The sequence below is a fragment of the Sciurus carolinensis genome, chromosome 16 (genome assembly GCF_902686445.1).
Source record: "Sciurus carolinensis chromosome 16, mSciCar1.2, whole genome shotgun sequence".
NCBI lineage: Eukaryota > Metazoa > Chordata > Mammalia > Rodentia > Sciuridae > Sciurus > Sciurus carolinensis.
Window position 1 is genome coordinate 27,252,734 of NC_062228.1, and position 565,046 is coordinate 27,817,779.

A 565,046-nucleotide genomic window follows, 5' to 3' on the forward strand; every position below is an offset into this window, starting at 1 on the left:
CCCCAAGTACCTGGGTTAGCAGGCAAGTACCACCATGCTGGATAATGTTTAATGACAGCCAAATGCTCATGAACATTGCCAAATGAAAAATCAGGATATTTACTTTTTAAAGTTGAATGTTTCCATGTTGTAAAACCCAGAAACTCCACTCCTCCATACATGCCCAAGAGAAACTAGCATACATACCTCAGGAAATATGAGGAAGAATCTTCATTGCAGCACAGCTCATAACAGCAGAAAACTAGAAACAAGTCTTATGTCTATTAATGACTCCCAAAAAAGGGATAAATAAATTTTGGAATATTTTGCAATGAAACATCACACAGCAGTGAAAATGAGTGGACTACACTGCAAACAAATCTTGGAAATATAATTTAACCGCAAAAGAGAAGTACCAGAGACTACACAGTATGGTAGAGCTCAAAATTTCCAACAAAGCTTTGAAAAACAAGTAAAGCCAAATAATATATTGCTTATGCATAAACACATTTGTGATAAAACTGTAAAACATTGCAATAATGAGTAGGAAATTCCAAATTGTAGTTATATCTGGAGATATGAGGGATATAGGAGGACCACACAGGGAAAGGTGAAGGTATTGAAATGTTACAGTTCTTGGGGGCAGGTGGTTGTTCACAGTTGTTCACTAAATTATTATTCATTATTACATATAAATCATTTCATATGTGTCAAAAAATATTTTAAATAATAAATGGAAGCTGGGCATGGTGGCACACACCTGTAATCCCCATGGCTTGGGAGGCTGAAACAGGAGGATCGTGAGTTCAAAGCCAAGTCTCAGCAACAGTGAGGCATTAAGCAACTCAATGAGACCCTGTCTCTAAATAAAATACAAAATAGGGCTGGGGATGTGGCTCAGTGGTTGTGTGCCCCTGAGTTCAATCCCAGTAAAAAGAAAGTACAAAAGGCCAAGAATATCCCTTGTAGGCATTCCTAAAGAAGAAAAACAATATAGAAGGGGGGCTTATAGGGACTGGGGTTGTGGCTCAGTAGAGCACTTGTCTAGCATGTGTGAGGCACTGGATTTGATTCTCAGCACCATATATAAATAAATGAATAAAATAAAGGTCTATCAAAATCTAAAAAATATTTTTAAAATAAAGGGGACTTATTACCCCTTTCAAGACTGAGTTAAAGCTATAGTAATTAAAAATGATGACATCAACCCAAGGATAGATATGCAGATCAATTAAATGGAATGGAGAATCCAGAGACAGATTCATACAATTACATCAGGAAAACTCAGGAGAGAAAGGATGATATTTTCTGTAAATTGTATTGAGTCTGCTGACTGTTTAAAAAAAAAAAATCCCTACCTCACACTGTATACTGAAAATGAATCCCTAATGGATTATAGATCTGAATGTGATCTCAATGTGAAAAGAAAGCACAACAAAGTGTCTCAAAGAAAACAGTAGAATTGGGGACTTGCAGATTCTGGGACTGGCAAACATTTCTTAAACAAAAATCAATAATCACTGACCATAAAGAAAAGACAAAAAGATTAGGTACCATTGAAAAGGTCAGTCACTGGAAGAAATTTGCCACCCGGGTATCTAGCTAAGACTCACATCCAGAACATAAAAAGAATTCCTATAAATCAAGAACAAAAAAAAAATTCCACATAACCCAATCAGAAATGAGCTAAAGACTTGAAGAACTATGTTGCTAGACTATTTTACCAGACAATGGGTCTCATTAATTTTATCTGTCAACTGGACTGGGGCACCTAGACATTTGATCAAACATCATCCTGAGAATTTCCTTGAGAACATTTCCAGATGAGATTAGCAGTGAATTATTAGAGTGAATAGAGAAGACTGTCTTCCCTAATGAGTGTGGGCCTCATCCAATCAGTTGAAGACCTGAAGAGAATGTAAAAACTAAAAGAAAATTTATTCTTCCTGACCTCAAACTGGGACTTCAGTTTTTCCTGCCATCAGATTTGAACTGAAGCATTGGTCTACCCAAGTCTTGAGCCTGGCAGGGTTGACCTGGACAACACCATCAGTTTTTCTGGGTCTACAGCTTGCTGACTGCAAATCCTGGCACCTGTTGGCCTTCATAATCGCATGAGCAAACTCCTTATAATAAGTCTTTTATATACATCGTCTCCAGAGGTCTATAATACAATGTCCAAATAGCCAATAAGTATACAGAAGGGCTGTACATAATGTAATTAGTCATCAGGATGATGAAAATTAAATCCACAATGAAAAACAACTCTATATCCACAAGACCAAATGAAATATATATTTTTCCTTGAAATTCAACAAAAATTCACTTGTTTTAAGAATGCCCCCAACAGAGCACAATGAGGAATGCCTGTAATCCCAGCAACTTGGTAGGCTGAGGCAGGAGGATTGCAAATTTGAGGCCACTCTCTGCAATTTAGTGAGAACTTGTCTCAAAATAAACCAATAAATAGAATACACTATGCATGTTTAGGACATATATACATTTGCATAACCATTGCCACAACAAGACACCAAGTATTTCCACCATCCTACTCCTATGACACAAATCCTAGGAAACCATTGATTTGCTATCTGTCACTGTGTACTTATTTTCACCAAAAGCCATGTACAACAATGATCCTACCACCATTATTCGTACCCCCAAAAGTCCATTAACAGAAGAAGGGATAAAAAAATTATGTTGTGGCCATATGACACGATTTTGCTGTCACAACTGGGATGAAGTACGTCCACCACCAACAACAAGAATCAATCTCACAGATGATGGGTGAGCCAAATAAGCCAGATCCAAAAGTGAAATTCCATTCCTATAGAGTTCAAATCAGGCAACGCTCATCCACGGTGACAGATAGCAGCATAATGGTTGCTTTAAAGCCAGAGGGGTTGCTGGCTGGGAAGGGGAATGAAAGAACCTTCTGAGATCTGTTAATGTTCTGTTCTGAATCTAAATGCCGAGTGCATGGGTGTACTCGCTTTTTAAAAATTCATCGAGCTGCATATTTAAGATTAGTGCACTTTGCCATACATATATTATTCATTACACGACAATAAAAAGTAAAAAATAAAGTCACCTTCATTGTGGAACATGAAATATCTCTGTGGCCCAGAATTCACAGCACTTCCCCTCCTGGTTCAGTCTGGAAACTTGTTTTCCTGGTTTGGTATCCTCCATCATATCTGATATGTGGTACATGGGAGGAAGTCAAGAAATATTTCTTAAACAACAGACAGAATTCAGCTCCTCTAACTGCCCCCTATCTTCAGCTGCTGCCAGAGACGATTTTTCAGTGGGCAGCAGCCAATTACATAAAGCTTTGTGATCTGTGGCTTAGTGGTCAGCAATATTCTTCAAAAGTCATTAAAAGTTTAAAAGGAAGCCTTTTACTTTGCCCTTCAGATGGGTTTAAGTTCAGCGGCACAGAAGGTGACTTGACATTATCAAAGGTAGCAAGTAGGCTTTTACTAAAACACCAGCTCCAGGAGATGGGTTGGGTATGCTGCAGGACTGGTGTTAAGGATGCAGAGAGCAAGTCTAGACTCAACAGAGGGATGTGAGGAGCGGTTGGTGTATGGGTCAGGATATTTGAGCTGCAGATAACAATAAGGAAGTGTATTTGCTCACCTAATCAGGTCCAGGAGCAAGGTGAGCACCAGGTTCATTGATACGCAGCTCATGTTCCCATTGATACCAAGGGCTCATGTTCCATTCTCTCTGCTTTCCATTCTCCATGTGAACCCCAACTTGGGCCAATAAAGACATTTCTGGTCAAAGAAGGTAGATTTTCCTGCCCTGCAAAACAGATCATAATCCTTGGGCTCTGTCAGCACCTGGACAGATGTGAGACTGTAAAGATGTTCTTTCCAACTGGCATCTGTTAAAGAGCAGTGCAAATAAATAAAAGACCACAGCGATCATTCATTGACTCTAACCATGCACAATGTCCTGTGCTAAGGTCTTTATAAAATTTTCCTCATTTAACCCTCCCAACAACTCTCTGACAGAGGTTCTATTAATAGTCCCATTTTACAGGTGCAGAAAATGAGATTAGAAGGATCAAGGAGTTTTCTCAAGGTCATTTGTTGAGCCCGGGACAGAATGATGATCCACACAGGACTCCAGACCCATGCTCTAGATTAACCACAACCCTCCCCCTTCTCCCCCATAGTGATAGTAACATCTCCTACACTGTAGGGGGCGCCACACTTTAAAAGTGGCAAACAGGGAAGATATGGAGGAACTAGTTCTACTTTTCTGGAAGGAATAGAAAATTACGCAACCACTTTGGAAAACTGATAATTTCTAAGAAAGTGAAACACACACCTACCCTAGGACCCGGCCCTTTTACCAGCAGGTATTTGTTAGCAAAGAGAAATGAAAACACACTTATACACAAACACTCGTACAAAAATGTTCATAGCAACTTCGTTTGTAATAACTCAAGCCAGGAACAGTGGCGCATACCCATAGTCCTGGGTTCTTGGGAGACAGAAGCAGGAGGATTCCTTGAGCCCAGGAGTTTGAGATCAGCCTGGGCAATATAGCAAGACCCCACAAATCAGCTGCAGCAAAAACAAAGCACAAAATCTCAAAACTGGAAATGACCCAGGTGTCCATCAGCAGGGGATGAATGGACAAGAGAACTGTTAAGACCAGACAATTGAGAAGCGTTCGGCAGTGAAAGGGAATGAGCTGCTAATTGCTGCATCGACTTAAAAGGATCTCATAAACACTATGTCAACCGAAAACCAGACATAAAACAACAAATACTGTGCGACTCTATTTATATCAAGTTCAAGAATAGGCAAAACTAATCTATGGTGATAGAGGTAAGAATTATGCCTCAGCTGTATTAACCAGGAGAGGGCCCAGGGAACTTTGGGAAGTGCAGGGACAGAAATAGTCTACATCTTGAGCTGAGAGTCAACACAGGAGTTCTGTGCCAAAACTTATTGAGTTGAACACTTAGAATGTGTGTGTTTCATCGGATGGAATTATTTCTCAATAAACTGAATGATAATATTTAAAAAAAAGTAATTCACAGCTGCTATTCCTCTTGAACTCTGCACCCAGCAAGGAGTAGGAAGGGTAGGGTGTATGCTCATCCTGTATCCCCAGGGAATCTAAGCTCCCAAAGGCACTGTGTAGACCAGCACCTGCTCTAGAGCCTTCCGCTGTCTAATCTAAGAAAGCCTCAGAGGTGAATTTAGAACCCTGGAATTCATAAAGAGCTACCCAAAGTTCTTTTTTTTTTTTTTTCTTCCTACATCCCCAATCCCTCTTTTTCTTTTGAGACAGGGTCTCACAAAGTTGCTGAGGGTCTCACTAAGTTGCTCAGGTTGGCCTTGAACTTGCAGACCTCCTGCCTCAGCCTCCTAAGTCCCTGGGATTACAGTCATGCACCACTGTGCCTGGTTTCAAAGTTCTTAAATGGACTTGACTGCCAACTTTCTGAACTGAGATTGGAATGAATCCCACACTCTCATTAATCAGCAGCAGCTGACAATCAGATGACATTGTGAAGGTGGTAGGTTTTTTCAAACATCTGGTTGTTTTATTTGTTATTAAACATATTGACTGTTGAGTGAAAAGAAAAAAACCCATCCTACACATCTTTCCATTGCTGCTGTTTAGAAACAGCTTTGCCGACATCTATCAACTTTGTTTATGTCAAATTGGGCAATTTGTCACTGATGCTGAATTTGCCAAAAGAAAAGTACATTTGATTGACAAGTCCCCAGGGCTTCTCTCTCACTTCCTTTTCAACATTCCAGATGTTTAAAAAAGTTGGATCCACCCCTAGGAAGGCTCATCTGTGAGTGAAAAAATGTACCAAGGGAGCTTGAGGGATATGGTTCCAGTTTTTGTAGCAACTTTGCCTCCTAGAGACCTCATCTTCTTGATTGGTTCAAATTACCCTCCATTTTTAATGGCTGCCTTTCAATGGCGCCATCTGTTCCAAGGCCCATCTGTCAAGGGCTCTGTTGTGGTTATTAAATGTATTTGCAGCTGGAGTTTCAAGAAGAAGAAAAAAACTTAAATGACAAAAGAAAAGTGTCCCCAAGAGTGAAAGTAGAAAACAGAAACAGACTTGTAGCTATTAACCACACTTGGAATTCAGAGGATTTAAAGTAGTAAACCAGGATGTCTTGGTCCTCCCACCTACATTCCCAGTCCTTGTTATATATTTTGAGACAGGTGTTGCTGAGGCTGGCCTTGAACTTGAGATCCTCCTACCTAAGCCTCCCAAGTTGCTGGTATTACAGGCGTGTGCCACCACACTCAGGGCACTGAAGGTATTCTCCTAGGAATACTAATAACCTATCACGAAGGGTTGTTAAAAGGATTGAACTAATGAAAGACTAGAAAAGACCCTTGCAAATAGTAAGTGTTCAGTAAGTGTTAACTGTTTTTTTTTAATCTTTTTTTATATTTTTTTTAGTTGTACACGGACACTATACCTTTATTTTATTTATTTTTATGTGGTGCTGAGGATCGAACCCGGTGCCTCATAGGCACAAGGCAAGCACTCTATCACTGAGCCACAGTCCCAGCCCCAAGTGTTAACTGTTTTTATTTCTGGCAAACCTGTTGCCACCAAACTCTAGAATTGAGTGGAGGCTTCCCTGCCCCACCAGCTCAAAACTGCCAAGCACCCTACGTGCATCGAAGGACTTTGAAATTGTCCACAAATGTCACTAGACTGGAAGCTCTTGAAGGCAGTGGCGGGTCACATTAAACTTTGTGCCCAGTAGGGGGTGCTCAAGGAATGCGAGCTGAATGACCCTTCAGGGGACTCAGAATGGTTACTCCAAACCCTTCCCCTCAAGCTATCAAAGGGCTGGAAGGCAGAGCCTGGGTTCCTCCGTAGAATGGGGCTGAGTGTCAAGTGTGGCCTAGCAGGGGACAACCAGCACTTCTTTGTGGCCCCATCTGGGTGATCTTTCCTGGAACTGTAGTGTTGCGACCTTACCACCCCAAGAGATGAGACATGCCAAGTCCTGGCTGCAAGGTAGAGGAGATGTCAGTGGACCAACACCGGAATCAACACTCACAGGCTGCAGCCCCCCGGGCTTGTGGCTGTCTTAAATGTCTTGTTCTTTTTTTTGAATTTTTTAAATTCATTTTTATTATAAACAATGGGATACATCTTGTTTCTCTGTACATGAAGTAGAGATGTCTTGTTCTTTTTTAGATAATGAAAAGTAGTCCTGAAAATGTCAGGCAAAAAGTTAGGAAAGAGTCAAGGCACTTGGTTGAGAACCCAACTCTCTTTATCCATCCGGCTGATGATGTGATTTTTTTTTTTTAATGGAAAGGTATATTTATTCACTTTTTAAAAAATCCATATGGGTTTTCCCAGCATTTACTTTTTGTAACATATTTGATTTTGCATTTGGGGAATCTGATCTTTGGTTTCATAGCTGTTAGAACTGAAAGGTGTGAGGGAGAATTTCATTCTAATATAGTTTCTTTCTTTCTTTTTTGTACCAGGGATTGAACTCAGGGGCATTCAACCACTGAGCCACATCCTCAGCCCTATTTTGTATTCTATTTAGAGACAAAGTCTCACTGAATTGTTTAGTGCCTCACTGTTGCTGAGACTGGCTTTGAACTTGAGATCCTCCCGCTTCAGCCTCCCGAGCCACTGGGATTACAGACATGAGCCACCACACCTGGCTCAATTTTTAAATAATAAATTTCTCTGATGTTTTTTAAAAATCTATACTAATGAGTTGGCACAGTGGTGCATACCTATAATTCCAGAGTCTCAGGAGGCTGAGGCAGGAAGATCACAAGTTCAAGGTCAGCCTGGGCCACTCAGTGAGATCCTGTCTCAAAATTTAAAAATGGGGCTGGAGTTGTATCTCAGTTGCAGAGCACTTGCCTAGCACGTGTGAGGCACTGGATTCAATCCTCAGTACCACATAAAAATAAATATATAAGACAAAGGTATTGTGTCCATTTACGACTAATTTTTTTATTTAAAAAAATAAAAATAATAAAAAAAAGAAAAAGGACTGGGGATGTAGCTCAGTGGTAGAACACCCCTGAATTCAATGGCAGGATTACAGAGGGAAATCTATATTAACAAGAATCAACTTTTCTATTTTGTTTTTTCTGAAATTAATGACCAGAAATCAATTAAAAGTATGTTAAGGGGCTGGAGTTGTGGCTCAGTGGCAGAGCGCTTGCCTAGCACATGTGAGACACTGGGTTCAATCCTCAGCACTGCATATAAATAAATAAAATAAAGGTAGTGTGTCCTACAACTAATTTTAAAAATGTTTAATAAAAAAGTATGTTATAAGTAAAGACTAGTGCAAAATAAGCACTTACTAAGTGTGGCTAATGAATGGGGGGAAAAAACCCACAATAACATGAGAAGAAAAGCACTAACTTTTGTGCTGTGGGTTTGAGGAGGACTAGTCTATTAGTTCATTCTCCTGCCAACAACGAACAACAGTGACATTTGCCAAAGCCATGTATTGCTATCTCCTTTGGCCAAGAGGGCTCTTTGCTCCCCGCCCTCCATTCATCAAGCAGAGAGCGCGGGAATTGGCGTCCCCCAAATCGCTCCTTATCTAGCAAAAAAATCTTTGCTGCACACTTCACCCCCAGAAAGTGCACAAGTAGCATGTGTTGAATGAACACCTTTTCTTGCTGCTCTGGAACAATGAACACTGGAGGATTCCATTATCACAGGATCTTTATTATAATGAAAAGAAAGTTAGGGGGAAGGAACTCGTGGGCCAGGTCCTTTATTGATGCTATTTAATTTAATCCTTTCAACAGCCCTTCAGAGGATCCCCACTTTTCAGAGGAAAGAAGACTCAGCTGAGAAAGGTGCCCAAGGTCACGGAGCTAAAGAAGAAAGTGGAATTTGAACCCAAATTGAGCAAATGCTGCAGCCCAGGTCTTGCCACTGTACTACTCTCGGCTGGGAGAGCATCCATGTCACTAATAAAGGCAATTGTAGCTGATGGCCAGTGGAAGCACAGTCCCGGGAGGGGCCCTGTGCCGCAGGAGGCCTATGACACTGCTGTCCAGGGCTAGCGATCACAGAAACAGGCAACATTGACCGAGCACCTCATAAGTAGTCAGTTTTACATGCCTTTATTCATTCTGATATCCCCAGAGTAAGGGCTAATGCAACTTACCCAGCTCACACGGGCCGTCGGGAGCCAGGATCTGAACCCAGCCAGCCAGATTCTGGGGCTTACATCCTTACCCCGCCAGTCTTCCTCCTCCCACTCACCCTACCGCTGCCATCTCAACTTCCCTGTTAGACAAATTGTTGTAGCTGTCAGTAGAGAATGACGCTCAAAAGATAACTGAGAGGAAGAGAGAGAGAGAGAGAGAGAGAGAGAGAGAGAGAGAGAGAGAATCGAGGTTGGACTTCTCCAAGTCACACTGGCAGATAATTGAAAACGAGTGACTAGCAGGTGTGCGGCACTAGGGAATGGTGGGGACTGGGGCAGCCGTTTCTGAGATGGTCCCATCGAGGTCATGCAGGGATGCTGACCGAATGCTCTCAGAAATCCAGATTTTTAAACATCTGCATTCTCATAACCAACGTTCTAGTCAAATAAAACATGTCCGGGGGTCAGTATAGTCCAGGGTGTGGATCTCAACGCTCGCTCGCCTCTCACTTCCAAGTGTTTTGCAGCAGGACAGGCAGCAATCCAGCGAGCTTTCGAAGGCCAGGCCTCGGCCTTCCAAGGATGAGGATGTCTCGCCCTGTGAGAAGCCTCTCTCCCCTGAGCACTGAACCTGACCTTTCCGAGGCCCCCTCCTGCATACTCTGTCCCCCTGAGCAACAGCACCAGCCCGGACCAACTAGGGCCTCCTCAGAAACTCCCGAGCTTTTTTCAATGGCTCATTCATCTGCCAAAGCTTGAGATCATCTCTTCCTCCGTCTCCCCTTTGTCTCCAGATGTCTTTCTAATGACTCTGTGTGTGTGCGTGTGTGCGCGTGCGCGCGCACGCACACGGGCGTACATACGCATTTCTTTTTAAAATTCCATTTGGGCTATCATGTGGCCCATCCCGCATCTCATTTCATATCAGCTGCAGCCTGAGCTTGGGCATTTGTGGGCTTTGCAACAAGATATGGGAAGAAAAGAGATTCATTTCCTGCCTCCTGCCTCACCAGCCCCGAATCTTCCAGTTTAATCCAAGAGCTCTGACGCTTCGCCTTCACCTCACAGATGCTTCCCTGGAAACCTCCCTCACAAGTGGGTGTCAGCAAGGATCTCACCAGGCAGGACGTGGGCGTGTGGGTGTCCCAGATTCCTCCCCAGGCTGTCACTGTCCCCTCAGCTGCTGGGAGGGCTGCAGTTGCCTGAGACTCTCCTCGGCTCGCGTGCCAGGCAGTGACTGATGGGTGGGAGGATGATCCCAAGGCCCGCCTTTGGCTCCAGAGACCAAGGGAGATCAGGGAACAGCTGGAGGCTCCTATTTATTTATTTATTTGATTTTTTTTTTTTTTTTTCTGCACCGGGGATTGAACCCACCCCAAGGGGTACTCTAACACTGAGCTATGCCCCTGGCCCTTTTTATTTTGAGACAGTGTCTCACTACATTGCCCAGGCTGACCTTGAACTTGTGTTCCTCCCGTCTCAGCCTCCAGAATAGCTGGGACTGCAGGCGTGTCCCTCTGCACTCTGTTCAGAGGATCCTTTTGCCCTTCTGCATCCTGTTCGCCTCCTTCCTCCCCTAGGTCGTGTTCACCTGTCTCTGGCTCTGCACCTGAGAATCTCAGAGGTTAGACAACTTCCGACCACACTGCAGGGGCTGAGGGGGTGTCTGTGATGGGCTAAGTGGGGAGTAGGGCAAAACCTCAAGCAGAATGCCCTCCTGTCCTGTTACTAACGTCAGAACACGGAAATCCTGTGACTACAGTGACAAAATATTCGTATTTTTTCCAACCCACGTGCTTACAATGCACAATAGCCTGTCACCGACCCTGCTACACCACATGTGGCAAAACACTCGTATTTATTGAGGCTGGGGCTGAACAATGGGGGGTCATTAGATAGTCTCTCTACTTCTGTATATGTTTGAATTTTTGCATAATAAGATGTTTATTAAAAGACAGATGAAATAATCAGGTATGGTGGCCTGTGCTTATAGTCCCAGATATTTGAGCCCAGGAGGTTGGGGCCAGCCTGGACAACACAAGGAGACTTGGTCTCAAAACTCCATATATATACATATTTATATGGATGAAGAATGTGCTACATGCTATTTAGCGAGGTTTAGAAATTACACTAGGTTGGGTTGGAGTTGTGACTCAGGGGTAGGGCGCTTGCTTCGCATGCGTGAGGCACTGGGTTGGATTCTCAGCACCACATACAAATAACTAAAATAAAGGTCCATTGACAACTAAAAAATATTTTAAAAGAAAGAAATTATACTAAGTTGTCAAGCTAAAGCTGCTCACCCAGGTACACTAACTAATAAGTCTCTATGTGGATTTGTTTTAAATATTCAGAAGTTGGAATGTACATTCCCATCATCCCAGCAATTCCACTTCTAGGCAGAAAAACCAGCATGAGAAAGGAAGTGAGTAAATAGCCTTAATGTTTATTACTAGAAAAAGTTTTAAAGACTGTATTATATTGATTCTTTGAGATGTTAGCTTTTTTTTTTTTTTGGTACCAGGGATTGAACCCCGGGGTGCTTAACCACTGAGCAACATCTCCAGCCCTTTTTTATATTTTATTTAGGGACGAGTTCTTGCTAAATTGCTTAAGGTCTTACTAAGTTGCTGAGGCTGGCCTCAAACTCATGATCCTCCTGCCTCAGCCTCTGGAGCTGCAGGGGGTACGGGCATGCACCCCTGTATCCTGCAGACATTAGCCATCTTTAAAAAGGGAACTTACAGCTAACACATAGGTTCATGAATTCTTCTAGATACTCCAGACATATTGACATAATTCTCACTCTACAAAATGGGTGCTACCATTAAGCCATTTTATAGATCAAGAGTAGAGATGCTGAGAAACTTGCCCAAGACCACAGGGCCAGTGGGGACCTTGGGGTCTGAAGCCAGGCTGCAATGGATCCTGCCGTCCAGCCTCTTCTCTTGGGTCTTGATTATTTCCCCACCCAACATGGGAGTATCCTGTCAATATTAACAAAATCAGGCAACCTGACATTTATTTGCAGCACTTGACGAGGCAGGCATTGTTTTTCAGAGTCGACATGTATTATCTCATTTTGTTCTCATGGCAGCTCTTTGAGGAAGGAAGACCCTGACTATTGAGAACCCCCTTTTACAAAGGAGATGACTGCAGCACAGAGCTAAGTAACCTGCCCAGGTCACAGAGCATACAAATCTCTGTAACCAGTCTCCAGAGCCTGCACCCTTAGTCCCTTTACCCCAAGTCACTATATCACACAAACTGCACACCCATATAAGCAGCAGAGCTCAAAGGAATTTAAAAATTTGCCAAATAAAGCATTTCCTATAGGTCCATGTGCAAGCCGACAGAAAAAGTACTTACATGAGAGACAGAGAAAGACTAGCACAAAGCCGAATTTGATATAGAGTTCTAACTAATAAAGAAGTTTTCTACAACTCTGTATACACAGGGAACAGTCTGGAAGGATATTGGTTGCCCTGAGAGGCAAAAACTGGAGAGGGATCAGGAGTGGGTCTGGCTGCCTAAGAGGAGTGGAGACTTCCCTGGAATGTTTCCGTGTTTTACAAGAAGAATATATTCATGTATTATGCACAATTAAAAATTAATAATGCCAAAAATACATCACATGAATACACTCTAAAATGTTAGCAGGGAGTATCTCTGGAGAGCACGATTTTAGTTCTTTCCTATAATTTATGAATTTTCTACCAAGAGACTTAAGTCATCAGGGTTGGGGAAGGAAGGAAGGAAGAAGAAAGAAGAAAGAAACTAAATCTCAATGGGCAGGCAACAGTTGTCTCAAAGAAAGAAAAGGAGAGGCAAAAGATAATTTAGGACAATTTGTCTGACCTTCATTCTACCTCTTGTAATGAGCAGCCTTCTGACTAGATGGTAGCCTTGTCCACCATAAACACATTAGAGAAAGACAAGAATCTGTTTCAGGGCTCAATCCTATTATCTAAGGTAGTTTGTAATATCCAAGATTCTCCTTGAAATTCTAAAGAGCTTGGCAGGAAGTGGTGGTAGAAGTTCCTTGATAGGAACTAGGAAAAGTTCTTCCTCTTAACCATCTATAAGGTGCCATGGAATCTAATCCATTTTCTTGGTTTTATTGATTAATTGCTTTTTTCTAGATTCATCTAAGATGCTGTTTGCCTCTGTACATTCAATAAATGGACCCGGACACATATTATTTCTTATTTATTAATTTTGCCTATGGCATCAAACATTTCTTATAAAGTATTCTAGATTTCCTCACCCTCCCTTTTTTTTTATTCACTAAGATGTTGGCTCCCACAATCTTAATGAGTCCTCACAATTTCATAAGACCTCCCAGAAATGCTGGAGAATTAATAAACTTCAGTGCAAATTTTTAAGCAATGAGCATCAAAATCCTGTGTGTAAATTCTACATTTTCTTCTGGATAGGCTGAAGTGAAAAAGGTTAGACAGTTTGTCAGAGGATGGTTCCACTCAATGGAGCGTTTAGTGGGCAAAAAATCAATAACTCTTCCCCATGTACGCTCTTTCTCTTTATCAGTCTCACTCCTGTTTCCTGGGATTTCCCATTTTTATAATGTAGCACATTAGGCTTTGACTCAGAGTCCTCAGTTTGGGGGAACCCAGACTAAGATTTCTACTGTATGTTGATCACATATCATCTAAAATATAGATATTCTTTAGTCCCTAAATGACCTTGTCTTCCAAATTTATATGTATATGTTATATACCATATTTTATTTAGCAGATGTTATCACATATTATGTGTTATTACATAATATTCTGTTATCACATATTATAATATTGTTATTACATAATGTTACATTAACATAGTATATTATGTTTTTACATATTATACATATAATTAATATATAATACACATGCCATATTTTGTATCATTTTCTCTAAGAAAATATAGTATTTTGTGTATGTACTGTCTGAATCTATAACAAGAGATGAAACCATTAGTAATAGTGATTTATGCATGCCAATGATTCTTATAAGTGTTGTAGGACATTAGAAACTAAATATACCAAAAATGCTGCTGCAGAAAACCAAATTTGTGATTCAGAAGGCAGGTTTAATAACATCACATGGGGTGTAAAAGAAAAAAGCTTATTTTCTGTAGCAAAACTTTGTAAATGTGCTTATTATCTCTTAAGTGCTATATTAAGCTAAAACTTTTGCTGCTAAAAAAAAGGAAAGAAAGAAAGAAACTAAATTTCATTATGGTCCCAAAATATAATCACCCACCCCTGTTGCAGCTGGTTCATTTCCCCAGGCCCCACCCAAGGTTTCCTGCCCATCCCCCATCCTCCAAGCACAGACAGCTCCCTTCTGCTTTGAGACCCCCAATAGGCACAGATTACGCTGGCCCATGGGGCTGGAGAGTGGGTACTCACCCTGTACTTGTTAGTGACCTTCTCCGGGGCAGGCCCTCTGTGCCACACTGTACTCCCGCCACTTCCTGTCCCATCCCTGGGCATCCATAATCACTGTTCTGAGTCCTTCAAACAGAAGAGGAGAACCGGGTACAGCAGTGCATACCTATGATCCCAGCTACTTAGAAGGCTGAGGCAGGAGGATCTCAAGTTCAAGGCCAGCCTCAGCAAGTTATCCAGACCCTATCTCAAATAAAAAATAAACAAGGGATGGGGACATGGCTTCGTGGTAGTGCCCCCCGGGTTCAATCCCCAGTGCCAAAACCAGAATAGGAAGGGTCCCCCTACCCCCGCACCCTTCTGTCCCCACCTGGGGCTCTTCATGTGTCCCAGGGATCTCTGGACCACCCCTGCCACCTCCGGCACCTCTGGGATGTCGTCACCAACGCAGGCTTCTTTGTAACTTGTCCTTTTTGACTGAGCACCTGGTGTGTGCCAGGCACTATTCTGAGCACTGAGCTAGAACAAAATAATTGATCACCTCCCAGGATGAGCCTGGGAAGTGGCAGAGACAGCTCTTGACCCCAGGCCTGCCGGTGCCCCATCTGGCAGAGGTTAGGTTCTTGTTCCACGAGAGCCACAGCAGTGTCTGTGTGTCCTTTCTCGCCCTCATTCCCCTGTGCGGTTGTTCCGGAGTCCAGGGCCGTGACTTCTCCACTGTCCTTGTTGATTTTGCTTCTTCCTTGACTGAATCAACAAGGTCACAATCGGGGAATACACTCAGCTTGCTGGGAAGCAAGATCTGAGATTATTACACTGTTTCATGTGCTAAGCCAAAAAGGTTGAACGTTTTTAACCATAATGATAAAGAACCTTTTACCATAACCAGATGCCTTTTATATTGTTTCCTTTGAATAATATCTTTGTTTCCAAAGAGAAATCTTTCTCTGGTAAGATTTTTTTGTTTGCTTTCTTTGTATGTTTTTTTGTTTGTTTGGGGTTTTTTTTTTTGGTACCAGGGATTGAACTCGGGGGCATTCAGCCACTGAGTCACATCCCCAGTTCTCTTTTGTATTTTATTTAGAGACAGGGTCTCACTGAGTTGCTTATTGCCTCACTTTTGCTGAGGCTGGCTTTGAACTCTTGATCCTCCTGCCTCAGCCTCCCAAGCCGCTGGGATTACAGGCATGTGCCCACTTTTTTTCCTACTCGCCTGCATTGTTTTATGTCTAATGTCTACACCCTGCTGTTTAATATCTGCAGTAAGAAAGATTTTTTTTTTTTCATTTAAAAAAAAAATCATTGCCCTGAAAGAGCATGTGTTTTTGTCAGGGGAGGTAGAGAAAGCCCTGAAGAAAAATGCAGAAGGTTAGATGATAGCAAAGGGAAAATGCTAAAGCCAGGCAATGAGTGAGCCAAGACTTGAGGGAGACTAGGAGGAAGCCAGGCAAGCATCCCAGGTACTGGGACAGGAAAAGCAAAGGCTCTGAGGCAGGACACTTTTGGTAATCTTGAAAAGGATGGGGATGTGACTGGTGGCAGGGAGTCATTGACCCTTGAAGGCCAATGTGAGGACTCTGACTTCTACTCTGAGAGAAGTGGCAAACCACTGATGGGTTTGAAGGCCAGGAGTGAGGTGAACTTGATGAGATTGGCTACTGCGTTGAAACCAGACCAAAATTTTAACTGTATTCACCTGAATCATCTCCAGGCCTCTTAAAATTTCATTGTCACTATTAAATATTATTCACTTAAATAACAGCTGTGGAACTGAGCCCTGAACAACCAGTTTAGCAGGGCCAGATGGATAGGGAGGCCACCCAAGCCTGGAAAAAAAGTCTCCAGAAAACTCATCATCCTCAATGTCAACCAGTACACAGTTGCCATAGTGACAGCTCTAACACCCTACAACACAGGCCCCCATGGCCTCACTCCTAACCGTCTGCCAGAGGAGTCCACCTTAGGCTTATTACATCCATTTTTCTGGCTCTTATAATCAGACAAACTTGGAAAACATCACTTTAATATAAGATGTCTCCAATGTGTGGCTTTCTGAACCTGTCTAACCACATCTTCAAGTCATATGCTATGAAATTCTCGAAAATGTCCTCACAAAGCAAGTTTTGATGCACTTGATTGCAAATGATAAATGCATTCCAAATAGAAATTTAAACAGTAGGAATTTGGAGGCAGAGAGGATGTCCTAAAAATTCCTTAAAGATAGGCCCGAAGGAAGTGTACAGTTTACTCCAGCTCCTGATGCCTACCTACCTTCCAGGGTCCTGCCTCCACACCTCCCACAACAGAGCTGTGAGTCTTGGAATTGCTTTTCAGGTTCTGAGGAAAAGTTATCTTAACCTTTTGACTCTGAACTGGAATTTTCCCCAAGTTGCGATGAAGAAGAATGTCCACCAGATGGCAGCAAATGGCCAACAAACAAAGTCTATCCTGCTCGACATTCAAGTCGCACAAGGTTTGCAGATGGGAACTGAAGAACTGGGTCTGTGATGTGGGAGGAAAGGTACTTAGAATTCTGGGTAACCATGGCAACATTATGCAACTGAGTTTTTTTTTTTTAATTTAATGTATCCACATATCAACCTATTTAGGATCCCTGCTAGAGTCAGTTTCTTTAAAGTCAGGAATGGGACAAAAATTACCATTTATCACCTCTTCATATTCTATTAAAAATCCTAGCCAGGCAAACAAAAAAAGAAAAAGAGGTTGTACACATAAAGACTCAAAAGAAATAAAATATAATCATCTGCAGGCAATGTGTTCATTTACATTGAAATACAAAAGATATACAATGAGATTGTTAGAAGTATTAGAAGAGATTAATAAAATGACTACACTCTCTTTAACTGTTTTTCTATACGGCAGGAACAAACAAGCAAAAATGCAAAAGTAAATATCACTTACAGTATTATCAGAAAATACCAAGTACCCAGGAATATAACAAGTTATGTTCAAATTTATCACAGGGGAAATCAAAAACTTTAAGAGACATTAAAGAATTCTAAACAAATGAAAGATGAGCAGTGGATTCTGAAGCCAATAGGCACTGACTTATGAGAGTCAGTTGTTAAATTTTCAGGAATTTTGCAAGCCACTCTTAAACTCTGTCGTTAAAAATCATTTAAACTTATAATCAAATAACATATTTCAAATGATGACAAATATTCAAAAGCCATCTCGTTTTTAAAATTTTTACTAACATGTATTATTTGTCCATATTAAGGGGTTCAGTGTGCTATTTCCACACGTGTCTCATCAGTTCTAAATTGTAATATATATATGTATATATATATATATATATACATACACACACACACTTGTTTTGGTACTGTGGTTTGAACCCAGAGGTGCTTTATCACTGAGCCACATTCACAGTCATTTTTAGATTTTTCCTTTATTTTGAGACAGAGTATCACTAAGTTGCTGAGGTTGGCTTTGAACTTGTGATCCTCCTGCCTCAGCATCCTTAGAGGCTGGGATTACAGGCATGGGCCACTGTTCCCAGCTATACTGTATTTTGTTATCATGCATGCCAAGGAACTGCAAAATCTTTCTTTAAAGTCTTTCTTTAAAGGACCAGATAGTAATTATTTTAGGCTTTATGGGACACATACATTCTCCGCTCCATCTCCCCATCCCCACCTCCTCCTTTGAAAAAAAGAAAAACCTCTTGAAGTTGGGCTGGTTTCACATGTGGAAGGCTGAGGCCAGAGGATCATCCTGAGCAATTTAGCAAGGACCTGAGCAACTTAGAGAGACCCTGTCTCAAAATAAAAAATAAAAAGGGCTGAGGTTGTGGCCCTGGGTTCAATTCCTGGTAACAAAAATTAAATTAAAATACACACACACATTAGTTTTAGATATTCAAATATCTTTTAGCCCTTGGAATAGCAAAACAAGTCACAAAAGAACTGATTATGTAATTTGATAAATTTGATACATTTGAGAGTAAGATTTTTTGCTCATCAAAGATCTTTAAAAGTAAGAGCTGCTTTAAAAGTATGTTCAACATCTCTAGCAATTAGAGAAATGAAAATCAAAACTAAGATTTCAAAAAAAGAAAAAAAACTAAGATTTCACCTCACTCTACTCAGAATGGCAATTATTAAGAATACAAACAATAATAAGTTTTGGCAAGGATGTGGGGGGGAAAGGTACACTCATACGTTGCTGGCAGAGTTGCAAATTGGTGCAATTCTGGAAAGCAGTATGGAAATTCCTCAGAAAACTTGGAATGGAACCACCATTTGACCCAGCTATTCCACTCCTCAGTTTATACCCAAAGGACTTAAATCAGCATACTACAGTGTCACAGTCACATCAATGTTTATAGCAGCTCAATTCAAAATAGATAAGTTATGGAACCAAGGTAGGGGCCCTTCAATGGATGAATGGATAAGGAAAATGTAGTATATATACACAATGGAACATTACTCAGTCATAAAGAAGAATGAAATTATGGCATTCGTCAGTAAGTGAATGTAACTGGAGACTATCATGCTAAGTGAAATAAGCCAATCCCAAAAAACCAAAGGCTGAATGTTCTCTCTGATATGCCCAGGATGCTGCCTCACAATAATGGGCAGGGAGATCAGACAAAGGGGAATGAAGGGAAGAGGGGGGTGGAAATAGGAAAGACAGTAGTGTTGTGCCCGAAGGCTCGAGACCCCGCAAAAACCACCAGAGACCACGATCAATGCAAGCAGCAAAGAGTCATTTATTAGCAAATTCGAACCTGGTCCTCTGCGTCCTTAACCAGTGACGCTAAGAGAGAGGCCCCCAGCCCTCGTTAGCAGGGTTTATATAATAAAAGGCAAGCAGTTATACAGTGTTCTTTCTAATTAGTTAACATATACAATTGTAAAGCATGTTATCTTAAGTTCTGAGTCGCTCTGACCTCCGGGAGGAGGGTTATCATTAGCAAGGTTTGTTCTCGGGTCAGCTCCCCTGGCCTTCACAGATAAGATGGGAGAGGTCTGTGTTTATACATTCTTTACCATTTTTACGACCGGGGCTGCGGGCAATTTGGGGAAGCCTGTGTCTCTATCTTTCAGTAGAATGAACGGAACATAACTTTGCTATGTTCACATGTGAATACACGACCAGTGTCACTCCACATCATGTTCAAACACAAAAATGGAAAGTTATACTCCGTGTATATATGATATGTCAAAATACACTCTACTGTCATGTATGTCTAAGAAGAACAAAAATAACTAAAAAAGAAAAGAAAAAAGAAAAATGGGCATGGACGGAAAGTAATGAAGTGTTATACTCCAAAGGAGAGATAAAAGGTTATCCACAATGTCAAGATGTGTCAAAGGAACACTGGAGCCAGCTGCAAGAGAGCTCTATGGCCAAAGCTGGGACAATTTAAGCAACAACAAAAAAAATAGAATAGGATGATAACCCTAAAATAAATGGCCATGAGGGCTGGGTTGTGGCTCAGTGGTGGAGCGCTTGCCTAGCATGTGTGAGGCACTGGGTTAGATCCTCAGCACCGCATTAAAAAAAAAAAAAAAATTAAACAAAATAAAGGCATTGTGTCCCTCTACAACTAAAAATATTTTTAAAAATAAAAAACAGCCATGAATCCATACTCACAAAATAAAATCTCCTGTACAGAATTCCAAATAGTGTATGCAGACATTTGTCCTCAAGGAGCCTGGCCCCCCACGCCGTAAGGCGGAGTTGCACTCAGTGACTTCCTTCAGAGAGTACAGTGGGAAGGCGACAAAGAAAGAGATCTCACAGTGGAAGCACAAAGCAATTACCCCCGGGCCAGGCACGGTGGGCCAGGCCTGGAATCCCAGTGACTCCGGGGCTGAGATACAGAGTTCAAGGCCACCCTCAGCCATTTAGCAAGAACCTGTCTCAAGATGAAAAGTAAAAAGGGGAAGTGTGTAAATCATTGGCAGAGCCATTGGGTTCAATCCCCAGTATTTAAAAAAAAAATCCAGCCCGGCAAGGTGGTGCATGCCTGTAATCCCAGGGGCTCCGGAGGCTGAGGCAGGAGGATCAAGTTCAAAGCCAGCCTCAGCAAAAGTGAGGCTCTAAGCAACTCAGTGAGACCCAGTCTCTAAATAAAATACAAAATAGGGCTGGGGATGTGGGGATGTGGTCCAGTGCCCCTGAGGTCAATCCCTGGTACCAAAACAAAAAAATCCACCTGGACCAGGTGATAGAGGTCAACATCAGTGGTCAAGTGGATATCACTATACCCTTGGTACTGGACTTTGTGTCTTCCTCTCAAAAACCTATAAGCCCAGAGAAGAACATCAGACTAATTCCATTAGAAGAGTGTCCTCCGATACACCTAGAACAGTGATCCCCATGCCGTTGAGGTCAATAAAACAGGGACATCCGTTGAAACCGTCACAGCAGAGAGGAGTCTAAGGAAACGTGACGAACGTGCTGTGATATTTTAGATGGGATCCTGGAACAGAAAAGGGACTTCAGATGAGAAGCAGGGGAAATCTGAATGAAGCCCGGACTTCAGTCAATTAAAAAGAGCGGGCATCTGGGAGCAGTGGTGCTGCTGGCCTGGAATCCCAGGGGGCTGTCCCTGGAGACCTGCGTGTTGCCAGGCTTTGCTGACAGCCCCACCTCCTGGCCTCACCTTGGCTTTCTCCTGTGAGGACTCAAGGATCCCCAGGTCTGTCCAGGCAGAGGCAGAGGCTCAGAGCTGGGATCTCTACCCCTGAGAAAGCAAAAAACCCAGCCATCCTTTATTGCAGGCCGGGGTGGGGGGCTCCCCCTCCCTGCTAAGTAGATAAGTGGAGGCCCCCGCCTGGTGTCTGCAGGAGGCCGCTGAGCGGAGGGAGGGGCTGGGAAGGAGCTGCGTTGGGGCGGTGAGGTGCGAGGGGACCCCAGGGAAGCCTTGCTGACTTCATGGTTTTGCCCAGGGCGGAGATGGATGTGGGTTGTTAGCCAGCCCGGGACAGCCCCAGGGATCACCCTGAAAGCGGGGCTCAGCAGGCATTGTACTGCCACAGGTGGAACCACGGGGACCAGGTGTGTGATTCAAGTTCTCCCCCATCCCCTTCCCTGTGGGACTCAGCTGCAGACAGGCGTCTGAGAGGCCTGAGGGCTTGCCCTGCCTCCTGTCCCCGCACCCAGCAATACAAGGCTTCCACCTCATCCCCACCCCCTGCTCCCCACTTCATACTCTTGATTCTGGGAGGGTCTGCATCTGGCTGGGTTCGCCAGGAGTATGCTGGCAGGATGGGAGAGGGAGGACACTTCACAGAAGGTCCTTCCTGGGTTCCAGGGCCAGAAGGAGTGGCAACCTGAAGGTCACGGCTCGCCTGGGGACTCCTCTCCTGCAGCAACTCTCTGGATCCCAGTGCTGCGGGGCCTGGGCCTGGTAATTGATCCCCACCGTAGCAGTCAGGGACACTAGTCTTGCTCATTTCTCTCGAGACGGCCTACTCCTTTGTAAATAGTCTCTTTATTCAACTTTCCCCTGACTACTTTGATTTCCTGCTAAGGATTCTTACTGGTATAGGGAGAAACTCAGGGTGAGTCTCACAGGTATGAAGGTGGTCGGCTTCCTAACCACCATTGCCAACCTCCTGAGACTTCGGAGTTTAGGCAAAGGGTGGAAAACTCAATGGACAGTTTTGATTTCATTCTCTGCAGTGGGGGTCAATGGCACTGGTGTGGGTATTTGGGGACAGTAGCAGCAGCAGGGATAGCTGTGTCAACTGCTCTAGCCCAGTCAGACTGTACATGGGATGCAACCTGCTCCTGTCCATTTTCTGAGCCTTGTTTTCCATTCCACCATTCGATTCCATGGACCCCCAATATCCTTTCAATTAATTTGTTTTGCCTAATTTAGCTGGAGTCCATTTCCATTGCTTGCATCCAAGGACTTGTGATGGATACAGAATTCAAAGGGAGGCGAGGTGTCATTGGGACCCCTCTGGGCAGAGGTTCAGCCTCTCTAATGCATTAGCTCTGGGAGAAAGACAGACGTGACACCTGTCCTAGTGTCCTCATGGCTACTGTTGAGGGCAGGCTCTTTACTGCTCATGATGTTGCTCCAGTTGTACTGACCTGAGGTGCCCTTTTACCCTCATCCCACCCCCGAACCCTGAACTTACACTTCTCAGAAGAATCTGATTGGTTTGGTTTCCTTTCATCTCTTATTGATCATCTGCAGTGGGCAGTGTCATGCCAGCCTCCTGCTCCTTCAACCCCCCCCCCATCTCTCTGCACAATGTGGCCATGGGAAGAGTGAACGAGTGAATGGGTTTTCACATGGTCTTCTGATCAGAAGGGGCGAAGCACACCCTTCTCCCAAAGCTCTCATGCCTCTGCCTTAGCTTGTCATGCTCAGCCCATCCTAGAGTCAGGGTGGAAAGGATCCTTTCTTCTGAAGGTGGAAATGTTCAGACTGCATATATCTTCACCCCAGGTCAGCAGCTGCCTCTTGAAGTGGTTGAGAATCTCTCCCTGAATCCAACAGTGTTTGGACGCAGCTTGACTGTAGCCACATTGTGTGAGAACTGCCATGATTGCCCCCGGAGTAACCCTAACAGTTCAGAGCAGACCATAAGCAGATAAAACCATTAAAGACACATGTGAGGCTTTACAACCAGTCCCTGGCTGCTGGAATGCACCAGACTCTGGAATATCATTTTAAGACAAACCAGATTGGTTCCAGCCAGGATGAAGTCACTTTGGTACTCTCTGGATATGCCCCTCTTTCTGATCAAATTGCAGGGATCCAACTGGGTTTGCTGCCACTCAGAAGTGTGCTTCTGTCACTAAGTCCCCCAATCCATTGCACTCTGTGCAATTCTGGCTTTGTCTGCCTCTTTCTTCAGACTCAAAGTGCCTTGTAGACAGTCCTCATAGGCTAGGACTGGGTTGTTCTGGAACAATGGGGACTTAAGATCTCCAGCAAAGGATTTAGATCATATTTATATATTATCTTGCCTCTCTGTCCAGTACAATGATTAACATACAGGAGTCCAATAAGTGCTCACTGGATTAAGTAGAGAGCAGTTTCGGATCACCTACCTACTGTTTGCAAGAGACCATGGTTGACCAGGAGGGAAGCAGCACTTACCAAACCCCTGATCCATGCCAGGGACTATTCTGGAAACATGCAACCTTACAACAACCCTATGGGGTAGGCTGTTATGTTGTCCCCACTTTACAGATGAGAAACTTGAGGCTCAGCAGGGCACACTACTTGCCTAAGTAGAGGAGCTGCTGTTCTAGCCAGGCAGGCTGGCTTGTCCCTGCTCTACCAGACTGCTCACAATGGTGCACTTGGCATTGAAACTTCTGAAATTAAATAGGGCATTCCAATAATAGCCACATCTTTTTTTTTAATGTAAGTTGATTTCTCCAATAGACATCCACAATTGTCATGCCCACCCATCCCCAGGGGAGACAGTGCCCGGCCAGGGGTCAGGGGTGCATCAGGGATGCCACTTCACACCTAAATTAAAAGGCAAAAAGCTGCAGTTGAATGATCCTATTAGTCAGACCCTGTGAAAACACTGTGTACCGGGCCTTGGAAAGTTTGGCAATTGTAATTCCCCAAAACAGTTATGAAAGAGCAGTGGCTGGGTACATGTGTGACTTGGCACCAGGGCCTCAGGTCGAGTCTGAAATAAACACATCATCACCCCAGGTCCCATGAGGTTCATTCAGGAAATGGTGGCTCAGACACCAGACCTCTCCCTCCCTCCGTGGTGACATGTGACCCCCGCGGAGACTCGACCTGCCCTGAGCCTGGTTTGGTCTCCATGAGAACACATGCACCCTGCATAGTGAGGCCCGCCGGACTTTCCCAGGTTCCCAACTAACAGAACAGGCAGCCAAGTGTCAGAGAGTTGCTTCCAGTACTGACTGGGGTAGAGATATTTCCTGGGCTTGAGATTGGAGAGGAAATGACAGGTCATTTTATTTCACCAGAAGATTTTATACAACCACTTCAGTGAATTGCAACCTTGGGCACTCGTTAAAAATACAGGGTCTCCAGGTCCATCTCAGACCTAAGAAATCAGGAGGGGCGAAGCGGATGGGGAGTGAGATGCTGACTTGAGCACAGCAATCCAGCTGTGCAACTGATCCAGCTGTGCAATCCAAGTGGCAGGAGTGGGGGAGTTGTTCAGATGAATGAGGTACATGCTCTGTCTCCACTTCTCCAAAGGAATATAGGCGACACCCTCACACACTGCCACAGAGTGGACTTCTGTTTTCTAAAGACAGCAAACTCTTCCCTACTTTTAGGACTTCACCTAAGCCATGATCTCTGGCAGGAAGAGAGACTCCAGGTGACTGTGCAACAGGCTGCGTGCACTCTCAGGCACAGTCACTGTTTTTTGCAAGACTTCCTCTTCCATAATTACCTGTCTCTCCAACAGTCTATAAGCACCATGTTCCTCTCATCAACAATGGCATGTCTAACTGTGTATGCAGTAGGTGTACCACAAGTGGCTATTGAATTTAGGCTGTAACAGATAACATGCAAAAAGGGCACCAGCCACCAATGGACTATTTCTAGAAGATTGTGGAGGAAACCCCCTTCCATAGCTCACAAAGGACAGCCAAATCCAAAAGAGAGTGCATGAACTGGGTCCGTGGTGCACACCTGTAATCCTAGTGAATCGGAGGCTGAGGCAGGAGGATCATAAGTTGCAAAGCCAGTCTGGGTGACTTAGTGAGACCCCGACTCAAAATAAAAAAATAAAAGGGCTGGGGATGTAACTTAGTGGTAGGGCAGCCCTGGGTTCCATCCTTGGTACTGGAAAGAAAACAAAGATTGGGTGCATGCACTTTAACCGGATCCTGCTTTTCCTCCTTCCTTCAATCTACATCCCCCTACATCCCAGTGAGAACCAAGATCCATAGTCCCACACACCATGAGGCAGATGGAGTCAAAATAGTCTGGATGAGTTTATTGTCAAAGTTCATATATATTTAAATGAAATGAAATATTTTATATAAATGGGTGAGGGGTGTATGAAAAATCCAGGTTTTCACAGGTCACTCTATGTATGTGGAAGGGAGACTCTCCTCACATCAGGCGCAGCAGCTGCACTTGTCCACTGCCCCTTTACAAACACAGCCCTGGGCACACTTGGCACAGCCCACTGGGCAGCAGGAGCAGCAGCCTGGGGAAGAAAGGGATGAGTGAGAGGTGAGAGCAGACTTGGCCCAACAGCAGGCCCGCTGGAGCTCTGCCCCCAGCCCACAGGACCCTCAGTTCAGGACAGCATGACAGAGAGTCTGGAGAGGCAGGGCGTGGGTCTCTGGAGGTAAAGGAAGGCCGGGCCCCCAAACTACAATGAAATGAGAAAACTCGAACCCTTGACAAAGCAGCTCTGGAGAGGGCCAGGGAAGTACTGGAAAAGTCTGACCCAGCAGGTCAGAAACCACACGTGGTCCCCAAGATCCTGTGCACTGAGTATGTCAGGACCCAGGCATATGGAGAAAGCTGCTTCAGGAAGCAAGATCCACGTTCAAGTTCTGACTCAGACTGGACACAAGTTGGTGACCTCTCTAGGGCTCAGTATCCCAGTTCTATGAGAGGTTGGGACTCCCCTTCTCTATGGCTCTTTCAGCTCTGCTTCTGAGTCAGGAGCTGAGGGCAGGGGATGGGGAAGCTGGTCATTGGCCCCCTCCTGCCTCCTTTGACCCAGAGGAGCCCAGCCTCCCAGGAAAGGGCCCACACTCACTCTTCTTGCAGGAGGTGCACCTGCACTCTTTGCATTTGCAGGAACCAGCACAGGTGCAGGAGTCGCCTGGAAGGAGAAAGGCAGTGAGCCAGGAGATGCAGATAACTGGATGGCCGTTAACCTCCAGAGCCGCTTCTCCAGCGCGGCCGGCCGGCAGTTACTTCCCAACTCAAGGGGAGGCAGAGAAGCAGGATTTTCCCTTCAAGCGGGAGGTAGAGAAGTAGGGTCTTCTTTCCCTTGTCTGGGAAGGGGAAGTGCCACCCCCTGGTTTTTCCCCCACAAAGAAGGTCCTAGATTCCAGACCCAGTCCACGATGACTGGGACTGGAGGCCAAGACCTTATGTCCTGAGTTCCAAAGAAGCAACCTCCTCTGCCTTCCATTACTCTGACTGCCCCAAGGCCTAGAGCCAGCAGCCTCCCTGACCAATTGAGTGGCATCAGGCAGGACACTATTGGGCCTCAGTGCCCTGAACTCCACACGCAGCCACAGGGAAGATGGAAATACTGCCCGGAGCTCAGTGAAAAGGAACACGGAGGGCAAATGAAGAATCCACTTAGCTCAGAACTCAAAGTACGACTTCCTCAAACCCAGGGACGCTTTATCCTGTGGTTAAGAATCAAGTCAGGGACCCTTACCAGTGGCGCAGGAGCAGTTGGGGTCCATTTCGAGTCCTGATGAAGCCGGAGGTCCGAAGCAACAGAAGCAGAGAAAGGTGAGCTGCTAGAAGGCGCGCTGGAGCCGCGGGCCGGCGGGTTCCTTTTATAGCCGGGTCAGGGGGCCGGGCGCAGAGGCCCGCCCCGCCTTTGCATGCGCGCTGGAGAGTCGGCACCGCCCGCCCCCTCCGAGCTGAGCGCACCCCGCGGGCCGGGCGCACAGTCCCCGCCCCTTCCCCGCCCACTCGGGCCTCGGGGTGCGCACGGCCGGGCCGCCCCTTTGACCCCCGCTCGGAAGGCAGCAAGGCTCTGCGCCCGGCCCCAGCGGCGTCCCTGCCGCTCCGCTACCCCTTACCAGTTCCTGCAAGTTTGCAGGTCACCTTCGCCCCCGATCGTTCCAGGAAACCGGGCGTGGCCGTCCCCCACCCGCAGCCCCGCACCGCGATGCCACCTTAGCCTTTCCCGAGTAGTGTGTACACAACCCTAGCCTCGTGCCTATATTTGCGCATCTCTGAGATCCGGAGAGCAGTGAGGGAGTTGTGTGCATAATATGTAGGTGTCGCCTTTGCCTCCCCCCCCCCCCCGCCCCATTGCCTGTCCCCGTCCCACAGCAGTCCTTTGCCACAGCAGGGGCATAGGAGGGCGGGTACAGGACTCAGTTCTCCAGGCCTGAAACCACCAAAGGGCACATGTGCACCGGTACTTCTTGGGGGTGCTGAGGGTGTAGCTCAGCGGTAGAGTCTGGCCTTGCCGTGCCTTGCAAGGGCCTCCGTTTAATTCCCAGCACTGGAGACAAACAAAAAACAAGGGGGGGGGGGGGGGAAGAAAGAAAAGAAAACCTCTCCAGGCACTCCCCAGAGCCTCGTCAGCTCTCTTTAATCACTTTCCATATTTAAAATCTCATAATAATCCCAAAAGGAAATACTGTTCATAAGCTGACTTTAAAACTGGATAAGCTCGACCCGGGAGTTGAAGTCACTAGCTCAGACTCAGGCCTGGGAAGTAGGGTTGCTGCTACTCCAGCCAGCTGCATGGGAAATGGTCAGTGACACAGCTTCCCTTTGGTCCAGATATGTCCTCCACACCTCTACTGCCTGGGATCTTTAAGACAAGAGCAAGGTTAAGTTTAGCTGTGAGAGCAAGGAGAGAAGGTGAGATTGTCATTTTCAGTAGTGGTAAAGAATTTGCTTTTCACATAAATACATGTAAAGAAATATGATCATTTAAAAGAACAAAATTAAGTGAAAAAAACCCTGCATGTAGCAACAGCTGTGGCAGAATCCTTTCGTATCTGTTATGAGGGCGCTGGCTGTCTTGCTCTGAATGTAAGAACTGGGTGGGGATCCCTATTACGGGGGAAGACTGAAGGACTGGGTCGGAGACATATGCGTAAGTGGTTGAAGAGAACCACAGCTCAGGATACTGGGCAACACCAGGTGGCTTAAGGATGATGAAGGAATGCCTAATGTCATACACCCTCATATGTGCCTGGCCCCATTCTAAGTTCTTCCCATGTATTCACTCCTTTTCAGAAAAAGTCCTTTGCTCACACAAACCAGTGTGATTAATGCCCATTATACAGTGGAGGAGCCTGAGCCCAGAGAGGCTGCGTCATGCAGTTTGAAGGGACACTGTTGAGATTTGCACTCAGCCAGGCCAACTGCAACATCCTGCCTCACCCTCCACCCTAGGTCACCTTATCTTGTGAGAGGCCGGAACATTCAAATCTGGTATAGAGGCGACAGCTGGAAGACCACTGAGCTGGCAGTCAGATCCCCCTCCAGAGATCTCTCTACCCTTCATGTACCTTCTCCAATCATGGGCACAGTTGGACTTGCTGCCTGAGGGCCCTTCCAGCTCAGAATTGCTGAGAGGCAGAGTGGAACAACCAGTGACATCCTGTCGTGCCAGTTATGTCCAAGGCACAAGGACAGCTGTAGTGCTAATTCATTCACACCTTTACTGCTGAGTTTGTGGGACCTTGGGCAGGTTGTCTAGGTTGCCTACTACTCTAGAAGACAAGATTTTTTTTTTTTTTTTTTTTTTTTTTTTTTTTGGCACTGGGGATTGAATCCAGGGGCACTTACCCAGTGGGCCACATCCCCAGTCCCTTTTTGTATTTTATTAGAAACAGGGTCTCACTGAGTTGCTCAGGGCCTTGATTTTGCTGAGGTTAACTTTGAACTTCTGATCCTCCTGCCTCAAGCTTCCAAGTCACTGGGATTACAGGCCACCATGCCCAACAAAAGGACTTATCTTGATGAAACTTCAGGTTCATTGTCTCACTGGTTCCTATAATAGGACCTCCATCCTTCCTAGAGAACAGCACCACACCCTCAGAACGTAGACTCCAATTTTACCGCTGCATACAGAGTAGTTTAGCAGGAGCTCCTAAGTTATATTGCCAGAAAAATGCTAGACCATTCCTTCCTGGGTCCCCAGACATTAAGCTCATTAGAAGTAGCTGAAGGCTGAGATTGAAAGAGGAGAATGCCCAGCACAGTGGCACATGCCTGTAATCCCAGTGGCTCAGGAGGCTGAGGCAGGAGGATTGCAAGCCAGCCTCAGCAATTTAGCAAGTCCATAAGCAATTTAGCAAGACCCTTTTTGAAAAAAAAAAGAAAAAGAAAAGAAAAGAAAAAGTGGCAGGGGACCTGGGGACTACTTAGCTCAATACATACGTGGTGGTTCATGAGAACAACACAGCACCCTGGGATCAATAATCCCTGTCCAAAAAAAAAAAAAAAAAAAAAAAAAAAAATTCACTGCCAAATGAAAACAGGGTAACTAAGAGGCTGAGGCAGGAAGATCACTAGTTCAAAGCCAGTCTTAGCAACTCAGTGAGACTCTGTCTCTGAATAAAATATATAAAAGGGTTGGGGATGTGACTCAGTGGTTGTGTCCCAGGTTTCAATCTCCATTAACAAAGAAAAGAAAACAGAGTAATCTGTATTCTGAGGGCTCAGTGAATATACTGCCAGCAGCTCTGGGTGAACTAGGACTAAGGGTTCCTAGTAAAAATGTCTCCACCAGTGTGGCTGAGGGTGTGTAGGCCACACACTAGGGACAGTCTGCATACTGTTTCCTGTCTGCAATGCATGTTGCCAATGAACATATGTGCAGAGTGTGTAGATTATTCGTTTCTTCCATCTTTATGCATTCACTGAAATTTTCCTGTTGAATGTAAAATAAATGGGTTTTGTTCTTTTCATTCTTGGTTTTCATTTTCCCTATAATTAATTTTAATTTACTGAAGCTTAGGCATGACATGAAAGGAAAATAAAAACTTTCTTCACCATGGGGTTTGGGAACCACTGAGGACAAAAGGAATTGGGGAGTTGGTTTTCAGACCCTATGATCACTTTCAAGTCTAGAATCCAATGAGGAAGTGAAGTTAATCAGACAAATTTTTAAAAAATCAAGAAGTTTCCATGCCTTCAACACTTCACATGAGAATGAAGGGGACCATGTGTCCCCCATTGCACTCACAGACACTTCAAATGGATTTGGCACAACACTTTTCTATTTTACAGAAGATGAAGCTCAGTAAGGTCACCTGGCTTGCAGGAACACAGTATTTGCAGTCTAATACTGGAGTGCAGAGCCCAAGTCTCTGCACTTGGAATTCAGTCCCCTGCCTCAGTTCCTTAATTTCATAGCACACAAAGAAACCCAGAGTCAAAATTAAGTACACAGCTTTTATTATCATTCACATGCTTCGTGAAAAAAGGAATGATTCAAACGGGTCTGGAGACAAGGACAAGAAATTCAGGTGTGCACACACGGGAGCAGGGTTCACCCCACCTCAGGCGCAGCAGCTGCACTTGTCCGATGCTCCTTTGCAGACACAGCCCGGGGCACACTTGGCACAGCCCACAGGGCAGCAGGAGCAGCAGCCTGGGGAAGAAAGGGGAGAATGAGAAGTCAGAGCAGACTTATCCCAACAGCAGGCTTGGCTCCAGCTCTGCCCCCAGCCCACAGGACCCTTATTATAAGGCAGCTGGGCTCCATTCTGGGACAAGAGATAACTTTGGGGTTTCTGTCCCAATAGAAAAAGTCTGCTCTGACCCATCTGAGCTCAGAACAGTGGAGGAAGTCTGGAGAGGGAGTGGAATGACCTTTGGAGGCAAAAGAAGACCAGTTCCCCAGAGGCTTACACTCAGAGCAAGCTCTGGGTTTCCTCCCAGCCTCAGCCCAGTCTCCTAGGGAAGGCCCCACACTCACTCTTCTTGCAGGAGGTGCATCTGCACTCTTTGCATTTGCAGGAGCCAGCACAGGTGCAGGAGTCGCCTGCAAATGATCAAAGACAGGAAGGGAGCCATGGGCGTGATGCAGGAGACATAGCAGAGGGTCACTGACATCTTGCACCCGTGGCCACACTGGCCCAGCCCTGGCAGCTCCCATCTCACAGAGAACCATTTGAAGTGTCACTCCATCTTCTCCACATTGCTGCTGGGAAGCATAGGGCACCCTCTGTGTTTTCCCCACAGGGAAAGAGGCTCCGGATTACAGGCCCAGCTCAGCGAGGTGATAATGGATCACCTGAAATGGGAGCCAGCTTTTGGGGATAGAGTGGGTGATACATCGTAAGTCCAAAAGGGTGTTGTAGGCGCTTAGCCAGAGAAAAAGAAGTGGAAAATCTGGAGTGGAAAGGAAAGAACCCATTTCACTCAAAACTAATGGTGTGCCCTCCCCCATCCAAAGGGACGATGGTTCCCCGGGCTGAGAAATGGAGTCCGAAGTCCCAGAAAGCCGGCGTGCCTTACCAGTGGCGCAGGAGCAGTTGGGGTCCATTTTGAATGGAAGTGAGTTGAGGTCCCAGTACAGGGTGAGCGGGAAAGGCAGCTGCTGGAACGCGTGCTGGAGCCTGGGAAGCCGCCTACTCCCTTTATAGTCGGGGGCGGGCCGGGCGCAAAGGCCACGCCCCCTCCCTGCACGCGTCCCTGCAGAGTCCGCACAGCCCGCAGACCATGAGCTGAGTGCACCCTGCGAACTGCGTGCAAGGGTCAGCGTGCACCATGGGGCCATGGGCTACAGGGGCTGTGCACCCGGCCCCACGCGGCGTCCCTGCTGCCCCTTCCCACCTTTCTCGAGGTTCCCAGCCCCCACTGCTCCCGCGCATTCTGGGAAGCCAGGCTGCAGCCCAGCCCTGCCGCCCTTTTCCTCAGTTTCTCCTTTCTCTGATCTCTGTGCAACCCCAGCCGCGTGCTCACTGACCCAGATCCGTTCCATTTCAGGAGTGGAACCAGGGAAATGTGGACCGAACAATGACCATCGATTTCCTGTCCACCTCCCCTGCGTTGCCTGTCCATGTCCCCTTAGTGCTTTATGTCATGTTCTCTTTTGCACAGCCGCACAGGGACACTAGGTTTTACCTCCTTCCTTCCCTTCTGCACTTCAGAGATGTGTGGATTCGTTTGTCTGGTTCCTCGGCTGCTTAAACTCCCCTGTGGCTTCCCACAGCCTAGCCAGACCACACACATAGATGGGGAATCCCAAAGCCTGGGGTTCCCCAAGGAGGGCCACTTGTTAGGTAATGTGCAGACCCTGAGTTAAGTACAGAAGCAAGGTAATGCTTACCTCCTGTTTGAAATTTATTTTATTTTATTTTTTGGTACTGGAGATTGAACCCAGGGGTGCTTTGCCACATCCCCAGCACTTTTATTTATTTACTTTTTTTTTTTGAGACAGGGTCTCACTAAGTTGCTTATAGGGCCTTGCTAAGTTGCTGAGGCTGGCTTTGAACTTGCCATCCTCCTGTCTCAACAGGCATGCACCAACGCTTGCCCACTCCCTTTTGATATCTTTGATAAACCCATAGTTTTTAATTGTGCCAAGCCCTGTTTGATCACTTTGGATCTTTAAACTCGCAGAGCCTTCAGTGAATACCTTTTTTTTTTTTTTTTTTTTCCGGTGCTGGGGATTGAACCCAGGGCCTCGTGCTTGGTGAGTACTATTTATGGAACTGTTTTCCTAAGAAGACATCTACAAGATGAGGAGTTGAAGTTCCCAGCACAGGTTCTCAGGGTCAGGATATGGATTGCTGAATCTGAATCCAAATTCGAAGGGGAAGTGGTCAGGGAAGTCACTTCCCTTTGGCCTAAGTGTGCCCTCCACACCTCTCTGCTGCTTGAAATGCAAGGCAAGATCAAGCTGCAGTTCAGTCAAGGGAGCCACAAGAGAGGCACAGAAGGGCTAGGTGTCATTTCATGGCTACCTCCTGTGTCTGGAGGTGAGGCTTATTCTCATGCCCAGTAGTGGAGAAGGGTTGCTCTTTATAGGAGTGACTTTAATAAAATACGAGTTCTGTCAAAGAAAAATGTGAAGTGGCATATCCGTGCAGATGGTCCACAAGTGGCAGGTGCCCTGGGACACCTCTCATGAAGGATACTAACTGTCTTGGGCACTGCTTATTACCCAGTGTGGATTTCTGAGTGGTGGGAAGAGCAGAGGAGCTTGCTGGTCACATGCCCATGTGGTTTATGAGAAGGACTGAGGACACAAGAGCTAGGCCTACAGGGCATGGTTTATTGCTGTGAGTAAAAATGTCTTCTGTGCTGTGAAAAAACACAAAGAGCCACATGTTGTAGTGCATGCCTGTAACTGCAGCTAGTGAAGAGGCTGCGGTGGAAGGATCACAAGTTCAAGGCCAGCCTGGGCAACTGAGGGAGACCATGTCTCCAAATAAAATTTTAAACAGAGGTGAGGACATAGCTCAGTGGTAGAGCTATTACTCAGCATTGGGGAGTAAGCTCTGGGTCCGATCACCAGATCACGACTAATGAGAAAATAAATAAATAAGTTTCGGAGCAATCATCACTTGACCAGCACCATGCTATGTTCTTCTCATACATTGTCATTTAGTCCTAATACCCCATCCTCTTATTATACCCCATTTACAATGGAGGAGACTGAGCCCAGAGAGGTCGAAGTGACATTGTTGAGATTTATACCCAGGGAGGTGGACTGCATCATCCTCACCCTCCACCCTAGGTCACCCTGTCTCGTCAAAGACCAGGACACTGAAATCTGGGCTGGGAAGACATCTGAGCTGACAATCAGATGCCCCTGTGGAGCTCTGACCTCTCTCCATGTACCTTCTCTCAAGTCAAAAGCACAATTGGACTTGTGAACCAAGGATCCTTCCAGCTCAGCGATGTGAGGGGCAGAGAATAGCATCCATTGACATCCGTCCAGCTGTGGTCCAGGTGTGTCTACTGCATAAGGGTAGTTGTAGCACTAATTCATTCACGCCTTTCCTGTTGAGTTGTGGGACCTTGGGCAGGTTTCCTTACTCCTCTGGAGTTCAGGATCATCTTGCCAACCCTGCACATTCATTCTCATTGGCCCCACGGAAGTAAAGGTCAACTGCTTAAGAAAGGCTTAATATCTAAGAACTGGAGTGTGTAAGAACTACAAACCTTTGTTTGCAAGGTCATCTACATAGCTGCTCATTTGTTTTTGAGGGAGTGGGAATTGAACCCAGGGCCTTACACATGCCAGGCAAGCACTTTACCACTGAGCTACATCCCAATACTTTTACTTTATTTTCCATCTGGCTCAACTAGGGAGGTTGACCTTAAACTTGGGATTCTCTAGCCTCAGCCTCCAGAATAGCTGGGATTACATTTGTGGGCCACCTGACCTGCCCATACTCATGGATTTCGAATTGATCAATGGAGTTCAAATACCATCAGCAATCAAAATCCACAGTAATGCTTCCCAAATATTTGGGCCCTTCCCAAGAACCTTGACAGGAGCTAATAGGATTCTGTCTCCAGAAATATCTGGAGACCTAATGATTAAAATGCCACAGTTTAGTCTGGGGCAGTAGCATCCACCTGCAATCCCAGCAACTAGGGAGGCTGAGGCAGGAGAATTGCAAGTTAAAGGCCTGCATTGGCAAGTTAGCCAGACCCTTTCTCAAAGTAAAATAAAAAGATCTGGGGATATAGCTCAGTGGTTGAACTATGCACATTATAAAGAAAGCTTTATCCAGAAGCCAGGCCACTATCACATTTTACCCCTCCATAGAGATATAATCTTTTCTCTTCAAATGAGTAAAAGAGCCTTTACATGGGCAGTAAGGGGTGGTGTCAACTGTTAACCAGAACTGTCTGACACCAAGACCCATGCACATGGCATAAGCTGCCTTCTGAAACTCTCACAGGACACCTATAGGCAATCACGGTCCTGCCTTCTGGATCACATGACTCATCATTTTCTTTGAACATCAAACAGCAATTCCTTCAACGAGAAGCCAAGGGAAATAACTGCTTCTATTAATTAGTCACCTAGGGCCTCCCTGCATTCTACTGAATGCCACTGTAGCTTGGAAACTGCAGGATCTGACATCAGTCCTGCATAGGCAGACCCAAGGTACTTTATCTGGAAAAAGTTCTTACCTGAATTCCCTCCAAATCTCTAGTCATTTTGTTAATTTTAAGCACACAACGGCTAAAATTTGAAGTAGGAGCAGACTTCAGCCTGACCTTACAAGGAACTTCCAAAGATTCAGAGCCACATCACAGCAGGGACCTCTCAGGTGTCACTGAGCATCCTGTCTCTGTGCAAGCCAAAACTGATGATTTCTCATAGGGATGTCCAGGTCAGTGCTTCAGGGTGCACTGGGGACGGTCTGCAAACTGCCTCCAATCTGCAATGCACACTCTTGAATAAATGTGTAATGTGTGTAATTCTTTTATTTTCCTGTTGTTCATGTACTTATTGAAAGTTGCTTACTGGATTTTGTGCATGTTCATTTTATCTTACCAAAGCTGATGTCTGTCACTGATTCCAGTGCCCTCATATCATCTAGCATATTCTTCTTCTCTTCTTCTTCTTTTTTTTTTTTTTTTTTTTTTTTTTTTTGCCATGCTGGGGATTGAACCCAGGGCCTTGTGCAAGCACTCTACCAACTGAGCCACATCCCCAGCTAGCATAATGTTCTTAATGTTTTCAGCTGAGAAACTGAAACCTAGACAGGTAAACGGATCTGCCTAAAGCACCAGTGTTGATGTTGATAGGCTATGGTTGCAGCACCCAGATTTTTGCACTCCCAATGCAATGTCCTGCACCCCATCTATGCTGGATATGGTGCAGGACTCACAAAGAAAACCAGTCAGAATCATTCTGCAACTTTTTATTATCATTCAGATATTTCATAGAGGAAGAAATGTAACAAAGGGTCAGGGATGCATGAAAAAGTCCAGGTTTGCACACATCACTCTATTTAGATGTGGAGGCAGGGTACACCCCATATCAGGTGGCTTCTCTGAAGCCCCCTTTGCAGACACGGCCTTGGGCACACTTCTCACAGCCCCGGGAAGCAGCAGCCTGGGGAAGAAGGGGGAGAGCAAGAGGTCAGAGCAGACTTACCAGGCACCTCCCTCTCCACCAGCAGGCCTGCCTGGAGCTCTGCCCCCAGCCCCTCTGGACCCTCAGTTGAGGATCCTCAACATACTCTATCAGACTCACCTAAGCCCAGGACAGGTCCAGAAGCCTGGAAAGGCAGTGATGGGTTCCATGGGGACAAAGGAAAACCAGAACTCCCCAGAATGGCATGCTTAAGAAAGCCATTCCTCAAGGGTGAGGTCTGTGCTTGTCTGCCTGGTGTACTTCCTGGGTGTGAGTTTCCCTGTTCTAAGAAGTAAAGGTTGGAAATGAACCACCTCTAAAGTTCTTCCTGCTCTGCTCCTGCATCAGGTGCTGAGGGAAGAGGTTGTGGGGGGAGCTGGTCATTGGTCTGTTTCTACTTACTGCGCTCTGGATCCTACCACTGACTCAGTCCAGTTCCCAGATTCCCAGGGAAGGCCCCATACTCACTCTTCTTGCAGGAGGTGCACCTGCATTCTAAGCATTTGCAGGAACTGGGGCAGGTGCAGGAGCTGCCTGCAAAGAGGAGAAAGGCAGGCAGCAGGCAGAGTGGGTTGTGGGAGATAAAAGCAATTGGTCCACAAATGTGCCCAGTTTAGCACATGCCAGACCTGCTAGCTCTGTCCCACTAAGACCTCAAGGACGCCTAATCCCTCTTCTCTTCCTGTAGGCTATGATGTGCCTAATGTCCTTGATCCAGAAGAATCAGCATTCCCTGCCTCCGCTTAGGTCCACGCAATTCAAATGCTGGGCCAGTGCCATGGGTTTCAGCCTAGTATCCCCCACTCCTGGGTGACAAGGAACAGGGCAGTTAGGAGTCTGAGCAGTCTGGCCTCTGAAAGGGGAATCGGTGGAAGGATGGAAATGCTCTTAGAGCTAATGAAGGTACCAGTCTCTTGCAGCCAGGACTCAAAATGCACCCTGCACTCCCAGGGACATCTGTTCTGTGGTCGGGAAATGGGTACTCAAAGGACCACAAACTCATCAGCTCCAGGTGAGACCGGAGATGCAAAGCGAGCGACAGAAAGGTCCAGAGCCCTGCAGACGGCCCGCTGACTTTGCAGTCAGGTGACTGACCCGGGCGCAAAACCCTGCCCCGGCACTTGCACCCGCGGGGCGAAGCTGAGCGCAACCCGCGACTACCCTAGCACCCGGCGCGTTCCGTGCGCACCGCGGGGCCGCCCCTTTGGCGCCGGCTTGAGCCGGAGGGACCCAGCAACGTGTTGTAAGCGGAGTCCTTGCCACCCTGTCGCCCTGTCCCCTGGTCCCTACTTCCCCGAGATTACAGGCCATCTCCGCCCTGTGCGTTCCAGGAACTCAATCCCCGCCCTGTGTCCCTAAACTCTGGCGCAGCTGTTGTCCTCTGCGGCGCCTTTCTAGGAGTCCGTGCGCAACCCCAGACTCGTCATGCCCCTGGACAGCTGGACGAGGACGTTTTGTGCAAAGGACTAGCCCTTTCTATGAACTTCCTCTCCTCCGCGTGGTCCGTGTCTCTGTCTCAGTCCTTTGGACCCTTCCTCTGTGCACAGCCCTGAGGCCAGTACTGTTCCGGGTCTCTCTTCCTTCCGTTCTGCGCGCCTGAGGGGATGCATGGGCGTCCTTGCCAGATTCTCCTTTGCTCAACATTCTCCTGGGACTGCCCACAAAGAGGGATTATTTTAGACGATATGCAGACCCTGCATTAAATAGCAGGAGAAGCGAGTAAATTTCTCTTTCAATATTCCTGACCTTTGCACAACATTTAGTCTCTGAGGTCAGGCCCTATTTAATCGCTTACATTCTGAACCTCACAAAAAGGGAAATACTATTTATGAGTCAAATAACTACCACACAAAGAATTCAAGGAAAGTGCTGGAAGTCCCAGAGCTAGGAAGTGGGTCAGTGACTGGAAGCCCATCAGCCTCCTTGGGGAAAGGGTGTCTGTAATGAAACCTCCCTTCGGCCCAGGTGTCTCCTCCACGCTTCTGCACAGCTGGGAACCTTTCCCACAGGAGTGAGCCCCCTACCCCACCATGGCCAGTGACAAGAGCCATCTGTAAGTGGGATCTATATATTGGCCTGTATCTTTACAGACTTCCTTTTTTTTTTTTTTTTTTTTTTTTTTTTTCTATCTGGAATGAAAATGATGCTCATTTTCTGCATAGGTAGAGAGTTTATTTTTCATATAAATTACAGAAACATGAATTATTTCAACATGAGATGTTAAGTACCATGGCCCAGGTGGTTGCAGAAATCAAAGCTATAATTCTGTATCTGACATGAGAACAGAATTTTCTCCTAGCTTTATATCCCTCCCTAGTGTGGATCACAATTTTGTGGCAAGAATGAATGACTCTCTTTGGACCCCAGGTCACATGTTCATGTGATAGATGGTAATGAAGGGGATACAAGGCTAAACACACCAGGCCAGGCTGCTTTGTGTGCGTAAATAAAGTAAATAAAATGAATTAGTATTAAAAAATAGGGCCGGGGAGATAGCTCAGTCAGCAGAGTGCTTGCATTAAGCACAAATCCCTGGGTTCGATCCCCATCACAGCAAAAATAAATAAATAAATAAAACCACAAAATGTGAAATCCATTTCATTATATTTTGCAATAAATATATGGAAAAAAAACAGGAAAAATAGAAGAATTACAGCTGGGTGCAATGGTGCACACCTATAACTCTAGTGACTTGGGAAGCTGAGGCAGGAGAATCACAAGTTCAAGACCAGCCTCACCAACTTATTGACACTCTCAAGCAACTTAGTGAAACCCTGTCTCAAAATAAAAAATAAAAAGGACTGGGGATGTAGCTCAGAGGCAAAGTACCCTGGGTTCAATCCTCAGTACCAAAATAGACAAACCAGAAAGAAAAAGAAACAGAAAAAATTACAAAACTACACACTTGTACTAGGCATGTATCACAAAACAGTTCCCAGGCCAGTCCCAGTGTGTGAACCACACACACACCTAGAATAGCACCGGTCCAGACAATCCCATAGCAGGAATCCTGGCCACCCCAGGGCCAATGACCTGCCTGGCACTGACCCCCCACCAAGAGCCCTCTATTGTGTCTTGACTCTGAATCCTTGGAAATTTCTCCCCAAGTCAGCCTGAACTCTTTCAAATTGCAATCCTTGGCCACTTAGAACCAGTAAAGTGACTGTGGATTTGAAGAGAATTGCTCAGTGTTATCCAGACAGCATATAGTATAGGTAAGATTTGTTCCAGATGAAGTATTTATTACTTGATACTAGTTGGGTTTATGTTATCTTATGTTCCTCAGGCTGAGGTCTTTGATGGATGTCTGCATCTTCCTATCACCTGACACAATGTGTAACTTTTTTTTTTTGTAGTTGTAGATGGACAGAATGCCTTTATTTGTTTTATTTTTATGTGGTGCTAAGGATTGAACCCAGTGCCTCACACATGCTAGGCAAGTGCTCTGTCATTGAACCCTAGCCCCAGCCCAATAGGTAACATTTTTAACTGAGAAACTGATACTGTGACAGGTCACTTGCCTGGTTTCAAGGCCCTCAGTGTGGAAGGGCTAAGTGCCGATCCGGCCCTCAGCTCTCTGGGTGCCCAGTCTCCTCCCCAACCTTGGCTGTTGGACATGGAGTTCTTTTATTTCCAAAGCACAGGAAGGAAACAGAATAAAGTAACTGAATTTTACTATCATTCACATATTTCATAGAAAAAGGAAGGTAACAAATGGGTCAGGGTCATATGATAAGAAATGCAGGTCTGCACAGGTCACTCCATGGACTTTCCCCATCTCAGGCGCAGCAGCCGCACTTGCCTGATGTCCCTTTGCAGACACAGCCCTGGGCACACTTGGCACAGCCCACTGGGCAGCAGGAGCAGCAGCCTGGGGAAGAAAGGGGCGAGTGAGAGGTGAGAGCAGACTTGGCCCAACAGCAGGCCTGGCTGGAGCTCCGTCCCCAGCCCACAGGACCCTCAGTTGAGAATGGCATGCTGTCAGGAGGCATTTGGTGGATCTCTGTGGTCAAGTTCTTCCTATAATAAATCTGCTAAGACCCATCTGAATCCAGGACAGAGCAGAGACTGGAGAGTCAGCAACAGGGTCTACAGGGACAAAGGAAGGCCAGACCCCCAGAATATTTAGGAGATGAAATTCCTCAAGCATCGCGCCTGTGTCCTTCTGCAGGTCACACCCTCCGGGCCTCCGATTTCCCATTAGACAAAAAAGGTTGAGACTCCACCATCTCTGAACTTCTTCCTGCTCTGCTGCTGAAACGAATGGTGGAGGGGAAGGAAGTGGGGAAGCTGGACCTTGACCTGCTCCTGCCTCCTGGCTGGCCCTTGGTTTCCCAGGAAAGACCCCCCTGCGCCTGCACTCCTGGCATTGGCAGGACCACCTGTGAGCATGAGAAGGGCTTGCAGTGGGCAAGGATCGAGATGCAGGAAGCGCAGCACTCAGAGGACATGCTACCAGCCTAGTGCAAGGCTAGACGGGTCCCGCTCAGGGCACGGTTAGTTATGGCTCCCCACAGGATGGCATGGGCCTTTTGTCCTTCAATTGGAAGAGGCAAAGTCCACTTCCTCTTCAGTTCAGGCAACTCAGATGCTGGTGTGAACTGCAGTCTTCTGAAACAGCTGCATCTATATTAAAGATCCTGCAGACTGCTTGATGCTGGAGGACTAGAACACTGTGATCGTTGAAAGAGGGAATTTTGTAGGTCGCGAGCCAAAGTCATCTTGGGCGACTTTAGACCATTGATAGTCATTTATCTTAACTTTCGTATCTGACCTAACATTTTTTGTGACTATTGGTAAAACTCCCAGAATGCATCCCTAAGCTCAGCTGACCTCTAACCTCCACCAACCCTAATGCTGATGCTTGAAAATAACACCTGAAACCTACAAAAGGGATTTTCCTTCCTTGCTATAACCCTCCTGCTTCATATACCCTCACCCATGCAATTGCTTTTGTTGTGTGACTACAAAAGTTCATGTAATGTCTTCCATGGGCCATTCAGGGTCACTTGAATTGGGACTCTGGGGCCATGACCACTGGTATTTGGCTCAGAATAAACTCTTTTTCTTATTTCCTTTAAAGCAGAGTCGTTATTTTTTTCCCACATTTTTTAAATTGGTGCTTTACAGTTGTACATAAGAATTACTACTTTATGACACTGGACCAAGCACTGGGCCTCAGCCTAGCAGACTCCAATGACAGTGTGACATGGAGCAGGCGGGGTTATGAGCATAAATACTCGGGCCTGTGAAATGGGATTTGTTGGAAGGGTGCTAATGCTCCAAGGGACAATGAAGGTGTTTGGCAAAAGAGAAAGCCTTAGAACTAGGAAGGAAATGGGTCCTTCCCAGCCAATACTCAAAATGCCTCCAACACTGCTGGGGACATGGGTCTGTAGCTGGGAAGGGACTAATAAAAATTCGGCGTCTCTTCCCAGAGGCGCAGAAGCAGTCGGGGTCATGCAAGTGCAGAGAGGCCGAGAAGCACAAGAGCCCCGGAGGCGGCCTGCTTCCTGCACAGTCGAGTGACCGCGGAGAGCAAAGGTCCCGCCCAGGTTCTTGCTCTCGGCCGGGCTGAGTGCGCTTTACCGCCCGTGGCAGGATCCTGCAGTTCCGCTCGTGCACACGGTTGGAACTGTCCCTTTGGCCCGAGGGACTGTGTGTTTTTCCGTACGTGGTGTTCCTGCCGCCCCGCAGCCCTTTCCCAATTTCCCCGAGATGGCTGCCCCCTTAATTGTTCCCGGAACTGGGCCCGGGGACCTCGCTGGTGTCCCGGCCCCCGCTCTCGCGCTGTCGTCTGCTTAGTCATTCCCGGGGTCCGTGTGCAGCCCAGGCTGGTGTGCCCGTCCCTGCATCGCTTGGCCGGGCGCAGAGGAGGGGGTTGTGAGCAAAGGACATGCGCCGGTGGCGTGACTTCCCCTCCCCCGCGTGGCCAGCCTCTGGCCGCGGCTCATCCTCTACACAGATACAGGGTAAACCCGGGTCGCTTCCTTTGTTTCTTGGCCGGAGACTGTACGGCCACGTGGTCTGGGTCCTACTTTGCAAAAAGTTTTCGCGCGGCTACACAGAGCCAGGCAGGTCCAGGCCACTCCAGGATGGATGCACCCAAAGGAATGGTCACTGGTGGCGATGTGGACACCCTGTATAAATACTTCCTAAATAAGAAGGAAGTGTCACTGGGACCGGTTCCCCAAGAGAAAGAGGTGGACCTCAACTCAGACCCTAATTTCCTTGACTCTGTCGCAGAAAGAAATTTAGGGACCTGTCAAAGTGAGGCACAGATTGATTTTTATGGAGAAAAAAGAAGTGCACAGACTGAGACAGGGTAACGTGTTCCCAACAGCAGGCCTTGAAGAGGAACACGCTAGCTACACACATCTTAGCTAGGATTATTTTTATATATGTAAAACCTGTGACAAGTCCCACTAATATGTATGTTTATAATGCTCCAATAAAAGATCAAATAAATCTTACAAAAATATCTGTAGTACAAAGACATGACCTAAGAGGCTATTTAAGTCGTCCTTTGGTTTGGTGACTGGACATTACCTACTAGGGGTCATTTTCTTTTCTTTTTTTTTTTTTTTTTCTTTGATGAAAAATCACTGATCATTTCGCCACCAGGGGTTTCGAGGTTCTGCTTTGTGAGCTTAAACAGTACTACCCTGGTGGAACATTGAGGCTTTGCTGGAGAGTATGACTCACGGTTCAGTAACCCCATTCTAGAAATATAAGTCACAATTACCTACTTGTTGAGCAAAGGCTTTCTCGGACCTGTTTTTATTTTAGGTCCAGGTTGGGGAAAAAAGTTATGTACGATGAGGTTTAATAATTGATTTAATAGTGTTGTGTGTGACCAGAGTATTTGAAAGTGATCTTTAAATCTAGACTTTCAGGACTGGGGTTGTGTCTCAGTGGTAGAGCACTTGCCTAGCACATGTGAGGCACTGGGTTCGATCCTCAGCACCACATTAAATTAATTAATTAATTAATTAAAGGCATTGTGTCCATCTACAACTAAAAAACTTAAAAAAAAACTAGACTTTTAATCCATGTGAAAGTGGACATTGCATGTGGCATATATGAAATATATACATCAATGTACATATGTATTACATAGACTATATATATCAATCGCTTTATTAAGCATAATCACTACTTATCATTAGCATACATTATGTATGATCTGTATCACAGGATATATTACGCATGTTTTATATATCGATCACTATGTACATTACTAGCATAATCTCTGCCTGGAAGTAAGACTGATACTCAGTTTTGGTAGAGTTAACAAAACTCTCCTTCGAGTACTGGGGAGATAGCTCAGTTGGTAAAGTGCTTGCCTTACAAGCACAAGGCCCTGGGTTTGATCCCCAGCACCGCCAAAAAAAAAAAAAAAAAAAAAAAAAAAAGAAATTTCCTTTGTGACAGTTAATGTTTCATGTTCATTTGACTAGGCCCAATTCTTTGCTCAAGCATCAGTTTAATGTCACTGTGATGTCATTTTCTAGATGTGATTAACATTTAGGTCAGTAGACTTTGAGTGAAGCAGATTCTCATCCACAGTGTCTTTGAACCTCATTCAATTAGTGGAAGACCTTAGGAGAAAAGACAGAGGCCCCAGGCGAGAAAGGAATATCCGGTTCACTCTGCCGCCGCGCGACATAATGAGAAAGGAATTCTCCCTCCAGATTCTCCCTCCTGACTGTCTTATCTTCTATGTAAAGAGCGCAACACTAACTCCTGACAGTTTCCAGGCTGCTGGCTTGCCCTGCAGGTCTCAGATTAGCCCGTACCCACAAACACATGGGCCAGTTTCTTAAGACAAATCTCTTTTTCCTTCTATTTCAATCTGCATACATCCTCTTAGTTCTTTCCTCTGGTGTGCCAGTAGTAATACAAATATATCTGAGAAAATATGAGTCATTTAAAGGAAAAACGTTGCATGAAATATTGGTGTGGCGCAGGTGGTAACAGAGCTGGCAGGCAACTTTCTGTATGTGCCACAGAGTTGCCAACGGACCTGCTCGTGTTAGTGGCAACTGCTGGAGAGCAAATCACATGGCAGCTGAGTCGCTTTTACCTGGGCACCATGATCTGCGGCTAAATCTCCTCCATGGTAAAAGGAGTATAATAATCTTTTCTCACTGGCAGAAATAAATGTAGGGAACATTGTCCTACTTCAGACAAATAAGCCAGGCCCATGGAGTACCTGTATTGTTCTCTTCTAATACCTTAGCACGTGACTCGGCAGGAGTCATCTTGTACCTTCCTGCTCTGAACTGTGAGGGACAGGATTTGCCACCCTATGACATCTTGATCTGGCAGCTATGACCAGGGCAAGAGGCCAAACCTCTGATGTCTGAGTTGTATAACCGTGGGCAAGTTGCTTAGCCACTCTGAAAGGACACCATTACGCCAGTTCCCTCACGTCCCTTCTCTCCGGAGTGAAGTTCATATAATATGAGATGGCAGGGCTTTGTGTTTGTTGAAATCCACAGCATTGCCGTATCACAGAAGGCCTAGTGCCGGTCATCCGTACTTCCTGTGTACCCAGGCTCCCTCCTCTGCCAGCCTCCAACCCAGAGTACTCCTTCCCAGGCAGATCTTTCCCCAGGGTTTGTTGAGACAGGATTCTCTCTCCAGAAAGTCCATGTGGACAGAATGATCATAATTGTCACTGTTTTTTAAGCCCAAGTCAGGAGTCAGGAGATTGTCTCAGTTAACCTCTACATTGAGATGTAATCTCCTGTCTGCAAATGAGGAGCTCTTAGGGAATCTGCAGGGTTGTTGTTTTTTTTTTTCCTACTTTGTGCTATTTGTAAATAAGTCAACTGTTCTGGGGGCAGGCAGAAACTTTATTCCATGGCCAGCGACTGGAGAAGGGAACCTGTACCCCAGCAGGACTGGGGTCTGGGCTTCCCTGGGTCTGGGTGTTGAGGGGTTTGGCAGTGTGCTGCCATCTTGGGAAAGGAGCGATTTCCAGAGATCTGGGCACCATGTCTTTTCTCTAATTTGGGCAGGGTTAGATCTGTCCTGCTGGTGAGTGTGTTGTTTATTATTATAATGAGATTATAATGAACCCAAGGGCATGTGAAATGTCAACATGGTGTATTAGCTAGATGGAACCCTGCAAAAGCCCCTTGGGGTTGGGGATGCGTAAACTCCTCTACTTCTGGAGCAGGTGATCATCAACCAGGCCTTCACTTCCGGTCAGAGGCCTCTGACTACAGGATAACAAGCTAAAAGTAATTTCAGGTTTCACTATTGTGACAGAACTGGAGGTTCAGAGAAGTTCAGTGACTTACCCAGGCCACACAGCTGGCAAGGGTGTGAACCAAGGCTGCCTGACACCAAATCCCACGCCCTTGGTGCAGGCAGCCTTCTGACAAGTCCTGTCCCTCAGGAACCAGAGCACAGGCTTGGTCCTCACTTCTGGCCAAGAGGCTTCCTCTTTGAACATTAAATAGCACTGGTTTAACAAATAGCTGGGAGCACTAACCGTTGATTCTAATTACAAGTCACCCGGATGGATATCACCACACCCTCTACAGGGCAGAATCCACCCTCACCCCTGAGTGGGCGGACATGAGGCGCTTCATCCCATCCTGAAGCTCAAGTTCACTTCATCTTCCCAGGAAATTGCTGGGCCATTCTCTCCAAACCCCTAGTCCTTTTGATACTGCCGTTTACCAGTGACGAGTTCTGTTCCCTCTAATGAAGTCTGAACACTAGAGCAGCAGCCAAGCAAGCATATTCAGCAGGTTTTATTTAAAGGTAATAATACAGACTTCTCCCGGGAAAGAGAAGGGCACCATGGCTGATGTTCTAAAGTCCCAAGAAGTGAGCGCACCCTACATCTTTTATAGGCTAAGGTCTCTTTTGTTCTCCAGTTCTCTCCCCCCTTATCTCTCCTTCCTGCCTAAGTGACTAGGCCTGGTTTTGCAGGTGAGATGCCTAAAGTGAGAAGCGGATGGGGCAGGGGGAGGACCAAAGTGATTCAGCCTGGCAAGGGCCCAGGGGGCATTAATCAGCAGCTCCTTGCTTGCAGTCCTTGATAAAAGCAGGTAAATTTGGTAATCAATGGGCTCCGGAGACCCTTGATATTCCATTCTCCCAGGGGTAGTCTCCAACTTCCAGAGGCAGATGGTTTTCATGGCCTCCATTTCCTTGATTTGACGCAACCCCTATTTCTACACTAACTGCCTGTCCCCAATTCTGGCTTCACTTTGGCCAATTTGAAGTAGCCAGGGACCGGGATTTCAACTTTGAGAGGAATATCCAAAGATTCACAGCTAAATCACGACAGGGAGCCCTCAGAGTCCTGTTAGTGTCCTGTGCAAGCCAAGACTAAGGTCCCTTGTGGGGAGGAGCAGGCAAGCAAGATGCCGGATCACTTCCAGTCTGCAATGCACACCCTTGAATGCATTTGTAATTCTATTTTTCCTTATTTTGTTCACCACATATTTATGTGAACTTTCCTGTTGTCTCAAGAAATGGGATTTGTATTTTTATTTTTTGGGGCAGTACTGGGGACTGAACCTAGGGGTGCTTTACTAAGAGCTACCTCCCCAACCCTTTGTTTAATTTTGAGATAGGGTCTCACTAAGATGGCCTTGAACTTCCCATCCGCAGGCCTGGGCCTCAGCCTCCCAAATGACAGGGAGTGCACCAGTGCTCAGATGTATTTCATTTTCTTATTAACTCATTTTATTTTTTAACCAAAGCTTAGATCTGTGATTGATAAAAGATAAAATCCTGTTGTTTACACAAGTTTAAGAAGATCCGTGTTAAGATTCAAGCAACTGGAGTTGGATCCTACACCCTTTGTTTAAGCCTAAAACCCAATGGGGAACTGAAGTTGGGCAGAGATCAGGGAATGAAGATTACGGCACCCGAGGGAATTCCGACTCTGCCTGACCCACCGCAGACTGGCACACCCGGGTGTTTTCCCCAAGTTGAGGCTCAGTAATGTCACCTGGTTTGCCTGAAAGCTGCCAGTTCCTAAGGGGCTCACATTAGAGTCCAGACCCAGGTCTGAGTTCCCCGTTCAGTCCCTCACCCCCGTCCTTACTCCTAAGCACACAAAGGAAACCTGAGTCAGAATCAAGTCAACAACATTTATTGTCGGTCATATTTTATAGAAAAAGCATATGTAGGAAATGGGTCAGGGTCGTAAAAAAAGAAAAAAAAAGAAAAAGAAATGCAGGTTTCTTCATGTTGTTCTATTTACACGTGGAAGCGGGGCTCTCCCCACATCAGGCGCAGCAGCTGCACTTGTCCGCTGCCCCTTTGCAGACGCATCCCTGGGCACACTTGGCACAGCCCACGGGGCAGCAGGAGCAGCAGCCTGCGGGCGAGAGGAGGCGGCGATGAGCGCGGGAGAGAAAGGGCTCGAGGATCCGCCCTCCCCGCGGGGCTCCCTGCGGAGGCGCCGGCTTGGGACAGAATGAGAACCCGGGCGCCTCCGATCATCCCGCGGAGGGAAGAGCGGGCCGTGCGAGGGCTGGGGGCGTTGGGGGCGGGTCAGAGGCAGAGGCTCCACTTACTCTTCTTGCAGGAGGTGCATTTGCACTCTTTGCATTTGCAGGAGCCGGCGCAGGTGCAGGAACCACCTGGAAGGAGAAGGGCGGAGGTGAGGGCGGTTCCCGGACACCTGAGCGCCGGACTGCGCGCTAGGAGTCCGGGTGCGAAGGCTCGAGTCCACCTCGTGGGAGCCTGGCAAGCCGTTACCTCAGTGGCTCGCTGGTAAAAGGGGGGTTCGAATGATCTAGAATAGACAAATACACCCAACCGCTTTGGGAAGGGGCAGTTAGTACCCTGAAGTTAGGTGATTAGAGAAAGAGGGACCAGAAATTGCCTCCCCAGCCCCACCGGGGTCCCGCTCAGTTACCGGTGGCACAGGAGCAGTTGGGGTCCATGGCGAATCAAGCGGTGGCTGGAGTCCGCACACAGAAACGGCTGGATGGCAGGAACCTGGAGGAGGCGTGGTGGAGCGGAGCGCGCGAGCGCCGCCTTTATAGCTGGATCGAGCGGGGCGAGTGCAAAACTCCGCCCGGGCCGGGCGCAGTCTGCACTCGCCACGCGCGCTGAGTCACGCACCGCTCCGCGCGGCGCCCGGGGCCGAGCGCACCCGGCTGTGCACACGGACCTCAGGGCGCCAGTTCCGGGAAGGCGACCCACGTGCGCGTCCCGGGCGGTGCTGCGCGTCAGAGGCTGGGGGCAGAGGAACACCGTGTGCCGACTCCTGGCCGTGCGCCCAGCCCCCTGCTCCTTCCCGCCGCCGTGTGCACAGCTCCCCACCGCCTGCCCAGTATCTGAACCTAAGCGATTAGGGAGCCGGTAAAAGCCGGTGGTGGGAATTCCGATGGCGGGAAAAATCGGTTGCAAGTGCGGACAGGTCCCAAAATCTTTGTACCAGTCAAAGCTTAGTCATTCTGTAGCCTCGTATTAAACTGTGGGATGGCAATTCACTCCCGCTCTGTATTGACTCCTTTAGTGCACAACTGGGACTTCATGTAGGGAGTGTATTATGTGCGAGATCCTTTAATCCTGTAACAACCCATGGGTGAGGACGATCCATTATTCTCATTTTTGACAGAAGAAGATGGAGCCCAGAGAGGTTAATTAACTTGCCCAAAGTCACAGAGCTAGAGTGGCAGAGTGTAGGGAGGTCCCAGCCCATGCTAAAGATAATCTAGGGGTCGGTACCTCTAATAAAGCGGAATAAGGATCAAGAAGTCCCAAGCCTGGTGCTGGGGAAACTCATTTCCCACCACTAGTGAATTCAGTGAGGCGGACAGCCCCAGGAGAGAGTAGGGAAAAGGGACCTGGGGCCCCTTTGAGGATGGAGGGAGCTCAGGGGCAGGACGAGCAGGAGAAGGTGGGCCAGCTCCTTGGCCTGGGGGTGAGAAGGTCTTGGCAGGCGGGAAGGCTGCCAGCTGGCCCTGCCCTGGGACACTCAGAAGGGAAAACCCCACCAGAGCTCTCTTCCCAGTGAACGCTGAGGGGAAGCGCCAGGTGGTGTCCAGATTCCTCCCTGGGGAACCACATCCTGCCTCCTGCCAGCCCACATCTGGCCGCTGCGCCAAGGCTGCAGATCATCACCCTTGGAATGCCAGAGGGTGTCATGCGGGGCTCCAGGGAGCTTCCTGGCAGCTTAGGGATGCTGGTGGTTGCAGCGGGGGTTCAGTGAGGTGGTGGGCGCCGGGGGCGGCTGTCCCTGCAGCCTCAAAGTGAGCAAGCGCCTGTGGAAGTCCCACCAGCGAGCACTCCCAACCCAGGGCGGTGGTCGCCCGCGGAAGGTGCCCGTGAGCATCCTGTTGTGCCTGAGAACTTGGGGGGTTCTCGGTCGATTTCAAGTGGGTGAACGGAGGGCTCCCCTGACTGCCCCCCTCCCCAACTCCCACCTGGATTAGAGCTCTGGCTGCTCCATGCACCTGGGACAGGTGAACTGTCGGGGATTCTGGAGGGCGCTCTGTCACTCAGACCTCGGGTGCACATGTGCCTTCTGAGCAGCTCTGTGCTCGCCTGTGAAATGATCCAGCTGCACCTGAATTCCAGGGTCATCTTCAAACATGCTGTGATTTTAGAGCCAGCGTCTCAGAAATCCCTGTGTCTGGCAGCCCTGTGCCCTGCGAGCTCTTCTGTGTTGGCCAGATTCATCGTCTTTGTTACTTACGCACCACACCCCCCACCCCCGCCTTGCAGCCAGACCACCACTCAGCTCTGTGGAAATGTGCCAGTACCAGCTTGGCCCGCAGAGTGTTAGGTCTGCCCTGGGTTCATGCCATCCGTCTTGATAGTAAAATTTTCTTCTGGGTCAAAGCTTTCTCCCAGGAGCCCCTTTGACGCTGGGAGGAGAGGGGGATGCTCATTCAGGGAAGGGGGAGGCACACAGGTCTAGTTATGACCATGCATCTCCATGTCCCCAAAAGGCTTGCTGGGCTTGAGACAGAAATGGAGAGGGAGGACTTTCAAATGCTTGCATCCCTGACACTGTAGGGGATGAGAGAGATGATTCTGAGCAGCACCGGATGTGAAAAACATCCCCTTGAATATCTGATGTGAGTCATCACTGTGAGGTGATGATGTCACCCTGGACTGTATTAATAGAAGTATGTCAGCCACAGTGAGGGAGGTGATTTTTCACTCTGGTTTTAACAGCTGAGAAAGCTATATATAATTCTGCCACTGCCATCTTTCATTCTTCCCCTGTAAGGGTGTCCTTGGTTTTCCTTTAGAGAGTTGCCCTCCCCACTCTTTATCCCTGCAGTGTCCAACAGCTCCCAGGCATTTCCACCTACCTTGCCTCTGTGATTGTCTCAGATTGGGCTACACAACTCTGCATCAAAGAGAATCAATGAAAGTTTTGCTGGGAATGTTGTGAGAACGGCAGACACTCTTTCCATCTGGAGTTGAACCTGAGAGGACAAAAAGCTGAGTCTCTAAAGTCATTTGTGTCATGTGGTGAGTCTAACAATAAAGTCTTCACAAAGGAAATGGAGCTTGACAACATCATGGGAGCACCTGGATCCAGCCGTGCCTGAAGCCACTGGAACTCATTCATCTCCTTTTTGCTTAAGTCATTCTGGGTTTTTGTTCATTTGTTTTGCTTCTGTGGTGGTGGTGAATAAACCCAAGGGCACTCTACCACTGAGCTACATGCCCAGCCCTTTTTATTTTGGAACAGGGTATTACCAAACTGCCCAGGCTGGCCTCAAACTTGAGATCCTCTTGCCTCCGTTTCCCAAGTAGCTGGGATTACAGGCATGTACCTCCAAGCTCGCTGCTTCCGTCATTCTGGGTAGAGTCCCAGCTGCCCAGGCAGAGCTCTCCGAAGGCTGCGCTGATTGGCGAACTTCTGTCCAGAAGAGAGCTGATCGCAGAGATCAAAAGATGGACGTGAGCGGCAGCTGAGAGGCCAGAGGGAGGCAGGTCCAGTCTTGAAGGGAGCAGTCGCTCTGAGGATCTAGTGACGCAACCCAGTTCCCCAGAATCGAGCAGCTGAAGCAGTTCTCTTACCGCCGTCTTTCCTGGCTTTGCAGGTGGGGAACAGGAGCAGAGTTCATCTGTTGCTCTTCTCACTCCTGCAGCGCCAGGTCACTTGGTGGAGGGTGGGCCGGCCCTGAGGGACCAGAGGGGCTCGGCGGGCCTCTTCGGCGTGACAAACTCAGACGACCAGGCTGTCTTTATGGTGGCCGGGACCCAAGGGCGCGAGGGCGAGGGTGCAGGCAGAGTAGCTGTGAGTCCTTTCCGACCTGAGCCCCGGGCCTGGCACCCGTCACTTGTGCCACATTCTAGTGGACAAGCAGAGAGCCGGCCCAGATTCAAGGACAAGGGACCCAGACTCCAGGTCTGGATGGGCGGTCAGTGGCTCTGTGGCATCTCTCATCTGCCAGGGGAGTCGGGAACAGACCGTACCTCTCAGCACTTGTGCCGAGGATATTACGAGTTTGTCTCACCTAAACGCAGGGCTGCGGCCCAGCTGGTGGAAGAACACACGCTTCACATGCAAAGGCCCTGGGTTCATCCCAGCACTGCCCCCCCCCCCATAAAACCAGTAACAAAACCCGGCACAGCCCTCTAAGGCACATGCTGGTTTGGGGGTCTGTTTTTTTTAGTACTGGGGATTGAAACTGGGGTGCTTTATCACTGAGTGACAGTCCCATCCCTTTAATATATAACTATTTTTGAGACAGGGCCTCCAGCTTGTGATCCTCCTGTTTGAGCCTCCCAAGTAGTAGGGTCACATCCAACTCGTAAGCAGCAGAGTGGGACGAATCCCGGAGGGGTGATCCCACCCCTGCATGTTTGTGCCTCGCTGAAAAGAAGTCAGGTTTGCTTTCTGTGGTCCTCGGAGCAAAACCAAGACAATGGGAAGGGGTTATGAGGATGCAGATTCTGTTGCAGGTGGGAAAGGCCTTTCTCGCAATCAGAGTTGGCCCCGAGTCCGGGGACCACCTTGAGAGACAGTTGCCTGTCACTGCGGCTGTAGAAAGGCTGGCAGATGCCAGCAGTGGTGATGGGCACAGAGCGGTAAGGCCCCGTCCTCTGGGCAGACTCTGTGACTCCCTGGGGCCCGTCCCAGATTCCAATCGCCTGCGCTCCGTTCTTCCTCCTCCCGCTGACCCTGCCTTCATTTTGGGGTGCATTAGTTATCTGCTGCTGCAAAACAAATCACCCCGTGATCCAGGCGCGGAGGGTCTGCTGGCCCCAGGCGCCTCACCGATCCAGATCCTGGCGGCAGTCATCGCCAGGACCTGCCTGCAGCGCCCTCCTGTGGCCGTCGGCAGGACTTGGCTCTTGTGGGCTGCGGTTCTGCATCTGCTCTGGGCCACCTAGGCCCCTGTGCTGAGCGTCACGCGGGGCAGAGTGCCCACAAGAGAAGGTGAGTGGGACAGAAGGGACGGTCTTGTATTCACTCATCTTTAGTGAGAGGTAAGGACACTGCATTTATTCAGGAAGCGTCCAAGGCATGGGGTCTGAACTGCTGGGCTCCAAATAGTAAGGTGGCCACACCTGTAATCCCAGCGACTTGGGAGGCTGAGGCAGGAGGATCACAGGTTCAAGGTCAGCCTCAGCAACTTAGCAAGGCTCTAAGCAACTTAGTGAGACCCTGTCTCAAAGTAAAAATAATAAAAGGGGTCTGGGGAGGTGGCTCAGTGGTTTAAAATCTGGATTCAAGTCCCAGTTGAAAAAAAAAAAATGACAGAGGCGGGGGCTGTAGCTCAGTGGCAGAGCGCTTGCCTAGCACGTGCGAGGCGCGGGTTCGATTCCCTGCACCGCATGTAAGTAAAACAAAGTTCCATCAACCACGAGAAGAGAAACAAAACTAAACAAAAACCAGCCACCCCAGCAGGACACATTCCTCCACCCCACCTCATGGGGGACTGGAGTGGAGAGAAGCAACCTGTAGTCAACTCAGATGAAGGTTTGGATCCTAGAAAAGGATCAGAGAGGTCCTCAGAGAGGTCTTCCTGGGCTCTGAAACAGGCCAGGTCCCCTTGTCACCACAAATGCAGCCTCTCTCTGTCATGCACCACAGTTAGCTGACGCCTGCGCAGCCACCATCCAGGCCACCACGGGCAGCGCTTTCCCCTGGGGAGACCCGTCCTCCCGACAAGACAGGGGCTGGGACCGCCCACATGTTCCAGAGGAAGAAACCGAGGCTCAGAGAGGCAACGTTCAGGCTTCCATGAATGTGTGTGAGGTAAGGGAGGGAGGCTGGGTTAAGACTCAGCAGGAATACATTTAAAATTTTTTTAAATTTTATTTTATTCTTTTAGGTGTAGGTGGACACAATGCCTTTACTTTTTTATTTATTTTTATGTGGTGCTGAGGATGGAACCCAGTGCCTCACATGTGCCAAGTGAGTGCTCTCCACTGAGCCACACCCCAGCCCTCAGCAGATATTTTAAGTCTCCTGCACCAGCTCAAAATCCTGTGGAGGACCAGAAACTCTCACTAACAGGCTGAATGATGGAAGAGAATAAATAAGGTCACCAGGGAAAGGACAAAATTGGAGGACTCATACTATTCAATTGAACCCAAGGGCGCTTTACCGCCGAGCCACACTCCCAGTCCTTGGTTATTTTAAATTTAATTAATTAATTAATTAATTAATTATTTTGGTACCAGGGATTGAACTCAGGGGCACTTGACCGCTGAGCCACATCCCCAGCTCTATTTTGTATTTTATTTAGAGACAGGGTCTCACTGAGTTGCTTAGCACCTCACTGTTGCTGAGGCTGGCTTTGAACTCACGATCCTCCTGCCTCAGCCCGCAAGCTGCTGGTGTTATTTTTTATTTTGAGACAGGGTCTCGCTACGTTGCCCAGACTGGCCTCAAACTTGCAATCCTCCTGCCTCAGCCTCCCGAGTTACTGGGTATACAGGAATTCACCAGTGTGCCTGGCTCTCAATTTCAAAAGTCACAAGAAAGCCAGAGTTACCAAGACTGTGTGGCATTGGTGCAAGGATAGGCATATAGATGAATAGGATAGAAACATGTGTCTGAAATGAAATCACAGATATGGTCAACTGATTTTTGACAAAGGTGCTAAGACAATTCAACAGAGAAGGATGGAGTTTTCAACAAAATATCGAGAAAATGGCATGTGAGAAAAACAAAAATTAGAACTTCACCTCACATCATACACAACAACTAACCCCAGATGGATCCTAGACTTAAATTTAAGAGCTAAAATTATAGAACATTTAGAAGAAAACATAGGAGAAAAATCTTCATGACCTTATGTTAGGCAAGAGTTTTTATATACATGTAGGCACATTGCATAGAAGAAAAAAAATTGATAAATTGGACTTCCTCAAAATTAAAGACTTTTGTGCTTCAAAATATTCTCCTAAAGGGCTGGAGATGTGGCTCTGTAATAGAGCACTTGCCTGGCATGCGTGAGGTCCCGGGCTCACATCCCTAGCACTGCACAAGAATGACCAAAAAAGAAATTCTAAGAAATAAGAAGCTAAGCCACAGATGGGGAGGGACCACTGACAAAACACCTATCTGATAAAGGACTAGCCTCCAGAACGTACTTGAAAGTGGTGGTAGGTGACGAACAGTGTTCACAGCAGCTTTGTTCATAACAACCAAAGTGGAAGTAACTCAAGTGTTTATTGAATAGATGGATAAAATCTGATCTATGCATATAGAATGAGCCTTAAATAGGAATCAAGTCCTAACATGTTACAACATGGGTGAGCCTGACAGACATCATGCTAAATGAAATAAACCCAACACACCAGGACGGATACCGTATGGTTCCACTTACACGAGATCCCTAGAGTCAGAGAGACGGAAAGAAGAACGGAGGTACCAGGGACTGGAGTGGGGGGCAGTTTGAATGGATGCAGAGTTCGGGAAGATGGAAAAGTTCTAGAGATGAAAGACGTTGATGGTTTCCCACAATGTGAAAGTACTTCGTGTCCCTGCCCCGCCCTACCCACCTCAAAGTGGTACTTTTGCTAAATACATTTCACAACAATGAAAAAGAAAAAAAAAATGGGTAAAATATTCAGACAGATGCGTCACCAAAGAAAGTGCATGAACAGCTGATAAGCACACAGAAGGCTGCCCGACCTCTTTGGTCATTAGGAAATGCAGATTAAAATCACACTTGCCTAGAACAGGTGTAATAAAAAAGACAGACCAAGAAGTGTTAGTGAGGATGTGGAGAAATTGAAACCTTTATGCAGCCTGATGAAAATGAGACAGCCACTTTGGAAAGCAATTTGGCATTTTCTTCAAAAGTTATACACAGAGTTGCCATATATCCTGGCAATTCTACGCCTAGATATCTAATGCCAGGATAAGTGAAAATATATGTCCACCCAAAGACGTATGCACGAATGTTCAAAAGCACTTACAAACAGCTATCATTCAAAAGATCAAAATATAAAAGCAGTTCAAATGTCCACCAGTTGGTAAACGGGTAAGCAAAATGTTGTTCATCCAAACACTACTCAGCAGTGAAAAACTAACAAGTGACTAACACACGAAACAAGGAATGAATCTCAAAAGTACAAGACTACATGAAAGAAATCAGGTGTAAAGGGCCATATATTGTATGAGTTCAGGTAAAAGAACTGTCAAGAGAAGGCAAACAGAAACAGTAAAACAGTGGTTACCTAGGGACCTAGGGACCTAGGGATGTGGGTGGGAGCGGGATGAACTGCAAACAGACATAGGGGAACCTGGATAATGAAATGTTCTAAAGCTGGATTTTGGGATGGTTGCATAACTCTAAAAATTTGCTAATACCATTGAATAGTATACTTACAATGAGTGAGTTTTATGGCATCTAAACTCGATTCAAAAAATGTCTTTAAAAAAGAATGCCTCTAATGGGCTAGAAACTTTGAGAACTTTCTGGAAAACCAAAAGTAAATGGAAGACAAAGGACCAGAGGTCAAAATATATAAAGAGCTTCTACAAATCAATGAAATGATGACTAACCAAGTAGAAAAAAGAACAAAAGACATGAACCACGAGTTTACAGAAATGACAACACTGCCAATAAACCAACAGAAAGATGTTCAGCCTCACTGCTAAGAGAGCAGGTGCGATTTAACTGGGATGTCATGTTTTTACCCATTAGGTTGACAAAAATGCAAGGTTATCACCTCGCACTGATAAGAGAATGGAGCATTAAAAACCGTTGGACACGGAATGGGGGGTGGGAAGGGGGCAAGAATGGAGGAAGGAGGGACTGTATAGAGGGAAAAGAGAGGTGGGAGGGGTGGGGGGAAGGAAAAAATAATGGAATGAATCAAACATCATTACTCTATGTAAATGTATGAATATGCAAATGGTATGCTGTTATTCCATGTACAAACAGAAACAACATGTATCCCATTTGTTTACAATAAAAATAAATTAAAAAAAAAAAAACCGTTGGACACTGCAGGTGGGGTGCTCATTGGAACGCCTCCGGGGACTGCCGAGCGGCATGAACTGAATGTAGAAAGGGCTGTTTCCTGCGCTCCGGCAGTTACACATGTCAGCTCAGAACCCAGGGAATTCTGACACCAGTGTGCAAGATGGAATCACAATCTGCCTGATGGAAAGGTGGAAGCCACCTAAATGTTCATCCACCAGCCCCCACAAGGGTTTGAACAGCAGCCACAATGACCGTTGCATGACAGTCTCTACGCAGTTGTTAGTCTTTACCTCGCAGGGTGGAAAGATCCTACACAGATTGTTGAGTGAAAAGAGGCAAGTTGTAGGGCTTACTTGCATCCTTAAAACTCGGTCAAACAGAAGGGAAACGTGAGTGTGCATAAAGCCACTGATGCTCCTGGAACACCCCGCTGGAGTCTCCCATTTCCTTTCTGTACATTTATATAAATGTGGAATTTTCATTTTTTTTTTTAATGTGGTTAGCATTACCCTGAATGCACTCTTTACAGTTGGTTTTTCTCTGCTTGATGATGGGTTGGGGAGGTCTTTCCTTCCCATGGCAATGTCCACAGACTTACCTCACTATTTTTATTAGGTGCTTATTATGATCATCTATTTTTTTTTTGGAGGGGGGGTACTGGGGATTGAACCCAGGAGCACTTAACACTGAGCCACTGAGTCAGTCCTGTAGTCATTGACTCCTGACCAACCCATCAGAAGTCCTATGTCAACAGGAGTTGGGGGACACAGTTCAGTCCACAGCACACACATACAGCAAACATTTTCTATTGCAATTAGCTTTTGGGATTTTGCTTTTGTTTGGTACTGGGGATTAAACTCAGGCACGCTTAACCATTGAGCCACTTTTATTTATACATTGAGACAGGATCTTACTAAGTTGCTGAGGCTGGCATTGAACTTGTAATCCTACTGCCTCAGCCTCCCTAGTGGCTGGGATTACAGGTGTGCACCAGTGCCCGGCACTTTATTTTTTTAATGGTGCTGGTGAAATACACATAACACAGAATGTACCATCTTCAGATTTTTTTTTTTTTTTTTTGGTACCTGGGATTGAACCCAGGGGCGCTTAACCACTGAGCCACCTCCCCAGCCCTTTTATTTTTTATTTTGAGACAGGGTCTCATGAAGTTGCTTAGGGCCTTTCTAAGTTGCTAAAGCTGACTTTGAACTCAGTCCTCTTGCCTCAGTCTCCTGAGTCACCACCACACCTGGCATCTTAAGTTTTTTTGAGTGTACAATTCAGTGATATTAAGCACAGTGAGGCGGTTGTACAATGGATTTCTAGAACTCTTCATCTTGCAAAACTGAAACTCAAGGCCCATGAAACAATGCTCACTCCCCCAACCACAGCTCCTGGTACAAATGGAACCAAACAAGACTCACCCTTTCGTGATGGACGCCTCTCACTCACTTCAGGTCCTCAAGGCTACAATCATGTTGTAGCGTGTGCTGAAACTGCAGCGCTTTTTTAGCTTGCCTAACATTCCGTTGCACATACAAACCACATTTTACTAATCCATTCATTTATTTGTCAGTGGACACAAGTTACTTCCTCAATACTTTCTGGCTATTTTGAGTAAAGGCTGCTATGAATAAGAGCACACAAATATCTTATTCAAGACCCTATTTTCATTCTTTTGGGCAAACCCAGAAGTGGAATTGCTGGATCATATGCTAGTTCTATTTTTAACCTTTGAGGAACTGACCTGCTGTTTTCCCTATTGGCTGCCCAATTTTATAGTCCCACCAGCAATGCACAAAGGCTCCAATTTCTCCATATCCTGGTCAAGACTTTTTCCTTTCTTTTCTCTCTCTCTCTTTCCTTCCTTCCTTCTTAACAGCAGCCATCTGAACAGGTAAGAGATGATTTGACTTTGTTTTTGATGCTTTTTGTGACACAGGCAAGCCAGAAGTCAGAGAACTAATTGTAGTTGAGTTTAAGGGCCTCAACTTTAGCCAGGCAGCTTATGTCCAGGTCTCGTCTCCACCACGTTCTAGCTGTGCAAATTACCCCAGACCCCATTGCCCAATCTATAAAATGGGTAGAACAGTCCTGCTGCTCTTCTAGAGTTGTAAAGTTCAGTAAGATAAGGTGTAGAAGGACTTAGCACAGGTGATCTCAGATGTAGCAATCTTTTCTTAATGCGTCTTCAAAGGTCCTTTCTATCCCAAAGTAAAGAAACTCCTATCTTCCCCCTTCTAAATTCTTTCATAGCTTTGGCTTTCACCCCTAGGTATGTAAGTGAATTGAAATTTATTTTCTACATGATTTGCCAAGGTGACGAGTGTGTTCTCACCACACACACACTGATTTGTTCATCTCTTACTTTTGGCTGCAGAGGGTCTGTTTTTAGACCCTCCTCTCTGTCAATCCATCTATTCCTGAGCCAAACCCACTCCCTAGAGCTTTGGAAGAAGTAGGGCTGGCCAGTTAGAGGAAGTCCCTTTTGTTCCTTTTGGAAACTGGCTTGGCTCTTCTTACACTCACCTTTTCTAAACTCGGCCTGTTAGATAAAAAAATAATAGTAATTGTGGCAAGTTCTGGAACACAATATCCTGAGAAACTAACCTGGGGGAAAACCCATGTGTTTGATGCCTTTTATCCTTTTACAGGATAAATCTCCCAGGATTCATTTCTCCCTTCTCTCCTACTCCCAGGTAGGTCTGAGAGCTTTTTCCTCATGGATCACACCAGAACTACTGTGGATAAAGGCCTTGTGATCCTACTTCCCCTGGAACAAAGAAGGCAACAAATTGCCAAGTGACATTTGAAAAGGAGCTGGACAATCTGCCTTGGGGAGACCGGTCACTCAGAGAGGTGGCCTTGGCAACACAAGCTGACAGTGTGCCAGGACAAGTCCTGGGCCTCCTGGATTCTCCTCCAAGGACTCTGAAAACAGGCATTCTCAGGGGAACAACTAGAGAGTTCCAGACTCACAAGCCCTTGAGTCTGGGGGTCCTTGGGTCTGGGGGTTGGCTCTGACTCCCCGCTTCCCACTGTACAGATGGAGTCAGCGAGTTTGCAGGCTGGAGAGACAAACCTTGGTGGATCTGGTCTCTCCTCTCTCCCCAGAGCAGAGCAGGAGGATCAAGAGCTACCTGCTGGTAGAAGAGAATGTACTGTCCTCAGGGCTCCATCCGCGCCCCACCCACACCACTGGCCAGGCGCAGGATTTCACTTTGATCTGGCCGGTCCCTCGGACTGGGCCCCCACCCCTCTACACCTTCCCCACTTAAGAAGAGACCAGGGCTTGGTTCATGCTGTTCATCAGGTTTATTGTCACTTGCAGCGGGCAGCAGGGGAAGAGGACAACAGCCACGCCCCACCCAGACACTGGCCGCAGGGCACTATTTACACCCACGCCACCCGGAGGGACACATCCTCACTGGCAGCAGCTGCACTTCTCGGCCTCAGCCTCGGCCCCCTCGCCGCCCTTGCACACACAGTCCTTGGCGCACTTCTCGCACTCCGCAGGGCAGCAGGAGCAGCAGCCTGCAGACAAAATGGGGGCACCCCTTGAAGTCCCCCACCTGTCCCCATCAGAGGGGAGGGGAGAGAGGAAGGGTGCTGGGAGGCGGGGAGTCATCCCGTTTGGCCTGGCGGTCGCTGCCGCCTTCTTACTCTCACATCTGGTCTGACTCAGCATCTATGGTGCTCCACCTGCATGCAGGGCTCTCACGGGGGCGCCCCCTGGTACTAGCTCATGACTCCTTTGGTGGGTGCCAGGAGCCCTCAGGCATGGTGAGCTTAGGTCCCAGCTCCAGGAGTGCTAGGCCTTAAGGAGAAAGCTTGCAGGGCAAATGGCCTTGGAAGGGGCCTTGCAGGCTCAACTCGGAGGAGCTGAGATGGTGCAGAAGTGGAAGGTCAGGAAATCCAGGGGGGATGTGTGCCCGGTCACATCCGGGAAGAAGAGGGAAGAAGGCAGCCTTCCTCTCCCCTCCGATTCTCTCCATGCATTTTATACTGCTGCGAGGTGGGGGGTCAAACTGAGAGGAACCCACAGGCCTGAGAGGGGCCAAGGACTGGAACTCCGGAGCTATCCCCAGCCTGGCTCATCGCCTCCCCAGGCACTGGGGGTTTGGAAGAGTGGGGCTCCGGGGAGAGGCTGGACCGGAGGAGCTGTTCTCCATTCCCAGCTGCCCGCTCAAATCTTCTGGGAATTAACAAAAACATCTCACCGCCTCCCCACTGCATCAGTCTCTACGCTTCTGTATTTTAATGTCTGCCCTGGACCTTGTGGACGCGGGGCCTGGGGGTCCCTCGGTATCCAGCCAGATGCCGAGGGGGGAAGGGGCTGGCAGCGGGGGTGCACTCACTCTTCTTGCAGTTGGTGCATTTGCATCCCTCGCACTTGCAGGAGTCAGTGCAGGTGCAGGAACCACCTGGAGTGGGCGAGGCCACAGGAAGGGTTAATGCAGTAAGACCCCGGTGGCCCCAGGCCTAGGAGGAGATACGCCGAATCCCCGTGCTCTTCGCGACATAGGCATCCTCATCCTTCACGAGGTTCAAAATGGGAACTAAGGGGCCCCTCCCCCAAGTGTCCTTGAGCGAAGGCGTGGGGTGTGGGGTTCTTTGCCAGAAAAGGGGTGCGCTGTGTCGCAGGAGGGAGGCAGGGGCTCACCGGTCGGGCAGGGGCAGGTCTCAGGGTCCATGTCGGGGCAAGCAGCCACGGGAGACGGTGACTTGGCTCCTCCAGTAAGTGGACGCACTGCGTGACTAGTGGCAGCAGGTGGCAAAGCTTTTATAGCCCCAGGCGGGGGCGCGCATGCCAAGCCCGCTGGGCGCCCGCCCCTGCGCACAACGCCCGCTTTTCGTCTGTGCGCACGGGTCCCGGCGCACTGCGGCAGCTGTCCCTGTCCTCGCCGCGCGCGCTGCTGGGACGCTGCGCCGGTGCCGGATCTCCCTGTACCCGCCCGGCAGCCGTGCGTTCAGCCACTCCCGGCTCTGGGGACCCGGGATGCGGCCGCGACTGCAGCCACCACCAGAGCAAGCCCGCACGTACCATCTCTGGAAGTGGAGGGAGACAAAGGTGTTTTGTGCATTTTTCAACCCTTTCCTGCCTCACATCCCCGGTATCCTAGAATTTTTGGCGGCAGTTTCGTCCAAATGGGGTGCTGAGAAAGAAATCCATCACATCAAGCCTGGCGTGCACCGACGAGGGTCGCTTTCCTTTCCGTCTCCACCCTGCCCAGCACCTTGAGATCTTTGACTCCTATTCCTCCGTTATACAAATTAGGAAAAGGAGGCCTGAGAAGAAGACCCGCATAGGTCCCAGAATGAGCCTGAGCTAGAACCAGGCCTGGAATCCAGAGCTCAGAGCGGGTGTTAGTGGGGGCCGGTCCCTAACCCTCCTTCTCTCATTCATTCAGGAAAAAGGCATATCAAAATCAGAGGAGACCAGTAAGATGTTTCTATTTCCAAAAGGAAGCCTAGGTACAGTAATGTCGCCAAATGCTTAGATAGCGGATTTAGATGCAAAGTGAGAAGAAATATACATTGCAGGTAACGGGGAACAGTTACCTTCTACCCCAAGTCCAGACCCAGTTACGGCTCTGGGGAATAACTCCCCCACTTCCCCCACCTATTGCTGGTGTTCTGACATCATATGCCAAGGACTAAGCTGGGACAAAGACAGGCACTGTGCTCTCCATCTCTGACGCCTTCCAAGGGTGCCCACCAGGAAGATCCTTGCAGTTGAGCAGGGTACTGAGGGTGATCCCTGCAGAAGCAAAGAGTGAGAGAAAACTGCTCTTCAACAGACAGGGTCCTCGGGAACAGGAAGTTGGGGAGAGGAGAGGAGGGGACAGGGCTAGGAGAGGCGCTCTGTGAAGGGCATCTTAAAATGCCATTGTGTGGTCTATGGTCTGTCTCCTTGGTCCCTCTGAGACTTTCCAAAAATCTGCCTTGCTTGCCAACATTTTCACAGAGTTGGGGACAGGGTTGGGGGGCAGGGGAAAAGCATTAGGATGGTCCCAAAGGAAGGACAGGGCCAGTTTTAGGTGAAGAACCAGTCACAGTGGAGAAACATGGTGAAGAAATCTGCCCCAAGAAGAAAAAAATTTAAAGCACAGTCCTGGGCCCAGAGAGGGCAGGCCGCTGTCCTCCAAAGCCAAAAATAGAGTCCGAAATGTTGAGAGTCGGAGGCTGTGCCGGTGGAAATGTTATTTCTGACACTGGTTAGCCATTCATGGCCTTGCTGGAAGTCCCAGTGTCCTCACAGGGGAAATAAAGACATTCGATCCCCAGGAAGCAGGGGAACAAAGGAAAAGCAAGAGACAATGGGTCACAGTCTTCAGAGAGAGGAGGCTGGGGTCCAGATACTATGACCACATGGTGACTCCCACAGGGAGCACTCACTTTTCCTTCTTGTGTGCAGAGGCCCTTCACGTAGTTGTCTTGGACTTCACCTGAGGGACAAGGCTTGCTTAGGAAGGGAGATTAAAAAAAAAAAAAAAAAAAAAGATAATCCCAAGTCCTTGCAGTACCGTGTTTGAAAACTGGAGGCCAGAGGGCAGAGGGGTCAGCATTCTTATGTGGCTGGAACATCCATTTCCCTCCCCAAAGTGGAAGTTCCTCCACAAGTCCTCTCAAAGGCTCTGAATACCTCTCTCACCCTAAATTTCACTTCCCTTTAAAGAGACATCCTGGGAGCCCCATCTCTCCCTCTTCGGAGGGGTTCTGAGGCTGCTCCCTAGGGAAGCCTTAGGACTTTGGTTTTGCAGGAAGGGGATACTGGGACTCCAAGGAGACACTTAGCACGGCTCTAGCTGTCCCCTTTGTAAAGCTGAGCCTTGGATCCCCATAGGAGCTGGACAAGTTCTAAAAAATATGAGCCGGAAACCCCTCTCCCCGAATGTTAGCGGCCCGGAGGCCTCTACACGGCCTCCACAGAGGGCCCCAGCTAGCTAGTTTCTTTAAACCTTTCTTTGCAGGACCAACATGTATTGGTCTATGTAAAGTGGAATAAAGAGGGAAAAAAATGAGAAGAACAAGGAAGAGAATATGGAGGAGGCAGAGGAAGAGATGAGGTCATTTATCATCTCAGGGTTTTGAGCTTCAAGCCCAGGGTGGTTCAGTGGTTCCCCGCCCCCAACCCTGGCACCAGACTTGTGTCTGTACGTGTTTTCATTTTTCCTGAGGGGACTCTGGCCTCACACTCCTCTTCCCGAGGCCCTGGCCCTCGGGGTTTCTATATCTAGGCACCTCCTCTTCATTCCCTGTGGCCTCGCAGATTGCTGAGCTGGGATGGCAAACTCCCTTCTCGCCAGCGATGGCCGAGATATCGAGAAACACAATGTCTTTCTGAACACCCTGCCCCTCATTCTTGAACTCCTCACCCCTCAGGCCTCAACTCCGTGACCCCTGAAAGGCCTTTCATGTCTCCTCAACCCCCGTTCATTCCCCTTGCACCCCTTGAACATTCTCACAATGGGAAATCTTGTCATCCAGACCCGGGTGCCTGTCTTCCTCCTCCCCCAAATACCCAGGCAACCCCTGGATTCGTTTCTTTCTTTGCTTCTTGTCTTGACTCCAATCTTGCTTTCCCTCTGAAGCCCACCATGATCAGCCGATTTAAAACTATAACACACGCCTCAACTTCCGGGTCCTCCTGGTCCCCTCTACTTTGCTTAGCCTTTCCTTTTTTTTTTTTTTTTTTAACATCTTCTAACCAATTAAGTGACATTTATTTGAAATGCTTCCATATTGTCTGTCTCCTCCTGCTAGAACCTAAGCACAGGAGGGCCGGGACGGGGCTGGTGTTCATTGATGTATTGAAGTGCCTGAGAGCGCCTGTCATACAGGACTCGCTTCGTGAATGACATGAGTGATGAATGAATGAATGAAGTCATGCTGGTCGAGTTCCCACGGTGATTCTACTACTTACTAGTAATGTAACCAATTACTACCAAGTTACTTAATGCATCTGTGCCTTGTGTTACTCGAGGGAAAAATGGGAATGTTAGTTCTTGCTTCATAGATTCATCAGGGCTTTGAATGGGATGGTGCTTGGAACACAGTGGGGACTTTAGTTACTTTGGTTCTCATCTTTTTAAAAATGAGGGGGTCAGGTGAGGACTCTGCAGGGAGCCTTGATTCTCAGAGCTCCTGGGTGACACTCAGCCTTATAGTCAGCCTTGGCTCTGTGTTTCCCTAAACACAGTAGCCTCCACTTGATGTCAGTTCTGTGGGTGTCGGCTTGGGCCACCTGAGTCACACACACATGTTCCACACTCCAGGCCCTGCCCCCAATTCTCATGCTTTGCGGGAGGAGTTCGCTGAGACATGTATCTTTTCACTTAGTTTAAGGCCAGTGGGCAGGAACAAGTAGCTGAGAGGTGGAGATCCCTCAGGTTCACACTGACTAAGGGATGGAAAATCCCCAGACGGTCTCAGAAAAAAACAAAGAGCCCAGCAAGTCCCACACCCTAGTTGAAATGGATCCCAATGCAGGATTAGGACTACTTGGTTCTCAAAGAATTTCTCAATTAACTATCCTGGGACTGAACCATTGGCCAGGATTTTAGGAACCTGGGTAAACAATGGAATGCAAAAAGGAATTTGCAAATATGCTTATCTGCAAATAAAGCCTTTTCTTGGAGCAATCTCCAATGAATGAATGTTGCATAAGCAATTTTGTCCACAGGGCTGATGAAGCTGGGGAGGGGCACTGGTCTAGCAGGCTCAAGCTTTCCAGTTTGAACTTGCCTAGAAGTAACTTTGTGGACTCAAAGAAGACCTTCTCTAGTCTGTACTCAAGTTTTCAAATGGGTTGACCAGATGACTGCTAGTGGCTTCACTTGCTGGGAGTTTTCTGTGCACCGGGTGCCATGTTGAACACTGTGTGGAGCTAAGAATTTTACACATTATATAATTGGCTTACATTAGATATTGCTTGTTCATATTTTTATTGGTGCATTATAATTATACATAAGAGTGATATTTGTTATCTATTCAAACATACACATGATATAAATGTTAAGCATAGTTGATACAATTTTTGTAGGAGAGAAAACTGAGGCTCAGAGAGATTAAGTGACTCGTCCTGGCACCTGAAATCTAAGTACTGTGGTATGCAGCCTGCCCTGGTACCTTTAATTCAATTCATGAATTCCAGTTTTTAGGCACGCTATGCTCTGACTCTCAGACAGTTGATTATACTTTGATACCTTATGTGCAAACTTCATGGAATTGCAAAACTCTCAGGTGTGCAACTAAGAAAGTCCACCTACAAGGTAGTCCCACAGTCCCTGGAAATGCCCTACTCAGACTCTCCATGACCTGCAACAGCCCTGAGTCAACCCACAGCCTGGCCCATGGTGCTGTGCATGCTTTCCTACATGGGAGGGTGTCAAAACTCTGACCTCATGCTGCCTGTAAGAACAGACTGTCCACTCCAAGCAGACCTAGCCTATACCAGGCTTCTTTCCAATGTGTCAGGGCGCACTCTCATCGGCTGGAGAGCCAAATCTCTGAGTCCGAAGCAGTCACTGTGAGCGGCAACAACTACATTCTGGGTGCCTAAATTCTAGTCTTTTCTAAGTTGACTTCCCAATGTCACCAGGTTATTGATGCTCCAGGAGTTTTACCCTTGAGTTGGCAAAATGCCCCACCCCTTCCTGTCCTATCCTGACCCCACTCACCCCAGGGTTTGAGCAGTGATCCAGAGTCTCCTTCTGAAAACTGCCTTATTTTAACAGACTAGGAAAACAGACTGCATGGGTCTTGGCCAAAGTCACACAGCAAGGTTGTAATGAAGCTCAAACTTTTTTTTTTTTTTTTTTTTGCTTTTTTTTTATTGTAAACAAATGGGATACATGTTGTTTCTCTGTTTGTACATGGCGTCAAGGCATACCATTTGTGTAATCATAAATTGACATAGGGTAATGTCGTTTGGTTCATTCTGTTACTTTGAAGCTAGAATTTGAGTCGTGTCTGCTGTCTTCAAGTTGGATTCCCCCGGTCCAGCTTCCCAGAGTGAGATGATTTTATCAGTTAACCTTGAATCGCATAATAACAAGGCGATTCCTCTTTCAGTTCTCTCGTCAATCTTCCTGATTACCTCAAGGAGGCTTTGCTGGGCGCTGAGATGTCAGTGCCGTCTCTGTGCTGCTCCAGCAGCTCCAACACTTTTTTTTTTTTTTTTTTTTTTTAACAGAGTGAGGGCAGAGGAGTCAGGGAAAGGACAGGGGAGGAGCCTCAGTACCTAGCTATAAATGTTATGGTTTTGCTGTATTTTCTCTGTATTTATCACCATAGTTACCTCCTGTTTATGGCAAATGATCCAGTGTCTCCCCAACAGTAGTGATATAAGATTTCCTTTTAAAATAGATTTCAGTATAATACTAGGCCAGCTGATATGTAATTATGACTAAAATTAGGTGGTTCTCAAAGGACGGCAGTCAGGGAAGCCCTGCCCCGCATCGGGCTGGCGCCCTGAGCGCGCAAATCCATGTCCACTGCTGGTTCTGTTTCCTCTCCCTCCCTGCATCCTCCTAGCTGGGGACCACTGTGTGGACACTGTGTGGACATGGGAGATTCTACTCCAGGTTGGTCATGGGTGGGACGGGGTGTCCCGCGGGGAGGGAGGCAGGGAAAGCTGCCTCCATCTTTCAGAGCGACTAAGGCGGCCGGGTTCCTGATGTCCCTGGCTCTAAGGTCTGCAACACAGGTGCTCCCGAAGGCACTGAACCTCCTTCTAAGGTCACAGGGACAGAGGTGGCCTGAGATCTCTGACTTTGTGACTTTGGCCAAGACCCATGCTGTCTCTGGTTTCCTCACCTGTTAAAGCCAGGCAGATGGGGCCATGGCACACTTTTCAGGAGTCTGAGGATCACTGCTGACACCCTGGGTTCAGCGGGGCAAGGACAGGGCAGGGAGGGGCAGGGCTTTTTGCTCAGGTGCATCCATAAAGCAGTGACAAGGAGGCTGATGTCACAAAAGCCCAGGCTCCTGTCAGCCGGTCTTATCAGTGAATCCTGCTCTAAAACACCGGGATGACTATGTCCCTGTAGCATGCCGATCTTAGTTCTTTTGAATAAATGGGAGAAGTGGGATGGCTGGGTCATATGGTGGCTCCATTCCTAGTGGGGTTTTTTTAAAAAGTTTTTTTAAACATTATTGATTTATGTTTATGTGGTGCTGAGGATCAAACCCAGTGCCTCACACGTGCTAGGCAAGTGCCAGTGAGCCACAACTCCAGCCCCCTTCCTAGGTTTTTGAGGAGTTCCACACTGCTTTCCAGATTAGTTGTACTCATTTTCAGTCCCACCAACAATGTTCCCCCCCACATCCTTACTGGAATTTATTATTACTCGTATTCTTCATAATCGCTACTCTGCCTGGAGTGAGATGAAATCTCTACCCTGCATGGAGTGAGACAAAATCTTAGCATAGGTTTGATTTGCGTTTCCCTGATTGTTAGAGATTTTGAACATTTTTTTCATGTTTCTTGGTCATTTGTGTTTCTTCTTCTTCTTCTTTTTTTTTTTTTTTTTTTTTTTTGTGGTGCTGGGGATTGAACCCAGGGCCTTGTGCTTATGAGGCAAGCACTCTACCAACTGAGCTATATCCCCAGCCCTGTGTTTCTTCTTTTTGAGAAATGTCTGTTTAGTTCTTTTGTCCATTTATTGATTGGATTATTTGTTTTTTGGGTACTGAATTTTTGGAGTTCTTTCTTTGGGGGTGGGGTACCAGGGATTGAACTCAAGGACACTCTACCTCTGAGCCACATCCCCAGCCCTGTTTTGTATTTTATTTAGAGACAGAGTCTCACTGAGTTGCTTATCACCTCGTCTTTGCTGAGGCTGGCTTTGAACTCGTGATCCTCCTGCCTCAGGCTCCCGTGCCACTGGGATTACAGGCATGCGCCACCGTTCCTGGCTAAATTCTTTATATATTCTGGATTTAACCGCCTGTCAGAGGAGCAGCTGACCAAGCTTTCTCCCATTCTGCAGGCTCTCTCTTCATGCTCTTACTCATTTTCTTTGCTGTGCAGAAGCTTTCTAATTTGATGCCATCATACTTACTGATTTTTGGTTTTATATCTTGAGATTTTGGAGTCTTGTTAAGGAAGCCAGTGCCTGTGCCAATACGTTGGAGTGTCAGCCTATGCTTTCTCCTGGCTGTTGCAAGGTTCCTGGTCTCATTCATAACCTTTGGTCCATTTTGGTTCGATTTTTGTGCAGGGTGGAAAACAGGAATCTCATTTCATTCTTCCCCACCTAGATGCCCAGTTTTCTCAGCACCATTGGTTAAAACAGCTGTCTTTTCTCCAACATACATTTTTGGCACTTCTGTAAAGTGTCAGATGGCTGTAAGGATGTGGCTGGAAGACTGGCATTCCTAAAAAGCAATGACTGTGGTGTCAGAGCAGAGTTTGAATCTCCCCAGTTTTTCTCAGTTATTCGATGGTGATACTAATATGCTTAACTGTTGGGTTATGATGAATGTTCCATGAAATTCTTCACACAGACGGTTCAAGACATGACAGATGCTCAGGTAACAGTAACCCTAGTATCACTCTCTTGTTTAGAAATCTCCAAGGATCTGAGATTAGCAGATAACACCCCAGTTCCCCTTAGCTTACCTTTATAACTCTCCATACTCTGGCTCCCACTCACCTGAGCCAATCAAATGTGATCATGCTAATTCAGAAATACATCCCAAGGTGTCCTGTCTCTGTGCTTCTGCTCCCTGTCACCTCTTCTGGGGATATCCTGCACATCATTTCCCTCTATTTACCATCTTACACATCCTGCTCAATGCCACCCCTTGAGGAGGTCTCCACTCCTGTTGGCAGTCAGACATTCTCTCCTTGGAACCGGCCCTCCTTGGAACTCTTGGATCTTGTCTAGATTATCTCCTACCTGTAGGAAAGGGGACTTCTCTCCAATAGACTGAGGTTCCTGAAGGTGGGAACTGAGAGGGATAGTTCCCTCCTCTTCCATCTGTGTGCATAGCAAAGTTCCCTGCACACCTGAAATGTCCTTTAAACATTGAGTGAATGAATCTACGTGAGAATGGAACAAGTCTCATTTGGGTCCCCTTGAAGGCTGGACCAGGAAAGGAGTCAGGCTGAATTCAATCTATTAACAAAGCTACCTTGAAGCTTCTATTGCTCTGCTTTGCCTAAATGAATAACATGGTGATGGATTTCATATCACAAATATGTATTGAGCAGTGCCTTAATCCAGACATGAGAGGCACAAAGCAGAGTAAGATAATGTCCATTTTGTCCAGGAGTCCACATCTGGGTGGGGAGAAAGCTGTTTAATAAAAATCGACACAAGGGCCAGGCATGGTGGTGAATGCCTGCAATCCCAGCAACTCAGGAGGCTCAGGCAGGAGGATCCCAAGTTTGAGGACAGTCTCAGCAACTTGGCATCTCAAAAAAAAAAAAAAAAAAAAAAAAAAAGGTTGGGTATGGGGATGTGGCTTAGTGGTAAAGGGCCCCTGGATTCAATCCCCAGTACCAAAAACATAAAAAATCAACATGTGGTAAGATAAATGCTACTAAGAGCGCATAGCATGGGAGAACCCAGAGCTTTTTACATAAACCAATCTTTCCTCTGTCCTTTCCTAATTATTAGCTTCCCAGATATGGGGATGGGGCAGCAGCTTGAACTAGCATTAAAGTTCTCTCACACCTTAACTTACTTCAGTGTTTCTTAGCTGTGGGTGATTTTTGCCCCCCAGGGACATTTGGTAATGTCTGGAACCAAGAGTTGTCATGCTTAGTGCTGGTGGTGCTAGTGGTGGCCTTATGGTGCCATACCTTTGGCATCTGATGGATAGGGGCAGGGGTTGAGCCAACCCTGCTTTACTCTATCCTGTAACAAACCTGCTATGATTCTTAACAGCCCAAACATATAGGGAAGGGGGTCAGGGGACTCAGAAGCCTTGCTTTGCAAGTTCTGACTCAGCCTCAGCTTGCAACTTTGGAGTCAACCAAATGTAGATGGCCACGCTACCCTGGCCTCCCTGATGAAGGTGTTGGGACTCAAATATGAGAACTCATTGGGGATTCTTTTTAAAATATTTTTTAATTGTCAATGGACCTTTATTTTATTTACATGTGGTGCTGAGGATGGAACCCAGTGCCTCACATGTGCTAGGCAGGTGCTCTGCCACTGAGCTACAACCCCAGCCCCAGGGATTTTTTTTTTTTTTTTTTTCTCACAGGCAGGTAGGCGGTGAGACTGACTCAGAAAGGGACGGGAGTTCTTTCTAACCTGCATCTATTGCAGTCAAATGGCCCAGACTTTCTGAGATGGTTTCAGTTTCGAAGACTTTGTCCTTTCCTTGTCTTCAGAAGTAAAACTGACAATTCAGGTCACTTGTGCCCAGATTTTAAAAAACACCTCTATCTTCCCAGCTTGGTCTTGCTCCCCAACCCCCTTCTCTTTCTTCCCTATTGTAGAAAACTTTGGGAAATTTTAAAAATACATGTAACGTTTCAAATATAAAGATAGAATCCTACACTAGACACTTATTTATAGTGATTTTTCCTTGCTCCTCAGTATATTATAAACATCGGTCCATGACATTAATTTCACTTCTACAATTTTATTTTAATAGACTCATTCCACAACTGATTTAGTGGACCCTTTGAGACATTTTTACTGCTTCCAAATCTTCACTATATAATTTATATGTAATTTCACTTTCAATAATTTTATATTATAATTTCACTTTATAATTTATGCTGTTATAAGCATTTTGATAGCATTTGTATGTGTAAATTCATGACTTTTTTGCCTTAGGATACAACATTCCTTAAGGTAGATTTTCTGTCTCAAAGGATACATATTTTTCCCTTTTCAAATGTACTTATTTATTTTGAAACATGCTACTTGAATAACTTTTGGAAAATTCTGACAAATATAGGGAAAAAGAAAAACATTATCTCTTATCTGTGATTTGAACACAACCACTATTGATATTTTAGTATAGTTCATTCCTCTATTTTGTAGTCTATGCAGTTTATTTATTTATTTCAAATTTGCTCAGAGCCCAGTTTGTAATCCCAGTGACTGGAAAGGCTAAAGTAGGAGGATCACAAGTTTTAGGCCAGGCTCAGCAACTTAGAAAGACCCTGTATCCAAAAAGAGAAAAGAAAGAAAGCCTGGGATGTAAAGCACTCGTGGGTTCAATTCCAGTGCAAAAAAAACCCCTTCGGAGTCAGGCATGGTGGCACATGCTTGTAGTCCCAGCAAAGGAGGAGATTGGGACAGGGAGGACGACTTGAGCCCAGGTGTTTGAGACCAGCCTGAGCAATATAGCAAGATACTGTGTCTAAAATAAAAAAAGAAAAAGAAAAAAAATTGCATAACTAATTGAAGCCCATTCTCTGTTTAGAATGTTACCATAACCACTTCCTGTTTTTGTTGTTTTGTTTTGTTTTTGCATTTTTAATGTTTGTATCATATCCAATTGGTTGCATGGACCCTAGCCTATTTGAATATTTTAATAGATTTAGACTTTAGGTTGTTTCCATTTTTCCATAATTGTAAATACCACTGCAATGAACCTTTTTTGTGAGTGAGGTTTCTTTCTTTCTTTTTGTTTCTCCCTGAATCTGTGGTAAATTCTTTCCCCCCTAGTGCTGGGGATCAAATTCAGGGCCTCCCACAAGCCAGGCAAGCCCTCTGCCATTGAGCTACATCCCTTGCCCTAAATTACTTAGATTTCCAGAAGTGAACCTATGGGGTCAAATCGGAAGAACATTTTTGTGGTTCTTTCATGAATATCTTCAAATTATTTAAAATTTTTGTGCTCTGTGAATCTGAGAGGTTTTCAGCGGTCGCCTTAAGTTGGCCTTTGGGGAGTTTATGGCGAGTTGCCCTCCCAGCGGCCGCCGTGTTCGAGGGTCCTAGGCTCTTTCTGGGCTCCAGCAGTCCCCAAGCCTACAAGATCGAGGGCACGATGCTCTCAACCCTAGTGCTGCTCCGCAGGACTCGGGTTACTTCGGCGGCACCTGCTACTGGGCCCAGTGCGCCCCCTGCAGCCGGCGTGAGGGATTGCGCTCCCAGTCCTGTGGCCTGCTCTCCTGTCACACCCTCCTCTGGTCTCCGCCAGTCCAGGTTTGGCCTGACTATGTGGAGAGTGCGTTGGCCTCTCTGAGACCTTCCTCGTGCCCTAGGCAGCACAGGAACACAACCCATGACGCGTAGAGGCTCCTGACAGGCCTCTCCTACGCCAGGCGGCTCTGCATGAGGAAAACCCCTCCTTTTCTTGAGCTGAGCTCTGTTGCCTTGGCGTTTCTTCTTCCAACTCCAGTTACCGTTCAGGGCCACGTGCAGCCAATCTGCTTCCCTCTTGCTCTCCAACCAGCTCGTTTTACCTCAGGGTCTTCAGGCTGCTCTATCAGCTGGTACCGCGGGAGCTTGAGGTCCTTTGCTTCCCTGTTTCCTCATCTGTAGAATGGAGATAATAATCCCTTTTGTGTGGGGCTGTTGCAAAGATTAAAAATATTACCAATAAAAAGCCTAGTTCAGACTTTCAGCTCAAGACAGTAGACTGAACCCGTGGATTTACCTCTCCTTCCTGAACATCCATTGAAAGAAACTTAAAGAAGGGCAGGTTAAGAAAAAGAAAGAAAGAAAGAAAGAAAAACCATAAAATTGCTGCCAGGAAGATTTACTTGGGACAGTACATTCGTGGATCAGGGATTTTAACATATTTCTGGAATGCAAGAATGGGTCAAATCGCATTGATGGGTAAAGGGGTACAGAGAAAGTCATAGCTCCAATCAAGTCGTAGAGATGTCTGAAAATGATTTTTTTGTGTTTTGTGTTGTTCTGGTGGGTCAAGGTCAAGATAGGAGAGCAGAGTTGGGAGGGAGCAGAAGCCAGGGCCTCAGTGGGCAGATCTGACTGTAGAGCTGCCACGTGGTGGTCACGTGGCCTCTTTCGCCTGGGTGTGTACAGCTCCATTATTTCCTCCACTGTGAGATGCTCTGGTTTCCCTGAGGAAGTGGGGTAATCGGTGTAGGAAGCTCTGGGCCTTCAGATTGAGCTCAACCCCAGAGCACAGCTCCCTGCCTTTTGACCATAAGGTCTGGCCAGGCTTGCTTGCCAGCTCCCCACCCACACATGCCAAATCCAAGTCAGAGGGTCAACAAGCCCCACCTGCCCCCACAGAGCTTGCTTTCAGCCGAAAGCAGCAGAAATCATTCAAGAAAGCAAGCTTAACAATGAAACCCTTTTAACTCATCAGAGATTCAGGAAATTACTTCATTTACAAAATAAAAAGTAGAATATAATAAAGAAATATTCAAAAAAAGTTCTTATGTGTTTATATGTGCTTGACATTTTAATTCTGTGTGTGTGTGTGTGTGTGTGCTGCTAGGAATGGAACCCAGGGTCTTACAAATGCTAGGCAAGCACCGTATCACTTAGCTACCCACCCCCAAGCCCAATTTAACAAAATTAAAAAAAAAATCAATGAAAGGGTTACGAAAGGCCAAGATCCAAATGACAGATCTAGTGTCTGTTATGGGCTCTCTTCTTTGTTTACAGGTGACTGGAGAGAGAGAGAGAGAAGCACCAACTCTTGTGACTCCCCTTATAAGGGCACAAATCTCATTCATGAGGATTTCCTTCTTAGTCACCTTCTAAAGTTTCCACCTCCAAAAACAAAAATCACATTGGGGATTCAGGTCTCGACATAGGAATTTGGGGAGTGCACAATTTAGTCCAAGGCACGTGTGCACACATGCGCGTGCACACACGCACATTTGAGAATGTGAATTTATATGAGTGATGTGAATTGCTGAGTATTATAAAATATTGCTCATTGTCTTGCACAACTTCTATAGTTAGCATGAAATCATGAATATCCTGGAAACACAAAATGAAATGCAAAGAAAGGCAAAAACACGCATGTAGCACCCTAATGGGAAGCGATGGTGTGCGACTCTTCCACACTTAGGCTCTTGGAGAGAAAGAATCAGATGGGGTGGCTAATTTGCATTTTCTCTCCCTTTTCCCATTTGAAACCTCCCTGTGCTTTGAAAAGACTTTGTGTCCATCTCTGATTTTGGCCATGGGACAATCCATAAATTCTCTTGGCACTCAAATATAGTCAGTTTTTGTTTTGAGGACTTAAGGCAAGAGATGGAGAAGTGTTTTCCTGGGGCCTGAGAGATGTTAGTACCAGGAGCAAATGTTTAGAATTACTTGATTCACAGTGCCAGACAATACCAGTTCCTGAGTTATGGAGGCTCCAGTGTGTTCTGTAATAAATTTGGGGTTTGAGGGTGGTGTACTGTGGGCTCTCCAAAGCATTGGCACGGACCCTTCTGGCCTGGGTCTGGGTGGTATGGCCTGCAGCCTTCTCTCTGCCCCACTCGCACAGCATAGGCAAGAGTTAGCCTCTGAGTCAGGCAGACTCAGGTCCCAGTCCCGCCCGTGACTTGAAAAAAGCCATTGAATCTGTCTGAGCCTTAGCCCTGGTATCTGTGAAGTGGGAGTTGTAACAGGTTTCTCCTCCAGGGTGGTTAGAGCAGGCCAGCCCCTAACATTCGCAAGGCCTGAGGCCAAAGCAAAACAGAAGAGGGCTTGCAACCGCCTTCTCTTCCCACCTGGCTGGTTCCACTCTAGTAGACATCAAAACCTGTGCGGCCTACTCACCATCCACACATGGCCTCTCCTGAGAGCAGTGCCTTTGGCCATTTTCAGGTCTAGGAGTGAATAGACTCATGGCATGGTACCCTCTCAGAAGGAAGAAATGGGAAAGGGTCATACGCAGATTCTGGAATTGGGCTCTAGGGTTTCAGAACATTATCCAGAATGATAGGAGCTTGAGTGGGGCGGGGGGACTTGACCTGTGAGGAGGATGACCCGAGACAGACCCGCTGAGGCCGGGTCCCACACTGTCTGGCTCTAAAGTAGTCCTGATTATTCAGTTTATAGACTGCTTAGCACCGTACTTGGTGTGGCATCTCTAAAGGCTTTGGGATGACACGGGATGGCATCCCTGTGGTCCTGAGGTTGCAGGGAAAGTAGCCAGCCTGCTTGGCCAAGACAGGAGGCCCTTGTTCTTCCCAAGACACCCACGAAGTTTGCAGTTGCCAGAGTGACTTGGCAAGAGCCTTCTTAGAGACCAATAAACAGAAGCCCAGGATGAACTTAATCCCACTAAAATCCCTACTATTTGTGTAGATGCTTGGCTACAGTTCCTCCCTACACCCTTGCCAAAAAGGTACACTTCTCAGTTGAGGAAACTGAACCTCAAGAGGTTAAGTGACTTGGTCAAGGACATCTGGCAGGGAGGGGTGGGGACCAAGGCCTTTCCCTTGCACTGTGATGTGTCTAAAGCACAACCAGCCCGGGGAGACCCAGCTGATTTCCACACAGGGGTAATGACTGAGCAGGTTGAGAAAGTGCTGGGTAGGAGGAAGCACGCTGTTAATCCTGCTCCTCCTTTTGCTGACACTGAGCCTGTCCCCATGGGATACCCTGGAGCTGCCCTGTGACCTTGGAAAGCACTCCATTCTCACCTGCTCTGTACCTGAAGGCTGCTGGAGAGAGGCCGGCAGAGGAGAAGACACTGGTTCAGGCCCTTTGTGGGTGCCTCTCAGCTGGAGGGTCATGGTATAGTTGAGAGGCAGAGACCATCCCCGTCCCTCTGCCAGCCTCCAGTGACTTCAGCCTGCGCAGTTGCCCAGCTAGGAATCATTTCTTAGGAAGTCCGCCTGGGCCATTGTTCTTGCACCTCCACCAGCTTCTCCTTCCTGTCCACATCTGCCTGGTCACCAGGCAAATAACCAAACCAGGGCCGTTAGTACCCGCTGTGTGCTGTTGGCCTTGGGATCTGTTCTAGCTACACACAGACTCTGCTCATGACTCATTCGCTGCTCAAGTTCACTGAACATCTACTTTTGCATGATGAGGCACTCTGGACCAGCGCTAGGCCAGGAAGTTCAGGCTAAGAGTGGGTTCTCCGGAAGCAGACTCTGTACCCAGAGCTGTGTGTTCCAGAAGGGACCCAGGAAGCACTCATAAGGCCATGGGGAAGCGCCACAGGAAGGAAGGAAGCCACAGGGGTTAATGAGCGGGTGATCGCTGTGGACCATGTGCTGCTGGAGACTTTTGGGAGACAGCTCTCAGAGGAGCGCTGGGTACTTATCCATCAACTCGTTTCTCATGGGTTAAGGGCTATTCCCAGGGGTATTAGCTTCCCAGTGCTCATGACTGGCTCTGTGCAGGGCCCCAGCACACCTGTGCAACAGGAGAAAGCCCTGAGCAGGGTCACAGCACCTTGCAGTGAGCAGTCACTTGCAGGAGGGGTCCTGGGACCAGCAACAAGATCTGCCAGGGAGCCAGCCCTTCTTGGTCTTGCTGGGCATGGGTAAAACAATGTTCTGAGTCACCAGACGACCACGAGTGAAAACTTTATTGCTCCAACCACTTTACATGAATGTCACCAACAACACATTTGGGCAAATATATAAAAAGCACAACTTATGGTACAATCATTTCAACCTCTGGACTCATGCACTGTACAGACGCTTCCAGGATCTCTCCCAGCTCAAAAGGATGGATCTCAGGCACAACAGCTGCACTTGTCCGAGCCCCCTTTGCAGATGCAGCCCCGGGCACACTTGGCACAGCCTGGGGGACAGCAGGGACAGCAACCTGCAAGGGTGAGCAGATGAATGAGTCAGCTCTGGGTCCACTCTTCCATCTTTCCTCTGTCCCTCCCATCACTTAGAGGAAGCAGGAGTGTGAGGACGAGCCTTCAATCCACATGAGAAATCATGGGGCAGGAGACTGTGGGACATCAGAGCTGGAAGGGGACCTCAGGGGTCATCCAGAGTCCACCAGAGTCCCAGAGAGGGGAAGGGGTTTGCCACGGCCATGGACAGTGGCAGATACAAGACTGGAACCCAGGGCTCATGGCTCCAGGCCGGTGCCTTAGCCTCTTTGCCACTGGACAGGACAGAGCCTTCCCGCAGTCCCCTTCCTACTCCAAGCCCCATGGATGCCGGCGGGGCTGCAGCCCTGGGGAGCGCTGCCTCAGGTCTCATCTCAGATCCCTTCCAAATGAGCACAAGGCCCCTCCATCGCACCAAGACTGGATAGTTGAGGATGGAAGATGGGACCTTTCCAGCTCCCGGCCATGGGTGTCCCTTGCCCCATACTCACTTTTGCGACATGTTTTGCAGCTGCAAGTTGTACATTTGCAGTTGTCTCCACAGATGCAGATTCCTCCTAGAAGAGAGGACAGAGCCACCTGAACACAAGGACAGGTGTGGTGGGCCGCAAGCCTGCGGCAGACTCTCACAGTGGCAGGGTCCCTGCACCGTCCTTGCGGGGTCACTGCTGAGCATCCCCCTGTGTTGGGGACCGTCCAGTGGTTCCCGTCACCGGCCACCAGCCCCGCCAGGGATATTTGTTAAAAGGCACATTCCTGGGACCAAACCCTAAGATTGTCTGATTCCTGAATCGAGTGGTAAAAGCAATTAGTATTTTTCAAAAGCACAACCAGATGGTTGGGTGTCTGATCAGACTTGAGAACCTCTGGACCAGACCAACACCAGTAAGCCCAGGGTTCCTGGTAACTACTGAAGCCTTTTATACTCTCACTAAGTCAAGATGAACACCCTGAGTGCGGAGGACAAAGGGCAAGTGACATAAGCCCAAAATGAGCAAAGAGAGCCATACCTGGTTTTCATACATAAAAATCACCCATACTTTTTTTTTTTTTTTTTTTTTTTTTTGGCAATACCAGGAATGATTGAACCCAGGGGTGCTTCACCACTGAGCTACATCCCCAGACCTTTTTTTATTTTTTATTTTGAGACAGGGTCTAAGTTGCTTATGATCTTGCTAAGTTACTAAGACTGGCCTCAAATTTGTGATCCTCCTGATTCAGCCTCCCGAATCCCTTGGATTACACGTGTGTGCCACCATACCCAGCCACTTTTTTTTTTTTTTTTTAACTCATCCCATCTATTCTTTCAGTTTCAAAATGCTGGAAGCATCTGTCTCTTTAACATATTTTTGGTACGGATATGTGCTGTAAAGAATGAGAGAGGCTTATGGGACTTCTAGATACCATTTTCTAAGGCTGTGAAATCCCAGGATAGTTTTGAACCAGACCTCCCTCCTTCTGATCAACATACTTCTGTGGAAATAAGCAGTTTTAAAGACTTAGGGGTCCACATAGGCTGCTAACAACTACTCTGACGTCTGCAAGTGCTCAATGGTTTTAGCATTTTCATAGAAACCCTGGGATGTGAGCAGCTGGGAATGAGTAATCTCAGTTTACGGATGAGGAAACCAAGGCCCAGAAATTGTAAGTGTGGATGAGTGAATGGCAGCAGCATGGCAAGGGGCCAGGTTCTGGGCCAGAGTTCTTTCCCTGGACCTGGTGGCTGCCCCCAGGGTCTGCAAGTAGGAAGACCAAGGTTTTCGGGTCTCCTTCTCGGCCATTCCCTGTGCCAGGACTATCAATTCCAGCAACTCAGACTAGGACCAACGTATGGAGCTGCCCCAGAGGTGGCCAGTCCAGGACAGACCTGATTGGTGACTTCTGATTGTAGTCCGCATGCTCCGGGCAGGGCGCTGGTGCTAGGCTCCAGGACCCCAGGTGGGCCTCCTTACTTACCAGACATGCAGGTGCAATCCCCGGGGTCCATGGTCCAGGCTGCAGGTGGCTCTGATGCTGTTGTGGCTGAGGAAGGGAGGCTGAGTGAGCAGTGGCTGGAGGCTCCCTATTTAAAGCCGTGTAGGTGTGGCCTGCAGCTCACTCCACCTCTCCCTGGGGCCAGACGCCCTGCACACGGCCCAGCCAGACGCTGCAGGCTGGGGGCTGGGCAAAGCAGGCAGAGCGGTACAGTCATTTGGGAGGTTTTCCACAAGGGTATGAAAGATAGAGACACAGGCTTCCCCAAATTGCCCACAGCCCCGCTCTTCCGCACCTGTATGAACACAAACTTTCCCAAATTGCCCGCAGCCCCGGTTGTAAAAATGGTAAAGAATGTATAAACACAGACCTCTCCCATCTTATCTGTGAAGGCCAGGGGAGCTGACCCGAGAACAAACCTTGCTAACGATAACCCTCCTCCCGGAGGTCAGAGCGACTCAGAACTTAAGATAACATGCTTTACAATTGTATATGTTAACTAATTAGAAAGAACACTGTATAACTGCTTGCCTTTTATTATATAAACCCTGCTAACGAGGGCTGGGGGCCTCTCTCAGCGTCACTGGTTAAGGACACAGAGGACCAGGTTCGAACTTGCTAATAAATGACTCTTTGCTGCTTGCATTGATCGTGGTCTCTGGTGGTCTTTGCGGGGTCTCGAGCCTTCGGGCACAACAGGTACAGGTGGCTGCACCTACTCTACCTGCCCACCTGCCAAGGTGTCGCAGAACCAGGCTCAGGTTCCAGTTGGCAGTTGAAAGCACCCAGCCTCCACGTCCTACCTGCTGTATGATCTGCCATGTCCACTCCCTGCTTCGCTGGGGCTGCTCCTGCCCTGACTCGAGCCTCTTTTCTTTCCCTGGGTTGACCCTCTTCATGGAGAAGGTCAATTAGGGGCAGTCTCCCACCTGAAGCTTGCACGCAGCCTGTCCTCCAAGACCACACATGGGGTGGCAGAATGCAGAGAGGACCTGGGATCCATCCAACCAGCCCCAACCTCCATTGTGACCCCATTCTTCAATAAAGGCAACGGCTACTTACCTTTCAGTCTTATGCAAAGTGCCCCACAGATGACACAGCTCCAAGTGTCCCCCCATAAGCTGTCACCTTCACCCAAGCCTGAACAGAAGTTCTGGAGCAGCTGCTGATGGGGCTTCTTTAAGAGGCCTCCTCTGATCTCTCCCTCTCTAGGCTGGAAGGTATCTCCCCCTCTGTGTTCCTGGGTCATGTGTTGTGCCTTTCTCTTGTCTTTTGCTACTTTCTACTCTGCTGTATGATTATTTTTGTTCAAATATTTTGTTTGTGTTTTAATATCTATACTGCAGGCCGAGCAGGTAGGCGGGCTGTGATCTCCCTCTCTCCAAACTGGGAGCTCTCAGGGGAGAGACCAGCCTCCGAAGCCTCTCTCCCGCTGCTTACTGATCTGTGCGTTGGTGAGTTGGTGTGTTAGAGTTGTACCTATTGTGGGACCTGTTGGAATGTATTTGAACATGCACATAATATAACGTCACAGCTGGCAGGTGTGGAAAGAACGAGCGAGTGAGTGCGTCAGATGAATGGTTGAACGACTGAAGGAGCGAGTGGGTAAGGGGTCACATGAATAAGAGAATGGACCAGTGAGTGGACGATGAAGCACAAATGCACAGATCTCCCGCGAGTGGCCACACTGGGAGCCCTGCTGAGGAGTGATGGCACCATTCTGGAATGGCCGTTCTCCATCGGTCATCCACGGGGTCCCCGGGCCCAGTCTGATCCATGGACTTGTGGCTGGGAACTGGGAACCTCTAGTGAGGAGAAAGGGATGAGGTGCCCCTGTCACCAGAAGAGCTCTGGGCAGACACTGGGAAGGAGAAGTAGGGGCAAGACGGTCGTGGTTCAGGAATGCTCCCTGACCTGAAGGCACTGGGTGCCTAGTGGGGGACATTCCTTCATTGCTTACCTTCTGAGTGTCGCCAGCACGAACCCTGAAATTACAGACAGCCGCTGTTGTCCTGTTGGTCAGAGGTCACTTGCTTGCGGAAGCCAAAGCCTGAACACTGACCACCACCTGCTCCCAGCCGTGGAACATCAAGTTCTCACATAACCCCAACCACGAGGAGGGCTCCAGACCGGGCTCCTTCTGGGTTCAACCACGTTCGCACCCAGGATGAACTTGGGCTCATTATAATCTCATTATAATGACAGAAATCACATCCACTGGCAGGATGACAGATCGCCCGAGCCCACATTAGGAAAGAAAAATGGGTGGCCCTGATCTCTGGAAATCTCCTGCCCTTTCCATGAAACGCTCTGAGGTGGCAGGGGTGCCTCACGCCTGGTCACCACACCCCAGCCCTGTTCAGAAGGAAGGTGCCTTTGGAGTTCGAGCCCCTTTTCCATTCATTGGCCATTGAGTGAAGCTTCCTGCCTGCTCCCAGAACTGTCTGGTCATTTGCAAATGGCACAGAGGAGGAAAAGAGCCTGCAGATTCGACGACACCAGGACCGGACACTGTGCCCCAGAGATCCAGCCGTGAGGGAAAACAGCTCATGGTTCAGAAGGGCGGCAGCGCACCCCAGCCCGGGAAACCCGCCTCGGGCGCAGCTGCTTGCAGAGTCCAGAGGCTGGAACAGTCTCCCTGGACCTGCACTACCAGCTCAGCCCGGCCCACCCGTATGGCAGGACCGGCCTCCCCTGACCTCCCGCGCATGCCCGCTAGAGTGTATTAACGCCCTGGATGCCTGGCCCAACCAAGTGAGCCCAGAGGCAGGAGGGGGTTTTCCTTCACCTTATCAGGCCATCTCTCCTCCCTCCTCACTACCTGCGCCAGGAATTGCTTCCTCTTCGTGGATCAATAGTGTCTTGTTGCTTAATGGAATGATAATGCCAAAATTCAAATCTCTACATTTACATATTTCCCCATTTCTGGACTGTGTAGATTGAAGCAATCATGTGCAACATCGAATGTTCTGGTTTAGGTGGAACTATGCCCAGGCTGGTCCAGTTCTTTTACATAATCCTTTCAGAGCCTGGGAAAGAGTATTCACAGGCCCATTTGGCTATTCTGGCCATTTTCTGAGTCTCAGTTCCTGGTCTCTGGATGGCAGTAGGAAATTAAGAACATACATGCCACTCCAAGAACATGCAATGACTGGCAGGCCTGCTTAAATCCACACTTAGAAAAATCAGTATTTTGCTGGGTGGGGTGAGGCACACCTGTAATCCCGGCAGCTCAGGAGGCTGAGGCAGGAGGATTGCAAGTTTGAGGCCAACCCCAGCAATTTTGTGAGGCTCTGAGAAACTTAGAGAGACCCAATCTCAAAGTAAAAAATAGAAAGGACTGAGGATGTGGCTCAGTGGTTAAATGCCCCTGCATTCAATTCCTATACAAACAAACAAACAAACAAACAAACAAAAAAGCAGTATTTCTTTGGAGAAGCGATCCTTTCATCTTCTTGACGGATTCCAGGAGCTCTTTGAAAGTTTGGTGAAAGCTCTGGACTGTCTTGAGGGGACATTGGAAGCGAGCACGAATGCACAACAGTTCCCCACAAGTTCAAGGGTTTGGGGGATCTCTCAATTCCTCTGCAAAGAAGTAATTCTGCAAAGAAGCAGCTCTTCTTTTATCACACAACAATTTTGCTCCTTTGAGCCACCAAAACCTAAATATCTCCTTCCCCACATGTGACCTCTATTTGTGCATAAGTATATTCAAGTGGTTTTTCTCGAACAATGAAACAGGTTGCCCCAAAGGGCATCTATTGCCCCACCTCCTACACAACATAAAGAAACAGGGTGTTTGTCTTCCCACTCCCCAAAAAGGCAGAAGCAAAACTCAGGCTGCTCTGTACCCAGCACTTTCTGCACAAAGAAGCTTCTGGTACTCATGACCTTGGGAGCAGGTGGCACCATGCCATGCTGGCAGAGAAAGGTCCAACTCCCTGTCACTACTCTCTGCCCATGTTTTGCTCTTGGGATCACCCCCTTGTCCATGCAGGACCCTCCTGATGCACCTCTCTGCTGGAGCAGTCTGGAGCCGCCTGCTTCTCTAGACCACAACCAGCTTCTCTAGAACACAACCAGCTTCTCTAGAACACAACCAGCTTCTCTAGAACACAACCAACTTCTCTAGACCACAGAACTTCTCAGGAACAGGGGCACTGAATCTCCACCCCCAGGGCCAGGCACACTGAGCTGCCACACAGTAGGTGCTTCATCAATGTTCAAGAGCTGAAGATGAATAAAGGGCTGGATGAACAGAGTCACTTCCTGGTCATCTTCTCTGGCTCTTGTCGAAGAGATTTAAGGGAACTCGTTGCTCAAAAAGAGCAGTTCAGAGCTTGAGATTTGGAGTCTCACTACTTGGGATCAAATCCCAGTCCTGCTGCTCTTTTGCTTTGGGGCAAGTTATTTGACTTCTCTGAACCTCCCTTTCCCCATCTGCAAAATCTGGGTCATGCACATGACAGCACTGTCCTTGTGAAGGTTAAACGAGAAGATGCAGGCTGGGGCGGGGGCTCAGTGGCAGAGCGCTTGCCTGGCACGTGTGAGGCACCCCATCAAAATAAATAAATAAAACAAAGGTAGCATGTCCATCTGCAATGACAAATTTTTAAAAATGCATGTCAAACAACTTGTCACAATGTCATGATCATTTAACATTATGGCTACTATCATTATTATTATTACCAGTGCCTAGTATGACTTGACAACTTGATTCAGCTGCCCACATATTTCTGTTTCAGGCTCATAGGTTCCTCAGGAGCCCCGAGGTCCTGAGCAGGATACAGTCCTCGGCTCTAAATATTGTAGAATTTTAATCTTTGGACCTAAGTCCCTTGGAGTCCTAGGGACTGGGGATCACAGGTTGCTGGAGTGTGTTTCCACCTGTTTGGAGGGAAAATTGGCCTTCCACCGACAGAGCCCTTTCACGGGGTGCTCCTGGTCTTATACACAGGACCAGGCATGAGATATAGGGGCAAAAGTCAGAGCAAGCTGGGGTCCCATGGCCACCACCTTGAATCCTACGTGGGCACCTTAGAAGAACACTGAGAGTCAGGCCAGCTCAGGAGCCCAGAGAGATGGGACCAGGCCTCCAGTTACTGAGCTCAGGTTGGCGGGAGGAGGAACTCGAACGTGGCTCCTCGCCTCGTAGGCCACCACCCGTGCTTTAGATCTGAAGCCCTGTGACTGGCTCCTTCGGCAGTTTGGAGCCTGTGTGGCTTTATAAACTGTTTATTAATTAATTTTTTATTAGAAAAAAGTTCAAACATACTAAAAAGTACAAAGCTTAGTATTGTGAACACCACTGTGTCTACCACCCAGAATTAGTAGATGTCAACACGGTCGTATTTGCTTCAGTTCTTTTAATTAGAAGAAATAAAAAATAATTAACAGGCTCTTGGCTTTAAACATCATCTACGTGCTGGTCACTCCCGACTTCAACGTCCACCCAGGCCTCTCTTCTAAACTCAGTCTCATGTTTCTGGCTGCTACTCAGCCGCTCCACGTGGAGGTCAAAGGTCACCAGAAACCTGGGTCTCCTCCCGAGATCTGGCTCCTGCCTCATCTGCCACCAGATCCTCCGTGGGCTGGTCCGCCTCCACGGCTGCCACCTGGGTTAAGCCACCATCATCTCCGCCTACTTTCAACACTGTCTCCTCACCAGTCTCCTGGCACCTCCCTTTATGGCTGTCCTCTTGACCTGAACCACCCTCTCTATTCGCCACACAACATGCAAAGTGATCTTATTAAAACAGAAGTTACATGTCACTGTTCTTCTCTGAATCCTGTAGAGGATTTCCATCTCACTGAGAAGACAACAAAGCTCTTGGTCACCCAGGGTCAGCGCCTGTTACTTCTCTACTTTTTTTTTTTTTTTTTTTTTTTTTTTTTTGCGGTGCTGGGATCGAACCCAGGGCCTTGGGCATACAAGACAAGCACTCTACCAACTGAGCTATCTCCCCAGCCCACTTCTCTACTTTTGACAGCTCTTTCCAGCCTCATTCCACTCGGGCCTCCCTGCTTCCTCGCTATTTGAACACCCCAGGCTTGCTTCAGCCCCAGGGCCTTTGCACATCTCCAAAGGATCTTCCCATCTGCTCTGCTTACTTTCACCTCCCTCAAGTGAGGTCTTCCCTGCCCTCTTATTTAGATGCCTGCTTCTTCTTTTAACACTTCTTTATGAGCCTCTTTGCTTTCTCTGCTTCTTCCTTGGTACTTATTCCCATTAAATATACTATTTTGCTTATTTATCTTATTGTCTGACTCTTTTCCAAAACGTGAGTTCTGCATTGGGCTGCTTTGTGTATGGTGTCTACAGTAAAGCACCTCACACATAGTGGGTGCTCAGTTTGTTGAATTAATCTATCTAAGTCCCCTTGATCTCCCTCCCTCTCTCTCGTGAAGAAGACATGTGTTCATGTGTATCCTCCTAGTTTTTGTTTTTACACTTTTTTTTAAACAAGTGTGAACTTATTAAAATAGAGGTTACACGCCTAAATCTGTACCTAGTATTGCTTTGTGTGTTTTTTAAAAAAATACATGCGGGGCACCATAGTGGAAGTATGTTTTGAGACCTACCCATGCTGGAATCTAACCGGCCACATCGTACTGTATAGAGACGTCACATTGTGCGCATCTGTTCTCTTACTAATAGACACGTAGTGTGGCTTGAGTGTTCGGTAGTGCAGAAATTCAGGGGTGGGGCATCTCCACTCAAGTCACGTACATGTGTGTGCAAGATTCACTCATCCCTAGAAGGAGGATGATGAGGCTGTGGCCGGCAATCGCTCTCCAAAGACCCCATGCCAATTTGCATACCCTCTAGCAGTTTCTGGGAGTCCCCATTTCCCCACCAGTTCCCCTAGTACTTCCTATATTCAGACTGTGAAGTGCTTGCCCATCGGATGAGTGGTATCTCACTGAGGCATGATCAGCACGTCCCCACCTCCCAGCTTCATCAGTTGGATGTTCAGTCTTCTTTACACTGAGTGTGCACGTTTGGTTAGCCTTTCACACCCTAGCAAGAGAGAGCACAGCGAAGACCAGGGGTTGCCGTCCTTCACACTTGGTTAGGACCCTGGATCCTCCATCTGTTTGCTGTGCCAACTCGGATAAGCTCCCTGTCTCTGCTGTCAGGTGGGCCTGCTCACGGGAGAGAATCAGGCATTCAACACACTGAGTGCTCCAAGAATGGCAGCCTTCGCTAGGATTTCAGGTGTGGAGCGGATGGCGAATGGCAACCTGATATGGAGTCAGGGATGCCTGCAGTTCAGCCCCAGGGCTTTGCAAGTATGTCTCCATTCCAGGCATCGGTTTGTCATCTTTAAAAGAAAGATGAGAAACTGGGCACAGTAGCACATGACTGTAACTCCAGCGGCTAGGGAGGCTGAGGCAGGAGGATCGCGAGTTCAAAGCCAGCCTCAGCAAAAGTGAGGCACTAAGCAACCCAGTGAGACCCTGTCTCTAAATAAAACACAAAATAGGGCTGGGGATGTGGCTCAAGGGTTGAGTGCCCCTGAATTCAATTGCTGGTACTTACCCCTCCCCGCCCCCCCAAAAAGAGAGATGAGAATGGGTGGAAAGAGCAGGAGAGAAGATCCGAGGGTAGAAAGCTTGAGGGAGATGCAGGAAACCAGGGAGAACATAAAAACGCCTTTGCTGCCCATCCATCCTGGGCCAGGAAGCAGTGCGTCCTGGAACACGAAGTGGAGGCCTCTAAACTCCAGCGCTGGGCCTCGGGAAGAGAGCCGGCGGAGGGGATGGCGCGCAGCCCCCACCCCACCCTGGGCCACATCCTCTTTCCCCTCCCTGGAGGGCCCCGGGGCGCCTGCCCTCCGCGCCCAGTTCTGCCAGCAGGGCAGGAGGGTTCTAAACACTTCCTCCCCAGGGAGTGTTTAGGGAGGTGTTTAGGGAGGTGCTCATAGGTCTTCATAACCTGTGATGTTCTTCATATTTCCTTTAAATACATTCATTTTTCTAGAGATTTGTTCCACCAGCTAAGGGCGGGACACGCGGGGCACGTCTGTACGTGCTTGTGTGTCCGTGCGTCTGCGCATGTGTCTGTGTTTGGGCGTGCGTGAGAAAGAGATGGAAATATAGAGCCTGAGAAAGCTGGGCCTGTTCTTTCCCTCCAACCACAAATTCTTTCCCCTCCTGAACACACAAAAATGCTACTTCTTTTGCCCTCACCCCAATTCTACTCAAGGGGCCCCCGTAGAGAGCCCCCTGGCCGGTGCGTAACCAGCCTCCAGGAGGCGCGTCCCAGCGCTGAGAAGTGTAGAAACCAGGCCAAGGTTAATTAGGAGCTACCTCCACCGGTGCCCAAAGCACCTGTGCACCCGGCAAGCTTCACAGACTCTCCAGGGCTTGCGGCTACCGGGTAATTACCCGGGACTCAGCTCCACAGCTATAATTCAGTACCCACTGGGCAAGTGAAACCCTCTGCTTTGCACACGGCCCCGAGGAAAGATGAGTAAGGCCAAAACCGACAATTACCCACATCAGTGCCCCCAGCAGCAAAGAGGTTGGCCCAGGTTGGCAGGCGGCCCAGACCAGAGTTCCACAGAGGGAAGGAGGCTCCCGCCCTCCTCTCCTTCCTCTCTTTCCTTTCCTCACTGTTCCTCCCCCCTTCTATCCTTTAATCGGTCATTTAGCAACCATGTTTAGGGATTACTGTGTACCAGGCTTTGGGTAACCCTCTGGATGCATGCTCAGGGGCTTGCTTTCCGACAGGGGTGATAGGCACACTGGTTGCTATCAGAAAAGGAGAGAGCAGCCAGATGTGGTGGTGCACACCTGTAATCCCAGCACCTGGGAGGCTGAGGCAGGAGGATCACAAGTTTGAGGCCAGCCTGGGCAAATTTAGTGAGACTCTGAATGAAAAATAAAAAAAAGGGCCAGGGATGTAGCTCAACCGTAAAGTGCCCCTGGGTCTAGTCCCCAGTACTGCAAGAAAAGAAAACAAACAGGAGACAGCAAGCTGAGTTTGTGTACCAGGACACACAGGGCAGGGAGGCATTTGAGGTGGCTTGAGACCCAGCAGTTCATCGTGTGCTAGGTGCCCCACTCCCCTTGGTGGTCCTGGCCCTTCACCTCCTTTTGTCCCATCGAAGTGACTTCTGGGTTCCTCATGGGAGGCTGAGGCTGGGCTAGGGACTTTCATGTTGCAGCTGCTCAGCGCCCTCGGGGTGCCTAGAGGTGCCCGGTAGGGCTGTGGGATGGGATGGTGGTTCCGTCTCCCACATGCCGGATTCAAACAGCAGCTCCTCCTTTAAAAACCTGCTTTATCCTTCGCATCCCACCCCTGTCCCCGCAAACACATCGTGTTTATTTTTAAAGGTGGGGGTGGGCTGGGGGCAGCGGGGGTGGCAGATAGCGTGGCAACCGGGACCTTGTTAGAAAGTTGGTGAACACGAGCCCTGCCTAGCCAGGTAGCCAGGGACCTGCCCAAGACGACCGCAGAACCTGTGGCCAACCGTACCTGTAGTCCAGGTGGCCACAGCTCGAGGTCCAAGTTTCTTCCTCGTTTTCTCTCTCTTTTTTTTTTTTGCGGTGCGGGGGGTGAACCCGGGCCTTGTGCTTGCAAGGCAAGCACTTTACCAACTGAGCTATCTCCCCAGCCCCTTGTTTTCTATTTTTAAAAACTATTTTGAGTCTTAAACATTTTTAAAACACATAAGAATAGAACATTAAATATGGGATCCTTTAGCATTCTCAAATCCTAACATCGACAGCTATTCCTTGCAGTTTCTTCTCCCAGTAACTCAGGGCCTGGCACATGCTGGACAAGAGCTCTACTCCTGAGCTGCCTCTCCAGCCCTTTTCATTTTAAGACAAGTTCTACCTAAATTGTAGAGTCTGGCCTCGAACTTGTGGTCCTCCTGTCTCAGCCTTCCGAGCCACTGAGATTACATGTGTGAACCACTATGCCCGCCCTGCCTTTTTAATTTTATTTTGGGGTAGGATCTCACTAAATTCCTGAGGCTGGCCTTGAACTTGCTATCCTCCTCCCTCAGCCTCCCAAGTAACTGGGATCAACCGCATGTGACACCGCACCCGCCTTCATTTCAATTCATTTCAATTTTTAAAAGGATCAAAACACTCAAAGAGTAGAAACCCCTGCATCATTGTTTCTGATCTCATTCTCCTCCACCACCTTACCAGGGAACCAATTTCACAAATTAAATGTTTATCATGTCTACACATGTTTTTCTATTTTTACTATATATGAAGATATCTATCAAAATTATAGTGTCTTCTTTTATAGGTTTGTAAAACATATAAAATTGCATCATTCTCTATACAGATTTTTACATTTTTTGGCCTTTTTTTGGCTCTGCATTCTGTTTACCTACGATTTTAACTGCTTTTGTAGTGATGTTATGTTACTATTCCAGCTTATTCTTTTCCCTGTGGATGGGCATTTAGCTGTTCCCACGTTTTCACTGTCATGAACACCGCTGCAAGGAGTACCATGAATACGCATTTCCGTAGGTGAAACCTGCATAGGTGGAATCTCTAGGGGAGATGCTTAGGAGCCTGGCTGTTAGAAGGGAGCATGCGCGTTGGAGAGATCCGCAGATGCGTCCTTCCTAGATATCCACAGATGGCTCACAGCAGAGGGTCACACTCCCATAAGGAACGCACCAGAGTACCCATTCTCCAATCCTACCAACACTTTGTATTGTCAGACTTTTACATTTTTGCCAGTTAAACTGTTTTTATCCTTGCTGGGTGCACGTCTAGAATGCCAGTTGATTTGGGAGGCTGAGGCAGGAGGGTCACAAGTTTGAAGCCAGACTGAGCAACTGAGCAAGACCCTCTAAGCAATTTTTTTTTTTTTTTAAAGGGACTGAGAAGGTAGCTCAGAGGTAGAACCCTCCTGGGCTTAATCCCCAGTGCTGCAACACAAACAAAAATAAACTGTACTCGGCTTTGGGCTACCCTCTGAATGAGACGGATATGACAGATAAGAAGTGCCACTTCCTTGGTTGTCACTTGCTGATTGCCAAGGTGGAGCCCGCCATCATGAGGCAGGGACTACGCCGGTCTCCTCTGGGTGGTCCACTGCTCTCCCTAACACTGTGCGTTCCGGATACACTGCATCTCTCTGTCTTCCCACGCTCTTGTTTTTTAATAATTTTCCAGTTGAGGAGACTTAAAAATGGCCTTGGGAGATGAAGAAGATGAGTGATCTGGTGTATCCCCAGGAAGGTCACTCGGGGCCCAGGGCGTGGAGGTCGCAGCACCTCAGTTGCTAAGTACTCCCCAAGCAGGCGCTACGCAGGAGGGCCGGGCTGGCAAGCTGGTCCCGGGCTTCCACTTTCTCAGCGGCTGATCACTCACAGCAAGGAGTCCTGAACGTGGCCTGGAACGCCACTCGCCGCTGGGCGGAGGGACACAGACCAGCTTGGAAGTTAACAAGTCTAGGACGCCAGAGCTTCAAGGGTAGTGACGGTGCCCAAACCTCCCCAGCCGACCCCACTCAGAGTGGGAGTCTGAGGCTCCAAGGGGGACGTGGCTGCTCGTCACTGCGGATCCGCCGAGGGCGGTGACTGGGGAGGAAAAGCTCCCAGTGCCTGGGAAAGCTCTTCGGCATTGTGGACCGTGGTCGTTCATTCCCAGAACTGCCTGCTTGGATTGAGCAGCCCCAAAGGACCCACGGGGCGCCACACATCTCACCCAGGGATGCAAAGGGGTTCTGTGGTGTAACTGGGGAGTTCAGTTGCCCAGAAACCACTCATGAGCTTCATGGAACAACTGTGTGCTCATGAGCATCTCAAAATCTTATTGTTATTTTCATTTTGGGGTACCAGGGATTGAACCCAGGGGCACTTTACCACTGAACTACATCCCTACCTCTTTTTAAAATATTTTATTTAGAGACAGGGTTTCCCTGAGTTGCTTAGGGCCTTGCTAAATTGCTGAGGCTGACCTTGAACTCACCATCCTCCTGCCTCAGCCTCCCAAGCAGCTGGGATCACAGGCGTTCACCACAGGGCCTGGCTTCTCTCTCTCTCTCTCTCTCCCCATCCCTTCTCTTTCTCTTCTTCATTCTTCTTCCTCTTCTCCCCTCCTCTTTTCCTCTCATGGCTCTTTTACCCTCCCACCTCCAGTTCCTTCTTTTTCTCCTTTAGTGCAAGAACTTGAGTCCTCTGCATTCACTCACTGACCTCTGGTTCCCTTCAACCCAGCTCTGTTCCTGCTGGCAGTAGGGAGACAACTGTTTGGGGGATACCTGTCTCCAAGATTTCTGGAGGGGCGACCTGTGCATCAGCATCCCCCCAAAGCAGCCTGTATTTAAAGCAGTGTGATCAAAGGCTGCTTGTGGGGAAACCTCACTCGCTGCTCCCTGTCCGCAGGCACTTTTGAGCAGTTTCCCCACCGAGGCGGTGGGCATGGATTCAGCAGCTCAGGCCTGCGGCCTTCGGCCTTCACAGTGCCCTTCCCCTGGGTGAGCTTGCCAGATGGCCAATGCCCAACCATCCCTGAAATTCTGGGGGTCTGCAGAACTTGTTTGAACAGCTCCCAGATGGAGGCCCTGGGGCTCCCACCCGAAGCCCTTACCCGTTCACCAGGGATGAATTTCACCAATAACCTGGAACCACTGGGCCCTGGTTATCTGTTGGTTTTTCTAGTGTAAACATGTCGTCCTCGGGTCAGATTATCACCTATTAATGTTAGGGAGGAAAAAAAACAAAGTCGGCAGCTTGATGGCTGAGCAGAAGGGGATTAATTAACGCAGCACCCACTTCCTGTGTTGTAAAGGACTTGATGATGGAGCTTGTTGTCTCTTTCTGTGCCTGCAGGGTCACTGCCCCAATGTCTTCACAAAGGTTGGTTCTCAGAAGCCCAGCGTGAGAACAAGGAGGGGTGGTCAGGACCCCCTGGCTGGGCGCAGCCAGATCCAGGTCTCGGGGAGCCCTGGATGGATGCAGATTTCTGCTGCCGCTGCTTTGGTATCATTTCTCTCTCTCTCTTTGTCTGGCTTTGGGCAAGCCGCTTGACCTCAGTTTCCCTGCCAATAAAATGGAGATAATAATACGCTCCTCTGTGGGTGCCTCTTAAGGATAATTGGTTAGGTTTTTTTTTTTTTTTTTTTTTGCAGGGCACTTTGAAGAAAATGACCATGAAGATGGCCCTGGAATTTTCCTTGGTACAGATATCAAACAGAGGAGGAGAGTGCTCTTTTAAACCTGGCATTCCCAGCCGCACCACTTCCCCCAGTTCAGTTGGAAGGGAAGGTGGGGGCTAGGGGGGCGCTGCTTCATCCCAGCCCGGGCCTGCCTGGAATATTAAAGGCGCAGCCCTGCCTTTGATGCCTGCTGCAACGCTTGTTAATTTTAATAGGAAGTGAGCAGAGGTGGGAAGGCTCAGCCTGGCAGAAGAAAACAGGTTGAGGCCAGAGAGGGTTAGTGCCAACTAAATTTGGATCTTGCTTGGCTTTGAAGTCCTGGCCCAGTGCTGGAGGTACAGACAAATAGACAAGTGTTAGTTGTCTGCAGGGTGGGATATGGGGGTGGGGTGGCGGGACTGGGGAGAGTTGGTTTCCAGTTCCAGGAGCCAGGAGCAGATGGCTCCTGTCGCAGTTCAGGAATTACCTTAGAAGCAACAGTCTCTGGAGATGGTGGATTTCTGGGGAAACTTCAGGAATCCCAAACTGAATTGCATTTAGGAGCTAGGTAGTCAATATAGAAGAGTGGAGTCGGGACTGGAGGTGTAGCTCAGCTGTAGAGCACCTGCTTAGCTTTCACTAGGCCTCAGGTTCCATATCCCAAAAGCGGAAGAGTGAGTAGCCACACTGTAGGTAACTGGGGCTGGTAGGGACTGTGGGTTGCCTAAGCTCCAGTGAATATTAGAATTTGGGTATAAGGTTAAATATCACCACCTCTTCTGATTTTACAGAGAAATTGGAAATTTGGATTGTGTGTGTATGTGTGTGTGTGTGTGTGTACAGAGAAAATTACAGTTTTTAAACATTTATCAAATTGTTTATTATTTTTAAATATCTCCTCATGAACAAGCCCATCGGGCAGAGCAGCCCCCGGGGTCCTGTTTTTGGAGTCTGCCTTGGAAACCTAAAGCTTCAGGGGCACGGAGCCTCTTACAACCCATCAGGCCTCTGGTGACCAGACTGGCCCGCTCGAGGGCCTCAGAGGTTCTCACTTAGGCGTTGAATTTCCGCCAAACATTGATCACACTTCCACAAATGGGCCTCAGGCCCACTGCCTGTCACTAATCTCAGATCTGTCACCTAGAATTTGAAGTCTTCCTCGCCCTGTTTTTGTTCGTAGCCTGCCCTAACCCGTGGGGTAGAGCACACTCTACACCCTTTTGAGCAGAGTAGTCTGGGGAAAGGGCATCGCTTTGCCTTGAACTCTTCTCAACTTCAAGGACAAGCTCTCTTTCTGTTGAGGATAGGTGACTGGCATCCCTGGCTCTGCATCTGCTCTGGGACTTTGTAGACTGAAGTCCAGCCAAGCTCCCTTTTCTCCGTGTGGAAGAGGCCTCCTTTTGTAACCTGTCATCTCACCGTAGCTTTGATCCTTGTCGTCGTCTGCAGTTGCCCGACACATGGACCAGGTCTGAATGCAAATGCCCTAGTGTTTTTACTCACCTTTCATCCTAGGCTCCTGGGAAAGGGAAATATGCCTACGGACATGTGCAGGAGGGAATCCCACCAGGAGGCTGGGGAAGTGGCATCCTCTAACCAAACTGAGAAAGATCGGTGCTGGGCACGCCTCCTTGAATGGATGCCCACAAGCCTGGCAGAGACCCTGTCATGTGTTCATTCCACAGTGTTCACCAGTTTCCTAAGATGTGCCAGGTTCTGGGATGCATGCTGCAGATACAACAGTCAAAACCAGCTAGTCCTCGCCCACGTTCATGAACAGTTCCAGACTGTGTGGGAGACGTGGAAGGTAACTACAAGCATAGGAAGGGGAACCTGACTTAGGAAATGGAAGGGACCCTTTCAGGTGGCACAAACAGCTTATGCAAGGACCCTGTGGCTGGAAACAGCTTTTTTTTTTTGAGAAACAGAGAAACCCGTGTAGGTGATCGGGTTTAGTAACTATAGGAGAAGAGGTGAAGAGGTACTTACAGAGTTGTGGGGGAATGCCTACGGGTTTAACAGGTCTAAATGGAGCAGTGGGGACTGTGGGAAGCGGGATAAAATGTGTAAAAGAGGCAACTACTATTCCACTCCAGCCGGTCTTAGACTTGTGGAAGTGGAAACTGAGTCCAGCATTGCCAGTTTTTGATATTTCAAGAGAGTCCCTAAATCTGAACTTTTATGTAAAAATCCCCAATTTAAAAAAAAAAAATGCTGAGTAAGTGCACAATAGAGAATCAGATGACCCCACAGCAGGGAATCGCTCACTCATGTAGATAAACTGAGGCCCAAAGTATTGTCAGCTTTCAATTCTTGCTCCCTGTGGTGGCTTCCTGAGGAACAAAGAGACTTCCAGGCTGATTTTTTGTGCAGGCTCAGGCAAGCTTCTAACTGTGAGGCTCAGTTTCCTAATTTGCAACTGGGAGTGTTGGAGCCAAGTCTGCTGCTGCCTGGGTCCATAGTGTGGGGAGTAATCTGGGTTTGAAAATGACTTTGAAACTTCCTAAAGCAGAAGAGCTAAGAACCCAGGAAGCTCAGAAGGGGATTGCTAAGAAGTTGTTCTTTAAAGTGCCACCATCAGATATGCCCCATCCTATCCTTATGTCCAGGGGGCCTGACCCAGGGGAGTTACGAACAGGTGTCTGACCTGTGCTGTGGGGATCCAGGGAATTTATGGAACATCTGCCACCATGACTTCCTTATCTGCCTGCCTTCTCCTTCCTCCCTTCTGGCCTCCTTCCTTCCCACCTCAAGTGCTCAGCGAGACCCTTCTATGTGCCAGTCATCGTGCCAGCTCAGGGACATAGCCTCGTAGTGCTTGCGGTCCAGCAAGGAAAATGGACAGGGAGTCAGAAACGACACATGCAGTACGTCTTCACAAGATGGAACTTGCAGGGAGTCCCGCATGGGCCTTCTGGAGCCCCTCTCTCATTCTAAGAGAGTCCTGTTTAAGCTGACACTTGCACACAGAGCAGGGGTTAGTCAGGGTGGGGGTAGGTGGGAGGGCGTTCCAGGTAAGAGGAAGCTTCCAGAGTCAGAGGCTGGAGGGGGCGGCGAGGGAGGTCTAAGTGTTCACAGACCTGAGCGATGTCCACGCTGGCCAGGGCCCAGAGCCCAAGGCCAAGGGGTGGATTGGCGGTCAGGAGCTGAATAGGAGCCAAATCACACAGAGCCTGAGGAGCAGGGCTAGAGTTTTGGTTTTGTTTTGTTTTGTTTTTACCTTGAGGGTAACAACACAATGAGAAATTTCTGAGTTTCAACCCAAAAGCAAAGGTTTGGATTCAACTGCATTTTTTTTTTCAAGTTCAGTGGTTATTTTCTTGGCTTCTTCTTCTTAGAGGAAAAGTCTGGCTAGTGAATCGTTTCCAATTCTACTTTTTTGTGGTCACAAAATATCCTCTCTGTACTTCTTCTGCACTCCAAGACACCAGCACCTCACTTGCAAAGTGGGTACTATTGTAAATTCATATTTTGGGATGAGAGGACTGGCTAGCATAGGTCATCTGCCACGATCACCCAGCCAGGCAAGTGCAGACCGAGGGTTTGGACCTCATTTTATCTGGTTCCAAAGCCCGGACTCTGTGCTTATGTAAGGATGCTCAAGACAATGACTGGCAGCCAAGAAGTGATCTATCTCAGCCATAAGGCCAAGTACGAAAACCTCATGGCTGTAGAGCTCTCCTTGCAGATGCTGGAGGGGTAAAAACATCCCGCCGTAAAATTAATAGTCAGGTCACCATCGGCACAGAGCTGTGTGGGAGGAGCCCGAGTCCCGAGCTGCATGCGTTTGCATACTAATGAGCAAGGAGCCCACAGCTCATCAGCCAGGGCCTGACCTCCAGGGTTCTCGGACTCCAGCTTTTGTTCAATGTTTCAGAGAAGATTGAGCAGATTCCAGGAAGCACAAAAGAGCCTTTCAGGGCCTCCTGATGAATGAAACATTCTGTTCCCATCAAAACAGAAATGCAGAGGAACTAAGAAGTTCTGATTCTCAGGGGTGGGCAGGCAGGCACCCTGTAAAGTCTGAGGATAGGCCTGTCATGGGATAGGGAGGCTGCCTGCCTGGGCTGAGTCACCGACCCAGCAACTGTGGTTAATGATCATGTTTGAGTTTATAGCTAGAAAACCTGAAAGAAGGCTGGAGTCCTCGCTGTGATGAGACCCATGGTGGTCCAAAGGCACCAGAAGACACGAATTCTTTGCTTCTGCACCCACAGGGGCCCAGGGAGGGGTGAATGCCGAGGATCTCTCCTGGGGAGAGCTGGGTTCATGTCAGAGCAGGAAGGGATCACAGAGCGGGGAAAACTTACGCCAATGCCTTTCAGAGCACATGATAAGATACTGGTCTACACTTACAATAATATAAATGCAAATTAAAATGACAACCAGAGAGCATTTAAAAAATCTGTGAGATAGGCAGAGGTCCAAAAGTGTGACTGGCGCCACGTGGGTAGGCTGTCGGGAAGCGGGCATGCTCAGACAGATGCTCCCGAAGGGGAGAGGTGCTCATGCCTTCACCAAGCAGCTCTGCCTGCGGGGAATGATCCTGTATGTCGATGTATGATCATTGCGCACCAAGAAGTGGGTGGCATTCACTGTGATCTTGGAAGAGCGCTACATGTTCACGACAATAGGAATGGAATCAATGTATCACAACATGTCAACTCAATGCTCATAGAAACACGAGGTCGTTTTATAGAAGGATCATGAAGGTAGCATGTTAACTGGAGAAAAACAAGGTACAGATCATGTGGATCAGGAAGTCAACATATGTGGAAGGGGACTGGGGAGGACAGTCTTGCCACCGTCTGCCAGGAGGCCCTGGACCAGATGCTGTTACTTAGCTCTCAGGCTCAGGCCCAGGCACTTGTAGTTGGGCCGAGCTGGGAGGGAGACTTGATCTGTAGGAACTTCTGTTTTGTTTTGTTCTGTTTTTTTTTTGTTGTTTTTTTTTTTGTTTGTTTGTTTGTTTGTTTTGCGGTGCTGGGGATTGAACCCAGGGCCACAAGGCAAGCATCCTACCAACTGAGCTATATCCCCAGCCAGCCTTATTCTGGTTTTTGAGCCAGGGTCTTTCTCTGTTGCCCAGGCTGGCCTCGAGTGAACCCACCTCAGCCTCTGGAATAGCTGGAGCTACAGGTGCATGCCACAGTATCCAGCTATGGAGAAACATTTTTAGCATTGGGATTGTTATTATTATCATTATTTTTGGTGCAGAGGACTGAACCTAGGGCTCCTTCCATGTTAAGCATGAGCTCCCCTACTGAGTTACACCCCCAGTCCAGCATTTGGATTATTATTATTTTATCATATATTTGTATTGCTTTTATAAAAGGAAAATGAGGAAGAAAATTAAGAGGAAGATACAGAAGCAAAAAAAAAAAAAAAAAAAACTTGATGATAATTAAGTGTAGAAATAAGCACAAGTAAGATTTTGCCTAATGCCTTTCTACTGTTTTTTAATTAATTTTGAACTTAAAAAAAAGTTGCAGCAATAGTGGAAAGAAACTGAACACACCCTTTACTTGGATGTGCATTGTGCAGGTCTGCTTTCCCCTTCTCTCTTTTCTCTCCTCTTGCTGTCTTTGTGCAGACTGAGTATCCCTTATCTGAAATGCCTGGGACCAGAAGCACCTCTGATTTTGGGTTTTGGGGAAATACTTTTGTAACGAATTTTTTTGGGGATGGGATCCAAGACTAAACATGAAACCTCATACACAGAGCCTGAAGGCAACTGTATGAAATATTCTTAGTGCACCTGCATCCTGATGATGAACCATCCCAAGAGGCCAAAGTGTGGGGTTTTCTGCTGTGGGATCAGGCTGGCACTCAAAAAATTTCAGATTTTGGAGTAGTTTGGATTTTAGACATTGGATTAAGGATGCTCAGCATGTATATGTAGATATATGCACACACACATATAATGCATACATACCTATATATAGAGAGATATATCTCAATATGGGTATCCATGCATAAATATTTATATATATAAATCTATTTTCCCTTTGAACTATTTGAGAGTAAGTTGCTCCTTTACTACTAAATTATGTATTTCATTATTATTTCAATACATATTTCATTATGTATTTCCTGCAAATGAGGATATTATTTACACAGCCACAATAAAATTCACAATACCCAGATATTTAACTTTGATATTTAACTTTTATCTAGTCTACAGATGTTATTCAAATTTCAACAACTGTCTTACTAATGTCCTGCCTACCAATTTTTTTTTCCTGACCCAGGATGGAATCCAGGACCACACAATTACATTCAGCTGTCATGTGATTCTTTTTCCTTTCATCTGAAATTTCCCCATCCTTCTTTTTCTTCATGATCTTGGCATTTTGAAGAGACTATTTTGCAGAGTGCCGCTGGAGATTTGTCCCCTGTGTCCTCATGATCACACAATGTGTCCTCACGCAGGTTCTGCAGTTTTGACAGTGATACAACAGAAATGATGTTGTTTCCTTATGGCTTCTGGTCAGGAGGCCCATGATGTCGGAATGTGTCCTATTATCAGTGACATACACACATACATTTGTAAAAACATAAAAACTAGCTTATAGTAAACAAATTACTGTGTAACCTTCCCCTCTCCCCAAACATACATTGGGATCATCTTTATTTTTTTAACATGAATTTTTTTTTTTTTTTTTTTTTTTTTTTTTTTTTTTTTTTTTGGTACTTGGGATTGAACCCAGGGGTCTTTGAACCCTGAGTCACATCCCCAGTCAATTTTTATTTTTTCATTTTCTGTCTTAGTTGCTCAGGGTCTGACTAAGTTGCTGAGGCTGGCTTTGAACCAACATTACTTTCTAAGGGGTTAAGGGTGGAGTTTGGTGGTAGGGCAAACTACCACCAAACTAGTATGCATAAGGCCTACTAGCAATCCCCAGCACCACCAAAAAAATTTTTTTTCTATTTATTTTTGAATAGACACTATAGTCATAGGTTTCAAAATTCAAAGAGAACTAAAAGGGAGGGTCAAAAAATGATCTCCCTCTTTCCCATGACCCAGTCAGGCAGTCCTCTTCCCAGAGGCAACTATTTTATTTATTTTTATTTTTATTTATTTTTTGCTGTTGTAGATGAACAGAATGCCTTCATTTTATTTGCTTATTTTTATGTGGTGCTAAGGATCAAACCCAGTGCCTCACACATGCTAGGCAAGTGCTCTGCAGTGAGTTTCAGCCCAGCCCACTATTCCCTTTCTGTGTCTCCTTGTGAGGCAGAAGGACAGGGTTAAGTTTAAATTGGTGACTGTTGAAAGAAAAGATCTGCATCTCTATGCTTGAGATAAATGGCAGGAGCACCTTCCCCCACTATGTCCCTTGTTTAAGACAAACAACAAAAAAAGCATCAAGCTAGAGCAAGCACATCTGACCCCAACTCCTTGCCCCAGAGCAACTCTGACCCTCATTAGCATGCATTTGCATGCTACAGGTTGGGGGGTGTGCACCTTAGGCACATTTCAAACCATATACAACGTTTTGGGCAGGTGCAGTAATAACACTGCAACATGTTATGAATATATTACTTTCTAGCCCCCAATGTATGTAGGCTGTTTACCCCTTGATTTCCTTGCCACTCTTCCTGTGGAGCAGGCACCCTGCTATGTTAATCAATGCAAAAAAATAATTCTTCTTAACCCTCTCTTGCTAGCCATGGCTGATTTCTATCCTGCATGAGCTAAGGGATCCACTGGGCTGGTGATACTTGCTGAATATTTTATATAAGCATCACGTGAGAGTCCAGAGTGTGATGACCTTCTACTGAGTGGCATGCAGAGAGAACCCCAGCTGCACAGCTGCTGTGGGAGGGAGGCCTGTGGACCTGCAGCTTCCCAGGATCCCTCGGGAGACTCCTTTGATCCCTGTGGAAAGAGTCAAAGTTTCCTGGAGGCCAGCCCAATAGATGAGGTAGGACATCCTTTTGGGGTCAGAAAATAAAGTCTGGCTTTCAAGTGATGCCCTGAGCATCTCTCTGCGGTGAATAAATATATATAATTATCATCTGAAGAAGCCCATTTCTACCCTGTTTCGGGGAAGCCTAAACTTAAGGTGTGGGAGAAAGAGTCTGAGAGCAGCAAGACTAGGGTATGTAGGGACGTGGAGGGTAGAGGGTGAAACCTAGGGCCCAACAAGTCAGGGCTGCAGCCCAGACACTGCTATTAATCAGTCACTGGGTGACCACGGGAAAGTCGCTTTCCATCCGTCTCTTCTCATCAGAAAAAAGGCAAAATTCTGCCTACTGTACGTAGCTGTTTTGAGGAATAAATGAGCTAATCTGTAGCATGCCCCTAGTACTTAGTTGGTGTTCAGTAAAAGTAGCTACCCGTTCCCAACCTAGCAGGACAGGGGAAATCACAGCCTGCAGGTGACATTTGGGACACTCCCCAGACCCCACGCCTGGCTTTCAAAGCCCACAAGGCAGCATCCCCACCCACATTCCTGACTTGCTGAAAGGCATCAATTTTGATGATAATTTCATTTCCTTTGATGTGCCATTAGTACTTCTAAGAAGCCCAAAAGACCAGCTTCCCTGTAAATCAGAGACTATTCCCCAATAGACCCGATACTTCAAAATACGACACCCAGGCTCGGTGGCCCACGACTGGCTGAGACGGGAGGATTGCAAGTTGAGAGCCAGCTACAACCACTCAGTGAGACCCTGTCTCAAAATAAAAAATAAAAAGGGCTGGGAATGTGGCTTGGTGGTTAAGTGCCCCCTGGGTTAAATACCCACTATCAAAAACAAAACAAACAAACAACAAAAAGAAAACACGTCTGGCAGGTGCAGAAATAACACTGCAACATAGCTTATGAATATGTTAATTTCAGACCAGGGCAACCTTCTACCCAAGCGCTTGGGCTCCATCAGTGAACAAAACTGGTGAATATCCTTGCTCTCCTGCATTCTCAGGGAGGGCAGGAGGAAAGAGAGTAGACATAATCAACAAACTGATGGTATAGCTTCTTAGAAGGTAATAAATGCTCTGCAGAAAAGGACACAGAGTTGTGGGAGTAGGCGATCAGTGGTGAATGTAGTCGGACGGCCAGGAAAGCCCTTAGAGAAGACCTTACGCCCCCCAGTAGCCCCGCCGCCTCGGCTCCAGTTATAGATGGTGCAAGTGAGGCAGAGATGGGCCAATGTAACTTGCCTGAGGTCTCCTGCAGGAAAGGGCAGGGCTGGGATTACAGCAGGCTTGTATCTGCATTTCACCAACCTGCTGTGTAAGAGCTGCAAGGAACCAGGGATGGGGAAACTGAGGCCAGAGAAAGAAAAGGGAGGTGCCCAAGATCATGGGGCAAGGTGAAGAGAAGCTAGACCGGGGCAAAGGACAGGGAGCTGATTGTCAAAGAAAGGGAAGTGGATAGATTGTGTCCCCATCACCTGGGTGCTAACGACTTCTGGGGAGGGAGGGATCACACTTTCCAACACAAGCAATCACCCCCTCCACAGCTCTCTTCCTGCTTTTTTGGTCACTTTTGGTCATGTAGGCAAGATAAGAGGAGGGGACATGAGAAGAAAGGAAGAAAGGAAACCTAAAATCTACAAAGGGGCAAGACACTCCTCTCTCTCCCTCAGGCACCTGCTATGGACGCCCTCCTCTCTGGAGGAGTCTCTCTCTCTCTCTCTCTCTCTCTCTCTCTCTCTCTCTCTCTCTCTCTCTCTCTCTGTTTCTTAAATAAAATTTACGTTTTGCTCTTGCCTCGACATTTCTCGGGTGTTTGATCTTCAACATTGGGGGAAGGAGGACCCCATCCGGATTTTCAGGACCGGTTTCAGCCTGGTTCCAAAAGGAAGAGACTTGTAGATGGTCCACAGAAAAACTTCCATTTTCATGATTTTAGTAGTTTTAGTTTATTCTAATGTTTACGAGAAAGAAATGCACAGAACATTGAAGTTATAATTTTCACAAATTTTGTGCTTAGGATAAATAAACTAATTAAAATCTGCAGTCCTGGTGTTAACCCAGTAATGTTCTACCGCTGTGCCGCACCCCCAGCCCTTTGTGTTAGACCTTGAGACAGGGTCTCGCCGTGTTGCCCAGGTGTGCCTCAAACTTGTGATCCTCCCGAGGCGCTGAGAGGCAGGATGAATCATTTTTAAGTGAGTCAATTTAAGGGAGAGACAATGTAAATTTTGGAACAGACAGAACGTAATCATAGCAAAATTCAGGAGAGATTCATTCACACTGAAGTTTAGAAAGTTTTGCCCTTGGTTGTGGCCTGCTCTGGACTAAAGAAAGACATTTCTGGAAGGGCCTGGAAGCTGAGCGTCCTTGGTCAGGTATTCTCCACCCAGGAACTCCTACCTGCTCCTTCATTACTGTCACCACAATCCTCTCCCCAAACCGTCCCTGCCTGCTGCTGGACTGTGGGAACCAGCCCTTTTTATGGACAATTTCATCTTCAAAGAGCTCCTGCTTGTTAATTGGCTTGGGTGCTCCTGCCAAGGATGGCGATTCCCACCAAGCCGGCTGAGGATCCCAGGCTTCCTGCTGGAGGAAGGCTGATGCCACCAGCATGGGAGGACCCCACCAGGCATGGGGAGGACCCCACCAGGCATGGGGAGGACCCCACCAGGCCCGCGGCTGGATCTCACCTCTGGGAGGCCCTGGCCTTGAGCTGGAGGAGCCAGGGAGGAGGGAGCCTAGCTCCACCACTTTAATGCATCCTTGGAAGCCTCAGTGAATCTCTTACATCTGTGAGTTGGGGATAAAGCAGGGCTGTTGGGAGGATTCGGCGTCTCAGGCAGCATACATGGGATTGCTGCTCCCTAAACATAGGTTCCCTTCACACTTAAATGTCACTTCCTCTGCATGACCTTCCAGCATTCTGTGCCACTCCTCCTCTGATTTCCAAAACATTCTGTATGTTCCCCTATAACATGGATCACGTCTCCTCTTTGTCCCAGGGTGAACTGTGCTCCTGTTGCTGCTATAAACTCCTCGAGGGTGGGACTTGTCTAAAGGCCTCATTATACCCCTATGGGTAGGAAGCCCGGGCCTGGCAGGACCTTCCGTGAATGTTTGCATGCCCCAGAGGCAGCACCATACAGTGAGCAGGAGCAAGGCCCTAGAGCCCCACTGTGTGGGCTCCATTCCAGTTCTGTCATTCATTAGATCTTAGGCAAATTACTTAACTCTTCATGCCCTGCAGCCTGACCTGTAAAATGGGGGCAATTAATAACAGCACCTACATCAGCAAGCTGTTGTGAGGAGTAAAAACATTAATACGCCTGTAGTGCTTAGACACTGGCTACCCAGGATGAGAGCGATACAGCTGTTGGCCATTATTATACCCGCATCTGCCCCAGGTCCGTCTCCACGTGTGGACTCCATACATCTTGATCCTTCCGGCTGAAGAGACTGCATTCCCCCGAGTCTTTCCTGGTGTGGTACACCTAGGCAGGGGGCTAGAATTCTCCACTCCCGCTTCACTCTTGGGGATTAAGATGGCACACCTTATTACAATGCAGATGTGTCACCCTCCGATGCTGTGAAACAGTTCAGGCTTCGTGCAGGAATCCCAGGGAAGGAGTAGAAGAAAACGAGATCTCCCTAAAGCATATTAAGTGAAAAAAAGTGAAACACAGCACTGGGTGTCTTGCGTGCCTCCATTTATGGACTACCTGAAAGTTAGTGAGAAGAAGACCATCACAGGAAGAAAGGACACAGCCTCTGTGGAAGGAGACTGTGGAATTGGCCCCAGAGGGATCCACAGGGGGAGGGGATGTTGGTGTCAAGGACAGGAGATGGGAGGGTGGTTTCCTTCCTTTTATTATTTGATTTTTCAGAAAATACACCTTTAAAAAAATCCTGGTAGAATATACGTTGTCATAAATTTTATCCTTTTAGCCATTTTAAAGTACTCAATTCCGTGGCATTAACCCACACATTTGTGTGAGCAACACCCCTATTTTTAGAACTTTTTCACCATCCCAAACCAGAATCTTTTTTTTTTGGTACCAGGGATTGAACTCAGGGGCACTCGGCCACTGAATCACATCCCCAGCCCTATTTTTTGTATTTTATTTAGAGACAGGGTCTCACTGAATTGCTTAGCACCTTGCTGTTGCTGAGGTTGGCTTCGAACTTGTGATCCTCCTGCCTCAGCCTCCCAAGTCGCTGAGATTACAGGCTTGTACCACCACATTCAGCTCCGAACAGAATTTTTGAACCCATTAAACAATAACTCTCCATTCCTCTCCCGCACCCTGTCCCTTGGTGATTGCTATTGTATGTCTCTATAAATTTGACTAGGTATCATACATAAGTAAAGTCATACATATTTGTTCTTTTTGCACCTGACATATTTCACTTAGCAACATGTCTTCAAGGTTATAGTATGTGTCAGTACTTCATTCATTATTTATGGCTGAATAATATTCCATCATATGCACATACCACATTTCATTTCTCCACCTGTTGATGGACAGTGTTGCTGACACTTTTTGGCTATTGTAAGTAATGCTGTTATGACTATTGACAATAGCATGTGAGTGAGTCCCTGCTTTCAATTCTCTTGGATAAATATATCTAGGACTGAAATTTCTGGATCATATGGTAATTCTGTTTAATTTTTTTAAGGCTCATCTCTCAGTGGCTGTAACACTTTACAGTCCCGCCAGCAATGCAGGAGGGTTCCTATTTCTCCACGTCTTTATATATATAACTTCATACCTTTTAATCTCATACAAAGCGTTCCCTATTCAAATAATAAATTAAATACTTTTTAAAGGCACTGTGCCAAAGAGGTGAGTGCGGGTGAGTGATAAGAGGAAGGCAACAATGTAAGACACAGCAGCCCTGATGTTCAGAGTGTTCTGGAGTCAAAAGTGCTGAATTTTAGTCTGGATTCTGGGCTTGATGGGCCACATTGCCACATCCCTCTCTGGGACTTGGTTTCCCCAGGGGCCCAATAAAAAGGTTGGATCAGGAGCTTCTGAGTTCTCCTCCTCCTCTATCAGCCAGGGTCTCCCATAGATAGGATGAGAGAAGTGGGCCATCAACCCCAGGTGAGGCACATTCTCCACTGGCGTCACCTGCCTCTCTTGCCCACTGGCTTAGGCAATGCGGGAAGCTGGAGGGCTGGAGGACAGAAGGCCAAGGTCTTTACTGCCCAGTTCCCTCCTTGCACAGCGGCCACTATGAGTACAGCTCCAGCCAGGCCCCACCTCACTGGGCTCCTGAGACAAACCTCCCATTTGCCTGCAGGCTTAGGGACAGTGTGTCAGTTCTCCAGGGCTACCATAGCAAAGCACCACAGGCTGAGTGGCTTCAACACAGAAACTTAATTTCTCACAGTTCTGGAGGCTACAATCAAAGTGTGTGCAGGGCTGGTTCCTGCTGAGGGCTGTGGGAATCTGCTCCATGTCTCCTCCCCAGTTTCTCTTGGTTTGCTGGCAATCTTTGGCGTTTCATGACGTGTAGAAGCATAGCTCTGATCTCTGCCTCCATTTTCAAGTGATGTTCTCCCTGTGCGTGTGTCCCCACTTCTCCCTTTCATAAGGACACAGGTCATATTGGACTGTGGATTGGATTATGATGCATAAAGACCTCTTTTATTTTTTTATCTTTTTGGTACTAGGGATTGAACCCAGGGGCACTCTATCACCGAACCACATTCCTAACCCTTTTTATTTCTTATCTTGAGACAGGGTCTTGCTTAGTTGCTTAGGGCCTCCCTATGTTGCTGAGGCTGGCCTCAAACTTGTGATTCTCTTGCCTCAGCCTCCCAAGTTGCTGGGATTGCAGGCATGTGCCACGGTACCTGGCAAGACCACTTTTACCTTGGGTATCTGTGTAAAGACCCTATCTCCACACAAGCTCACACTGAGAGGGACTGAGACTCAGGACTTCAACACACTTTTTTTTTCCCCCCCCAGGGGAAGGAGGGAGACATAATTCAGCTCATAATAAATGGTCATGGCTCTCACTGTGGCCGCCTTGCTCTGTGTTGCTATTCTAAGTCTTATCCTTTCTCATTCTTGTTTTTTTACAGTCCCTGGTAAGCAAGTCTCTTGGGTCCTGCAAAGACCCAAAAGCACCTCAGCCAGTTGGTTTTGTCTATTCTTTCAAAAAGGAGCACTGGGCGGGGAGTGTGGCTCAGTGCGTTGCTCGTGCCGATTGTTGCAAAGCCGTGGGTTCAGTCCCCAGCGCCTGCCCCACCCATCTTTGTTCCTGGGTGTCCTTGGGTGGAGAGTTCCATGGCTGCCACGCGCCCTCATTCTTTGTGTTACGCAGGTGTCTTCATCTCACGCATACTTTGGGGGAGTGTGAGGCAGGCAGAAGGGAGAGGAGGGGCGAGATTCGCAATCTGTTCATATCTGCCTCTCAGTTCCGTTCCTTAAAGCAGCACCCAAAAATCAAAACAAAACAAACAAACAAAAAAAACACTAAGCCTAACATGGTGGCACACACCTATGATCCCAGCTACTTGGGAGGCTGAGGCAGGAGGATCAGAAGTTTGAGGCTAGCCCAGGCACTTTAGTGAGACCCTGTCTCAAAATAAAATAAACAAATAAAAAGGTCTGAGGATGTAGCTCGGAGGTAGAGCATCCCTGGGTTCAATCAGTACTGCAAAAAAAGAAAAAAGGGTAAATGAATAGGAATTCCATCCACCTCAGGAATCCCTGAAGGGGTGGCTTGGAGGTGTTCAGCCTAACGGGGACTTGGGAGGGAAGATGAGACACCTCTGAATTCCTGAAGAGCTAACATGGAAGAGTGATAAAGTCCATTTATTTCTACAGAGAGCGGATGTGTGGCTCAATATGAATTTGAGAGTTTTGAGAACTATGATTCCTGGAACAGCCTCCCTGTGAATTGAGCCACCCAGTCATAGGAAGTACTCAGATGGAAGTTAGATGGTGATGCTTGCCTTGGGCAGGAGCCTGGGCTGGGGATCTCTCCCGCCCCATCCTACTTGGGAAGGTCATGAATGTAGAGATAGAACTTGGAACTTCCCCTAGTCTTCCATGTGCCTAGAGATATGATGCTTGCGTCCACAAAGCCCTCTACTGCTCTGTGATGGAAATTCAAACCAAAGTAGAAAAACTCAGACCTTCCAGAGCAGGTGCCCCGGAGGTTGGCTTCCCACCCAAGCAGATAGTTAGTAAAGCTGAGTCAGGTCTTAGCCAGCGTCTGATGCTGGCCACACCCAGTGGCTCCAGGGGTTTATAAAGGGCACCCTCCTTGGAAACTGGAGCGGATTCCAGCTAGCCCCTTTGATCTCAGCTGGGGGTGGGGTGGGCCAGAGCTGGTTCCTCGCTCCTCCTCTGGGCTAGCTGCATCCCACAGTGGCCTCCTCTCATTTCAAAATCATTTGAAGAGTCCTTGGCAACTCGTTGTCCTGGCAGAGCAGTCGTCATTGTCAGCACACCTCGGTCACACCTCCCACAACACCACTTACTACTGTGGGATTGGCCGGTGCAGATGAAAGCAGGCACTTCTCATAGATCATAACAAAAAGATTAAGGAGAGTAAATTCCAAAAAAAAAAAAAAAATCGCAACTTACATAAATCATTTGGGCATTTCAAAATCAGAAACTCCTGCCAAACGGCAGGAAATAATGGGAAGAATAACAGCATCAACAAAAAATGAATCAAAACGTGTCTTTGCTGAGTGAACCATGTGGCAACAATCCCTGGTCAGGCAGTGTCCCACTCTCCAGCACCTTCCCTTCTTTGTTTGGGAGTCTCTGGTCAGCCATGTCACCCAGGATCTTCACTGTGGTCTCCTGTGTGTCATGTCACTTACCATGGGTGGTAAATGGTGCAAAGCAAGAGGAAGAAAGAGGTACCACTGCTCAAGTCTCTTTGGAACAAACCCACGTAACTTGCAAGTTTCAGTGAGAAGTCAGGGAGGCCAATGCTACAGGCTGGGGTCCATGAGGCAGGGTGATGTAACTGGACGGGGAGTGCAGGGCAGCCTCTCTGAGAAGGGGTGGCTTGAGCTGAGGTCCGACTGACACACAGGAGCCAGACTTGGAAAATATCCGGTGGCAGAAGATGCCAGGTGGACAGAACTTGGAGGGTGGAGTAACAGCTCCTGTCAGGTGAGTCATTCAAGATACAAATATTGATTTATTTGAAGAGGCAATCATTCCTTCACTAAGTACTTAACAGAGCACCCACAACGTGCGAGGGACTGTGGAAGGTGCCGGGTTCTGATTACACCTGAGCATTTCTTGCAGAGGGAGCTCCACTCTGTAACAATTTTGTTATATGCTGACACACAGCAGCCAGGTTTGGAGAGACCTGGGGCAGGGTCTTCCAGGTGGACAGAATCGTAAGCGCAAAGGCCCAGGGGTGAGAGCCAATGATGTGTAGGGATGATTCACAGACACTAGAGCTCCACAGGCCAATTTAGAAGTTTGAATTTTATTCCATATATAACAGGAAGCAATTGGAAGATTAAATATATGGGACTGACATATTCTAGTTTGCCATGTTCAGTGCAGTCAAACTTGAGGTTCTGGCCAGGGGCAGTGGGGGTTTGGAAAAATAAAGACTTGTACATGCACATTATGAAGATACAGCGGGGATCAGGTGGAGACCTGCTCTCGATGAGAGAAGCAGATCTAAAGAATTATGTCAACAATCTTTTTTTTTTTTTTGACCATCTTCCCATTTTTTTTTTATTGTAAACAAATGAGATACATGTTGTTTCTCTGTACATGGAGTAAAGGCATACCATTTGTGTAATCATAAATTTACATAGGGTAATGTTGTTTGATTCATTCTGTTATTTTTCCCCTTCCCCCCGCCCCTCCCACCCCTCTTTTCCCTCTATACAGTCCTTCCTTCCTCCATTCTTGCCCCCCTCCCTAACCCTAACCCTAACACTAACCCCTCCCACCCCCCATTTTGTGTCATCATCCGCTTATCAGCGAGATCATAATCTTTATTTATATATGTCTCATCAGGTTAAAGACTATGCAAGCACTATTTTTTGTATTCAGGAAAGTTACAGAAATGAGAAACATCTGTGCAGCTTTTCCACAGTGGTAATCCACAACTGCAAAGTGCAATATTTAGAGCTTTATGTTGCTCTCAAGAAAGTTCATTATTTAAAGTTACTATTAAGTGGACAGGCTCAGGAGTAGCAGAGCTGGTGAAACATTCTGGTTGTCTAACATGAGAATTCCTCTGTCCCTGGGAGCTGCGTGCCTGAGATCAATGTCAAAGTAAGACTTTTGGACAGAGCCTCCTTAGGCAGGGCATTGCCACAGCAACTGGGCATCCTGTGCCCTTGCACAGAAACATTCCCAGGCACCAGGCATGCCTCAGCCATGAGGTCATCAGTGACCCCCAATCTCAGTCACTGTTCTCCCATTCTCTGACACTTGTTGATTTAAAAAAATCTAAAAATCAACTTTTTCTGAGTCTTAACTTATGTATAATAAAATACACTTCTTTTAAGTATTTAGTTTGGTGAATTTTTGTAGGAAAGGGTTCTACCACTGTGCTACACCCTGAGCCCCGTTTGATGAGTTTAGATATCATAAAGGTATACATCTACATAATAATCACCACAATCAAATTATCTAACATTTTTATCACCTCCCCCAAATTCCCTCATACCCCTTTAGAGTTGATCTGCCTGCACAGACCAGGACAGAGGAAGGAGAAATGGATCTGGAGAGGTGAATGGAGAATATACAACTAGCAAATTAAAAAAAAAAAAAAGAAAGTTCAAAACTACAGCTCTTTGGCCCTCTAGGGAGCTTTAGTAACCCTTTATCATACAAAAATGTATTGAAAATGAGGAGTAACACTTTCAGCATCTCTTCCTGAGAGAGATCATTCAGACTTAAGCTGCAAGAATTTTTTATTTTATTTTTTTTGTGCTGGGGTTGAATTGAACCCAGAGCCTCATGCACACAAGGCAAGTGCTCCACCATTAAGCTATATCCCCAGCCCTAGTGTCTTAACACCTGGGAATGTGGCAAGAGTCCTTAGAGGAGGGCCACCTGATGCTTCAAGGGATGGGACCCTGGATGCTGGGATGTATGGCCCTCCAAGGAGCTCCAAGCCCATGAAGCATCAGAGAATCTTCCATTATAAGAGGCCACTGGGAGCATGAACCAGGATACCAGCAGCCATCACAAGAGACTGGGGTCAGAGGCCACCTGCCTTTTCAGGAACCAGTAAGCCTTTCTGGTTCTGATGGGTCTCTGGAGTGGGGTATGGGAATATCTAACACTGACTTTGATGGCATTTCCTACCAGTTTCATGGGATGTGCAGGTGTTAGGTGTTCAGGGATACCAAGATGGCGGAGGTAGGGTGACAATCATGTCCTTATTTATGATAAGTCCCATGGATAGCATGACAACTCCCGCCACAGTTTTGGTATTTCAAAATGACCAATGGGGGAAAAGTGGGCAATAGTTTAATCAGATATCACAAGGGAACCAGTGGGGGAAATGGGGCAGGGTCTTCAACCAGGTGCATATAGGGAAGAGAAGCCTCACAGTTCAGCATTTAAGTCACTGATTTCTGGACGTGAAGGCCTGAGCTCCTCTCTCTTGCGGGGCCCACTTGGCTCTACCCAATCTTCACCTTCACTGTCAAAAAATATGTACTTTGCCTCTTACTTGTGTGTGTCTTGCTCAAGTCTTTGGGACACCAAGGACCTGGACCCCAACTGGACACCCTGACTATAACACAGGGACTAGAGAGAACTTGGGGTTGAAACTAGTTTCTGCATCTGTAGTGGGGACAATATTACCCACCTCAAGGGTTGAGGGTTAAATGAGATAATAATTCAAATTAAGAATTTCACAGACTGGCACATAGTAAGCACTCAACAAATGTCACCTATTATTATTATTGAAGGTAGCCCCCCTGCCCCCGTCTATTGTCTCTCTCTATATTTTTACATGTGACATGCTGCCAAGTGACTCTGACATGCAATGCTTTATCCTAATTTCGGACATGCGTGAAACGAGCTGAGAGAAGACATCGACATAGTCAGCCTCAGCCCACGGCCACCGCAGCCAATCGCAGAGCTACCAGGAGTTCTAGATGGAGGCAGGCAATGGAAGATGGATGGCGGGCTGCCCAGGAGGGCTGCTCCTGCAGGCAGTCAGACAAATCGTCCTCTCAGCCTGGCCCTGTGCAGCCTGCTCTGATCCGGTGGTTCCCCCCATCATTCCTCCATGGATTGGGGAGGGGTCCTCATGGCCATGCCCCTTAAAGAGTCCGGGGAACCTAAGACTGCAGTCTTTCATAGGCAGGCTCTGGAGCCATGCAGATGGAAAGAGGATGTGGCTCTGGATCCTAAAATTACCCACAGACAGCCTCCGCCCTGAAGCTGTTATTTTATTATTTCTTTTTTTTCCCCCTCTTCTTCATAAAAGTGAGACCGGGGTGGGAGGGGTGGGGGGGAGGGGAAAAATATAATAAACATCATTACCCTATGTAAACGTAAAAAAAATAAATAAATAAATAAAAATAAAAAAAAAATAAAATAAAATAAAAGTGAGACCAATCTGATGTGAAAACAGCAAGTGCTACAGTGCATAAAGAGAAAGGCAAAAGTCCTTCTCCAATTCCTCAGAAAAGTTGGAATGCAACCACCATTTGATATAGCTACCCCACTCCTTGTCATATACCCAAAGGACTTAAGATCAGCATATTACAGTGACACAGCCACATCAATGTTTATAGCAGCTCAACTCACAATAGCCAAGCTATGGAACCAACCAAGGTGTCCTTCAACTGACGGACGGATAAAGGAAAAGTGGTATGTATACACAATGGAATATTACTCAGCCATAAAGAAGAATGAAATTATGGCATTTGCCAGTAAATGGAAGGATCTGGAGACTATCATGCCAAGTGAAATAAACCAATCTCAAAAACCAAAGGCTGAATGTTCTCTCTGATAGATGGATGCTAACACAAAATAAGGGGTGGGTGAGAGGAGAATAGAAGTTTATTGGATTAGACAAAAGGGAATGAAGGGAAGGAAGGAGGAAAGGGAATGGGAAAGACAGTAGAGTGAATCGGACGTAACTTTACTATGCTCTCGTGTGAATACACGACTAGTGCAACTCCATATCCTGTACAACCACAGAAATGGAATCCTAATTAGAATAAGTCATACTCCACATATGTATAATGTGTCAAAATATACTCCACTGTCCTATATATCTAAAAAGAACAGCAACAACAACAACAACAAAGTCCTTCTCCAGCTGTCTTCCCTCAGAAGTAAGCCTGTGACTTAAAGGAGCCCTTCTCAAGCCCCAGTCCCCCTGGGAAGTCAGCCTTCTGACTGTTGGAGACCTCCTGTCCTGTGGGCCTCCCGCCCAACCTCCCTCCAAGACAGAATCAAGACCAGGCCTTTATGGAGTCCTGAGCAGGATCTGTTCTTAACACCCGCACACCCTCTAGCGGGGCTGCTTTGTAAACTCAGGTGAGGAGAGGGCGTGTCCCGCAGGCCAGCTAGGTCCCTCCCCTTCCCAGCAAATCAGGATTCAAAAGTTTGGTCCTGATCCAACCCATTAGAACTGGACTAGCTAGGCTGGTTTCCCAATCCCAGGACTGAGAGAAAACTGGGCCAATTCTACCTGCTAAAAAAAGAAAAAAGACATCAAGTGTCCTACCCCAGTGACCCCACCCAGCCACAGGCAGCCCTTCCTCCCAGAGGTACTAATACCCGCTCATGGCGGCCGTTATTAAGGGCCAGGCATCGCTTTCAGCCCTTTCATTAGTGCGCCTAGTTCTCCCCACACTGCTCCTCAGAAGTGGTGCAGCTGATATTTCTCTTTTCTAGACAAGGCCCCAGGAGCTCAGGGAAGTTCACTACTGGGCAGTGTGGTGCAGTGGTCAGGGGCTCAGACTCTGGAGTCCAACTGCCTGGATTTGCCATCCTAGTCCTGCCACTTCTCAGCTGTGTGACTTTGGGCTTATGTTATAGAGCCTCTTGTGACTCAGTTTCCTCTCTTGTAAAATGGGGATGGTGGTGTCTTCCCCTGAGAGCAGCTATGAGGATTAGTGAGTGGCTTGTGCCAAGTCGCTAGTACAGAGAAGGTGCTCAATAAACATGAGTGTCAGGGTTCAATGGTGGACCTGTTTCCACTGGTGACTGAGGGAGGATGAATGTGTGCAGGTCTGCGTGCCACGGGGGCTCCCAAGTTGTGCGCTGCTTTTCAACAACACCACCGTCCCCCAGGGCCCATTGCCAGCTCTGTTCCCCCTGCAAGTCCTGTGTCCTCAAGAGCCCCAGCTCCCACTGTCCCAAGGTTGACTGGTGTCTCCTCTGAAGAGCCAGTAATTCCTAGTGGGCCATGGGAGGCAGAGGAGACTCCAGGACTCCTGGCAGGAGAGGGTCAACTCTGGGTCTTTCTCCTTGAAGGAAAACCTCTAAGTCCCCTGCCTGGATCGGTGTTTGGCAGAGAGGCTGGGAGTTTCCCTGTCCTTCTGGGAGACTTCCTGATCCTAATTGGAGTTGTGCTCCAAAAACTCAAATCTGCTCAGTGTAACAAATGATGTGACTGCTGGAGATCTGATGGAGCCACACAGGAGGTGGGGCTGCCTCCTAAGAACAGGAATGGCAGGGATAGGCCGCCAGACGTGGCTCCCTGGAATGGTGATGGCCACACCAAGCTTCAAAGAGGAGGGGGCGGGGAAAGCCATTCCAGGCAGAAGACACGAGGGGAGCAGAGTCTAGAAACGGCATCTAAGGGACAGGATTTGAGGGAAAAAGCAAAAGATGAGGTTGCAGAGATTCATGGTGGTCAGAATATTTTGGAGACCCTTGTGTAATCTGTTAAAGAGCTTGGATTTCTTTGGTTGAAAACAGGAAGCCAATGCGAGGATTGGGGGAAAAAGGTACACCCATACATTGCTGATGGGGCTGCAAATTAGTGCAGCCACTCTGGAAAGCAGTGTGGAGATTCCTTAGAAAACTTGGAATGGAACCACCATTTGGCCCAGCTATCCCACTCCTTGGCCTATACCCAAAGGACTTAAAATCAGCATAGTACAGAGATACAGCCACATCAATGTTCATAGCTGCTTGATTCACAATAGCCAGATTGTGGAACCAACCTAGAAACCCTTCAATTGATGAATGGATAAAGAAACTGTGGTATATATATATACAATGGAATATTACTCAGCCATAAAGAATAATAAAATTATGGCATTTGCAGGCAAATGAATTAAATTGGAGAATATCATGCTAAGTGAGATAAGCTAATCTCAAAAAACCAAAGGACGAATGATCTCGCTGATAAGCCGATGATGATACATAATGGGGGATGGGAGGGGAGCAAGAATGGAGGAAGGAGGGACTGTATAGAGGGAAAAGAGGGGTGGGAGGGGAGGGGGGGAAGGAAAAAATAACAGAATGAATAAAAAACTATTACCCTATGTAAATGTATGATTACACAAATGGTATGCCTCTACTTCATGTACACAGAAACAAGACGTATCTCATTTGTTTAAAATAAAAATAAATAAAAAAAAAAAGAAAATAGGAAGCCAGTGAAGACTTATAAAGAGAAATTGATTCCAGGCACAGTGGTGTACACCAGTAATCCCAGTGACTTACGAGGCTGAGGCAGGAGGATTGCAAGCCTGAGGCCAACTTAGTGATACCCTCAACAACTTAGTGAGACCCTGTCTCTAAGTAAATAGGAAAGGGAATATAGTTCAGTGGTAAAGTGCCCTTGCGTTCAATCCCCAATACTGGGAAGAGAGGGAGAATGAGCAAGAGAGCGTGGGAGGGAGGGAGAGAGAGAGAGAGAGAGAGAGAGAGAGAGAGAGAGAGAGAGAGAGAGGGAGGGAGGAGGGGATGATGCTAAAGTTTCATCTTCTGTAAAATGGACTAACAACAGTACCTACCTCAAAGGGTTGTGGTAGAATTAAGTGAAATGATCCACATAAAGCACTTAGAATGGCAGCTAGAAAATGGTTGGTAAGTGTTAGTGATGCTGATGCTAATGACTGTACCGTCCTGTTAGAAAGAGCAACCGCAAAGTCACAGACCACCAGGGCAGTACATGGAGCAAGCGAGGTTTCCAGCTGGATGGAGGCCAAGACCAGCCTTATATGGAAAGCCAGTGGTTGTGCACTTGTCTGCCTGCCCAAGAGCAAACCCAGGCTGCGTGGGCTGGTCCACCAGGGCTGGGCCATCTGGGCCCTGCTAACCTTTCTCCCGCACTGGGTTCCTGCTTGCCTTCTCATCTTTAAACACGCCCGCCCTGGCCCTTGGCCCTGTGTCTTCTGTCTGGAATGTCTTCTGCCTCTCTTGTAACGGCTGTCCCTTTTGTATCATAATGCTCTTAGTTCAAACATCACATTTTTGAGCGATCTTTGTGAGCCCCATCACATCCGTCTCATGGCCAGATGAAATGACCTTATTTGCTTTCATGTTTAATGTCTGTTGCTCCCTATCTCTTACAGGATCCAAACTCCATGAGGGGATGGATTTGTCTTTCTTGTTCACCAGTGTATCCCTGGGCCTTGATCACCGTCTAGAACAAGGAAATTCCCAATAAATGTTGGCCAGGAAAAATGAACCGTCTACAATGATCTCTCGCAGAGATTCAATTCTTTCAAGCTCTTCCTGGCAGAGGTGGTGATCAACCTGTGATAAGCAGTTAGCACAGTGGAGTGGGTTCAGTGACCTGACGACTTTGTGGAGGTGAAGCTTATGGACTGAAGAGAAACATAGTCAGAAAGCATTACGATCTGATGGCCCAGGGCAGGTAGACAGACCCAAGGCAAAGTGCATTACAGGGCTGGTCAGGGAGCTGCCACAGGAGACTGGGGTCTGGACAGATGAGGGAGTAGCACTGAGGCCAAAAGGGACTGAGTGAACTCAGAGGTCACTGGTTCAGGACTTGCATTTCATCATGACCCTCAAATTTGGTCCTTTTACATTATCTCCAAGAGAGGTTGCAACTAACCACAGACATACTAACAGGCTTGAAAAAAGATGTTCATTGTATAACTACAATTATAAAATACAAAAATAAAATACAAGAACATTTAAAGACTCATCTTTAAAGACTTAACTGCATCTTTAAGGACTGCACCTGCCAGTTGTTATTTCCCCTCTTCTGGCTGACTGCTCTTCACTCAGCTGCTCAGACACAACGCTCTCTCTCCGGTTCCGCTTCCTTGTTGGCTGCTCCTTCATAGGTCCTCTGGTGGTGGCTGCTCTTCTCATCAATCTCCCCTTCTGCCCATTTCTAGAGGAAGCTAGAGTGAGCTTTCAGGGCCTTTGCATCTGAACCTTCCCTGCTGGAACATGCTCCATTGAGGCTGTTGTTTCCTTCAAATCCTTGCCAAAATGTCACTTTCTCAGTGAAGTCTCTCCCTGCCACGTTATTTAAAATTGCATTCCCCATGAACCTGGATTCCCTGTTCCTAAAGTTCTCAATGGTACTTACTGCCAAATGATGTACTGTGTATTTCTTGTTTTGTGCTGGTCTCCCCTGACTAGTATGTCAGTTTCAGGACAGCAGATTTTTCTTTGGTTTACTGTTATTTATTGTCTGGAAGAGTGCCGGCAAAAAATAGTTGTTGAATGAATGGTCACAACTTTCCAATTTTGCATGTTTGCATTTAAAAACCATAGATAGTCTTAAAAGTTCTCCCACCCCTTGACAGAACAGATAATTATTCTCTCCAGTTCTGTAGACCAGAAATCTGAAATCAGGATGTCAACTGGGCCGTGAAGAATACTCCCTCCTTTCTTCCAAGCTTCTGGTACCTTTATGCTTTGGTTTCTCTTTCTTTGGTGGTCCTGAGGATTTAACCAGGGGATACTCTACCACTGACCTACATTCCCACCTGTTCTTATTTTTATTTTTTTCTATTGAGACAGGGTCTCCCTAAGTTGCTGAGGCTGACCTTGAACAAACCATCCTTCTACCTAAGCCTCCTGAGTCGCTAGGGTACCCTCTGGCTTATTCATTGGTTTCTAATAGCATAATGCCAATCTTTGACTTTGCCCCTCAACCCCTTTTAAAAAATTTGACCCAGGGGAACTCTAACACTAAATCACACCCCCAGCCCTTTTTATTTTATTGTTCTTGTTTTTTTTGTTTTGAGGTAGGGTCTCATTAAGTTGCTTAGGGCCTAAGTTGCTGAGGCTGGCCTCAGACTTGCTATCCTCCTGCCTCAACCTTCCTAGTCGCTGTGATTCCAGGTGTGCAACATCGCACCTGGGTGTTTCCTCTTGTTTCTGTAAGGATACACATCATTGAGTTCAGGGCTCATTCGAATCCAGCTCTTCAACTTAATTACATCTACAAAGATCGTTTTTCCAAATAAGGTTATATCCACTGTCAGGGACTATTTAATGTGAGAGTTTAAAACTGTTTTCTCTTTTTGAGAGGACTGGAATACTTAGTGCAGGCAACTGCTGTGGTTTGATGCCACAGCTAAGCGAAGGCCCTTTGGACAGGGCGAAAATGTGCAGGGTCTGCAGGGGTACAGCCTGGTGATGCTGGACGGGGACGCCTGCGGGGGTGCACTGGCTCAGACGCGGCCACCGCAGGCACCTGGGTGGAATTTATTCTCACGCAGACAAGTTACAGCGGCAGAAGACGTGACAGCCCCCCTGCGAGAACCGCTCTCGGCCATCCCCGCGCGAACCACCGCGCAGCCGCACACGGGCGGGGCGGTGCCTGCACAGGCGCAGAAGCAGCGTGGCGGGTGCGCGCAGCCGCAGGAGCGGGCGGCGGGGCGTGCGAGGTGGGTTCGGGCCCTTTCGTCTCCGGCCCGAGGCAACCCGGGCCGGGCGGGTCTTGTCCCCGCGCCCCACGTCCCGGAGCCGTCGCCGCCATCATGCTGCTGCCCGTGTTCACTCTGAAACTGCGCCACAAAATCAGCCCCCGCATGGTGGCCGTAGGGTGCTACGACGGGACTCACCCGTGCCTGGCGGCCGCCACGCAAGCGGGCAAGGTAACGGCTCCCACCCGCTCCGAGCCCCGGCCCGGCGCCCGGCGACCTCCGAGGCCGCGCCCCTGCGACCCCGCCCCTCGCGCCGGCCCCGCCCCGGGTTGCCTGGCAACCTGTCGTAGTCCTAGGGTGCTTGTCCATCCTGCCCAGAGGAGTAGGGTGTTCTGAGCGTTTTCTGATCGCCAGGACTTTGGGGCGTCCCTGGACGGAAAAGGAGCTTAGGGAAGGGAAGTCTCCAGAAGGAAAGGGGCTTGGCCAGGATTAGCTGTGTTACCTCACCCCAGAATCCGGCCCAGAGCCTCTGCCGGTCGCTCTGAACTCCTCGCACTGTCACACTGCCTCTTTACAGGCGGTGGCAGGAGAAGAAAGAGAAAAGCCTATAGATATCCCTGATTAGATCAAATTGCTCTTTGTGTGTGTGTGGTCCTGGAGATGCAACTCAGGGCCTCTCTTGTCATTGGCAGGCCCTCCACCATTGAACTTTATCTCCAACCCCCAAGTTGCACTTTTGATCCTTGACCAGGTACAGCCAGGGATTCCCCCATAATATATTCACTAGGCAGTATGTGTTTGCTTATGTGCCATATGTTGTACAAAATAGGCATGGTCAATTAACATTCATCAGAATTCTGAACACCTCTGTTATGCTAGATTCAGGGATGAAATTGGAATCCTTACTTTAAGAAAGCTTAAAATGTAGAAGGACTGCAGACAGAGATCAAATACATGAAATACAGTGTCACCAGGGGTAATAACTTCTCACAAGTACAAAACCTTATTATGTTAATTACCTCATCTTCTTTGCTACAAGGTCAAGGGCAGTAGCATAGCATAGCACAGGTGTGGATCCTGGCTCCATTAACTATCTCCTGACCTTTGGCAAGATACTTTGTAGTAATTTAGGGTCATGAGGCGTAGATAAGTTAATACATGTAAAGCACGTGTCATACAGGAAGTGATCACTAATTGTTAGCTGTTATTTTCTTATTGTGATTTCTACCTTGCTGATTAGAAATAGTTCAGAGAGGTTCAAAGCAGCGCCTGAAGCCACTCAACTGGAAATGGGTGAAATGAGATTACAGTGCCTGTTCTCTGACCCACAGTGTGCATTTTATAGCTAACATTCGTGTAATGATTTATAGTTTTCACAACACATACATGTTTTGTTATGTCATATGATATGCCTTTGGATATCATGAAGAGTAGCAATTCACTTCCATTAAGTAGTATAATGGAGTAAAGTACTTAGTGCAGGGTCTGTACATGACAATGTTAGTTGTTAGAAGGCACAGACAAATCCCCAAAAGAAATGTATATTGATCGTGCTGTAGGTGCACAACCCTGAATTTGAAGACTTGTCATGCCTGGCACTTTTTTTAGCTTTTCAGGTGCTCCCTTTGGAGCCCTTTACTAGAAATTACGTGTGTGCATGTGTGTCCACAGGAGGAAAAAGGAGTGGTCAGTCAGGCCTCTCATAACTTTCAATCAGAGATTTGAAGGAGATAAGGAGACAAGCTCTGCATATGTGGAGCAGGTGCCTTGCAGGCAGAGGGAGTAGCAAAGTGCAGCGGCTTTGGTGTGTTCCAGAATGCAAGGAGGTTGTGGGCATGGGAAGGAATGATGGGGCCATGAGGCAGCTGGGGTCCAGATCATGTAGGGTCAGCCTCCAGGCCACTGTAAACACTTTGGTTTTTGACTGAGTATGTGGGGAAGCCACTGAGGGTTTCAATAAAGCAGGCGATAGCATTTGCTTTATGTTTTAGATGAAGGGACTCTGACTGCTGTGTGGAGGATGTATGGGGGGATGCAGGGAGGTGGGCATAGGAGTGGGAGCAGGGAACCAGGCAGAGGTTCTGTGGAAACCCTCACATTAAACTGTGACCTAGAGTGGGAGGCAGGAACACTTGATTCTAGGACTGTTTCTGAGGATGGCAAACGGAGGATCTGGTGCTCTGTGTAATTAAATACTTTGTTTTTAGAACAAATCTGAATAGTTCTAGTCTTTTATCTTGAGACTTAAAAAATAATTGGTGATATCTTGTGATTCACATAACATGTAAATATATCTTTAAAAACAAACATTCCTGGTAAGACTAAGGCCTACTCTGAGTAATAGGGCCTTCATCTCTAGAAACAGAACTTTGTCATATCTTGGCCCAAGCGAGTATATTTTATTTATTTATTTTAAAAAATTGTTTGTTTTTTTTGAGGCAGAGTCTCACTATGTTATCTAGCCTGACCTTGAACTTAAGCTCCTCCTGTTTTAGCCTCCCTAGTAGCTGGGATTATAGGCATGTGCCATGGCACCTGACCAGGGATATTTTAAGGATGGGTTTCTTGCAATATGAACTTAGTGTTTTTCCTCTGGGAACATATTTTCCCTTACCATGGAGCTGGTGGTGGTGGTGCGGAGGATCAGTTAATTTACCTTTCTACAGCAACTCCTCAGCTAGAACAAATGATGTATGAACTTCAGCCAGTCCTTTTGGACTCTTGTCCATTTGTCATGTGACTGAGCTTGGCTTTTTCCTGTTCGAAGGGACAAGTAGGTCTCCCTGGGCATTCTTATTTATGTGTGCAGAGAACAGCAAGAGGGGAACAGGAAAGAAGTCTGACTCCTGGGATTCCTGTTGACTCTTGGCAAAAATTCCACTCCTTCCATTTCTGGTTAATAATGAATGAGGGGGGCTGGGGTTATGACTCAGTGGTAGAGCGCTTGCCTAGCATGTGTGAGGCACTGGGTTCGATTCTCAGCACCACATATAAATAAATGAATAAAATAAAGGTGTATCAACTTCTAAAAAAAAAAAAAATGAATGAGGGAGTTGGGCGTGGTGGTGCATGCCTGTAACCCCAGCTGCTTGGGAGGCTGAGGTAGGAAGATCATGAGTTCAAAGCCGGCCTCAGCATCTGAGCAAGGCCCTAAGCAACTCAGCGAGACCCTGTCTCTAAATAAAATATAAAAAAGGCCTGGGGATGTGGCTCAGTGGTGAAGCACACCGGGTTCAATTTCTGCTACCAAAACAACAACAACAACAACAACCCCAAAGACTGTGGAGCCCATAAGTTCTTTTTCAGCATCTCTAGTCACTGGAAACCTGCATGGATTCTTGTATTCAGAACTCTTATAAAAGGAAGTACGATGTGGCTGGAGCTTGGGGTCTGGAGTGCACCAGGCTTCGTGTTTTCACTGTCACTTACAGTCTTGATACCTTGGGAAGGGCCCTCTCCCCTCTGACCTCGTCTGTAAATTAGGGGTTGGTGTGAGGGTCAGGTTCCACTAGTGTTTACAAAAGCATATTGTAAAGAATCACACAAATGAGAACATGAAGGTACTATTCAGTAGCTGCATGTGTTTTCTACATGTTTCTAGTCAATTCTTTTGAGAATTATTTTTTGTTGAGTGTGCTACTAGGTATAGATAATAATTTAAAATTAATACTATTTAAGCTTATATCAAAGGAATTAAATATTCGTTTTAAATATAATGAATTGGACAACCAGAAAAGCCTAAAGGTTTCTAGTGCAGTGGTTTCTATCCTTTTGTTGTATTGGCCCACGTGTAGCTTCTGTAACACACTGAAAATTTCCTCAATGAATTTTTAAAAAATTTTTTAGGGGGTGAGTACAGGGCATTGAACTCAGGGATACTCTTACCATTGAGCCACATCCCAGCCCTATTTTTTGTTTTATTCAGAGACAGGGTCTCACTGAGTTGCTAAGCGCCTCGCTATTGTTGAGGATGGCTTTGATCCTCCTTCTTTAGCCTCCCAAGCTGCTGGGATTTCAGATGTGTGCCACCTCAGCCTGCTCGCCAATGAAATTTTAATAGTACATTCATACGGTTTATCTATTTTTGTTTGTGGCCCTTTGGAGGCCACAGTTGTTTTTTGATTTGTTTTGTTTTGTTTTGGTACTGGGACATGAACCCAGGAGCACTTTACCATTGAGCTACATCCTCAGTATTTTTTATTTTGAAACAGGGTCTCACTAAGTTGCTGAGGCTGGCCTTGAACTTGTGATTCTCCTGTCTCTGACTTCTGAGTTGCTGGGCTTATAGGCATGTGCCACCATGCCTGGTGACAAGACATTCTAATACTTAACACCCTTCCATCCCAAACCCAGTTGAGAGCAGTATTACCCCTCCTGAGAATGCATTTTTTTCCTACCCCAAAACTCCTTTTCAGAGATGAAACCCAAGGAAATTGAATGACTTATATAGTCACTCAAATGATTATATTTATGACAATTGAAACCGTCAGATTTAATATCTTTGGACAAATTAATTCTGACTTGCTAGTATAGACAATGAAAAGTCTTCAAGAAGTTTGATTGACAGTTTAAGTTTGTAAAACATTTTCAAACTATTAGATTGTTTCAAGGGTTAGAAAGTAAAGTTATTAGATGTTTGGAAAAAATATACTAAAGGAAGTGTTCATTCTGCTTTCTGTGATTTTTTGGGACGCTGGATGCAGCCGCCTGGGTGGATGAGGAAGGGCTGGTTTGTGAGAGTGCTGGGGTGTCCTGCCCTGTGAGCAGTGTGAGCTTTGCCTTACCTTATTCTTTACAAGGCCCAGAACCTCCAGATTTCCATAGTTCTTAATGACCGAAGGTTGGCCATGTATGGAACTGTGTACGAGTGTGTTAAGTTTTGTGGGAGGTCTTAAGTTTTGTGATATCTGTTAATAACCTAGTTTTTTAAAGGTATGACATTAATTTGGTGATTTTGGTATTTGAGGAGAATGTAATTAACTGTTTTCGTTTTTAGGTTTTCATTCACAATCCTCATACACGGACCCAGAACTTCATTGCATCCCGAGCCCTCCAGAGCCCCCAAGAGTCTGATGTTTCTCTTCTCAACATTAACCAGGCAGTCAGCTGCCTGACTGCAGGACTGCTGAGCCCTGAGCTTGGCTGCGATGCTCTTTTGGTGGGGACGCAGACGAATCTTTTGGCTTACGATGTCTATAATAATTCAGATTTGTTCTACAGAGAGGCAAGTATGCCCTTTACAACCATAAAATTCCAATTACCCATTAATGCCGAACAGTTTTTATGCTTGAAGGAGATCACACATTTATTTTGGTGTGTTTATGATGTGGCTGTTTTAGTGTAGTTAATAACACAGGGAGTTTCCCACTTACATCTTTCTGAACTTGGAACTTACCTGTTTGGTCATGGCTGGAATCACTTGGTGACACTCAGTGGTCTTTAGAGGTACATTGGTGGCAGCACCATCTGTCAAGATCCATTGAGAATTCAGCCAGGAGTAGAACCCAGCCAGTGGGTTTCCTGGTGGCCTTGTATTGAAGTTTTAGTACAGTAGTTTGTAGGAGAAACCTGGCTGTAGTCTGCCATCTACAGGCTGCTACGATTTCAATACCCAAATAATTCTAATTGTTATAGGAAATATAGGGAAACCAAAAGAAAAAAATCCCCATAGTTCTTTCATCTAGAAATAGCATTTAGCTTTGTTTATCCAGATATTTTTGCTAAGTTTATATAAGTAAACTTTTTTTTTTTACAAAATGGGATTATACTATATACATGCAGCCTTTTACTCTATTTTTCCTATAACAACTTTATTAAAATGTAATTCACATACCAGATAATTTACCTATTTAATACATACAATTAATTGCTTTTTAGTTTATTGAGAGTTTTATTCCATCACCACAATCAGTTGTCATCTGGAGATTGAACCCAGGCCTTGCACATGCTAGTAAGTGCTCTACCACTGAACTAGCTCCTGACTCCTTTTTTATATTTATTTTGAGACAGGGTCTTGCTCAGTCACTCAGGTTGGCCTTGAACTTACAATCCTCCTGCCTCAGACTCCTGAATATATGAGATTCCATGTGTGTGCCACCATGCCCAGCAATTTTATATATTTTTATTGCCTCCAAAAGAAACTCCATACCCATTAGTAGGTACTCCCCATTTTCCTTTGACTTGCTAACCTTAGGCAACCAATAATGCTTTCTGACTCTGGAGATTTACCTATTCTACACATTTCATAAATATGAAATCATATAAGATGTGGTTTTTTATGATTGGCCTCTTTATCTTAGTATGCTGTTTTCCAGGTTGATACACATTGTAGCATCTCTCAGTACTTCATTACTTTTTATGGAAGAATAATATTTCATTGTATGTATATACCATATTTATCTTGAAATCATGCTTTTCCTGGTATTTCCGTATATGCCATATTTGATCCATTCATGAGTTAATAGGCAGTCTACTCCCTGGCTATCACATGTAACCTTTTTTTTTTTTTTTATAAGTCGTCTTTTCTTTCACTGATATATTAGGAACATCTTTATATGAAGTTACTATATGTCTATATATCATTCTTATTGATTTTGAAGTATTTAATTATGTTAATATATATAATTTATTTCACCGGTATATTATTACTGAACGTTTATGTTATTTTCATTGTTTCTCTTATAAATATTACCAAGATAAGCATATATATCATCACTTTTATGATTCTTTCCTAAGGATAAATTCCTAGAAATGCAAATGCCTTTTTAATATTTTTTATGAAGGTAAGCTGTACATACAGTAAAATGCATAATCCTTAAGTTCAATGAATTTTGATCCCTGGAACCAACATCCCTGATAAAAATATAGAACATTGTATCACTTAGAAAATATTGTTGTGCCCCATTCCGGTCAATTCCTGTTTCTCCTAGACAATCACTGTTTTGATTTCTTTCAGCTTTGGTTAGACTTCCCTGTTTTGAACTCATACACATGGAATCATATAGAATGTGCTCTGGTCTCTGGTTTCTTCACTCAACATACCTATGAGAGTTGTCCATACTATTACATAAGATAGTAGTTCTTTTTTATTGCCCAGTAACGAAGATGGTGTATTGTTTTGTGGGAACATCTCAGTTTGTTCATCCATTCTCTTGGTGATAAAGTGTGATGAACATTTGAGTTGTTTTGGGCGGGAAAATTTTGAGTAAAATTGCTATAAACGTTCTCATACAGATCTGTTTCATATTCATGTCTTAGTTTGTCTTGGCTGGATACCTCAGAGTAGAATTGCTGGGTGGCTGTATGGTAGATGTGTGAATAGTTTTATAAGAAGCTGCCAAGCTCTTTTCCAGAGAGGCTGTACGTTCAACACTCCTCCAGCAGCTTCGAGTTCCAGCTGCTCCATGCTCTTTGTCAACATTTGGTGTTACCACGCTTTCTAATTCTAGTTATTTCTGTAGGTGTGAGGTGGTGTCTTCCCGTAGTTTTATTTTGCATGTCCCTGGTGACCAGGGATGCACAGTAGCTTTCCTTGTGCTCATTCCCATTTATTTGTCTTTTATCAAGTGTGGAAGTCTTGTACCTATTTCTTATTGGTAGTTTTCCACTTTATTATCGATTTGTAAATATTCTTTGAATATACTGGATATAAATTCCTTGTCGGATTTACATATAAGAAACATTTTTTCTCAGCCTGTGATTCATTCCAGTAGGTTGGTGTCTTTTAATGAGCAAAAGTTTTCAATTTTGATAAAATCCAGCCAATCGATTTTTTTCTTTAATACATAGTGCTTTATTTGTCTTTGTAAGAAATCCTTACCTGTTTTAAGGGCACAAACACCTGAATTTTTGTTCAGGACTGAAATCGAGTTTAGGGCTATACATGAGGTTCTTCAGAGGAACAGAACCCAGAGGATGTAAACATAAGGGGGTGGGGGTATTTTAAGAAATTGGCTTGACTGATATGGTGGCTGGCTAGTCCAAAATCTGCAGGGTGGGCCAGCAGGCTGGAGACCCAGAAAAGAGCTGATGTTGAAGCTCAAGTCTGAAGGCAATCAGCTGGCAGAATCCCTTTTTCCTTGGGGGATTCAGTCTTCGTGTGGATTCTCTGTGGAGTCTCACAAATGATCACAGAGGAATTTGAGTATCCAAATAAAAACAGGTGTACATTACCTACATTACCTCCAGTGTACCTATACACCATTGTATCTAAGATTATATTTCTTTTCTTGTCTTCTTAGGTAGCAGATGGGGCAAATGCCATTGTGCTGGGGACATTGGGGGACATTTCCTCTCCTCTTGCCATTATTGGTGGAAACTGTGCTCTGCAAGGTTTTGATCATGAAGGAAATGATCTCTTTTGGACGGTATGAAGAACTAAACATTTTTTTTTGCCATTCTTAAGTATTTTTAGTTTTAATTTTATTTAACCACTGACTGTACTGAGTAATAAAACAAAATAGAATAATATTTATAATTCTCTACCTTAAAGGGTCCGAATAATTTGAATTATTCATTGGTGTTTTGTATAATCCTCTTCTTCATCTTGCTAATATATATGGTTGAATTTTTAAAAAGATGGTTTAATGATTTTTGGTTTAATTTTCAGGTTACTGGAGACAACGTTCATTCCTTGGCCTTGTGTGACTTTGATGGTGATGGGAAGAAAGAGGTATGTGGGGACGAAGATGCCACTTTGTATGTTGAGCTCAGTAAGCTGCCCCTGACAGTGACATTAATGTCAAGAGAAGTATTAGTTTCCGTGGCTGATTTTGGAGCTCTCTTACCTGAGTGATGAGCTTGTGGCCTCATTTGTCTCTTTCCTCTCTTTTGAACAATAAATCACTTGTCAATTAGATTGAACAGTACATCTAATACAAAGATCAAGGCAGTTGATCAAGGGAGTTTCAAAAACACAGGAGAGAGGAGAGAAAGCAAAACAGTTGAAGGGATATCTGTCATATTTATAATCTTGTAAATTGCTTCTGATGTTCTGAAATCGTATTAATAAGTAGTTTTCACTTTTGGCCCACTCTTTCAGTAATCTAAAAGTTTTAGAGATTGTCTCTTAACTTTTGAAATTATTCTAGTAATTACTCAAAATTAGCTTCTCGAGCAGTCAGTATCTGTGGAGAGCTGTTTGGGGCACTAACTTGGTCCTCTTGTCCATGGACACAGGCTCTGGTGTTTGAAACAGGCCCTTCTTCTGCAAGCAGGGAAGGTTTCTGAACTAGGGAGCATCTTGAAGTACACAGTAAAAGAACACGTCTAGCAAGGTGTGCATCCCACACATTAAGATAAAATCTAGAGTAGCCACATTTTCTTCACTGACTGAATCTGTTGACTCTCAACCCTCCCATTAGAGGGGATCTTCTTGAGCATTAGATTATTAGAGGATTGGAACTCTTGGGTGGTGGTAGCAACAAAGTATTATACAATTTTTGTTTTATTTATGGAAATTTTGCTGTGTTCATTGACTGAACTAAATGTATATGATTTCCCCTCACTTCAGCTTCTTGTTGGATCTGAGGATTTTGACATCCGAGTGTTTAAAGAAGATGAGATTGTGGCAGAAATGACAGAAACAGAGGTAAGAAGTGCCATGCTAACCTTGGGCCAGGTAGAGCAGCACAATCAAAAATAACATCAGAAGAGGGTGCTGGGGCATCTTCTGACAATCCAGAGGGGTTTAGGATAAAAACTTACTTAGTCTTACTATATTTTTTTTATATAATCCCAGTTATTAAAATATAAACTGATAGCTATGGACAGAGAAGGAATGAAGGAGAGAAAAGAGTGCTTCAAGCAGTGGTGTGGACAGGTGTGTCAGTGCAGGGCTCCTGTGGTATGAATATGTGATCACCTGTGCTTTTCCAGAGGGCGAGTCCTTAGTGTTCACTAGGCTCTTGAATGAACTCTCAGCCTTCCACCCCCCATGAGCCTCTGAGAAAACAGCTTGAGAATCGTTGCCCTGAAGGTGTCGTGTCCTACATTTTTGTGTCTTTTTCATTCTAATTTATAGTAAATCTTTTCCCACTTGGTAGAAATCAGTTTTTTTTTTTCTTTAGGGTTTCTGTTGTTTGCCCATATTAGATGTGAGGAGGGTATAATTCTATGAAACACCTTTTCCCTGAATCCTAGGAGGGAGACCATGAAACAGCTAGGGATTAGGGGGCACTTGTTGTCCTCTAGTCCACAGAAAAAAGAAGCAAATGAACCAAAGGAAGACTAAAGGATCTGTGCAATCTGGGGCTAAATTTGTGAAAATATGGACTTCATAAAATTGTTCATTTGCATAGCCAATTTCCTGTCCTCTTGGTTTGGTTTTGCTTGTAGTTCAAATATCTTTTCCCAGATCAGCAAAATCATGATTCATTTGGCAGTTGAACAGAACTGAGTATTGCCAGGAGAATGCCTTGAGCTAAGTAATTCTGGAATCCTACACAGCACTTTATATTCAGAGCTAAGTGGAGTGGGTGGTTTTGTAGAAAAGCTGTAGGTGTAAAGGAAATTACATAACTATTCTCCCCTTTGTACAGTTTATTTCTTAATATCTCTTGTATTAGGGCCAGAATTAGAAAATAGATCTTCAGGATTATAGATATCATTAGTCTTTGGCTTTAACTTTCAAGGATAATTTTGTCTAGTATCTAAAATTTTATCCTTTTAAGGGTGTTAAATCCTTGTTATAGTCCTATAACTATTTCTGTATAATCTATGCATTCTGTATATTGTTACATACTATACAAACCCACTTAGGTTTTCTGTTTTGAAAGGATCATGCTTTATTTTACAGCAAGCAAACAATAAATTATGCCATGGAAAGAAAAGTATAAACATAAAAATTAGTCAATTATAGATTATGATTATTTTTAAAATTTAGACTATAGGATAGTATAAGAAAACTGGCATAATCATTAAAATATTTTGAACCAGCATATCTATTGTACATAGTCTTTTTTTATTTTTTGGTACTAGGGATTGAACCCAGGGCACTGAGGCTACTCTTCCAGGCCTTTTTATTTTTTATTTTGAGATAGGGTCTTGCTAAGTTGTTGAGGCTGGCCACCAACTTGTGATTTGCGTCAGCCTCCTAGGTAGCTTGGATTACAGATGTGCACTACCACACCTGGCTTGTATTCTAGATCTTGTATACTTTTGGGACAGGGTCTTGCTAAGTTTCTTAGGACCACACTAAATTGCTGAGGCTGACTTTGAACTTGGATCCTCCTGCCTCAGCCTCTTGAGTCTCTGGGATTACAGGTGTGCACCACTGCACCCAGTGGCATACAATTTCAAAAACTATACTTAGTATTAAATTGAACCTTAACAAAAGATGTGTTTTTATGTGTTATTTTTGCAGATAATCACCTCTCTGTGTCCCATGTATGGCAGTCGATTTGGTTATGCCCTTTCCAATGGCACAGTTGGAGTTTATGACAAAACAGCTCGATACTGGAGAATAAAAGTAAATTCATCTTCTGCTGTTCATACACTTATACTTTCAGTATTGAGAGACTTCTGTACTAATTACTGGAATTTTCTTTCAGTCCAAAAATCATGCCATGAGTATTCATGCTTTTGATCTTAATTCTGATGGAGTATGTGAACTGATAACTGGTTGGTCCAATGGGAAGGTGAGTATAAATGAGTTTGTGTGTAGTTCAGAGTAATAATTGTTTGTGATAATAGCTACATGACTTAGAACTGTATCGTGGAAACAACCCTGAGTTCCTTGGCTGTGTTTTCAGATTTAACCCCCTAATCTTTTCACACTTTTCTTTCTGCTATAGAGTGAGTATCCTTTTAGCCTTGTAAGCCCTGCTTGAGAAAAATATTTCCAGGGGAACTCTTTCTAAATATCTTCTTTGAAGGAATGAGAATCCAACAATCAGGTTGCTTGTAGATATAGACCAATGTGTGTGTGGGGGTGGGGCAGGAATTTTAATAATGAAGTAATAAACTGTCTGAATAGTTCTTTCCTTTTTTTTTTTTTTTTTTGCTCTTTCCTAATAAATCTTTAAAACTCTACCATAATGTTTTCCCAGCTATAACTTCAAAGCAAAATCTCTTTTCTTTCTTCCCTTTTTTTAACTTCAAATCAGAATTTCTTAGTCTTTTGGCAAGTCAAGATTGTCTTGTTGGAAACTGTCTCAGTAGCTGCCAGGTCTCCATGGATACGGCTTGCCCTTGCTTTCTTCTCTGTCAGTGTTGGACTGCTTGGAGGGGATCAGTTAATTCCTGTCTTTTTTTTCTACGCTTTCTCTTTACTTTTGGCAAGCACCTCTAGCCTTCCTTTTGTGTTATATAAAGAACAGGTTCTAAAACGTTATTAGGTTGGATAATGCTCCTCTTCTTGTGTTTGTATTTGGTGTGGGTATTCAAAATTATAAGCGAAGACTGTGTAGTTGTTTATTAAGAAACTTGAAAGTCCACAAAATGGATGTCTTAGTTCATTTGGGCTGTTACAATAAAATACTATAGACTGGGTGGCTTGTAAAAATCGGAAGCTTATTTCACACAACTGAGGATGCTAGATGTCCAAGGTCGGGTTCTGGCAGATCTGGTGTCTGGCAGGGCTGCTTCCTCATGGTTGCTTATCTTCTTACTGTAGCCTCACTTGGTGGAAGGAGTGGGGGTCTTTTAAGGGACTCATGAAGGCACTGATCCCAGGCATGAGGACAGGCAAATTTTGGGGAGACAGAAACATTAAGACCATAGAAATGTACTATATTCTGGGAGAATATGAATTATTATGGTTGATTCAAGAATTACAGAACTAATTAGACTTGAGAATTAATAGAAGTTACTTCTAAATACAACTCTGAACCTAGAGTTTTATAGTTAAGTGCTTTCGGATTTTAAGGATTTTCTATTATATAATCTGTTCCAGAGCATAAAAAAAAAGATAATTATGAAATCATTATGTAAGTGGCAAAACTGATTATCTATACTTAACACAAATAGCCTTGAAAAGGAAAATATACAGTTGCAACTTGTGAATGTAGGTGTATAGATACTAAATAAGCATTACTAGCCAGTAACTTTGTCTTTAGTAGGTCATTTGTTGAGTTGGAGGTCTGTCCTCTCCTTCAGGGGAAAACTTCCATGTTGGATAAGCAGAAGAGGAGACTGTCCTCAGAAATACTTATTTGTTGTCCTTCTCAGTCCCAAACCCTCTTGTTTGCTCAGTACTGTGGAGACGCAGTGCCAGGGGCTGTTAGATAACAAGCTTCACAGGAAAGAAGTTCAGTTCAGCCCGTTGGAGGGTATGTTAATGTGTGCAGAGCTTTGGTAAAGCTTCCTCCCAGGCTTTGGTGATCATGATCTTCAGGCTTACATGATGTTGTTAGAAATGACACAGGTAAGCTGGACATGGTGGCACACACGTGTGATCCCAGCTGTTTGGGAGGCTGAGGCAAGAGGTTCACAAGTTCAAGGTCAGCTTCAGAAACTTTGCTAGACCTGGTCTCAAAATATAGTACAAAGGACTGTAGGTAGAGCACCTAGCATGTGTCCCTTGCCTAGCATGTGTGTAAGTCCCTGGGTTCAGTTCCAGGTACCACTAAAAAAAAAGGGGGGGGAATAAAGAAAAAGAAGTAAATGGATATATACCCTAGACAAAGGATAGCCTGTGAACTAAATGATTTTTTTGATTGCGCAGTTTTCCCCAGAAGGATGTGTATTAAAAGACAAAAATAGTGAATAACATTGTCATTGAAATGGTTGCTCTGCCCGATTTTGTAGCTAACCTTTTGTTGGTGACAGCTGTGTCCTTACCTGGGCTTCAGTCATCATTTCAAGCAAGTTCTTATTGTTCTTGAGATGCCTTTGCTTCTGATCAGTTAGTTATTTATTTGTTTTGTTTCTGGGAAATGGAGACTCAGGATAGGAGTGGTCTGAGTCTGAGCAGTTCGTGTGTGGAAAGGGACGCTTCACAGTTATTGCAGAAGGTGGTTTGGTGGAAGATCGGGCAAGTTTGGCACTGTTTACACTTCGGATCCAACGTGTTTTATACACTCACATTTCACGAAGGTAGAATTTTTATAGCAAGCTAACATTTCTCATGTACCTCTGTCTGCCAGGCCCTGTTCAGGTGCTTACGTGTGCTGGTTCTTTCAGGCCTCCTATGACCCTGTGAGGTGTAGGTCCTCTTCTCCTCGTGTTCTGGTTATTGATCTTCACATGAGACCCAGCATAGGATGGCTATGGAACTGGCCCCTGCTGTTGTGGAGAAGTCATAGCTTTGTGGAGCACTTTAAAGACCTCTTGACTGAATGACCTCTAAAGCTTGGTTTTATTTAAAAAATTCGTGCTGCCAATGGTGGTATTTTCAAACTATAGCATAAGTGACTTTTAAAGTTCCTGTTTTATTTTTAGGTTGATGCCCGAAGTGACCGAACTGGGGAGGTCATCTTTAAAGACAACTTCTCTTCTGCCATTGCTGGCGTGGTGGAGGGGGACTACCGGATGGATGGCCACGTACAGTTAATCTGCTGCTCAGTGGAAGGGGAAAGTACGTTGGGATGAGAAAAATTCTTGAAGAGTCAGTTTTTCAATTTGCTTGGGTCAAAATGCCAGGAAATTCCACCCTAAAGTATTTATGCTGAGTTATAAATTCACATCAGTTGGGAAGATGAGAATTTTTTTTTTTTTTTTTTTAGTTTTAGATGGACACAATGTTTTTAAATTTAATTTATTTATTTATATGTGATGCTGAGGATCAAACCCAGTGCCTCATACTTGGTGGCAAGCACTCTCCCACTGAACTACAACCCCAGCCCTGGGTTTTGGTTTTTAAGAACAACCAACTGATGATCTCAAAGTAGATGTGGCCCTACCTGGGGTGGTCCTCAGTCTAGTGAGTGTTTTTCCCTCTCTTCAGTCCGTGGCTACCTGCCAGGCACAGCTGAGATGAGGGGAAACCTCATGGACACCAGTGTAGAACAGGACCTGATCCGAGAGCTGAGTCAAAAAAAGCAGAATCTGTTGCTGGAACTCCGTAACTACGAGGAAAACGCCAAGGTAGGGCCTGCTGTGCGGGGGAAACAGAGTCTGAAGCCATGAGACTGACCAGGCGGATTGGCAGGTGTGGAGAATGATGGGTCAGTGCTGGCCAAGATGTGGGCTCTCCCCTGCCTGTCTGCAGAAGTGCAGATTGCGTCAGCCTCTCTGCCAAGTCCAGAATAAAGAGGCCAAGTATCTGTTGATCTAGAAATTCTACTTCAGGCAGCTAAACTGTAGAAACATTTGCTTGAGTGTTTAGAGACATTTACTGTAACACTAGTTGTCATGATGAATAGCTAGAAGCAACTTAAATGCTTGTCAGTGATAGGAAGTATATGCTGGGCAATTAATAGCTGCTCAAAAAATGAAGTAAATATATCTGGACTGATATGGAAGGGTATCTGTGGTATTAGTAAGTGAAAAAAAGCAAAAACAATATGTATAGAGTGTTTCTTTTATCATTTTATAAAGCAATACAGAAATTGACAACTAAAAAAATGTGTGTGTGTATATACCAGACTAACTTGGAAGATGAGCTGGGGAGTGGGACTTTAGTTTCTTCTGTCATGTATTATTTTAGTTGAATTTGGTATATCAAGTGAGTTTTTTGGTTTTTTTTTTTTGGTTTTTTGCAGCAGGGGTGCTGGGGGTTGAACCTAGGGCTTTGTATATGCTAAGCATGTGCTCTACCACTGAGCTACACTACCAGCCCCTGTCATTTTTAAAGAACATGAAAAGAATGTAGAAGGTACAGTGAGATGCAGGGGACCATAACCACAGAAAGGGGGAGGGGCATGGGTATTGTCCCATGATGAGATGAGTTCTCTGATCCCACAGACTCAGTTGAGTAAGATGATTGGGAGTCTGTCTTTTGAAACCGAGTAGCCATATTATTTAATGGACATTAGTTCACTATTTTAGTGAATGAGCTGAGGTGGGTGGGTGTTTTCCAGGCTGAACTGAGCAGTCCACTGAATGAGGCTGATGGGCAAAGAGGCATAATCCCGGCCAACACCAAGCTCCACACTGCCCTGTCCGTCAAGCTGGGGACTGAGAAGCAAGCTGCTCATGTGGAATTGTGCATTTCCACTTCAAATGGTGAGGCAGTATTGGCAGCTGCGCTTGTAGGTGCTGGTGCCATTGTGGGATAGTGCTTGAGCTGCTGTTCTCTCTCTTCCCTGCAGACACCATCATCCGAGCAGTATTGATTTTTGCAGAGGGAATTTTTGTAGGTGAAAGCCATGTGGTACATCCCAGTGTTCACAATCTTTCCAGCTCCATCCGTGTCCCAGTTACACCTCCCAAGGATGTCCCTGTGGATCTGCACTTGAAAACCTTTGTGGGTTACAGAAGCAGGTGACCCTTTACAAATCATAGTTCATTTCCATGAATCGCTTAGAGGAGGGCAAGGTTTTCCATTATGCAGGGGTTCTCTGGGGCCAGAGAAGACATTTGGTGGTTCCAACTGCCAGTTAGTGTTTCCCACAACCTTTTATTTCTCTAATTTACAATCTTTCCAAATCAGGAAAGTGCCGGGAACTGAACCCAGGGCCTTAAGCATGCTAAGGAAGCACTTTACCCCTGAGCTATATCTGCAACCCCTAACATTTTATAAGTATATTCACTTGCGGCTGGTTGTGTGGCTCAGTAATGTGGTGACCTTACTTTCTGGACCTTGTGCTTTGAATAACACTGCAGTAAACACTTCTCTTGTGTTCCTTTGGTTGGCCATAGCACCCAGTTCCATGTATTTGAATTGACAAGACAGCTCCCTCGATTCTCTATGTATGCGCTGACCAGCCCGGACAATGCCAGTGAACCCCTCAGTTATGTTAACTTTATCATTGCCGAACGGGCACAGAGGGTAAGTAACTTGTGCTTTTCTTCAAATACCTTTGCACTTTAGAATCCTTTAGATATTACTTTGTAGAAAGGGAGAAATTATATGAATATATTATGTTGGTAGCAGCAAACATGATTTGAAAGAATTATGTAGTGTAGTTTGGCTTATAACCTATAATAAAAATATTGCTAAAATATCTTCTTTCACTTGGAAAAAATATATTATTTGAGTCATCCTTAATTATAAATGAATTCTTACCAGTTCTTAATTTCTGCCTTTCTTTTGTTATGGTCTTAGTGTGTTTGTCTTGATTTAGGGTTTCAAGAGGAACCTACATCAAGTTGGAAAGGGACAAACTGGGTGTGGTGGTGTGCACCTGTAGTCCCAGCTACTGGGGAGGCTGAGGGAGGCTGAGGCAGGAGGATCACTTGAGCCCACGAGTTTGGGGCCAGCCTGGGCAACATAGTGAGACCCTGTATCTTTAAACAAACAAAAATTAAAATAAAACAAATAACAGCAGAAGGTGGAGAGTGGGACTTGGAGCTGGGAGCGTTTTTTAGGTTTAAGTGCTACCTTACTAATTAAATTTTAAATGATCTTGGGAAGTTCCCCTCACCAACCTGAGCCTCAAGTTCCTTATCTATAGGTGAAGGTGTGTTGTCTACCACATAGGGCCCCTGAGGATTCATGATTGGTATGGCAGTGCCTCATTAACTTGAAAGGGCTAATAATCAGTGGACTTTAACCTTGGCTGGACCTCAGAATTCTTGGGGAGGCTTTTTAATTACATGGATTCTCAGGCCCCTGCCTTGACTGTGGAATCAAAAACTTTATAGGTGGACCCCCTCCAAAGGCATCAAGGGGTTCTGACATGGAACCTGTGTTGCAAACCACTGTAAAGTATTTTTTTTATTCATTTTTATTGTAAACAAATGGGATACATCTTGTTTCTCTGTTTGTACATGAAGTAGAGGCATACCATTTTTGTAATCATACATTTACCTAGGGTAATAGTTTTTGATTTGTTCTGTTATTCCCCCCCACCCCTCCCACACCAAACAGGGATACTTTTTTTTTTTTTTTTCCTTTTGAGAGGCCTCTTTTCTTTTCAGGGGGTGGTGTTGGTGCTGCGGATTGAACTCAGGGGCGCTTGACCACTGAGCCACATCCCCATTTTGTATTTTATTTAGAGACAGGGTCTCACTGAGTTGCTTAGCACCTCCATGTTGCTGAAGCTGGCTTTGAGCTTTTTTTTTTTTTTTTTTTTTTTGGCAGTGCTGGGGATTGAACCCAGGGCCTTGTGCTTATGAGGCAAGCACTCTACCAGCTGAGCTATATCCCAGTCCCTTGTAAAGTATTATTAACACTAAAACTCATCATATGCAAGTGTCCTTGTGTCTGTGGCGTGTGCGTGTATATACTTCATTTAAAGTTTTTTTTTTTTTTTAAGAATACAATGGGGGCTGGGGAGATAGCTCAGTTGGTAGAGTGCTTGCCTTGCAAGCACAAGGCCCTGGGTTTGATCCCCAGCACCACACACACAAAAAAGAAAAGAATACAATGGAATGATTTTAGGCTGATTAGATTGTCAAAGATACACCCACAGAAGAGCTATTGTGTAAACAGAATTAACATTGTACTTCAGTCATTTGTACATTGGATGTAAGATTTTGTCTAAGTAGAAAATATTGTAAAATCATGTCTTCTGTGGGGTCAGACAAAATCATGAATGTTACTTAAGAACGTGTGAGAGCTGGATGCGGGGTGCACGCCTATAATCCCAACGGCTCAGGAGACTGAAGCACTCTTGTGAGTTCAAAGCCAGCCTCAGCAACTTAGTGAGGCCCTAAGCAACTGAGTGAGAACCTGTCTCTAAATAAAATATAAAGGGCTGGGGATGTGGCTCAGTGGTTAAGTACCCCTGGATTCAATCCCTGGTACAGAGAGAGAGTGAGAGAGAGACAGAGAGAGAACGTATGAGGAGGAAAAAGAAAAAAGAACGTATGAAAAGGGAAAAGTGTGGTTAGTGTTCTCTTGGTGAGGGTGAGGTATAACTTTTTTTTTTTAACTGAGGGAGACGTCTTCCTTCTGTGTAATGACTGTACTTTAAAAATTGAAGTTTATTTCATTCTGTTCATTTTTCAGATTGCTATATGGCTCAACCAGAACTTTCTGTTACCAGAAGACACTAACATTCAGAATGCTCCATTTCAAGTGTGTTTCACATCATTAAGAAATGGTGGCCATCTCTACATAAAAATAAAACCTAGTGGAGAGGTACTGTGTAATGTCAAGGATGTCCATAGATTTCTCATGTGCTGTTTAACTCTTTGGTGCAAAGTGCAGTGGGTGATATCAGTGCCAAGATCATAAAACCTAGTGTTGCAACATAGTCTGTTAGTATCATCGTAGACACTGGGCTATAATCTAGGAGTGGTTCTCTGTCTCCTTTCCTTTCCTTTCCTTCACCCTTTCCATGTACAATTTGGGCAGGGTTAGGATTGCGGAGGTACATAAAAGCATTTTTCAGTCTTTGTATAGTTTTGTCACTTACTTTATAAGGCTAGAGGATCAACCTTTTAGCTACCCACAGGAAATAAAAAATGTTTATAATTTCCTGGAGGGTTAATAAACCTTATTTCATTCATTGCTCCATATAAATACATGCTCAGTAATTGTGTTAAATATGGAGAAATTCAGGTACTGATTCAGCCTGATTTCTGAGGATGCTAACCTGGCCTGTTTCTTTCCTGGATAGATCACAGTAAATACCGATGATATTGACTTAGCTGGTGATATCATCCAGTCCATGGCTTCATTTTTTGCTGTTGAAGACCTTCAGGTAGAAGCAGATTTTCCTGCCTACTTTGAGGAATTACGAAAAGTGCTGGTTAAGGTGAGAGTGCCTGGTGGCTGCATCTGAGATAATGTGGTGTCTCCTGGTTTGAAATGTTTCTCTTAGGAGATGAATGAGACTACAGATGTGCTTATGTGATAATCATGTTCTAAATAACTTCTGTAAAAACTTGAACTAGTATTGTAGACTTTAAAGGATTTCTTTTATAAAAGTAGGTGGTTATCTCTCAACTCCCCCACTTTTTTCCTTTGGTTTAGGGGGATACTTTTAAAACTATACATTATATTAACATCCTCATCATTAGCCCTTCATCTTATCTGGTTGTATCCTCTTTGGTCTTCAGTTTATTGCTTTACAAAACCCCAAAAAGCACCACTGGGTTGTGGCTCAGTGGCAGAGTGCTTGCCTAGTCTGTGCGAGGCACTGGGTTCGATTCTCAGCACTGCATACAAATAAATAAAATAAATGTCCATTGCCAACTAAAACAAATGAAAAAAAAAAAAAAAAAAAAAGCAAATTAAGGAGGCTTGTGATTGGCCCCAAAGTATAAAACCATTTTCATTTCAAATCCCTTAAATGTTAATGTGTATGTTGCTAAACGTCAGTGCTAAAACATGGTAAGGACCTACCTGGAGTGTCATATTGGAGGCTGCAAGGACTAATTCTTTTGTTGGAGAGGAGATAAAATAATAGGAAGTATTTTTCATAAATAGTATTTGAAAATGATATGAGTTAACAGGGGAAAGAAAAGACCCTCTGCACGTGGGTAGGGTGTTCTCAGCATGTCTAGTTTTCAAGGAGTCTGTAATGCCTTTTTAATTCCATGTCTCCAGGTGGATGAATATCATTCAGTGCACCAGAAGCTCAGTGCTGACATGGCTGATAATTCCAATCTGATCCGAAGTTTGCTGGTCAGAGCTGAGGATGCTCGTCTGATGAGGAACATGTGGGTATTCACCTTGGCTGGAACAGGTGCAAGATAAATGTGCAAATGGAATAGCAGCTCTCAGATGCTACTGGGGGAGTCTAAATTGATACAGTGCCTTTGGAAAATAACTTGGCATTATTGGTAAAGTTGAAAATGAGTAAGCCCTATGATCCAGCAATTCTGCTTCTAGTACATTGCCTAGAGAAACTCGTGCACATGTAAACTAGGATATTTGCACAAGGCTATTCATAAAGGTATAAGAATCCTATATTAGTCCATTTTCCATTGCTTTCAAAAAATACCTGAGGCTGGGTAGTGTATAAAGAAAAGATGTTGATTTAGTTCACAGTTTTGGAGGCTAAAAGTCCAAATAGTATTGCAGTGATTCTGATGAGAGCCTCCCTGTCTATGTCACCTAATGGCAGATGGCATCAGGGCAGGAGTTCCTGCAGGAATGAGAGATCATGTGGAGGGATAGGAAGCCAGAGAGACCAGGGAGGGGCCAGTGTTGCTGTTTTATGACAACCCTCTCAAGAGAGCTAACCAGGGTTCCACGAGAGCCACTGGACCCTTCTGAGGGTAGCACCTCTAATGACCTAATGACCTTGTACTAGGCATCACTCAGTGAAGGTCATCAGCTCTTAACATCGCCATACTGGGCACTAAAGCTTCCAGCACAAACCTTTTGGGGACACAAATTATCCAACTATAGCAAATCCCTACGTGGAAACAGACCAAACCAGCCTTAACAATATAATGGATAAATATGATATATTGATACAGTAGAGGGGTGAGAGTATGTGAATGTCCCTGATACAGAACATGGACAGATCTTATAGACATGAAGACTTAAAGGCGGCCTAAAGAACTTGTACAAAGTGCTGTTTTTTTTTTTTTTTTGGTGTTGGGGATCGAACCCAGGGCCTTGTGCATGCAAGGTAAGCACTCTACCGACTGAGCTATCTCCCCAGCCCCAAAGTGCTGTTTTTTTAAAGCAGGGGATAATGGGGGTTTAACCCAGGGGCAATTCTACCATTGAGCTGCATCGTCAGCCCCCTTTCTAAAATTCTTAAAAAATTTTTGAGATAGGGTCTTGCAAAGCCACTGAGGTTGGCCGTGAACTTAATGGTTCTCCTGCTTATTCTTCTGAGTCACAGGGATTACAGGTATAGAGCACCATGCCTGGTGCTTCCATTTACATTATTTGGAAAAGGACAAGACTAAACTCTATTTCTTGGGAAGTATATATGATAGGATGATCACGAGGGACTCTGGGATGTAGCTCAGAGGTAGAGCACTTGCCTAGCATGCCATGAGGTCCCTGGGTTGATCCCCAGCACTGTGAAAACAAAGGAAGCTAGAGAAGGAGGGGAGAGAGAGAGAGGTAGCTATATCTTATTGTATAATACAGTATTTTCTTCTAGGGGAGGAGAAACTGTTTGGAAAGAACAAAATTGGGAAGCTTCTGGGATGCTGGCAACATCCTGTTTCTTGACCTGGTTAACAAGCTTTTGTTCTCTAAATTTTTCTGAATGTGTAACATTGTACAATTAAAGAGTTAAAAAAAAAAAAAAAACCAACCATGCAGGTTTAGCTTCTTGCTTGCTAAGATGCACAATTCATCTTGGCAATGAAATATATTGAAGCAAATTCAGTAGAATAGCTAATGAGTAATAGATGAGGTTTACGTGTCTGTTTTAGAGAGTTCAACCAGGATATTACTTGTGCTTCTTTCCTGAAAGACCCGAATTATTGGCAAATAATTAAATATGGTTTTGTTCAGAAGTAAATGATTTTTTAAATAATTGTATTGAGTTGAAAATCTCAAACATACAAAAGTAGATTGAATGACTAATTGTTTCCTTCATACCCCCACCTAGCCTCAGTAGTTACCAACTCATGGCTGTTCTTTTTTTCATCTCTAAAACTCACTTCTGGACAGTGTATAATTTCAGTAACAAACATGTCAGACAGTGAGCCTTGAAAAATGTATAAAAAATCCCCAATACCAGTAGCTTACTTGGAAAAATATAAAACAATTTCTTAATGTTACAAAATATCCAGTGTTTAAATTTCCCTAGTTTCATGAGTGTTTGTGTTTTAAGTTGGTTTGTTCAAATCCAGATGTTCCACATCTGATTGCTCATGCTTTCTCTTTCTTTCTACCCCTCCTGTAGTTCCCCATTTTGGATTTTGCTGGTTGTATCCTCATGGTAACATTTGGTATTTTCTTCTGTCCCCTGTTGGTTAGAACTGTCGTAAGAGCTACAGGTTCAATCAGATTCAGGTTGTTTTTGTCGAGGTAATTCCTGAGTGGTGCTTCGTACTTCCATGAGGAAGCACCAAAGTTCTGGTTGTCTCTTTTTGTGATGTTATCAGCCATTGATGATCATGGCCTAGATCCATTATTTCTTTTTGGGTTAGCAAAATAGTGTTAGTCTAGTTAGGTCAGACAGGTAATTTGTCAACTTTAAAGTAGTGAGTTGGTTCCTCAGCATCCTCTAAGGTGATCAATGAAATTTTAAATCCTTATGACCTTATTGTTGTAACATATTTTATGTATTTCAGTCATTATTCTTTTTGGGGATTGAATTCAGGGATTGAATTTGACCACTGAGTCACATCCCCAGCCCTGTTTTGTATTTTATTTAGAGACAGAGTCTCACTGAGTTGTTTAGCATCTCGCTGAATCTCTGAGGTCGGCTTTGAACTTGTGATCCTCCTACCTCGGCACCAGAACCACTGGGATTACAGGCGTGGGCCACCACACCCTGCTAGTCATTATTCTTTTTGATGGTTGAATTACCTTCTCTTTGGCCAGGAGAAGCCTCTGTGGGTTGGTCGAAGTCTTCTTTGAACATAGTCCCAGTAGTTTTGTTAGTTCTTTGTTTTCATGTAGGGCAAGATGTTTTTGGCTTGTTTGGTACATTTCCTTATCTAAATCTAAAATCAGCCATTTCTGTAAGGGTTTTTATTGCTTTTTAGTGGGAAATTGTATTTAGAGATGATAGTTTGAGCACAAGAAGTACTCATTGCCGATGGGTTGGTTATTGGGCCTTTTCAGTAGATAGAGCAAGGAATATATGTGCAAGTTCATACTATTTCCATTTCAGGTTTATGAATCCAGGCTTTTACTTAACTTTGACTTTGTAATTGTATCTCTTGTATCTTAAATTGAAGATCATGGCTCCAGTCAGTATCAACTGTTAATTTGCTTAATCTTTTTAAAAAATATTTTTTAGATATTGATAGACCTTTATTTTATTCATTTATTTACATGTGGTGCTGAGAATCGAACCCAGCACCTCACACCTGCAAGGCGAGCGCTCTACCACTAAGCCACAACTCCAGCCCTGTTTGCTTAGTCTTATAGCACACACACATTTAAGAATATGATTATCATCATCAACAACATAATTGCTGAAAACAGTTCAAGACGACTTTTTGAGGATGGTGGTGTAGCTCAGTGATCGAACATGTGCTTGCCCCGAGTTCAGTCCCCAGCCTTTTGGTAGTTCTGTGGTCTTTAGGGTGTATCCCAGTGGGGAGTTTCCATCAAGTTATTGTACTTTAAAATGATTTGAAGGGCTAGGGATATAGCTCAGTTGGTAGAGTGCTTGCTTTGCAAGCACAAGGTCCTGGGTTCAGTCCCCATTACTGCAAAAAAAGATTTGAAACAATTCCTGTGTTTTAGTCATACTACAAACTTGATATATAGTTAGTTTCCTTTGTTTTGTTTTGATTTCAGTTTTAGGGAATTGACATTTCTTTCCTTTTTGGTTTATTTTTATTACATATTCATTAAAACCTTTATATACTTTCACAGTCAGATCTAAAAGAAAGCACATGCAGAAAAGTCTAGTTTTTTATTCCTGTGACCTTATTCCCTCCTTTTCCGTATGGCCAATTAGAAACTTAAATACATAAATATGTAGATGTACAAACACATATCACTTTACTTCTTAGATAAATCAACATGTTACATACTCTTTTTCCATCTTTCTTTTTATATTTCATGATATATCTTGATCTCTCTCCAAAACAGTGTATAAAGAATACTTCATTTTTAATAACTGTGCAGTATTTCATTCTGTGAATTTTTTTAGCCAATTCCCTATATAGTTGAATTGTTCTTGTGCTGTTATAGACAATGCTGTAAAATAATAACTTTATTACATAAATCTTTTCATATTTTTGTTAGTGTATCTTGGGGGGAAAAGTCCTAAAAAATGGGAATAGCTAGGTGCTGTGGTGCATGCTTGTAATACCAGCTACTCAGGAGGCTGAGGCCTGAGAACCACAGGTTTGAGCCCAGGCTTAGCAATTTAAGAAGGCCTTGTCTCAAAACAAAAATTAAAAAGGACAAGGAATGTGGCTTGGTGGTAAAGTGCCTCTGGGTTCAATCCCCAGTACCGGGGGTGGGGGCAGCATAGTTGTGGTAAACATATACAGAATTTTGCAAGATACGCCCAGTTCTCCTGCATAGGTGTTATATCATTTTGCATTCCCATCAACAGCATTCAAGATTGCCTGTTTCTCTTCAGTCTTGCCAGTGGAGTATTTTTGGTAAACTCATAGGTTTTTTACCAATCCAGTGGGTAAGAAATGGCCTCTTAATTTTAGTTTTTATTTAAAAATTTTGACTTATTGTGGTAAGAATAGCTAAAATGAGATCTACCCTCTTAACACAGTTTTAAGTGTTCAATACATTACTGCTGACCCTAGGTGCAGGCGTGCACAGCAGATCCCCAGGGCTTACTCATCCGCTTAACTATATGCACATTGCTCAGTAACCCCCTTTCCTCCTCTCAGTGGCAAACACCATTCCTCTCTTTGATTCTATGAATTTGAACACATTATAGATCCCTCATATAAGTGGATTCTTGTAGCTTTTGTCTTTCTGTGACTGTGTCTTGTGTCCGCAAGATTCCAGTCACATTGTTGCATAATACAGACTTCTCTTCTTTTTAAAGGCCTAATCAGAGTCCATTGTTCACTCATCCACCCAGGAGCATCCAGGTTGTTTCCGCTTCTGCTATTGTGATTGGTGCTGCAGTGAACATGGGAGGGGGTGGTAGATCATATTGTGTTTCCATTTTTAATTTTTGGGAACTTCCACAGTTTTCCATAGCAGCTGCACCATTTTGCATCACCCACCCCCCAGCAGTGAGCGCAAGGGTTTTCAGATTCTCCACATCTTCATTTTGTGTGTGTGTACGCGCACGTGCCCATGTGCACACACGGGCACAATGCTCTGGATCAAACCCGGATTTGCACATGCTAGGAAGGTGCTATACCATTGAACTGCACCCCAGCTTCACTTTTGCTTTTTAATAATTGTCATCCTGAAAGATGTGAAGTGATATCTCATTGTGGTTTTAATTTGTATTTTTCGATGATGACTAATGATGTTGATCATCTTTTTATACACTGTATTTGTTGGTCTTGTTTTGGACAAATGTCTATTCAAATCCCTAACTTTTTTTCTTTTCTTTTCTTTTTTTTTTTTTTTTTTTTTTTTTGGTGATATTGGGAATTGAACCCAGGACCTCAGACATGCTAGGCAAATGCTCTACCACTGAACTACACTTCAGCCCATCTCATTTTATTTTGAGATAGGGTCTCACTAAATTGAGAGACAGGTCTCTTAGCCTGGCCTCAAACTTGTGATCTTTCTGCCTCAGCCTCCTGAGTAGCCCCATTTAAAAAAAATGGGGTTATTAGGGATTTCTTTTTTTACTATTGATTTGTGAGAGTCCTACATTACGAGCACTATTTATCATCTCTTAAGTGTTTTAAGGGCCTATTTATATATTAAGTATATTTATTCTTTATCTGTGATATGAGTTGCATATATTTTCCCTGTTTTGTCATTTGTATTTTCCATTTATGTAGATTTTTAAATTTTTTGTTTTATTTTTGGTTTTGCCACATTAAGCTTTTTTATTTTATTTTTTTCGGTACTGGGGATTGAACTCAGGGGCACTTGACCACTGAGCCACGTCCCCAGCCCTTTTTTGTATTTTATTTAGAGATAGATTCTCACTGAGGTGCTTAGTGACTCACTAAGTTGCTGAGACTGGCTTTGAACTCAGGATCCTCCCACCTCAGCCTCCTGAGCCACTGGCATTACATGTGTGGGTCACCAGACCCAGCTCCACATTAAGCTTTTAAAAAATTTAATGTAGTCAATTGTTTCCTTAATCCATCTACATTTTGAATTGTAGTTAGAAAAGTTTTCTTCACTCCCAAGTTACAGAGTAGTTTTTCTGTTTTCTTTTACTATTTTTTTTTTTTTTTGTGGTGCTGGGGATTGAACCCAGGGCCTTGTGCATGCAAGGCAAGCACTCTACCACCTGAGCTATCTCCCCAGCCCCTGTTTTCTTTTTTCTATATTTGAGTCTCTCTTCCAGCTGGAGTTTATCCTGGTGTTCAATTTAAGTAATATATCCAGTTCTCTCTTTCCAAATGACTATTATATTTTGTCAGTACCACTTTTTAAAAAAATGTTTTTAACAGTGCTGGGGGGATCAAACCAGGACCACCAGCACGCTGGACCCCAGCACCTTCTTTAAGTTCATTGTTTTCTCACTGACTTGAGATGCTGTATTTTATTGTGTTGTTATTTATGTATGCAGTTTGGTCTGTTTCTGGATTTTTTGTACTATTTCATTGGTCTGTCTTGGCTCTTCATTTGACATTACCATTCTTTTTTTTATTCATTGTACACAAATGGAGTATAACTATCATTTCTCTGGTTGTACACGAAGTAGAGTCACACCATTTGTGTCTTCATACATGTACATAGGGTAATGATGTTTGTCTGATTCTATTATTTTTTTTCCCTCACCCTCCCCACCCCTCATTTCTGTCTATACAACATCCTTCTTCCATTCTTCCCTTACCTCCCCCTGCCCCCGTTATGTATCATCAGCCACTAATTAGAGAAATCATTCAGCCTTTGGTTTTTTGGGATTGGCTTATTTCACTTAGCAAGATGTTCTCCAGCTCCATCCATATACCTGCAAATGTCATAATATTATTCTTCTTTATGACTGAATAATATTCCACTGTGTATATATACCACACTTTCTTTATCCATTCATCTATTGAAGGACATCTAGGTTTGTTCCACAATCTAGCTATTGTGAATTGAGCTGCTATAAACATTGATGCCACTGCATTACTGTAGTATGCCGATTTTAAGTCCTTTGGGTATAGGGCCAAGGAGTGGGATAGCTGGGTCAAAAGGTGGTTCCATTCCAGGTTTTCTAAGGAATCTCCATGCTGCTTTCCAGAGTGGCTGCACTAATTTGCAACCCCACCAGCAATGTATGAGTGTACGTTTTCCCTGCTTGACAGTACCATTCTTGTATTTAAAACAATATTTGATGGTGGTAAAATATACAATATAAGATTTATCATATTAAGCAAATTTAAATGTACATTTGGTGGTGTTAAATGTTGTATGAGCACCACTACCATCTATCTCTGCCGTTCCCATTAAGCAGTAACTTCCGATTCTCCTCTCGCTCCATTTCTTGGCAACCATCAGGACAGTACCGTTCTTTTATTTATGGATGTTTTGTGACTTTTGACCTGGATTAGCCAGGTAGCCCTCACCTCCCCTTTTACTCCTCCTGTTCTTTTTCATGGTTCTCCCAGCTACTTGCATTTGTTTATTATTTCCAATTAACTTCAATTTTTGAGGTGCCAGAGGAAAAAGTAGGTATTTTTAAAATTACATTTAGTAATTTGGGAAGAACTGACATCATTATAGTGAGGTCTTGTTAGGTACAAATGTATGGTAGTTTGTCTTTTTTTTAAAGATTTCTTTAGTTGTCATGTGTGGGCCTTTGTTTTTTATTTATTTATATGTGGTGCTGAGGATTGAACCCAGTGCCTCACACATGCTAGGCAAGCGCTCTACCACTGAGCCACAGGCCAGCCTGGTGGCCCAGTAGTTTGTCTTTATATTTGTTCAGATCAAGTTTCTTGTCTTTCAGAGTGCTTTGTTTTTCTTTCTTTCTTTCTTTCTTTTTTATGTAGATATTGGATATTTCCTATTACGTTTTTTTCTTCATTTAAAAAATTCTTATGGCATATTTTCCCCATGTTGTGCTAAGCCTAAGTATTTCCTGCTCCTTTCTTGTAATTGTAATACCCATTTTTCTTGAATGTTGTATTTTCTGTTATGGTTTTCTTTGTGTATTTATGAACACTATCTTTTTTTTTGGTACCAGGAAGTGAATCCAGTGCAACTTAACCACTGAACCACATCCCGGGCGGGGGATTGTAAATTCGAGGCCCGCCTCAGTGATTTCTAGAGGCCCTGAGCAACCCCAAGAGATGCTGTCTCAGAATAGCAAAAAGGGCTGGTAGGTGGCTCAGTGGTAAAGCACCTTTGGCTTCAATCCCCAGTATTTAAAAAAAAAAAAAAAAAGTCACACAACAGTCCTTTCCTTTTTATGGGTGTGTGGAAATGTGTTCATCCATTCACCAGCCCCTGGACATTTGGGTTCTTTCCAGACTAACTGTCAGGAAAGCTGCTGTAACACATCAGCATCCAGGTTTTTGCAAACATGTATTTTCACTTTTTTTTTTTTTTTTTTTTGTATTTTCACTTTTGTTGGGACAGATTGATAGGTTATGTAATAAGTGTATGTTTAAGTTCATAAGAAAGTGCCAAATAAGTTTCCAGACTTAACTCTACTGGTTTATATTTCTATTAGCAGTGCATCAGAATTCTAGTTGCTGCACATTTTTGCCAGCATTTCATATTTTAAAATTTTTATATTTTCATAATTTTTATATGGAAATATTTCATTGTGGTTTTGATTTTTTTATAAAATGTTGATAAAATGTGAAGCTGAATCTGCTAACAATATTAAGATTAGGTCACTTGTATCTAATGAATATTAATCAGATCCTGAAAGACAGCCTATCACCCATACCCTTTTCCCTACTCCCCAACACAGTGGGCTCAGTAATTCTTAAATTTCTAAATCCAAAACAACCATGGACCAATCACCAAGAAAGACCACTTGTCTTCTGTTTATTTGAAAGAAATAGGAAATTTTGATGGAAACTTCTCAATGTTTTCATAGCAAACTTTATTAGCTACCTCATTTTAGTGAAAATATAGCTAGAAATGTGTCTTCTCTCTTTTTTAAATGTAACTAAGACATTTACAAGTGTTCCCTTTTTTTGTGGTATTGGGGATCAAACACTGAGGCCTCAAGCATGCTGGGGGCCTCTACCACTGAGCTGCAGCTGCATCCCCAGCCCTGTAGGGGTTTCCTAGGCCTGGCTTATTAAGATACAAAGATATTAAACTGTCTTGATTTTTACAGGAAAACAATGAAGAATCGCTATATGGAACTCTATGATCTTAATAAAGACTTGTTAAATGGATATAAAATTCGCTGTAATAATCACACAGAACTGCTTGGAAATCTTAAAGCAGTAAATCAAGCGATTCAAAGAGCAGGGCGTCTGCGTGGTAAGTCTTTTCTCCTAGCACTGTAATTTATAATTTGGGGGGCGAGGATCAGTAAACATACTGGTAGCTTTCCCTAACTCATTTTGGGGCCTGAAGTAGCATACCTTTAATGCTCCAAAGGTGGCCTTATCTCTTGAGCTTCTGTCAGTCAGCGTACTGTTTGCCTCGGTCGTCCAAAGGGAAAGAATCCTTCAACTCCTTTTCTAAGGTCTTGCTGCTTCCTCTAAGGATAAACCTAGCGTTCAAACCCCAGAGGATTATGGAGACTTAAAGGCCCAATTGGAAACAGAGAGACTGAAAATTAATGAGTTACGCATCCAACTTAAAACTTTAGAAAGAACAATAGGGCATACCAAAGGCGGCAGAAATATAGCTAGATTTACATCTGAATTCTGTTTGGGGCCAGTGCTTTGACGCCTTTATAATCTTTGCTGGATGTGAGCTTAGATTCATTTGTATAAAATGTACTTTTGGTTTGTAGATTTGAGATGGTCTCTTAAGTTTGTTTTGTGGTAAATTCCCTCGCCAAGATTACTTTTTTAGGGAGTAGTAAGCATATATTAGTAAAATTTGCATATGTAGCTCTTTTCTACCCTAATTTTATGTTGTTTTAAAACTAACCTGTACTTGATAATTTCACTTTTACTAGTCTTGGGACATACTGACATTGTTTCTTTTCATACAGTTGGAAAACCAAAGAACCAAGTGATCTCTGCTTGTCGGGATGCTATTCGAAGCAACAACATCAACACACTGTTCAGAATCATGCGGGTGGGGACAGCTCCCTCATAGAGAGGAGGAAACAGGGGGGAAGTTCCTGGACAAAGGTTTTTCCCTAAAAATCTAGGCGGGTATACTTTGGATCACATCCTGGTGAACCAGAGTGCTAATGATGAAAACAGCCTTGGTGAGTTATACAGGCTAAGAAAAGGCACTAATCTTGAGAACTGTACCTCCTTTCTGTTTTTAGATTAGTGTTACTTGCTAGAACTATGAAGAATTGTGAGTACATTTTAAATGTCAGGACTTGAAAGTTCCAGTTTTTGTTCACGTTAAGTCAGTATATAAATACATGTTCTTTTCCCTTGAAATTGTAATTGAATTTGTAATTTTCAAATAGATTATCTACTTTTTCATTAAAATTAAAAGGTACTGGACTTGGTTGTTGACTGAGTGTAAAATAATATCAGAATTTCTTAAATCACTTGTATTTTGTGGAGAAAAAGAAAAAATGTAGATATTCAATTTGTGGGCCTTCTTTTTAATCACACAGGGGTGAAAATAAAGAACAAGTCTGTATTAAAGAAGAATCAATTTCGGGTGATCTGTTAGTTGGGTTAATGTTACTCTAACAGATCTCAAAATTTATGACTCATTTTATTATTCGGGGATTTCTGTATAGAAACAAACCAAAGGAAAATGATTTAGGTTACTTTTCTTGTTCACAATGGAGGCCCTTGGGCTTCAGAGGCTTCCTTCTCTCATGTGGAGCCATATTTGACAAGGGCTGTCCTAGGACCTTGCAGTGATTTCTATCCAAGCCAGTAGAAAAGGGAGAGAGTGAGGAGGAGACATGCCTCCTCCTGTTAGAAGCTTTGGTCTGGAAACAGCAGCATTGCGCTCACATTCCACTGGGTAACTTGGCCACAGCTGCAAGGAGGCCAGGAAGTGCAGTCCAGCTTATGAGGAGAAAGTCCATGCGCCAAGGGACAGTCCCTTCCCAGGAGGTAAAATTTTGGCCCGAGGTAATTTCTGGACTGGCTTAATTCTTGTAACAATAATCAGTTTTCACATCTTAATAGCATTTATAAGTGAGGAGGGAAATTGGATCTTCCCCTGGAGGTTGGTGTAAGCTAATTTTACTAGTTTTCTTCATTTGGCCCTTAGGATTCTCTCTCCTTTATCTGAAATGGAGGCTTTATAAAGTCCCGATTTTATGAGACTATGTCCTATAATCACTTTGTTTTGCATTTTCAATTTTATAAGCTAGAAATTTCCACTCATACTATCTTATTTTCAATATCCCTTAAGTAGTAAAGTAGCATTATGTCTACCTCAAAGATAAGGAATCTGAGCAGCAGAGATTAATTACTTGCCAGGGTCACAGAATAGTAGCCATACTAAAGTCACACTGAGTCTGTTTTCTCTTCTAATCATAGTCTAACATACTTTTTTATTTTTGTTTGTGCAGTACTGGGGATTGAACCCAGAGCTTCATGCATGCTAGGCAAGCACTCTACCACTGAGCTACACATCCCCAGCCCTACCTTAAACTGTTGGAGGGTAAAATCTTTAATTGGTGTTAGTGTTAAATTATGTGGTATCATTCCTATTTTATGAATCTAATAGGATAACCTCATCAAAGGTCATTCTTAGCCAAAAAACAGTTTCTGAGACCTAAAAATATTTGTGACAAGGCTTGAAGAGGGTGGCTTGCAGCAAGACATGTCAGGTCCTTGGTAGGTTACAAATGCTTCTATTTCACGCCAAAGTCTTGAAGCCTCAGAAGGTAGAATGCCCCTACGGGGTCCCACAGCTGGGTAAGTCACGGTATGGAGTTTTGAGACTACATAGTCATGGTCCTTTCTAGTACTCCAAACTTCCCAAGCAAGTGAAGACTGGGTAAGATGAAAACATTCATGAAACACTCAATTACCTTTTTCTTCTTAGAAATCACCTTGTTCAGCTTAGAGAGCATTAACTATTAGAAAGGAGTTAACCGGTTACTGCTTGTTACCCTTCTTCCCATCATGACAGCATCTGAGTGCCCAATTTCATTGAAGCTCTAAGTGAACACAACCTTCATTTAAAAACTGATTTTGAGGATTCTGGTATCTGGGAGAAGTTTTTAGTCTTTTGCAAGCATCCCTTTAAAAAGAATCACCCCTCCCCCAAGCTCCAGTGCTCAATATTTTAAGCAGAGCGTGGGCTTTTAGAGTTGCCCCCATACCTGCCTATCCCATACAGCGAGGCTCAGCTCACGTGTTCTTTGCTCAGGAGACCTTGCCTGTCCCACTGTCTATTCTTTAGCTCTTATTACATTGCATGTAAAATCTTAAGCCCCTATTAAGTAAGAACAGGGCCTGCATCTTAATCAGCTTCCTCCTCACCAGTTTTTAGCCAAAGCTGAGCAGAGATGCAGCTGCTGCTGTCCATGGGCTTGTCTGTGCTGCTTAGCAAGCCTGTCACAAGCCTCGGAAACCACACCAGGAACTTTACCATTATTATGCAGCCTTAGAGGTACTTTACAAAAATGATCTTCAAATTGTTATGTTTCAGATCTGCCAGTGCAGAGTCCTGTGATCACAGAACTAAATTTGATTTCACTTTGAAGTGCAAGCACCTGTTGCTGTCTGATGTTTGGCATTTTGTGTCTGCCACACTACATGCTCTGGTTCCCGAGTTGTCTTTTTATTTGTATGGTACAGAGCTCTGCTTTTTCCTAAAAATGATGTCACACGGATAATCCTCAAGTAGTTTTTCCACTGTCTGTGTGGACTGGGTTTTCATGAGACTGGGCTGTCCTGGTCCAGGAGGCTATCCCTGTGATATCACATCCCTGGATCTGCTATCAGAAGGACCTTTTAAACACGGTTTGTATTTTCTCAGTTTTAGTGGTATTAAGTAGTAATGGTGTTAAAGAGGTACAGGTCTAGGAGAGGTAGCCCCAGGTTGGATTTTTTTCTTGTATTCTGTGGGAAATAACTACATTCAGTGGAGTTTAAGAGGTGCACTTTGAGTAGCAGACATATCGTTCAAAATTTAATGGTCTTTTTTTTTTTTTTTTTCTTCCAGGCTTTATTTTCCACATCCTTAAAATTAGGGACCATTATTAGATTATTTATAGGGTTATCCTTAAACATTTTTCTTCCTGTTAAAAGAAATTTGAGTATGTTCACAATAATAGCTTCATAAAAATATTCCCAATTTCAAGGACAGTTAACATATAAAAGGGATTCGACCTTAACTGCAGGAGGTAGTGATGTAATCTGTTGCTGCTCTCTCCCCATCAGATGCTGCCGCCTGAAGCCCACAGAGCAGGTAGTCAGGATGTAAAGTTGGGGAGAACAAGCTAGATCCCCCAGACATGAGCTGGAGCCCATGAGGACAGGCTGAAGCCTGTCAGTTCTTGTTGCCCCAGACCCTGGTGTTGAGGGCATCTTCCAGAAACAGACCCTTTGTCAGAAGCTGAAGGATGCTGATTCATGCCAACAAGGGGAGCAACAATGTGTGTGAGCTGCTAAAAGGCTGTCATTTGACCCGCAGTCTTGCAGTTTGTGGCTCTCACTAACCGAAAACAGGGAAGGGACTTCTGGGAAATGTGGTTCAGCGTGGCCTCGTTGGTATCTTACAAAGCTACCAGTGGCTGTCATAAGCTGGGAGGATTTCAGGTGACCTTGAGTTTATATTTTTACATGTGGTTTTAATTCTTTACAATGAACATCATTATATAATCTGAAAAAAATATAAGGCTATTCTCTTGGGAAAAAAAAAATCTTCCTTTATACTAAAGGGAATTCTAAGAATTGGAGGTTCACTATTAGAGTTAAAAATGCCATGTATCATAGGGATGAACATCACAGATTTACTTGAAAGAGGAAAGAAAAAGATACCCTACATGCTTTCTGGGCATGGTGGTGCAGGTCTGTAATCCCAGTTACTCGGGAGGCTCAGGCAGGAGGATCACAAGTTCAAAGCCAGCCTGGGCTTTAAGTGAGAGCCTGTCTTGAAATTTAAAAAAGGGCTGGGGATATAGCTCAGCACCAGAGTGCTTGCCTAGCATGTGTGAGGCGCTGAGGTCAATCCCTCATACTTGGGTGGGGGGAGGAAGTGTCCAGTTTTAATTCTTTTGCTATTTAATAGTTGTCAACATTGGTTCCAGGCCCTAAAACATAATAGGGAACAAGAAAGCAGTACAGTCATAAGTTGAGGCAATTTCTTCACTGTGCAAATATCATGCAGTGAACTTACACAAACCTAGATGGTCTAGTCTACAACACAACTATGCTATATGGTATAACCCAGTGTTTCTAGGCTGTAAACTTGTATAGGATGTTAAAAATACTTTTTATTTTTGCTTAATAACTTAATCTTAGCTTACTATAATTTTTTCCCTTCATAAGCTTTTGATTTTAACTTTTGGTCTTAGCTGCAAATACAAACATTGTATAGATGTAAACAATATTTTTCTTTTTGTGGAGCAGGGGATTGAACCCAGGAATACTCTATCACTGAGCTACATCTTGAGCCCTTTAAAAATTTTTTTTATTTAGAGACAAGATCTAAGTTGCTGATGCTCACCTTGAGCCTGTGATACCCCTGCCTCATTCTCCTGAGAAACTGAGATTACAAACCTATGCCACCACATCCAGCAAAATACTTTCCTTATATCCTTATTCTATAAGATTTTTTTCTATTAGTTTCTACTTATTTTTTACTTCTAAGACATAAACACATTAGCCTAGGCCTCCACACGGTTGTGATCATCAGTCACTCTCTCCACCTGCGTGTCTGTGAAGTGTCCAGGTGCACCAGCACTCACGGACAGCAATGTCTTCTGGAATACCTTCTCAGGGATCCACCTGAGAATTATAGTGAATCCTTTTTTTTTTTTTTTTTTTTAAATAGAAGCACACTAATGATAAAAAGAGTAATAAATACACCAGTAATAATAGTCATTTATTTATCATCAAATATTACATACTGTACTGTACATATGTGCTGTATGCTTTTATACAACTGGTAACACGGGCATGTTTACAGCAGCATCACCAGACGTGAGCAAGGCTTTGCAACGGAAGCCATGGTTTCCCTAGGCGACAGCAATCTGTCATGTCTATGATAATCTAGGGGACCACCATCGTATATGCAATCTGTCCTGAAACATCACCATGTGGTGCCTGACTGTTGAGGAAAGCAGCTTCTTACTCACATCATCAGGGCAGAAAAGCAACCTGCAAATTACCTTCTCCTTGACAGTCCTGTGCACTGTAGACATAGGAACTGACAGCAATGTCAGGGTTAGGGATTCTTTTCCCTTAGACACCCAAATCTGTTTTTGTAGTTTTGTAGTGTTGAAGAGCCTGTTATGTTGACTATAAGCACAATGAGATAAAAGAGAAATAAGCACATTTTCATGTGAGTATTATCTGAGATTTAGATCCAGCTTTCAGAACTGGAAAAGTTGGGTGGCCTTAGATAGCAACGAAAGCCAGGAGTCTCACACCATTTCCAAAGCGTGGCACACAGATGGTCTCACCTACCCAGCACCTTTCCCTGGATCTTGCTTAAGCCCCTGAGTGAAGCTGTTAACTATAACCTTACCCTGCCTGCTCGTGAAAGCACTTCGGAAAGCAAGTGAGTGAAAGTAGTAATAGTACAGATGACCTTTAGGCCCCAGGAACTTAGAAAAGGCAAGCTTCAAAATTAGCCATTAGTACCAAAGTATTTTCAATCCCACTTGAACATCACTACACTGTGGTTAAAAAATTGTGGTCTCTAAAATGGTATGTGTGTAACGGTGGGGCAGCAGGTCTAAGGGAAGACTGGAGGAACGTTGGATTGTGTAGAGGGAATTGAGGGGTGAGGAGAGGGCGTGGGGACGGAAAGATAATGGAATGAGACAAACATCTTACCTTATGTACGTGTATGATTACAGAAACAATGTGACTTTACGTTGTGTACCACCAGAGAAATGAAAAGTTGTACCCCATTTGTGCACAATGAATAAAAAAAAAAAGTAAAAAATAAAATAAAATGGTATGTGTGTAAAATGGTTCATTCACCATGTGGGTGTGGGAATACAATACTAAAACCCTAGATACTTTTATCATTTAAAAAGTAGCATTTGTTTTATAATATAATATTGTTTTAAAACTAATACTACTACATGTATAAAACTTAAATACCCATTTAATAGAAACACAATGAAATGTGTTTTACTGATTGGGATGTGTAAAAAATAGAAACCATCGACCTAAAAGAAAGTGAAACTCATTTTCTTTATTTAACTGCAAACTTTAGAAAGGAATCACTACTCAGGAAATGAAAGAGAAGTGGTTGAGACATAAGGGTCCAATGCTTTTCCTACTAGTTATTAAAACCCACACTAAAAACCATTGCAATAGTAAGAAATAGGTGAAAAAGAAAAGGAAACAGAGGGAAACACTAGAGATGGAGAACAGCATCTTTCATCCACCTGTGCGTGCGCCTGTGTGCGCGTGCGCACACATGATGGAGCCCTCCGGAGCACCTGAGGAGAAAATGTAAAATGGACAGCCTCCTGACATTCCCATGTAGCTTTTACCTCTGATTCTCTTAAAGGAAAAACAGGCAACTAGTTCTATAGTACCTAAATACTGTAGGAAAACGAAAGCCACCTGTGAAGCTAGATTATAATTATACAGAAGCCACAACGTCAAGGTGGGAAGGCAAAGGGTACCTGGAAATAACTACATCTGGCAGTAAGCACCCTGTCCTCTTTACCAGTCAGATGTTTCTTGCAGTTATGTGGTTTTAGGTTGAACCTTTTCCAAGGAAGCAGCACTACACACCTAAGTCCACCTGGTCTGTGAATCACAGTGGAACAGCCCACAGACAGTGGAAAGTATAATGACTCACGCTATCAGAACTCTTAAGACTTAACATGAAATAAGCTTCTGTGATTTTCTAGGCCAGTGTAACTGGGAAGCATGGGCTCTGCAATCACGAGTAAAAAAGAAACACTGATGTATCAAGGACTCTACACTAAGTGAAATAAGCCAATCACAAGAGGACAAATGCTCCATGATTCCTCATCTGAGGGACATGAGTATATTAATAGAGAAAAAGTAGGATGGCAGGGGGTGGAGTAGGGGAGAATGGGGAGCTACTGTTCAATGGTACAGCATTTCAGTTTGGGAAGATGGAAGAGCTTTGGATATGGAAGGTGGTGATGGTTACACAACAGTGTGGATGCACTTAATCCCACTGAGCAGTACAATTAAAAATGGTTAAGTGACTAAAATTGGTTACATAATTTTACAATCAAAATAATGAAAATCACAAGTTAGAAAAAAAATTATTGAAGCAGTCACTGTGGAAATTGAAGAATTCAATGTGAAACAAAATTAAAAACCTTTTTTGAAATTAAAAGATACGTACATAGCTCCAAGCTCAAGGTCTAGGACAAATCATGAGTCCTATTAAAGGAAAAACAGTTCTAAAATGCTAGCAGATGGGCTGGGGATGTGGCTCGGTGGCAGAGCACTTGCCTGGCATGTAAGAGGTCTCAGATTTGAGCCCCAGCACTGCCAAAAACAATCCCCCAAAGAATACCCACTAGCAATCAGGCCACCATGTACCTCTCCTTCATTCTGTGCCTAACTTTCCCAGTATCGATGGTCACTTTTTTGTTTGGCCTTGCCCACTCCTGTTATTCATAATAGACAAATGAAAAGTCCCAGAAACCAGTTCTGTTTGGGAAGGTTTTCTTTTGTTCTAGGCTTCGGTGGTTAATATGCTTGACAAATTTCAGAGTCTCTCTATCTCTGTAGATCAATGCCAAAGAATTGTTTTCTGGATTCACCGTTAGCAGCTGAAATAGGCAAATACAAAGTCACATCAGAACACAGAGCACATTCTCATTACAGTTCACCATGGAATACATGGTTTCCACATCAAGTACCTAAGCTGGGGATAGGGGGCCCTTTGAAAGATCCTTTCCAGGAGATGAACTTTTCTCTGATTGTCAAGGCATTTTCCAAGAAGCTCTATTCCCTAGCACAGACCCAGAAAGAATCTACCTAATGCATTTATACCTAATACACTGAAAGACTTAGGGGAAAGCAGGACAACGTCTTAATTTGGAATTTCTTGGGTTGAATAAATGCTTAGCATCTTTATTGTATGCTGAATATTTGCTTATAGAATTTAGAACCACTGCCGGGCAGGTCAACATGGATTTATCAGCTAAAGACACTGCAGAGGTCATACAGATTAGGTCTACGGAGAATGAAAGTGTTCTCAAGAACTGAAAATGAGTCTGCTATTAGAAACAACTTACCTCTTCATCTTCACCTTTGGCAATGTAGGAGGTAAAGCCACCATATTCTGGCTCCCAGCCTGAGAAGGGGAAAACAACACTCAGAGAGCTCTGGTTAAAAGAGTCACATCACCTGCTGAAAAGTGAGGAGTCTGGGACTTAGCAGTCACCAGCTCAAGACCCTGAAGCCTGAGTTTATCATCCACTTTTCAGGGGTTCCTTTTCCTCTACATGCCTACTTTCCCAAGACAGCCGAACTGGAATGAAGGCCTACTTTGATCAACACTGAATAAGAAAATTAAGAGAGAATTAAATTAAATACAACTGAAGGGCAATTAAATCTGTGAAGCAAGGCAGGGAGCTTTGGAGTAAAATTATGGTACGGTCCATCTCCCCATTCTCTAGTCACAGGTGCAATCTACTTTAACATGGGAGATGGGAAATTCATGACCCCCAACAACCCTTTGAACTGTTAAGATCCTGTGATCTAGGATCTTGGCCACAGTAAATTATCTGAATTTGTTCAGTCAGAGAGGGTCACTCAGGAGAGACTGTCCCTCTAATAAACAGTTCATTGCTTTCCTTCCTCCCTCTTACCTTCACAGCCACAGTAGAAAAGTAAGTCCAAGGCAAATTCTGTCTTGCTGTTGTCATGGATTAAAGTGTAATGACCAGTCTTCCAATGCCTCAGTTCTCCCTGGCATGTGGGGACACTTGATTCTAAGAAAAAAACAAAAGAAGGGCCAGTACATTTTTAAAATAACTCTGATATGTTAGATTGCAAGGCAATGAAAATTATGTATGGTACTAAGAGGAAACCATTCCCATAAACCTTCAGCTGACATACTGCTCCACCAGTTTTTTTTTTTTTTTTTTAATTAAAAAAAAATTTACACAGTACTGGGGATTGAGCCCACAGCCTTGTATATACTAAGCAAGTGCTCTATCATTGCGCTATGCCCCCAGTTCTTTTATTTTTATTTATTCAAAAACCTTTTTTTGGGGCACTGGGAATTGAAACCCAGAGTGCTCTACTACTAGTTATTTTCCCAGTCCTTTTAACAATTTTTTTCAAATTTTGAAATAGGGTCTTGCTAAGTTGCCCAGGCTGGCCTTAAACTTGTGATTCTATTGCCTCAGCCTTCTGAGTAGCTGGGATTCTGGGCATGAGCCACCAATGCTGTGTTTCACCATCCAGTCCTACAAACGACTGTCAGAAATTACAAGGTGATTGAATTTCAATTTCTCTATAATAAGTTTCAGATGGAGTAAAGATTTACATGTTAAATAAATAAGTAAATAAAGCCTGGGTATTATTTTATCTAATCTTGAAGTAGGGAAGAGATTTCTCAGCATGTCACCACAAAAAGCAGAAGCCATGAAAGGTAGAGACGGATCTGATTACTAACACATTTCATAAAGCTTGTGGGCTGGGAATGGAGTTCAGAGGTGTAGTGCTTGCTTGCCTAGTACACAAGAAGAAGCCCTAGGTTCAAGCCCCAGCATGGAGGAAAAAAGTTTAAAACAAGTTGAACAAAACTTAAAAAAGCAAACTATTACAACAGGACAGAAGGTCAATGCTCCTATACATGACATTTTTTCGCAACGTAAGAAAATGACGAAAAGCCCTAATCATAAAAGAAAATCAAATAATAAATACAAGGAAAATTTACAAATATGCCATCAATCAATGAAAGGCATATTCCATTTCACCAACATAATAAGTAGAGTTGAAAAAGAAAACACATAATTAGTTTTCCAGAAAGAAGGAAAGTATCATGCTGGTAAGAGGGCAGATTGATTAAAGTTTGGGGGAGGGCAATTTGCCAGTTGATTTAGCGCTTGTATTTTTTTTTTTTTTTTTTTTTTTTTTTTTGTGGTACTAGGGATTGAATCCAGGGGTGCTCTACCACTGAGGTCCATCTCTAGTCCTTCCTAATTTTTTGAGTCAGGATTTCACTAAGTTACTGAAGCTGTCCTTGAACCTGCAATCCTCCTGCCTCAGTTTCACAAGTCATGCACCACTGCAACCAGCAACTTGTACTTTTAAGAAGCTGTTTTAAGAAATAACAATAGTGAAGAACTGGAAACAATTTACATGCCTACATAGGACTGGTTAATTCGTGTGATGAAATTCCTTGCAGTCATTAAAAATTATATAGCAGTGATTTTCAAAACTTTTAGCTGTGCATTCTTAAAATGAAATACAATGACAGACATGCAGTGCTGGATAGTAGATATTTGTATGCAAAGTTGCTTTGGTTGCGAGAGGTGAGGCCTCCTAATGGGAATGAGCACACCAATTATGTTGCTATAAAGGATGTAACAAGCCAGGTGCACACCTGTGATCACTGACTGGGGAGGCTAAGTCTAGAAGATCTTGAGTTTGAGGCCAACCTCTGCAATTTAGTGAGACCCTCAGCAACTCAGTGAGACCCTTTCTGAAAATAAAAAATAAAAAAGAATGGTGGTGTAGCTCAGTGGTAAAGTGCCCCTATGTTCAATCTCCAGTACCTCCCCAAAAATAAAATAAAGATGTAACGTAAGAAATAGGTTTATGAAATACTATGAGTGAAAAAAGATTATAATATATATGGTATAATCCCATTATACACATCCCCAATACATGTGTATATACCTACAAAGGAAAAAAAGACTGGAACATATTATGAATGTTAACAGTGGCCACCTTTAGGTGATTATTATTTTCAACATTCTGAAATTGACATGTGTTTTATATTTAAAATGCCCTTTGTGTTGGCGATGTAGCCCATCTCGTAGAGTGCCTGCCTTGAATGCTGGAGGCCCGGGTTCGAGTCCCCAGCACTGTCAGATTACGGAAATAAAAAGCCCTTAAAATTATCAGGTTTTACTGGTTTTAGTTATCTGACTAGTCATGCCCTAACTATGCCAAAAATACTGCCATTATATAAAAAGCAATTTTATACCTTTTACTTAAAAACAAACTAGCTTTGTTCAGGTAAACTCTATAAACTGATCTTTCTCATTCATTTTTATATTCCCTACTCAAGTTTTAGCCTAAGGTCCTACATATAGTAGGTGCTCAATAACAAAATAAAGTATCTTTTTGTTGCCCATACAGATTTTCTTCCAAGTTGCAGGTCCCCATAAAAATGAAACCAAAAAGGAACAGAAGAAAAGTTTTGTTGTTGTTGTTATTGTTGTTTTAATCCTTGATGCTTCACTGACATTCACCCAAAATCCTTTTAGGCTTGTATTAGTCAGGGTTCTCTAGAGGAACAGAATCAATAGGATGTATGTTTATAAGAGGGGATTTATTAGAATGGCTTACACAACCAGAAGCTGGATAGTCCAAAAGGGCTGTCTGCAGCTGAAGAGCTGGAAGAACCAGCAGCCCAGAAGCCCCAGAAGAAGAAGGATCAACAGTGCTACCCTAGTCTGAGACCAAAGTTTTTGGAAGCTCCTTGGAGAATCACTGGCAGAGTCTGCTTTGGAAGAATAAAGAAGCGAGAATCCAATATCCTCAGAGATTGAAGTAGCAATCAAGAACCTGTTTCAATCAAGAACCTGTTCAAGAAGAGAGGAGTTTCTATTTGCATCTGCTTCCTTGTTCTTCCAACTTTTATTCCATCCAAGCCACCATCCTATTGGGCGGTACTGCCCACACTTAGGGAGGGTCTCCAGTTCACTATCCCACATGCCAATCATTCCTACACAAATCCTAACAGCAGCTCACCTTTCTTTGCTTCATCTTCTTCTGGCACTGGGTTTGTCTGTTCATTGCTCTGTTGGCTGCTGCTCTTGATGGCTGCCTGATTATTTTCAGGCTCTGAGGAGCTCTGGCTAGTCCCTTCTTCAGTGCTATCAGCAGCACAGCTTGCTTCTTCCTCTTTTTTGTCCTCAATCTCTTCTTCTGAAGGGGCCAAGAAGTGAAGCTTCAGGCCTGTGAAGTTGGAGAGCAGCAAGAACAGAGCCTCGGAGCGAAATAACCCCATACAATCCTTCAGTATATCAGGGAGCTTACTCTCCTCAGCTTTCTCATAAAACCTGAAAAGTAGCAATGGCAAGTTCATCAAGTTCCACTTGTAAAATTACTCATGAAATAAAAGTTGATCATCGGCTTTTTAATCTCTCCCCCTAAACCTTCACAAAGCATACTAAAACAAAGTTATTACAATGGCGACATTTTGTTAAGGTCTGGATGTCCCTAACAAAATGGATACTCCTTGGAACAAAAGGTTGTTAGAGCAAAGGTCCTATTGTTGGAAATGAGCTGTGCAGACAAAAAAAAAAAAAAGAGTAGGTGCTCAATGCAGATGCAAATATCCCAGAGGATGGGTTCTACCTTTTGTTAGGGGGACCACGGCTACTCCATTCCACATCTCCTTTCTCCAAGGCCTCACAGACCTTTGCAAATTTCTCTGTCTGGAAAATAAGTAAGAAAGCAGTAGTTAGCAGTTCTTCCTGTGATCCTGCACTAGTCTGGCAGGTGTCACAGGTCTGCAGAACATTGGTCTGGTGTATTCCTAAGGGGTCCATCTGAATCACCTTTTTCACACAAGATCCCCTACTACTGTGGTAAAGACAGGGCCAAAACTGAATAAATTGTCATTTGTTTTAGCTAAACAACTAGAGTGCCAATTTGGGCCATTTCCCATATCTATGTCAAATTCCTAGATTTATAAAATGAAGATCATAATACAGGCTCAGCTATTGCCTCATTCAATAAGCTTTCTAAATTTTAAAAAAACAAGTACAATAAAAAAGTTCATTAATATACTAAAATATCCATAAAAAACTTTAAATTTCTTTGTTTAATGCAATTTCCCAGGGAATCCTATCAGCTTTAAACATATAAAAGATAAAGGACAGCATGGTTTAAGTAAGCTCAATTAAATAGGGTTAAACAAGTTTATTTACTATAATTCTTCTCAAATTCCATAATATTCTAAAGTCATCTATTAGAATCTGACAGAGAGAGAAGGAAGAGAGAGAGACAGAGGCAGAGAGAGAGAATTGAGAGAAAGCTATGTGCAAGAGAATGTAAAATCCTTCTTCCCCTTGTCATGGAGGAGAAGCTCCTTTGGGAAGTACAGCTCCATAGGACCCATGTCAACTGTGAAGCACCTTATCAACACATTATCTCATGGGCCCTCACAATAACTCTGCAAGAAATGCAAGACAGGTATTATCCCAGTATAATTAAAGATAAAGTAGATATACAGACAGATTTAGTGATTTGCTCAGGTTAGTAAAACTAGAACCAGGACATGATTATAGTTTTCTAACTTCAGATCTCCTTCCACTATTAGGAGCTGCTAATGTTGTTGAACATTCATTGTTGAACATTCATTAGTAAGTGTTTATCAACTATAATTAGTAATCTGTTATCAAAATAATAATAAGCACCACATTCATCAACTGAATAGAAAGGCAACTAGATACAACTCCTTTTCAGGGCAGAAGTTTTTTGTGCGTCTGGACCATTAAGGTTAGGGAACTGGGGAGATTCAACCTACTAGACCTACGACTGATACCAACGTTCAACATCACTGTTTTGGTATTTTGTCTATTTACCCATTCAAGTAAGACTGTATACCAAACAAGATACACAAAACAGGGCTGAGTGCAGTGGTATATGCCTATAATCCCAACTACTTGGGAGGCCGAGGCAGAAGGATCACAAATTTGAGGCCAGCCTGGGCAACTTAGCAATATCTTGTCTCAAGATCAAAAAAGGGCTAGGGATGTAGCTCAGTGGCTGACCTACTTTAAGAAACTCCTTCAGGAGAATTTCAGACCGTTCTTCAAATTCTTCTTGAATCTGAGCTTGGTAATCCATGTCAAGGTATGTAGGGTTGATCCACTCGTATAAAATTTCATGCTTTCAGAGAAGTCACAGGTGCAAAAGATGAGTTAATTATTCCTGCAGCATTTGTTTTCACATTATTTCACATTAGTAAGATACATGCAAATCTTCATTTTATAAGTTTCTCCTATTAAACAGTGAGGCACAGTGGCACACACATGCAATCCCAGCTACTTAGGAGGCTAAGGCAGGAGGATCCCAAGTTCAAAGCCAACTTGGGCAAATTAGTGAGACACTGTCTGAAAATTAAGTTCAAAGGGCTGGGGATATAGTTCAGTGATAAGACTGCTTGCCTAGCATGTACAATGCCCTGGGTTCAACCCACCACACTATAGGCACACATGCACACATATACACGCTATTTTAAAAAAGTGGAAGCGGCGAGCCTAAAACCTAGTTTCAAAATCAGGAAGAGCTCATTTTAAAATCAGAAAGACCAATCATATACTATAGCTTCAAGATTAGAATTCCAATAATTTATCCTTACGTCTTGTGGGATGTGAGGGTTTCGAGGAATGAGTGGTTCAAAGTAGTTGGGAGGCCTGGTCAATGAAGGGCCATGAAACCAGCCACTTATAGACAAACGCGACTTTTCTTCAGAGAGAACTTCAGACACCTGAAAGGAAAAGACCAGCAGCACATCAGGGCAAAGGATGAGGAAAGAGGGCACCAGCTAAGGCATATTCATCTGAGGATCCTTCAAGCTAGGTACTGAAACAACCTGGTCAGATATTAAGTCCAACAGGAAGCTGTCACATTTAGATAACAGGTGATGAAAAAGCATGATCCTTAGTACTCTATGTAGTTTGTGGCTTACAATCTTTACCTGGTGAAAGGATACTGGAGACACTTCAAAGAAAACCAGTTTGTTCCATGAAGGGATAAGAGACTTGACAATCTGCTTCGGCTGAAAGTGTTCTGCACCAGGAGAGAACACATCCACAAAGGTGGTTCATTATCATCAACCATCCCCAGGCTGCCTCGTCCTCAAATTTCTAAAAGTAGGTACGTTTATAAATCTTTCAGATTCTGAAAGATTACCCCCTCCATCTGTTTCACTCATGCTTGCTAGTTCTGCTATGTGACATGTATTCTTACTGCATCACCCATCTGCTATTGATAAGGGCTGGGGGAGGTTCTAAAAATTTCCTGGTGTCAACCTATGGTGATGATCATTCAAAAAAAATCCCTGATGTCCTATCACATCGACCAGCCACAGGTGGCTGTGTGTGCTTTCTATCCTTCCACAGTATCAGAAGCAGGATCTATTTCTCACCTTAAATTAATTCTAATTTACTTTCAGAGTAATGATCATTTTAAGTATAATTTCAAGAGGAGGTTGTCAGGGCTGGCATTAATTCCTCCTGAGGCAGTCACTGTAATGAATGGCTTCCATGCCCTTTAGGGAAGACACACATTGTATGTAAGAATGCTGGTGCTGAATCAACTGGGTTCAATTTAGAAGTGGTCACTGGTAGTGATGAGCAAGTACTTATCTTACCATCAATATTGTACAGGTCCAGGGTGCCCCCCAAGCTCCTGTCCCAGGAAGGAACGAGGTACAGAATGAAGGCAATCCGACGCCCCTCCAACTCATCATCATGGCAGAGAAGGGCATCTGCAATAGTTGAATGCACACTTCAGATCCCTGTAGACAATGAGTGGCTGCCATTTTACTATGTATTGACTATCAGTCCATCTGACATTCATCTTTAATGCTAGCTGCAGTTTTAAATGCCCTCTGCCTTTAAAATGATATTTCTTCCCTTTTGTAAGTATAAAAATAAAACTGACAGTATAGAAACTCTAAACACTGAAAAGTGCACACACAGTATTTTTATATGTATTCTTCCAGTATTTTTCTTACATGTGTGCAATTTACTTTTTTTAAAAAAATGGTATCCTACAGTGGTTGTGTGTGGCCTACATTTTTTATTACATGGCAAGAATTTTTCCACGTCAACACATACATCTGATATCACTTCTAATGGCTGCACATATTCTACATAGATTAGGTTTACCTTCTTCCACTTTTTTCTTTTTTTTTAGATGTTATGGACCTTTGTTTTATTATTTTTTTTATGTGGTGCTGAGAATCGAACCCAGTGCCTCACACATGATAGGCAAGTGCTCTACCACTGAGCCACAACCCCAGGTCCTCTTCTTCCACTTTTAATTGGTTTCCTATTTGTTAATTAAGCTGTTTCTTCTTCTTGGCTATTATGAAGAACGCTTTAATAAATACTATATGAGGGCTAGGGTCGTGGCTCAGTGGTAGAGTGCTTGCCTAGTATGTGTGGGGCACTGGGTTCAACTCTCACCACCACATATGAATAAAGGTCTGTCAACACCTAAAAGAATTTAAAAAAACTATATACAGATCTTTTGGTACTAGTTCCCATTAACTCCTTAATCTAAATTTGCCATTTGATGGGCTTTTAGTGTTAGCGAGGTAGGTATCTATGTGGGATGAGAAGGGAAGAAAAGGCTTCAGGGGATGAGATCATATAAACAGGAAGTGATTGTTCCAATAAATAAATAAATTGAAGATAATGAGAACCTGGCTTCTCACTGTGTAAGAAAGGAATTATAAATATGGGAAAGAAGAAATCTAGAAGGAACCCTGGGATGTTCCACTGAAACTGGAGGAATCAATGTGAATTCAGTCTCCTCTATCTATATGGACACATAAGTATAGAAAGACATACAAATGTAAATAAATGTACATGTATACATCCATGTGTGTCCTGATATGCATACATATATGGGCTACCTCTCTGCAATGAAAGGGATTGGGAACAATGCACCATAGTGGCAAGGACACCTAGAGTCCAGATCTTGATTTTTAAGTATCATTCTTCAGTAAAAGGAACCAAGGCTCTTTGGAAGAATGGTTGACCCTAGGTTGTTTTAGGACCTGGGCATCAGTAATATTAGCATGGAAAATCTTGCTTTGCAGAAAGTAAGAAATGAAAGAATGAAGGGGACTAAGGAAAGGAGATGGAAGTCAGTCTGAAGATAATTTCCTTGATCAAGGATGATATAAGCATCAACACAATAACAGTATTTGATAATAACCCATTACATAATCCATACCAATATAAATAAGTAAACCATTAAAAATAGGGAGAAAGATTTTCTTTACAGTAAAATGACAACTATAAACACAGAAGAAATGATTGTATCATAAAATCAACATCTGGCAACCTTCACAGCACTAATTTAGCAAGACACTACTAAAAGAGTGAATCAAAGTTTGGTGAGAAAAGAGATAATAACCTAATCTTAAAGTATCTCTCCTCAAAATATACACTGTTAAAGAGAAAAAGAACTGTGGACAAACCTATTCTTAAGAAACCTTGGGGCTGGGGATATAGCTCAGTTGGTACAGTGCTAGCCTCACAAGGACAAGGCCCTGGGTTCAATCCCCAATACCCCCCCTCCCAAAAAAAGAAACTTTAATCAAGTAATCAAAGTTAATATCACTAATAATGTGACACTCAGAAACTGTGTACTACCATAGGATGCAGTAAGAACACAGCATTAATAATATTCCTGCTTAAGCTGTACGGACTGAATTCAATACTGAATCCAATCCTGAGAAAACTTCAGACAAATCCGAACTGAGGAAAGTGTTAGCAAAATAACTCATCTGTAAATCTTCAAAAGCTTCAAGATTTGGAAAGTCCAGGAAAGACTGAGAACTTCTGTTTTAGACTGATAGAGCCTAAAAAGACACAACAAGGAAGTACAATGTGCAACCCTTGACTGGATTCTTTTGCTATCAAGGAACAAATGATGAAATGTGAACGGGGCCTGTGGATTAGATGGGAACAATGTACAAATGTTCATTTCCTGATTTTGATGATTTATTACTATCAGGTCGGAGAACATACTTGTTAAAGGAATTACTAAGTATTCAGGGGTTATGGACCATTATGACTATGACCTACTTTCAAGTAAAACAAGAAAAAAATTATTTGAACTGTGCTTGCCATTTTTCTTTAATTTCAAAATTACCCGAAAATAAAAAGGAAGGGCTGGGAATACGGCTCAGTTAGTAGAGTGCTTGCTTTGCAAGCACAAGGCCCTGGGTTCAATCCCTAGCACCACAAAAAAAAAAAAAAAAAAAAGGAAAAAATATTAATATCAATGGCCAAGTGGAGTGGCACACACTGGTAATACTATCTACTTGGAAGGCCAAGGCAGGAGGATCATAAAGTTTAAGGCCAGCACGGGCAACATAGCAAAACCCTATCTCAAAATGAAAAGGGCTGGGGCTATAGCTCAGTTGCAGAGCACTTGCTTAGCATATGTGAGGTCCTGTGTTTAATTCCTAGTACCATAAAAAAAAAATTAATTAATTAATAAAATAATGGTATATGACCTGGCTTTTCATATGTATTACTAAGTTAAAATAAAAAAAAAAAAGAAAATACCATTAAAAGCTAAACTTGTATTCAAAAGTACATTTATGTGCCCTCAAAGAGAACTGGAAGAATGCACCTCAAACTGGTGACAATGAACAGAAGAGGGGGCAGGGAGGTGACAGGGACTATCATGGCATTCACCTTTTACTTTGAAAATAAAGAGGAGAAAGAGCACTGAGGGAGACGGTTGTTTCTTAGGAAGTCTAAGAACAGAATTTATACTATTACCTTTGAATTTCATTATACTGCCTGCAAGGTTTGTGTGTATGTGCATTATGAGTACTTTTTTTCCTGAAAATATGGTCAATAGCTTTCATATTTCCAAAGAGAACAGCCGCCTTACCCTCTCCAACATGGTGGCTATTTCTGTATGTGGGCCAGGTCCTTATTCAGGAAGATCCTGATGTTATACAGGGATATTTTAGGTTAGTACTCTGCTATCCTTCCATCAAGGTGGAATTAAAGCCTTTAAATCTTACAGACATCAGGACTTTATCTTCCTTACCAGTAAATTCATATTTAGCACAGGACATGTCAATAGTTGATTCCAGGTCAATTTTAGAAATGTCAGAAAGCCAGGTCCGAAAATCTTCAAACAGAAGTTTTCTAGAAGTATAAACAAAAATAACTTGTTATGCCAGAGTGTGGACTTGAAGTGGATCCATGCCACAACTCCTTTCCTGGAGGTCAGATTTTAAAGAGATCCATTCTTATTTCGCTGAAGACATTCTGAGAAATATTTCTCAGTTTAAACTTGTATACTTTAATATTCCCAGAGAAATAAATGTAAATCTCTACCTACTATAGCATATTTTTGCTCTAAAGTCTCATTTCTTTCTCCCCAAAATTTCCTCCTCTTAAATTTAAAGTATGTCCTTCCACGGCAGCACTTTGACCTTTGTCATGTCAACTTAGCACTGTTCCATTCTAATTACTGATTTTCAGACATGTTTTTCAGCAGTAAAATGAAAAACTCAACTGTTTTTCTTTTTTTTACACCACACCTGGTCTCAACTGTTTTTCTTCATACATTTTACTGCCAACACCAAACACGATTGGTTTTCTCCCCATACTGACTGATTCTCTGAAACCAGCTGGGTGACCTACAATTCAGTTCAATTCTGATACTATCTATAAGAGGTTAGCACAGGTTAAGGACTGAGTCCCACAGGACTGCCACCCAACTTCAGATACCAACTGCAAGTGCCTGTAGCTAGCTATAAATCAGAGGTCCCTACAACTCTCCTCAATGTCGATCATTTGCTACAGTTTACTTACTGTATTACTAATTAATTATAAAGCATGCAACTCAGAATAGCCAGATGGAAGCGATCCATAGAGCAAAGGACTGGGGAAGGAGCAGAAAGTTCCACGTCTTCCCCAGGATACTACCTTTGCAGCACCTCCATGTTTTTAGTACTGAAACCCCTTCAAGTTGGGAAATTTTGTGAAGACTTTGCTGATTAACACAACAAACTGCCACCCCTTCTTCCCTTCAAGAAGGGAGGGATGATTAGGCTGAAAGTTTCAATTGCCCAATCACACAGTTGGCTTCCTTGATAATTAGTTCCTCCCCAGCTTTTGGGCTTTTCAAAGGTCACCTTATCAACATAAACTCAAATATGGTTGAAAGGGATTTGTTAAAAAAAAAAAAAAAAAAGAAGCTCCATTAGAAGCTTGGTGCCTGGAATGGGGACTAAGATCAAATATATACTTCCTATCATACACAAGGCCTGTGGTTCAGTCCCCAGTACCAAATATATATATATATACACACACACACACACAATTTGTGTATATAAATATATATATATACAATATACATATACACAGACATATATACATATATAATTTCCTGTAATAATAGCAATATCACAAACACTAATACTAGCACCACCATTTAATGAACACTTGGGTACTACTGTTGTAGATCATGACTTTAAATCAAATGAACAATGAGTACTACACTAACTATACAATAATAAATAAAAGTTCTTCATTGAAGTTCTGATGCTAACAGGATACCAATATAAGATGGTGCACACTTTCATTTACTGGCTAAATTGGTTCTCTAAAGAAATCTCTTTAATACAATTTATAACTCATTTGGCCAATTGGCTGTGAAATTATGTTAATTTTAATGAGTTAAAAACATTTTTTGAAAAAGTTTTTAGTTGGACACAATACCTTTATTTTATTTATTTATTTTTATGTGGTGCTGAGGGGGGAACCCAGTGCTTCACACGTGCTAGGCAAGCACTCTACCTGTGAGCCACAACCCCAGCCCAAAAACATTTTAAAAGGATTTACATTAGTTTGAATAGGCATATAAAGATACTTGATTAATATTTTTTGGATTATCCTAGTTCAAATGCACAAATGTTCATAACTAAATATCAAGTCTCCAGGTAGATATTTAGATAAGATTTCATTATTAAATACCATTTTATATTATATATTACTTAAACAAAATATTCTATATAATATTGTGCTTGGTTAGTTCAGTCACAAGTGTTCTGTAAATTTTAATGTACCTACATTATAAAAAATGGGCAGGTCAAGATTGCAAGCTGCTGAACTGTGATTCAGGCAATTTGTGTGATAAACATTTCTGCAAAGTCTTGATACTTTAAACAATTAAAATCATTAAAGCTTTAAAACTTTTTTTTTTTACTGATAACATACATTTCCACAAATTTATTCCATAAAAGGCTTTTCTACTCTATGATTTGTCATGGGGACATATTTACGTCATGGTCACCATTAGCATTTGTCAATAGTACTGATGAGAGAAGTCCTAGAACTCAAATGGGAAATGGAAAGATCAACTCTTAGTAATGATCAAAGAATTCTGGCTCTCACACTCTTTGGCTGTTAACCTTTAGGTATGGAATGTAACTCAGTCTCAGTTTAAATAATTACCAGACAGGTGCTATGAACTAATGAGATGAGACAGTCTCTCTTTGGGTGGAAAAAAAGTCTACACAAATATGAAACATTGTGTTTCAGTTAAGATTTAGAAGAAACAGGCTGGGCATGATGATGTACATCTGTGATCCAGGGAGCCAGGAGGCTGAAGCAGAAACATCACACTTGAGGTCAAGCCTCAGCAATTGAGCAAGACCCTGTCTCAAAATAAAAAAACAGGGCTGTGGATGTAGCTCAGTGAGAGCACCCTTGGGTTCAATTCCCAGTACTGCAAAAGAGGGGAAAAAAAAAAAAAAGATTCAGAAGAAATAACCTATATAGGTTGGCACTATATTTGAAAGTGTTTCAGAGTAGAGGAGAAAAAATAGTTCATACCAGACAGATCATAAACAGCTATCCCAAAGCAACATGTGCTTGATATAGGAAAAAATCCTACAAAACAAAACAAAACAAAACAAAACAAAGCCAAAAACCTATTTAAAAAAATCTAGTTGGGTACCATGGTACATGCCATTAATCCCAGTAAATCCGGAGGCTGACGCAGGAGGATCGCAAGATCAAGGCCAGTCTCAGCAATTTAGAAAGACCCTGTCTCAAACAACGAACAATAAAAAAGGTCTGGGGATATAGCTCAGGGGTAAAGTACTAGTCCAAAAAAACATAATCTCACTAGTTAAACACTCCATTCTTCTCTTAAGTCTGTACACGTGGATATCCAAGTATGTGTGTGCATCTTTTTAAAAAATACAAGACTCCAATATATATATATATATATATATTTTTTTTTTTTTTTTTTTTTTTTTTTTCCTCTTGACACAAGTGTATTCAGCTGGGTGGAGTGGTACATGCCTATAATTCCAGCTCCTCAAAAGACTGACGTAGAAGAATTGTACATTCAAGGTCAGCCTAGGCAGCTCAGGAAGATCCTATCTCGAAATAAAAAGACAAATGGGACCAAGGATGCAGCTCAATGGTAGAGCACCCCTGGGTTCAAGCCCTAGTATGCCAAGGAAAAAAAAGTGTATTTCTGTGAATCTAAGATGCCTTTGATTTTAAGAAGTATTATTTTATATATCCCTAAGAAAACATGTTGCCAATTAAACTAGGACAAAACAGTGATTATGTGAGACACTGGATCTCAGAGATGTTAAAATGTAAAAAAATAAATAAACACACACACATTCTTATATCTGTATAAGATATGTTTTGTACCTTTATCTCTGCAAGTAAACTACTTAAATCTGAGTTTTTACTAAATAATATAAATAATCTTATATGTAGTCTTTGAGCATATCCTTAATTATTCTGCAATAAATTCTTATAAATAGAATTACTCTACAAAAAGATCTGAATACTTTTAAAGGTTTTAATACAACTTTCCAAATCATCTTCTAAAAAAAGATTGCAGCAGTGTACAAAGGTATCTACACTGTCAACAATGGGGTTTTGTTTTCGGTATTTCCCAATCTACAGTGTGGAAAAATGGTATCTCCAGTTACTAACAAAGTTAAACATTTTATCATTAAGAATTTGGGCCTTGGGCTCAATGGTGGAATGTTTTTCTAGCATATAGAAAGCCCTGGGCTTGATCCCCAGTGGCCCTCCCACCCCTTTGTGCATGCCCAAGAATTTGGGCTTAAGAATCATAGGCTTGAGTTTGTATTCTAGCTCTGTTTTAGCTGGGAAGCCTTGAAGAAGTTGTTTAATTACTCAGTCTGTTTCCTCCTGTACAAAATGGGATAATAATGTAAACAAAGATTATCCAACACAACATTTAAAGCACTTACTACTCTGCCTCACACATAATTGGCACCCAACAAACATGATTATTTGTTTACCTTACTGCTGAGATATGAGGCTCTTTTCTCTTCTTCAAATCATCAGACTTGATCATGAAAGAAGAAAACAAGGATTTCTTTGTTATTAGACACAAAGAGAAGAGCAGTTTAGTGAGGATCTGGCAGCAGAGCATTGTGGCTAAGAGCCTGGACTCGGAAACCAGACTGCCTAGGCTTGGCAACATGGCCCTTCCATCTGGCAGTTCTAACTTGGGCAAGTTACTTTGGCCTGTCTGTATCTCATTCATTCAATAAACAAGTAGTTATCATAGAGAAGTTCATATGTTTGTTGAGGTAGACAGACAAGGTAAATAAAGGGCACATCTTTGGTATAAAGGTGGGAAAGAGGAGTGGGGAGTGCTGAATGAGGAAAGGTTTGAGATTATAAATAAGGGGACCAGGGTAGGCTTTAGTAAGGTAAAGCAAGATGTTGCAAGGATACTGTGGATTAAAACAGAGTGAGAGGGGAGCAGTAGTAGATGAGGCAAAAAACGTAATGGGGGCCTTGGAGCCAATTTATGTCATTTGGTTTTTATTCAAAGAAATGAGAAACCACTGGAGTTTTAAAGCAAAGAAGTAACATGATTCCACTCACATTATTCATTTTTAGGTAAAATTCACATAAAACTTACCATCTTAACCATTTGAAAGTGTGTAAATGAAATGGTTTCAGGATATGTATTAATGATGTGGAGTAACCATCAATCAAGGTCCAGAATTTAACAATCAAAAATGAAATCTTATACCTGTCTCTGTAGATATATTTTCCTATTCTGGATATCACATGTAAGAGGAATTTGTCTGGCTTCTTTTAGTAAAATGTTTTCAAGGTTCAACCATGTTGCAGCAGTGGATCCCTTTTTATAGTTGATTAATATTCCATGGAATGAACAAACTACTGTTTATCCATTCATCAGTTGATGATCATCTGAGTTTTTTCCACTTTTCGGCTATTATAAATAATGCTGCTTATGAACATCTGTGAACAAGTTTTTGTGAACATATATTTTTCAATCTCTTGGGCCAGTTTACATTTCAAAAGAACACAACAGCTGATATGTATAAGTAAATGAGGTAGAAGGCCAGTTAACAGATTAATAGAAAGATCCTGGTAAGAGACAAAGAAGTTGGATCAGGGTTGGCTACTTGCAGTGCAAGTGGTAAGAAGTGTTTTTTCTTCTGAATATATTTTGATGGTAAAGACAGAAAAACTTCCCTGATGGAATGGAAATGAAGGGTGAGAAAGGAATCAAAGATGACTCATTTTTGGTTTTAACTACTAAAAAGATCAAACTGTGGATCAACTGAGATGGGGAAATGGAGATGTAGGCAGAGAAGATCAGAAGTTCGGTTTTGGACAGAAGTATGAGGCCTTATAAAGGAAGACAACTGGTTTTTCATTAATCTGAGTAATCTTACTGTAGAAAAAAAGTTTAATTTTCATTAGATTTTCTGATTTAAGAGTCTCATCATTCATGTATTAATCCTGGTTAATTCAATCATATGTACGAGGTCCAAAAACAGATTGAGGTGGGGCAGAATACTGCCAGCTGACTGACTAGACAGTTCTAGTGTAAAATAATAAAAACAACAGAAACCCATTATTTACTCTTATCCCAGATAAAATCAAAAGGAATTTGCAAAGAAAACAAAGTTATTCTTCATCTTTCTCATCTGTTTTTTGAACACTTGGGCCCTGATGACATTGAGGCTTTCTAAAGGATATCCAACAGTGAAATATTCCCTGTACTGAAAGATATCTCCCAAACTGGGGAAACCAATGGCATATTTCTATACTAGTCTGGGCTGTAACTTCTAAGAGTAGAAAAAACATTCTTGATTTTGAGAATTCTTTTCTGCCAAATTAAATTGCCCACCAAAAAAGGAATGGATTTAACTGGACAGAGAATAATGCAGGGTATACTGCAACACATAAAGCACACCTAAAACAAAGACATGAACGCAAAATCTTAAATGGTTATTAACTTTTAATGTACAACTCCCTTTACTATACCAATCCCAAGTATATAATTCATGCTTTTGCTTATAATGAACTTACTGGCATATGTATTTATACTGGCATGTATTTAGACTATTCTTGACTCTGTCAAGATCTGTCAATATCTCTGTCACTATCACCCCTATTATTTTAGACTAAAATGTTTTACACAGAGGCAATGTCAAAATCTCCACTATGATTATAGCACCTGACACACAGGTATTAACACTAAGTAAGACTATGTTAAATAAAGGAAAGCCTTTAATGACAGGAAGGTAAGGACTGCTCCCCACTCCACCCCTATCAAGGCAAACCCAATCTAACTTCAAGTCTTAAAGGTATTGAATGATTTTACAGATAATACATTTCTGAGGTGGAAGAGCTAATGTGAGCAAAGAATAAATACCTGCTGGAACTTATATAAATCATTATACTTTTCATGGAAGTCCAAGTTCAAAAGTTCCTTCTGAAGCCCTTCCAAGAAGTCTTGATTTTGGATGAAGTTTGGTATCACACAGTGTAGAAAGGGGTCCATGTCCATGGCAATGGCTTCTGTTGGAAGGAAAATATTTTCCATGGCTTTCTTCTCTTTTGTATTTTTGACCCCCAAGTAACACAGCAGGGAGAATATAAAAGGGGTTGGGTCATGAATTTTTAGGGGACCTGATTCTTAATATCTAAAATGGGGGATGGAGGGAAGAATTGTAAGCTCTGTCCTTTCTTTTCTTCCTTCCTTTCTTTTTTTTGGGCGCCAGGAATTAAATCCAGGGGTGCTTAACCACTGAGGCACATCCCAGCCCTTTTTTAGTTTTTACTTTGAGAGAGGGTCTCCCTAAGTTGCTGAGGTTGGTCCCAAACTTTCAATCCTCCTTCCTCAGCCTCCCAGATAGCTGGGATTACAGGTCTGTGCCACTATGCCTGTCTCAATGATACTTTTTAAAGACAATGCTTAAAATACTAGTCCTTAAGATAAGCATAGGTGATGTCATTAAATCAAAGTTCCTGCTTTTTAAAAATTTAGTTTTTCAGTATAATGATTATTGAACATATTTTAGATTCCTGATTCTCTCCCCCAAAATCTAAAATTACAATAGAACAATGAGAGCAACACTGGCTGGTAATTTCTCTTCAATCCTGCCATCTCTTTCCCCAAGTTACTGTGGTAGGAAGTTACTTTCTTAAAACCAATCAGTTCAGGCATAACTTCTGATTTCTTGATTTCTATTCCAACATCGTACCCACTATCTCTGGCAGGTTAGATGACTGTTCCTCTAACCCTAACCACCACCACCTCCTCCTACAGGTGCCTGGCTCGGTGGGGCTGTTCATGCATTATTATCTCATTTAACCTCCACATGTCTGAGGATCCCGATCTTACAGATGAGGGAATTGCGAAGTCTGTCAGTGTCCAAACCCTGGACTTTAAATACTAAGCTATCATTTTCTTCTCAGGATCCCAACTCGTCACAACAAGTGAGCTCAGGTGTCCCCTCTCTGGCAGCTCACAGCACATGCTCTGGCTAAATTATCAAGGGACGATCGAGCACAGCCCTTGCAGGAAACATCACGGAAGCCACTAGAACATCTGTCCACATGTTTACTGGTCCTTAGTCGGGGAAACATTTATGATGCGAGCATGCATTGGTCTATTATTGCCATTCGACATCTTTCCGAAATAAATACTATTAATAAATACTATTCATTACTATTATAAAGAAATACTATTAATCGCGAAGAAGAAGAAGAAGAAGAAGAAGAAGAAGAAGAAGAAGAAGAAAAGAAAGAAAGAAAGAAAGGAACTAAAGCTTAAAAAAGATCCACTACCCAACGACGCACCATCAATGAGGCTCCTAACTCGGAAATCTCGGATTCCAGAACTCAACTATCAATTGGCGTGTCTACTTCCCGACACTCTCCGGCCTACGATTTTTCTTTTCAGATTCTCACTTCACACTACATTTAAAATGAAAGTAGCAGCAGCTGAGGCAGGAGGGTCGGAGGTGACCGAAGTCCTCCGCATACCTCTTTCCGGGTGGCCCGGCACCTTTACAGAGGCTTCCGGACCCCTGCGCGGCGATTCCCCCCGCACAGAACCCGGTTACCGTGACTGAACGGCGTCCTACGGCTCCAGGCCTCAGCCACCTGCTTCTTCAAGGTTTCCTCGGTGACAGCGTCGGAAAACTCTGCTATCACCTCCTTCTTTCCCTTCTTCCCCACCCGAGCCGGGCCGGACTCCGCGGGCCGCTTTCCATTCATCTCAAACGGCTTAAGAACCACGCCACATCGATGAAGTAGCTACTTCGTTCCGGAAACTACAATTCCCAGAATGCCCCCGCGATCCCCAGCGCTACCCAATGGGAGGCACCAAAATATCAGGAGGCGGAACCCACAATCTGATTTGCCAATGGGAGCTTCAGATACTGCAACTATCTCGTCAGCGATTGGCTCAGTGGCACTCGGTCTGGAAGGCCTCCGCCTTTCTACTTCCCTCCGCCAGAGAGCCCGGATTCACTTCCGGCGTGCGTTCGCCTTCTATTGCGCTCTCTTGTTAATGGCGGGCGACGGCTGCTGAGCGGGACTCCGATAACCGCTGCCCTCACGGGGAAGGTCTCCCCTAACTCCCGCTTTCTTCTCCGCGCCATTTCCGGAGCTCGCCAGCATGTCGGTGGTTCCACCCAATCGTTCGCAGACGGGCTGGCCCCGGGGGGTTACCCAGTTCGGCAATAAGTATATCCAGCAGACGAAGCCCCTCACCCTGGAGCGCACCATCAACCTGTAAGTGCGGCGCGGCCTTGGCGGGCATCCCTGCCCTTGGGAGCGCTCCGAAAGACGTTTCTCTTTCCCGCGCGCCTTCAGCGGGTCGGCGGGCTCCACGCCTCCCTACCGCCCTGACGCCCGCTCGGGGATGCCACTTTTCCTCTCCCCTCAGGCCCCTTCCTGGGCTCAGCGTTCCAGGGGCTTAGAGCCCTACTTGGAAGAGTTTTCCTTTATTTGAAAAGAGAGCTTGTTCCCATTCCTCTGTATGCAGTCATTCTGGGTGAAATCGAAGTTTGCTTTGAACTCATTTTTTCCCCTCACCTCTCCAGAGGTAACCAGCTTCAAATGTGGCTTTTATCCTTCCGGTTCAGTGTTTATACTTTCACATCACGTGCAGGGTCTTGCTTGTATATTGGAAACGAATGGTGTAACAGCATCCTTGTTGCAGTTTTCACTTTAATATAGTAAGATTTCGAGATGGACCTGTATGCAAAGGTCTAATTTTTTTTTTCCTTCTAAGTGCTGTATAGTATTTCGCCTTACGAATACACCACCTTTTATTTATCTGCTCGTGATACCTGGCCTGCCCTGTGCATTCCCATGTCTTGTCTAACCCAGCAACAGCATCCCGGCACCAGTAGGCCTCAGTTGTGAGTCGCTGGTGCGGTGGTGGACTTTTAGATAGTGGAAGGAACCACAGGGTTGCCCCAGAGAACACATGGTGGACTGTTTTATTTTTAGCACACTCTTCTTTTTAAGCAAACATTTGCATTTCAAGATCATTTTCAAAATAATCTTGCTGTACAAGTAATTGGCATTTGAGGTGTGTGTCTTGCTCAAGAAATTGTATGGTTTTTTTTTTTTTTTTTTGGTATAAGGAATTGAACCCAGGGGCTATTAACCACTGAGCCACCTCCCCAACTCTTTTTATATTTCATTTAGAGACAGGGTCTCACTAAGTTGCTTAGGGCCTTGATAAGTTGCTGAGGCTGACTTTGAACTCAAGATCCTCTTGCCTCAGCCTCTCCAGCTGCTGTGATTACAAGCATGTGCCATGCCCAGCCGTCAGTATGCTTTTTATGGTTGATTTTTAGAGTTTGGTTTTGAGACAGTGTAGTGCTGACCGAAATGGAGGAAAGTAACCAGTTTATGCTGGTCCGTGTTTTAAAAGTGCAAGAATTTGCTGATTTTCTTACCAAACAATATAGGTGTTTCTCTGTGAGAGAACCTCTCCCTCCTAAAAACAAGTGTCTTGAAATGGAAAAGATTTTTTTTATTGTTTGGCAAAACAGTTGCTGGTTTGGAAATTTAGATAATAAAAATGTTAGGTTTAGGGCTGGGGAGATAGCTCAGTTGGTAGAGTGCTTGCCTTGCAAGCACAAGGCCCTGGGTTCGATCCCTAGCACACCCCCCCCCCCAAAAAAAAATGTTAGGTTTATAAAATTTGGAATTAGTTGATAGTTGTGTATAAAGTTAAAACCTTCTTAGCTATTACATTAACATGTAATGGCACTTTAATTTGATGACACTTTTTAAAAGTTCTCATAAGATTCCTATGAAATGGAGAAGACAAGTGTTCTTTTAAAAAAGTACGAAGGCACAGCTTCTGGGTTACTTTCAGTCATGTGAACTAGGACCCACTTGGGGTTTTGGTTTTTTTGCATTGATTACTTGATTACTGGATCAGTTTGCAATAGACCATTATGTAGAATTGGTGCTTTGAACAGAATGTTTTAATTTTGCTCCAGTAGAGTTATGAGTAGATTGAAAGACTGTCTCAAAAAATAAAAGGACTGAGGATGTAGCCCAGTGGTAAAGTGCCCCTGGGTTAAATCCTCAGTATATTAAAAAAAAAAAAAAAAAAAGGTTATGGATTGATTTACAATACTTTTCCTTTTGTAAAAATGCGATATTTAGAAAGAATCCTTGTGTTTTAAACATCAATTCTCCTGGCTGAGTAAAGATCTATTCAATTGAAAACATCCCCTCTCCCCAGGATATTTTCATTTATGAAATACTGTGTGAATGCTTACTTTGTACCAGGCAGTGTGCCTAGTACAGGATAAAGAGTGGTAAGGAAGATGTAGCCAGCCCCTTTTTTATGATGCTTATAGTAGATAGTGTGTGTCTGGGCTGCACTTTGATTTCATAGCTGAAAATTCTAGCATTTCATCTAGATGACATCTCCTTGTTGATATGGGAGCTGGCTCTTTCAATAGAGATGTGTTATTCTTCTAATTCAGCTTGTGAGAACTAAATGTAAAGTATTTTTTAAAAAATTATCTGACACATGGAGCTATGTGAGATAACTGTTCCTGATAATACTGACAGTGTTAGATTTATCATTGGGTCTACGGGGAAAAGTTCCTTATAATCTTTAATGCAAACTGGAAGTGGTATATTTTTGATATTTTAAAGCTACTTCATTTTTGCCTAGAATTTGGCTTCTGGAATTAAGGTAACTTTTTGTTTTGGTAAATTTGATTTTCCTTTTCAAGAATAGCTGAGTGGCTAGGCCCATTGGCACATGCCCATAATCCTAGTTACCCTAGAGGGTAAGAGGATCACAAATTTGAGGCCAACCTCACCAACTTAGTGAGACCCTGTCTCAAAATAATAATTAAAAAAAGCTGGGGATGGATCTCAGTGATAAAGTGCCCCTGGGCTCAATTCCCTTAAAAAACAAAAAACAAAAAACAAAAACAAACAAACAAAAAAAACCCAAAAAACTAAAAGGACAGCTGAGTGGATTGGGTTTATAGTTGACTATTAACGTCAAGGATTTTTGATAGAATGAATAAACTTGGGAATAGTCAAATGTGGCCAAGACATTTTTATTGAAAATGTATTTTATAATCAAGGTATTACAAGGTGGTTTGTGATAAAATGTATTTTATAATCAAGGTATTACAAGGTGGTTTGTGATAAAATATACATGTGGAGTTTTAACTCTTTAAGGAAAAATTTGGTCTGTACTAGGTAAGATGACAGCTGTCTTCAACAGTATAAGCCATATTTTGAGTTCTTGATAAAGGAAGAGCGTTTTCAGATTAGATACAATGGGTAGAAGATTCAAGAGGGAAAGAATAAGGAGACTGAACAGTATAATTGCAGAAGGCTAAGAAGACTTCTTAGTAGGTTTAGAGAGGAAAGAAAAGAACATAGGGAAATTGATATGGAAAAGGTTTTGGTGCTAGAAAAATCTGAGGATAGTTGACTGGGAGAAATGGAAAATAATGCTCAGTATCTAGGAAAAATTCTATAACTAATAAATTTATGATTAGAGCATTAGAGGAACGGCAATTATTGGGTATAGCAGCCATGATCTGAAACCAAAGTATTGTCAATTTCTGATAACTACTCTCTGAGCATTTAAGGATCTTAGAATAGCATTATCTATGCTTGAAATTTCATATGTGGAGTAGCCACTTGATCATAATGGTTCTCTGACTTCAAAACTTCAGAGAGCAATATTCTATTCTATGCTGTTTCATTAGTTGGTTATGTAACTTTAGACAAATCCTATGTCTCTGAGCACAGTAGATACACTTTTGATCGTGTTTTATCATGATGTAGTTGGTATCTGTTATGGCAAATTATGGTTATCAGTTCTCGCACTAGATGTTTATTTTTGGATCGCAGGTACCCTCTTACCAATTATACTTTTGGTACAAAAGAGCCCCTCTATGAGAAGGACAGCTCTGTTGCAGCCAGATTTCAGCGCATGAGGGAGGAATTTGATAAAATTGGAATGAGAAGGACTGTAGAAGGGGTTTTGATTGTACATGAGCACCGGCTACCCCATGTGTTACTGCTACAGCTGGGAACAACTTTCTTCAAATTGTAAGTGGTGTTGGAATTAACAGCAAGATGACTTTTAATAGGTTGGATGTTTTATGCAACAGTTTTAATCCTTAGTCATTTATTCATTTCAGTAAACACTGTTTAGTGTAGTCTTTTGAAAGAAGATAACCACATGTGCTTTCTCCAGGGCAGTGTTCATTATTTTTCTAACCAGAAATCTGCACATATCTATATATTGTTGATGTTAATGATTGAAACCCCATGAAACAGACTAGTTCAAGCTCAGTTTCCAGATGTCACTATAGCATTACTAAGAGCAATTGATGTTATTTCTTTCTTAGAATGACGTTCTAGTCTCATTTTAATATAATTCAGTCATTTGATCTCATAAATCTTTTGATATTTACTTGACCCACAGCTTTTTGATTGATTATACCAAAAAGAGAGTTCTTAGAAATTTAGATTGAAATGCTTGAAAAATGTCCAGATCTAAAGAATGTGATCTATTGCTTTCTGGGCATTTCTAGACTCCATTATTAAGGAATAGGTTTTAGAGAGAATATTGGGATGAATTGGTGTTCAGTAGTTACCTTTATGTTTATACTGTTTTATATATTTTTTCTGTTTAAAACCAGCACTATATACTGTTTTTCTGGTGAGTTAAGTGAATTAACATTACGAATTCGACTTTCCAGAATGTTCTTACCTCTGCTTTTGACATTTGTTTGTTCCGAGTGCCTTATATGACACAGAGATAAATAATTACTATTGTATTCTTGTTATCCCCAAATTGTATTAAGTTGAAAACTGAAATTCTTAACCTTTATACAGACCTGGTGGTGAACTTAACCCAGGAGAAGATGAAGTTGAAGGACTAAAACGCTTAATGACAGAGGTATTTTTCTGTTTAACCACTTTGACAGTTTAATTGTCCATCTGAATACCATCAACTTATATATAATTAGGTTTTGTCTTGTCTTGTAAGAAGGATGTTTATTTTGAATACATAGTTTTCAATAAATACAGCTTAAACCCGAGTGTTAGTATATGTTTATTTTCTGAAAGTTGAACTTACACCTAAAGTTTATCTTAATATTTTAAAAATTGAGATGTTGATGTAACAATAATGATAAATAAAATCCCAGCATTTACTGAGAACTAACTGTGCTGAACAGTGTTCTAGATGCTTTACATGCAGTAGCTCCTTTAATCATCTCAGCAGCTCTGGGAAGTAGGTACTATTATTACTAATCCTATTTTAAGGATACTGGGATACAGATAGTTTGAATAGTTTATTTGCTATTGTACAACTAGTGTGTAGTGGAGCTGGAGATATGAATGCACATAGTTTTGTTCCAAAATAAGTCTTTAAAATTTGAATAATTTTATATAGTATGTGTATGTATATATCTTTTAAATTTTCCCCAAATTGTGCTTTTTAAAATCATTCTAATGTCTGCCTCTTTATAGTTGAATTCAAATATGTAGATACTGAAGAATTTTGAGACTGTAGATTGTTTTCATTATTAATTTTTTTTTATTTTTAACATTCAGTCTTCCTCTAAATAGCAAAATCAATCCATACCTTCTGCAAAACCTTTGATGCACAGTAAAGCAAAGGAGAACCTATAATTCTGTCATGATCAACTTACTGGTTTGTTTTTATAGTAGTTTTTAAGGGCATTATAACTTTCCTGTGCTTGAACTTATCTATATATGGTAGATTGAATCTGTCTGTGTACCTCTGCTTCTTCTGAAAACCCCACCAAAAAGACAGGAAAGGGATATCTTTTAAAATATATAAATCCAATAGAATTGAAGGAATGCAAAATGAGACAATTTAAGATTACAACATCTTTGGAGAAACTGGAGAGCAGAAGGGCAAATCATAATTGACTTAGCAGAATCCTCAGCCCAGAAGGAGGGCAGACTAGAATCCAGGACTGAAGAACACCAGTCTGAGGAGTTAGAGGTGTCAGGTATTTTTCAAGGTGGATACCTTAATGGGTTGAAAGCTAGACAGGTTGAAAGTTTATATAAGATGTATTTATATACCTAGATGGTCTTTCCCACTCTGTACAATTAGGCAGTGTGGCTGGGGATTGATTCTATGTAGCAATTGGATCAGAGAATGCCTATCAATAAAAAGATTTAGGGGATAAGGAGAAGTTTCCATGTTGAATAATGTGACTCTGGTCTCCAACACTGAAGCAGGGCTCAGAGCATCTAGTATAGATTGGATCAGAGAACTATACAAAAAGTCTCCTGCCAGCTGATGGAATGTTAACAATTACGCTTATAATCCCAGGCAGAAGGCTGAAGATTTTGTTTCTGGAGAGAGTGATCATTCCAAGGAAAACCCATGTGATGCTGTTTGGGAGTCTTCCTAAAGAAATAGCATAGCCCTGCCATTCATTCACCCAGAGGTGTCAATTAAACCTCTTAATGCTTTACCCTTATTTGTGAGCAGATAACCAAGTATGCGAGGCTTGTGGGAAAAGATTTTTAACAAGAAAGAGAGAAAAAAAGAAGCAAAAGGGGGTTTGGAGATGTAGCTCATTGGCAGAGTGCTTGCTTGGCATGAGCAGGGCCCTGGACTTCATCTCTACTACTACAAAACTACTTACATACATACATTTTTTTAAAAAATGGAATTCAAGTGGAAAATTCAGTGACAAAACTGATTAATTTTTGTGGTGCAATAAGAGATGTTGCATCTATGAGACAAAGGGTTGTTTAAAAAAGACTTTAATCAACCCCAAATAAAACCTCATGAATATTTTTAAAAATGTTAGGACAGAAAAACTCAGTGGTTCATTAAAATTTAGTTCGTCCTATCGGAAAGTGAAAGAAAAAAGATAAAAAGGATGTAGATGAGAAAAAAATAAAATTTGGGTTCATTCTAAAGTGACCAATATAACGATACCTAAGTAGAACTGAGAAATAAGAATTAGCAAAGCATAATTTGAGACAGTGTCCCAAGCCCAAAGGACATAAGTTTTGAGTCTGAAAAGACCTCCTGGCTGCCCTCTATGAGGAGTATTTATAAAAATCATCCAAAGGTACATCATTATGAAAATTTAGATCAATGATGACAGAAGGTTCTCAAAGCTTCCAAAAATGGAGGGGAGTGGCTGGACAGCCAGACACATTAAATACAAGCATCAAAATCAGAAATGGCATCAGACTGCCCACAAAGAATACTGGAAGCCAAAAGATACTAGAGCATGCTTTCATAGTTCTGAGAGAATGTTATTTCCATCCTAGAATTTTCTGTCTAAACTATTATAAGTCAAGGGTGTGGGTAAATAGTTATTTCCAGACATGCAGAGTTTCAGAAACTATTCTGTTTACCTTTGCTTAGGAAACTACAGAGGGTTTTTACTACCAAAATGAAAGAGAAACTAAGACTGAAGATATAGGATTCAGAATATTAGAGAACATCCAACTTTGTAGGAGAAAGGCTGAGGGAAGCCCTAAAACTCCTGCTGTGAAGCAGGGCTGAGTGCATCTAGTACAGATTGGAACAGATCATCTCTGAAAAAGTGCAGTTGATAGTGTAATTTGATGCTTAAATTGAAAAGAAATTTGAGCTTTTAATGTGGGAATGAATGTAGCGATAGTAAATGAAGTCAGTTACCAACTCTGAAGAAAAAAATAGTTGTACAAGTAAGGAACTGTAATTGTCTTTTACTAATCACTCTTGTGATTGATCTACCTAGGTATATTAATTTATTGATAATGAGAGGATAGGATGTAGGGAGGAAAAGTATGAATGGGTGATATGGTTTTAATACCTAAATTCTCTTGTATAATGGAGGGAGATAATAGGGTTCTTTTAGGTTTTTAAAATTGAAAAGTAAATCCCATGCGGTGGTATATGCCTATAATCCTAGCAGCTCTGGAGGTTGAGGCAGGAAAATCACAGGTTCAAAGCCAGTCTCAGCAACTTAGTGAGACCCTATTTCAAAACAGAAATGAAAAGGGCTGGGGATGTAGCTCATTGGTTAAGTACCCTTGGGTTCAATCTCTAGCCCCTCCACCCAAATAAAATAAAAATGAAAAGTAATGAAGAAATGGTCATAAAAGAATGTTTTTAAAAATTTAACTTTACATTGGAGAAATCTGACAAATACTACCTCAACCAGATGATCAAGGTTAGCGTTAGTGATAAGTGGTGTTAATAGCACCCCATGATGTGATGGTTAAGAGTGGCACTTTGCCTCTGTGGTCTTCCTCCCAAAGATCCATAACCTTAGTCTAATTGAGAGACATTCTACATAAGCTGACCAGTACACTTCAGAATTGTCATCAAAAACAAGGAAAGTCTGAAAATCTGGCAAAGTCTAGAAAAGGAGCCTTAGGAGAAATGATGAACCAAATATATTGTGATATCTTAAATGGGATCTTAGGACTCAGAAAGGACATTAGGTGAAAAAACTAAGGATTTCTGAGTGAAGTATGGATTTCACTTGGTAATTATGTATTGGTATTGGTTCATTAGTTAACAATAGGAGAAACTGGGTATAGAGCACATGGGAAGTCTCTGAACTATCTTTGCAAGTTTCCTATAAGTCTAAACAGTGTATTTAAAAAATAGAGGCAACAGAGAAAAAAAAACAGCTGAGTTGAATGTTGTAGCCAGTGGGAATAGGTGAAGCAGGACAGGTACTTCCCTTTCTTACTATAAATCTTATAGAACCTTTTTTTTTTGGTGGTGCTGGGAATTAAACCACGGGCCCTGTGCATGCTAGGCAAGCACTCTACCAACTGAGCTATATCCCCAGCCCTAGAACCATTTTTGACCATTGAAAATGTGGAGATTACAATTTTGATCAAATTAAGTTTAATGTTACAGAATAATAAAAATGAAAATTGTGTATTTTGAAAACATTTCTGTAACTTGGTTAGGTAGAGATTTATAGAAGCTCTAGTTGATTCTAGAGAAACTGTTCTATTACTGGTTGATGTCTATTACTGGTTGATGTCATTGATGACCTTGGGTTTTCTGTGTATAGCCAGGGCACAGCAACAGGTTTGTTGGCCCTATAACATGTTGATACTAGAATGCTAATTCTGAACTAACAGTGTATATCTTGGGCAGAGTGACATGGTTAATAATAAACAAGGGATTATAGAGAGGAAATACATAAGGAAGACACATTAACTAGCTGTATGTCTGTACATACAGCTAGATTGCTGCCAGAAATAGTCTCTACATACAGCTAGATTGCTGCCAGAAATAGTCTCTTCATCAAAGAAGGGTGTTCATGAGTAAGTATATTTAGTTTACTAGCTGTATCATTTCTTTTGACAGATACTGGGTCGTCAAGATGGAGTCCTGCAAGATTGGGTCATTGATGACTGCATTGGTAACTGGTGGAGGCCAAATTTTGAACCTCCTCAGGTCAGTGTTCAGTTATATTTGCTGGGCATTTGGAGAAACAAAAAAGCTGATTAAATTCTAGACATCTAAAAATTATCAAAGTACTATTTGACTTGAAATTTCCTTTCTCCCCTCCTTTATTTAGTTAACAAAGGACAAAACCACATATTTTTTCTTTTAAAGGAAAAAGTTTTAAATTTACAAAAGTATAGAGACTAGTAATACATGAATTTTGTTACTGCCATCCACCTTTAACAGCAACTCATGGTCAAACATATTTTCATCAGCTCTCTCCTCCTGTTGCCCCAGTCCCCCTGCCCTCACCTAGATAATTATGAGGCAAATCCTAGCTAATTTACTTGTAAATATTTCGGTTTGAATCATAAAAGGCAAGGACCTTTTAAATATAACCATGATACTACCATTATTGTACTAAAAAATGATAAATAGTTTTATAATATCAAATATGTAGACACTATTTTTACTTCTCCTGATTATTTCTATTTTATTTTTATATTTGTTCCAATTAGCATAGTTTTTTCTTTTTTAACACCTACAGGTTGTTCATCTCTTTTCCTTGTAATTCGTTAATGAAAACAGGCTGTTTAAAGTCTTAATGTTTCCTTTGCTTATTGCATCCCCCTTTTATCATTGAGCGTGTAATTCTTTCTCCTATATGTCCTATAAATTGATAATTTGGTCAAAAGATTGAATTCAGGCTTATTGTGGGGAGAAGAGGGAGCAACAAGGCTTATCACTGGTGATGAATTATTATTTATTTATTGCTGTTTAACAGATTACAGGTTGAGCATTCCTGATCCAAACATTTAAGTCCAGAATGCTATGGTTGACATGACACTCAAAACGTCTTGGATTTTAGAATTTTGGGTTTTTTTTTTTTTTTTTTTGCGGTGCTGGGGATTGAACCCAGGGCCTTGTGTTTGCAAGGCAAGCACTCTACCAACTGAGCCATCTCCCCTGCCCCGAATTTTGGATTTTTTAATTAGGGATATTCAACTGGTAAAGTCTTTAACGGTATTCCAAAAATCTGAAAAAACTCCAAAATCTGAAGTACTTTTGATCTAAGCATTTCTGATAAGGCACACTCAACCTATACCTCAAAATTTAGTGGACTTAACAACAGAAATGTATTATCTCAGTTTCCCAGGATTATGCATCTGGGTCTTACTGGATAGTTCTGGCTCAGGGTCTCATGAAGTTAAATTGGCAACTGGAGCTGCATCACAAGATTAAACTGAGATAGGCTCTGATCCCAAGCTCTCATGTAACTGACTGCTCAGTTCCTTCTGGGTTTTTAGACTAAAGACTTCAGGTTTTGCTGGCTGTTGACCCAAGGCTTCCCTCAGTTACCTGTTTAAGAATATCTCCAAAGGATAACTGCCAGTACAGCAACTGGCTTCCTTAGAGCTTGTAATTCAAGAGATGGTGAGTGACAGTGAAAGTGCCCAGAGAGGAAGCTTACAGTTTGTTATACCTTATTTTACAGTGGAAGTCCACTGATTCTGATGTATGTTATTGAGCACACTCAACATATTGGGAGAGGACTCCCGAAGGTGTCACTGTCAGGAGACAGAGATCACTGGGTGTCATCTTAGAGGCTGGTGTCCCCATTCGCTATTTAGAATATCTGTTTTTGTTTTTGTTTTTTAATAAGTTTAGCTCATTGATAATTTCCTGGATCTGTGAATTCATTAGGGTTATAATGCTTATGTAAAGAGAAATTTCTTTTTATTTATAAAGAGGTGTATAATTTGTATAAGAAAGAATAGATGCTGCTTTTACTTACCAATTTTCAGAAGAATGAGTTCATTATTTAGCATCCTCCAAAGATGCCTTTCTTAAATAAAGATATAGACTTGGGTGCAAATAGTTCTAGGAAGTGATCATAGGAAGCAGAAATGAGGAGAGGGAGAGTAGCAACTGCAGAAGTTTAAAAAAAAAAAAAAAAAAAAAGGGAGGGGACTAAAGCCATCAGTTTTTGCTGGCTGTTGACCCAACATTATTGATTTTATTACAACTGAGGGTAGCCAAATGAATCCTGCTAAGGACTATCAGCAGCCATGTGAAATGTACTTCATAATTGCCCATCAGAAATATGGAGGGTAGACTCTTTCCCTGCTGCTGATGAGTCCTACAGAGACTCAGGCACATTCAAGATTGGCTTTACCCATAACCTACTTCCATGGTCGGGGAAGGCGTTATAGCTGGAGGTATAATGGACATCAATACTGAATACTGCCTTCATCCATGAAGGCCTTTCACATGGAATTTGCAAAGCTGCCAGAGCCTTAGACAAGCCACAAACCCATCTTTGTGTGCTTGCATCCAACTGTAATGAACCTATGTATGTCAAATTCTTGGAGGCCCTTTGTGCTGAGCGTAATGTCAGCCTGATAAAGGTAAATGAGAACAAGAAACTAGGGGAATAGGTAGGCTTCTGTCAAATTGACTGAGAAGGCAAATCTCTTAAAGTGATTGATTGCAGTTTTGTAGTGGGTAAGACTATGGCAAAGAATCTCACGTCAAGGATGTCATTAAAGAGTACTTCAAATGCAAGAAATGAGCAAATAAAGTTTTGGTTTACACACAAAGAAAGAAGGAAAAGAAAGATAAAAGGCCAGAGATCTCTCTCCCCATTGGGTGAGAGTTAACGTTAACTCCCTTCCCTTGCACATTCATGTTGGGTCTTGGCATGAGTTGAGAGATGTTCCAGGCTTTGGAAAAGTTCAGACACTGAAAAACAGGGAGCGGAACAATAGCAGCAAGCAGGGAATTTTCCAACACTTCCAAACACAGCTTTCCTGAAATCTAAGGAAGAATGAGATACTGTCATATTGGGCACAGAAAGCATGTTTCAGGGACTGGGGTTGTGACTCAGTGGTAGGGCGCTTGCCTAGCATATGTGAGGCACTGGGTTTGATTCTCAGCACCACATTAAAAAATAAAGATATTGTGTCCATCTACAACTAAAAAATTTTTTTAAAAAGTGTGTTTCAGGAACCTTTTGAAGTGTCAGTATGACCTTAAGATTTTAATATATTTGATGTATTTTGATCTATTGTAATGATTGATACTGTTATTGGTGCTTAGATTTTCCTACTTTGGCTAGTGAGGGAACATCTTAAGTTGGATCTTGATTTCTTTTGGCAGATAGCTTCTTTGCATGACAGAATGTTCTAGGTCAAGTATTATACAAAACATTGGCCAAATGAAAGATGAGTCTGTCCTTTTCCATTTGACTGTCTTGTGTAGCAGAGGGATAGGAGGTCACAGAGCGTGGAGCCAGTGCTTGTGCACATTGCCTGAGAATTGCCATGAATACATCTGTGTCCTGACTTTAATTCCATACAGAAATAGCAAAGTTTCTGGTTCAAAAATACATAGAGCAAACTAATCCCATCATTATGTACAACTGTAATGCACCAATGAAAAATGTGGCAAGAATAAATGTGTAGAGCAATTATTCTTCACTGTTTTTTTGTTTTCTGAACATTCTTTGATCTAATTGAAAGTGCTTTCTAGGCTGCTTTCTGAATACCCTCATCCATCTCCCCTACCCTTGTCCTAGAACATTCCCTCTGCTGAAACCCTGGCAGTATCAGACACAACAGGATTGTATGACTGTTTAGTGAACTTAGAATTTTGTTAGGCCTCAGTGGGAAGAAGTTATAACATCTGCTCCCTATAGTCTTTTCATGTAGAGTGTAATTGGATTAGATATTAAGTCTAGGACTATAGAAGAAAGACTTAAAAAAAGAAACTTGCAGCCTCTAGGGGGCAAAATTAAGGTAATGACACTCACTTTAGTTTGGTCATGGTTTGGGAGGTTTTGTTCTATGTAAACCACTGGTGTTCCCCTCTACCCCAGTATGTGCTATTTAAATTACTTCTCAGCTCTTTGCTAATAATGTGTTTGTCTTTCTGCTGCTAATGTGTCTAGTTTTCATGATAGTGTAGGGGACCTCCAGAGCCTTGGGCATTGCCTCAAATCATTTACTTTAGGAATGGCTGTGATGTATAACGAACCTAACCTGAATTCTGGTTAGGTGCCAGTGAGTGACACAATGAGAAGCAACATAGACTTTTATAATTAGATAAGAGTTGAACAGATGCTGTTGAATTTTGGCTTCACTACTTAGCTGAGTAATCTTGGGAAAGTTCTTGGTCTTTTTTAGTAGAAGTTCCTATATAAAATGTAGATGATGATAATACCTCCTTTTGGCAGCTTCTGCTTTATCCCACCTTCCCTTTAGGTCTATTTTGAGCACTTTTCATTCTCTTGCCTTCAAATACAACTCCAGAAGCAAAATAGAGTTCTGAATGTATTGTGGGAAGACATAGCAGAGGTTTTAATAAAATGTACATTGTAGGGTTGGGGGAGGAAATCCCTTTTTTTTTTTTTTTTTTTTTTTTTTTTGGTTCTTTATGTCGGAATTTTTTTTTTTTTTTTAATGGATTGAACCTAGGCCCTTGCATATGCTGGTCAGGCAGTCTACCACTGGGGTATGCCCCCATCCCTAAAATTACTCATTCTTGAATAGTAGTTTCCTTCTCTTATTCTTTTTATCCCTTTAAATCATCTAAAATATTGTCTCCATTTTACCAGGCAATTATACTTTGTCCAACTGGCAGACCTTTACTTACCTGGCTATCTAGTGATTCTGAAGCATGTGCTCACGTGCTGTGTATATGTAGCTGGGAGGGTTGTTGCGGGAAGGAACACAAAGCATCTCATCAAATACCTCACAGCTATATTTAAACTTTTACCATAGTAAACATGTTCCACGTAGGATTCTAGAGCATTTAACCTTGTAATGATATTTTAAAACAGTAATGACACTAAAATCAAACTTCATCATATTGTAAATTTCTCACGGCCATAAATTCTGTGACTACATATTTAGTTGCCTTGAATGGTTGACTGATTTACTACTTGTTATTTTATATGTATGAAAACATTTACTAGTACATCTGTTAGGTATTGGTCCCAGTGAATGGAAAACTAGAAAGTAGTATTCTATCATCAGTTTACACTGTATTGGGAAGTAAACATAAAGAAATAAATGCAAGTAATGGAGACATGTTAAATTAAAATGTATTCAGAATGTAAGGAACTTGGTCTGAGAGGGGTTCATAGTTGACCTTAGTGTCTGAAATTTGAGAAATTGATAATGAAAGACAGGGAGGTAGAAAGAATTGTCAGTCTTGAAAACTACAAATTACTCTCATTTGTTATTTTAGTATCCATATATTCCAGCACACATTACGAAGCCTAAGGAACATAAGAAGTTGTTTCTGGTTCAACTTCAAGAGAAAGGTAAATTATTTTGTTTTTGAAGGCATGTATCTAAACACTTGTAGAATGTTTTCAAGATTTCTATTTGTGTTTAGTTGAGTTTTTTTGATTTATTGTAAAACCAAAAACACGTAGCATGTTCATGCAGACTTTACTTTCTCTTAATTGTGCCGGTCATGGTACTGAGGGAAATGTAAATTTAGAGCCTAATATGCTAGGTTTTAGTAGTATTTTTCTTTGGGTGGTGGGTACTAAGGATTTAACCCAGGGACAGTTTACTACTGAGCCACATCCCCAGCCATTTTTATTTTTATTTTGAGATATGGTCTCACTAAGTTGCTTAAGTCCTCGCTAAATTGCTGAGATTCACCTTGAACTTCTGATCTCAGCCACCAAAGCCTTTGGGTTTACAGGTGAGCATCACTGGTACCCTGCAGATTATAGTATTTTTAATAATTATTCAGCTCTTGGTATTGATTTTCTTATTGTGAAAACATGGAGAGAGGTTCTATCAAAAAACAAAAAATCTTGGGTATATAGCTCAGTTGGTAGAGTGCTTGCCTCCCAAGCACAAGTCCCTGGGTTCAATCCCCAGCACTGCAAAAAAAAAATTTTTTTTTGAGGCCTGTCATGTGATTTAACAAGGAATGATTCCATTTCTTAAAATAGTTTTATAATGGGATTCAGAATGAATTATAACCCTAAGGCTGTTTTCTCCTTTCTCCCAGAGCAGTACTTATAATCAAGGTGTGCATGTTGTTAATACTATGGATCTCTTAAGAGAATCATTTGAAATGCGTGACTGATCTCTAACTTAAAAGACACAACCAAAAATGTATTAATGAGAAATTAGAAGGGTTTTTCAGATTTAAAATTGTGTATTAATTTGAAATGAAAAAGAATCAGCGATTATATGAGAAGTTGTAGAAAATGAATCCTGTTTTGTTTATTTTAGCATTGTTTGCAGTCCCTAAAAATTATAAGCTGGTAGCTGCACCATTGTTTGAGTTATATGACAATGCACCAGGATATGGACCCATCATTTCTAGTCTCCCTCAGCTGTTGAGCAGGTATGGAAAGTTGAACATTTTTGATTCATCCATATAAATTGTTAAATTTAAAATATTCAGAGCCACTTGAGAAGGGGCAGTTCACAAAATCTAGTGTGTAAGGAAACGAAGACAGTAGATGGACACGTGTTAAAGTTTAAGCCAATTGGCATGATGTTCTGACATTTGTGTAATTGTTCTTCCTGAGATCTGATAGTCTCTACAGTTAAGCTTGAGGACTTCATTCAAAAAAGAGTTGGTGAAATAAGTCAACTGTGTAAATTAAGGGAGTTGTCTGTATAAAACTGGAAATTGAATCCCTTGGTATGATCTCTTTCCTTTTTGGAATTTACTGTATTTGGCTTAAATTGGGGCATATGAGATTCATTTCCAACTTTTTACATTGAGTTTGAATTTTTAGACAGATAAATTGATTTTTTTAAAGAAATGGATTTTTTAAAGGTTATATTGGTTGCAGTCTTTAGAATCATAGATAAGAATTGCATAATCACCATGGTGATTATGGTAGATTATAGAATCTACGTCAGTGTTTAGATTTGAATTCCACCCTCAATATTGGTAATGTGACCTTGGACAAACTTTTATACCTATTTGCCTGTTTCTTCATCTGAATATGGGAATGGTGGTCTCTTCTTCATAGTTGTGAGAGGAACAAGTGAAGCAATACATAACATATTTAGAACAGTGCCAGGTAAGTACTGAATAAATGTTAGTTTAAAAACAACTTACGTAGTGATTGTATCCTTGTATGAAAGCTTACTGAATATGAAATCAGCCTACTTTGTCACTAATCAAACTTGATCTTTTGTTCCTTCACTTTGACCTTTTGATGAGTTATAAGTTGAAGTATGATATATGGAAAAAGGAAGTCAAATGTTCATTTAAACTCCTACTGTCAGGTGCAGGAACTGTTCTGAGTGATCAAATACAGAGACATATAGGACATGGAAAAACTTTTTCTGCCTCCAAGGAACTTGATAATCAAATAGTGTCTTAAATTTTTTTTTCCATTATAAATATCCAGCAACACTTACTTAATGTAGAAGCTATGACTGGTGAGGGGAAATGTGTCTTGGTGTACAAAATGGTAAACATGTCAAGGGAGGGTAGAAACATCCTGATACATTCCTTTATCATCTAAAGTGGAAACTATGTAACTAATACTGTTTTTAATAAAGGTATTATTCTTTTTAAAATTCAGGTTCAATTTTATATACAACTGAGTATCTGCAGCAGAGGAGAAGAAAAAGAAGCCGTCTCTGTGAGCACAGCTATACACAGTGTAGAAGAATAAATGTCTTAGTAAAGTTTTTTTGGTTTTATCCCTTTCCCAATCCCTAAATTGTCGCCTACTTTCTATTGTTTGAATAGTAAAGTTCATATGAGGAACTAGAGAGTGGTGCAAACAAATGTGATAGTGTTTATTTACTTTTGGTTCTACTCATGCATTTTTGTACAACATTAAAGAAAGCAAACTTCTATTTGTATTCTTTTTTTAATTTCTCATTAAACTTTCAAAATCTCTTAAGTTGAGGATTGTTCTTTCCCTCCTTTAGGCTGGTGAATGTTAAAACAGTGGCAGTTTAGATCAGTTGGGTTTATGGGACCCTTGTTCCAATACCATTTTGGGGCACATACTCCAAACCCATTAGGACATTTGTGATGAGGATCTTTCATAACTTTTGGGAACTATATTTGTCTGAGTCCAAGGTGCAATTCCTGTACCACATTTTACTGAGTTCTCTTACTGAGAACTCCCAGGATATTAACTCACCAGTATGCTTTACAGCCATCTAGGCCTTAGTAACAACAGACTTTAAACATATGGGAAACCATTAAAATTAGCTAGGTTAGCAAAGTCATAGGACTTGGTACAAAAAGAGACCCTTTTAGATAGAGCTCATGTAGTATTGTTTCTTCATACAGTGGGATTATTGATTATTTGTAGTATGTGAAATTGTTTTTTAATTATCCTTAGAGCCATGGTAATACTATTAGGTTATGATGTCTTAGCTTGCAAAGTTATCTCAACTAACTTGAGTTTATATCCATAGAGATGGAAACTTGGTTTTAGCAAGTGACAAAAGCCTTTAAAAAATTTTTTTTTTGAATAATTGAAATCAGCTGAACTCTAGGGGCAGGGTAGAAGAAAAATTTTGTCAGGATAAGAGAAAAGTGCCAAATTTTAAAAGGTTTGGTAAGTTTTTGATAGGTAGAAATGAACTTCTGATTAGTTCCTATATTTTTATGGTACTGATCACAAGGCTGGTATTCTGAATATGGAGTGGTCAAAGATATGTCATATTCTTCCCTATTTAGACCTGATTGGGCCAAGAGTGGCTGAGGAATTGTAAATATTCACATTTATTTAATTGGAGTCATTTCAAATCTTCACATGGTTGTGAAGTAGCGACTATACCTCTGCTCATGCTTTGTAATAGGAGAGCACCAGTCTCCCTGACCAAGAGTGACAAGTCAGTTCCTTTGAAAAAGCCACTAATCTTGTGAATAGTCCTCTTCCCTCAGGGGTTAACAATCTTGTCCCTCTGATTTATGTTAGCCTATTTCTAATGTAGTATAGTTTTACTGGTTTGAGTCCTTCAGTTGATCCTTCACGTTGAGGGATGCAGATGGGTTGATCCAGCTCACTTTCCCTGATTGCTTTGGCATCTGAAAGACAACATTTCAGATGTTAGCTATTGCAATACCAGGAGGGTGGTGATTGAAACATGCTGTCAGTTTAAGGAGTGTTTGAGTTAAAGTCGTCTGACTCAAGGCCAGTTACTGCACTTTGTAACTCCAACTTCGACCTAGAAAGTCTTGGTCACTTTTTCCCAATACAAATGCCTGAGCCAGTCATCTGTGCACCAGAATCTAGTGAGCAAAACCTTTGATTTAAATTGGCTGTGTTATTGACCTCGGGATGTAAGAGATCTAGTTCATACTGCATAAACACCAACTAAAACTTGGATCCTGGTGGACATAGAACTAGGGGGATTAAAATTTGGTTTGTTCCTGTTAAGCCTTAGAAGAGGATGTGGGCACTGATTAAGATCTGATACATAATTTCTTACCACACTAACAGTCTTAAAATTTGCATTCCAATGATCTTCATACTAAATATTGGATAGGTTTTAAGCTCTTGATTAACAGGCATATTTTTGAGTGCTTACTATGTCCCAGGTTTATCTACAAATGAAAGCCCACGTTTACAATTGTATAACCACAATTTATTCCATCTTATTTTTAACGAGTAATCCAAGTAGAAGTAGAGGGGAGGAACTTTTTAGTTTAGTTTTAGTTTTTGTTTGAAGTCTTATTTAGTATTGACATCCCTTTGGAGGAAAGTGAAATTTCCTTTTTCCACTTCAGTGAGGAGGAAATTATGCCATTTTAAGCATTTAAATTTTTTTCCTCTTTAAAAAAAAGTAGGCAATGCTTAAAATGGCACAATTCTGTCCATAATTTGTACTATTAACAGTATATTCCAAAGATTTTAATTACAATTTCTACATTATAACCGTCAGCTTACAGTTTCCTTTCTTAAATGATGTGACACTTATGTCCTCAGCTTTTTCAGTTACCTACTCAGTCACTTGAGATAAAATGCTTGGAGTAGCTTTTCCATATTTTAGTTCCTCAAACTTAATGTTTTCACTAGTATGTTTGGAACAATGTGTGCTGATTGCTAAGACTGCTGCAGAGAATTGGTTGCATTGCCAAAAATGGCTTAGTGGGTTTTGACTATAATGTAAGTCAGCTTCTGTAATGTAAGATTTGATGTTCCCATACTTATTTCACTTATTTTCACATCACTTATTGTTTGGGTTAGACTCATTTCAAGGGGTTTGTTTTTGTTATTTAATTATATAATGAGCCAGGCAGATTCCCAGTCAATCTGGAGGCTGAAGCAGGTTTGCAAGTTCAAGGCTAGCCTCAGCAACTTAGCAAGACCCTGTCACAAAATAAAAAATTGAAAGGATCAGAGATATAGCTCAGTGGTGAAACACCCCTGGATTCAATCCCTAGTACCTAAAAAAGAAAAAGAAAGAAAGAAAAGATATGTGTAATGAGAACCAATGAATAATACTGTGATTTGACTTGAGCCATGCTTTTATTTTTTCACCCTTTCTGTGCTGGGGACTGAACCCCCAGGGCTTTGCCCATGTTATGCAAGTGCTCTATTACTGAGCTACATTCCTAGCCCTAAATTTCTATCATTTTTTTGTTTTGTCTTGCAAAATGCTGGGGATTGAACCCAGGGCCTCAACCAAGCACTGTAACACTGAGTTATATTACCAACCCCATAAGATGCATTTTAATATTAGCTCATAATTATCAATCCTGTTTTGTGAAAAGAAACTAAGATCTACAAGTCTAAATTAAGCCAGCTTAGGTATACTTTTTAATCCTAGGAATTGTTAAGAATAGAGGTAAATTGGGAAAGTATGTTAACAGCCAGGTGTAGATTCACACCTGTAATCTCAGTGACTTGGAAGGCCGAGGCAGAAGGATCGAAGGTTTGAAGCCAGCTTCAGCAATATAGTGAGCAACTTAGTGAGACCCTGTTTTGAAATTAAAAAATAAAAAACTGGGTATGTAGCTCAGTAGCAAAGCATCCTTGGTTTCAATCCCCAGTATCCAAAAATAAAATGTTGTGTTATGCTGTTCTATTGAGGGAAGAATCAATGTGTTTAAAAACTGAAACCTTTGGCTGGGAGTGGAGCTTGGTTGTAGAGCACTTGCCCCGCATGCGTGAGGCCCTCAGTTCAATCCCCAGCACCACAAAACAGAACAAAGGACAAGAACTTTTGTTTACTGTATTCATGTCATGGTATACAAGTACCATTTATAGGTTGGCTTTGAGAATTTTTCTGATATTGTTTATAGGAAATGTATAAAAGAAATGGTTTGAAGTTTTGGTTATATTTTTATATTTGTAAAGCAAGAGTTTGATTAAAATGGTCACTGTTCTTTTTTATTTCATTGTCATTTCAATAAAAACATTTAAAACAGAACTACTCTTTGGGATAGTCCTGTGTGTGGGGTTGCTAACCTTAGTGTGCCAGTAGAAATCTTAACACTTTTTTTCCAGTCATTGGCTGAGGGCTGTTGGTAAGGCAGCTGGCAGCATGGTGAGATCCTATTGGCCTGGGCCATTGACACTGCACTTCCCTTGCTCCCCCATTGTGTGTGAGTGAGTTTTTAGCCAATTCCATTTCCTACAAAGGAAGGGGGCACTAGATGTTGAGCCTGAAGACTGAGATGTGATTAACTGCACCTTGTTCATGTTATTGGGGACTCACTTTTTTCATGGGCAAAGAGTTGACTCCTTTAACCTCTTCAATTTGCATGGAAGTTGTGTGACACAGGCTTGCTGGCATATGTAATACTTTTTATCCTGATACTGCGGTTGAACCTGTTAGATAGCAGTTAGACATGAGCAATGGCTCAGGAGTTTAAGAAAATAAGTACAGGTTGGGGATGTAGCTCAGTGGTAGAGCACCTTCCCTGAGCTCAATCCCCACCACCTCCAAAAAATAATAGTACAGAGCAAATCATCAACAGCGCTGCCTCAGTAGTGCCCCAAGATCTGACAAGATAGCTGTTTCCGTACCCTTGCTTAATGTCAGCTGTATAAGATTCCTCTTAAAACAGCAGGAAGATAGATAAATTCAGAGGAAAAACAGAATGTTTGCTCAAAAGGGTGTAATTGTCAAAACATCTTCAGCAAGACCCTAACAAAAACAGACCAGAGATTCCCAGACCTAGGAAAGCAGGATAAGAACAGAGTACAACCATGAATTCTATAAAACCAGTGCGAATTGGGTCCTGTCAGCCAGGCCGGCATGACCTGCCCCTAGGTTGTTAGCTAATGCAGTCTGACAATCCAAAGCCCAGAGGTGATACTTAGGTGGGATTTAACAGTCTCCCTCCTACCCCAATAAAACCTGGACATGAGTTGTTGCTCTTCTCCAAAGGGACCCACTCTCTTCCTTGAGGGTGTTCCTTCCTTTTTTCTCTTCTAAAACTTTGCTATACTTTACCAAGTCTTGAGTCTGCTTGAAATCCTCCCGTGTGAAGACAGGAGCTAACACCATGCGATCTGTAAGATCTTATCTGATTATCAAACCCAGGGGCACTCTACCCTGAGCTGCATCCTTAGCTTGCCTTTTTTTTTTTTTTAATTTCATAAAGACAGGATCTCATTAAATTACTGAGACTGAGAATTTGTAATCCTGCCTCAGCCACCCAGGTTGCTGGGGTTATAGGCATGCACCACCATGCCTGGCTTCCCCTATAAATCTAGGCTTGGTTATTTCCCCTCTGCTAGGTTTAGCAGTGGAACACATTGGTCCGGCTCATGAAACTCTTCCATGGGAATACAGGTAAGGCTACTGGATTAGAGAGTGATATTTAGCTCCTAGGATTTTGAGAATCTAAGCAACAAAGCTACTCAGGCTTTCTCACAGGATGCTGAAAATCAGATGAGGTCATGCATATGAAAGGACTTCAGGTATTTTAAAATATGAAAATAGCAATAATTATCTAGATGTGAATCTTTGCACAAACTATTTGAAATGACACATTTATTTCCTTTAAGTCAAACCAAATCAGAGTCACCATCCCACAAAGATGATAGGAAATTCTGTCTTATTAATAGTCTTCAGGGGTGAAGGACCTACTCAAAAGTCTCAAATCAAGAAGGCATAAACAGTACTGTGAAATGAGGGCGAGGGGAACCCTAGCTTTCATCATGGATTCCATAGGCTTTCTTTTCCAAGCAGGACAACCTCTTAAAGTCTGGTGCTGTTGCCTCTCTGCTACATTGGTGATTTAGGTAGTCCTCCCTCTGTCTGTGGTCCAACCTTTCTGGGGGCACAAAGCATTCCTCCCTTCTGGGTCCTGCCTTCTCCCAAGTCCTCTCATGGAGTAGCATGTAAATAAAGGAATCCTGAGGCTGGTGATGTGTACTCTATGGTGCCCACATGTCCTAGCTACTCTGGAGGCTGAGGCAGGAGGATTGCTTGAGCCCAAGGAGTTGCAGGCCAGCCTGGCCAACAGAACTGCACCTTAAAGCAAAGCAAAACAAAACAAGACAAAAACAAACAAACAAACAAAAAAAAACAGGGTAAATGTTCAAAGAAAAATTACTTAAGTTTTAAATTACTTAAAAATGAAAAATAACCTTACATATTTGGGTTACTTTCACCTGTCCTACGTGTTGAGTTTTTAGAAAGCTCAAACTTCTAAAAGTTGGGAGTAAAGATTAATAAGGGCACATCTGGTAGCAAGGACCCCTCTTATGGTAACAGGACAAGGATAGTGTGTAATGTAACCAAATTGTGGCTTGGATTGAATATGGACTGCAAATTAATGTGGCTTAAAAAGTGTGTCGACTTAGTCACTTAGTATGGTGACTCCCCTTTTAACCTGTAAAGTAGAATATTTCCCTGGAAAATTACCACTTTGTACCCCCGCTCCCCAAAATGAAGCCTTATTTTATTTTACCAATAAAGTTTAAGTTCCTTATTTTAATCAAATGGCTCTTGGCAAAGAACCAAAGGGAATTGAAGTCTTATATTCATAAACACTTTTTAAAAATGCATGTGAACACCGCTCCCTCTAGTAAAACCAAACTTGTTTCATTGAAGACCCTGTTTAATGTTTCTAAAAATTCCAAAGTGGCAGTTAAACCTCTAAGGCACTTTTTTGTTTCTAATTAATAGACTTTCAGAATTGGAATACTGGCATGAAAAAGACTTAAAAGTAATTTTAGTCTTTTTTAAAAAAGTTTGGAAGATTCTACAACTGCTCTAAACTAGGCACTATTACAGATCTTAGGATACAATGAGGAATAAGAAGACCCTTAAGGTAACATTTTTTTAGGTAGTTTTGTTTGTTAAGTGCTTTGAAGTATAGTTCACATTGGAATGCAACTCACTGTTTCACATGTACAGTTCAATAATTTTTCGTGTATCAGAGTTTTGCAACCATTTCAATTTTAGAAATTTTCATCACTTCAAAAAGAAACGAGTACCTTTCAGCTATCACCCTAGTTCTTTTATCCTCCTATCCCTAAGCAACCACAAATCTACTTGGTGTCCTGTAGTGTTTTTGCCTGTTCTGGACATTTCATTTCAGTGGAACCACAATTTTTTGATTTTTGATTTTGACTTATTTGATTTAGGCAGTTTTCAAGGTTCATTCATATTGTGTCGTGTATCAGTACTTCATTTTGATGGCCAAATAATGTTCCACTGTGTAAATCACTCACTCATCACTTGATGGACGTTAGGGTTGTTACCCGCTTTGGGGTATGAGAAATGCTGTTATCCAGGTTTGTGTACAAGTTTTGTTTGGATCTCTCTTATTTCCCTTGGGTATATAACTAGGGTTGTAACTGCTAGGTCAAATGGTCACTCATGTTTGCCTCTGAGGAAGTGACAGATGGTTTTGCACCATTTTACCTTCTTTGAAGAGTATGAAGGAACACATTTGTATTTCCTGCTAATTAGGTTCCTTAAGATTCTGCTCTAGGCTACTAGCAAACAGAAACTTAATACTGTCGAGTAGTGTTCTTTTTTGGCGGGGGTGGGGGGCATCTAAGCCTCTGTTAATTCCCCAAGCACCATGTCCTCTCGGACACCAGGGAAGGACTACAGGGGTGCTCGTGAGTAACCTACTCTCTGGGGTTAAAGGAGACCCAGGGGCCCGAGACCTGGGTCCCCAGACCCTGCGGCCGGTCCACCGGGCCGGCCAGAGCCGCCCGTCAGAGCCAGCGGGGCCGTGTCACGCCTGGGCTCCGGCCGGCCCAGCGGCGCGGGCGTCGTGGAGGATGCTGCGGGGTGTCGGCCCCCGGGGCCCCGGGCCCGGGCCTGCGCCCGCCTGGCGACCGAGCGACCGCTGGGGCGGGGGACGAAGGCCGCGCCCCCGCGCCTGTCCCGCCCGCGCCCCGCTGGGGGCGGCGGCCCGCCCCGAGCCCGCCGAGGCTCTTCCGCGCCGGCAGGGGCAGCAGCGGGAGCGGCGCGGGGCGGAGCGGCGCGAGCAGCCAGGAGCGGCCCGGCCCGGTCCGGCGCGGCGGCGGCGGCAGCGGCAGCGACGCCAGAGCCCGTGGGCGCCGTTCGCGAGGCCGCCGCAGGCGCCTGGCCGCAGCGCGGGGAGGCCCGGGGGCTGGAGGCCGCCGTCGCCGCCATGCCGCTGCTCTTCCTCGAGCGCTTCCCGTGGCCCAGCCTCCGCACCTACACGGGCCTGAGCGGCCTGGCCCTGCTCGGCACCATCGTCAGCGCCTACCGCGCCCTCAGCCAGTCCGAGGCCGGGCCCGGCGAGCCGGAGCCGCTAACGGCCCCGCTGCAGCCCGAGGCGCCCGTGCCCGCCCGGCCGGGCGCGGGGGGACCCCGGGCCCGCGACGTGGCCCAGTACCTGCTCTCGGACAGCCTCTTCGTGTGGGTGAGCGAGGCCGCCCGGACCGCGGCGCCGGCGGGCGGGGGCGGGGCGGGGGCCGCCATGTCACCCATTATCCGTGGGGGCGTGGCTGGCCGGGGGTCCCCTCCCCCCGGGACCCCCAAGCGCCCGGCCGCGGGGCGCGGCCCCTCCGCGGCGGCCCAGAGGGTGAGGCGCGGCGCCCAGGGGCTGGCGAGGAGGCGGCTCCGGCGTGGGGGGCGCCGCGCCGCCGAGCGGCCCCGCGGCGGTGGCGAGGGGGCCGGGGCAGGTGGGGCCCGGCGGGCCGCGGGAGGCGGGCGCGCTCCCTGCCGGGTCGAGCGCGGTGTTGGCGGCCCCGGGAGCGGCGGCGGCCGGCAGGGGAGAGCCGGGACGCTGGTGCGGCGCGCTCGGGGCGCTCGCGTTCCGGGAGGCAGCCCCACAACTTTTTCATTTCTTCACTTGTTTTTGCCATTTAGTATGGGAGTGCCCTGTCTAATCAGCCTCAGACAGTGCTTCCTCCCCTGCGGCTTCTCCCTGGCGGCCGAGGGCGGCAGAGCCTGGGCCGGAGGGGCAGCGCCTGGCGTGCACTCGGGCCTCCTGCTAGCGGTCCGTTGTGCCACCAGCTTTCAGCCTCCCGGCGGCAGAACGGCTCGCACGTGGCCTCCAGGCCGGCCGGGTTTATTAGACAGGTCCACAGGCGGGCAGAGCCTGGTGTTTGGGCTGAAGACTTTTGCTCTCTCCTTGCCTCTGAGTGCCTCATCTCTCACCCCCAGAGTGATTAGGAAAGTTGCTCCAGGACTTAAAGCCTGTCACTTGGATTTCCTGTGGCGTCTTGGATCTTGCCTCCTCCTCCTCCTGCAGGTTCTCACTTGGGGTTGAGAGTAGGCTGTAAATGACGGAGAGATTAATATTCCATGTTTATAGAATGATATGCAACTCTTCTGTTATAATTATTCCCACTGTGCTTCATCAGGAAGCAGCGGGATTTATGAACTCTGTGGGCTGTGGATTAAGTCCCCTGGCCCTTGCGACAAAGAGTATAACAGGAGGCGGTGAGGGGCGAAGTTCCTGTTTCTCTACCCCTCTGTGCAGCTGAACCTTACCAGTACCAAAGCCCCTAGAAGAGAGAGACTTAACCTACATTTCTTTAACTTCAAGTCTAATTTTGTTTTGGATTACTTGTTGAACAACTTGTGAAGAGTACTTTTGTCAGATGTGGAGATTATAGTGTAGTCTTTGATGTCTTTAAGATACAAAAATATCTTTGAGAAGGAAGCACTCTGGTATTTGTTTAACTGCTAACTTTAATGATTTCTTCCCCTAGAAGTTTCGTTTTACAAAATTCATGTTGAAATCCAAAGTTGATACCTCTCCATAATACTTTACCTAAATCCTATTGATTTTTCTTTGAAAATTGTGATTTTTAAGAAGCTTTCCTTTTCTTCCCAGAGGTCTTATTACCTCATGGGAAGTTTATCATTTCTTCCTGTCTGTTGATATTTTTATTTCTCAGTTGGCCTTCCCGCTGAGTTTCTTCCATTCTTCCTCTGAATTTTCACGTTTTGGCCTTCCATAGTTTCTCGGGCCCTCCGTGTGCACTGTCATTTTTCTTCATCGCCCATGACATTTGTGCTTTAGCACCAGAGTAGAGGTCATGTCTCAAAAACCTTCCCTAGTGCCCTGATGGGTAATTTTATTGAGTGGATATATGTTGGAGCCTTTGTCAAAATAGGCACTCCTTGAACCCTGCTCATAGGCCTTCAGATAAAATTTTTTTCAAAAACATGGCTGGCAAAACAAAACAACAACAACAACAACAAAACATGGCCTACTAAGGCCAAGCAAGACAGAATAAAAACTGGTCCTTCTGCCAGTTTGCAAATTTTGCTAGCCATATTAGAATCTCTAAAATTTATCTTTGTAGAGCGCAGTTTAGAATGATAAGCATCTGGGGAGGTTTTTTTTTTTTTTTTCCAAAACTCAGAGTCTTTCAGAGGTGCTGTATTGGGCACTCTGGAGGGCATAGCTTTGAGCCCTTTCCCTGCCCTCAAAGTGACTCACATGTAAATAAGGCAAAATATAACAAGCTGTGATAGATGTACAAACAAAATGTGGTGGAATTGGGAGGAAGGAGAAAGTAATTCTTCCTAGGGAAGGACTCCGGTAAGGTGGCATGTGAACCTAGCCTTGGAAGATGGGAGGGGCCCCAAGTAGTGGAGGGGACACTGGGGAGAGAAAACAGCATGGGGAACTCAGTATGATGTGGGGAGCGCCTGGCATCTGTACAGTGGCCCTGAAACTACAGTTAAATTAAAAATCCACTGGATCTTTGATTTGAGAGGGAGGTTGAGAGGGTGAAGAGGAGACGCACCTGTAACAAGAAGTGGAGGAAGTGGCTCTGCCGTGTAAGAAAGTAGGCAGGCAGCCCCTCAGAAGGTAGGTTTCTCCAAGTGTGGCACCCAGGCGAACTGTCTTAGGCCACCTAGTTATGTTTGTTACTCATCTCTCTCTCCTAAAGTGAGAAAAATAATATAAAATTGCAGAACTGATCACATGAGTTTTATAGGTTCTAAAATTTAAAAAAATTAGTTAAATAGATAATGCAAGTTCATGGTATGACAGTGAAAGGTACAGAAGTGACAGTGAAAAGCACATCTCCCTCTCCCCCTGCTACCTGCCTCTCTGACAGAGGTAGCCATTACTGCGTTCTCATAAGAGTCCTGTTGTTAAATTGTGGACTAAGAAGTACCAAGACTGCTCCAAGTCCTCAACAGTTCACATCTGCACGTTATACAGACACATATGTGTACATATCCTTTTTTACACAGAGTGTGGCACAGCTTATCAACATTTCTGCATCTTGCTTTTTTTCAGTGATCCAGAAGTTATCTTGAATTTTTGTTATCTTGAAATTATCTTGAAGTAACCTTGATATTTGTTATCTTGAAAATTCCATATAATGCCAGTAATACAGATAGAGGTGCTAGGTTGGTTTTACTGGCAGGGTCTGGATATATGGAATGCTTGTTCTACAGTTTATTCAGCTAAGTGTTCCATGATGGAAATTTATTTCCCTTTTTTTTCACAAACAGCAAACCCATCAGAAGTTAAGTCTGGATTCTGCCCACAAGAAAAATTAGTTAGCTATGTATAGAGAGGATAAAATGATTAGGTTTTTTTCCTGTCGTCTAAGTCAATAAAATTGTTGTTCACATCAGTTTTTGCTGGAAGGGAGCCTCAATATGATTATCAGGGCCAGAACATTTGTTCCACAGTAGTTTATTATTATTGTTTTTGTTGTTGTTATTGTGGTACTAGGGATCAGACACAAGGATTTCGGTGGATTTAAATCTGGGCTGAAGTGTTGATTCTGTAGGTATCATGGGTACCTACAGGATTCTGATTTGGATTTGCTTTTAAATGAGAAATGTTACACTTAATGTTTCTTTTAATATTTTCAGTTCTTCAAGGCTTTGTCAACTGAGGCTAAGTTAAAGTATTCTTATGGAAAAACATAATTGTAAAATGAAGACTTTTTCTGTAAATAGAGTAGTTATTAATAATCATTAAGCTGTTATGAAAAATACTTTGTTCATAATCTTAAAACAATTTTTAGTTGCTTCCAATCCTTTGCGACTTTGATTTTCATATAAAGATCACAGAAAATGATCACTTTTTGTATAAATTCCTTTTCTTTTATCCATATACTTTCTGAAATCTTTTTCCTTCTTAGCCATCTAATTTTCAAATCTTCCATTTATTTGTTTTTTAAAAATTGTTTTTAGTTGTTGATGAACCTTTATTTTATTTATTTATTTGCATGTGATGCTGAGAATCAAACCTATTGCCTCACACATGCGAGGCAAGTGCTCTGCCACTGAACCACAACCCAAGCCCCTCAAATCTTCCAATTAAATATAAATAGGAAATGGTTATCTAAAGTTTGATAGGATTATTGAAGACTTACCTTTTGTGGGGGTTAAATCAATCTTTTTATACCTTATTTTGTAACTTACGTTTTATTTTTTTAAAGCTTAACTGAGAAGTAGTAAATAGTGCTTTATTTTCTTTTATTTGGAACCCAAGATATGTAGTGATGCTGTTTTGGATAGAAAAATAACTGAGTGATCCTACATTTGATTTCTTTTTCATTACCCTCATAGCAGTCCACTTGAGCTTCTGAGAGGGCTTGCCGTGTTTTCTGTGTCCTGGAAGTTCTCAAAGCTCTGAGTTCAGGGCCCAGATCTCCCTCATTTTTCTAACCTCGGCCTTGAGCAACAAGTACTAAATGTGTGGCATTAAACAAACAAAACTCTTAACAAACTAGTACATGTACATGCAATCTGGAAGAATTTTTTAAAATTTGTGTTGTGATTAAGCTGGGGAATGTTTGGTTGATGAGAAATACTCTGCTTACCTGAGGCATGTAGCATGAGGGTTGAGGTTTTGTGTTATGACATTTCTCCTAGTTAACATGGCCGAGGTTCTGATTGACTGGCAGAGTACAATAAGACGAACCTTTTATAACATCGATTTCATCACCTTGAAAGTCAGCTTTGTCAGTTATTTGGAACATTTTGAATGGGTTGTTAGCACAGGGAATCACAAATAAGGGGCAAAGGATGTTTTGGTTAATTAGTTTAGGTCTTTTTTCCTGGTTATTAAGGAATTTAAGTACCAAAATTTCCCCTTTTTTAGGAGGAACTATTTTTAATTCTTTAAAAATGTATTACATATTTTTTGACCCTGTTAGGCAGCAGAATAGTACCAAACATAATTTAATCTTTTTGTAACCAATCAGGGTTGCCATTATGTGTTCTACCAAAGGGGCAGATGGTGTGAGGTACTAAGGGAGGCCCAGAGAGATGTCATAGAGATTGCTTTCTTAAATAGCTCTCTTTCATAACTATCTCCCTCCCCCCCCCACTCCTTTCTTTCTTTCTTTCTTTTTTTTTTTTTTTTTTTTTTTTTTGCCATTTGCTTTTAAAAGTAGAGGGAAGAATGACTTGGGAAAAGAAATATGGCCACCTACCAGGGATCAAAAGTTGATGTAGCCTTTACACCGAGTTGGTGCCCCTGTTTATTTGCTCTCAATAAAAATCATGTTTACTTGAGTTCTCAAGACCCTCTTGGCTTTTTAGGGTCATTTAGAGTTTTCAAAATCATTTCAGCATCAGTAATGTGATTTACCACCCTGACCTCTCGATCAAGGACAGCATACTCTTCCATTCTGTAAGCATTAAGACTGTTGTTTAAATATGAGAATATCTGTCTCTTAATTATTTTAAGAAGATTTTGTCCCGAGCGTGGAAGAAGGCCTTAGTTTTTCGTTGCTCAGCCCTTCTCACCAGTTTTCTTCTCTCTTTGTTTTCCCCACCCTACTCCCCTGTACTCCAAACCCTTTGCTTCAAAGCCAACACCAAGCATGGAGAACATTTATCTCCCAGAAGAAATACATGTCAGAGTGGTGGTGTGTGCGTGTGTGTGTAGTGTGGATATTTTGATTATCAATTCTTTATGATCTTGTGACTTTTTTGTGACCATAAACCCTCTTGCTCATGCCTCTTATTTGTTTGACAGGGTAGGCTATTTGGGTGCTGGATTTTACTAATAATGTGATAACTTTAGTTTCTAGAATAGTTTTCTTAAAGCTATCATAATCTTAATGTAGGAAATGGTGTACTTGCAGTTTACGAGTTGCATACAGTTTGATGCATACAGTACAGTGTTTATGTGAAGTTTAGTTAAAACTGAAAGGAAGGTGGCCTGCTAGAGGTTGCACATTGGAGCAAGGAACTGTGAATTAACTGTGCCTCTCCTCCACTCTTCTCATCCCTACTGCTCTGCCCTTGAAAGTACCCCTTCAGATATTATTGACCTTGTTGCAGTAGAGAACTGGAAAGGCTCAGTCACTGGAAATGATGACTGAATTCCTAACATGAAAATTTTAGAGCTGCTTTTATTTTGCAACAGTATGAATTAACTTATTATCTTTGATTTGTGTACAGGTTCTGGTAAACACTGCTTGCTGTGTTTTGATGTTGGTGGCTAAGCTCATCCAGTGTATTGTGTTTGGCCCTCTTCGAGTGAGTGAGAGACAGGTAAGTCCAGACAGCACATAGATCCTTGTGACCAGATTAAACAAACCAACCAAGCCCTTTGTATCTGGTATAATTTCAAACATATAGAAAAATCCCACACGTACTAGAGAGGATTGCTATAAACACTTTATCCAGATTCACCAAATACTATTGTTTTCTCCTTTTACTTTCATAATTAACTTCTTATTTATAGTACATACTTGTTTCTGATCCATTTGAGAATAAGTAGTGGACCTCATAACCCCTTTACCCCCAATACTTCATTATATAGTTCCTAAGAGCAGGGCGCTTTCTTAAAATAACCACAGCGCAATGATCAAAATTAGGAAGTTTAGCATTGATGAAATACTTTGTCTAACCCACAGACCAAACTCTATGTATAGCTAGGTTGTCTCAATTTTGTCCTTTATAGCTATTTCTTTTAAAATTTTTTGAGTGTAAGTTTTTAAGAAGTATTGATTTGTTTAGTTTGACTCATCATAAATATCACTCTTTAGAATATGGCTTCTTTCCTAAATGAATTTGCTCATTTTTCCCCTGTGGAAAACTAAATTAAGATTCATTGTTCTACAAGCAAAAAATTAGGTGACTTGCCCTTGTAGGTGAGATTGTCAAACATCTGAACATGACTCTCACAATGTACATGTGGGCAGGGAACACTTCCAATAAGGAATTATGCTACAAGCGTACCACACAGATTGGCAGTTCTCCAAGGATTTTAGTGGATAGAGTGTAGAATGGTGTGTTTTAAAGACTTTAGACCTGGCTATCAAAACAACGTAAGAACAAAACTGTATTTCACTTTACCTCATCCTGGTGATAAGACAAAGGAACCTCCTGCACTAGAAGTATAGCAACGGCTGGCTGCTCTGAGTTTTCAAAGGATAATGTTCTAGTCTCCTTACCCTTTTCAACTCCACTCTCCTCCCCTCACCCACCCCCTGCACTGGGGATTGAATCCAGTGGTTCTCTACCACTGAGCTACGTCCTTAGCCCGTTTCAAATTTTGAGACAGGGTCTTGCTTAAGTTGCCCAGGCTGACCTCAAACTTGAGTTCCTCCTGCCTCAGCCTCCCAGGTAGCTGGCTTATGCCACTGAACTGTCCCAGTTCTCCTTTTGTAAAGTCAGTGGGGCCTAGTTTAGAGCTGCAGTGTGATTACTGTGGTTGAGTCCTTGTACGCTGTGGTGAACAGGACTATTTTGTTTTCCCAGAGATTTTTCATTCATAGTGAATATTCAACACTTTCTCCAAAATATCAACTCCACAGCTCTCCCAGATGGGTTCAGTAGAACAGAAAAGGTTTTTCTAAATTCAAAAGCTCTCTTTGATACTTTGTTCAAATTTTCCTTAAAATTTTCTTTTTTCTTTTTCCAATTTCTTTTTTTGTGGGCCAGAAATTGGTCAGGCTAGAGGCAAGTCACCTAATTGCTGGCGAAAAGATCTGGCCCCAATAGGCCTTAAATATTTTGTTTTCCCTAAAATGGTAGCTATCAGGTGGAAATGAACAGGAAACATACCTTAGAGTGTTTCAGTGATTGCTGCTCTCTGTGGAGGTGATCACAATGGGCATATTTGTTACCCAGGGCTTTCGTATTCTTCAGTATAGAATGCATCTTTCATACTGTTCTGGGTTGGCTTATTTTGTGATTAATGTCTTTCAGTAGCATATTAAGAAATATTTTGAAGGGCTGGAGAGAGTAGCTTGATGGTGGAATACTTGCCTGGCATGTGTAAGGTTCTGGTTTGATCCCTGGAAGACCGAAAAAGAGAAAAAAGAAAAAAAGAACCATTTTGAGTTAGAACTCTGTGGAATTAATAAAGATGTGCTCTGTGCATGCTTAAGGTTCAAGAAGTAATTTTAAAGACAAAGACATTGAATACCTAAAATGTAAAATGCAACAAATATTAAAGTATTTTCTTCCCCAGTATTGGGGATTGAACCCAAGGACTCTATACCACTGAGGTACATCCCCAACCCCTTTTATTTTTTATTTTGAGACAGTCTCACTAAGTTGCTGAGGCTGATCTTGAACTTGCAAACCTTCTTCTTCAACCTCCTGAGTTGTTGGGATTACAGGTGGGCACCTACCAGCGTGCCCTGCTTAAATATTAAGATTTTCTTAAGTGAAAGTTTAGAGCAATAAGTTATTTAAAAATAATTTTTTGAGCACTTAATGCTAATTTTATGGTACTTTTTAGAGTACTTTACATATAGTAACTTATTTAACTCCCCAACAATCTATGAGATATATGCTGTTATTTATAAGACTCATTTTATAGATGGAAAAGTCAAAGCACAGGAATGTTAAATGACTATCCCAAGGTCACACAGCTGTTAGGTGGCAGAGCCAAAGTTCAAAACAAGGATACAAAGTGTCTAGGTTCTTTTTGTACTTTTCCTGCTCCAGATCTGGAAATAGACATTCACCGGGATTCCTAGCTTATTTTATTAGGGAATGGTATTTGGAAGCCAAAATCTATATTTGTGCTCATTGCTGCTGGTGTGTCTGTCTTTTTGGTGGACAGAGTTAGGGGATGTGCTTTGATTTTTCTCTCCAGTTCATTTTTTCCCTCTCTATATGAGGTATAACAATTCTTAGTTTTTAGTAGTCATGTTGTCAGTTTGTCATACAGTTAGGCTCAGTTATTTGTTTTCAGTTTTGCTTTTTTCTGTTTTAACATTTTTTAATTTGTAAAACATTTACATGATTCAAAATTATATATGAAAGTATACTTACAAGTCAAGCTTCACTATCTTCTTTCACCCAGTTTGCTCCCAGCCCCATAGATAGCTGTATGTTTTATATAAGTATATATAATTGGGTGATTGTATATTTTAATATCTTATAGGGCTATTTCTCCTTTAATATCTCCCCCCCTTTTTTAGGGCAATGAAGTTAAAAAAAAAATTTTTTTTTAAGTTGTCAATGGATCTCTCTTTTTTTAAAATTTATTTATATGTGGTGCCGAGTATCAAACCCAGGGCCCACATATACCCAAACCCAGTATCACATATGCCGGGCAAGTACTCTACCACTGAGCCACAACTCTAGCCACTAGCAATGAAGATATTCTAAACTGGAAGTCTTTAGTTCAGAAGAGAGTATAGAGAAGTGAATATTGGGAACCAAGTGATTACTACTTATCAGAAATCATAAAAATATTAGTAATCTTTGATTTAGTAATGAAGTAGAAATGCCTGCAAAGATACATACAAAGCTATTCATTATAATGTTTTCTGAATGGTGGAAACATTAAAATGATATATTGGTGTATTCTGAGAATATTCACTGACAGTGATGAAGTTCTCAAAATATGATAGGTAAACCAAAGCAGTGTCCAAAAATTGATGTATTTTGCACTTTGGAGGAAGGTAAATGCATAAGATTGTTAAGGCATTACTTATATTTTAATTTTCTGGGTACTTTTATTTCTTTACGGGCAAGCAAATGATCATGTATTATTTTTTAATCCAAAGAATGTTTTTTAAAAGAAAGTCTAATCTTTAGTTGTTTCAGAATCCAGAGAGCAGAATTATGAAAAATGATACTTATTACCCTTACTGTTCTTTGTTGTGTGTATAAAATATTTTTATTTTTTAATACACAAGATAGTAGGCTGATATTACTACCTTTTTAATGGCTAAAATCAGGGTAACAATCTACAGTTTACAAATTGCTTTCTGGTTATCTCACTTCTATTCTTCAGAGTCCTTTTACTCTTTGCATTCTGTTTTCTTGTGCAGTAGTGTTTGACAGCAAAGTGCAGAACTTGGGTTCAGTGTATTGGTATTCACGATTATAAACCTTTCTCTCTTTAGCACCTCAAAGACAAGTTTTGGAATTTTATTTTCTACAAGTTCATTTTCATTTTTGGTGTGCTGAATGTCCAGACGGTGGAAGAGGTGGTCATGTGGTGCCTGTGGTTTGCTGGACTTGTTTTTCTGCATCTGATGGTTCAGCTCTGCAAGGACCGATTTGAATACGTGAGTTTTTAGCCAGGTTTTTGCTGGCTTAGTCACCCATTTGCCAGGTGTGAATTGTGTAATATGAAGGAGCCACTGTGGGCATGTTTGGGGTAGCTCTTAAGGGGAAGATCTCTGGAACAGGTTCTCATTACCTGTTTCTTGAGGAACATCTGCAGCTGCTGAGGGATGCAGAATCAAGGTCTCCCAGGGAGGTTTCCTCCCCAGCCTGGGAGGTAGTGTGTTATGTTATAACTGGGTGAACTATCCTGGTTAGTTCACCTAATCAAAACTGCACACACAGTGCAAGGAAATCTTGGAATATACACGGAATAAAATTTGATCTCTTCTGTGTATTTTCTGTACTCATTCCTTCCCATTGCGCCCCCCTTACCCTGATTCATGGTTTGTTTTTTGAGATTCTATGGATTGAACCTAGGGGTGCTCTACCACTGAGCTATATCCCCAGCCCTTTTTTTACTTTTTCAAACAGAATTTCACTGTGTTGCCCAGACTGGCCTCACACTTAGGATCCTTACTGCTTAGACTCCCGAATAATTAAGATGACAGGTGTGCCCCACCAGCCAGCTCTTGGAGTGCTTCTTCCTGACTGCTTTGTACTGTTTCTCCCTCAGGCCAGGGCCATCCTGGCTCCCTCAGCTTCCCTGATGAGAGAAGTGAATCCTTTCCTGTGTGGGCAGGGCCGTATTAGCTCCAGGGCAGAGCTGTGCAAGGGCGCCTCCCTCACCAGGGCTTCTGCACCTGCTTCTGCCTCTCTGTGGAGCCAGTCCAGGGCCTCCTTCGCCCTGTCTCTACCCAGTCTTTACTGAGGAAGCGCCCTTCCATTTCTGTTGGAGTTAATTGCACTCTCAAAGGCTTTACTTCTTTTACAATTCAACCTCATTCTCTGTCACAAATAGAAGCTCCTAACCTCCCAAACTGGTTTGTTATCTACACCTGCTACCTCAGGAGTCGCAGCTCCAGGCCTTCTTTTCAGGCTGTTGCCTTTCCTTGCATAATATTAGCATAGCATTGTAATAGTGGTAAATCTGCACCTGGTTACATTTCAGGTGTCTTAACCCTAACAGATTATTCCTCCAAGTGAACTTGGGGGTGAGGGTGCTGAAGATTGGAGCAAGACTGAGAAAGAAACAACAGAATAGGACACTGTTTTGAGTCCTGTAAATGTTACAAGAGATAATTGTGTATCCTTGGAAAATTGCTTCTAGAGGCTTATCTTGGTGGTAGGAGGATGTAAGATGAAAATATAATGCATATTATTACATTTGGTAAATTAAATGATAAGACCTGTAAGTGTCAGTGGCTCATACTCATATTTAAGTCTCCGGAGAATTTTGACTGTTTGATAGTGGGATACTTTGTGTGTCCGCACACAAAGATGCCAAACTTGACCTTGAGTTTCTCTAGGCAGTTTACCACTGCCGTGAAGAAGAGTAAGCTGCCTTTTTGTTCTGTCCCTTTCAGCTTTCCTTTTCTCCCACTACGCCGATGAGCAGCCATGGGCGCGTTCTGTCTCTGTTGGTTGCCATGCTGCTTTCCTGCTGTGGGCTAGCAGTTGTCTGCTGTGTCACAGGCTACACCCATGGAATGCACACCTTGGCTTTCATGGCTGCAGAGGTAAGATGCTAAACAAAGGGTTGCTCTGATTGTATTTGCATTTTCAAGGAAGCTACAGGGTTATTGATAGATTATTTTCATCCCTGAAAAGATGGGTTTGATATTTTATTTATTTTTTTGGTATTGAGGATTGAATCCAGGAGTGTTTGCCACTGAGCTTCATCTCAAGCCCTTTTTATTTTTTCATTTTGAGATAAGGTCTCACTAAGTTGCTAAGGCTGGCCTTGAAGTTCCCATCCTCCTGCCTTGGCCTCTGGAGCAGCGGGAGTCACTGAGTCTGGCTTGGTCTTTCATTTTAACCAGAGTTTATTGAATTCCTTTTTTGTGTTGAGTACTGGTACTAAATGCTTTTATTTGTGGTATTTCATGTAATCCTTGCTGCATCCTAACAAAATAATAATTATTTTTTCCCACAATTATATTGTGCTTACTACATGCCAGGGGTTGTTTTAAGTGCTTGACATGTACTGACTAATTTTACTATTCCTGTTTATGGTGGGAACCCTAAGGCATAGATATTTCATTCATTACCCCACCAGCTATTGTTTATATATCTTAAGATATTAAAAACTGTGTTTTTGCTTGTTTGTTTTGGTACTAGGAAATGAACCCAGGGAGCACTTTACACTGAGCTGTGTCTCTAGCCCTTTTTATTTTTTATTTTGAGACAGGATCTCACTAAGTTGCTGAGACTGGCCTTGAACTTGTGATCTTCCTATCTGAGTCTTGTGTCTCACTGGGATTGTAGGCTTGTGCTGCCATGCCCAGCAATATTTAATTTTTAAAAAAATGGTAGTATAAATTAAAATTTTACAGAATAATAAATAAGTAAACTATAGTCATTATTTTGAAGAAAAAAATTTCTTTTTTGTTGTGCTGGGGTTCAAACTCAGGGCCTTGTACACACTAGGCAAGTGCTGTACTGCCGAGCCAAACCCCTAGCCCTCCGTGAATATTTTAAAATTCAAAACAAAATTTAGTGTTTTAAACTTTCCAGGAGATACCAATTTCTGTTCAGTGGGAACCTAAATTTTTATATGTCCTTATATTCATGTGGCTATATTTGCTTTTTCCTCAGCCCAAAGACGAACTACTTTTATTTTACTTTTAATTGCTTATTTAAAAGCAATAAAACATAGTAGTTTCCCCTTATTTTTGATTTTGCTTTTCTATAGTTTCAATTATCTGCAGTCAACCAGTCTGAAAATATGACTAATGGCTAATTCCAGAAATAAGTAATTAAGTTTTTTTTTCTTGGTACTGGGGACTGAACCCAGGACTGCACATGCTCTGCCACTCATAAGCTGTAAACTGCATGCCCTTCCGAGTAGCATGATGAAATCTCTTGTCATGTCTCTTGGAGCATGAGTCATCTCTTTGTCCAGTATATCCATATTGCATGTGCTTTTCACCTGTTAGTCACTTACCAGCCCTCTCATTTGTCAGATAAACTGTCGAAGTTCTTCACATAACCCTTACTTTACTTAATAATGACTGCAAGAGTGATAGTGATGCAAAGGAGGCACCAGCCATAAAAAAAAGAAGGACAGAAGAATTATTGTACTATATGGCAGTGCTGCAAGGCTTAGGACATTTAGATGTAGGATTCAGTGCTGTCTGTGGTTTTAGTTTCCACTGGGGTCTTGGAGCATATCTCCTGTGGATAAGAAAGGATCACTGTATTAGATATATTGAAGCTAATTAGCTAATACCGAAACAAGTTCAATGTGAACTACTAATTGGGAATTTGTTAGAGCAGGGTTAAAATTACTTTTGCATAGTAGTGTTCATTTCAGAGTAACATGTAGTGCAAAAAATAGAAAAGGAACATTTAGATACCAAATAAAAACATTTGCAATCCTAGTTGAATACTTTCTACATAGAAAGATATTGCAGTTATATTTTCTCTTGAAAAAGATCTGACTAAAACTTTATTTACACTGACTTTCATTAACTAGTTTGCTTTAGATATATTTTATTATAAAGCACTATTTGATCTTCATGTTGGCCTTTTTTTTTTTTTTTTTTTTTTTTGTTATTTAACTTGTTAATATTAGGTCAGACTTTGAAAATGACCCACTCCTAAATAAGTGGATTTAAATTAAGGTTTGTTGGGTCATATTATAATAGTATAATACATACTTTTATTTCAGCTTATTGCTGTGTATTCTTTTAAGAAAATTTAGCATGCTATAGATTCGATGTTTTGAACTGAGTTATATTCTTTATATAGTGTTTTGCCTTCATGTAAAATATTTACATTTATAAATGGGAGTTTAATCTCAAACACAAAAACAATTCCATTCTGATAAGTTAAGAGGAAATTTCTTCTTATGTCAAGTTTCCATAATAAAAAATAATGAGAGCTGGGTACAGTTGTACATGCCTGTAATCCCAGTGGGTTGGGAGGCTGAGGCAAGAGTATTGCAAGTTTGAGGCCAGTCTCAGCAACTTAGCAAATACAAAATGAAAAAGGGCTGGGGATGCAGCTCAGTGGTTAAGTAACCCTGGGTTCAGTCCCCAGTACCTCCCCTCAAAAAATTACTATGAAGCCCCTTTTTTTTTTTTTTTTTTTTTTTTGTGGTACTGGGGATTGAACTCAGGGCCTTGTGCTTGCGAGGCAAGCACTCTACCAGCTGAGCTATCTCCCCAGCCCAAAGCCTCATATTTTGATATACTTTATTCTCTTTTCTTCTGTTAGACAAAGAGTGTACACAAAGTACATAGGGGTGAGCAGGTGCTCCTGTCTAGGACAGCAGTGTCTTAAACTATATTTTGAGTTGCAGTGTCCCCAAGCAATCAGACACCTTTTTGGGTAATCAGTTATAGTGACTTATTGTTATAACAAATAGAAGTGATTGTCATAGTACTAGGACAAACCTCAAGATTACAGAAGGCATCCCCAGGAGAGGCTGTAGTTGGTTGTTACCTGTTAACAAGAAAATGTTCAGTAAAATTTGGGTTTCTAGATTATGAAGACCTTTCGTAAAAATTGGAGGCAGAGAAAATAAATGTTGGTGAACTTGATGCTTTTTAACTGAACTGGAAATGCTTCTCTTTTATAGTCTCTTCTTGTGACAGTGAGGACAGCCCATGTGATTTTACGGTGAGTAGAAATTTGGGAGAGATGATAGAGGTCTACTCATTTGGTTAGCTTTAAGTTGTAATAGAGGTAGGATACATCAAAATGTGACCAAATTATAATGTTCTTAAGCTGAATTCAGTTGGTGAACTTCAGGTGCTTTCCCCTTTTCCTGTTTGTGTATTACAGGTATGTGATCCACCTGTGGGACCTCAACCATGAAGGGACCTGGGAAGGAAAGGGAACCTACGTCTATTACACCGATTTTGTCATGGAGCTCGCACTCCTGTCCCTGGACCTCATGCACCACATTCACATGTTGGTAAGCTCCCTGGTGAAGAGCTCTGACTGAAGGCCTGAACTTTCAGAATCAGAAACCAGGTCTGCTTATTAAAAAATGAAATATTTGGAATGAGGTATGATGAACCACTTAAAAGTGAATATAGCCATGCACTCTCCTCTTTTTGCCATTGAGTGTAAAGCAGTGTTGTGGAATTACTTTGGCTTGGGCCTGGCACAGGAGATGATCGCTGTCCTAGGAGACTTAGTTAACTCTGCTGACCAAGTCAATAAATCATTCTTTTAGAATGAAATTAAAGGGGATGCCTCTCCCTATAATTTCTGTGGCTTCTCCTATTTAGCAGTTACTTTGTAGATGGCATTGGGAATTTCTGCTGTTTGCTAACTTCATGAATTCATAAATTTTGTATCTTTGTTAAAAACAAAGTCCTTATACTTAATTCCTTACTTAATTCTTGATTTGGTGAGAAAAAATTGTAATGCTGTAAATCTGCTTCATTAGTAGGCATTTCAGTGAGCTAATAATGGTAAGACTCAACCTAGTTGATGGGCAATTTATAAGACTGTCAAAGCAACATTTAAAAATTATTGGGTGCAATGGTGCACACCTGTAATCCCAGTGACTTGGGAGGTTGAGAGAAGAGAATTGCAAGCTTGAGGCTAATCTGGACAAATTAGTGAGACCTGTCTCAAGATAAAAAATTTAAAGGACTGGGGATATAGCTCAGTGGTTTAAAAAAAAAAATTATTGGGTTACATGTAGCACCTTTCTAACTCTACATTTTGAAAGTAACTTTGAGAACATATTTTTTTAAAAAAATTAATTCTTTTGTCTAAAAACTTTCTTTCCCAAACCACACCAAAAAAGTGTGAAAATTCCCAGATACAACTGTTAACATTTTGTTGTATTTAACTTTGTGTATGTTACTTTATATATTCAAGTATGTGTATTCATAAATTGAGATCCTATTTTTTGTTTGTTTTTTGGTACCAGGGATTATTTCATATTTTTTGTTTGAGAAAAGGCCTAAGTTGCTTAGGACCTTGCTAAGTTGTTGAGACTGGCCTCGAACTTGTGATCCTCCTTGTGCCTCAGTCTCCCATGTGACTGAGATGATAGGCATGAGCCACCATGCCCAGCTGACTGATCCTGTTCTGTTCCTAGTTTTATCAATGGGATGGTTGTGCTGGGATGGAGCCCAGGGTCTGATGCATGCTAGGCAAGCACTGTGTCACTGAGAGAGTTTAGTTTTGGTAAACTGATATATTATGCATGTTTTCCTGTGCCGGGAACAATCATTCTAAACCATTTTAATACCTTCAGGATAAAATTTCATCATATAGGTTTATCAATTTTAATCATCCAAACTCCATAATGGGCTATTTAGATTGTTTTTGTTGTTTGCTATTTTACAACCTTGCATAATTTTTAAAAAATCACATATATTAGTTTCTTCAAGGTATATCCTGTTTTTTTTTTTTTTGTCAACAAATGTTATTTTACCAAGTAATTGATGTTTCAAACTATTATTATGTAATTGTTTATTATAATAAACAAAGTTAGTGACTATATAATATTGCATTGTATGAACTTACAGCCTAACTGTTCCCCTGCTGGGCATTTTGTCCATTTTCACATTTTTAAAATACTTTTATGGATAGACATCTTTTTGCATAAAGCTTTTAAGTTTCTGATTAGTTGCTCAGAAAAGATTGCTGGCAGAAGGGCATGTACGTTGTTTAGGGTAACGAAATAGATACATGCAATAACTTCCTGAAAGGTTGTTCCAGTTCACCTTCACTAATCATTGAGGGTTTCTGTTGCACACTGCACCTTCATCAATAGCAACTTCTTGTGCTTTTTTTTTTTTTTTTTTTGCGGTGCTGGGGATTGAACCCAGCGCCTTGTGCTTGACAGGCAAGCACTCTATGAACTGAGCTATATCTCCAACCCTTCATGTGCATTTTTATTGTGCATTTTATTGTTCCCTCTCTGTTTAAGTTATTTGGCAACATCTGGTTATCCATGGCCAGCCTGGTCATCTTTATGCAACTGCGTTACCTGTTTCATGAGGTACAGCGTCGAATCCGTCGGCACAAGAACTATTTGCGTGTGGTTGGAAACATGGAAGCCAGGTAAGTAAGTGCAAATTGATGTTGTCCAAGTCTGCTCATTTTAGCTCTGTAAGAATAATAAGTCCTAGACTGTCGGAACTTGCTGTTATAAACTGCTTACTGAATGATGCAGAGTGTTAGGCTCTGGAGTCAGACTGCCTTCATGTGGGTCCCACTTAGCTCCTGGGTGATTTGGGGCAGTTTACTAACTCCCTGTGCCCCAGATACTTCATCCCTAAGATAGAGGATAGCAGAATTTTCTTTCTAGAGTTGTTAGGAGGATTCCATGAGATATTAGGTTCATATTATTACATCATTATTTTATTGTCATCGGTATTAAATGGAAGCTTCTCTGCCCTCTTTATTTTGTGAAGGTGGGTTTACACACACACCCTCACACACATTGAAGAAATTACTCCTAGCCTGAGTTTAAAAAAAGTATGAAGGTACAAGACTAATAATGGTCATCCTTTTTGTTTCTGAGGAATAGTTTGGGTCTCTGGGCTCTTATTTCTCTCATTTGCCCAGGAATGTGTCCTGAAGGGATCATTAACAAGAGCCGTTATTAGAACAACTACTCTTTGAAGGCCTGTGAGGATGAACCAGTTTTTTTTTTTTACTGATCCTCTGTAATTGTGCCATTGTAAAGATGAAGTCTGCAAAGTGCTGTACACTGTTGTGTGTGTGTGAACCTGACAGCAGTTCCCATAGGGTCTCTTTCGTTCTTATAGGTTTGCAGTTGCAACTCCAGAGGAACTTGCTGTCAACAATGACGACTGTGCAATCTGCTGGGACTCCATGCAGGCTGCAAGGAAACTGCCCTGCGGACATCTTTTCCACAAGTAGGGGCTTCATTAAGGGGCTCTTGGTATTGGTGTTATGCCCAGGACTTGAGGATGCTTTTTGTCCCTGGGCTCAAGGATAATCCCAGCAGAGAAGCAGGGATATTACCTCACACTGGCCATGTGGCTGATACTGATGTTATATGGAGTCTTTGGGGGTCATTTGTCTCTCAGCCTCTTCCTTGTGTCCCCTACAACTGTACTTCACCCATATTTTGCCATCTTAATTTCTAGATAGTTTAATATCTTCATATATTTTTTGCTGTGTAAGCTCTGGGTTAGAAGAAGTATACCTGTAAGATAAAGAAGAAAAGATTGGGCAAGGGGAGCCTTGTTTTCAAACAGCTTCTTTCTTTCTTTTTTTTTTTTTTTTTCCCAAATGGGGTACATCTTGTTTCTCTGTTTGTACATGAAGTAGAGGCATACCATTTGTGTAATCATACATTTACATAGGGTAATAGTTTTTGATTCATTCTGTTATTTATTTCCTCCCCCCCTACCGCTCCCACCCCTCTTTTCCCTCTATACAGTCCCTCCTTCCTCCATTCTTGCCTCCCTCCCACCCCGCATTATGTATCATCATCCACTTACCAGCGAGATCATTCATCCTTGGTTTTTTTGAGATTGGCTTATCTCACTTAGCTTGATTATTCTCCAGTTTCATCCATTTGTCTGCAAATGCCTTGATTTTATTCTTCTTTATGGCTGAGTAATATTCCATTGTATATATACACCACAGTTACATTATCCATTGATCAATTGAAGGGCATCTAGGTTGGTTCCACAATCTAGCTATTGTGCATTGAGCAGCTCTGAACATTGATGTGGCTGCATCACTGTAATGTGCTGATTTTAAGTCCTTTGGGTATAGGCCAAGGAGTGGGGTAGCTGGGTCAAATGGTGGTTCCATTCCAAGTTTTCTAAGGAATCTCCACACTCCTTTCCAGAGTGCTGCACTAATTTGCACCCCCACCAGCAATGTATGAGTGTACCTTTTTCCCCACATCCTCGCCAACACCTACTGTTGCTTGTATTCTTGATAATCGCCATTCTAATTGGGGTGAGATGGAATCTTAAGGTAGTTTTGATTTGCATTTCTCTTATTACTAGAGATGTTGAACATTTTTTCATATATCTGTTGATTGCTTGTAGATCTTCTGTGAAGTGTCTGTTCATTTTCTTAACCCATTTGTTGATTGGGTTATTTGTATTCTTGGTGTAGAGTTTTTTTGAGTTCTGTATATATTCTGGAAATTAGTGCTCTATCTGAAGTATGAGTAGCAAAGATTTTCTCCCACTCTGTAGGCTTTCTCTTCACATTGCTGATAGTTTCCTTTGCTGAGAGAAAGCTTTTTAGTTTGAATCTATCCCAGTTATTGATTCTTGCTTTTATTTCTTATGTTTTGGGAGTTCTGTTAAGGAAGTCTGATCCTAAGCTGACATGTTGAAGATTTGGACCTACTTTTTCTTCTATAAGGTGCAGGATCTCTGGTCTGATTCCAAGGTCCTTGATCCAGTTTGAATTGAGTTTTGTGCAGGGTGAGAGATAGGGGTTTAGTTTCATTCTGCTGCATATGGATTTCCAGTTTTCCCAGCACCATTTGTTGAAGAGGCTATCTTTCTCCATTGCATATTTTTGGCACCTTTGTCTAGTATGAGAAAATTGTATTTATTTGAGTTTGTGTCTGTGTCTTCTATTCTGTACCATTGATCTACCTGTCTATTTTGGTACCAATACCATGCCGTTTTTGTTACTATTGCTTTGTAGTATAGTTGAAGTTCTGGTATTGTGATACCCCCTGCTTCACTCTTCCTGCTAAGGATTGCTTTAGCTATTCTGGGTCTCTTATTCTTCCAAATGAATTTCATGATTGCTTGCTCTATTTCTGTGAGGTATGTAATTGGGATTTTAATTGGAATTGCATTGAATCTGTATAGCACTTTTGGTAGTATGGCCATTTTGACAATATTAATTCTGCCTATCCAAGAACATGGGAGATCTTTCCATCTTCTAAGGTTTTCTTTAATTTCTTTCTTTAGTGTTCTATAGTTTTCATTGTAGAAGTCTTTCATCTCTTTTGTTAGGTTGATTCCCAAGTATTTTACTTTTTTTCAAGGCTATTGTGAATGGGGTAGTTTTCCTAACTTCTCTTTCTGAGGATTCATCACTTATGTATAAAAATGCATTAGATTTATAAGCATTGATCTTATATCCTGCTACTTTACTGAATTCACTTATGAGTTCTAAAAGTTTTCTGGTGGAATTTCCCGGTTCCTCTAAATATATAATCATGTCATCAGCAAATAGGGATAGTCTGAGTTCTTCTTTTCCTATTCATATCCCTTTAATTTCCTTGGTCTGTCTAATTGCTCTGATAATAAAACTCTTGAAATAGAGTTTCAAGGACAATGTTGAATAGAAGTGGTGAAAGAGGGCATCCCTGCCTTGTTCCAGTTTTTAGAGGGAATGCTTTCAGTTTTTCACCATTTAGAATAATATTGGCCATGGGCTTAGCATAGATGACCTTTAAAATGTTAAGGAATGTTCCCACTATCCCTATTTTTTCTAGTGTTTTGAGCATGAAGGGGTGCTATGTTTTATCAAATGCTTTTTCTGCATCTATCGAAATAATCATGTGATTCAAGACTTTAAGTCTGTTGATATGGTGAATTACATTTATTGATTTCCTGATGTTGAACCAACCTTGCATCCCTGGGATAAAACCCACTTGATCATGGTGCACTGTCTTTTTAGTATATTTTTGTATGTGATTTCAGCTTATTTCTTAACTGAGGGGAAAGAGTATATATTTTTATATTTTGCATATGTCCTAAAGTAGCATAAAATGCACCCCAGAGAAATGAGCTGAGATGGGGACCAGACCAGGACCACTAATGACCTGCAGAACTGTGACTGTTAGTGAGGGTTGCAAAATAGGCTCTTCTGTAAACCTGCGAGATTGAAATAGATCTGTTACTCACTTTTAGAGATCTCTAGCAGGGCTTTGTCGATGGATTTGCTGCTTTGATATTGGTAGTGGGTCTTGAGGTATCTTTAGGCCCTTTACAATCAGTTTTGCATATTGAGAAATTTTTTGTCTCTTTTTTTCAGAGTGCTTTAAATTTTTTAAATTTTTTTAATTTGTTTTAATTAGTTATGTATGACAGTAGAATGCACTTTGATACATCATATATGATAGAGTATAATTTCTCATTCTTCTGGTTATACATGATGTAGAATCTTACCAATCATATAGTTATATAAGTACATAGGGTAATAATGTCTGATTCATTCTACTATCCTTCCTATCCCCATACCCATTCCCCTCTCTTTAATCCCCTCTACCTAATCTAAAGTATCTCTGTTCTTCCCTAGCTCCCCCCTACCACTGTGAGTTAGCATCCATATGTCAGAAAAAACATTCAGCTTTTGGTTTTTTGGGATTGACTTATTTCACTTAGCATAATATTCTCCAGCTCCATCCATTTACCAGCAAATGCCATTATTTTATTTTTCTTAAAGACTGAGTAATATTTCATGGTATACATTTTTTTAAATCCATTGATCTGTGGAAGGGCACCTAGGTTGGTTCCATAGTGTAGCTATTGTGAATTGAGCTGCTGTTAACATTGATGTGGCTCAATCACTGTAATATGCTGATTCTAAGTCCTTTGGGTATAAACCAAGAAGTAGGATAACTGGGTCAAATGGTGGTTCCATTCCAAGTTTTCTGAGGAATTGCCATACTGCTTTCTAGAGTGGTTCCATCATTATGCATTCCCACGAGCAATGTACCTTTTTCCCCACATGCTTGCCAACATTTATTGTTGTTTGTATCCTTGATAATTGCCATTCTGACTGGAGTGAGATGAAATCTTAGAGTAGTTTTGATTTGCATTTTTCTAATCACTAAAGATATTGTACATTTTTTCTTAAATTATTTGTTGATCAATTGTATTTCTTCTGTGAAGTATCTGTTCAGTTCTTTGACCCATTTATTGATTGGGTTTTTTTGTGTGTGTGAAGTTTTTTGAGTTCTTTATGTATCATGGAGATTAATGCTCTATATGAGGTGCATGTGGTAAAGATTTTCTCCCATTCTGTAGGCTTTCTTCACATTATTGATTGTTTCCTTTGCTGAGAAGAAGCTTTTTAGTTTGAATCAATCCCATTTATTGATTTTTTTTTTTTTTTTTTTTTTTTTTTTTTGTGGTGCTGGGGATCAAACCCAGGGCCCTGTGCTTGTAAGGCAAGCACTTTGCCAACTGAGCTATCTCCCCAGCCCCAGCCATTTATTGATTCTTGATTTTACTTCTTGCGCTTTGGGAGTTTTGTTAAAGGAAGTCAGATCCTAAGCTGACATGGTGAAGATTTGGGCCTACTTTCTTCTGTTAGGCACAGGGTCTCTGGTCTAATGCATAAGTCTTTGATCCACTTTGAGTTGAGTTTCATGAAGGGTGAGGGATAGGAGTTTAATTTCATTTTCTTACATGTGGGTCTTTGGTCCACTTTGAGTTGAATTTCATGCAGGGTGAGGATAGGGGTTTAATTTTATTTCATTACATGTGGATTTCCAATTTTCCCAGCATCACTTATTGAACAGACTGTCTTCTCCAATGTATATTATTAGCACCTTTGTCTAGTATGAGATAACCGTATTTATGTGGGTTTGTCTCTGTGTCTTCTATTTTGTACCATTGGTTTACGTGTCTGTTTTGGTGCCATTTTTGTTACTATGGCTCTGTAGTATAGTTTAAGGTCTGGTATTGTGATGCCTCCTGCTTCACTTTAGTAAGAATTATTATGGCTATTCTGGGTTTTTTATTTTTCCAAATGAATTTCATGATTGCTTTTTCTAGTTCCGTGAAGAATGTCGTAGGGATTTTAATTGGAATTACATTGACTCTGTATAGCGCTTTGGGTAGTATGGTTATTTTGACAATATTAATTCTGCCTATCCAGGAGTATGGGAGGTTTTTCCATCTTCTTAGGTCTTCTTCAATTTCTTTATTCAGTATTCTGTAGTTTTCTTTGTAGAGGTCTTTTACCTCTTTTGTTAGATTGATTTCCATATTATTATTTTTTTTAAACTAATGTGAATGGGGTTGTTTTCCTAATTTCTCTTTCAGTAAATTTGTCACTGATGTGTAGGAACATGTTTGATTTATGGGTATTGATTTTATCACCTGCTACTTTGCTGAATTCACTTATGAGTTTTAGAAGTTTTCCGGTGGAATTTTTTGGATCCTCTAAATATAGAATCATGTCATTGACAAACAGTGATAGTTTGAGTTCTTCTTTTTCTGGTCTTATCCTTTAATTTTTTTTTTTATCTGTCTAATTGCTCTGGCTAGAGTTTCAAGGATGATGTTGAATGAAAGTGGTGAAAGAGGGGCATCCCTGTCTTGTTCCAGTTTTTAGAGGGAATGCTTTCAGTTTTTCTCCATTTAGAATGTTGTTGGCCTTGGGCTTAGTATAGATGTCTTTGCAGTGTTGAGCTATGTTCCTACTATCCCTATTTTTTCTAGTGCTTTGAGCGTGAAGGCGTGCTGTATTTTATGAAATGCTTTTTCTGAATCTATTGAAATGATCATGATTCTTAACTTTAAGTCTATTAATGTGATGAAGTACATTTATTGATTTCCAGATGTTGAACCAACCTTACATCCCTGGGATGAACCACACTTGATTATGGTGCACTATCTTTTTATTATGTTTTTGTATGTGATTTGCCAGTATTTTGTTAAGGATTTTTGCATCTGTGTTCATCAGGGATACTGGTCTGGACTTTTCTTTCCTCCATATGTCTTTGTCTGGTTTTGGTGTCAGAGTGATACTTGCTTCATAGAATGAGTTTGGAAGGGTTCCCTCCTTTTCTATTTCCTGGAATACTTTGAGGAGTATTGGTATTAGTTTTTTTTTTTGAAGGTCTTTTAGAACTTGATTGAGACCCAGGGTTTTCTTGTTTTGTAGGCTTTTGATGGCTTCTTCTATTTCATTGCTTGAAGTTGAGCTGTTTAAATTGTGTATGTCCTCCTGATTCAGTTTGGGTAGTTTATGTGTCTAGAAATTTGTCGATGTCTTCAAGGTTTTCTATTTTATGGAGTATAAATTTTCAAAATAGTTTCTAATTATCTTCTGTGTTTCAGATGTGTCTGTTGTGATATTTCCTTTTTCATCATGTATTTTAGTAATTTGAGTTTTCTTTTTTCATTAGTATGGCTAGGGTTTATCAGTGTTATTTATTTTTTCAAAGAACCAACTTTTTGCTTTGTTAATTTTTTCATTTGTTTGTTTCAATTTCATTGATTTTAGCTCTGATTTTGATTATTCCCTGTCTTCTACTACTTTTTTTTTGTTTTTTGTTTTGGATGCTGGGGATCAAACCCAGGGCCTTGTGCTTACAAGGCAAGCACTCTACCGACTTAGCTATCTCCCTGGCCTTCTGCTGCTTTTGGTATTGATTTTTTCTTCTTTTTTAGGACTCTTGAGTTGTAATGTTAGGTCTTTTGTTGACTTTTAATTCTTTAAATGCCTTCATGGTGTGCCAGAGATTTTGATATGTTATATCATTATTCTCATTTACCTCTAAGTATTTTTTTATTTCATCTCTGATTTCTTCTGTTGTTCATTCATCATTCAGTAGTGTATTTTTTAGTCTGGTAGCTTCTATTTATTCTATCACTGATTTCTAGTTTTATTCCATTGGATAGGAAGCAGGGTATTATCTCTACTTTTTTTTATTTGCTAAGTGTTGCTTTATGGCATACGATATGGTCTACTTTAGAGAAGGATCCATATGCTGCTGAGAAGAAAGTGTATTCACTCATTGATGGATGAAATATTCTGTATATGTCTGTGGAGTCTAGATTATTGATTGTATTATTTAGATCTAGAGTTTCTTTGTTTAGTTTGTTTGGGAGATCTATCCAGTAGTGTGTTAGGTTGCCCAGTGTTATTGTGTTGTGGTCTGTTTGATTCTTGAAGTTGAGAAGGGTTTGTTTGATGTGTGTAGATGCTCCATTGCTTGGGGCATAAATATTTATGGTTGTTATGTTATGTTGATGTATAATTCCCTTAAGCAGTATGAAATATCCTCCTTTGTCCCTTCTGATTGAAATTTTTGATCTTTAATCTTCCTTGTTTTCTATTTTCAAGTAGTTTTTATGTTCCTTTTTAATAGTAGTAGAGCTTTGGAACTGGAGTACCCTACTCAATAAGTGTAGTGACCAGCTTTTTATGTACTGGGTATTGTGTTGGTCTCTGGGATAAAATGAAGTGACAGATATGGTCTTTGTTTTTGTTAGCTTGCAGTCTAATGGAGCAGACAATCATGGATTAATTAACTGGATATAGTTGTGAATATATAAATTGACACATGTGCTCTGTGGAAAAGGAACATGGTTCTTTGGAGCTAGTAATAAAGGAATCTGACTCAAACCAGGAGGGCTAACTTTTGAGGATGAGCAGCAGTCAAGTCTGGGAATTGGATTCGGTGGGAGAGACGTGAGTCAGAGAGCATCTCTAACAGTAGAGAAGGTGGTGTGTTGAAGGAACTCAGAGAACCTGGCACCTGGAACTCAGAGTGAAAGAGGGAGGAGAATTCACTGAGGCAAGAGAAGCAGGGAATGGTGGGGCATTGGAAGTGGGGGGCAGATGCCATTGAATACTTTAACTGGGGGTGGTGCATGAGATGTGCAGCCTGAAGAGGTCAGGGACAAGTTCAGGATTGCTGCGGTGGTTCAGGGTACATCGCGAGCTTGAACTCAGTGTGAGAAGTGCAGTCGGAGTACTGAGGACCCATCTGAGAAGGATCAGGAGGACACAGGCTAGATGGGCTGTCAGGGAGAGAGAAAGAAAGGGGTCAAGATTCTCTTAGTTTTGCAACTTGTGCAGTTACCATAGAGTTACTGAATAGTTGGCTTCATTGAGGTTGGAAAGACCTGAGAATTTGCACATATTTCTCAGAAACTTTATAGTTCCAAAGGAGCTCTGAAACTGGTAGTGAAGAGTGAGAGTGTATTTAAGCCCAGAAGAAATTTTTTGTTGGGTTTTTGAGAACAGGTCTTACCTGTGTTGCCCAAGCTGACTTTGAACTCCTGGGTTCAAATGATCCTCCAGCTTCAACCTCCTGAGCAGCTGGGACTACAGCTGCTTTGATGGAGGTACAGTTCAGATAACATGCAGTCGGCCATTTTTGGGTGTTCATTTCAGTGCTATTCAGTGCATTCATGGTATTGTGCCACCACCTCTTCTAAGTTCAGAACTTCTCATCACCTCAGAATAACACCCATACTCCCAGGGTAACCATCCCCTGTCCTTCCCTTCCTGTCCCCTGACTGCCGATCACCAGTCTGCTTTCTGTCCTCATAGATTTTCCTCTTGTGGACATTTCATATAAAGTGTAGTATGTTGCCTTTAGTAACTGACTTCTTTCCCTTAGCATAACACTTTTGAGGTCACTAAAGTTGTAGCAATACTTCATCCCTTTTTATGGTTAGCTTTAAATAATTCTGTAATAAACAATTGCCACTGATGGTTTCTTTCCACCATTTGGCCATTTTGTGAATAATGCTACAATGAACATTTGAGAACCTGTTTTCAACTCTTTCTGGTATATACCTAGAGTGAAATTGCTGGGTCACATTGTAATCCTACGCTTACCTTCTTGAAAAGCTGCCAAGCTGTTCTCCACAGCAGCTACACCTATTTATATTTTCCCCACCTATGTATGGGGGTTCCTGTTTTTCACATTCTCACCAATGCTTGTTATTTCTCTAATTATAACCATCCTAATGGATGTGAAGTGATACCTCATCGTGATAGGTTTTGTTCTGTTTTTTAGTGATTATTATTGTAATTTTTGTGGCAAAATATATAACAAAATTTATCATTTTAACTATTTTATGTGTATAGTTCAGTGGCGCTAAGTGCAATCTTATTATCATACAAAACTTCACTAACCATCCATCTCCAAAACTTTCTCGTCTTCCCAAATTGAAACTATGTACCTGCCCCCCTGCCCTTGTGAGTCATCATTCTGTTTTCTCTGTCAAATTAACTACACTAGGTACGTCTGTCAGCTTTGGGTTTATTTTGTTCTTTTTTGTTTCCATTAGATTATTGATTTGAGAGCTTTTTTTTTTTTTTAAGCATTTTTAGCTATTGAATTAATATTGAGCATTGTTTTCACTATATCTCAAAAGTTTTAGAATGTTCCATTTTTGTTTTCATTCGTCTCAAAGTATTTTCTAAGTAATTTCTTATTTGACCCAAGAAGGTCATTGGTTGACCCAGGAAACAATGGTGGTTTAAAATTAGAATTTAATTGTAAAACACTTTGCTGCCTTTGGTTGAATGACAAACTACTGTTGGGACACCCTCGTGGCCTTCATTGAGTGGGAGAAGGATGGTGGGATGACAGACTTAGGCAAATTCATTTTAATTTTAATTTGTGATAAAACTACTGCCTACATTCCAGCAGAAATAGTCAGATAATTTGTTGCTTGTAAAAGATATTTTTTGGTGGATTTCAGAGTCCAATGAATATTTAATTACATCGAAGTATCATATATAGAATGAGAAGGAATAGTTCTTCAGTGGAGTAGTATTATAGTTATGATGAAAAATATGTTTTCTCTGGGGATCATCACATTATAGTAAGGCTTATCCTTTGTAATTTTGTGTATATATAACAGATATTTTTGAGAAAAAAGCATTTTTGTTCAATGTCTATTTGAGCTTTTAGAGAACAAATTCTATAAAACAGGAAGGGACTGAAGAGCACTTCATCTGACCTTCTCATTTCTCACTGGAGAGGACTAGTCTAGAGAGGTTGAAAGGTTTGCCTGGGTCACACCAAAGGGAGTGGCTGAGCTGGGACCAGATCTTACATTTCCTACTTCATATTCTAGTATCTTTCTTTTTAATGGGCACTATAAGATTTTATTGAGTATTTGCTATAATTAGGGCATTATCATCTCCTGAGAGAGGGAGAAAGAAGCTTTCAGGCTTTCTGGAAAAGCAGAATGTGAAGAGGAGAGGACAGGGACAGAGGTGCTAAATGCAAGGATGTGGCTACAGATGAGCTGGGGAGGAGGATGAGCAAGGAAAAGACCTGAGAGGTGGTCTTGATGCTAATGAAGTTGGATGGGTGGTCTCAGCAAGTCAGGTCCTATCACAAGTGATCTGGAAGAAGAGGAGCTTTAGTGAGTGAGTGAGTGAGATCCCCAAAGTCAAGATTTTGAAAACAGGGCCAAGGTTATGACCACATTGGTGAATAGCCAAAGCAGAGTGAAAGAAAAAATGACAAGCAGATGACTCAAGGACTTAAGAGGCCAGGATGTTGGACTTCAACAACATGGATTGTGAAGCAACTAAATTGAGTTGGAAAGGAAGATGGCAGACCATGTTGTGAAGATTCATTGAAGAGGGGTCAACACCAGGAACTTGGTAGGTAGAGCTTAGAATATGGTAAAGAATTAATGTCCACAGCAGGATATGCTAGAGATGTAATAGCGAAGTAGGGCAAAGAGTAGTGTCCACAAATGTTTTTCAACTTTTAGATTATGCTAATGATAGAGAATAAAATTGAAATGCATTTGATAATTCAAAGTACTTCTGGGGAATTCTCACAAAATATGGTAGGGGAAAAACTGAGGGTTTACCTGTCTTATTTTGTACTTTTTGGTAGTTCCTGTCTTCGTTCCTGGCTAGAACAAGATACCTCCTGTCCAACATGCAGAATGTCTCTTAATATTGCTGACAATAATCGTGCCAGAGAAGACCATCAAGGAGAGAACTTGGATGAGAATTTGGTTCCTGTAGCAGCCACTGAAGGCAGACCTCGCTTAAACCAACACAATCACTTCTTTCACTTTGATGGTTAGTTGGTTTCAATCTCTACGCTCGTAGGGTTTTTTCCCCTTGGGGATGCTATTTGAATTCAAAATTGCTCTGTACAGATCAGTTTAATATACTCTTTCAATTTAATTGAAAGTGTTGAGGATGGATGGATGGAGAGAGAAAACTAAATAATTTTTCTGTGCCAAGCATTTTGCTAGATTCTGTGTCATCCTTGGTGGGGTAGAAGTGGGGGGGAGGTAGCAAGATTGAACCAACCACGCTTTCAAGGAACCCACTTACTTAGCCAGTTCAGAAGTAAACCTTTGTTAACAATTTTTTTGCATTAGTATGTTCCTTAAGCATATAATGAAGGATCAGAGAGTAGATTTCCAGTGAGAACTGGAAGCAGAATCAGAGCTAGAACACTGTTACTTTAAAAAAAAAATAGGAACATTCTGCTTCCAACACTTGAAAAGAGTTGTAATAAAAACCAGGCTTAAAATTCTAAGGCAATGGCACTATGTCGGGGGCTCATCAAACATCCTTCCTTACTGATGTACATTGAGCTGTCATTGATTTCCATCAGCTATGAGACCACCTTCTGAGTTCACATTACTGATATTAATATAAAACAGACATCCCTGGGTTTGTGCTGGGGGTGATGGTCCTGTTGGGATCTGTGATTTGAATCTGCAAGGGTGGAGTATAGTGGGCATGGTGGCACATGGGTGCAATCCTTGAAAGGCTCAGGGAGAGTGGAATTGAGTCTCCAAGAGTAGATGATACTGGCTGGGCCTGGGTGCTGGAGGGGTTTCAAGGGCTGGTTTGGTCACTGTTAATTAAGGCCTCTACTAGATACAACTTCTAAGAAACTTCTAAAAAGCAGATCTTGGAGATGGATCCTGGCTCTGCAAGCCATTATTGTGAATGATTTTCCCTAAAAAAAAAAATAGCCAAAATTGATAGTCAACTTTGTCCCTGTTAATTATATGAAGTATCTGTTTTTATAATGAGTGCATTTTATTTGGCAAGACCTTGGAGATGTCTGTTTAAGTTGGTTTTGTATTCCGTGCCTCAGTACTGCTTTTGTGAAGGAATGAAGTTGCACCCTTACAAGTACAGCTTGCTGGGCTGGGGATATAGCCCAGTTGATAGAGTGCCTGCCCCGCAAGCACAAGACCCCTGGGTTCAATCCCCAGCACTGCAAAAAAAGGAAAGATCCAAGTACAACTTGCTAACGGAGTTGTTTCATAGCCATTGCTGGATGGTGTCATATCCTGGGCTCCCTTTCATTAGGGAAATAACAGAAATGGCGGCCTTCCTGTTGCTGTCAGTTCACAAGCCCTCTTAAATGAGATTATTAAGGAGAAAATGCAACATGAAGGTAATTGTGAAATGATGTCTTCAAATGGTTAGTATTTTGTAATACTAAATAATAATTAGTAAGTGTGGATATGGGGAAGAAGCTCGTCTGTTGTGGCAGCTGTACAGCTATGGAATCCTTCCTTGGATTCTAGGCCAAGAGATTGGATTGGGGGTTGAATGGTTCAAGGGCCACTGGAAAGCAGGAAAGATTAGTAAGTGGTTCTTAATCTGTCTGCCTATTTCACATCCTGGCCATTTTCATTAAACTTTGCGATCTTGGACACAAAGTAAAATGCTCTCATTAACTTCTAAGTGCCTTGGGCACCAAAGACCAAGTGGGTCTTTGATGAATAGAGTGAGAAGTGCAGTCTGAGGACTAAGTGAACTAATCCATGTGAAATGCTTGGCCCAGAAGCCCTGGTGTAGTCAGCCCTGAGTGAGTACCAGCTGTCACGGAGCGCTCACCTGGAGGAGACACCACTGGAAAAGACCCAGTGCTTTAAAACTTGTGTTGCACTCTGCTTTGTTTTAGGGTCCCGGATTGCAAGCTGGCTGCCCAGTTTTTCAGTGGAAGTAATGCACACCACCAACATTCTTGGCATCACGCAGGCGAGCAACTCTCAGCTGAATGCAATGGTAGGACTGCTAGCTGCTTTAAGAAGATAGCCGGTAATCGGGGGAGGGAAAAGCTTTGGAATGTTTTTGCAGAGTTTATAGAGACCTTGTTGATCTTATTCTGCTTTGTAGGAGAGCAAGATTCCCAGGGAATCTGTTTATTTATTTGGTACTAGGGATTGAACCAGGGGCATTTTGCCACTGAACTACATCCCCCGGTTCTTTTTTTTTTTGAGACAGGGTTCTTTTTTTTTTGAGACAGGGTCTCCATAAGTTGCTAGGACTAGGCTCGAACTTGCAATCCTCCTGCCTCAGCTTCCCAAGTTGTTGGGATTATAGGCACAATGAACCTTTTACTAAGAATGTGTGAGGCTTACCAACTATGTTTTTTGTACCCTGTCCCCCGACTCCCAAAATAAGTGTGTATGTACACATACACATGGATGTACATGTCTTTGATAATGAGGTGTACTGCTGGTTCAAGAAGATTGTTCAGATGCTTCACATTTCTTTGTATTTTCCAAAGCTGTGCATTTGTTTTAGAATGGTGGAGAAATGTGTGTCACTATTGTTGAAGTCTAGCATTCATTGTTAGAGTATGTGCAGGAGTCTAAAAATGCAAACCACCTTATGGCACTTGCCTAGCACGTGTGAAGCTCTGGGTTCAGTCCCCAGTACCAAAAAAAAAAAAAAAAAAAAGAAAATGCAAACCACCTTAGCCTGCTTGGATTAGGGTCTGAGCCCAGTACTTCAGAAAGTCACTGGTTCATTTGTTTATTAGTCTTAATTTCTTTACCAAAATAATGTGTACTAAAACCTGTCCTTGCAACAGGTTGTGCTGAGCATAGCACCTGCAGTGTCACCAAAGTCGACAGGTGTTCCACTTGCAAGAAGGGTAAATTCTAGTAGGGGAGATTATAAACACAAAAAAGTAAGATAATTGGTTGTAGTGATCAGTGCTCTGGAGACAGTAAGGCAGTCAGTGTTGTCAGTGGGTGAGTGAAGACTGTTTTGAAGGAGGCAATTGCCAAAGTTCTCTCTGAGGAGATAATACTTAAGTTGAGACATAAGGGACAAGATGGCAGCAGATCGGGGGAAGCAGGCAGTGGAAACAGTAGGCAAAGGTGAGGAGTGCGCATTAACTGAGAGATCACTGTGCTTAGAGTGGAGCAGTTAGGAGACTGAGGTTCTGATGAAAATTGAGATTGCAGAGCCAGGTCATGAGGCTTTTGTAGGCCACAGTTAAGTTTAGATATTTATGATGAAAACATTAGAAGGCTGTTCAGAGCTTTTTATGTAACCCCTTTCTTCCCCAGGACTGAGAAGATATTTAGCAGAAATGATTTAGCCTCAAGGAGGAAAATGAATTACAGAGGGTCAAAAGTGGAAGTATCAAGACCAATTAGGGGGTTGTTGTGATAACTTGTACAGGGGTGCTACCAATGAAGATGAAAAGCAGATTTAAGATCTTTTCTTAGATAAACTGACAGCTCTTGCTGCTTGATTTACACATGGGAGTGGTGACTAGGGGAAGTGGAAGGAGGAAAGTGGAAGTGTTGGGTTTGGTTAGTAACCAAGTAGGTGGTGGTACCTTGTAGTGAGATGGGTAAGCCTTGCGGAGGAACAGTCTTGAGGACTTTACAGATTGGCTTCTTCCACTTAGTAGTTTGTATTTAAGGTTCTCCTCATCTGTTCACAGATTGATAACGCATCACTTTTTAGCATTGAATAATATGCCATTATCTGGATGTACAGTCAGTCATTAATCCATTCAACTAAAGTCACCTTGGTGCTTCTAGGTTTTGGTAATTATAAATAAATTGCTATAAACACCTTGTGCAGCGGGTTTTTATATAGACATAAGTTTTTAGCCCCTTTGGATAAATACCATAGAGGGTGGTTGCTTGATCCAATGGTAAAAGTATGTTTAGTTTTGTTAGAAGATGCCAAACTGTTCCAAAGTGACTGTACCCTTCTCCGTTCTTGCTGGCAGTGAGATCCTGCTCCTGTGGCTCCGTACTCTTGTCAGCATTTGCTATCAGTGTTCCAGATTTGGTTACTCTCCTGGGTGTGTAGAAGTACCCCACTGTTCTGATTTGTGTTTTCCTGATGACATACAACGTGGAGCAACTTTTCATATTTATCTGCCATTTTATATCTTCTTTGGTCGGGTGTCTGATAAGGTCTTTGACCCTTTTTTTAGTCAGGTTGTGTTCTGTTCTTGTTGAGTGTTATATTCTTTGTGTATTTTGAATAACAATTTTTAATCAGATGTCTTTTGCAAATATTTTCTCCCAATTTGTGCTTGTTTTCTTATTCTCTTGACATTGTCTTTGGCAGAACTTTTTAATTCTAATGAAATCCATTTTATCTATTATTTCTTTCATGGCTTGTACCTTTGGTGTTGTAACTAAAAAATGGTAGCCATACCCAAGGTCATCTAGTTTTTCTCCAAAACTATGTTATTTTTAGGAACATTACAGTTTTGCATTTTACATTTAGGTCTTTGGTACATTTTAGGTTTATATTTTGGGGAGTGGGGTACAAGGTATGTGTCTAGGTTCACATTTTTCCTGTGAATGTCCAGTTATTCTAGCATTATTTGTTGAAAAAGCTGTCTTTGCTCTGTTGTATCACCTTTGCTCTTTTTTTCCAAAGGTAGTTGACTTTATTTATGTAGATTTATTTCTAGGCTCTCTGTTCTGTACCATTATTTGTTCTTTCACACATACCATATCATCTTGAATTCTGTAGCCTTATAGTAAGTGTTCAAGTTGAGTAGTCGGGTCCTACTTTTTCTTCTCCTTTAACTTGGTATCAGCTGTCCTGGGTCTTTTTCCTGTCCAGATGACCAAGAATCAATTTGTCAGTACCCACAACATAACTTGCTGGGATTTTGATTGGGAGTACATTGATTCTGTAGTTCAGGTTGGGAAGAACTGACATCTCAACAGTACTGAGTCTTCCTACCCTTGAATATGGAGTATCTCTTCTTTTATTTCATTGTTCTTTTATTTCATTGATTAGCACTTTGCAGTTTTTCTTGTCTAGATCTTATACATGTTTTGTTACATAACACCTAATAATTTTATCTTGGAAGATGCTAATGTAAATAGCATTGTTTTTAATTTTAAATTCCTCTTGTTCCATATCTGACTTTTGTATATTAATCTTGTATCCTGAAACCTTGCTATAATTGCTTATAAATTCCAGGAAGTTTTTTTTTTTTTTTCCTTTGTCAATTCTTTCAGATATTCTATGTAGATAATTGTGCCATCTGCAAATAACAGTTCTATAATTTCTTCTTCTCAGTCTTTATACTTTTACTTACTCTTCTCGTCTTATTACATTAGCTAGGACTTCCATTATGACATTGAAAAGCAGGTTACAGGGGATATCCTTTATTTATTCCTGATCTGAGTGGGGAAAGCTTTCAGTTTCCCAACATTAAGTATGAGGCTTATAGGTTTTTGTAGATATTCCTTATTAAGGTGAAAAAATTGCCCTCAGAGTTTCCTTTGTGAATGGATATTAGATTTGTCAAGAACTTTTTCTGCCTTTTGATGTGATGAGTTATATTAACTGATTCAAATATTGAACCAGACTTACATATCTGGGATGAATCCCACTTGATTGTGGTGCAGACTTTTTTTATACATTGGATTCAGTTTGCTAATTTTTTGTTGAGAACTTTTGCATCTTTGTTTATGAGAGATATTGGTATTTTCTCATAGTGTCTCTGTCTTCTTTTAGTTTAGGGCTGTGCTAATATGGCCTCATAGACTTACTCCCTCTGCTTTTAGTCTCTGAAAAAACTGTAGAGAATTGGTACAATTTCTTCCTTATGTTTTTGGAGCCAGATGTGGTGGCATGTGCCTTTAATCCTGGCAAGTTTGATGCCAACCTCGGCAATTTATCATGACCCTATCTCAAGACAATAAAAAGGACTAGGTATGTAATGTGGTAGATTTAATCACCAGTACTGCAAAAACAAAACAAAACAAAAAAATTTTTGGCAGAATTTGTTATCTAGTTCTGATGACTTTCATTACAGAAGGTTATTAATTATTGATTCCGTTTCTGTTTTAGTCAGCTGTTTCGCTGTTGTGTAAAAGATCTAACCAGAACAATTATAGAGGAGAAAAAGTTTATTTGAGGGGTTATGGTTTCAGAGGTCCTACTCTGTAGAAGGCGGGCTCCAAAGCTCACATCATCAGGAAGCAAAGAGAGACTCCACTCTCCAGATACAAAATATACACCCTGTAGCCACGACCCCAATTAGTCACTTCCTCCAGTGGCACTCCACCTGCCTCCAGTTACCACTCAGTTAATCCCATCAGGGATTTATTTGCTAATTCGGTTAAGACTCTACAAGACCAGTCATTTCTCCTCTGAACTTTCTTGAATTGTCTCACAGGTGAGCTTTACGGGGACACCTCATATCCAAACCATAACAGTTTCTTTAGTAGATGTAGGCCTGTTCAGAATGTGTACTTCTTGTATGCATTTTAGCAATTATAGAAAGTAATCTAAAGAGATAATTTCTTTAAATTTTTTTTCCTTTTTTTGTGGATGTACTGATATTAGGTTGAACATCCCTAATCCGAAAACTCGAAATCCAAAGTGGCCAAAATTTGAAACTTTTTGTGCACCAACATGGCCCCACAAGTAGAAAATTCCTCATTTGACCTCATGTGGCAGTCATAGCATGGATACAGTATTGTATAAAATAATATTCAGGGACTGGGGCTATAGCTCAGTAGCAGAAGGCTTGCTTAGCTCATTTGACCTCATGTGGCAGTCATAGCATGGATACAGTATTGTATAAAATAATATTCAGGGGCTGGGACTATAGCTCAGTGGCAGAGGCACTGGGTTTGATCCTTAGCACCACATAAAAATAAATAAAGGCATGCAGTCCATCAACAAAAAATTTTGAAAAAAAAAAAAAAAAAAAACTATATTCAGGCTATGTGTATAAAGTATATGTGAACCATAAATGAATTCATGTGCTGGGTCCCATCCCTAAGATGTCTCATTATGTATGTGCAAATATTCTAAAATCATAAAAACCCCAAATCTCAAAATGTTCCAAACATTTTGGCCAAGGCATATTCACCCTGTATTAGTAATTTGGTTCCTCTTTTTTTCTTAGCTTGACTTAGAGGCTTATTGATTTTATTGATCTTTCAAAGAACCAGCTTTTGGTTTATTGATTTTTTTTTTTTTTTTTTTTTTTTTTTTTGTGGTACTGGGGATTGAACCAACTCAGTTTTACCACAGAGCTATATCTCTAGTTCTTTTTAAAAATCTTTTTTTTTTTTTTTTTTTTTTTTTTTAATTTTGAGACAGAGACTCACTAAATTGTCAAGGCTGGACTTGAATTGTGATCCTCCCATCTTAGCCTCCCAAGTGACTGGGATAAAAGTGTGTGCCTCTGTGCCTTCCTTTTGATTTGATTTGTTTGTTTTGTTTTGTTTTTTGTTTTTTGTTTTTGATTTTGTTTTTGGTACTGGGGATTGAGTCCAGGGTATTTCACCCCTGAGCTACATCTCTAGCCCTTTTTTAAATTTTATTTTGAGACAGTGTCTAAGTTTCCCAGACTAGCCTTGAATTTGCATTTCTGCCCCAGCTTCCCAAGTTGCTAGGCTCAGCCTTTTGACTTCTTTATTTTCACTTTCATTGACGTCTACTCTCACTAGTTTTGTTTTGTACTGGGATTGAACCCAGGGGTGCTTAACCTCTGAGCCACATCTTTAGCCCTTTTTATTTTGAGACAAGGTCTTGCTAAGTTGCTTAAGGACTCTCTTAAGTTGCTAAGACTGGCCTGGAATTTGGGATCCTCTTGCCTCAGCCCCCTGAGTGGCAACCTCTGCACCCAGCTTGCTGTCATTGTTTTTATTTCTTCTTTTTGTGCTTCGTTTGGATTTTGTTATTTCCCCCCTAGTTTTTGAAGGTAGAAATTTTGATAATTTGTTTTAAAATATTTTAATAAATGCATTCTCCGCTTCTCACAGATTTTAACAAATTGTGTTTTCATTTAGTTTAGAATATTTTAAAAATTTCTAAAGAGATTTCTTCTCTGACTCATGTATTATTTAGAAGTGGTTTAATCTTCATGTATTTTGGTATTTTCCAGTTTTCTTTCTGTTATTGATTTCTAGTTTAATTCCGTTGTAGTCTAAGAGTAGATATTGTATGATTTCCATTCTTTTAAATTCGTTAAGCTATGTGTTATGCCTTATGGTTGGTCTGTTTAGGTGAATGTATGGCCTGTGAGTTTGAGAAGGTATATTCTGCTGTAGCTGGGATCAAGTCATGCGTAGCTGTTGATTATATCTGGTTGACTGATGGTGTTTTTGAGCTCAACTGTCCTTACTGATTTTCTGCCTGCTGGATATATCCATTTCTGATAGAGGAAATCAGTTTCCAGCTCTGATGGAATCATCTATTTCTCCTTGCAATCCTTACAATTTTTGTCTCATGTAGTTAGTATACATGTTAAGGAATATGTCTTCTTTGATAACTGTCCCTTTATCGTTATATTATGCCCTTTATCCCTGGTAAGTTTTCTTGCTTCCAAACCTGCTCTGTGAAATTCCCATAGCTGACCCTGCTTTACTTTGATTAGTATTAGCATGGTATATTTTCTTCATTCATTTCCTTTCATTGGTATGTTTATATTTTAAATGAATTTATTTTACATGGCATACAGCTAGATCTTATTTTTGATTCACTTTGTCTTCTCCGCCCCCTCCATTAAACCCAGGGCCTTTTGCATATTAAGTATGTGCTCTACCACTGAGCAACATTCCCCAACCCCCACCCCACCGTGTCTCTCTCTCCCTCTCCCTCTCTTTCCCTCCATTCCTCCCTCCCTCCCTCCCTCTCTCTCTCTCTGGTACTGGGGATTTAACCCAGGGTTCCTTTACCACTTAGCCATGTTCCCTGCCCTTTTTATATTTTATTTTAAGGCAGGATCTCACAAGACTGGCCTCGTACCATCTGATCCTTCTGCCTCAGCCTTCTGAGTAGCTGGGATTGCAACCTATGCCACTGTCTGGCTTTCTCTGTGTTTCAGTTGGTGCATTTAAATAATTGATGTTCAAAGCAATTAGTGATATAATTGGATTGATATTTGCCATATTTGCTGTTGTTTTCTGTTTGTTGCTCTGGTTCTTTGGTTCCTACTTTTGTTTTTCACTTTTTTGTGGTTTAATTGAACATTTCATATGATTTCATTTTCTCTCTTATCAGTCATACTTTTGTTATTTTATTTTACCTTTTTAGTGGTTGTCTCAGAATTTACAGTATATATTTACAGTTAACCAAGTTCATTTTAAAACAGCACCATGGGCAGTGTAAGCACCTCATTATAGCAAAAAAATCCTAATTTCTCCCTTCCCTCTGTCATTCATTGCTGTCATTGATTTTACCTATATATGATCATATATGTGCACTGGAAACATCCATAATTAAATATATTATTGCTATTATTATTTTGCATTAATATTTATCTATTTGATCAATGGAAGAGTAAGAAAAGTGCAAGTTTTTATTTTACCTTCACTTACTGCTCCTCCTCCCTTTATATAGGTTCGAGTTTCTAACCCCTACCAGTTCCTTTCGCTTTAACGAACTTCTTACAGCACTCACGGCAAGGCAGGTCTGTTGCCACACATTCTTGATTTCTGTTTGTCTGAGAATGTCTTTATTTCTTCTTCTCAGGGTACAGAATTATAGGTTGGATTTTTTTCTCTCAAATATTTCACTTCACTTCGGCTTGTGTGGTTTCTGAGCTGTTGAATGTGGTTCTTTGCTTCTCTATACATAAGCTGATTTTCCCTTCTGGCTTCTCTTCTACCTTTGATTTTCTGTAGTTTGCTAATGATATGCCTAAGTTGTTGGGTTTTTTGGCATTTTTCCTTGGTGTTCTCTGAACTTCCTGGAGCTGCGATTTGGTTCTGACATTAACTTGGGGAAGATTTCAGACATTGTTTCATATACTTTTTCTGTTACTTTCTCTTTTTCTTCTTCTAGTGTCCCCATTAGGCAAAATTTCTCTTTGTAGTTGCCCCAGAGTCCTCAGATATTCTGCTCTGTTATTTTCAGTTTCGATTCTGGTTTTCCGTTTTCGGCTTCTGTCGATACCTCCTCAAGCTCGGAGGGGCTTCCTGCACCTGTCGGCCTGTGAAGGCGTTCTTCACTCCTGTTACTTTTTTGATCCCGAGCATTTCTTCTTGGCCTCTCCCTCAGGATTTCCGGCTCTCCCTGCTTACATTGCCCATCTGTTCTTTCATGCTGTCTACTTAGCATATGCCTCGGGGCTCTGATAGCTGTAGCATTTAGTGTAGAGATTAATCAATCGATTCAGTTCTCACTCTGATAATTCCAGCATCCCTGCCATGTCCGCTGTGTCTCCTCAGATTGCTTTCTGTCTTTAGTAAACCTAGTATTTCTTCTTCATAGCCAAACACAGTGGCCATGCAGAAGGTGAAACTCAGGAGGAGACTTCTGCTCCACGTGCTCTCCTCAAACTTGGGAGACAGACTGACAAGGAACAGGTTTTATTCAAAGCTGGCTTGAGAAAGATGGAAGTGACCTTTTCCTTTCAAATCTCCATCTTTGGGGATTCAAGGATGCAGAAAAGATGAGAGGAAGCTTGAAGGGACACAAGACAGGAGACAGGGATGTAGGTTCAGCTAGGTTGTTAATCAGAAGTACATCCCAACCTCAGGCTCCTGGGGCACTAGACCAGGGAGCCCCTCAGCCTCCATTCTCAGGAGGAGCAAGTTCAGAAGTTAAAGCCATTTGGAGCTTTTAATTTCAGAGGAGCATGTTTAATGGTGGGTGAGGGAGGGGAGCAGATCTAGTCCTGCAGGTCCCAGTCTTGATGAGCCTGCACCTCTGGGCTGAGTGTCTCAAGTTCCTCTCAGTCATTGTCCTCCCATCCACTTTAGAAGGGGCCTTAGAAGACAGGATGGCTGGAGAGGCCTGAAGGCAGGTGATTTTCTTCTCCCACATGGAAGTTAGAGTCACCTGGCGTTGGGGAAATACCCCCAGGTCGACTGGGCTCTGATAACCACAGCAGGCTGAACTCTGGTTAACTAGCTTCTCCTGGGAGTGAACCCTGCTGAGAAGTGGGTGCTCTAGTGAGTTTATAGAGGTTGCTTTACCCGCCCCAGATGGACGCTGGAGCATGTTTCCTAGCTCCCTATGGTGGGAACCTGGCAGAGCTCCAGGAGGTAAATCTCACAATAGTGTGTGTGTGTATGTGTGTGTGTATGTGTGTGTGTGTGTGTGTGTTGTAGGGGGTCCCAATCTCCAGGTTTTTAAATGCTCAGTTGTTCACATTGAGCCTGTAGCAAGCACTTTCTTTCAGTTACAGTTTTCTTCCCAGCATCTTTTTTTAATGCTAGATTCTGAAGCATGTGTGAATAAGGGACAGAAATTGATGTACAGAACAGATAGAAGAGTTGGTTGAAAGCAAAGCCCTTGAAAATGGAGGCTGGGGTTGGGGGGCCAGACCAGGAGAGGGCTTCACCATTGGGAGGAGGGATGGAAGTAGCTGCAGGCAGAGCATGGAGCTTTGTTTTAAAAAGAAATAATTGACTTATTTCACTTATCATGATATTCTCCAGCTCCATCCGTTTACCTGTAAATACCATAATTTCATTCTTCTTTAAGATTGAGTAATATTCCATTGTATATATGAACCACATTTTCTTTATCCATTCACCTGTTGAAGGGCATCTAGTTTGGTTCCATAGTTTAGCTATTGTGAATTGAGCTACTGTTCATCCAGAGGAAGGAGAAGTTGTGCTTCATTTATGTACAATATGTCTCAATGCATTCTCCTGTCATGTATAACTAATTAGAGCAAATTTAAACAAATAAAAATCTAATTAAAATAAAGAAAGAATGAATTGACTTGCACTAGGCAAGAGGCAGGAGCACCCTAAATGTTTCCTAAAGCTGAATGGGTCAAAGGTGGCATGCCATTCAGTGGAATATTGTTCAGCCTTTAAAAAAGAAGAAATTTTTGGCATTTGCTATGACTTGCAGAAATCTTGGTTAAGTAAAATAAGCCAGTCACAAAAATACAGGTAGTTGTTGTATGATTGTACTTATATAGGTAAGTTCAGACAGTAGAATGGGGTTGTCAGGGGCTAGACTGAGGAAATGAGTTGCCGTACAGTGGATAGAGTTTCAGTTTTGCAAGATGAAAAAGCTCTCCAGCTCTGTTATACAACAGTAAGCATATTGTTAATACTATACACCTAAGGACGGTCATTTTTACCAGGCATTTTTACCATTTTACAGTGGAACACACCTGTCCGTAATCCCAGCAACTTGGGAGACTGAGGCAGGAGGATTCCAAGTTCCAGGCCAACCTCAGCCACTTAGTGAGACCCCATCTCATTTTGTCTCAAAAAGGAGTCACCAGGAGTCGTGTCTCCTTTTCTTTATTAATTGTGGCTCTTTGGTAAAGTGCCCCAGAAAAGTAATTTTTTAAAACATATGTTTTATATTTTTGGTTGTACCTGGGAATTGAACCTAAAGCTTCATGCATGCTCGGTAAGTGCTCTACTTCTGGACTATATTTTGAGGCAGGAGCTCACTAAGTTGCACAGGCTGACCTCAAGTGTGCCTTAGCTTCCTAAGTAGCTGGGATTGCAGATGTGTGCCACTGTGTCCATTGATAAATGGTTTTGACCACAGTTAATAAAGAAGAGGAGACATGGTTCCCCATGACCCCTGCAGTCAGCCAGTGGAGCGTGAGGGTAGCACCATGGCGTGCTTAGTGGTTTGGAGTGTGGTGCCTTGGGTCAGGCAGCTGAGGAAGCTCTGCAGGGGACTGCTTGGTTTCATGGCTGTGTACCTCCCTCCAGTGAGCATTGCCTTTTTGGAGTTGGTGTGTTCAGAGATCTCAAGCAGGGCGGCGGTTCTTTCTCGAGTTCTTTGATGATTTGAAATAAACTAATTTTAGCACAACGAATTTACTGGAACCATGCATTTTATATTCAGATCCAATATTTAGCTTACTGGATTTTGTGGTAGAAAAGCTTTAGTGTAGAAAAATGACTCTGAGGCATTTTTTATCTGGGGAATGAGGAGAAAGCTGTTGGAGATTGAGAGAAATTTTATTTGATTTTAAAGGGTCTCTTGAACTCATCCCCAATTGGCTTTGACTGGACCTGGGGGAAATGTTACCCCCAAACTGCATCGACTCTAAGAAGGAGGCCCACAGTGGTGTGGTGGCACTCCTTGTCTTGCCAGCACCCACTGCCAGGTGACTCTGAGCAGAATTTGCCTCATCTTTCCCTTCAAGGCCTTGGTGCTGAGCTCCTCCCTCTCTGTAGTTACTGCAGTGTGTTCCTTTGGGGCTGGTGTCCCAGCAACAGGTTATTGTGCTCCTAAGCGAATTTCCCCCTCATTTTTTTTTTCTTTTAATCAATGAAACTTTTACATGAATAAAAATCTTGAATGTAAGCTTTTGTGAAGCACATATATGCATATTTAAAAAATTAGAGCAGCTTGGCTGGATGCGTGGCAGTAGTACGCCCAGACCTTTGTCCCTACTACACACATGCCCAGCCTTGAGCCCTAACTGGATGCTGAAATGTTTCTAGAATACAGTTTGAAGATTATAGCACCAGGGCAATATTAGGAATTTACATTCTTTTATAATCATATTTTTCCTAATTGCAATGTAATTTACACACAGTAAACGTTTCCCCTGTGCAGCATCCAGTTCCCTCGGGCAGGTGTGTAACCATCAGGGCCCTCGAGAGCAGCGCACTCCATTCCTCCTCCCTGGCTCCCTGGCAGTTGCTCAGCAGTTTTCTTTCCCTGTGATTGTGCCTGTCCCCAGGTGTCATATCGAGGGAACCGTGCAGTCATGTTTGAGTCAGGCTTCCTTCACTTAACATGATACACATTTGAATTTCATCCACATTGTGTGCATCAGAAGTTTATTCCTTTTAGGAATTACATCTTAAAGGAAAGTACCTTTTCATACCCAAGGAATACTGAGCTTTTAAAGATTCTACTTGAGGCCGCCCTGGGATCCAGCTGGATTTCTGTCGCTCTTTATCTCTATTTTGAAATTAATGCTGTCTCCAGCTGCTGGTGTCCTGGAGCGTCACTAAAGGGACTGCAGTGTGAAGGTGGTCTACGTGTGGAAGTGGCCTCCTTACTTGTGCTTTCAAGGCATGATGTCGGATCCTGTGCCAGAGCCTGCCTTGAGCCTGCCTGCAGGGGTCGCCTTGGGGAAGCCTTGCTGAGGCTCTGTGTGTTCCCGCAGGCTCACCAGATTCAGGAGATGTTCCCCCAGGTTCCATACCACCTGGTGCTGCAGGACCTCCAGCTGACGCGCTCAGTGGAAATAACCACGGACAACATCTTAGAAGGACGGATCCAAGTGCCTTTTCCCACACAGGTAAAACTGGGGTTTTAAGCATGGCAGGTGGATTCTGTCTTCACAAAGATCAGTTTCTCTAGAATCATTTTTTCGGTTACTTAACAATTGAATATTTTTTGGAATTTGATGAAGAGTTTCTAAAAACTCCCTTACTTTTTTCAAATTATGAATGAGAACAGACCCATTAAAGATAAAGACAGAGGTCAGTGGGTAAATTTTTGTGCAGATGCACCTCCCAGGCAAGCTTGCCTTTGGCAGTCCAGGAGTCCTGGCATCAGCTCCTGTCTGACAGGGTGGACAACTTTTTGTGTAAAGGGCAGATAATACTTCAGACATATAGTTTCTGTTTGGAACAAGCAAGACTGTGATCCAGAAAAACTTTCTTTATAAAAGTAGACAGAGGGGTAAACATGACCATGGGCCTGTGGTTCACAGACCCTGCTCCAGGAGATGAGGCCCTCTGGACCTGGTTGGCCTTGGACGTTACACTTGTACTTCTGACTTTTTATAAAAGGTCAGATCTCCTGGCCTATCACATAACTTCTTTGATGGTTCCAAGAAGTACTAACACGGACAAACTTTTTGGTAGAACCCAGGAATATATAAGGAATAATCTACCAAAAAATTGATTTTATTTCAGTGTACAGAATTATACAAAAATCTAAAATTCAGAGAGTTGAAACTCTTTGAAGAGGTGAAGAGCACGAACCTTGGAGTCAAAAAGGCTGTTCAGAGTCTCCCACTTCTCACCTATTGACTTGGCTGTTGGCTACCTCTGGAGGTGGCAGAATTAACTCCATGTGGCTACAGTGACCTCAGGTAGTGAAACAGACACTAGCCAGCCTGCGCTGAGGTTCTGAGACCTGAAGAGACATGGCTGAAGAGAGAAACAGCAGAGCCTGTTCCTGAGGATGTTAACTTAATGAGACAGCCTCGTCAGGGTTTTCCTTGGTGCCATGCACAAGGTTAAGTGTTTACTCAGTGTTACCTGCTGTGTCATTGTTATTATTATTGTTGTGCATTTACTGTTAGTGAAAGCTAAACTGAATGTGGGGCCAATTACTAACTCACACTGAGAGCTCCAGTCGGGCCTCGGGCCCGTTACCCTACCTTCATAGCTTTTCAGTTTCTTTGGTTCTGTAGGCTTTGCTAAAGCTGCAGGCTGTGCTGGGGACCCTGGCTCCCTGTGGACCCAGGTTTTCCCTGTACCTGTTCTTCCATTCCGAATGGCACTGTCCTGTTTGTCTTGCAGCGGGCAGAAGGCATCAGACCTGCATTGAACAGTCCTGTGGAAAGGCCCAGCCCTGACCTGGAGGAGGGAGAAGCCTCGCCTCAGGTAGGAGTGGCCCACTAGAGATGAGGATCACCTTCAGCCCTGACATCGGTGAAGTGGGGCAGGGGTACCATGTTCATCTCTGTGTTGAAGGTCAAGACCAAGCTGTCCCCGTGGGTGGCCCTTTTCCACCCAGGGCTGCAGCCCACTCCCTAGGCTTTGGGCCGGCCCTTCCTTCCTGAGCGTGAGTGAGGGCACCAGGTCCTGGACTCTGCGGGGGATGGACCAGGGCACACTCTCCCTGGGGAGCTGAGCCACTGAGGTGCTCTCCTCCACATCTCATCTATTCAACTCAGATTTCCAGGAACTTCCAGGGATTTTGCTGAAACAAGGTTCTTGAGCCAGGTGGGGTGGAGGAGGCATGGCTGTCTGGGAACCAAATCTATGTAGACGTCTACTTGGGAAAGCAGCCACCTGCTTTGTGACAGAAGCACACTCCCTGCCCTTAGCCTGCACCTTCCAGTCAGTTCCCGTTTCCTCCCTCAGGTACCATGCTTTTGTCTATTTTTCAGAGACAGTCTTAACACTGAGCTACATCCGCTCCCCAACCCTGCTTATTTTTTGAGATAGGGTCTCGCTAAGTTGCCCAGGCTAGCCTTGAACTTGGCAATCCTTCTGCCTCAGCCTCCTGAGTCACTGGGGCTACAGGTACCACCATGCCTGGCCAGTTGTTACCATACTTGCAGAACACTTTCTCCTGAGACCAAAATAATAGCCAAGCACCTTTGTCTTTATCTGCTCATGTACACACGTGGGGCGAGGCAGGGTGCAGGGGTCCTGCACATGGAACTCTGGCCATGGGTGCTGCTGCTGCTTCCTGGTGTGACCAGGGCTTTCTGAAAACAGTGATTTTTCACTGACAAGCCACAGGGAGGCTGCTTGTATCTCTAGGAGCTTTCCCTGCAAATAGGAAATTCAAAACTGCTAAGACTTTCTCAGATATGCTACTAGGACAAAGTGTTCACATCCAAATCCATAATTTGTGCATCATTTGAAAATTGGCATGTGCCTTCTGAAAAAGGGGATTGTTTCTGCATTTTCTGTTTTTGTATAGCTAGCTTAACAGAAATGAAAACTCCGGAATGGCTTGCTGGCACCTACGGGTACAGCACATTTAATTTCAGTCCCCACTCCCCAACTTTGTTTTCAGAGTTAGCAGGAAGATTTCTGAATTTTTAAAAATACAGTGGAAGAAAACACTTATTTCAGAATAAAATTGCTGTGTAACATGTTTGGTCTTTCACAGGAAGTGCAAAGTTTTTGGATGACAGTTCATTCAAGCCTCAGTCTGGCACAGTGGTCGCATCTGTACCTCGCATCCCTCCGTTCAGTCCTCCTGCCCCAACTCAGCCTGCTAGTCAGGCCTGGAAGCCTGTGCAGGGCGAGGCTGAGGCCGGCTTGGGTTTTCTCTCTCCCCCGCCTCTGCTCACTTAGCGGTCCTGCCTCATCTCCTCTAGGGTCCGGCTCAGGGGAAGTTTAGGATGGGGCAGTGTAATCCCAGGATATGGGGCGTGCCGTGTAGATTTACCTCTTGACTGTCTCCCTGCCTCAGCTTGTACCTAAAGCCTCTTCAGACAGTAATATTCTCCTTGAACTTAAGGTACCTTTATGAGGGGTGATACAGCCCTACCTTCCTTGGGGTTGTATCTCCCCTCCAGGTGGTCCTTTTGGGGAGAGTCTTTTTTTCACAACCTCAGTCTGGTTCCCTCCTGCAGTACCCCAAGCCTAGGACAGTGTCTGCCAGTAGTCAGTGGACATAGAACTTGCTCCCATCACGGCCCCCACCCATTTTTGTGGTCTCCTACGTCCAGTTTCCTTCCTTAAGATTTCCCAGGTGTGCGTGGTCTCTTGAGCTGAAGGAGATACGAGTCAGGCTCTCCACCACTTGGCTCTCTTGAAGTCCCCTTTTGGGACTGGCTGAGGGCAGGAAGAGGTGGTGACGGGAGCACACCAGCAGCTGAGAACTGGAAGATCCTCCTGGAAGTGGGGATGGGCGGCACTGGCTGCCTGGGTCTGCACCTGAGCAGGCCGCGCAGGGGTGGAATCTGCTTGAGGATACCTAGGCCCATCTCAGCCTCTGGAGCTTCAGCCCAAACCAAGAACATGTCCCATTTTAAGTTCCGATACATAGGAACCACGTAATCTGTTATCTCTGGTTATTTAAGGAAAGGTCCTTTGCTTTCCCCTTTACCTGTTCCAACTGTTTTCTGAGGGAAGGTGTAAACTTCCTGTAGCGGCTGTGGTAAGACTTGTTTGAATTCTTGAGTAGAATTGAACAAAATTCCAGAATGCGAGCTAGCAGTTAGCTGTTGCCATATTCCAAGGGTCCAGTTTGGCAGGGCTTGTTTTTCTTACCGGCCGTCATTTCCTTATGATATTGAACAGGGTGTGTCTCGCTAGCGCACGAGTCACCTACCTGGCCCTGCCCTCAAGGAGCCTGAGTTTCCAGTATACCTGTGCCCCAGGCTCTGCCTCCTTGCTGCCAGTCCAGATGGCCACTGATCAGGGATGCCCTGGCTAGGGAGGGGGCGGCCTATGCTCACAGCTCCTCCCTCTGTCCAGACTGAGCGTGTGCCATTGGACCTCAGTCCTCGCTTGGAGGAGACCTTGGACTTCAGTGAAGTGGATGTGGAGCCCAGCGAGGTGGAAGACTTCGAGGCCCGGGGGAGCCGCTTCTCCAAGTCTGCGGACGAGAGACAGCGCATGTTGGTCCAGCGCAAGGACGACCTCCTGCAGCAGGCTCGGAAGTGAGTTGTCACCGCGCTTCATGGTCATCACAGTCAGAAACCGGGGGCTGCTGGCCCTGTCAGGCCTGCTCACATCTTCCCCCTTTAAACTGGTAACAGCATTGAGAAAAACCATTGCATGTCACCTAAGAACTCAGATTTCAAGCCCCCCTGGAAACAGCAGAGGATCAGGCCACACTGCAGCCAGCTGGTATCTCAAGGCGGTCGCCTCCAAGCGAACACAGCAGCCACACTCGCACAGACTGTTGGGTGTGCTGAGCCGTCATCTTCATTACCTTAGTTCTCTTAGCGGCTCTAGGAAGGAGCACCGTTATGCCATCTGACAGATGGACAGCTAGGAAATCGAGGCCTGGGCTTCCAGGACCTCCCTCTTGAGCTCTCTGCATCTCAGACCAGCCGTGTGAGCAAGTGCACATCTGAGTGCCCCATGTTCCCCCACGGTTGGAGCACATACCGTCCCTGTGGATGGATAGGAGCTCTTTGTTTCAGATCTTGAGGACAGTCATGTTCATCTGGATGAACTTTGTGCTCTGCACAAAACTGTGGGGCCCCTACAGTGGCTATTTCTAGCCACTCAGTAGGCTTCTCCCTGGGAACTTGGACCATCTGTCAGACAGGTGTCCTTCCCTCCCTCCCTCCCTCCCACTGGGGGTTGAGCCCAGGACCTTATGCACATGAGGCAAACACTCTGCCACTGAGCCCATCTCTAGCCCACAGGATAGCAGGTGCCTTTTTCATGTGACGGTCCTTAGTGGCAGTTTCATGAAAGTGCCTGAAAAGGGAATTTAAAATAAAGCAACATTTTGTATGCGTTCCAGAGCTTCCGTCTCTCTAATGTGATTTGTTTTCGTAGGCGATTCTTGAATAAAAGTTCTGAAGATGGCTCAGCCTCCGAGAACTTTCTCCCCTCTGAAGGCACGTCCTCTGACCCTGTGACCCTGCGTCGAAGGATGCTGGCTGCTGCTGCTGAGCGGAGGCTTCAGAAGCAGCAGACCTCCTAGCACCTCCTCATCTTCCTCAGCCACCTCTTCCCGAGCCCTGCGCCCGACCGGAAGTGGCCTAGCCCAGTGTTGCCTGCGTGTGAAGAAGCAGGCTGACTGCATTGCCGCTGTATAAAGCACGTGTCTTAATAGTGTTTGGACAGCTGACAAATTTAATCTCGTTTGTAATACTTTCTATGTGACATTTCTCTTCCCCTTAGAAACACTGCACATTTTAACTCTAGGTGTGATCTCTTCTGGTGTTGACTGGACTTCTTAGCTGTGGGGACGATCAAGAGGAAGTGGGCACCACCTGCCTGGAGCTGGGAGACTGCAGTTACGGCTTCATGCGTGCGTCACGGCAGCGCTGGAGTCCTGAGCTCTGTGTCTGGCAGGAGCGCTGGGGGAGGGTGCACACACTCAGTAAGGAGACATGCAGCCCAAGCCTGACCCCACACCGTCGGAGGAGATCTGTTGTCACTGCTGTCCTTTAGTGAGGAGGCATTCAGAATGTTCCAGAGATCAGACCCACAGGTCCCAGGGCCCCTGGGCTAGCCAGGGGATCTTGTCACAAGAGATCCTGGAGAAGAAAGGGAAAGCCCAGGGCTGCAGAACGTGAGGCTGTGACCCCTTTTTGTCCCTCAACACCCAGGGCTGACCTGCACCCCAGTCCACAGCTGGCTCTACTTCCGTTCACTCTGGTGCTCCTGCATCACATAAGCTTGCCCTCAGGCCTCTCTTCTCCCCTCCCCATTTCTTGCCCGCTCTGGACTTGGGGAAGGTTAAGCAGCAAGCTTTGGTTTGAGGTTTTAATTCCTTGGTCAAGTAAATGAGGCAGTGCTAGAACCCGTGGGCTTGGTCCTTGGAGAAGCTGTGGGCCTTGCAAGATGGAAGAGTAAATTTTGGAGGGCATTATTCAAGAAATAAAAGATCCCTTTGTGTCTCTTCCCGGAGCCCTGCCTTCTCCTGACTTGGTTCCTGTTGGTGTAGTGCGACTTAGAGGGTGGGGGGGAGTGCAGCCTGGCGGCGGCCTGGCAGCCCCCCCTTCAAGTGGTTAAGGATTTGAAACATGCAATCATAGGTTACATAGTTCACTTTTATGTCCCATTGGGTTAATTTTTTTTTTTTAATGTTTGAAAGCATAGTTTATGGTAGTCCTTTTTGGAAGAATCCAGTATTATCTAAAATTATTGGTAAAGGTAAATGTATTTTACATAACTGAAAGTTTTTAGAATGTTGACACGTAATTGAAAAAAGGGTGATAGGTAAATATGTAGGCAGAGATAATTTATTTCAATAAATCTTTCAGAAGCCTTACCTTGAAATGCTGTTAGTAAATTTCTGTGATTTTTTAAAAATTTGTTTTCTTTTGCTGAGAGCATAGCTATTTGTTTTTATTGTAAAACAACAATAATAATAAAAAGGACGCTCTTCTAACGTGTCGTGTGGCTGGACTCCAAGGCAGCAGTTTTTGACGGTGTGGGCACCGGTTCCATTTTGGTGTGTGTCTGCTGCTTTGCTTGGGATCCTTTTCATCTTTCCAACTGGAGGAGAGCATTTTACATTGTGTTTTATTTGGAGAAGGCAGCACTGGATGTTTCTCTTGTATTCATCTTTTTAAGGTAAATGGGGAGATTTTCCTCCTTGAATCATGTCACACTTTGCATTTTACACACATTAAAGGTGACATTAATTCCATGTGTTAGGTTTCAGATGTATGAGAAGAGAAAATTGTACAGCCACCTTGAAACCCTGAGAAATAGCAGTGCAGAATTGGTCAGGGCAGAGGTGCCTTACGTAACTTACGGGGTCCAAGAAGGAAATCCCAGGGTCACTCAGCTTCTGTACCTGGACAGGAAAGGATTCTGGGTGCTGCGAAAGGCCTCTGGTGCTCATTGCTTCTGGCCCCCTCCGAGCAGGTGCTCCAGGCAGTGAAGGTGAGACTGGGTGGCCCTCTGTGCCCGCTTTCACTCCAGGCTGGCCGCGGGGTCACCAGCTCGCCCTTGAGCTCAGCCCCCGGAGTGGCAGAGCTGGAGCAGCCTGCTGGGTTGCCAGCTGAGCTGGGGCAGCGTGGGGGTCGGGTTCTGTGAGTGGAGTTGCCGTCTCTGGGCTCTGGGAACCCGTCTGTGTTCCTCCTCCATTTGCTTAATTGGTCCTGATTGTTTGACCTCTTGGGTTTTCTTCTTTTCCGAAATTTGAGATATTTATAAACCATAGAGAACGATGGTCCATGTGGATGCTTCACTAGTGTTGATGGGAGTCTTAGGAGCTTGGTGGCCACCTGGATCTGCCTGCCACTTAATTAGCGTAGACACTTGCTCTGGTCCGCCACGGCGGACATGATCCTCTTCCTTCTCAGGAAAGGGACCCGATAACTCTGCAGAAGCAGGGCACCAGTATGAAGGGGGCCGTGTCCCCGCAGGGAGCTCGCCAAGGAGTAGCACATGCCTGTCCTGGGAGGCCCTCTGGCCTTGGGCTGACCACCTCAGTGCTTCTGCTTTCTGTTAGAAGTGGTTCTAACCTTCGCTGCACATTAAAAACACTTGTGATGCACAAAAAATAATTTTAAAAAAGGTGTAAGCTCTGCCCCCGTTGTTCTTGTCCTAATTCTATTTTGGTCTTTTCCCTGCATCCTCTTCTAAAAAAGCCTTCCCGACTTCCCTTGTAAGAAAGATAAGGCAGGGCTAGTGGTATGGAGCACTTGTCTAGCGTGCATGAGGCCCTGGGTCTCATGTCCAGAAATGGGGGGGAAAAGGTTGATTTTATCCACAAAATTCATTGAAGTTTAGGAAAGAGTCCTGTTAGCACCCGGCGGGTTCTCTGATTCAGATGCACCACAGGTGGAAAATGCCTGGTTTCCTTCTGCCTTCCATTTGGGCCTTGATTGGCGTTGGAAGTGGAGGGGTAGCCTGGATTGCAAACCTCTGTCAACACAGATGGTCAGTTGGGTGCCCCACTCTGCAGCTGGCAGGTGAGGGTGGAGGGAGGTGGGGGAGCACTGGAGAGGAGGCGTGGCCTGGCAGAGGGCGGGGAAGATGAGGTTTAGGTGGTACGTCATGGGTGCTCCCAAGAGCAGGGCGGTCACGTGCCTCTGGGTCTCTCCAGTCTCTGAAGTGGTATCACCCCTACTTCTTTAAACGACCAGTGGCATGGCCAGGGAGAGGCCTTTCTGAGTTGGTCATTCCCATTGTCAGAGGGGATGCAGAGAGGATTCCAGCCAACACACCTGGGAGCTTTCCACCTCACTAAAGATGGTTGGAAACGCAGGAAGGAGAGGGTCCCACGGTGCGCCAGGCCATGCTGCCCGTTCCCCTTGTGTGTTTGGCCTGTAGGCAAAGCCTAAGGAGACCTTAGCCATTCTAACGTCCCAAGCTTGTCCTTGGCCCTTGAGTGGATGAGACCCCTTGGGTGTATAGGACCCAGGCAATTTGGCCTCCTTGGGATGACCCATCGTCCACTGAACTGGGAACCCTGGGACAGGAGACAGGGGACCCTCCTCGTCTTCCCTTCTTAATCCTCAGCCCCACCAGAGACGAGTACAACCAGCTGGACCAGGAGGAAGAGGTCTACAGCCAGGACATGCCTGTTCCCCCGCCTGACTCTCCAGGGGACACCAGGCAGCTGCCCCACTCTCTGCACGCTGAACTGGCACCCCAGTAAGAGCACGGAGGGGGCCACAGGAGGTCCAGCTTGTGGCCAAGTCCCATCCCTCCCTCCCACTCCATCAGAGCGAAGCCCACCCCAAGCAACCGTACCGAGTGGAAGGCAGAGGGTGAGACGCGGGGTACAGACAAACATTCTCTTTATTGAGCTACACATGAATTTTCCATTAGAGAAGTAGACTGGCAGTGTGTAAGTATCACAGAAACCTCACCGACTGGGAATAGAAAGGCTTAGAAAGACCCGTGGGCTTTTTTTTTTTTTTCTTTTTTCTGTTTTTTTTTTTTTCAAGTTTTTTTTCTATATTTTTGATTTTTTGTGTGTTTTGTCTTTTTGCCTCTTTATTTGAAATGGCTGTGACTGGTCTTCAGCAAATATTAAGTCTTAAAAGTGAAACTGTGAAGAGGTTTGGGGTTTGGTACTGGTCAGAGTAGAAATGACACAGGGCTGATCATGAAAACTGGTTTTCATGTAAACACTACATTCCATCTTTTTTAAAATTTTTTTTAATGTGTTTTTCTTCCATCTTGTGGTAGTTAAAAATTTTTTTTTTTCTTTTTGTCTGCAGCACAAACATCCCCACATGAGAAAGAGGGAACACGGGTCACGTTGAAACGAAGGAAAGTGGGGGAGGGCACACACGAGGGGACAGCTTCGCCCGAAATGCCGAGGGGGGGAACCACAACCCCTTTCCCGAAGACCGTGAGAGCCCATCTGGTGTGAAACCAAGTACTCATCAGGACAAAATGAAAAGCAAAGAGAAAAAAAATCACACAGGGATCTGGAGAAGGGGCTGGGAGCCGTTGCTCGGGCTGTCCTTGGACAGGACTGGGCTTCCTCTTGGCAGCCACTGGCGGTGAGAGCTGTGCTTTTTTTATACAAACCTGGAGTCAGGGTGTGGCTGGAGCATGGGACTGGGGACAGGAGCGTGCCACCCTTGGTGGTGACAGGCAGCAGGGTTTGCAGTGGCCTGTGGCCTCTGGAAGGCCCAGCCCAGGAGCGCTCCTGCCAGCACAGCACCCACAGGGCCCAGGCCGCGCCCGGCTGGGTAGGGGCGGGTGCTCGTGTGTATGCTTCTTTATTTCAAAAGATAAAGAAAGAAAGATGGATGAAATGCTAAGTTTTCCTTTGTCCTCTTTTTTTTAAACTACAAAGCACATGAGAAATGTTTTTTTTTTTTTTTTTTCTTTCAAATTCTAAATGTAAAGACTGAACTAAAACCGGATTCTACAGCATTCTACAGAAATACACAGCCGTCAGTCACTCTGGGGTCGTAGGTTAGACAGGGGCTTGATACAGAAAGGCTGTGTGTCTTACAAAGGCCAAAAGGTCATGCTACCAGGAGATCAACGTCAACAGCAAAGAGTCCGTGAAGCAGTCTGTAGAGAGAGAGATAAGGGGTCCAGTCGGACCATTTTCTTCCATTTTAAAAACCAACCAACCAACCAGAACACCCTGGAACATTTTAACTGAGGCTGGGGTGGGCAAGATGGGATGGCCTCTCACGGAATCCAGGGCTCGAGTGAAGCCCGTCCCAGGTGCCCTGGGAAACCTCGCCCCACGGACGCAGCTCTGGTCTCTCTACAGGTCAGCCCTCCCCTGGGTCCGGATCCCTTCTGGCCCCTCTTCCCCAGTGCACTCTGGGCGGGGAGTGGGCTTCAACTCCTGGGAGGACTGGAGCCAGGGCTCGCAAGCCCCTCCCTCGGCCGCTTTTAGAAAGCGGATCAAGTCTCTGGCTCTCTGACTCTTGCTCTCTGACTCTTGTCTTGTTTACATGAGAAAAGAAAACTCAGGAGACAGTGGATTGATCAGAGCAAAGATTCTTCTAAATTCTTGAAATTAACAACCACCACCACCCGAGAGAAGTGACCTCAAATGTTTCTGTTGTGGGTCTAGGGTTGGGAGATGTGTAGGGCATTGGCCATTTCTTAAAGGGTTTTGGAATTCGCACAAGAGCAGGGACAGAACTGACGGCTGCCTGGGTGGGTGGAGGGCAGGGGACCACGCTGGGCCACGCTGGGCCAGGCCAGGCCTTCCTCTGCCCTCCCCCCGCTCACAGAAGTGGGTCTTAGAAACCAAGACCCGGGCCGTCTCGGGAAGGGCGGACTTGCCAGCCAGGCTCCCAGCACACGGGGTGTGCGCGCAGGTGCGCGCTCCAGGAAAGCCTTGGTGAGCTATGGGATGGCGGTCAGTTCTGTCCACAGCTCTTTCTAGTACAAACTAAAAAGATTTGTCTAATATATATTTGTGTATATATAAGGTCTTGTTATGCCTCTTTAAATTTTATTTACCAACTTGCATTTGTTAGTGGTGTGTGTGTGTGTGTGTGTGTGTGTGTGTGTGTGCGCGCGCACAAGCTGTTCTGAGTGCTGGAATCATTACCAAATAGGTTGCTATACAGGACAAGAGGTCAGTACAAGCCGCAGCCCCGGAGGTTGTTGGCAATGATGATGTCGGTGACGGCGTCGAATACCACCTGGATATTATTCGTGTCTGTGGCACAAGTCATGTGACAATAAATTTCTTTGTTGGGTGAGCGGTTTTTGCTTTCAAACTGTGTTTGGATGTAGGCAGCTGCATCTTCATAGGTGTTGGAGCCTGTAACGAGACGGAGGCAGAGGAGAGGCCCTGGTGAGTGCTGTGGGGACGTGGGGAGGGGGGCACCAAGGAGAGGAGCGGTCAGTTTGTGGCAGGTTCCAGAAGTGGGATGGGACAGAGGAAGGGACTAGCAGGAACTGCTATTTGCTCATCCCATTTTAAACGACAAACTCTGTGAGGCTTGGCACGGCCTGGCTTCTGACTGCCCGAGTCCTTTTGCCCTGTCTGCACACGGGACCTGCAGGGGCTCTGGGGGAATGACGACCACACGTCACCCTTTGCTTTCTGAATGAACAAACTGAAGCGCCTTCCATGATCTAAGCCAGTCCTGCTGATTCTCATAAGCCAGGAAGTCAAGTCTGATGGGGGAGCCGCCCAACAGCGCGGTGAGCAGGAGTTTCTGTGTCTCAAGGCTTGGTGGACGTTGACTGGGACCTGGGCTCTGTCCTTAGTGGGGTCCTCTGAGAGGTCACTCTGTGGGGCTGAGGACATCGCTAAGCAGTCCTAGTTCTTGGTGCTTAGAGTGGCCAGGATGTGGGAGCACTGAAATCCTAGGTAGGAAGTTTAAGGGGGTATCCGCGTGTGTGATAACAGCTGGGCCCCCTCCCGACCCCCGGCTATCCCTTCGGTGTCCCCTTGGCCCTGGTTGGTGCTGGGCGCAGATATCAGGGCACAGCTGCGCATGGCACAAGGCATTTCCAACCGGCTACCGTTGGACCCTGCGGCTCTGCCCTGCGGACGGACAGCTCTCGGTTTCATCACAGGGGTGTACTGACCAGCACAGAGACATCCGGGCTCCTCGGTGCTCCGAGGATCTAGCCCAGGATGGAAGCAGTGTAATGTGGTTTTGGTGGTGGGAGGACCCCTCCCCTGCCTGTCCTGTCCTGGGGGCGGAAGGTGCTAAGAGAGTGGGTGGCTGGGTCAGGCCCTCAGGTCTGCAGCAAGGGTTTCTCTCCTCGCCTTTAAAGACACTCAAAAGGCAGCTCTCGTCCTCAGTCCAGGCCAGGGGTAAGCCATTGTGAGGGGTGAGACGTGGGGACATTCCTGGGGTGGCATCAGGGCTGATCCAAGGAAGAAGAGAGGCTGAGAGCAGATGCAGGCTGAGCACTGAGCTCAGCAGAACTGCCAGACTAGACCAAGGGACGAGGGTGGGCCCTGTCCAGAGCCAATCAGGACAAAGTCATGGCAGAAAGTGAGCGGATTGGGGGACGCCTGCTGTGCCCATCTGCCGAGTCCTGTGTTTGGACATAGCCTGCTGCTGCCCCGTGTAGGGCACACGGCCCTGAGACAGCCAGCCATCTCCCATCCTCACCCTCCAGCTTGTTCTGTGTCCCCGACAGGCACATGGGGCCATGGCATTGGTGGCTGTTTGCCATCGTGTTGTTTGAACTTGGGATGCCGCCTGCGGAAGGCCCTGGAGAACCCAGACACCGCCAAGTCTCAACCGACTTTCACTGGGGACATCAACAGGGGGTCGTCCAGTGCCCACACTGTCCAGCAGTGAGACCCACTGACCGCTCCTCAGGCCACATCCCAAGTCAGGCTCAGTAGGACACTACACGGGGCAGCCCAAGGGTTGGGTCTGCCCTGAGGGTGGCACTGGTCTGTAGGAACTGCCAGGACTCTGGGCTGCTGGCTCCATCCTGTCGCCACGGCTTTCTAAAGCCTGGAGACGGGGAGGCCCTCATGGGGACAGCCCAGAGAGTGGGCGCGGGAGGACCCGCCTCGGCCTCAAGGGCAGAGCCTGCCCCGCCTTCCTGGACTCCGCCGCCCTGCAGAGGGCCCCTCCCCCATGGCTGGTTCCCCTCCCTCGGCTTCCATCCTCTGAATTCCAATGACAGTGACAGCTGGGGTTATGGAGACCTGGTGTCAAGCACCTCCTCTCCCGCCACCCCTTTGGCCACCCCAAGGGGCGATCTACTGTGGAGCCCAGTAAGTAGGAGGCCCAGGGATTCAGTCACTTGCCCAAAGTTGCCAGTCTGGCCCCAGAGGTGGCTTTGGCCGTCTGCTCTGTGGGAGACTTTGAGCTCTCACGTCGGGCAGACCCAACAGCCCGGAGCACAGGGCACGGTCCCCAGCGGGCCGTCCGCTCTGCACCCGGGGCTGGGCAGGCACCTGGTGAGTTCGCCGGCGTGTGGAAGGGCAGCGGGGAGACGGCTGAGCTCAGAACAAGAACTGGGACCTGTTCCAGACTGTGACCCTCTCGGGCGGCGCTGGCGAGGGGTTCCTGGTGGAGCCCACCTGCGCCCTTAACCCAGGAGCGCAGGGCGCGCCTCCTTCCTCCAGGGCTCTGGCCCTCGTCCTCTTCGGCATGCAAAGGTGGCCCCTAGAAACTTTCTGGCCCCAGAGGGCTGGGCCGGGCTCTGGCATCTCACGGGCGCTGCTCCTGCCTTCTGCAGCAGCCCAGAGTTGGTCATCTGCAGCAGGACCTTCCCCTTGCACCACGTGGAAGGAGCTGCGTTGTGGGGGGCTTCGATACGTTTCTCGGGGAGCCAGATTGGAAACGAAGCCAGGAAAAGACAGGATGGCAGGGAGGAGATGCGCAGTGGGTGGAGTGTTTGATTTGGAGGAAAGACCTGGGGATGGGGAAGAGGGGAGAGCAGGGACTGGGCAGGGGTGGGATGCTCTGGCTAAGCCTGGGCTGCCACATGGACTGTGGTGACCATGACACACGACATGGTCAGCACACGCAAGCACGTGGGGGCTGAACGGAGCCCAGGCCTCACACAGGCTGAGAGTCTACCTTTTTATTTTGTGGGAAGGTGTTCTGTGGCCCAGGGATGTCCTGGGAAAGGGGCACGGGAGGCCGCTGGCGAGAGTTTTGGGAGGCTGTTCTGTGAGGTCCGGAGACCTACCTGACTAGGAGTAAGGGGAGGGGATGCCTGTGGACCTGTCCTGATCCCTGCCATGCCATTTTTTTCCCTGGGTACCTGGGATTGAACCCAGGGGCACTTACCACTGAGCCACATCCGCAGTCCACTTTTAAATTTATTTAGAGACAGAGTCTTGCTAAATTTCTGAGGGCCTCGCCAAGTTGCTGAGGCTGGCTTTGAACTTGCGATCCTCCTGCCTCAGCCGCCTCCAGAGCCACTGGGATTTTAGGTGTGTACCTCAGCTCCTGGCCCTGGCAGGCCACTCTGAGTCACATGTCATGCCATATGGCTCAGGAGAGGTCACTGCCTGCCTGGGACTCTGCCCTGAGTGTTTTCCTCGACACCTCTGCCAGACTCCCGCTCTGGCCTGCTGGCAGGTGGCCTGAGGAGCCAGCTCATGCCTTCTGGGGAGACCCGGGTCCCACTAGGGCTGGGGCTTCCTCCTACACAGGGTTCCAGGACACTCACCTGCATATTCAGGAAAGCAGATGGTCAAAGGTGACTTCTTGATCTTCTCGCCAAAGAGATCTTTCTTGTTGAGGAAGAGAATGATGGAGGTATCGATGAAGAACTTGTTGTTACAGATGGAGTCGAAGAGCATGAGAGACTCGTGCATGCGGTTCTGCAGCCCCGGCAGGGAGGAAGAGAGGGAGACAGGACAGGGAGACACAGGGACAGGGACAGAGAAGAGCAGAATTAGCCTTGGAAAGGGCCCAGGGTACTCAGCAGCTCACTGGGGCTCCTCTGTCCTGGGCACCTCCGGGAGACTGACAGACAGACCTATGAGCTGGAACGTGACACTGTCCTCATTCCAATCTGCAGAGCACTCAGCACAGGGCACCATCAACTCAGGGCCCATGGTGACACTGGACTGGGAACAACCATAGTGTTCTGGCTGGTGCTAACCCAGGGTCTTCTCCCTGCAGAGCCCCGAGTCTTGCAAGGTCTTGGGGAGGTGCTGGGCTGGAGCCGGGGAGCTGGGCCTCGTTTGGCTTTGCATGTCTGGATCAGTCCAGGGGTGGGAGGTGTCCTCTGGGAGCGGTGAGGGACCCCGGGCCCTCTGCACCAGGCTGTCAGCGTGCTTGGGGCCATCACTGAGGAGCGGTGGTCCCACCCAGGGCCGCCTTCAGGGATGTGAGGGGACTGGCCACAGTCCTCTGGTTGGGCCAGACTTGCACGATGCCTCACTGCTAGGGGCTGTAAGGGAGGCCGGGTCGGGTCACACACAGAAGTCTGCTCAGCCAATGGATGAATGTGATGGGACCCCAAGTAAAGCCAAGTCCCAGGGGGACAGCTTTTCTGCTGGGCAATGTAGACTACTCTACATTAGGGTGCCAAGCGTATTCACTCAGGCGATGCTTCTTGCAGTACAGAGGAGGGAGCAGTTCTCTCTGCACAGGGAGGCGGGGGAAGGGACAGTCTCTTATTTCCCCCAAGAGCCCCTGGGAACTTGTCACCGCAAACGTGACTCCATGGGTTCAAAGCTAGGCCCACAGGTAGGCTAGGCCCAACCCCACCTCCGTAGTTCAGACTGAAACAAGTAATGGCAAAGAGAAGAGACCTGGTGGGCGTCGGTGGACCCTGTGAGCTGAGAGATGAGTCAGGTTTGGGCCTCCGGGATGAGCAAACCATAGGAGCTGGCTCGGTGGCCACTGCCATCCCCCTGGGATGTGGCCACCACGGGTCATCGAAGACCACTCTGCCAGTACTGCCCAGCCTCCTCCTTCTTTGTGTCATGTAAACTCATTAACCCTTGAGGACCCTGGAGAGCAGAGGCTGGTGGCACAGCTCAGAGGCAGAGCACGCCTATGAGGCCCGGGTTGGACCCAGTCCCACGGAGACCTGCTCAGGCTCTGGGCTGGATCAGAACTTAGGCAACAGGTTTCTGCAGTCAACACGCGTAGCCCAGTCATCTCTTCCTGCCGGCACCATTACGGCGGGGCCCTGGCTGTGGTCAGAGGTGGCCGGGCGGGCCGAGTTCGGTGGTCCTCGGGGACACCTAGGCAGCCAGCATGGTTTTCCTCCCCTCCAGGATCCGCAGTAAATGGCATTATCCTTCCATTCTGCTAAACAAACCCAGTGGCTGCTGAGCATTTCCTCGCCTTGGGGCCTCCATGATAAATTCCATTCTCATTTCTCCCCGCCCTTCATTTGCACCATCACGTTCAAGGAGGAGGAAGACTCATTTGCCATATTGGTGGCGTCTGCTCTGGAGAGGACGGGCAGCGATCGCTAAGGAGCCAAGTGGACCCTCGCTCCGGGCCCTGGGCTGTGACTGCCCAGGCTCTCTGGGCCACCAAGGATTCAGTGGGAAAAGCTCTCCTGATCCGAGACACCCATCCCGCAGCTGCTCGACATGGCTGAGCAGCCCCAGCGCCACAGCACCCGTGTCCCAGCCCTGCCTTGCTCCACAGGTGCTGGGGATGTGGCACTCCCAGGACCAGAAGGAACCAGAGACAGGCTGCCAGGGCGACCTGAGCTGAGAACAGGGACTACGCGCTGGGCTGCAGTTCTCCTCCTCAGGAGGCCACCAAGCTTAGTTTTGGTGGGGAAATCCAGGCCAGCTGCCCAGGGCCCCACCTGCCGAGCGAGGCTCAGCCCTCCAAGCCTCCCGCCCACCCGCGGTGCAGACGCGCTCCTCGCCCAGGCTCCTGTGGGTCCTGACTGAAATCCTGGAGTGCAAGGCCCTGTGCTGGCTGCACAGCCATGGGGCGCCAGGCCAGCTCCTGCCCTCGGAGAGCTTACAATCTAGCGGGAGCAGCAACGCACGCACATTAAGAAGGTCTGGAGTCCGCGGAGCAGCAGGAAGCAGGGGAGGGGCCGGGAAGCAGAGGACACAGTCAGACCTGGCCTGGGACACAGGCCCAGCCGGGAGTGCTCCTGGCAAGGGCTGATCCTGGAAACTCAGCAAGGGCAGCGAGGACGGCGGCACTGAGACCCTCAATCCATGCCCAGGCCCGACTGCCGTCCCTCTGGAGCCTGTCCCCAAGGGGCCGAGAGCACAGTGAGCCTACCAGCTTCCTAGAACACACTGAAATCAGACATCACCATTCGAGAAAAGAGGAGTCGAGAGTCACGTACGAACAGTCACCTTTCTGTGAAGTCACTGGGAGCTGTCCCCAGGGTCATCTCCCCAAATCCTCCACCTGCGCAGGCTACAGTGGAGTCCAATAGTGGCAGGAAAGTCACACCTAGCCATTCAGCCCCGTGCCCGTCACACCAGCACCAGGACATAAGGACACGAGGATGCCAAGACAGGGATGCAGCTCAGCCTAGGACAGACCTGCCTCCGCCGCCTCCTGAGGTGGACGGGGTGGCCGGGCACCTGGAGTCCTGTCTCCAGGAGGCCTTCTCACTCCACCAGGCTGCCCACAGCCTCAGAACCAGGGTGGCATGAGGACGCGTGTTGTGCGGTGCGCCTGGTGGAGGCTCCCTGGGCGCTGACAACACATCACACTCAGGCTAGAAGGAGCTGGCACTGTTTATTAACGGTAGGTGACTAATAAATACATTACGGCAGCCAATAAATTATTACAATAACTAGAGATTTATTAAACCAACAAGTCAACTCTTCTTACAAAAGTACAGTTAATACGGGGTGGGAGGCTCTGCTGAGGAGGCCGTGGGCGCCCGCCCTCCCCGCCTGGGACTGGGAGGGCGCAGACAGGCTGCCGGGGAGGCGGAGGAGGTGCAGCCAGGACCGGTCAGAAGCAGCGGGGTGGGGAAGCCCAGGAGCGAAGGCTGCGGCCCTGGAGCTGGACCGCAGGCCAGGCAGGCGGGGAAGGGCTTGGGACGAGCTGCCTTCAGAGGGAGCCCCTCCCTGATGGGGACTTTCCAGGACCTTGGACTTTCTGCTTTGGCCCAGCCTGCCCCTTCCATGACAGGGGCCTTCATCTGGCTGCGGTGGGGTCTGTCTGGAGGCCCCAGCTCTGCTGTGCGGGCTGGGTAGGTTCAGGACACTCCTCGCTGAGGGTGGGCCTGGGGAACCCTGCTGCAGGCCCATGGCAGTGGCCCCAACCTGGCCCTGTTCCCTGGGCTGCTCTATAGACCTGTGGGCCGCGTGGGGAACTGGCCGCACACCCCAGGCGGTACCTCTGTGACCATGGAGCCAGAGCCTCAGGTCTAGTTCCTGAGGGCTGCCAGGTGCCTAAAGGCTTCAGAAGGCTCGGAGAAGACTAGTGGCAGCCGGAAGACGCTCTGGCCCAGGCTTCTCAAAAGGGTGTGCGCAGGCTGCTGCAGGGGCTGGCGGAAGGAGACCCAGGGCTCCTCTCTGATGACGGTGATCACGTGCCAACAACAGTGCACTGGGTCAGAGGGAGAAAATGAGTGGGAAGGGGTAGTTAGGAAGGATGCAGGCTAGAGGTAAGGTAGAACTTCCAATGTCTGCTGCTGGGGTACTAACTGAATGCCATTAGGTGGGAGGGAGCTGCGGGGCTTGTGCAGGGGAGGGGAGGGCTTGGGAGAGGCGACTCCAGGGCCTTTCCTGTTGGGGGTTTGCAGACAGTCTACTTATAGGGCCTGGGTGGGGGGGACTTAAGCCTGCCTGTCCCTGGGACACTCAGCCTCCAGAGCCCACAGTGGGGTGTGGAGCTGGGAGCAGAGCTGCCTCCTGGCACTTGATGTGGCAGAGGTCTTCTGCCTGGGCTCTGCTGGGTCAGTGGGGAGAGGAGGGACGGTGCATCAGGAGCCAAGATCTCCACAGTAGGTGGTCAGGGCCCCTGGCGAGGGGCCCAGGCTGGGCTCTCTGCTCAGACTGTGCAGACTGTACCCTCTTCCCGCCAGAGCCCAACAGAGTCCCTCCTTGAGTCTCGGGTGGACGGCACTCTGAGCCAGCCCCGAGAGCCTTGGGCGGCCTTTCAGTGCTCAGAGGGAGGGCGGGGGCCTGGCTCTTGGGACAGCTGGGGCGCGGGGCACAGAACTTGCTCACAGGCACCTCAGTGACAGGCACATGGTTACAAGTTTGGCAAAGGCACCGTTCCTAGACATCGGTCTCCCTTGGTCTGTTGGATCAGAGCTACTCAGAGCTTGCACGGCCCCTCTGGGGACACACGGGGCCACTGTGGATGAGACACCCATCCTTGTCTGGTCACTTGCAACACCTCCCCAACAACCACACCCACGACGGAGCCAAAACTCATCTGCCGCCCTCTGTTGTCCCCCAGTGGTGGAGCGGATGACGTGGAGTGGAGAGCGGCCCTTGCTGGACACCCGCTCCCTGCTGGCCTACACTAGACGGCTGAGGCACACCCCACGCCACTGCCCGCGCTGAGCAGGCCAGGGCGGGAGGGCTGAGACGGCGAGACACTGAGCAGGACGGAGCAGCTACAGAAGAGGCGTCCTGGAAGGCCGGGCGCCTCCCCAGCACCACAGGCGGGGAAGGGCTGGACCCAGGTCTTGACTCCAGCCCAGACTCTGTCCCCGGTGCTGCGGCACTTTTATGGGGGCAGCTGCAGGAGAGCGAGCGAACCCTGGGGCTGCAGGGTCAGCTATTCCACTACCAGGATGATGGCCCGACACCACGGGGTTGGGCCAACATCACACCTCTTGCCAGGTGCTTTTGATCTGCGGTCACAGTCTGGGGCAGTTAGGAGCACAGCTAGGCCACACCCAGGGTAGTGACGCTAAAGGAACAACTGTGTCATCAGTGTGAGACAAAATGACTTAAGTGGCCTTAACTGTCCATGGCAAGATCTTAAGGCTGCTGGCTGCAAGGGCCTGCCCTCAGCCACGTCCCAGCACCTGGTACAAGGTCCAGAACATGCTGGAGGTGGACAAATGGAAGTGGATTTGGGCTGGTGGGCGGTTCCTGCAGCCTGGCAGGGAAGGGCTCTGCCTGAAGCCGTCTCTATCAGCTTTGGCCATGAGCAAGTCCTGCTCCAACTGCAGCTCTGTGCCTGTGAAACCAATGAGCCCAGAGCCACAAGCCTGGGCTCTTGCTGGTTCCTGGGCAGTCCAAGGGGCTGCAGGTAGGAGTCCAGGCATCTGACCTGCCTGGGCTGAGCCGTGTTGAGTGAGGCTGGGAGGACACACGGCTTAAGGAGGGAGGCAGAGGCCTCTCAAGAGGCAGCCCTTGCCCTCCTGTGAGTATGGCTGGGTCCCTGGGCACAGTCTACCACACAAAGGACAGGCCTCCTAGACTGCGGGCCGTGGCATCAGCTGACTGGAGGTGCCGGGAGGGGGAGGGGTGCAGACTGCCCTAAACAGGGCCAGGCCACCAGAAGCCCCCATCGCTTTCTGCTCAGGGTTCTCTGTAGCAAAGTCACTCCAAGGTCCTCCTGGGGAGGCAGGGTGTGTGTCGGAGCTGGCCTGGGTCCCTCGGAGCTCCTTCCAGGGTGCTGGTCCCACCCACCTGCTCTCTCCTCTGCCCCTGAGGATGGGAGGTGACCAAGGGCTCCCTGACTTCTTGACCAGGTGAAGCAAAGTGGGCACTGGCCACACTGGCCAACCCAGACCTTCTCTGGGTCGCCCCACCTACAAAAACCCCAGTCCAAGGGCCTCAGCCTGTCCTTGCCAGCTTGAGGAGGACTCGCGGCAACTCGGACCAGGGAAGGCACATCCACTCGCCCGAGAGCAGCTGAGTGGGGCGTGGGACCAAGCAGGTGGCTGTCCCCGGCTGCTGCCCTCCCCCTCCCCACACCTTCCCTAACTCCTGCCAGGTGTAGGCCTGGCCCTCCCACCATCCGTCACTACAGGTGGTCAGTCAGCACATCCAAGCCCTGGGTGGAGGTTGGACTGGGGATTCTGGGGAGGGCAAAGGGCAAGGCAGGAGGACCGGAGGAAGAGAGTGAGGCCTGTGGGAAGGGAGGCCCTCGCCAGGCCTGAGCCCTCCACCCACATGCAGTCAGCCTGGTCCCACCCTGGCTTCTGGTGGCGGAGCAGCCCTGACAAAGAGACCCCAGGCAAAGCTGAGGGATGGCTTCTGTTATCCCCACACACTGGCCAGCACTCTGCCTCGGGGCCATCCTCCATCTGCACCCCAGATGATGAGAGGAGACCCCAGGACTTGGAGCATGACTCACGGAGTGCAGGATGTGCCCCTTCTGGGCCAAATGGCAGCTTAGTCCACCCTCCCGCCCCCGCCCGCCTCTGAATGAAACACTGAGATGAAGCGGAGGCCAGTGGGCAGCACTCAGGCCGTGGCCTGGTGGTCGCCTGCCCGGCAGCACTCAGTGTCCCCACAGCCCCATCACCACCCGTCCCAGGGGAGCGGTGGCCATGTGGCTGAGAGGGTGCTCCCGCCTCCACCCCTGGTGCCAGCGTCTGGGTTCTTCTTCCTCAGTGCAGAGTGGTCTGAGATGGCAGAGCTCTGGCTCCAGGGGAGGAGTGGGTGGTGGCCTGGGCGGGGGCGGCGGGGGCAGTTTGGCGGGAGGCTGGGGCTCAGTAGAGTCCACAGCCCCGCAGGTTTTTGGCGATGATGACGTCCGTCACGGCGTCGAAGACAAACTGGATGTTGTTGGTGTCTGTGGCACAGGTGACGTGGGTGTAGACCTCCTTGTGGGCTGACTTGTTCTTGCTCTCGTACTGCGCCTGGATGTACGCCACGGCCTCCGTGAAGGCGCTGGGGCCTGCGGAAGAAACGGGCATGGCTGGAGGGGAGGCACTGCCCTGCCCGGCAGCCGTGGGTCGGCTGCTGTGTCTGTCAGGCCGGGGCCTCTCAAAGACACCAGGAAGGAGAAGGCTGCCAGGACGGGGATCCCGAGGACTCGGCTCCATCAACAGGGCTCAGTGGTTCAAATCCAGTGTAGGTCACGAAAGAAACAAAAGGATGAGGTCTCCAGCGACTGCCTGCTCTAAGAGTGAGTCCTGTCCCACGGGACCTTCGCTTTCCTGTCACACACGCGCCTACTGGATCCTGAGGCCCACTTCACATCTTGCCCTGGGTCATGTACAAGAGGTCTGAAAGCTCCGGCCTTCTGCAGGTGCGCCCTCTCTGTGAACCCGCAGTGCACACACCAGGAGGCTGCGCAAGGTGGGCCTGTGGTCTCTTGGTGACTGTGATCCTCCCTGGCTGCTCCCCCTTCTCCTTGCCCATCCCCCCTTCTGGTGTTCATTCTCGGGGATTAAGAAACCCTGGCTCCTCAGGAGGAGCCATATTGATCTGGCTCCCAGGTGAGCCCAGGGAGGGGGGTGCCCAGGGAGGGACGCACAGGCTTGGGGAGGAAAAGGAATGTAAGACCCTATCTTTGTACTGAAACCCCCACAACTTCTTCGAATGTGGGAATGTGGGCCCACCACAGGCCAGGTTGTGACCTCTGGCAAAATGGGTGGGGAGGAAAATGGAATTGGAGTCACCATGTAAAGCTGGAGTGGCATGCCTGGGGGAAGGGTCCTCGTCACTCAGGCCCAGGCATGCAGGTCCCAAGGCCTGTCCTAGAGGGTCTGCCAGACTTGGGCTCAAGGTGAGGAGAGGGTCCTTTGGACAGCAGGCAACTCCCGAACACCCGCAGGTAGGGGCGTGCTCCCTCCTTCCTTGCCCCAGCTCCAAACTGGTCTTGGTAGCCAGCCTACCTGTCTGCTTCTATTGCCCCGCAGGGCACTAGCCCTGGTCACTTAGGGCAGGGTCCACGGGCTCCCAACTTATGGCTGGCCAGGAAGCTGGTGGGCAGGTGTGCAGGAGTTGCTAAGCCCCGCCCACCTCTGGCTGCCTGCTCCTGACCTATGGGGTAGTCAGCCTGGTTAAGACAAGGGGCTGGGGTGCCAGTGGGGGGGCAGGAAGTAGTAGCTGCACTTCCTGCCCAGCCCCAGGCATGGCCCACAGACCCGCCCTGCTGGCCCTGTCTGCCCTGGCTCTGTGCCCTCCAGGCCCAAGGGCTGGCCCAGCCAAGGGTTCACCACTTCTCCTCCGACTCACCTCCCTGGCCTGGCCATCTGGGAGGAGTTTATGAGCACTGGGGTATCCTGGGGACCTGCTGAAGTCCTACTGCCACCTGACTGGGGCTGCCAACCTCACAGCAGCCCAGGGGCTTTGGTCAGACTGACCTCCTGCTGAGGGTCAGCTAAGTCCATCACAGCACTGATGGCCGTCTTCTTGTCCCCAGCACCCTCTGCAGAGTGGCCAGGCTTGCCAGGCTCTGTCATAGCCTCTAGGCCATTTGAACCTTGTAGCTACCCTGTGTGGGAGGTGCTGCTAGAATGCTCGTCACCAGGATAGCCTGATGGTCCAAGCAAAGTGAGAGTGTACCCCCAGCAAGCGCCCCGCCAGGCCAGGCTCCACGTGCTGGGAGCTTGCTGCATGCTCACAGAGGGTGAGGCGGAGCAAGCACAATGGGTGCTCAGTCCCATCTCACTGATGTGGAGACTGAGGCTCAGCGAGGTCACAGGACTGAACAGCTGAGCTGCAGCTGAACCTCAGGTTGCTTGAGTCCAACCCCTGGCTTGTCACACTTTGGTCACCTCACTGTTCCCACTTTGTACACAACCTCCGTTTATGGTTGAGGGGATTGGTTTTCCTGAGGCTGTGGAGATCACAGGGCTGGACGTGCCAGCCAGGACCCTGGCCCCGAGGGCTGCTTGGTGGGAGGGCTGGTGCAGGGCCAGGTTCTCCGCAGTAGAGCCCAGTGTGCCCGCATCGCAGCGGGAGTGGCCGGGCCTGCTCCCTTGGCAGTCCCTGTAGCTTACGGGCCCCCACGGTCCTGGGGAGGGGTCTTCACCTGTGTATTCAGGAAAGCAGATGGTCAGTGGGGACTTCTTGATTTTCTCTTCAAATATGTCCTTCTTGTTGAGAAACAGGATGATGGACGTGTCTGTGAACCACTTGTTGTTGCAGATGCTGTCAAACAGTTTCAGCGACTCGTGCATGCGGTTCTGCAACAGAGCGGAGAGCTGGTGAGGGGTGGTGGCGTCCAGGACCCTGACCCACCACGGCCACAACACAGCGCGACAAGCAAAGGGAAGGTCCACCAACTCGGCTGAACGCACCACCGGGGACAGAGACAGGAGGGCCCACAAGGACAAACAGGACGTGTCCCTGCTTCATTCCACGCACAGGCAGGGTGGGGTGGAGCAGGGGTGGGCTCATAGGGAACGCTGTCCCCTTCCATGGGGAGCTGGCCTGGGGTGGGGTGGTGAGGTCACTGGAGAGACTCCAGTCCTAGAGAGGACATGCACCATGCACGTAGAGGGTCAGGCCGCAACCACCACGGCAGACGCCCACAAGGAACCGCGGGTCATGCAGACTTCTCTACTGGGGTCTCATTCGGCTTCGCCAGCGAGGTTGGGAGGGTGCACGCATTCAGTTGGGTAACATTAACCGAGGACCAGGATAGCCTCGAATTAATCCAGAGTTGGAAGCAGACACCAGGGGTACAGCATCTTGGGGGTGATCTTGCTGTGGCCTTGGTTGTTGGTGATTTGAGTGGTTGGTGGGCCATGGCTAGGCTGGGGAGGCTCTGGGAGAACAGGTTGTTGGGACTGGTTTCTCAGCAGAGGGGCCAGAGGAACCCCAGATGAAACAGCAAAACAGATTACGACCGAGCAGAAGAGGAAATCCCAGCAGCAAAAATGAGAGGAAGGGGGAAGTGAAAAATTTGACCAGTCTCAGAGCCTGGACATCCAGGCCAGTCCGTGCTGAGGCCCCAGGCAGGCTCACAGAAGCCAAGCGTTGGGGTGGCACAGCGTGTCTGCAGAGGGAGGTCTGGGGTAGAAGGATGAACCTAGGCCAAGAGGCCGGTGAGGGGTGCGGGCGAGGGAGCAGGCCGGGAGGCGTTCACAGCAAAGTCACCCTGCGGGTCCCTGACAAACTGCTGCTTTCAACTCTTAGCCGATGGTTTCAAGTGGAGGGAGGCGCTTCATACCTGCCGGGCTCGGAGGGTCTCTCAGAATCAGCTCATGGTTTTGGCCTTGGTTTGGAAGGTAAGGCCCTGGCAGGCGGAGGTGACAGTAGTGGTGGTGGAGAGGTCGTGGCAGCCCACGGCCTGGCTGGGCGGTGTTGAGAGCAGGTAGAGGACAGCATGAGCCCTCGGGGTCCCGGGGTGCGGCGGGCAGGGTGACAGTCCGTGGGTGGCAGCCACTTGCCCAGGGTCCTCCTGGCCTTGCTCCAGGAGCTGCCTCCAGGCACCTCTGTCTTGGGCAGCCCACTCTCGCCCCAGCCAGGGAGGGAAGCACAGGGAGGACCAGAGAGGAAGGCTGAGGACCAAGGACTGCTCACCGGCGCCTGCATCCTGCCTCCTTGGACGGAGCACCCACTCCCTACGACTTGCCCCCTAGCCCAGCGTCGGTGCAGGAGCTGCGACGGTCGTCCCTGAGAGACGACTCTGGGTGCCAGCCTCCGCTCTCGACCTGGGGTCCCCACAGCGGCCCACGATGCCAGTCCTACACCACCGCCACTTTCAGAGGAGGCCCAGGGAGGCTGTCGCAAGGCCCTGATCACACAGTGGACGGCGGTGCCAGGCCCTGGACCAGATCCGCTGGACACCCAAGCTGCCCACCTCTGCTTGTGTGAGCCCCAGACGCACCAGACTCCCAGGTCCCACAGCAACCGCATTCCTCCTGGTGCTGCCATGGCAACGAGCTGCTCCCCTGTGCTGCTTTTGAGCGGTAAAGTCAATCCCCATTCCCCAGGAGTGGCTGCTCTTCCCTGGGCTGTGTAGGTGCCGGCCTGGGAGAGGGAGGGATTCCAGAAGAGCCCCTTCCTGACTTTGGCTCCTATGCTTTTGCTTCCCCAAGATCCTTTGCTCCAGGCTTGTGCAGAAGGGCAGGAGACAAGAGGGAAGGATGAGGGAGGAACAGTGAGGAGGGGAAGAGGAACCTGGGGGATGTGCTCAGGGACATGGGCCTGCTCTGCCACCAGGGCTGTTGAGGAGTTCACAGGGGAGGCTGGCTGGGCACCACCCTCAGCTCCCCTGTTCCTGGAGACCCGAGGGCCACGGAGCTGGTGCCTGTGGCTGCCAGCACCGCCTGACCTCCTTTGCATCTGTACTGTGCTCCAGAGGTCAGCAGGAGTCCAGCCCCACGGCTGACGGGCCTGGGCCTTGAGCCTGTGCTGTCCGAGGTCCAGCAGGGCAGGCCCAAGGGAGAGGTCATACTCCAGTGAGAAAGGCCCACCCGGAGCCCAGCTCTCCTCCTCCAACCTCCGGCTCCTTCACTCCCCCATGGCTGGAGGCAGCATCCATGCCCAGGGGCGGCCAGGAGAAAAGATGAACTGAGCCAAGCTTAGACCATGGGCTAGCCAAGGGGACAGTGAATGGTGGCTCTGATAGCACAGGGTCCACCCATGGAGCAGCAAGGATGTGCTGGGGCAGTGACTGAGGCACACATTGCCAGGGGCTGTCTTGGGCTTTGGGTGGTCACTGAGTCTGGGACCCAAGTGTGGCCCATGGCATGTCTGCCCCTGCCCCACATTCAGGGTCAGGACTAGGCTGATGTCTCCTCAACATCCCTGCCTACAAAAGTCACTCAGAATGACAAGAGCTAAAACCCAGCCCAGGGCAAGTGACACAAGGTTCGGGTCCAGATCACCCACCCAGCTGGTGGCTTTGGCTCCATCATTCCATGTGAGTGTCTCAAGGTGGCACCCCCTGCCATAGGGTCACACCCCAAAGCTCATCCTGGTTTCATGGCAGCCCTGTGGGACCAGCAGGGCTGGGTGTGACGGGGAAACAGGGACATGGCAGCAAGATAGACCTTGCTCAAGGCCCAGCCTGACAACCCCTCCTCAAACCTTCACTGCTGTACTTGAAAAACTCAGAGTGAAGGACAGAGGCCAGGGTGTGAGCCACAGCCCACGAGCCCTACTCCAAGGCCATGCTGGGTTCTCAGCACAGAAGAGTCTGGGGCCCATGTCCTGTGGCTGTAGCCCCATGGGAACTGCTCAACGGGCCCACCTGACCCAAGGCCGTCACCAACGACAACATGACCACAAGCTCAGTGCTGCTGTGCCCAGAACCGTTCCAAGTGCTGCATGTGGATTACTTCATTCCATGTCTTGCAGCCTCCCACGAGGCAGGGTCTATTAGTACCCTGTTTACAGGAAATAGTAACAAGCAGAGGAGGTACTGCCTAAATTCAGCGGCAACGCGAGGCCAGCACACCCGGGCTAGGCCAGGGGAGGGCTGCAGACACTCCCCAGGCGAGTGTCCCCTCTGCAGCCGGTCTGGCAGTTCTCACAGGTCACAGCCAGAGGTCCAGGATCAATGTGGTGCATGGACGGAAGGCGGGAGCCTGGCTGGCACCCCAGCGACGCAGATGGAGCCGGAGCCGTACCCGTCACCCACCTCGTGCCTCATCCCGCTGCCCTGTGCAGCCTGGCAGCCCCGCGACCCTCTGTGCAGCACCCTGCTCAAAGCCCCCGGAAGGGTGCAAGACTATCTCTGCTGTGTATGCATTCCGGCTTGGCTGTATCCTGCACTTTTAGGATTTGCTTAATTTTGTTCTGGCCTGATGGCCTCTGTGACTCCGCTGAGTTTACTGAAGGCGCACTTTACTGCCCAAGATGCAAATTCTGCTGAGTTGTTCGTAATCAGTTTGCACACAGGCTCTGTCCCGGAGGTCCATGCTCCCTTTGTGGCACTGTCATCCCGAGGCATCGTCCCTGGCCACACAGAGCGGGAGCAAGCCAGCATGGCCCACCCACAAGAGGACCCCAGAGCCAGGGTGGGGACCCGAGGCCTGAGTGCTCCAGGGCTGGCCTGTTCTGCAGCAGCCCTTGCAGTGCCCCTTCGGACTGAGTGGCCAGCCCCTCCGTGCTACCTGCTGGGCCCAGGGCGACTCACCGTGGTTTCGTCTTCGTGGAGCACCTGGTCATAGCCGCTGAGTGCGACGCAGAAAATGATGGCCGTGACGTCCTCGAAGCAGTGGATCCACTTCTTGCGTTCAGATCGCTGGCCCCCGACGTCGAACAGCCTGCCAGGAAGACGGGAGCCGATGGATGGTAAGGTCCAGGTGGGCAGGGGTGCCCAGTGGTCCAGCTCAGTGTCCTCTCAGGAGTGGGCATGGTGACCAGGGCCTCACGAGGGTTCCTCACTCCAGGTGATGACCGACTGACTGACAGACAGACCACGGCCATCCCTGGGACTGGTGGCAGCCATCACTGCTCCGTGAGCCTGTCCCAGGACCAAGCTGTGCTCACATGGAGTAACCTACAGACCTGTCCTTGCAACTGAAGCATCTTACTAAGGGCCCAGGAAACGCCTCTGAGAGGCCTCCTCTCATGGGAACACGGGCTTTCTGTCCCTTTCTGCATGTATGCTGCGGACAAACTGAAACCTGCCCAGAAGGGAGGCAGGCAGGAATTGTCACCTGTTCTGTGGGTGGGAAAGTGGAGCACCAAGAGCCTAAGGAAGTACCCCAGCCCCTGCGGTGAGTGCAAGTGTGGAGCAGCTGAGGCCTGATGGGCCTGTCTGCGGACACAGCTGCTCCTCCCTGCTCTGCACTGTCCCTCCACAGCAGGTGGAGCCTGGCCTCTCCCCCTCAGACTCCATCCTCGGGGAGGAGGCTGCCATGGGAGGAGGCTGCAGGCTGGTGGGACAGGTCTTGGAAGTTAGAAGTCAGAGTCACATGCTAACCCCTGAGCAAGGAGCCCTGCAGCCTCCCGGATCTATGAAGCTGATTGGCACACAGCTGCAGAGGGGGTGACCCGGACCAGCAGGGACAGGAACCGTCCAGACAGAAGACGGCAGCTGCAGGCACAGACCAGTGCCTGTGGAGAACAAAGAAGTAAGTGTGGGTCTCGTTCTCTTCCTGCCTCCTGTGGACCCCGCCTCCCCACTGGAAATTATAGGGAGGCTGGCTGAGGGCTCTGTAGCCCCTCCAGAGTGTAACGGCTGGCCAGGGCTGAGCTGAGGTCCCCTTGCGGCATATCCAGGGGTGAGCAGGAGACACTGAGGAGACTGGAGGACGAGGAGGCAACTCAGAGGGCATCGCTGTGTACCAGGGCAGTGGGTGCCCAGCATGGCCCCCACAGTCTTGCAGAAGGGCTGCCTGTGGGCCTAGAGCCTCAATCTCGCTGGCTGCATGGGACTGGCAGGGGGCCAGGAAACACGGCCTTACGCCTGCCCACCAGCCTGAGGTCCCTGCCCTCTGTCCCCTCCTGGCCTCTCTTCCTGCTCTATGTGACACCCAGAAAACACACCTGGAAGGTAGGGTGGGAGGAGGGCTGCCAGTCCTCAGTGCACCGAGGTTACCCAGGGGAAAGGACCCTCCAGCAGGGTCTTAAACCTCAGGGCTCATGTTCTGAGGCACTCAGAGCCCCGGGTCTCAGCTACATTCTGTGCCTTGGGGAAAACTTGCTTCTCTCAGGCCTCAGTCCCCCAGTAGAGGGGGTCAATTGCTCTCTAAAATCCTCCTATCTCTGAGGTATGTGAGTCCTTGGGTCTCGCAGACATCCCTCGGGTTTACCGACCCGTACACCCCACCACCTGGCCATCTGCTAATCAGCTCAGGACAGCTTTCCCCTCCTTTTCCATCCAAATCCTCCCTTTCTTCATAGCCCCGCTCAGGACCCCCCTCCCAGGAAGCCACCCTGCTCAAACCAGCCTTTGAACCTGGCAAAAATGAGCACACAGGCATGCCCCTTCTGGTGTCTAAGTGCCTGTCCCAGTGTGAAAGCGTCCCCAGGCAGGGAGCTCTCTGGCTGTACCAGGTGAGATGAGGGTGAGAGCCTGGGTGTCTCCTGCCACTCCGCCACCCTCACCAGGGCCTGGCTGTCTCCTGGGCCTCACCTGAAGTGGAGGTTCTTGAATGTGAAGTGGGTTTCTACGATGCCGGTGGTTTTGACCCTGGTTCGGAGGATGTCCTGCTCGGTGGGCTGGTAGTCGCCGGCCCCAATCCGATCCAGGCTGTCTAGGTAGCTGGGGACGGCAACACACAAGGCACCATGGACCCTCCCCCTGGGCATGCTCGGGGCTCATCGGGTCACCCACTTTCACAGTCCAGTATCAGCCTGGGCCCCTTGAAGGAAACTATGGGGGCCAGTTGGGGATGTGGGGACAACCAAGGAAGAAGGAACCTATGGTCCTGGGCTCACAATCTCAATGAGCCTCTAATTCAGACCCAAGGGCATTGTGCTCGCAGCTCCAGGCACAATGACCAGACTTGTGGTGGGGTTTATGGTACCATCTTGTCACTTCTTAATCTAAAAAACAATGAAGGCTTCAGTGTGGCGGTGTAGGCCTGCGATACCAGTCACTCGAGAGGCTGAGGCAGAAGGATTGCAAGTTTGAGGGCGGCCTGGACAACATAGTGAGGCTCTGTCTCAAGCTAAAAAGTCCAAGGGGCCGGCGCTGTCGCTCGGGGTCCAGGCTTCCCTGGCGTGCATGAGGCACGCTGGCGTTCAACACCCTTCTACTCTTCACGTGTGATCGTGATTCACGTGAATCTCGTGAATCACGTGAATTCTCCTGGTCAAAGGTGCTGCCTCATAGATTAGAAAACTCAACACAGGTAGGCCTGGACGCGGGGCTGGGCCGGTCACCTGCCTCCACGGCCACTCTCAGTGCGCAGTGTGCTGCAGGAGGCCCGGCGTCGCCTGCCCTTCCACACCTCCTCGTCTTCCCAGGGCTCTGTGTGTACTTCCCACTTGAGGATCCTGGAAGGGGGCTGCTCAGGGTCCTCAGGACCAGAGGGTGGTGGGCCTTCCTAGGACTTTGGCCTTCGAGCTCTCCCCCTTGCCTCCTCCCTTAAGCCAACCTGGCTCTCCGTGAAGGCTGAGCAGGGCGGAAGTCTGGTCGCTGAGCTCTGGCCCCATGGCTTCCTTGCCAGGCTGGCAGGTATCTGGAAAGCGACTCTCAACCCTCCGTGCCTGTCCCTCCCCGTCCCCAGTCCCATGGCCTTTGCTTAAAGGCTGTGCTAGTATTGGTGACCCTACTGTCATCTGCAGCTGGGCACCAGGCCAGAAAGCCCCTGGTCTTGCCCCTCTTACCCAAACCAGGCAAACCTTTGGACACAACCACACAGCCTGCTCCCTGGTTTCTCTCTGTGCTGGCAGGTCCCAGGAGGGGAGAGGGCCAAGGAGGGGAGAGGGCCAAGGATGGGGACCACCACTGAGTGTGCACCTGCCATGTGTCCTACCTACCACTGCCCTGAGATCGGTGTGTGTGGGGATGGTGACGGAGACCAACACTGACACAGTCCCACCTGCCCGAAGCCTGTGCTCTACCGTGTATGTGGAGGGGTGGGGGAAGAGGAGGGGGAGGCCTGAAGGATGGCTGGGGAAGGTTTCTTGAGAAGGGAGACAGAGAATGAGGGAGGGCGCCTCAAGTGGCCTGGCAGAGGGACCAGGGGGCACAGGGTCCTATGCCTGGGGTGCAGCAGGAACCAGGTGCAGGCTGGGAAGGCTTCAGGGCCAGGAGTGGTGGGAGCAGGTGGCTGGTGAGCCTGGGTGAGCCTGGGTGAGCCCGGACGGCAAAGGCGGAGTCGGAGTTGGGTGGGGCACAGTGTGCGGGCCCTCAGGTTGTGGTGAGGCCTTGGGGTTTTACTCCGAGTGAAGGGAGAGCCCCCGAAAGGATGCTGGAGTGCTGGCTTGTGCAGGTGAAGTGGGAGGCCTGCTGGGAGCATCCAGGTGTCAGGTGATGGCAGCTCACACCTTGGAGGAGGCTGCGGAGGGGTGGGAAGTGGCCAGGTACCTTCTGGACATGTGGGACAAGAGAGGAAGAGCCAACGATGGCGAGAGGACACAGTCAATGGGAGGGAAAGGAGGCCAACTGGCCTTTGGGGGTGGTGGAGCCAGGCACCCCACCCGCCACTCTAATCTGAGTTCAGACAGACACTGAAGAGGCAGAAGTCGGAAGGGAGGGATGACCTGGAGATCGCCATCTGAGAGTTGTCCAGGTAGAGGGGAATTTAAAACACTGAAGAAGTCACCTGGACACTGGGGCTTGGCAGGAAGATAGTTCAAGATGGGAGCCTGGGCATCCAGGAGAAGTGGGCATCAGAGCACGCGGGCGATTCAGCAGGAACCAGATTCGGGAAAAGCGAAGCCGACTAAGCTGTAGCACTCTTCCCAGGCCCTGGCTGGGTCTAGGCAGGTTTCCGAGTTTTCGGGATCTGCCTGCTTACTCAGAGGCTTGGGCCACACTGAGAGAGCAAGGGACAGCTCAGGAGCCAAGTGACCCTAGACCTCGTCCTTCCCCTCTGAGCCCTGGCTTGACGTGTGCAGGGAAGGGCTTGGGAGGCACGGTGCCTGGGGCTTCAGGCCGTCAAGGGTGCCTTCTGGAGTGTGCAGTGTGAAGCGCTGGCTGGCTTCCCTCTCTTTTCTGTCTCAACAAATTGTTTTGTTTTACATATTGTTTTACAAGATTTTCTCAAAAGACCAGATTGAACACAACCCTGGACCAAGAGGTATTTAAAGTCCTTCTGACCTGGAAGTTTGTCCCCTTTCTTTCCTGCTGTGGGGCCCTCTCCCAGAGAGGAAGCACAGAGGAGTTAAGCAGGAGAACATCAATGCCATAAACCTTGGCAGTGGAAAATTTGGAAAGAGGTAGGGATGAGAGAGAGAAGACAGAGGAGAGAAAGAGAAGAGAGAAGCAGAATTTCCTTGGCTTACTTGGTGAGGAGTTGACAAATACTGACTTGATTTTCTTATCTAAAGTTATAATGGTAACCACCGGAAGAACTAAAAATAGTCCTTTAACTAGCAAAAAACTGGAGGCGGAGATGGAGAGAGGTGGAAGGAAGGAAGGTGAGCTGAATTTGCCAGATTTCATAGTCAGGAAATACTATTTAAAGTTGGAGTATCAAGATTTCAAGGACACCATGAGGACAAGTAAAATGGAAATGGTTAAAAGCAGGAGGGGACAGGACTGGGAAGGGGAGATTATTTTTATTCTACATCCTTATGGTTAAAATATATTTTGCAATGGATTTGTTTATCTATCTATCTATCTATCTATCTATCTATCTATCTATCTATCTATCTATCTATACTGCAGTTGAGCTCAGTGGAGAACTACCATTGACCTATATTTCCAGCTTTTTTTTTTGTACTGGGGATTGAACCCAGGGAGCTTAACCACTGAGCAACACCCCTAGCCCTTTTTATTTTTTGAGACAGGGTCTTGGTAAATTGCTGAGGGCTTTGCTAAGTTGCTGAGGTTGGCTTTGAACTTGTGATCCTCCTGCCTCAGCCTCTCAAGTTCCTGGGATCATAGGAGTGCGCCACTACACCCGGCTTGGATTCATTTTACAATTAATGGAATGGGCAAAAATTTAAGTGATGAGCAGGATTCAATGAGCCATCAGAAGACAGAATAGGGTCAGCTGGCCCCGAGGGCCCCTAGGGTCTGGGTCTGGCTGGCAGCAGGGAAGGAAGGCAGGTCTCTCTGGCCTGAGGGGGTGTGGCTGAAAACACCCTCTCCTGATCTGTGTGGGGCTCTGGGAGGCTCTGGGTCTGGGGGTCAAGCTCAGATGCCTGCCTGCCTTGGTGGCCCCAGCCTGGGTCTTGCAGGGTTTCAGCATTTTCCCTGTGGACAATCTAGGTGTGCACAAGTAGGAAGATGGTCTGGCCCCACTCGAGTCCCTGGCCTGCCAGCTGCCATTGCACCAGTGGAAGTAGCTGGTGCCCACTGGAGCAAGCTGTTCCACTGGCCCTGGCCTGTTCCATCTGCAGTGGAGATCGGGTTTTCTTAATCTCGGTACCACTGGTATTTCAGGTCAGATAATTCTTTGCTGTGGGCTGTCCTGTGTACTGAAGGGTGTTCCGTTGGATGCTGGGGGCACCACCCACATGATACAATAAAAAATGCCTCCAGATATTGCTGAGTGTCCCCTGGGAGCACTGGTCCCAGCTGTGAAGCACTGGTGACAATGACCAAGTCAGGTCAGGTGACAGCACACATGTCCCCAGACAGGGCTTTGTTGTCAGCTCCTACTGAAAGCCTGAGCACCAGGCTGCAAAAGTAAGTGCACCCCAATGTCTCCCAGGGCTTTTGAGCTTCCATCTAGAGGCCAAGGGCACATGACCAGCAAGGACATCTCCAGAGTGACACAGCTCAGTGGCCAGGCCTCTACCCCTTCTCTCCTGCTCTGGCCTGCACCAGTGCCCACATTCGACTTCCTCTTCTCTGCCCCTCCCCACCTCCCTCCCGTTCTTCCCCTCATTCTCTGTAACACAATATTAAAGGATACGGTTGATTGCTTTTTCTATTTATTGGAAGGAGTTACTTCGTCCTTATTTTTAATTTTAAAGTTAGAGGAATGGAAATTTCATTATTTTTTGTTTCGTTTTGTGGTTCTGGGGATTGAACATGCATGCTGAGCAAGCACTCTACTGCTGAGCTACCTCCCCAGACTTGAAAATCTATTGTTTTCTTTAAAATGAAACAAAATGGCACCACTTGAGTTTTCTTCTGCCTACATGGATTGTGGCTGTTATTTATGAGGTCAGAGGCTCATCCCTGTAACCCTGGAACCTTCATTCTGGAGTGCAAGCACTTGTCCAGGGCTAGCAGGGGTCAAGGTCCCAGGCCTTGGGGGCATTTCCTGTTTGGCTGTATCTTGACCCCTTCCTCATCTGGGGCCCAGGAAGAGAAGCCCCTTCGCTTGTGGAGAGCATCTCACCACAGGTGGACCTCAGTCTGAATCCTTGCCTACTGGTCCCCACCCCCAGGCCTTAGGCCTACTCCAGGCCTCCCACCAGCCCAGGATACTCACTATTTGGCAGAATCATTGAGCTGATACTCCCGAGACCGGTTGAAGCACTCTTGGATCCCTGAGTCACCCCAGAGTCGCATCATGGCGGAAAGCAGCTCTGCGGAGAAGGGCTCAGTGTCTTCCATACGACTCACCACGTCGCACACCATCTTGGCATCAGCCTGTGAGGAGAGAGGGACACAGGGCTCTGAGTCCTCGGTGGGATTCTGCCCTGCCCAGGGCCCTAGCCAGCTCAGGGCAGTGGGCCACTCGGAGTCACAGTCTGGTTCTAATGCAGCAAGCCAGGCTGCGGGCGGGAAGAGGGGGCAGGGCTCTACTCCACCCTGCCGCTCAACTGGAGCAGCTCTGCTTTGAAAACTGGGCTTTTGCACAACATTTATTTGGGAGGAAAAGTTTAAAAAGCAGTGCCCTTGGCTACAGTTATAATTTCCTTTATTTCTTACCCCAGGTGGGAGCACGGTCTTTTCAGGAGAGGGGTGTTCTTGTTGGCCAAGGGACTGGCCCCAGGGGAGCTGCACCTTAGTGGTGGGGACGGGAGGGGTTGGCTTTAAGTTAGTGCAGACCAGGGGAGAGTCCTCATGCCAATTACGTCTGAAGAACATAGGCTCTTAAGTTAAAACTTAATGTGATTAATCTTTATTTATGTCTAATGATCTGTGGTTACCAGGGGAGGCCCAGGCCTGCTTACACCAGGGAAGGTACCGAGAGGAGCTGGGAGCTTGGGATCCCTCGCGCTCTCTGCCTCCTCCCCTCCTCGTCTGAGGGGGTGAGTTGAGTTTGCTTAAGGCACCCACCGTGGAGTGGGCTGAGACTCCATGGAACTGCAGGAAAAATACTGCATAATTCACAGGTTTCTTCCCCTTTCCCCTCACCTATGAGACCAAATGGGTCACCTGTTTTCAAAGACTACAATGAAGTACGTGTAACATCAAAACCAGGAGTGCAGAGGTCTCGGAGGACTCAGAAGTCTCTTGGAGAAGTCACAGGACGGCACTGTCACCACCACTACAGTTTGCAAAGGGTGTTTGTGTGCACACACGCTGCTTCCTTGAAACTTGGCCTCGAGGGAGATGCGGGAGCCCTGTGAAGGGGCTGATTCTTCAAGCGCCCCTGTCTGTGCCCCCTCCTCCTCTCCTGGAGGCAGAGTGTATTTCCTGCCTTCTGAACTTGGTGGCTATAGGACTTGCTGTGGCCCACTGAATACAGTGAGGGTGTGTAAATTCCTAAAGAAGTCTTGTGTGCTTCTGCGGCTCCCCTAGCCTCTGCCATCACATGCATTACTGAGCTTTCCATCACTGTGACAAAATACCTGGGATAGATAATTCAAAAGGAGGAAAGACTGATTTTGGTTCACAGTTTCAGAGGCTTTAGTACATGGTCGCTTGGCTGAGTCACTTTGGGCCTGTGACGAGGCAGCACATGGTAGGCAGGACAGTGGTGGAGCAAAGCCACTCAGTTGCCTCCCGCCTCCTGAGGCTGCACCACCACCGCCCACTGGCGCCATCGGCTTGAGACCAAACCTTCAACACAGCAGCTTTTGGGCACATTTGGGAGTCAGATCATAACACCATGGACATTCCTGGGTTGTCATTCCTCCCAGGAAGAGCACTTGGGCTCAGGGCATGGCTGAGTCGTCTGGATTTCTGGTCCCTGACCAGGCGAAGCAGCTGTTTGGGAGATCCTTGTCCCATGGCACTGCTGTGGTTGGTGTACGAGCACACAGTCACTGGCGGCAAAGTCAAGCCTTTTGCGTGCAAGTGGCAGGAACTAATCCTAAGGGGCCACAGAGTCGGGGAGGGGGCCCAGCCCTGGGGGCCTAAATACCTTGACATTTTCCTGCTTTCTTTCTGCTGTATTCTTAGAGCATTTGCCATGGGTTGGGGAACACAGGTCTCAGGGATACCAGTGACTCTGGGGACACACCCACTTAAGTTTATCCTTTTTTTTTTTCTTTGAACCACTGAGTCACTTCCCCAGCACTTTTTTATATTTTTTATCTTGAGACAGGATCTCACTGAATTGCTCGGGGCCTTGCTAAATTGCTGAGGCTGGCTTTGAACCTGTGATCCTCCTGCCTTAGCCTCCCAAGCTGTTGGGATTACAGGCAGGCACTGCCTTGCCTGCCAAGTTTGATGCACAGCACTTGGGGACAAATTCAGGGGTGGGTGCAGGGCCAGAGTGGGCCCAGGTGAGTCCACCAGGGCTGGGGTCAGTGCCCAGTGCTCGCTGGACCCCTAATCCAGCCACCTTTCCCCGTTTCAGCCTGCACATACCCTGAAACTCAAAGTGAGACTGAGCCCCTGTTGGGCTGGGAGTGGGGAATGGCAGGCCAGCATCTCCCTGACGTCACGGGCCCTCAAGAGTTGGAGTGTTCTGTCCATGGGTGCACTGTGATCACTAGGCAATTACCCTGCTGCAGCCCCTTCCAACCCTACCCTCTAGTGAAGCCAGAGGAGAGAGACAGCCCAGCCCATCACGGCTCAGAAGGTGTCCTTTGGAGTGGGAGAAACAAAGAAAACGAGGTCAGCACCTGGAAGGTTGGTGGCCAACAAAAGATTCTGCACAAAGGTTGGTGGGGCCGAAGCCTTCTTGGAGACTTCCAGAATGGAGCTGTCTGACTAAGTAGCTATTTCCATGTCAGAACCTGTGCGCTGCGGAGGGGTGGTGGGAAAGCTCTGGCGGCTTGGCCCAGGGAAGGAAGGTACCACTGGAGTGAGCCTGGAAGGTCAGACCACAGTGCTAATCCAGATGCAGTATTCCGAACACCTGGCCCTGACACCAGGGCTGGCCACCAAGGAAGCCTGGCCTCCTAGGATCAGGACTGGGCGAGAAACCTCCCCAGGGACAGTGGCCTGGAGACCTGGGCCTGGGGTCTGGGCCTGGCAGGCACCCACACCTCAGTGAGGGGTGAGTTTCGCCAGACGGGTGCAGTGAGTGAGTGGGAACAGGTCAGGGTTCAGTGAGTGGGAACAGGTCAGGGCAGGCCAGGCAAGACCTCTGCTGGGTGAGAAGGTCCTGTTGCAATCTGAATGCCGAGAGCCACACCACCCCCATGTCAAGGCCTCATGGGACATTCCAGAAGTGACAAATGAACTGTGGCTCTCCCACAAAGCCTTTGTTCTTCCACATTTGTTCCTCCAGGTCTGACCTGGAACTCCGTGACCCTCACTGCAGTGGGGTGTGCTCTCCAGCTCAGAGAACACTGGCCAAGCCATTTCCTGTGACCCTCCAGAGGGCAGCCCAGGGTGGAGTCTGCCTCCCAGCTCTACCACTTCGGGGGGCGTGCTGGGGCAGGAGGGGCCTAGTATTGGCAGACGCCACCCCTGCCACCTTTCCTGCTCTGTCTTCCCCAGCTCAGTACACAGATGGCAGTGCCATCGCCCCAACTGCTCAAACTGAAGACCAGGAGCTTGGTGGATCTCCCCTCCTCCCACATGGCCTGGTTGCCTCGTATGCGCACCACACAGCGGGAGGCTATTAGTTTCCTCCTAACATCAGGTCTCCCCTTCTCCTTTAGAAAAAGGACCTCATATTCTTTCTTTTTTTAAGTACTGGGAATTGAACCCAGGGGCACTTCACCATTGAGCCATATCCTCAGGTTTGTTTTTTTTTTTTTTTTTTCCAGACAAGTTCTCACTAAGTTGCTCAAGGCCTTGTAAAGTTGCTGAGGTTGGCTGGTCTTGAACTTGTGATCTTTCTGCCTCAAACTCCTGTGTCTCTGGGACTATAGGGGTGTGCCTCCACTCCCCACCCTGCCAGGCCACTCTTGAGTCCCAGCCCCAACATTTTTTCATCTGGGCACAATTGCATCCAACTACAAGGCTGCATTTCCCAATTCTGTTGCAGTTAGGTATGATCACAGGATAAGTTATGCACCATGTGAGGTCAGCTGAAGTATAGGGAGGTCTCTGGAAATGTCATTTTAAAGAGAAGGGGCACCCTTTTCCTCTCACTTCCTCCCTCCTAGTGCCCAGAACTTATGAGATGGCTGGAGGGCTAGCAGCCAACTTAGATCATGAAGACAAGGTCCTCACCCTAGGGATAGTGACACAGTGATCTAAAAACAGCTTAGGTCCTTGAAAGCCTTGTGGAAACTCCATACCATCTGGAGTCATGCTAACACTATTTTAAGTGTTTGGTTTAAAAAAACCACACACTTAAAAATAAAATTCTGTCTTATTTAAGCCACTATTTTTTCACCATATTTTCAGGGTCTCCAGTATTCATAGTTCAACCTAATCTGAATGGATACAACAACTCTCCCCGTTGAAGCTCTTAGAATAGCTTCCCATCATCCCTCAACTCCACATTTTGACTGTGGCCTACAAAGCTCCCACCTACCTCCCTGCACCACCTCTCCCTCCCGTAGGTTCCCAGCCACACAGTCCTTCTTTCCATTCCCCAAATAAACTGGCAATGCCACCTCAGGCTCTCCATTTGAGCAGAACACCTTTCCCTGCCTGGCTCCATCTTAAATGTCACCTCCCTGGGTGGTCTTCTCCCTTCATGCCCTGCCATTCCCTGTCACAGATGGTGCTATGTGCCCATTCCCCAGGGCAGGGCTGTTTTCCTGATTCCCATGGTACCTTGAGTCTTACACAGTGCTCTGTACATAGCTGGTACCCAGCAAAGCTTGTGGGAAAGGCTCCTTGGAGTTTTAATATCCAGCGTGGCTCCAGCACCACCAACGGTCCAGTACCGTTACCACCAAGAGCCCTGGACTTGCATTGCAGCCAAAGTTGGGTCATCTGAAGCTAGAGTTGGGGACAGACACTCTGGTGCCCAGCCTAGACCCCTGAGCAAAGAGGAGAGACAGCTGATATGGAAGGCCAGGTTCAGGGGTGGTGGGGTGGCGGGTGTGCTTCACCAAGTGCCCTAAGGATGGGGAGTGTGACAAGCAACTAACCATCAGAGGAGGCCCTTGACCTTTGTCTGTCTTCCTTCAGGGTCCTGGGCCATGGGGCTCACACTGAGCCTGACCTTCCCATCCAGGGCTCCTCCAGGGCCAGAGGTGTGGGGCATTTTCTAGCACATTTCCCTCTGCGACAGCCCCCATAGCTCTGCCACCTCTTGCTGCTAACCAGGCAATATGTGGGTTATGAACTCCTGAATCTCCTCAGGGCAGGCTCATCAGGTACTGTGGCCTGAGTGCTTGTTTCCCCCAAATCCATATTGAAATCCTAACTCCTGGGGTAATGGCATGAAGAGATGGGCCTCTGGGAGTGCGTGGAGCATGAGGGTGAAGCCTAATGAATGGGACCTTGTAAGAGGCCCCAGAGCCCCTCAGCCCTTCCCCATGTGAGGACACAGCAAGAAGACAGCTGTCCAAGAAGCAGGAAGCAGGCTTCCCCAGGCAGAGAATCTGCTAGCACCTTCATCTTGGACTTCCCAGCCTCTACAACTGCAAGAAACAAACTTCTGTTGTTTCTTCTACCCAGTCTGTGGTGATCCTGAGCAGACAGTGACGCCAAGTCTGACCCCTGGAGGTTCAGTGTGGGGACTGCAGCTAGCATTTCTAGAAAGCCAGCCGCACGCTCCCACCCTGGCAGGGCTGCAGGAAATGTGGCAGGGGCCAGCTTCAGCTTCAGCCCCTCCTCTCTGCCCAGTCCCTTCATGCCGAGCACTGTCCTCTCCACCTAGGAGGCTCCAGCCACTGGTGTTCGGGCAGCAGAGCCCCAGCTTCCCTGAAGGAAAGCACCCTTCCCTGAGCCAGTCTGAGTGGTCTGGGGGGCGTGACTCTGTCCCTGGATCCTGGCAGGAGTGGGAGACACAACACACTCTAGGGCTAGCCAATCCATCCTGCTGGGCTCTGAACACTCTGGGTAGACAAGGAAGCCATATTTGTCAAAGTAGACTAATATCAGTTCTATCATCCTAAGCAGCCCCAAGGCATTTGTAAAAACTTAGCAAAGAGATTCTCAAAGGGAGGGCCCACCTTGTGTGGAGCCATCACTGAGGAAAGCAGAAATGCGAGAGGGAGACACCAGAGTCATGCTAACATGCTAACACCTGGACCCAGCTACGCCTGCATGTATGTCTGGGCTTTCTGGTTACTTGAGTCCATCAGTCCCCTAATTTAAAAAATCTAGTTGAGGATATGCTGTTCATTTGTTTAGTCCAGTTTTGTAACTGCACCCCCAAAACTCCTGACTACTGTACCTCCTGGTCTGCCAAGGCTAAGCTAAGTCCTGCCTCCTCCCATCACCACAGCCCACGCAGTTCCTCTGGCATCCGCGTCCCCCCTCTTGCTGTGCCACGCCCTGGGTATTATGCCTACACTCTGCTGCTTCCTGTGTCAGCAGCCCCTCTCTTTCTCATAGGACTGGCACAGACACATTATGGGCTCTGGCCACGTGCTGGATGCTAGAATAAGGCAGGACTCAGCAGATAGTCCTGCAGGGAGTTTCTGGACATGCAGGAGTGGGCCTTCTCTCCACCACTGCCTCCTACTGTCCTGAAGCCCAGATGCAGAGAGGAAGGGAGGGGCTCTCTTGGTGGGAGTCAGAACAGGACCGTTCTTCTGGGTACAGGCCTGGGTAGGGTAGGTCTGGCGGTTACTGCCAGAGGCCCCCGCCCCATCATTCTTGACCTGCTGGCTGTACTCATGTTTTAACGTCCAGCTCTCAGTCACCCCACGCTGTCTGAGGAGTCTCTTCCAATGGCCTCCCCGCTTGGCCATGGGGCCTTCTGCAGGCTTCAGAACACAGACTCGGGAGCCTCAGTTTGGCCTCAGGTTGGCTCTGTGTGAGCAAAGGCCTTAACCTTCTGAGACTGCGTCCTCGCTGCACACAAGGGATGACAGCAGCCTTTTCCTCTTCACAGGGCTGTCCCTGTGAGTAAGCAGAGTGCTCAGCACAGGCATGCAGCTGTGCTGTGCCTGCCCAGTGGACAAGCACCTCCTCGCTGTCTCTCGAGCTTTCAGGGGCCACCGGGGCAAAGAGGCCAGCTGGGACTGTCAACTGATTGTCAATAGCTGTAAGGCTGTGTCCTTGTGGGTTTAGGGTCAGGAGGCCAGGAGGAGTTGTGACTCGTCCAGGTCACTTGTGGGATTCTTTGTACCACATCAATTACTGAAAAACAGCACTGGAATTTTTTCTTTATGACCAGGATAACTTTTTTGGTTAAAGATATCTTCCCCATAATGTGGACAGCTGGCATGCTCTGGTGGAGGCGAGGCACTTTGGGGGAACCCCAGGACATTGGAGAACCCCTTTTACAAGCCCATGTCTCTGCCCATCAGCAGCTGAGGAAAGTGGTGAGCAGCAAAAAGGGGCAGGTGGAGCTGGGTCCAGGGCACCCCTCTAGAAGTGGGCTGCCTTGGGCCACTGCTGGGGACAGAGTCTGCCAAGGGTGGTTGTGGGGTAGCGGTGCTCCTGAACTGGCAGCACACACTGGGTCCCTTATGATGGTGCACAAGCTAGGGGCTTCCTGACACAAGAACATGTGCCTCTGGGGGCAGATCATGTGTGTGTATGGGAAGCAGCACCAAGATCCAGGTGACAGCCAGCGGGACACCCCACTGGCATCCAGCAGTGAGGGGGCTGCTGCACAGAGCTGTCTCCAGCCAGCCAGCTGGACCCTGGAGGCCTTGCCCACCCGCTACCCTGGCTCCCACCTGTCTGAACTTAGACTCCCGCAACCACTTCCCCAGCTATAGCAGCTCAGATGTCACTGATGCCTGACTGGGCTATACCGTAGGGTGGGAGTGCTGACCAAGGGGAGGTGGCCTTGTTTTCCACTTCCACGCCAGATACTGCAGGGGCTTGGAAGTGCCCCGTGTATTTGCTCTCTGAAACTGGGAGGGCGAACTGCACTTTTAACACTTGGTCTTCAAAACCTTTCCCTTCTCTTTAGGGCAATATGGACTTTTTCACAAATATCAGCAGCAAAGAAGCTTGGAGTTAAAGGACCACAAAGGACCATTTCCCTCTCAAGAGATGAGATGCAAAGGATATGGCAAGGGAAACAAGGCAATCTTCACTTGAGTGTCCCGGGTTCAAACTCTGCCTCTGCACCTGCTCAGCTGGTGGTGGAGGACAGGCCACTTGCCACTCAGAGCCTCTGCTCTCTCAGCCCCCACTGCATAGGGCTGTTTGTGCAGATGAAATGGGCTGAGGATGTGACACAGCTTTGCGACATGAAAGAGCCTTGCAAATGTTAGTTATTATGAGCAAAGATGAAGTGCCTCAGACACAAACAACAAGCTGACAGAAAATAAGCCTGCTTTGTCCAGGACTTTCCAGGCAAGCATGATAATCTTGATAACAATAATCACAGTAATTATGATAATAACCCCTTCATCTGAGGAGCTGCTTTGGATTGTGCAGAGTTTTCCTCCATCTCTAATCTTTGTGGCCAAGTAAAGAGTGAGAGGCACACACACACACACACACACACACACACACACACCCTTCTCCCTTGAAGGGAACACTCCGTTGGCCACACCTCAGCCCCTGTGCTGCAGTTGTCCCTTGAACCCAGCAGAGGGCAGGAGAGCACAGGCTGACTAGAGAGGGACAAGCAGAGCTGAAGACCAGGCAGGGCAGCGCCAGGCACAGTGGCCATGGCCATGGTCCTTGGGCTGTTGGCCAGCTTCTCAGGGGGAAGGGGCAGAGGGATCCCACTGCTGAAGGCCCCATCTGGGCACTGCAAACCCAGTAGATGGAAAAGGGCAGGAAGGACAATCTGGGCCCTTAGGAACTGCCAGACCCCCCAGGCCCAGACCTGTACTTCTGCAGAAATGTGGTCGCGCTCTCCCCGCCACACAGGAGAGCCCCTTTTCTTCCACTCTGCCTTTGGGTTTCAGAACAGTGAGGGAGCGGGGGCAGTGGTAGTACTGGACGTGGCCATTTGTGCCACTGTCTTTGTCTTTGGTGGTGCCAAACTGGAAGTTGCAGGTAGGTGTTCCATGGCCAGGCCCCTGGCATGCTTGGGGCTCACTGCTCACTGGGGTTGAAGAGTCAGAGCAAGGCTGGTGCATACAGCAGGCTGTCACAGGGCCTCTGGGGCTGTGGGACTGTGGGCCCGGCACCTGCTTTAAGGAAAGAAGCCTTTCTGGTTCCCCTGAGAGGCCCTGCGGCAGAACTGAGGACTGGACGCCCCTGCTCACCTCGCTCCCCACTCCCTCCGTTCAAGCCCGGCCACCCTGCCTTGGCCAGCTGTCCACTCAGCCTGCACAAGCCACCCAGGTCACCATCTGTCCAGTCTCAGCCCCACACACTGAGCCCCAGCCGGCCATCATCTCCCAGCCAGCCTGGCTCACTCCTGCACTGGCTGCCACGTGGCCCGCGCTGTCCCTGCCTGCTGCCTTCCCTCGACCCCTACTCACTCCTCCAGTCCCCTCTCGAATCTCTTCTCTCTCTAGACTCCCACCACTCACCTCCCCCACCTACTCATTTATCCAGTTGTCCCCCTACCATGCGGCAGGCCTAGGGTAGGGTCTTGGTCTTTAGAATGTTCAGTTTGGGCCTAAAGGGAACACACTGTCCAAAGCTCCCCAGCCCATCAGTCTGCTTCTTGAACATAGTGGAGAAGAGCTGTCCCTTCCGCTTTCCCTGCCTCTGCCCATGGGCCCGTCTCTGACAGGGGACTGTGGCCTTGTTACGGAAGGCTTTCCTGAGGTCTCCAGCCTGAGGTTTGTCCTAAGGCCTTCAAGAGCATTCCCTGCTCTGGACCAGGCTGCCTCCTGGGGAGGCAAAGGCTGGGATTTACCTTTCTGAATGGTCAGAACCCTGGGAACTTCCAACTGCCTGGAAGCAGCTTTTCCCTACAGAGAAGCTTTTCCCCTGACTTACTATCTGTCTTCCAGAACAAGGGCTGGGGTGACCGTGGACTGAGCCCTCTGAGGCTGTCATTGGTTCCTAACTTAGTGCCTAGAAGTTCCCCTCAGAAACCATCTGTCAGTTCCTGCAGTTGGTGTGGCTTCCCACCTCAGGCCCTGCCCCTGGCCTGAATTCAGTGGAGGGAGCCAGAGCTAGATCTTCACCCTAGGTCAGCTGAGCATCAACCTGTGGGAGGCCCAGGGCTCGGTGCTGGGGACAGAGCAGCCAGTAGGCAGTGCCCTGCCCAAGTCTGTGGTCCACTGGAGGCAACAGGCATACCAACCATAAACTGTGGAGTCTGGGAGGGCTCCTCAGGGAGGCTATCAGGTCTGGGCCTCGGGAGGAAGCATGTGTCAGGGCTGGGGATGTAAGAGATGGGTGGCCACAGGTCAGCTGAGCCCAGAGGCCAGGGCACAACTCAGATACTGGTCTTCCCCGGAGCTCTTGAGGAGGTAAGGAGGGAACTGAAGGGGCTGGACGGAGACCCCAAGCCAAGTGGAGGGCCTTGCTGGGCAGGAGTGGGCCCTGAGGGTGCCAGATGCTCTCCAAGTCATCAGTGGGGCCAAGGCCAATGGTGGGGCTTGGAGTCCAGTGTCTCCTGGACAATAAACTAAGAGCAGACATCCTGCTGACACACAAATGTCCCAGGGGTGTCACACAGACCACATCTCCACCAGGCTGCTGATCATGAGTGTGCGCTCGAGCACTGTGCCCTTGTGAGGCAGCCTGGTGTTCTGTCGTGCAGCAACTTTGACCGTGTGACATCGTCCCCGTGGAGCCTCGCAGAGCAGACTGCCCAGGACACGCAGTCTCCCTGTGTTCCCAGGGCTTCCTGCCCGCTCAGGGTGCCCGGTGGCGGCTGGCAGGTCGCAGCTCCTGAGAAGCACTCTGACCCCACTAGTGTCTGTGCAGAGCAGCCATGAAAGCCTGGGAGGAGGCGCCAGGGTGCACTAGGGCAGGGGAGGCCCCTGCGGAGACAGCAGGGGCAGAGCTGCAGGCTGGAGGTGCCGCCCAGTTCTGTCAGCAACATTAGACTGCCCTGCGCCCTTGGGGCAGTGGTGTTCTTCCGTCACCATACTCAGGGTCCCTAAGCTCCCATCATCACCCTTTTGGGACAGCCTCCTGAAGCACCTCTTCTCTTGGTGTCCTCTTCCCTGGTTGGTCAAGACCTGCCGGTCAGTCCCCCTGGGCACCTAGATGGAGGCTCAGTGAACAGCTGAGCCATCAAGCAGGCATTATGAGGACACCAATAAGCCCTGAAGTGAATGGGACAGAAATTTCCAAATTCATGGTGCCCTCACCCTCCTCACTCCCGAGTCCAGTGTGCTAAGATAGGAGAAAAGAACTAAAATTGGATAGACTAAATTTCTAAGAAATGAACAAGGACAGAATGAAATTACCCACAGAGAGCTTAGTCAAAGGGAAAGAAAAGTGATAATGGCCAACCTCATCTCTTCAGAACACAGAGTGACGATGGTGAATAGTTTAATTAGGGCCGCCTCGGCTGGGAGATTAGCAGCCCAATTATGGAGGAGAAAGGATGGCTGCCGAAGTCCACACCCGCAGCGCGGTGAGGCCAGGGCTGACGGGTGGGGCTGTCCCGTGTCTCTGCCTGATCATTCGCTGACACCCCTCACTGTCCCCTCGCCCCCACTGGGAATGTCAGTTCCCGTGCCATTCCTCTGGGTGATCAGATACTGTTTCTGTTGGAAAAGGAGATCACCTTGCTTCCCGGATTGCAGAAGACTTGGGCTTCTGGCCGTGCTCTGTCTCTGACTGGCTCTTGGAACCCGGAGTCTCCATGGACCAAGCGCACAAGGAAGGGGTTAGCTAGATTAGTGATTTTCACCCAAAAGTGGTGCTGTGCGGAGGTGTCTGAGGCTCTCTAGGGGAGTCCCTGAGCTGAAAACCATTTTCACTATAATTTTAAAGTGTGGTTTGCCTTTCTAACAGTGCAAATATTTGCAGTAGCCCACTAGTTAAAAAGTGGGCCCCTCAGCAGGAAGCAAGGCAACCCACCAAACTACCGGTGCCACAGAAAGAGTGAAATGAGCCAGGCGCAGGGGCACAGGCCTGTAATCCTAGCAGCTTGGGAGGCTGAGGCAGGAGGACTGCAGGTTCAAAGTCAGCCTGGGCAACCTAGCAAGGCCCTAAGCAACTTAGTGAGAACCTGTCTCAAAAAATAAAAAAATAAAAAAGGGCTGAGGTTGTGGCTCAGTGGTAGAGCACTTGCCTAGCATGTGTGAGGCACTGGGTTTGATTCTTAGCACCACATATAAATAAATGAATAAAATAAAGGTCTATCGACATCTAAAAAAAATAAAATATTGAAACAAATATGAGTCTTACTGAAGAATGTCCTTGATGAAGTAAAAGAAATGATGAATCTTTGTGTCCACCCTGGAGTACGTGCCTAGCATCTGTAGGATGAAATGGGAAGCAAGACACTTCTGGGTCTAGAGAGGCGATGAGTGGCCGGGGTGCTGCTGAGCGACCCCTTTTCTCATGGGACACCACTTTTACTTGAAAGAATGCTTGAAAGACAAACAATGGGGATCAGATTTGGATCTTTGGCAGTCATTTTCCTCAAAAATGAACCAACTGAGCCTATCATTCCCAGGAAATCAACTGACATACTTGTTACCAAAATGACAACATTCCAGCTTTCAAGTCAAAAAAATTTTCCAGAATATTTGAAAACTGCATACTTCATACCATAAGCTGACAACATCCCAATACCTAAAGGCTTCTCTCAAACAACATGGTCCAGTTTTGGTGAATTTTAAAGAGTCATTATCAGAAAAGTTTAGTAAAATACTTCCTTTTTCAACCATGTATTGGTGAGGGGTCATGTTTTTCTAGAACCACAGCAACACATCACAACAGACTGAGTGCAGAAACACAGGAGAATCAAGCTCTAGTACCAGGTGAGACTTCAAAGAGATTTGCAAAGAAATAAACAATGACATTCTTCTAAACAATATTTTTGGAAAATACAGTAATTTTTCATAAAAGTTATTTATATTGATGTTCAATATGCTTATTTTAGTTTTTTCCTCTTATATGGTGCTAGGATTGAACTTGACCTTGTGCAAGTGCTTTGGGCTATAGCCCCAGCTCCCTCACCCTTTTTTTTTTTTTTTTTGCGGTACCAGGGATTGAACCCAGGGCCTTGTGCTTGCAAGGCAAGCACTCTACCAACTGAGCTATCTCCCCAGCCCTCCTTCACCCTTTTTGAGATAGGGTCTCCCTTACATTGCCCATGCTGTTCTTCAACTCTCAGGTTCAAGTGACCCTCCTTCCTCAATCTCCTAAGTAGTTGGGACTATAGGCACACACCACTGTGCCCAGCAATTATTATTATAGTCATTTTTAAATGAAGAAATATTTAAAATTTTCTTAGTTTTAATTTCTAATGTAATTATGTATAATCGCTACATAAACAAAATGTCTGTTGGGGTCTGCGATAATTTTTAGGAGCATAAGCCAAAATGTTTGAGAAGAAGTGGACAGACCATTCTTTCTCCAACATCTTTCCCTGGTGCTGCTTAATTCCCAAAGTCCTGACCTGCTGTTGACTAACACTATTTTTCCTAGATATGTCATACCCCTATGGTAAATCAGAATCTGTAGATAAATGTCCATTTAGCCTTGTCTATGTCCATTATAGCCTTGACAATGGCTATAATGGACATAGAGCACTATTTTTAGTGACTGCAGACTCTCAGGCTGAGGCCCTTTCTCTTCCATAAGAGAGATAAGTTCTGAGGTTTTAAGGATGTGCCAGCACCAGCCTGAGACAGGTTGAAAGAGAGGAAGGAATCACTCTGACTTGGAGAACCATGCTATTAAGTGCTGTGATCCTGCTCTGCCCGTCTCCTATTCTGGTGGCCTGTGCCCCATTGGAGGGGCCATGGGCAGATTGTCTTGCAGGGCCTTCCGGCCAGCAATGGAAGGTCTGTTTGGCCTGTGAGGCCTCCAGCTGCTGAAGTGTGATGGATCCCCAGTAGACCGCAGGGGCTGGGGGGCAGGGTTTAAGCTGTAGCCAACGCCTCTCAGTTACAAAACCAAGAACTAGGACTTCTGTCTGGCCCAAGGTTAGTGGTGGGGGAGGGCCATCAGGATGGGTGAGGAGGGCCTCTGGGTTCTGTGGTCAGGGCAGGCTAAGTGGACCAGCCCAGAGGGCCAGAAAGCCAGGCTTCCTCAAGGCCTACTGTGAGCCTTGGATTTGGCAAGACAAACAGATGCACACAGGCACATGCACTCAGAAGTCTAGTGGTCAAGGAGGAATCCTGAGAGAGAACAGAGGCCAGGAGCTAGTGAGCACTTATTATGGGCTTTATTTCTCATATATGGTAGTTCACAAGTACTACCATTTCCTTCATTTCATAATCAGAGAAACTGAGTCATGTGAGACTTGCTGGTGCTCGCTCAGCATGAGGTCTGGGACCTCCAGCCTCTGCTCCAGAGCTCTGCAGCCCTGCATCCTCTCTAGTGAGGCTTGGGTGGAGGAGATGGGGCTTGACCCAGGCCATCCAGCAAGCCAGAGGTGGAGCTGGACAGGAGCCTGCCAGCCCTGTTTCCCTGCAGGAGGGGTGGGGGAACGGCTGGCACCTGGGAGGCTTTCTTGCTGCTACCACCTGCTCTCCTCAGTCCTGCCCCAGGTGGATGGAGCTCCCAGAGGGCCTGGCTGGTGCCCTCCTTGGGGACTTGGAGTTAGAGCCCTTCAATGCTGGCAGTGTTTACATGAGGCAGGTGGGAAGGCGACAGGTGTAAAAAATACGCGTGACAAATTCTCCCATCAACAACAACACAGGCAAGGCAGGGTGGCGCCCAAGGCTGTGCACCAGCTGGGCCAGGCAGCCCCAGTGTGTCACCTGGGTGGGGCGGGAGGGAGAAAGCACAGCACAGGGGAACCAGGGCTGGATGCCAGCTCCTGGGGCTCTTGGTGCCTGGCCATGAGAGAAGATCATGGGGTAGGGGAAGCTCAGGGCCACAGAAGCCTCTGGGGGCCTGTCTGCTTGTCACGTAGGCAGGGAGGGAGGAGGGAGAGGCTGCACCCTGCAGAGCAAGTCCAGCTCAGGAACAGGCAGATGGGAGCTGCTCCAGCCGGCAGCTTTCTCCAAGGCCTGGGATTGGAAGGCAGGGCCTCCCTCCCCACCTGGCCTCTGTCATCCTCCTCAACCCTGCACTGCCCCCGAGTGATGACCTGGTGGGAAAGGGTGGTGGGCAGAGCCTGAGGTCAACTCTGCCTTCTACTGGGGAAGAGTGCTCAGGGCTTGCTGAGGGGGTGGTGGCAGCAATGGCGCTCCCCTTCCCAATTTAGGGGGATGCTATGCCTTGCCTCTGAAACTGCAGGGCTGCCAAGGAGGCCATGAGGTGCACCCTGGGCTCAGGTTCCACCACCCTCCAGGGCACTGCTTGTTTTCCTTTATGTCCTCTCTCCTCTTACTCCTTCTTCCACATCTCTCCTCCATCTCCTCCTGCCCGTACCTGCTACAGCAGTCAGCCCACACAGCTCCTTTGTTGGAGTTAGAGAACGGCAGCTCCTTCCTCTGGGTTGTGTGGCTTAGCAAGTGAAAGGCAGGTTGGATTTCTTCCCTCTCCTGGCTCCACGGTTAGGAACTTCTGCAGCCACAACTTGCTGTTAACCAAGGTGAAGTCAATGGAATGTGAATCTAAAGTTTGCTACCTCTGGGCCAAGGTTCTTAAGATGTATGTGTCCCCTGAAGGCAGACAGTGACAAAGTCCTAGGAGGTGGTAGTGCCATTAGATGGAAGGAGCTGGTCCATGAGTCACTATGTGGAGGAGAGCCACTCACCCACCAAGATCACCTGCCCTGGACTATTAGATGAGCAAGAAGTAACCTTCTGTTGCATTTGAGTGAGAAGACATTTGTTATAGCAGCTACTGGTATCTTTACTAATTCATCCTGCTAGAGTCCTTCTTCTTCTTGTTTCCTATGTAACATCTAACCTCTGTCAAGACCCAGATTATGGATTTTCAGGCACTGTCCCTCTTCTGTTGCTTCAATGAACAATGGAGTACTCTCTCAATAAGATAGTGAGCTGGAGAAGGGCAGAGGCAAAGTTTTCTGGAGTCTCAAAAGAGAATCTGTGCCATGCCATCTGCCTTCCTCTCAGAATGGAACAAGTCATACCCCACACGGTACCTCCCAAGACTCGGCTACTCACATGCCAAACACTCTATCCACAGAAGGCTGCATGGCACCTCGGAGGCTCTCATTAAGTGACTTAATTTTCTGCTGTGTTGCATACTACCTCAACTATAATTTACTTACTATTTTTTCATTTAGCTTTTTTTCTACTTAAACTTATTTCAAGTGGAAGGAAATTTAGCACAATAAGCAATACCTACAAAGGGATTTTGTGTGTGTGTGTGGTGCTGGGGTTGAACCCAGGGCCTTGCATATTCTGGGCAAGTGCTCTACCACTGAGCTACACCCCAGCCCTAAAAGGCTGCTTGTTATGTGTTTTTATCTTTTTCTAATATCCATTAAAGCAAATTAGTAACTATTAGATAAAAACCAACGTGTTCACCATCACACTAAAGTCGACTGCTTCCCCACTTTGGGGAGCACTGCCCCAGCATCCAGCACAAGCAGGTACCCCAAGAGTGTCCCTGGTGCTCAAGGAGCATGTGTGGGAGCACAGACTTGGTCGGCCCCTGGGCAGAGCACTGGAAACAAGTACTTCACCTCCCTCTTCCTCCTGAGCCAGAGCACAGCCTCAGTTTGGTTCTGTGAAGCCTGGGGTGGGCTTGCTGGGGGACAGCACAGGGGTAGGGCATGCCACTGACCCCAGCCTTCAGGTTGCAGAGAGCCTGCTTCCTTCTCTGTCCTCGTCTGCCTGCTCCATTCCTGGCCTTCTCTCGAGATGGACGACTCCCTGGTGGGCCTGGCCCCCACGGAGTATGTGGCGTCCTCATGGGAAGACAGGGCGTCGATGCCTCCCTTGGTAGGAAGTCTGTTCCCACCTCCCCACCATCTCACCACCTCAGCAGCCAACGTGAAGTCTTGTCTTTGACGTGAGTTTACCCCAAATTGCTTGGACTCATGTGCTGGGACCTAAGGACACTGGCCTACCAAGGATCTCTTGTTATGGTGCCTTTGGGTCTCCTAGCAGCCAACATGTCTTAGAAGGGAGTTGGGAAGGAACAGGGTGGTCAGAAGGAAGGAAAGTGGGAGGGATCCCCTGTCCTTGCCTGCCCCAGCAGCCCTGTGGCTGAGAAGGCCCTGGGGCTCCAGGGGGGGCTGTCTCCCCTACACAGGACAGTGTCTGGAGAGGCTGAAACTACTGATTCCTGGAAGTCCCAGAAACCAAATCCAGACAGTCTCCTCCCAAGCTTTGAAACCCCCAGGACTCCTCCTCTGTGCCTTTCATACCACATTTACTTGACCTGCTGAAAGAACAGGGCAGGCTGCCTCTGGCCTCCCATCCCACTCAAGCTGTTGCCCTCTTCCTCCTCTTGTTCTGCTCCTTCTTCCCTCTGTCTGGGCATGACCCATGGTGCCATGCCCCGTTCCCAGCAGCACACTCTCTTCTGCACCATCTTGGCCCCCCCGTGAGCCCCCCTGTGTTCATTGTGGACATCCCCCCACCCCATATCAGAGGCTCACGTTCCCCCACCCTTCTTGCTGTCTCAAGCCACCTTCTCCCTGGGCCAGATCTTGCCTGATCCTCCTCTGTGCAGGGATGCCTAAGTGGCTCCACTTGGCCCCTCTGGGTCAGTGGCCCTTCAGACTCAACCCGCTGCTCCTGTCTTTCCAGACACACTGCTTCCTGTCTCCCCTGCTTTCTGCATTCAGCACAGCACTGCTTCTGTGGACTCATATTTTTAAAAATGACATTAAATTGACTGTTTCTTTAAAAAAATTCACTTTTCCTAATCAACAATATACATGAAGTCAGGTTTGTGTGCTCATTTTTCTACATACACTAAAATATGTAAAACCACTAAAACAAGAGGAGTTGGTCTGCATGAAGCTTTAGGTCCTTTGTGTGCCTCCAGGAGTGCCCGCACCACTCTGGGGACCCAAAGGTGGCTCCACTCTCTTCCCTTCCTCTGTTCCTGCAGCCAGCTGATCCCCAGGAACTGTCACGTGTCCCAAGAAAGGTAGGAACTGGCCACAGCTACCCACTGCTGGCCATGGACCAAGTCACCTCGCCAGCCACACCATAACTCCTTGCTCAGGTGTGTCCGTGTTCACCTGACACTTCACCATCGGCCTCCTTTCCTGTGGAGAAGCTGGGGACAGACCTTTGCTGAGAGACAATGAGATGGTGGTGAGGGGAAGCACAGGACAGACCCTCCTGGATGCATATGGGGCGTGGGGCCTCAGTAGGGTTGCTTGTGGGAGTTCCAGGTCTGGGCAGGTGCCTGCAGCTCTTTGAGGCTTGGTTTCCTCTGCTGTAAATCACTGTTATCCATGTCACACTCTCCGACTGGGGCCTCCTTGGGAACCAGGGTCTGGGAATGCGCTCTCTGAACTGCAACTCTTAAATCCTCTGGGTGTGTGCATGTGTGTGTATGCACACGTGTGCAAATCAATGTTAGCAGCATCAAAATATAGGTAACAGCAAAGTCTGTTGTGCTAAGCGTCTTTATGTGAGTGATATGCTGGAATTGGACGAAGGAGGGACGTGCAGGAGCCACCAAGGGCAGATGGCTGCTCTCTCCTGGGCTCCTGCTTTGTTCAGAGAGCAGGTGAACAGGTAAGCCTCAGTGTCTATTGGAGCCAGCTGGCCACTCCACCTCCAAACCAACTTCAGAAGGGGCTGCATTGCCCCTCCCAGAATTCTGGAAGGAGGGAGCCGGCCATCTCCACCTGAAGAGGCTTGGAGGCTGGCTGGGAAATATCCCTTTGAGGAAGCCCCCTGCTCCCCAAGAGGGCACACTGGGCACCATGTACAAGAACCAGGCCTGTTTCTATGGAACCAGGGAGGGCAGGGGCAGAGGCCAGAGCTCTGCCAGTGATGGCCCTGCCTGGACAAAGCTTGCTCTCCAAGGACAAGGCATGCTTCAATTAGCTCTCCTCCCGGAGCGGCTCCACTGATCCCGTAAAGGAAAGGCCCAGCAAGCTCGCAGGGCTGTGGACCCTGTGGTTGCCGACCTGGGCCTGCCTCTGCTCAGTCCCCAGGCCACATTGTGCCTGGGCCCCTGCTGCTTCTTTCACTCCCTTTGCCTGGCCAGCAGCAGGCAGTGCCTTTGAAGTCCTGTTTTCTGTTCCAATTGGAAACTTTGCAGAACCAAAATTAGAGAGGCTGCACAATCAGCCTGCAATTTAAAATGCCACCCAGGCTCCCCCAGCACCCCCTTTTCAAATGTCATCTTAATTAGATGGAGCCTGGCTCTGCGTTTTCTGAATTTCAAGGTAACTTCTCCAGGACCTGTTCCCTCCTTGTAGTTTCTCTTATCTTCAGTGTAAGGCGAAGGGAGTGACTGGAGGCCCAACTGTGGGTCAGTGGTTGGGGCCAGCTGCCCAGGGCTCTGGAGGCTGGAGAAGTACCTGAGAGGTGGGAGAGGCATGGCCCTGAGGTCCACTCCGCTGAGTCCAGCACAGCACTTTCCAGGCCTCTTTCCTGGGCAAGTGACTTTGATGGGGGTTGGGAGGAGAGCCTGAAGAGGCTGGGGTGGACTGGTCAGCTCTCCTGCTCCCTCTCCAGCCCACCTACCTTCCTCACTTGGCTGGCCACTGGCTTTCCCTGCTAATTATCTCTTGGGACAAAGAAGGAGCAGGTAGCATTGGGGCTGATTGCCTCTGGCTTCCAGAGACATTTGAATATGTCAATCTACTGTGGCCACCGAGGGCTTTGGTTATGGCTGAATCATACTCCCCCTCCCCCACTTCATAAGTTGGGGTCCTGACCCTCAGTACCACACAGGCACGAAATCAGAGATAGGGTCTTTAAAAAAGTGATTAAGTTAAAGTGAGGTCATCAGGCTAGGCCCTGATCCAATATGACTGATGTCCTTACAAGAAGAGATTAGGACACAGATCCCTATAGCGCCAAGAACAAGTGAAGATACAGGGAGAAGACAGCCGTCTACAATTCAAAGGCGAGTCCTCAGAAGAAACCAACGCTGCCACCTTGATAGACCTCCAGCCTACGTGACTGTGTGAAAACGAATCTCTGTTATTCACACATCTGGTCTGTGGAGCTTGGTCCTCTGAAGATGACTGCCATCTAGCCACAAGGCCATGCAGGGTCGGGGTCCTGCCCCACTGCGCACTTTTGCCCCCCGTCCCTCCTCTGCCTGCTGACCTCCTTCCCTAAAACAGTTCCCGAGACAACCTGGGCCTTTATACTGGCTCCTCCTGGGCCCTCGGTCTTTGAGATGGACTCCTTATTTTTTGGCACTGTCTAAATATAATCCCTGAGAGAAGGCTTTCCTCGCACCCCCACCCCACTCCACGGAAACCAGGCATTTTCTGCGACTCTTGCCCGAGCTGCTCTTCTTTCCTTCCTAGCACTTATCACACGTGTGACTGGACAGGTTTGTTTTCCTGTTGGCGCTTTCTCTTCCTAGGGCATGGCGAGTCCTGTGAAGTTGGGGCCCACGAGGGCTTTGCCGATCATGCTGCTCAGTTACAAGGCTCTCCTTGTGGAACGGATTAATTCCAGGCCATAAGCTGAGGGGTGTCAGGGGCCATCCCCTTGTCCTCAGAAGGCCTAGCAGAGAAGGGTGAGCGGAAGGCGAGTCAGGAAGCAGAGGGACAGCCCAGAGCTTGTTCTCGGGTCCCCACTTGCCTGGACAGGAAACCCAGGAGAGCGGGGTTGTCCGGGAGGCCAGCCGGGAGAGAAGCTGAGGTCACAGGTGGAGAAGAAATAGGACACCAGTTAGCCCTGAGCAGAGCAGTGGGAGGAAGCGCGCTGGCTCTACTCCAGCAGAGGTAGACGTGTCCTCCCTCGACACCTACCTGTCAGCTGAATGCTGACACAGCCACGTGGGTGCAGCCTGATGTGTAGGCACAGAGCAGGTCACCCGCTCTCAGCCAGCCCTAGGTGGGTGGTCAGTGAAACTGTGCAACTGAGTCACACAGCACAGGGCTGTTCTGCAGGGTGGAGGCTAAATCTCCAGCCCTCTAGCGTTTCTCCTAAGGGGTCGTCTGGTTCGGAATTACAAATGAAAACTGAGGAAAGTACAGGAACACACACAGACGATGTTTGCCTATATTAAAAGGAGGGGGAAGGAAATTATAAAGTGACCTTTGAGCCTAATTGTGTAATTATGTCCACACTGGTCCTTTCTCCCTTCAAGGACTAAGAGAAACCAGTCTTCTCTTGTTACAGATGACAGCCTTAGAGCCAACTCCACACAAAGTTAGGATGGATGTAAAGCTGGGTGTGGTGGCACACGCCTGTAATCCCAGCAGTTTGGGAGGCTGAGGAAGGAGGATAGTTAGTTCAAACTAGCCTCAGCAATTTAGTGAAGTCTAAGTAACTCATCAAGACTCTGTCTCTAAATAAAATATAAAAAGGGCTGGGGATGTGGCTGAGTGGTTAAGTGCCCCTGGGTTCAATCCCCAGTACCAAAAAACAAAAACAAAAACAAACAAAAAAAGCGATGTAAGCGTAGAATGTCTAATATATCCCTTACCTTGAACAATAAGGGGAAATTTTCCATTAATAGCCATGCCTTCCTGAACTCACTGAATGAAATGAATGGTAAACAATATTTCAATATCACCAGCTTGAGGGGCCAGTAATCTGCCTGCTTGGGATGGCCCCAGGTCCAGATCAGCCCCAGAGACACGACAGGGATTTGGGGCAGGCAGAGAGGACTCAGGCATCTAGTGCCACAAAGTCGCTGAGCACCAAGGAATGCAGAGACAAGGGGCCTCCCCGCATTCTGCTCTCCTGGAAGTATGGCATGGGGTGGCTCCCATTCTCTTCTGTGATTTGCATGTCCAGGTCTCTCAACTGGACCCTGGGCTCCTATGGTAACCTCTCTCTTGTATCCAGAATCTACTAATAGGCTAGGCATACAGTAGGTGCTCAGTAAACATTTGCTGAATGAACTTGGTAGGGGAAGATCCAAGATGCACTGAAGTTAGAAAATCTGGACTGTAATACAGGATTCTATTCTCAGTGGCTTTTCACACCCCTCCCTGTTACTAGGTTCTGTAAAATGAGGGCAACGGGCTGGACGGATCAGAGATGGGGAACTGGCTTCAACCTGAGGGCCAGCTCCAGTCACGCAATAGCTTGGCAGTGGTTGCCTGTGGCACTGGCTTGACAAAAAGGACTGAGGCCAGGTTCAGAGCTGTGACTGGTTAATGGTGACAGCCAGGGACAAGAGTTGGTGGTTAATGGCTGTGCACAAGCCACACCTGGGCTACTCTTTGAGTGTGACGGTCTCTGAGGTGGTGTCAACCACCACTTTGGCATGCGGCAGCAGCATGCAAGCTGTCTGTGGTTGGAAGGGCCTCTTCTGCTTCCAGGGGAAGCCTGTACAAGGCTACCCAAGATGCCAGCTAAGCTCTGCCCTCTAGGACAGTGCATTCCCATCCTTCCCATTTCAGGTCAACATAGGAAGGTGAACGCTGGGACACCGTGACTCACTTTGTGTGCCAGGACGCACTGGTAGAGCCTGCTTTGGGAATGCTTCCTGTCCACTTGGACCCTGGCTCTTCTCTGAATTCCCCACTGGGCTCTGAACTGTGCTAACTGGTTGACGACGGGTTTCCATGAGTCACTCCTGAAAACAAGGCTGGGGCAGGAGCTATACACACCTCTGACATACCCCACCCAGTCATGGGACAGGGCACAGAGTTGGGCACGCCAAAAGCAGTGGTGAATTCACAGGAAACTGTTCAGAAGTGGGCAGAATGAGCAACTGCAGGCTGAGAAGGACTCCCGTGGCCTTCTCCATGGATCCTGCCTCGAGGGACCTTGGAGGTCCTGTTTCAGGCCAGAGGGAGTTCCAGAGATGACACAAATGGACCCAAGTCCAGGCTGGGGAGAAAGACGACTTGTACCCGGTGTGTGCTGGGTACTTGCCACAGGATTTTATCTCCCCAGAAAATTTTAGGTAGAATTATTTATAGACAGAAAAAAGTGTTTTTCCATGAATCATTCAATTAATTATAAAGCAGCTGTTTTTAATATTTGGAAGATGTAAGAAAAGGGAAATGTCAGGGCAAGTCTTAAGTGTAAAGTTGAGGGCATAAGACCAGGTGGAGATATTGGGGACTCAGGTAAAGTGCCCTCACAGCTGGCAAGGTGATGGCTGGCTGTGCCCAAGTGCCTGCTGAGCAGTGGTCAGCACCTGACCCCAAGCACAGGGCACTATTGGCCATGGAGAGGAGTTTGGCTTTTACTCCCAGTGTGGTGGAAAGTCACGGAAGATTTTGAACAAGGGAACAGAGAGCTCATGCTGACCGCTATGTGCAGCCAGACTGGGGCCGGGAGAGCTGGCAGAGTGGCCCAGAAGACACCAGGAGACCACTATGGTCATCGGAAGAGAGATGGTGGAGGTTAGAGGATGCCGGACCTGGAAGGGCCCTTGGAGATGGTGCTGTCGGTGCTCTCATCATGTAAGTCGGGAAACTGAGGCTGAGAGGGGGCGTGCTTAGCTTAAGGTTCCTGGATCGCTGTGGTTTGGCTCACAGCAAAGAGGTGGGAACAAGCTCAGACTGGCCAGGAAGCAGAGGCCAGGGACAGAAGGGGGCTGGGGCCCAAGGACCCTCAGTCATTTGGGCTGGCACTGGGATCCTTGAGAATTCAACACTATAGGTGAGGAGGGAGTGTCCAAGGGGTGTCTCAGCTGCAGATCAGAGAAGACTGTTCACAATAGTGAGACTGGACACAGATGTCACTGTCAGATCACCTGCCAGCAGGACCCGTGGTTGGAGGCACTCAGGGCCTCCTACCCACACCTCCATGTCAACATAGCAACAGTCTCTGTGAGCAGAGACGGGGCTTACGAACCCCGTCTGTTGGCCTCTCTGAGTCTGTTTCTTCCCCTATGAGATGGGCACAGCACCAGCAGGCACCTCTTATCGTGGCTGTGAGTTTTAAGTGCAGGCTACTGCTTAATGCACTAAGTGACTTGTAGTGTGGGTTCAGTACAATGGCCACTGAGGCTTACTAATCACATACATCTGGAACTCCATGGCCGAACCTCTCAACCAAGCAGCATGGTTTTAGCTGCGTTGCACTTGGAAGAAAAGAACAACAAAGCAAATATAAGCCAGGGTTTGGGTAAAAATAACTTACCAAAACAAAGCGAGAAAGTACAACCAAAAAAATTAAAGAAGACAATCTCCCTGAGTGTGTGTGCACGGGCATACACACACACACACACACACACACACACACACACAGCCAGCTCAGTCAACTGCCTCATCATTCCTCAGGGCCCGACTGAGAGCAAGGCAGAGAAGAGCCACGTCCACGGGCAGGAGTCAGAAGCTAGGGCTAGGGTTTGAGTCTGGACCTTTCTGACCCCTGTGGCTCCCCACGCTGCTACTGGAAGAGGATGGCTTCAGAAGCAGATCTGAGCCGTGGACACGAACCGATGAGGTGTGTTATGTGGTCCACCAATACCTGTGAGGTGGGGCAGCAGCTGGGAGCACAAAGAGCCAAACCCCTTCCACCAACTGCATAGCTCAGGAGCTCCAAGCCCTGCTTCCTTGACCACAGCGGCCCTGTGCAGGTTTCGCGGCTCACAGTGCCGCCGTCAGCACCAGTTGCCCGCGCTCAACCCTCCTGGCTGGCGTCGGAGTTCTGGGAGGCGAGGGACTGTGGCCTTGCACTGGGCGAGAGAGACACGCCTGAGAATGCTTGGCCTAAGTGGGCAGATGAGAGCGAGGGTGTCAGGGAGGCAGTGGTGGCGAGTCTGGCTTCTCCGAGTGAGACTGCGGTTCTCTGGAATGCTGACCAGTTAGTGGCGATGAGTCGAACTCTCTCATCTGTAAAATGAGCTTTAAGGAAGATTCCTCACACTGGCAGCTCACGGCAGCCCTGGAGGAGTCCTGGAAATCACAGGCACCAGCACACTCCATCAGGGGCTCCTGCGCTGCTGGGGGCAGGAGTCTGACATTCAGGTCTATTTGTATAAAAGCTTATGTACATATTTTTTAATTTTAAATTTTTTATTATCTTTTTTTTCTTTTTTTGAGATGGGGTCTGGCCCTGTGACCCAGGCTGTTGTCAAATTCCTCCCCCCTTAGCCTCCAGGGAGCTAGAGAATTCCTATTTGCTTCTCAGGAATAAACCCAATGGGAACCAACCCATTTTACAGATGAGAAGCATGAAGTCCAGGGAGGCAAGTATTTCGGCCAGTGAGGCAGATGGAGGTGGGTAACCCTAGGTTTTAGTCCCAACTCTGCCACTGACTGTGTGACCTTCCCCAAACCTTAGCACTCCAACCTGTTAGATACGCCAGTGTCTCAGGGTGTTACGAAGATTAAGGGAATGGATACAAGCCACCCAGGACACAGCCTGCAGCACAGGGAGCAGTCGGTAGGTGTCAGCTGTGACTGTGACACCCAGTCGGCTGAGGCTGAGCTGTGGCCAGGAGCCAGATGGGCAGCACCTTGACTTGGAGCAGCCGCCCGTACACTCATGCTCCCCGCAGGGCATGGCCATCCTGGCTTCTTCCTGTTTGCTTGCTTCTCTTCTCTCCACTCTGGGTTCTGTAAGAATTATTCCTGGAGGCTGTAGCTAGTAGCTGACCAGCCTGGGACACAGTAGGTCCTGGATAAACCTTTTTAGGATTAGAGGAGGCCTCTGGGATGTGACAAAAGTCCCTCTCCCTGGAGAAGACACGTGGTCACTCACACAAAACCACACACAGGGACTACACAGGCACACACACACACACACACACACACACACACACACACACATCAATTTGCTCTCCATTTCTGGGCTTGTAGCCCCATAATCCCAGGTTAGGACCACTCTGGACGATTATGAAACCTAAGCATCTAGAAGGTTTGTAAGCCACAAAATCCGCTCTGCTTGCTTGGGACAGGCTGCTCTCCCCATGCAGATCCACTGGCGGTCAGAGACCTCAGACGCTCTAAGTGGAAGTGTGGGCAACTCTGGGGCTTCAGCTCTCGGAGGCTTCCAGGAGCTGTGCAGAGTTACTCGATATACTGAGGCAACCGTTTATTGGGAAAAGTATTCAGAGACAAGAAAGAGAGAGATAAAAGGATGGGTTGGAGAGGCAGGGAGAAAGGAAGGGAGGAATGGAAACCCTTCAGGGCCGGTGGAGGCAGGGCAGGGGCAAGGCGGCACAGACAGCCCTTGGCAACTGCAGCTCTGCAGTCACATGCAGCGTCACGCCAGGCCCTTCTGAAAAGGCTTTTATTTGAGAAAATTCCATGCAGCAGATCAGAGGAAGAAGGCCTCAGAGGGGATTTGCCTCCATCCAGGCTTTAGTAAGGAGCAAGAAAGGCTCTCCCCTTCAGTGGATAGTCCCAGGAAGGCTGGCTAACCTGGCGCCAGGGTCAGGGCTTCACCTGGAGAGGGAGGCAAGAATGTTCATCAGGCCGAGGGCCCTGGGCCTTGGTTTGCAGTCAGGTGCTGGCTCTGCCAACTACCTGCTCTGTGGCTATGGGCAAGCCACTCAACCTTCCTGTGCCTCAGTTTCCTGTAAAAGGAGGCTGATCGGATATGACTTAACTCATGTGGACAGGGTGGACGTCCCCAAACTTCTGCTGTTTTCATAATTTCTGCTCCCCCTGTGGGATACCCTGGCCCCTATGTGTATAATACTTGATTCACTTTAAGAAATGTTGAGCCTGTACTTTGGCCTCAGTCTTCTTATCTTAACAATCACTAGTTCCAAATTTACTTTTTAAATTCATATCAAAACAGACCTATCACTATTAAAATGAAGCCCACCAGTTAGGGTAACACCAGAAATGGGGCATCTGGCACAGATCCTGGGACTTGTGTGCTCAGTGCATGGGCGCAGTTGTTATCGTCCTTGCTGGTGCCACCACTGTCACTGACCATTGCAGGTGGGGAGTGACCTGACCTACTCCCTCCCCGCAAAGCCCAGGCCCACCTGGGTTTCTCCCTTACCTGCTTCCTCCCCACCTTTCCCACCCCACCTCATACCTGCTCAGGGACAACAGCATCCCACACAAAGACAACTTACTTTTAAAAATTGTTCAGTTCTGCTTAAAGGAGGGAATGCCCAGCCCAGCTGTGCCCCTTCCCCCTCTCCACAACCCCCTCTCCCCCAGTGTGGCAAAACTGGAATTTCTAAGCAGGGGGAAAAGAATCCATCCGGCACTGCCTGGTTATTTTTCAATTCTGCCTCGCTGACTAACACAGCATTTCCTAATTACAACTCCACCAGCAGGCTGTACAGTTTCATTTAAAAAAGAAAAAAAAAAAAAAAAAAGAAAGAAAAAACCCAAATTCAAACCTTACAAAAAATCCTTACCTTGTGAAAACAAACACACAAGCAAACAAGCTAACCAGAAGGCAGGTGTGTGCCAATGGGGGCATCCACGCAGTTGGGGGCCATGTGTGCAGACAGACTTGGTTCAAGTCTGGGGTCTGCCCTTCCTGGCTGTGGGATGCTGGGAAGGCCCTTGACCTCTGTGAACCCAGCCCTCCGTGTCAGCTCCTGGGTCAAGAGAGGGCTGTGTAGGTGAGGCACAGGGCCGGGCAAATCCTTTGGGAGGTACGGGGAGCCCATGTGTGGCTTCCTGAGCTGAGGACTGATCCCTAGCGGTAGATGCCTCTCCTACCAGGGGCCTAGCCCTTTTACTAGGATCCTGGAGATCTTGCGAAGGGCTCTATCTGTAATTAGGGAATTTTAGGCACGGGAGCGGGGCACACTTTTGAGTGGGGTTCCATGACCACTCTTACATAATGTGCCCTTTGTAGGAAGAGGTCTGGGATGGCTACAGCTTCTGGAGAACTGGGATTCCCAGGGCCAACCTGGACTCTAACTTGGAGCCCAGCCTGCTCCACCACAGGCCAGGAGGATCTGGAAAGCACGGTGCTTTGCTAGAGGTAGAGGGTTGCTTTCCAGTCTCCACCAGCCCTGAGCCTTGCTGTTGAGGCCTAGCAGGTTGTCACTGTTTGAAGGCCAGAGTCCTGTGTTCTGGGGAGGGATGACGGTCTGGTCGGAGGTGCCTTCAGGAACCTTGCTTCATGACCTCAGTGTCTGTATGTCCCTGTGGGTAGGGACAGAAGCAGTTGGAGTGCAGTAACACTGCTTAAGATACTCTGGTGAGGTTGGTGAACACTTCTGTGCCCCTGTTCACGCAGGTGTCCTTGAAAACAGCCTTGTGGCTGCTAGAACTCCACTCTGTATGGGAAACAAATGCTTCTCCCTTCAAAGCTGAAGGACTTTGTTTAGCTGAGCTCAATTCCGGAGCCTGTCACCCTGGCAACGAGTCTTTGGGGGATTTACATCTCATGCATCACAACAGGGGAACAGCCATTCAGCGAGTAATGGGGGGTAAAAAACCCCACAACACAAAACCAGTGTGACCCCCCACCCCAAGAGTGCTGCCACAGAACAAAAACCAGAATCAACAACAACAAAAATCTCCCACAAGCCTATTTGGCCTCTGTTGGCAATCAGCCAGAGAGGAATTCAAACTTAATCAAACTTTCATGTCTCCCTTGTAAAGCTCAGGAAATCAGTAATTGGTCTTATAATTGAATTTTCTGATCACGTATCAAAGGAATGGGTCCTGCCAAAGGCCAGCAATGGCCTGTCTCCAGTAAGGACAGCCAAAGTCCCTAATGGAGCTCTGGGAGGTAGGGGAGGAGAACAATTGCTGGTCGGCTAAGAATAGAGCCTGTTATTTATAACCAGAGATGAACCAGTGGAAGCCTAGCCCTGCCCCTACAGAGTGGTCTCCCCCAAATACGCACCCCAGGAGCCCCAGGTTTCTGATTGAGCAAAGAAGACTTTGACAGTTGTAGCAGCAGCACATGGGGTGGGAGACGGTGGGTGGGAGATGGTGGAGCAGAGGCTGGAGCCATGCAGGTAACAGGAGCTATTTCAGACCACTGGGGACAGGTAAGGTAGACTGGGGCAGTGGCCTGGGCAGAGAGAGGAAGGGCTGATTTGAGAGTCTTTTCGGAACAGGAAGTGGAATACAGAGGATAAAGGAGGAGCCCAGGGTTTCAGCCTGCATGATCAGGAGGAAGGTGGTGCGTCCCAAATCCAGAGGAAGGCAGGAGAGGCCCACTGTGTGCAGCCTGGCTTTTTACAGGCTGGGGCTGGGTGCTGGTGGCCTCGGCGACAAGAGTGCCAGCAGGTGCAGCAGAGTATCCTGGCTAGGTGGCAGGCCCCGAGGCAAGCTCTGCTATCCTCAGCTCATTTCATCCTCACAACAGCCCAAGGGGGAAAGTGGTTTACTATTCCCATTTCACACCCCAGAAAAACAAGGTTCGGGGGCAGAGGTGAAGGACCTGCCCACAGGTGAGATATGGAGCTGCGACTAGGACTCAGGACTGTCTGACCTCTGAGGCTACAAGTTCAACCTCTAGTGCCAGATACCTCCCGCCTGCAGATGATGATGTCACACAGCCAAACACAAATAGTTAGAAAGGATCCCCAAGATTAAAATGGGAGGTGGAGGATAGTGGTGGATGCTTGGGAGCTGACAAGTCAACATTCGTTAATTAATCCTCTTATAAATGTCAATTCTAAAAACACAAGCCACAGACCAAAAGAAAATATTCATGGTACGTATACCTGGATCCAGGATATTAAAAAAAAAAAACAAAAAACTTACAATTCAACAATAAGAAGAGCTACAACCCAATAGAAGGAGAGAATAAAAGATTTAAACAGATATTTCACAAAAGAATATACACAGATGCCCAAAAGACAGATTAAAAGGTGCTAAATATCATGAGTCATCGGGGAAATGCAAATTAAAACCTCAGTGAAATGCTGCTATGTACACACTAGAATAATTAAAATGAAGAGGAACAACAATCCAATGTCGAAGGGAGTGTCGGACAACGGGAACTTTACACACTGCAGGTGGAGCTCTGAGAGGCACACCGCTCTGGACGGCACCTGCAAGTGTTCTACGCAGTTGGCACACTCTCACACTCTTACCATACGACCCAGCAGCTCCATTTCTAGGTGGCTACTGAGACAAATGGAAACACACGTCCACACAAAACTCACGCGGGAATGTTCTAGTCCTGTAGCTCAGAGTAGCAACAGAACTGAACAATGCAAATGTCCCCGCGGATGACTGGATAAGTGACAGTCTATGATTGGCGCAGGTTTGAAGTGGCCTATGATGAAGTGCTGGACGGGATGGAGAGAGACGGTACTGAAAATCCAGAGGTGGGCAGAGGATCGGGTGGGGCAGAGCCCACAGATCCCCACATTCATCCAGTTCACTGTTTTTTTTGTTTTTGTTTTTGTTTTTTTAAAACAAATCTGTTGTGGTTGGAGCATAGGATGGCAGACCCCAAGTTCTGCAAGACTTGTCCTGCACAAAGCACAGACCAGGTACCCCACTCCCAACACACAGGAAGCTTGAGAAGAGCAGGATGGGGCCTGCTCAGAGTGGCCTCTTAAGTTAGTGTCAGAGCCAGAGTTTAAAGAACCTGACCCAGTGGTCAGGCATAGCTGGCGTCAGGACATGACTTGCTACTAGCTGGGCAAGTGACTTAACCTTTCTTGGCTTGTATATAAAGTGGCAGTAATAACACCTACCAGGAAACTGTTGACACAGCTAAATGACATGCTGCAGTATTTCCTAACAACATGAATATCTAATGTGTACCAAGCACACAGTACACGCCAGGTGTTATGTTAAGCACGGGATACAACCGTGCTATATTGTGCATACAGCAGCACGGGGACATGGCGCACAGGAGGAAACAGGTACAGAGATGTCACACGGCTAGAAAGCACTGGAGTCACAGCTCAAACAAGGTGGTCTGGCATCTGAGCCTTTCAACCCAGGCAGCATCCCCAGACTTATCATTCACATATCACTTTTATCCCTGTGTAGCAACAGAGCCCTCAAATTAGCCTCATCTTAAGTGTATGTGAAATTGTGAGTTTGATATGTTGGTTCTTTCTCTTCAAATACATGTTAGAATAGATACACTATATAAAAGTAGAACTAAAAGGTTTATTTGTGTGCATCGCCAAAATACATGTGCCATGCCAGAGAAACCCTGAGAGCCACAGGAGAAGTCTCAGAGCTCACCTGGCACACAGCACCCAGAACAAAGCTCCAGAGCTGTCTGCTGTAGGTGTCACAAGGCCAACCTATTTCTACAGATCCTGGGATGATCCACCACAGCAGTGCTGATACTCTGTCACGTCATAGAGGAGTGAGTGATACCCTAACTGCTCAGCCAGTGAAACTTAGGCGGGACCACGTGAGAAGCAGGCAATAGACAAAGGTGCCAGGAAAACAGGTCTCTTGTCGAGCTGAAGGTGGTGCTTCAACAAGCTGGCAGCAGTGCGGCTAAAATTCACACCTGAGCTTTTGCCAGAGCTGGCTGCCTGTTGACAAAACCATTTTGTCTTTTCTTCCCGAGGGCATAGCCAGGCATTTCCCAGACTCCTCTGCAAATAGGTTTGACCCCGGACCAAGTTCTGGCCAAAGGAATGCAGCCTAGCCCCAGACACTTCCCTTGCAACCTCCCAAATATTCTCCTCTCTTCTTTCACTGGCCTGATGTCAAGAGTCCAGCAAAAGGCCCTGAGTTGAGGTCGGGGGGGTTGACAAAGCCACTGTCTACAGAGAGGAGCTGGCTGTGGGACACAGACCTCCCTACACCATTGCCCCAACCCGGGCTTTCACATCAGATTGTGATGGTGGATGTCAAAGGGATTTACTCATGTGCCAAGACCAGGACTTCGATCTAGGAAACAAAGGGTCCCAGATCTCAGGGGTCACCACAGAACTGTCAAGACCCATGTTAGGGGGCAGATCACGTAGGCTATATCCTCTGCAGTTCTGCCTTTCCTCATGCCATCCCTACACTGCTTCCCAGGTGCACGTGTGGGAGCAGGCCTGGGCCTGGCTGCGTGTCGGGGCTCTGACTGCACCAAGCCTGCGGGGATACCCAATTCCATGATGGCTGCTTAGTATCTGAGACACAGCCAGACCTGCAGGCTGGGAGGGCTGGGCAGGGACTGCCAGTAGCTGTTTCCTGGGATGAACTGCTACAGGGGAGGGAGGGACCTCTCAGTTTTGGAAGAGACACATGCATTCTAACCCCAGGAGACCACTTGGCACACCATGGGCAATGACTGTCCTCAGAGCACCTGCCTACTCTGGGCCAGACTGTGCTGGGTGCTGGGGACTGATTCCAGCTGGAGTCATTCAGGCCCTGGACCTGTCCTTTACAGCCTAGCAGGAGTACAGGCATTGACGAAATATTCACACATACATTTACAAAGTGTGACAAGGTCCTGAAATAGCTCCCTGGGCTCAAGGAGCCAGGGAGGGACTCCAGAGGAGGTGGCAGCAAAATCCAGGTCTGCAGGAGTGAGGAGCAGGTGGAGGAGTGGAGACAGCTCACAGAGAGGCCCTGGAGCTGAGGCTGCAGCAGATCCTGTGGTGGGAGCTCTGGGAGATGGGGTAGGGCCTTATCCACTGAGGGATGGCTGCTCAGGAAGGATCAGATGTGCGTATTCACTGGCTCACTTGGGCTGTCACCTGGAGCACAGATTGCAGGGTGTGGGGCAGGTAGGGGTTTGCGGGAGGCTGGGGAAGAGGTTGCTTCAACTGGGGGCTTGACAGGGCAGGGATATTTAGCAGCATCGTCTCCTCCTGCTCTGAGCCCTAAGTGCCCTGATGGCATCATGAGCTCTGGGGATGGAGTGAGGGCCAGTCAGTAAAATGTGTACAAACTCTTTGTGACAGTGCCCTCACTCAGCTGTCCAAAGGCCTCCCTGGCCTTCCAAACCTGACTCCGAGCCTGCTCTGCTTGCCACACCCTCACCCTCACCTAGCGAAGAGCTCCCGAAGTCCGCCCTCCAGCTCTCCCCCTACCCGGAGCCTTCTGGGTTGACCAGACTGCTGCTGACAGCTTTGCATGGCTCTTCCTCTCCGTGCATCCCTGAGACACAGCTACCCTTGACACAAATGACTCAACACTTGACAGTGTTTTTCTGCCTGATTTAGTGGCTTCAACTGGATGGCCTACGTGTGCCAGCTGTGGGAGAGTAAGATGTACCACCCCAGACATACTTCTTTGGCATTCTTCAAACTGCTTATTTGCAGTCACAGGAGTAGCTCTGAAAAGCTGTCCTTTTGTAAAGAAATTTACATCTGTCTATCTCAGTAAGTAAATGGCACTCGAAGACAGAGGCCTTTCTATCGGGTAGCCCCGTTCTACCTGGGAGGGACTTTCCACAGGAAGGAGAGACTGGGGGTCCCACACCTGGCCCAGACTGATGGCCACAGCTGGCTGTTTCTGGAAGACTTCTCTGTAGCCCAAGACAACCCTTGCTTACTGTTCACATCCTCCTGTGCCACATCCCTTTCCCTAAAGCCCAAGCCCGGGTCCCTAGAGGGAGTATAGGAGGCTTGTCCATGGTGCCCCTGTTTGTGTCTCACTATGATTTAGGCATGTTGTCAAAATGGTCTGCTCTTGTTACCTGTCCACTGTCTGTTCTTTTATAGATCAAAATGATCGAAACTTCAGAGGGAGAGTTTAAAACTTCCTATTGGGCAGGGACTGTGCCCACTTTTCACAGTCCCATCTGGGGCCATAGTTCCAGGTGGCACACTGTAGCTGGCCAGGGTTCTGTCTCCTGCAGCCTGGGTGGCTAATGGTCTGGTGCAAACTCCCTCCTTGGGTCCATATTCAACTTCATATGTGTCCCAACTCTGGAGCTTGGGGTTTTCTTTCTCTTGGAAGAGCTCTATGCCTAGCAATTGCCTAAACTTAGCAATTAAGTTCTGCCAGGAGAATTTATAGAACTTTCTAGAATTTAAATAACTGAAATGGGGGTTGGGGAGGGAAGGAGAGATCCTAGATCTGGTTCCTCAGATTTAATGGATGGAACCATTGAGGGACTTGTCTGTGGTTACACAGGAGAACACAGAGGGTCAGCCTTCTCACTGCCCAGCGATAACCCTCACCTGACAGAGAACCCTGCCTGTTGAGTCCCTGGAGGCCTCAGGCTGCCTGTGCTCCTGCCCTTCGGGACACACTGGCCCGCGTGCTGGTCACTCACGCCCCGGGGCTGGTGGCTTGAGGTGCATACGGGTAGCTGCCTTTTCCCACCTCCCCCAACTCTTCCCCTTGCAGAGCTAGGCTTATTCTCCTCCCCCGCACAGCTTGGAAGCTTCCAGTCCTGGAGTTCAAGGTTGTGTTCAGGGCTCTCACACTCCATGCCCCAGAGGCAGGCACTGGGGTGTTCTCTTGCCCATGGTGGCTGTGGCCCCAGAACCAGATGAGGCCTTGACAGGAGCAGATGAGGCTTTTGCTGCTCTGTGGACCCTCAGCTTCACCTGCCCCAGGGCCAGGCGTGACCGTGAGTTGTGGCCAGCTGAAGCACAGCTGACGTCAGAGCTGCTGTGCCGTCTGGCCCCGCCTGGCCTCTTCCCTGCTTTTCAGCACTTGTTGGTTATCTACTACATGCCCAGTTCGGTGCCTGGTCAGTGATGTTCCTGGTGGGGAAGCCAAGATGGATATGGGGGCCTCTGTCTCATTAATGGGCTAAAAGCACACACTCTGGATCCAGGATGCTGGATCAGACCCTGGCTCCACCACTCACGAGTGGGTGGCCATGGGCTGCTACTCTCTGAACTCCAGACCTGCTCATCAGGAGAAAGAGGACTATAGTAGAATCCACATTCCCATCAGGTCCTGTCAAGAAACACGGGCAAGAGAAGAGGATCAAATGCGTAACATGTGAGGAGTGCTCAGAACAGCGCGGGGCACAGGGCTGCCTGGGTTGCCCCGTCCTGCCACTCCTGGGGGCAAGCAGAGTGCAAGGAGCGCGAGGGCCGCCCTTCTCATGGATGACGGCGGTGGTCTGGATGGACATGAGCTCCTGTGTTGATGCTGGCGCCTTCAGAGGTGGAATGACTGGATGACGAGCTGCAACCTAATCAGTCCATCCTGGTTCGACTGCAGGCAGGTGGGGCCTGGTTGGAGGTGGGCCACTGAGGAGGTGCCCTGGAAGGCTTCTCTGTGGTCCTTCTTTCCCTCTCTGCTCCCCAGCCAGCATGTCCTGGGCAGCTTCCCTCCAACATGCCCTTCCTCCATGATCACCTTGGGCCCAGAGCACTGGAACTGGTCCACCATGGACTAAACCTCTGACCCTGAGCCTAAACAAATTTTCCCTCTTCCAATGTTCTTGTCAGGCATTTTGGTCACAACAACGCCAAGCTGACTAACACAGCAGGAGATCACTGGTCCAAACCTGGAGATTGATCTGCCCCGCCCCCACCACCCCAGGGCCTCAGCACTGTTGGGCCAAAGATGGCAGCATGGGAGGCAGATGGCTGTGACCCTGCTCTCCAGCTGCCAGGGGGCAGAGCGGGTCTCTGCAACAGGAAAGCAAGCCCACTGTGGTACTGGAGGTGGAGAAGGTGGTTCTTGCTCCCGGTGGGGGCAGGAGAGAGGCTCACAGTCAGGAAATCCCTGGCCCAGAAACTGGAAACCTGGCTCTTGTCTCAGCTTTATTGTCACAGGATGGTATCACCTTGGGCAAGTGTCCTCACACTGTGCCTCAGTGTCTTCTTCAGTGAAAGGAAGGATGCCCCAGTGAATGGTTATGTAAGGATCACTGAACTTGTTGGGAACACCGGGTGAGACATGTGCATAGGCCTCCCTGCCTCGGCCTCTGGGTGCCTTTAACAGGGAGTGTGTGCTGCGGTTCTCCACAAGGAAGTAGTCTGTGTCCCCAAACTTGCTCAGCAAGAAATGAGTTTTTCTGTAACCTATTCTGGGACTCATGATAGAGGAATCCTGAATTACAGGAGCCCAGTGCAAAAATGAAGGTCCACAGCAAGGTGCCTACTGAGAAGGGGTCTGTGATTAAGCTCTATGGGGGGCCACACACTGTGAGGGACAGGGACACCTTATGAAGGAAGTGTGGGATAGCCAGTGAGGCTTCCCTGAGGAGGCAGGAGGACTGATGGTTTCTAGGACTGAGTGACCAGAGGAAAGGCCCTCTAGTGAAGTGACCTGGACTGAGAAACAGGCCCACCAAGACTCCTGTCCTGCAAGGGGAAGTCCCCTCAGTGGCCAGAGGGGTGGGGACATGAGATTCTGATGTTCTGGGCCAGGGGAAGAGAATCACTGGGCCTTGAATAAAAAGTAAATCTGAGGCAAACTGACCTGGTGCCACCAGGTCCAGAGAGGAGACCTGTGACTACTCTGCTCAGTAGGACAAACTGCTTGTCACTGGCCTTACTCTTGACTCAGATGCCTCCCAGTCCACGCCACGGAGAATCTACACCCCTTGGCCTGGCACACAGGCCTTCTATATTCAGTTCTCCTTCTGCAAACTGCGGCCTTCCATTCCCCTTTCTCCCTTTGCTGCTGGCTGGAAGGGGTAGCAGGAGCAGCCTGTTTGACTGCAATGGAGGCAGAGACCCTGAGTGTGTGATGGAGTAAGGACAGAGAGGCCTGACCCTGTGTCACATCTGGGCTGATCAGGCAAGACAGAAATGCATTTTAAACTTTGTTACACTGTTGTAATTTTGGGGCTCTGTTAGAGCAGAGGAGTCTGTGTTCTAACTGACAGACATTGGTATTATTTCCATTTTACAAATGAAGAAACTGAGGTTCAGGATAGTTGAGGAAACTGCCTGATGTCACAAAACTAGAAAGCGGAGAGCCAGTCTTTGCCCTTGGGCCTGCCTGACTCCAAGGCCGGAGCTCTTTGCCCTATCACACACTGGGCTTCACTCAAGGATGTGCAGTGTGGTTCTCCATGACAAGATGCACCAGCCCAGGCTCCTTGCTGCAGAGTGCAACCCTTGGACATGGTCCCAGGGAGGGAAGAGTCTGGAGTCAAAGACTTCATCACTCAGGTCCACAACCACAGACTCAGGAAAGAGTGATGGAGCCTCTAGTGCGTACGGTGACCTGCAAGACTGTCTAGAGAGGCACCCTGGGCCAGGAGAGCTGTCCTTCCTTTCCTTGTTCAGTGGTCACCTGGGGAACCAGCTGGTGTTGGCACCAGGCAGGGAGTGAGGCTGCCATGGGAAGTGTGGCAGGAAGGAGAGAGGAAGGCAGAGGGTGGGCGAGGAGCAGCAGGCTCCTGCGGAGTTGGAAGAGCTGGACCGAATTCCACAGTGAGCTAGTTCAGGACTGTGCCCTGGGGACTTCAGACCAGAAATACTGGGGGAGGTGAATTTGGTTGTGCAAATGATCCTAATCTGCATCTCCTCAAGAGGCCCTTGGTTGCTTTTGGGCTGTGGCCTGCTAGCTGGGCCACATAAGCTTGCTGCCTGGGCCACAAGAGGTCTGTGGGCACTGATGGACAGGAACGCGTTCATGCCACGTTTGGCAGAGCATTTGTATTGCAAGAACTCCCACCCATGGCTATTTGATCATGAAAATATATAATTTATCTCTGATTTATAAATGAGGAAACTGAGGCCAGGGTGAGGCTGAGGGAACAGAGGTCAGCATGCCTAGAAGGGGTAGAGGTCAGGGCTGAGAGGGGACAGTGGCTGTGGATGTACTGTCTGGAGGTGGCTTCCTCTGAGGACACCTGGTGCAGGTGCCAGGACTGCCGCTGTCCTTAGGGCCTGGGGGTCCACCTGCACTGGTGTGGGCAGCAGGCCTCTACCTGCTGGGTTTAGCATGCTCTGTGCTTAGCAGAGTGCCTGCACGTTTCCTGGTCCATCGGGGTGTGCACAGGACTGCTCCATGTCTGGTGGACACCTGCAGTAGCCTCTCAGCTCATCTCTCTGTCACACTCCTGCTGTCCATCTATCCACTGTCCCCACAGCCACAGTGGGACTTCCCAAAGGCCAGTCGTGTTTCAGCCTAGCTTCACACCACCAGTGGTTTCCTGCTGAGCTGGGAACAAAGCCAAATGCCTTCCATGCCTCGAAGCTCTCCTCCCTGCCTCCTCTTTCTGTGTCATATCTTGCCACTGTCCCTCCTTGACCTTCGGGCTCCAGTGGCACTGGACTTACTTCAGACCCTCATGCTCAGTGGGGCTCCCCACATCAAGGTCTTTGCATGTGTCCTTCCGCCACCTGAAGCCTTCTCCCTCCCTTCCCTCCTCGTTTGTCTCGTTAATGCCAGGCCTTCTGCTTTCTGTCAGATGCCTTGTCCTCAGCACGGGCCAGCCAGGCCCATGCAGGACACTCAGCTCCCTGGAACTATGCAGGGCTGTGCACCTGCTGGCCAGCTGAGCTCCAGGCTGGCACACACCTGCTGGCGTTTGCTCCCAGGCTGCCCAGTGCTTTCCACGCTGCTGGCACACTGAAGGGCTCAGTACATATTTTATTTCTTTTCTTTTCTTTTCTTTTTTTTTTTTTTTGGTACTAGGGATTGAACCCAGGAGCACTTAACAACTGAGCCACATCCCCTGTCACCCCCACCCCCCTTTTCTTGGTATTTTGTTCAGAGGTAGCATCTCACTGAGTTGCTTAGGCCCTCACTATATTGCAGAGGCTGGCCTTGAAATCCTGATCCTCCTGCCTCAGCCTCCCGAGCAGCTAGGATTACAGGCACACGCCACCATGCCAGGCTCGACACACATTTCTTGAGTGCATGAATGAGAAAGCCAGATGCTGTGGTGTCAGGAGAGAAGACACCTGAGCTGGAGGGCTGGGGAACCACAGTTACAGAGCCATGGGTGATCCTCATAAAAATGAACAAAGCAGCTGACATTTTGGGAGCCTCTGCTCTGTGCCACGTGCTGTGCTAAGCGCCTCCCTCCCTACCTGGACACTGGGACACCCTTCCTGGGCAGAACCATCTCCACTTTCCCAGACCGTCATGTGTCCTTGTCTGCTGCTCTCCTCCTTTCCCTGTCCCTTCCCTCTCCTGTGAGCCTGTTCTCTCCTCATCTCTACTTCTTCGGGAGTCTCCTGCAGACCTCGCTGGGTCTGGTTCAGTGGGAGCTCCCTTCGGCCCACCTCTAAGAATCAGCAAGGGGGCAGGCTGTGGTGCACCTTGTCTCCCAGCCTGGAACCAGAAACCACAGGTGATTTTTGGGAGGAGATGATTTTTGACCTGCAGTAGCTAAGATGCCTTGACACTGACCTTTTATCTGGTTTGGAAAAGGTCACACTCTGGAATCTAGTCTTGACCCTGTACCATACACAGTAGAGTGGGTGACAAGAGGTGGGTAATAGGAGCTGTTTACCAGGCACTTTGCTTGGCTGTTACCATGTGTGATTTCTTTTGGTCCTAACAACCCTGTGCATAGGTATTACTGCTTCCACATTTGAGATGGGGAAGCTGAGCCACTGACTAGCCTAAAGTGCAATGGCTGGCATAGGGCAGGGCCAGGGTTCAAAGTCATGTCTCCCGACCCTGAAGCCTGGCTCTCACCGCTGCTGCACAGCCTCACCTCCCTGGGCACAGCCCTCTGGAGTTCTGCCTCCCTAGCTCTGAAACGAGGTCACTACAGGCTCATCTCAAAGGTCCCTACTGGCTCAGGCATCTGGGGAAGACCAGAGTCTCCTTGTGGAGACTTCATTTGCCACAGGCCCATCTTCCTCCTCATCCCCAACTCTCCCATATGTTCCCAGGGAAAGGCGAGATGAGCTGGGTGATGGGGGCGCTGTGTGTCCATGTCCCCTGCCAGCTGGCATCATCTGGCTGCCTGCACCACTGCCCCATGAATCACCTCAACAGAGAACTGTAGGCAGGGCCAAAGTCAAGGAGAGAGTCGGGATGGCTTGTGTTGGGTAGCCTGCCCAGCATCTGTTTCTTCTGATTCCATTTTCTTTTTCATGACCACCCGGTTTCTTTTGTTAATTTTGGAGAGCCTCAGGCACACCGGTCAAGTGCTCTGCCACTGAGCTACACTCCAGCCCTGACCCCCTGGTTCTCCTATGGGACATTCACTTGTCCCAGGAACCCCTCAGCCCATCATTCACAGCGTCAACTTCCCTTGATCTCAGGGGCTGGTTCAGGGGTGAGCCTGTGATCCAGCTGTGGCCAAGAAGAGAGACAGACTCCTGGGACTCAGGTGAGATGCAGGGAAGGAAGACTGCACCTTGTGCCTTGTGCCCAGTGGGGGGTCCCTTAGGCCACTGGGGGCATGCTCTTAGTGGGACCTTAGCCCCTTCCTCTTCCTCTTTTGCCCCCTGGATCATGATGTAAGTGGGTTTGTTCTGTCCTGCACTCCCCACTGCTACCATCTGGCATGCCCGTCACAGGCCCAGAGCAATGGGACCACCCAATCTTGAACTAGAAACTCCAAAACTACGAACTGAATTAAACCTTCTCTTTTACAAGTTAATTATCTCAGGTATTTTATTATAGTGATGGACAGCTGACTAACACCCACCAGCACACTGCATGTGAGGTCCTATACAGTGGGACTCTAAGCTGGGGGAGACACAGATACCACCTTGGACATCCCCACCAGCCTGTGACTCACAGCCTCACCTACATGGTGCTACTGCCACAACAAACCTAATCCTTTTCTCAGTCCGTGACACCCATTGGCACATTAAATTCTAGCTTATTGGTCACCTAGACTCTTTCATGGCAGCCAGGAAGGGACTGTACATTCACAAAGGGCTCAAATATGGGGCATGGACCAAATGAGGTAGTAGAGTTGGGAGGAGACTTCTTGGGAGAAAAGGTGACAGTGTCCATCACAAGCTCTAATTTGTGTCCAATTATAGGACCACATGGCCAGCACTGCTCTGTGAATTAGTATCTTTGCAAATCCTATAATTATTTTTTAGGGAGCACAATTATATTCCATTACATTTGTGGAAGTCCAGAGCATTAATTTGCCAAGGAAACATAGTTAAAATAGATCACAATTTTGTGACCTTGTTTTGAGGGTTCTTCACTTTTCAATATTCCAGGAGCCTGAAAATATGGTATTGGCCTGGCAGAGGTCTCTCTCAGCTGTTCCAAGGCAGTAAGTCTCTCGGCAGCTTAAGTCTCACCTTGAAACGACTACTCTGGACTCAAAGGATGTACCCACAGTGCTTCTTCTCAAAGACAAGGCTCTCAGGTCCTTCTGGGGGGCAGCCAGGTAGCAGGGGTGGGGGTCTCAGACACTCAAGGAAGGACCAATAGTGAGGACTCACTCGTCTTGATGACTGCGATATTCATTTGCATGGCTGTAGGCATTTTTCTGCCACCAGGGCAGAGTGATTAGGGGTCTGGGGAGGAAGGAGGGGAGTGAAAGCTGGGAGGGGGACAGAGACTCGGCTGCAGTGCAAGGCCAGGCACCTCCGCCCGTGTCCTCATCCACTATTTTTTGAAGTCTTTCATTTAAGTTTCCTTTCGCTTTTCTTCTTTTTAAAATGTCATGCCCCTTTTTGCGGTGATGAACACGCAGAGACGGATGGTGGCCCAGCTTTGGACACCCATTCCACTCCACATGGCACCGCAGGAAGATGGGCAAGGACCCCAGAGGCCAGGAGCTGGGTGGAGCCTCTGCAGGGACAAGTGAGCCTGACCTGCTGGAGAAGGGCGAGGCCAGGTGCCAGGGAGCGAAGGAGGCTGGGCTCCTCTGGATAGACAATTTGCCCAGTTGCTTCACCCACCAGTTTGTGCTGCCAGGATTCATCAGTTACCCAGCTGTTGGATGCCCCTTGGGACAACGTTCTTGTTTTTGAGCGAATGAAGGAAAAAAGGGCAAAAACTGCAGAAGAAACTAGGCCCACCTTGCCATCACCATGCTGACCCGTGGGCAGAGCTTCCCATTGACTTAGCATGTCCACTTTTGTGTTACATGACAGGCGATGGATGACTGGAGCCATTCCGAAGCCCCTTTTCTCCTGCCTGTGTGACAACTAGAGTGGCCAAAAAGCCTCATTCAAAGTGGAGGAAGGAGAAGTCCAGGGCTGCCCCACGTCTCCCTTCTCCTCTGGACTCCTCGTGGGAGGGTGTGATGCTTGCCATCTTGGAACCGGGAGTATCCAGAGAGTCATCCAGTGCTGACCCAGACTCTGGTGCTGCACAGCTACAGAGGCAGCCCTGGGACTGCCAACTCTGGGGACTCCCTATCCACTAGGTCCTGGCTGTCCCCGTGGGGCCACTACTGGTTGTGTGATTTTTACCTGCATCCTAGCGTGGACAGCAAAGTTCAGAAGAGTTAAGTGACTTTCTCGAGGAAAAGCACTTACCACTTACAGCTAAGGCCTCATCTAACACATGGTGTGCTTCCACAACTCTCAGGGCAGTATGATATGCTCCCCTGTGTGCTGAAGAACAGGCCAGGGAGCATATCCATAGCTGCCCTTGTGCCTCTGGCTTAAAAGCCTCAAGGCAAGGACATGGACTTTCTCCTAGGTGCCTGTTGTCTCCAGAATGTTCTTCTTTGGAATATTCTGTGTGTAGCATGTTCAGCCCAGCCTCCTACAGGAACATCCTTCACCTCTGGACATGAATCACAAACCCTGGTCTGATGTCTATGGGGAGGATTCAGCGGTCAGTGTGAGCTTCCTTCCAGAAGGGAATAGCCCAGTGTTCTCAACACTCGATTTACTAAAGCAGGGAATGGCATAGCTTTCCCAAGTTTCAGAAGGGTGCAGTTAGAAGTAGGCCCCGGTAAATCCCAAGACTGCTGATAACTCTCAGCTTCTCCTCATTAGCGCCTCTTCACTGAAGGCCAATCATGCAGTAAGCAGACTTGTCTAAGCCCACTCCTGCTGCTTCTCTAGGATGGACAGTTGGTAGTAGGACTGAACCCAGGCAAAAACAGAGCTCCTCCTGTGTTCTGTCAGGCCCTGGCCCAGTCCTCACTGAGCACAGGCAGCCCTCTTTCAAGATGGGCTTCCTCTACTATCATCCAATTAACCTTTTAAAACCAAAGGTAGGGGGCTGGGGTTGTGGCTCAGTGGTAGAATGCTTGCCTAGCATGTGTGAGGCACTGGGTTCCATCCTCAGCACCACATTAAAAATAAATAATAAAATAAGGTATTATGTTCACCTACAACTAAAACAACTAAAACCAAAACCAAAAACCCTAAAGGTAGGTATCCCTTTGCTTTGAGGCATGTAAGGCTAATATTAGCTAACCTTTCCTGAGCACCTACTGTGTGCTGTGTGCTAAGAGCTTGCACCTATTGGGTCATTCAATGGACAATCCCCACGAGATAGGACATTGTTACTGTCTTCACAACCATCACCAGTGTGTCACGAGGAAGGTGAAGGACACAGCTTGTTCTGTTGTCTACACCAGGAAACAGAGGAACAGGGACTCCACTCAGGCAGCCCAGCCCCAGAGCCTGCGCCCCACACCCCACCATGCCTCACTGTGCTGCTCGAGGTGTGCTGCTTTGGGGTTCCTGCCCCTGCACGTCATGACAAGAAACAATGCTATCCACTGACCTATGCCCCTGGTTGCCCTCACAGGGGCAGAGTCTGGGGCTAACCTGCTCCTGCATGAACGAACGAACCAACAGAAACATGACTGGGTGAACACAGGAGGCCACTGCAGTCACCTTCGCTTTGGCCATGGAGGGGATCAGGAAAGCATGAAGCATCTTTCATTCCTTCCTCAATGGACGCATTGCTTTAGGACATGGGCCAGTCTATCCTGTCCTCAGGCCTACCCTTAGCACCTGGTCCGCAGCCTGGAAGAGACACACAGCTGTTGGATAATTGGGATCATGCACAGACTCAGAAGCACTGGTCATGGCTAGGCACTGAGGCTGGGGACATGCAGGAGATCGAGGCCATCCCACCCCCCCAGATTCAATGCCTGGCTGTGGTGGTGAAACAGCCATGAAGTACAGTGCTGGGTGAAGCAGGGCCAGCTTGAGTGACAAGGGTTCAGAGGAGGGAGTGGTCCCATTCAGCTGAGGACACCCATGACCTGGGAGACATCTAGAGCAGGAAGAGACTGGTACTGCCACCCTGAGCCAAGGTACAGCAGTCAGGATGGGGCCTCAGCAGTGGAAGTCAGCAGTCCCAGGCAGGGGACCTGACCCAGTCTTAGAGTCCAGGGAGCCGGTTAATCTGGCTGCACTGAGAGCTGGAATATCAGAGCTGGCAGAAGCCTGAAATCAAGGTGCCCACCTACTAGTCTTAGAGATGTCTTCTCTGTACAAGATTGGGAGCCCTGGCCTTGGCACCCATCCCTGCTATTTAGTACACCATCTCCCAGGCAGTATGTGCTCAATAAATATCTGTGGCATGATTGACTGGTAAAATGGAAGAATGAAGTCCCGAGTTGGTAGGGTGATTGGTGGCAGCCTGGTGGGATGAGAGAATTCAGCAGTGATTCAGGAAACCTCAAGTTCTGGTCTTAGGTCTGCCACATATCCCTGGAGGAAGTCTCTTCTCTGGGCCAGGTGCTCCTTTGCCCACCTGCAGAATGGAGCAGCAGGATGAGATGGTCTTCAATGGAGGAGTCTCAAGGTCTCTCCACTGGGGCAGGGAAAAGGTCGGGCAGGGCCAGGCTGTGGGGCTTGGCAGTGGGTACTTGGTCCATGACATGCCTCAGTGTACTTGCCCCTTCTTGGCCTCAGGTTTGGGCTTTGGGAGTAAGAAGCCTCCCTCTGCCTCCTCCTCTAGTCCCATTGCCTTGGACAACTATCACAGAACTATCTGCAAGCCCCAGGGAACTCAGCAGACCCAGGCCAGAGAACTCCTCATTTTTGCCTGTTTCAGAACACATGCATACAAGGTGAACAGCACCGTGTGATGGAGATGGCACCACGACAGTCCCATGATTAGAAAAAGGCAGTGTTCTGAGCTCCACTGTGTGACTTAAATGTCAAGATTTCTTTCACCAGAGGAGATCCAATGACATTCTGGAAACTAAGTGTGAAATTCGATTCTGGCTCTCCAAAGAGCTGCTGTTATCTCTAGGGGGCCCTTCTAATGAAGCCCCTTGGTGGCAGAGGAGCACCGGGCAGCAATTCCAGCCAGCACACATCTTCCATCCCTTGTCCTGATTAGGCCAGAGACCTTGGCAGACAATTAGGAAGTGCCTGCTCCTCTGTTTCTAACCTGAAAATGCAGACAACACCTTGCCCACTCTCACTAGAGTCCTGTAAGGATAATTCCTCAATACTTTACCAACAATAATAAATAACAATAATAATTTCAAACGATGGAAAGAACAATTGCTAGCATATGCTGAGAATTTTCTGCACCCAAGACTGTCCTATGCACATTACATACTCTAGGAGCAGTTGAATGAGGAAGCTGGGAGGGTTATGACCCCTTTTACAGTCAAAAGTACCAAAGCTTGGAGAGGTTAAAGCATTTACCCAGGGCCACACTGCTGGTGGCAGAGCTGGATTTGAACCCAGCAAATACTTCTTGTGTCAGGCATTGTGTTAGATGATTAAGATGTAAAGGAGTTTATATTTGAGAGAAACAGGCATATGCACAAATAGGAAAAAGGAAGGAAGGAAGGAAGTAAAAGTACTTAACTGAATAACACCTTATGTAAGTTCAAGGTGTTACTTTGCTTCCAAGGGGGCAGAAAAGCATGATGGCTGTCCTGTCCCATCGTGAGGGTCACAGTCTGCAACCAGTCAACAAGGGAAAAGCGCTGCAGATTTATTTACCTACAGTTTCAGGTGACAAAGGAATCTTTAGAAATGAAGGACCAAAGGTCCAGGGAAAACTGTCTACTTTTATGCCTAAGTTCAATGAAGAATGAACAGCTGTACAGAAATGTGGCTGGACCAGAAGGAAGTGATGTGACGTAGCAGACGGCCAAGGGTTCTCCTCAGCCTCTGCGCAGCTCTCCTTCCCCCTCTGGAATGGGGGTCTTATGATCTGCTATCAGACAAGGTGGCCAGAGGGTTTCTTTATGCTCAGCTCTTACCCAGAAAGAGAAGGTTAGAGTAACGGCTAGGCGACCTGCCTTGGGGAAGAGGTTTCTGTGAGGTCCTGCAGGCTGGGGAGTGATTGCAGGAGGGCAGGGCAGGACAGGAAAGTGACTGCTCTTGCACTCTCCCAGTGCCCCTCAAAGGACTCAGCATGCCAAAGCACCACACTGTGGGGTATTGGTTTTTTTCCCCATCACTATTATTTCATTAGTTTATATAATTTACATATGCAAGTATACATACACACACATAAATTTATATGTTTCTCTATACACATGTGTGAGATAGACCTTATTAACATGGGATTGTTAAAAGACTTTCCCCCTCCCCTCCCCGACTGGCCAAAGTGGACCTTCCAACCCTGCAATTGTCCAGTCTCCCCTCTGTCTTCCCGTGTCTGTGCTCAGGCCAGTCCTGCAGACACTTCCTCTGCTCTAGTAAGAAGGGAGGAAATGGTGGAGAAAACCTCAGCTGAAAGGTCGAGACAATTTACATGATAATCCTGGGAGGGAAGGGGAGAAAGGGAAGGAAGGGGAGAGGAAAAGGAGAGTGAGAAGGAGGCGGGGAGAAAGAGGAAGGGTGAAGCAGAGAGGAAGACCCTCTCGGGCTGAGAGAGGGGAATGCTGGGGGAGAGAAGGAAAGCCTGCAGGTAGGGCAGAGAGAGGCCAGGCGAGCAGCTCAAGGGCCTGGAGTGGGACAGGAAGGAACACAGAAGAGGACTATGAGAAAAGCAGTGGCGTTGTCTTTGGGGCCCCTTTTCATACTCTCAACAAGCCTTAGGATAAGAATGGGATTCCTTTAAGGATGTGATTTGCCTGGGTGTACTGTGGGACTTTCTGTGGGCCGAGGCACAGGGACTTGGTGGTGTCAGGGTTACACGTCTGTTATGTACTTATGTATTCTGTGCTGCATGACGGCAAGTCACTTAGCATCTTTGTGCCTTTTTTCTTACAAAATGGCTATAGCAGTAGAACCCACTACACAGGTGGTTGTTAGGATTAAAAATTCCAACACTGAATAATGCTTATTAACTAATAATGTAAATTGTTTAAAATAGGCCCTGGGACATAAATACTGGAAGCTACTTTTATGCTGGAGCCATTAGATTCCGGAGCTCCTGTTCTCTGAATCCACCCACTTGCTGATCACTGCACCCCTAAGGTTTCAAAGTGTGCTCCTGGGATAGTGGCTCCTGACTTCCTGCCCAGGATGCTCCTTGTTCCCACCCTTCCAGGCTGGTAACACTAGTGTCTCAGTTTCTTGTCTTTATTCTTTTGTCCAGTAGCCAACCAAGCACCAGGTCCCCTTGTTTCTTTTGTCACTATACCTCACTGAGCTGCCTTTCCTTTCCCGACCCACACCCCCACGCCTCCGCATGGTCTGCTGCAATAACTTCCCGACCTGCCTCCTCACCTTCAGCATCTTCCCACCTCATCCACACTGCACGGGCCATCAGAGGAAGTGCTGAGAATGTCACTTTCATCCTGTCCCTCCCCAAATCCAAACCCACCAGTGCCTGCTACTGCCAACAGAAAAAAACCCAGACCCCCAACAGCAAATCTGGACCCACCTGTCTTCTGACTTTCCCATACATGTGCCTACGCTACCCTGTTCCTGGCCACTGGCCTCCTCAGCCAGTCAAATCTCCTTTGGTCATGACCAGCTACGGCCGTTAGCCCATGCGCACTGGTTGCGTCAGTCGCCTTTCCTCACCCACACCTACGCTTCACGACAGCTCCGGCCTCCTTTCCTCTAGGCAGCCCTCCCTGACCACCAGAGGGAAGTCACGGTCACTCAGTCCGCAAGCACCATCTTCCCAGGGAGACGACCAGCTTCTGAGAGACCCTGTCCACATGCCTTTGAATCTCTTTTGCACAGGGCTTCCCATGAGCCTACACAAGAGAGGTGCTCAAGGACCACCCTCTGGTCATTTGGAGATGACACTCCACACACCTTCCTTTTTCAATCTGAGAACTGAGAGAGCAAAACATGTTCTTCCGTCCAAGGAATGTTTTTTGAAGACCTACTATGTTCTGAGGACTGTGCTGGTCATGGGGGTGATAATGACAAAGGCCTTAATCATAAGACCTTAAAGTACAGAAGGTTCTTATTCTAGGCTCCATCGGTGGGCTTTAAGAGACCCAGAACCCTGTCAAGTTGTATGCATAATTTCCTAGAAATGTGCATATGTGCCCCGATCTGCAGAAGGCTCAGGGCTTTCATCAGTTGCTCCAGGGTTCTGGTCACACTCAAGTGCAGGGCCCCCTGCTCTGAGGCAAGAGATGGCCCCACAGCCGCCACGCCAGCACATGGGGAAGCGCTCACTAGGGAGAAAGCACTTGCTGTTCCTCTGCTGAGGGACGGAAAGGGAAATGGGAACGGAAAAGATGGAGCTGGGCTGATCCTTACTGAGTGGGGGCAGTCTCATGATCAAGGGAGGCAGAGAGCAGGGCCTAGCAGAGGCCTGGAGAGAGGGGGGCACACGGCATCTTGGGAGCGCTCTGTAGTCTGTGAGGCTGGCCCATGGGGACGGGGCCACAGACTGATGTCCACCCCTGCAGGCTCAGATACGGGCACAGGCACAGTCATGAGGACAAGGGAGGAACCAATCAGTCCTCCTTTTTCTGGGGGCAGGTGGGGAGTCAGTGACCAGAAGACTGCAGCACCTGTTCTCGTGGTTGGGACTGAGGCAGCTGTTCTGTGGGAGGGTGCACAGCTGGCAGGCCTAGCAGGCATGGGGTGCAGGGCTGCCTCCTCCAGAGACCCCATGATGGGGTGAGGGGCAGGGGACGGGAAGGAACAAGAAGGACCAGTGTCTTTCCTTCAGGGTTCAAAAACCAGTCTGGATCCGTACTGTTTGGGGTGGTCCCCCAATATCCAAACTGCAGCTCCCCCGGGGTGTAAAGCCCCTGGGGACCTGAGAGGGACAACAGTCTGAGGTCAGGGCACTGGGTGGCCATCTCTGGCCAGCTGCAGGCAGCCCAGGCTGAATATAGCTTTACTTCCTCCCAGAACGCCCGGCTCGCTACTCCCTCAGGGCTGTGGCACTTGCTGGGAACCTTCTGGCTGCGGAACGCAAGGTAGGTGCTCCTCCACCCCCTGCCCCATCGGTCCTTCCACATCACCCTGTCTACTTTCTTCACTAGCAGGTGAGGCTCCTGTTTGTCTGAACATGTGCACTGGGAAGCTCCTGGCCACAGGGAAAGGGCAGGGCTCCGGCTCCTAATGGCTTCTCCACACCAGAAGCCACTGCAGTCCTCCTGGCCTGGGTGTCCCCCTCCCACAGGGTAGGACCCACTGCCACTTTCTTCCGTCCAGATTCCCATCAGCCTGCTCCCGGGAACCCCCTTCTCAGCTGCCTGGCTTGTCCGGGCTGAGTCGGGTCCGTCTTCCTTCCTGCCGTCACTACTGTCAGAGCACAGGGAGGAGGGGCCTGTGTCCAGGGCCTTGTCAGGAAGGAAGCCCATGCCTATGAGCCTGTGCTGCTTGGGGACGGACCTGGTGCCTGCCACCGTGCCACCTGCCACTAACAGGGCTAGGCTTTCCTCCACTGTGCCCAGTGGCTCCCCAGGGACTCCCACTCTGCTCTCCGTCCCTCCTTCTGGTGGACCCCTCTACTCCCTCCTACTTGAAGGCCGCCTTGACCAGGAACTCCCATGGAGCAGAAACAGCAAGAGAAGGGCCCCCGTGTCCCAGATGCTCGGCCGTATAATCCTTAACACATCACGCTCCTAGTGATCCCAAGCAGTCTCTCTAGTCAGGATGACAGAAGGGGAATCCCTCACCAAGAATCAGTGTTTTCCAAAATGGAAGGAGAAAAGCATTCTGCAGCCACGCTAACTTCTCTGGGTTACAGTCAGGACAGAAGACTTTGAGCTGGAAGAGTTGACTGGATATCGTAAGTCACGTGTGTGGGGTGTGCCTCTGGCCTTTCCTGTCATCTGGTTAGCTGAGATTCAGGTACCATGTCCCATGTTGCCCAAGGAAGGTAAGAGACCAAAGGCCTGTGCCATGTCTGAGGATCAGACCAGCACCACCTGCTCTGGGCGTGGAGGCCTGTGGGACTCACACGTGAAGGGCTTAGTGAAGGGCTTGGTGCCGCGCCGGCAGCCCGAAGTGATCAGCAAATGACAGTTGTCCCAGTGCCCTCTCTTGCCACCACTATTAAGACCAACGGCACTGTGCTCATCTGGCTAACACTGATGACCTCAGTAGGTAATTTCCAAGGCTCTGGTTTCCCTGTGCTCACTCCTGTATCTCCAGCACCTGGCGTACTGCCTGGCACAATGGGAGTCTGCAGCGAATGCTCAACAGACACGGCTGCAGAGCTAACAGTGCCTTCCACTCCCCTACTCTCCTCCACAGGCCTTGGCCCCATGGCCAAAGCCAAGGCCAGTCTCCTGTGGGAGAGGCACTTCCCTATAGAACCAGCCCACCTGTCAGGGCCTGGCTGCCCACCACTCCCCGAGGCTGTCCTGGGACACACTCTCAGTCACCTAATTCCCCAGGACCCAGAGAGCCAGCGGCTGAGCGGGGGCAACTCTGCCCCATGGAATTAGGATTCTGTGCGTGAAATATTAGATTTCACATCTAAAGCTCTCTGTCACACATAACTTGTCAGAGGCTAGAGTTTTCCTCTGTGAGGGAGACGATTTTTAGCTACGAGAGGATATGGGTATGAGGCACAATCAAGTCTCACAAGACCCGACACTAACACTGCTCACCCAGAGACCCCAACACAGGTCCCACATCCACTCCACAGCCTCTCTGCTCCCCTTCCCTAGGCTTCTGGTCTGGAGAGGTTCATGGGACTCCCCATCCTGATGGGGACAAAGTGCTGCTTCTGGATCGACCTCTCTGAGGCTGGCTTCTCTTCTTCCCTTTGTCCTTCTTCCCTTTCATTCACGGTTGCCAGTAGAGCAACAGCTCAGTGCAAAGGCAAAGGCAGAAGCTGGCACTAAGAGGCTTTTCTATTCGAGTTCCATTCACCACTTATCAGATTCCTGAAGACAACCCCAAACCAGTCCCTGTTCTAGGACACTGACTTCCTTGGGGAAGGAAAGCCTCAGACTTACCCAGGAAAGGCAGGAAACATACCCCTTGGAGTCAAGGAGAGGTTGATTTCAATGGCTGCCCCCATCCCAACAAGGCCAGAGAGGTTCTCCCAAGGAGGGGAAGCGATGGCCAGGCCAGGTTTGTTTTGTTCCATAAACATTTTTTTCTGTTCCAGTTAACTGTGCAGGGCTGGTACTGACACAGTGTTGCGGCAGCCTTGATTTAGTACAGACACCAGCCCTTTCTCATCTGCAGAACATCCCAGAATTCTGCTTTGCCTTTGCTGGTGACTGCTGTGGAGGTTGCCTACCAGGGAAGCCCGGCATTTGCCAGGCAGTTTCATACAACGACCTAGGTTGGTGACTGCCACCACATAGCTTCCTCACAGAGCACGGGCTCTTCCAGTTTCTTTAAGCAGCATGGTGTTATCAAGAGGAGGTGCTGGGGCCAGAGATAGGCCCTCTCCTCACTGTACCCCTGGGCTCAGGTGCATGCCTACCTTTTTTTCCTTGTCACCATATTCGACGCCCAAAGTGTCCATGGCCCGGACGATGGCTGCCAGAGACTGGATGGTGTTGCTGTAGACAACGGGCTTGTACTGCTTCACGTCTTCCCCAGAGAACCCATCTTCATGGATGATCCTGCAGAAAAACCACACACACCACACCTGATCACATACTGTCCCCACTCAGTGCAGGGGTGCTGGGCATGGGAAGCCCTGGGCCATCCCCGGGTTTAGAGGGGTGAGGGCTGGATCCCACTGGGATGATGAATTACTGACTTGCTGCATTAGTGCCATAAAATCTGAAGAAAAAAAAATCTTAATTACTGAAAAACAGAATATTGAAAAACCCTCACGTACAGTGAGAGGTGTTACTAATACTTGAAAGAACTCAGAAGAGGAAGGCAAACATTAAGTGCTCCATACATGTTAGCTACTGGTATTTCAAGCAGAGTTTAGGGTCTTAAGACAGGTGAACACTTGGTCATACTTTGGAAATTCCCTGCCAGGGGTCTTCAAATCACTAACACGTTTTTCTTTCAGAGAAAACTCCCAGGGCTTTTTTTTTTTTTTTTTTTTTTCTTAAATTTATTTTTATTGTAAACAAATGGGATACATGTTGTTTCTCTGTTTGTACATGGAGTAAAGGCATACCATTTGTGTGACCATCCGTTTACATAGGGTAATGATGTTTGATTCATTCTGTTATTTTTCCCTTCCCCCCACCCCTCCCACCCTTCTTTTCCCTCTATACAGTCCCTCCTTCCTCCATTCTTGCCTCCCTCTCACCCCCCATTATGTATCATCATCTGTTTATCAGCGAGATCATTCATTCTTTGGTTTTTTGAGATTGGCTTATCTCACTTAGCATGATATTCTCCAATTTCATCCATTTGCCTGCAAATGCCATAATTTTATTATTCTTTATGGCTGATTGACGAAGGGCGGACAGCCCACCAACGTCAAGGAATAACCCATGGGACGTCCACAGGAGGCCCTCCCTGCTCCTCCACCCTGGACGTGGCTTTCACTGCCCGGTCAACCTCATTCTGTGACAGTGAGAGACACGGAGCCCACCAAGGGGACACCACAGTTCTCAGGCAGGTGACGTTCCCTGGTGGCCACTCAGTGCATGCTTGCTGCTGACAAGGATCTGGACAGGGAGAAATCTAGAGAGGAAATCATGCCAGACCAGCACGAATCCTCTTCCAACTGAAGCAACGGAGAAAGAGCAAATGGATTGTTAAGGTTAGCAGCCGACACGTGTCCCTCAGTGAGCTGCGTGGACTCTTCTGTGGCCACACTCTGTGGACCGAGGCTGAGTGCTGTGCTGACGTGTGTACATGCCAACCTAACAGCTGAGCACCCCCCGCCACCCCTCTCTGTGTCTCCATTACCTTTGGTGCAGAAATACATTACTAACAATCCTTGTTTAAACAGCTCTATGGAGATACCACTCACATACACACGACCCACCGATTTGAAGTATACGATGCACTGTTTTAGTTTATTCACGAGTTGGGCATCACTGCAGTCTAATTTTGAAACACTTTTATCTGCTCCCAAAGTAACCCTTAGTGGGCACTCCCCAACTCCCACCCAATCCTCAGCAAATGCTAATCTATAATGTTTCTATAAATTAGTCTAATTCCAGACAGTCAACATAAATTAAATCATGTATTTATATGGTCATTAGTGAGTGGTCCTTCTATTCATAACACAGTTCTCAAGATTCATCCATGTTACAGTGTTTAAGTAGTTCATTTCTTATTACTGAATAATATTCCTTTGTATCCCACTTTTTATGCTTCCAGTTGTGAGTTGATAAGACACTCATGATTCCTGTTATAAAATCAGACTGGGTGCTGGGTTGTGGGTTTTCATCCTGAGCTTCTCCAAGAAGCAGGTCAGAATGACCTAACACCTTTCTTTTGACTTTGATGAGCTCTAAGCTGATTTTTATAACAGTCTCCTGAGAGTACAAGACCCACCCAGCCCACTGGTGCACTACCCAGAAAGACCTCCAGGGAGTTGCTAGGTTCCTCCGTACACAAGTGGAAAACTGTACAAAACACACAAAACGAGTGTTTTTAGGGATCTGGAGACTAAGCAGTACAGTATGGAGAGAAGGGACCCAGTGGAGGATAAGAGTCCGTGATCACCTGCAGGCATTTACCGGACACAGTGCGGGAAGGAGAAGCAGAGCACAGCGCAGCAACAGCAGCTGGCTGGGCCCCGGAGACCAGGCCCAGAGCTCGGGAGGCAGGGGCAGCTGGGGTTGGAGAGGAAAGAGCAGAGGGGAAGAGCCCCGGGCAGCCGTGTGGGCCTTGCACGTGTCTGGCTGGTAGGTGAGGGGCTGCAGCTGGGTGGGAAGCAGGGCCAGGGGAAGGACGAGTTTCTGGGAGCTCACACGCAGCTGGACACTTGGCGCCGGGGAGACCATGGGTTCTGGCTGGCCAGAGTGGACAGTCTTGGGGAATGCTTGGGTGTTCTGCAGAGACCCCAGAAGGCTCCTGCCATAGTAAGAGGGCTAAATGAGCCCTGAAGTCTCCCTGAGGCCTGTCCTGACAGCGCTAGAAAACAGGCCTTGAAAAAAATCACAAGTAACTTAACTGCCTGATAGAACAGGGCCGATTCTCTGTGAAAGAGGATGACAAAATCCAGACATTCAACTCTAGGGCAGTCATAACATTACCATCCAATAAAAAATTCCTGGATATACAAAGAAGCAGGAAAGTGTGACCGACCCATAATGAGAAGAATTAGTCAATAGGAACACTCAGAAGTGACAGGTGAGGGAATTGGCCAAAATATAAAAACATGTATTTAAAAATATTTTCAAGGAAATTTTCTTAAAGGAAATCATGAGTGTAATTAGGAGAGAAAGAACTAGAAGATACAGAGAGAAATGAAAATATAATAGCCGAGATAAAAATTTCACTGGATGGAACTAAGAGAAGATAGATTAGACACACAGAAGGCCAGTGAACTTGAAGACAGCAACAGAAAATATCCCACCAGGCAGAGAGGAAAGGGGCTGGGCGTGTATTAATTACGTTCACAACATACGTAACACTTACCTAACAACAGTGCAAAGGACAGGAGGGATGGACACTGTGGAGAGACTCACACATGGAAGGTGGCATGTGACCCGAAGGTAGAGCACGGCACCTCAGTGCACGTCAGGGACTCCAGATCAACAAGGAAAACGGTGAAGGAAAGGCAAGTGGCTCAGACTCCCTGAAGAGTCTGGGGCCAGGCCGACCTGAGCAGCGCAGGGGGATCTGCCCAGAGGCGAGGGACACGCTTCCAGAGCTGCGGGACCGGCTGGCCTTGCCCACATCCTGGGAATGCTCTCCAGGCCCCTTGCTGCCAACAGAATTTCCTTCACCTGGGGTTGGGCCCATTGTTTTTTCTCACTTAGTTTCGTAAATCTTGACCTTTGCCTAGTGAGGCAGGAAGGGTAGGTTTTTCTTATGCTTATTTGACTGAAGAGGAAACTGAGGTTGAGAGAGTAAGTAACAGGCCCAATCTCTCTCAGCAGGTTAGTGTCAGAGTCAGGAACAGAGCCCAGGTGTCCAAGTACGTGGTCCTTTCTACCACACTTAAACCACGCACCGGACGAGGCACAGGTGTCGGCCTGGTGCTTCATTTGTGGTCTGCAGAAAGGATGCAAGCTGGGAAAAACTCAAACTCATGCTCAAATCATGATTATGAGTCTTATAATTTGTTCAAACTGGCTTATATTAGTTTACAAGTGGGCTTGCTGCTTCAGGGTAATTTCATGTCCTCCCTCACGCCCAACTACAAAGTAACAAGTACTCACTCAACACCCTACTGTTGATAATCCCGCCACTCAGAGGAAGACACGAGGCCTTCCGGGGTATGCCTCCCACAGGTCACATCTCCTGTCTGCATCCCCCAGCACTGATTCCAGGTAGATATCCTTAACAATATCGAATATGGCCCCCTTATTTTCTGTCTCCCCATGTCTTTCCAGAGAGGCAGAGCAGAGCAGTGGTACAGCTTAGGCCACAGACAGGCCTGAGCCAACCCAGCTCTACCAGTGATGAGTTGTGTCCCAGCGAATGATCTGACCTCTCCAGCCTTGATTTCCTCGTCTGCAGGGCATGTTGTGAGAAACAGCTAGTTAAGTATGTGACACATGGCCGAGACTAGTAATAGTGTTCTCATTCCAAAGACAAAATCTCCCGAATGGAATTTCCTTCATTTGTGGTTTAAGCAGGCAGACTAACACCTGCAGTCAGCGTCTGAGGGCTCACTCTCTGTGCTAAGAGCTTCACGTGGTACACTTCATCTCATGTTCAAAACAATCCTGGGGCATAAAACTCACTGTTGCCCCCTTACAAATGAGGAAGCCGAGGCTCAAGATCAGGTCTCTTCGCTGAGGTTCACAGCTGGTCAGTGGCAGGACAGCGTCTGAGCTTATGACTGGCAGGCAGAGGCTGAGAGGCAGCTTCTTCCACCCTGGTCCCCTCTTATCCACATTCCAGAGCCTCCATGATTGCACAACCAGCACAAGCATCCCCAGCCCCTGCACTGTCTGCCCAACATTTTGGAGGGTGGGGGCAAGAAAAGATGGTTTCTGGGTGGGGCTGGAAATGCACCTCAAAGCAGTTCAGTCTCACGGGATGGCCCGGTCTGACGCTGGAGGTGAGAGAGGCCTGGATTTAGAAAGCATCTCTGTGAGACACCTTAGCTACAGTGGCCTCACACAGGTGGAAATGTTGAGTGGAACAACAATCAAGTCCCAGAGACACTGTTTGAGCCCCTGGATCCAACCATTCCTGAAGCCAAGCCTATCTCTACACTTTTGAGAGATATGAGCCAATATAATTTCCTCTTATTTTTATATAAGCTAATGTGATTTGCGTTTCTGTCACTCAATAGTCACAATTAAAATGTTTAAAACTTGATAACAAGAGATTATCTCTCAGTACACTTTTAAATTTTTTCTGTCTTTACCACCAGACTGCCACCCTACACTCCCCCTTCCCATGTTACCACAAGGCTGGGCTCTGCAGCATGCTTGGGGGCAGGTGGGACATAATGGCATAAGTCAGGTGTACACAGATGCACAAGGCCTGCCCCTCCAAGGTGTGCACTACAGGAGGCAGACAGGCGTGTGCCTGTGTGAGGTGAGCTGTGTGCACATTTCTTACGCCTGCAGGGTCAGGGCCTCAGGGCAAGGCCGTGCTAGTTTTGCACTGTGGCCTACCCACAGCTCAGAGACTTGGAAGGGTGTTCCAGGCCACCAAGCCAGAACCACGGGGAGCAGGAGGGCTGACCAGCGAGCACTGACTGCAGCTCTGAGCTCCACCTTGGACAGAAGCTGCCACCTGGACTCTGGAAACCCGGCAACGCAGCCCAGAGGAGATCTCAAGTGTAAGTGGGGGGAGGGGGGCAGCCACGACCGCAGGAGCCGGCTGAGCCTTCTGGGAGGAGGCAGGGTGGAGGGACAGTGCCCTCGCCACACTCCACCCCTCTCTTTGGTGCCTTGGGCACCCTGCAGGAGGCCCAGACTTGGGCTTCTGCTCTCTGCAGACAGCACTTGGCTGCAGGAAGACTCCCCAGGCACAATGGCCTTATATGGTCACAGAACCACAGGCTGGGAGCTGGAAGGGACCCTGGACAATCATCTGGCTCAGCAGCCATTCTCCTTCTCTGAATCACAGACCCCTCTGAGGTTGGGACAAAGGCACCAAAGCACACAGTTCTTCCCTCATGTGCTGAAGTTTCACGAGCACTCAGGCCCTAAACTGCTGGGACACATGACTTCCATCTCCAGGCTGGATCAACGTCCCTCCCCACTCCCCTGCACGATCCCTTTAAGGGTCCAGAACAGGGGCAGGGGCTTCTAGCTGCATGGTTGGGGGCTTGTTTCCCTCTCCTGGAGATAAGCTAGGGAATAGCGGCCATGCTCACCGGGCTGTGGTGAGGACCAGGAGAATGAAGGCCGCGCGGGCCTGCCCGCAGTGGGCGCTCGCTGGCGGCAGCTCTTGCTGTTAGCGCTGTTTGGCCGGCGGGGCGGGGGAGAAAGTGCAGCCAGTCGGGTGTCCTGTGTCTGTCCCATGGAGGAAGAAGATGGGAGTGGGTCCTGGGGTGGGCCTGCTCCTGCCAGGGGAGGAGGAAGGGTTAGCTCACTCCAGCAGGGAAAGGGCGACGAGGGAGGGGGGCATCCTCTGGACGGAGCAGAGCCCAGACTCTGCTTGTTTACCAGATGACATCTTGGGTTGTGGTCGTGGACTGAGAAGTCGCAGGTCCTGAACTTACTGCATGTATAGGTGTGTTTCTGAACATGGATGGAGATTCCCACGATGGCTGTTGGGGTTGGGGTCAGGGCTCTGTAATTTGCTCCTGAGACCAATGGCTTCTTGTCATAAGGGAAACCTGATCAGCTGTGGGTTGTGGCCCTGAGTTGTGCCCTCCCCTGGCCTCATGAACCAGCAGTCAGGGGCTCCACAGAACCTCCCAAAACACTGGCCCTAGACAGGAGTGTGCAAGGAAAACCCCGGGCACAGTACAGCAGGTGTCCCGTGCAGTCATAGTTAAAAAACTACCTGTCGTTGTGTTGGGGACCAGGGGTGCAGGCTGTGTGGAGGGAGCGGGAGGGAGAAGGACAAGGACCAGGGGTTGGGCAGCAGAATCCACCCGTCATCCCTTAGGAGCGCTGGCACCCAGTGCTTTGCTACTTCCTCTTTATGTTTGGTGTGTTTCATTTCTAGAATTGTGTACTTGCTGTCTGGAAGAGCAGCAAATCATTTTCCATGGGAGTCGAGACACTGCGTGTTTAACATGGGGACTATTCTGACCAGGACAGAGAACCGGAGTGGGAAGGGAGAAGTCAGTCATCAGTTGACTTCTGGGCATGCTCTGGGTCCACCTGGTCTAAGGTCTATGGACTGCAAAGCCCATGAGGCTGGCCCCTGACTGCCAGGGATCCTCCATCTAGGTAGTGAGATAAAACTAGTGCTGAGATGTGAAGGTCAATGACACAAACTGGCTTCTACCAAGGCCAATTTCCATGGAGAATTCCTTTTCCTGCCTCCCTTGCAGCTAAGCATGTGGCTTTGTAGTCTAGTTCAAGCCAGTAAGACTGCAAGTCAGGTGCCAGAGTTGGAAGCACCTCTGGGGAACAATTTTCCTATCTGCCCCACCCTGTCTCCACCAAAAGGCTGTTTCTGCACTGGTCACTTCCTGGCTCCTGTCTTTATATGTGGCTGAATAAGGAAGAAAATGCTGGAGCCTCTGCAGCCATCTTTTGACCATGATGCTAAATGTCACCACCTGAGGCAGGCAGAAAAAAGGGCTGCAGGAGGTTCTTGGTGACCTGATATACTGCCCAATCAACCCTGTCTGGAGCTGTCTGTCAGCAAAGATGGTGACCCTACCATGATGTCCCCTACCCAGGCCAGAGAAATGTTCCTGCTTAGAGCTCACACAGAGTCACTTGCCAGGTGGGAAGTTGTGAGTTATGAGACTTATATACAGGGACATGGTCAGCTTGTGCCAAGGTAGGGAGGCCTTTCCACTGTGCTGCAGGCCTCTTATGTCCCTTGGTGCTCCCTGGTGTAGAGGGCATGATGGGTGATGCAAGGCGGGAAGAGCGTCGGGTCGACTATGAAAGCAGGACTCTCCTTCTGTCTTCAAAGTTCCCACTGCCAATAACCAGGGGGTGTCGGGAGGTGTCTGTAAGCACTCGTTCACCCGCTAGGTCACTGTTCATCTATCATCTGGACTCCTAAGTGCCAGGCACTGAATCAAGACCTGGGATACGAGTGTGAACGGACAGTCCCCACCCCGTGACACTTGCATTCTAGTGGGGGCACAGATATGAACAAGTCATTTCTCCAGGGATTATGTAAGTCATCCTGGGGTAACAGGAACACAACCTGCAAGCTCATCTGCAGGGCAGCCCAGCTCTCAGGAAGTTAGACAGCGGAGCAGGCTCCGGCTGGCAGGGAGTGGGCTGCTGCAGCTGGGACGGGCACGTGTGCCTTCCAGCCCTGGCAGGGCACTAGGTGAACCAAGGTGGTGTGCAAGCTGGCAGGTGGCAGCCCAGTTGGGAGGGCTGCTCTGGCCCTGGCAGGGGTTGCATGCTATCCCGAGGGGGTTTCTGCTGGCTCTCAAGGAGGTGTAAACAACAAGCTAACTCAATGCGGAAAATACCATGAACACCAGCCAGGCTAAGGGCGAGGCAGGAAGTAGCAGAGCACGTGGAGGCAGGGGCAGCAGCAGGGAGGCACCTGCCAGGGCAGTGGCTCTGCCTAAGCCCCTCTCCCTGCTTCTCTCCCTGCTGGAGCCCCCACTGCCAATGTTCTTGTGTTTCCTTTCATTTGAAGGAAGCATTCTGGTCAGTGGGGTGTGACCTGCAGGGAGGCCTGGCTCTCTGATTCAGAGGCCACCAAGATGGGGACTAGGCAGAAAGGTCTGCAGTGCTCCACAGGGCGCAAGGTGTGGGCAGGGTAAGGGGGTCAGCGGGGGGAATGAGCTGCCCAGCTGGCAACTCCCACTGGGTGAGCTCTCACTTGTCTGTCCATTCATCCATTCATCCATCCATCCGCTCCATCCATATCGACTGAGCACCTGTGAACAACTGGACACACCTGACCCTCTTGCTCACTAAGAGTGTGGTCTATGGGCAAGTTACCAATCTTCCCAGGTGCAGGTCTCTCCTCCGTAAAATGGGTACAATGACTCTGTCACCCTTGGGAGCATTAAAAAATGTGTGAGGAGGGTCTGGCACACAGTTGGACCCAATCAACGCTGCTGCTAGTATTATTTAAAAGCTACAGATAAATCAGGGCCAAAGCAGGGCTGGACCACTAGCCTTGTTTCCTCCACCCCCAGGCCCCTCCCAACAGGTGCAGCTGTGCTTGGAGCCAACTGAATGGACTCCTGGGAGCCAGAGGATATCCAAGCTTTGAAAGGCTGAGACTATGGCAGGGCAGGGGAAAGATGCACTTTTAGCAAAGCAATTATGCGTGGACCTTAATTTTTGATTTTCTAGAATCCTAGGAGAGCAGAGGCACTGAGACCTGGGGGCTTCTGATGGGAGGTGAGAATTTTGTTCTTCTCAGGAATAAAGGCTGATTCCTCAAATGGTAGAGCCAGGGACAGTCCAAGATTACTGCCTCTGTCAAGACCCCGCTATGGCTTCCTCCCCCTCTTACCCAAGAGAACTACTATGTACCTGGGGCAGCTCATACAGTACCCAAGAAACCATGGGGAACGGGACAGATGCAGCCCTTCCCTTCACAGGAGAACATGGAAAATAAAGAAGTAAACAAACAAATAGACATTACAGGGCAGTAAACACAAAATAGGAAAGGGTAGAGTTAGAAGTCAGGAGGTAACATGTTGAGGCCTGAATGACAAAAAGTGGACTTTGCGTATATGTGAGAAAGAATATTTCAGGCAGCGAAGATCGCAAGTGCAAAAGTCCTGGGGCACCCATCATTGAGGAATGATGACAAGCCTATGGGGCTGGAATGAAGTAAGTATAAGACAGGAGGGATGAGGTCAGAGAGGTCAGCAGGGGCCCAATCACATATGGCTAGTGCAGTCGTTATTTTGTCTGAACTACATTATTAAAACAAAATGTTCACCTATTAAAAAAAAAATTCACCTGTGTACCTTCCAAACCATCCTGACTCCCACTAGTGGTTCTGCTCTAACCATGGATCAGTTTTTTACTTATAATTAAAATTAATTAATTGTGGTACTGGGAATTAAACCCAGGGGTGCTTTACCACTTAGCTACATTTGAAGCCTTTTTGGCTTTTTTGAGACTGGAGCTTGCTAAGTTGCCCAGGCTGACCTCAAACTTGTGATCCTCCTGCATCAGCCTCCTGGGTAGCTGGGTTTACAGGTGTGTGCCACTCCACCCAGCTAATTGGGAACCACTTTGAAGTGGCAACTTTCCCTCTGCTTTCCCTGACTTCTCGAGTCCCTACTAAAAGGTCTGTTCTTAGAACACTTACGGATTCCAACCTACATTCATAAGCAAAGAGGAAAGACACCAGCCGTCCTCCCACTGTCTGGGGGAACTGCCATCCACATGGCGGTGGACCTTTGTCTTTCTGCCTGGGAATCCGCATGCGCACAGTTCTTCCTGAAATGGAGACATCACATACATATATTTTTTACACTGAGCTCAGTGTTCGTTTTAATTGTCCTATGTGTCTTTACGCTAGGCAGAGTACAGAGCGCCTGCCTTCAGGAGCCACGGTCCAGCACGGAGCTGGGGGAGCACAGAGCAGCGACACCAGTCAGTCCAGCCTGGCCAGAGAAGACTTTGGGAAGAAGTCCTCCCCATGGCGCCCTGGAGACTTTGCTGGCGGCTTGACGCCCCACCCTCTGAATGGGCCACCAGTCACTTGACCAGAGCCCTTTCACTGGACATCGGGCTATTCCTAGGGGCACCATCTCCCTGCACAGATCCAGACTCTGGGAAGCCACCCACGGTGAGTCTGCTTCCCTAGGGGAACAAAAGCAGCCAATGCCTAGATGGAAAGAGATGCCACTGGGGGGCCCCGGGCCTCAGGGTGAAGCCTGTGAGCACAAGCAGGTGTCCCTGGCTCCTGGAAAAGAAGACCTGGAGCTGGGGTGCAGCTTGGTGGTAAAGCTCACCTTGCATGTGTGAAGCCCGGGTTTGACCCCCCAGTTCCAAAAAAGAAAAGACAAAAACAAAAACAACAACTACAACAAAAACAATTAAAAAAAATGACCCAATTTAAACCTCACTGTTTAATTATGGTGAGAGGTTGTAGAGTATGAGAAATATTATTTAAAAAGCAAATAAGATCCCTTAGCAATCAATGGTAAATTTAAGACTTGATATTCTAATATCAGAATATATAAGCATATACTGTAAAGAGTTCTAAAATAATAGCAACAGGCAAATCAGTCCCCCAGGGAAATGACTGGTACAAAATAAGGGGTACGTCCTGTTGTCAGTGACTTGCAGAAATCTATTATAAAGATGTCATTTTTAATAAGGGGTAATTCTGGCCAGAAGCAAAGATGTCAGCTGCCAATTGTCACCAGACAGAGCCAGGGACAAAACTGGAATGTGCTGTGATCAGTACGTGGACCCTGCCCCTTGCGGGCTCCCGGTGTTGGGGTGCACGGGGTGGGCTGGCTGTGGCCCCATCCCGGCGTGGGCACTCAGAGTTCTGCCTTCATAGCTCTGCTGCTTTCCTTCTTGGGTGTGGCAGCTCTGCACCCTGGGGCCCTAGCCTTGGGCTGGGTTGCAGAAGACCCTGGCTCCTATGCAGACCGACCATTGCCTAACACTGCCACCAGGTGCTGTGGGCAGAAGTGGCCCTTCCAAGGCCAGAGCGGCCGGCCTCCGTCCAGAGCTGCACCTCTGTGTTGCCTGAGCACCTCTGTGTTGCCTGAGCTCTGCTGCTCCCTAGCGGGACACCTCGGGCCTCCACGCACCTCACCCAACCTCACATTCGACCCCCAGGCCCTGCCCAGGCCTGCATTTTAAGAAACACTGCCATTTACTATGGTAGCTTACACCCCAATTTTGTCAATCAGGACACCTGAGGTCTAGTGTTGGCTCTGCCTACTGACCAGTCACTGGGACTCTGGACTCATTTCCTCTGTGTACTGGCCAGTCTCTCAGACAGGTCAGGGCTGGCTTCTGGGTGGCTAGGTTGACAATCTCCCATGTCATTGCCAAACGCAGCCTTTTGGGGATGTAACAGCTCACGAAACAGGAGACTCACAGGGGCAAACCACCAAAGGGGTTCTGGGAGGATAAAAGATAGAAGAGCTCTGCTCAAAGTTACCTCTTGGACCCCTGCCTATTCCCTGTCTGTATGCCTCCAGATTTCCCCCTGAGGTGGCTCTATCTCTGTCTCCATCTCTCTGTCTTTCCCGAGGGCAGGACCTTGTCTGTCCTGCTTACTGACGGCCTTCCTGACCCACAGTGAATGGTGAACACAGCTGGATGAATGCTGAACCAGCGGAGGACACCTTCAGCTCCAGTCCACGCATGACTCACTCCTTCCTGTGAAGCTGGGAGCCTTCCAGTTGCAACCAGGACGGGTAGCATCTCTCCTCGCCCCCTCCACCTGGCATCCTGCATGCCACTGCCATCCCCTCGGGTGCCCAGCAGCCTCCCCCTAAGGGCCCAGCATCTCTGGCCCTGCACCCTTTAACCCTAACATCTTGGCTTGCATGAGGTTTCTCAGGGTCAGGACGGACAGCTGTGAGGCTGCCCCCTCCAGGCCCACTTCTGGGGAGACCCAGAATGTTCACTGGTTATGCTGTGAAGACAGGACAGAGAGCTTGATGGATCCTGAGCCTCATTTACAATGCTTTTCATAAAGACGTGAACTTTCATTAAACACAGTAAAAGCCTGTGAGTGAGGCAAATTGGTTCAATGTCAATTTTACTGCCTAGATCTAAGTAACATTTCTGGTTTCCATCTGCTGGATGAGGGCAGCTGCTGGATTGCCCTTTCTTCTTCTGCTGACCTAATAAAATGAAGTATTTTTATTAGGACATGATGTTTAATATATGAACAATATTGTATATTGGGGCAGTGGACGCAGCTTCTTTATTGTGTTTGTGTGTGGAGCTCACACAACTGAGGCTACAGAGCTTTGCCCATTTTGTTTAGTCTTTGGGGGAAAAATCTTCCTGTTGTCCTGTCTATGGAATGCTGGCTCATTATTTGTGTTGCCTGCTCACTACCCCGATGTGTTCTCTTGAGTCACGGGTAAGAGAGAAAAGACCACTGCAGCCTGCAGTCTTTGGCAGAGAGCTCACAGACGAGGCTGTACAGACCCAAGTCGTCCAAAACGTCTTCCTTTCTGACACATCCAGAGGGCTCTGTCACCAAGCAGGCCAGGCGGGGCTCTGACAGCCTGTGGGAGGGCGTCCATCTGGGTTCCTCCCGCTCCCTCGCTACTCCCTGTGGGGTGTGTTGGTGACGCACTGCAGAACATGCCCGTGAGTGAGGATGCGCGTTGTGGTGGCAAGTGAGGGCTGGAGTGGACACCTACTCCTGCTTGGCCAGCTTGTTCCCCTCCTTCAGGGATAGAATCCAACCTTCCTTTAGGGAAACATCATTCCTTGAACTCTGAGGACCCTTCCACTCTTAGCCTAAGTTCCAGGGGTGAGCCCCCGGCCCACATCTGGTCAGCAATGAAGGACATACCTGGCTCCAGCCCTGCCTAGAGCGAGCATATGCCAAGGGCTCGTGGTTACAGAGGTCGACACGTTCAAGCCACTCTGGGGCAGGTTTCTGTTCTTCGTAACCAGGAGTCTTGACAGCAGCAAGTCAAGCTGCACAGCACTTGGGAGTTCCTTGGCTGCAGGCACTCGACTAGCCAGGGAGGCTTGCTGACCTAGCGTGGTTACTGCATGGCTTCTGAGGGCACCGAGGGCTGTGACACTGCACAGCACCTGCTCCAGCTTTGCCTTGCAGTGGCTGAGCAGCTGGGGTAACTTCCTCCTACAGGGACCTCAGAGGCGGCAGCTCCCAGAGCCCTGCCTGCTCCTGCGCCACCTCCAACCCCAGAGACACCAGGAACTTCACCCCTCGTTCTCTCCCAGGTTACAGACCAGGCAGCTTAGAAGATGCTTTTCATAGGCTCTTGGTTTTCTCCTTCCTTCTTCTAACATGAGGACTTATTTTTCTCCTTCTTACCTGTGATTGGGCAGGGAAGGACCTCACAACACCACAATGACCGGCAGAGACAAAGGAGCATGACAAGAATCCCGTTCCCTGGTTCGGGCTGCCTGGCACACGCAGGGGCTGCCACTGCTCGGGTGACCTGAGCACTGCTTTGGAGGACAGAGAGTCTATGTGCACTTGCTCCCCGACAAGAGGGGCCCTTCTTAGCTCCCGGGGAGGAGAGCTCAAGGCAGAAGGCACGGAGCACCCAACGAGTCTCCTCAGGACATCAGGCTTTGTCACTCCCCCTGGGGAAACGCCCGTGGAAAAGTCGGACAGGGCAGGCAAGGTGCCTGTTCCCCTGCAGAGTGACCCAGTCTCCCCAGAGGAACGGCAGTGGTCCATGCCACACCAACTCTTGCCGGACAAAGAAGGTCATGTCTGCACACGGCCAGATCCCTGAGCCTCCAACTGTACAGATATGAGCCACATTCCTCTGGTTCCTTCTGTGTCACCCATTGTTGGGCTTTTGAAAGAAAGTCAGGGAAAGTTCCAGGTGAGGGTTTATCTTGCTAAACCAAGAAAAACAGAAACAGAGAGAGCAAAACCCAGCCCTGCCCGTCTTGCTTCCCTGGTGGTGGATGTGGCCCAGAAAGGATACCATTCTGTGCGGTGGATTTAAATAGCACCGCCGTGGCCTCCGGGTTTCCCACCCAAGACTTTCTTGAGCAGATGGAAGCTCCTCATTAATAACCACGACAGTGTGGTCATGCCCAAAATGATAGAGTCCTCAAAAATCACTTTGTGGGCTTCCACATCGATTTCCCTCTCGAGGGAAGTTCAGGCGGGGCGTGTGTGCAGGCTCTCAAGGCCAACGGCACACACTCGGCAGACGAGGGTGCGGTGGGCCCTGCAGAGGGCTCTCCTGGCCCATTTTTACCATGGTTAGGGTCAGCACGTCAGGGCTGCTGTCGCTCTGTGAGGTCAACAGGAAGGCTGGGGGGCCCCTCCCTCGTGGGCGCACAGCCTCTGCTGAGGGGCAGGCCCAGGGGCTGGCCTACCATCCCAGCCCTCGCTATCCACACCACTTGGCTGTGCGGGAGTGCCGAGGCGGTTCCTGCAGAATCGCAGGAAAGGCCAGCGCTTTGACAGCAGCAGGTGCAGGCCCTGTGCCGAGGGCTTCCCGGACCTCCACACACGTGATCCTCCTGCAGCCCTCTAAGGCAGAAGCCATGCAAGAGCTAGTGCTGCTCTGTTGTAAAGCTGAGGACACTAAGTGGCAGAAGCCAGGAACAGTGGGGCTTCTCAAGGGCCCCTGCTCCTACCCATGCCAGGGACAGTCTGCAGCTACGACTTCCAAAGAACAGGGATGACCTCAAGTACATCAGAGGAATGAGACTGGGCTGGGGAGGGACTAGACTTCTGAACAACCAGAAAAGAGGGGGAGAGGCATTTAAAGAATACCACATTAACAAAGGTCCCAACGTCAGTACACTTCTATTGCCATATCTGTCCTTTACTTGTACACTCTTCCCTGTCTTTGAACACCTTTCCAGCTTCACAGTTCAATTCTCATCACCCAAGCCCCCGCCCTGGCCCTCCTGTGGACACTCATAGCACTGCCTGCCCCACAGCAGCAGAGCCAGACACATGGCTGAGGAAGGAGGGGACAGCGAATGAACCACTGAAGACTGACCAGGGAGGTCCCTGCCCTATTGCCATCGTATCCATGTTTCTTATTATCACCATGACAAACTCTGCTGAGACAGCTGTCCAAAGACACCGTGGCATCCACTGAGCTTCAAGCTCCAACACACATGGACACCAGGGTAGAATGGTATAGGCTGGTTAGGGAGCAGGAAGGATGGAGGGATGAGGTAGAGAATAGACACTATTTTCCAGCATTGACGAGGCAAGAATGAAATTCAGTTCCATAAACATTTACCCCATTCCTCCCAAGCGTGAGGCATGCTTTTGCCTCTGACAGGTGCAACTCATGCTCTCTGACAAGGTCGTGGAGTTCATGCTGTGACAGGGCTGACAGGGCTCCTGCACCAGCTCTGCACTCCGCCTACTCCAGCTTGGACACGCTGACTCCACGGATCATAACCAGGCCTTGGGGCTCCTCAGAGGGTCCTGCAAGAACGCATAAGCAAATACTCTGCTTCCCAGTGCGGGATCTATTGTTTCAAGCCTGTCACCCAACTCTGGGGCTCAGATGGTGGACCATCTGAAGCCAGGCATGTGCCTGATGGTGTTTTCCCACCAAGAACGAAGGAGAGGACCAAGATGCCCACAGCCAGATGAGAAGCATCTTGAGGCCAGAGCTGCACGGGGCTTCGCTGCCTAACATCACCCTAATCTTTCTCCTTGCCTTGTGCTCACCTGCCAGCCATGGAAGACCCTAGTGCCTTATCTCTTGCAAAGGCAGTGAAGGAAGCTGTCTGCTGGGCACCCCTTGATCCTGGGAGACTCAGTGACAGGGAAGGGCTGCCAGAGGCTGCATCAGGGTCCATTGGGGCCACTGTGTGGACAGCAGCGAGGCCCACCCATGGGCCCATGGGGACTAACCCAAGGGGACACTACAGGGGACTCCACACCAGCTCTTCCTAAAGGGCAAGTCGCAGGATTTCAGGAATACTACCTCCATCCTCATGTTCAGGAATGAAGTGAAAGTGAGAAGGCAGAGTGAGGTCACAGGTGGTCCCGCCCTGCTCCCCATGCTGCTGTGGGAACACAGCCAGGGGCCTTCCACTCTGGTCAAGGTGCCACAACACTTAACAGTGGCAAACACCCACACTCCCGTTAGGTCTCCCAAGCACTTCCCCACGTTACTGAATGATAACAACAGTTCCTACTAATTAAACGCCAACTGTGTGCTAAGCATTTATGTGTATTTTTTCATTTACTCCTTAGAGCAGAACTAAGGAATAAGTAGCATAGTTATCCCCACACCACAGATAAGGAAACAGTCTCAGGGAGGCTAACCAACTTCTTGGCCGACATCTCAGAGCCAGTGAGCAGCAGAGCGGGGTGCTGAGGCTGAGGTGGAGGCCCTGGTGGTGGTTGTGTTATAGTAACAGGGGGAACTACAAATGGGCTCACTGTCACAGAGCAGAGTAAACTGGCTACCTGCAGCCCAGGAGAGGTGGGTCAGATGATGGGCTTCATTTGGTCTGCAGTGGTTCTGAGTCTTTTTCTTTTTAAGCAAACATTTACAAATCAGAAGAATTTTCACAAAAAGATAATGATTTCTGACTTCTCCTGAAAAACTGCACACACCAGCCTGCTTTCTCTGGTGGGCCTGGGTTTGGCTGCTTGCTGTGGGACATGCCAGGGCTTTCCAGACCAAGCCCTCAGCCTGCTGGCCCTGTTGGCATTGTGATCCCCTCACAGAGCCAGTGAATGGCACTGGCCACTTGTTCCTGGTAGAGGAAGTGTTTTCACATGTTGGTAGGAAGGAAAAGTATAAACTAACGACAGATTGATTTCTTTTCTCCTAATAAATATGTGCAGTAGTTGGGAACTGACAGATCCAAAGACTCTGGAATATTAGCGTGAGCCACGTTTAAACTTGTGAAGGCCTGGCTTGCCTCCATCCTGCTGTACAGCCTCACTGGAGGACAGCATACGCCCCCAGGACCTGAGATGGTACCAGGCCAATTAGAAGACGGCCCAGCTGGAGGTGGGCCTCAGCCCATGTCTGCACTTAAGTGCTGCCTGGCCAGACATGTAGAGCACTAATGACAATCATGTGGCCTTGGCTGCTGAGAAGTGGCCCAGAGGCGATGGGAAGCAAACCTCTTGAGGTAGCCAGTGCAGAGGCACTTGGTCAACAAGGGACAGGTACCTACTGGACTGGTCGGCAGTGAGGAAGGAGTCCAGTCTCTAAACACTGGAGCACCCCAGGGTCGGGCCGTGGATGGCTCAACATCTTTGCTCAGATATGCCCAGGGCACTGCAGGATAATAGGTCCCGTGCGGATTCACTGCTTCTCCCCCACCTACGAACATCAGCCACACCACAGCAAATATTATTTTCTACAAAGATTGAGCCAGGCACGTGTTCTCTTCTTAAAAGGGAGTTTAATAAGTTAAAAGAGGTGTCAGATACTGATAGTAACTCTTAACTCAAGGTTTTCTGTCATAATCAGAACTGAAAGAGAATTAAAAAAAAAATTCCCTCCATGGGATTCAATGTGTCCTTATACCACTGGAAATCATCTTGGGGGTCAGCAGGGCCCAGGCCATAATTCGAGGAACCCTTAAGCATATGATTCTGGAATCTAGCATTGTCTAATCTGATCCAAGTAGAAAAAGAGTGTGTGCTGGGAGCTGTGCACCAAGGCAGGGGTTAGTGACCCTGCACCAGCCCAGAGACAACCTACCCAGAGAGTCAGAGTGAAAAAGAAACAGAGTCCTTCAGCCTTGGTGCTTCCATTAGTAAGATGACAGGGATTCTGAGAAGATGGAGACCTGAAAGAAGAGACCACCATCTCTACTCCACTTGCCCATCCTGAGTCAGAACTGCTGAGGCCTTTGGGCAGATGGATGTACGAGTGGGAAATAAGGCTGAAAACTAATACGGAAATCTTTCCCTTTTAGTTGAAGATCAGCTCTGGAAAGCTTTGGAGCAAGGACCAAAAGCCATAGATGGGGTTGGGGTGTTGCTCAGTGGTAGAGCATTTGCCAGCATGTCCCAGGCTCTGAGTTCTATGCTCAGGACAAAACCAACCAACCAACCAACCAACCAACTAACCAAAATAACCCCAGAGATACCAGGATGAGCTGGATCAGGAGAACTATGGACTCCTAGTGTGTGTTGAAGGAGACAGTTTGAGGATAAAGAGAGGGAAGGTAGACACTGGCTTTGCCTGATGGTCCAAGTCATCCTGGAACCCAGAGGGCAATTAGTAGCTGAACCAGTGAGATGCAGTCCCCACCCTGGAAGGTTAAAGAGCCACAGGCAAGTGAGAAAGGATTCCTCCAGATGACCCAGGAGCAGGCTGAGGGCTCACCTGCTGTAGTGCCACAAGCCCAGGCCAGTGGGCAGCTCTATCCCCTGCTGCTGCAGGCAGCTGCCACTCAGGCCTCCAGAACCAACCACAGGTGTCAATAGGAACAAAGCACATTTTCCACAGCCTCAAGGTCCCAGCAGAAGACAGCCAGAGAGTCAGTGCACATGCCTGGTGAAGTATAGCTGCCCCAGAGACAAGTGGGAGCCCGAGAGCAATTCAGGGCAGACAAAACAGACTTTCTACATATTAAAACAATGTCTTCCCAACTACAGTATGTGAGTCCCTGTTGGGATGTCAGTTAGTGGCCTGGAAGACCAAATGCCAAAACCATCTTCAAGAACACAGCAAAATGAAGAAAGAATTTATAAGGATAAAGATAAGCTAAGAGGGTAGATCCAGGGAAACCTAGCTGAGCATATCGGGAGTTCTAGAAGAAAGAGGAACTGATGGAGGATGGCCAAAATTAAACAACAAACAGAAGACAATTCCCCTGAGCTGAAAAAAGACCTGAGTCTGCAGATTATAAAGGCTCACAGAGTTCCAGGAAGGAAGACAAGAAAAGAGTATGCATAGGTTATCCTGGTACAACCCTTAACCTAAGGATGAACACAAACCCTTAAAAGCTTCCAGACAGAGAGAACACATTACCTATAGGTGAAAAAAAAAAAAAAAATCAGATTGGCACCAGACTTCTCCTCTGAAACACTATAAGCTGAAGAGAGTGGAATATCATCTATAGACTGTTCAGAGGCTAACCAAGCCCCTGTGGTGCGCCATCGTTCTTTACAGCAAAAGATCTTTGCAGACAGCCAAGGATTCACAGCTTACCACCCACGAATCCCACTATGGAAACCACTTCAATATCAACAACAAAACCCTCAGAAGAATGGAGGCCTCCCCGTGGGGGAAGTGAACAGGCCGGGGACCAGGGCAAGTGACCAAGGCGAGCGGGACTCTTGCTCATGCCCCCGATTCCTCCCTTGCCCTAAACCTGCCTGGGCACTAGTGGGCGCCAAACAGGGATTCTGAAAACAGCAGGGATGTGCTACAGGGGAAATTCCAGCCACAGTCCAAAGCCAGATGAAATGATTCTAACAAAACCAAGGTGAAGAGGAGGAGGGGAGCACAAGGTGACCCAGATGAAGTGATTCTAACAAAACTGAGGTGAAGAAGAGGGGAGCACAGGTGATCCAGGGTCTCTTCTTCAGTAAGAGACAGGGAATCATTCCCAAGGTCTCATCACACTCAAGTAAGAAAAAGCAGGGAGAAAACGGAGTGTCTTGGAGGGGGAATAGCTACTTTGTGTTATCTTTTCAAGTAACAGCAGAGAAATGTGTATTTAATTACAAATTAAGAGAAAAATAATGTAACCTTTAATTAAATGGAAAAGTAGAGATCTCTCAAATTAACACTGGGGGGAAAAATGAAATGCCGGGTGACTACATCAGACCGCCCAAGCAGGTGAGAAGAACAGTGGCAGGAGAAAGTCACAAACATACCGTGGGGTGGGGGCAATGGGGTCTAGTGTGTCAGTTAATGGACAGAATCCCTCATTAAAAACAGAAGATATCTGATGGGGTTAAAAAAGTAAAACAAAAACCAAGTCCCAGGTTCGAGCTGTTCATAAGAAAAATAATTAGAATAAAGGTATAGAGAAATGTTGAGGATAAATGGGTAGGCAAACAGATATGGGGCAAATGCAAACAGTAGGAAGGCTGAGTGTCAAAGTTAATTATCGAACGGGAAATTAACACTGCAGAGGACAAATGCACACATTTGTGATGACAAAAGGAGCATTTTCTGAAGAAGTTACACCCATCAGAACCAGGAACACATTACATAAAGGAGGCAAAACATATAGAGCAAGCATTACTGGACACAAAATAAAGTTCTAGTGCAAAATTTCAAAGACATCTATTTCAGAAATGGACGTATCTGGTAGGCAAAAATTAATTAAGAGAGAACATGAATAATAAAACAATTTGAATTAAGAGATATACATAGGGCCTTACAGTCCTTGAATACAGAATGGATTACTTTTAGGGACCTGAACTTTTACAAAAATTGATCAGGTATTTAGTCACAGAGATAAACCTTAACAAACTTGGTACAGGAAAGCTTTTGCAGACCACAAAAATGGCAAAAGGACTGGGGGTGTAGCTCAGGGGCAGAGCACTTGCCTAGCGTGCACCAGGCCCTGGTGTGATACCCAGCACCACAAAAAGAAAAAAAAGAACAAATGGAGGAAAAAAGGAAAAGGAAAGCAAGACAAAAAGAAAAGCATTTGCTTAGAAATTAAGAAACTCACTTCTAGATAAATCTAGGATTAAAGAGGAAATCAAAAGAAAATCACAAACTATCAGAAAGCAGTTAAAGAGAGCATTACACACCAGTTCCCGTGCAACGGCGCAGTCATCTTTAGAGGAAGTGCAGAGTCTCTGTGATTAGAGAATATGAGAGACAGAGAACCTTGCCCCCACTTTTCTTTTAGTTTAAGTTCTCCACATTTTTTATTGGTGCGTGATAGTTGTACATACTGGTGGTATTTGTTGTTACATATTTGTATGTGTGCACAATATAACAAGTAAAATTTGGCCCTCTTAAGAAATTACAGAAAGAACCAGAAGAGCTTACAATTGTAAATTAATATGACTAGAAGCTGAAATTAATAAGATGTAAAAATAGGAAACTAGTAAAAAGTATACATAAATGCAAAAAACTAAACAAACTAAACTAAATCTTAATAAGGCTGGCTAAGGAAAAAAGAACAAATATAAAAAGGTCAGGAACAGGACAGGAGACCTAACCACAGCCTGAGAAGAGAGAAATGGAATCATAAACACGCATGGTGCACAGACCGATACGGCCACAAACTGAAGATCTGACAACTGAATTGCCAAAACTGACCCCGCAAGAGGAGCACAGAAGACAAAGTACCCAGAGAAAGCTGCAAGGGGACCAAAGACCTACCGTTGAAAATGGCATTAGAACCAGAAAGCCGGTGTGGATTTCACATGATTGTAAGTGACAGATAATTCCAATAACACTTCCACAAGTCTGTGTCAGACTGAAAGATGGAGCACCTCCCAATGAATGCTATGGAGGCCCAATGACTTCAATGACTCAAACCTGAGGAAGAGAGCCTATGAAAGAAACTATGATTCTCATTAACTAAAACTGATGCAAATTTTATTTTTAAAAATTATTAAATTGAAACTTGTCAAGTATGAAAAGAAAAAAAAAGGTTACGATTAAATATGTAGGAATGTGAAGTAGTTCTAAGTATTACCCAGGACAACCACGAAGGCAGAAAGTCAGGACCACATCAACAGAGGCTGAAAAGGCACTGGTGAGATTTACATGATTTCTGGGGGTGTGGGTGTGGGGATTTGATCCAGGCACACTGGATACGTGTATGGAAATATCACACTGAACCCCACTGAGGTGTACAAATAATAATACATGCTAATAAAAATGAAAACTAAAAAGACCATGTCTAATTAAAAGCCAGAAATAGAAATTAATTGCTTATATAAAATAAAATAAAAATGATTTACCAAAACCCAACAGCAAATATACTGTACACAATGACATTCTAAAACCACCTTACTTATGCTCTAGGTAAGGATGACAGTAAGCATCAGCACTATTTATCACGATCTACTACAACTGACACAGTGAAGGAAGGAAATAGCACTGATTTTATAAAATGAGATGGTATTAGATATACAGAAAACCTAAGGCACTATTATTTTAAAAATTCTATTATAATTAAAAACTGAATTGATAAGAGGCTGGATTCAATATAAATATTAAAAGTATATTAATAGTTGTTTTCCCTAGCAGTAAGAATCTTAAAATTATGCTAATTATTTTAATTTAATCACTCCACAATGTATATATTTCAAAACATCACGTTGTACATGATAAATATATATCATATATATATTTTGTTGATTAAAAGTTAATTTTAAAAGAAACTAAAAAATAAAGAATTCCATCTGTAAAAGTATCACATTATAAATATCTAGGGAGAAATTATACACAAAACTTACAGATTCTACAATGAAGAAAATGAAAACTCTTAGTGTCCATCAGTTCCATCCTTAGGTATAAGCCCAAGGGAAATGTGTGCAGAGTTCACCAAAGCCATGCATAAGAATGTCACTAGCAGTGCTTGTGGTAAAAGCTTAAAACCTGAAGTCACTCAATAGCCATCTGTTCCTTGGAGAAGGAATGAGTAGAACTGTTTAGTCACACAGTGGAATACTATGCAACAAGGAGAAAAGATGGTTACGACAGTGCGGCAGTGTGGATCGATAGACACTGAGTGGAACAGGACAAAGGGTATCCAGGGCAATGTTCCATTTACAGAAAATACAGAAACAAGCCAAGCTAACAAGTCTCTGCTGTCAGAGGCCAGGCTGCTGGTTTTTCTAGGGGTGTGGGGTGAGTGGGTAAGAAGAAAGAGAACATGGGTCATGTTCTTTCTTGATGGGGCACACCAGGTACCCAGGCATGCGCACTTGCAGATTTCCTCCAGGCTCTACCTTACTATTTTTGTGTTTTTAGTAGGTATGTTATACTTCAAAAGAAATTTACAAAAGGATTTAAAACCAGATTTGAAGAAAAGACATATTCTTGAGTGGAACATCTGGCATTATAAAAAATGCCCCCATGTGTATTGGAATTTAATACAAATTTTAATTAGAATTTTAACAAATTATTTTAAAAATTTTTTAAAGTTGGAAGTTCAATTCCAGGAGAGCTGGTATTTCTCTCCCAACCCCTAGCCTGGGGAGGAGGTAGAGGATCAAGTCTGGTTCTTCTCTCATAGTCACCCACAAATCCCTCACTCTGCTTCCACGAGAGGACAGAAGTTTGTAGCCTTTTGGTCAGAGCTTGCCCATCCATGTGCACATACCCCTGGTGGGACTGAACCTGAGAGGGACCCAGCAGGGTGGCATATAGCTGGGCCTTGACATAGCAGGGCAGTCCAGTGCAAGCTCCTGGTTAAAAAACCACCAACACCAAATGGACAGTGGCCAACACCTGCCCCCTGGGCTGTCAAGTATTTTCATTTCTCAAATTCACCTCTGGCTTGCTTCAAAGCTTCCCAAGCAACCAAGCATTTGTTTCAGTTATCTTGGTCATGGGCATGTCCATGACCCAGTGTGGAGGAAGGGCAGCTGCTCTCTTCTCCTGGTCTTCCAGGCAATAAAGCACAAGTTTGGAAAGGATGGCACGTGCTCAAGGTCACTAGTCAGCAAGCAGCAGTGTGGAGCTCCAGTCCTCATCTCCTAACTCCACCTCCCAGCCTTCCTTCCTGCTAATCGCTGTGACAGACAGAGTGGCAGAACAAGTCACATGGCGCTGTGGGTGAGATGGAGGAATGGGGAGATGGGTGCTGGCCACAGACCCACGGTCCTCAAGAGTCTCTGAGAGAGCTGGCTGGAGTCTGACCAGACTGAGGGGGCTGAGGCTGTTCCCTGCTCCAGTGCTTGGCTCCAGAGATGGCTGTGGCTATCTAGCTGGACATGGAGGTCAGGCAAGAACAACTCCCTAGCAGAACTCCTGGCAGGAGGTAAATCAGCCTCGGCCCTAAGTCCGACTGCAGCCTCAGAATCTGTTCCAGCATGGCAGCTCCTTAGGGTGACTTGGACTGCATCTGCCAGAAAGGTGCTGTGAGCCGAGGGAAGGCAGGCCAGTACTCCAAGGCGGCGGGCTGCCTTTCCCTTCTGAGGACAGGGTACTTGAGGCGCAACAGCTGGAGTGGACTGGGCTGGGGCCGAGGGAAGGATGGGAGGGCACCTGTGAGTCCACTTGGGTCTTCCTGGTGAAGGTGTGAGGATGAGCTGCCCCCATCCACTCAGCAAGGATGTAAATGCAGAGAGGGCGGGCACCCAGGCAACACTCCAGGTGGCCGCGGGGTGGAAGAGTCATGCAACCTCACCACGTGAACGTGCCAAGGAACAACCGTGCCAGAGGTCATCTCCTGTTTTCCTCAACATGACCTGAGGAAAGTAGCGTTCCCGAGGATGGAGTGGAGGCTAAGGAAGATCACCTCACTGGCTCAAGGACACACAGGGGAGAGGTGGTGGAGCTGAGCTTCTCTTGACTGAGCAGCTCACTTCCTCTGGACTCGGGGTTGACCCTGCCCTTCGTGCAGCCTAGTGCCCAGCAGAGGCTGGTCAGAGCAACACCATGTTCCCCACCCTGGTGAGATGGTCTTGCCAGCCTGGCATCAGGGGTCCAGCCTTGGGGACTTGCAGTCAGAAGACCTGGGCTCACAGAGGCTGTTCCCTGGGTATTGATATTGCTCTGCCATCCCAAACTAGTAATGGAGGAGCACGGTATAGCACCTGTAGTTTACCCTGTACCTGCAGTATGTTCTCAGTGAGTCATGAGTACACGTTTATGGCTCATGCAGAATCCCTCTGCCTTTCTCTGTGTGGTCTTTTCTGAGGGTGGGAGGGTGGTCTCTCCTGCTTCCTATCACTTTTGCCCAGTGTGCTCCTTTTTTTTTTCCTCCATGGGAAACAAGTCTGTTGTCCACAGGAAGGGGCTCAGAGGACTGGAAGCCTCCGGTTTTGTCTGGTTCCCAGAAAGGATACTTATAAATACCCATAAGCCTAACAGGTACTTTAGGGTCCACTCTGGAGCTACATGCTTAACAGAGAAAATGGCAGCCTGGGGATCAGGATGAATGGGGCACTGAGTAGGGGTGATGGCCACAATGTACACAATGACCCCATGGGGAGGAGCTGCGGAGTGCAACCCTCAGAGCAGACGAAACCCTGTCACCGGATGTGCAAGACCATTAGATGGCAGCGGTGAGGGCTGGCAAGGTGAGGAGCGCGGGCAGATTCTCCTGCAGGCGAACTCTTCTTTAGGAAAATCTAACTCGCACTTGACCACCTGGGGCTCTGTGTTACAAATCTTCCTAGGACCCAGCTCAGCAGAAAGGGAAAATATTTGCCAACTATCTTGTGAAAGTTAATTAACTGTTATTAAAACATGCCCTTGAGCTTAATGATGTTCTTTATTTTACCATTTACATATCGCAAGCCTTCAAGTGATGGTGACTCCTTGAGCTGACTCTTCAACTTGATTTCATGTGCTGTTTTAAGAACTTCTCTCTTCAAACACTGCAGAAGCTCTGTGAGTCAGCCCTAATGGGCAATTTTGCTGGCAAAGCAGGCAAATACAGACTCAGGGGTTGAAGTTTTCCCAGGTTCAAAGCCAGACCTGCCAATTTCCATCTAGATGGCTGTTGATAAATCATTCACTTTCTCTAACACTGTTTCCTCAGCAGCACTTACAGGGACATCATGAGCATTCGTGACAGGTCTGTGATAGGCCATTGTAGATGTTGAAACAAAACGTCAGATATTTCTTAGACTGGGAGGTAGAATCTCAGATTGTCTGTTTGCAGCTTGGATTACCTACTACCCATTCTTTCACCTGTTTGTCAGCTCGGTGTCTGGAGACCACTTTCCCCCAATCTTGGCCAATACCGATGTCACTAAGGTGGGGTCTATGTCAGGATGCTGCATCCCTTAGTGGTGGTTCAGGGTGGAATGTGGGCCAGACAGAATCAGTGAGGGGCAGTGCAAAGACTTTCTGGGGTGTTCAGTAAAGACACTCACACTTTGTGTGGGAATTTGAAGCTGAGGCCTAGTGGCCTGAGGCTGAGGCTGGCATTCTGTGTCCTGAGGGGTGAGCTCAGCTGAGAGTAAAGTCAACACAGAGGGAGGCAGAGCCCACAGAGGAGAGGCACCAGGTCCTGGTGACATCTTTGGGTAGACTTTTCAATGGTAAGAGTTTCTATGCTTCTTTCTTATTTAAGCTAAGGATCTCTGCCATTTGCACCTGAAGGTGTCTGATACCCATCTGAATGAAAGCAGGGCTGACCAGCCATCACTATCGGTTTCTGGTGATGTTTCCAAAGCAAAGCTCTGTCCAGTGCACTATACTTTCTCCCCAAGGGTCACCCCACTAAGCCTAGCGTCTACACAGGGCCTAAGCTGAGGACATTTCATTTTCCCCACAAGTGGAATTGCTCACGAGAATAATATCTTCAGATGGACCGGCCTTCTCGGTCTGTGGTTTGCAAGGACTGGCCTGAAGACCTCCTCCACTTATTCCAACAATGACTGTGGCGAAGGTTCCTGCCTGGCCTTTGTTCCCTGCCATGCTGCATGCAACTCACCAACCCAGTCCAGGTGTCTGATGGACAGGCCTGGTACTCTCTGCACTTGTGGGTCTCTACACAAGCTTTTCACCCCCTAGAACGCCCTCCCTTCTTGCTTCTTGGCACCCACTCTGGCTGTTTAAGGCTGGGCAGATACTGCTGGTGGCCAAGCCATCACCACATTTCTCCTTCTTGCTGGCCAAGTCCCAACTATGATCTGGTGTCCACACCTCCTGAGTCTGAGCTCATCAGGCAACTGCCCTGCCCCAACCCATGATGGCTTAGGAGTAGATGCAGGACCTGAGTCTATCCAGTGAGATCAAAGGGCAGTCCACCAGTGGGATTCATGATGGCGTGGGGAGACCCTTTAATGCCCTCAGATTTAGACATGCAAGACCATGATGCCTAAAGTTGCCAAAGCAAAGAACTACTTGACGTCCAAGGCTGAGAAGAAAATGAGACGTAGGTCCAGGAGGCTTTCCTGGGCAACCTTGGGGCTGTTCATTTTCTGTCCTTCTTGAAGTGGGCCATCAATTTCCTGTCTGACTTAGGCCATTCTGAGTTGGGTTTTCTGTTACCTGCAGCCAGTGGCTCCCTGACAATATAGAAGCTCAGTGCCAGCTCTTCTCCTTGGAGCCTTCCCTGATTGTGCCAGTCCACAGGGATATCCCCATCCCCAACACGCCCTCCCCAGTGCACATTCCCTGGATTTTCTGTCAATGACAGTGAAACGGGAACAGCTTTCATTCTAGGGTGGCTTTCTGAAGCACAGTGTCGAGAGACACTGAGACCACAGTTGGGCTCAGCAGGGAGAAGGGCTGTAGTAGCTCCCAGAATCCAGACTCCTGACTGTGCCCCCAAGGCCGTTGCTCCCCACATCCTCCAGTCTCAGTGAACGTCACCTTCATTTTATCAGTTACTCAGGCAGGAAACCTTGGATTCACCCTAACCCCACCCTCACACCCACATCCAGCTGAAGGGAAATCCTGTTGGTTTCACCTTCAAAACATACCCAGAGCCTGAGTTCTCCCTCTTCCCTGAACGGCCATCACTCTGGTCCATGCCACCATGGTCTTTCTCCAGAGTAACCTCAACAGCTCCCTAACAATCTCTCTGCTTTTGCTCTTTCTCCATATTGAGATCAATACTTCCCACAGGTTCTCATTGCACTTGGAATAAAAGTTCAAACCCTTGCCATGGCCTCAGATGTAGTCCAGCCCTAGCCTGCTCTCTCTCTTGACCTCATATGTCCCTATCTGACTCCTACTGCCACATAGACCTCTATTTCTTAAACATGTCAGAAACCTGTCTACCTCAGGGCCTTTGCACTGCTTGTACCTCTGCATGGAACACTCTTCCTTCATCTCCCCACAACCTCCTTCTGATCTTTGCTTTTTTATTTTTTTGATACAGGGTCTTGCTAAGTTGTCCAGGCTGGCCCCAAACCCATGGGTTCAAGAGGTTCAGGGACTACAGGCACATATCGCCACCACACCTAGCCTTTTAAATTCTCTGTTTAAATGTAACTTGGAAAGAACTTCCATGAAAACTGCTGCAAAATAGCTTCCCCTAGTCCCATTATTTTGATTTACTTTCCTTTACGGTCTACCTGCCTCTGATACATTACTTTTCTATTTGTTTGATGTCTGCCACCACATTCTGAAATGTGGGACTCTGTCTTATCCACTGCTGCAACCCATGGACCAGACCAGTTCAGTCACAGAGAAGGCACCTTGTAACAACACACCAGTGGACAAACTTATTTTTATCTTCTGCTGTTCTCAGCATAAGACCTGTACCTAGTAGGTGCTCACAAAGGTCATCTGTTAGACTTGATGTTTATAACTGGATAACATCAATGGTTTGATTTCATTTCAGGCAGAATGAAAGTTTCTTTTGATATATACAGACAATGATCAGAAGGTGGCACAAAAGCCTAAAATGACAGCTAAGGGTGCTAGAAGTTTTGTATATTAATTTCTCTAAATATTGTTATGACAGCACAAAGAAAAGGCATTTTTGTGTGTGTGTGTTTCACTGTTAAAAACTGCTTCAAGGAATTGTGCAGGTTTTTCTTTTTCTTGTTTAAAACTAAGCACTTCAAGTTCTGTTAAAGGTGCTGACAACTGGGACTGGACAGGTGAAATCTCCCAAAGGACCCCTTTTCCCCAAAGAAACCTACAGAGAGACTTCAAACCTTTACAAGTGACACTGAGAGCTGAGACCCTCCCTCTGCATGTATGAAAATGCACACTGAATATCCCGATTGCTTTGCCTTTACATACCTAGTTTAAAATTCCAAATAACATTATGTGGGGATGATTTTTCAAGAAGTGATACAGTGATACATGATTCATTCATGTATCCAAAATTTATCAAGCTTGCAAATTTTTTTTTATCTAGCCAGTACTTAACGAGCAATCAACCACATTCCTGCCCAAGGATGCCCCAGCTCTCCTAGAGATGGGTGTCTAATTTTACAGGATTTTAGGGGAGATGTGAGTTGGACTTTGGAAGAGGAGTGCTCAATCCATTCTAACTCTGTTATTTACTGAGCATCTATTAAGAACAAGGCCCTCTACCAGACATGGAGCCGTTTACAAGAAACAGTGAGAGAAGACCTGGAAAAAACTAACCCTCACATGGTAGCAAAATGTCGGCTCTACTGCAAGAGAAAAGAAAAACCACCCGTGTTTTAAAGGGGCTCAGAGGAGGAGGAAGCACAGCTGACTGGAGAAATCAGATGCGGCTTTGGGAAAACCATGTCACTTTGCGGCCTAGCAGGAAAGGTGGGTGTGACAGGCAGAGATGTGGGACATGTGGGTGGGGTTATTCCAGGTAAGGGAAACTGTGCTCTCCAAGGCAGGGAGACAGCAGGGTGCAGGGTACGGTCGCCTGGGCTGGCCAACAGCAGCGAGCATGCTCACCTAAAGGACAGGCCAAGCAACTGAGAGGAGCTGGGCTGGGCAAATGCTGCCCCAGCAGGTATGTGGACCATGGCTTGGACTGGAGAGAGAAGAGGAAAAATGGCCAGCTAAAGAGCTTGTCATTCTAGGGAAGAGTCATAAAGGGGACTTAACTTGACAAAGATCCTTTGTATCTAATATTGATGTCGTATATTCTTTATGTACAAACTATTATTATGTAATGAAAAGGACTACTTAGTTAATTTAATCAACAAACAAAAGTTTTGCTCTTTAGAAATGTCTTGGAAGAGAGTCTGCAGCAGGGGAAAGGCCGCAGGAAAGGAGAGCCAGGGCGAGCAGAAGAGAAATGGCAGCTGCAGGTTGCAGCGACCGACTGCTGGGTAGGGCGGGCACATGAGGATGTGGAAGCCCAGAGAAGGTCCCTGGCAGACACTGAAGGATGGGGGCTCCAGGAGCTCTTCCCCAATGGAACTCCTGGCAGAGCAGAACCTTTGCTTCACACACACACTGGTTCCTATCCTGCTCAGCCCCACGCTGGCAAGTCTGCTTGAGCTGCATTTAGTGGGAGACTTTGAACTTGGTCGTCCAGCATCTCACCCTCCAGGCATAGGCCATGGCAGGGCCGGGGTGCCTGCAGTAGGAACCTTTTGTCTGTGTACAGGGCTTTGATGTTCCCGACTGTGACCTGGGTGTGTTACCATGAACACAGATGTCCTAGAGAAGAGGTTTTCTCACTGATGGCTTTGTGATTACAGCTGGCTAAGTAGGGGTTTTCCATAACATGATCTTTGAAAGAAGCTTAAAAAAACGGTTCCAGGAGGACCTGAGCCTCGGCAAGCCCTGAACAGAAGGATGGAAAGGAGGATATGGGTGTTTTGGCCTGTCTTTGACATCACCTCAAAGAAGGCACTGCAGGCAGTTCTCCCATCAGGGAGAAGCAAGCACCCAAGTGACAGGGACTGTGCAAGGAGGAGAGCTGACCCAGCTCATCCAGGGACCCTGCACAGACCTCAGCTGGGCAGAAGCAGGGTGGGGATGCAGGAACAGACCCCAGACTCTGGGCTTGGTGATCTGAGTTTGGAGTCTGGTGCCCCTTCCACCAACACACCCACTCTAAACTGAGTCCCTCTAAAACACCTGCCATTTTCCTTTCCTTGCACTTTTCACAATTTATAAGGTTAATAGGAGTCCAAGTTCCAGATGTAGAACTGTGAGTGTCTCAACTGCTATTTTCGTTGCCGTGGGCCATGTTCTGACATAGAAAGTATGCCACATTAGTTCCCAGATCTTCCTGATTCCTCAGGGGCCAGTTCAAATGTCACCTCCTCCAGAAAGCTTGCCTTGGCCTCCAGCACCCAGCAATCCCGCCTTCTGATCCAGTGCCCCACCCTCCATCTGGCACAAGCGTTCTCTGCCTCTGCTCGAGGGTTTCTGGTGTATCTACCTACAGGACAGATACCTTCTTATCACTCATCAGTTCCTCCTGGGTCAGGAGTACATCCACAGCAACTTCTCTCACGCTCCCTGAATACCTAGGGCAGAGCCTGCTATGCTTGGAAGTTAATGGAGTCAGTGAGCAACACTTCCTGATTGCCCTGGGGCACACCACCCTGTAACTGGCCCAGGCGTGAACTTCTACAAAAGGCCTGAGCATCACCCCACCAACCAGAATAAAGGGAATATCAAGACTGTGATTCCAGGACGAATCCATACAAACTGAATTCAGCCACTGCACAGTGGAAGCTACACTCACCCAGTTTCTATGAAGGGACGGCTGGCCCTGATTATTAGCTCAGCCGCAACTGCCTACCAGAGGCCATGGCTCCTGGGATTAACACTAGAGATGAGGCATCTTTCAAACAAACCAGTAGCATCTCCTTGTCTTTAAAGTAAATAAATGTTGTTCTGGGCTTTTTCCTGCCTCAGTTGCCCTAAGACTCTACTGTAGGCTGATCCTGAAAGCACTATTTTATTTCATGAAAAATATTTTGGTAAAATAGTTTTGGAAAATTAGTACCAGAGAAAACCAGCCCTGAGGTGGACCTAAGGGGTCACTGGTGGAGCTATCCCCTGATTATTCCCAAGTTGGCTCATTTCTGGACTGAGACTTTTGTCTATTGAAAAAGAAGTGGCAGTGGCTCTGAGCACTGTGGGTTCCATCCACCTTCCTCATCGCATGGGTGCTTGTCCAGCTTGGCTGGAGGCTAGCCCACCCTGCCACTGCCCACTCTGGCTTAGGCCTGCCCCACAGGGAACTCCCAGATGGTGAGAAAAGGCCTTGTTCGCTTGGACTTGAGTGACCAGAGGAAGCCAGGGAGTCCCAGGGAGGGCAAGTCCCATGGGATGAAATGAACTTGAGGCTTCACATTGCTAAAGTAGTGGAAGCCCCCAGACCCAAAGCTGGCCTTCTCCATATCATGACCCCAGAACAGGGGCAGTCAAGGACTGTTCCATCATGCAGTACTTCTCAAATGAAGAAGGATCCAATTTCTTATTCTTGTTAAACAGAGCCAGATATGTAACTGCTAATCACCACTTCTCATCAGCCTGAGGTAACCAGGGTTACTGCTCAGGTTGGATGTAATTCCAGCCAGCAGCAAAGATGCTCCACAGTCTCACTACCCATGAGGCCTGATCACAGATAAGACCCTAACTATATGTAGGGTTGTCCCCAGATCAGCATTGTTACTTTCAAGAATCCTAGCATAGGGGTTCTAATCTAAGACAGGCCCAGGAATGATGAGCTTAACAGATTGACTGGGTTAGTGTAGACGGCCATCCAGAATACATTTTCAGACATCTTTCCCATCTATCTACACACACTCGGAATAGATTATAGCTCCCCAAGTACAGGGAGCCTTTCCTCTACCTGTAGCATAGTAGAGAGGTGGCTAATAGTGGGGTCTACAATCATTTTGTGGCTCTGCCTCCAGTGCGTACCAGTTACATCACTGTAGACAGCACTTGAAGCTCTGTTCCTCTTGGTCTCTATGTGCTAAAAGGGGGCAGTAATAGAATATTGGGTCACTCAGTCTCAGTTTCTTCAGATGCAAAATGGGGATGGATATTCTATCTGATTTGTGTGTGTGTGTGTGTGTGTTGGGGGACAGTACTGGGGATTGAATCCAAGGGTGCTCTACCACTAAGCTACACCCTCAGCCCTTTTTTACTTTGGGACAGGGTCTTGCTAAGTTGCCCAGGCTGACCATGAACTTGTGATCCTCCTGCCTCAGCTTCTGGTGCTGCTGGGATTACAGATGTGAGTTGGAAGTATTTTCTCTTATTCTGTGAGGTTTATTTGTACTTTCTTAATGATGTCATTTGAAGTATGAAAAGTATTAATTTTTATAAAATCCAATTTATCCATTTTTCACTTTTTAAAAATTGAATCATTGGCAATTTCATGAAGATTTACTCTGCATTTTATAGTTTTTGTCCTTCCATTTATGCCTTTGATCTATTTCAGGTTAGTTTTGTATATGCCTTCTCTGGCAGTGGCCAGCCAGGAAAACCACCTGTTTCCAGGTTATGGCCCAGGAACTCCCAGGTCCAGAGCTCTTCTTCCTAAGCATGGTCCCTGCTGAGGCTCCAGCCAGGGTGTCTGCCAGCAGATAGCACCCTGTGCCCACACTCAGCTTCCACAGGCCTATTCCTGGGAACTGCTCATGAGGGACCTACACACACACACACAGTTGCTCAAAATACCTTTTCTGGCCTGGTAAGAAGGGACATTAGACTTCAGGGCAAAGAAAGGAATAGATCTAGTTCAGCATTTCTCCAACTTTAGGTATTCAAGAACTACTCTCATCATTTTTGACCATACTTGATTTACCTAGTGGTTTAACTTAAATTTGCATACTGGATACACATACATGCTATTACTTTTAAAGGAAAATTTACATCACTGCCTTCATGTGGAAAATCAATATCACGTTTTAAATACGAGATAACCACGAAAACAAATACCATGGAAACAAAATTATACAATAAACAGCTTTGTTAAAAAAGACTAACAAGTCTTAGAGGGAAGTCAAGACATTCTAATACCCAGTGAGACTCTCCTCAACCTGATCAGAGGCCAGAAGGGAAAGAAAAGGGGCTCATTCTCCTGCATTAGTGGCTAGTGACGTGCCATAAACAGTTATGCTTGTCAGGGCAGGGCTGCGCCTGAGGCTGAGGAAGGGCCTTGTGAGTGACGCCTGGCCCCGTCCCAGCCTGCTGTTCATTCACACTGGCCTTCCTTGGACAATGGCAGGGATCACAACACAGGATCCCAGCATTGTTGTTCACCCAAAGTGGCAACTTGTAGGAGTGGCATCAGAGTACTGTAAGGTCTGCAGAGGAGTCCTGCGTGGTCCCCGTGGGTGGAAGCAACAGGACTGCTGGTTCTCAAGGCTGGCCCCCACTCCATGAAGCAGCGAACACAGTCTGGGCCACCAAGTACACAGAAGCCCAGAGTACGGAGCCCTAGAGAGAGATGGATGGTGCCAATGCCAACCCATGGAAGATGCCTTCTTCCTCTGGGGGCTCACTGGCCTGGCCCGTCCTCTTTGGCTTTCTCCTTTCTTCTCTTCCTACAAATGGATGGCCTTCCTGAGCTGAGACAAGCAAGCCACAGCACATGCAGAACTTGTCCTGTCAGTTTATTATCCTCCCTATACCTGGGTTCAAGGGATGACCCCGCACCAGAACACCCTGGCTTGCCTCATAGCTTACAACCTCATCACCCTTAGCACCTGGCACGAGCAGTCCTGAACCCAGAGAGGGAGGGAAATACAACTCCAGACCAACCAACTAAACTGACACCAAGTCACAGAGCACTTCTTAGGATCCTGTGTAGGGGCTCCACGGAGGAATCAGCAAAGGTCAACAGAAAGAGAAAATTTAGATTTTGGCATAAGATTCAGACAAAAGTTCAAGACAATGGAAGAAATGCCATCACACTGACAAGTTCAACACATATACACCCAATAAAAGCATTAAACGGGGCCAAGATGAACTGATGGGGACAAAACAGGGAAGTGGTTGAAAACTGATACCCCTGGGGGTTTGAAGTCATATCTGCCTCCCCAACCAGATACCGGAGGCAAAGTGCCCACAGGGGTACGTCAGGACTGTCTGCTAAACTAAATTAAGATATGCAGAGGCAGCAAGATGTCTTCCACAAGCAGACAGGTAATCATGGTCCAGGCAACAGTGTCTACGCGAGCCTGCCTCTTACTACTCCTGCGCCCTGCACATGCGGCTGAGCTGACACCAGTGAGAGATATTTCCCTGGAGGCTGCTGAGGAGGCTTTTGGATGCTCTTGATGAAAAGTTCCCATCTGCATTGTTAAATTACAACGGGGCTGGCTGGGACCCCAGCCTGAATCTGGGGTGTGTGTGTGTGAAGTCTCCGGCCCCTTCACCTTCCAGGTCACCGTCAGCTGGTCTTCTGCTGCCCCAGGGGACAAACGCAAGTTGTTCTTCTGACTCAAAAGCCTGACCTCTGGGCATCTCTGTGAAGACAGGACTCCTTTTGAATGGCTCAGGTAAGATTCAATCCCTGGCCCCTCTTCCACCCCACGCACTGCCTCCCCTCTGCTTCTGCCCAGTTCCCAGCCTCAGGAATGCAGCACACTGTTTCCATCTTTGGTGAATACAGGACAATTCTATCCACCTTGCAAAAGAGATCTATGGCTTACGCCTCCAGTGATGGTGAACAATGACATTTACAAAGATCCACACCTGGATCACACACACATTGGCCAATCTGCTCAAGATACAGAAATTCTTAACTTCTCCCCCAGAATAATAGGCACCCAGCAATCGTCTCTAGAACTCATCACTGAAACGATTCTTCATCAAAGGCTGAGGATGGGATGCCCCAGCACCTCTACACCAGGTGTGTGCTCCTAAAGGGAACAGATATTCCCATGTGGTGGTGCCTGGCCAGTCAGTCCCCCTGGATTTGGCAGCTGGGGAAAGGGCCTGTCCAGGGCAACCCTGGAACTTTCTCTGTCCTTGCAGGTTTTAATCAGTTTTCAGAAGCTTAGGCTCAAGAGGCAAATACTGGCCCGGATGCTTTTTATTACAGTACCTAATTATCAAAGGAAGTTCTATTAAAATATAATTCTGTTTTCTCTGAGACAACCTATTAGGGCTCCTGAGCAGCATCAAGGCGATTCCCCTCAGTTTCCATGGGACAAAGGCTAATGGTGCATTTTGCAGAGCTGGCCCTCTCCTCAGTGAATGGATGATGGACTAGACAGATTCTTATCACAGTTCCAAACAGGAAGGGTCTCAGGCAGAGTGTCTGGGACAGGCCCATGCAAAACTTTCAAAAGTACCCAAATGTCAGTCTGTGATCCAGTGATCAGCTGTGACTTCTGTTGTCCTGTCTTCAAGGGTAGGTTGAGAGAAACACAAGGAAGGATCTTCTGAAGAGACCTGCAGAGATGTCTGCAGGGCAAAGTCATGTGCAATTACATTTGTTGGTTTTGGGGAAATGTTCAGAGTGTACACTGACTATAAAGAGGAACAAAAACAACAACAAAACTACTAGTTTTTGTTTAAAAATACACAAAAAAGCAGTGTGAAAATATATTCACCAAAATGCTAGTTATCATTTTCTCTGAGTGCTAGGAACACAGGTTGCTATAGTTTGGATCTGGACTGTTCCACAAAGGCCCAAGTGTTAAAGGTTTGGTCCCAGTCTGTGGCATTATTGGAAGGTAATGGAATCTTTAAGAGGGGGCCTAGTGGAAGGCCTTCTGGTCATTGGAAATGTACTATTGAAGGAGTTATTGGAACTCCAGTCTCTTCCTCTTCTCTTTCATTCCTGGCCATGAGGTGTGGGGGCTTCCATGTGGTCTGGCCATGAAGTACTACCTCACCTTAGGCCCAAAAGTAACAAGACCAAACAACCACGGACTGGAATCTCTAGTAGCATGAGCCAAAATAAATGTTTCCTTCTTTTAAGTTGATTATCTCAAGTATTTTGCTATAGTAACAGAAAGTTAAACTAACACACAGGTTATATTTATTTTCATTCATCTTAAGGTCTGTATATTTAAATCATCTATTATAAATAAGCATTACTTGTTATAGTTTAGATATGAAGTGTCCCCCCAACACTCATATGTGAGACAATGTAAGAAAGTTTGGAGGTGAAATAATTGGGTTAACCTAATCAGTGTATTAATCTCTTGATAGGGATTAACTGGGTGGCAACTGTACACAGGCAGGGTTTAGCCAGAGGAGGTAGGTCACCGAGGGCATGCCTTTGGGGTTTATTTCTTGTTCATGGTGAGGGGAGCTCATTCTCTGCTTCCAGGTGGCCACGTTAGGCCATTTTCCTCTACCACACTCTTCTACCATATTCTGCCTCACCCAGGACCCACAGGAATGGAATTGGTCATCTATGAACAAGATCTCTGAAACTGTGACCCCAAATAAAACTTTTCCTCTTCTAAAACTGTTCTTGTCAGATTTTTTTTTTGGTAACAGGGAATAAACCCAAGGGCACTTAACCACTGAGACATGGCTATTGCCTTTTTTTTTTTTTTAAGATTTTTTTTTCAGTTGTAGATGGACACAATACCTTTATTTATTTGTATGTGGTTCTGAGGATCAAACCCAGCGCCTCACACATGCTAGGCGAGCGCCCTACCACTGAGCCACGGCCCAACCCTCACCGCCAGCCTTATTTAAATTTATTTTTTATTTTATTTTGAGACAGGATCTCACTAGGTTGCTTGCTAAGGCTGGCTTTGAACCTGTGATCCTCCAGCCTCAGCCTCCTGAGCTGTTGGGATTACAGGCATGTGTCACCACACCTGGCTTGTCAGGTCTTTTGGTCACAGTGGCAATAAGGCTGATTAAAATACTTGTGTAATAAAAGTATTCCTTAAAATATGTATGTGTGGTGGGGGAGAAGGTTTACCATGCCTATGAGTCTTGAGTTATTGCTGCCTGTCTCATACCCCTCTGTGTGGAAAGTGACCAGGAGAAGAAGCAAACTTTGGGGAAAACAATTACTCCCTGATCTTGTTTTCCAAAAGATGATTATTTTCGGTAATTTTTTTAACTATATTGGCAACACAAAAAAAGAATGGCCATGAGATGGGAACGCAAGCCTCTGGGGTCGTGGCAGTGTGGTCAGGTGCTTGGACACCAAGCCCCAATCTGTTCTCAGCCACCAAGTGTTAGAAACTGCTGGGCCTCTGTGGGTAAGGGTGGACTGAAACCAGAGACATCTGTGTGGCTCTGGACTTCAGGGAAGGGCACACTTTTTTAGGTTAAGAGGAAAGAGAAAGAGCAGCAACCTATGTCTTAGTCTTGCTCAAATCCCAGGCCCTGGTGGTACCTCATAGGTTGACAGATGCTGGGGGAGGCCTCCCCCTCTCAGAGTCACCTCTTGAAAACCCTGTCTTGGGGCCTGTACCAAGAGGATCCAACAGGTTTGCTGAAAAAAGGGGTCCCACAAAAGGGTGTGTGAGCATGTGGGCACCGGTGATAGGATCCATGATGGAGACCCTCTGTCACACGAGCCTCGGCCCATCCATCTCCTTTCACTCTCGCTCCCTTAGAATGCAGTAAAATGTATGAATAATACTTCTGGTCAAAGCTTTGAGAGAGATGAGGAAGAAGGTCATACTGTAGCCAGCTATGGGCTCCACAGATGAGGCTGTACAAGTGGTACCCCAGGTACCTAGATACTAACTTGGCTTTTTTTCTGTTGCCAGCTGGCCTTGAAATGTGCAGCTGCTAAATAAACAAAAAAGGATTCACATTTTAATTTAGACAACTTTGTGCTTCATAATGCGTCCATTTTTTTTTTTTTTCTGGAGCCAGAGTGTTTGTTATTTCTTTGCAATTTCAGAAGTTATGAAATGATTCATGGTTTTTGTTGGAGCCGAAGTCAACCAAAACCATTCATAATTGTGAACAATCTCTGTTATTGTTAGAGGGAAAACGCCAAGGCATCTGTGCTTCCCAAAAACACATGGGGGGAGAATTCCAGTTTGGAAATGGAACGGCTGTGCTTCTCCTCCTGGAGTTAAATTTAAACAGACTGATTTCCAGGGAGATGGCTGTGTTCTGGTTGGAGTGGTGGGCTGGCCACCAGAATGCATGGTTTCTCCTCTCTCCAAGGGAGGGCATCCATGTGTATCACTCAGCATGTTGGTAATCACCCATCAGATTCCTGACTCCCCTGCAAGACGGTGGAGCTCACGAAGGCAGGACATCGTCTTATTCATTTCAATGAGCAGCTCCATGTGTGGCGCATACTAGACGCGTAGACCCCACTAGCTAATAAGCAATGTCATTACTCTTTAGTTTGATTCTTCTTATTCTTTGTACCATAATTTAAAATTTTCAGTACTGAGGATCAAACCCAGAGCCTTGAGCATGCTGGACAAACACTCAACCACTGAATCAAATCCCAGTCTCTGTGCCGTATTAATTTGCATTGGTTGATAATATCCACAATTGTAAGAGAGGTTGACTTAGTAATGTTGATAGTGAATATTTTTTAGTGCTTATTTTGTGCCAAGGAAATGTACTAAGCACTTTATGTATATCAGTCCACTTGACCCTGATGAGAATTTTGTGAATGTAGTCTTATTATTACTCCTCTATTACAGATGAGGTCATTGAGGCATGGTTAAATTAAGCACATCCAAGACAGCAGTGCATGTATGCAAACCCACAACCCCACACACTCCAGCCACAATGTTACGGGTTAAAGTACATCTGACTGCCCTTTTTAGAACATATTTAGAATCATTCTCTCTTGGTGAGTCTGACTTTGTGAAACAATCTAAAGTCATTCAAAGCCATAAGGTATTTGGTGATTACAGAGGATCACTGAGTTTGGGGACAAAGCTGCTGGTGTCACTACAATGCCATGAGGCCAATTTGCTCTGGTGAGTCATGGACCAGCTTGAAAAGGTCACTCCAGGAGAGAAGCAACATGGTACAGTGGAACGGAGCACTGGACTGGAGTGAAGAAGTCTGTTTGCAGGGTAACCAAAGACGGGTGTCTAGCTCTCTGATGATGGCCAATAGAAACTGACTGGATGGCCTGGAACAGTGTCATCCAGACCTATTTGGAAGTCATACTTAAGTTACTGAGGCCATAAGAAGAGCACCTCCACATTCCCTTCTGCTCTTCCATCTGCCTCTGATGTTTATTCTATAGACTCAATCTGAATGATACCTCCCCTTTCACAGAATAAAGAAATTATAATAAAGAAGATATAAATTAACCCAAGCTCTCTTTTCTCTAACAAGTACTATTTTGAGAACTTATCTTGAAAATCATGCTTATGGTTGGTTCCTTATTAAAACTATAGCCAGAATTATCCACATCATTTCTTATCCCCAAAGAAGACCAGAGTGGATTTGCTAACAAAGATCAATCAATCCACCACCTTAAAGGAAGATGTGGAAAGGAGTGATGGCAGAATGTTGTTCCCCTTTACTTGACGTGGTTAAGAATGTCTACCTGAACTCACGAGGAGACCTGGGCCAACCAGTCCTTATCTTAGGAATCACACCTGCTTCCCCATCTCAAAATGGGGTGTAACTCAGAGTCACCACCTAGGGTGAAAGCAGAGAAGCCTTGATCCCCTTTGTGATGATTTCAAATAACGAAGACCCAAGTTATATTTGCAAAATGCCCATGTTGTCAGTTTCCTCCATTCATGTTCTCTTCCTGTTTTACAGAGCCATGCTATCCACAGGGGTCCAATGAGTAAGTATCTCTTGCCAGAATCACTGCACACTCATCTTAATCCATCAGGCCAAGGGTGAGCTGCAAGGCCAGGTTGCTCTCTTGGCCCCAGGATAGAGATGGGTGATCCTAGCAGTGTAAGAAGCAGAGGCGATACGCACCCCCACTTCCCAGCATTGTCCAGGGAGGCTGAAGGAGCCTAACAGGTAGGACATACTTACTCCACACTTCCATCAAAGTCCCATGGAAAAGGGAAGGTTCTTGCTCAGCAAGTAGTTTTAGAGTCAGGTGTGCTCTAAGAGGGAACTGAGGAGAGAGATCAGGCAGGCTCCAAGAGCCAAGGGGAAAGGTGGATGGGCAGAGGCTACATCAGTGGAGGCCATCCACCTAGCAGGTCTGATGACTAGCTGGTCTTTGGTTTCTATAGCCATACCTCTATCTGTAGTCTGAGGGCATTGGTACCCTTACCCATAAATGCACTGGGCTGTATAATCTCTCTAAGTGCCTTTCTTCTTTAAGAACCTAAATCAACATCAACTTTCTGGACGACCTAAGTGGACTGAGCCACCTACAATAAGAGGGATGTCCTGGAATTTGCTGAGGGAGTCAAATGCTAGAAGAAATAACTTGCTTCAATCACTGGCCCTCAAGAGGGCGTGAACTTTTTATACCCCTTTTTCCTTTCCAACTGAACCCTGAGGGTGATTCGTGGCTCAGCACCTTTGCCTGGCCAAGAAAGGGCATATTTTTTTGCAGAACCCACCCAACCCAGCACCAAATTAAACACCCCGAGGAGCTGCAGGGGGATAGAGACACAAACAACATTTTCCAATGGGAAGCTGGTGGCTGAACATTAACTAGCCCGGGGCAGTGCAGCTGCAGATGGTCACGTACTGTCCAACCTCAAGCAAAGCAGGTTTTCCGACCCAGACAGATGACCTGGGGAGATAGCTGTATTGGCTTCCTCTATTCCTAGGGCTAAAATGTGTTCTCTTGGAGGATCTTTGGGTTGGAAACAGCCCTGGGTGCTCTATATAGTCAATGGAACAGGAGCACAGGGGAAGGGGCTGGCCCTATTCTGAACTACACTCCTCAAATCTCCTACACCTTCTCGGAGTACTCTGGATATGAGAGGCAAGTCACCCAGGGATTGGGGAAAATGAAAGGTACAGAACTGAGAAGATGACTCAGCTTTGAAATAGTTCATAGGCTTAACCAGGCTTTCAATGAGATCTCCCTGAACTGGCCACCAGAACCTTAAGTGAGAGCCCAAGGAAATGCAGGCCTGGCGGAACCAGCTCAGCCCTCTTTCCAGTGTGCTTTCTGAAGGGCAGTATTCAATTGCAGGCCTGGGGTAGTCCTGGGGGTCACTCTCCAGAGGCAAGGTTGCCATGGTCTCAAGGACATTCTGGGTCAGAGGGCCTAGCCAGTTGCACACGTTTTTATTCTGGTCTTTGCCACTTCCTAGACTGGCTGCTCCTCCACTGTCCAGCCAGAGAGAGAGAGAGAGAAGCAAACTCTCCTCAGAGCATCAGCTGCCACCTCCATCCAGACTGGGAGGCCTGGGCACCTAGGGCCACTTCTAGAACTTAAAAATACCCAATTCTGGGTAAACTCTGACTCCTTTGGGAACATAAACAAGTGGTACAGGCAGTTGAGAGAACACACTGCCTGGAATGGAGCAGAATCAACCTCCCAGCCTAGCAGGCAGAGCTTGAGTTACAAAGGCAAAGAGACCCGAGGCCAATCAGTATCATGCTTGCCTGCGGTCAGCACAGCATCTGGGCTGCTTCTTTTGGTCCAGTGCCTTGGTTATGTTTCCTCAAGAGGGAATAAAATCAACACCAGGCTAAGTCTTTGCATGCCATTCTTTGGTAACAATCCATAGCAGAGGAATGCAGGGCCATTGGAGCCAAGAGCATCAAGGTGACCAAGGGCCTTTGGGTCCCCGACAGCGAGGGGCATTTCCCTCCCTTCAGAAGCAGTCCCACCGGCAGCATCTTCCCAGGGATATTCCAAAGGTGCACGGTAGTCATGCTGGCGACTCTCTGGCTAGGGCAGACACAGACCTGTGTGTAGTGACCAGGAACAGAAATCCACATGGTTTAGAACCTTGAGGCCCAAAACATTCAGATGGCACTTTCACCTTCCAGGAAACTGCTTCACGCTCTGCTTCTGAGTTCCACACTGTGACTTGCATTCTCTTGGGTGCCGGTTTCTCATTTACACTCAGGGAGACTGGGGCAGAGGAAGCACATGCCTTGCCCTGGAGAAAGCAGCTCTCCTCTCTGGTACCTGGTGCCTACTCTGCTGGCATCTGACTCTCAGACATGTGCTTTGCTCTCCATACAGGGAAGACCCTCCATTCATTTCCTTGATCATTCAACCAGTCTTCACTAAGCATCTACTATGTGCCAGTCCCTGCTCCAGATGGTGGGGGCACAGGGGTGAACAAAACCAAGGTGCTGCCCACACAGAGCTCTCATTCTAGTTGTGACAACAGCAACAGATGAGTACTCCTGCCTGCTGGCTTGTACCAGACACAGTTCTAAATGCTGACCATGGGTCTCAGTGAGCCTCCTTTCGTAGGTACTGTGAGTGCTCCACTTGCAGGTGAGGAACAGATGAACCAAGACTGAGTCATGTTCCCTGAGGATGGCAGGATTCAAGTCCACCTCGCACAGTGATGCTTGGTCTCTCGAGCTATGTGGACATCACTGACGCCATTTCATGGTGGTGGATTCTTTCTGGACTGTCTTGAAAGCTATTTGTATAGAGGCCATGTTTTGTTGTAATCATGAAATGGAAAGAATCTGTAGGCTTTCTTAGGACAATAAAAACAGAATCACAGGATACAAAGAAGGGAGATATCCTTGAGATGTTGATTTCCTTTGTCCTTCTACTACGAGAAGTAAAAAGCCGGCTGAAGGGTATTTCACCTCTACTCCTTTTGAGCAGGCCTGTATATCTTTTGTTTTTCTCAATATAGTTTGTTGGGCTGAGTGTGGTAGTGTACACCTGGAAACCAAGCTATTTGGAAGGCTGAGGTAGGAGGATCCCAAGTTTGAGGCTAGCCTGGGCAACTTAGTGAGACCTTGTCTCAAAGTTAAAAAAAAATAAAAATAAAAAGGCCTAGGGATACAGCTCAGTGGTAGATCACCCCTGGGTTGAATTCCCAGTACTGCCAGAAAAAAGAAATAGTAAACATTGGGTCGTTGCTTGTGTGAACAGACTGACTGATCAGTGGTTGGAGAAGGACTAGCTCTAGAATAAGCCAGAAGGTTTTTATGCAAAAAGAACCACTAGGTCAGAGGAAGCTCTGAATTATACAAAAAGAGCTGCAGGGATTTTTCTTAACTGCAGAACTTTTCTGATCCCTTAACATGCTGAGGTCCATTTTGTCTCTCCAAAAGTTCTCTCAGGAGACAGCATTTTCCATACCCACTCAACCTTACCATTCCTCTCAGGAAGACGCAGGGCAACTGAATGCTGGCAGAACCAGAATCCTGAGGAATACAAACCTGGGAAACACCTGACTCACCAGAGTCACTGTCTGTAGCCAGAAGCACCATTTTGGCTCACTGGGCACACTGCTGGAGATGCATGACTTCTCTAGTGACTACCTTAGAACCACAAGGCCTCAGAGGGCCAACCATGTTAGCACAAGCATCAGGAGGCCGTTGCCAAATTTTGCAAGATTTTTCAATTTGGGGGTAGAGAAGGCAATAGAGGAAGGAAAAATCCAAACATCAGCAATAATACAGAAATAAATTTTTAAAATGCCTTTTTGTGTGACCTTAGGTAGGTTTTCTACCCTCCTTCCGCATAAGTCCCCACTTCTCTGTGGCCAGGTTGGGCCCTTGGCCACCAACTTACCTCCCTGCCTTCTGAAAACTAGAGCCACTGGGAAGTGGTCACTTTTATCCCAAGGAGAGGATTCACTTTATCTTCAACAGATAGGAATGAACTAGATGGTCTGGTGGCCACCTCCAGCTTCCACATCTCTTCTCTCTGACCCCCAACTGATGGCGGAAACGCTGGCAGGCAGCCATGGGGATAGCACAATAACTGAGACACACCTTATCCTGGTACCAGGCTTTATCTTGCCTAGGGCTCCATCTGCAGGGTGGGGAGGACACAGAGACTCAAAGGAGCTGAGGTCCTTCGGAAAACAAAGGGTGCACCACCAGGGAGTCAGAAACCCTTGACTGCAGGCGCTAGTGCAGAGTACGATAACCAGGAAGCAGCTCTATTCCAGCAGTCTGTGCTTGGACTTACCGAGGTGTCTCCTCCTTGACCCAGCCCCTCTCACTTTCCCAGTGCTCCCAGGTTTACTATCCTACTTGTTCCCCAAGTCTTACTATCTCTACAACCCCTGGTTCACAGAGGACATGGCCAGAGCTCTCTTAGGTGTGGTGATACAGAGGGGAACAAAACAGACCTGGAGCTGGCTCTCAGGTAGCATGCTTTCTGGAAAGGGGAAAACAGCAGGAAGAACACGTGAGAATTGGTGATAAATGGAGAATTAAGCAGAGTATGGGGACTGCAAGCGATGAGGCCTATGTTTTGAATAGGGTACCAAATAATAAGAAGTAACATTTGGGCAGAGCCCTGAATGAAGGAAAGGAAGTATCTGCTTGGAGCCCACCTCCCAGTGGTCCTAGATTTCAGAGGTTAGGGAGGTAAGTTGGGGGCCAAGGGCTGGACCTGGCCTCAGAGAAGGCTGGGCTGGGTCTGGCCATGGACCAGTCAGGGCTTTCACACTGAGAGCAAGGTACACTGCCTGGTGCCGGCGCCACCCTGTTTCTGGACTTGCACAGCCTCATTCTCCTCACCTCTTCCTGTGTTCGTGGATCCTGGCTTCATGATATATCCATGAAGTGAGGATTAACCAGAGGAGAGAAGCTCAGCAAAGCCCCAGGTGTTTCTTGACAGACAGGCAGACATCCAGGATACCAACCACACAGTCCCAGGCCGTGAGTCTCAGCCTCAGTTTCCCACCTGGGAAATGCAAGGGCTAGACAGTCGGTCTCCGAGTCCTTGCAGTTTTAAAGCACTGTATGGCTCTGGACGTATGTGGACTGGGTTTCCAGGAAGAGGCAAAGACACAAAGAGTGAAGAAACCTTATCTAAGAGTCAGTGGGAATCCTGGAGCCCTTACTCCCCGCCTTAGAGAGGATGCTTGGAAACTCAGTCACAGAAGCCTTTACCTGAAAAGAAGCCCTTAGCCATCTGACATCAAAGTCTTGTGGGCTGAGTCTCAGTGGTTCATTTCGCATACCACACCAGACCTCTGGTTATATAAAACAAACCATAAAGTTTATTCAACAGCTTCAGGATATTTCATACCCTCTGGGCTTCTCCCCACCCACACTCTGATTGAGGAAGAAGGGTAGAGCTATAAACCTGCTTGAGAGCTAACCCTTATCAGAGGTCCAGGCCAGGCCCTGTTTGCTGAAGGCCCCATTGCCCCGGGTGCAGTCATTATCCAGGTCTGAAAGAACAGATGGTTTGGGCTTGGAAGTGAACGTCCTGCTTCCTCTAGACAAGCCATGTTTGCATAGGGAACAAATGGCCTGAGTCCCACTGTGGGACTGCACACCAGCCTGCTCTGGCCTTTGCACACTGGGCTGGATAAGTCCTGGACACATGACTCACAGCAGGAGCACGCCACCCAGGAGCAGGCAGCAGTTTAATTGAAGATTTTTTTTAAGTTATGTATGGTAAGTGGCTAAATAATCAAAAGCCTCACTTTAATAGTAAGACTGGAAGAGTTTTACTATATGAAGAAGAATGCAGGGCTGGGGATACAGCTCGGTGGGTAGAGTGCTCATCTCTCATGCACAAGGCCCTGGGTTCAATCCCTAGCACCACATACACACACACACAAAGAATGCAAAGTCACATGGAGTTTTAAAACAGAAAGTCAAGAAACCCTGAGGTGGCCTGCTGCAGGCCAAGCCTTTCAGCCTCCCTGGCATACTCAATGTGCCCTTTCCGTGAGTGCTTCTAGGTGGGAAAGCTTAAGCAGCTCTAGGAGCGGGAAGAGCTGGCCTTTCTCCCACCCCCAGACACTCACTGGACACCTGCCATCTACCAACTAAGGCTTCAGGCACTCGGGAAATTAGATACAGTTGAATTTCTGGGCTTTGCATTTTTATTACTATATTTTTTAATCTGTAAAATGAAGATAAATGAAAATTACCCCACTGGGTTATTGTGATGATCAAATTCTATCCCTCCATCCATACCCATCTATCCATCCATCTAGCCTAGAACAGCGTCTGTGAGTCAGTCAATTACTTATACTTCCTGGCCTACGACCATGGGCAAAGCCAACAACGGTTCCAACAAAGCAGGTATTCCTCAGAAGGATGCTACATCTACCCTCCAAATCCTCCTTTTAAGCATTAGTGTCACTTTTCTTTTCTCTTCCATTACAAAGTTTTACTAAGTAGCATTAGGTTAGAGAAAGAATCAGTTCATTCAATTAGCAAATACTTATTAAGCTCCTATTATGTGCCAGGCATCTAGCAGACAACAATAGATAATCCCTGCCTTCATGGAGTACACATGGAGTAAGACAGCTGGTGAACAGGAAAACAAATACATTAACACATCAGGTAGCACAAGGTTTTTTTTTGTTTTGTTTTTTTGGTATCAGAGATTGAACTTAGAGGTACTTAACCACTGAACCACATCCCCAGGCCTTTTTATTTTTTATGAGACAGGCTCTCCCCAAGTTGCTTAGGGCCTCCATGAGTTGCTGAGGCTGGCCTTGAATGTGAGATCCTCTTGCCTCAAGCCTCCAGAGCCACTGGGATTACAGGCATTTGCCATCACAATGCCCCACAACACTAAGTACCTTTACAAAATAAGAAGGTTAAGGAAGGAGTGGTAATTTATGTAAGGTGGCCTGAAAGACCCAAGAAAGTGCCCTTTCCATGGACCTGAAGGAGGTGAAGCAGTGAAATGAGATATGCCCACAGCATGCTGCACATCTGGCAGCAGAACTAAAACTCAGAACCAAGTTTCCTGGCCACCAGTGCTCCTCCCACTGCACTGGTGCTCAATTCCAGCAGGCTTAACTTGGGGGATATGCCACCATGACCCATGGCTCATGGAAGAAAATATTACATTCTCAGTTACTAGTAGGAATTACTAGTTACCAGTAATTATTAGTTCCTAGTAATTTTTAGTTAACTTTCATATTTTTCTGTTGTCCTTATGCCTTTTAATATACGTAATCTAAAGACAGACAGATAGAAGTTCAAACATCTGGCAAGCCTGCTGCTCTCTAGGCATGTCTCCACCTGTTCTAGGCAGCCCGGTTGGGGCCCTGACTAAGCCTGGGGAAAACTTTCCCTCTGGCTGCTCTTTGAACACATGAATTGTCCAGATGAGGCAGGCCGGCCTCCCGTGGCTCTGGAAAGCACCATGAGCCGGGAAGCAGTGCTCAGGGCCTCCTGTCACGCCAACTCTGCAGTGAGACCTTCCTGTCAACCCTGCTATGCCACTTCAGGTTACTAAATCTCAATACTGCCAGGCAGGGAATAAAGGCCTCCTGCTGCAAGGCAGCCAGGCAGATGCTACCACCAGAGAGGGCTATGTGTTCCTCTCAGACTACTTGAGGGTACCATTTCACTGGGCTCCAGCCACGCTGGATGATACTGAAGTGCACCACTAAGTTAGTCATGTCACCAGGAAGAAAGTCAGGCCACAAGGCTGCAGACAGACAACGCCTCCAGGCCTCATTATGTTAGCAAAATAATTACAATAGCACAGCCAGGAAAGGTGGGAGAGTTTGAGATTTTACTAAGTTGAGAAGACCACAGTTCTTACCGTGGCAGTTCTTACACGATGGTTTCAGTAGCTGGCACTGGTCAGGAAGGGAGCAGCAGAGAGCATAAAGTGGACATGTCCCACAACCCAGCGATAGGCTCAGGCCTGGGGACGGGATGGGAGTCATACCCTCACACCCTGTAGTGCAAGGAACAAGCCAGGCACAACCTGCAGAGGGCCACCAAGCCTTGGTTCCTTAAAGCAAGGGACACTGCAATGCCTTCGGGCCAAGAAAGAAACACGTGTGTGAAGTTGGCAGGTGGTGAGACAGCGGGAGTGGAGGACCTGTGTGTGGCCGTGAGAGAACACACACTTGCCTCACAGTTACATTTCCTTCTTGTTTTTTTTTTTTTAAAGCACTGTATGGGATAATAAAACAAAATGAAACAAACAACAGCTCCCCCTCTCATTTTGCTTTCCATTCCCTTCCCAAACAGCCACACAGCTCATCTGAGGTGGACAGTGATCTTTGGGTAACTGTTCTAATATCTCTGGTCTGATCTGAAAGCTTCCTAAAGACCCACTTTAAAATTCCAAATAAGTGGCATGGAGCTGAGGATGGATGGTTTTCCAGGGGCCAGTGTGTATGCTGGTTAGGCTCTTGGGGGAGTTAGGCTCAACCAAGTTCAAACTAGCTCTGTCACTTGGGATTGCACAACCTTCCTTAGATGCCTTAGCCCCTTTCATTTTCAGTTTATTATTCTACAAATGGAGAAGAATTCACCAAACTCACAGTTATTGAAAGGATTAGCATTTAAATAAGATAAAGTATGCAAGGGCCCAGAAGTTATCAAGTAGGTATTGACTAAGTAGAATCTATGCATTTGAAAAGTCACCTGGGCAGAACAGACCTGTTTCCACCATCCCATCCTTCTCCTTTCCACCTCTGGCCTCGTGCCCCTCAGTGGATGGCTCACCGTCCATCCAGGTACTCCGACCCAAGGCCTGGTGATGTTCTTTAATTCTGGCTTCTTCATCCTTCACAGCCTCGACCCAGCGCTTGCTGGAGCTGGCAGGGATGGCTCATGAGAGCTAACTGCACATGGTTCACTGACAGAGAGGCAGCTTGAAATCTGCCGTGGCAGGACTATTATGCCACAGAACTGGCCAACTAAAACAAGGGTGTACCTCCTACCCACAGCTGTTTATAAGCACACCACCATCCTAATCCTAAGTAGGTCCTATTAGGTTCTACTTCCAAATATTACCTGATTCCAGTAATTTCCCAGTCCACTGCTATGACTCTGGTCCCAGTTACGACCATCTCTCACCCAAATGAAAGACTGGGATGGCTTCCTCCCTGGTCTCCTGCTTTATCTCTTGACTTTCCATAGTCCATCCTTCACACAGCGGCCAGAGGAGCTTTCAGAGTGTAAACCAGAGCCTGTCACTCTCCTGACTCCTTGTACTGACTTCCCGACTTACAGTTTAGATCTGGAATGTCTCCCAGGGTCTCTGGTGTGGAAGGCTTGCTCTCCAGTGCAGCAGTGTTCAGAAGAGTGTAGCTTGGGGAAGTACTGGATCATGAGAGCTCTGACCTCATCAATGGATCAATCCACTGATCGGTTCATAATTGGTCTACTGAGAATTGGTGGAAACTGTGGGAGGTGGGGCCTAACTGGAGGAAGTAGGTCACTGGAGATGTCCCCTGGAAGGGGTATATATATCTTGAAACCTGCTCCTCCTCTGCCCCTGTTGCCTGACCACATGAGGCGATCAGCTTAGTTCTGCCATGTCCCTTCCACCATGATGTATGCCTTTCACCACAGGCCCAGAAACAATGGAGCTGAAACCTCTGAAACTGTGAGCCAAAATAAATCTTTCCTCCTCTAAGGTACTTCTTTTCTTTTGTCACAGTGACAGAAAGCTGACACTCAGAAAACCCCTTGAATGCCCTTCCTCCACAGCAGCCTCTTCTCAGAGCCCAGCAGCCTGGCAGTCTTCCTGTCTCTAGGCCATTACAAGCTCACCACTGTCTGTCTTTGCACTTCTGTTCCTTCTGTTTGGAAAGTTCTTTACCCAGATCTTTGCCTGGCTGCCTTCTCCTCATTTGAGCATTGGCTCAGATCTCCTTCCTTAAGGGAGCTTTGTTTCCCTTAGCTAAAGTAGTTGCCCATCTACCCTCGATCACATTTCCCTATTTTATTCTTTTCATGGCATTCTGCACCTGTAATGATCCTGTTTAGCTAACTACTTGTGTGTTGGCCTGTCTTCCTGAACCGGAATGTCAGCTTCCTGAGGGAGCTGTATCTCTCATGCCCAAGATAGCACACAGCAGACATGCAGTAAGGATTACTGTTTTGCCCAGGAAGGGGGCTATGATTACTATGCCACTGCTTCACTCATCTTCTATCTGCTGGAATGAACTCCATCCTCCCACCAGACATCAGAGAAGATGGCTCCAGTCTCAACAGATCTGGACAGGTGCACACATGCAGATGTTGACCTGACAGCAAAAACCAAGCTCAGATTCAACTCACTCGAGCCCAAATAATTCCTGCTAGCACCCTCTGAATAACCAGAGCCACCACCTCCCAACCTCCATTTCCTCATTTGCAAAACTGGACAAACTACACTTGACTCCTGGGGTTAGTGCAAATCAAAGTAAGCAATGCATAAACATGCCAAGCCCTACGGCTGGCGTACTGCAGGGGCACACGTTAGTTTCCCTTTCAGGTACCACTCATATATATTCCACTCCTCCAACAAGTTACCTGGCACCCCTGACATTGGGACCCTTGGCATTTCTTGTCTAGGGAAGAGCTGTGTCAGCTTTTGCTCAACACTTCTCCAACAGACATGGGAGCAAAGCCTGGATTCCAGTGAGAGCCTGGACCGCCCACATCCTGCTCTACACAGACAGAATGGCTTTGCCTGCGGCTGCTGCGTGTCAGGAACGGCCTGGCACTGCCTCAGGGGCCAGAGACACTGGGCACCACCCGGTCCTGCGTTAGCTGGCTCCCACGGAGATGGGGTACTACCAGCTGTCCAGAAGATATCACTGGCGGCCAAGCTGTGTTGGGCTTCAGCAGAGCCAGGAAGCCCTCAGGACAACAGCATAAAACTATAGGCTAATGTGAATGTTCTCAAACCAATTTTCTAAAGGGACTGAAAATCAGGGCCCTAAAGGTGCCCAAATGAACTACAGATAGGAAAACTGAGATGTAAGGAACCCATTGGTCCTAAGTCCCATAAACCTGTAAGCATATATGGGCAGGCTAAAAACCCAAGTCCCTGCGGGTCCTGTCAAAGCAGAGGGGGTTGATTAATACAGGCATGAGTGGGCTACAGGCCTCTGGTGGCTGTCGTGCTAGGAGCTGCTTCCAGAGATCTCCAGGAGCCTTGGGATAAGCTACAGATAGCCCTGCCAAAGGCTGCCTCTAGGAAGAAAGGGTGGGGCCCTCTCTTCCACGTGAGCTCTTTTCTCTGAGGCTGTACCAAGAGCTGGTGCCCGAGCCAATGCCACTTCCCCACTGGACTGGCCTCTGGTTTGGCTTATACCACAGGGTCTGGAAACTTCAACAAGTGGATATAGCCTGGTGCAGAAGACATGCTGGTCAGAGAGGCAATGGCCATATGCTGGGGCTGTGCCATTACCTGTTTACTGACGGCAGTCCCTTTCCAGTGAGTCTGAGATTTCTGCAAGTAAAAAGGAGAGGCTTGAACTGGTGACCTCTCCTGAAAGGCCCTCCACCTTTGACATTCTCTGAGTCTTGTGGCACTCATACAAGTCATTTACTCTTTCTACTTCCGGGTCATTCATTCATTCATTTACTGAGCATCTTGTCTGGGCCAGGCACGTGGTAGGTACTACAGGGGACAAAAGAGATGGATCTAAAGCAGAATTTTCTCTCAAGGAGTTTTGAATCTTACTCTTTGGGCAACCTAACTGACATCCCTCAGTACCCCTTTCTTCAGAGAGAACAACCCCCATTAACACACACCAGAAGCTGTGCTTCACCTTCCATCCTCACAATCCAAAGGTGGGGACCATGTTCTCCCACTCACAAAACCAAGAATTCAAGCACACTTCCCCAGATTGCTGTGATGAGCACAACAGGGACCTCCTAAAGATGTCCACACCCTAATCCCTGGAACCTTAGATGGCAAAGGGGATTTTGATGTCATTAAGGTTATGAGATGTGGAGATTATCCTGGATTATCTGGGAGGGTGCAATTTAATCGCATGAGTCCTTAAAAGCAGAAAACCTTTCCTGGCTTAGTCATGTGGGCAGGGAAGGTGACACCAGGAGAAGTATCAGAGAGGGAGAACTGAGAATGAACCCACTGGTCACTGCTGGCTTTTGAGATGGAGGAAGCAGGGGGTAAAGCAAGGAACGCAGCAGCCACCTCTAGAAGTTGGAAACAGCCCTGAGTTTGCAGCCAGAAGGAAAGGGGAGTCCTACCATGGCAAGGAATTCAATTCCATCAACAACCTCAAGCAGCAGGGAACAGATTCTCCCTCTAGGGGCCCCAGAAAGGAATACAGCCTGCTGGCACCCTCGATTTTAGTCTGGTGAGACCTGTACCAGAACTTCGATCAACAGTATCGTAAGAAAATAAATTTGTGTTATTCGAAACCACAAACTATGGTAATTTGAAGTAAAGAGCTGCATGAGCAGAAGGTGTGGGAGCTGGAGGCTGGCGGGATTCTGCAGAGGGCCTTTATGCACCAGCAGATCCTCAGCCTGTGCAGAGTGTGAGGTGCACCCAGCCTCCACGGCTGATACGGTCAGCACTCAAAACTGCTAGCCATTACTCAGCCTCATCATCAACTGGCTGCAGAGTTGCACCCCAGTGTTTCCCCATGTGTTTCAATACCGGCACTGAACCACATGCCCTCCGAGGATCTGCCTCTCAGTTTCTCCTTGGCTCACTCCATTTCTGCATTTCTGTGCACATACCCCTAAGATGGAAGCTCGCACTGTCAGGTAAGCCTCCAGCCTCAGCAGGGCTCATGGAATTTCCCACACCTGGTGAGCACACGTGAAGGGGATAAGATCTCATGGGGAAAGACGGTATGCCCTTTTTTGAGGAAGTTGCCAATACAGGGGACCATGGGACCCAGGATTTGGGGAGAGAGGGGACAGTTCAGTTTAGGTCATGCCATCACCCTGTCTGTACAGGGACAGACGCCAGGTCCATTTGGGGTGTGCACTTAGGACACCTGTAGGCAGGTAGCTGGCTATCACCTATGGTAACAATCTTGGAGTTCTAGGATTTATGCGAAGCAGGGATGGGGGCTTCTCTACCAACCTTATGAGTCTATTGCAGAAATGATGAAAAAGATGAAAAAGGACTGCACTTTGCAAACCGAGGTGGCTGCCTCACTTGCCCTCCAGAGCTGTGAGCATACTGCTGCTCCCTCCTCCCTCCCACTGACATGCTCTGTTCTTAATAAGGCTCCCATAAAGATCTCTCCTGCGAGATAATCATAGACTCTCAGGGGCATGCCACTCTTAGCTGTCAGCATCATTTGGGAAGACCTTATAAAGGCTTTCTAGACCTTCCGTTCATCTCAAGTTGAGCTCTCTTAAACACCCTGTTACATCCCTTTGCAAAACTTCTGTGCTTGACTCCAAGTTCTTTTCCTAAGTCTCCCCAACATTCCACCTGGCCTCCTGCCATCTCCCCTGACAAAACTAGAGCCCTTGGATCCAATGACCACATTCTCTCCAAGCACCATGGCTGACTCTGGGGCTGGTCCCTCTTCCCTCTGCTTCTGTTTCCTTCCCATCCTAGAATGAAAAATCAGAGATCACAAGACACTGGCACATGTACAATTCTGACTGCTGAAACAATGATGATAATGACAACAAAATCCCTCCTGTGCTCCCATCCTTTGTTCACTGTGGTGACATGCCCTTGGAGAATTAACAACTGTTCTCAAAGAACAGGACTGAAATTGCATCATCTTGTTCAGGGTTTCTCAATCTGTAGTCCACGACCATCTGAGGCAGGGTATGGCAGGTCCCCAGACTATCTTTGGGAGTCCACTCACCCAAATCATCTTAGTTTGTTGTGCTGCTATAAGAAAATACCTGAGACTGTGCATTTTATAAGGAATAAGAGATTTATTTTTTCCACACTTCTGGAGACTGAGAAAATCAAGGTGCCAACATTCGGTGTCTGGTGAGGGTCTTATTGCTATAGGCAATACCCACCTGCCTGCAGAAGGCAGAAGGGCAAAAAGGAGGAAAAGGGGCAAAAAGGGTGAAGCTATTCCCTACGGCTTTTTATTAAAGTGCTAGTCCCATTCAAAGGGTGGAGACCTCAAGGCCTAGTCACCTCCTCAAGACCCCACCTGTTCATACTGTTGCACTGGGGTTTCAACAGGAATTCTGGAGGAACGAGCATTTATACCATGCAACCCTCATATGCAAACATTTGCTGTTTCATATTTAAAAAAGGATTTTTTTTCTAGAGTTTCTTCATAGTTTCCATCAATTTCTCCAAAGGGATTTTGTGACTAAAAGACATGAAGAACCTTAGAGGGGATGGGTGGGGGGAAGGAAAGATAATAGAATGAGACAAACATCATTACCCCTTTGTACACGTATGATTAGGCAAACGGTGTGACTCTACTTCATGTACAATCAGAGAAACGAAAGTTGTACTCCGTTTGTGTACGATGACTTAAAATAAAAATATAAAATAAATAAATAAAAAATGAAGCATCTTAGGTCTAGGCACTAAACTTCTCCAGGAGGCTGTCAACACTGGTAGGAAAAAGACTAAGAGTGATTCTGCTCTGAAAGCCTAGAACTTATGGAACCCAGCTACCATAGGCTCTTAGTAAATGAGTCTTCCAAGAATGACTTCTGAAAGAGTCTTCCAAGGCAAGTTTCCATGGGGGGAGGAAGGAGAGCCTGGAGGAGGTGAGGTGATTTGCAGGCAGGTGGATATGATAACAGACCCCTCGGCAGGGACTCAGGAGGTTTGGTTCCTTGTCCCAGATCTGCCTCTAACCTCAGTTTCTTCACCTGCAAAATGAGGCCAAAAGACATCCTTTCTGCCTGGTTGTCTGAGGAGCTGTGGAAAAACCTCACAAAAATACTATGTGTGGAGGAGCTCTTAGTGACTCTCCCCAGCTGCTGCCCTTTCTGTTGTGGGTTCCACTCTTTCAGTTCCTCAGCACCAGCGGCTGATATTATCTAATTTTTCTCTGCTTTTTTGGACTTTAGTACTGACCTAGGCCCTCTCTAGTCCCTGGCATTCCAATTCTTAAGACCTTGGGGGACTGAGCACCAGGACCTCAAGTCACAAACACAAGCATGGGGCCAGATCCCTGCTGCCCTGCACTACATACACAAGCCCTGGGACTCCTTTCTCAAGGGCTGTTTTGTGGGTGAGGGTTTCAGGAATCTCCCAGAGAACGGAAGATTCTCCGTGGAGGTCCTCATGGAGGACCTCATGGCCTTCACGGAGGTGGGAGCCATGAAGGAGACACATGAAAAGCCAAACACAGCAACAGACAAGGGCCTGCCTTAAGAGTCAAGAGGCGGGTTTGGGTCCTGACCTCTGGTTCGATGTGTGACCTAGGAGGGCGAATTAGGTTTTCCTCTGTGTACTCGTGTCTCTGTCTGAACGATGAGGTGTACGACAGGGAGAGACACAAGTCTTCCAAGAAGCCTGGTTTTCTGGAAGGCATGCAGTCGTGATGATCTGACAAACTGAGGTGCCCTCGAGAAGTCCTCTGCTATGAGAAAGCGTGAGCAATGACAGATTTGATGGGGTGCCTGAGATCTCCAAGCCTGGCAGGCTTCTCAGCCACTCTGAGCTGGGGTCTTGCCAGAGAGGGGAGGACTAGGTGAGTACTCACTGTCAGGTCTCTGGAGCTAAAGGAAGGCAGCAAAGGGCTAACAAGAGCAGACTCAAACCCCAGGTGGTGATTTCAACCCAAGACACAATGGGATGGAAAAGGCATGGCAAGGACACTGGTGTGCTCCCTGGCACACTAACTCTCTCTCCATTGGCCACTGAGTCCTTGGCACTGGGTGTACACACATGCCCCAATGCTGCTCCTTGGATGCAGTGGCCTCTCTCTGTGGTGGGTCAGCTCAGAGGTGTGGTCAGAGGGTAGAGCTAGGAACAGCTCCTTCTAACTTTCCCTCAATGCAGCATTGTTCACAATTGTGAAACTGTGTGGGTACATGCCCACAATGAAAAAGTAATAGAAGTTGTTGTGTAAAGCAAGGGTCGGACTGCTTAATGTGCAAATAAGATAAGAGTGGTCCTTGGGCATGGGTTGTAAAGTGTCACCTATGCTGAGGCCTGAATTCTGAGTAGGAGTTGGCCAAGCAAAAACAGGCTATAAGGTTCCAGGGAGGGCATGGTAAGGACAAAGGCCCAGAGGCAAGGGAGAGCATGTTCAGTGTGTTACAGCACCAAAGGCAGACTGGCGTGGCTCAAGCTCAGAAGGCGACCACACAACTGGCAGAGGCAGAGGTAGAGAGCTAGGGGACAGATAGTACAGGGCCTTGCAGCTGTCCTAGAGAGTCAGGCAGCAGGTTGCTATTGAGATGTCTCGGAGCAGAGAAAATGCCCGTAAGCGCTGGCCCCATGGGACCAGGTATCTGGGAGATGGTGTGCTTGGGCCCTTTGTTCACCAGGTCTCATCATCTCTCATTTTATGGGAGGATTATCCATTGAAAACCTCTCTTGCCAAGCCCACTGCAGCAGAGCTCATGCTTGAAGTCTGTTTGCTTCACTGTCACCTGATCTCCTACTTCCTCCCTATATGTCACACCAAAGACTGCAAGAACCAAAAGACTGGTGGTCCACTCTCACCTGACAGGAAAGGCATTTGAGGCCTAGATACAAATCACCTCTTCATTCAGGAAGGTGTGAGCCAGACAGACATCAAGCTTGTGGATAGAACAGCTCTACTCAATACAAGGAGACACCTTTCCATCTCTAGCGAAGAGCAGGGTGGAAATGAAGAGGGACACTAGGGTGGGACATCTGAGGATTTCCTGGCCCACTTAGAGTTAGGCACAGCCTCATAATTATTTTTGCAATTGCTAGAATATGAGAATTACAGAAACAATTGGATCAAATTCTAAGTCCAACAGAACTGATTTCAGATTATAAATTTTAGATTACAAAAAACTAGAGGACAGAATCAACACTTAATTCTAATGACAAGGGTCTCTTGCTACTTTAGCACAGAAATACGTCAGCTACATGTGATTTTTTTTTTTTTTTTAGAATAGAGATTCATAATAGAAAGATGCAGAGGCTCAACTGGTATAACCAGCATCCTGAAGTTAATATGCACACTACCTCGCTGCAAGCTTCTAGCTAAATCTGGTGTCCTGTTAAAAATGACTATGCGGCAATCACCTTGAATTGAATAAGAATACCCAGTCTGTCACTTTTGTGCTGAATTGTAAATCAGAGAGCTCACGATTGATGCTGCAGCAAAACTCTAAAGGCAAGGACATGTCACAGGGGGCCTTTTATTTATGAGGTAAACTCAAAAGATTAAAGATTTCAGCCTGCAAGAGTTTACCAAATACAGCAAATAATCAGTCTCAAGTCAAAACTGGTGGTGAATACAGTCAGCACATGAAAGAGTTATATTCCAATGAGACCTGCTCAGTTTTCTTGTTTCAGCCTAATAAAGATGTCCTCTGAAGGCCTAGGGGACAGACTTGCCCATCACAATATTAGCTGTATTAATTGATCCCTGATCCAAGTGCTTTACCTGGATTAACTCATCTAATCCTTAGTACAATCCTGTGGGGTAAGTACTGTTATTATTTCCATTTTATAACCGAGGAAACTGAGGCACAAAAGGATTAAACAAATAGCTGGCCAAGATCATAGAGTTATTAAGAGGAAGGGCCAGAGTCAATGAACCCAGGCAAACTTCCTCCAGAACCTTCACACTGAGCCTCTAGGCTTTAAGTCCCTCCAAATGTTGGTGCTCTCAAATAACTTATCAGTGTAATTAGCTGGGTTTGAAGATGCATCCTGTTGACAGCTTATATTTTACTGCCATCTAAGACTTGCACATATGTTATGGTTTGGAACATGAGTTGTCCTTCAAAGTTCCTCAGTTAATGCTGCAACATTGAGAGGTGAAATGATTAGATTGTGAAAGCTATAACCTAATTGATCCATCCTAGTTTAAATGAACTGACTGGGGGTTACTGTAGGCAGGTGGGGGCATGGCTGGAGAAGGTGGGTCACTGGGGGTGAGTCCTGGAAGGGTGCATCTTCCTTGTGGCACCCCTCTTTTCCCCTCTCTGCTTCCTGGCTATAATAGCTGAGCAGTGCTCCTCCCCCACAACTCTTCCACCATGATGGTCTGCTTCACCTTGGGTCTAGAGGAATGGAGATGGCCTACCATGGATGGAACCTCTGAAACTATGAGCATAAACTTTTCCTCCTCTAAAGTGTTCTTGTCAGGGATATTGTTCACGGGGATGAAAAGCTGGCAAATACAACATCCATGGTCTCATTTGATATTCTTAGTGGCCACAAAAACCCCAAGGCACTTGAGGCAAAGAGACAAGAAGGGCCTTGAATCCAGTGCTTCATGATGCCAGGCAGTTATGTGCTGAAGAATGGGCTGTGACCACAAACTCATTGCTGGGCAGTTTGGGCCACCTCCTCCCAGGTGCAAATGTGAAGGCAAAAGGAAGTTCACAGGTGGCCGTTGCCTCATAGTTAAGCAGGGAAAACTAGGTTGGCTGGGGCATATACTTCTCTTCTGGGGGTTCCAATACCTTCCTCCACTAAGCATCCCTTCCTTCTCTCTGAAGAACTAGACTCTCCTGAGGCAGGTGGACTCAGAGGGGCATGGCTTAATTCCCCAGGCCTGCCTCTGTTGAGCAAAAAGCACTATTATTACCTTTTTGAGACATGAGATATAATTTACATATAGTAAACATATACTCTTTAGGTGTCTATCTAATGCGGTTTTATAGATGCAAAACCTGTGCAACCACTTCCTACTTCTACATGATGTCACTTTTAGATTTACTATCCTAAGAAAGACTGGGCTGAGTCTTGTAGCCCTGCCACAAACTCCTCTTTTGCTTAGAAATGATCCTAGCACCTGCTGGAAAGGGTTGGAAAGTCCAAGATCTGCAAGGAAAGGGAGCAGAGGTAGAGGTCTTGGCTGTGGAGAAAGGAGAGGGTACAGTCAGCAATGCAGTGTCCTCAACAGGAGAGGGAGTATGCCCTTCCTCTCCCTGCATACACACATGTATACTTGTGCAGATGTCTATGACACCAGCACCAGAATAAACAAAGGATCATCTTTAGGGGATCATGACAGCATATAAAAATTCTAATGGTGCATGCAAATATTAGATATAAAATCACTTGAAGAATGCAACTCAGTGAGACCCCGTCTCTAAATAAAATAGAAAAATAGGGCTGGGGAGGTGGCTCAGTGGTTGAGTGCCCCTGAGTTCAATCCCTGGTATCCACCTCCCCACCCCCCCAAAAAAGAATGAGAGCCCAGAAGAATGTCCTACAGGGCAGCCAAGACTTGAGCAGGCCTGTGGAGACCAGCTCTACAGAAAAGGAGAGAGGACTCATGCCTCAGCACCAGCAGCTGTGGAGGCAGGGCTGTGTGCAGGTGCAAGAAGAGGGCATCCTAAGTTGAGAACAGTGGTGCACACCTGTAATCCCAGCAACTTGGGAGGCTGAGGCAGGAGGATCATGAGTTCAAAGCCAACCTCAGAACTTGGTGAGGACCTAAGCAACTCAGCAAGACCCTGTCTCTAAATAAAATATAAAAAGGGCTGGGGATGTGGTTCAGTGGTTAAGAAGCCCTGGGTTAAAAAAAAAAAAAAAAAAAAAGCACATCCTATAGAGTGGGAGACAGAGACAGCTCAGGATCAGTGTGATAGGCTAACTACGGCATGTCCTCAAAGTCAAGGAGAATTCCAGACCCAATGAAGAGAGGTGAAAGGAAACAACTTGCTATGGCAGTGAAGGGCAGAAATGGCCTTTCTGGATGAGAGCTGAGAAGACTCTATGCACTGGACCCAGAGAAATGGTGAGCAGGAGACGGCAATGAGGGGGTCCAGGCCAACCACAGGCAATGGGACAGACATGCCCAGTAGCAAGGGTTGGAAATGAAGTGTTGATTTACGGGGCAGCCCATGGACCTGGGGGTGGGACAGAGAGAATGTGCCTATGTCCCCACAAAGGCAGAGGAAGATGGAGAACCTCTTCTAAGACACTCTCTCATCTCTAAGAGGGCACAACTCCCTGGCAGGAAAACAGGACTCCCATTGGAGTTGAGCACTACCCAATGTCATTTGTGCCTTTTAAAAATATATCCTATTTACTTTTAATTTCAGTTTAAACCATAATTACCTATAAAATCATGATTTTGATGACTTAGGCACTTTCTGTCCTAAAACACATTCAAATAAGCATATTAACTTAAGTGTGTACTTGTATACTACTGAACATTCAGGCTACACCTGGGGAGACCTGCCCTGTGGCTCTGTCTCCCTGGGATCTGCACCTGATTGCCAAGCCAACTGGCTGAGCATGTCCCAGGCAGAGGTCATACCTGTGCTGGCACCTCATGAGGTATGGAGGCCAGTCCCATTGTCCTGGTGCAAGCCTCAGCACACATGTCTGGTGACGGTGGCACAGAGAGCAGGCAGCAGAGCCAGGGCCAATGGGGAGCCCAATGGCAAGCAGGCAGCCCCACACTCCAGTGCGTCCTCCAGACCAGCCATGACGCCAGCCCTCCCTGGGCTACGTTGCAGTTCACCCACTACATTCATGGGACGGGCTTTTCCCTCCCGTGCCCCTCCTTTGTCAGGACACACATACACACCTCCCCCAAGTAGCAGGCCTGCCCAATGTCCACCAGACAAAGTCTCTGCAAGCTGTGAGGGAGCCTTCTTCCTAATCCCAGCCTTTAGATGAGACCACATCCCAAACAACCACTTACCTCTCAGGAGCACCTATTTTTTCAGTACATTTGTGACTCCAACTATACCAACATCCTTATAGTTTGTCACACACCCCAAGCTGACTCCGTGCCCATGTGCTCCCTATTCCCTCTGCCTAGAACACTCTACCCCCATGTGTACAGGAGGTGCACCCTCACCTCCATCAACTTTTTGCTCCAATTCCATCTTCTCGGTGTGGTCTTCCCTGACCACTTTTAAAAAAGAGTAACTTCCCCTACCTGTTTCCTCTGCCACTACTTTGCTTAACTTTTCTCTGTAGCATTTATCACCAGTAAACGTACTACAGACTCTACTTGCTGGCTTACTACCTGTCTCCCTGCACTGTGATGTCAAACCACTTCATGAGGGCAGAGATTTTGGGCGTTTTGTTCAGTTTCAACATCTAAAAAACAGGATCTCTCTCTCTCTCTCTCTCTCTCTCTCTGTGCCGTGGTTGTGTGTGTGTGTGTGTGTGTGTGTGTGTGTGTGTATCAGCCAAATCTGTATTCCCTCTTCCCAGGAGAATTGTTAGTGTGGGTCTTGACAAAAAAGTAGCATCTGGGACTGTGCTGGCTTTAAGTTTCTCTGCAGGTGAGCAGACACCATGGTGCCAACCAACAGGCAGGGTTTTCTGGGGATGTTTCTGACCTGTCAGGCACCCTTACCCTGGGTGTACTGTGTCATTTTACAGGAAGGGCCCACAGGACACCTATGCACTAGAGATTCTTTGTACCAGTCTCCATGCTTGCTACAGCCAGTCCCTTGTCACTCTTCTCTGGCAGTTACTTGCCCGGAGGTTTCTGTGAATTGAAGCCCTGCCAGAAGCCAGGAAGATAATGAAGAACTCTGAGCAGCCAGAGAGCACAGAGGCTACACCCTTGCTACCACCACTTACATTTCACACACTTAGTCCCATATCACAAATGGGCAGAAAGGCGGCGCAGCCCAAGCACCAGAGCACGAGCACTCTGCTTCAGAAGTTTCACAGGTCCTCACATAGCCTCGGTGCCCTTGTCCTACATACTACTGTGAAAAAGCTGGTCATCTGGCTTTCTGAACCACTACAGACTCAGTGAACAAGAGAAGGGGAATAATGCTTGAGGTGGGAGCACTACAAGCAGCAAGCATTACAGATGATAGCAAGTGAAGAGAGGAAAATTATACAAAGCATACTGAAGCAGAGTGAATTGCGTTCCGGAACCAACCGAGGTTGGTAGGAGATGGGGGTGGTGGCAAACAGTCAGTACACCAGTTGCCCCTAGGGACACTGCTTTTTAGCACAAAGCAATAATAAGAAATGATGACTTGGGGACACTAGGGCAAGGGTTAAATACTGCTACTGCAGATAGCATTCAATTACTTTTGTAACCATATGACTATTTTCTTTTTTCAATGTCCCTTCTGATTTCTAAAACTCTCTCTGAATTGAGAAATAGTTAAAAAGAACATTTATGTTTTTAAACAGTCAATTCGACTCTCACAAGTAGCACTGTGACAGGACTTCCGGGCTGCTCTCAGTTGTTGAAGACCTTCCTCCCATCATCAAGTGCCAAGTAGCCTAGGTCTGCACACACACATTTCAGATCCAGGCTGACAGCCAGCTTGTCCCTTCCTTTTCCCCATTACTCCCCATTGTTTAACCCTGCAGTTGCATAATTTACTGTCACCCTGTGAAGGGCCAAGCGTTCCAGAGTAGGAAGCTGTCATGATGAATAGAACACTGCTGGGCTGTGTTCACAAACAGAGCGGCTCACGATTCCTGTGCGCGGCCAGCAGCAGCAAACCTCCTTGTGTGCAGGCAGCTACGACCCTCAGTAAGGTGGGGGCAGGCGGTGCTGGGAAGGCGCAACCATAAATTCCCTCTAGTCCACTGTTTAACAAAGCAGGGTCATAAAACCCAACCATTATTTTCAAGCCAGGAGCAAAAAAGCATACCCAGGGCAACTCCTAATTTGGTTCCTAGAACCTCAGAAAGTTATGAACTAATTTACTCAGTTGGGAGGGAACGTTGAGGGAGGGGGCAGGAATTCAACCCAAGAGCTGACAGTAACCAGGCCTGCATGGATCTGCAGCTGCTGCTACAGTTTTATTAGCAGAAGCCCCAAATCTGTACGGAGCTGGGGCCTGGGAGACAGCATAGTGGGAAGTGGGAGGCACAGGGGTTCTGCAGGTGTCTGGACTCCAACACAGAAGGCCTGGAGTCCCAAGTGGGAGGGACAGAGTGAGTAGGGCTCCGCCAGTCCTGAAATGTTCATTCAGTGAGGAGCCAAGGTGTGACCCTGAAAACATTTTTTTTGGGCAATGTCTTTGAATTTCACTTTCCTCATCTATAAAATGGGCATATCAAGAACCTGCCTCCAAAATGAAAGTTAAACTGATCATATAGGTGAAACATCATACTTCCTTTTCCCCACCTGGCTCCCCCAACCCTTCCTGAATACTCTCCCCTTTAGAAGTCAGGAGAAACAGGCCCACATTCATCCTTGTTCTACCAATAGCTAGCCATGGAAACTAGACAGGTCACTCCCTTCTCTGGGCCTTAGAATCTACAAATTAACTATTAGATTTATATAAAAATTAATGGCAAATGATTAATGATGAATACAGAATCAATACACAAAAAATCAACTGTATATATCCCAGCACAAAAACAAAATTCAATTCAAAAGAAGAAGCAATTATCAAGAGAATGAGAATACAAGACACAGATTAGAAGATATTTACAAGACATATCTGATAAGAACTGTTACCCACCAAATATACAAATTCTTAAAACTCAACAGTAAGAACAGCAGCAACTCAATTAAAAAGTGGGTTGAGGGCTGGGGATAAAGCTCAGTTGGTAGAGTGCTTGCCTAGCAAGCACAAGGCCCTGGGTTCAATCCCCACCACCGCAAAAAAAAAAAAAAAAAAAAAAAAAAAGTAGGCTGAAGGCCATAACAGATACCTCACGAGGAGGTACACAGATGGCAAATAAGCAAATGAAAAGATGTTCCACATTGTATGTCATTGGGGAAATGCAAATGAACAACAACAGGTACTGGTACACGAATATCTGAATGTTCAAAATCCAGGACACGGACAATAGCAAGTGCTGACAAGGATACAGAGGAACAGGCACCCTTATTCATTGCTGGTGAGAATGTAAAATGGCACAACCATTTTGGATGACATTTTGGTGGTTTCTTACAAAATTAAGTATACTATTACCAGACAATCCAGCAATTGTGTTCCTTGGTATTTATCAAAAGGAGTTCAAAATTTATGTCCACTCTAAAACCTGTATGTGGATATTTATAGCAGTTAGTAACTGCTGCTATAAACATAATTGCCAAAACTTGGAAGCAACCAAGACATTCAAACAAGTATGCAAATGAATAATACAAAAAAAAAAACAACAACAAACTATGGTACTTCCAGACGATGGAATATTATTCTGTGCTAAAAAGAAATGAGCTGTTAAGCCATGAAAAGACATTGGAGAACCTTAAATGCATTTTATTGAGTGAAAGAAAAATTTGAAAAGGTTCATACTGAACGATCACAACTATATGACATTCTGCAAAGGCAAAGCTATGGAGACAGTAAAAAGATAAGTGGTTTCCAGGGGCTGGGGAAGGGGATGAAGAGAGGATTTTTAGGACACTGAAAATTCTCTGTATGATACTATAATGATAGATGCATGTCATTATACATTTGCTCAAACCCACAGAACACGCACCCAGAGTAAGCCCTAAGGTAAACTATGTACTTTGGGTGATTATGATGTGCCAATGTTTGTTGTTCAATGTTAACAAAAGTACCCTCTGGTGAGGGATGTTGATAATGGGGGAGGCTATGTATGTGTGGGGGAAGTGAGTGGATGAGAAATCTCTGCGCCTTCCTCTTAATTCTGCCACAAGTCTAAAACTGCTCTTTAAAAAAAAAAAAGCAGTTACAAGACCATGGCAAATATCAAATGTCTAGCTAGAAAGTAACGAAAGTAATTAAAACTTCTATAGGAAAAATTATGTCTTTATTAAGAGAAATTAAGATAATCTAAGTAATGGTGAAACACAACAGGCTCATGGATCAGGAAGAGTCATGATTTAAAGACGTCAATTCTACCTAAACCTATTAGTGGATTAAAAAAATTAAAATCTTTATAGTATGGTGTGTATGAGAAAAAAACATTCTAACATTTTTATGCAAACACAAAGGGCAGAGGACAGTCAAGATACTCATGAAGAGGAAGAAGGAGAAAGATTTGCTAACTCAAACATGTAGATGGGTTGTAAAGCTGTGTTGATCCAGACAGAGCATCAGTGAAACGAAAACAGAGTTCAGTGGAACGGAAAGGAGAGCCAAGAAACAGGTCCCTGCACATATAAACACTTCACTTATGTGGCAGATGGCCCCACAGAACAGTGACTGAAAGAGTGGCCTCTTCAGTAAAGGTGCTGGGACAAATGAGTCCCATCCATCATGGGAGAAAATGAAACGAGCTGTATCCTACAGTACACATGAGCATCCATTACAGGTAAATTAAACACCTCTGCAGGAAAGGGGAAAAGTTGGAGCTTTTTGAAGAGGGTGGTAAGAAGAGGATAGCTTTTGCCACCTCAAAATAAAGAAAAACTTCTTTAAAAGGACAGAAAAGACACTAACCAAAAAGAGAAAGACTGAAAAGCATAACTACATTAAAAGGGAGAAGGTCTCTTTATCATAATATACCACTGGTAAAGTGAAAAGATGAGGTAATATTTGTAATAAAAGCAGAGAAAAGAGAACGGACTAGTATTCAGAACACATAAAGATTCCTACAAATTAATAAGAAAGGAAATCTAACTGTCCAATAAATACACCAAAAAATGCTCAGCCTCCTTGATAACCTAGAGTCTGTAAAGTAAAGGCACAATGATATACTACTACCCACTATCAGCTTGGCAAAAATGGAAATAGTCTGACAATAGAAAATATTGGCAAGGATTTGGAAGAACAGGAATTGTCTCTGCTAGTGTGAGCATAATATGGGACTGCCACTTTGGAAAACACTGGGAATTATCTGATACCACTGAAGATTCCTAGTAATCCTACTTCAAAGAGCTCTTCACAGATGCATGTGCCTCAGAACACACACAGACACTTGCGCGCACACACACACACTCGCACACATGGGTAGTAGCATCCTTCATCATTAACCAAAACTCAAAATGACTCAAAGGCACATCAATAATAGAATGGATAAATAAATTATGGTATATAACAATGAATAGTATATAGCAATTATGAGAACAATATGTGGTATATATTTGTGAACATTCACACATATTTGTGAATACACCATAGAAAAATTTAAGATACAAAAATGGATCTCATAGATTACTACATAGCAATGAAATGAGCAAACTACAGATCTACATACCACAACTTGGATAATTATTCCAAATGTAACACTGAAGGAAAGACACGAGACTTAATACCTAATAATTCCAGTGATATCAAAACCAGGTAAAACTAGACTATATGATTAGAAGTTGCACACATTGGTGGTGAACTCTAAAGAAAGGCCAGGAAACACCAAAAAACCAGTCAAGGTCATGGGGAGCGAGAAAGGAGCTGTGATCAAGAGGGATATTTAGAGAGGGTTTTGGATGCCCGCAATGTCCTACCTTTTTACCTGGTGACGGTTACTTGAGTGCTTGCTTTGTTAAACATTTTGTAAAATACAGAAGACTGGTGCACATTTTGCATGTATTTTGATCTAGGTCACAACAACAACTTATACTTTTGTTGTTGTTGATTTTAAAGCCAGTTTCACTGTTATTTCTTTCTGGAAATCTTCTCAGACCCCTTACCTAGCTAGGTGCTCCTACAGCATCCTCTACCTCCTTGGCTGTAAGAGCTCTCCTGTTCTGGAGTAGGAGTCTATTTTGGCCCACCATTACATCCTGTATCTACACAGTGTTCACCACAAGGTGATTACTCAATAAATGTTTACTAAGTAGTCCATAACTGCATTTAAGCATCGGAGTTGGTAAAAAGCAGCTAACCCTGGACTAGTCAATACACCAACATATAAGAATGTTCCGCAAGGTGTGAATCAGGAAAACGGATCTACTCGCACCATGCACAGGCTTTATCACCTTGAATAAATCACCTTTTTCCTCTGATAGTAAAAATGATACAAATAGATACTATTTAATGAATTTCCACTAAGTGCCAAGTGTTTTCAGCTGTTACCTCATTTAATCCTCACAGTGCATCCACAATGTGTTAATTTTTTGTCTCTTGTTTTTAGTGATTAGAAAACTGAGGTGCACAGAAATTGAATAATTTCCCCTAAATCACACTGATAACCAACAAATGTCAAAGTCAAGATCTCCAAAGCTCATGCTTCTTAGCTAAATGCACTTATTTTCTCCTCAGTTTCTTCATCTATAAAATGGGAATGCAGGGATGTCTGCACGGCGGGCAAGAGTGTTGCAAGACTCAAAGAAGACAATGCACCACTCCAGTGAGAGCAAAGTAATAGCACAACAAGGTCTCCCTGGGCCCACACAGAGAAAGCAGATGGTTCCTATCCACACCGAGCTTCCCAACCAGTTGTGAAGGAAAGCTATGTAAACAGGAAAACTAGGAGCACACATCAATAAACCAATTCAAGGAAACCACCAGGAACAGCATGTGATGCAGGCTCAACTGTAAGAGCAGACGTGTCCGGAAGTGCTGCTGGACTGCTCATCACCCATCTTCACACAGCAGAGGGTGGCATAAAGCTCTACTGCAATTCATTTTCTTGATTAAAAAAAATGTGTATTTTTATAAGTTAGAGTTATTGAAGTATAATTTACTCAGAATAAAATTCACCCTTTTTAGGTATACAGTTTGATAAATTTGGATGAACATATACAGTTGTGTGAAAACCAACTCCATCTCCATCTCCAACAAAAGATCCCTGTGCCTGTCAGTAGCCATTCCTCCACCCCAGGTCCTAGAAACCACTGATGTAATTTCTGCTCTAGGTTTTGCTGAGCCCAGAATGCAGAGGGATTGTTTCAACACACAGCTTGGGTCGGGCTGCTGTGTTTTGGCTCCTTGTGGCATTCCGAATGGGAGCGTGTGCCACGCCACGCCACGCCAGCAGGCCCTTCATGCTGGCTTACCTACCTCCAGTTTCCGTGGGCATCGCTTCTCTTTCTACAGTCAAGCTGACCTTGCTGTTGCTCATTCTGCCTCCAGTGACCTAATTCCTTCTCCCCTACCTCTAACCACTCTCCATTACTTAGCCCCAATTTCCTCTTTCAGAACATTATCCTGATATGAAAAGCTTTCACTTACTTATTTACTCTCTCCCTTCCCTAAAACTGGAGTGTTCTTGAGGGCAGGGAGCTTGCCTATCTCAGGGAGGACTCTAGTCCTAGAATCCCAGGAAGTGCCAAAGCCCAGCTGGTCTTCTGCTGGCATTCATAAAGTGAATGAACCTGTGCCAGAGAGGTTAGAGCATAACAAGGTCTGAGTACTGAAAATGTAAGTGAGGATTCAAATAAACAGTCGTGTATATCACATGTGGGGGAGGGGCCGGGGGAATGGCTACAGCCCAGAACCATCCTCTCCACAGCGGCTCCCACTGACCAGGCGGTGGAGGACCAGGGAGACAGGGCGGGTTTCTCCTGCCCATGATGCTGGTGCCCTCAGCCTGTCCATCTCCTAAGACATGGCCCCTCCACAATCTCAGCTCTGGCCTGCCTCAGCTGGAGCTCCCTACACAGCAGCCCAGGCTCACGGCCATCTTCTCGTGCTCATGATCCCTCTGCATTCTGGGCACAGCAAAATCACAGGGACATCCATCTTCTCCTATACCCAGGGGCTGTTGTGTCTTCATACTCTGGATTCATCCTCAGCACTCCTTCCTGTGGAAAAGCAGCACCCAATTCTTCTCGAAACCCTGACTGTGTGAAGAGACACAGTCCTACCTCAGGGGCTCCACAGCCTCCACAAAGCACACACGAGGACGCAACATGTGCTGGCGTCCACAATCCCCTGAGCCGACGTCCCAGTTTTCTTTCTCAGTTAGCACTAGAGCTCTGAAAGCTCAATTCTGTTATAGTTTATTATGTCAGCTGGGGGTGGCCAAGGGAAGAGGAGGGAATTCCTCTGTCACAAGAACATCATGTTGCTGGACAGCAGGATTTAAAGGGTGACCTCGAGACCAGGGCAGACGCTTACAGACCATTGAGTCCAGTTTCAGAATTTTATAGGCAAGGTTACTAAGTCCCAGATAAATTAAGGAAATTTGGGGGGACCCTCAAGGGACACGTGATCACAGGGACAGATGAGAACTTGTGTTTCTTGGCTCCTACTCCAGACTTCTTTCTACCATAAAATTTTCTTGAGTTTGACTTCTATCCCTTTTCCTCCACTGAAACTGCTCTTTCAAAGGCCAATGATAGCATCAATCACCAAATACGATGAGCTTTTCTCAGTCCTTATCTAACTTGGCAAAGCTCGGGCCCAGAACCCTGCTCCTTACCCAGAACTTGCTGCAGACTGTTCCCTTTCTTGGGCTTCCTCCTGCTCTTCTGACCTCTGGCCCCTTTGTCCAGCTGTAGCTTCCTGTGGGTCTGTTGAAAGTAGTCGCTCACCTCTGCTATGGTGGGCTCCTCCCCTGGGCCCTCCTCCTCCTTTCCACTTGCGCACTCTGGGACGTCGTACTCAGTCTCAAGGCCTTACCACCAAGGGCAGCTGAGCCCATTCTCCTTCCAGCTCAGATCATCCTTCTAACCACCAGAACTACCTCCCAAGCAAACTGCTCGACATTTTCAGAAAGTTATTTGCAAGGACCTAAGATTTATGCTTGTAGTTTTGCTTTCTGTGTTCCCTCTACTGTCTCTCCTGATGCTGCTATGCTCCTGAACTTGATGGCATAGCTGAACTCCATCACCTAGGTTCAAAAATGGAAGGAATATCTCCTCTGATCTACTCTCTTTTCCCCATGTTCAACTGGGGGCCATCTATTCTGTCTCCAAAATCTGCTCCCACCCATTCATCTCCTCACTGCCTTTTCTACTGATTTCCTAGTTCAGACTACACAAATTTCTCTGTGGCGTGGATTCCTTCCCCCTCCCCTTAATCAGGCTCTCCTGATGTTGCACCGTACTGAATACAAAGTACATAACCCTTAGCAAAATGATCAGGGGACCCTACAATCTAGCCCCACTCTTCCTTTCCAATCACAGCTCCTCTCTAGACACATGGGACTGTCCACTACTCCTTGAGAGGGGCCTGCGTGTTTGAGTCCTGCTTTTGTTCTTCTTGGAAGGCTTTATCTTTTCTGTCAGGATGATTCTGGACTTAAGAGAAAGAATCCCAGTCTTAAAAGTTCATAAAAAATAAGGGATTTTTGGTTCACATAACTCTCGGGTCCATAGAGCTGGCCCTGGAGAATCCAATAATATCACCCAATGTCTTTCTGGCTTCTTCTTTCCCTTCTTCCACTTCCTTCCCTGTCCCCCATCTCTCAAAGCCCCACTCTCTCTCTTGTATGATAAGCAAGCTCGCTCCTTGCAGAGAACATGGAGATGTGGAAACACGACCCTAGACAGCTCCAGGTTTCCATCATCCCAGCCCACTGAGGACCTTGCTAGGATCCCACACGAAGAGCTTTCTCACAGTGACTACAGATTTCCAGAGAAGGGATATGATTGGCCTGACTTGACTCACAAGGCCACCCCTGGGCCAATCACTGTGGTAAGGCCTGAGTCATGTACCCACTTCTATCTTTAAGCAGCAGGGGACAGTGACAGGCAGCCCCACTAAAACAGCCTGCAATGAGTAAAACATAGTTATCAGCTGAGCTCTCATTCCTCCAACTAGCTCTCTCCCAGCTTAATCCTGAGCCTTATCCAAATTAAATTTTGTTGTTGCCTCTTCTGTACCCTCACAGCTCCAATGTGTCTCCTCCAGTGGATTCTACTTTCTGAGAGTAAGAACTGGATCTCTCTGTGATCAGTTTCAGGCTTTTCCCCAAAGGTGTGACTCCAGAAAAAAAAAATTCAGTCCACAATTAGTGTGACCAACAGTTTGTTTGAGACTACTGCCTGATTCCCCTGGGACCTGACTGTTCACCAATCAATCTCCAAGCACTTAGAACAGTGCCTAATACATAACAGGTGCTAGATAAATACTGGATAAATGAATAAATAAGTGATTTGAATAGAATAAAGGTTACCAGGTTTTGGTGTGCTAGTAAATGAGCACAGCTACCTTTTAATTCTTCTCACTTCAGAGAGAAAAATAAATGCTAAGGAAGGAGCTTCGTCTTACCCTTGAGTTTCTCTACACTCTCCCTGTCCTTACGAAGCCCCATTAATCCCAGGAAGAAGATACACATTCATGTCAAGATCAAGCTGTCCATACTCAGGGGCTCTGCTACTTCTACAATTTCCTCTATACCATACCTTCAACTTCTCCCTCCATCAGGGCTTTCTCTTTACAGCTTCTCAGTGGACCCGAATCCACCCATGTTAGCCAAGAAAACAATAAAATAAAGCCCGAGCCTGGAGGGGTGGCTCACACCTGTAATCCCAGTGGCTCAGAAGGCTGAGGCAGGAGGATCACAAGTTCAAAGATGGCCTCACCAACTTAGCGAGGCCCTAAGCAACTTAGTGAGACCCTGTCTCTAAATAAAAAGGGCCTGGGAATGTGGCTTGGTGGTAAAGGACCCCGGGTTCAATTATTATGAAAAATAATAAATAAAGCTGACCTCCCTGAACCCTATGCCCCTCACCCACTACCTCTTCCCCCTTCCTTCTGGTCCATGTTTCTTTTTGAGGGTGGGTGGGGTGGGTGGGCCTCTGCTGACTTCCTCAATGCCAGACACTTCCTAACTCCCACTGCACTTGGCTCTTCTCCCACCACTCCATTGAACCACTCTCACCAAGGTCACCAGCAACCTGCCAGACCCAGTGGACACCTGCCAGTCTCCATCTTATCTGACTACTGCAGTATCTGACTCAACTAACCACTTCCTTGTCTTCTCGAAATGCTGTCCCTCCTTGACTTTCATGATGCTGCTCTGCCTTGGATTCTCTTCTCCATCTCTCAGGTCACTCCTCAGCTTCCCTCACAGGTTTTTCTCCCTGAAATACTCTGATTTCCTGAAGGTGAGGTGCGTGTGCCTGGGAGCACACGCTGGGCCTTTTCTCCCCTCTCACTTAACCTGCCAAGGTTACTACCGTCCACAGCTCCCACCGCCCACAAGCACACAGAATTCCAAACTGACTCTTGTCTGGCTGGTCCTAGCCAGATGCCTGCCAGGGATCTAGATGTGGATGATCCACAAGAAGCAGCGGATGGACTACATGAAGTCATCATTTTTCTCCCTAAGTCTTCCCTCTTCCTCTCTCCTGCATTCTTACATCTTGGGGAATGGCACAACCGTCCCAGCTGTGGCCCAAACCAGGAATCCTGGACTCATTCTTGTCTACATTCTCTAAAATTGGTCTCCTCCTCAATGCCCTTTCAAAAGATCATCAAGAAAGTTCACTTATTCCACTGTCCAAACATTGCTTGAGTTTGCCTCCTTTTCCCACCTACACTGTTAGGTTTTAATTTAGTTCTTGATCTTTCCCCACCTGGATCACAGAAGTAACTTTACATCTAGTTCCCAAACTCCAGTCCACATAGGTAATCTTTCCAAAGAATAATCGTGGCAGTCATTTTCTTGAACCTGCTGGTCTGGTGACATCTCATTGTCCTCTGAGCAAATCCAAAGTCCTTAGCATAATAAATAAGGCTGTTCATGATCTGCTTTCTGACTCATCTTTCATCCCCTTTTCTCAACGTGCCCCTCACATATTTTGCTCCAGTCAAACCAAATTACTTTACATTCCCAGCACATCCTATGCGGTGACAGATCTTAGTGCCTTTGTACACGGTCTCTGCCTAGCATTCCCATTTTCCACCTGGCTAACTACCACTAGTTTGAAGTCTCAGCCCACATGCCATTTTCTCTCCACTGACTTCCTTGAACATCTGCTTGAGAAGGTGCTCTCTGTTCTCCCACAGCACTCTGCACATACAGACATCGCCAAACTTCTTGCCCTGAATTGTGGGAGCCATTTATGTCGGTCTCTAGACTGTGGGCTCCTCAAGGGCAGGGACCGACCTTCCTCTCTACCTCCGTGACACCGTGTGAACACCCAGCAAAGCAGGGACTCATAAATGCTTATGGGTGGGTGGATGGGCGGACAGGATCCCCTACTGTCCTGTCTTTCCTAGTCTTCTCTAAGTCACCTTCCTCCATTAAAGCCAGAACTTCAGAGGCAGCTTCTCTCTGTTGCAACATGAAAATGGCCCACACTTCTGAGAAAGGAATGAAAAATGATTTCAGGAGTGGTCCAGATGATTGCTAGGGAAAACTACGATCTCCAAATCAATGTGGTATGCAATGACGACCATCCCATCACCTCCTCCAAAAGGAGTCCAGCTTGTCTCTCAGTCACTAACCTCACCCAAGGCTGGTGCCATCCCATTTACTGTTAGGCACTAGGTCCCAGACTGTCGGTTTTCTAATGCCCACACTGGTGGTGTTTGTCTAGTAAGAAGTGTTGTGGGGTACACAACAGAGAGGACATAGGTTTTAGAAGTATATAAATCACTTTCTGGATCAGCCCTGCCACTTACTAAGCTGTGTGGCCTTGAGTGAACCACTTAACCTCTCTGATCCTCACTTCCTCATCTGCAAGATAGAACTGGTGACTCTATTTCCTTATAGGCTGCTGTGAAAAAATAAATGACATTGGACTAAAAATGATTAATACAACCTATGGTCACTGAAAGTTTTTAATATTATTCTGGTTTATGTACAATCATTAGGTACATTCCTATACACCTTCTTTCTTTCTTCAAAGCACCTCCTTTGTGCCAGGCTCAGTGCCATATTATGTGTTAAAAACTAAGTCACCACCCTTGCTTTAGGGAAGGGCACCAGACTAGCAAGGAATTCAAACACATAAAAACCTAATTAATTTACGGTGTGTGATATGTATTGGTGGTCAGGGAAGGGAGCAGGTGAGCCAGAGTCAATAATTTCAAAGCATGGAAAATCTACTCCTGTAACAATTTTCTATAGAAAACCTGCTGTCTAAGGCATATGTGAGAATTCAGGATAAATTCTTGGCCATACACTCATATTCTTACATATTATTCTCCTTTATTAATTTTCATTCTATTTGTTTCTCGGATGGTTGACAAATCAAGGGAGTAGGGGGACAAATTCAGGGCACTGACTATTAGCCTTGCAGGATTTTTTTTTTTTTACTTTAATTTTTTGGTGCTATGAAAAGCACAATGTTTTTCCTCTTTTTCTGAAAAGAAAATTAGAACTAAAGATGGCTCCAGCAGATAAAAGCTGTGGGTGGTAAATACTCCCACTATTCCCCACTGCATTTCAGGCTTCTAGGTTTCTCTTGGCATTTACTGTAACTTAGAACTGAAAATGCAGAAGAGGCCTGGCCTGAGAAATTCCATGGTGAAAACCCATACTTCAGCTAAGAGATGAACAAACTGAGGCCTGTGGAGGCTAAATGATCTACCTAGAGTCAAATCAGAGTGAGTCGAAATTACTACATAGTTCTCCTGATCTTCCCCTTACCAGTCTGAAAACCTCTCAGCTTTCCAGAACTTAGGTGCCCAGATTCAGGCAAGTTCTTCTGCATGCAGCCCATCCCTGGGGGGCACCAGGGCTGTCTGCATTTCTGAGCATCCTAGAAGCCACAGAAAACCCACTTCTCTCTTACATATGTCACTGGCTTGCTCCTCCCAGTAACATCCTGTTTCTTACTGAAGGGATACTTTCAGATCCTCTTCTTTGGTTTGAGAACCCTGTCTGCATGAAAAGTTTGGTTAGAGTTGGTTTTCTCAAAATGCCCCTCAGAACTATGACTTTCCTGGCTGACGAAGCTTTGTGGTTGAGGTTTTATTCTGCAATTTGCCTTAAAGGAACTTCCCAGGGTACCTCACACCCTCTCAGGATGCAGCCATAATTGATGCTTTTATGTTTAGAACTTCAAGACCCTGAAAATGAAGGGAATTCCCAATTTCACAGATCATTTAGAATGGGAAAGGAGCTTGGGTACCCCTGGCCCAACTTTTTGAGGAAACTGCAACCTCAGAGGGGCAGAGGCAGAGCTGTTGGTCTAGACTCCTGGTTCAGTGCTCTTTCTCACTCTTTGTAACATCACCCAGCCTCTTGGGCTGAGGCAGCTGCGCCATCAAAAATGTCACATCAGTTATGACAACACCACTTGTTATATAACTGGTGCTGCAGAGCAGGCAAGGGGAAGAAGCCATGAACATGAACCACAGTGCCCCCCTTCTGGCTCTCAGGGTGGCTAAGTCCCACGTACTTGACAAGAGAACTCCACATGGGAAGGGCACACCCACTGATCAATCAAAGGAATAAAAACTAGAGCTAACATTTGTATAACAGTTTCCATATTCTAGACGTTGTTGTAAGCTCATTCCACGTGTTACCTCATTTCATGCCCACCACAACCCTAGTTATTTCTATTACTAGTCCCATTTCATAGATGAGAAAACTGATGCACCAGAAGTTAAGAAACTTGTCTCAGGTCACAACCTACTTAGAGGTAGAGCCAAGATTTGAAGCCAGGCAGTCAGGTCCCAGAGTCCATGCCTTTACCATCTCTCAAATTTTAGAGAAGTATGCTATATGGCTTCTCTAAATTACCATCTACCTATGCCTCTGAACCACTTAGTGGGCCCCTGCTTTCCTCTCCTTTCCACTCTGTCAACCACTGATTTGATGGGCAGTGTCCTTTCTACCAGTGCTGTGTGTGAATGAGAGAGATGGAATAAAATAAGAACAGGATACAAACTTGAACCTATTCCTAGAATGGGGTTGATCTGAGCATCTTTAAGCTTTTAATGAAGATGCAATCAATAGATGTGATGCAAAGTGCTCTTCTCTCAGCACCTGTTTTTAAATCCATGGAGTCTGTACATGTACACATACACACACAGATCCCGTTTTCTTTTTTCAAAACAGAAAGTTGTTCTTTGCCAGTGTTAGTTTTGGGGGTTACCTTTCCAATTTTTTTTTTTTGAGTTTGGAATCGTCCCCTTCACCAGCTTATTAGCTGTCTTCCAGATCAAGATGGGCTCTTATAATAAAGGTCTGTCTGACTTCTAAGAAATGAGAATGAACACACCCTGGGAGACAGGGAATCAAGTTCCTGCATCCAGACAGGTTGAGCACTGGTCAGCAAAATAGGTAGGACATTATTCTACTCATATTAAATTTCCACTGACTGGTATTCTCTGTGAGCAGCTGAAAAACATGAGTGATCTTGTCTTATCTTTAACAGATGTGGCATCCCAAGAAGCACAATGTGATCTGGGAGTTCCATGTGCTAAAAGAAACAAAACAGCACTCTGATGCTTGGCTTTGTAAATCCCATCCAGCTCCCCACATATTGAAGAGGAATTCTGGATTCCTATCAGTCATCAGTCCACATGAAGCTTCATCCATTCACTCTAACCAGTAATAACCCTTTCCTCAGCATACAGACTTCATTTTAGAATCCAATGGGTAACTGAGGTTCAAGAAATGCTCAGCTGACTCGTGAGGAGATCAGGTGGACTGTTCACTACTCTTTTGGCAGGAAGATCTGCTGGTATTTACAGCTCAGTGAACAGTAGGGAGGGAGAGCGCATCATCCATCAGCAAAGGAGAACTCATCTGCTACTTGATCTGACATTCTGTTCGGCTCATGCTGTCTCCAGAGAGCAAGGTGCATCCATTTGAATAAACATGGAGATGGGAGGAAAGGAGGGAGGCAAAGCAGCCAGTGGGATGAGATGACTGCAGAAATAACAAGTCCACAATCTAGAAGAGTGGCTCTGGTGGAATGCTAACTCAACATGGGACCCTTTGGGCATGTGCTAGAAACACCATTTTAGATGGTTCCACTTTCAGAGTAATGGCTGCAAGTTGCCATTTACCTCCACTAATGCCTGCCACTTGGCAGGTGCTGATCAGCAGGGTGCTGAAAGAATACAGGCTTGCCTTGAACCCAAACCAAAAAGTAGACACCATAATTACAACATCAGGGTAGCTGGGAGGAGAAAACCACCAGTTTTTTGGCAGCAGGTGGCTTTTTTCCTGACAGGGTGGGGTCTGTCTTTCTAATCACATCCCACTTGTAAGGGCTAGAGGTTTGTATGAGCAATGATGTCTTCATCAGGAAAATCTGTTGGGTTGTTTTAAAACAGCACCGAGCAGGTACTTGGAAATGAATGCATGCCTGAGAAGTTCCATTTTACTGTGTCCATTTAGGTGAAGCCTAGCAGTCAGCCAGCCCTGCCTCACCACCACCTCTGAACTCTCCATTTAATGCTCCAGAGGCAGAGAGCTTGAACTCAGCACGCAGTGAACTCGGCATCTCAAATGAGGGCAAGCTGTGGCGCCCACAGCAGCTGAAGAGTTCATTTTGCATTTTCATCAGGTTCACGGTCCAAGTAGTTGTCATTATTGGTCCAGAACAGGGAACCCATTTAAAGTGATATTTTATTGACTCTATACCTCATAAAATGTAATTCTTTGAGAGATTTCTTTGTAAGGGTTTGTAAGTTCAAGAAAATTGACACTTCCTTTAAAAAAGTTGTATTAGTCTGAGTAACTAAGAGCCTTGCTGATTGACTGCAAAATGATGTGGCTGCAACCCAGGTGAGGTCACAACCCCTCAAAACAAGCAAAATTATTTAAAATGCCACGCAGAAAAAAGAGTCACCGATTACTCATGTTACGTATAAACTGTATTTGTGCTGTCTCAATTTTCATTGTTTATTTCTCAGTACTGAAATGTTTTGGACTGTCTGACACAGAGCTCCCAAATGCTAACTAACAACACACAAAGGAAAACAATCTCAGAAAGCTATGTTCAAGTGAAATTTTTAATAATAAAAAGCAGTGAGAATCAGCCTTCTAAAAATGACAATTTAATCTGTGGCATCTCTTAAGCAGATGCAAGTTTCCTCTTGCGACATGTATCAAACAGAAAAAATTTCAAAGGTCAGTCTCCCTGCAATGTTCCTAGGCTGATGATGGTATCAACACTTTGTTCTAAGCAGTGTCTGCCAGCCAGTCCTTTATCATTTAACTTCAGTTACTGTGGACATATTTGGAAGCCTACTCCTCCTTCTAATCAGCACAATACAACACAGATGAGGACACAGGCTGAATGGAAGTCCTCTTAGCTCTTATGGAAATGCTGAGTAAAAAGGGTCTGGCAATGTCTGAACATCAATATTCTTCTTCTTCTTCAACCCAAAGGCTGTGCTACTAAACCCGAATCCCCATTAGGCAATCACTGAGTTCTCACAGGGCATTGCCCACAGAGGACTCCCTAACCACCTAATTTCATCTGCACAGGTGAAATAACACAGCATCCTAATTAACTTATACACATGGCCTGATAGGCTGGTCACCAATCATATCCCACTGGGAAGTAGGAAACTGCTTTCTGGAAATGCCACCTAGATTTTCAGGCTGGGCCCCACCCAGAAAGTACAATTCTCCTGACTCAAAGTGACTCTCACTCAAGTGGCGATCTCCAAAACCATCTCTGCAAATGAGACTCAAAAGAATTTGTCACTAGGATACAGTGACACCAATCCCACATTTTGTGGTTAATAAAACAAGCTGCATCCAGTTTGGCTCAAGGCCCTGATCTCATTTATTTCAAGCCAAGCTGCAGGGCCCACAGGAAAAGCTGCCATTCAAGAATGCTTCAGGATGCTAGGGTCGCTTGTGGTAAAATTTACAAGGCCAGACACCTTTCTGATGGACCTTTTGGGCAAACCTAGTCTATTTCCTAAAGAGAGACAGTGTGTAGTGCTTTAAAAATTTTATTTTAACTACAAAATCTCAGTTTTGCCTGACATTTTTCTACAAAAAGGTGTCCTACAGGAGGAGAGAAAAGGGAAAATATAAGATAAAAAGAAAAAAAAGTGTTCTGACTTCAGATTTAATCATCTCAAAACACCAAACACTTCATTTCCTCTCTTCTCAGTGTTACCAAATGTGAGACACATAGGACTTACCCCAGAAAGCCTACATATAGCCTTCATTAAAATTTCCCAGTACTGCCCCAGTACATAATTAGGAATTTTCATTCTAACGTGGCACACCTTATCTCCTCAGAGAGCTCAGCTCTCTTTGAATAAAAAAGGCAAAATACCCTTTGGGGGACTCAGTATGTATTTTTAAACTCCTTATTAAATCAACCTAATTTACGAGGCATGCTCAGGAAACGCAGATAATGTGTCGCTTTGGCAAATGCAAAGTTAATTTGCAGACTAAACTGTCCCCTTCCTACCTCCCCGAGGGTTTCCGAATGCCTTTGGCTCCCTCCGAAGTGGCTCGGTTCTCTTCGCCAAGTACCGACTCATCCCCGAACACCGCCGAGTCCCTCCGAACCCCGCGCCCAGGCCGAGCCGAGCCGAGCCGAACATCTCCGAGCTGAGCCCCATCGACTTTTCCGGCCTCGGCTGGGCGCTGTCCACCACTCACAACGCCTGAAACCTCACCCAGCTTTGGTGGCTGGGGTTTCTACCGGTTCCCAGGCTGCCACTGCAGATTACAGACTTCTGAAGTTTTGAAACGTCCCCCCTAGGGAGAGGGGGTGGCGCGGGCTGCATTTCCCGACTTGCAAGGGCTCCAGGCAGATGCAACATGCACCTTGTTGCAAAGAGCAATTCCCCAGGCCCCGCCTCTCCATCCATTTGGGTTGCAGGAGCCCCAGAAAAGCCCCAGGCCAAATTACCCCGTGGCTCACAAGGGTGCGGCGAGCGGAGGGGGGCCTCTGTAAAGAAAGCTCCAGGGAGCTCTCGAACAAAAATAAGAACATGCCAAGCAGATGGGGAAAATTGTCTCTGAGTCGCTACTCCCTGCCATCATGGCGCCTCCTGGAACCCGCTTGTCATGCCTGTTACACATGCAAGATTTTTTGCATTTTGGTTCTGAAACCGCAAGCATGCATCGCCTCCTACCCACTTCCCACGAAAGGGGTTTTTATTTTCCATTGTTTTCCTGCGGGATGCAATTACTTCGGCTATTCTGTCAAGTTGAAAAATAATCATTTTTGTTTACTGCACAGCAACCCCTAATTAGGAACTGTGTGTGCACGAAGGTGTCACAGCAAAGCGACGTGGAATCCTCGCTAAACAGTCTTAACGAACTCCTCCGATCTGAACTGACAGGCCAACGGAAGCAGCAGGGCCAGGAGGCTCCAAAGGCGCACACCCCTTCCCTGCTGGCCCACCCCCTCCCCAAGCAAAGCTGCTTGTGGGCTCACCAGGAACTGCCGAGTGGATGGGGCAAGAAGCGAGCCTGCGAGTGGGAAGGAGGGGCGAGGCTCCTTATTGAGAAAGTGTGGAAGGGAAGGAATATCCCATTTTGCTTTAATTTTCAACCATCACTCAAATCCACCCCCAGTTAATTAGGAGGGGAAACTGATACCTAAGGCAGAAGGGGGCGGCAGCAAGTGGGGCCTGAAATCCGCAATGTGGGTAAATTACATGAAACACGGCCTATGCAGAGTGTAAATAAATACATTCACTGATAAAGGTCACCGAGCGAACGAAAACTGCCCATGTCAGGAGAGCAAATGTTGGGACAGTGGGGGAGCGGGGCCTGGGGCAGCAAGAGGCCGCGGGTATCAGTCCCACTGGCATCCTCCGTACCCCTTCCGTCTCAGCCTTGGATACAGCTGTGCCTATCACGTCCGCTTGGAAACCCACCCCTTCCCCTAGCACACGCCCCCTCCTCTAACCCTCGCCCTCTTTGGCGGGGGACGGGGGGGGGGTGTTAAAAACCACGGCCTCCAATTCAGCACCAAATCCATGAACAGCAGACACTTGATCCTCCACCCCAGTCTAGGGTTGGATCCCCTCCATGTTTTAGCCAAGTTCAAAATCACTGCCCCAGGAAATGAGCGGAGGGAAGTGGGATCATGGACCAGAGGGCAGGCGGGCAGGAGGAGGAGGAGAAACAGCGACAGAAATGGAGGCAGCAAAACACACGAAATACTCCAAGAGCAAGAGTAATGATCATAATCATGCCAATAGTGTGATGTTCTGATCAATATGGCGGACACCGTCATTCATACAACTACAGACGCTCCCCTTCCCTCCCCCAAAAAAACACCCACCCCAGGAGTTGGGGTGGAGGACCCAGAACCAACGTAGGAAGTGGGGGAGGGGAGTCGAAGCTAGGTCTGTGTGTGTGTGTGTGTGTGTGTGTGTGTGTGTGTGTGTTCACGAATTAAAAAACCAGGCCTGGAGAGCAATGTGGAGTGAGCAAGGTAATAAAAACGATTTTTAAAAATTATTCTTTAAAAAAGTATAAATCCCAATGCCACAGGGACTTACTTCATCTGCTTCACAATGGTGCTTTTTCCTGATTCTCCAGCCCCTGTTGGGACACAGACAGGGGGAAAAACTGGTGAGTGTCAGCTTAGGGGAACGGGGACGGGGGATTAAGACATGCGAGGGGGTGGGAGATCCTGGGCACATGGTAGTGCCAACTCCGTGACCAGGTCTCCCGGGGCGCAAGTGGGGTGGGGAGCTGGCGGGGGGGGTTCGTTGTGGCCGGGGTCGGGGGATGGGGGTGGCAGCCGTGGTCCTTACCCAGCAGGAGTAATTTCACATCTTTGGCGGCGCTGATGCCATCCTCTTTGAGGTTTTTCTCAATCGCCTTGCTCCGCTCGAGGGCGGCTCTCTCTTCTGCGCTCAGAGTACATCCCATGGTGGCCCCTTCCCTGCCACAGCCCGCACGACTCGGCTGGCACGGCTCCCCGGCTCGGCGCGCCCCCCACCCCCCCAGAGAGCAGAGCCTGGGCTCAAAGGGGGAAAAATCACGATATCTTCTCCTTGACTGGGAACAAAAATGTCGGAAGACCAGAAACCCCCCAAAAGCCGGCCGCTAACAAGATTCCAGCAGCGGAGATTCTGGGCAGCTGGTGGGAGTCTGGGGGAGTCGAGGCCGAGGGAGGCCGGGTCTGGGGCTCCGAAGCCGAGGGAGGAGGCGCCCGCGGGCCAAGGAGGCGCGGGCTGCAGGCACTGAGGCTTGTGCACGACCCAAAATAAATAAAATAAGAGTCGAGGCTGGATCCGCAGCCGGAGCCGGCGGAGGGTGGGGTGGGGGGCAGGGTGGGTCCTTCAGCCGCGGCTGCCGGAGGAGGAGGAGGCGGAGGCGGAGGAGGAGGAGGTGGAGGCGGCGGCGGCGGCGGCGCGGGGTGTGGAGGGAGTGAGTTAGGGGGTGCTGCTAGTGCATGTGCATCGCCGGTCCTCAGCCGTCGGTGCGTCCGCGGCGCCTTCGCCGACCCCCGCGCGCTGGGCAGGGCTGGGCAAGGGGCCGGGCCGGGGGGCTGGTCTCTAGCGGGAGGCGGCGTCGCTGTCTCCCAGCGCTCGCATCGCTCGGTGGAGCCTACGGGAGAGAGAGGGAGAGCGCGAAGGAGCCGCGGGCAGCGGGGAGCTCGAGGGAGAGGGGGAGAGAGAGAGAGAGAGGAAGAGAGAGAGAGAGAGAGAGAGGCAGGGAGGGAGGGAAAAAAATGAAGGGAGAGCGAGCGAGCGGGCGAACGCGCGCGCACTCCGGAGCCGCGGGGGAGGGGGCGAGCGCAGCGCGCGAGTGCGCCAGCGGCTCTGCGCACCCGGCTCCGCGAGCCGCCTGCTGACGTCAGCAGGGCCGCGCGCCAGGCCCCAGGGACAGCGCGGGCGGGGGTGGAGGGAGGGCGCGCGCTCCGGGGCCCGCGTCCGCTGGCGGCGGCGCGCGCGCGCGCCTTGGTTCCCCCTCCCCCCCTCGCCCTCCCCGCCGCGGTGGGCGCGTGCGGGCTGGCGAGGGCGGGGCCTGGGGCCGGGCGCGCGCCGGGGCGCCCCACCCCGCCCCACCCGGCCCGCGCCGGCCGCCTTGTCAATGGGAGCGAGGTGCTGGGCCGCGCGGCGGTCAGGTGGGCGCCCAGCTCGCAGCCCGCGCGGCCTGTTCCCCTTTCGGGTTTGTTCTGCTTCTCGTCTCCAGCAGCTCGCCTTCTTGGTTGCTCTCCAGCTTCTGGGGCCGTAGCAGCTGAGACCGGGTTACCTCAGCGAACGCGAGGAGACAGTGGGTTGGGATAAACCTGCGCACCCCCTAATTCGCTTCTGGACCCCCGGGCTGACTCGGGGCTTTTGCTGCCTGATTCCGCATTTATTGAGCAACTAATATGTGAGAGACGAGGCTGCGAGGAGAGTGACAAAGCCACGGCCTGTGCTCCAGGAGCTCCTGCCTCCTCAGGGCATCGTCGACCTTGCTCCGAGATTCCGACCACCAGTCAGTGCGGGAGATGGTTCCCGCTCTGGGGGCTTTGGTGTCGCAAGGGGAGTGACAGGCTTTCACCCAGGCTTCAGGCAAATGCCTGCCCCGTGAGCACGGTTTCAGTGCTTCTGCAAATGGGCGATCTAGCTTGGTTCAGGTGGTCATTGCCCTAAGTTCTCCTGTCCAGCTCCCCGCCTCTTCCAAACACACACACACACACACACACAGATGAATTCTGCATAGAGTTTTGGTGAGAGGTTTTCTATCTTTAAAAAAAAAAAAAAATCCCTCCATCTCAGCCCAAATTAGACCCAGAAACCTGGGTCAGTTACTCAGTGTACAGCTAATGAAATACTGGGGAAACCAGTCGATATTGCCTAAGATTGGGCATATTCTGGGTGGTCTCCGAGATTTTGAAGAAACTAATTCTTCCTGCACAAAATAGTTTTACAATCAGTTCCACCAGACAGCCCCAGGGGCCCTCCTGGAGAAAGGGGCCAATAGGCAAGGCTGTCTGGGGATAAGACAGGCAAGCAGCCAGTGGAAAACATTTTTTTTTTCTCCTAACAGTTGGGCATTTCTGTGGCTCTGAAAGCAAACTTGTTTGTTTCAACAATAGAGAAAAAAAGAAAAAAAAAAAAAGACTCCTGTTTTGGAAATGTTACCCAGCATTAAAAATACATTTGCAATGGGGGGAAAAGAAAGCAATTAGGGCCCACCCAGGAGAAAACATTTTTTTCCCCTGAATTTTTTAAATTTGGCATTTCCCAATACGGATTTGCCGCCTTCTACAAATAGCTGTCTGTGTCAAAAGTTGTATGTAATGTAGTTTGAAATTTTAAATTTGTGTCATATTGTACATATTCTAGGAAACTGACAAAGGAATCCTATAGAGAATTGTTTTATAACTGCTTTCCCACCTCTACCTCATTATCCTTTCCTTTTTGTTTTTGAAGGGGGTTGAGATTAGAGGATGAATCTGGTTTGACTTAAAATCAGAGTATTATTAAAAATCATCTTTCCGGATCCAAAACAGAGAGCTTAGGTACCCAACATTCTATAGAATTTATTTCCTCAGGGAATTGCTAGGCCACTTATGCAGATCTATCATCTACCAGAAGCAGGAAAAAATTTCCAGTAATCTCACCCAGTTCTTCTATTTCTACAAGACTACATTGAAAAACCAAAGAGGTAAGGATATAACTCTTTCTTTCCAGATGGTGGGTCACATTTTATTTTAGTACACTTTCATATCAAGTAATTTTTAACTGAAGATCTTTGGCTCTTGAGCGTTCTGGTTTGTATGGTGATTGAAACTATCCTTGACTTTAGGTATATTTCCTCCTTGGTATCAGATCTAGTATGGTGGAGGCACAAGCCTGTTTTGTGTTTTCCTTTACTCACTCAGTACTTACTAAATACCTACCTACCAGGTAGGAGGGGGTCATGTCTAGGCACTGTCGATGTTGTATTTCAGGTTTGCCTATCCTGCTTTTCTTTTTCTGGGTCACTTTGCATCTTTATGGCTGGGTTTCATAAAAGACTAATAATAATCCTCTTCATCTGTATAGTGCTTTACAGCTTACAGAGCACTTTTACAAAAATTATCTCATGTGATCCTCCCACATAAACCTCAGTTAGGCACTGTGGTGTGGGAAGCGTCATGGTTGAGTGGAAAGAGCCTAGACCACGAATACAGATTGATAAGAGAAAAATTCTGAGATGTCCTATATTTAATGACAAAAGGCCAGGGGGTGGAAAGAAAGAAAAGATGTGGGGAGATTAATCAATAACAAGCGACAGGCCAAAAAGAACAAAGGACCCATTTTATGTTCTTGCCTGCTAATATCTTAAACCTATCATGACCCTCTAGGTGCCACTGTATCTTCCTTGCAGCCCCAACCAATCTAGGCAACTGTAGCTTCTCCCTGTAGATTGTTCATCCCAAAGCCTTCACTGCTTAGGGTAGTCCAGCCCCTCTCACCCGTGGCACACATAGGTTCAGTGTAGACACCTATTACCTTCCGAACCCATGTCTTCATTATAAAGTATTCACAACTACCACTTAGCCTGATGCTGATAGCTGTAGGAATTTGTCCCAGGACTTGGTAGTTTCTTTTTTTGGCTAGCATCTGTAATGGCTCAATAAACTGGTTGTATTTCAGAGATCTTTTGGCCTCAGAGTTTTGGGTTAACACGTGTGTACCCATTTTATAGCTAAGGAAGCTGAGCTTAGCTCAGGAGCTTGAATAACTTGTTCAAGGTCTCAAAGTCGGTGCACCTTTTACATGTATGTGATTGAGAAATAGTGTGTTTTATACACATCAAGCATGCTTTTCAGACTCAGAATGCTGACAGCCCTAGAACTCAGACATATTCTGGTTCCATGAAAGGAAGTGAGGATGAGAATATCAGTTCTCAGTGATTACCATTAGTAATCAGATATAGCACATGTGTTCAATTTATTCACAATGAATTCCTGTGGGAATGGGGAAATTACATCCTAACATCAGGAGCGGAGATGCTTAGACCAATAGCAGATTCCATTTGGTTTTATTTTATATAAGCCTCAGAATTATATTTTTCTTATTATTGCTGTTGGTCAGAAAATCACTTTTACCACACCCTCCTTGTTCTTCTCTCTCTCTCTCTCTCTCTCTCTCACACACACACACACACACACACACACACACACACACACACTATTTGGCATATTTTTGTTTGTTATTTCCCCAATCCCACCATGCTGGGGACTCAAACCTGGGCCTCCAGCATGAGAGGCAGGCACTCTACCAGGTGAGCTATATGGCCTTCACTTGTTTGGCATATTTTTAACTTTAAAAGTAGACAATTTGAATGTTTTACATAATCTTTAAAGGGAATAAGTACAATGCCTATGTTAAGTTGCTTCTTATTTCTGTCCTGGAGATTGAACCCAGGGTCACTCTTCCACTGACCTACATCACCAGCTCTTTTTTATATTTAATTTTGAGACAGGTTTTCACTAAGTTGCCAAGGCTGTCCTTGAGCTTGTTGATCTTCCTGCCTCAGTCTTCTGAGTAGGAGTACACCACCATGCCTGGCATTAAGTTGCTTTTGAAAAACTACATGTGGCTCCCAGTTCTGGAGGACAATAATTTATGATTATTTACAGGGTTCCCCAGCTCTGACTTACCCAGTGCAGGCTCTGATTAGGTGAACTGAATTTCCCTATTTGTTCCCTTATATGAAATTACTTTAATTAAATATGCATGATTGACAGTCTACTATGTTTCGTATATTAATTTAGACTCAAAGAGAAATGTAGGTAAGAGCTTGGAGTCTTACAATCTTGAACCCCCTGGAATGCTTTCTTAAAACCACTCTCATTAAAATCAGCTGGGTGCTTGTAAAAAATTCTGTTACCCATCTTACTTCTACTGTCAGACAATTCTGCAGTTTGCACTGGTAGACACTCCCCAGGTGATTTTTTTTTTCTGTACACAAAGTGATTTTTCTGTACACACAGAATTTCTGTGTGCCAACTAATTCAGCTAGGAGCTTAAAGTCCAGATAGCTCATGTTTCCGAATTCAACTTTTCTTTACATTTACTATTTTTTGTGTGTTTCTGTCAAAGGAAAAACATGAAGATTTTAATTCCATATAAGTACTACTGTCCTGGGAAGAAAACAGACTCAAATGTGGTCCATGAGCTAAATTAAATGAAACTAAATGTCAAGTGAATTCAGCATTTGAGGGAGAATGGTAGATCACTAGAGATTTTGGGTTTCTCCACTAAATGTTTTTATTATAAAGTTTTATTATAAAGTAGATCACTAGAGATTTTGGGTTTCTCCACTAAATGTTTTTATTATAAAGTTGATAGTTCACAATTCAACTTAGTGGTGAAAATAATTTAGAAGAACATCTGGCATAAGACCAAAAGATGACTATTTGGTGGGGGTAGGAGTTACTGGGGCTTGAACCCAGGGTTGCTTTTCCACTGAGCTACATCCCCAGTCCTTTTTACTTTTTTTATTTTGAGATAGGATCTTGCTAAGTTGCTGAGGCAGGCCTTGAACTTGGGATCCTTTTGCCTCAGCCTCCTGAGTTGCTGGAATTACAGGCCTGTGCCACCATGCCTTGCTAAAAGATGACTTCTTGTTTTCTGATAGATATGTGGCATTAATTAGGGAAAGTGCTGATCAATTTTCATTTTTTAAAAAAATGTCTCCCCATTAAAAAACAAGCTCCTAATCAACATTTCCCTGACTGGTATTTTGCACACATCTCTCAACTGTATAAGAATTACCTGAGGTGCTTTTTAAAATGGAAATTCCTGAGTACCATTCTTAGAATTTCTGAATCATTAAATCTGAGGTGGAGCCTGGGAATCTTCATTTTTATAATTTTTCCTTTTCCCTTGTGTACTTTGGGAAGCTCTTTATTGGACTATACACCCCTTTGAAGTGAGAGAGTTGTTTTATCACTTTGTATGTTTCCCAGAAGTCAAGCAAGGCCCACTGCCCACAGGTCGTCAGTTTTAATATTTGTTAACTAAATTCACCTATCTCCAGAAAAAGCTAAATCAGATAATATAATCAAAGTTCTTCCTATATCTGAGACTTTGTGATTTTTCCCATTACAAATTTTGTTACATGATTGTCCTAGAAAATTTTAAGATTGGGTATGTTGAAAAAGGTAATGGCTTGTCTTCAAGTATGGTTCTGGAAAACAAAATGATACTGATTTTAAACAAACAAATGGAACTTATGAGAAGAGTATATGTCAAATGTTTTTGATATTTCCTTCAGAAAATTCTTTGCTCAATTTTGAGTTCCATTTTTGTTATTTTGTAGGGTTCATGAAAGGAAATCAGCTTCCTTATGTATAATTGTTAGAGATAAGAGATGCCATGGGAAGAAATGAGAGTTTTGTGTATTTTTAAACAAAGTAGCAGATTAAGGCTCATAGGTAATTGAATTGAGCTCTTAGGTTACTGAAGTCCATTTTATGGGCACCACAGACAACATTATTTGTTGAATGTACTTAGATGGTTTGGGAACTCTGAAGAGGGTATGTTTTACCATTTTTGTCAATTTAGGATACCAAGAGAATCCCATAGGGATGCATTTGGCTTGAATAAAGTAGAAAGTTGGAAGGGGCTAGGACTTGTCTTTCACATTGATAATAAGATTAACCAAGAGCTGAACTTGAATTTGAAAGCTTGGCCTAATACAAAGGCATTACCTAACAGGCATGGTTTAATGTTGGATTTTCTTAGGAAGTCTTTCATTAAAAACAAAGATTCTTATTTGTTATGAGGGGCTAATAACAACCCCTTGCAACCTACCTAGACTGGAGCTGGTGGAGAAGATTAGCATATTCATATATGTAAAGTATTTATTTAATTCTCATCATGAATACTTGTCATGTCTTCCAGAAGACAGATTTCCTGACCAAAAGTTTCTTGCATTATTTATCATATTTTCTATCTCATAGAGCCTTTTCACACATGCAACTCAAACACGTTTTAGACATTATCTCATTAGTCTTCTGTGAACTTCAAGGTCCAATGTCTTATTACCTCATTGCTTTTTACAGATAGAACCATTTTTGTTTGTTCCTGTCAGTTTTATTTGTGAAAGCAAAAAGTAGGTGAATTTTATCTGAATCCAGTTAAAACCGTTTTGAAGTGACTGTAACAAATACGACTGGGAAGACTGGGAGGCTATCAATGCGTTGAAACTTAGAAGTGGGTGCAGGGTACTCAGCCACACCAGACTGACACATCTGCATCCTCCAAAATACATGCGGTTTGGGATGTTTGCAAAGTCTGCCAAGAACCAAGAACATGGCGTTGCAATGGGGTAACGTTGCTCTTCAGTTAGGCTGACATTTAGGCATGTTATCTATTCCCCAAAAGCCTATGAAACCCTGACCCCTCTGGCAGAGAAAAGCATTTCAATGAAATTCCTCTGCATGTTATGGAACACATCTATAAAATTGAAAAAGGACAATTCAGAGAGAGGTATGTTTTCAACCAGACACCTATCCCATAGGACTTTCAGCTGAAATCATTTAGAGCTGGAAGTAAAAAGAAAAGAACTGTGATGATTTTTCTCTTAAACTGTCCCTGAAGTCTACTGACTTTCCCCTGGCCACTGTAAATATTAGAGACTGTAAGAGAAGAGGAAAAAAAGGACTCTGAATTAGATATAACCAATATGAATGAAAGAAGCACTATTCCTAATGATCAAGGACAGGACATATATAGATCTCAATAAAATACTGAAAATAATGGCTAAATCGTGACTCTGAAATTAGTGAGGTCCATGTCACAAAAGGCTTTTTTTTTTTTTTTTTTTTTTTTTTTTTTTTGGTACTGGGGATTGAAACCAGGTGTGCAGGTGTGCTTTACCAATGAGCTACAGCTCCATCTTTTTACATTTTTTATTTTGAGACAGGGTCACACTAAATTTCTGAAAGTCTCACTAAGTTGCTGAGGCTGGCCTTGAATTTGCCATCCTCCTGCCTCAGCCTCCCAAATTGCTGGGATTACAGACATGAGCAACCACTCCCAGCCCAAAGGCAATATTGAAAAATAAATGGGATTGAGAGATGGGATGAATGGGGCAGTGAAAGCAAAAGGGCAGATTTGGGGATGAATCTGTTGGGTCATCTTTTCTTTAATTCTACTAACTCTGCTTCTGTTCTAAGAAGGGACAGGTACCAACCATTTTTTCCTTCTCTTTTGCCTCCCCACCTCTGTTCCACTCATATGCTTGGCTGTACCCACCACCACAGCCAGAAAACAGTGGTTAGAATGATATTTTCCCTACAGTGATCTTCATTTGATGAATACATGAATTTACTTAATATTTATTACGTGCTTACCATGTGCCAGACACTGTATTAGACACTAGGAATATGCAGTTGAACACAACACATATGATCCCCACCTTAATAGTGCGTGTGACTTCTGGACTGTAACAATCTCTCATACATTATTTTATTTGATCCTTTTAATAGCTCTTTGAAATAGCCAGGATTTCTATTTTTCCTTCCATGCATAATGAAGTTAGGTTTAGAGAGGGTCAAGTGATTTACCCAATATCACCCAACTCATCAGTTGTATAATCAGGATGGCCACTCTTATTTCCCAAATTTCAAGATATTTGTCTTGCTGGTACATCATACCACTTCCCCAAGGTCAAGGTTCAAAGTTATATAAAAGTTGTTCCCTTAAATAGCATCAGGGTCAATTACGTTATTCATATTTTAGTGAGTTTCTATTCAGTAACCTTTCCCTCCCTTTGTTAAATATTATCAAGCATCACAAGTGAACTTAATCTAAGAAATTTATGATCCTATAGTAACTATTTCAACAAATTATTCCTAACTCAAAAGAGATTATCCTTGTGGTGCACATTTATCAGAATATACACCAAATTTTACACCACTCCCTCCCCCAGAAAAATGACAACCAGAAGTTGGAAGTAGATGATACACAACTATTAAAGGAAGATAGTGGTAAGTTCAATTCCAGTAGGTCTGGACAAATAATAAATGAAAGTGATTTTCAAAATGGATGGCAGGACAGTCAAAAGAGCACCGGGCTGGAGTGAAGAGTCAGGATGGTGGTCTTCGTTCAGCCAACTTTTGTAATTCATTTCCCACACTTTAATTTCCTTAATCAGAGAATTGGATTTTAGGCATCTTCGATATTCTACACCCATAATTCTAAATCTGAGTAGATTATCAGAGAATCTGAAGAGTAACGGGGGAAGCTTTAGAAGGTAGAGTTATAGAGGGCAAAGCAAGAAAATGTTACAAATCTATTTTCAGTCCTTGAATCTGGGTGAATCTGTTCCACTGTCAAAATGGTTCCCTTTACTTTTCTTCTCCATTTAAGTCAAGAATGAATTTTTTATACATTGATGGCGTTTGCTTTAGAGATATAACACCTTTATAAACTTAACAGACCAATATTATGAAAACACTGTGACTTGACTTTGATTTTCCAACTTAGAAGTGACACCATTCCTAGAAATACTGGAATAAAAAAAAAATCCCTAAAGGTTTTCTCTAGATTGCCTTGTATCCCTTTCATCACAGCAGATAGATAATGGCTCCTAATTACCACCCAGTTGATTTTGAGTGCATTGCTTTGTGATGAATGGGGGAGGTGGGAGCACCCCAGTGACCTGAGAAAGAGTAGTGAAGGGAGTCACATAGATTGAGGAGAAGACCAGTCAGTGGTAACTACGGGGTAAATGAGTTTATTGGGGTTTGTCTTTCCTCCACTAGATCTATTGGGTCCGGCTTTCTTGTGATTTCTCTGGCATTGTCTCTACCAGGTCTCCTGGTTCTCCACTGTGAGTGATTATTAGTTGTTTCCAGCCTACCTGCTGAAAGGATGCTATGGAGGGAATGGAGGGATTCAGCACAAAGCTTCTACAACCTTAGAGATTTCTGTGTTCTAAGCTTAAAGGAACTATATTTATAGACATATCCAATAGTGAGTTGGAAATCCTAGGACATTTTACAGGGATGTTTATGTTAGAATACTGGAACTCCAACCAGAGAATTTAACATAAAAATAATAATAATCACTTTTGCTCTACATCAAAAGACAGGCTCACAAATGCACATTTTTGTTTTAGATTAAAATAAAATGCTTATATACAGAAAACTAGTTTTTTCTTTCATTACAAAAGTAATCTCTTTTAAAGAAAAGCCAAATTACACAGAAAATACCTGGGTTCTTTACCACAGAGTGACTAAGCTAGAACATATCAGAATTCTTAGGGGTAAGGATAGTTTTCTATTGACTCCAGAATTCAGCTGCCCACTGCCCCCCTCCCTCAGAGAGCTACTCTATTTAGGAATCAGCTTCTTTCATATCTAACTGCCATCATTGTAACTACTGAGAGAAACCAACCTCCCAGGGGCATTCCAAACCTTATGTCTGAAACAAAATTCAGGTAAGTGTGGGAAGTTGAGTGAGACAGGGGTTCTTCAGTCTTTTTTTTTTTTTTAATATTTTCAGTTATAGATGGACACAATACCTTTATTTTGTCTATTTAGTTGTTTTTTTTTTTTTTTTTTTTTTTTTTTTTATGTGATGCTGGGAATTGAACCCAGTACCTCACATATGCTAGGCAAGTGCTTCACCGCTGAGCCACAACCCCCGCCCTCTTTAGTCTTTTCAGCAAGGCCACGTACCTCCCTCTCTAAGGCAGGCTAACCCTTTTCACAGATTCTGGATTAATCCAGGTCATGAGTAAGGAAAATCCAAGTAGTTGCTTGGTAGTTCAGCATCAAATCCATTTCCATGCTTGTCCTTCTTTGGGCTTACTACCATGGCCCTAGGGAGTAGGCTCTGGTCCTTGTTTACTTATTCCAGTAATTCCTGTTTTGGGAATGTAGTTCTACCTTGCTCTCTTCAGTTTCATGAATGATAAGCCAATCCAAAAATCAAAGTCAATGTGACTAGATTCTTACTATAAGCCACACATCTCTAATGCCCATCATCTGCCTGTTTGGAACGTTGCCTATTGACAATGAGTGAATCCGAACACATCTCTCTCATTTGGGGTTCCCACCTTTTGGCACCTACATGATTCCCTTGCTTATTGTCAGATTCTCTTTACCATTTCTTGCATGTATGTTTAGATTTATTTGTGGTGCCTATCAGGTGAATCTTGATCTGTCAGTGGCCTGAATTTTAGAGCAATGGAGGAAAATATCTTCTTCCTGGATTCATGCTTAAACATTGCCTTCATCCAGATGCCTATGTTTGCCATTATAGGAGTGACATAAATTCATGTATAGGCTGACACAAGAGAAGGGAGCTAGACACAGGACCTCTGGAGGCCTGTCTTGGCCCAGATGCAATGGTCAAGTCAAACATTTTGGAAAAGTGTACTTAAGAAGGACCCCTGGTCACATCACACTGAGTATGCCATAAAGTGCCCCCATGACTTAAAAATGCCCTGAACCATTTGGAGCAAGTGGGAACCATCAAGAAGCCCAGGGAAACACTTCTGGTTTTGGTCAAATAAAGTATCAGTTACTCCCTGTTAATCCTCCCATGTGAAACAACAAGGAAACAATAGACAAAATACATGAAATAATGGTTTTCAAGACTCTGGACATTAGACAATGAATGATAGTGATTCTTGAGAGACAGGAAATAAATGAGGTGGCCCTATGATTTCTGCAGTTTATTTCCTTGAAGTAGTTTTTAGGTGGTTATGCAGGGAGGAGGAACCCAGCTAGAGTTCAGCAGACTCCCTGAGTTGAGGGGATGGAACTGAGAGTCTGAGGAGAAGAAGTAAGCTAGAGTTCTCAGGGGAGGAGAGAGCTGCACCAAGAGAGAACTCTGGAGATTCATGTAATTTATCTGCTGGAATTATCTTACTGTTTACAGTAATAGCTACAGCATTCATGGGCTATGTCATACCATGAGGACAAATATTCAGATTACTAATTGATATATGCATATGAGGAAACTGTTCAAGATCAGGAAAATAGGGCTGTAGCTGTTGCTTAATGGTAGAGAGCTTGCCTAGCATGCATAAGACTCTGGGTTCAATTCCCAACACTGAAAAAAAAAAAAAAGAGGGGAAGGCTAACCATCAAAGAAGGCTAGAAAGAACACAACAGCTCTCACAAATGTTCAATAGTAGCATCTGTTTTGGTCAGCCAGACAAGAACATCTCAAAATTCATGGAGTACTTATAAGGGTCTTGCTGTAATAGTTGGGAATAATCAGCTCCAGACTAAATGTTATATTGACCCTGCCTAACAAGCAAGATTCAGTATGATCGAACTATTTTCAAGGAACTTATTGGTGTCCTGGAACACAACTCAAGAACAGTTAAATAAATACAAAAATATCCAACCCCCAAAAAGGAAACATTCACAACGTATGGCATCCCAAACAAATATTGCCAAGCATGTAAAAACCATGAAAATATGACCCAGCATGAGGCGATCAATCCACCAGACAAAACCTAATCAAAACTGACACAGATATTGGAACTGGCAAATGAAGGTACTTAAAGTTATTCTAACTGTATTAAATATGTGAGTAGAGACTTTGTATGTCTAAAAGGCCCAAATTAAACTTCTAGAGATGGAAACTACAATGTCTGAGATGAAAAATACACTAGATGGGAGCAATAGCACAATTGATGCTGAGAAAATTAATGAATTCTATGTCATAGAAATACTAAAGGAAACCCACATCTGAGAATGAGAGAAAAAATAATTTTTAAAATTAGGCTTAAAAGACCATCTCTTATCAGTAATTACATTAAATGTGAATAGACTAAATACTCCAAATAAAAGGCAGAGCTTTGAAGAATTAATATTAAAAATGATCCAACTATATGCTGTTTATAAGAATACATTTTATACTTGAAAATGCAAATATATTGACAGTAAGAGGAATAACCAAAGTAGTAGAAGAAAATCAATAAAATAAAAAATTGGTTATTTGAAAAGATCAAAGTAGACAAACATTTAGCTAGATTGACCAAAAAACGAGTAAAGATTCAAATTACTAAAATCAGAAATTAAAGAAAGGATATTACTAACAACCTTTGGGAAAAAAGATTATAAATGAATATTATGAATAATTTTCTGCCAATGAATTAAATAACTAAGATGAAATAGACACTGAAAATGACACAAAGAAATAAAAGATTTGACTAAACCCATAACAACAACAACAACAACAACAAAAAAACAAGAGATTGAATTAGTAATTTAAGATTTCCCAGAGAAAAACTCAGACCTAGTGGCCTCACTGGTAAATTCTATCAAACATTTAAAGGATCAATTCCAGACTTAATATTGTTAAAATGTTAATTCAACCCAAAGAGAAGTACAGATTCAATGCTATCCCTATCAAAATCTCAATGATAATTTTTACAGAAATAGAAAACCTCTTCCTACAATTCATAGAGTCTCAAAGAAACCCCATTAATCGAAATAATCTGGAAAAGTAACCCAATTGGACTATTTGCACTTCCTGATTTCAGAGCTTACTATAGACCTACTGTGATCAAAGCAATGTGATAATGGCTATGAAAACATGTATGGACACTGGAGTAGAAAAGAGGCCCAGAAATAAGCCCTCAAATGATTTTTGACAAGGATGCTGAGATCACTCAATTGAGAAAAGACAGTCTTTTCAAATAGTGCTGGGAAAATGGATATTTACATGCAAAAGAACAAATTGGACCCTTACCTGTCACTATATAAAAAGTTAATTCAAAATGGATCTATGATTTAACTATAAGACCTGAAAACATAAAACTCTTAAAAGAAAACATAGGGTCAACTTTCATGACATTGGATTTAGCAATAATTTCTTGACTGTGACACCAAAAGCATAGGCAGCAAAAGAGAAAAAAAACAAATTTAACTTCATGAAATTTTGAAAATATTGGATATCAAAGGACCCTATCAAAAGAGTAGAGAAGCAAGCAATAGAACGGAGAAAATATTTGCCAATCATGTATCTGAGAAGGTATTAATGCCAAGTCTATCGAGAACTCCTAAAACTCAACAACAAAAGCAAACTAGATTTAAAAATGGGTAAAAGACCTGAATAGATACTCCTCCAAAGAAATAAAACAGACAACAGATTAGTGGTTGCATAGAGTGATGGAGGAGTTACTATTAATGGGTGTGGTAGGCAGAATAATGGTTCCTGAGATGTCTATATTTTAATCCTCAGAACCTGTGATATGTTGATGTACATGGAAAAAGGGTTTTGCCGATGTGATGAGATGGAGATATTATCCACTTGACTATCTAATCACATTAATCCTTATAAACAGAGAACCTCTCCCAGCTTTGGCCAGAGAGGGAAATGTGAACGGTTAGGGATGTAGTGTTGCTGGCTTTGCAGATGGAGAAAAGATACCATGAACAAAGGTATGGGGTTGCCCTCTAACAGCTGGAAAAAGAAGGGAATGGACCTTTCCCTAGAACCTCCAGAAAGGAATGTAACCTTGCTGACACTTGGATTTTTGATGTGGGAGACTCATGGGCTTCTGACTCCAGAACTCTAAAATAATACATTTATATTGCTCTAGCTACTAAACTTGTGGTAATTTGTTGTGGCAGCCATAGATAACTAATACAAGGAATATAAGATTTTTTTTCTTGAGGTGATGAAGATATTCTAAAATTACATAATTGCACAACTTTCAGAATATGCTAAAAACCTTTGACATGTACAACTTTAAATGGATGGATTTTATAGTATAAGAATTACATTTCAGTAAAGTTGCTTTAAAAAGAACACATCAGTGAAGTGAGGTTTTAAAAAAGAACTTCAGGAATGGGGATGTAGCTCAGTTGGTAGAGTGCTTGACTTGCAAGCACAAGGCCCTGAGTTCAATCCCCAGCACTGCCAAAAGGAAAAAAAAACAACAACAAAAAAAAACCTTTAAGTGATTTGATATGTGTATAATTAGAATCCTCAAAGGGAGAGAAGAAAAATATATTAAAAAATGACCAAAAATATTTAAATTTTGATGAAAACTACAAATCCATAAACACATGGATTCCTAGTGACCTCAAGCACAAGAAACTTGAAGGAAACTACACTAAGGCACATCATAATAAAACTGCCCAAAAACAGTGATAAAGAGAAAACCTTAAAATAAGCCAGGAAGTAAAGATGCATTATGTACGGAGAAAGAAATAAGCATGAAAGTTGATTTCTCTTTAGAAATGTTGCAGGTGTTAATAAGACCATGAAGCAATTCATGAAGATAATTTTCTAGAAAAATTCTAGAAGACAAATGCTGCCAACCCAGAATTACATACCTAGAGCAAGTAGTTCTAAAAATTGTATGCAAAATAATCACTTTTTCAAAATACGAAAGCTGAAAGTATTTATTACTGGAGACCTACACTACTAGAAATTCTAAAAGAAGTCCTTTAAGCAGAAAGAAAACAGCACCAGTTGGAAATATGTATCTACAGAAAGGAACAAAGAATACCAGAAATGAGTACTACAAGATAAGAGTTTTTCCTTATTATTTAAATCTCTTTAAAAGACAATTAACAGTCTAAACCCCAAATAATATTGCGTTGTGGGGATGATAGCATATGTATAATTATGCAAAATGGTGGGAAGGGAGTAATGGAGGTACACAATTTAAGGCTCATTTACATAAACTCGTATAATCTTCCTGGAAGTTACACTGTGAGAAGTTAAAGATGTGTAATATAAACCTGGAATCAACTACTAAAGTAGCAAAATAAGACTTAAAGAGCTAATAAATGAACAAGGAGAGATGTAATGAGTCATAAAAATAATCCACAAGCAGGCTGAAAAATAAGGAAAAGAGAAAAATAGTTGGGACAAATAAAAAATTAATTGCAAGATGACAGTCTCAAACTTAACCATATTAATAATCATCTTAAATATATAGGACTAAGAACTCCAATTAAAAGGCAGAGATGCTCAGGTTGGATAAAAGAATGACCAAAAAATATGCTATTTACAAGAAACAGTTGAAATATAAATACACTAACAGGTTTAAAAGTAAAAAGATGCTGGGTGTGGTGGTGCATGCCTATAATCCCAGCAGCTTGGGAGGCTGAGGCAGGAGGATCCAGAATTCAAAGCCAGTCTCAGCAAAAACAAGGGGCTAAGCAACTCAGTGAGACCCTGTCTCTAAATAAAATAAAAGATAAGACTGGGGATGTATAGCTCTGGAGTGCCCCTGGGGGTTCAATCCCTGGTACCAAAAAAAAAAAAAAAAAAAAAAAAAAAAAAAAAAAAAGTAAAAGATGTCCATATTAACACTAATCAAAAGAAAATTGGAGTTGCTAACTAATATCAGATTCTGTAGATTTTCTTTTTTTTTTCTTTTTTTTATTGTACACAAATGGGATACATGTTGTTTCTCTGTTTGTACATGGCATAAAGGCATACCATTTGTGTAATCATAAATTTACATAGGGTGATGTTGGTTGATTCATTCTGTTATTTTTCCCCTTCCCCCCACCCCTCCCATCCCTCTTTTCCCTCTATACAGTCCTTCCTTCCCCCATTCTTGCCCCCCTCCCTAACCCTCACTCTAACCCTAAAACTAACCCCTCCCACGCCCCATTATGTATCATCATCCACTTATCAGTGAGATAATTCTTCCTTTGGTTTTTTGAGATTGGCTTATCTCACTTAGCATGATATTCTCCAATTTCATCCATTTGCCTGCAAATGCCATAATTTTATCATTCTTTATGGCTGAGTAATATTCCATTGTATGTATATGCCACAGTTTCTTTATCTATTCATCAACTGAAGGGCATCTAGGTTGGTTCCACAATCTGGCTATGGTGAATTGAGCAGCAATGAACATTGATGTGGCTGTATCTCTGTAGTATGTTGATTGTAAGTCCTTTGGGTATAGGCCAAGGAGTGGGATAGCTGGGTCAAATGGTAGTTCCATTCCAAGTTTTCTAAGGAATCTCCATACTGCCTTCCAAAGTGGCTGCACTAATTTGCAACCCCACCAGCAATGTATGAGTGTACCTTTTTCCCCACATCCTCGCCAACACCTGTTGTTGCTTGTATTCTTGATAATCGCCATTCTGATTGGGGTGAGATGGAATCTTAGGTTGGTTTTGATTTGCATTTCTCTTATTACTAGAGATGTTGAACATTTTTCCATATGTTTGTTGATTGTTTGTAGGTCTTCTTCTGTGAAGTGTCTGTTCATTTCCTTAGACCATTTGTCAATTGGGTTATTTGTAGTCTTGGTGTTGAGTTTTTGAGTTCTTTATAGATTCTGGAGATTAGTGCTCTATCTGAAGTATGATTGGCAAAGATTTTCTCCCACTCTGTAGGCTCTTTCTTCGCATTGCTGATAGTTTCCTTTGCTGAGAGAAAGCTTTTTAGTTTGAATCTATCCCAGTTGTTGATTCTTGCTTTTATTTCTTGTGCTATGGGAGTCCTGTTGAGGAAGTCTGGTCCTAAGCCGACATGTTGAAGATCTGGACCTACATTTTCTTCTATAAGATGCAGGATCTCTGGTCTGATTCCGAGGTCCTTAATCCATTTTGAGTTTAGTTTCATGCACGGTGAGAGATATGGGTTTAGTTTCATTCTGTTACAAATGGATTTCCAATTTTCCCAGCACCATTTGTTGAAGAGGCTATCTTTTCTCCATTGCATATTTTTGGCCCCTTTGTCTAGTATGAGAAAATTATATTTATTTGGGTTTGTGTCCATGTCCTCTATTCTGTACCATTGATCTACCTGTCTATTTTGGTACCAATACCATGCCGTTTTTGCTTTGAGGTACAGTTGAAGTTCTGGTATTGCAATACCCCCTGCTTCATTTTTCCTGCGAAGGATTGCTTTAGCAATTCTGGGTTTCTTATTTTTCCAGATGAATTTCATGATTGCTTGTTCTATTTCTGTAAGGTACATCGTTGGGATTTTAATTGGAATTGCATTGAATCTGTATATCACTTTTGGTAGTATGGCCATTTTGACAATATTAATTCTGCCTATCCAGGAACATGGGAGATCTTTCCATCTTCTAAGGTTTTCTTTAATTTCTTTCTTTAGTGTTCTGTAGTTTTCATTGTAGAGGTCTTTCACCTCTTTTGTGAGATTGATTCCCAAGTATTTTATTTTTTTCGAGGCTATTGTGAATGGGGTAGTTTTCCTAACTTCTCTTTCTGAAGATTCATCACTTATGTATAAAAATGCATTAGATTTATGAGCATTGATCTTATATCCCGCTACTTTACTAAATTCACTTATGAGTTCTAAGAGTTTTCTGGTGAAATTTCCTGGTTCCTCTAAGTATATAATCATATCATCAGCAAATAGGGATAGTTTGAGTTCTTTTCCTATTCGTATCCCTTTAATTTCTTTGGTCTGTCTAATTGCTCTGGCTAGAGTTTCAGGACGATATTGAATGGGAGTGGTGAGAGAGGGCATCCCTGCCTTGTTCCAGTTTTTAGGGGGAATGCTTTCAGTTTTTCACCATTAAGAATGATATTAGCCATGGGGTTAGCATAGATGGCCTTTACAATGTTAAGGAACGTTCCCACTATCCCTATTTTTTCTAGTGTTTTGAGCATGAAGGGGTGCTGTATTTTATCAAATGCTTTTTCTGCATCTATTGAAATAATCATGTGATTCTTGACTTTAAGTCTGGTTGATATGGTGAATTACATTTATTGATTTCCTGATGTTGAACCAACCTTGCATCCCTGGGATAAAACCCACTTGATCATGGTGCACTATCTTTTTAATATGTTTTTGTATGCGATTTGCTAAAATTTTGTTCAGAATTTTTGTGTCGATGTTCATTAAGGATATTGGTCTGAAATTTTCTTTCCTCCATGTGTCTCTGTCTGGTTTAGGTATCAGGGTGATATTGGCTTGGTAGAATGAGTTTGGGAGGGTTCCCTCCTCTTCTATTTCATGGAATACTTTGAAAAGTATTGGAATGAGCTCTTCTTTAAAGGTTTTGTAGAACTTAGCTGAGAAACCATCAGGTCCTGGACTTTTCTTTGTTGGTAGGCTTTTGATGACTTCTTCTATTTCATTACTTGAAATTGGTCTATTTAAATTGTGTATGTCCTCCTCGTTTAGTTTAGGCAATTCATACGTCTCTAGAAACTTGTTGATATCTTCGAAATTTTCTATTTTGTTGGAGTATAGATTTTCAAAATAGCTTCTAATTATGTTTTGTATTTCAGTCGTGTCTGTTGTGATATTTCCTTGTTCATTCCAAATTTTGGTGATTTGGGTTTTCTCTCGTCTTCTCTTTGTTAGTGTGGCTAAAGGTTTATCAATTTTGTTTATTTTTCCGAAGAACCAACTATTTTGTCAATTTTTGTATTGTTTCTTTTGTTTCAATTTCGTTGATTTCAGCTCTGAGTTTAACTATTTCCTGTCTTCTACTACTTTTGGTGTTGGTCTGTTCTTCTTTTTCTAGGTCTTTGAGCTGTAGTGTTAGGTCGTTGATTTGTTGAGTTTTACTTCTTTTATTGAATGTGCTCCATGAAATAAATTTTCCTCTAAGTACTGCTTTCATAGTGTCCCAGAGATTTTGATATGATGTTTCTTTGTTCTCATTTACCTCTAAGAATTTTTTAATTTCCTTCCTAATATCTTCTGTTATCCATTCATCATATAATAGCATATTGTTTAATCTCCAGGTGTTGGAGTAATTTCTGTTTTTTACTCTTTCATTTATTTCTAATTTCAATCCATTATGATCTGATAAAATACAAGGAAGTGTCTCTATCTTCTTGTATTTGCTAACATTAGCTTTGTGGCATAATATATGGTCTATTTTAGAGAAGGATCCATGTGCTGCTGAGAAGAAAGTGTATTCACTCTTCGTTGGATGGTATATTCTATAATGTCTGTTAAGTCTAAATTATTGATTGTGTTATTGAGATCTATGGTTTCTTTGTTCAATTTTTGTTTGGAAGATCTGTCCAATGGTGAGAGAGGCGTGTTGAAATCACTTAGTATTATTGTATTATGGTCTATTTGGTTTCTGAGATTGAGAAGGATTTGTTTGACATACATGGGTGAGCCACTGTTTGGGGCATAGATATTTATGATTGTTATGTCTTGCTGATTTATGGTTCCCTTAAGCAGTATGAAATGTCCTTCTTTATCCCTCTGACTAACTTTGGCTTGAAGTCCACTTTATCTGAAATGAGGATGGATATCCCAGCTTTTTTGCTGGGTCCATGTGCATGGTAAGTTTTTTCCCATCCTTTCACCTTTAGTCTTTGGGTATCTCTTTCTAAGAGATGAGTCTCTTGCAGGCAACATATTGTTGGATCTTTCTTTTTTATCCAATCTGCCAGTCTATGTCTTTTGATCGATGAATTCAGGCCATTAATATTCAGGGTTATTATTGAGATATGATTTGTATTCCCGGTCATTTGACTCATTTTATTCATTTATTTGTTTATTTTTGACACGACTTGGTTCCTCTTTATTTGAGAGTTCCTTTAGGATAGCTCCTCCTTTTGCTGATTTGCTTCTTTGTTTTTCATCTCTTCTTCATGGAATATTTTGCTGAGAATGTTCTGTAATGCTGGCTTTCTTTTTGTATATTCTTTTAGCTTTTGTTTATCATGGAAGGATTTTATTTCGTCGTCAAATATGAAGGTAAGTTTTTCTGGGTATAAGATTCTTGGTTGGCATCCATTTTCTTTTAGGGCTTGAAAAATGTTATTCCAGGCCCTTCTAGCTTTTAAGGTCTGGATTGAAAAATCTGCTGATATCCGTATTGGTTTCCCCCTGAATGTAATTTGGTTCTTTTCTCTCACAGCCTTTAAGATTCTGTCTTTATTTTGTATGTTAGGTATTTTCATTATAATGTGCCTTGGTGTGGGTCTGTTGTAATTTTGTGTATTTGGAGTCCTATAAGCCTCTTGAAATTGATTTTCCATTTCATTCTTCAGATTTGGGAAATTTTCTGAAATTATCTCATTGAATAGGTTGTTCATTCCTTTGGTTTGTTTCTCTAAGCCTTCCTCAATCCCAATAATTCTCAAATTTGGCCTTTCCATGATATCCCATAGTTCTTGGAGATTCTGTTCATGATTTCTTACCATCTTCTCTGTTTGTTCGACTTTGTTTTGGAGGTTAAATATTTTGTCTTCAATATCTGAGGTTCTGTCTTCCAGGTGTTCTATCCTATTGGTTGTGCTTTCTATGGAGTTCTTAATTTGGTTTATTGTTTCCTTCATTTCAAGGATTTCTGTTTGTTTGTTTTTAATATCTCTAACTCTTTATTGAAATGGTCTTTTGCCTCCTGTATTTGCTCTTTTAACTGTCGATTGGTGCGTTCATTCAATGCCTGCATTTGCTCTTTCATTTCATCATTTGCTTCCCTTATCATGTTAATTATGTACATTCTGAACTCCCTTTCTGACCTTTCTTCTGCCATGCTGTCATTGGATTTTATTGATGTAACATCCAGATTTGTTTGAGGCATTTTCTTCCCTTGTTTTCTCATGTCGTTCAGGTATCAGTGGACTGCTGAGATGTTGCAGATTTCCTCTATTGACTTATAATGTCCCTGAAGATTGCTAGTGTATCCCCTCTTATCCTTCAGTAGCCTGAAGTCTTAGAGGAAGTTGATACTGCGGTGTTCCCCAAGGAAGCTGCCTCTCTAGGGGTGGTGGTCTTCAGGTGGGGTATAGTCCCTGCTAGTGGGCAGAGGTGCCTCTACTTGTTGACCAATGGTCATCCAAAGGGGAACTAGGCTGTGGGCTGAGGCAAGGCCTGTTTGGGCCTGTGTCTCTGGTTTTACCGTCCTTGTGGGAAAACCTCACCCGGTGGGGAAGACTCACCCGATGGGGAGGTCTTGCTGGTCAGTTCCCCTCCTAGAGGTTCCCCTCAGTCCACAACTACTGCCTGGGCAGTGCAGCCTTCCCAGGCAACGTTCCCAGGGGCCCGGACCTACCTCCTGGGCCTGGGAGCCCTGCCCTTTGCAGACGAGTCTCCTTAGGTAGCCCCTCCTCAGAGATGCTACCCGCAGTCCTGGAACCTTCGCTCCGCCCCTCAGCTTGTCCCCGGACCGGACCATGCTTTGCACCTAATCGCCTGGCTATGTGACCCCTCCTCTGAGCAGCCACTTGGAGCCTCATACATATGCTCCAAGCCCCAGTGACCCGCTGCTCGCCTCTTCCTCCAGGCATCCACCCGGTGTTCTGTGTGGGCGCTTGGAGACCAAGCAACTCACTGTGCACCTCCACCTCCTCAGGACAGCCCCCCCCCCCCCCGTTGTTCAGGCGGTTGCTGAGTCCAAATAGCTCGCCGCCCAGCTCTTCCTCTGGCAGCCGCCGGAGCCCTGGCAGGTTGCTCCGAAACCAAGCGCTGTGCTGCGCGGCCTCCTCTGCAAAGTTCCCCGCTTTCCGTGTTCACTGCTACAGCAAAGAATAACACCAGGGATGAGGAATGTTATTTCACAGTGATAAAGGGATTAATCCATCCAAAAGAAATAACAAACAACCTCAAAACACACAAAACAAAAACTGACAGGAATTAAAGGAGAAATCCATAATTAAAGTTGAAGGCTTTTTGTTGTTTTTGTTTCTGATTTTGGTAATGGGGATTGAACCTATAGTTGGAATTTTTAATACTATTTTCTCAGTGACTCATACGACAACTAAATAGGAAATGAAAGTATAAATGACATGAAACTAATATCACCAGGTTGCCCTAAAGGACATTTATAAAACACTTTGATCAACAGGTACAATATACACATTCTTTTCAAGCACATATCGTAGGTCATAAAACACATTTTTATACACCTAAAATACTCAAACCATACAAAGTATGTTCTATAACCCCAATGTTATTAAATTATAAATCAATAACAAATATGTCTAGAAAATCCTCAAATATCTGGAAATTAAATAACTCATTTCTAAATCACCATGAGTCAAAGAAGTCAAAAGAGGGGTATGGGGATATAGCTCAGTTGGTAAAGTGCTTGCCTTACAAGCACAGGGCCCTGGGTTCGATCCCCAGCACCAAAAAAAAAAAAAAAAAAAAGAGATCAAAAGAGAATTTAGAAAATATTTTGGACTGAAAGTGGAAACCACATACCAAAAGTTGTAAGATACTGATATAGCGATACTTAGAGGGAAATTCATAGCACTATAATACCTAAATTAGAAAACAACTAGAAAAGAAGAAAGATCTCCAACCAGTAACTTAACTTCTTTCTACCTTAAGACACTAGAAGAGGCTGGACATGGTGGTGCACACCTGTAATCCCAGTGGCCTGGGAGGCTGAGGCAGGAGGATCTCCAGTTTAAAGCCAGCCTCAGCAACTTAGCAAGGCCCTAGGTAACTCGGAGAGACCCTGTCTCTAAATGAAATATTAAAAAGGGCTGTGGCTGTGGCTCAGTTGTTAAGTGCCCCTGGGTTCAAGGTTCAATCCCTAGTACCCAAAAGAAAAAAAAGAAACAAAACTAGAAGAATAAGCATAACTCAAAGTATGCAGAAGAAAGGAAATCATAAGTGATCAAAAGAGGTAATAATGAAATATAAACAGAAAAATAATAGGAAGAAATAAATTAAACTACTCCTTTAAAACACCAAAAGCTGATTCTTTAAGAACATAAATAGATCAACCAGAATAACAATAAAAAAAGATAGAACACAAATTACCAATACCAGTAAGAACACTGAAATCACTACAGATTATATTAATATTAATAAGGATAGTGAGAGAATATCATGAACAACTATGTCAATCAACTCAACAATTTAGGTGAAATGGATAAATTCAGTTTGAAAGATACATAGTACCAAAACTTACTCAAGAAGAAGTTGATAACCCAAATAATCCTGTATCTATTGAAGAAACCGAATTTCTCATTGAAAATCTTCAAATGAAGACAATGGCAAGCCCAGATGACTTCAATGGGAACTCTACATATCAGAAATTCTTCCAGAAAATTGAAGAGAAGGGAACACTTTCCAGCTTATTCTGCGAGGCCAGCATTACCCATATACTGGAAGGAGACAAAGACATTACAATAAAAGAAAATTGCAAACCAATATCCTCATGAACATCAGAGCAAAAATTCTAAAGGAAAGGAACTCATAATTCTTTACTAAAAGCAAAACCCCAATACTTCTCTAAATTCAGTTGAGGTTTTTTGGTAGAAAGCCACATACATTTATATTTCTAATAAAGTGTGTACTATAGACGTACATTTTGATGTTTGGTATTCTTCCTTAAGAAACTGATGCAGTGTGAGGAAACTCTGAAACATAAAAAAGCCACAGGCAGAAATGGCTTGGCCCCTGGGGAGCTTTATAACTGCATTGCTATGTAAAGCTAGGAGCCTGGCCACCTCTGTTTATGTATCATTTAATTTGCTTGACAGATTGGACAGGATTTGACTTTAAGGTGAGAGCAGTTTTTTTTTTTTCTTTTGCCTTTGGTAAACACTTTTACATTTTCTAAAATTGGAAGTTACTACTATAATTTGTTCCAGGATTTCAAAATTCCTTCTACGACTTATTCTATGGTTTTTTGTTTATGATATATAGATGATTGTTCACCTGAACTTTGTTGATGCTTGCATTAATGAAGGTGAAATATATAAATGGTAGCTATATTTTAAAGGATGATTTAACTTATTTTTATATTTTGTCAAGAACCTACTATATTGAAAAGTTTAATGCTTTAGGTTTTATATGTGTTTTTATGGTAATCCTAATAGATGATAATTTTTGCCCATAAAACTATGGGTTAAATATACTTTATCATATATTATTTCTCACGCATTTTGATTATCTTTTGAATTTGTGCTGGTCTATCATAAATCTTCAACTACTCATGTTGTTTAAAGGTTGCATATAGTGTCATCCTTGATCCACAGAGGGCTTACTTTTCTATTATTTTTCAATCTTCATGTTTGTTATAATCTTTACCCTGACAATACAATGAACTTTTTAAGAAAATATTTTTAGTTGTAGATGGACACAGTACCTTTATTTTATTTATTTATTGTTATATGGTGCTTAGGATGGAACCCAGTGCTTCATGCATGCTAGGCAAGTGCTCTACCACTGAACCACAGCCCCAGCCCCACAATGTACTTTTTAAAAAGTAAAGATTCTAGCAACATAACTAGGTTTCTAGTAACCTAGTAACTAAAATAACACTGTCATTTTATTATTATTCCTACTTTTAATTTTGGAACTCATATAAATTGTTACACTAAATTAACTCAAAAAATCGCATGGCTTCTATGAAAAATACAATTGCAATTATTGTTGCAAATAACATGTTAGTAACACAATTAGTACAGGAATCATTCAGATGGGATGATGTCATGATAAAATTATGTGTCCTTTAGAAGTGAAGCAGAAAGCTGTATGGTGAGTACTGAAAATCTCATTGTGGTAATTCAGAGTTGTCTTCATTATGCATGGAGATGATAAACAAATTAAGGATATAATTGGAGGAAATGCCAGTGTAATGGCTCTGCAAAGGTTATATTCAAATAATTATCCTTCATTTATAGGTTGATAAAATAATTAAGGTAACAAATGTGATCCTAATACTGTTTTTAGAAAACTGCTACACTAACAGCAAAAAGCATCTTACTGGCAAATAATAAGACTTATTAGTGCTAGTTCCACTTTTTGTTGAGCAACTTATTTGGGACCATTCATTGGCTCCATCAGACCACATAATCCTTTAATTAAATCCTCACCATAATATTATAATGTAAAAGAGCTACTATCCTCATTATACAAATGAGGGCCAGTTCCTCAGTTTTCTTTTTGTAGAAATTTATTTCTTCCAATGTTTGACCTTATAGTTCAAGTGGGGTTGCCCTCGACCTAGGTACTAGAGGTGGCAATCAAGGTTAGGGCTGGCCAATTTAAGGATCTCATCTTATTGGCTATAATGTTTTATTTAATGGCACAAATGACCCAAACTGAGCCAGTGAGTCTTTCCCCAGGACTCTTTCAGAAATTGTTATTTCCAGAAACAGTATTGCCCATTTTGGACAAGACCACAGTAATACAAATGCAAATTCAGGATTTGATTCAGTTACTACTAATCAGTTGTACTAATAGCACTCCCTTCACTTCCTTTTCTTTAAGATGAAGGTGGAAGGTTGGAAACGTTCATGGGCACACCTGAGCCCTGCTCCTGTAATTCACATGGGCTACAAGAAATTACAGTGCTACCTTTTGCTGCCTCATACATTCCCAATATCAGTGAAATCATGATTTTGATGTTCTGGGTACAGTTTTATTCCTGATATATACAAAATATAATTTCATTTCTTTAGTGGTCTACATACTGTATTTTGGGAAACACTGTTCTAGAGAAGATATCACATCATCCTGTGTTGTCTAGAATGTTGCTTTTGTTTGTGCATTTGTATTTAAAGTTCTATCTTTATATCTGTAATCCCTCCCTTTAAAAAGCATGGTGTGGGGGGAGCCAGGAACAATGGCGCAAACCTGTAATCCCAGTGGCTTGGGAGGCTGAGGCATGAGGATGGCAAGTTTGAGACCAACCTGAGCAACTTAGCGAGGCTCAAAATGAAAATGGCTGGGAATGTGGCTCAGTGGTAAAGCACCCCTGGGTTAATCCTCAGTACAGTTATAGGAGAAAAGCATACCTAGAGGAAGGAGGAAGAAATCTTTTTGATTGCATTTTTATCTCATATTTTGAACCAGTATGATATGAGCCCTTATTATGAGGCATTGTCTTTTTCCAAATTTGCTAGTTTTTCTCTTGCAATCTATACCATTTCTCTGGAGCCTTACCAGTAGCTCTGGGCAAAAGGAGTCTGTAAACTAAATCTCCCAAGTTAGACTATCTTTCTTCCACTCTTCCTGTTCAAATAAGACATTTTTTTTAAATGTACAGATTAAACTCATGAGTTTTGCTACCAGATCTGTAGTGCCATGCCGGTGTGCAGCACAGAAGAGGGGCTCAGCGAACATTTGCAAATGCACAGATGAATGAATAAATGAGCATTTTCAGCTAAGGGCTTGTCAGGTGGTCAGGTCAAATGTCACAGTGACTGACTGAGGCAAGGAGCAGTTATGAGGTGTCTTTAATGTTACTTTCAGTGACAGAATTGGAACTTATAATTCCCAAGTCCCTACAGTGTTGGTCATTGACATAGATTGAATAAATGTGTTAATTAAAGAATAATATATAGTATTCTCTTGTGCAAAACTAAGTGAGGATGGGTGAGGGAATGGAAACATAAAGATTCAAAATGAAGTCTTAACTCCCTTAGAAGTAACTAAATGTATTCCCTGCACCAATAAAGACAAGTAAATATATTAACATGTTGTCTATTGAGAGTAATTTAATGATGGAATGACAGTAAATGCCTTAAGCCAATTTTTGCTTTTGTCATAAAAATGTGATTAATAAGAAATTCATCTCATGTAGAAAATACTTCTTATGAGATCTATATTTTGAACAAAATGCACCAAAACATTGTTTCTATTTACCTTAAAAAAAAAAAATCCCCTTCAGAGACAGCATGTGGAGAACAGCCATCTGTTCAGGATTACACTTCTGAAGTGCTGTTTCTCAGAACTCGCCTGAATCTGTATATGTCAATTTAAAAAATAAGGACTGTTTCCCCATTATCAAGTTCATTTATCAACTCTATCATAAGGATGTACTTATATTGTAGTATGAATTAATAACTACTAATTGGCCATTCAACAATAAATTGAACTAGAAACTCTGGATTCTTTGAATTCAGTTGCCGTTTTTACTCTGCTATCAAACTTTGGAACAAGTAATTAAATGTCTTGCCTTTCCCCCAGATAGCTTTGAATGTTCATGAATTTAGGGGCAGCTCGGTTGGTTTTTGGCTGTTTAGGATTCTGACAGTACTGGGCAGAGGCATGGTAGAATGTTGGAGAGAAGCAGGTGTGGCAGTGATCTTAACCCTTATGCCCACTGGGTAGTGGCATAACAGCAGTGTGACCCTGCTGCTCTGATACTGAACCAATGGAGGAGACCCAATTATTACCTCAGGTGATCTCCTCTGATGAAGCTACATCGCCTTAACAACATGACAGAGTTCTAAAAGCCTGTCTTTATGTGCTGTCTCCTCTAGACCTCATTTCAACCAGTGAGGGAGTCACGGCAGGTTTTTCTGAGTTTTACTAATTTTACCTAGTTTTACTATATGACAAAATTGAGGCTAGGTGACTTGATCACCCGATTATTGGGTGGTAGAGTTGGGGCCTGCATTCATACATTTTGATTCCTCTATATATTATGTTAAATCTTTAATTTATCTGGGGAAAAGAGACATTAGAAGGGCCGGAAGGAAGCTAGATACTTCATTTGTAGCAGGTGGAGTGTTGACTTGCCTGACCCTTTTGCAAGATTATATTTGTCTTATAAAGTACATTCACAAGACACTAATTTAAAAAAAGCTGTACGTAAACAGAAGAAAAATCAGTGGAGGGAGGGAGGAGGGGAGGGGAGGGGAGGCACTGGGGATGGAATTAGAACAAATTATATGCCGTGCTTTTATAACTATGTCAAATTGAATCCATTGTCACATGTAACTGAAAAGAACCAATAAAAAATAAAAATGTGAAAAAAATTAAAAAGACAGAAACAAAGTAAGATCCTTTTACTTTAGCAAAAACTGCACCCAACAAATACCTACATCCTTACAATACAGCATATACATATAAAGAACTAGAGGTAAAATCTCAACTTGAAGAAAATATTTTTTGTTTCATTACAGAGCAATTTTATAGAGCAAATAGAAACAATCATGAACTGGCTAAGAGATTTTTCCTGTTGCCTTATTTGATGACATTTCCTTATGGAGACTTCAAGGTCACCCACATGTAAAAATAAGCAGGGTAACATCTGGATTTCAAAGAAAATTAATCACTTCTTGAAGCTGTGCAATTGCTCTGTTAGAAGCAATTGAAATTGAAAGTCCTAGTGTTTCCTCCTGAAGATCTGTTTAGAACAGAGGACAATTTGAATTCTGCTCCATAGTTTGGTTTGTGTAACCTTGGACACACTCTTTTATTATTTTTTAACCTTTCTTAACTCATTTAAAACATGTCTCATAGAGTTTTATTTTGGATTTAAAAATGCTTTGACATTTTTGGATTAAGGAGTAGGTGGATGGAAATGCTATTCCTAAAGAAGGTTGAGGCTAATTAAATTATTTTATTGTTCCTCTCAACTTTCTTCTCAGGAAGGTCAGGGAACATTTTATTCATGGGCTACTTACTTATCTACCAAACATTTACTGAGAACCATGTATCAGACCATGACCCGCTCCTTCCTCTGCTCCCTGGTGCCATCAGATGATACTTCTGAGAACACAACAAAAGGCCCTTTTTTCTGTTATGGAATGTGAGAATACGTGACCATCTGCAAAGGACTTCCATCCTACTGTACAGTCAACAGTAGAATTTCCTGTCCCCTAGTACATGGTTGTACTTGACCACATACTGCCTTATTACGATAGACTGTTTCACAAGAGCATGCCATTAGAAAGTTGGCTACTTGAAGGAGAAAGCCAGGGCTCCTTGATTTCTCTACTCAGGGCAAAGCAGTAGTAAGGAATTCTTTTTTAGAAGTGCATGGAAGGAGGGGTTCCAAAGGACCTATGAATTCCCTGTAATTGTAAGACAGATTGTTTTTTGCATATTACAATTTTATTCAAGGAGGTTCTATCATTTTCATTTGATTCTCAAGGGGGTCAGTGTCTCAATGATTAGCCACTACTGATTAATCACTCTTTGGGGCTTACGATGGATTATTTGAATCATGGAAAGACAGACATGACTTTGATGCACAAGGGGGGTTTGTCATGATTGGAAAGCATGCTTGGGATAGCTCTCAGTTCCCCATTGTTGGAGATACTAAATTACTAGCTGGATAACTCACCAATGATAATATCATTGAGATGTTAATGTACTCTTTCTGCCCCCAGGATATTATGATAATGTGAATTTGTGTTAGAGAATTCTTCTAATTCTCCATCCATTCTCCCCATATCCATTTTTGTGTGACTCACTCTTCCAATTAAGTCTCTCTTTGACAGATAACCAGAGGCCTACAGATCAGGTTATGAGAACCATGGCCCTAAGGATATGTGTGAAATACGGAGAGCGGGCAGGGAATTTGGTATGAATCCTAGGGAATACAGAGAGGGTAGAATGATTTTTGAGTTGAGGTTAGAAGAATCAGAAGGAAGTAGTTAAGAAGCAGGTCAACACTACTGTCAACAGAATAAATAGAGTAGAATTTAATTGAGTACCAAATTGGACTAGTTACCTTTCAATTTAGGCCTCTGAGCAATTTATTCTGCAGTTTTGCTACTTTCATTCAAAGAAATTAGGACAATGCAACTCCAGAGATGAAGTGCAAAGTGGTAAAATCACATTCATTTCATGTATATACAAGCACAGATATATGTACATGAATGGATGTATGTTATGTAACATGTTCAAGATGTCCAACTGTATGAGTCCATCCATCCACGTGATGGAAGGATGTATCCACCCACACATGCACTATTTGTAAGGAGGATTAAATATTGCACTTAATAGAAAATGTCACTTGCAGGGAAATAGAATATTTTCAAGCAATTGACTATCTAAGAACTGAGAATAATATTTTAGGCAATACACTGATGTTTCTTTAGGGGTCAATGTCACAAACCTCATGGGATATATAAGGAGCTGACCACAGGCAGAACCCAAGCTGACAGTATCATACCAACATGGTCTAGGTAAGAGAAATCTGAAGGATCTTCATTAGAGTCTAAAGGAAATTGGCCATATTCCATGCTCCAGTTTTCCTTGGAAAAGTGTGTTTGTTCAATTGTCATCACCCACAGCTCCAGTTTGTTGTGTTGGGCCTGGGGGCCTTTAATTAAGTGTTTCCTCAGAATATTTCCTGGCGATCTTCTGACTGGCTGTTTTATTTACTCTTTAGCATCTGCGAAGTGTCACTTAGCATCCTTTATCTTGTGAATTTTTATGAGTATGGCATTGCTATTCCTACATGGGTTTTGTAAACTCCTTTGAGGAATTCAGGAGTCCGTGGAGAGGAGGAGATGGCAGTGAGATCCTCCTTGTATTTAATCCCCCAATCTCACAGAGACCAGTGTAAAGCTGTACCTATAAAAGCTGATTTGCCAAGTGTTTTTTGCTCTGAAGGGACATCACCTATTTTTAGCTACAAAGAAGTGTTAGGAAGGGGAGGGAGGCATACCTCAGAAGGACAGATCTGAAACGAAGCCCAGAATGCTGAAGAGAGTGCAGCCAGATGCGAAAGGTGTCTGATGAAAGGTCGCCCAGGGGGAGAGTGCAGATCTGAGGTTATGGAGGGTTGTAGGAAAACCTCCATTAAGAGTTCTGTAATGCAGAGTTTAGGAAATGTTAGCAAAAAGTTCCTTAACACAATAGAATAAGGAAAATCAAGACACAGCAAACTGAACTCGTTGCTTAATTTGTTCAGTCATTTGTATTTTTAAAAATTTTAAAATTGAGATAAACAGTCAGCACATTAATTAAGCAACCATACCTGTACAAAGCATGGTACCAGGAAATGTGTGTGAAGGGCAGTAGGATGGTGTTTGAAATACACAAGGTGAGGTATATGTTGTCCAAAAAAATACAGGGCACTGGGTCTTAAGAACTGTTGGGTGCTGTCTATCATTCTAGTATTTAAAGCAAGTATTGGAAAGTACAGTGATCCCTACTTGACACAAGGGGAAGTGCCCACCCCTTCCTTAAGGAGTAATGCTGTGTTTAAGCCAATTATGGTAGGCCCGATTCTCTTGTTTGATTAACTTAGTGGAGGGGTAGGAACCAGTTCAAGTCAGTGGCATATGAAAGTCTGCAGAGGGGCTTCAAGAAATATTTCTTGGCCTTAAGAGGGAACCACTGAAGAAGGTTGCCTTTATTTTTTTCTTTTTGTCCCTAGGTATTGTTGTGCTTGGAAGGGGTGCTTAGAACTACCACAGGCATCTAGTGACTGTGAAGGGAGTCAACCTGAGGGCAAATCAAATTTTCTGAAGATGACAAAGCAAAGAGATAAAAGGACTTTGGGTCTTTGATGATATTTGTCATTTGCCGAGAAACCTTTCCTACTTTTTAAATTCTTGCTGGATGATGCTATAATTGTCCTTGTATCGGCCAGCGTGAACTGAAGTCTTTGGTAATGGTACCCTCACTGATAAAAGAGCATGTGCAGACGTGTAGGGATCAGAAAGGTCACAGGGCACTTGGAAATCACTAATAGTTCGTCATGACTAAAATGCAGGACACTGGAGTGTTGAGTGATGGCTAGAGATAAAATGAAATAGTGAGCAGGGCTCAGATCATGAAGGCCTTAGGTTTTGATCAGACATTTGTATACTTTATTTTGTAGTTAGTGAGGAGACATTGGAAAGTTTAAGCAAGGCAATGGTACAGTTGGATTTGCAATTTAGAAACATTTGTCTAAATGTGGAAGATTGAAGAGACCAGATACCAGAGGGTAAGATGCCAAGATCATTCACTCAGGAGCAAGTAGAGGCCATGCTGGGTGGGGTTCCTTTATTACTGCATTTCAGCTTGGAAGGACAGAAATAAAGACAAGATGTGCAAAGTGGAAAATCAGAGGGGCAGACAGTAAACACGTTAGAATTTCATGAAAGAATAGTGTGTTGGGGATCATGCAAGGTTTCAATGTGCAGATTGACTTTCAGCTGAAAACTGAAAAACTTGGAAAACTTGTGGGATTGAGTGGAGCATAAAACAATGTAGGGGAATGGATAGTTGAATTGGAGGGTTTTATGGGTTGGGGTGGGGATGGTCACTTGCAACAAAAATGGTAGAGAAAATAATTAATCTTTACCCTGGTCCTACCACTTGTCAGTTATGGAATAATAGTCTTGATAAATTTTGGTTTCCTATTTGTTGAATTGGGATTCCAAACATATATTTTATTAACACCACCAAGTGATATATGAACAGCATGTGCCCCCGATGTTATGTGATGGGAAATATACCTCAACTTCCACTTTGAGGTATTCTTTCTAAAAGCCCAGATCCCCAGTCTAACCATGAGAAAACATCAGACAAACTAACTAAGGTATATTCTACAAAATATTTGACTGAGACACTTCAAAACCTTCCAGGCCATAAACAAACAAAACAAAACAGAACAAAATAGAACACCCAAAACAACAACAACCACCACCCCACCAACAACAACAGCAACAAAAACAAGGAAAAACTAAGAAATTGTTAGAGGCCAGAGGACACGAAGGAGACATGACAAATACATACAGTATAGAATCCTAGAAGAGAAAAAAGACATTAGTGAAAACACTGGTAGGATATGAATAAAATTTAGAGTTTAACTAACAGTATTGTACTGTTGGTTTATTCTGACAAACTCATCACAGCAATGTTACAGAAAATAACAATATAGGCAAAGGACTGCAGGAAGCTTGTGTTATCAGTGTTCTCTTTGTAACTTTTCCGTAAAGCTAACAGAACTCCAAGATAGAAAGCCTATTTACAACAATATGTACTTCACTGAGTTGTTTTCAGGATTGAATGAAGGGACATGTGTATATAAAGGAGCTAGTTCAATGCCTGATACATAGTAGAGTCTCAGCTGTTTATTCTCTTTACCTTTTCTCCATAAACTAGTGATTCTCAATTTTAGGGTATATAAAAATCACTTGGAAGTGTTTGTCAAAAATGCAAATAAATGCCCAGGGCCTCAACCTTGGATTTCGATTTACTCTATTGGAAATAGGGCCCAGGAAGAACTTTTAATAGATGTCTTCCGGAGATCTTAATAATGTAAGTGACAAAAATGGTAGAGGAAAATAAATTTCTCTTTTTTCCATGCTTTGAGAACTGTTACTGTAGACTTTGGGGATCCTTGAGGGAGAGCTGTATATATGAGGAAAATAACCAGGTAATAATACCTGCCCTATTTACCTCAAATGGGTTGAAGGGAAAAAATAGGAGAAACATAGAAGCCAGCACTTTGCAAACTGTAAGTTACAATTTAAATCATTACAGATTAATTTGGAATGAAAGAGAGGTCTGATTAGGTAGGCATTTGATAATAACAGCAGTGAGGTTGAAATCTAATTTTTATCCATTTCAGCCACCTAAAAATGTTCAGCTGCTTTTGCCACTTAAGCACTCAGATGACCCACAGGCAAAGGCTCAGTTCAACCCCTTCAATTACAGATGAGCCAACTGAAGCTGAGAGAAGAGACATGACTGGTTCAAGGTCACAGAGTTAGTAACCGAGAGGATGAGATCAGAACCACTCTTGCAAGCTTCAGTCCAAGTGTTCTACTTCCATACCGTCTCTGGATCTCTCACTCAGAGTCTTAGCCCTTTCATATGGGCTTTGGAGAAAGGGAAAGATGTCAGACTTATTAAAGAGGATGCCAGCAGTTTTTTACCTTAGACCTGCAGTAGGTCTGCTCTTGACCCACCATGCTGTGGTATAACAGTTTTCATTTCAGCTAGATAGAGTAAAAAGGGATCAACTGAACAGGAAAATGGCATTTTCTGGGCAATCTTCAATCATGCTCTGCTTCCACATCCTCAGCCTTGTCAGTAATGTGTCACCAACCTGAAAAAGCTCACCAGGCCTTCAGAATGCTGTCAAATCAGCCACACCTCCCTGCCCTGGCTCAGCTTAACTGTACTGCCAACAAATGTATTGCTTGTAACTATGCTATTCCGAGGTGGTGTGTAATCCAAGGCTACTTCTGGGGAGAATAGAAACCAAGGTATAGCACTGTGTGCTTTCCCTAGAATGAACTATCTAAGTAGAATTGGGTTTAAATTAAGGGCAGCCTGGGCTGGGGATGTAGCTTAAAGGTTGAGAGTTTGCCTAGCATGTGTGAGGCCTGGGTTCAATCCCCAGTACTGAAAAAAATAAACTAAGGACAACTTTGAAATGGAAAGTCATAGCAAGATAGTGGAGCAGTTTGTTAGGTGACCAACCCTGTCTCTAACACCCTGCCTTAGTCATCTCCTAGGGGGTTAGTCAACTTGTTATCACTGTGACCAAAATACCTGACAAGAACAACTTGAGGAAAAGTTTATTTGGGGCTCACACTTTCAGAGGTCTTGTCCATGGATGGCTAACTCCATTGCTCTGGGCCCAAGGTGAGGCAGAACATCATGGCAGAGGAAGTCTGCTCAGTTCATGGCAGCTAGGAAGCAGATAGAGGGAGAGCAAGCAGGCAGAGACTATGGGGAGGATGCACCTTTCCAGGGCTCACCCCCAGTGACCCACCTGCCTACATTCAAACTAGGACATCAGTTCATTCAAACTAGGACAGACCAATTAAGTTATATCTCTCATAATCAAATCATTTCACCTCTGAATATTCTTGCATCAACAGAGGAACTTTTGGGGGATATTGCATATCCAAACCATAAACACCCACCATCATCCATTAGAAGGGTTCAGGGTTGGACCCAGTTTTAACAAGCAGTCTTTCATCTTTTAGCCAGTAAGACATTAGCAGTACTTTGGTGGGTGAGACTACTGGAAAGACTTTGGTTTTCCTTATAATAAGAGCTTTGATGTCATCTTGAGAGGATGTAGACCCTGAGAATTAAAACTGTATCCTAAAGAAGTCAGAGCTGCAGCTAGAGCTGGTATTTACATACCTCTTCTTGACTCTGCCTTCAGTGACATCACCATAGTGGGAATATTTACACCATTGGAAACTGGCAAATGCTGCAGATGGCTTTTCCCTCTGCCTCCTAGAAAGCTAGTTCCTAAATACAGCAGTATTTCACCAGCAGAACTGAAATTTAGCAGGAAATTGGGGCCTTCATATTCTCCTGTAGAAACTGTACTATCCTTGAATTACCCACTGCCAAATAACTCTATCTGCATTAGCCAGTGGTTTAGGTTTACTGTCATTTGAAACTGAACACATTCTTAATTGCTTCAGGCAGCTTGAGTGGTTAGAGAAAGGGAGAAGGGTAGGATGCACTGTACTTACTTTGACTTGATGGAATAAGTTGGGGAGATTTGGGCCTGAGCCTCGAGTATATTTTAAAAGCAACGTTTCTCAAAGCATGGTCCCCAGACTAACAGTATCAGAACTGCAAACTCTCAGGCCTCAACAGACCTGTTGAATCAAAAATTCTGGGGGGGTGGTCCAACAATCTCAAGATGACAAAAGCTCAAAACTGGGAGAGAGATACTGGACTGAAAACAGGGTAGTTGAAGTTAAAATGTGCATTTTGAATGGTGAGACCCCCCTCAGCTTCTGTTCTTATCTGTGTGCCTTTTCTCAGGATGCTGTGAGAGAATGCTCTCCACCATAACAAGGAATTAAACCAACAAAGAAGAGGCATGGGATTCAGGAAATAAGAGAAGAGTCAATAGGGAATTCTCAGGATGATGCAAAGGACAACCCCAGGGTGACAGCTGTACATTGGATCTAGAGAGCAACCAGTCCAGACTGGAAGGGGAGGATGGAGGGTTCCAGGGGAAAAAAATCGCCTTCTGGTTGGTTCCACTATATGGAAAGTTGAATTGAATTGCTATTAAAGGACATGATAAGTTCTAGTCACTGCAACAACGCAATAGCATTAACAGCGACATATCAGCAAATTCTGAGAGGAATACTTGTTAACTAAAAAAAAAGCTTCATAAAAAAGAGATAATCAAAGCCAATCATTTAACTCGTGAATGGTATTTAGATGTCCAATTAATATACACTCTGACTATTGCTTTAGTTAAAAACATGGATGTAGGTATGTTGGAGAATGGAGAGAGGAAGATGGATGTAAGTGAGCTAAATCCTCACTTACCAAAGTATGATAGGTAAGTCAGTAGTTACGGTACAGGATCAATGAATCAAGATGCAGCAGGTTAGGTGCAGTATTTAGAAATATGAAGACAACCACAAAGAAAAACAGCTAAAATATTAAAAAATCTTTGCCTCTGGGGAATGAAATATAGCCCCAATTTTTTTGTGTTGTTTTTTGAGTAGCACATTCCAACAAAAACAAAAACTAAAATCTACCTAATAAGTCTGTTAGAAAAAATGTGTGCATGTGTATATTTAGAGACTTCAACTAGCCAAAACCAAAAATGAGCAAAGCAACACTTTCCAAACAGCACCCTAATCAACCTAACATTTCACTTGGTTCAAGACCTTTTGTATTTGCTTCCCATCTAATCACAGAAGAAAATCATGGAGATGATGTTTTCATGTAGTCAACCCAAGAGGTTGTGCCAGAGTCCGTTCTCTATGAAGATGACATGCTAATCTCTTTTGGGGTGAAAGAAAACGGTGGGTGGACATTGGGTTGTAAGCTTGAGAATATACCATCTTCTTCCTCCTTTAAAGTATGGGGGAGTTTTCCTGTTTTCCCTCAACCCATGATATTTTGTGGAAGTTCATACTATGATTTTGATATCTCAAGAGGTTAGTGACATAAACAACTGAATATATGTGTTTCTGGCAGCTCTTGTTATTCAGAAGATAGCAACACATTTATTAATTCATATTATTGATACTCATGGTAAACACAATTTAACTCTCTTAGATTCACACTTAATTGGTACAAATGTCAATGCAAGAAAGTCACATGTCTGGTTATTAAATACGAGCTAATTCCATCTCAGTACTTTCTTGTATATAAATCCCCCCCGCCAGATGCATATTGCTTCTCATGTATGCAGTGAAATCAGCTTTCATAACTGAGTAGAGGTTTCAGTGAAATATCCAACTGTGACCACATTTAATATGCTTATTTAAAGCACTTTTGTTCTCAGGATCATGAAATGCAGTTTTCAGGGTGGTTCTGTCACCTTTATGTTACACTTGTCCTCATTGTTCACCATTAAGTATACATCTGGGACTTTTCTCTGATGAGCCCTTTGGCGTTTTACTCTTATTTATAGAAGTTCCCTTTCTTCTTTATTCTCTGACTTTTTTACTCTTAGAGCCCCATTTCAATCTCCTAATCTGTGTCTCTGTTATTTGTATTTTTCTATAATTTTGCTGAGTTCTTAATGCTTTAGCAGTTTTGCCTTTCTTCAAGAATTTTAAATATTTCAGTAGTTAGCTAAATGTTAACACTACCTGAATTTTTGGTAGATATAAAATTAGTTGAAACACTTTTGAGCACTCTATTAAGTTCACCTGGGTGATACATTTTAGCAGTAACTGGTAAAAATTCTAAGCTGATTTTTAAAGATTAGGTAAATAAAGGAGACAACTACAATTCTTATGAATGATTATGTTTCACTTGTCATTCATCAATTAATATCTATAAATTAACCGTCATGGATTTTTCACTTAACTACTTAGTGCTGGTACAGTCTGGAATGAATATGTGAAAACCATCTCAGATGATTTCCTGAGCATCACATGAATGAATGGGAAAGAGATAGTAGATATATAAGAAAAAGGTGGATAAATAGATTACTGCCAGGTGTGACTCTCTTCCCCCAGAGTATTCCTGAGTTACCCTGTCAGTGATGTGGAAAGGTGAACAATGCTAGAACACCAAGTTCCTGCTGTACACATTCTATAGGTGTGTGATATTTCAGGAAAAGAAAACATTCTAAAATGGGAACTTAGAAATACATTTTTGTTTATTTTTATTTTTCCCACAGTTTTTATTGGTGCATTATAACTGTACATAATGGACAAATAAATTTAAAAAATAATTATTTATTTGCAAAAATATTTACCCAGATTCCATATTTGAGGAAACTTAGATCTCATGTAGTTTTCAAGGGGAGCTAATCCTGTCTGTGTGTTGCTCCTATGGTTTTCATTTGAGATTAATATATTTTGTGTTTCTAAGTTGATGACTACCAATAATTCCAGGGGTCAAGCTGAATACAAACTGAGTCTAAAAATACATATTTTCAGAGGTGTTTGGTACAATGTTTTATCAAAGATTGGCTGAGTTGCTGCCTGACAATAAGTCTTGGATAAGGAAACACTGCAACATTACTGGATGTTTTATAAAACCATTTATCCATGAAATTTATCAAGTGAAAGATAATTTTAAAACAAATATGTATTTTACTGTTTAACCAGTAGTTTTTAAATATGAAGAAATATCCTGAGAATATAACAGAAGTCAACAAACCCATCATCTAATTTTAGTAACTGTTAAAATGCTGCCATATTTTCCCTATAAAATATTAAAGGATGCCCCAAGCCATATTCTTCCCTTCCTCCTCATAAGTGATCACTGTTCTGACATTGGTGTGTGTGATTATGCAGATAGTTTTTGTAAATGTTCCAGTTTAGCTTGAAAAAGAATGTGAGTTCTCTAATTGTTGGATGCAGTTTTCTATATAATTATTGTCACTGTTTCAAGTCTATTAATTGTGTTATAAAATCATTTATAGCTTCACTTATTTTTGGTCTTTTGATCCATTCATTACAAAGAGGCATGTTAAAGAAAACTTTGATTTTTGCTTTTTCTACATACATTTTAAGGTTATGTTGTTAGAGTTATATAAGTTCAGAATTATTATGTCTTTTGGTGAATTACTCTTGTGCAATTATATATTCCTAATGATACAGGTTTTCCCCATAGGGTATTTTTTGCTTGATATTAATATAAATTTTCTATGGCTAACATTTGTCTGTTCTCTATATCATTGTCATTTATTCTTAAACTTTCTGTGTCTTTAAGGTTTAATTGTGAATTAGCATATAGTTGAATTTCAGGAGTCTAATAAGCCCAGTATTGATGTTCTTTCTTGTTTTTTTTTTTTTTTTTTTTTTTGTAATATCCATAAAATGAGACATTATTGTTGGTGATGTTTTATTAGTTCCTTACCTTCTTTTTGTTTCTTACACCTCATTCTTTGCTCTGGGTTCAATTTCCTTTTTTCTGAGTTACACCCTCGGGTAGTTCTTTCAGGCAGGGATCTGGATGGCTTGCTGTTTCCCAGAAGAATTTTCACTATTCAGTGTTTTAGACAGAAAACAACTGCCTTGCTGCTTTGCTGACTGGTTGGTGGAGTTTTCCTAGTTGTAATGACAGTTGCCATAGTCTGAGCATTTCTTCAAGGACCTTGACTTTATGTGAAAGCCTCAGTTCTATCTCTTCTCTTTGTAGTCCAAAGTGGCATTTGCTGCCTTGTGAGGGTGGTGGAATTCTAGTTCCCAGGCTCTAGGACCTGTTTGTAGGTTTTTTTTAAAAAAATTTTTTAATTTAAAATTTTTACAGACTGCATTTTGATTCATTGTACACAAATGGGGTACAACTTTTCGTTTCTATAGTTGTGCATGATGTAGATCATACCGTTCGTGTAATCCATACATGTACATAGGGTACTGATGTCTGTCTCATTCCACTCTCTTTTATACCCCACCTCCCTCTCATTTCCCTCTACATAATCTAAAGTTCCCTCCATTCTTCTCTCACCCTACCAAACCCCACCCCCATTATGTATCATGATCCACTTATCAGGGAAAACATTTGGCCTTTGATTTGTTGGGATTGGCTTATTTCACTTAGCATGATATTCTCCAGTTCCATCCATTTACCTGCAAATGCCATAATTTTATTCTTCTTTATGGTTTGATGACACTCCCCCATACTGCTCCCATTGCTCTGGCGTGGTGTCCCTAATACATTCCTGTTACCTGGGGAACTCTCACTTTCTTTTAAGCTTGGCTAAGTGTTAGATTATTTTATTTTATTTCATTTTATTTTATTAGTTATACATGACAGTAGAATGCACTTTGATACATTATACATAGATGGAGAATAACTTCTCATTCTTCTGGTTGCACGTGATGTAGACTCACACTGGTTGTATAGTTATTTATGTACATAGGGAAATAATGTCTGATTCATTCTACTATCCTTTTACCCCCATACCCTCTGCCCTTCCTTCACTCCCCTCTACCTATTCTAAAGAAACTCCATTCTTCCCTAGCCACCTCCCGCCCCTGCTTATTGTGAATTAGCATCCACATATTAGAGAAAACATTTGGCCTTTGGTTTTTTGGGATTGCTTATTTCTTTTGTGTGTGTGTGTGTGTGTGTGTGTGTGTGTGTGTAGTGGGTGGGTAATATTTTACCAAGCAGTTACATATGTTTGGAGTAAGAAACGGTTTTGTATCTAGAGTACCATATCTGTAGAATTGAATTCTAAACTTCGTTTTGCAGCCCAGTTGTCTTTATCTGAATATAATTTCCAGTTGCTCTCTATCTTTGGCTATATTTGGGAGATTAAATAGTTGGATACTGTTATTTCACAATTCTATTTTCTCTATTTTGCAAGTGAAACACCTTTTGAATGTATAGGTATTGACCCAATTTTGGGGATGGCCTAGAGCTCTCCTTCCCCTTCCCCACCTCTGGACTTTCTGTCATACCTTCCCACTACCTTCTTATCACCTACCTTGTCTTCAAGTCCTTCTCTGCTTCTTACACTGGCCAGTGATACAAGGAACATAGAATTTAATGACTGAACATGGCCCCAAAAGTTCACCTCTGGTTGTGTCTTAGTAGGGGATTGGGAAATACAAAGAACAAGTTGATCTGTGACATTACAGAAGGCTATTATGAAAGACATTTTGGGGACTATGTTAACTTTCTGTCACTATAACAAAACCTGATATAATCAATGTATAAAGAAAAAAGGTTTATTTTGGTTCACAGTTTTGGAGGTTTCAGTCCATGATAGTTGTGGGTCTGTGGCAAGGTGCATGGCAGGAGCTTGTGGCAGAGCAAAACTGCTCATCTCATGAGTCAGGGAGCAAAGAGAGAATGAACGAAGAAAAGGCCTTGGTCATGCAAACCCTTCGAGAGCATGATTCAGTGACATAAAGACCTCCCACTAGACTCCAACTCTTAAAGGTTCTACCACTTCCCAATAGCACTACCTTGGGGTCCAAATATTGAACAAATGGGTCTTTGGCAAACACTTAAGATCTGAATTATAGCAAGAGTCAATAGTCCATCCAATATTCTCTTCTGGTGCCCGTAGATCACATTGTCTTAGAAACTGCTGTCTTTGCTATTTCTATTTAAACGTATGGGCATCCTTCAAACAACTCAGTGTCAACTCTTAAGGAATAAAAACTCAAAAGGGGAACAAAAGGGAAGTAATCATTTTCCTAAAATGAAAACTCTTCTAATCTTTTCCTTCATTCTTTCACAAACAACAACAACAACAACAAAAAAAACAAAAACAAAACCCAACACACAGAACAATCAATCACCACAAAAATATCTTTAATAACTTATGCCCTAGCATCAAAATGTGGTGAAAATAATAGTCCAATTGTAGAATAATATCTAGACCAGCTTCCATCAGAGCACTACTATGATGCAAAGAGAAGGAATAACAGAAGTTGCATTTTATTGTGTGAACAGCTAGGTAAAATTACTTGGGCTCTGTTGGGTTCGTACACCTAAACATAATGGGAAATTAAGTGACTCAGTCCTGCACACTGTCATCCCCAGGAGTTCCTCATGTGAAGGAATGAAGATGTTCAACCAAACACCTTCTCACTCATGCCAGAGAATGTTCCCAGCTGTATAAATGCTGGACTCAGCTACTAGTTCTTAGAAATTAGGCAGCTCATTGAAATTCAGGCTCCAGTGTCTGCTGCATCCGGGCTCAGATGTTGAAACCGGTCTCTCCTGCTGATCCAGCTGTGGCACAGCCAAAGGAATAGGCCTGGCCTCTCACTTAATTCTCAGTGAGTCCTTCTTCTCCCACTACTGTGCTGTGGCATTAAAAAATCTAATTCCTTTGTATATGTTGTAAGACATCCCTTCTCAGGGAAGATGGGAGTAAGAAATCTACCTATTTTGGTCTATAAAATCATATTTAGAGCATTGGATAATAAGTATTCCAGTAAAGTCAGTAGAGGACAGCTAGGTTACTTGGAATAATAATTGATAGGTAGGGAGCGAGAGACAGGTGGTGGATGATATGAATTGCTGAACAGTTTGAGGAGAAAGACTTTATTTTCAAATGCCTCCAATAACACTGCTAATGATAACATAACAGGAAGGAGTTGATCTTAATAAATGGGTAACAGTTTCAAATGGGCACATTTGTCATTTAGAAGCAAAATTTGTATTGCAGTCCTTCGATCTCAATTCCTAGAAGAAAATGCTTTTAATGGTTAATTGTGTTTCTTTGCAGGAGTTTGTAATGAATACATAAGCACATTTAAGCATATTTTGTTTGTTTCACATAAAAAAGTAATGCAACTTATACCATGAAACATCTTTCCATATCAGTTCATATAAAACTTGTTTTTTCTTTTTAACAGTTTCAAAATATTGTGGGAAGTACTTGAATATACTCAATTAGTCTTCTAATGATCGATATTCGGGTTGTTTACAACTTCCTGTCTTTTACCTTTTCCAAAGTATTCTGCAAAAAGCAAAACAAAACAAAACAATTCTTGTGACATTTTGTACAAGTGCAGACATGAAATTCCTAGAAAGTAGAATTGTTGGATTAAAAGTTATGTACATTTTATATTTTGATAGATATTGCCAAATTTCTACCCAAATGATAAATTTTTAGATACAACAGCTGGGTTGACTGGTATATGTATTTCACCATTCAGAAATGCTGTACCAATTTAAATTACTGGCAGTATGGCAAACTAGATAATCTGAAAGTCCTCCCCCAAAGACACCTAAAGTATTAAACAATGTTTAATGAATATTTCATAGGTAGAGTTAGGCTCACAAAAAAGTAAGACAAATCCCTGGGATAAAAAATGATGAAGCAGCTGAAAATCAAGCAGAGAAGCAGGCATTAAAAACACAGGTGGCCTGGGGCATTTTTGGTTCCAAGTATCAAGATACTTGGTGTTTAACAACCACAGGCCTAGCACCATGGAGTGTGGATCCAAGACCCTCACATGCAACTGGAATTCTCAGGCACTACATCTGCCATGAAAAGATGGGCTAGAAAAAAAAATAACCAGCAAAAGGAGACAATCAGGTATGACTTTAGTGGTCTGGCTTGGCCTAGGCATACAATATGAGAAAAGTATCTCCTGAGAACTTATAACACAGACCTGCCCTCAAGGGGCCTGGAGTTCTAACATATACTGTCTTGGAGCATCCTATGTTCTTAATAGAGACAAATGCAAATCCTTTCCAGAGACTCATGTCTTCAGTCCAGCCTGTAAAAGATTCCCCTGAATGAGGTTTGATTGGACATAAACTTATAATTCAAAACTATATCACAAATAAACAGATTTGATGCATGAATGTAAGTAGAAAAAACAGCAGCATTAGAGCTCCTGAATCTTTAGATAATTGAGCAATCAGATAAGGAAAATAAAGTGAGTTTTACATTTTGTTAAAATGTAAAACTTAAGACTAAGGAAATGATATCAAGAGTAAGATGTAACTAGGAATACACACATGAACAAGACCTGACAGATTTTAAAAAACAAAGTAGAACTTCTACAGATAAAAAAATATGATTATCAAATTTTAGAATGAAATAGGGGAGTTAAAGAAGCAAATTAGACTTGGTTGTAAAAAGAGTTAGCAAACTGGGAAGAACCGAGGGAACCCAAATTACAGCATAAATTTACAAGAACAGAAAATATGAATGACATTGAATATGTGACGATGGATGGCACTCCAGGTGGAGATAAGAGAATGGGAGGAAATGGGTAATATTTGAAGAGATAATTGGTAAGATTTTTCAGAATAGACAAAAGATATGAATTTTTAGCACAATAAATCCCAAATCCCCTCATTGCATTTTAGTACACATAACATTTTAATGAAATTTAACTATATTTTCCAAAACAAAAAAAAATTAGTGAGAAGAATGACATTGTTTTACATTTTTGCAAATGTCCTTAATGTCTTAGTTAATAGAATACAGCTGGATTCTCATCTCTGCTTCTGCATTCAATCTGTTCCAATATTACATGTCATGTAGCCTCTGGAAAAACTCCAACTTGCAAGAGAATGAGAATGAAAAAGACGAATTATGTCTCAGTATTGTTGTAAATATAGTTTGACCTTGTGAAACTTCTGAAAAAGTCTCCCATTCCTCAAGGGTCTGTAGACCACACTTGGAGAAATGCTGCATTAAGAGTAGGTTTCCTATTATGGGTCCATCGGTTGATGAAATGGGCATTACAAACAAATATTCTACTTTCTCTCTGTATGTGTCCTCATGTATGTGTTATGTGAATCAGAATTTTTCAGGAAATCAGAATATAATAACATACCTTTGGATTTGAAATAAGATCTGAGGGATTAATTTCATCTCTCTTCCAGGATTCAGAGAGTTCTTCAGGGTCCTGCAATGTCATCTTGGTGGACATCAACTACATTTTGTTAGTGAGTCTTACTAAACATTTTTGTTTAGGAAGAAGGAAGGTAAACTACTCATTACATTAGTATGACAAAGAGGAATACGATTTCATACTGTGTAATTGTAAAACTGCCCTAGAAGTGGAAGACAAAATCATCTACCAAGAGACTGACACATTGGGTTTTGTTTTCTGGTTTGCTTTTAGAATCCATACTTTTCAGAATCACAAGGAAATTGATGTTAACAATTGATCCAGTTTCTTATTCTTCAATCTCTAACTGAAGAGAATCAGAGAATATTTTAATTGCCAGGAAAAAGTCTCATTTATATAGCTTGAGTTAAATTTTACCATTAAACTTCCTTTAACTAATCTGCAGCTGATGTTTCTCATTCCCACTTTTATATCATTAAAGAGATGGCTCCCGTCTGAATCTGTTAAGGGATTAGGTTTCTTGTACTCTATTGATCTCACCCACATTGAACAAATGTGACCCATATGTTTTTCCTTTCTTATTTATCTCATTATATAAAAATCTCAGATGCAAGACATTATGTCAAGTAGTGCCCAGAAGGACAGTTGTAACAACCCATTAGATCTTGGGCATCTCAATTTCTACAAAAAAGACAACATTCTGTCTGAATAGTTATGTGAATCTGCAAGGCTTAATCTCAGTTCCTTTCTGTTGAAACATAGGTAGTAGATTAGCTGGCCAATGCTTAACGTGGGACACCCTGTGACTTGCAAAATAGCATTACAAAAGGGATATGAGACAAAAGGATGATTTGTTCCAGGAGGATCACACTTGTTACACAAACATGTGCTGAGTTCCTCCTGGGTCCTAGGCATGTTGTTAGGCCCTGGGTAGCAAAGACAGATCAGAATGAATCCTTCCTTTTCTCATAGGAAGGATAGAGGAAACAGACCTTATCATAATAAGACTGGTAATAAAGATATATACGGGGTATTTATGGCACAGAGGAGGGATGCATTTTGTTTATGGAATCTCAGAGTCTTCCCCTTTGAGACAGTCTTGAGGAATAAGGGGAAGTTTTCTAGGCATTCAAGGAGGGTAAGAATATCCTGGGCAGAAAATAACCACATTTGTGAAACCTTGACATGTGCAGACGTGGTGATTCAGTTGGGCAAATCTAGAGTGAGGGGTGAAGAGGAAGAGCAGTTGGAGATGGTGTTACAGCGTAGGTAGAAATCAAGGGTCCACAGCCCTCTTAGGAAACTCAAACTTTATCACAAAGATCTCTGATTTTTCAGTTATGCCCTAGAGCACTGGGAGATTCACAGAGGTGCTGTATATTATGCTCAAAACTTAAATTGTAGCCTAGGTAAAGCTTATTTCCCAGGGCAAAAAATATTCCTTCTGAAGAAGTTAGAAATTCACAGTTACATGTGATGGGGAGCCTCGGAAGGGTGGCAAACAGGAGAGTGATATGATCAGATTTGCTTCTTAAAATCTAACTGTGGTTGTAATTTGGATGACACTTTAGAGAACAGAGAGGCTGGGTAGAAAATGACAATACAAAATCAATAGGACTTGAGATGCACCGAATGTGGAGGTGAAGATGCGTTGTGTTGGGGTGTAAGTCCCAGGTTTCTGATTTAAATGAAGGTGTCTACCATGAAGAATCTAGAAGGAAGAGCTGGGAGATGAGGAAGAACCTCTGGGGCTGTCAACATTTAGGGAGATGTTGGAAGAGGAAGAGGCAGTGATGGAGGGTCTGGGAGGGGAAGAGAAAAAGCCAGCAAGCAAGCATGAGCAGGAAAGTCTTCTGTTCAAGTTCCAAGCCGGCAGTCTTCAGTAGTGACCAGCGATCAGGGAGATTGTGTCATGTAGACCAAGAAGTCTTCACTTAATTTGGCAAAAGGAGAGGTTTGGGTGACTTCAGCAGGATCACTTTCAGTGAAAGCCAGATTGCAGTGGGCTGAGAAGTGAGTAAGTGGCGAGGAACTGGAGATGGTGAGAATAGACGTTGCCTTCAGGAGAATGGCTGTGAGGCAGAAGGAGGGAGCCAGCGGCTGCAGGGAAATTGCCTGAGTGGGAGGCATGAGTTCATCAATATGCGCAGGAGAGGAATCCAGGAGGTCGGAAAGTTGAAGATAATAGTGTTGGTGTGTGGCTGCTGAGGGAGGTCTCTGAAGAGGTGGGGATCAGGGGAACTGGTCTCCAGCACAAGTCTTTACCAAGAAACCCTAAATGTGTGAGAAGTCAATGGGAATGTATTTAGCACATATGTGCACACGCCTCTGGGTATCCATCTATTTGGAATATTTTGGAGGGACAAATTTATTGAGAAAAGTTTGAAATTTATTTCATCAAGGTATTGGAGGATTTGCGATATCAAGGAAATGTGGACTCCAAATCTTGTCTAATTTATTCAATTTCTATACTTAGGACAATTGAATTTCTGAACAGCAAAGCTACCTTTTAATCTGACTGATACCTCAATTATCTGTTCTGGAATGCTCATAATACATATTTATTCTTGGAGAGACCTGAAGCGACCTCCCTTTCTCAAAGGTCCGGGTGTAGTGATGTGTCCCTGTAATCACAGTGACCAAACTTGGGAGGCTGAGGCAGGAGGATCACAAGTCAGAGGCCAGCTGGGACAACTTAGCAGGACCCTGTCTTGAAAGAAAAAATGAAAAGGGTTGGGGATATAGCTCAGTGATTGCGTGGTAGAGCAATAGAGTGCCCTGAGTTCAATCCCCAGTACTGCCCAAACCAAACCAAACCAAACCAAACCAAAACAAAACAAAACAAAAACCAAAGGATAAATCTCCCCCTTTCACCCTTTTCCTCTATATCTTTTTGGCTCTTAAGTTTCCATGAGTCCCAGAGTTCTAAGTTTTCCATGGGTGTAAAAATGTGCCTTATCACATTCAATCAGTGATTTTTCATTTGTGAACAGGATTCAAGTTCTTAGATAAAACGTTATTTTCTATTCCACAGCTGGATTCTATTAGAGATGCTAGTGATCCTCTGAGACGAACCAGATGTGTGAAGTTATTAGCCTTAGGAACGACTTTAAAATGAGAAATGGCATCATATTCTCAGGAGAGTTTTTCTGGGTTCTAGTCTGCCTGCAGGGCTGGTGTTGAGGGGTGGGGATGAGATTTGACAGGTAGCTTCGGGGAGCGGGAGGTTTTAAAAGCAGGTATTTATTCTAGCACTTGGAATACTTGCCAGTACCCCACTGCTCGTTAGGTTCTCATTCTGCAGAAAGTAGAGTGACAGTGGTATCCACAGGTGGTTCATAGGGGACACAGCACCTGTTTAGCAATTAAGAAGAAGTTCAACTTAATGTCATACAACGTTGCTGGCAGTTTGGCTTGTTAAAAAAAATGAAATGGTCCCTGGGGAGAGATTCACTTGGCACAAGCTCCTTGGCCGCAGTTATTAGTGATGATGAGAATTGGGCTAGGTCTTTCACACAGGGATAAGCATGGTTCCTATAGCATTTTATAGGTTTTGACATTGCCTTTGGAACAGAGACATAGAAATCTGACTCAATTTACCACAGGAAACCTGTTTCTGGTTTATTCAATATTCCTACTCTCTCTCTCCACCCTTGGGAACTCCTCCTGAACATGTATCATTGCAATTTCTGGTCTGTATTCAGAAATTATGGTGCTGATAATTGTTGACTTATCTTCTGCTAGTCTTCCTTTCTTGTTACCTGTTTCGGTTTGCACCTTTCCCTGAACATATAGAATGTCTTTTCTATAAACAGTGCCCAACTGCTAGATTGTTAAAAAGAAGTTGACAAGAGTAGGCTATGCTACATACTGTGAAAGGAGTTAATCAAAGCAGCTTTTTAATTGCTATAGTAATGATTTAGATGTGCAAAAAAATACTCAAGTTAAATTTGCATGACTAATTAATTAAGTAAAGCTCACAATTGACAAACATAATTAGCACATCCAAAATTGAAACCACATCCTGGCCCTCTTCACTTGAAGCCAAAAATGACAAAAACTGCTCAAAACTCCCTTTTTCCCACTATCTGTAGGTCTTGTTGCCAATCCTTATATTTAGGTTTGTTATACATGCAACACAGTTAATTGCAAACATTCCTAAGGATCTTCTTTTTTTGTAACAGAGAATTCTCAAGAGTCTTGGCATATTTGTTCAGTCTTTTAGCAGCTAAATTTTATCTAATAGAGTGGAAATCTCAAACAGAGGAAAGGAAATCTCTGTCTCTATCTCTTATACATTATTCCATATAATTTCGTCTGTTCATCCATCTTTCTATAAATTGTTGTAAGGTCAGTTTTTATGGTGCATAAATATTTTATGTGTGAAAGTGGTTTGATGTAGAGACATGGAAAATGTATAATGGCTGGTCAAGTAACCATGGAGTAGAAACACATGCAACTTTCTATGGCAAATAATTGAGATAATGAAGTAATTCAGAATCTTCTAGAGTCCTTGCTGATCCAAAGCCATGTTGGGTCTGAGAAAGTAGGGAAAATATCCTTCCTCCAACTCTCTCCTGCTCATCCAGCTTGTGACACACTTGTCATTTGTCTGTCAGAGTAGAATTGTATTCAGAGTCACATGGGGGTGGGCGGGGCAGTTGCTTCCCCTGTAACCTCATTACCCTTTCTCCTTCCATATAGCAGAAACTGGAACAAATGCCAGTGTCTGGATCAGGTACAATATTCTGCTTCTCATGGCAAGTTTTACACCTTGAATGGAACCAAGACCTCCTTTGGAAGCAATCACAGCTTGTGTGTGACAAACCTCTCTGCGTGCAAGTTGACTCTCGATGCGAATTGAACCCTCAGGTTCCACCTACCCATGCAACACACTTCATGTCTTCATCAAGTCAGCGCTTATCAGGTGCTTGGTGTGTGGCAGATACCCACAGACCTTGGCATGCTTGATAACTAGACCTCTGTCACTTACAGAGGTGTATACCCCGGTGTAGGTATACACGCAGATCAAGGACTTTCAGTTCCTTTAAGTTTCCTTTCAGGGGTAGATATTCTGATTCTATGTAGGTAGTAAGAATAAATGTGTTATTAAAGTAAACTTCTCCTGTAACTTTTTATATTTTAAAATGTGCCGACTAGGGCTGGGGTTGTAGCTCAGTGGTAGAGTGCTTGCCTAGTATGTGTGAGGAACTGGGTTTGATTCTTAGCACTGCACATAATATATAAAAGTTTATAGACAACTAAAAAATTAAAAAAATTTTAAAAAGTGTGCCTACTAGAAAAAATTTAAATACAAATGTAGCTTCCATACATTTTTTTTTTTTTTGGTACCGGGGTTTGAACGCAGGGGTACTTAACCACTGAGCCGCATCCCCAACCCTTTTATTTTTTATTTTAAGACAGGGTCTCACTAAGTTGAATAGGGCCTTACTAAACTGCTGGGGCTGGCTGAACTTGAGATTCTCCTGCCTCAGCCTCAGCCTCCCCAGCCGCTGGGATCACAGGTGTGCGTCACTGCACCTGACTTCCAATTCATTTTTATGGCACAGCACTGGGATAGAAACTTCAGAATTACATTGAATAATCATGATGAAGGTGACTCACGGTGATTAAATTAGGATAAAGCAGAATGAAACTCCTCCCACATTGTCAAGGTAGGCAGTAATACATTTTCCTGTCTTAGCCTTGGTTCCTAGTAAGTGGGTTGGGGGATAAACGGGAAGGTCCAGGGTTACTATCGCTACATCTTATAGTTTTTTTTTTTCTTTTATTAGTGCATTATAGTTATACATAATAGTTGGGTTCATCTGACAAAATTAGACGTGAGGAATTTGATTGACTCCATTTCAGTCCCCAGTGCTCCCCCTTTCCCTTCCCTCCTGGCTCCTGCCATTCTCCTTCCTCTATTCTACTGATCTTCCTTTCACTCATTTATTTATGTTTGATTGGTGCTTTATACATATACAAAAAGGTGGAATTCACTGGTATATTTATACATGCACATAGCATGATTATGTCAAATTCATTCTGCCTTTCCTCCCCTTTCCCGTCCCTTCTCCTTCCCACTTAATCTCCTTCTGCTCCACTGATCTTCACTTTATAATATCTGACCCCCTCCCTTTCCCCCTTTATTTTGCTCTAGCTACCACTTATGAGTCTGAGTCTGGCTTATTTCACTTAGCATGATGTTCTTTCCAGTTCCATCCATTTACCAGCAAATGCCATAATTTTGTTTTTCTTTATGACTGAGTAAAACTCCATTGTGTATATATACCACATTTTAAAAATCCATCCATCCTATGACATCTGGACTGGTTTCATAACTTGGCTATTGTGATTGTGCTGCTATAAACATACATCCTATATATTTTGAAAAAATATTTCCAGAAGTGAGTATTTCCCTTGTTATTCAGTTTGAGAATCTTTTATAATTCCCTTTGTAATTTCCTCTAAAACTCTTGGTTACATGGAAGTACAATTTTCTTTTCCAAACATAGGGATGTCTCTTGTTTTCCTCTCTTTTCTTTTTTTTTCTCTCTTTTCTTATTGATCTTAACTTAGTTGCATCTTGATCAGAGCATGCAAATCGTATGCAATTAATTTTTTGAATTTTGTTGAAAATTCCTTTGTGACTTAATAATGAATTTTTGTAAATACACTACATATACACAAGAAGTATATGTTCTTTCCCTGTTTTGGGGGTGTACTCTTTACAATGTATGTGTACAATAGATCATGTTTATTAATTGTGTTATCTGATTCCTTGATTTATTTATAGATGTCTGAGAGTTGTGTTAGAAACTTCCACTTACAAAAGTAGATTTATCCAATCTTCTTTGTGATTCCATCAGCTTTTCATTATGTATGCTTCAACTGTAAGTAGATACATACTATCATGGTTATATTTTCTTGTAGAGTTTTAAAGAATCATTTTAGAATGAAGCACTATATCTCTGTTAATGCTCTTAGCCTTAAATTCCATTTTATCTGCTATTACTATTGCTCACTACAGTGGACATACACACACACACACACACACACACACACACACACACACATATATATGTTAGTGTTTGCCTGGTCCATATTTTTTTCATCTTTTTGTTGTCAACCTGCTGTATTTGCTTTAGGCACATCTCTTGAAAATAGTCTATTGCTGATATTTGCTTCTTTATACACCGTTGAGTAATTTTTTGATGAAGTTAAATCTGTTTCCATTTATTAAGAATAATGAATGGTTGGACTTATTTCTATCATCTTATTTCATTTTCATCTATTTTTTATTTTCTATTTTTCACCTTTTCTTGCTTTATTTTGAATTTATAAATTTTCATTATCTTTTTCTCATCTCCATCCCAATAGTTTGAAAATTTTAGATTCTATTTTTTCATAATTTCTTTACATTTTCTTTTTAGTTTTTTCATTTCTCTATTCTCCTTCTGAATATGACAAGGAATTTCCAAGACGTTTACCCACAGAATCTCTTCTTTAATCTGTGGTTTTGCCATTACATAGAATTTTAGTTCTACTTGTTCTGAAAGGTACAAAATCAATTGTTATTATCAGCAACTTAAATATATTTACCAGCATATGTTTTGTTAATTTCTTTGCTAATTGTATTTTTTATATCCCACTCCTTCCTTTTGGGTTCATTTTTCTTCTTGGTAAAATATGTTTTTTCACGACCTGCTGCAGCTGGAAAATCATTGGTTTTGCTCCATATACAATTCTCATTGTTTCCTGGTATCACTTGGAAGCTATTTCCCCACTGTCTGGCGGCGTCAGTTCACCCAAAGAAGCCTGCTTTTAGTCTAATGACTGCTTCTTTGAAGGAAATCTGTCTTCTCTCCTGGTAGCATTTAGGATTTTCTCTTTATCCCTGCTGTTCTGAATTTTCACTATGGTATGCTTAGATGTGGATTTATTTTTGTTTTTCTCTCTGAGCAATTGATACAAACATTCAGTCTGAGGGCTCAGGTCTTTCTTCACGCCTCAGCCTGGAACATTCTTAGCCATTTTCAGTCATTATTTCTCCTAATGGTGCCTCTCTCCTTCCTCTCCTCTCTGCTTATGGAATGACATGAGATGAATGTTGGAAACTCCCGCATGCTTTCACATTTTCCAGTCCTTTTATCTTTTAACTAAATCTTTTCTATAGTTATTATCTTTTCCTTTAGTTATTACTTTTATTATTTATTATTATACAAAGGTAACACTTATTCATATTTTTTATCTTTTATTTTTGAAATGATCTCAAATTTATGTGTGCAAGTTAAGTACAAGTAAATGTGTTTCTCAAATAATCTGAGATTAAATTTCTGATCTGATGCCTTCTTAGTTCAAAATACTTTGGTATGTATTTCCTATACATAAGGACATTCTCCTTCACATTTGTAATATGACCATTGAATAAGGAAATTAGCATTCATGTATTACTGTCTAATCCTCAGACCCCATGACATGTTCGTGATTGTCCCAATAGTGTCCTTTACAGAGAATTGATCTAGTTCAGAAACGTGTTGCATTTAATTGTCAGGTCTCTGGAGCAGTTCCTCAGTCTTTGCTTGACTTGAATGGTCTTGATACTCTAAAAATTTATAGGCCAGTTATTTTCTAGAACAGCCCTCAGTTTGGGTTTGTCTAGTGTTTCCTCACGATTGGTTTTAGGTTAAGCACTTTGGCAGGAATATCAAAGAATTGATGCTGTGTCCGTCATGCCAATGTGTCTCACTCGCAGCTGTGTTGACTTTGATCACAAAACTAAGACAGTGTCTGCCAAGTGTTCCACTTAAAAGTTATGATTTTTCCTTTTATAATTAATAAGTACCTTTTGGAGAGATATTTCGAAGCCATGCACTCTTCCATCTCTCATCATATTTGCCCAATAATTTTAACATCCATCAAGAGTTCTTGCTGGGGCAATTCGTGCTCCAGTGTTTGCACACTGGTGATTTTCCTGCATCCCCTCTGCATGTGTTAGAATTTTTCTTTAAGGAATAGCTGGTTCTTTTCCTCCATTTATTATTATTGCTTGAAAACTATTTCTTCTAGTTATTAGTGTTAACTTTCTGGATATCTTAATTGTTAATTCTATTTCTTAGTCCTGTGTTCCCATGTTTCATTTCTGTATGAATATCATATAATTTTATTCCCCCTTACTCTTCATGATAGACTGTAAAAACACCACCTGGAAAAGAGTCTTGTTGATGAGAACCCCTGGCCTTGTTTCCTCCCTGTGGTTTGAGATTTGATTAAATCCTTGACATTTTGAACTGCGGGACACTGTGGCTTTGGCTGGCGAACACCCAATGGAGGGGAAGGCATGACTGAAAAAAGTAATGCTTTGATTTATCTTGTCATGTACAGAGGAACATGGTGGGAGTGGGGTTATTAGGGAGCTGCTTGTCTGGATAGTAGGGAAAGTGACACTATTTCAGACAGGGGGTTAAGACTTGCAGTCCAAGGAGGGTGATCCCAGGGATGTACCCCATTCTCTGCTAGAAGTCTTTAGAACTAGGAGTCAAGTTTAGCAAAACTAGTAGAGTTAGAAGTGTGATAGGAAAGACCTGGAAATCCCAAGGATTCCCCTTCCAAGGCAGAAATAAAAGGATCAGATTTTAGTGAATAAATTTAACTTCTGTTGACAGCAAAAAAGGAAAGGAGAAGGAAGGACACAAGGAGAAAGAACTGGGGGTGAAATTAATCAATAAAGTGAAACAATAGAAAGGTCAGAGAGAGAGAGAGAGAGAGAGAATAAATCAAACATAGAGAACTTTAGTTTTCATGTTTAACTGTTTGCTGCATTTGCCTTCTCTAACCCATAGTTTTTAATAGATCAGGTGGGAAGTTGAACTTTGCTGATTTGAGTTTCATCTTCTTTCTTTTGTCCTGTGTGTGAAGAGGCCAGTGAACCTTAAAATAACCAAATGGCAGAAAACCAAGGGAACAGGGACAGGCTTAAGTGCCTTGCCTAGATAATTAGTCTCTGAATAATCAAGGATGGGGTACATTATAATCCTCACATGGGCAAAGTAATTAGACTTAGAAGCTTTGAACTATGATGTTATAATTTGTGTGTGTAGGTGTGAGGTTGGATTGTATGGGGACAGTTTGGTTTTTAATTTAGCAGCAGAAAAACTGATCCTGCCTTTTCTAGGTTTGTGATCATCTTGGTCCCTCCTTCTGAAAGGATGGCATACAAGCTTGGGAACACTAATGGAGTGACCACAGGTGCTCTACTGCTGGACTCAAGTCCATCTCCCACGTCGTTTTGAATGTGTAGTGTGTTGTCCCGAGCAGCCTTCGGACTCACTGCTTTGAGACACCGCTGACTCCCAATTATAAAACTGAAAGCAATTATCTGCATTCTCACCATGCATTTAAGATTATAGTTTTATGTTTATTTATAAGAAAATCGCACAAACCAGGCAAACGACTTACTTAAAATGCAGTATGTGCTCTAACTAATTTAAAACCATAACAACAGGCACATCCCTTGTGGTTCTCCAAAATGTTCCCTTTCTTTCTCTTAAAGTGAATCAACATGTTCAGTTTTGATTTTGATTTCTCTTATGAGTGTTGCATCAGACATAGAGAGAACTAGGAACCCCAAATTATGACACTTTAAAACTCAAGCTTAAGAGTTAATTTGGGGCTGGAGGTAGGTCTCCATATAGCGTGCTTGCCTAGAATGCAAGAGGCCCGTGGTTTGATCCCTCATACCGTAATTTTTTAAAATTATGGTTTTTTAAAAGCTTATGGTTAATAAGTTTTCTGTTTTGTTGAAAATATAAGTTCAACTGTTAATTAAAACACCCATATAATGGAACTTGATTTCTCCACAAACAACATCCTTACCCCATTTAAAAAGTACAACATGCGTGTGAGATTTTTCTAGCTCCTATTATTGAGTCAATAAAATCCAGAAATGGTAATGAAAGAAACCAGACGAAACATACTGGAACAATAAAAGTATTCCCGAACTTCTTGAAATTCTCTTTAGAAATAATAATCACTTTTTGGGCTTGAATAGGGGAGAATATTTCCATCTATGCTTTATTTAGAATAAAGCAAAAAATAAAAATACCCAAAAAATCACAGTAATGGAAACTCTTGCCACTAGTTCCATTGACTTTATTCTGTCTCACAAAGGGGTGCTGGTGGAAAGTTAGAAATTTCTAAAGCCTCAGGATTTTCCAGCAAGTCCAAACTCTTCTGAAATACAGTCTAACATTTTTTTAAAAATTTTAATTGTAAACAAATGGGATACATGTTGTTTCTCTATTTGTAATGAAGTCAAGGCATACCATTTGTGTCATCATAAATTTACATAGGGTAATGTTGTTTGATTCATTCTGTTATTTTTTTCCCTTCTCCCCCACCCCTCCCACCCCTCTTTTCCCTCTATACAGTCCTTCCTTCCTCCATTCTTACCACCCTCCTTATCCCTAACCCTAAACCTAACCCTAACCCTAACGCTAACCCCTCCCACCCCCCATTATATGTCCTCATCCGCTTATCAGCGAGATCATTTGTCCTTTAGTTTTTTGAGATTGGCTTATCTCACTTAGCATGATATTCTCCAATTTCATCCATTTGCCTGCAAATGCCATAATTTTATCATTCTTCATGGCTGAGTAATATTCCATTGTATATATATGCCACAGTTTCTTTATCCATTCATCAATTGAAGGGCACCTAGGTTGGTTCCACAATCTGGCTATGGTGAATTGAGCAGCAATGAACATTGATGTGGCTGTATCTCTGTAGTATGCTGATTTTAAGTCCTTTGGGTATAGGCCAAGGAGTTGGGTAGCTGGGTCAAATGGTGGTTCCAATCCAAGCTTTCTAAGGAATCTCCACACTCCTTTCCAGAGTGGCTGCACTAATTTGCAACCCCACCAGCAATGTATGAGTGTACCTTTTTCCCCACATCCTTGCCAACGCTGTTTGTGTTCTTGATAATCGCCATTCTAATTGGGGTGAGATGAAATCTTAGGGTAGTTTTGATTTGCATTTCTCTTATTACTAGAGATGTTGAACATTTTTTCATATATCTGTTGATTGCTTGTATATCTTCTTCTATGAAGTGTCTGTTATTTCCTTAGCCCATTTGTTGATTGGGTTATTTGTATTCGTGGTGTAGAATTTTTTGAGTTCTTTATATATTCTGGAAATTAGCGCTCTATCTGAAGTATGAGTGGCAAAGATATTCTCCCACTCTTAGGCTCTCTCTTCACATTACTGATAGTTTCCTTTGCTGAGAGAAAACTTTTTAGTTTGAATCTATCCCAGTTGTTGATTCTTGCTTTTATTTCTTGTTCTATGGGAGTCCTGTTAAGGAAGTCTGATACTAAGCCAAGAAGTTGAAGATTTGGACCTACTTTTTCTTCTATGAGATGCAGGGTCTCTGATCTGATTTCAAGGTCCTTGATCCATTGTGAGTTGAGTTTTGTGCAGGGTGAGAGATAGGGGTTTAATTTCATTCTGTTGCATATGGTTTTCCAGTTTTCCCAGCACCATTTGTTGAAGAGGCTATCTTTTCTCCATTGCATATTTTTGGCCCCTTTGTCTAGTATGAGAAAATTGTATTTATTTGGGTTTGTGTCCATGTCCTCTATTCTGTACCATTGACCTACCTGTCTGTTTTGGTACCAATACCATGCCATTTTTGTTACTATTGCTTTGTAGTATAGTTGAAGATCTGGTATTGCGATACCCCCTGCTTCGCTCTTTCTACTGAGGATTGCTTTAGCTATTCTGCGTTTTTTATTCTTCCAGATGAATTTCATAATTGCTTGCTCTATTTCTGTAAGGTACATCATTGGGATTTTAATTGGAATTGCATTGAATCTGTATAGCACTTTAGATAGTATGGCCATTTTGACAATATTAATTCTGCCTATCCAAGAACATGGGAGATCTTTCCATCTTCTAAGGTTTTCTTTAATTTCTTTCTTTAGTGTTCTGTAGTTCTCATTGTAGAGGTCTTTCACCTCTTTTGTGAGATTGATTCCCAAGTATTTTATTTTTTCGATGCTATTGTGAATGGGGTAGTTTTCCTAATTTCTCTTTCTGAAGATTCATCACTTATGTATAAAAATGCATTGGATTTATGAGCATTGATCTTGTAACCTGCTACTTTACTGAATTCACTTATGAGTTCTAAAAGTTTTCTGGTGGAATTTTCAGGTTCCTCTAAATATATAATCATGTCATCAGTGAACAGGGATAGTTTGAGTTCTTCTTTTCCAATTCGTATCCCTTTAATTTCTTTGGTTTGTCTAATTGCTCTGGCTAGAGTTTCAAGGACGATGTTGAATAGAAGTGGTGAAAGAGGGCATCCCTGCCTTGTTCCAGTTTTTAGGGGGAATGCTTTCAGTTTTTCACCATTTAGAATGATATTGGCCATGGGCTTAGCGTAGATGGCCTTTACAATATTAAGGAATGTTCCCACTACCCCAATTTTTTCTAGTGTTTTGAGCATGAAGGGATGCTGTATTTTATCGAATGCTTTTTCTGCATCTATTGAAATAATCATGTGATTCTTAACTTTAAGTCTGTTGATATGGTGAATGACATTTATTGATTTCCAAATGTTGAACCAACCTTGCATCCCTGGGTTGAAACCCACTTGATCGTGGTGCACTATCTTTTTAATATATTTTTGTATGCAATTTGCTAAAATTTTGTTGAGAATTTTTGCGTCGATGTTCATTAAGGATATTGGTCTGAAATTTTCTTTCCTCCATGTGTCTCTGTCTGGTTTAGGTATCAGGGTGATATTGGCTTCATAGAATGAGTTTGGGAGAGTTCCCTCCTCTTTGATTTCATGGAATACTTTGAGGAGTATTGGAATGAGATCTTCTTTAAAGGTTTTGTAGAACTCTGCTGAGAACCCATCTTGTCCCGGGATTTTCTTTGTTGTGATGACCTCTTCTATTTCATTGCTTGAAATTGATTTACTTAAGTTGTGTATGTCCTCCTCGTTCAGTTTAGGTAATTCATATGTCTCTAGAAACTTGTTGATGTCTTCGAGGTTTTCTGTTTTGTTGGAGTATAGATTTTCAAAATAGCTTCTAATTATGTTTTGTATTTCACTCGTGTCTGTTGTGATATTTCCTTGTTCATTCTGAATTTTAGTAATTTGAGTTTTCTCCCTCTTTGTTAGTGTGGCTAAGGGTTTATCAATTTTGTTTATTTTTTCAAAGAACCAACTATTTATTTTGTTAATTTTTCCGATTGTTTCTTTTGTTTCAATTTCGTTGATTTCGGCTCTGATTTTAACTATTTCCTGTCTTCTACTACTTTTGGTGTTGGTCTGCTTTTCTTTTTCTAGGGCTTTGAGCTGTAGTGTTAAGTTGTTTATTTGTTGATTTCTACTTCTTTTGTTGAATGCGCCCCATGAAATAAATCTTCCTCTAAGTACTGCTTTCATAGTGTCCCAGAGATTTTGATATGATGTGTCTTTGTTCTCGTTTACTTCTAAGAATTTTTTTATTTCCCTCCTGATGTCTTCTGTTATCCATTCATCATATAATAGTGTATTATTTAATCTCCAGGTATTGGAGAAGTTCTATTTTTTATTCTGTCATTCATTTCTAATTTCAATCCATTATGATCTGATAGAATACAAGGTAGTATCTCTATCTTCTTGTATTTGCTAACAGTAGCTTTGTGGCATAAAATATGGTCTATTTTAAAGAAGGATCCATGTGCTGCTGAGAAGAAAGTGTATTCGTTCTTTGTTGGATGGTATATTCTATATATGTCCACATTGTTAAGTCCACATTGTTGATTGTGTTATTGAGATTTATGGTTTCTTTATTCAATTTTTGTTTGGAAGATCTATCCAGTGGTGAAAGAGGTGTGTAAAATCACCTAGTATTATTGTGTTGTGGTCTATTTGATTTCTGGAATTGAGAAGGATTTGTTTGATGTACATGGATGAGCCAATGTTCGGGGCATAGATATTTATGATTGTTATGTCTTGCTGATTTATGCTTCCCTTAAGCAGTATGTAATGTCCTTCTTTATACCTTCTGACTAGTTTTGGCTTGAAGTTCACTTTATCTGAAATGAGGATGGATACTTCAGCTTTTTTGCTGTGTCTGTGTGCATGGTATGTTTTTTCCCATCTTTCACCTTTAGTCTATGGGTATCTCTTTCTATGAGATGAGTCTCTTGCAGGCAGCTTATTGTTGGATTTTTCTTTTTAATCCAATCTGCTAGTCTATGTCTTTTGATTGATGAGTTCAGGCCATTAACATTCAGGGTTATTATTGTGATACAATTTGTATTCCCAGTCATTTGACTCATTTTTGTTTTTTTTGACATGATTTGATTTCTCCTTTATTTGGCTATTCCTTTAGGCTAGTTCCTCCCATTGCTGATTTGCATCATTGTTTTTCATCTCTTCCTCATGGAATATTTTGCTGAGAATGTTCTGTAATGCCAGCTTTCTTTTTGTAAATTCCTTTAGCTTTTGTTTATCATGGGAGGATCTTATTTCGTCGTCAAATCTGAAAATAAGTTTTGCTGGGTATAAGATTCTTGGTTGGCATCCGTTTTCTTTCAGGGCTTGGTAAATGTTGTTCCAGGCCCTTCTAGCTTTTAGGGTCTGGATTGAAAAATCTGCTGATATCCATATTGGTTTCCCCCTGAATGTAATTTGATTCTTTTCTCTTGCGACCTTTAAAATTCTGTCTTTATTTTGTATGTTAGGTATTTTCATAATAATGTGCCTTGGTGTGGGTCTGTTGTAATTTTGTATATTTGGTGTCCTATAAGCCTCTTGTACTTGGTTTTCCATTTCATTCTTCAGATTTGGGAAATTTTCTGATATTATTTCATTGAATAGATTGTTCATTCCTTTGGTTTGTTTCTCTAAGCCTTCCTCAATCCCAATAATTCTTAAATTTGGCCTTTTCATGATATCCCATAATTCTTATAGATTCTATTCATGATTTCTTCCCATCTTCTCTGTTTGGTCAACGTTGTTTTCAAGATTAAATATTTTGTCTTCAATGAATGTCTGAGGTTCTGTCTTCCAGATGTTCTATCCTATTGGTTATGCTTTCTATGGAGTTTTTAACTTGGTTTATTGTTTCCTTCATTTCAAGGATTTCTGTTTGTTTGTTTTTCAGTATCTCTAACTTTTTATTGAAATGATCTCTTGCTTCCCATATTTGCTCTTTTAACTGTTGATTGGTGCAATCATTTAATGCCTGCATTTGTTCTTTCATCTCCTCCTTCAATGCCTGCATTTGCTCTTTCATCTCCTCATTTGCTTCCCTGCTTGTTTTAATTATGTACATTCTGAACTCCCTTTCTGACATTTCTTCTGCTGTGCTGTCATTGGGTTTTATTGATATAGTATCTAGGTTTGTTTGGACATTTTCTTCCCTGGTTTTCTCATATTGGTCAGATATCAGTGGGACTCTGAGATATTGTAGATTTCCTCTTTGGCTTATAGTGTCCCTGTAGATTTCCAGTATATCACCTCCCAGCCTTCAGTAGCCTGAAGTCTTGGAGAACTTGATAATGCAGTGCTTCCAAAGAAAGCTGCCCCTAGCCTGCTACTGGTTCCAGGGCTTGGAGCTAGCTCTGTGTGGAAAGGCTCTCATTGGGGGCCTGCTCAGAGAAGCTGGCCGTGTGGAGTGAGCAGGTCTACCTGGGGAAGACTCTAGCTGCCCTGCCCTGCTCTGATAAGCCGCCCCTATCCGGGCCTGCCGCCCAGGCCGAGCTTCACCCGGTGGGGGAGACTCACCCGTGGCTCTATTTTAGTCCGAGTCTCTCAAGGCCTCCCCTTCTTGAATCCTGGGTTCTGGAGCGACTGGAAATGCAGTCACCCTCTTCCGCCATCTTGGATCCCAGTCTAACATTTTTATGAACTTTTTTTATCCCTTCAACTCTCTGGACTTGGTAGACACATTTTGTCACTGTTCTAATCTTTCATTCTTATATTTAATGTGTATATATTTAAAACCTATCTTTCCCAGTAGATCATATGCATCTTGAAAATAAGCATTATAGTTTCAACTTCTTTTAAAAATCTTACATAGCACCCAGCAATATACCTTGGTATGTGAGAAACCCAACATGTAGACAATTCATCATTGATTTCACTGTTAATATTTTAAATAAGATCATATACTTGAAATTCTTCATTTTCTTTTCATATGATCTTAAGAAGTTTCTTCATTCTGAAACGTGGTTTCATCACATTTAGGAGCTCAATTCCCAGGTGAACGCCCTTTGTTAATGGAGAGACACCTGTATGTATGCCCCTCTTACAGAGGCAAAAGTGAATATAATGGTGGAAATGACGGAAAATGGGGACAGGGTACCTTTTATTTGTATTAATTAATAGGTTGATTGTGTTTCACAGAGAGGTGGCTATCAATACCTGAAAAGGTAGCTAACCATACAAACTTGTCTCCCATATCAGAACATACACAGAGAGGAGTAAAAGGGCTTTGTATTTTAAGTAGCAAAATTGAAACTCCTTTTTAAAGCCTGGTTTCCTTGGTGTATCTTCTTTAGAGGGCTGATTCCAAACTCCCATACACATTTATCTCTCAGGCCATACTGTACTACTTAGCTCCCCTTGAACTCTGATTGTGAGGACTGGGGAGAGCTGGCATTTCTGCAAGAAGAATGAGTCTACTAATAAATCCATTGTTAGTTTTTGAAGTGTGTCAGGGAAGGGGAGGACAGAGTTGACCTCTATGCTGACTTGGGAGGAAACAGGATTTCATCCTGAGAATGAGTCTGATTTTTATTCCCCTCCTTTAAAGAGCATTTTAGGGCATGGCCCTTGCACCTTGCAACAGTTGCAGAATAAACCAAGTGCCCTTTATGCGAAGCCACAGAAAGGCTGGCAGATCTTACTCAGAAGCTAAATGAACCCTCCCTCCTAGTTTCTTCCACCAGAAAAAAAAAAAAGTCTATTATCTTAATATCCCAGAGTTGATAGCAATCCTGGGGAGTTTAGCCCTATTCAGAAACTTCCCATCTTCCTATTGCCACCATGACCTACTGATCAATATCAGTGGTCAGCTCTGGGCTTTCATGGAATTATCAGTTAGTAAAATCACAATGCTCATTGCTGTGTAGGTTAAACCTTAAAATGAATGAGGTTAATAAAAATAGATCTTATATATATGACTTATTGACAGAATAACATCCTTTAATTATGCATAGGATGGAATTATAACAGTTCATCTTCTTCTGTATTGTGCTTCTTATTACTTTGTACCCTGTGTTCTAGATAATGTCCATTTCCTGTTGCATCTATTGGACAGTAAACCCCTCAAGGTCAGTGTACATATCTTATCCTTCTCCATCTTCCCAGTTACTGGGATGATGTCTTACGTGTAGCTGATTTGCAATAAATAATCATTAAATGCATGAAAAACTACTTGTCACTGATATTTAAGTCCATTGATGTGTGCAAAATAGTATAGTGAGTCTGGCAGACAAACAGGAGATGTGTGAAAATACCAGCAGCTTCTTTATGCACAGCCATAAAGCCACAGGCCATTTCAAAACTGGACATGCTTCCATTCTGGCTGTGAGTCTGGAAGAAGGGTGCTTCTGCATGAGCCTGGATAGGGCTCTTAAGCTGGGTTCAGCCTCAGTTTCATTATCTGAGAAGTGGGAATAATTATACCAGCTTTATGATGATATGCCAGCTTTTCTGGCTTCAATGGCCTAACAAGGACCATACTACAATTCAAGGTGTCATTTTGGGGTTCTAACTGGTAGTTAATCCTTTCACAAGGGAGATATTGATTGTTCTCTTTCAAACACTTGTACCTCTGCCATTCTCCTGCCCACTCCGGCTATGAATGGCTTATGCTGCCTTGGCTTTGAGTTTCCAGGAGCACTTAATGGTTGTCCGCATGGCACATTCATCGCTTACTTTTCCCCCAGGTTGTATCTAAGTGTTGAATCATGTCAGCACTTGCTTTCATCCATTATGGACTTCACTGTGGTGCTTATGCATCCCAAGAAGGCTTGTTTGCTCTCATTAAAGTTCCCTTTAGAGGTCAGGTTTAAAGAGAAGGAAGGTAGAGGAGAAGTGTGGATGTTGCATCCATATTGCACAAAGCTCTGTTGCTATGGTTTAAGCTTGCTTTTCCTCCATTAGAAAAAGAGATCTGTATTTTACCAAAAATCTAGGCAGAGCAGGGCTAGTTGGCTGGGATTTTCTGTAATCTAATAGAGCAAGTTTAATGGCTCAGGAGAGGCCTGTTATATATTGCAGTTCATGGCTCATGAAAAGATATACTATGTTAATTTTCTGAACTGGGTCTCTCAGGCTGTATTACATTATTTCAGTATGCCTCTCCTGAATGAACTCCTGTTATCTGCACGTCCAGCATCTCTAACTCACCAAGGGAAGGGAATCCTCCGATGTTAGTGAATGGTTGAATTCCAACAGGACCTCCTCCTCTGTAGAAGAAACTGGCTAGTGGATACAGAGTCTTAATGTTCTGTGGTAAAATAAATATGTTTTATGTGTCTTTCCCCCACTTATAGACGGGGATAGTGAAATGCCAGGGCCCTGTCCTTCTGGAAGACTCCAGTGCTCCTTATTTTGTCCAGGATGAACTCCAAACCACTTCACACAGTGTAAAGGTCCTTTGGCCTCTGGTGCCTGGTTCCACTCCAGCCTCTTCTCAGTTCCTCCTTTCACGCTTCTCCCCAGCTGGTCTGGACAACTTTTAGGACACCAAATAGCCCCTCTGGTCCTACTTATGCACAGGCTTTCTGCCTGGAATGGTAACGGTCTTCTCCCCACGTGTGCCTCGCTGTTAATCTTGACAGTAACAGCAGTTAGTCTCTGTTTGAGGTAGGGTTTGCACGGAGTCTCTTAATCTTTACAACAACCCATGAGTGATATAATTACTCCCATTTCACAGATAAAGAAACAGAGGCCGAGCTGAGCTTAAGAGTCCTACCCAGGCTCATGCAGATAGCACAGGGAGTGGAAGATGAGTAGTCAAAATTCCAGAACCTGCTCAAGGCTACACTCCCCCCAGGAGATGAGCTACTGTGGTTATGTGGCTAACTCCTACTCACTACTTAGACCTCACATGCTCCAGAAAGCTATACCCCTCCACGCTTGCTTGTCTTGCAACCCCCATTTCTCCACTTACAACACTTATCACATACCCCGCTTGTTATTGCTTGTATTGCCCATGAGCTTCTAAGGTCCATAGGGCAGGATCTTGTCCGTCCCTCTTGCCATTTGCTTCCCAACAGCTACTGGGAAGCTTGGCATTCAACAGGAGCTCAGGAAACATCTGTAGAATGAGCAAACCTAACTCCTTACCTCTATTGTCTGAACTTAACTTTATGAAAAACCCTGTATGATTCTTGTGGCAGTAAAGTTAATCCTGACTTTAAAGTAGGAAATAGCCAGCAACTTCTCCACTGGGGGCACTCCGGATTATGTGACTAGGTTGAGGCTTTCTTGTGGTTAACAGGGCCCAGTCATTTGGCTGCAGGCTCTCACTCAATCACGCTTTTGGCAACCCAACTCTCTTCTTTCCCCATAAGATTCTCATTTGCAGAAGAGAAAAACCAGGAAGTGGCTTGTTGCTTTACAGAAAGATTCATCAAGGGATTCTCATTTCTCATTTGGCCTGTTCCTTAATATCATGTAATAGTGAAGCTGGAAGAAATGCTCACCTAACTCTTTTTAACTGAAAGAAAACTGAGAACTAGAGAGGTTGAAACTCATCCACTTCTATTGGCCAGGCTAGAACTTTAATCTTTAATCCATATCTTTTATTTAAATAACAAACTTATCTGATGCACTTAAAACATTACAAAATGTTTTTTAAACTTCACATTTATAAAAATAAATGTGTTGTCTCTAATGTAATGCATAACTATTTGTATGATTCATTTGAGATCAGCAGTGCAGACACAAGAGAAGGTTTTTAAAAGAACTTTATTGAAGGATAACATACCTTTGGAAAATTGTGTAGCATTCATTGAATTTTCATAAAATGAATACATCTGTGTAACTAACACCCAAATGAAGAAATAGGATGTTGACCATGGAAGTCTTTAGTATAAATAATATATTTTTAATAATATCTTGTCACTAGGTATGTTATAAAACACAATCCAAGCCTATATTAACAAGGAAGACCTTATGCAGGATGGGTGGAGGGCAGGTGTCTTAATGTGTTTGGTGTTGCTGTGACAGAAGTCCACAGGCTGGGTAATTTATAAAGAAAAGAAATTTATTTCTCACAGTTCTGGAGACTGAGAAGTTCAATACTGAGGTGCTGGAATCTGGCAAGAGTCTTGCAGTGTCATCCAATAGCAGAAGGCCAACAATGGGCGTGTAGGTACATGCGTGATTGAAAGCAAGAGAAGTCTCTTTTATTTATTTGTTTTCTCTTTAAAGTTTTTTTTAATTACCACATAATAGTTGTATATACTTATGTGTGATATTTCAATACACCCACACATGTGCACGCAGTGTAAGTTTACTACGATGATCAAGTCAGGGTCGTTAATGTTTCTATTGAGGAGTCTCTTTTATAATAAATCCACCCTCAGGCTAACTAGCCCGCTGCTGTGATTAAAACATTAACCTGCACATCCTCATGATCGCCTCTTGTCAGGCTCCACCTTCCAGTTACTATTGAGTGGGGATTAATTTCCAAAATTACTTTTTGGGGACATATTTACACCATATCAGGAAGGATCTTGAAATAATTTTATTTTCATGTGCAACTCTCTCAACCCCATAATACAGTATTTAAAGCACATCTCCCTTTGTTTTTGTGTAAAAAGATGTACCTCACTTATTGTCTATAAAATAAACATGTCTTCAGGCTGATATTGAGAAGTCATAAAAAAGCAATACTGTGTGACTCTACCTCATATTCCACAGTCCTCAAATATCTCCTCTGAGCATTTGTTGATGATTTGTCCCATGGGATTTGTAAGCGCAGGTGTGCATGTCATTCATTTTGAAGGAAGGTGGAATCTTGACTCTTTTATCCGCTGTGTGTACCCTGAGTTGTGCTGAGCGTGTATGGAGCTCACTGTGTGTTTCTGCTTACTCTTTTTGGCACACTTGGATGTATATCTGAGTGTACTGAGTGGCAGTAGGAGGCTTGACCATGCAGCTGCCCTCACTGTGCTTAGCCAGTAGACACCCCATGCATTTGACCCAGCTCCTTAGCCCTGGACAATAAACATTCAAATCAGTATCATCTGACAGAGATCTTTATTCCCAATGTTGACATTGCCTAGAACTTTGGAGAAATTATTTAACCAGAAATATTTTTTTCTTTCTGTCATATAGTAATAATAAATACTTGGGGGAATCAAATGGTTTAAAATTGAATCAGAATGTTATACTTATTTGAAGGGCACATTTCTGTTGTATAGCTCAATTAATACAAGAGCAACTGGGCAATTTCTTCAAAAGTTCTCATGATCTAAGATTTTCTTAGCCCAGTAGATTTGTGGGGGGGCCTGCTGGGGATGAAACCCAGAACCTTGTGCATACTAAGCCCCAGACCAATCCAACAGATTTTTAAAAACATCATAGGTCCTAAGAAAGTTTTTTTTTTTCTGTTCCCTATCTCTATTTAAGGATAAAAGTCATCTAATTGTTCAAAGCAATGGCTCAACTAACCTCAGTCCAGAGAAAAAAAAAGTTCTTACCTGTTTTAAACTTTGTTCCTGCTGTCTAGAATAGCCCCTTTAGCCAGTAACATATTAATCTCCTTAATTAACATGTACTGTGCTTTCCTCAATGCCAAGCAGGGTCCAATTATGGGCCACAGCTAATTTTACCTTTTTCTTCTTTGTACCTCATTCTGCTCCCCCTTAGCCTTATCTGCTTGCAACAAAAGTTCAATAGGAGCCTAGCAATAGCATGATAAAATTAAATAGAAGGCCACAGAAAGGACAGGGCATTTGAAAGGTACCTCTTAACTTCAGCAGGGCAGCAGAATAACATGGCCTCTGCCCTTGGCTTGGAGAAGTTTGTGTGACAAGAACCTGAGGCTTATTCTGTTTCCTCTTTCTGAACACCATTTTCTTCATTCAAGAGCCGGATCTAAGCAGGGCGACTATTGAGGTTACACATTTTTCCAGTAAAGCAAAGAGTTGCCATCCTGTTGATGCTACCAAAGCCTGTTAGGGACTATTAATTTTGTTGTTCATTTAGGCATGCATGGTTGCCACAGCAACTATAATCTCTTTGTTCCTCCAAGTCCTCTGTGCAGCAAGCATCTATCTGCCCAAGAGTCCTACAGAGGTGTCATAGTGTCTCAGATCCAGCCCCTCCCCTTCTCTCCGTATGAGTTATATATTTATTAAGACTCCCTAGAGAGAGAAGTGACTCTTTGCTGGAGTCAAAGGAGAAACCTAGGTGAAAACAAAGGCTTGTTTTTCCCAGGGGCTGCTGCAGAGGACCTCAGAACGGGGGGTTTGGAAGTTAGATGATTGTTAAAAATGTTGGTCAGCTGAAATGTGAATAAGTTCTTGGCATAGTTCACAGCCAATTTTTTATGCAGGGTGGCCAGGACACTGAGTTTCCCGATTAAAGCCAAAATTGTAAATTCTAGCCCAAACTCCCAGTGGTATGCAGTCATAGGGTGCAGTTTCTTGCCAAGTATTTCTCCTGACCCAAGACCTTCTCCTAAAGACCCATATAGGTTTCAGAAAATATGTCTCTTAAAGGGACACATTCCTCTTTCTCTGTTTTCCTCACCCTAACCAGGGGCTGATAGGGAAAGTTTACATGTTTTTGAAAAAACTTTTGTTGGTACTGATAGATAATCAGCTTTGAAGACATTACACAGTTTGAGTCCTTATCTTAGATCCTATCCTAATTTATTTCATCTGCAATTTATAAAATCAGAACTGGAAGAGAGTCACAATTTATAGATATATGACTTGCCAGCCAAGTCAAAGGAGCTGAGACTGGGCAGGCTGTCTTTCACAGCTGTTGAGAGGAGACATTACAGGTCTTTGCAGAATCCTCAGTTGAAACTTTCATGTAAATGTTAGGGCACATGACTGAGTAAGTTTATCAAAACATCATTACAGTTTCCTCCTCCTTCTGTCATTGCTCTGATTGGGATGATCAAGAAAAGATTTCTGTTTTCATTTCTGCTGAGAAGCTTACTCATGCCTCTTGGAAATTCTCTTACCTAATGATACCTATTGTTCAATCATAAGTAATATTTAACAGTAAAATCTTTTATTTGGAGTAAATTATCTTTGAGAAGGAGTCAACTTAGAATTTTCTAGTGTTCAGGTAATTGTCATTTCTCCTCTTCTCAGATTGGAGAAGAAACTTCTAGGCTGAATACTGTTCTTAGGCAAGAAGGTCGAGTCTCAGTTACTTGGGCTTCCATAAGTAACTTTGTGTGGACTCTTGGGACCACTCTGTAGGACTCTCCTATTCCAACCACTCTCTTTAGTCTCTTTTTCTCTTTTCTTCCCATTTTATCAGTATAGAGCTCTTCCTTTTGTTTTATTATTATCATTATTATTATTATTTTGTATTTTGACTCATCAGATCATAGTACTTTTGGGTTGGAAAACATTTCCCATTTTCTCTTGTACATTTCTGTCCTCAAAACTTGGCAATACTTGACTACATCATGCTGTCTACCCTTAAAAACTCACATACATGGATATGTTAATAGCTGAGAAGAAGCCAAACACTTTATTATATCCAATTTATTATACCAGTGTGGTTTCACTAAAATGGCTTTAATGGAAATGAGGAGAATTTTTTTCAGGTTTCGGCTCTGATTTTAATTCATGGATTGACCCTTCACTAATTGCTTACTTTTGCCATGTCTCAGAGTCTTCATCTGTAAAATGAGAATACAATTCTTTCATAAATTCTTATTAAGGTTAACTGAGAGAATATGGAAAGGCTCCTTGGAACGTTTGAGGTACTATGTTTTTTTAAAAAGTTTTTTAGTTGTCAATGAATCTTTATTTTATTTATTTATATGTGTACTGACAATTGAACCCAGTGCCTACACATGCTAGGCAAGCACACTAACACTGAGCCACAACCCCAGTCCTGGTACTATGTCTTGACATGAGGTATGTGGATGCTCATCCTCAATGTCTGTTTCTGGGGTCCCCACCAACTTGTGCTTTAACTGTGCTTTTGGCCTCGGCGGCAAAAATCCTGTTGGAAATCCACTATAGAAGCGGGCATTCCCCTGGACCAAACAGTTTCACTACTAGAAACCTATACGACAGAAATACTCATACTTGTGTGCGTACAATAACAAATGCTAACTAAAGCATTGTGATTGAAAAGCTGGAAACAATCTTAATTTTCTATCAGCAGGAAGAAAGTTAAGTAAATATCCATACAGTGGAGTACACTGCCACTGTAAACAAATAAGGTTGATGTAGTCTGCAATTGCATGGAAATATCATCAAGACATACGCTGTACGAAAAAGCAATTCATAAAATAGTACATAGTGCATGATTCCATTTATGCTAAAAAAAAGGAAACCCACACAGAAATGGAACAAAACCACATCTACATATGTGGATACATTTGTATATAAATCTGTAATGTCTGTGTGTCACTGAGCCACTTCCTCTTATTGTGCCATGAAATGTAGAAGTAAGGTTAAGAAATGAGTTTTAGGGACAGGGAGTGTAGCTCAGTGGTACAGTGCACAGTTAGCATGTATGAGACCCTGAGTTCAGTCACCATCACTAACACACACACACACACACACCAAGCATGATGTTTGGAGTTACAATGACTGGCTTCAAATCCTGCTATGACACCAAGCGTATGATTACAGACAAGTGACAACTTTTCTGTTTCATTTTTTCACCTCTAAAATGGATTAGACAAATTTTTCCTAACTTTGATAATTTAAAATGCCTAAAAAAAATCTTGAAGATCACATTTGATTCCCCTGACATGCAAGATAGTGAAGTTAGAATATATCTCTTGCGAAGTTAGAATATATCGCAGTCTAGTTGTTTCAGATTTTTCACTCTTGCTTCCCACCTCAGCTGGAACTCCTGACGCTGGGGACTCTATTCTGATTTCTGTGTGTGCCCCACAGTGGTCAGCAATGTGCTCAGCACATGGCAGATTCTGAAGATACATACTTGAAAAGAATAATGGCTTCTTGTTGTCTAACAAAAAATATAGGGTTTTGACTTGAATTTTTCTATTCAGTTATTCATTCATTAATGTACCAATAAATTATTCTTTAATTCAACAGATAGGTGTGTATCCATCATAGACCACGCATAGTAAGTATGGGTATACAGTGACAAGGAAAGCTTGTGTACCTAGCTAAGTGACTGAGTCTTCTCTGCCTGTTGGTCTGAACTGATACAAAGTTTGGCACTCAATCTTCAATAGACTTTATGCTGCAATCCTGCTTTGAGGAACACTCTTCAGTGACTCAGATGAAAACCAAGAGGGGAAGCCAGTAGGGCTTTGGAGAAGCTGATGGAGCATATGTGCTCCCGGCGATTCTGAAGGCCGCGCACCCCAGCACCCTGTTCTCTGATTGAGAGAACTGTGATGAAGGTTCTAGTTAATGCAGGGCCAGAGTTTACACAGCAAGCCTGGGGGTTAAAAGCCTCCTCTCCTTGCCACCCCGCCTATTTGGAGCTCAGCCCCACGACTTGCAGGTGGATAGCCTGGTGCCACACACCTATGCTCTCTGCTTCAGTTTCCTTATCTGTTAAGGGGGGGGCGGGGGTAATAATATAACTACTGTGGTTGTTTTGTTTGTGAAAAGACATGATACATTTAGAAAAATGGTTAGTATATTTAAGCATTCAACAAATTGTAGTTATTATTAAGTTAATTTTTTTCAAATAACTTATTTTTATTCCTTCATTGATATTTCTGGGATCATCAGATCCTATTAAAATAATGCTTATAAATACAATTGGTTGCTGCCATTTTTATCTGTGTTTTTTTCTAGATTTTTAAAAATAATTTTTAATTTGTATTAATTAGTTATATATGACAGTAGAATGCACTTTGGAGTATAATGAAGTATAATTTCTCATTTTTCTGGTTATATATGATGTAGAATCCCACTGGTCATATAGTTATCTATGTACATATCTATAATGAATAGCAATGTTTTATATTCTCAAAAATTACTAAGAGAAGATTTTAAGTATTCTTGCCACAAAATGAAAAGCATACGAGGCAATGTATACATCAATTAGCTCAATTTAGCCAATCTACAGTGTGTATTTTAAAAAAAATGTTGTACATGGCAAATATATACAATTTTTTTGTCAATTAAAAAACAAAGTTAGTCTTATCAACAAATGAAGTGGCCAGACCACCAGTAAGGAGACACGAAGGATCAAATATATGTGGAAATCGGAGGAGATTTTAGAAGACAGTGAATGAAGAGAATCAGGTGGTGTGAGAGTACAGTTGACAGAGGCCAAAGAATTGAAGAATCATAGGATTTCAGAGTCAGAATTCATTCATTTGGCCATCTATTGAATAAGTATTTGTTGAGAACCTACTATGTGCCAGGACCTTTTCTAGTTGCTAGGTCTATGCAATGACTATAATATCTTTGCTTTCACAAAGTTTATCTTTCAGTGGCAGAAGCTGGGAAGTCTGATCCCCTTCTTAGCACATGAAGGGATCTCTGCGACATTGCACCAAATGCTGTACCCTGTCCTCTGTTTTTGTATATCTAGGGATGCACAATAATAAACAAGAGCAGCCCCTTCCACTCTTGGGCAGTGGGAAATGCAAAGTCCCTTTTAAAGTTGGTAAATATAATGCAGGACTGGAAGAGAAGGGAGAAGCATCCATCGGCCTGGTATGCAAGCATTAAGAATGCAGCAGAGGGTTTTTCTGGCAGAATTATGGGAGAACCCATAGTACATTGAGAAGAATCTCAAGAGTAAGGAGGGGCCTGTCCTCATGCCAGGGAGGTCTGGTGCTCTCATATTTGGCTTTCCCGGTGCCCTGTCTGTCCGGCTCATTTCCTCCTACATTGCTATCTGTGCAGCCGAAGCTCTCCCTGGGAAGGAGGCAAACCTTCCCTCCAGGGAGGTCGAGAAGGATTGCAGTGCTTTGCTTCATGCAAATAGCTCTCCAGGGAAGGAGCCTTCACTCCCTGCTGTGTGGATAGATTGAGGGGCCCCCAAGGCCTGGCAGCAGGTCAGTGGCAAGCCAAGCTTCCAAAACTAGACAGAAGCGCAGCTTTGTATCCGAACTTAATTTCAATTGCAGTAACACATTCACTGCCTCTTGTTTCTTATTTGAATTTAATCTCCGTGGATCACAATTTTGTGTGGTGGATCCATCTAGCAAAATTCATGATTCAGGGACTCCTGGTCATTGACTGATTCACAGAGAATATCAGCCCCCTCTCTAGAGAGGAGGAAGAGGGCTCAGGAAAATCAAATGACTGGCCAAGGTCAAGTAGCCAGTAGATGAAAGTGCTCAATTGGACCCAGAGCCACCGGGTTCCATCTAGGATTCTTGCTACCATACTAGTGCTTTTTCATTAGCTATAGGAAACTCGGATCAAAATTAACCCAGAAATCTCCTAGAGTAGAGATCTTAGATAATATAGGCAAAAGAAAGCACACAGATCAAGTAGTACTTGCCTTTGAAAGAAACTTAAGTTTTAAAGTCCTCCTGCCCCTTATTTTGCTTAAAATAATATTTGCCTTGGCACAGCTGTGGATCCGACTTGTGTTCTAATGGGTAAACCTGGGTGTGTGTGTCTGGAGGTGATGTCAGCATGGCTCCCTGGAGATTTCAAGAGGATGACTCCTCTTGGGTTTTATTTGGTAGTAAAAATAATCTGTGGTGGTTTTGGTTTTCCTTGTCTTATGAGCTAGGAGAGTCAGCCAGGAGGCCACCGTCTCCTGATTTTTCTATGTGGTCATTATCCTTATTCCATTCAGACCACATTTAAGACCACTAGATCTTAAATGAACCCCCAGGGACTGTTCATGTGGTTGTCGTGGGGAGGGAAATGGAGAGGTGTGCAGGCAAGCAACACTGACCGAAATATTTCTTCTGAAAGCTTGCATACTTCCAATGTGAATTCACCACTGGAAGATTGCCATATTTTCTATTTTAAGGTTTCCATGTCCCTCATGTCACCAAGTTACTCCTTATTTCTGCTGTGGAGTGGGGAAAGTAGAGATGAAGGTAATGTGGGTCCTGGAATTTAAATGTCTGACTTCAAATTCTGGTTCGGCATTTACTAATTGTGTGGTTATGGGCAAATGACTTAATCTTTCTGTAGTGTTTGCTTCCCATCTGTAAAATTATTTAAAAAATTTATTTGATTTAGTTGTTTGTTGTGAGGACTAACTAGATACCATATAGACACACCCTAGAGATAGTGCTGGCCATATAGTAGCTGTTTAATGAATGCTACCTGTTACTGTCAATATTTTCTGCTTATATATCCCAGTATTATGGAAAGATACTAGATGGTGAGTCAGGAGACACAGGATGTGGTCCAGGATCTTGCTTCTACATAACTGCATGAACTTGGGACAATCACTTAATTTCAATTCATAGAACACAAGACATGGAAGCAAGTATTTGATCCAACATCCTCATTTTACAAAATGAAACTAGGCCTCAGAAAGAAAAAGAGACTCACCCAGAGTCCTCAGGGAGTCAGTGTCTGGCCAGGATGAGCCAGTACCACTCTTGACTTCCAGCCCAGAGCTTCCCATCATTGCTTTGGAGACAGAAGACCTTGCCAAGTGTCCTAAACTCCACTGGAGACCTGAGGACTCTGGAGTTGACAGATGAATGATTCCCTAACATGCTTCTTGGGATTGCGGCCCTCCCAGAAGCAGCAGCCAGTATGTCACAGTTGGTATAAGTATCAGAAACAGAATGGTGCCTTTAAAATGCTACCATCCAAGGGATTAGGGATTTAGTTCTGTGATAGCGTACTTTGCATGCAAAAGGCCCTGGATCCCATCCCCAGCACACAAAAATAAATAAATAAATAAAATAAATAAAAAATATAAAAACTTCTGTAAACCACTGCATCTATGGAGGTCCTAGTAAATTCATTCTAGTTCAGCAGGGCAAAGTTGGGCAGGTTCTTAGAGTCCAAAGACTTAATAATGAACTGTTTCCTCTTTTCCTTTCTTGGCTGCTGTCAGAACAACTCAGAGTGATGTTATCTCTGTCTTAGGCTGTAGAGGTCTCCTTTTGAACTCTCAATACAGGCTGTTGTCATCCCTTTCCTTCTGTCCGTGAATTCCCACTCAAATCCTGGGATCATAGGTTGACCACATTATCTGCGCTTGAGTATGTGGTTTTGACCTGCAAGGTCTTTTTTCTGTTCTGCACCCTGGCCTCAGCATACAAGCAACAAAGCCAGTCCTCTATGTTCTGACTATATCCCAGGCTTCTGGCTCTGGGTCACTGCATATATGCAATGCCTCTCCATTGATTCTTATCCTTACAGCTTATTCCCACATCTGTAGGGCAGCAATGGTCGCCTTCTGAAAGTGGTCCCCATTCCTTAGAACTTTCAAAGCACATATGAACTGTAACTGATGGTTGCTCCATGTCAGTGGTGGTCCTAAGAACCATGTACTGAACATAATCTTATCCTACAAAGCATTTAGCTGAATTCCCTGCCCATCGCGGAGCTCAGTTAGACCTGTTTCAACAATGGTTGACAGGTTGGTGGGGTCAGAGTAAGGAGCTCAAGTCTTAATAAAAAGCCCAGTACTTCTAATAAAAAATGCTAAATCCCCAGGTATCATTATGAGTCCTTGGTAAATCAGTGAACCAAGCATCCTTCTCTGGTTACAGCCATTCTAAACCTTCTTGAAGTTTCTGCAAGTTGTTTTGAGAATTCTACTTTTTAGAAATCTGGTGTGACACATTATTGATCTTAAAGCCAATTAAATTTTGCATTTATTTTCTGTTGCCAGATACCAATCATTCAAAATGGCAAGCAAAGTAATTAAAATACTTTTACTGTGCAAATAAAATTGAAGGACATTAAAAGCGGATGAGTGAAGGATCTCCAGAGTTTTCACTCACCCACTCATTCACTCAGTCAGCAATCTTAATTTGTGCAGTTTGATTTCTTGTGTTTCAGGAGAAAACATACTTGTGTCATTTTGTTTATGCAGATTCTGTATAAGACCTCTGCTAGAGTCCTGTGCTTCTGAAATTCTTGGCAAAATAGTGATCAAAAGTAGTTTGTGTTCACAAATCAAACTCAGTGTTTCCTTCCGTAACATCAAATTCTCCACTGTAAATGTTATTCCCAAATTCGGGAAAAAAATGAGAAGAATGCAAAGATTAATCCTTGGAGGCCCTTAAGTAAGTCTTTCCTGTCGCATTTTCTGTTTACTTTTAAAATTTTGTTTGCAGAGAATAATAGGGGGGTCCTTTTGTGCCTAATCTAAATGCATGTAAATTGAAATTCTAAGACCAGTAATTAAAGGATGAACTCACTTGGTAATCAATCTTTCTTTCTTTCTTTCTTTCTTTCTTTCTTTCTTTCTTTCTTTCTTTCTTTCTTTTGCTTTCTTTCATTCAAAGATTAAAGCAGCCTGAATTTATAATAGCATCTTGTGAAAGAAGAGGAGAGAAAAGCTGCAGTGGTTTTAGTAAATAATGCACTTTGATGTCTCCAACTTGAAATCCATATTTTGAGAATCCTGATGGATCTAAGTAGTATTTGGAATAAAATTTTAAGCCCCAAAGCTGGGGCCGCTGGCAGAGAAAAATGCCCGTGAAAAGTGGATGTTGACATTCATCTTACATCTCACCACTCTGTCTCACAAAAAGATGTTTCCATTCTTCCCTGTGAAGCTTCACAGTGTACATGTCACCTGACTGTGCTGTGTCCACTCTTCTTTGTGCCACTGCCTACAAAGTTATTAATAGCTGCTAACTATGGCTCGAGGGTTTGGGTAATTCATGTATTTGGGGTAAGAAAAGGTAGGGGGAAAAGACTTTCCAGGAACACATTATTTCCTGTGAAACCGTGGAAGCATTTTAAGGCCTCACAGAAATACCTGTGAGATCTAACTACAGTTAACAATGGATGTCTTGAGGTTGGAATCTGCTGGTCTCACTAGTTGTCTTTCACATGCAGGTGCTATGATTTCATCTTAGAAATTTCATGGACCTTGGACCATAATCACAGGCTCCTGGGCAACAGGAAGCTTTGAAATCCAATTAATACTAAGATCCAAGAATAGATTTCAAGAATTACTTTTATGCTAAATCTCACGACAAAATTCCTTTTGTTCCTGCCTTAGGTCATAAGAGGGCATTCGTTTCAAACCATATCTCAGATGCTCGGGTTCCTTCTGCTGTCACATTGCCCTGGTGATGTCATGAGTGGTTACCATGGAAGTAATTATCATGGTGTGGGAGATGTGTGAATTCAGGTGTGGAGAAACTCAGCAGTGAGAGATTGGTCCTTGAGAAAAAGAGACAAATCCCCTTTCATTCCAACTTCCTTAGTAACAAAAGGGTGAATGAAGCAGGGGGGAGAAAGAAATGTAAATATGATAACTGAAAGCTAGCTTTTGATCGACATGCTTTTTGTGCTTTGCATGACATATTGGAAAGTCTTCCATTTATTTATTTATTTTTAAAAATAATTTGGTCACATATCTTGTAAGAATGTTAAAAATAAATTTTATGTTCTTCCTTGGGGGGAAAGTATGGCTTTGATAGCAGAAGAGGTCCGAGGAGAACAGGAAAATCTTTTGAGTGATACTGTAGGAAGCTTAAAGGTATATGTTTTTGCCCAGTTTGGGAGGGAAAAAAAGGTCTGCTGCAATCTGCAAAAACACTACAAAAATAAGATACAGCCAAGCTAACAATGCAGCCTAGCTGGCTTTCTGCTGGCCTTTGAGAAGTGAGGGAAATGAGTCTGCGAAAATCCACAGGGAGTTCTTCTCCCTTCATGTTAATGAAGTACTGTACGTTTCTTTCCTGGGACTCTGGGTAGTGGGGGTAAGGGCTCGGGTGCTGCTGAGCAAGTATTTTAAGGAAATGATCCAGAATCCCCTGCCTCTGGCTTGGAATAATCAATGTCATTACTGCTTGTTTGGAAGCTTTGTCTTTTCTTGGAAAGGACCCAGGGCTGGCGGACTCAAGTAGTCTGTGTGGTGGCTGGTGACAGAGGGACTCTGCCAAGCAGAGGCTGAGTGCCCTTGAGCACAGGATTCTTTCTGTATGAGAGGCCTGGGTTCAAGTCCCAGCTTTGCAACTGTGGATTCTCTCTTTGACCTTCCCGAAGCCCTTAGTTGTTTTGCTTTTTTATCCTATAAGTCAAACTAAACTGTGTTAATAATAAATATATTGGACATAAAATATATTTTTAGGCTGGCTATAAATACAAGGCATTAGACCTTATTATCTGGGGTTCCATGTCAGCATAAGGAAAGTTATTTTCTTGTCCTATGGTATCCTTCATGAACCTTCAGGGTGCAAGAGGGCACTTTCTTTGGTGAGAATTGATACTGGCAGCCAAATTCTCCATGGCACTACTTTGGGGAAAAGAAGATAAGGTCCCTAGGGACAGCTGAGTTGCTGCAGGGTCAAGTACGAACTATTTAGCCTGGTATGTGAGGCCTTATCGAATTGCTCCCCAGCCAAGCCTCCCATTCTCTCTTCCTTACTCTGTGGACCCTTTGCCTTGGCCAAATATGATTTGTCACTGACTGTGCCTCTGGCCTCCCTTGCAGTCATTTCTTCTTTCATTACCAAAAAACGATTCTACCTTTGCCCTGGACCACACGTCATGTGTTGATCCTTCTGCATGAACACCTGCTGCTGATATGACATGTGTTGTGAGGGATGTGCCCTACATGGGGACCTCTGGCCAGGTCAGGGGGATGTGGGCTTAAATACTGCCAAGATGTATATCCTGTTGAGGGACTATATGTGCCTGGAGGACAGACACCTTTTCCTAACTAGAAAAAGGCACTGATCTGTAGGGGTGCCTGCGCATACTGATGGAGTTAACTTTGCAGCTATGCCTCTTGCCTGATTTTTTTGTGTGTGTGTGATTATAAGCTCCTTGAGGACTCAGGTTTTGAAATTTTTGTGGACATCTCTCAAGAAGTGACACACAATTGTTTTGAATTATCATGTGTACACTGGGTTCTGAGTCAGAGAACACACTAACAGCTCCTTGAGGATTGTGTACTTGTTTCTCTACCTGTTAGTCCCTTGTGCCTAGATGGTCCTTAACCAAGATAAATATACCCCCAATAAATCTCTCATTGCTCTCTTTTCTGTAGTAACTGTGAGGAAACATCAATACCATTATTTTTTATAAACTTCACAGTACTTACATTGGCTTCTCGGATAAGAGATGAGGAATAAAATGGCAGTTTCCCCTGAGACTCTGACACTGGGTTTTAGATGAGGTGTGGGCTGGTCTTCTCACCTATTTCCAGAAACACAGTGCATGGGAGCCTTGTGGTGGATCAGAAAAGTGGGCTTGTACCTTACTGCTCACTCAAGGACTCTGCTCTGTGTGCAGAATGAGAGTCATGTGACTCTGACCCCAAGATGTTCCTGGAACATTAGTGAGGAAGACAGATATGTAAACAAGTGGCCATAAACTGATAGGAGAGGTGCTATCGCAGGAAGACCAGGTACAGAGGCCTATGGGGTCCCAGCAAGGCAATAGAGACCTGTTCTCCCTGTGCAGGTCAGGTACAGCTGGAATGGCTGGAGAGAGAGGCTAATTTTAATTACTGATTGTGTTAGTCAGCTTTGTGTTGCTGTGACTAAAACACCTGGCAAAAACAACCTACAGCAGGAAAAGTTTATTTTGGCTTTTGGTTTCAGAGGTCTCAGTCAGAACATCATGGCAGAAAGGTCTGGGGAGGAAAGCTGCTCAACTATGGAAACCAGGAAGCAGAGGGGTAGGGGAGGGAGAGGAAGGGAGAGAGGAAGAAAGGAGGGAGCCAGAAAGAAGGTAAACTCTTCTCGGGCATGTCCCCAGTGACCTTCTTCCTCCAACTAGATCCCACCTCCCAGGAGACCATTTAGCCATAAATGGATTCATCTATTGGTGGATCTGGGCTCTCACAATACATACTCACTTCAAAAAAGTCCTACCTCTGAGCACATGAGAATTTGAGGGATATCCAGAGCCAAACCATAACAGTGATGTAAAGTAATCTCATTCATGTCCATATCTTCCACTGCTACCCCTGTGCAGGTGACTCCTGAAATGCGTGTCTCCATCTGAACACATAGGTCTATCCCAGATCCAGCCATTAATGTTATTTCTACCTGGAAGCCTCAAAGGCCCCCTAAACTCATTCTGTCATGAACTGATCTCCAGATTTTTTTACTCAAATCTGATCATCTTCTGGTGTTCCATCTTTCCTGGTAGCACCACCCACCCATCTGGTTTGGTAAACTCTGATTTGGTAAATTAATATGCTTGGCTCCCTCTCTACTCCCAGTTCCCTGTCCAAGTTTGCATCCACATCTCTTGCCTGGAATAGATGTAATTTCCTCCTTGAGGGACTCTTATTCCACCCCAGGTCCTCTAGCCCCTTGTCCCCATAGCAGCTGGAATGATCATTTCAAAATGCGACACAAGTCTGATTGTGTCATGTGTTTCCTAAACTACCCTCCTCCCCCCTTAAAACCTTTTAATGCTTTCTCATTTATTTTAGGATAAAGACCCAAATCCTTAGCACAGCCTCTAAGGCCCCTCATGGCCTGGCTTCTGGTAACTTTCCCAGTTCCCTGGACACCAAGCTCCTCCCTCCCCTGTCCCTGTCCTGAATGTCCTGGGTGGTGCTGGCCTGCTCACAGATCTCAGGCCCAGGCAGCTCCCTTAGCCTGTAATGAATGCCCACTTCTGTGGCTGTCACCCCATCCTCTCCTGCCCCTTTGCCTAATTCATCCCTTCTCATTCCTCTCTGATCCCTAGACTTCTTCAGCCCTCTGCCTTGTACATCTCAAAGCACATTTTCTTATCAAATATTACTGTTTGTATAAATAAATCATATATTTATTTTTGTGATTATTTGATTGACATCTTTTTTGCTGAAAGGTTGTTGTCTCTAGGATCCTGGCTGGGTTTGCCCCCTACCACATCTTTAGTGCCCAGCATGATGCCAAATACATTTTTAAACCCGCATTGAATGAATACATGCATGATGGTTGTTTGGAAATGGAGAGCCAGTGCATCGGACCACATTGTGGGCAGCTTTGGAGGATGTAACTAGAGGGGCAGTTCAGAACAAGCCTGTGGCTGAGATAGGTAGGGGCTGGGGTGCTGGGCAGCCTGTAATGCAAGGACCTGACCAGCAAAGAGCAGGGTTTTAGAGCAGTAAGCTCTGAGAGGGGGTGTTGTGGAGGTATGAACGGTTAAGGGTCTTGGGACCAGGAGGCATCTGATGAAGACAAGCTAAACCGGGCAGTGAAAAGTGAAATGGAGATGTGGGAACATATACTTTTAGTATTTTTCATTTCCATTTTTCTCCCCTGGGAGAAGCAGTCAGGGATCAAGGAGTTTACATGACTTTAGAATTCTTAACCTGCCTGACGTGAACCTCACTGATGTACATGGGGGAGAGGAAAGGGGTTGTGGAGCAGGTAGGGTAGTGAACAGTGTGACAGTCTGTGGGTCTTTCTCCTCTCCGAGGCATACATAGCCCTTGGAAGGTTGGGAGGTGTCTGTTTGGGATGCTATAACAAAGGAGCGTAGACTGGGTGGCTTATAAACAGTTGAAGTTTATTTCTCACAGTTCTGGAAGCCGGAAGTCTGAGATCAGTGTGCCAGCATGGTTGGGTTCTGGTGAGGACTCTTCCAAGTTGCAGATGGCTGATTCTTATTGTATCCTCACGCCGCATAAAAAGCAAGCTAACTCTCTGGGCTCTTGTTCTAAGGACACTAATGTCATTCATGAGGACTCCACCTTCATGACCTAATAGCCTCCTAAAGGCTCCACTTCCAAATATCATCACATTGGAGATTCAATTTCAGAATATGAATTTGGTGATGACCCTAATATTTGGTCTGTAACAGGAGAAAGTGATCTTAGCCTATCTTATCTGAGATCTCTTGAGTGTCTTACAATAAAGGGTATGTTGAGAAGGACCTAGTGCGAAGTGCAAAGTGGTCTCGGGTCCAGGGAGACACAAAATGCATAGCAAAGATATTTGCCTGGTTCTGGGTCTGTGGCCACACCTCCTATTTTCCTATTCTTTTCTGTAGTTTCTGTCATTTAAATTACAAGGATAACATTAGGGTGATAGAATAATTGAATGGGGTAGAATTTAAAACTCAATGCTACTAAATACTAGCTTTTTGCAAATAAGTTTTCTATTGATGTAGAACCTTCTAGAATGTTCCCAGTATAGTAACACTGCTCTGTTAATAGTGTTTATGGCTATTTCATTTTATGTCATTTGACATTTTAAAACTACAAACAATGATCTGTATTTGGCTGTGCAAGGTATGCATTGCCCAGTTCTGGTTGGCACTGTTCACATAGGCACGGCATCTCCTGGTATTGGGCAAGATGGCAACCCTGCCCATAAAGTGAGCAGGGCAGGCACTAGTCTGACTCAGAGTGGTGAAATGCCTTGTTTGATGTCATATGATTAGTAAATGGTGGCTCTGCAGCCAGGGTCCAGCTTCTGAATCTAAAATCAGATCTTAATTTTGCCGCACTTCACTGCCTCCTGGCTGATCAGTGATTGAGAAAATGGTGAACAGGGTAGATGCAAACTCCTATTCAGGAGCCAATGGGCACACACAGTAATGATTTGTTCTGGAGGTCTCTGAGTCCCATCGGCAGAACCAGCTCTCCTAATCCGCAGTCCATTTGCCTGATAGGGTGAGCCCCAGATGACATGGCTTTGGGTGTTTTCTCCTGCCCTCTCTAACTCCCTCACATCTTCCTGGCCATCCCTCCCCTGCCTGCCTTCTTACCTCAGGGCACCTCACCTTCGTTATGACCAGGTCCTCTTGCATCAGGTTTTCACGAATAAAATTATTGTTTCATTGGAGAGGTATAAAAGAATACCCTTTAAAACAGAAATGAAGTAACCTATCAGCGTAGAATTCTGGGTTTGCTTGGAGAGTCATGAACCTGTGGGTCTTTGTGTGGAAAATCAGGAAAGGAATTTAGAGATTATATAATGCAAATGAGGCATCGAAGGCCCTGAAAGTTAGTGGAATTTCTGGGGGCCAGGGCCTGTAGTTTTTCCATTATAACATGATTCTTCTGGTCCTTTTAAGTTTGGGGGTCTCTGCTAACATCTTTCTCCCCTTACCTGGCAGAGAATGGCCCTGTATTTGGACCATATCTGTCCCATTAGAGTTTGGGGAGCAGGAGGGCAGTGTCAAGGGCAGAGGGAGTTCTGACAGCATTGTCCTGAACCCTGGCGTGACCCAGGATCCTGTTTTTAAATGCCATTATGAAACGCTGTCCATCTAGAGCCTTTTCCCATCAGACTAATGCAGCCGGGGCAGAGGGGCGGGGTGGCGGCCGGCTGCCCGGGCGATCTCTCAGAGCCCAGGAGAGGGATTATGCTCGCTCAGTGGGCCTCATCACCGTAATAAAAATGGGAGTTATGCTCATCGACTCATCAGAACTGCCCATTTAGACGATTACCCCATTTCCAATCCCATTTCAAGAGAAAAGAGGATTGCCGGACACTTCCTCCTACCCCCACTCCTGGCAGGCTGTTTGCCGGTGGCTTCATGGAGGGATGTGTTGGAGGTGGGCATGCGGCAGGCTGAGAGCTTTGCCCTCTTTGTCTTCTGGTTCTGGCAGGCCAGAGCAGGATGGCTGTCCCCTGAGAGGTAGGAGAGGAGGAGAAACAACCCAGCAGGGGCCTGGAGCAGCTGGCTGGCGTCACTAATTTCCTGTGGTCGACTTTGCCAGCCGAGTCCAGAACACTCTTCTCTTGCCCCTTTGTGTTCTCTCAGGTGTTACTGAAATAAGCGAATACAACCTTGGACTGTGCTAAGCTAAATGTGGTTATTTGACCTCATATGTTTGGAACCCAGGTATAAAACTGCATCACTTATTTGGAACAATACCAGACGGAGGTCTCCCTGAGTAGCTGGAATACACATTATATAGGCTTTCTCTTCCTGCGTGGAAGGGTCTTTGGAGGTCTGGCTCAGAGACCCTGTCACGTATCACAGAGTTCTCTCTACCGTGGTACGCTGATTTCTGACACCAGAGCAGATTGGAAGGTGAGGATAGACTGGCACAAGCTAAAGCCAAGAGTTAAGATTTGGACCAAGGAGGTGACAGTCATGGAGACAACTGTGGATGGGATCCTGCTCGAAGGGGGATGTTGGATGCACGGTTTCTGAGGGCCGCTCCAATGGTGCAGTTCAGGGCTCTGAGTATCTCTGGTTTGACTGTGATGGTGGGGGGCAGAGAAGAGGAGAAGGGAGACCTCAGTGGGCAGCTGGGTGAGTGGCCTTATGTTTTGGGGAAGTCTTAAGTTTGGGAGCGCAAGAGTACTGGCCTGTTTTTTCTAGACTCAGTGTCTGCTCTCCATCATCCTTCATTCTTTGCCAGCAAGAATGAATTCTCATAGATATTTCTACAAGGGTTCTGTGAGGTCCGGGATATAATGGATAGACATGGACTTGGAATGAGAAAGACCTGTGTTCTGGTTTCAGCTTCCTGCTAAGCTAGCTGGGTGACTGGTAAAATCACCGAGCCTCGGTTTCCTTCCCTGTAACCTGGATGTTGTTTATCATGCACTTGCCTGGTGATTACCCGCCTTGCTGCCCTCGTCAGTGTTCTCAGCATGAACTGCTTTCTAGGCAGAGTTATACCAGACAATCCCAGGTAAATATGAGTGTGATGTGAACAGTAGATATCTTATAAACCTTGTAAACGGTAGCTGCTCAGTAAATGCTTTTCAATGTAGAAAAATATTCTTCCTTAGATCTGCACAACTTTACTTAACATAAATGTTGTGCTTGACACCCACAGTGCATGCCCCTACCTGGAGATGAGATTCTGGAGCAATGGTATCCTGGGACTCCCTGAGAGCCAGAGTTACCTGCGTCAAAGTGTCAAGGAGGCTACTGGATGACAGAGATGTTGGACTATGTAGGCTACTCTCGGTCAATTTGCAAATTAAAAAAGCATCCTTCTCCCAGTGGAGAAGCTTCATGTTATGAACCCCTTCACCAGACTTTTCGTAATCAGGCCCCTGCCCTGTTGCTATTTAATGAAAAGGACTCCCCTCACTCTTTTTGTGGCCCACATGCAGTGAGCGCATATGTAAATGATATTTGTGCCTATTGTTGTTTGTCCTTGAAGGTTGGTATGTTTATGTGTTTAATTCTTTCCTTGTACTCACGCAGTCTAGTTGTGACCCCGTCCCTGAGACACAAAGGGAGGATTCACCACATATGCTGGTCCCAGAAATCTCTGATGAACCTTAAGACTAATTACAATGTCTAGTATTTATTGTCTGTTTTGTGCCAGCTGCTTTTCGTACCTCACCTCCGATCCTCTCAATAACTGGGGAAACTAAGGTGTGGGGTGCTTAGGAACTTTGCCTGAGCTTTATTGAGGTAGAGCCAGGCTTGGTCTGAGGGTTGTGGACTCCAGAGCCTAGGCTCAATCTGCTGGGTTTGGCTGCCTCTCCATGGTTAAAAAACTGTGAGAGAGCTTTCCTTCAAAGGCTTGTCCTCGCCTGGGGGATTCTTGGGTCTTCTCCTCCCTGTGTATTCCCAGGGCATCTCAGTACAGCAGGCCCCCATCAGTCCATGTCTTCATACCTGCAAGAGCCTTCTTCTGACTTCCTGACCCCAGGCTCTCCACCCACAGTTCAGTTAACTCAAGTGCTCCCACTGCTCTGAGCAGGATTCATAAGAATGCCCATTATCAGTCTTGTACATCCTTGACCTTCTCCCAGGATCTTACATTTTATTCCTCTCTCACATCTGAATTAGCCACACCAGTCTTTTGCACAGACCACAGCTATTTCCACTTCAGTATGTTGAATCCTTCTTTGGAAACCCCAAGTCTTCTCTCTATGCCTCAGATCCCCGCTTCCCCTTCACTTCCTGCCTGAGCTCCCCCATGAAATGGACATTGATTTATCCCTCGCCCACCTCCCCCTTCTTAGATCTGCATGGCACCTGGGAAGAATGCCCTTCCGGCTTCTGTGGGACCTTGGGGTATTTCCTTATTTCCAACTCAGTTTTCCCATCTGGAGTGCAATCTTCTGAAGATCAGAAGCGCCCCCTCCTCTTCCTCCTCCTTTTAAATTTAATTTAATTTTTTGGTACTGGGGATTGAACTCAGAGGCACTTTACCGGTGAGCCACATACCCAGCCCTTTTTGAGTTTTATTTTGAGACAGGCTCTCACTACATTGCTTAGGGCCTTGCTAAGTTGCTAAGGCTGGATTTGAACTTGTGATCCTCCTGCATCAACCTCCTGAGTGGCTGGGATTATAGGTGTGTGTCACTGCACCTGACCCTTCTTTTTTTAAAATCAACATTATTGATTTATTGATGTATAACTTGTTCAATAAAAGGCACCTGCTTCAAGTGTTCAATTGGGTAATTTTTGGCAAATGTATATGCCATGTAACCACTACCACAATGAAGATGCAGAACATTTCTGTCACCTCACAAGTCCTCCAGTACTCCTTGACAGTTGATCCCTCCATCCCCAAACCAGGTTACCACTCACTGGATTTCTATTACTTTAGATCAGTTTTGCCTGATCCTGAGCTCCTCCTGCACCCAACCACAAAGCATAGTCCTTTGTGTCAGGCTCATTTTGCTCTGCACAGTGTTTTAGAGATTCTTCCATAATATATCAACAGTGGATTATTTTTTGTTGCTGAGTAGTATTCCATCGTTTAGATACAACACAACTCTATCCAGTCACCTGCTGAGGGACTTTGGGATTGTTACTCACTTTTGGCTACTGTGAATGAAGGGCTAAGAATGTTCTATGTTTTTATCTAAGTCCTATAAGATATATGTATTGTATTTTCTTCTAGGTTTACCTTTTATTTTTACTGATGACCTTGAAAATGAGAAATTTTATTTTGGTGAAATCCAATTTATTAAATTTTAATTCCTTTTTTGTGTCCTATGAAACTCTTAACTGCCCCAAAGTTGTGCATATCTTCTCTTAAGTTTTCCTCTAGAAGTTTTATAGTCTTGGTTTTTACATTTAGCCCAGCATATGATTTATCTTGTTGAATGTTCCATGTGCACTTGGGAAAAAATGTGTATATTTTACCTAATGAGTGAATGTCATTTAGGTCAGGTTGGTTGACAGTGATGTTCAAGTCATATCCTTTTTCATTGATTTTCTGTCTACTTGTCCTATGAATTATTGAGAAGAGTGTTGAAAACTCCAACTATAATTTAAATTTGTCTGTTTCTCCTTTCCTTGCTGTCAATTTTTGCTTCATGTATTTTAAACTCTGTTATTGGGAGAATACCCATTTAGGTTTGTTGTATCATTTTGACTTGTTAAACTGACCTCTTTATTGTTATGAAATGTCTCCCTTTATCTCTGGTGATGTTCCTTGTCTTAACTCTTTAGGTCCCCAGGTTTTAGTTCTGTGACTATTTCAATGAGATTGACACATATGCATTAAAATAGGTTGGAAATCATAATCTAGAGCTCATGTACCCTTTATATATATTTTCATATATACATATAAAAATGTAAGCAATTCTCAAAAACTCTAAACATTCACCTCTTTTCTCAAATAGAACTCTAAAAACAATATTTATTTTGAAGTGATCGCAAATGGTATATTTGTCATTCAATTTAAGTTTTTATAGGAATTCTACACATAGTATGACAGGACATAATGGGTTAAAGTATATTGGCTGCGATGAACACAGCTCTTCCAGCTACAGAGTTTGCATAGTGTGTCATTTCCCCACACTTTTACTTTTTTCTTTTAAATTATGTATGTTTTTTTATGCATAAGGGGAATTTCTTGAAGAATATAGCTGGTTCTTTTTCATCCAGACTGACAATTTCTGCATTATAATTTTTATATTTTTCCATTTAGATGTAACATAGTTATTGAAATGGTTGGTCTAAGTCTATCATCTTGATATTTGTCTCTTTCATTTAAAATTTTTTCTCTGTCTCCTGCCTTTTCTTGAATTAATTGAGTATTTTGGATTCTATTTATTATATTATTTTTCATTTTATTATTATTATACTTATTTAAAATTTATTATATCAGTAGACTTTGTCTTTTTCTGTGTGTGAATGTAGTTGTCCTAAGGATTGCAATATGTGTTTTTAACTGTCAAAGTCTGCCTTCAAAAATGTACTACCTCACATAAAAGGAAGACCCTTGAAACAGTATACTTCCATTTCCCCTACCATACTGTACACTATTATTATTATTCATTTCATTTCTTAATATATTATAAACTCTATGCTACATTTTTGTTATTTTTGCTTTGGAGAATTATCTTTCTAAAAAATTTAACCGGAAAAAATATTTTATATTTACTCACATATTATTTCCTGTGTTCTTCATTGTGTTGAAGAGACTGAGTTTTTATTTGGAATCAATTTCTTCAGTCAGAAAACATTCATCAGTCATTTGTTAAATGCAGTGCTGGTCTGTTGGCAATGAATTCTCTCAGAATTTTGGTATTCATTCTTGAAGGATATTTTCTCTGGTTACAGAAACTATATCAACACTTTTCTCTTTCAGAATTAAAAAAAAATCATTCCATTGTCTTCTCACTTGCATTATTTATGATATAAAGTAAGCAGTAATTCTCATATTTCTCATGTCTCTAATACGTCTTCCATACCTGCTGCTTTGAAGATTTCTTCTTTATGATTAGTTTCTAGCAATTCAGTTATGTTGCATGTTGGTGTGGTTTTCATCATATTATCCTGCTTGATATATATTGAGGTAGAATCTGTGAGTATACAGTTTTCATCAAATTTGTAAAATTGGTGAAATTTGTAAAATTTTCACCCATTGTTTTTCAAATATTTTTTATCTTTCTCTACTTCTAGGACTTCAATTACTGCTATTCTTTTACAAGTTACTTAGGCTCTTTTCATTTTTTTCAGCTTGTTTTTTCCCCCTTTGTAATGTCAGATTGCATAGTTTTTATTGCCTTGTCTTTAAATTCACTAATCATTTTTTCTGCAGTGTTTAAAAGGATCTTAATCCTATCCAGTTAATTTTTTTATTATAGATATTATAATTTGAACCCTAGAAGTTCTATTTTGATTTAAAACAATTATATCCCATTTCTCTTCTCATTTGGTTTATGTTTTCTTTTAACTCTTTGGAAATATTATAACTGTTTTTAATTCCTTGTTTGTTAATTCAAACATCTCTGTCATTTCTAGACTATTTCCAAAAATAGATTTTTCTTGGTTAGGGCTCAGATTTTCCTAGTTCTTTTCATGTCTAATAATTTTTAATTGAATGCAGAACACTGTTATTAATTGGATATGCTGTGTTCCTTTAGAGAGTGTTGAGTTTTGTTCTGACATTACTATTATTGAGTGAACACCCATTTAGATTTGTTATTAGTTCTAGTTTAGCACTACTTTTTTTTTTTTGGTTTCATATGAAGTTCTGTTCAGAAAACTTTATTCTCAAGTGAACAAAGCATATGCCTCCCGTCTAAATGTCAGTTAACAATTTCTGTTGTGCCCTATCTCCAGTCATTTTAAATTTCAGATGATGTTTCAATTTCAGCTATGATATGTGCATTATTTAGCTTATATTGATACAGTTAACATTATTTTACTAAATAAGAGAAATTAAGAAAATGTTTAACTTTACACATTAAGTGGCTCAAAAGCTTTGCTTTAAAAAGGTCCGTTAATATATAATAACAAGGGCTGAAATTCACTTTCATAAAAAATAATTATCCCTTAAAGAAAAAAAAAATTATTGGGCTTACAGAGGAAAATCAACTTGAATATAAAGTTGGGTGGCTTTTAAAGTATTAGTTCTGTGAATCAACTTTCAACTGTTTCAACATTTTTTACATGTAAATATCTGCATATGAAGAGTTCACTAGCTGAAAAACAAAAACAAGTCTTTATTGTCTAGAAATATATATATAAAAATCCCCATGAAAGGCGCTATTCTCTCATCTCCCCATCTTCCTCCTCTTCCTCAACACCTCTGATATAAAGGACATTATTACACCTTATTAAAACTTCACCCGGATGGCCAGACCATGCTCCATCTACGTGTTCTCCTGTATTTGCAAGCGGCATGTTCACATCGCCATCTACAGATCCCAGGGGCCCTTGTATTCCATTCCCCACTTAAGTTTCACCACCACTGGCTTCCCTGTTCATCCACTGAGGAAATGTCTGGGATTGAGGGGTAAACTCGTCGCGAAGACGGGCGAATGCTGCTGGCTACTCGCCCCCGACCCTCGAGACTGGAGCAGCTACCCGAGGGCCCGAACCGCTGCGCCTCAGGAGAAAAAAAAAAAAAAAAAAAAAAAAAAAAAGTTTAGCGCTACTTCTGAGGCTTGAGTTTTCTAGGGTCTCTACTGGATTCCCTGGGTAAGGTTCTTCATTATGGTTGGTTGGAACTTGATGCTTCCCATCCAGCTGTTAGCCCCCATAGTTCTTCATCTTGCAGCTTTCTGGTAGTTATTTCCTCCCCCCTCTGGTGCTTGTTTTCTGTGTAGTCTTATGGAGTCATAGCCTCCAAATATGCAGGTCATGTTTACAAAAAGACTCAAGGTCACCTAATGAAGATAACTGAAGGGTTTTCTCCTTGGAGCAACCTCTTTGCTTCTCAAGTTCCAGCTACCTCAAACTCCCTTTACTTTGATCCCCGTTTCTTCACCTCAGGAGGCTCCTGTCCTCTGTTTGGGTTCCTCATCCCTATTCTGGGGTCTGGTAAAAGGCTCTAGGCAGAACACCAGGGACTCACCTCAATTGTTTCCCTTCTCTTTGGCACCAACAAGTCTGCAGTGCCTACTGTCCAAGATCTGAAAATAATTATTCTGTACACTTATCCCAGTATTATAAAAGTTTTCAATGAAAGGGTTGGTTGGTACCAGTATTCCCAGTTGACCTAGAAATTAAGTTCTAAGTATCAGTTTAATTTTATTTTGTTTCATTTATTTAAAAAATATTTTTAGTTGTAGATGAACACAATACCTTTATTTTATTTATTTTTTTTTGTGCAGTGCTGAGGATTGAACCCAGTGCCTCACACATGCTAGGCAAGTGCTCTACCACTGAGTCACAACCCCAACCCCTAAGTACCATTTTTTTAAAAATTTATTTTTATTGTAAACAAATGGGATACATGTTGTTTTTGTTTGTACATGGAGTAACAGCATACCATTTGCATATTCATACATTTACATAGAGTAATGATGTTTGATTCATTCCATTATTTTTTTCCTCCCCCCACCCCTCCCACCTCTCTTTTCCCTCTATACAGTACCTCCTTCCTCCATTCTTGCCCCCCTCCTACCCCCTATTATGTGTCATCATCCACTTATCAGTGAGATCATTCGTCTTTTGGATTTTTGAGATTGGCTTATCTCACTTAACATGATATTCTCCAATTTCATCCATTTGCCTGCAAATGCCATAATTTTATTATTCTTTATAGCTGAGTAATATTCCATTGTATATATACACCACAGTTTCTTTATCCATTCATCAATTGAAGGGCATCTAGGTTGGTTCCATAGTCTGGCTATTGTGAATTGAGCAGCTATGAACATTGATGTGGCTGTATCTCTGTAGTATGCTGATTTTAAGTCCTTTGGGTATAGGCCAAGGAGTGGGATAGCTGGGTCAAATGGTAGGTCCATTCCAAGTTTTGTAAGGAATCTCCACACTCCTTTCCAGAGTGGCTGCACTAATTTGCAGCCCCACCAGCAATGTATGAGTGTATCTTTTTCCTTACATCCTCTCCAACACCTATTGTTGCTTGTATTCTTGATAATCGCCATTCTAATTGGGGTGAGATGGAATCTTAGGGTAGTTTTGATTTGCATTTCTCTTATTACTAAAGACGGTGAACATTTTTTCATATGTTTGTTGATTGCTTGTAGATCTTCCTCTGTGAAGTGTCTGTTCATATCCTTAGCCCGTTTGTTGATTGGATTATTTGTATTCTTGGTGTAGAGTTTTTTGAGTTATTTATATATTCTGGAAATTAATGCTCTAACTGAAGTATGAGTGGCAAAGATATTCTCCCACTCTGTAGGCTCTCTTTTTGCATTGCTTATAGTTTCCTTTGCTGACAGAAAGCTATTTAGTTTGAATCTATCCCAGTCATTGATTCTTACTTTTATTTCTTGTGCTATGGGAGTCCTGTTAAGGAAGTCTGATCCTAAGCCAACAAGGTGAAGATTTGAACCTACTTTTTCTTCTATAAGATGCAGGGTCTCTGTTCTGATTTCAAAGTCCTTGATCCATTGTGAGTTGAGTTTTGTGCAGGGTGAGAGATAGGGGTTTAGTTTCATTCTGTTGCATGTGGATTTCCAGTTTTCCCAGCACCATTTGTTGAAGAGGCTATCTTTTCTCCATTGCATACTTTGGCACCTTTGTCTAGTATTAGAAAATTGTATTTATTTGGGTTCGTGTCCGTGTCCTCTATTCTGTACCATTGATCTACCTGTCTATTTTGGTACCAATACCATGCTGTTTTTGTTACTATTGCTTTGTAGTATAGTTGAAGTTCTGGTATTGCGATACCCCCTGTTTGATTCTTCCTGCTAAGGATTGCTTTAGCTATTCTGGGTTTCTTGTTCTTCCAGATGAATTTCATGATTGCTTGCTCTATTTCTGTAAGGTACGTCATTGGGATTTTAATTGGAATTGCTTTGAATCTGTATAGCACTTTAGGTAGTATGGCCATTTTGACAATATTAATTCTGCCTATCCAAGAACATGGGAGATCTTTCCATCTTCTAAGGTTTTCCTTAATTTCTTTCTTCAATGTTTTGTAGTTTTCATTGTAGAGATCTTTTACCTCTTTGGTTAGATTGATGCCCAAGTATTTTATTTTTTTGAGGCTATTGCAAATGGAGTTGTTTTCCTCATTTCCCTTTCAGCCGTTTCATTGCTTGCGTATAAAAATGCTTTAGATTTATGCATGTTGATTTTATAGGCTGCTATTTTGCTGAATTCATTGTTGAGGTCTAGAAGATTTCTGGAGGAGGTTTTTGGATCCTCTAAATATAGAATCATGTCATCTGCAAATAGTGACAGCTTAAGTTCCTCTTTTCCTATTCATATCCCTTTAATTTCTTTAGTCTGCCTAATTGCTCTGGCTAGAGTTTTGAGGACAATGTTGAATAGAAGTGGTGAAAGAGGACATCCCTGTCTTGTTCCCATTTTTAAAGGGAATGGTTTCAGTTTTTCTCCATTAAGAATGATGTTGGCCATGGGCTTAGCATAAATAGCCTTTACAATGTTCAGGTATGTTCCTATTATCCCTATTTTTTCTAGTGTTTTGAGCATGAAGGGGTGTTGTATTTTGTCAAACGCTTTTTCTGCGTCAGTTGAAATAACCATATGATTCTTATCCTTAAGTCTATTGACATGATGGATTACGTTTATTGATTTACGAATGTTGAACCATCCTTGCATTCCAGGGATGAACCCCACTTGATCATGGTGCACAATTTTATTAATATGTTTTTGGATATGGTTTGCCAATATTTTGTTAAGGATCTTTGCATCTATATTCATCAAGGATATTGGTCTAAAATTTTCCTTCCTTGATGTGTCTTTTCCTGGTTTGGGTATGAGGGTGATATTAGCTTCATAGAATGAGTTCGGTAGGGTACCCTCCTTTTCTATTTCCTGGAATACTTTGAGAAGTATTGGAATGAGTTCATCTTTGAAGGTCTTGTAGAACTCGGCTGAGAATCCGTCTGGTCCTGGGCTTTTCTTGGATGGTAGATTTTTAATGGCTTCTTCTATTTCATTGCTTGATATTGATCTGTTTAAATCGTGTATGTCCTCCTGGTTCAGTTTGGGAGGAGCATATGTCTCTAGAAATTTGTCAATGTCTTCGGTAGTTTCTATTTTGTTGGAATACAGATTTTCAAAGTAACTTCTCATTATGTTCTGTATCTTGGTGGTGTCTGTTGTGATATTTCCTTTTCCATCATGTATTTTAGTAATTTGAGTCTTCTCTCTCCTTCTCTTTGTTAGTGTGGCTAAGGGTTTGTCTATTTTGTTTACTTTCTCAAAGAACCAACTTTTTGTTTTGTCAATTTTTTGAATTGTTTCTTTTGTTTCAATTTCATTGATTTCAGCTCTGATTTTAATTATTTCCTGTCTTCTACTACTTTTGCTGTTATTCTGTTCTTCTTTTTCTAGGGCTTTGAGCTGTAATGTTAGGTCATTTAGTTGTTGACTTTTCATTCTTTTCTGGAATGCGCTCCATGCAATGAATTTTCCTCTTAGTACCACTTTCATAGTGTCCCAGAGATTTTGATATGTTGTATCATCGTTCTCATTGACCTCTAAGAATTTTTTAATCTCCTCCCTGATGTTTTTTGTTATCCATGTTTCATTCAATAGCATATTATTTAGTCTCCAAGTTTTGGAGTAATTTCCCTTTTTATTTTGTCATTGATTTTTACTCTCAGTCCATTATGATCTGATAGAACACAAGGCAGTATCTCTATTTTTTTGCATTTCCTAAGGGCTACTTTGTGGCATAACACATGGTCTATTTTCGAGAAGATTCCATGTGCTGCTGAGAAGAAAGTGAATCCGCTCGTTGATGGATGGAATATTCTATATATGTCTATTAAGTCTAGGTTATTGATTGTGTTATTGAGTTCTATGGTTTCTTTGGTTGGATTTTGTTTGGAAGATCTATTGATTGTGTTATTGAGTTCTATGGTTTCTTTGGTTGGATTTTGTTTGGAAGATCTATCTATAGTGACAGCGGTGCGTTAAAGTCGCCCAGAATTATTGTGTTGTGGTCTATGTGATTCTCGGAATTGAGAAGGATTTGTTTGATGTACTGGGATGCACCATTGTTTGGGGCATAAATATTTACTATCGTTATGTCTTCCTGATTTATGGTTCCCTTAAGCAGTATGAAATGTCCTTCTTTATCCCTTCTGACTAACTTTGGCTTGAAGTTCATTTTATCTGATAAAAGGATGGAAACCCCCGCTTTTTTACTGAGTCCATGTGCATGATAGGTTTTTCCCATCCTTTTACCTTTAGTCTGTGGATGTCTTTTTCTATGAGATGAGTCTCTTGCAGGCAGCATATTGTTGGGTCTTTCTTCTTAATCCATTCTGCCAGTCTGTGTCTTTTGATTGATGAGTTTAGGCCATTAATGTTCAGGGTTATTATTGAGAAATGATTTGTATTCCCAGTCATTTGGCTTATTTTTGGTTTTTAAGTTGGCTTGGTTTCTCCTTTGAGTGGTTTTTCTCTAAGGTAGTTCCTCCTTTTGCTGACCTACATTGTTGTTTTTCATTTCCTCCTCATGGAATATTTTGTTGAGAACATTCTGTAGTGCAGGCTTTCTATTTGTAAATTCTTTTAACTGTTGTTTATCATGGAAGGATTTTATTTCATCTTCAAATCTGAAGGTTGTTTTGCTGGGTATAGGATTCTTGGTTGGCAACCATGTTCTTTCAGAGCTTGAAATATGTTGGTCCAGGCCCTTCTAGGTTTTAGACTCTGGGTTGAGAAGTCAGCTGCTATCCGTATTGGTCTCCCCCTTTATGTAATTTGATGCTTTTCCCTCGCGGCCTTCAAAATCCTATCTTTATTTTGAACGTTAGGCATTTTCATTACTATGTGCCTTGGTATGTATCTGTTGTGATTCTGTGCATTTGGTGTTCTGTAAGCCTCTTGTATTTGATTTTCCATTTCATTCTGATATTATTTCATTGAATAGGTTGTTCATTCCTTTGGTTTGTATCTCCGTGCCTTCCTCAATCCTAATAATTCTTAAATTTGGTCTTTTCATGATGTCCCATAGTTAGTTCTTGGAGATATGATTTCTTACCATATTCTCTGTTTGGGCAACTTTATTTTCTTTTTTTTTTTTTAAATATGACTATTAATAGTTTATTAACTACTTATTGCATAATTGACAAATTTACTGGCATAGAGGTCATATAATGTGAGCTCTTTATACATATTGTTATCCAAGATGGTGATGCTTTCCATTGAGTTTTTTATTTGGTTTATTGTCTCCTTCATTTCAAGGATTTCCATTTGTTTTTTTTTTTTTTTTTTTTTGAGAATCTCTATCTCTTTGTTGAAATGATCTTTTGCTTCCTGCAGTTGCTCTTTCAGCTTATTGGTATTATCATTCATTGCCTGCATTTGCTCTCTTATCTCATCCTTTGCTTTGCGAATCATCTTAATCATATATAATCTGAAGTCCTTTTCTGACATTTCTTCTAACATACTGTCATTAGATTCTATTAATATATAATCTAGATTTGTTTGGATCATTTTCTTCCCTTGTTTTTTCATGTTGTTCATGTATCTTCCCCTCTAGCAGTGCAGATCTGGGGTATTGCAGATTTCCCCCTATAGGCTTATAGTGGCCCTATAGGTTTCCAAAACCCTTTCTTTAAGGGGAGATCAATATTAGCAGTGCCCAAATCAGACACTATGCAATCCTAGACCAAATAGCCCCTATGGAGACAATAACAAAATTGTCATAATAAATAAAATGAGTTCAAATATTATCTTCGGTAAAACAAACATGTTTGCAATAAGGTCTGCAGTTTCTAATGAAGGACAAAGAGGATGCAGAGGGATGTAGAATGTGGCTGTTAATGGGATAAGAAAAGAATATACAGAAGTTCTAGAAAATAGGGTGAGAGTGTAATCAAAAGAAATCGGATGTTAGCATGCAAAAAAGGGAGAAAGAGACTCTGAGGGAACAGGTAAACAAAAGGAAAAGAGAGCAAGAAAAGTAAAGAAATAAAACTTAAATTTTTTTTAAAAAGGAGAAAAAAGAAAATCTACTGTGTAACAGACGAATACTAATGAAACCTGCCAGTGTTCAGTAGCCTGATGCATGAGAAGTACCTGACAATGAGCTTCAAGCCTCAGCAGGCGTTGCAGGATGGGATTTGCCCCACCCAAAGATCGGAGCTACGGCTTCCAGGATTATCCAAGATGGCCGCTCTGGCGTCGAAATGTGTTGGCAAATGGGGAGCTGCAACTCAGGGATGGATGTGGTCAGCTGGAGGTGCTGGAGACGGGATGTGGTTGGTCCGGCAGGGGTCTGGTGTGTTTGGTGTGGTTGTGGGATCCTGGAGGCTGGGTGCAATCAGTCGGTCTGGGGTTCCAGTGATAGGATGCAGTCAGTCGGTCTGGGGGTCCTGGCGGCAGGGAGCAGTCAGTCGTTGTGAGGGCCCCAGAGGCAGGGAGTGATCGGTCGGGCTGAGGGATCCTGGAGACGGGGCTCAGTCAGTCTGGTCAGGGATCCTACGGGGCCTGACTGTTGTCTCAAAATGGCGACAGCCATGTGTAATCAAACCTGCAAGTACTGTAACCCCAAAATACCATTTTTAAAACAGTTTCTAATAGTTGCTGCAGTTAATTGGTGCTGATCACAAAATAGGATTACAGAATTCCTATGGGTCTGCTGACCTATGTTTTGATGTTTTTTAGATCTTCTAGGACAGAATGTGACATTGGGAGAGGAGTTTCTTGAAGGATCAAATTCTAGAGAAATTGGACTTCTTCCTTTGGGAACAGAATGTCATAGCTATAAGGTTTTGGAAATCATTGTTCCTTTTCTCTGTGACCACTAGCTCAGTTATTTGGTCCAGGAGCCATCATAAAAGGTTCACACAAGGTCAAGTTTTTTCTTTTCTTAGAACTTTATAGTTATGAATAGTAGTTGTGTTCATCCTGACAAACTCATACATGCATGGAATTCAATTTCAGTTTTTGATCACCTCTTTCTTCCTTCCCCCTTTTCTTTCCCATTTTCTTTTCTCTACTGGACTTGCTTTTGCTTATCTATTTACTTATATTTGATTGGTTCTTTCTACCTATGCATAAAGGTGAAATTCCCTATGTATATTTATGTATGCACGTAACATTATTTTCTAAGAATTCATTCCCTTCACTCTGTCTCTGCAATCCCATCCCTTCACTCAATCTCCTACTACATTACTGATCTTCCCTTATCTTTATTATATCCTTTTTCCACTTTCCTTTATTTTACTTTAGCTTCCACATATGAGAGAAAACTGAGTTTCTGAGTCTGGCTTATTTCACTTAGTGTGATATTCTCCATTTCCATCCATTTACTGGCAAATGTGATTTGATTATTTTTTATGACTGAGTAGAACTCTATAGTGTGTGTGTATTATTTAATATATGTAATTTATATGTATAAATAATTATGTATATATAATCTTTACATATAAATATGTATATATTTATATTATATATGTTATATATATAATAATTTCTTAATCCATTCATCTATTGATGGGCACCTAGGTTGATTCCATAATTTAGCTATTGTGAATCATGCTGTTATAAACATTGAGGTGGCTATATTGCTGTAGTATGCCAATTTTAGGTCTTTTGGGAAAATACCAATGAGTGGAATAGCTGGGTCATGAGCTGGTTCCATCCCTAGTGTTTTGAGGAATCTCCATACCATTTCCAGATTGGTTGTACTAGTCTGCAGCCCCACCAACAATGTACAAGTGTACCTTTCTTTTCACAACCTTACCAGTGTTTATTATTGTTTGTATTCTTGATCATTGCACATAAGACCAAGTTTATGGGGAACCTAGTCTCTGCCATTAGAATATCTGTCCTTAGAAATGAGTGGTGATTGTGTGGATTTTGAATTAATTTTATCTATAGGTCACAAATGACTCAGCAGTCCAGTAGAGAGTTTGACCAAAGGAGCTTCACAGAATTACCTGAACCACCAGTACGCCAATAGGAGTGAAAGATACTGGATTTAGAAAGGAAAGAGCAAAGGCAGTGGGGGGTGACTGCCAAACCCAAGAAGACTTCAGAGATGGAAAGTCAAGGAAATAGGATAGGGTGTCATCATGATTTGCCTCATGTACAGGAAAATGAGGACTACCTCTCGGGTTTAGAGAGCTTGAGAGGGAAGAAAAAAGGGAAGTCAAGTACATTGATTCCATTTGTCAAATATTTTAAATGTGTGCCGACTACCAGACACTAACATGGGCAATTTCCAGTGTCCTCAGTGAAAGGTAATGCCTTTGTCTGTAATTAGAGTAGGAACTAAACGGGTCATATTGCCCTTTGTGGTTTCTGTGGCTGCATCCTATTTTTTCTCGAATCTTGGTGAGTTTCACTTTCCCATTCTCAACCTGGCTTTTACTACCATGTGATCTAAAGAATCTGAACACCTGGGGTTCCCTGTTGCCTCTCTAGAAGCAGTGACTGTATGTTCAGGGTTGGGTTGGGGAGAAACTGGATTGAATCGGGGAAGGGATTAGAGGAGCTAAGTTAGACTATTTCTACTCAACTGGTAGAGAAAATTCGTATGTTCTTAAGATACTGGTTGTTTTCTTCTGGGAAGAACCTCTAGGGGCCAATAATATTTTATGACATCATTTGGGGGGAGTTGTCACAGTCAACTCCCATGAACTCGAGAGCCACATAAACATCCCTGTTTTTGAATCCTCCCTGTGCTACACATTACCTATATGATATCAGACAAGTAACTTCCCATCGCCAGGATGCAGATTCCTTATGTATTAGATAGGGTTATCCAGAGGAACAGAACCAACAGGATATGTATATTTATAATTATTAAAAGGAATTTATATATTGACTTACAGGCTCTGAACTAGATAGTTCCACAATGGCCATCTGCAGGCTGGAGAGCTAGAGGAACCAGCAGCTGCACAGGCCAAGAAGCTGGAGCCTCAGAGGAAGAGGAACTAATGCTGCAGCCACAGTCCAAGGCCAAAGGCCTGAAATATCACTGGAGAATTTCTGGTGAGAGTCCCCACTGGAAGAGTAAAGAAGCTGGAATCTGAAGTCCACAGGTGATGGTGGCAGAATAGATGCACCCGCCCAAGAAGAATCAAGTTTGCATCTGCTGCCGCTCCCCACTTCAGCTTTTTGTTCCATCTGAACCCCCAGCCATTGGACAGCCATGCCCATATTCGGGGCAGATGTCCTCCCTCAGTTTGTTGTTCTGCACACCATTTGTCTCTGGAAAGACCCTCATAGACATAGCCAATCCTAGGGGTTTCCTGGGTGTCTCTCAATCCAGTCAAGCTGACTGTTTGGATTAACCATCTTACTTACCTATCTAGAGGGATACTTAGTCATTAAGAAGATCAAAAGAGGAATGTGAAAATGGCCAACTGCTGGAAGAAGAATGGGTACATATCTGTGGAATTCTTTGTTTTATGGTGGTGTTCCCCTACCCCAAACTCACACTAGAAAGAGGATTCTTGGTGGAGAGGGGTACAGGAATACCTGTGAAGTCTCCACTTCCTCAGTGCTTTCTGGGTGAGGCCGGAGCATCAGGGAAAGTGCATTCACTAGTAACTTGGCTCCCACTGGCAGCTCTTGGAGAAATTGAACCCGAGGATGCTTTGACAACACCCCCTATAAACCTTTAGAACTCTACCCTTAAAAAGCACTGTCTCTTCCATTCTCCTGGGCCTTCTGAGGCAAGCAAATAGGTACTTAACCTCCTTTGGCGAGCTAAGGAAACTGACCCAGAAGTGGCTTCTCCACAATTGCCAGGTCTTTCATCTTAGAGCTCAGTCTGCTGGCATCTGTCTTTCAGGAGTCTGCTTCTCTGGGGGCCCTGATTTTGAGGGTCAGATGACTGTGGTCCAAGAAGATGCCTTCAGAGATGGTGTTCTCCTCTTTGTCTTTACTTGAGGCCATGAGGTTCAGATATTTGAGGACCCTTTAGATTCTTTGATGCAGAATTCACCCTCCTGTGAACTTGCATTCTGGTTGCTGTGTGTTGATCATGAATTCAGTAGGGCTGCCTATGGCACAATTCTTTGGCAAGAGGTTGACTTACAGAACATCCAACTGATGGCTGAGGGTACTGGGTATTCATCTACCAACTGCCATCCCTCAGGAATTCACACTGGTTCTTTACTGAGGGCATTGACTCCTCTATACTTTTAGCCTGTCACATTCATGGCTGGCCTGCTCCTGCTTTTGAAGTATTCCCTTCAGTAGCAAGACACAGATGTCTGATGCAGGAAGCTGTCATCATGTATGATGACTGCTAGTGATGTCCAGGATGGACCACGGTACTTGTTGCAATACCCCAACATGATAATCATTGTAATATGCACGGGTCTCCGTTCCTTAATTATTTGGTAAGTATTTATTGATCATCTACTATAGGCTAAGTGCTATGCCAGGAGTACTGGGCATCTGATAGCCAACAAGACAACCTGGTGCATACAGATAAACACATATCAGCAATGACAGTGACAGAGCACTTCTACCTAGGCCAAAAAGCAACCCAACAATCCCATTTCCCCCTCAGCTATTTCAAGCCTGATTCACACTCCTCCAACCCCCTACCTCACCCAGCAGCCCGACTGAGCTCCACTCCCACCTACCTACCTTGCATTGCCACTTGGCTGTCTCCAGACACCTCGGACATGGCAAGTCCCCCACACCTACTTCCCTTCTTGTGTTTCCTGTCTCAGGAAATGACATCACCATTTACCCATTTTCCCTGAAATTCAACTTTCATCTTTGTTCATTGCTTTCCTGTGCTGCCCACATCCAAACAGCTACGAACGATGACATACATACTGGGCTCTAATGTAGTGCAGGCGCTGTTCCAAGCATATTGCTGGAATTATTTCATTTAATTCTTACAACCCCGAAAGGTACAGATTTTCACTGTCCCCATTTTACTAATGAGCAAACTGAGAGTAAGTGAGCCACAGTTACCAGCCAGTTCATGGTGGAGCCAGGATTGAACCAAGCAGCCAGTATCCAGAACCTGCTCTCTTCCTCCCACAGGGCCTCCCAGTCCAGTGGGGGAGTCATGCATTAAACCAAGAATTCTACAAATAATTATGTAATTACCATGGTGATGGGCGCTATAAAGGGGAAATGCATGGAGTGTTGTTTGCTTAAGACAGCAGGGGGGTTCCGCTGGTGAAGGGAATGTTTCCTTCAAGACGTGCCCTTCACATGGAGCCTCGGGGGGTTCTTCTCAAGATGCCAGCAAGAGAGGGGCTTCCTGGAGAGGGAAGAGAATGTCCATCATAGAACCAAAGAGATCACGTTGTTGCCTTTCTCTTCTCACCCCTAAATGGCCAGCTGCCTGCTTTCCTTAACGTGCAGTGTGACCTGGTTCCCTTTAACTTAATTCTCTCTCATGTTAGCTGACAGGAAGTTGTTCTGATTACTTTCCTATGCCCTGGACCAAGGCTTGGCAAACTTCTGTACAGAGCCAGGCAGTAAATATTTTGGCGATATGGGGTAAACTGGCCTGTCAGATCTCCGGCTCTGCCACAGCAGCACGAAAGCAACCACAGACAATACATCAGTGAACGAGTTTCAGTGTCTCTGTTTCAGTAAAATTTTATTAACCGACACTGACATACAAATTTCATGTACTTATCACAGGTCACAAACTATTATTATTTTGATATTTTCCAACTACTTAAAAGATGTGAGAACCATTTTTAAGTTGTAGACTGGTCATACAAAAACAGGTGGTGGGCTGGATTGGGCCTGTAGCTGTGGGTTGCTTTCGCTACCCTCTGTCCTTTCCCGCTCTCCTCTCACCTGGTCCACAAAGGAATGTCTCCAGAAACCAAGCTCATCAACCCAATTAAATCAACCCTCCTTCCTGATGTTCTGATTTCCATTAATGGTCTGAAGTGTCTCTCCACCAAGGGGTATTGGGGCAGAAAAAGGGCCTGAGAGCCCTGTTCCAGCCATGCTAGGTGCTGTTCCTTCTCAAAGACTCCCAGCACATTCCTGCCTCACCTCTCCCTTCCTCTCTCCCTCTAAACTTTCCCTCAGACTCGTGTCTACTCCCTGCTGCAGCTTCATCGCCTCCCACCCCTCACCACCTCCAAACTTTTTTCTACCCCATGGCTCCACAAAAACAGTTCCCACGAAGGTCACCAGTGAGCGCAGTGTTGCTAAGCCCAAAAGACATTCTTAGCTTCTTGTCTTACTTGCAGCTGGCACTGCTGCCTCCCCGCTCCTCAGAGCACTCCCTTTGACTTTGGCTGCTTGTCTGTCTCCGTTGTGGCCTTCCCCTCCTCTCCCAGGCCCCTACAGGTTGCAGGTCCTAAATGTTGGCTCCGGGGTCTCTTTGTCTTCTCCCTCTAGCTGCTCTCCTTGTGCCACCCTGTGGGTCCCGTCCCAGCCTTGCCCACATCTCTAGGTCTTCACCTACCACCTCCTCTCACGTGTCTTAGAGCACCTCAAACTTTACGCGTCCAGAACCACAGTCATCACAGAGAATGCCCCTCATCACTGTGCCTTCGTTAACAAGCAGAGACTGAGCCCTTGCTATCCGTCAGAAAGCATATGGACGGCTGAGGACTCAATTTTGAGTAAAAAGAGTCCCTGCCTTCAGGGAGCTGCTAGTCTATGAGGGGAGACAATCTTAACCAAATCCTCACACCTCTGACTCCCCCAGCTCATCTCTCCCTATCAGAACGACCCTTTCTGACTGTCCTTGTTTAGAGAATTGGACATCCATGGGTCCTGAAGGCCAGAGGTCTCCTCACCACCTGCCTCTCCCCTACCAACCCCCACCCTCTATCTTCTGGTCTGGTTGACTTGGCCCGATATCGCTTGGCCTTGTTTCTCCACGTCCTTACTGCTCTCTCCAACTTCCTGGCCACAATCCTATCTCTTGGACCACTGTCCATCCTCTAGGGCTCTCATTCAGTCTCCACACTTCTGCCAGATCATCTTTCCAGTATAAAACTCTCTCCTCGCCACTTCCTGCCCCCCTCCTCCCATAAGGACACTGATGAAAATATTTCCAAGATTTCACATTGTTTTTAGAATCCAGGGTGGACTTTTTGCCAGGACCCCACCTGGCCCTGCCAGCCCCTGCAGGCTCATCTTCCACACACTGTTTCCTACCCACAAGGCACTCTCAGAACTTCCTGGCCTGTGATTCCCTTGCTGTCTTCACGCGTCTTTCTTACCTTGCAGATTGTAGCTCCCCCAGTTAAGAACGCTGTAGTCTCCTCTCTGCCTCGATGTTCCAGGCTCATCCTTTGGATCTCAGACCCACCATCGTTTTCTCAGCAAGGCCTTCCTTGATGTCCCTGTCAGAATGTTGGACAGAACTTGGAGGACCCCTCGTGGCGCTGGCCTCACTGCCTGTATGTCTGAAGGTTTGGCACTTGGGTCGAGGTTTGTCCCCTCAGTAGTCCCTTTGAGGGACTCTTGCTTTTTACTCAAAATTCTGCCATCAGCTCCCAGCACGGTGCCTATCAGGAAGTGCCTAGTAACAGTTAATTGGGTGAATATTTGTGCAGATGAATGAAGGAAACTGCATGCCATTTACTTGCTCTGATCACTTTTCCTATCCTTCTCTTTATCCTGCCCAGGGCTGCTCAGATGCCTCCTTCTGCAGGAAGTCTTCCCGATGATGGAAGCTCACCTGCCTCCTGGCTCCTGTTCTCTGCACGTGACCCTGCCTGTGTTATTGCTCACAGTCATTACTGTCCTTGTGGTCCAGATTTTTCCTGAGATCTCTCACCAGTCTTGTTCACTTTTGTATCTTCCATTTGACTTGCTGCCTTGGACCTGGAAGGAGCTCAGTAAGTACTTTGCAGAATTGATTTCTTCCTATGGCCTAGCTCACTGTAACCCCAATGGTGATACATCCTGTAAACATGTTGCAAGGGGTATTATCTGCCACTCTGACCCTTGTCATCTCCCTGCTCCTGTTTCCCTGCAAGTCACTCAGCCACCCAAGAGACTTCCCTCTCCCGGCCTTGCTGTAAGACTTGATGCAAAACATTCTTGTCCTTGCTCACTATCACTTTTTTGAGCTGGTAGTGTTTCGGCAAGTTTATTAACAAGTTTCTCGACTGCCTAGGGATCCATTTCATTCTGCCTGCTGATTTGTTACATTTAATTTTTCTAAGAATTCCCTTATCTGTGTTTTTAATCAACAGCTGTGTTTACAAGGCTTTAATTGCTTCCTAATTGTATAGCTCCACCTGACCCTCTTCCTTATTCTTACTAAAATCTGATAACTAAAATGGGGACATAGTAACTCGTTAGCTTCGTTTCTTCCTCATTGCCAGTAAAAGACTGGGGATGTGGCTCCATGGTAGAACACTTGCCTAGCATGTGCCAGGCCTGGGGTTTGATCCCCAGCACCCCAAGGGAAAAAGTAAAAAGGGAAAAAGAAAAAGAAAAGTTGAAATAGCTCATATGGTTTATCTGTTCCCAGAGTAATAATTTCATCTTAAAAATTCATGATGTGTTTTTATCTTAGCATGGCTGGTGTTTTGTGATCCCAGTTAAATTCACTCACTCCATGCCCAGTTTTATTTCTGCTCTCTTTAGCACTTTGTGTATGGTGTGTGCCAATCTCTGGTATGTTGGGAGAGTAGGGTGTTCTGTTTAACTGAATATTCTGGTTAGTGGAGTTATTACAATTGGTATACATGGGCCCCTGATTTTCATAAAATTAAAAGTACAGTGCAGTTTTCTTCACTGTGTTACTAATTGTTCAAAACATGAGTGATGCTTTCTTCATGCCAGGTACTATCTCAAGGGCTTAACACACATGTCCTCATTTATCCTGAACATCCTGTGAATTGGCTCAGATGACCTAATCCTGGCACAGAGATGCTAAGTAACCTACCTAAGGCCATGGGGCTAGCAAGAGGTAGAATCGGGCTCCTTGACACCAAGGGTTCTAACTATCGTGATGGAGAGTGAACCCAGGACCTCAGTGCTAAGCACACACTGCTGCTGGGGTTTCCTCCCTTTGTGCTGGAGGTCTTGGTTTACTTGTCTCTTATGATCCAGAGGCCCCTGGGCTCTCTTAGCTCCTCCAGGCAGCCGTGAGCACCCTCCTTATCATTGTGCCATGATCTGGATAGTGTAGGGGTTTTGACTGGATTGTCCTGCCTTTCTTCCTGCCATGTGGTCCCTGTATGGGTTTGGAAACTCAACCATCATAAATAGGTTCTGAGATTCTGAGCTTACAGGACTGCGGGAATTGAGTGGTTGGTGCATAAATCCTTGGTTTTAAATCTTAGTTGAAATCCCTTGACAAAAATCTAAGAAACTCAGGCTGCACCTGAGACAGAAGACCTGGATCAATCAGTCCATCAACAAATCTTTATTAAATGCTGCTAAATGGAAGGCATGGTGCTTAGTGCTGTGGGCAGCTCTCCGAGTAGCTCTGGTTTGTACAGTAGAATGGTGATTTGCAGTTTCCAATGAAAAAGACTATTTATGGCATGCCAGAGCTTATGGGACTTATGGCTGTTAAGTCTGTTTAAGCCTGAAACTGAGATTGAGGCTTTTTCTTGAGGGAAGAAGAAAACAAAACTGAGCACCCATCCCTCTGTTTGGAAATGTGTAAGTTGAGCTCTCGTGTTATGAAACAGTGGGAACTGAGCCGAAGTTGACTTCCCTGGGAAAAACAAGAAGCAAGAGGCCACTTGAGCTCACTACTTCTGCAGAGAACGTAAGGATGAGATTTTAAAAAGAAAGAAAGAAGCTTAACATTTTCACGATTCTGTCTCAAGTACATGTATTTTTCTTTTAAATGACTCTGAACTTATCTTGCCATTTGGAAATGTTAACTTTGGAAAGGGCAATTAGCATAGGGACATGTGGATTGGTGAGATGTGAGGATTGTGGGGTGGAGAGGAGAGAGGGGTAAATGGATTGTCAAAGCTCTCACGGCTGCCTGGTGTCGAATGTGCCGACCAAGTTTCAAAGATAAGTGGGTGAGAGTGAGGGTGTGGGGGCGCTGCACATGCAGAGAGAACCCAGGCTTTCCAGAGGGACATTCCTCTTGAGAATCATCTGGAAGAGTGCAGGACTGCTGGCCTGGCCGGAGCAGAGTGCCCGCATGGGAGAACCTAGTGATGTGATAGACACTTTTCCCCCAGACCCTTATTTTGTAGATGAAATGTTTGTGACCTTACAAAATTCATGTGTTAAATCCTAATGCCTGATGTGGTGGTATTTATGGGTGGGGCCTGTGGGAGGTGATTAGGTCTCAAAGGCAGAGCCCTCATGGACAGGATTAATGCCTTTATAGAAAAAAACAGAGTTTGTTCCCTGCCTCTTCCACCATATGTGAGGGCTCACTACAAAGACATCATCTATAAAACAGGAAAGCAGGCCTTCCTCAGACATGGAATCTGCTATCACTTTGACCCTGGGCTTCCAACCACCAGCAATGTGAGCAATACATTTCCGTTATTTATAAGATGGCCAGTTTCCTATTTGTTATGACAGCCTGACTGGATTAAGGCACCCTCCATCTCTAAAGAGCTATCTGTGGATGAACTGTGAAGAGTTGTCCACTGCTTTGTCTGCAGCTTAGCTGAACTCTGGCTGGCCACAGTCTCATGGTAAAGTGTTGGAGTGCAGACTGCACAGGTCCTCATCCCTATTGGCTTTGTGACCTGGAGCAAGTGACTTAATCTCCTGTGCTTTGGTTTTGCCATCTGTAAAATGGGGGTTATTAATACTTACCTCAGAGGAATTTCAGGAAGATTAAATGAGATAATATGTGGAAGCTGCAAAGAACAGTGCTTGGCGTATAACACCTGCTCAAAGAAGTGAGCTGTTATTATTTTTTATTCAGAAGTACTCCACCGAGTGGCAATGAGGGGCCAATTTAGGGGATGAGGGTCACACAGGATTCAGCACTTTTAGTGATCTGAGAGAGGTAATCAGACCCTAGGTAGGGCTGGCCAAAATGGTACAAAGACCCATTGTGATCATAGAAGGATTATTATTGTTACTATTTTCATTCTCACTTGTCTTTTGGGGGAACTATCACCATAATCTTTGACCACGAAAGACAACTATATATAACACTGTATTTATACATGGAGAAATCAAGAAGAAAAACAAAGAGATTGCAATTTCCTGCAGAGCGGTCTAAATGTAGGTAATTTCAACTACTCATTTTGAACTGCTTTTATCTTCACAAAAACAAAGATGGGGAAAGGAAAATGAAATACCACAGGTAGCATTGCTGGAGATTGATTACAGCCAGAGTCGGGAAGGCTGGATTCTGAAAGACTTTTTTTAGAATCCTCCAGCTCACATGTCAGTGCATTTAAGGCTTGGGCAGCCTGGAGGATGCACTGTCAATGTAAATATTTATTTTCATGCTCATCGTATCACATCTGCATGAAGCTGCTGGGTCTGTGAGGGCTCAGTGTTCAGAGTCCCCTGTGTTCCAGGGAGAGGTTGGAGAAGCAGCGTGGGTGGTCTGTGATTTTGTGGTGAATGGGATGTGCTTCTTCGAGGACAGATTTCCTTTGGCTTTGCTGACAAGGTCTGGACAGATACTAGGTAGGACAAGGTTAGTCCACGGGTTAGATTAGAGCCAGACATGGGGACTGATCTCAGATGACGGGATCGGGGAGGAGGAACTCTGAGACTCCAGGCTCTTCTTCCAGAGTCTTCAGAGCCCAGGGCTGGCTGACTGCACCATTGCACAAGTGGTACTAGAGAGGCAGCCAGCTAGGAGAGGCCAGACAGCTGTGTGGCACTAGCGAGCAAAGCTGTGCCCTCCATGGGGCCAGGGTTAGAATACATCCTCGGCAGGTCAGGGAGAATGCAGCCAGATTCAGGCCAAGCTGTTCCACAGAGGCTGCTGGAAGCTACAGACCTACCAGAGAGACCCTGCAGCATCCACAGTACCCAGATCCCTATGTCTGGCGATAGAACCTGGCCTAGAATGAGGATTAACCAGAGACTCAGAGGGTCAACCCTCAGACTGCCATTAGCCACATTAATTGGTGTGGCTCGCTGTTCATTGGAGAACTTGTATCTTCTGCTCTGTGACCAAAGTATCTGGAAATAAGAAAACACTGGAAAGTTCTATTTATGATCATGACCTACAATGTGAAAATGCTCTGGAATTATTCAGTGCGCCATCTACACATCTTTATGTGGCAGCGCTTATCCTATGGGAGATTCTATATTTTGGGTAGAGATTTAACAAATTAAATCTAAATACAGAAAAGAGAAATATAATACTCATCATTTTCTCTATCTATTCTTCCTTCTATTCAGATCTATGTGTGGTAATCAACTATTTAGGTAGTTTGTGTTTAGTGTAAATTTCTTGGATAAGTAAATTTTATAATCATTTAGCCTGTAATTGATACCTCTGCTCTGTCCACAATGTTTCTGGACTTCCCTTGGGTTGGCAGAGCTCTGGGATTCTCTGCATTTGGACCTTTATGTTGTTGGGCAGAGCAGTCAAGAAGGGTCCTAAAACAGCAACTTGTGTTAAATAATTCACTGTGGTCCTTCTCTATGGCACTGGGGTCAGTTTGACTAAATTTTGCTTCATGTATGTAGTAGTAAGCCTGTGGCTCAGATTACATTTAGCCACCCTGGTCTTTCTCATCAATAGAATAGGAAGCTATGACCAGGACACTGAAAAAATATCTTGGATGTTAGGCTATTAGACTATTTATGAAAATGGCTTCCAGCCAAAACTCACTTCAGATTTTTCTTTTCTTTTCTTTACTTTTGTACTGGGGATTGAACCCAGAGGTTCTTTACCACTGAGCCCCATCCTCAGACCTTTTGAGATAGTGTCTCACTAAGTTGCTTAAGTCTTCACTAAGTTGCTGAGGTTGGCCTCAAACTTGTAATCCTCCTACCTTAGCCTCCTGAGGCTAATGGCAGTCTGAGGATCTACCCCCTTAGGCGCTGGGATTACAGGTGTGCACCACTGTGCCTGGCTCACTTCTGATTTCTCATCAGATTACACAGATTAGCCCCTACTACTACAATACTTATTATAGAAAACTCATCTGACTAGAGACTTGGCAAATAGGAAATATTCTGTCATATTCTCTCCTAACAGGAAGTGTTTAAACTCAGTCTCTCTCACTTTGCTTCATTTGGTCCTCCTTTCATTTCTTAAGCCCTAACATCAGGGGGGCTGCAGGATAGAATTTGGGGTGAACAATTTGAAGCTGCCCAATAATCCAGCAGTGATACCTGCCCACCCTGGGGCTTAGGAATAAGCCCTCTGTCTCCTCCTAGCTCTGGCTACTCAGTTTTAGTTCATTCAGGGATCCTTGTTTTCATGTCTTTAAATAGCATCTTGGCTGCCATGAGCTGGCTGCACAGGGCCAAAGCATTTGTATCTTGTCTTTGCTTTCTTTTGTGAAATTAAAAAAGGAAAAAAAAAAAAAAAAGAGTTTGCTGTCCTTGGAAGGAAAGTGCCATAGAAACACAAGTTTTTATTTTTTTCTTCTCATTTTCAGGAAACATGTACATTTACCCAAGACACATTATATCAGGTGTCTGCATTCTTTTTTTTAAACTAGGAAGCCTTTTCTGTCAGGTTTCCTTTCTGTCCTTCTTGACTTAATTGGACCTCTTCATCAAAAACCCATTTCTGTTCCTTTTCACTTTTGCTGTGTTGTAGGCATCAGAGCATGCCAGGCCACAATGTAGGAGTTTGTGCTCAAATGCAGACGACTCGGATACTGCTCAGAAGACTCACAATGTCCCAGAAGGATACACTGTCAACACAACAACCACAGAGTCATGTGTACCAAGAAGGGAGGACATCCTTCTGTCATACTGAAGAACAGAGCAATGACTTTTGGGAGCAATGATGACTCAGATATTAAGTGACTGTCTGCTGTGTATAAAAGGTTGAAATGCATAGAAGGTTCCTACCTCTGTTCCCTCAGCCTGGGCAATCTTCTTGGGGAGGTGGGCCTTTCCAGCTTCATCTGAATGTGACTATTTTGGACACTGGATCTGTCTCCTTCCTTTATTATATTGTAGTTCGGTTTCTGTAGTTTTAGGTTAATCATTGCTTTGGGGATGGGAGTTGACATTCCAGTTCCCCAGCTGGCGAGTGTTTCCTTGTCAGGTTATATTACATCAACCCCAAGTTGGATTATATTCCTAACAGGCATCAATAAAAGACCAATGGTGTCTTTTTATGATTCTGTGGGCCAAAGTGAGATGCCAGGAGGCAGAAGACTTGGCTAAGCATGACTGATTGTGTATGCCTTATAATCTCTGCTCCCTCTGCAAACACCACTAAAATGATGGCAAAGAAAAGGCACAAACCTGCAGGATAAAGAAAATGGAGTGAAAAATGACACCAGGCAAGAAAAGTAAAAGAAAAAAATTCTTGAAACATGAAAATTGGAGAAGTGAATGCTGTCTTGGTGGAGGGTAGATCTAAGGAGAAGCAAGTCATCTTGCATCCAAGAACCATGGGAAAGCTCAGGAGCTGGAGACACCAATCAGCTCTCAAAGTCGAAGGAGGATGGTGTTGAGCACAGGTAGATAGCTTGAAGATCTCTCTCAGGAAATCGCTTTTCCCAGTCCAGAGAGCCAACAGCTGTTCCTCCCCTGCTCCAGCAGGAAATAGAGGATTTAATCCCTGGACAACTGAACCAGAGAGAATTCAGACTGAGGAAATGGTGGGTCAGTGGAGAACAGTGCAGAGCTGTGTGGAGAGTAAGGGCTAAGGTCTTAGGTGTCTCCTTCTGGGTGAATCCTGGGGTGCTGACCCCCACATCCCCATTCTCTCTAGTCAGGGAATTAGTGATTCCTCCCTGGAGACGAAGACTTTTCCACAGGGAAAGACCCACAGATTCTGACATGAAACGGCTGGTCCCTGCTTGAGAACTTCACCGTGAAGCCACACGCCTGCAAGTCCTGTTCCTGGACACAGAACCCCAGTCACATTTTAGTGCCTTTTCTACAGGATCAGGCAACCTAAGATCAGCAGGAATAAATCACACCCTGGACCTATAACCTAGAGAGGCGGGAAGACAAAGCAGCAGTTGATGAGAACAGGACATCGTCCCTGGAACACAGAGGGAATAAAACAATCTCAGGGTGGGGTCAGAAGACCAAACTGAGGAAATCATGCAGAAAAAATATATAAGATGGAGATGATTAGAAAATTAAAGGATCAAACCAGAAGTTCCACTGTCTAACATTCAGTTAAAACAAGGGCTCTAGAATTTTTTTTTTTTTTGTGCAATAGATCCCTCTGGCAATCTGGTAAAACCTTCAGATCACCTTCCGGAAATAATGTTTATTTTTTAAAAAATTCAAAATAAAATATTTTAAAATTAATAGACTTTATTTTTCTTTACATTTTTCTTTTATTAGTGTGTTATTATGCATAGTAGTTGAGTTTATTCTGACAAAATAATCTATGCATGGGATTTAATTTACTCCATTTCCGCTCCTGGTGGCTCCTGCTTTCCCTTCCCTCTTCCCTCCCCACATTCTCCTTCCTTTACTCTACTGGTCTTCCTGTCACTCATTTATTTATTTATTTTTGATTGGTAATTGATAGATATACATAAAGGTGGAATTCTCTGTGGTATATTTATACATGTGCATAATACAGGTATGTCCAATTCATTCCAATTTCCTCCCCTTTTCTGTCCTTCCTTTCTCCTTCTGCTATTCCACTGATCTTCCCTATGGCGTTATGATATGTGGACTCCCCCACCCCCCAGTTATTTTGCTGTAGCTTCTGCCTATGAGAGGAAACATTTGACCCTTGACTTTCTGAATCTGGCTTATTTCACTTTCATGAGTTTCTCCAGGTGTATCCATTTAACAGAAAATGTCATAATTTCATTCTTCCTTATGACTGAGTAAAATTTCATTGTGGATAAATGCCACTTTTCCTTAATCCATTCATCTATTGAGACTTATTTATTTATTTATTTATTTATTTTTGGGGCCTTGAAATGAGGGCCTTGCATGTGGTGGGCAAGTTCTCTGCCACTGAGCTAAGTCCCCAACCCCTCGAGACTTTATTTTTAAAGCAGTTTTAGGTTTTAGAAAACTGAAGGGAAGGAAGATGGGAGGGATGAAAGCCAAATAATGCTTAAAGGTACATAAAATGCACGAGAGTACAAAGGAAGCCAATTTCATTGAAATACAGTTGTCAAAATACTAGAAAGCAAAATAATGATACAGTAATGGATGTGCTTTTTAATGAGTACATTAAATAACAAATTCAAAAGGCAAAGCTACTATAATTTTGAAGGAGTAATGAGCATAAATTATGTCATAAGATATTTGCATTGGTGTGATGGGAGATGAACATATCTGGGGTTTCTATAGGTGATGGGAGACTACAGTTTTAACTATCCATTTGTTGGACTATGTGCCTTTGAAAACTACATATGCATATTGACTTTACAAAAGGTGACGGTTAAATTTAAAAGATAATAGAAAGCATAATTTTATTTTTATTCAGGCAGAAAGAGCTAATGAAAACGAGGGCATCTTTAGTGAGGGTGATAGAAGATCCTCAGGTGGGAAGATGGATGAACAGCTTCAAAACAGCAAGTTAAGTTTGCACAGCACTTTACAGTTTGCAATGTGCCCTTTCACACATCCCTGTCTGTGATTTTCACAACCTTTAAGAGGAGGCAGTACAGATATTACCAACATATTCAGTTTATAAATGAGAAACTGAGCCAAAAGTCAAAATTAGGTCCTTGGATTTCTAATCAATGGGGCTTGATAAACAGGGAAGGACACAGCTATCCAGGCATTACAGCAAGGCTCAGAGTCCTACTGACGTGTGAATTGACACGAGATTGTCATGAGAAGTGGAATTGCCATTTGGGGTTCAACTTTCAGGCCAGAGGTTCAAAGGAGTTACTGAGCTGAGGTCAATTTAGACAAAGCAGCTCAAAGAGACAAAAATCCAGGAAGCATCAGAGGGCTTCTCTTTTGCCTCCTGGAAAAATATACTTTGTCTTGACATCATCATTCCTGCCTAATGTTATTTCCAAGTCCTCCTCTTCATCCCTTCTAAAAGCCTTTTCCCAGGGTCCTTGCCTTTGCTAGTGTAGTGACCTGCCGAAGTTCTCGTTTCATGTCTCCATATTGTCCTGGTGGAGCTGTCAGTCATGGTGCCTGACCTCCTCTTTCACATACTTGGATCAAGAATGGTGTTAGCAACTGATCCAAAGGGCAGATGCACAGAATCCAGTCTTAATTGGGTGCCTTCCATGGACTCATCTGATTGGAGGTAGAAAACTGGCTTTTCTTAGTTTTAAAACATTAAGAGTTTGTCTGGAGTTGCTAGGATGTAAAGAGAAAGCTATTAAAATAGAGTCACTGTGAAATGAGATGGAGAGAGAGAAAAAGAGAAGGGGAGGAAGCGAGAGAGAGAGAGAGAGAGAGAGAGAGAGAGAGAGAGAGAGAGAGAGAGAAAGAGAGAGAAAGGTGTGGTGAGCGGAAATATCTGGGATTTAGATATGAGTGGGAAAGGAGAGCAGAGGGGTTTTCTGTATCTTTAGTGGATTTTACTTTCTATTCTGAGACTTTGGTTCCTGGAATTCTTCCTTCCATTCTTTGAGCCATTTTAGTATCCTTCATACCCAAGAAAGCCAACAATTTCCTTCTTGGTTAAACCAACTTGAGTGAGTCTCTGTCTCTTGCAATTCAGAGTCCTGACTATCAAGCAGGGGCCTTCAGGCATCGTTGGATGTCAGCATTTGTTGGTGGAACCCAGCCTTCCTATAGAGGTATCTGCTACCTCAGAGCGCACTGCACCCTCTGGTACCCTCTAGATTTCCCAGAACCCTTCCTGAGCTTCCTTAGGAACACTCTTCACAGAGCTATGCCTGAACCATTTCCTCTGACTCCAAAATGTCATTTATTCATTTATTCAGTAAGTGTTAATGGAGCTCAAATGTGGTGGAAACACAACAACCTGTAGAGTGGAAATCAAGATAGGACCGTGAATCTTAAATGAAAAGTTATGGAAAGTCAGAGAAGGACCTTGGGTGGAGTCTGGAAAGGCCCTGTGGGTATTGTAGATGGGCAAAGAGGTGGGATTCCCACAGTGGAGTGGAAGGAAAATGAGTGAGCTTGGTGGTGGGTGTGGTTGCTCTTGGAGGGAGAGACTGATCATGGCAGAAATCAGGCTTGCGAGGTGATATGGGGAGGCTCAAATGAGCCCTTCCTTTCCTGCTGCTGTCCAGTTAGGCCATCTGGTAGTCCACTCAGCTTGAGTGCTAATGGCTAAAGGAATGATTTCCTCGTTTGTGTCTTAATGGTAGGGGGACCTTTCCATTCTCAAACTGAGGACCTGGCTTCAGGAATAGTTTCCAGCCCAGGGAGACAGATGGGCTTGTTGAGTTGGGAACTTGGGAGACTTGCCTCTACCACTGTGCCCAGGACTCAAGTTGTGGCCTTTTTTCCACACCAAGGCTGAGACTGCCTCTGTGGTTATGCTTGCCCAGGTCTGGGCTAGAGCACAGTGGCACTGCTTGCAGAAGGAGGTCCTTGGTCATGTGTCTGTCTTCTGGGAACCTATGTCACCTGCTGTATAGGAACCTACCCTCTACCCAACTCTTTCCTCCTGCTGGGATTTTTAATAGGCAGATGGAAGCTTTCACTCACTGCTACCACTTCTTGGTACCAATTCAGTGGGCTGAGATGGGCCAGCTTCCCATGGGATGAGGAAGAGAATTCTATTTTTAGTTGGTTCTGGAGATGAAAGAGTCAACCTGTACATTGTGTGTATCCCTAGAAAGATTTTCTCTGTAGAAAAATTTGATGTGGGTAGATTATTTCACCAAGATTGATTGAAACTAAAGCATCTTGAGCCAACAGGTTTGAGGTTCTTTCTCTTCCTTCTCCTCCTCCATATCCTCCTCCTCCTCCTCCTTCTTCTCCTTCTTGTACTGGGGATTAAACCCAAATACACTTGACCACTGAGCTACATCCCCAGTCCTTTATATTTTTTATTTTGAGGCAGGGCTTGCTAAGTTGCTTAGGGCCTTGCTAAGTTGCTGAGGCTGGCCTCAAATTTGTGATCCTCCTGCTTCAGTCTCCGAGTTGCTAGGATTTCAGGTGTGCACCACTGTGCCTGCCTCTCCTTCTTCATTTTCAAACCGCTGCTACTTCTGGAGTTTCAACAAAATAACCAAAGCAGTTTTTAAATCACCTAAACTACCAAACCCTCTTCCTTCAGTTCATTCTAAATGTACAAATATGAGCTTGTAAAATATCCTCTGCTCTGTTTGGATTTTTATGTCTTTAAAATTGTTACTGCATGTCCTTTCCTGAAAAGACGAGAAACTTACAGGTGTTAAAAGAAGAGTCCCTGAGACCCAAAAGAAAACCCACCTCTTTTATAAAGCCTTTAACCCATGCCAACCTTTCCTCACTTCTTTTCAAGAGTCAAGTATGGTGATGTCATGATGAAAAATACAATCACCTGATGGTCTGTTATGTTCTGAGCTCTGTTATGTCTCCTTAGTATCCCCTCAAAGACCCCATGATGCAGGAGTAATAATAATGATAATAAAATTATAATAATGATGGTGATGATAAGGTCAGAGACAAATTTATCATGAAACTAAGGCAGCTCAAGTTTCAGGATCCCTCACTGGTGTGGTCCCTATCCAGGCATCTGGAAGGGACCCCAACAATGTGTTCACATGGTCACAAGTTTTGTAAATTGTAAAAGAAAAATATTCTCACTGCCATCAGAAAAGGCTGCTATCTCTTTTCATGCCAACTTCCTGTTTCTCATTGTCCCCTGCATTAAGTGGCTTTGTAGTGTCCATGGGCATCTTAGGACACACCTGATGGAAGTTGAGTTGGGCATGCATTCATCTGGGCTTAGCGAGTAACTTAATCACTTGATAGTCTAGTTGTGTTGTGGCATCTAGGGATATGCCAGCTGTCCTCTGGGCCAAGTCACCCAGGACACCAACCACAAAACTATTAATGTGCACTGTTTTTTCAAAGTGAATTTAAGATTAATAGCCTCATGACAAAACCTGAAAGACCCTGAAACCTTAACTTAAATGTAGGAGAGAGTTATTAAACCTTCTTTTACACAGTCCTAAATATGGACACATTATTATAAATAACAAGTTGTAAAACAGAAAGAAATTTTTCTGAACTATCAAAAATAAAAAGAGCAAATTTGGTCAACTATGGTAGAAAAAAAAATCAACAGATATTATTTTGTTTCTTTAATGTGTTTTTTCTATATCAATTGTGAGAAAGTGAGTATTCAGACTTCCTAGTTAGTAGGTATTAATAGAAAAGCTGTTTTAAATGTCAGTAGCTCTGGAAAATGTTTTTTTTTTTTTTGCACCAGGGATTGAACTCAACCACTGAGCCACATCCCCAGCCCTATTTTGTATTTTATTTAGAGATAGGGTCTCACTGAGTTGCTTAGTGCTTTTCTTTTGCTGAGGCTGGCTTTGAACTCTTGATCCTCCTGCCTCAGCTTCCAGAGCTGCTGGGATTATAGAAATGTTTTCCATGCCCAGCTTTGGAAAACATTTCTGAGGAGGCATAGGAAGGATTGCTTATATGCAGTCTGGTTCACTTTCCCACAAGCTGCTTTTGCTTTCTGGGATCCAGTTTAGGTTTTGGCCAAAACTGTCCCATGCCTATAAGAGTAAACCCCTTTCCCTGGGTAGCTGCAGGGTTTCCGTGGGAGAACCCCCCTGCCCCCATTCACAGGTTATTAACTGGGAAAGCACTTTGGATTCTTTGGGAAGGAAAATAGGGCAAACCTATGTTCTCATGGATCTGTCTACTGATGTAAACGAGGCTGCCTTACTGATAGAGTTCTTCCACAGAGAGCATAAATGTAAAGGGAAACAAGTAGAACCATTTATCCAAAAATTATCCAAAAATGTTCTGCTCTGTTACTAGTTGTAGATCTTTATATTAGAAGCTTTCTTGGTTTTTAAGTAAACTTTCTTAATATATAAATGTCTCTTAGAGGAGTCTAGCTTGGCTATTAGATGGAATAATTCTTTCCAAGCTTTGCCAATGCATTCCCAGCTCTCCCCAGCTAAATGGTCTCCCCCCCAATTCAGAGAAAAGATGAAGTGGACAGAAATGGTAACATTCCACTCATAGATTTTTCTTATGAGTTTGGTGGTAGCAGATGGTCAGACATTAAAGAAGAATATAAGAACTGAGAATTTTTACCTTCCCCCCCACCCCATCTCTGTGACAATCTAACTAAATGGAATTACAGTCTGGTTCTCCAGCAAATACAGGAAAGGCAAGGTTTCTCACTAGTCCTATCTCCGCAAACTCCCAGGTCCATGTTTCCAGTAAGTAAATGATCCTTTTCATATCTTTATGACTGGAGGCACGAATGACTACATAGAATGAGACTGAATCCTTGGAATTATAAGCATAAATCAAATAAAAGCTCAGCACCCCTTGAATATGCAAATTTTAGATTTCAATTGTAGACCCCCTCTGCTAATAACTGACTGAGATTTTTTAGGTGAGGGGCATATGATAGAGCAATACCAGGTGTGTGAAGAAACCCTTTTCCTTTTTACAGGAGATGTCATAAACTGGTTAAGGGAGTGGACATTTAACTTGTTAGTGTTTATTTTAAGAAAAATTTCTCCTGTGACTCAGTGTTCTCATCCATGAAATGGATATAGCAATACTCTGCTAGTCAACTGCTGGTTTGCTTTCAGGTCCATCCCTGAACCTCCTTTGTCCTTCTCTCTTTCACAAGGGAACTTGTTTCTTAAGACAAGGAACAAGTCTGCTGGTCTCCACTCAGGTACAGGAAATAGGAGACCTTGACAGAAGATATGGGGACAGGAGGAAGAGAGAAGCCAGGGAATCCTCCTCTTTCCCTTCTTGCTTCCCATGGTGAGCTGGTAGCAGTCTTCTCCTTAGCTCCAGTGCCCACCAGGCAGTCTCATCCTCCATGGTTTAGCTCCTACTTGCAGTCTTCATCATAATTCTAAATCCTACCACTTGGTCCCAGCTTTTGGGCACTAGAAACATGATCTCCCAGTGGCTCTCTGGCCTCAGGGTTGATAGCAACTTCTCATTTTGGATACTCTCTGAACTGCCTCACACCTCCCTGTTTGGCCTCTCAGCTCTTTGATCACCTAATTCCTGTGTTAGGTTCCTTTTATTGGAAAGACCTAGAGTGCTTTCTGTTTCCCTGGATGGACCCCAATTGTTATGGTTATCAAACCCACAGGGTTACTGGGAGGATTAAGTGAATTAAGGTATGTACTTGTTTGATATATTGCCCTACAACATAGCAAGTGCTCCGTGAATGGTGGCTATCAACACTGACTTTCTCAGCAATGATTCTGAGGGAATAGTGCAAGGATTATATTATTTTTATTCTTTTAATCTTAGTAGTTAAAATATGACATCACTTCAAGAGAAATCTGAAATGGACACATCTGCCAGGAAAGACTCCTGAGTGTTTCTAGCTCATGTGCAGTCTCCAGTTTCCATAGAAACCAAGCAAAAAAAAAAAAAAAAAAAAAAAAGAATTTGCTAAAGGAAGCCTAGAAAATAAGTAGATTCAGGTCTGTGTGATTACGTCCCAAACCCTTGAATCACCCAACAGACTGTTGTTACTGTTATCTTATTGTCTCTTTAATACCTTTTTTCTTACAAGATACAATAAACCTGGATTATTTTTCTATGAAGAGGATGACACAAAGTATAGGACCTCTTTGCCACAGCATGTTCTCTCTTACATCCCAATAGCAGTGCTTCCAAGGCTACTGTCATTGTGTTTATCTGCCAATTACTGGATAAACCCAGCTCTTGTCGTTTGGTAGCTATTCAGAGGTTGTTTGTTGTCTTCTGTTAAGCTACAGGGGCAAATAACCAAATATATTAGGTTAAGCAGCAGAGAGGAACCAACTGAAATTCCAATTAACATCCTGAGATGTGAATGAGAACTCAGTTGGAATGGAAATATTAAATTTCCCCACATGGGAGTGGGTCATTTGACCACAACGCAATTCCTCAGAATCCCTGTTTAGCCATCAGAACTGGTGGCAGTAACAAGTGAGGCAGCTCTGAGTCAGGGACCTGCCAGAATTTGAATCAATAGCCAGATAATCTTGCTTCAAATTCCAAGTAATTTTAAATCTTTTTCTTTAAAATACATTTGGAAAGGGAGGAATTGAGGGAATGGGAGGGAAAAGCAAGCATCTGGAAACCAAGGCAAACTTTACTATTTTCTGTGCAAAAGAAGGTTTCCAGGTGTCCCCTAGAGGTATTCTTAGCACACCGGGGAGGCTGTGCCACCCCTAGCACCATTGGTAAAGCCTGCTGCACAGCAGCCTCCCTTGAGTATTGCTATGGTTAAGCACATACTTAGCTCAGCCGGTCAGAGCTCAGAGAAAATGAAACTGGAACATGGGAGAAAAGGGTTTGAAGATGTTTTAGTCAACTGTTTTGCCACTGTGACCAAGAGACCCAACAAGAACAATTTTAGAGGAGAAGTTTATTTGGTGCTCACAGTTTTGGAGGTCTCCATTGCTCTGGGGAGGAGGTGAGGCAGAATATCATGGTGGATGGGTGTAAAGGAGGAAAGTAGCACAGAATATGACACCAGGAAGCAAAGAGAGACTCCACTCACTGGGAACAAAATATATACGCCAAGGGCACATCCCAGTGACCCACTTCTCCAGCCATACCCTATTTGCCCACTGTTAACAACCAATTAATTCCTATTGCTGGATTAATGCACTGATTTGGTGAAGGGTCTCATAACCCAGTCATTTCACTTCTAAACCTTCTTGCATGGTCTTGCACATGAGCTTTTGCTGGACACCTCTTATCTCAGTCCTAACAGAGGGCTTTGACTGGATTGCAGCATGGAAGACAGAATGGCAGAATAGATGGGGCTCTAGGCTTGGCATCGGAAGCACTGGGGCCATATTGGCTCTGCTGCTTTCAAACTATATGACCCTGAGCAAATCGTTTCATTCATTCATTCATTGATTCATTTCTTTCACAAGGTGCTTGGGAAAGAGAGTGCATGGTTGAGCACAAATATGGGCAAAATCAGGAAAGCCTGTTTGTGAGTAAGCTCATGATGTATACACAAACACCTAGAGCATCAGCCAATCAGCATTTATTAGGCATCTACTTCAAAAAAGGTATTCCTATGATAATGATAGTGTGAAAACCACTTGGGTAGCCTTTTCCATATGGGCCATCTGTGAAGTGAGTGAGAGAAAGTTAATGTTTCCCTCAGGGCAGCAAAAGAGCTCCAGTTCAGAACCACTAAATCAATGCCTCCTTCAATGGCCTGTCTAACCCCTACTTGGCAGAGACTCTCTTGGCCATCTCTGATCGCGATGACTCTTCTTAAGAGTGACTTTTTCACCCATGACTTCTGTGACCACAGACGATTGTCACATGGGTTCTTTAAAGTATCCAGCATTTTCTCCATGCCTGTTTCCCACTAGGAATGTCAAATGCTTTCTCACAGTATTTTCATTTTTTATTCTTTTTTAAAAAAATTTACTCACAGTACTTTCATTTTTGATTCTTTTAAAAAAATTATTTACTTTTGTTTTTTAAAGAAAAGCAAACCTTCACCTGATGGTTGAATTAAAGAATACAGAACTGCACAGGGATATAGGGGTGAAGGGTTTCCTCAGGCTGGCCTTGGTTGTAATGGTATCTGGATGGCCACTTAAGTCACTCCAGGGAGTCATCCCAAAGGGGACAAGGTGAATCTTAAATGTGCTATCATTTATGTTCCTCCATTGCAAAGTTCTTTAAAATTGCCAGTGAGCTAATCCTCCCAATAGACCTGATGAGGCAGATCAATACTATTATCCCCTTTAGTGCACAGTGTTATTATCCACTTTAGGGGTCATTATCTTATCAGCAATTACTCCCTCTTCAAAGTCTCATCAGCGTCCTCTCACAGCAATACCCCATTTTGTGACGGCAAGTCTATGTTACCTGTGAAACACCAAAACTGCACTTGCAAGAAAGACCAGAGCGAGGGTAGGTGGTACAAGAAGTGCCATGGGTCTGAATAGCATCAGCACACAAGGTTACTCAGATGCAAGGACTGACTCCAAGCAGGTGGCACTGGGTCGCAATCCAGAGACCAGGGCCACCTGCCCACTCATCAGGTGACCTCAGGGAAGTCACTTCTTTCTGGGATTCTGTTTTATGACTCTGCCGAGTGAGGGACCAGCCTAATTTCCATCTCTTTTTCTCCTCCATTGTCTTTTACAGATTGATACGATAAAATGAGACCATAACTGTGACTATCCTTTGGAAGGAAATGCAGCAGAAAAATACTTGGGTGACAATGATGGTGGATATCAGAGCAATGTTATAAACCAATTTTGTTTTTCAAATATTAAGACCCCAGAGTGCAAAAATGGGCTTACTGACATGTTTGGTTGGATGGCTTCAGTAAGATGAAAGTCTGCTCTGTGGCATATGAAGAAATTAAGATTTCTTAAAGTCACCCAATGAGGCAACCAGCAAAGCCTAGAAGTCTTAAGTCTCTGGTAGGGTGACCTACTCATTGCAGTTTTCTTAGGCCCTTCCCAGGAAACCACATGGCTGGTCAGCCCTCTCTGAGGCTGAAGCCCCATGTTTGCCCCCTCCCTGAACTGAGCAGATTCAGGCATATTCTGGCTTGCTTTCTCAGGCCTAGTTTACCTAAGGGTGGGAGAGAATGTTCTTGGTCAGCATCTGGAAAATGAAGCTGGAGTATTGGAAACCTTGGTAGTGACCAAGGCTGTTTTCCCATCATCAAGACAATTCTGGAATTTTCTTATTTTCAGAAAGACCCTGAAAGAGTTTCATGGCCTCTGTGAAGAGACTTATTACAGAATTAGGGGCTCAGGAAGTTCACCTTTGACAACAACCTGCTTTCCTCAGGTTGTAGTCTCTGCTTGCAAACACCTAGAGCCCTGGCCCCACCCAGCTTCCTTGTCACACCTACAGTGGCTCTGAAAATCCACACGGGCCACACACACTAGTTACATCATCATATTCTCTCACTAGAAAAGTTTTGGCAAATTGTCAGAAGGAAAATAAATATTCAGGGTCTTAGCTTGATCACCAGTTTGTGCATGGAGTGTGATTATTGATATCCCCTATATTTATTCTAGAGGTTTCTGTGTGTATATGGTTTGTTACCAAGTCGTGTGACAATTTCAGTGTAGTTCCTTGACCTAGACAGAGTGATGTTTTTAAACACCTAAACAAAAATACGTGAGCTTGCAATTATATTGAAATGCAATTATAAAATATTTTAAAAGTCTCCAAATATGTGATGTAAAAATTTATATGTTTATTTTATTTATTTATCATTGGGTGCTGGGGGTTGAGCCCAGGGTCTTACAAATGTTAAGCATACACTCTGTCACTGAGCTGTTTCCCCAGCTCCTGTGTTTATTTTTTAATGCTTTAAAATGGCAAGATAAAATGGTAGGTCTAATGATTACTCTAATTTTGAAATAATGATAAATATAAATGATACTTCAAGATATATAACAACTGTAATGTGAAAATATCTGTGAATTCTATTGGTAAAAAGTCATAGGTACTGTGAATAACACTATGGTTTATTGCCTTTGTTCATAATTCAAGAAAATACTGACTTTTAGTTATGGCAAAGATTGGTAAGCATTTTTTCCTATAAAGACCTGATAGTAAACATTTCAGGCTTTGTGAGCCATATGGTCTTTGTCGGCAACCATTCAACTGAGATGTAGCGTGTGGATGTAGCATGAAATACAGATAATATTTAAATGAATAAGCATGGCTGTGTTCCAATAAAACTTTATTTATGGACATAAAATTTGAACTTCATATAATTATTTTTACAAGTCATGAAATAGTATTCCTCTTTTGCTTATGATTTTCAACCTTTTAAAAATGTAAAAAAAATCCATATCTCACAGGCTATGCAAAAATAAGTAGTAATGAGCCAAATTTGGCCTGTGGTCCATAGTGTGCTGACCAGTGAGTTAGAGAGTAGTGAGAAAAAGGCAGTCTTTGTACACCATCCAGATCTGTAGATCCCAGAATAAGACCTGCTATGCTAGAGGAGGCAGGGAACTTGGTAGAACCCAGACAGGGAAGCTTGGCAGAGTTCCAGGCTTATGAGCAGCCCAAGGTAGGGAATTGGTAGAGGTGAGGGGAGGTGCAGTGCTGGAGGCTTCCTGGAACCTGTTAAGGGCTGGCCCCCAGGGAAGCTGCTTGGGTAACTGTTAGAATTTAAATATGAGGTGTTCCCCAAATCCTCCTGTTAGCATAGGAGTGTTCAGAGGTAAAATGATCAGATTATGAGAGCTGTAACCTAATCAGCCCATCTTAGTTTGAATGGACTGGGTGGTAACTATAGGTAGGTGGGATGTAACTGGAGGAGGTGGGACACTAGGGGCATGCCCTAGAAGGATGCATCCTCCTTCTGGCCCTTTTCCCTTTTCTTTTCTCTCTCTCTCTCTCTCTCTCTCTCTCTCTCTCTCTCTCTCTCTCTCTCTTTTTCTCTCTCTCTCTCTGCTTCCTGACCCCACCATGAGTTGAGCAACTTTCCTCCATTGGTTTCTTCCCTCATGATTTTCTGGGTCCAGAGCAATGGATTTGGCCACCTATAAACTGAGACCCTAGAAAACATGAGCCTTAAATAAACTTTTCTTCCTCTAAGTTTGTTTGTTTATGGTACTGAGGATTGAACCCAGGGATATTTTACCACTGAGCTACATCCCCAGCCTCACTCACATTCCCACTTTTTAAAGTTTTGAGACATGGTCTTACTGAGTTGCTTAGGGTGTCATTAAATTGCTGAGACTGGTCTCAAACTTGCAATCCTCCTGCCTCAGCCTCCTGAGTTGCTGGGATTACAGATTTGTGCAACTGCATCTGGTCTCTAAGTTGCTCTTGTTGGGTGTTTTTGTCAAACCAAAAATCTAACTAAAACAGTAACAGAGATACACTCTCCCACAGAACAGTGGGTGAAGGCCATTGAAACATCTATTGCTGTGGCCAAAACCATTGCACTTTGGGAACTGATTTTCTCCAGTGCCCAGCATGGAGTCTGGTACACAGTAGGTATTCCAACATTCCATGTTAAATGAAAGACTGAAACTATACTAGGATTGCAATGTGATCAATAGGAGATGGGGGAAGACTAAGGCCAAGAAGGTGTTGCTGCTGATGGTCAGCACTTTTTCCCTAACCAGGGCTATGGCTTGTACATCAGGGTCCTGTGGTTTTAAGTTCCAGTCAGATTCCCTGAAAATTATTATGGTGAAAACAGTACTGTTTTCATCAAACTTTTTCTTTTCTTCCCCACATGCAAAAGCCTCCATGTCCTGGTCTCGTAGTAGTGCATTCAGGCAGGATTGGTTGGAAGTGATATACCATACTTCCAGACTTGGTCCTTAAAACATTTTGTAATTTTCCATTTTCTTTCTTTTCATTTTTTTCTTCATGGTTAGAAGACAGGGCTCCTAGATACTAGAGCCTCATGACAGAAGGGACAAGGACCCCTGAATGGCCATCTGGAGGAGAGCCACATGAGAAGAGCCACTTAACTTTCCCAGACAGTGAGAATATCTTCATTACAGTAACATAACATGGTTTGCTTTGATATTGTGCTTTGTTCCCAAGTCTAGAGAGAATTCACATTTCCTATGATGCTTTCCTAGTTTGAGTTCCCTAGAAATAGACCCTGAGACAAGGGTTCAGGTATAGCTAGTTATTTGGGAGGTGTCGGTAGTACCAGCAGGGGAGTAGAGGAAGGGAGATGGGGGAAGGGAAAGAGCTAGTAATAGGTGTTTACTAGGCTGACTACCTCTGTGGCCAATTGCAGCTTAATCCTGTGGCGAAACCCAACAGGTGTAAAAAGCATGCCTCTGAGTTATCCCATCCGAGGGGAGAAGAAATGGGGCATGTGTATATCCCAACTCTGTCTTCGATTGAGGGCTGTTGGGAGTTGGGTTTAAATCCCAGCCTTGGAGTCTGATGGTGCCTTTGGATAGGGCAGCCCGGGAAAGATGCAGATAATGGCAATTGCAAACGAACTAGAAAAAACTGAACTAGCAATGTCTCAAGAAGACAGAGGGGCACCAATAGCATCAGCCTCTCTTTGTAAGTTTTTATAAACATTAAATTTGTGGATCAGCTGTGGCAACTCAGATCCCCATGGTTTTGCTTTCACTCAGTTGGGTCCTCAACTATTGATAAGTGAATTGTTCACAGAAATAAGAGGAACAGCTGAAGCACAGTCATGGAAAAGTCAATGAAGAGAGAATGTATTATTGTTATGCTTACATAGATTTTTTATGTGCCTTTGGGTTTCTCAAACCTTTTTGGGGGCCTCAGTTCTCGTGAGGCCCCATCTATAAAATTTGGGGAACTTGAATGTTCACCTCTGAGTCCTTTTCCAAATCTAAAATTGTAACTCCCAAATCTTTCAACTCTCATGTTGCACCTGGTGCACCTGTTAGTTAGGGGTCCCTCAGTCAGTGGGATGGGAAGGAAGTGAAAACTAGAGGGAAGATTCACACAGAAGGAACTCTGTAGGGACTAGAAGATAGGGAATTGCAATCGCCTCAATTGGGAGTCAGTCAGATCATTAGCTGATTTTTTTAAAAGTCCAACAGATGAGGGTCATGCCCTTGATAGACTCATTAAATATGTCATAGACATCAAGGCATACTTTTGATGGAGTTTTTAGATTTATCAAATTTAAATTCCTGGTCAGGAGACTTGATGTCTATTTAGGGTGTTGGATAAAAGGTACTCTACACTAATTCCCAGGTAACTTCAAGGTTAAATGGGAAACTCTGAACTGGGAGTCTAAGATCCAATTACATACTTGACTGTGCGCTTGAACTTGTATTATTTTTTTAAAAGCCTCATTGAACTGCATTTACCTAATCTGTAAAATGATGGGCTGAGACTAGAAGCACTCTGTGTTCCAATAAACTCTAATGTTCTCTAATTTTTGGATTAAATCCTCCAGGATGTGCTGTGGATGTATGTTAACACATAGCATCACATGATGTACATTAATCATTCAGGATAGTAACAACTCACATGGTATTTGTGCCTGTTCCTCTCCTTGTTATTGCTCTAGGATCATGCTTCTCAAATAGAGTCTCAGTACTTAATTCTCATGTCATGCTCTCTATTTTTGGGTGTGAGGTCTTTGCCCAGCCTGTAGCCTCTTTCCTAAGTACTTCTCTTCCTTAAATTGCTCAAAGGAATGGACTCTAGGTAGTTTTGTGTGATATTGTGTCCTTGACCACAGGTGGTTGGACTAAACTGGGCCAGCTGGATCTTTGAATGTTGGTTTGGGAGTGAGGAACTTAAGTCATGCCTGTGTGGTCCCTTGAAATGAGAATACATACACATAGAAGCCAGAGTAGAAACACATATACCCCAACTGCTCAGAGAGGCAAAGCAAACAGTCTGTAGGGAGTAAACAAGGCAATTCGCAGGTAAGGACTTTGACTACTGGGTCCTGGGAAGACACAGAGAATAGCTCAGGCTCCTGATAGGCTTCCATCCCTTGTCAGTGTCCTTCATGAGTCTGCCTGGTGTTTGGCATGCCCTTGATTTTGGTGAGACGGATCCCCCATAAGCCTTTCACAAACTGTCATATTTTTCTTAATCTAGATTGAGTGAATTCTTCCCCTCCACAGACAAAGAGCTTTGATAGTGACAGAAAAAAGAGAGAATTGAAGAAGAGGAGATTAACTGGTGACCTAGGGTCCTCTTATTTAAAAATGAGACTCTGAATCTATCCTCAGTAGGGATGGATGTGTAAGTTTTTGTTTCTGTTGGTTAACTCAGAATTTGATTGCTGAGTTAATCACACTCTTTATGAAGAGGAGAAATCAAAGATTCTTTTCTTTTTTCTTTTCTTATTTAATGCTTTTATTTCCAATTCCTACTCTCTTACTTCCCTATCCTTTTAAGGCAACAACAGTAATGTATTTTATGTATGATCCAGGATGTTTCTGTCCTTGAAAACACACAGCATTGTTTTATTTTTGTATGTCCTTTTAATTGCACGAATGTTCGTGCTATGAACCTCATTCTCTGCTGATTGTTTCACTCAGTGTTAGGATTGTGAGATGTATGTTGCTGTGTATGCTTCCAGGTCATTGTTTCATTCTGTAGCTGATGCTATGATATGAGCCTATCACTTTTTTTCTTATCTGTGCCACCTACGTTGCCTCTAACCATCTATTATCATGGGACTGCAAATGGACTTCCTCACACATCTCCACATGTGGTCTTTGGTGTAAGTTTCCTGGGATGTATACACAAGAGTAAGATTACTGGATCATATAGTATAAATCTGCTAAATCCCGTGCATGTTCGCTGGAAAGACTACATCACTGAAGGTCACCAGTGGAGCCCATCTTAGCCAATAATTGGTATTATGTGGTTTTCTAAGTTTTGCAGGTTTGATAGGTGTAAAATGGTATCTTGTTATTTTAATTAGTATTTATTTAATTGCATTGTTACTAGTAAAGTTAAGCACTTCTTCATCTGTTATGTACATAATTACAATTGCTTCTTCTATCTGGTATTGCTATGCCTTGGTTTGCCTGGGACAGTCTAGGGTTTACCTATTGCCCTGTCATGATTATTCCAAGTGCCTCTTTCTTAAAGTGTCCTGGTTTGGTTCATGAATTATATAGTCACCCTATCTTTCTGTGACTTGTCTATTCATGTCCTCTGTTATTTTTCTATTGCATTTATTATCTTTTTTCTTTATTTGTAGTGTTCCTATTATTGTGTAAACAATCCCTTTGTTTAGATGAAGAAAGATCTTCCCTTTTGCCCCCTATCAATTTTGCCTGTAGAGTTTTTAGACCAATGTAATTTTGCTGATGTAGTCAGATCAATCACATATGTTGTATATGTTTTATGATTTTTAGGTCTTATTTCAGAAGTCCTTTTATACTCCAATGTGACAAAGATGCTCCCTACATTTTCTTCCATTATTTTAGTAATTTTACTTTTTCACATTGAGGTCCTTAACATATTTGGGATTCTTTTATGTATAGTCTGAGGCAGGAAATTGACTTTTCATAGAGTCAGTTGGTTACCACAACAGCCCTTAGACAATGTCCCATCTTTTCTCCCTAGTTTGTGATGTATCCCTATCATTTTTAGAGCTTTCTAGTTTGTTCCATTAATCTCTTTCTCTGCTTATGTGTCACTACTATTGAGCTTATAAAAATATTTGACTTGTAGTATACCTTAATGTCATAGAACAGATACCTCCTCTTTGCTTTCAGAATTTATTTTGCTATTCATGCACCATTGTTCTTCCATGTAAATGTTATATTTAAGATATCAAGTCCCTTAAAATATTCTGATGAAAATTTTATTGGAGCTCTCTCTGCTTCCTGGTCATCATGTGAGCTGCTTCCCTCTGACACTCTTCTGCCATGATGTCCTACCTCACCTCAAGCCCTGAGGAATGGAGTCTGCTGTCTATGGACTGAGACCTCTGTGAGCCCCCCAAATAAACTTTTCCTCCTCTACAATTGTGTTGCTGGTGTCTTTTAGTCACAGCAACAAAAAAGGTGACTAAAACAGAAATTGATACTAAGAGTAGGGTTGTTTTTATGACTAACCCAATCATGTGGTTCAGAAGACTTTGGAGTTTTGTTGGAATTTGTTGGAGGAATTTTGAGATGTGTAGCAGTGCAAGCTGGAAAGGCTTTAGACTGTCGTAAGCAACTCTTAATGACCAATTCTGGTGGGAGCTCAGAAGACCAGCATGCCAATAGGAATGTGGACAGTGAATATAGGGCTCAAGGGGGTTTAGAGGAAAAGAGGACACTATTGGTATTTGGACTAGAGGTCATTTGTGTTATGTCTGATTGAGAAGTTGTCTGTATTTTGCCCATGTCCTAAGACTTTCTGAGACTGACTTTAAATGTGATGAACTTCTTAATTTCTAGGCAGCATAGACTTCAGGAAGTGGCATGAATATTGCTGGTGGCTTTTAGCCAAGTTTATTGTGCTATTCAGGAGCAGAAAGCAGAGTATAAAGACTTGAAAAACTTGGACTTAAAAGGTGGGAGTAAAACTGGAGCTAAGGGAGTTGTAGTTATTAAAGACATTACTGCCACTACTGCCACTAAAGAAATGCCAAAGACTTTGCCCAGAGACAATAAGAAACATGGTTTAGGGCATCTCAGGAATTGGCAAGATCACATCCATCTGAGACTTAAGGAAGTAAAAGTAAAAATTCTCTTGAGAAGAGACCAGCGGGGTACCTTTCTTGCATGAGGGGCCTAGGAAATTTTTTCAACAGATTGAAGTTAAGGAGCCATGGAGGCTTCCACCGAGATTCCAAAGAAAGGTGTGGGAGGTCAGGCAAGGTGCATCAGAGTCCCTGTGGGGAACCTCTGAGAGGGAAAAGCATGGAAATGTGAGGAGGAAGCTGAAACTTGCAGTGGAGACCCCCTAAGATTAAGAAACGCCAGTACTGTGGAACATGTGCCAAGGAAGTTTTCAGGAATAGAGAGCTAAGACAAACCAACATAAAGGCCATTTGGGCTACAACCAACAAGGCCACAGTGGCCGATCTTGGGAGAGAACATCACAATGCCATATGCTCCAGATGTGGATCACAGAACTACAGGACTCATTTGTTCAGCTGGATTTCAGTCTTGCTTTGGTCCTATCCCTTTTTTCTATGCCCCTACTTTTCTGCATGGAAATGTTTATTCTGTATCTTTATATATTGGATACTTGTAAATTGCTCTTGATTTTTACAGGCGCTTATGATAAGAGCTTGCCCTAAGTCTCAGAGGAGACTTTAGACATGAACTTTTGGGCAATCTTGGAACTATTGAGACTATGGGGACTCTTGGAAATGGACTAAATGTATTTTGCATTGTGAGATGGTCATGAGCTTTTGGAGGCAAGGAGTGGAATGTTATGGTTTAGTTGTGATGTGTCCCCCAGAAACTGATGTGTGAGACAATGCAAGAACATTCAGAGGTGAAATGATTGAGTTATGACAGCCTTAACCCCATCAGCGAATTAATCCCCTAACAGGATTAACTGAGCAGTAACTGAAGGCAGGTGGGATGTGAAAGAGGTGGACATTGGGAGTGTGCTTTTGGGGTATATATTTTGTATCTGGCAAGTGGAGTCTCTCTCCGCTTCCTGTTCATCACGTGAGCTGCTTCCCTCTGTCACACTCTTCCATCATGATGTCCTGCCTCATCTTGAGCCTCAAGGAATGGAGCTTGCTGAATGTGGATTGAGACCTCTGAAACTGTGAGCCCCTAAATAAACTTTCCCTCCTCTACAATTGTACTGGTCGAGTCTTTTAGCTGCCACAGTAAAAAATCTGACTAGAACAGTAAATATCTACATGGATTTAAAAAAGAACACTACATTGAAAAGTTGGGAAACTGGACTCTAGTCTAGGTTATCTGACCTTCAAAAGATCAAGGATTCAGTTTTAGCATCAAACCACAAAGGCATTGAATTAAATGATCTTCTTGGTCCCTTCCAGCTAAAAAAATTGAGATAAAATAGCATTTAACATTAAAGGACTATTAAATACTTTTATTATAAATACACATTTCAATATTTAATAAGGATATTTAATATTTTGCTTACTTTAAAACCATTAATCTAAAGTCAAAACAGTACCTTAAAGGCATTTAACATCTCATAGCAGTAGATCTGCAACTTGACTTAAAATGTCTTTTTTATTCAGAAAACTTACTAAAATTATTAAAGTTGCAGATATAAATCAAATCCAAAAAGAGATAAAAATTATAGTTCTTTGGTAGACTGCCAATGTTGATAAAGTTAAAAATATAATTAAAGGAGATATCTGCTTGATGATTGTTTAAGTATATAGCTAAATAGTTGTTTGGAATAATATTTTAAATATAAACTTTTCTGTGAATCTCTAGAAGCAGGTGATACAGTAATTGAAGTACAAAATTAAAATGTAGTGCTAGACAAATCTTTTTAAGTACTTAAGTGCAACTTATGGGGAAAATATATGTGAATAAACTAGAAAGTATTTGCATGTAAGAAAAAGAAAATTTTACTGGAATTGCATTGAATTTATAGATTAATTTAGTGAGAATTGACATTTTTTGCACTAAGCTGTCCTATGCAATGTGGTATAATTCTTTTTCATATCTTTGATGTTTTTTAATGGTTTTAAGTTTTGAATTCATAAAAATCCTATATATTTTTTGTATTCTTTGGAGATGTTTATAGTTTTGTTACTATATTAGCTGATACCTTATTTTCTGTTTTATTTTCCAGTTGACTGTTGCTGGTATGAACTATTTTTCCCATAGTAGAGATAGTAAGGCCTCACACTCTCAAACTGCCCTCTTAGTGACCCATGACCTGTGTTTACAATGTAAGTGGATGGGGTTGAGGGTGTGGTCTTAGCAATATGGAAATAACACTGTCAGCTTAAATAGGGTGCTCAGAGATAGATATTTAATGACAGTTTCTCACAAGCTGAAGAACTATCTGGCTCTGGAGGTCCAGTATAAATCCATTAGAATATAGAGTTCCAGAGCTGGGATGCCCTCATGAGCCATCTAGTTCACTCACTGAATGTATTTGTCCTAAGGCATATTAGGTTGGTCACCAGGTATGTACAGACACCTCAGGGACATGAAATCCACCACTTTGTGAAGCAGCCCTGTGTGGCATTCCATTTCCAGTACCACATTAGAGAGGGATGTTCACAGATGCTCATATCTGCATAGCTCCCTTGGCACTTTCCCGTCTCCTGGAGCAGTAGTGTTCTCTCTCTCACACATCTTCATTATGCCCCCACGGTACCTCATGTCAATGTCCACCATAATCCTTATCATTTTACGCTGCAATGATTTGCTCATGTATCTGTTGCATCTACAGGGTTGTGTCTTTGGGAAGTGAACAAGAGTTAATGGGTTTTATTTATTTCTTTTGTATTCTTATAGTCTAGCTGTGTCTAGTACCTACTAGATACCAAAAAGTGCTAAATAAAGGAGCTTGCAGAGAACAGTTCTGTGCCTCTTCTGATTCTCTTGATAACCAAATATCTGTGATCCTCAACTGCTTGTCCACCTTAGCAACACTGAGAGACCACTCATAGCTAGATACCACTCTGAGACCACCAGAGTCACTGACTCAGTTTGGGTCCATGGGGTTTCATTTCCTGGGTCCCACTTGTCTAGGAGGTAGCCCTTCTCCTTGGTGTTTGTAGCATGGCTAACCAGTTACACATCTAGAGTTTTTGACTACACCTGCCACTTCCATGAGGTATAGGACCAGACATCCCAAATAACTGCTGAAGGGCCAGATAATACAATCTAGAAATACAGAGGAGTTAATTCTCCATGTGGCCAAATTTTTATCAACAAAAAACAAGAAATAGGAGGGTTAATATCCTTCTGTTGCCTCCTCTCAGAGACTGTTCCCAGGCACAGTTTTGCCATCATCTCTGTTTAAGAACATCATATGTCCCCAAGTATGTGCACCATACAAATTATCAGCTGTGTCTCTTCATGGTTTGTGATATACATTAACATGGGACATCACATGATACTAACATGTCACATGGTATTCATGCCTGTTTCCCCTCCTTGTCCTTGCTCTGGGATCATGCTTCTCAGATAGTCTCAGAACTTAATTCCACGTCATGCTCTCTGCTTTCTAGAGAACTTGAGCTAAGATAATGACCTACAGAAAACAAACCAAATCAAAACATCAGAAACTTCACCCTTCAAACTCATAGTAATCCTTTGAGCACCTGACCTTAGCCATTGTTATATCTCTACCTACAAAGTAGTGTTCTTTTTTTCCTACTCCCTTCTGTTCTTTCCAAGTGTTCATCTGTGTTGTCTTGAACACTTTTCTCTAAATTGGCTCCATTTATTAATAACCTTCTCAAATATGGTACTGAAAATGGAAAGATGTACACAGACTGAAGTTATGTTTTTAAAAGAAGCATAAACTGAAATCCTATTTTCCTTTACTTTAGAAAGAAAAAGAAATTTGAGTACACTGAAATAAGACTAATTATTGGATTAGGTATGTTGAGAAGAATTTTTGTTGATAATCACTATGATCGGAATTTAAGGAATTGGGATACAAGGAAATGTCACAGGTTTATTGGAAACCTTTTATAAGTTGCCTGTATACAGTACTATTTATAAAGTATTTCCATCTGCTTCATTTTATTTGACCCTAACAACCACTGGGTCATACAAATTGTCATTGTTCCTATTTATACACAGGACAGTTCAGTGATATCCAAAGACTCAATAGTGAGTAGCCTGGGTAGTATTTGAACCTATCTTCAAACCTTCTGCTTTCTCTGTGATGCCATTATGCTGATAAATTTTCCCAATACAATTAGGAAACTGCAAAAACAGGACTGAGATTGTGGCTTAATGGTAGACCACTCATGTGTGAGGCACTGGGTTTGAATCTCAGTACTGCATATAAATAAATGAATAAAGTAAAGGTCCATTGACAACTTAAAAAGAAAAGTGCAAAAACAGTTACAGGGAGTGGACCTATTAATTTGAGGTCTTCCTCCCCCATCAGCAAACTGAAGAGTAGTTAATGAATTAAACACCTGAACTCAGAAGCACCTAGGCAGCTTGACTGACAGAGTATTGCCAGAGAGAACGGTGGCAACCCATTGTTTCCCCAAGACACTGCACTCTGGCTACTAATTCCCAACAGATGCCACACAGATGGGAACTAGTAAGTAACATTTGACTTTATGATACAGGCAGAGTAACTGGAACAAAAGGCAATCATGACAGGACATGTTCATTCTACTTACTCTGTGTACCCAAACAGGGAAGCTGGAATCTGGTAAACTGAGAAACCCAAAATATCACTGAAGCCAGGCTTACCACAAATAGTGGGAAAAAAATACAATCAGTGTCATTTGTATGGTTGAGACTTTAGGGCGACAGAGACTGAGATACCTGCTTGGGAAACTGCCAAGAAAGAAGTTAAAAAAATGAGTTATGCCCTCTGACCTCAGCAGGAGCTCTATCATGATTCTTGCTGTGTGGCCATCCATGGGCTCCCATTTATCTCTTAGACTTTTCTAGCAAAGAATCATCCTGCCTTGGATCGAAGACAGAAGATAAACAGTCATGTCTTGTAACCCGGGGAAGAAATGTTAGAAATTGATAGCCCAACATGGCTCGATCAATATCACCAGGCAATGCCTGTTGGTGGGTTTTCATCTGGTTATTTTCTCACAGTCAAAGCTCTCCCAAAGGAGAAGCAGGTAAGATATCTCTGTTTCTTCTCTCTTCCACTGCAAATGCCACTGCTTTAGTTCATGTTCTTGTCATCTCCTGAATGTATCACAAATAGTCCCTGACCTACGATGGGACTTACCATTTTTCTGCTTTATGGGGTGCAAAAGCAATATGCTTTCAGTAGAAACTGAACTTTGAATTTTGATGTTTTCCTGGACTAGCGATGTGTGGTACAATACTCTCCTGTAATGCTGGGCAGCTCCACCACAATTCCCAGTCAGCCACGAGAGGAGAGCTGATACTCTGCAGTGTCGTGCACTGCTAAGCTCTGATGTTTGGTAGGTTAATTGTATGCAATGCACTTTCCACTTAGGACATTTTCAACTTCCCACGGGTTGTTGAGGCATCACAGAACTCCTATCGTAAGTGGAGGAGTGTCTGTGTAACCATAATCCAAACTAGTTTCTCTACCCATACTTTTTCCTTCCTCCCCCACTCTTTACACTATCCATAGAATTATCTTTTTAAAGACATATCTCTGTATGCATTAAGGTCCCTAGTTTTTTACTCCTCTCTGAACCTACACCCAGACTTTGCAGTTCTACCAAAAAAGGGGAAGGGGAAAATTTCTGACTCCTTTTTGTGAATTTGACAACATGACTTGTTTAAGCCAATTGAATGGGGTGGAAGTGATGATGTGGTAGTTCCCAGTCTTGGCTTTAAGAAACCTATAACATTTCCTTTTTCTTACTTGTGCTTCTGCCATTGTCAGGAGAGGCATATGCCTAGCTTGGTTGTCATTTCCACTGTGAAAAAATTCTCTACCATATTAGATACCCCATTTCCACCCCATCTATAATAATCAGACCCTCCTTTCTTCATGCTTCCATGATGTTTAGTTTCTGTTTTTGGTATACTCCCCTAATACTGCATTAGAGTTGGTGCTTTGGCAAACTGGGTAGTTGTCCACCTACATCCCCTCTTCACGCCACAGATCCTGACGTTGTTCAGCATGGCAATGTTCCCAGCCAGTCCTGAATCTCTCCCTCTCTTTTGCAGGGCTCTGTCACATACAGAATAATGAAATTCTGATGGATGTCATTGTTTTCATTTCTGCCCCCTCCAAAAGGTGCAATGACCCCCATGAGGGCAGGAAATAAGTTTTAACCATTTTTAGGTCTTTAACACCCAACAAACTGATGGGCAAACAGCCGATCCTGATACAGGCTTGGTGAATTGAGTTGAAATATTCATATGACCTGAGAACTAAAAAAGTTTGGTGATTCTAAGTCTGGGTTTCATCTTTTAAAAAATTTTAATTGATGCATTATAATTATACATAATAGTGGGATTGATTATGGGTTTCATCCTTTTAGCAGAGAACCCACCTGTCTGCCCCCAAACTCACTTCCTTTTATTTCTCTGCCTCTGACACCATACTGTCATGTACTTTAAAGAGGACAGAAAGAGGTGAACATTGCTAACACTTGAGTCAGAACCCTTAAGGATACTATTTTACCACCTATGGAAACTCAAACCCAAGGCTGACAAGCTTTCCCTCCTGTTCTTGGGTTGACTCCTCATTAATCCTGGAGTGGGCCAAGGAAGTTAGAGGGATAACTCTTACCTCCCTGTCTCTGTAAACTTGAGGGAAATGTCAAGTGACAGAGCAGGTTGCAGTGCCCCCTACCCTCATGGAGGGAGCAATGAAGAGGGAAGGGGTGGTCTCTGGGGTGACCCTGGAGCTGTAGCCCCAGCTACCTTCCTAATCTTGAGGGCACTGTGCCAAACCAAGCTGCGGTTGGTGCCTAAGTATCACCTCGTTCCTCAATATTTCTCATTTTGCCTTTTCTTCTGTTTTCTTTCAAAGATGGTCGTATTTTTCTTCTTGTAAGCAAAATAAAACGGACTAGGGGTAGCCCTTGCCTTTCTGACCTATCACTCTAATGGCCGTTCCTGTTTATAGTCCTCCTTTCCCCTGTACACGCCTACAGCTCTTACACGTTCTACTCTCTCAACTTGCTGAGACCTGGCTTCCCTTTAAGTGTCCCGTTACTCCACCGTAACTGCTCTGGGTAAGGTTTCCAGAGGGTTCTGTCTTGCCAAGCCTCCTGTCCTTTCTTAGTCTCCATCCCCTTCAACTCTCCCCACTTGGCTGTTTGAAAGAGTAGATGGTCCACTCAGGGCCTTCTTTCCCAGGAAGGCTGGCCCCAGCTCACACGGTAGAGAGCACTGTGCAGCACACTCCCTGGTTTGTGTACATACAGGTTTCCTTCTAATACATGATAGGCTCCATCAGTAGAGACCAAGCGTTGGGAAGCCGATCTCACTAAGGATGGAAGAACAAATATGAGCTCATAAATGATAGAAGCTGGAGAGGCAAGGAACAGGATTCTCCCCTGGAGCTTATTGAAGGAACCAGCCCTGCCGGTTCCTTGGCTTTAACCTAGGGAAGCATATTCTGAACTTCTAGCCTCCAGAACTGTAAGAGAATAAATATGTGTTGTTTTTAAGTCATCAAGCTTGTGGAAATTTGTTACAATAGTCACAGGAACCTAATACAAGGATTCAATAGACCTTCAGGTATCTGGCTTAAATACCACCTTGAATTGTCTTCTGATTGCCTTAGCTGTGAGAATTTTATGTCTCCAACAAGACTGAAATTTGCAAGAGGGCAGGGCCTCCACCCACAATTTCTAGCCCACATCTGGGTACAAAAGATCTTTCGGATTGAATGTAGTTGAATCTTTTAGGTGGGGCTGCCAGGATCTGCCCTTTAAGTAGAAAAGTGATGTAACGCTGATCAGAGCACAAAGCTGATGGATTCCACTGAGTTATTTGTCATGGTAGTTGTGGAAAGGATGCAAGTATCAGCAAGGACTTCTTGCATCTAGATACTTTCTAAGTTCCTCTTGATAGTAAGGTTCTTTGATCTAAGAGACTGCTGTGTTTTGAATACTGAAAACTCTTCCTCACATCACAGTAGTGAGACCTCCACATGCTCACAGATATCCTCAGGCCTGAAAGTTAATGCCCTAGGGCCAATATACTATTGTTTCAAGATAGAGATTTGCTATAACACACTATAACACATGAAAAATATTTTCGTTTTTAAAGTGTTTTGGAGTTTCTGAGACTGTGTGGTGGGAACTACAGTTTTCTCTGAGTGTCCCTGGAGGTTTGGGCCCAGGACCCCCTCAAACACCCAAAGCTGTGGATGCTCATATCTCTTGAACAAAATAGCATAGATTTGCATATAACCTATATACTTCCTCACATATACTTAACTTTTATTTTTGGATATATTTTTATTTTTAATTGATCATAATTGTACATACTTATGGGGTACATCATGATGCTTTGACAAATGTGTGCAATGTGTACGAGATTTAGTAACTATCTATAATCTCAGACATTTGTCATTTTTGCATGTGTGTATCGGGATCATTCAGAATCCTCTCTACTAGCTATTTTGAAATGTTTAATTAAATGTTGTCAGCCATAGTTGTCATACAGTGCTGTAGAACATTAGAAGTTATTCAACGGTACAAGTGTACCGTTGTACCCATTAACAATCCTCTTTCCATCCCTCTCTCCCTCAGGTTTTTGGGCTCTGGTAAGTAACCCCACTATTCTGTTCTCCATTTATTTGAGATCATTTTTTAATTGTTTTAGTTTCCATGTGTAAGTGAGAACATGTGATATTTGTTTTTCTGTTCCTGACTTATTTTACTTAACATAATGTCCTCTGGTTTCATCTATTTTGCTGCAAATGATAGAATTTCATTCTCTTTGTGACTGAATAATATTCTATTGCATACACACACCACATTTTCTTTTTCCATTTGTTATTGGACACCTAGGTTGTCTCAGCTATTGTGAACAGTTCTACAATAAACATGTTAATACAGATGTTTCTTCAACATGTCAATTTCATATCCCTAGTAGTGGAATTGCAGGATCACATTGTAGTTCTATTTCTAGTTTTTCAAGGCACCTCCATACTGTTCTCCATAGTGGTTGTATCAATTTACCTTCCCACCAATGTTGAATGAGAATTTTCCTTTTTTTTCCTTTTCCCACATTTTCATCAGCATTTTTGTCTTTTTGACAATTGTCATTCCAACTGCCTCTTGCATCCTTTTTTTTTTTTTTTCCTTTGGTACTGGGGATTGAACCCAGGGGTGTTTTACCACTGAGCCACATCCTCAGTCCTTTTTATATTTTATTTAGAGACAGGGTCTCACTAAATTGCTTAGGCCCTCACTTAGTTGCTGAGGTTGGCTTTTGAACTCGAGATCCTCCTGCCTCAGCCTCCAGAGCCACTGGGATTGCAGGTATGCACCTTACACCCAGTGCCTCCTGTATACTTTTAGCCAGTTGTAGATTGCTTATAATACCTAATGCAACATAAATGCTATGTAAATAGCTGTTACACTATATTATTTAGGAAATAATGACAAGAAAAAAGTCTATACATGTTCAGAACAGGCTCAATTTTTAAAAAAATATTTTTGATGCTTGTTTAGTTGGATCCATGGATGAGAAACCCAGACACAGAGGGCAACTGTATTTTCCTGCTGAGAAGCTGAGCGCCACTGAAGTCAAGCGGTCTGCCCAAGGTCACCCAGCTAATGTTCTGTAGCACCAATGGCACCAAATAGCCACTATATTCTGAAAGCAACCCTGCCAAGGTCCAGGCAAGCCACAGTGAACAGAACTTGAGCATCTTCTATGTCCCTGGCATTGAACATCTCAGCAGTTCTGGGAAGCAAGTTGAACACTTTGTCCCTGCCTCCAGGCAGTGTGACTAGAGAAGAATCCTGAGGTTCTAGGACACCAACCCTGCCTCTTGGCAGGCAGGTATCTAACAATGCATGTAGACAATTTTCTCCTGTTCCTTATTGTTCTTTAGGTCAAAATTTCTATTTTATTTGATTATGTAAAAAATTTAAAAAAATATGTCAATATGCTTAGTTTCTATCCTTCTTATTTTTGGTTAAACCATAATCCTTTTCTTGGACCCCTGTAGCTATAAAATACCTGATTTACATCTGTTTGAGATTGAAATTTGAGGTGAAAATTGTTGGTCAATTTTTACCCACTTTCGTGAGAATCTCTAGTGAGAAAAGGAAGAAGGTGGTAATGGAAGCTTCACTTCCACTTTATTTAAAGTTGTGTAAGAATATAATCCTTTTAAATACCCTGTAAGCTTCATTATATTGCACTATAAAGCATATTAAAGTCATATGTTCATTTTAAAATAGCTGTATTGAGACATGATTCATGTACCATATCATTCACCCATTTGAAGTATATGATTCAATGTGTTTTAGTATATTCCCAGAGTAGTGCATCCACTATCATAATCTAATTTTGGAACATTTTTTTCTCCTTTAAAAGAAACTCCATACTCAGTAGCAGTCACTTTTTTTTACCTTCACCCCAACACTAAACACATGTCTATTTTTTCTCTCTCTATTTGCCTATTCTGGATGTTTTATATAAATGGAATCATAAGTATATGTGGTCTTTTGGAACTGCTTTTTAAAATTTCCTATGTTTTCTAGATTCATCCATGTTGTAGTGGGTATCAGTGCTTCATTATTTTTGTGGTTGAATAATGTATGGATATCCTTTTGTTATTCATTCATCCATTGATGGACGGTTGGTCTATTCCCACATTTTGGCCATTATAATAGACTACTATGAACATTAGTGTGCAAGTTTTTGCATGGGCTTGAATTTTCAATTTTCTTAGGGTTATGTCCTCCAATCTTGCATTTTGGAATGGAATTGCTGGGTCATATGGTAACACTATGTTTACCTTTTTGAGAAATTGGCAGACTATTTTCAATGTATTTATTTCAAAGGAAGTCATGGTAGGGAGGGAGGGAAAAGAGAGAGCATGCGTCGTGAGAGAAAGGAAGAGAAGGGTGGTGGTGCCACTGGAGCGCAGCGCGTGCTCACCAGAGCACTGGGTCCCAGGCTGATTGCTGTCACGGGAGCAGTTCCAAGTTAATCTACAGAAGGGCAGCAGATCACAAAGGGTGTTGGATGGGCTTTGCCAGGCTCAAAGAATGGCCTAGAATCAGAGTTTTTTTGATTGGGATAAAGATAGAACAGGAGGTTCATTTTTGACCTTGGAGCAAGATGGCGAGACCATCACATTTTGTCAGCCGAGGCAATTGCTGTACACAACAGACTTCCTGCCAAGGCTCTCCTCATACCAGCCCACCCCACTCAATGGCAGGCCTGGCTGGGATAATGTTTTCTGGCCACCTTTGTCCTTTCATCTGCTTAAGCTAGTTACACTGTCACTTTGAGCTCTGGCTTTGCTCTCTCTGGCTCTGATTTCTCTGGAAAGGCTGCTGTCCAGATGTTTAGGTATTTAGCAAATGCACTTTTCTGATGCTTTGGCAGGGTTACTTTCAGATGGGGAATGAATATTTGATGCTGTTGGCTGTTGGGAATATGTACACTCAAATGACCAGCAAAGTCCCTGCCTCAAACTCTCTAATTCCTTTTATAGTGACAGCTGATACATCATTTAAAGGAAAACTCATGAAGCAGCAGAGGGAAAGCTGTTCCTATATTTGACCTTTGCCCTCTCTTGTGGATCGTATAAAGGCTTCCCATATTATAGGTAAGGATGCCTTATTTAGGTCTCTACAGTTTATAGAGTAGCACAGAATGACTATTTCCATCTTTCTCTAGGTGTTTCCTTCCCTCTTTTTTAAATTATTTTTTTTATTTTTACAGACTGCATTGTGATTCATTGTACATATATGGGGTACATTTTTTCATTTCTGTGGTTGTGCATGGTATAGATTCATACCATTCATGTAATCATACATGTACATAGGTAATGATGTCTGTCTCACTCCACCATTTTATACCCCCACTTTCATTTCCCTCTATGTAATCTAAAGTTCTTCCATTCTTCTCTTACTCCCAACCCACTACACATGCACAAACTAATCTACTGAACTCCAGGGTCTGACCTGCTGCTTCATGTTTTTGATCCTTTTTGAACTAAGACTATCTTAGAGAATATTTAGATCATCTTCACATTTAGAGATTGGTGAACTGATCCTAGAGAGCACAAAGAATTTCTCAAGGCCACCAGATCAGTGGACAACCTACTTCATCTCCCATGTCTTCCCCACTGCATCTGTGGCCTCAAACTTAACTCTGTAGTACTGAGACTGGTGTTGCCCACCATTATATCTCCATGTATCTAACTCAGCGTGAGGCATGTGTTCCTGAAACCAGTCTGTCTAGGTTTGGATGCTGACACCAACGAATACTTGTGTTTGTGTAGAAGTGACTTAGCTATCTTTGTCTCACTTTCTTTAAAACATGTAACTAATAATGCCTCCTATCTTAAAGGATTTATATAAAAATTAAATGAATTAATATATTTAAAGTGAATAGAATAGTGCAGAATAGGGGCTCAATAATTGTTGGCTATTACTATTATGATCTATATGCATAGGTTCTGTGATCATTCCCTCAGGGGTCAGCTCAGTGTCCTCCAATCTTGTTATTTCCTTTCTAAACAACCACATCTTCACTCTAGGCTGGGAGGCAAGGCTAAGAAGGGCAGGCCTGTGGGGTTGATGCTTCAGGTTGGAAGCCTTTTGGGTGTAATAATTTCCTCCTGGATCTTAGTCCTACCCTAGCTACTTTCAGGAGGATTTTATGGGGACTTGGAAGCACAAGCACAGTCTTTGTGTCTGAATACAGTCTTTTGCTTTCATTTATCACTAGTCTGTTAGAGTAGATCTTGTCTCAACCATTTCATTCATGAAAAATCCTTTGGACATTGAATATAATATTGTGAAGGTCTCAAACTCCTTTGGGCTTTGCTTAGGAAGACTGCAAATGAAGTTTTCAGCTTCTCAAAGGGTGGCTTAGACTGATAAAAATGTAAATTGTAGAGAACCAATGCTTCGCTGAACATTTCACTTCTGGGTAGACTGAGTAACTGGCCTAACGTGAATGCTGTCATTTGGGGGCTGCCTCTACCCTTGATGATCTGTGGACTGGCTGTATTGTGCTTGGGGACCTACAGGTTCATTTGAGAGGGTATGTGGATCCTACATCATGGCTACCATATGACACCCAGGGCCAAAGGAGTGGAGAGCCTGTGTTCCTGTCACTTTCCTGCTTCTTTCTGCATTACCTACCCAACCCTTCTCCAATTCCGTGAGTCTCTGGGATGAAAGGAATTCTCTGAGGTTATTGGCCTACTGGACAAGATACTCCAAGGAAGCGTACCATGGGGAATTGAATGATTCCTAAATATTGACATTTCAGATGTGACCCTTGTGTCAGAAAGATGCCTACATGGGTGAACTTTCCCGAGACCTTTTCACTTTTAATGTCTAACAGCTACCTATGAGCTTTAAATACTAGCTTGAGACCTGAAACAATATATTTACTTGGGAAGCTTTTAAAAACAAATTCTCTGGGCCATAGAATTTATGAGTTAGTGCGACTACAGTACAACCCAGGAATCTGCATTTTTATAAAAGTTCCCCCAGATAATTCTATTGTACAGTCAGTCTTGCCAACATCTCAATCAGGGGCTCTTATTCTGGGCTGCACCTTAGCATCACTATCTAGGGAGCTTTTTAGCAAAGTGCCCATGCCTGGGCAGTACCCCTGGAGACTGATTTCATGTATTTGAGTGGGATGTTCTTTGGGGTTTAGTAATTTTTTTAAAGGTTGCCATGTTGATCAAGGGGTAGCCAAAGTTAAGAGTCACTTAAAAAAATTTAAAACTGACTATTGACTACTACTTTTTTTTTTTTTAGTAAAGGTAGTGATGGACTTACTGACTGCAGGTGTCACAGTAGAGAGCTTAGAGACCTTTCAGTCCAGTGGTTCCCAACCCCTTCAGTATTACAGTCCCGTACACTTCAAAAGATACTTTGAGCTGGGTGTGGTGGCACACACCTGTAATCCCAGCGGCTCAGGAGGCCGAAGCAGGATTGCACGTTCAAAGACAGTCTCAGCAACTTAGCGAGGCCCTAAGCAACTTGGTGAGACCCTGTCTCAAAATAAAATATAAAAAAGGGCTAGGGGTGTGACTCAGTGGCTAAGCACCCCTGGGTTCAGTCCCCAGTACCCCCCACCCCTCAAAAAAGGATACTTTGAGGACTGGCAGAGTTGCTGTGGTTTTTTGGACAGCTTTTAATTTTGCCAAGTTGAGACATTAAAAACAGAACTAAATTCAGCTGTCATGTATTCATGCCATTATTTAATATTTAAAGATGAAGTTGCAACATTATGTATTAGACAGACCTGAGGTCAAGCTAAAGGACAAGCCTTAAGACTGAATGTGTCTGACATTAAGAGGGACTTGCACCGTCCTCGTCTTTCCTCATTTCACTGAGAACTGTGTTATGGATCAGGATCCCTTCAGGCGCAGTTGACATCCAAACCAAAGTCATAATTTTACACAGCAGGAAATTGAGACCCAGAGAAGGGAAAGACATTGGCTCTTGTCCCAGTGGAGGCTGCAGCAGGGGTGGAACGAGAACTTGCTCTCCTGATGTCTGGTCACATACTCCATTCTAGGCTCTGAGCATAAGTCTGGCATCCCAAGCTCTTCTCATTTGACATGCATGGGGAAGAGCCTCTGGGTGCCACTGCTCAGTCCTCCCAGCCACCCTCAGGCACACTTAGAACCAACACCATGGTAACGATCAAGGACAAGAGCTCGGTGACGAGACACCATCCTCAAACCTTCAGCAATGATGGAGCCTGATTACGTGGGTCTTTGGAGTGACAGAGGGGAAACTTTGGTTGCAAAACAGAGGTGCATATTATGGTTCTGTCACACTAGGACACTGTACTTTGAACATTAAAAATCTGTGAAGAATTAATTTTCCTATTATCTCCTGCAGAGTCGAAGCCATCTCTTCCCCGTGTTGCTGTTATTTTTAATAAGTCAACAAATTGTCTAATTCTCTTGGAAATTCTTTGATTTGAGGAAATGGACATTTTTACACAATACCCTGGGAGAAGAAAGAAAACAGATTTCCGAATGCATTATCAATAAACAGGACATTTGGATCCTGAGATTGGAAGTGGAGAAGACATGGTGAGTTCTTGGGTTCAGATGTTCAGTTCAGTAGGTGAAGGAAGTGAGGGAGAATGGGTGTTGGCAGAAAGCTCGCTTCCGCTGGAGGGCTGGAGGACTGCTGAAGGGCAGGATCTCAAGTCCACCTGCAGTAGTCAGGTTCACTGCCTTGCTCTGTCAGGAAACGTGCCCACGTGTCACCTGTCCAACTGTCCTGGAGGGCAGGGCCATGACCTATCAATCTATCATCTCCTAACACAGGTCTGACCCATCGGAGATGGTAACACCTATTTTGTTGAAGTGAAGTGGCTTTTAGGGACCCAAAGGCATTTCCCTACATTGAAATCAGGTGTTATCTAGAGATCCAGACTTAACCAGGGCAGTTTTGTGGGGGCGGGAAGAGTGAGCCTGGGAGCAGTCAGGAGGGAGTTGTGTCTGTCACGAAGCCATTGGATGGCTGCCCCGAAAATGGGTCATGAAGGTGCCCTCAATGAGAGGGAGGAACATAGAACAGAAATGTCACCGACCTCATAATTTTGCTGAAATCTGGCTCTGCCTTCCTAGCCCATCCTTCTAAAACCTATTTCCTGGAGCCAAACACTGCAGGTTTAATATCCCAGCTCCAAATCCCTCTGGAAACTCAGGTTCCTCTGGGATCCCACCTCCTAGAGGTAAAACAACAAATTCGGTTCCCTTTAAAATCATCATCTGACTTAATTTTTGACCTCTTTCCTAATTTCTAATTTAGTCAGATGAAACCACATACCCTGCACCTCATTGGTCTCCAGACCCATTTAAGTACCCCTGGAAGGGAGGAAGGGAGCTCTGCTGCTCAACTGGCTTTCTGCACTGGAGCACCTCTGTCCCTCATGGAAATGGAGATGGGACACCTCCCCTGTCTGCCATGGGAAGATGAAGGAAGCAGGGGAGCCCAGAGCCATGTAGTGGACGTGTATGTAGAATGTCGAAACAAACACCCTTATTTCACACTAAAGGCAACTGGGCGCAGCCATGGGAGATAAATGACAGGGCTCAGGTCACAGCAGACAGTGGTGGAGTTGGGGCTAGAACAGGCTCCTTGTCCCCTGGGCAGTAGCACTTTGGTCACTAGATCACACTGACCTTCTGATCACCTGATGAAATGGACTCATCTCTTCCCAAGCTCAGGCTCTGAGTGTGTGTGCATGTGTGTTTATAGACACACACATAATTATTTTTGTTCAAGGTGAATGTTAAAGGTCTTAAGCTATAGTAGTTTCTAGGGACTAATTTGGAAAATCTCTGCTGGCTCTGTGAGTGTATGTGTTTGTGTGCAAGTGTGCATGTATGTAGTGATGCCTATGTCTTTGTGTGTTTCTGTATTGTGTGTGTATTTTAGCTGGGATGGAGGTTGGGTCGACTGGGTTGGGGAGAAGAAAGATCAGGAGGAGTAATTCCAGGTGTCCGAGTGCCCAAGCCCTGTTCTGAACTCTGCTGGGAACACCACCCCAGGAGCACCTGCCCCTCTAGACTGGGTGTGGATTGAGATGAGGGAGCCACTGCCCTCTGCTGTACTGAGAGGTGAGTGCTTCTGACTTGCCAGCTTCACCTTGTCTTAGGTGGGGGCAGGGGTGAAATAGAAGCTTGGGGGTACCTTGGGGGTACAGGATCAGCCGATCCACAGGTGTTGGGATCCTTCCACCTTACCTTTGAAGATTTTATCTGCAGGTGGTAGAGGAAAAGTTCCTGATACTTGATTGTGGGTGGGGTCAGTCATTGCCCCAGAGCCTCCCCAGGCAAGATCTGAAGATGCTGGAAGCTTCCTGGCCTCACTGGGGGTCAACACTCAGATTCTTCCAGTGCCACTCAAATTGAATGCTCTTAGAGGGAAAGCCCCTGTTGGCCTTGGGTCAGTCTTCTCATCTGCAATCACAGCACCCTGGGGGTAGAAGCCAAATACTGCTTCCAAGTAAGAGCAATCTACATTTGCACGGGGTACTATAATTTGTTAGCTCTGTGTCATCTCAGATGATCTTTATGAACCCATGAGTTAAACAACACAGCGATTATTCTTCTCACTTCACAGATGGGGAAACTGAGGCCCAGAAGGCTTGCTGACCTTTGATTGACTTGGATATGATTAGTTAAGACATAAAATGTACCTCCAGCTGGAATGGAATTCATCAGGCTTTAGATTAAAATAAATTATGCTTCAAGACAGTGCCAAGCAAAACATTCAGTAATTAACAGGGACAGAATTCATAGCAGCGCTGTCCAGCTGCTTTCTAACAACTCTGGAGCCTGAGCTTATGGCTTAGCTCGAGTTCTAGAGTGTATCCATTTTTATCAGGATCACAAGAGTATCTCATGGTTGCTAACTATTTCACTGACATTTTTCTTTTCAATAACAATGTTCATAGCTTTAGGGTGTTAAATTTAAAATGATCTATCTTGTTATATCCTCCTAATCTGCTTATAATACAAGGGCAATAGTTATTATGGCTCCTTTTTGCTGTTGCAGAAACTAAGGTCAGAAGAACTTCCATACCTTAGCAATTGATATTTGCTCTGGTGTTTACTCTGTGCCAGGTACCCTGCTAGTCCAGAGACTAGAGCAGTGGACAAGACAGTTATGGTCCTTATGCTCATGGAACTCACAGTCAAGTAGGGGAGAAAGACATACAGACAAGTGCCTACTTGAGTAGATAATGAATGTATATTGAGTGCCATGAACTTGAACCAGGCGCTATCAGCATGAATAGCAGGGATCTTTCCTGGTTCAGGCTCCAGAGAAGCTTCCCTGGAATCCATGAGTTAAGTAGAATTGGCCCAGAATATAGGCTTGAAACTCAGGGCACAGAGTCCATTCTTCTACTTTCTACCCAAAACTAAGGGCTGTAATTTTCCAGGACCATGGCTCCTCCCATCTCTGTCTCACTGCTTCTGCCATGTTCCCCACGGTAAGTGTACTTCTGTGTCTCACAAGTCAAAACCACTAATACTCTTTAAGCTAGGGATCATAAACACAAATTTGTCAGCAGGTGAGGTACATGGAAAACACAGCCTGCTATATTATCAAGTGTTGGGGACTTGGCAAACGGGAGCGGGCCTGCCTATCTCATGGTCAAACCCATGCTGGATGGTAGAACTTCCTGTGATGGTGGAATGTTCTTGGCACTGTCTGTTATTGTAGCCTTTAGTCATGTGACCAGCATGACTGGGAAATGGAATTTTTTAGTTAACTTTATTTCAAACTTACATAGCCATACGTGGCTAGTGGGCTACCATATTGAACAACGAAGCTCTAGTTATTCTGGAGCATGGGATCAATATTGCCAGATATATTCAATATTTCAAGAGAAGCCAAATCAGTAGATTCTCTGCTGACAAATTTGTGTTTATGATCCCTAGCTTAAAGAGTATTAGTGGTTTTGACTTGTGAGACACAGAAGTACACTTACCGTGGGGAACATGGCAGAAGCAGTGAGACAGAGATGGGAGGAGCCATGGTCCTGGAAAATTACAGCCCTTAGTTTTGGGTAGAAAGTAGAAGAATGGACTCTGTGCCCTGAGTTTCAAGTAGATTCTCATTTGAAATATTCTGATTTGAAAATGTTGGCAACAAATTCAAATTTTAAAGATATACTGTGGTACTCCTGCCTCTGGGAAGATGAGTAGATTTTCTTATTCTTCCTGTTATGTACAACAAAAACTGGAATGTGATATATATATATATATCACAATGAGAAGATTCTGAAAAGTGGAGAGATGAGAGCAGACTCAGGATCTTGGGACCTATTATGGTTTGGATCTCGAATGTTCCAGAAAGATTCATATGCTAAAGACTTTGTTATGGCACACTTTTGGGAAGTGGTGGAAACTTCAGAAGGTGGCGAGTGGAAGGAAGGTCATTCATTGAAGGCATGCCCTTGAAGGGATATTGGGACCCTGGCCCCTTCCTCTCGCTCTTGGCTCCCTGGTTGCCTTGAGGTGACAGTTTTGCACCACGACATGCTTCCTGTCACCATATTCTGCCTCCCCACAGGCCCTAAAACAATGGAACCAAGTGATTTGGTACCAAAACCTCTGAAATCATGAGCTAAAATATAAACCCTTCCTCCTTTCAAGTTGATTATCTCAGGTTTTTCATCATAGCTATGGATAGCAGACCAACAGTTACCCAAGGTGAGACACAGTGATCCGTTCTCTGGGTTTCTTTTTATGTCTTATATCTCAGACTTAGAACTGAAGAAGTTGGCAAACCAGAAACAGATGGGCACAGAAAAACTAAGCCCTAACAAAAGCTTGAACTTTCTCGTCAAGGTAAAAAGGGGGAAGCACAACAACATAGAAAACTTTCAGACCAAACTACTCTACTCTGGTCAATAACTATAGAAAAACCTATAGTCCCACTCCCACCCATGCCAACAAGGCCAACTGGAGAACTGTGACTTCCACCCTCATGAGGCTGCAATTAGGTGCCCAACATCCCCGTGAAGTGGTATCAAATAAAGGCAAGTGGAAGTTTCATTTCCATGAACTTGTGGCCAGCTCTCCTTCCCACGCCATGAAACCGTGGTGTCAGTGGAGACAGTGGGGAAGATGAGAGCTTGAAAATCCACCTCCACCAGGCACTAATGAGGTTCTCCTTCCCTGCCTTGTGGGGTGGTGCCAGAGAAGGTCTTGCAGAAAGTCAGGACTTCCAAATGACAACACCGTTAGACTGTGGCAGATGTGCACATACAGTGTAAAACCAAAGAAATTACTAATTAAGCAAAAATCTATAAAAATGTACTTAAAAGCAATATTAGGTAAATAAAAATGAATTTCTAAAAAATATTCGAGAAGGCAGAAAGACAAGAAGGAGGTTAGGCAAAAGAAAATAGGAAAAAGAAAGAGGAGAACAAAATAAATAAATGAATGAATGAATAGCAGAACAGAAAACGAAAAAGCAAAATGGCAGACTTCAGACTTAAGTCCTACTGAGTTTTTCTCCTTAAGATTGAGAAAGAAACTAGAATGCCCACTGTCAGCACACTTAATATAGTGCTGGAACTTCACAAAAATTCAGTAAGTCGGGAAAAGGAAATAAAAGTTAGTCATCTCGGAAAGGAAGAAATAAATGTCCTTATTGGCAGATGACATGATTGTCTATTTGAAAAATCATAAGGAGTTCACAAGACAAAACAAAGGAAACTCCTAGAACTAATAAGTGAATTCAATAAGACTGATAGATGTAAGATGAACATTAAAAGCATTCAGCAACAAACACATGGACACTGAGATTAAAAATACAATATCAGTAATTCAAAAATAAAATACTTGGATGTACATCTAACAAAACCTGCACAAGACTTGCATTCTGATTGCAGATGAAGACACAGATCTAAGTAAATGGAGAAAATTATGTGTTCATGGATTGAAGAACTCAACATAGTAACTTTAAGACCTGGAAACTCAGGTTTAGAAAACTCAATATAGTAAATGTCACTTCTCCCCAAATGGATGTGCAGGCTTGACAAAATTCCTGTCAATATCTTGGCAAGATTTTTTTGTAGATATAGATAAGAGTATTCTAAAATGTATATGGAAAGGTAAAAAAACTATAATAGCTAAGATAACGTTGAAAAAGAAGAATAAAGTAGGAAGAACCAGTCTATCCAATTTCAAAACAGCCACAGTAATTAAGGTTGCATCTTAATTATGTTGGTAGGGGAATGTGCAC

General features: G+C 44.6%; 9 protein-coding genes, 1 non-coding gene and 2 pseudogenes across 14 annotated transcripts; 4 read left to right on the forward strand and 8 right to left on the reverse strand.

Annotated features, from left to right (window-relative positions):
• Window positions 1-25,451: 25,451 nt before the first annotated feature.
• LOC124966960 (metallothionein-2) lies at window positions 25,452-27,036 on the reverse strand. The gene is made up of 3 exons (XM_047528880.1): window positions 26,883-27,036; window positions 26,247-26,312; window positions 25,452-25,682 (listed from the first exon to the last, which is right to left on the reverse strand). Exons 1-3 carry the CDS (start codon window positions 26,908-26,910, stop codon window positions 25,591-25,593), a joined length of 186 nt encoding a protein of 61 aa, XP_047384836.1. The 5' UTR covers window positions 26,911-27,036; the 3' UTR covers window positions 25,452-25,590.
• Window positions 27,037-30,578: 3,542 nt separating this feature from the next.
• LOC124967081 (metallothionein-2-like) lies at window positions 30,579-31,810 on the reverse strand. Its single transcript, XM_047529075.1, has 3 exons — window positions 31,667-31,810; window positions 31,125-31,190; window positions 30,579-30,797 (listed from the first exon to the last, which is right to left on the reverse strand). Exons 1-3 carry the CDS (start codon window positions 31,692-31,694, stop codon window positions 30,706-30,708), a joined length of 186 nt encoding a protein of 61 aa, XP_047385031.1. The 5' UTR covers window positions 31,695-31,810; the 3' UTR covers window positions 30,579-30,705.
• Window positions 31,811-47,366: 15,556 nt separating this feature from the next.
• Window positions 47,367-48,355, reverse strand: LOC124966973 (metallothionein-1E). Its single transcript, XM_047528891.1, has 3 exons — window positions 48,154-48,355; window positions 47,810-47,875; window positions 47,367-47,610 (listed from the first exon to the last, which is right to left on the reverse strand). Exons 1-3 carry the CDS (start codon window positions 48,179-48,181, stop codon window positions 47,519-47,521), a joined length of 186 nt encoding a protein of 61 aa, XP_047384847.1. The 5' UTR covers window positions 48,182-48,355; the 3' UTR covers window positions 47,367-47,518.
• A 19,846-nt stretch (window positions 48,356-68,201) lies between these two features.
• Trnam-cau (transfer RNA methionine (anticodon CAU)) lies at window positions 68,202-68,275 on the reverse strand. Its single transcript has one exon. It is a non-coding gene; the product is annotated as a tRNA-Met (tRNA).
• Window positions 68,276-77,079: 8,804 nt separating this feature from the next.
• Mt4 (metallothionein 4) lies at window positions 77,080-79,406 on the reverse strand. The gene is made up of 3 exons (XM_047529468.1): window positions 79,316-79,406; window positions 77,851-77,916; window positions 77,080-77,340 (listed from the first exon to the last, which is right to left on the reverse strand). Exons 1-3 carry the CDS (start codon window positions 79,344-79,346, stop codon window positions 77,249-77,251), a joined length of 189 nt encoding a protein of 62 aa, XP_047385424.1. The 5' UTR covers window positions 79,347-79,406; the 3' UTR covers window positions 77,080-77,248.
• A 38,743-nt stretch (window positions 79,407-118,149) lies between these two features.
• On the forward strand, window positions 118,150-149,464 carry Bbs2 (Bardet-Biedl syndrome 2). The gene is made up of 17 exons (XM_047527880.1): window positions 118,150-118,396; window positions 123,162-123,389; window positions 126,406-126,531; window positions 126,774-126,836; window positions 127,677-127,754; window positions 129,528-129,632; window positions 129,715-129,801; window positions 132,545-132,680; window positions 133,050-133,189; window positions 134,125-134,269; window positions 134,356-134,527; window positions 134,906-135,035; window positions 137,160-137,291; window positions 137,773-137,910; window positions 138,705-138,817; window positions 148,153-148,301; window positions 148,987-149,464. Exons 1-17 carry the CDS (start codon window positions 118,280-118,282, stop codon window positions 149,091-149,093), a joined length of 2,166 nt encoding a protein of 721 aa, XP_047383836.1. The 5' UTR covers window positions 118,150-118,279; the 3' UTR covers window positions 149,094-149,464.
• A 4,501-nt stretch (window positions 149,465-153,965) lies between these two features.
• Window positions 153,966-176,670, reverse strand: Ogfod1 (2-oxoglutarate and iron dependent oxygenase domain containing 1). 4 transcript variants are annotated; one of them, XM_047527881.1, is made up of 13 exons: window positions 176,472-176,670; window positions 174,776-174,921; window positions 172,371-172,417; window positions 168,110-168,210; window positions 164,676-164,792; window positions 164,001-164,092; window positions 163,662-163,790; window positions 163,076-163,189; window positions 161,651-161,730; window positions 161,042-161,352; window positions 157,921-158,043; window positions 157,345-157,403; window positions 153,966-156,876 (listed from the first exon to the last, which is right to left on the reverse strand). In XM_047527881.1, the coding sequence occupies exons 1-13, from the start codon at window positions 176,623-176,625 to the stop codon at window positions 156,715-156,717; spliced, it is 1,635 nt and encodes a 544-aa protein (XP_047383837.1). In that variant the 5' UTR covers window positions 176,626-176,670; the 3' UTR covers window positions 153,966-156,714. The 4 variants fall into 4 exon arrangements, with proteins under 4 accessions (XP_047383837.1, XP_047383839.1, XP_047383838.1 ...); XM_047527883.1 differs by lacking the exon at window positions 176,472-176,670 and adding an exon at window positions 176,206-176,385; XM_047527882.1 differs by lacking the exon at window positions 163,076-163,189.
• Window positions 176,671-176,886: 216 nt separating this feature from the next.
• Window positions 176,887-197,676, forward strand: Nudt21 (nudix hydrolase 21). The gene is made up of 7 exons (XM_047528902.1): window positions 176,887-177,144; window positions 180,769-180,969; window positions 181,762-181,825; window positions 186,248-186,337; window positions 191,579-191,654; window positions 192,589-192,703; window positions 193,905-197,676. The coding sequence occupies exons 1-7, from the start codon at window positions 177,029-177,031 to the stop codon at window positions 193,924-193,926; spliced, it is 684 nt and encodes a 227-aa protein (XP_047384858.1). The 5' UTR covers window positions 176,887-177,028; the 3' UTR covers window positions 193,927-197,676.
• On the forward strand, window positions 188,416-188,900 carry LOC124966991 (40S ribosomal protein S12-like; annotated as a pseudogene).
• Window positions 197,677-201,750: 4,074 nt separating the features above from the next.
• Window positions 201,751-251,933, forward strand: Amfr (autocrine motility factor receptor). Its single transcript, XM_047529901.1, has 14 exons — window positions 201,751-202,153; window positions 208,135-208,227; window positions 212,049-212,213; window positions 213,678-213,830; window positions 216,896-216,936; window positions 217,102-217,234; window positions 219,215-219,348; window positions 220,059-220,169; window positions 230,864-231,054; window positions 232,913-233,016; window positions 245,303-245,437; window positions 246,672-246,755; window positions 249,315-249,499; window positions 250,353-251,933. Exons 1-14 carry the CDS (start codon window positions 201,899-201,901, stop codon window positions 250,498-250,500), a joined length of 1,932 nt encoding a protein of 643 aa, XP_047385857.1. The 5' UTR covers window positions 201,751-201,898; the 3' UTR covers window positions 250,501-251,933.
• A 2,330-nt stretch (window positions 251,934-254,263) lies between these two features.
• Gnao1 (G protein subunit alpha o1) lies at window positions 254,264-414,470 on the reverse strand. 2 transcript variants are annotated; one of them, XM_047529903.1, is made up of 9 exons: window positions 413,475-414,463; window positions 413,217-413,259; window positions 331,485-331,626; window positions 280,194-280,354; window positions 275,267-275,395; window positions 273,320-273,449; window positions 260,079-260,232; window positions 256,522-256,737; window positions 254,264-255,518 (listed from the first exon to the last, which is right to left on the reverse strand). In XM_047529903.1, exons 1-8 carry the CDS (start codon window positions 413,590-413,592, stop codon window positions 256,550-256,552), a joined length of 1,065 nt encoding a protein of 354 aa, XP_047385859.1. In that variant the 5' UTR covers window positions 413,593-414,463; the 3' UTR covers window positions 254,264-255,518; window positions 256,522-256,549. The 2 variants fall into 2 exon arrangements, with proteins under 2 accessions (XP_047385859.1, XP_047385858.1); XM_047529902.1 differs by lacking the exons at window positions 254,264-255,518; window positions 256,522-256,737; window positions 260,079-260,232 and adding exons at window positions 263,074-267,175; window positions 269,261-269,414 and having other exon boundaries at window positions 413,475-414,470.
• Window positions 414,471-504,112: 89,642 nt separating this feature from the next.
• Window positions 504,113-504,711, reverse strand: LOC124966052 (small nuclear ribonucleoprotein F-like; annotated as a pseudogene).
• Window positions 504,712-565,046: the final 60,335 nt, after the last annotated feature.

Bases quoted from the DNA above. Each gene is read 5' to 3' on its own strand.
- LOC124967081 (XM_047529075.1), bottom strand. From the start codon at position 31,694: ATGGACCCCAACTGCTCCTGCGCCACTG. The intron at 31,191-31,666 runs GTAAGGCACGCC...GATCATTTGCAG, and splicing joins CAACTGCTCCTGCGCCACTG to GCGACTCCTGCACCTGTGCT. The intron at 30,798-31,124 runs GTGAGTGTGGGG...TTTCTTCCCCAG, and splicing joins ATGCACCTCCTGCAAGAAGA to GCTGCTGCTCCTGCTGCCCT.
- Mt4 (XM_047529468.1), bottom strand. From the start codon at position 79,346: ATGGACCCCGGGGATTGCACCTGCATGTCTG. The intron at 77,917-79,315 runs GTAAGTAAGGAG...CCTCTCTTCTAG, and splicing joins GGATTGCACCTGCATGTCTG to GAGGAATCTGCATCTGTGGA. The intron at 77,341-77,850 runs GTGAGTATGGGG...TCACCCTTGCAG, and splicing joins CTGCAAAACATGTCGCAAAA to GTTGCTGTCCCTGCTGTCCC.
- Bbs2 (XM_047527880.1), top strand. From the start codon at position 118,280: ATGCTGCTGCCCGTGTTCACTCTGAAACTGCGCCACAAAATCAGCCCC. The intron at 127,755-129,527 runs GTAAGAAGTGCC...TTATTTTTGCAG, and splicing joins CAGAAATGACAGAAACAGAG to ATAATCACCTCTCTGTGTCC. The intron at 135,036-137,159 runs GTAAGTAACTTG...TTCATTTTTCAG, and splicing joins TTGCCGAACGGGCACAGAGG to ATTGCTATATGGCTCAACCA.
- Nudt21 (XM_047528902.1), top strand. From the start codon at position 177,029: ATGTCGGTGGTTCCACCCAATCGTTCGCAGACGGGCTGGCCCCGGGGG. The intron at 177,145-180,768 runs GTAAGTGCGGCG...TTTGGATCGCAG, and splicing joins CTGGAGCGCACCATCAACCT to GTACCCTCTTACCAATTATA. The intron at 186,338-191,578 runs GTCAGTGTTCAG...TTGTTATTTTAG, and splicing joins CAAATTTTGAACCTCCTCAG to TATCCATATATTCCAGCACA.
- LOC124966973 (XM_047528891.1), bottom strand. From the start codon at position 48,181: ATGGACCCCAACTGCTCCTGTGCCACCG. The intron at 47,876-48,153 runs GTAACTGAGCGG...TTCTCCTTCCAG, and splicing joins CAACTGCTCCTGTGCCACCG to GTGGTTCCTGCACCTGCGCC. The intron at 47,611-47,809 runs GTAAGTGGAGCC...TCTCGCCCGCAG, and splicing joins ATGCACCTCCTGCAAGAAGA to GCTGCTGCTCCTGCTGCCCC.
- Amfr (XM_047529901.1), top strand. From the start codon at position 201,899: ATGCCGCTGCTCTTCCTCGAGCGCTTCCCGTGGCCCAGCCTCCGCACC. The intron at 231,055-232,912 runs GTTAGTTGGTTT...GCTTTGTTTTAG, and splicing joins TCACTTCTTTCACTTTGATG to GGTCCCGGATTGCAAGCTGG. The intron at 233,017-245,302 runs GTAGGACTGCTA...GTGTTCCCGCAG, and splicing joins ACTCTCAGCTGAATGCAATG to GCTCACCAGATTCAGGAGAT.
- Gnao1 (XM_047529903.1), bottom strand. From the start codon at position 413,592: ATGGGATGTACTCTGAGCGCAGAAGAGAGAGCCGCCCTCGAGCGGAGC. The intron at 331,627-413,216 runs GTAAGTCCCTGT...GTTTTTCTGCAG, and splicing joins ACCATTGTGAAGCAGATGAA to GATCATCCATGAAGATGGGT. The intron at 280,355-331,484 runs GTAGGCATGCAC...CTCTCCTCACAG, and splicing joins ATGGTGACAAGGAAAAAAAG to GCTGATGCCAAGATGGTGTG.
- Ogfod1 (XM_047527881.1), bottom strand. From the start codon at position 176,625: ATGAATGGAAAGCGGCCCGCGGAGTCCGGCCCGGCTCGGGTGGGGAAG. The intron at 174,922-176,471 runs GTAACCGGGTTC...TCCTTCCAACAG, and splicing joins TAGGACGCCGTTCAGTCACG to AAGCCATTGCCATGGACATG. The intron at 156,877-157,344 runs GTAAGTTGTTTC...TGCCTATTTCAG, and splicing joins CCAAAGGTGAAGATGAAGAG to CTGCTAACGGTGAATCCAGA.
- LOC124966960 (XM_047528880.1), bottom strand. From the start codon at position 26,910: ATGGACCCCAACTGCTCCTGCGCCACTG. The intron at 26,313-26,882 runs GTAAGGGTCCCT...TTCTCCTTCCAG, and splicing joins CAACTGCTCCTGCGCCACTG to GCGACTCCTGCACCTGTGCT. The intron at 25,683-26,246 runs GTGAGTGTGGGC...TTTCTTCCCCAG, and splicing joins GTGCACCTCCTGCAAGAAGA to GCTGCTGCTCCTGCTGCCCA.